The 552,335-nt window shown below is 39.7% G+C and overlaps 10 protein-coding genes, 2 long non-coding RNA genes, 1 other non-coding gene and 5 pseudogenes across 25 annotated transcripts; 9 read left to right on the top strand and 9 right to left on the bottom strand.

Annotated features, from left to right (window-relative positions):
- Window positions 1-51,032: 51,032 nt before the first annotated feature.
- Window positions 51,033-51,118, bottom strand: trnastop-uca (transfer RNA opal suppressor (anticodon UCA)). Its single transcript has one exon. It is a non-coding gene; the product is annotated as a tRNA-Sec (tRNA).
- A 61,180-nt stretch (window positions 51,119-112,298) lies between these two features.
- Window positions 112,299-113,442, top strand: LOC148354988 (uncharacterized). The gene is made up of 2 exons (XR_015852298.1): window positions 112,299-112,682; window positions 113,076-113,442. It is a non-coding gene; the product is annotated as an uncharacterized LOC148354988 (long non-coding RNA).
- Window positions 113,443-198,264: 84,822 nt separating this feature from the next.
- LOC148354989 (uncharacterized) lies at window positions 198,265-416,621 on the bottom strand. 8 transcript variants are annotated; one of them, XR_015852226.1, is made up of 4 exons: window positions 416,421-416,621; window positions 414,028-414,130; window positions 226,774-226,814; window positions 198,265-198,846 (listed from the first exon to the last, which is right to left on the bottom strand). It is a non-coding gene; the product is annotated as an uncharacterized LOC148354989 (long non-coding RNA). The 8 variants fall into 8 exon arrangements; XR_015852224.1 differs by lacking the exons at window positions 414,028-414,130; window positions 416,421-416,621 and adding exons at window positions 402,710-402,774; window positions 402,844-403,161; XR_015852222.1 differs by lacking the exons at window positions 414,028-414,130; window positions 416,421-416,621 and adding exons at window positions 314,993-315,116; window positions 315,192-315,421.
- On the bottom strand, window positions 260,171-263,095 carry sox2 (SRY-box transcription factor 2). The gene has a single exon (XM_088349139.1). The coding sequence runs from the start codon at window positions 262,771-262,773 to the stop codon at window positions 261,808-261,810; it is 966 nt and encodes a 321-aa protein (XP_088205265.1). The 5' UTR covers window positions 262,774-263,095; the 3' UTR covers window positions 260,171-261,807.
- LOC148354991 (U2 spliceosomal RNA) lies at window positions 366,853-367,133 on the top strand (annotated as a pseudogene).
- On the top strand, window positions 367,359-367,478 carry LOC148354992 (U2 spliceosomal RNA; annotated as a pseudogene).
- Window positions 416,622-421,903: 5,282 nt separating the features above from the next.
- Window positions 421,904-425,805, top strand: LOC148354993 (heat shock 70 kDa protein 1-like). Its single transcript, XM_088349135.1, has 2 exons — window positions 421,904-422,063; window positions 423,302-425,805. Exon 2 carries the CDS (start codon window positions 423,315-423,317, stop codon window positions 425,235-425,237), a length of 1,923 nt encoding a protein of 640 aa, XP_088205261.1. The 5' UTR covers window positions 421,904-422,063; window positions 423,302-423,314; the 3' UTR covers window positions 425,238-425,805.
- A 3,953-nt stretch (window positions 425,806-429,758) lies between these two features.
- LOC148354994 (heat shock 70 kDa protein 1-like) lies at window positions 429,759-432,748 on the top strand. The gene is made up of 2 exons (XM_088349196.1): window positions 429,759-429,960; window positions 430,386-432,748. Exon 2 carries the CDS (start codon window positions 430,410-430,412, stop codon window positions 432,330-432,332), a length of 1,923 nt encoding a protein of 640 aa, XP_088205322.1. The 5' UTR covers window positions 429,759-429,960; window positions 430,386-430,409; the 3' UTR covers window positions 432,333-432,748.
- Window positions 432,749-438,893: 6,145 nt separating this feature from the next.
- dnajc19 (DnaJ (Hsp40) homolog, subfamily C, member 19) lies at window positions 438,894-448,568 on the top strand. Its single transcript, XM_088350501.1, has 7 exons — window positions 438,894-439,090; window positions 439,307-439,358; window positions 439,435-439,508; window positions 441,656-441,735; window positions 443,921-443,991; window positions 444,067-444,171; window positions 446,549-448,568. Exons 1-6 carry the CDS (start codon window positions 439,088-439,090, stop codon window positions 444,135-444,137), a joined length of 351 nt encoding a protein of 116 aa, XP_088206627.1. The 5' UTR covers window positions 438,894-439,087; the 3' UTR covers window positions 444,138-444,171; window positions 446,549-448,568.
- Window positions 445,322-467,284, bottom strand: fxr1 (FMR1 autosomal homolog 1). 5 transcript variants are annotated; one of them, XM_088350500.1, is made up of 19 exons: window positions 467,170-467,284; window positions 463,094-463,146; window positions 462,919-463,012; window positions 462,778-462,849; window positions 462,489-462,637; window positions 462,185-462,278; window positions 461,904-462,020; window positions 461,646-461,816; window positions 461,108-461,186; window positions 459,170-459,279; window positions 458,953-459,045; window positions 457,104-457,226; window positions 456,751-456,988; window positions 453,777-453,870; window positions 452,593-452,687; window positions 452,350-452,538; window positions 451,705-451,782; window positions 446,826-446,908; window positions 445,322-446,734 (listed from the first exon to the last, which is right to left on the bottom strand). In XM_088350500.1, the coding sequence occupies exons 1-19, from the start codon at window positions 467,218-467,220 to the stop codon at window positions 446,555-446,557; spliced, it is 2,163 nt and encodes a 720-aa protein (XP_088206626.1). In that variant the 5' UTR covers window positions 467,221-467,284; the 3' UTR covers window positions 445,322-446,554. The 5 variants fall into 5 exon arrangements, with proteins under 5 accessions (XP_088206626.1, XP_088206624.1, XP_088206623.1 ...); XM_088350498.1 differs by lacking the exon at window positions 457,104-457,226 and having other exon boundaries at window positions 458,953-459,039; XM_088350497.1 differs by lacking the exon at window positions 457,104-457,226 and having other exon boundaries at window positions 452,350-452,535.
- A 5,030-nt stretch (window positions 467,285-472,314) lies between these two features.
- Window positions 472,315-475,322, bottom strand: LOC148354997 (heat shock 70 kDa protein 1-like). Its single transcript, XM_088349246.1, has 2 exons — window positions 475,097-475,322; window positions 472,315-474,672 (listed from the first exon to the last, which is right to left on the bottom strand). Exon 2 carries the CDS (start codon window positions 474,646-474,648, stop codon window positions 472,726-472,728), a length of 1,923 nt encoding a protein of 640 aa, XP_088205372.1. The 5' UTR covers window positions 474,649-474,672; window positions 475,097-475,322; the 3' UTR covers window positions 472,315-472,725.
- Window positions 475,323-480,432: 5,110 nt separating this feature from the next.
- LOC148354998 (heat shock 70 kDa protein 1) lies at window positions 480,433-483,396 on the bottom strand. Its single transcript, XM_088349157.1, has 2 exons — window positions 483,172-483,396; window positions 480,433-482,747 (listed from the first exon to the last, which is right to left on the bottom strand). The coding sequence occupies exon 2, from the start codon at window positions 482,721-482,723 to the stop codon at window positions 480,801-480,803; it is 1,923 nt and encodes a 640-aa protein (XP_088205283.1). The 5' UTR covers window positions 482,724-482,747; window positions 483,172-483,396; the 3' UTR covers window positions 480,433-480,800.
- Window positions 483,397-488,505: 5,109 nt separating this feature from the next.
- Window positions 488,506-491,420, bottom strand: LOC148354999 (heat shock 70 kDa protein 1). The gene is made up of 2 exons (XM_088349167.1): window positions 491,247-491,420; window positions 488,506-490,822 (listed from the first exon to the last, which is right to left on the bottom strand). Exon 2 carries the CDS (start codon window positions 490,796-490,798, stop codon window positions 488,876-488,878), a length of 1,923 nt encoding a protein of 640 aa, XP_088205293.1. The 5' UTR covers window positions 490,799-490,822; window positions 491,247-491,420; the 3' UTR covers window positions 488,506-488,875.
- A 4,196-nt stretch (window positions 491,421-495,616) lies between these two features.
- LOC148355000 (heat shock 70 kDa protein 1-like) lies at window positions 495,617-498,764 on the bottom strand. The gene is made up of 2 exons (XM_088349063.1): window positions 498,538-498,764; window positions 495,617-498,109 (listed from the first exon to the last, which is right to left on the bottom strand). The coding sequence occupies exon 2, from the start codon at window positions 498,083-498,085 to the stop codon at window positions 496,163-496,165; it is 1,923 nt and encodes a 640-aa protein (XP_088205189.1). The 5' UTR covers window positions 498,086-498,109; window positions 498,538-498,764; the 3' UTR covers window positions 495,617-496,162.
- A 12,423-nt stretch (window positions 498,765-511,187) lies between these two features.
- LOC148355001 (U2 spliceosomal RNA) lies at window positions 511,188-511,321 on the top strand (annotated as a pseudogene).
- A 219-nt stretch (window positions 511,322-511,540) lies between these two features.
- LOC148355002 (U2 spliceosomal RNA) lies at window positions 511,541-511,671 on the top strand (annotated as a pseudogene).
- A 164-nt stretch (window positions 511,672-511,835) lies between these two features.
- LOC148355003 (U2 spliceosomal RNA) lies at window positions 511,836-511,938 on the top strand (annotated as a pseudogene).
- Window positions 511,939-535,007: 23,069 nt separating this feature from the next.
- Window positions 535,008-549,308, bottom strand: ttc14 (tetratricopeptide repeat domain 14). Of its 2 annotated transcripts, none has more exons than XM_088350046.1 (12): window positions 548,804-549,308; window positions 547,650-547,774; window positions 547,215-547,411; window positions 543,774-543,858; window positions 541,370-541,499; window positions 541,095-541,250; window positions 539,219-539,290; window positions 539,026-539,145; window positions 538,679-538,801; window positions 537,458-537,575; window positions 536,733-536,842; window positions 535,008-536,625 (listed from the first exon to the last, which is right to left on the bottom strand). In XM_088350046.1, exons 1-12 carry the CDS (start codon window positions 548,935-548,937, stop codon window positions 535,743-535,745), a joined length of 2,253 nt encoding a protein of 750 aa, XP_088206172.1. In that variant the 5' UTR covers window positions 548,938-549,308; the 3' UTR covers window positions 535,008-535,742. The 2 variants fall into 2 exon arrangements, with proteins under 2 accessions (XP_088206172.1, XP_088206171.1); XM_088350045.1 differs by having other exon boundaries at window positions 547,215-547,414.
- Between the last annotated feature and the right edge of the window lie 3,027 nt (window positions 549,309-552,335).

Consider the following 552,335-nt stretch of genomic DNA (forward strand, 5'->3'; position numbering starts at 1 on the left):
TCACAAAGTTTTTGCAAATACATGCAAATTCTTTAGCGTATGAGTATTTAAAAAATGGCACGTTTATATGAAAGTTCTTGCATTTTTGCTCATCATTTAAATCAATATTGTTTTTTTAATGATTGACGTTTTTGTACCACAAGGAAGCACTTAAAATACACACTCTCCCTTTAAGGGGTGACAAATTGAAGCAGCATTTAGAAGCTATGCTGCCCGTGTAAAGAACGAAGCTAAGTGAAGCTGGGAACTCTTCCAAGTTTCCTGTAAATGTGATATTAGTGCTCTCGAGAGGTAAAATAATTAATCGTTCTAAAAACCCACCTTTAACTTATTGTTAGTGCACAAAATCTAGCAAATGAAACAATATTTTCTCTCACATTTTTTCTTTTAACAGATAAGGACATGGATATGTCTCAGAAAATCTACCAGACCACAACAATGAAGCTTTTGGAGAAAATCTTGGGCTCGTTCTCTGGACATTTCATAACTTACACAATACCATACAGGAGGCTTACATCATGATTGTTACCTTTACCTCTAGTTCCAGTCCCCCTTTTGGTTAATGCAGCAAATGTCCTTTTGGGATGCAAATATGCAACGTGGATTATTTGAGATTTGATATGAGAACGAAAATTGTGTGGTTTGGTCACCTTGAATTTTCGTACTTTGAATTCTTCCTTCTGCTTTTTAGAACTAATTTTTAGTTGCATGACGCAATACAGCAACATCTACAGGTCAAATAATGTCAGTGGCGGGCCATGGGTTTTACACCTAGGTCTTAAACTCGAGTCTGAAATAGTGATGTGTTGTTCGCATGCGAACAAGCTCTATAAACCATTTCTTTGAAGTTACATTTCTTATTTCACCCGTAAGTAACCAGGTGGGATGCCCACCCGGTTCTCTGTGTCCGAAGGCCCCTGCCACCGCTCAAGTAGACAGTGATGTGGACTGTACGAGGGGATGGGGTTGGAGGATGGTATTTTTCCGTGAACGGCCTAGCCTGTCTTTTGTTACGGAATCCAAGTTAACAAGAAACAAAGGACAACAATCACGGATGGAAAATTATAAAAAGTCAGTGAAAGAGAAGTCTCCAGATCCCAATGTGCCAACCCTGTGCGAAATTTAGATCAGGTTAAGCTTGGGCTCAGGCTTAAGCTCTTATCTCTTAGCCAAAAGGTGACTGACAAAACCTTTTCCTGCTTCTGAGAGGCTTGCTCGCTTCTGAGTTGTCCGAACTTTCGGTAGTAAATCAACACAGCTCTTCTCTTCAAGTTTACCGGCTGTTGGTGTGATGCCATTGGTGGCTTACCAAACGCTAGCAAATGATTGTTTGTGAATCCGGTGATGTTTCTTAATGCCAGCTAGCTGGCATTCAGAGGCTGACTCAGAGTCCGATTGGCTAAACACACAGCTTTCTCAAAAAATTGAGACAGCTTTCAAGATTTCTTGTGTTTGGTTAAATGCTTAAATTCTGAAGCGAAACTCTGGAGCACCGCAACCAGGGAGAAGCAATGGACGGAAGCTGACAGACAATATGGAATTATTTAATAAGTATTGTTTAACAAAAAAAAAAATTAAAATCACATGATTCAGATATTTTTAGCCCAGCAGAGAAGGCCTTGCAGGCCCTCATGGCCCACTGCTGAATAACTCACACTGTCTTTGAGATCATTTTGATCGGCTTGTTCTCTGGGCTCTGAAAATGTCTTTATTTCTTAAGTTCTTTAATGATTCTCGATGTTACGCTTCAAAAACATGGAGGTGGCTTTTGATATAAAAGATGAACAAAGTTGCCTTGCCTGTTGGTCAGTATTGTAGGATGTCGGACAGATTTAATCCCCGAGGCCCGTTTAACCCTGCCTTGACTGATCCTCTTTGTAAATACCCGGCAGCACTAAGTGGCTTTCAATCATTACCGCCAACCATCCTTATTAGTATTAATAGGATTAGGACAGACAAGTTCTCCATCTCTATGTAGGCTTCCCGGCTCTCCGTAATGGTCGCTCGCCCCGCCTTTGGATTCCATTTTGTATGTGTGTATATTAATGTCCGCTTGCATTAGAATTAACATCTATCTCTCTGTGGGGAACAAGGCTCTGAGGAACAGAGCTGAAATAGTGCTCCGGCCTCACAGCAATTTTCAAAATGAATGGGCTGCCTTCGAGACTGTCTGGAGGGTGGGCCGAATGCCAATTGGTCATTAGCCTCAGTCAAAGGGAAAAAGAACACTAACCACTTTGGGGTTTTTATTTAAATGATCTTTGGTTGAGTCTCTTTTTCAGAGTTGGAAATAGAGATGTCTTTAGATTTGGAATAAGGTATGTACGTGAGGGTAGGTTTAGTCTCCCTCTTGAGGTCAAAATATGTAATAACAAGCTCTTTTTGAAAAATGCTGAAGTCGAAAATGAGATGCAATTAGTGGCGATTCTAGGGTCTAGTACATTTGCTGGTTTGACTATATTATTGGTTCTAAATGGCAACTAGAAAGCCATTCTGAGTAATCTTGTTTTACCCTTAATGGGCTGTTTTTAAATCAAAAGTACTATTTCATTGTAGACTACTTAAGAATATACTAATAGCTTTTGACGTTAAAAAAAACAACATGAATAAAGTATGGTCATGCTATTTCTAGCACTAGTGAAACTAGACTAGCACCATTTGCACTACTGTACATCATTCATCATTAACGATAGGGGAAAAATACTATTGATCTCTGATCATTATTATATTGCTGCTGGCGTACCACCACCGGGCTTTCTTCTCTCCTCTTCTTCTTTTTTCTTCTTTCTTTTTTCATTCCCGGAAGGTTTGTGTCAATTCATAATGAAGGTTTCAAAACAAAATTTTCAATTCTTTACTCAACTTCTTCATCAATTGCAATGCAAATTTGGACTCCCTGTCGCCACCGAGTCGGAACTCCAAGCAACTGCCTGGTTTGCCTGGTGAAAAAACTCGCTTCTGGATCCAATGCAGTAGTGTACACCATCCATCCATTATCTGCCCCGCTCATCCTCACTAGGGTCACGGGGGTGCTAGAGCCAATCCCAGCTATCTTCGGGCAGTGGGCAGGGATCACCCTGAAGTGCTTGCCAGCCAGTTGCAGGGCACACAGAGGCAGACATCTGACATGCATGTTTTTGGAATTTGGGAGGAAACCGGAGTGCCCAGAGGAAGCTCACACAAGCACAGGGAGAACAGGCAAAATCCCCACAGGAAGGCTGGTAGCTAGCTGGAATTAAACCCATGACCTTAGAATTGTGCTATGTGTTATAAGGGAACCTGCAAGTTTTTTCAAGCAGCTGTTATGGAGAAATGAACACATATTCAGTTTCCAGTTTACCTTGGATCTAATTCCAAAGCAATTTGCACCGCCTGTCCTCAGTAGGGTTGCGGGTGTTCTGGAGCCCATCCCAGCTACCTTCGGGCATTGGGCAGGGGACACCCTGAATTGGTTGCCAGCCAGTCGCAGGCACACAGGGACAGACAACTCACTTGCTTCACACCTAGGGACAATTTGGACCAGCCAATTAACCTGACATGCATGTTTTTGGAATGTGGGAGGAAACCGGAGTGCCCGGAGGAAACCCACCCAAGCACGGGGGGAACATGCAAACTCCACACAGGAAGGTTCGATCTTATGACCTCCGAACTGTGCCACACACGTGCTAACCACTGTGCAGCCCAATGCGTATATATATATATATATATATATATATATATATATATATATATATATATATTATTATTTTTATATATTCAGAATAAACACTATTTTGAGTCAACATGCAAGTGTGCCAATCAATGCCCTAACACATATTTTTTGTCGTGATTACCTAACCGGAGTCACCTGAGGTAATCAGCTGGTGTGCTGGAACGCGATCTCTTGATTGGTGGAAGTCTACTACATAAGCTGTCAGCGTCCAGAGATGGACGTTCGAGTGTCTTCCTCATTTCCTGAGTGAACCTCCAACATTCAAGGTACCACAAGCCCATGTATATTCCAAGTCTGATTCTCGTTGCCTGATCCTTGTCTGTTAAAAGTTTACGATCTACTCTTCCGCCCCGGCCACCGACTTACCTGCTACGTTTCGCCACGCGTTTTCACCACGGAGTTGCCATATCGTCCCAAGAGGCTTTCCACTGCCAAGGCTCGACGTCCCAAGCCTGCTCCACCGAATCTTGTCACAATAAAGCCTTTAACTGACGCTATTGGATCCGAGTCCTTGTTCTGTTCCATGACAGAACACTCGAACCAAAGCATGGATCCAGCGACAGTTCGTCCCACCTCTGAGAGATGCGGAAATGCCGAACAGGAATCCGCGCTACAGCGCCTACAACACACCGAAGGCGCAATACAACAGATCGTCCACGACGTATCCACACTAGTCCGGCAAGTACGACGTCACCAAGAATTTTTTGAACAGTGCGAAGCTCCCCCGGCAACACGAGCACAAGATCCAGTTCCGCCCCTTTCTGATCAGGTCGGCAGTGTTGAACCACGAGTAGGTTCGCCAGAGAGATTCAGTGGAGAGCCCGCCCAGGTCCGCCCCTTTCTTATAAATTGCCGACTAATTTTTGATCTACAACCGCGAGCCTTTGTGAACGAAAAGGCGAAGGTGGCTTTTGTGATAAATCATCTGACTGGCAGAGCCCGCCTTTGGGGAACGGCAGAATACGAACGGGGGGCGACAGCATGCACCTCTTTTAATTTGCTAAGCCAGGAGATGATTAAAGTTTTTGATTCTGGAGCCTCATCAGTCGATGCTGCTCGTTCAATCTTGAACATTCGCCAGGGGAGACGCTCCATTGCCGACTATGCCATTGACTTTCGCACACTAGCAGCCCAGAGTCACTGGAACGAAGAGGCGCTGGTCGACGCCTACCTCCATAGCTTGTCCGGTTATATCAAAGACGAATTGGTTTCCCACGCTCCTCCGGTAACTCTTGACAATGCTATCGAACTGACCGCCCGGATCGACCGTAGGGTTCAGGCAAGACGCAGAGAGAGAGAAGATCCCAGCCAACCCATCACCCGGCTAAGTCAAGACATTAGTAATATACCGAACCCCCCAACCAATTCTACCGCACCTCATGAGATGATGGAGGTGGACCGCACCTTTCTCTCCGTCGAAGAACGCCAGCGAAGGCGTACTGAACGGCTATGTTATTACTGCGGCGGCCAGGGACATAGGGTGGTCAATTGCCCGTTAAAAGCCAACGCTCGTCGGATATAGGGGACATCCGATTGAGCTCAGCTTTAGTATCGTCCCCCAAGACTGATAGACCTGTTCTCCGGGCAAATCTCATTATTTCCGGTACATCTCAACCCTTCCATGCCCTCATCGATTCTGGTGCTGAAACAAATATCCTGGATTTGTCACTCGCACACAAGATGGGGATACCTGTTGAAACCCTTCCTAACCCGGTATCAGCTCGGGCTTTGGATGGCCGCCTATTAGGCACCGTATCTCAAATAACGGAACCCATTGAACTACAGTTGTCTGGAAATCACAGAGAGAAGATCCGATTTCACTTACTCCACTCCCCTAACCAACCCCTTGTCCTGGGTCATCCTTGGTTGGTGCAACACAACCCCCATTTCGACTGGCGCACTGGGTCGATACTTGAATGGGGCATGGACTGTCACCAAACCTGTCTGCAAGCCGCTCCTTACCCAAATCATCCTGTTTCCACGAGGGCTCCACCCAATCTGTCCAAGGTCCCAGCCTGTTACCACCACCTACAGGAGGTCTTCAGTAAAGCTAAGGCCTCTTCCTTGCCCCCTCATAGGCCTTATGACTGCGCAATTGATCTCCTGCCGGGGTCTGCTCCTCCTCGGGGCCGCCTCTACTCCTTGTCCGTTCCCGAGAGGAAGGCCATGGAGGAATACATTTCCGATGCCTTGGCGGCTGGTATCATTCGACCCTCCTCTTCTCCTGCTGGGGCGGGGTTCTTTTTTGTGGGAAAAAAGGACGGGTCACTCCGGCCCTGTATAGATTATCGGGGCCTTAATGAAATCACGGTTAAAAATCGCTATCCCTTGCCGCTGCTTGCCTCTGCTTTTGAGCTTCTACAGGGGGCCACGGTTGTTAGGTTTAATTTTCTAACATTTATAATAAAACACTCTACAATATAGGACAAAGAGAATCGGTTCTTTATAATTAGTTACTTTATTAATCATCATATTGAGAGCCGCCGAGGTTCTTCTGCTAGGCATCTTAATGCTCGCCCGTTCGGCTCGTTTCCTCAGCTGACTCTGAAGAAATCTTCTCCAAACGTCCCTTGTAATATTCAGTTTGCTATGTAGCGTTAATCAGTCTTCTTTTTGACAGCCTCTTCTCCGGCTGATATGTTGTAGGGCCTCCCTTGTGAAAGAGTTCATGTCCTTCGTTCTCACGATCTTTGGTGGAAAATAATCTTGAGTTATGGCAAAAAAGGTCATTCCAGGTCAACATGGTATGTGAGAACAGAAACACAGTCAATACATCAAAACACAACCCATGACCTTGGGAAGCAGTTTACAAGCTGAGAACTTCTTCTAAATGACTAAGAATATATATATATATATATATATATATATATATATATATATAACGTATTCATGTCAACTGTAGGATAAATAAAGTTATAAAACTCTATCATTCCCTCCTCTTTATCCTACCGGAGACATAATACTTCATTCAACTGTCACTTCGCAATACGATTTTCAACAGAGAAATCAAGAACACAACAACAGTCGTTACACTTAGAGGTTGTCGTCATAATGACCAGGATCTGAGTAAAAATCATGAAAATGCAGAGACAGGCAATCATCATCAACATTTGTGTCATTACAATTTTCACCATCATCATTTTTATGGTAATTGCCAGAGTCATCGTCAGCATTGGTATCCGAGGGCAACAGAGCATACAAAGGTACCATCTTTGCCTGCATTGGGGCAAGAGCTTTTTGTAATTAGTCTCGTTAGCAATGTTCTTATGCACGGAATACAACAACATCCACACAATGTGAGAATATCCGCAAAAACGGGTATAGTATACATTTTTTTTATATTTTCCAAACGTATCTCCAAAACCATCCCACATTTGTGTGTCAACTCTTTAGTGGTCTTTCATCTTGTTGTTAAGTGACCTGAGGCCTTCCAGGGCCTTTGTCAGACTTCCGTCTGCTGCCGTGTCGTTCGGTATGAACGTGCAACATTGGTCACCAAAGACAGAATAGACCCCTCCCTTTTTAGCCAGTAGCATATCAACAGCAATCCGGTTCTGGAAAGCCATGAGGGAGGTAGCAGTTGCTCGTTATGGCGGAGAAACCTTGTTCTGTTTTGTTTCCTAACTTCTGCACATTGAAATGGATATAGTTTATTCTGTCAACATTTTTATCAATTGTACACCAATAACAAATCAAAGATTCAAAAAACCCGCTGCTACTTGATTTACTAATTTGTATTCATCTGGTACGCCTCTTGGAACACCAATGCTGTCGATGTATGTAGGATCATTGTCACTCTAGGCATAGGTAGACCTTTACTTTTCCATACATGTGATAACAAGCTCTTAACAGATGTTAGCAATTCAGGGATTGTGGTGGCGGTTATAGACACAGGTAAAATAAGACACAGATGCACACAATCCTGTGGTATTGTACGGTAGTCTATCATACAACTTGTCTCCTCCACACCACCACCAGATGTCGCTCCGGGAGAGTGGTTTAAATGTTATATTGACTGTCAACATTTTGTGACATTGTATACCATTCAGACTATCACAAAGTCCAATTCTATTTATACAGGTAAAATTATTTTGAACTACTCATTAGAAAACACAGGCTTATGTTTTTCAACTGTCGTTCCGGGGTAGGTTTGATCCCAGAAAGAGCAGTTTCCGTTTGGTACAGCATTATTCATTACGTTTATCAGGCACTCTGAGTTCAGAGTGGATTTTACAACTCTCTTTTGAGGCGAGCACCCATACACACAACACAATTAATCATGACAGCATGTGCCGCCTGCTCAGCCATTAGCAACCAGTTGTCATCTATCCTTGAAATTCCTGTGGTAACTTTGAACGACATCAATGTCTTTAACTGACATGCTTACTGATGTGAAATTTGTCGTTAGAGAGTAGTTACTTAATTTTGGCTGATCAGTCGATTTCATACTGTCATTTACACACACTACGACCGGAAAACGGTTCAAGTCCCGAGGACCAGGCCCACACCAGGACCAGATAGATGAAAACCCAGCACGTGCTGTTAAAAAAAAAATCTGACCCCGGAGGTCGAATTGTCTGGTTTGTTACGGTTATAGTCAGTTGTAAATTGCTTCCTTGATGCTGCAATTTAACCCGATTTTTGAAATACTGGGCCTCAGAGCTGTCCCCTGGGGTCCAGTACTCCCCTGCTTCCGTTATAACCAAATACTCCCACGCTTGGAACGCTCCGTGTCCAAACACGTACCACCAGTACTCCTCTTAATACCCCCTGAGCTGCGCGCACCATTACTTTGTTTGGCCCGAGGGTCACATTTGGGATTTGTTCTTTAAGGGTGGTTCTGCACGCCCTGGTATCACAGAGAAATTTTACAGGAGTGCCTTGAACTAATAATGTTACTTCGGGTTTGATTGTTTCTTCAAAGAGAACTCTTTCGAGATTAAAAATTCCTTCTTCCCCAGTTAACTATTCATTGTTTTGATACTGTTCTACTGTCCCTATTATATCATTACTATCTTGACCCAGTCACGCTGTTTGGTGTTGCTCAACAGAGCTTTCTTGTTCACATTCAAGGACATGTGACCTTTTGACTCGCCGTGTGTGCTACCCCCACCCCCTTTGAGCGTAGCTGGGATGTGCTCCATATCACTCCCTTGGCCTCGCTGTTGATAAGCGGCGCAGACAATGGATGACTGATGTCTTTTTGTGCAATTCACTGGCACTTGAGAGTCTCGTTAATACCATTGTGCTTACGTAGTGGGATTTTTTAGTAAATTGGCCGGATTACTCTATGTCTTAAATTTTTTTCTCTAAATTTAAGTACTAGTAGACATTATCTTAGTTTAATCAATTTCTACCCATTTATTTCTCATGCAATTATTTTTAAATTGGCATGATATGTCTCAAAATCAATTAATCCGTGATTTTCATTTCTTATGAACCTCTTCAAGATTGTTCAATCTATTTCTCATTGTCTTCTAAAAATTCTCTTCCATAGAAACCGTTTCCTTTTTAACTTAACCAAACCATAAGTCAGTATTTGTTACACATTTGCTTATCACTTGTCAATCGTAACACTCATTCTAAAAAAATTCAGTGTGTAATCAATTGTCCTCCCAATTGTCCTTTGGGCTAAACTTGTCAAAATTCCAAACCCACACACTATCTAAACATCAAAAATCCAAAAATCAAAAGATCAACAAAAATTTCTCAAAAAATGCCAAATCGAACTTAATGTCATAACTTCTCTAATTGTATTTTCTTCTCTCTGTAACCATAATCAATCTTTTATTGATTCAATATAGAACAATACATACTCGTCACTTATGTCTTGTTGAGTGTATTTATTTTCTTTTCATAATCTTTATTCCGCGCAACAATCTTTGTCTTTACGCATTAGTCTTTGTTTTAAACAGCCCTTCAAGATCCCCCGTGACCAAGGCTATACAGATCAACATGATCTGGTCCGACTATTAATACGTTTCTTTTTTCCTTTGTTTAAAGGAAACATTTCATTCATTGACTGAAATAGCTTCAGCTACGTTATTAATGATTTCTAATCTCGAATTTTCCTTTCTGTGTTAGTTTGTCGTCATTTTCAAACTTCTTTCAAAATTTTGATTATTTTATTGAGAGTAATGTATTATTTAATACGAGAACAACTAAGGAAATAATCTTTTTACGTATTACGCCTCTTTTGAATTTGTCCATTTACGAACGAGAAGATTGACACTAAAATTATGGACCGTTTTTAGTCATCTTCATTGCTTTAATCGTCCTTGCTTTATTAGGAGCAAAACTACACGTCTTAAAGTTATTACCCTTTGCTATTCGCATTTTCAACGAAAAATGATTAGTTGTTTACTCAAATATCCTTTCTTTTTAAACTATTCTGTATAATTATCTTGTATTATACACTCAGTGTTTTCATTTTCCCACTTACCTGTCCTAGACGCATCATTTATGCTGGGTACGCAACCCTTTTTTTTTTTTTTTTTTTTTTTTTTTAAATTTTCATTATCATTTAGTTTACTCTTTAACAAAGATTTAACGCATTTTTGAATTTGCTGTACGAGTTTTTATTTTCCTGCACGCCGATCTTAGCTAATGAGATCTCGTCGCTTCGAGATTACGTCATTGTTGTTGGTAATTCTTGTCGAGTGACGGTCAGTCTTTTTATTAGACAAACGGCTTTTTTCCTCGTTCAATTCATCAAAGAGAGCTTGCTTTTACGGCTCATTTGCTTTGATGATTGACATCACGAATTATGTTTTACTAAGATGTTAAAGAAAGAAGTAGAAAAATGGAAAAAGACAAGCCTGTTATTCGCAATTACCGTCAACAAATGCAGAAAATAAATTAATAATTCGATGATCAAAACTGAATGAGTACGCAGATATCTACTATATTTGTCACCGATTTATAAGTTCGATCTTTGTATCACTAAATTTCAGGGGTTCTGCCAAGATCTTTAAATCTTTTAGCAAGCTAGTACACGGAATTCAAAATTCCTATCATATTATCATTATTGATAGTTCAGTTAAAAAAAAAAATCATATATATCAGGGTGTCCCCTGCCCACTGCCTGATGATTGCTGGGATGGGCTCCAGCACCCCCGCGACCCTTCTGAGGATAAGCGGTGCAGCTGCTGAGATGAGATGAGATATATATATTATATATGTGTGTGCAGCACGGTGGCGCAGTGGCCAGCACGTGTGCGGCATTACTAAGGACCTGGGAACAGGTGTGTGTGTCCACTGGCTGCTCTCATTGTTACGATTTACCTACCTCTTTCAAAAAACATGCATTTCAGATGGACTGTTTGGTCCAAATTGTCCCTATGTGTGAATGAGCTAGTGAATTGTCTAGCTTTGTGTGCCCTGCAATTGGCTTGCAACCAGTTCAGGGTGTCCTCCAATCGCTGCTCGATGATCGCTGTAATGGATTCCAACAAGATGAGATCTTCTTATCATAGTTATGGTTCATACCGGCCGAATATGAACACAAAACTTTTCTGGCTCTCACCATCGTTCATCCCATTCAAATGTCTTCATCATCGTTAGTAGTGCTACTTTTTTCCCTCACCGTTCTTCCATTTTCTCCTCAGCGGATTGTTGAGCCCAAATGAGACAAGAACCAAATTCTGAAACTCAAAAATATCGTTAGAGCAACACTTTTGCTGTAAAATCCAACTTTTCCTAAATTTCTTTTGTAGTGTATTCACGACAGTTCACTAATATATATATATATATATATCTATATATATATATTTTTTTTTTAGTCTATAATATTTTTCATTATGGCAACAAAATAGTGTAGTTTTTGTATCACTACAGTATTTTTGTAGTCAAATTTATTATTGTAATACTTTGCATTTCTCTCATTTCTTGTTCTAAAGCAAAACAATATGTCATGTCTATGTTCATTTGCCTTCAAATAGATTTTCATCCTTTACATAGTTCTTTTATTTTTATAGCTTATTTATAAAATTACTGTCACATGTTTTGCACAATGTTGACAACCCTTTTTTTTTTTTTTTTTTACTACTACGGTGGCTGTTTTTCACCAAATGCATATTACACAAATCTCAACTGTATGTAACATCTTACATGCAAATATTTTTGTGTAAATATTGTATCAATTATAACTTTCCTTAATTTAGTGTCCACTTAATTCCTGCGTCCTCATATTTACCTTTTTTTTTTTTTTTTTATCATTCACAGCTTGCTCGGTGTCACGTGTGAATGCCCCTTCTAGATTTAAACCCATTATTCAACCCAGAAAAATACTCCCTTTTCTCTTCTTCACTCCTATCACGTCATCTCTTTTAATTATTTACTGCCAAGGTCGTGCTATGACCTGTGATCCTCCTTCAACATCTGCCAAATGTACTTTCCTTTTCCTTCTTGATTTACTCTCTCTTGATCCCGTGAATTTACTGCACCTCCAATTTTGCACAATGACCAATTATCTCAGACCATACGTCCGTCATTCTCCAATCCACCTGTGCATGTTCTAACAACTCTTTACACAGAACAATTTATCTATTGATTGATTTATTTATTTATTTATTTATTTTTAAAGTGAAATGGCCATGTACACATTATTTTCTATCCATGCAGATATATTTTTAAATTCTCATGATCTGTCTCAAGATAATAATCAGCTATTTTATTTTTAAATTCCTATGATCCAACCTATTCAGGATCAATCAGTTTATCGTTATCTACATCTATTTTTTACTCTGTCAATAAGGAGGTCCACTTGGCCTTTTAGCCATTGAGAATTGGGCGGTAAAACCCTACACCCTTCACCTATAGGTGAAATAATTTCCTTTGACGAGCTAACTTCCTCCCTCAGTAAAGAGACGCGGTTTCACTATATGGCCCCGTATATTCGTTATCCTCCCTTTTAGGAAACATTACGGTATTTCTACAAAGGTAATGCCATAAATCGCAAATGGTTTGCATCTAAACAACGCATTTCAAGTCAATGAAGATCTTCAACAGCACTCTATAATGTGCTCCACACTACCCATTTACTTACTCTAGATGTAAAACAGTTCAATGTTGAAAAAGTAAGGTTTTTTTTTTTTTTTTTTTTTTTCAATCTATTGTATTAAGGTTAGTCTCACTTAATTTTCACCAAATTATCTCTCTTAATATTTAATTAACTTTCCCCTTTATGTTTCTCTCTCTTTTTTTTTTTTTTTTTCTTTAAACCAATTAAATCTACTATTTTAGCTTCACCTATTTAATGTGAAAATGGCATCCATTTATTTAAGAGTTATCTTACTCATTTGAATTTCACTCAATTCATTTTTTCCATTTTAATTGAAAGAGAAAAAAAGTATTTACAAACATTTTTTTTTTTTCAATATTTTTGGTATAAAAATGCCCTTATCTCAAATTAGTGTATTCAATTCACTCAATTAGATTTTTCCTAGTCTTCCCAGTCCTTTTTTTACAAATTTTTTGAACTGAAAACAGGAATATTTTATCTTATTCGGTATTATTCCGGCATTATTTTGATTTAACGCATCTAAATGGCTCATTTATATTTTTCCTAAATTTCTCACTTTTATCCAGTAACACAGAGGCTCGATTGCGGTCGGGTCTTCCCTATAAATAACCCTTCATCTATGAGTTCATCGAGTATTTATTATTATTATTATTATTATTTTTATATAAAATACAATTGCCCAGGGGCAACTTTATTTTTCATTCGCTCTTTCTCAATCACACAGACGTCTTGTTTTTATCGTGATCACGTTCTTACATCTTGTTCTTTTTCCACTTATTTTCAATTGACAGAGGACTCCGCACATCCTTGTGAAATTTAACTAACTTTAAAGCGCTGGGTTAGGGGAGTCCACACCTCCCGCGGAATTTTAACTGTCTGAAAACTATTTACCTGATAGAGTCTAGAATTGTCAGGGTTTTTCTGTTAAGAATCTGCCCCCCTTTTTAAAGGAGGATTCTTAAACTTTGTTAAGATTTTCCTTTTCTACAAAGGGTTCCTAAGCTTTTCGACGGAGGATTCCTAAACTTTAAGAATCTGCCCCCCCCCGCTCGCGAGTTCTATTCTCCTAGTTCTTTTTACCGGTAATTTACATGCACACAATGTTGTGAATAAATTTTACTCACGATTCTCTAAGTCCTTGGCTTTCCGTCAACCGTCAGATCCCAGCCCGCGAGGGAAGGTCCAGTCCCGGAAAAAGGGTCTTTATGCTGTGGCCACAGTCTTTTCCTGGATTTTCCTCTCGCGTCCTGGAATCGTCTAGTCTTATGGAATCCGGCTTTCGAAGGACCAATTAAATGTTAGGTTTAATTTTCTAACATTTATAATAAAACACTCTACAATATAGGACAAAGAGAATCGGTTCTTTATAATTAGTTACTTTATTAATCATCATATTGAGAGCCGCCGAGGTTCTTCTGCTAGGCATCTTAATGCTCGCCCGTTCGGCTCGTTTCCTCAGCTGACTCTGAAGAAATCTTCTCCAAACGTCCCTTGTAATATTCAGTTTGCTATGTAGCGTTAATCAGTCTTCTTTTTGACAGCCTCTTCTCCGGCTGATATGTTGTAGGGCCTCCCTTGTGAAAGAGTTCATGTCCTTCGTTCTCACGATCTTTGGTGGAAAATAATCTTGAGTTATGGCAAAAAAGGTCATTCCAGGTCAACATGGTATGTGAGAACAGAAACACAGTCAATACATCAAAACACAACCCATGACCTTGGGAAGCAGTTTACAAGCTGAGAACTTCTTCTAAATGACTAAGAATATATATATATATATATATATATATATATAACGTATTCATGTCAACTGTAGGATAAATAAAGTTATAAAACTCTATCAACGGTCTTCACTAAACTTGATCTGCGCAACGCCTACCACTTAGTCCGAATCCGGGAGGGTGATGAGTGGAAGACGGCATTCAACACACCCAACGGTCACTACGAGTATCTGGTAATGCCGTTCGGATTAACCAATGCTCCAGCTGTTTTCCAATCTTTGGTAAATGACATTTTACGAGATGTGCTTAATCGTTTTGTTTTTGTGTATCTGGATGATATCTTGATTTTCTCAAAGTCCCTCGATGAACACCGAAAACATGTCCAGCTGGTTCTCCGTCGTCTCCTAGAGAACTCTTTATTTGTTAAGGCAGAGAAGTGCGAGTTTCACGCCAAGACAGTCTCGTTCCTGGGCTACATCGTGGCGGAGGGGACCCTTCAGATGGATCCTGCCAAGGTATCAGCAGTCACCTCTTGGCCTGTCCCTGAGTCTCGGAAAAAGCTCCAACAATTCCTTGGTTTTGCCAATTTCTACCGGAGGTTCATCAGGAACTACAGTTCGGTGGCAGCTCCCCTCACGCTTCTTACCAGTCCTAGAGAGCCATTTCGGTGGTCTTCCGAGGCTAATGCAGCTTTCAACCGTCTAAAAACCCATTTCTCTACGGCCCCCATACTCCAGGTACCGGACCCTGCACGCCAACTGGTAGTGGAGGTGGACGCCTCAGATGTGGGAGTGGGTGCTGTCCTGTCCCAGCGGTCGGACAAGGACCAGAAGATGCACCCGTGCGCCTTCTTTTCCCGGCGGTTGTCCCCGGCCGAACGCAACTACGACGTGGGGGATCGTGAGTTGTTGGCCGTCAAGCTAGCCCTGGAGGAATGGCGGCATTGGTTGGAGGGGGTAACGGTGCCGTTCATAGTTTGGACTGACCACAAGAACTTAGAATATATTAGATCGGCCAAGCGGCTCAATCCTCGCCAGTCACGTTGGGCCCTGTTTTTCACCCGCTTTAACTTCACTCTGTCCTACAGACCCGGATCTCGAAATGTGAAACCCGACGCGCTCTCCCGACAATTCCAGAATTCCAATGACACACCTCAGGGTCCCGCAACGGTCCTTCCAGCTTCCTGTATGGTGGCAGCAGTCTCCTGGGATATCGAGTCCCGAGTCAGAGAGGCGATACCCGATCAGGCGGGCCCCAGCTCCTGTCCCGAGGGTCGACTATTCGTCTCCGAACCCTTACGGTCCGAGGTCCTCCAATGGGGGCACAATTCTCACTTTTCTTGCCATCCGGGGTCGGCTCGGACTCACAGTTTCTTGTCCCGACGCTTCTGGTGGCCTACCATGGCCAAGGACGTTAGGGAATATGTCTCCGCCTGTCAAGTGTGCGCCCAGAACAAAACATCCCACCAACGTCCGGCCGGTCTGTTACATCCACTTCCGGTTCCCCGCCGCCCATGGTCCTACATCTCCTTGGACTTTGTGACGGGGTTGCCAGTATCCGAGGGGATGACGACTGTACTAACTATCGTGGACCGATTCAGTAAGATGGTCCATTTCGTGGCACTACCGAAGCTCCCCTCCGCCAAGGAAACTGCAATGATAGTCCAGCAGCATGTGTTCCGCCTCCATGGCATCCCTCTGGACATTGTTTCTGACCGTGGTCCCCAGTTCTCATCCGCGTTTTGGAAGGAGTTTTGTCGTCTGTTGGGTGCCTCTGTCAGCCTCTCATCAGGGTTCCACCCTCAATCCAATGGGCAGTCTGAACGAGTGAACCAAGATTTGGAAACGGCACTTCGCTGCATGGTCTCTAGCGAACCGTTGTCCTGGGCTCGGCAATTGGCATGGGTGGAATATGCTCACAATTCCTTGGTTAGCTCATCCACTGGAATGTCCCCCTTCCAGTGTGTGTATGGGTACCAACCCCCTATGTTCCCTAGTCAAGAAGAGGAAGTAAACTGCCCGTCAGCTACGGCGAATGCACGTCGCTGTCGGCGAACTTGGGCTCGTGCTCGGGCCACACTCCTTCGGGCTAGCAAGACTCATGCCGTTGGAGCTAATCGACGGAGGAGTCCTGCTCCGAAGTACCAGGTGGGCCAGAAGGTGTGGCTAGCATCAGCTGATCTTCCACTGAAGGTTGAGTCGAGGAAACTGGCTCCTCGGTATCTTGGCCCTTTTCCTATAGTAAAAATTATCAACTCCTCAGCAGTCCGTCTCCGTCTACCAAGATCTATGAGAGTGCACCCCACGTTTCATGTTTCCCGAATCAAGCCCGTCAGCCAGAGTCCGTTGGCACCCATTCCACCTCCTCCCCCAGCTCCACGCTCCTTGGACGGGGAGCCTATCTATACAGTGCGCCGCCTGCTCCACTCCCGACGCAGGGGTCGGGGCTTCCAGTACTTGGTCGATTGGGAGGGATATGGTCCGGAGGAGAGATCATGGATTCCCAGCAGGCAGATCCTGGACCGATCTCTTGTGGCAGAATTCCATCAACTGCATCCTGACCAACCAGCACCACGCCGTGGTCGTCGTCGTAGGTCTGACGCTGCTGCTCTTCCACCGGCAGACCCACCCGCTACCACCCCTTCAGATGCGGACGAAGGGGCCTCTATCCACTCGGAAGAATTCTGAGGGTTCATCGGACGACCTCTGGGCCCTCCAATTTTGGATTATTGGTGATGTATTTTGGGTTTTGGGGGATTATTTGTAGCTGGCCTGTGATTTTTTTTTTTTTTTTTTTTTCTCTTCCCTTGGATTACCGGTGTTGCCATGTGACGTGTTTGGATTTATTTTTATTTTTCCCTGGGGGACTTCTGGAGCCGTCCCTTGAGGGGGGGGTTCTGTCGTGATTACCTAACCGGAGTCACCTGAGGTAATCAGCTGGTGTGCTGGAACGCGATCTCTTGATTGGTGGAAGTCTACTACATAAGCTGTCAGCGTCCAGAGATGGACGTTCGAGTGTCTTCCTCATTTCCTGAGTGAACCTCCAACATTCAAGGTACCACAAGCCCATGTATATTCCAAGTCTGATTCTCGTTGCCTGATCCTTGTCTGTTAAAAGTTTACGATCTACTCTTCCGCCCCGGCCACCGACTTACCTGCTACGTTTCGCCACGCGTTTTCACCACGGAGTTGCCATATCGTCCCAAGAGGCTTTCCACTGCCAAGGCTCGACGTCCCAAGCCTGCTCCACCGAATCTTGTCACAATAAAGCCTTTAACTGACGCTATTGGATCCGAGTCCTTGTTCTGTTCCATGACAATTTTTACTTGACCAGAATTATATGTAAATTTGTCAATCTCAACAGACTGTCACAACAAACAATATACATGAATTGGAGGGTGTCATGATTTCCGATGTGAATCACCTGTGCCCACTCCTTTGGCACCAACTGCCTCAGACTTTGATTGGCTCCCTGTCCCCATTTATACCCTCTCCTATCCCCTTTTGTCAGTTCGTCTGCGAACCTCAGTTAACACTAGTCAAGCCTTTTTCGACCCTGACTCACAACTGTTTTTTGCTCCCGTCTGTCCCCCGGCTTTGACTCGTTTTGATCCTGACCACGTCTACTCTCCTGTCCTGGCTTTCAACCTCTTTTTGTCCCCGGCCACGTCTACTCTCCTTTCCTGGCTTACGACTTGCTTACGACCCCGACCACGTTTTGCTCTCCTGTCCCGACTACTGACCCATTTTTCCGTTCCCGACACCGCCATCGCTCGCCGCGGAAGATTCGCAACCCTTTCTCTTTCTTCCAGTAAAACTTGTGAGAAACGCATCGCAAGTGGGTCCTGTCTCCGTTCTGTCCTCACAGAGGGCTTCTCTTTTTAGTGTAATTAAAACAAATCAAAACGGTAAAAAGGTGCGGAAGGAAAACAAACCTTAAAGACCCAATATATTAATGGTATATAATAAGTGTATATTCATAGTGGCAGTTATATATTACATCCTGTTAAAAGATGCTGTAGATGGGACCCACAACACCAAATTTCACCCAATCGCCAATATTTTTGAGGCAAAACATGAAAAGTTAGTAGGAAGTACCGTCACAAGACAAAATGTAGTCACTCCACTGTTTCACCAATTTTTAATCAAAAAGGTTTCACTTTATATAAATGACCAACTATTAATAAACTCAAAGAAATATTTCTTATGTATTGTTTGTCGATGCCCTTGCAACATCCATTGCAGCCTGGTAATACTGAAAGGGGGATTACCTCATGTGCGGCCCCTTCTCAAGGTTTCTTCTCATGCTAAGGTTTTGAGTTTTTCCTCGCCTTCATGTAGGTTTCAGATCAGGGGATGGTGTAATAGTAGTCTGTACAGCCCTTTGAGACTCCTTGTGATGAAGGGCTATACAATTAAACATGGCTTGACTTGACTTTTATGAATGCACCACTGTTTGGAATGGGGTGGTTATGTGAGTTTGAAAGGATGGTAATGACTTCATTATTTCAGACACCCGTTTCAACTCATCCTGTGAATGGCAAGTAATATTTGGATACTTTTTGGATATTTTAACGCACCTTAGGCGTCGTTGCTGTCATGCACTTTCTGTAAAAATCTTTACATTTTCCCATTGTTTTTCCCATTGATGTTTACTGTTTTGTGTATCCTTACCCAATGCAAAATCTATTGCACCCTGGTTGTCTTGGAAGGTGGATTACCACCTGTCAGGCCCCTTCTCAAGTTTTTTTATTTTCTTCATGTTGAGGTTCCTTGCCCGCATTTTGGTTTAAGTTTAGGAGATGGTGTAATTGTAAACTGTGCTGTACTTTGAGAAATTTTGTGATTAAGGGCTATACAAATAAATGTGACTTGATTTGACTTGAATGTGTTTATGTAAACATTATACACTGACTGGGTTTCCCAATTTTCAAAATTTCCAATTTTATTTTTGTATTTTAAGGTCTTTTATATATTTTTCCTTATACGACACCAACACACATTTTCATTTCTTTAACACAGTGAATATAAATTGAGCTTCAAATGCTATGTTCTTGTGGGTCAAGTTCTCAACTCTGCACCATTTTTTGATTTGGAACCTACGTCACATCTAAAATACAGAATCGAGTTTCAAGTTGTTTATTGTATTGTTTATTTGAAAAGGGACTAGTGTGCTCCATAAACTCATGTCACATACTATAACATTTTAGCAAAAGCTCATTCTCAATGTCTGTCCCCAAAAGTAGTGTCATGCTCCAACGGCAGGATAGCTACAAAGCTACCTAGCTGAATTGACTACAATGCTTTTTGTCGTCCTCTCTCCTTTTTTATTTGTAACATTGTCAATACGATGATGTCACGACCGGAACAAGCCAAATGCGTAACGTTTCACACAATGCGTTTCACACAATGCAGGTGGAAAAGAAAGCACCCGCAGCCTGTGACAGGTGGCGAGGCGGACAGGCGGACAGGTGGGGCCGGAGAGCAGAACGTGATTGTGGACCGGACAAGTCGGCCAGCCGGGACAGGAGAACGAAGCTTGATCGTGGATCGAAACAAGTCAGATACCGGGACGGGATAACAAAGTGTGGATCGGGGATCAATACAGGAAATGGGACGGCATCAGGCAGGATACAGGTAGCCGAGACAGGAGAACGGAGCGTGGATCAGGGTTCGATGCAGGAAATGGGACAGAATCAGGCAGGATACAGGTAGCCGAGACAGGAGAACGGAGCGTGGATCAGGGTTCGATGCAGGAATCAGAATACAGGAAGAGATCGGGATCAAAACGGTAGCCAGAGTCAAAAGTGCTTGCCTTGCATGCGCTGAGGTTCACTGACGGACTGACCGGGAGTGAACGAGAATGAAATGCTTAAATAGGAGGAGGGCTAATTAGGGAACGAGTGACAGCTTGGGCTGACAGAGTGAGCGCAGGTGAGGGCAATTGACAAATTGTGATAGATAGATAGATAGATACTTTATTCATCCCCGTAGGGAAATTCACACTTCCAGCAGTATCCTTGTGTTGAAAATAAAACAATGATAAAGTAAAAGGAATACAATACATAAATACCCAATGTAACGTGTTGATATAGAGTATTTAAGTAGTGCTACATAAAATACACACTGTAATAAAAATAGGGTAATATGCAATGTCGGGGTGTGGTTTAATGTGGGCTTTTACTTTGCCAGGTGGAGTTAAAGAGCCTCATGGCATGAGGAAGAAATGATCTCTTCAGATGATAGATTTCAAGGCTCAAAATGGTGGTGTCATTTTGATCAATATAAAAAAATAAATAAACCAATTATTTACAAAAGGTTTTAGAAATACGATGCAGTCTCATAAATGTTTTTTTTTCAAATCTTGCAGTGATGCAATGTATTTGTTTGATTTTATTCTTTTAATGCATACAGAGTGTGTATCATATCTAAAATTAACAACTGAGTCAATTTCGCCGCATTCAACTTATGCAAACGAAATACAATTTGCTTGACCTATGATTTTTTTAGGAAAATTAACATTGGTATGATAGTTTGTGTATTTTTGCTTAGTATTTAAATCAATGTTTTTTTTTTTTACTGAATGAAAGTTTTTGTACCACTAGGAGGCACTAAATATTAGGTACAGTCCCTTTAATTTTTTAGGAAAAGCATTGCAATGATTAAATAACGTTGGGTAATACAAATAAACTAAACAAAAAAAAAAAGATGTGTTTGTATCAATTTAGGTATCATGGCAACCGTGAGTCCTACATGTGTTCTGGATATATCATGCGTGTGTTTGTCATTGCCATGGTAACGTCAGGTCCCTGTGACCTTGGCTTTTTGGGCTCCCCATCCTCACCAAAGCCTCAGCGTGAAGGAAACACAAAAGAAGCTGGTCTAGATTAAAGTGTCTTCAGACTAGCTAGGAGAATTAACGCAATGTTTGGATTTGCCATACTTGAGCGTTCTGATATGAAAACCGGACGGTAAACATGTGCGCTAACGTTATCTTGGCAACCTTCAGGTGAACCCAGAAAGTCTGCAGAAATTCAAAGAAAGAAGGTTGAAGGGCATATGGGCTCGAGCACTTTCCGTAGACGCTAGCCTCTGTGTTTGGCGTATATAATGGTTAGCGCTTTAATTTCATCCTGCATTATTCCAACTCTCATAAAACGCAATGACAAGAAGTTTTAATTTTGGACTTGTAAAAAGCAGGTCTAAGGTGGGGGATGAGTTTATTCTTCCCGTTTCTAATACTGGACAACTGCAAAAGAGATTGAATATAATGCCAATTCATAATCTTGACTACTATACCTCAAGTAGATCCTTATTTTCACTATTATGCACTCTTTACGATATTGTTACTATTGGCCAACAACGTTGCCGTTCTTTGAATAGCACACCCTTTAGTATGGATCTACTTTTTGTAATCTATGTGTCTTGATTACTGATTCGGGGCAACTGCGGCTGCCCCGTTGGCGCCAACAGCGCTGGTTGCTGATTGGCTCCTTGCCACTTTTTAAACCCCAGGCTTCCAAGAGGAAGCTGTCAGACCGTCCTGCGAACCTACGCTTTTGCTAGGCAAGCACCATACCCTCCGACAATCTCCTGCTCTTTTTTCTCCTACCTGTTACCTGTTGCCGACCTGTTTCTGGACCCGTTTCTGCCCTGCTCTTCCATCCCGGCCATCGCCCTGTTTTTCCCTGTTTCCTGCCTGATACTTGTTGTCGACCTTTTTTCTGGACTCGATCACCGCCCCTGCTCCCCCTGTCCCGGCTACCGACCAGCTTTCCTGCCACCCACGACTATCCCCGCTCGATACGGAAGTGCCACTTTCACGTTCCTGCCATCAGCTACCCGTGTCCGACGATCATCGGATCGTGGAAGCAAGCACTGCTCTCTTTTTCAATAAAACTGAGTCAAACGAATGGGTCTCCGTTTCTGGCTTCTGACACTATGAGATTTATTATTAAGAAATAAAGTTTCAGCATCTTTATAACAGAATGTTGGAATGTTTGCATCTTGAGGGTTTGGGTGTCACAGAAGTTCACGAAACATGAAATTGCAAGATGAGTTGAACGTACGTAATGTACATTTGCCAAGTTGTTTGACATATGTGTTCCAGACTCAGTAATGATGTTTGAAAAGATCCGTGAGCCACAAAAACATTCAAGTCAAGTCATGTTTATTGAATAGCCCTTAATCACAAACAGTCTCAAAGGGCTGCACAGACCACAGATTATTGCAAACAACACTCATTACCGTATTTACCGCACTATAAGGCGCACCGGGTTATAGGGCGCACCCCGAAAAAATAGTTTTTGGTCCTATTTTTGACATACATAAGACGCACCGGATTATAAGGCGCTACAATGGGAACGTTGACAAAACAGTCGGATAGTACAGTCAAACTTATTACCCACTTAACATTCCGAAAGCTTGCAAAGACGCAAATACGTGTCGAGAACACGTGCGGATCCTCTTATATCCGTGAGTTTAGTAAATCCCGGAGAATAAAATATTTACAAATACAAAATAGTAAAAATATGCTTTCTGTATGCCGTCAGCCACGTGCTATACGCATTCATCTTTTTCAGCCAATTGCAGGCTTTGTTTTGCCGTTTAAGCCAATGCCAGTTTGTAAAGGATAAAAAGGATCCTCCCCTTGACCTCTGAATAACTTTAGCCAATAGTAATCCATTCAAATGATGATTGACACATTGGTTAGCCAATGAAACGCCGGTAAATAAATCCCAGCATACACCGCGGAATACTTGGTGTTCGGGGGAAAATCTAGTCGGCGGCTGCAAGTTAGTTGCAAGACTTTGCGAATTAATTTTGTTCCATAAATAAGGCGCACTGTATTATAAGGCGCATGGTCAGCTTTTGAAAAAAATAAAGGCTTTTAGGTGCGCCTTATAGTGCGGAAAATACGGTACATCATTCCCTGATCTAAAACCTACATGAGGGCAAAGGAAACCTCAAACACCTCAACATGAGGAAAATGAAGAAACCCTTCAGGAAATGTAATCCCCCTTCCAGGATGACCAGGCTGCAATGGATGTTGCAATAATAAATAATACACAGATATTGTCAACATAAAATATAGGTTATTCATATGCTATAGAATAGAAGTGTGTTTTAAGCTTAGATTTAAACATTTTCAAGCATTCCACAGCACCGGGGCCCGAATGGAAAACAGTCTCGAACCTGCGGATCTCCTCTTGGCTCTTGGGATAATTAGTAGACCATCATTTTCAGAGCGAAGACGCCGGACCGGAGCAAAGGGGGAAATGAAAACCTAAACATTGATTTTACACATTTCCAAAAGTGGCCATTTGGAGACAACCTGTTTCCAGCTCTAAAACCTCTGCATCCATGTATTTTCCTTTGGCCAATTTTTAGACATTGTGAAAGAGTTGTAAATGTTTGACTCTACTTTCAAGAAGTCAATCACTGATATGCTAATAATTATCACCGATATGATGATCGCGCATAAAAATGGAGCCGAGTTCCATTATGCAAGTCAGGTCACACTAAAAATGAATGAAATTACAATTTACTTTACTTATACATTTATGTATGTTATTTAATAATATTTCAACATATTAAACAGTTGTACTTGCTACATACTAATTTATTATTTCCATTTTTTTAGCTGTACTACTGCACTGCGAAATATGATACAAATGTATCATCTTCAAAGTACTAGAACCATTTACGGAATTTTATAATTAAATCAAATAAAAATGCATTTGTATTCCACTTTACCGGCAAGACATTATAGCTCAAAGTGCTGTGGAAAACATTTAATGTACATTACATACATTCAATAATTTTGTGTAAGTAAAAAAAGCAAACGGCAGCACAGTGGTTAGCGCATGTGCGGCACAGTTCAAGTCATGTGAACCTCCTGCGTGGGTTCAAATCCAGCTCCAGACTTCCTGTGCGGAGTTTGTATGTTCTCCCCGTGCTTGCGTGGGTTTCCTCCGGGCACTCCGGTTTCCTCCCACATTCCAAAAACATGCATTTCAGGTGAATTGGCCGGTCCAAATTGTCCCTAGGTGTGAATGAGCGAGTGAGTTGTCTGTCCCTGTGTGCCCTGCGATTGGCTGGCAACTAGTTCAGGGTGTCCCCTGCCCACTGCCCGATGATTGCTGGGATGGGCTCCAGCACCCCCGCGACCCTACTGAGGATGAGCGGTGCAGCTAATGAGATGAGATGAGAAAAAAAGCAAACACACATTTAAAAAAAAAAACTTTAAAATGATGATCAAACTATTAAAACAAATACATAAGTAATTTTAATACCAACACAAAAATCAACAAAATGCAAAGTCCTTTACTGGACAGAAAGCCTTTGATATGTCAGAAAAGGATGAAAAAACATGAAAGCCACAAGTGATGCAATGCAATTGTACAATGTGAATGTGAACAACACAGGCAAACTCAAACTTTCGGAACAGAATCGAGCTTTATTTCGCTTTGTAATCGTAGATAAAAAAAATCTCCAGTAATGTAGAATCTGGTGTCAGTATTTGAACCTATCAGAAGGCTTCGAGGGCAAAGTGCGCTGTGATTGGCCGCAGCAGACGTACTCGTACTCAAGTAGGAGGATGCTTTACACTGACAACAACAGCAACCAGATGATGAAGGTGCTGTATCTAAGTCAAATCAGGAGGCTTCTCGTGCTACAGGTATCCATGGAAACCAGTTCTGTTTCATGTAGAGGAGCAAACCCGTATCCTTCATCTTTGTCATGCTGAGGTTTTTGAGTTTCTCCTTGCCCTCATGTAGATGTTAGATCAGGGGATAGTGTAATAATAGTATGTGGTTTGCAGCAGTCTGTGGTCTGTGCAGCCCTTTGAGACTCCTCGTGATTAAGGACTATACATGAGTTGACTTGACTTACCCAAAAAGAGCCTCGGAGATGGATTGGCGCCGCCAGGCTATACTTACCCAAGACACACTACAAAATTTGGTGTCTCAAAAACCCCGGAGGTTAAGGGATCCGATCTCCTTGTGAGTTCAAAATTCATGGAGGTCTTCTTTCCTTATTTTGACTGCCCGCTAAACTCTTAACTTTTCATTGGGCAACAAGATTTTAATGAATTCAAACATGATGAAAAAGTAGGAGTGTCATCGGTGATGGATGTTAGTCATTCATGAATGTAACCACGGCAGAAAGAAACGAATTATGTAAAAACACGACAGAGCGTGTCAAAAATATCTACACGGGCCTGGAGGCAGCAAACCTGTCCTGTCCATCAGCAGTTCTAAGTCCTCTAATAGTGGTGTCAGTTTGGATGACGAGGCTTTCATCTGAGCGTCTCTCCTCTCTGGCTACACGACTTTAATGGCCCTGACATGATGTAAGCCCCGACAGCTGGCTGTTTGTGTGTCCTCGATGGCGGGCGGGGAGTTGTAGCTACCTGCATGCTGGTGTGGCTCTAATCCTTGTTTGTTTTGTTCCTGTACAGGGAGAGAAGTTTTGCCCCCTCCTTTAGACACGTGACGTTTTGCACACCTGCAGCCGGCATTGTTGATCTCTCACACATAGCAAATTTAGCTTCAAGTTAGGATGGCCCATTTACCCTAGGGAGTGAGTGATTAGATTATCTTGAGATTGGGATTCATTATTTTGTATGAAAAGCATTACACAGTATAATAAGAGAATATACTGTTTGAAATAAGCAAAATTATATGCCAACAACAACAAAAAATGCTTAAAAAGTCGATTTTTTGACTTATTCAACTGCATTTCTTTCTTGATTTGAAATAAGACTTTTCACACGAGTTCTGCTGTAGCTGCTGCACTACTGTTTACAGTTCCACTGATTGTCATTTCATATAACAACAATGAATGGATACCAGAATTTTTCTTTTTAGTTTATCTCTATCACAGTGGACATGCATCTATGATGAAAATTTCAGACCCCTCCATGATTCCCAAGTGGAAAAATTTGCAAAATAGCAGGGTGTTCGAATACGTATTTTCTTCACTATATGTGTATATATAGTATGAGCAGGACCGCATCTCATTTTATTGTGCTTTTGTTTGATTTATTTACCTTTTCTGAACATAATAATAGGTCCAAAGAAAGGGGAAAGATAAGGGGAAGGACAAGGGAAAAACAGTGACAACAACGAACCAGTCAAAGAAGGAAATTGTTTTGGAATACGAAAATATTCCATGAATGTCTGCCATTGAAGCTCTAAGTTACAGTAAATGGTTTAAAACCGTTATATTACCAATTTTTTTTTTACCCATTGTATTGACCTTTATGGGCAGCACGGCGGCTGAGTGGTTAGCGCGTCCACGGCACAGTTCTGAGGTCATGTGATAATACCTTCCTGTGTGGAGTTTGCATGTTCTCCCTGTGCTTGCTTGTGTTTCCTCCGGGCACTTCGGTGTCCTCCCACATATTCCAAAAACATGCATTTCAGGTTAATTGGCCAGTTTAAATTGTCCCTAGGTGTGAATGAGAGAGTGAGTTGTCTCTGTGCCCTGCCACTAGCTGTCAACCAGTTCAGGGTGTCCCCCTTTCAGAGGACAGCTGTAGATAGGCTCCAGCTCCCCCGCGACCCTACTGAGGATAAGTGGTGCAGATAATGGATGGATGGATTGACCTTTATTATCTACACAATTAGGTACACATTTAAAAAAATATTTTGGGTACAAACTTGTTAATGTGTGGCTATTTAAAGCAGTTTTAGGGGTTCATTTACCAGAATAGGCAATGTAGGCCTATATGCGAGTATAAACAGTACTTGATGTCATTTTGGCTTTGCTGGTAATTTAAACGAAAAAGGAGATCAATCTCTGCTCTATATTGCACAATCATTCCATTCTTCCTGATTTGGGTGGCATTGTGGAATTGCTGGTCCTCAAGTCAGACTAGGTGAGAACCACCAGTTTAGGGGGCCACCAACATACTAAAACGTCTCACCCAAATTGCTCCAGACTGTCATTTGAAGTCCTGCACCTTAGATAGGAGCTCAAGTGTCAAGATTTGCTCACTTGGTTTCACAATTTTCAGTATCTTCACTTGAAGCCGTTCCAAATGATATGAAACCCACTGCTATTTCGGTTTGTGTGTGTGAGTCAGAGATTTTGTTGCTCTTTATGCAAACTATGGATGGCTTTACTTCATAAATATTTTTACATAACTCAAGAATTGAACGATGATAACTTATATACAGACCCAAAATGATACGCTGCGGCTAGACCAGCACGGTTGGCCCTTGCCCAATTTCGTTGTGCCCAATTTCGTTGTGTTGCCCAATTTCGTTGTCACAATATGTTAACCCATTTTGTAACAATGACAATAAAGGTATATTCTATTCTATTCTATTCTATTCTATAAGACCCAGACATGCAGCACACAAGGACTTCCACATACTTCTGATAGAAAACGCAATCAGTGGCTTTTAAAAAGTGCCTGTTCATTCAAATAAATATCATGCATTTATTTTGAGTCAACTAATAATTTAATTTAATTTAAAAAAACACAATGCCCAAGGAAGAATCTACGTAAGAAAAATTGTGAATAGGGAAAAAAAGCAATGAAATAGATAGATAGATAGATAGATAGATAGATAGATAGATAGATACTTTGTTCATCCCCGAAGGGAAATTCACATTTCCAGCAGCATCCCTGAGCTGAGAACAATCGAGAACAATCGAAAATAACACGGGAGCTGCTGGAGTGGCTGCCATTCGTGACGGCGCCGGAAGAAAAGATTCAATTTGAATCATGTACAAACAAACAAACAATTGAATCATGTACAAACAAACAAACAAACAAAATATTCATGTTTCAATAAGTGGAGTGTTAATAAAATGGGGGGAAAATAATACTGATATAACCAGGTAAAACTAATTTTAAGTTACCTGTCCAAATGAATGTTGTGCCATCTCACCTTTCCCACTCTCTCTCCTCTCACCTTTCCCACTCTCTCTCCTGCAGTTGACTTGCTGCTGCTCGCTCCTGAAACTAATACTTACCTCTTTGTGTATTGTGCAGTCCCTTCTCTAGACAAGGTCTCACTCGGGTACAATGACAGTGAGCTTGGGGTTGAAATATGTTTTCGTAGTGGTCGCTGTATGTATGTATAAGAGTATTCATGTAGGTAGATTCTTATCACTCACTTGTGAGATCTCCTGCGCCCACATCTTCATCCAGCGAACAAATGATAGTGCTATTGCGGACCTGTTCTAAAAATTGTTCACTGATGCATGGTCATTGTGAGTTTCTAGTAAAATAATCTTTTTAGTGGTTTACCGAGTCTATTTAACCCGACATCCTATAATTAACCTGGTAATCGCATAGTAATAAGTTGTAATAGCATGATAAATTGTTATCTTAGAAATGTAGAAATGCTAATTCGTAACAAAAGAAGGAATAACATTTTTAATGGACACCTCTCAGTTTTTTTTTTAATTGCATTTCAAGTATTCAGATATGTTTTTATCCTTTGATATTAATGATAATAATAATAATAGTAGTAGTGGTAGTAATGATGATGATGATGATAATAATAATAATAATAATAACAATAATAATAATAATAATAATAATAATAATAATAATAATAATAATAATAATGATAATATTACTACTACTAATAATAATAACATGATGACTAATTAGTTTCACCTGTTCCCGCTCGTTTGGTTCCAGCCGCTGCGGGCCTCCTGATTGGTTCCCCGTCCTATTCAGGCTCAGTCCTTTCACACACCTGTTGTCAGTCCGTCAGCGAACCGCTGTTTCTACAAGGCAAGCACCTTGACTCTGAACTCCCGTCGGTCCCGGCTTTCATACCTGTCAACCTCCACGGCTCCATGCCCGTCCAAACTGTCATATTTTCCCGTACAAAATTCAAAATAATCGTACACCATATTCTTTTTATTTCGGAATGATGCATGATGGGAAATCCCCAGGCGACAATCGCATGCGCACAGTAGCATCAAACCGCTCGCTTCGTTTGCAACGAAAAAAAAGATACCGAGATAGAGGCTTCCGCGGCAAACTCCTTTGACTTGATTGATTTGCCGTTTAATGATAGCCGGTGTATACCGGATGGTACCCATCATTGACAAATTTGCGTTTTTCCGTACAGATTTTCTTGTACGTCGTACTTGTCTTAAAATGCATAAAAAACGTACTTTGTACGGCAAAACCGTACAGGTTGACAGGTATGCGCTTTTTGCAGCCGTTTTCCACCCGTTCGTTCCTGATTTCCCCGTTTCTCTCCGGCTACGACCTGTTTTTTGACCCCAACCACGTTTTGCTCACCCGTCTCGGCTTACGACCCTTTTTGATCCCGACCACGTTTTGCTCTCCTGTCCCGGCTATCGACCTGTTCTTCCGTCCATGATCTCTTGCTCCGAAAGATCTACTTCCGTCCACGATCTCTTGCTCCGTAAGATCCACTTCCGCTTTCGGAACATGTTCCGATTCTGTGAGCGGCTTGCTTCCCGCGTCCAGCAAGCACCGGATCGCGGGCGCTGCCTTTCCTTTTTATCTCAATAAACTTGTGGTTAACGTTACGCATCTGGGTCCTAATTCCATTCTGGTCGTGACAAATAATAGTACAAAACAAATCCAACATGTTCGCGCAAAATTGAAAAGCCATCGTGCCACCCAAAGAGGTATTCATTCATGTAACAATTAAAAGGGTGACCTTAAAATGTCCCTATTTTTATATCAATGACAAAAATTATATATCATTGTAATAAATTAATATATTATAAGTTGTACATTGGTAAAATCAACTTAATGAAACTTACCGCATTAAAAACAATAATTCTGTTTAAAGCTAAACATAACATTAGTAGCATTATTAAATGCCCTTAGTGGTTTAAGTGAATACATGTGGATTTGAACTCATGACTTCAGAACTGTGCTGCAGACGGAATAACCACTGCCGCAGCTTTTATTTTCAGTATTTAAAAAAATATTTTTCTTATTTTGTCAAAGTGAGTTTTAAAAAGTTATTTAATGAAATATACGAACAATAATCAATTCAAAATGTTATGTAATATGGCAGTTGATTTTTTTTTTTTTACCTCTTTTACCAGAATTATTTTTTTTTAACTGTTATTGCAACATCCATTGCAGCCTGGTCATCCTGGAAGGGGGATTACCTCATATGCGGGCCATTCTCAGGGTTTCTTTTTCTCAAACAGACGGTTTTTGAGTTTTTCCTTGCCCTCATGTAAGTCTTAGATCAGGAGATGGTGTAATCATACTCTGTAGTTTGTAATAGTATGTGCAGCCCTTTGAGACCCCTTGTGATCAAGGCCGTCACAACTAAACATGACTTGACTAAAGAACTTTAGTACAGTGTATCAAGAGTTTATTTAAGATATAGATGTTATCGGGGGCAGCACGGCGCCGCAGTGGTTAGCGCATGTGCGGCACAGTTCTGAGGTCGTGGGAACCTCCTGCGTGGGTTCAAATCCAGCTCCCAGCCTTACTGAGCGGAGTTTGTATGTTCTCCCCGTGCTTGCGTGGGTTTCCTCCGGGCACTCCGGTTTCCTCCCACATTCCAAAAACATGCATTTCAGGTGAATTGGCCGGGCCAAATTGCCCCTAGGTGTGACTGAGCGAGAGAGTCGTCTGTCCCCGTGTGCCCTGCGATTGGCTGGCAACCAGTTCAGGGTGTCCCCTGCCCACTGCCCGATGATTGCTGGGATGGGCTCCAGCACCCCCGCGACCCTACTGAGGATAAGCGGTGCAGCTGATGAGATGAGATGAGATGAGATGTTATTGGAGTTGCTAGTATTGTTTTTATTTTAAATATGTTTCTTGCAAGAAAAAAAATGAAATAGGGGTAGGCAATTAAAAGCTTCTGCTTCAGCCTACTCATTTTGGGCACTTGATTATGCAATATATTTTTATATTTTACAGATACTTGTCTGCAAATATTTGGTTGTTCCTTTTAGTGATACTGTCTTTGTGCTGTACTTCCAAAAAGCCAAAAAGAAAAGAATAAAACCAAGAAATGATAATAAAAAAAGCATTTTTATTGTGAGATACTCCAATCCAAATGCCTCCTTTACGCTTCCAGTACTTTTTCCTCTCATTCAACCGAGAATTAATAGAGTTCTTTATGCATGTGACCACTAGATGGGAGTACACACCCATCAATCAGAACCAAGTGGTTCAGGTTTATTGCAACGAGTTTAACGTGTCAGTTTTGTTATTCAACAGCTAAAACTGAAACTTTTCAATCTTTACATGGCATATCTAGCTATATAATTTGTTTGACTATATTTAATGTTTATAAATTCCTGTATTTGATCACGGTTATATGTCCAAAGTCCCCACAGCAGAGCTGATCTTTTTATGTTTTGGTGTCATGTCACTCTTCAAGATTGGAAATTGCTGTTGTGCACCTGGCCTAATGTACACACAATTACATGTGTACTGTAAATGTGCTCACTGCCTCCATGTTGACTTGCAGTTTGAAGCAGCTGCTGTCTCTTTGTAATGATGCTTAATCCCAGGCCAAACTGCATGCAAACACACACAACAATGTGTGTGTTCCCCATACTTGCATTAATGGATTCGTATTCGGCAAATATTAGCTTGTTTGGGACTTGTGTGTTTGATCCCTTGTCCACAAAACCCCACAAAATGAGTTGAGCTAAGTTGGGTTGACCGTGATGTTTTACAGTCAAAGCTAAGAATAAAGGATGGAAGAAACGTGGTAATGAATTAAGAGTTTAGATCCCCTTTTTTTCTAACTGCAAAGGTTAATGCTGTGGAAAAAGAAATACAATTTCTTTGACGTCATTCTACATGTACAAATGAGGAATTCAGATCAAAGATGTACAAGAGATACTTACACAATGCGTACGTCTTTCAAGGTGATACTTTATATTTACATTCATAAAAAGTTAAGGTCGGTTAATTATCAGTAAGAAGTTGCGATTAGATTTATTTTTTGGTACTTTGTGAAAAAACTTTTGAAAGGATAGGTTTACCTATTTAATGAGTAATGTTTCTTATACCAATTAAAAGGGAATGAAGGAAAATAAGCACAGTAAAATAACCAGTGCTAATTTAACACTCGTAGATAATAAACAAATGTTCACTGATGTAGTGTTAAAGGTTTACTATTTAACTGTTAATTTAACACTGTTTTTTAATTGTTCTTTTGAAATTAAAGTGGAATAAGAAAGCTTGATACGGTCGAGAAAATAGTTGGATCGCTTTTTTTTGTCCACTTTTAACCATGCAGGAGGAAGTCGCCTAACTCTCTATTTATCTTTATAGTCAAGTCAAGTCATGGTTATTTGTGACGCCCTTAATTACAAGGAGTCTCAAAGGGCTGCACAGACCACAGATTGTTGCAAACTACAGACTATTATGATACCATCCCCTGATCTAAAACCTTCATGAGAGCAAGGAAAAACTCAGAAAAAAACATGAGGAAATTGAAGAAACCTTGAGAGTTGAGGATGTGGAAATGTTACTGGACATGTTGAATTTCTACAAGAATGTCTCGGGAAAATTTTAATATGATGTGTGAAGAATTTTCTGTAACGCAATTAAAAAAAAATGGATGCATTGAACTAGTTTCCTTTTTCATCATATTCAAATATTTTGAAACATGATGAGTGTATGCCATAATCAGCTATATTTAAACAATAAAAGTTGATTGACAATGAATCCAGAATTACAATAATCACATTTCTTTTTAAATTGCATTACAAAAAATAATGAACTTTATCACATTATTCTAACTTTCTGAGACAGTCCTTAATAAGTATTAGATGGTTTTCACGTCAGAACTCACAGGAAGTGTTAATTTTACTCTTTTTAAGTGGTATGTTTCTCAATTTATTTGTAAACAATTACAAATATAGTTGTTACTTTAAAACACGTTTGCCATCTTTTTCTAGTTAAAGGGACAGTGTATATTATTTAGCACACCGTCGTGGTGGGAACTTCATTCATTAAGAAAACAATATCGCTTTAAATATCGAGCAAAAATCGTTGAACTACCACATAAATGTGCATTTTTTAAGATTTTTTTTTCATTTATTTTACTTAGAGAGAGCTGACATTATTGTTTGCCATCTTGCTAAAACGGGTACCCAAACACTCAAAAAGGCTGGGCCAAAAAAAAAAGAAGTGAAATGGTGCGTATTGATTACTTTGAGTCTCTGTAATCTGTATTCTTCCTTAGTGCTTTTTGGCACTCGTTTTCAGTTGCTCAACACAATACAGCTACATCTGGTAGTCAAATAATACACACTGTCCATTTAAATAAGTAAGATATTGCTTAAAACGAAAAAAAAAAGATCTATTTTTTTTTCTGAATTGACTAAAAATAAGGATTACAATAAATAGTTCACAGTTCAGGGATCCCTTAACCAACTGAGTCGGTGAGGCACCACTTCCTGTGGTGTGTCTTGGGCTTTTAGCAAAAATCACAATTTGAATTTCCCAAATTGTCTACTCACAGTGCTAGAAAAAGTATCCTGTAAAGATAATTATCTTACTAATTTTTCCTTTTTTATAATCTGACCTTTTTCAGCAATGACCAAGAGCCAGGATGAGAAGCCTGGCAGTCCATTTCGACATATCAAAATTGAAACTCTCAAGTGGCAATGATGACTTTATTGTTTTGCCCAAAAATGTTTTTATTTTAATGCTTAATTTACGTAACACTTGTAACTTCTCCAAGAGGTCAAATTTCAAAGTGTCAATATCAGGGATAGAAATAGCGATGCCTTCTTGTTTTTGTCTTTTTTTCCCATTTTGAGAACGTTGGCATTGGCTCGAGTATCAATGGTCGCTTTTGGCTTCGCATGCAAAATATGACAATGAATATGAGGGAACGAGCGCGAGTCAAACCGGGCACTCCGATGCACGAGTGGCTTGGACGACCGCCAGCACGTAAAGCCTAGCAACAAGACTCGACTTGGCCCGCTGCAAATGAGCGAGCGGAAGGGAACTGGCATATGCTCAACGCTGGCATATGGATCTTTGTTTGACCGTTTTGGACCGTTTAGTCATTCTGTCACTCCAACTGGACCACTTAGCCAATTGCCGATACTTGTGGCTGAGGATCTCGCACAATTTGCGCAGACGTGTGCGAGAGCCAAGATTGGAGTCTACTGCCGCCCCGTCTGTTACTGTTCACATAGAATCAAATGAAAACCTTTTTGCAATTCATCCTTTTAAGCAACCTGGCCCGCGCCTATAGTGCCTGCTACCAGCACCAGATTTTCTTGTCTGAACCGTTAAACCCCAAAATATACCCTGCCAGAAGTCAAGGAAGGGAATTATCTACCAACGGGGCCCAAAATATACAGGGTGGCCCCAAAAATGGATAGCCACTTTGACTTTACACAGCCAGATTTTGGATTAAAAATGGCGGATACTTGGCTTACGTTCGTACAAATAAAAATCCTTGTGAAAAGATTCCGGGAATCTGAAAACAAAGCTGAAGTAGAAATACATCTTTTCACTTCAGCTTTATTTTCACATGACCGGAATGTTTTCAGAATGTTTTTTTGCACAAGCATAAGTCGTTCTGCCATTCACATGTGCCATTTTTATAAAAAAAAAATCTGAAATAGAAAAAAAAGTCAATTGGCTACAGACGCTGCCTTACTTACGGACGAGACAATCGACATGAGTTTAATTTGTTTGTGTGTTGCTTCAATGCTATATTTTAAATGTTCAAAGTTTATATAAGTATGTTCAAGGCTTGTACAATTAACCTGTATTGTTTTGAAACTGAAAAATAAACTTTTAATAAAATAATACGCTCTATAACGTTAGAAAGTAGGCTGAATGATAAAGCATAGTACGGTACTGTAAAACAAAGCTACGCATTGGGCGTTGAGATACTGTGGTCTGTGAAGCCCTTTGAGACTCCTTGTGATCAAGGGCTATACAAATAAACATGACTTGACTATAAAGATAAAGTTACGTTTATCTTACTTTTGGAAGAGTTAGGCGACTTCCTCCTCCGTGGTAAAAAGTGGTAAAAAAAAAGCGATCCAACCATTTTCTCAACCGCATCAAGCTTTCTTATTCCACTTTTATTTCAAAAGAAACGGCTCGCCTCTTCTTTACACTTTACACCAACCATATTGAATGGATGCACGAGATATTAAACAATAAAAACGTCAAAGTTCTTAGCGTGCTGGAGATACAGTGCAGTGTCTATACACACGATCTAGGAAGTAGAAGCCGGATTTCTTCTTCGGGGTGGATGCTGGGTGATCTCTCACAGCGCCACACGGCGGAAAGAAGCAGTACAGCACTGTCCTCTACTCGCAAAAAGATACACACAATACTAAATCTAACGTACAGCAATGTCCGGATATTTTTCGACATCCCGAAACTTTTTTTTCATATCTACCGTTTTGCGTAAGTCGAATGTTCGAAAGTAGGGGAGCGTCTTTTTTTAAATCAAGCGTATACATAAAAAAAAATGTTCGGGCACCCATTTTTATTTTCAATATTTTCTTTATAAGTGGTTGTGTGGATCAGGATTGGATTAAGCCTATCTAACAGATAAAAAGAGTGATATTTTAGAAGTTAAATAGAATTTATAGTATTTACAGAAAGTGTGCAATAATTAATGGTACTTGAACAGTTGTCAGGTGCATAAATTCGGACACCAAAACAGAAAAAAATGACATCAATATTTAGTAGATCCCAGTAGATAACAGCCTCCAAACGCTTTGTATAGCTTTCAATGAGAGTCTGTATTCTGGTTAAAGTTAATTTTGACCATTCTTCTATTATAAAGTATTTCAAGTTCAGTCGAGTTTGATGGTTTCCAAGCATGGACAGTCCACTTTAAATCCCACCACAGATTTTTAATCACATTCAGGTCTGGAGACTGAGAAGCCTGTTTCAGAACGTTGCACTTGTTCCTTCATATAAATACCTTATTCAAATTTGAGAAGTTTTTAGGTTCACTGTCTTTTTGAGGTATACTAACCTCAGCACATCTTTAAATTTGTCACAGATTTTTGAATATTGATCGTAAGTATCTGCTGATACAGACTGGAATCTATGTGAATTTTAACTTGAACAAGATTGAAGTACCCGCACTAGCCACACAGCCCCACCGCATGATGGAACCACCACCACATTTCCCTGTGGAGTGCAAGTACTTGACTTGAAATGCTGTCTTCTTCTTTCGCCATTAATAACATTGTAATGTCAAAGTACTCAATTTTAGTTTAATGAGTGGTGGAGGTATGCTAAAGCAAATTTGAACAAACTAGCTTTAATTTAGAAAACTTTTCTGTAGACCAGGCATATCAAACATACGGCGGGCTGGACTCGGCCTGTTGATGATTTTATTATGGCTCGCCATAAATTTCTAAATATGTGAAAAAAATAAGCAAGTCTCTAGGTCATTTCTATCAGAAGTTATGATTTTCATAAAGAATACAATCAGCAGCTAGAGGGCAGTAAAGGACATACTCTCAGCTTTAGTAGGCCCAGGCTTATACATTGATCTAATGTAGTTTAATCTTCTTGCCCGTTCACTGCTAAAACTTTGAACGTTTTGCATTTATCTCAAATCGAGTACAACAAAAAAGTAAAAAAATATATATATTTTTTCACAGGCCCCACTTAAGTTTGTACAGCGTAGTGAGTTGGTTCAGGTGTAAAACTGCATTCACTCAGCTGTAAAAATAAAGCAGTTGATGCATTCAATGCCAAACATGAGAATCATTTTTCCCTTTGCTTGTGAATGAAAGGTGTTATGCTTAGAATAGATCCCTTTCCTATATAAATATCACCACTAAACTAGGCTGAATACTGAAGCATAATATAAAAAAACTACAGTAAGCTAACAATTTTAAGTTGACATTCTTTTACTGATACTGGAGTCTGACATCCCTGCTGTAGACTGATGCTTTTATAAAACTGACAAATTGAATATTAAAAGTAGAGGTTCTCGAGGTACATAAAATTTCAATGAGAAAATAGTAAATGTATCTATTTAAGAAATAAACAACAACATTCAGTAAACATGAGACCGAAATATGTTTTGCTGGGTTTTTAATTTTTTGGTTGTTTTGTTTTCATTTGAGTAAGTGGGATGAATGAAGACCACCTCATTTAGGACCACAGGAAGGATTTGTCGGAAACGGCAGGAGGTGTGTAAGCCCGAAATCAACCACTTCCTGGTGACCATGGATGACACAGTTCACTGATGCACATCTCTCATTATTGTCGCAAACACACACACTTCCTGTGTTTGTCATGAGACTGAAACTCAGGAAGTGTGAGTGTGTAAAAAATAGTTAAAATCCCTTAATCCAAAGCATGTTTTATTCCTTTGCACGTTCATTAGTCAAAATCCAAAATGACCCCTTCGTGCCCCAATTTCTCCATAAAGGCAAAAAATACCCAACTCAGTTGAACTCATTCACTACCAGTATACAGAATATGTGAAAGTGTGTTTGGCTGTGTGTTCATTCTATGTTACAGTATGGCTTGCTCTTTTAAAGGTAATGTTATAGTTTGGGAAACATGGCTAGAAAAGCTTTCTACTATGGTCGAGAAAAATAATTGTTAGAAATTTTGAATAAACATGTTACGGTTTGGTTCAACCACGTCTGCGTCACAAAGCAGGACAGAAAACAGGAATGAGAAAACTGTGGAAATATACAGTATAATGAATGGTCTGCTATTATATAGCACTTTTCAAGTCAATGAAGCCCTCACAAAGCGCTTTACAATGTGCTTCACACTTTTCCCCTTTAAACACTAACTAACCGATAGCAGCGTAGGCCAGGTAGGGCTACCTGCTATCAGGGGCATAAGAGACTCAGTGTCTTGCCCAAGGACACTTCGACATATAACATGGGGGAGCCAGGAATCGAACCTGCGACCTTTTATCCCAAGCGATCTACCTCCTGAGCTAATGCTGCCCCAATTGGAAATATACAGTATATCTTGAGACTTATCAGGATTTTGTGATTGTTGCACTACTTTTCGTTTCACTGCTGTTACGATACATTAATCTTTACAAAAAATAAATTATTGCATTGCAGTCGCTCCCCTACTTAAGACCATTCGGCTTACGAAAAAGGGTGGGTACGAACATTTTTTTTCGGGATGTCGAGAAATATCATTGCTGTAAGTTAGATATTGTATTGTGTGCACCGTTTTCCCAGTACAGGACATTACTGTTGTGCTTCTTTCCGCCACTACCGGAGTGTGGCGCAGTGGGAGCTCACCCAGCATCCACCTGAAGAAGAAATCCGCTTCCTCCTCCTAGTTTGTGTATAATATTCTATACTTTGACATTTTATTGTTGTTTTTGTTCGGCCACTTTTTACCACAAAGGAGGAAGTCGTCTATCTCTTGAAGTGCATCTTCCAAAAGTAAGTTAAACTCAACTTTTTTTATCTTTATAGAGCATATTATTTTATGAAATGTTTATTTTTTGTACAAACCAATACTGGTTACCTATACAAGCCTTAAACATACATACGTATATGAACCTCAAACTTACAAAATTTGGCATTGAAGCAACTTACCAGCAAATTCAACTCACAAAAGATCGTCAGGAACCCCGTTCGTAAGTAGGGCAGCATCTGAACTTGGGCCAGTCTCTAAGCAGTGCTTTGTAGATATTTTTGCCTATTTATTTTGTCAGTCTTTGATTTTATTTTTCCCTTTAGATTTTTTTTTTCACAAGGTATTCACATCTAAAATAAAAATTATACACAGCCAGGATATTGCACTTAAAACCCGGGGATTGCACTTGGATTTCTTAGATTGTCATTCAAACGTGTGTTCAATTCTAAATGGACTGAAAAATGACGGTTGTTATGATAAAAGACATGACAAGGATTTGAAATGATTGATAGAAAAAGTGTCAAAAGATAATCTTGAAAAGGGTTTCCTAGAAGCCTTTAGCGACGACCTGCCATTTCCCTTTTTTCTTTCGGGTGATTTGTTAATTTTTGTAATGTTTGTTGCAACAAGTACAATGCTTAATGTTTATGTTAATGATTTTCCTTTATCTCTCTCTCTCTCTCTCTCGCTCTTTCTCTCTCTCGCTCTCTCTCTCTCTCTCTCTCTCTCTCTCTCTGTTTCTCTCTCTCCATTTGTTTCTGTCTCTTTCCCTCTGTCTCTGTGTCTCTCTTACTCCCTGTCTCTCTTTCTATCTCTCTCTCTGTCTCTCTCTCTCTCCCTGTCTCCCTCTCTCTCCTTGTCTCTCTCTCTCAGTCTCCCTCTCTTTTTCTCTCTCTCTGTCTGTCTGTATCTCTCCCTCCCTCTCCCTCTCCCTCTTTTTTTCTCACTCTCTCACACCCTTTCTCTGTTTTTCTCTCGGTCCCTCTGTCTCTCTCACTAACACACTCTTTCTCTCTTTCTCCCTCTCCCCTCTCTCTCTCTCTCTCTCTCTCCCCTCTCTCTCTCTCTTTCTCTCTCTCACTCTGTCTCTCTTGCTCTCTTGTTCTTTCTTTCTCTCTCGCTCTCTTTCTCTTTCTCTCTCTCCCTTTATCTCTCTCTGAGACCCTTTCTCTCTTTTTCTCTCCCCTTCCTATCTCTCTTACTAACACACACTGTCTCTCTTTTTCTCCCTCTGCCCCTCACTTGCCTTCTTTCTCTCTCTCTTTCTCTCTCTCTCTCTCTCTCTCTCTCTCTCTCTCTCTCTCTCTCTCTCTCTCTCTCTCTCTCTCTCTCTCTCTCTCTCTCTCTCTCTCTCTCTCTCTGTCTCTCTTGCTCTCTTGTTCTTTCTCTCTCTCTCGCTCTCTTTCTCTTTCTCTCTCTCCCTTTATCTCTCTCTGAGACCCTTTCTCTCTCTTTCTCTCCCCTTTCTATCTCTCTTACTAACACACACTGTCTCTCTTTTTTTCCCCCTGCCCCTCACTTGCCTTCTCTCTCTCTCTCTCTCTCTCTCTCGCTCTCTCTCTCTCTCTCTCTCTCTCTCTCTTTCTCTCTCTCTCTCTTTCTCTCTCTCTCTCTTTCTCTCTCTCTCTCTCTCTCTCTCTCTCTCTAACCCTCTGTCTGTCTCTATCGCTCTGACTCTCTGCCTCTCTGTCTTTGTCTCTGTCTTATATGGTAGACTGTTGACATGTCTCCCCCTCTGACACTATCTCACTCTCTCTATCTATTTTCTCTCTCTCTCTTTCTCACTCTCTTTCTCTTTCTCTCTCACTCTTTCTCTCTCTCTCCCTCTCTTACTCTATCTGGCACTCACACAAAACACATGAACCCCCCTCATCCCCTTTAACTGGAAGAAACTGGCTGATTCTCTGACACCTGGTCATTACCATTGCTAATTAGGTACAATTAATCAGGCTTCTGTGTTTGTGTGTGTGTGCGCTATATGTGTGCCGTTATCTGGTGTGCAGTTTCCAGAAAATCCCTTTTCCCAAAACCCTAAACCTGTTTTAGGCTTTTAATAAAAGGTCAGACAAAAATAGAAAATCATAATATGATCAGTCATGAAAAGTACCGTAGGTTGTGCAAACATGCGGGGCAGATGGAGGGCCTGTGCTTTTCTTATGTGGCATATAGTGTGGAAATGTGAATTAAAATAAATAAACAAACAAATACATAAATAAACAAAGGGACCTTTTAAATCATTTAGCTGATGGTACATTTATTCATCTCATTAAGATCAAACTACAAACAACTCAATGTGAACATGGTGGGGGGGGACTTCTGCGCATGTGGTATATATTACGTAAAAGTGTAAAGTAACAGGAATAAACAGACAAACAAACAAACAAGCACCCGTGTTCCGAGCGAAGGCTCTGAGCAGGAACATTCTGTCTTCTCTCAGCATAGATTAATCCTCAGGTTCATTGGCCTTTCCTGTGTATAAGTGAGGCATCCGTGGAAAAATGTAATTAACGTTGTCGTCATCTTAAATGGTCACGAGATCCTAAACACATCAATAAAACTAAAAAAATCTAGTGTGCAGGGGGCATTTCATCTGCCAATGGCACTGATCACTAAGGGTGTCTTGCTAACGGCGTCTCGTCCACGTAGGCTTTACGGGGATGTTAAAAATAACCTGAGCAGAATAATTGAAGCAAACCTCTGTACTTCAAAGTAAGTTTTGCAAAGCTAAGACAAGCAAAGATAAAATGATGTTTTGTGTTTTACTGGCTGAAAATATTGTAATTTATTCTCACTTTGGAAAAAAAGTCATAAGAAAAGCTAAACTGGTTAGCTCATGGTTAAGGCTGAAGTGGAGAAAGGTCTTTTTTAACAAGCTGAATAAACACACACACACACACACACACACACACACACACACACACACACACACACACACACACACACACACACACACACACACACACAGGTTTATCACTCTGTCCCGTTCCCACACACTCACCTTACACTATTACCTGACTGCGCGAGCCAATCACCCAATAACAGCCCATGCTTTTGGTCAGGTGACTTGATCGGGAAACACTAGCAAAGGGGATGATGTTACACAAGGTCTGATAGCAGCTCTCTCTCTCTTTTTTCTCACCCCCCTGCTCTGCAATTTTCAGATTTTGTTTCACCTTTGCTTTCATGCTAAATGCTAAGATGTTGGATCCTGAAGTCTGATGTTTGTGCGTGTGTTTGTGTGTTTCGCTGACTTCAGTTAGGCATTTTGCCCTTTAGGAAAAAAACAAACCCATAAATAGCACAAAACACATCCTAATTTGTTGATGAAGTAATTGAGAAAATACAGAAATCATGATTGAATTACCAACAATCGGAATATGACGTAAACATAATGTCAAGTCATGTCAAGTTAAGTCATGTTTGTTTGTATAGCTCTTAATCACAAGACGTCTCAAAGGGCTCTACACACCACAGACTATTACAGACTACAGAATATCATTACACCATCCCCTAATCTAATACCTACATGAGGGCAAGGAAAAACTAAAAAAAACTCAGTTTGAGGAAAATAAAGAAAAGGACCGCACATGAGGTAATACTCCTTTCAGGATGACCAGGCCCAAACGCATGGGCATCAACAAACACGTACATACAATACAACTAGTTTGGGGTTACTAAGAAATTTCCTTGTTTTTGAAGGGAAGCACTATTTCTTTCAATGAGATAACATTAAACCAATCTGAAACATTGTTAACATGTTAAATTAGCTTTTTAGCTGAAAGGGTTTATAGAGGCCCCTTTCCAGCAACCAGCCCTCCAGTTTGTCAATAGTATATCGTGTTTGCTAATTGTGTTAAAAGACTAACGGATGACTACAAACATCCTTTTGAAAATATATTATCACAGCTAAAAATAGTTTAGCTGGTTGGAGAAGCTGACCTTCCTTACCTTCCTTATAGTTAGTCAAAAACATTTGTGGGAGTCAATAAACAACTTTCATGTGAAAATCAATTCTATTCTTGTTCCAACAAATGACGGCTGTTCCATGCAGGAAATTGCCCAAAAACTGAAGTTCTCTTCCAATGGTGTGTTGCAATCCCTTCAGAAAACTGCACAAACAAGCTCTAACCACAGTTGAAAGAGGAGTGGTAGGCCTTACTACACAACCAAGCAAGAGAACATGTTTATCAGGGTCTTTAGTTTAAGATATGAATGGCTTACAACTCCTTAACCAGCAGCTTTCTGAAATCTAAAGTAAAAAACACCAATGTCAACATCTATAGTGACGAGGGTACTCCAAGATGCTGGCCTTCAAGGCAGAGCATCAAAGAAAAAACAATATCTGAGACCGGCAACAAAATGAAGAGATTTATGTGGGCAATAGAGCACAGGAATTGGACAACTTATTTGAGAAATGAAAGTGTGATATTTGAATGGAAAACACAAAATTGTCTGGCTGACCCCAAACCTTTAAACAGTATTGTATGTTTTAAAGCATGCTCCAGAAACCTCAGATTGATGATGAAACTGCTGCTGATGTTGAGAGATTTCCAGCGCTCGGCTGCTCTGATCAGTTGACTGCGAATGACAAGGTCTGTCTTCCGTCTCCTTGTGCGCAACCTGACCCCTTGTACCTGAGCACGGTGCCGACCCCGTGGCCCTTGACCCCACCTGTCGGGTCATTCTCATGCCACCTTGACCTGCCGTGAAACCAGAGAGCAGCAAACATGCCAGCATCAAACATCTCCAGAAAAGAGAATGGACCTCCAAGCAGAGTGTTGAGTAGGTCCCAATCGGCAAACGATTGCACTCGAAGCGAAAAAATTCAATTTTACCCTTTGGTGGGAAGTTTATTTTTTTATTCATAGATAGATGTTCTGGTCATAATGTTAAATATATTAATAATATTTTGGGACAAAATAAGATTTTTTCTAATCTTATTTATCTTAACAAGCAAAGTTATCCAGCTGATGGTAGATTGTTTTGCTCAACAAAGGAAATTGTGTATTACTAAAACTATTTCTGAGTATCAATTCGCAATGACCCTGAACACTCACAATTGACAGCTAAGATAAATACAAAAAAAGAAAAACAAAACACAGAAAAACACAATTTTTGTGTGCATGTGCACGGATAGGCTCTCAGTTAGGGGTCTCCAACGTGGTGCTCGCGGACCTTTTCTGAAAATAGCTCACCAGGGGGGGTCGTTCTTATTTTTTAGTAAAATTAGTTTTTATTGGTTGACTGAGTCTATTTCACCCTATTTCTTTAATAATCTTCTGAACCTGGGGGACCAGACCCCCTCAGTATGGCGACCGTCTCCCCGGCCAGACCAGTAGTCGATGTAGCCACCACTGTTGATCTCACTGGAGTACGGCCTCCTAACCTCGGAGAGGGCAGTGACATCAACACCCAGCCAGGCTATCTCTTGATACAAGAGAGGTACGCGGGAGTCCTCATCAAGAGAGGTCACGTTCCAGGCGCCCACCCGGATCGACCGCCTCACATTCAACCCAGAAGGTGGAGATCCAGGGGGCGAAACCTCAGCACCGCAGCTATGCGGTAGCTCCCGACCCAGCCCGACCCGGTTGCTCCGAGGTTTCCTCCCTTTCCAGCGATGGGGGTCCTGGAGGCTTTCCCTTTCGCTTTTATGCGGCGCCTATAACAGGCATCAGGAGTACTCCCTTGGAGCGGGTTTTGACTGGGTTTTTTAGTCTCCGTAGTGTGCATCCTTCTTTGTGGTTTGTAGCACTCATTTTCAGTTGCACTACACAACACAGCGACATCCAATAGTCAAAATTACAGAGTGTCTGTTTAAAATATTTCTTTAAATGAGTAATCATTTTACTTTCAGCTAGATAAGGCAAGTTTATTTATTTTAAGGATATTTATTTTGCATTAAAAAAAAACATAAGATACACTAAAACAAAACAACTTCAAACACTCAAAACATTGAAAGTTTGGTAAAAAAAAAAATTGTAGCGCTTGTTTTTTAACATCACATATCAGGATACTCAATTTCTTGGACTGCACTCATTTACATCCCAAAAAAACATTTTTTTAAGACAGTGACAAAACCTTTTGTGTTTGTGTTTCCCACATCCCAATCTTTAAAATTGGTCAAGCTCAGCAAACAAGGTCCGATAAAACAAGATTGGTGTCGACTCAACGTGCGTTCCAGAGATTCAGAAAGGTCATGTTCCTTCATTTTTTTTTGCCTCTCCAGTCCGAACGGCACACAAATATGGGTAAACACATTCCACTAGGGCTTCATTTGCAGAGAGACTGAAACACGCCAGACAACCAAGGCCACATAGCTCCGTTTTCTATCGTTATTGTTATTCGTTTTTCTATCAATTCGCAGTTTTTATAAAGTTTTCCGAGGATACTGAATGTACCTGTCACCTTGAAAAGCAGAATCTGTGGCAGGAAAAGCGGGACAACTTCTTGTTTAGTCGAGACTAATGTTCCTAAATGTCCGAGCTGTCTGTAAAAATACAGTATTTTATTGGCTTTCGTGATCAGAAATGGGTAGAGTAGCCAAATATTTTATTCAAGAAAGAGTTCCCTTACTTCAGAATAATATGACTCAAGTAGTAAACTGAAGTCATCCAAATAATGACTTGGGTAAAAGTAAAATAGTACTTGTAAATACAAAAGAGCTGTTCAAGTACTGAGTAACTGTAGCAAAGAACCATTTTTTGAATTTATTTTTTAAACAACCTTTCAATCCAATCATCAAATCATCAAAGACCATTCAATCAACAATAAATTACAAGTCTGTCTAATAAAAGTATGTGAACTCAGACAAAACGTTCCCCGTCGCTGGTCATATCTAAATAAAAGAAATGCGGAGTAGGTGGAGGAGGTCTCTGACAAAATAAATGCACCTCAGCAGAGACAGACAGACACATACTTGGAGGGGATTTAAATAACGGGTTCAATGTAGCCCAATGTTGCGAATTCTTAGGAATCAAACTATGTTATTAATTTAGCGTTTACCAAATTGTTCGGATTAGTTGTCTGACTCCATCGACCAAACACAAACTTTATTCTCTTAACAAATGCATGCTCTTTTCTTAATTTAGGGAAACATATTGACAAGAGACAGGCATTTTCACACGGGGGCAGATTTTTTTATTTATTTATTCCTTAAGTGAATTCTATCGAATTTTACCGAATTGTTGTCGAATTAGTCTAATTAGTTTTCTTCGAGCCTTGCTCCCGTCTGTCTCTCTTGTCTCTTCCGTGTTCCATCCTTTTGACACGTCGGGGTATTGGCCACCCCCTATGGGGTGTCCTGACTCCTCCCCTGGGCGGGCCAGGAACTCCTCCCCTGGCCGACTCCTCACGTGGCTTCCACCTAGTCCACCTCCTCCTCGCCGGAAGACGCCGCCATGTCTGAAGGGCTCTCAACAAGAAAGCTTATCAGCTCATAGCAATGCCAAGCGTTTATCAAAACAAGGCCTAATTCCCCCGTCAGGGCCCGCTATCAAAATTCCCCAGCCAAAACACTCTACACTTGGAACGGCGCGACCTTCAGCCTCCTGTGAAAAATCCCCGCTGCATTCAACAAAATTTAATTTGTATTGTACTAAATCCCTTATAGTCAATTAAATAAAATGATCATATTGCCTAATTTGATGCTTTTTTCTTAAAATTTGTTGCTCAGAAGGTAATACACGTTATTCATTTTACTGTAATTCGGGATTTCGTCCATATTTTGAGCATTTTTCTCAAGGCTTACCGTATAATTATGATGTTTTTGTAGAAATAAAATAGCTAAAATAATAAGTGACCCAAAAACAATCTGCCAGTGAAACAATTTTTTTTTACTTCATTCTAATTGTTTAAAGTAAAATAAGATAGTCAGATTCAAATTCTAAAAAATGATGTGTGAAATTGTTTACCTTTACTTGATTTATCTTTTGCAGAAACAAAATACACTATTTCATTATATCTCTACTACCTCATAAAAAGAAATATAGTACCTGTATATAAACTCTATCCACCCATCCACCATTATCTGCACCGCTTATCCTCAGTAGGGTCGCGAGGGGTAGTGGAGCCCATCCCGGCTATCTTCGGGCAGTGGGCAGGGGACACCCTGAACTGGTTGCCAGCCAGTCGCAGGACACACAAGGACAGACAATCCGCTTGGTCATTCACACCTAGGGACAATTTGGACCGGCCAATTAACCTGACATTCATGTTTTTGGAATGTGGGAGGAAACCGGAGTGCCCGGAGGAAAGCACAGGGAGAACATGCAAACTCCACACAGGAGGTTTGATCTCATGACCCCAGAACTGTGCCGCACACATGCTAACCACTGCTCTGCCGTGCCGCCCCTGTATATAAAATATGAAAAGCAATCGTAATCTGCTGCCACCCACTAGTATGAATGAATGAACATTGCAGTTACTCAGTCGATCACTGGAAAAAAGCAAAGATACTGAATGACGGTTTGCTTTTCGCAAAGATAACATTGGAATATTTCCTGTGACACACTAGAAAATGTCTCCTGGCACACTAGTGTGCCCCGGCACTCTGGTAGAAAAACACTGTTCTACAGGATGGAACTACATCTGTAATCTACACACAGTAGAAGTGAATTATGCAAAAGAGATTTCTTCAAGTTCTGAAATGGCATAATGTTTGTCAACTGGTTAAAAGAGTGCCGAAATTTGATATACTGTAAAGACAGTTGATTTTTAGCTATAGGACCTTACCTAACAAAGAATCACATAATCGAAGCCTTGGTAACCCCAGTCCAAAGTTGCTATAGATTTGTTTAGTATTGGCATAAAAGTCAAGTCAAGTCAATTCATGTGTATTTGTATAGCCCTTAATCACAAAAAGTCTCAAAGGGCTGCACAGACCACAGATTATTGCAAACCACAGACTATTATGACACCATGCCCTGATCTAAAATCTACATGAGGGCAAATAATACACAGACGTTGTCAACATAAAATACATAATAATAACAGAATACACAATACACTGTGTACATTATAAATGTCACAAGCCTGAAATGGAGACAGGACACAGTAGCGTTCGTTTACTCAGTTTTATTGATAAAGAGGGTGAGAACAGTGCTTGCTTCCACGATCCGATGATCGATGGACACGGGTAGCAGGTTGCTGGAACGCGGAAGTGGCACTTCCGTGTCAAGCAAGGATAATCGTAGGCAGCAGGGATACTGGTCACTAGCCGGGACGGGAGAGCAAGGGTGGTATCGAGTCCGGAAAAGAGGTCGGCATAAGATATCAGGCAGAAAACAGGGCAAAACAGGTTGATGCTCGGGATGGCAGAACAGGGCAGAAACGGGTCCAGAAACAGGTCGGCAACAGGTATCAGGCAGAAGAAAACAGGGCAGGAATATTTTGGATGGTATGAGCTTGCCTAGCTGGAAGCATAGGTTCACAAACGGTCTGACGGCTTCCACTAGGAAGCCGGGGGTTTAAAAGGAATCTCTGAACCAATCAGCGCTCAAGGCTGTTGGCGCCAATTGGGCAGTCACAGGTGCCCTGAATCAGCAATCATGACATTAAATTGCATGGGTGCCGGTCTGTATGCTTTATTGCTTTTTTAAAAATATTATTTTGGTGAACCTGTTATTTTATTTCTATGATGGCCGTTATAGACTTGTGTCTGATGAACTGTTATTTACAGTATTTCTTATGGAGCTTTACTGCACTGAAATTTTAACAAGAAGCGTATATGCCATCCTATCCTATCCTTTTTAGCATTTACAGGCTCACATAGGCTTAAACGGGGCAAAACAAAGCCTGTAATTGGCCAAGAAAGATGAATGTAAATCACATGTTAGGTTGCAGTACGACATGGGAAACAATTTTACTTTTCTGTAAACAGGAATTATGGGGCTAAAAAGACAGCTAGCAAGAAGCAACGTCCATCAATGCAGATGCTGCTCGGCTGAATTTTTCATTTATTTGTCGGCATTATTGCATGTTGTGCAGTGTGTAAATATTTTACACGGTTGGGTTTACTACACTCAAGGATGTAAGAGGACAATGTATTATTATCGAACGTGATGGCTGTAAGACGACTTTGGTGAGCTACCCTGGCTTTATATTTTCCCAGTATCTTGTTTCAGACTGCACTTGATTTTTCTGTGATGAGTTTATTTTTAAATTCCTTTCAATTCAAAGTAAAGAACCAGGTTTCCCTGCACAATGAAATTCTTACTTTGCTGTCCACACAGTTGCCAGCAAAAAAGAAAATAGAAACTAAGAAATGGTTGGAATTTCTTGAATCCCAAGAGTTTAACCTTCCTAATGATATGTGGAATGACGCATTTGAGTGATTGGTGAGATCGTACAGACACCGTGTCCATACATGTCTGAGACACTTATTTACTTCTTTATGAGCCGACAGAATGTTAAGGGAGTTAATAAGTTTAACTGGACCATATGAATTTTTTGTTGATGTTTCCACTGGAGCGCCTTATAGTCCAGTGCACCTTATGTATGGAAATTATAGGACAAAAAACTAATTTTGGGGGGTGCGCCTTATAACCCAGTGCGCCTTATAGTCATGAAAATACGGTACTCACTGTCTCATTAAGAATTTCTGTAAATATCAGTCTCATCACAGGTGTGCTACCTTTTTCATCTTCTCGCGTGGCGAGTGCTTACCGCTGTGTTCCAATTGAAGGAATTGGCGTTTTTGCCATCCCTGCTCCTATCAGCTTCGAGACAGTTTTCGTCAGAGTAGAGTGTCTTTTTCCCGTAGAAGGCTATGTAGGGTTTGTTTACCTACCGCCGTTACAACTTAGTTTCTGGCTCACCTTTGCCTCCCTTTGGGTCGGCGAGTGTGGCTGTTTGTTTTTTTGCCGCGTGTCACAGTTTTCTTACTTTTGCTTGGCGTAGCTTCCTGCTAGCATGGGGCTGGGTGTTTTTTGTTACAGCTAGCTTCCCATAACTTTCAGGGCTAATTTGTCTAACCCCAGCAGGGCCCTGCATTGCTGTGGCCAATACCGACGCTGTTATTATTTCCCAGTTTGCCTACTCGTGAGCCGGGTTTTTTTCCCATTTTTCTTTGATAGGCTGCTGCCTCTTGCATGTTCCAGACCTCCCCTGGGTGAAGGGGGATCTGGGTGGGTCTCTTTTGCCCCGTGCGTGTGTTGCACTGCTGCATTGTCGCAACAGCAAGTGTTTTTTTTCGTCCAGGCGCCTTTTTTTCGTTGTGGCGGCTTGTCTGGAGTTTGTTTGGTCTGAGGGACTGTTGCCAGTATTAAGCCCCATGTCTTCAGGGGTGCATTCTAACAAGGTCCTTGCCACTTCTGGACTGCCCTGAAGGGGGTGTCCTTTCGTGCTGCCGCCTTTTGGGCATTACCTAGCACTTTCGCAAGGTTCTAAAGCGTTGATGTCGCCTCCCCCACACTGTTCGGCGTTGTCTTTGGTCCAGCGGTAGCTTCGCAGTGAGGTTTGTTTCCTGACTTTCTTGTGACTACACTGGTATAAGTCATGAGACTGAAATTGATAGACATTCCTATCGAGACAGCTGCGATGGATTGACACATTTTTGGTTGGCATTTCTGCGCAGGTGAAATTCTGAGCTTAAAACACTGCCTTTAGCTGACGTACAGGACTCATAAAACGTAGCTACATTTAAAGCTTTGTTTAAAAAAACGTTCAAGGTATAGCTGGGAACTAAATAGAGTTCAGAGTCCTGATAGCTTGATGAAAGAAGCAGTCCTTGAGCCTGACTCTGCAGTATTTTCCCTTTTTTAAAAGGCGGTGAGATGGATGGGGTAACCTGCAATCCTGGGACAGAAATTTACCTTTTCCCCCTATTCTCACAATGCACTGCTATACCACACGGTGATGCAGCTGGTCAGAATGTTCTCAATGGCGCATCTTTGGAGTAAGAGCATGTTGCGGGTCGTGACACTCCCTCTCCTAAGTTTGCAGATAAAGTACATGTGTTGATGTTTTTATTTTTTTGGCAAGGGATGTGATGTGATGGCTACAGGACAGGTCCTTGCTGATATATACACTAATAAACTTCATACTGCTCACCCTTTTCCCCATAGCACTGCTGATTTTGAGTGGGGCGTGCCCGGTGTGCGCCCTCCTTAAATCGCCAACAATCTCCTTGGTTTTCTCTGCATTCAGTGTTGTATTTACACCACTGGGCCAGCCTGCTCACTTCACTCCTGTAGATTGCCTCGTTGCAAAAAATAAACAACTCTGAACTGGATCACGCCCGAAAGTTGGAATTAAACCACTCTGCCACCAAGCAGCTACAGGTTTGAAGCCTGCACCCCGGACCACAAGGCTCATTCTGGCAGTACAGTACCACTCTGGAGTAAAACCCATGACCTTTGGATTGTGGTTGTGTTAATCGGAGAAGAGTGATGTGAAGTCTGTCAGGCATCAAATATGTGGGGAATACTGATGGGAAGGTTGTGGAATCACACCTATAAAAGCAGTTGTCGACTTGAACAAGGTGCCTTTAAATATATATATTTAAAAATATATATTTAAATATGGAAGTAAAACCCAGGAAACAATAAGAAAATTCAAATGGGAGTTACAATATCCTGTTTAATAGATAACAAGAAAAGACCAGACCAGAAACAGACTGGAAACTGTTACTCTGGTCACTTAGGAGTAAGGTAGACAGTGACCCAACAAGGACTGAAAGAAACTAGAAACAAAATACACTCTTTAGAAAACACACCTGGACAAAATCACATAAGGCCGGAAGAGCTGATCTCAGAGCTGACACTTGAGATTAAAACACAACATAAGTGATAGATAGATAGATAGATACTTTATTCATCCCCTAAGGGAAATTCACATTTCCAGCAGCATCCCTGAGCTGAGAACAGTACAATAATAAAGCCAAAAGAATACAATATACAAATACCCAGTGTGACGTGCAAATGCCCACTGTAGCGTGTTATATAGAGTAACTAAAAAGTGCTACACAGAATACATATTGCAGTAAGATTCGGTAATATCCAATGTAGGTGGTGTGGTTTAATGTGGGCCTTTACTCTGCCGGGTGGAGTTAAAGAGCCTCATGGCATGAGGAAGAAAAGATCTCTTCAGTCTGTCCGTAGTACAAGACAGTGACAGCAGTCTGTCGCTGAAACTGCTCTTCTGTCTGGAGATAATGCTGTGTAGTGGATGCGATGGATTGTCCATGATTGACCTCAGCTTTTTCAGTGCTCGTCTCTCAGCTACTGTTGTTAGGCTGTCCAGCTCTTTGCCCACAACAGAGCTTGCTTTCCTAGCCAGTTTATTGAGACGAGAGGCATCCTTCTTCTTGACGCTGCCTCCCCAACACGCTGCCGCGTAGAAGAGGGCGCTTGCCACTACTGTCTCATTATAAGGCCTGGTGTGAATAATAACAAAACCAAAACATTGAAAGTATTCAACTAGGATTATCCTGCAAGTTACTATGATTTATTTCCTCAATATACATTGCAGTACACAGTTAAACGTTATAACATATTCTACAAAAACATAAAATTGTACTGTATTTTAAAGAAATGAAAGTAATTTGTAATTTTTTTAACTCTAAATATTGCAGCTTTACAACCCAGTAAAAAATAAAACATACTAATCTTTCAGCAGATGGAAATGTCTACATCAGGCTTTACGCGAAGACAAAAATGTCATTCGGGGCAGCAACCGAACAAAAAAATTGCAGCATATTTATCGCCCTTTGACTCTTTTTTTGAAAGCTATCAGGCTCAAGTGTGTGATTGTTATTCACTTCAGGGAGATCTTTTGTCCTTTGGGAGCAAGAGTTTAATATTCGCTGATCCCCGGGGTTAATAATAACTTTGACCCCTGTGATAAACCGTGTGCCAAGTTGTGTCTTACTCTCGTAGCGTTTAGGCGGATGTTTGCGCACCGCCTTCTTCCCTTGAACTTGATCGTCTTTGTAATAACGTGTTTAAGAGATAATGCCAATTGTCTTTGGCCGCAGCACCTTTCAGATAAGCCGGCAAACACCCGATGGCGGCTCCACTCTAATTGTTCCCCTCGTCTGAGACGTGATACGCGTTAATATTACGGTTACGCTGAGACATTATTGAACGGGCCCCGGAGTAGGTGTGAAGTCAAGCAGAAGGTGCCCTCTGTTTGTTAAATAAATGGCTCCATAATCCCACCGTTCTGATAACAGCTTACTGTCTGGTAGTTTTTGGGAAACACCAGCAGACAAACGTTATTCTCATGTGTGCTTTATAACCGTGAGGTGTTGTTGGTTTGGGTCGGGTGAGGTAGAGTCAGATTTACAAATGGATGAAGGTACATCTTCTTCATCATTTGATTGGCAGAGAGGGAACGCTATATATAAACTCTAGCACAGAGAAAAATGTTTTCTTGTCTTAACTTATAATTGATGTTTTTGTGCTGCTCCTTTTAACTATACAGGATTCAATAGATAGGCTGTCCTTCAGTGGGGAAAAAAAGTTCATACGATGAGAAAAAAATCCTGGATAGCTTGACTTGTTGGTAGCTTGCCAATGCTATAACTAATGCTATTGTTTGGGGCTGTGATAAATCAGAATCCGTAGGGTCACTATCACTCTCTGCCAAGAGGCAAGAGAATTGCGTGCCTCACTCTGCCTCTGCAGATTCTCAGCACAGTAATATGTTGCATACTGCTCCTTTTGAATAAAAGCATCATTAGATAGGCAGTCCTCCAGCAGAGTAATACGTTTCATACTAATTGCATTAAGAATTTTTCTAATAGAATGTGAAAATTCTGTGATTTTAAAGGTTAAAATCTAAAAATGGTTAAATGAGAAACAATTTTACATTTCCATGACAACAGGAGAGGCACAGCCTCATCTGCCTTCCCTTACCACTTCCCTTACCACTTCCCTTACCCCCTCCCTTCCCTTACAAGTGAGGTAAATCTATAGCAACCTTTAACTGGGCTGACTAAGGATTCAATTAAAATATTCTTTATTTTGTCTTATAGGGTCATAAAGCTGAAAATCAGCTGTCTTAGCAGTGCATTCATTCTTTATAACTGCAAGACCAGTCGTTTGATGTCACTTTGGAAACTCAATGCTGTAAAATCCACAAATGTCTCATCAACGATTCAGTGGTAGAACTTTGAAAATGTTCTTTTTCACTGTTTTCGCACAGATAGCATGTTCTTCGCTTAAACTAACTCAAACCCAAATCACAATTTCTGACAAGAAAATTCAATATTTTATTGCATTCTCTGAGTCTTAAGGACATGCTGAGAAATAAGTAAATAACCCGTGTACAAACTCACATTTCTGTGTTTTATTTGACATCGAGGTGGAGCTTTGGATCCTGTCCAACAGCGATAAGAGTTTTGGTGACAGGGTTACATTAACCCTAAGTGACATACATGTGCGTACATCCCTTTTGCTCCGTGAGGGAGGGACAGGGGTGTGGGAAAACATGCTATAAGACGCATCGACTCCTGATGTGTGACGCTAAATCCCATTCAAGGCAACAAACACACTGACAGAAGTGGGCTGGAGGTAGAGAGAGGAGCTTCATTGCGCCCACTGTACATGTTGTACGTGGAGAAAAGCATAACATCAAGCATGGGGAAGAGCAGATCTGTCCCAAAGGGTCTAAATGTAATGAAAAGGTTTAAATAGCAAGTAAATTCTCATTGGTGAAAAATAAATCTATCTAAAGCAGGGGTGTCAAAGTCAAAAGGACGGAAGGGCCAAATAAAAAATTAAGCTACAAGCCAAGGCCGGACGGACTGAAGATTTCAAAATTATGCCTACGGTCCAGATAAATTAATTGACCAACTAAAAAGCTAACAAATATATAACAATATATAACAATATGATAAGATAAATAAAGCAGTCATTTCTCATGGCTCTGTCAGTAATCTTTTCATTTTTAACCGGCACAAAAGACACATTTCCTTGATATGTAATCCCAATTACACAAACATTAAGAGAAAAAAAGATGGAATTATTCAGTGGCAGACATTTTACTTTTTAGCAAAAATGAGCTAAAGTCGCTTCAAAGACAAACATGATAGCATCTTTTCTATCATTCACTAGAATAAAGAAACATACAACGAAAACAACTACACAACAATTCCTGGTGCACGATACAACAACGAATCAGGATCATCTCAGGGTCTGAAGGAAACCTTCTCGGTGGCCGGATGTGGCTACCGGATATTGACTTTGACATGTGTAATTACAAATATACCTTATATTGTATAGTCAATTATAAAACATCACCTATAGTCTTACTAATGTACTAGTAGTGTATTTGATAGTACCGTAAATTCCGGAATATAGAGCGCACCTGATTATAAGCCGCACCCACCACATTTTGAGATGAAAACCGATTTTGTACATAAGGGTAATATATTTTGTGTATATAAGCCGCATGCGCCCACATTTAAACATGTAACACAAACACAAAATTAACCCAAACCCGACTAAGTCCCGCGATTGAAACTAAATGTCCCTCATCAAAGTCCACCGTCCAAAAATCACAGCCGGCAAAATGACCGGAAAATGATACCTACTTAAGGTTTGATGCAGACCTGCAGAGTCCAGGTCCCGTTGAAAGTAATCCAAGGAAAAAAGTGTATATTTCCAAAGGTAAGGGTGGGAAATTAAATCAGACGAACACATTTACCCACGCAACTCCTTTTTCTTTAACCAACTTTTTACCCCCTCTTCTTTCCTTGTCTGTCCCTCACCTTTTGCGGTCCCCACTTAAACTCGGCATCCCGCGTTTGTTCTGCCCCTCATTTTTCGTTTACCCGTGCAAAACATATCAGGATAAGTGTCTAAAATAAATACAAATAAATACATTACAAAAATATACAGTTGCAAATACGTATTATACATGGGTTATACATATTTATAAAGAAAGACGGTACACCGAGATATATATATATATATATATATATATATATATATATATATATATATATATATATATATATATATATATATATATATATATATATATATATATAAAACGGGTGTAATAATAACTTTTGTTTTATTGAAATTCCTGCTGAAATATGTGTATAGTTTTGGTAAATGTCCTGCAATGATGAGTCCAACAGTGCCATCTGCTGGTATGGGGTGGGGTTTGGTTTTGGCTTCTGACATGTGACCGGGAGGCGGGGTTTGTTGGCAGTCTTATCAGAGAGAACTGCAATGGTAAGACACATCTTTTGGTGCTCCACAAAAGAAGTTAATTTTAAAGATTATAACCCCAGCTGACAAATCTCTAAACATGCACAGTAATGTGATTGATATTGTCAAGCTGTTTAGATTTATTTTTGTTTTGTTTCTGTTTTACTAAATTATGAATTCCCCTTGTAGAGATCAAAGAGATCAAAGCCAGCAGAAAAGCTAATGTTGTGACTCATCCATTTGCAGGTAACTAGTACCCGTTTTTATACTCATTATTGTTTTTATTTCTATTTTCTCATATACATTAAAAAAGGATGATGTTGGTTAACATTCAGACGAAAGAAAAATATGTTGAATCCATTGTAAACGTTAAAAATCCACTATACGATCTCTTGTTAAAAGTATCTTGTTAAAATATAAAGATGTAAAAATGTATTGTGATATTTTATAATGTATTTTATGTAAAGTGAAAATAAAGCTCTTTGATATGCTTTGTTGGCAGTCTTACCAGAGAGAACTGCAATGAGATCAAAGAGATCAAAGCCAGCAGAAAAGCTAATGTTGTGACTTATCCATTTGCAGAAACTGTAATAATAAAAACCTCATCTTTTAGTCCAGCGTGAATATGGATCTTTGGTGGGACACGTACACCGCGGTTACATATATATATATATATATATATATATATATATATATATATATATATATATATATATATATATATATATATATATATATATATATATATAGTATTTATGTTTTTACTCACGTACTGTAATTGTAAACCTGAAAATTAACATATGCATACCATTTAATAAATTTAGCCTATACATTTTTTACTTCCATTAATATTTGTCCTTAGTTCTGTGACTCCAATGTATGAACCTATTACCTTTTAGTCTAAACACAGTCTACTTCAAGTTCATTGGGACCATATGGAATTGTGAATGTATATGCTTGAGAATATACAAACTTTTATTGCTCTTATTTTTGGGGGTAATACTTCTATGTGCCTACAGTTTACAAAGACATTTGAGAATTTTGAAATAATTCTTCGTCCGAAAGAACCTGATTTGAATGATCAGTCTCCGGCAATGCTCATAGAGCTGAGACATAAAAAAAAAACAGTTCTCAAGGAGCAAACTTTTTGACCTGCAGTGGAAGGCTTTTATACAGGGAAGGTCTCTTAATGCAATTGCGTGGTCCCTTTCTGAGGTTTCTCAATTTTTTTTATGTTGGGGTGTTTGTGGTTTTCCTTTGCTTTCATGTAAGTCTGACATCAGGGGATGAAGTTACTTTCTCTTAACAGTGGGCTTTTGCAGTCCTTTGAGACTATTTGCAATTAAAGGCTACACAAATAAAGTTGTATTGACTTGACTCATAGAGCTCAAACCAAAACAGGGTTTAAGATCAGGTAATTGTGTAATTTTGTAATTCTAATCCTGTGCAGTCCTTTGAGACATTTTTGTGATTAAGGGCTATATAAATAAATGTGACTCGACTTGACTTGACCAAAACAGGGTCACCAAAACTGGGTACGGGCATTTCTTTTTCACTCCCGAAAAAATCACTTGGACGATTGAAGCCTCAGTGATCCGAAAGGCGAGCTACCCAAACCACGACTCCGAGGACCAAAGAAGGGACATCACCTGATCAGTTCCACACCAAGGTACCGGTAGGAATTAAATCATTCCTGACTGCGCATTGTTAAACTTTATGAGCCAGCGTGTGCTCAAACCACATACCGATGGACATTGGGATTTACTAAACTGGAAGACATCAAGATAGTGTTTTACTTTGGCTTATTTGAATCCCCTTGTCATTTATATGGAATTTGGCATTGAAATTTAAACTTCAGGTTGTACGAAAATAGATTTAGGTTGGTTCCAAAGTCCCATGAACACACAGACAAATACATTTTTCAAAAAATGATAGTTATATTAACTGAAAGTAGACTGGTTGACCTGTCATTATCGTGTTTTGTCTGAAGTACAGTACATGTAAATGTAAAGATGTTTGAGAAATGGCTGGATGACTCAAAAAACAGATACAATTACAATAACAGCCACAACGTAGAATAAGCATATATTACTCTAAATGCTTTTGAGGGGTTACAATAGCGTCTACAGCGGCATCATCTGAAAAATATTTGGTTTCTGTGACAAATTAAAGACATTTAAAGTCAAACTTAAGGACACACACCCAAAATATACATAGCACGAGAATCCTTTTTTCCCCTGCAAAGTAATTTTCTAGGCATATTTACTATTGGAAATTGTGGTTTAATTCACTCTGCCAGGCCACGGAGGCATATGTCTTTTATCCTGGGATTATGTGACAGTTTAATAACATTTCAAAACTTCCATTGTCCACTTCAATGATTTGAAACTGAAGATGATCCTAAAGGGAAACCAACAAAAGGAAGGTGAAGTGTAATCAGAGATAAAAAGGAGAGGGGCGCGGCGCGAAAAGATTATGAGATACTCCTAATTCTGCTTGTCAGTCTCCATATGGTGCAGGTTAGTAATGTCCCTTTTCCACCCATCTTGATTTACACTAACACACCAGTTGCCTACTTACACAATAAACATACACTATTAAAACAGATATTAATGATCCAAATCCGTGTATGTCATTTTTTGTTTTTACTGTCAAAGCTCAAAAACATCTTATGCATATTTAGCAATTGACCGTGAGGTTGTAAACAAATTGAAGGTCCATTTGTCTGACATTTATTTTTATTAAAGGTGTAACAAAAAATAATTAGAACTGGAAAAATTGTCATTCATTTCTCTGATTTTGGGTCCTTATTTCCTCTAGTCTACCACTACGATTCTCTTTGCACTGGCCTCTCAAAACTTAATTTCTTTACTCTGACTCATTGTTGTCTGTGATGCGTCCTTTCTCCATGATTTGAAACTTTATGAAATGACGGTAAGGTCATTTTCAGAAAAGTTCTTTGTCAAAAGTATCAATATGATTGGGCTCTGTACACAGCCCTGTGGGATACCACAACTTAAGGCGATGGTGATGAAGGTCTACTTTTGTGCATTCTGCCAGACTAGGGGTTGGGAACCTTTTACACTCAAAGAGCCATGAAAGCAAAATATGCAGAATTTTTTTTCAGTGAGAAGCACATCATATAATTTAAAAAAAGACAAAATCTTATTTTTCAGCGCACTTAATTTCATTGTGTAACGTTTTATGATTTTATTATGAAATAACACTATTGCCAGAGGCTGTGTCCTATATAAAACAGAAATCCCACTTACAATTTGTCTCCCTCTTGAAGTTACTTAAGATTTTTGAGGTGGATAATGTTTCAAAACACGGTGCAAGCAGAGACAACATGTGACGTGGTCTACTTCAAAACTTGGGGATTGATACATTATTTGTATTCCATTTGGTTTTAGAAATGTGAATCTTTGACATAATTGAAATGTACAAACATTTGTCTTAAAAGTCCTCATGCGCATTGTTGATCTCTTGTCATTTTTTTACATTTGTGCAAAATTATGTTTGAAAAACGATCCAGTAAATGGTAGGTCACACTCGCATGTATATTCGAGGTATCTCATTGACATATCCTTGCCCTCATGTAGGTTTGAAATCAGGGGATGATGTAATAATAGTCTGTGGTTTGCAATAATCTTTGGCCTGTGCAGCCCTTTGAGACTCTTTGTGATTAAGGGCTATACAAATAAACTTGAGTTGACAAATGACATTTCTTCTTACCAGCCTCTAAAGGGAGAAAAGCGCAACAGTGTTTCTGCTACACGGTGTTGCATTCTCTGCCTAAACATGTTAAGAAAGGTAATTTTGTCTCCAAGCAAGATCCACTCATAAAAATAGCGACATCTGACTCGTGAACCACAATTTTCCAACCCATGTGCCAGACTGTTGACTGTAGGACACGTAGCTGCTGAGCTTTAGCACCACGGAGTTATAACTCCCTTTATTTTGTCATGGTATTTGGGGACAGTACAGGTTTTCTACTAGAATCTTCTAGTTTGGACATACTTTACTTCTCGTTAAAATTCTAAAAGAGGAAAGAATTGATTAGCATATTACTTGATTGCGCTGCCTATGTTGGAAATGATCTGCCAATTAGAGAAAATTCATCTCCTCTTGAGCATTTCTTCCACTGCGTTAAGGCGGACACTTTCTTTGATGTTAATTTGACAAGTAGGATTACACCAAAATCTACACTTATCTTAATGGAACGGCCTCTTTAAAGAAGAGAGTGAATCTATTTTTTGCTCCATGTAAGCGCCTTTATTGTATGGATTGCAGTGTCAGGGAGAAGGCGAGAGACTGAAAGAAAGTGTCTTTTAATTGTCCTTGTAATTGAGTTAATTTGTCCAGATCTACAGACGCTGTTAGGATTCACCAAAGATGAAATGACATGCTAAGGCTAATTGAGCCCTGGTATCCATAACACTTCTATAGCAACGTCGGAGAGAAACCCCCCGCACAATGACTGCATATGTTAATATTGAAGGCCTACATATTTTATGCATCATATTCCTTCGGAATTGTGTTTTTTAATGCTTCCTCTTCTGGAAGCAACAAAGCTCTTTTAAAACAGGTGCATTAGTAAGGTGATGTAGACCCATAAAAGTTAGCATGCAGACATGGGTGAGATTGACAACAGAAAACGCTGATAGAAACATAGAAAACACCAGATTAAACCAATTAAATATTTGCAAAAATTGTAGTGGAGTTACCAGTTGTTTAGGCAAGCCTGGCACTCTATACCAGGTAGACCTAAGATTTATGGCCCGAACCCGAACCCGAACCCGAGGCAATTTCGGGCCGGGTCGGGCCTGAAATGTCAGTCATACGGTCGGGTCGGGTCGGGTTCGGTCCTGCTTTTTTATTTTTTTATTTTTTTATTTTTTTAAATTAATTAATAATTATAAATATATGTTCATTAAAAATATATACTTAAACTATGTATGGATACTAGACCAAGGAATACTTGTTATAAAATAAATAATTTGGATAAAACGGAGAAGGAGCTGTAATTGCTTTTAACGGAGCCAGAGCATGCTCTGTGCACGTGACGTTGGTGACTTTTCCATCCGCATTAACAAACGCATTTTGTAAAATACGATCGCGCTTTATTGTTTAAATAAACGCGTTATATAGACTAGAATCTCCCAATTGTTATAATTAGCTCGCTTTATTGTTTTAATAAGCGTTTTATATAGAATACGATCGCTTTTGTCGGAAGCGTACATTGACGTTGGTGACATTTTCATCCGCGTTAAAAAACGCAATTTGCAGAATAAAATCACGCTTTATTGTTTAAATAAACGCGTTATATAGACTAGGATCTCCCAATTATTATAATTAGCTCGCTTTATTGTTTTAATAAGCGTTTTATATAGAATATGATCAGGGGGAGGGGGGAATTTGCATAGGAGTCGGAAAAGGGCACAACACGTCAACACCCACTCAATGAAAGTGCTGCGCTAAAATCTTAAGGACGTACTACTACTGCTGCTGTGGATAATGGCCCAATGATCAAGTCGTCAAAATGACGGACGCCCTTAAATGTTTTCGCTACCTCAAAAAAAAAAAACCGTCAATGACAGATTGTCGCTTAATGTAACATCTGCAGTGCAGACACAGAAATATAAAAGATGTAAATGTTTATACAGTTTTATTTAACTTAGGCCTAGATGTTGTAACAAAAGGCAGAGTTTAATTTGTTATCATAAATCACCCCTCCTTATAAATAAAATATGTAATTTCGGGCCCCTTTCGGGCCGGGCCAGCAAATCCAGTTAATTAGTCGGGCTCGGTCCGGGTCGGGTTTAATAACCCTCGGGCCTGCGTTGGGCTCGGGTGCTTTTTTTTGGCCCGATCTTACCTCTAATACCAGGGGGCTCCAACTGAGTAGCCTGGAGACTGGTTCTAAAAATAGCTCACCAGTGTTGGGTGATTGTGATTTTCAACAAAATAATTTTTTTAAAGGTTAAATAAGTCTATTTAACTTTACTGCAAATAATTAACCTTGTAATATCATACACAGTAGCCAAGTAGTAATCTCATAAGTTGCTTTTTTAGAAATGCATATTATACTGGTAGCCTTTTGCGCTAATAAGTCACAAAAAGTAGCTCTCATCTTAAAAAAGTTTGGACAGACCTGCAGTATAGAGTATATAGCACCAGCTAGCTAGCAACCTCAGTTGACTGGCTAGCTGGTATGGCTAAATGCTTCACCATTAAGTCATTTGAATTTCTTCTTGTCAGGTCGCCAGGGTTAGGTTTCAAAATGAACCTTTGAAAGGCAAAATCTGTGAAGTAAAAACTTTTATTATTTTACGGTTATACAATTTAATACTCTACTACACTGGATTCAAATAACTTTTTAAAGGCCCAAGCAAAGCCCTACCATCTACCATATACTATAAACTTTTATTTATTTATGACCTATAACTTGATAAGTTTTCATTTTAGAAATGGATATCAAACTGGTAGCATTTTGCGCCAATGAAATGATCTGCATTTAAATAGCGCTTTTCAAGTCAAGACTTCCCAAAGCGCTTTACAGTGTGCTTCACATTTCCCAATAGCGGCCGTGCAGCCATCTAAGGCGCTAACCTGCTTATTGGGGGCATTAGGGGTTCAGTGTCTTACCCAAGGACACTTCGACTTGTAACACGGAGGAGCCGGGATTCGAACTGCGATCTCTTGATCTCTTGGTCTAGCCAATCAGAATGCGGAACACAATGCACGTTGCAAATCGTGAAGCAGCTTCGCTTGTACGGTAGAACAAGTTTAATTCTATGTGAGATCGAAAACGTTATGACAAATATTGTACTCTGCAAAAATTTCAGTTTAGGAATTGAAGAAGTAGTAAAAGTTAAAATGAATCCTGTTTTCAAGTATGATGTTTTTTCAGTTGGCAAAAATGTTGCTAATTTTTAAAATAATCTTATTTTATGATGTTTTTAAAAGATTTTCTTTTGGTGTGATAAGACAATAATAACAAAATAAGCAAAATAACCAATCATATATACTCATTTTAAGTATTATTTTTCTACCAGTCAAAAATGTATGAACATAATTATATGAGAAGAATAATGAGCATTAAAAAAATCTGCTTTAAAATGAATAAATATTAACTTTTTTCAAGTTATAATGAAGTTTTTACGTTCCTCACATACTGCCACGGTTGCATTTACCTGCATTTGAAACCCTCGGTATTAGAAGTCAAACAATTATCAACTGTAAATGTATAACCAAACGAGGAATTATTTTGTCAAATAAAATCAATGTGTCATCATGAAAGTGTACTAAACGTGAAAGTAACATAATTCATCAGTGTCGGTCGCAGTCTCCCTTTACCTGCTGTGATCTATGAGTCTCTGGCCCTAGGGCTACACAATCATCAGTCAGTGGATCCACCCATCCGTTCTTCCATGATGCCCACGGGCCTCTCGGCCACTCCTAATCCCAGAGCACCGCAGCCTCCCAGGTACGAAACCTGGCCGCATAGCCCTCGTCCCCCTCCCTGGAGCCCCCAGAGAACGGTTGGCTTTGACTCGTCTTACAGGGCGTCAATTGAGGCTGTAATCAAACCCTGGTGAGAGAGCACGGTCCCAGACAGACAGACAGGCCAAAGAGACAGACAGATGGATCAACGGGCAGTCAGGTGGATACAGGGGCGGCACCTGATCGCATTCAGGCCGGGATGAAGTGGCAAGAAAACCGCAGGGACAAGTTCAGATGAATAGAAACTGTAAGTGTGTCAGTTACCTGACCCGGATTGGGGCTCTTTATGTGGCCCTCCTGTACATGACCAAATCTGATGCCCTTCTCTGGTGTAGCACTGATAAACATAAAATCTGTTTGAATAGGACTGAGAGGAGCGTCCACCATTAACCATCTGTCATACCATTCACACAGGGGCAAATGCGTGTTTGTTCCGATTTATGATCCTCGCTGCGACACCAGGCACCCTCTTGTGGACAAGGGTTGTATATTTCTTTCTTTTTCGGGGTGACATTTGTCGCAGATTGATCCTCTGAATATGTTTAGAGCCCTGCCCTCTGAAATTTGGCTACAATTTTGTAAAGATTTTTTTCAGTTCCTTAGACTTTTTTTCCCAGCACAGAGTCTTAAGAGTTTCTTCTCACAACCAAACGTTATTGGAACATAAGTAAAGTGTCTGTACACAGTTCTCACCTTGACCTTGGCCTACACAATGGTCACATATGTTGTTGAAACAGTCTTCGACTGTCATTAAAAAATGTCCAATCTTCAAGATCACTCCAAGTTGAGGTACCGTTCCATGTACTTTTGTGGATCTTTTAGGTCTTCCATACTTGTGAATTTTCTCTCGTATAATATGTATCACTGGAATTCATGACAGTGAGCAGTTTCCACAACTCATTGAACAGTTGGATTGGTTGTGTGTACCGTGTATGCCATTAGGCAGATGGAAGAAAAGGTATGGACTAGCTTTAGGTTTGATGAGTGAATGAATTAACAGTGAAAAAAACAAATTCAAGATGAATTTGAACGAAAGCCAGGAGTTTAGAGAACAATGGACAAGACATTCATTCATCCATTATCGGCAACGCTTATCCTCAGTAGGGTCAAATGGGTGGTGGAGCCCATCCCAGTCATTTTCGGGCAGTGGGCAGGGGACACCCTCAACCTGTTGCCAGACAGTCGCAGGGCACTTAAACAGACATCTCACTCGCTCATTTACTCCTTGGGACAATTTGGACCAATTAACCTGACATGCATGTTTTTGTGAATTTGGGAGGAAACCGGAGTTCCTGGAAGAAACCCTTGCAGGCACGGGGAGAACATGCAAATTCCACACAGAGGCAAAAAAGGCTCTTCCAATGAGACACTCTTATTTGGTTGAAGGTGTTGGACTACGTACGATGTCACTCAAATGCATCGTTCCAAATATCATTCTGAAGGTTAAAGTCTTGGGATTCAAGAAATGCCAACCGTTCCTTAATTTCTATTTTCTTTTTCGCTCGCAACTTTACTGTGCATATGACAATAAACACTTGGAATTGAGTTTAATTTAAAAAAAGACCCATCACAGCAACATCTAGATAACTCTGAAACAAGATACTGGGAAAATATATAGCCGGAGTAGCTCACCGAAGTCGTTGCGTTCAATAATAATGTGCAACCATGGTCCTCTTATATCCGTGAGTGTAGTAAATCCAGGAGAGTAAAATATTTACAAATACAGTACAGAATGGTAAAATACTGTTTCCTCTATGCCGTAGTTCGACCTAACATGCTATTCACATTCATCTTTTTCGGCCAGTTGCAGGCTTTGTTTTGCCCTTTAGCCTATGCGAGCCTGTAAATGATAAAAAGGATCCGCCCCCTTTACCTCCGAATAACTTTAGCCAATAGTGATCGATTCAACTGATGATTGACACATCTTTTTCGGCCAATTGCAGGGTTTGTTTTGCCCCTTTAGCCTATGGAAGCCTGTAAATGATAAAAAGGGCCCCCCCTTACCTCCGAATAACTTTAGCCAATAGTGATCGATTCAAATGATGATTGACACATTGGTTAGCCAATGAAACGCCGGTATATAAATCCCAGCATACACCGTGGACTACTTCGCGTTCGGGGGAAAATCTAGTCGGCGGCTGCAGCCATTAGTTGCAAGACTTTGCGACTTAATATTGATCCATATATAAGTCGCACTGTATTATAAGGCGCATGCTCAGCTTTTGAAAAAAATTAAGACTTTTAGGTGCGACTTTTAGGTGCGCCTTATAGTGCGGAAAATACGGTACTCTGTTTATGTACATTTATATATATATATATATATATTGCGCCATATATATATATATGTATATATATATATATATATATATATATATATATATATATATATATATATATATATATATATATATATATATATATGTACAGGAGGGTCACATATATATATATATATATATATATATATATATATATATATATATATATATATATATATATATATATATATATATATATATATATATATATATATATATATAAACATGCATTTCAGGAGAATTGGCCGGTCCAAATTGTCCCTAGGTGTGAATGAGCGAATGAGTTGTCTGTCCCTGTGTGCCCTGCGATTGGCTGGCAACCAGTTCAGGGTGTCCCCTGCCCACTGCCCGGAGATGGCTGGGATGGGCTCCAGCCCCCCCGTGACCCTAATGAGGATAAGCGGTACGGCTGATGAGATGAGATGAGATGAGATGCCTAAATAAACACTTTACATTTTTCTTATCATTTGTGGTCACCGTGGCTCAGGAGGTAACACAGGTTATTATTATTGACTTTGATTCAAGTTTTGTGTTTTTTTCATGTTTTACTATATTTTGATCTTTTTTATCTAAAATAATAAAAAAAAACAAACGTTTCAATCATTTTTCAAAAAAAGTACTCCATAAAATAGATAATAAATAATTAATTGGAATCAGCAAAGGCTAAGCAAGGGTATCGTGTTGCAAAGGTCCTTCGAGCCAGCGAGGATATCAAACGTCAACGCATCCCTGACCTAAAACTACTTTTTTTGCAACATTAAAAATTGCGACCGATGACTCATTTCAAAAGTGTTGGAAAATACTTAACATGGGTCGAAATAAACTTTGAAGACTTCCAACCTTGAGGCATGAAAGAAATGAGAGAAGGAAGAAAACAGCAAGAAATGTAGGTTTGACTTGGGATGGGGCAGGGAGGGGGTTCAGGATGAGACGGACTTGTAACTGAAGGTTTCCATCCAACTATCAAGTGAATTTTACGCAAACTTTTGAAAAAGTCTTCCAGAGTAAACGATTGGATGTGCTTCCATTGCGACTGCTGCAAGCTGATGAAAATAAACCTCTTCGATAAGTGATTAAAAAAAAGAAGTAAGAGAATTTTATTTATCAATTTTGGAGCTACAAGCTCTATGTCTGTCCATCTTTCTTCTTGAGCCGAGCCGAAATCTTGAAGCCATATTGCGGTATCGGCTTTCGCGACATGAGAGGCCCCCCTGGCGGCTCGAAGGCTGGAGCTCTTTGAAGCTTTCGAGGCGCTGCTTTGGCTCATTTGGTAACAGGTTGGGAATGGGCCGCTGGCGAAAAATGAGACCCTGGTCTCCGTGGAAACGGGCCCATGGCATCTACCTTTAAAATATAATTTCAAGGGAATATATAGTAACTTTTTATTTTACTCTATTACTCCACACTCAAGAAATGTGAGGGGTTAAAACACGGGTTTTAATCTCATTTCACCGAGGGCTTCGTGAGAGATCCTCAAAGGACCTGATGTAACTCAATGTATATTTATTCAGAAATTCCCAAAAATTGGAACGGTCTCATGGCCAAATTTTCAACCCAATGACACATTGGTGAACCTCATGCTATGTAAAATAAATACAAATTTCTATGAATATGTCTAAAAATACATGTTTACAAGTTGTATGTTTTAACCACAAGGAGGCACTAAACAGTACACAATGTCCCTTAAAAAAAGATAAACAGGACAACTCAAGGTACCACATTAAAAAAGTCATCAAATACTCTATTATCTTGATACTTTACAAGCGATGCAGAACATGGGTAACCCCTAGGGACATTTTCAATCCTGACCTGTTTGCAGAACCTGTTTTATTCTTTTAGGAGAGGTGAGATGGTAATGACCGTGTCCTCTTGGTGATACCTTTTCATTAGCCTGTCACGGCAAGAAAGTGAAAGGGCCTAATCGTCACGCTGTGTTTTAAAGGCTTTGAAGAACACTCTATCCAGGAGCACTTGGGTCATTCCTTTTATTAGTTGCCTTCTGTGTCCCCTTGACATAAAATGGTATATTTTGTGTAAAAATAGACCTATGTTCATTTTTAAAAGCTTTTTTGTGTGATTACTGCCCTGTACCATGGGACACATTGATATGTATGCAGAATAAATTAATTCTAAATACATGACTCTGATTTTACTACGGGTACACTGAATAGTTTCGCCCTGTGTTTGATCTCTGTTAGAAATCAAAGTGAAAAAAATGTAACAAATTTATGTTTTTTCATCGTTTCTGTATCGCCTTAATGATAATATTCCTCACCTAATTTCAATTTCAGTTATTAGTGGATTTTTTCATGCTTAAAACCTCTAAAATATGTTGTATCCTAGTGTAAAGTACCCCCTGTCACTCTGATAAGAGTTCAACAGAAAAAGGAACCTGCTAATTTTTTTCACACGACTCTCTGATGTAACAATATTTTTAGAGATGAAAAAAATTAAGGAAAGGTGAGTAAGTACCACTCTTTAATCAACCTTTTTTCAATGTTTTATTATGGTTTACTGATGATGAAAAGCATAACACGTCCAACCCGTTATGCGTAATTATAGTGGGAAACAATTCTATTTTTGTAATTTTGATCACATGGTTAATAAACGTGTTAAAAAGCTTTCACCGTAATCATCGTATATTAGTTTCTTTATCATTGCATTAGTAATAATGGCAGACATAAGCATAACATGTCTCCCCTATCACTGTCCTCCCTGTAACTGCTATGCACAGGGGACAGATTTGCCTTATGTCATGTGTGAAGTAATTGTAAAAAACGGTTACATAATTATATCCTGAGCTGGACCTATACATTTCTTTTATATTTTGAAAGTCCTTCTTTCAGAGGAAATGTTTTAAACATTGAATATTTTACATTTTTTGAGAGAAGGTTACCATGCTGATAAATGGCACCGAATGGTGAGAAAATACCCATTTATCGGTTTGGAACAACGAGGCACACAAGCATGAATACAAGTACAGAGAAGGCTACTGCAAACGGAACAAAGCAAACTGAAATAACATGTTGAGGCTTTCTTGTTTTTGCTCAAGGGCTTTCAAAGGGTCTATCCAAAAATTGAGAAAATGTTTGGTTTTAAAGTAAACACATTGGGCGGACCATTTCAAACATCAATATTATTGCTACTAAGCAAGTACTTTCATCAGAGCGATTATGTTGTCCTGGGTAGCGATATATTAATTTCCCCACTAATTTCCACAAAAGTGCCGCTTCTTTGCGCAGAAATGCATTGTTTAAACTATGTCCACTTTCTGAGTTTATTTTCAAAATAGTGTGAAATGCAATGTATAGTCGTCATATTGACATAGTTAAATTTGTATATTTGTTACATTGCATTTGATTGGACTCTCTTGACTATTCTTTTAAAACAGTTGTAGTAGAAATATATGTTTTTTTTTATACCTTTAAAGTTTGCATTGGATTTATTTAATAAAAATAAATCCTTAATTATAAATTCCTAGTGCCCAAAATATTTTTGCTCATTAAAATAAACTTACTCAATGGGGGAGTTCGGTGGTCATGACATTTCCATACAAAAAATATCAATATCGGCTCAGTATCGATCGGTACTTTGCTGTAGTTACCGGGCCCATGGCAAGTTTTAAATGATACAGAAGTAGTTTTATCAAATTTCTCAATTACCAAGCAACTACTTAATTTTTTGGTGGCTGTAATTGGAGAAACAATTTAGCTTAAATCTACCTTGTTCTCCTCCTATGCTTACCATATACTGTATGCTCACGAACATGTTTTTTTTAAAACTATAAAATACAATACTGAAATCAGGGGGTTGTCTCTATATGCGCATAAAACAAAGTGAAAAGAAGAGGACTAAAGAACCACCTAAATGGCCCACGTGAAGTGTCCTCATGCTGCCCACTTGCACGATTTTCAGTCACTTCGAGCTGTCACTTTTGTGTTTGAGAACCACATCTCATTTTATTGTGATATAGTGTGCTATATTACCTTATTTGTCGCAAAAAAGTTAGGGATTAGGAAAAGTGGAAAACAACAATTAAATAGAAGGAAAATGGGTGCAACATACGAAAATGGAGAAAGAGTGTCTGCCATCAGAGCACTGCTCGGAGGCACAGTAAATATTTTAATATGGTATAATTTTTACCAGTAAATTCATCTTCATTATTTACAGATTTAAATAGTCATGGTTCTTTAGGTGGGCAGCACGGCAGCGCAGTGGTTAGCGCTTGTGCGGCACAGTTCATGTCATGGGAACCTGTCGTGGGTTCAAATCCAGCTCCAGACTTCCTGTGCGGAGTTTATATGTCCTCCCCGTGCTTGCGTGGGTTTCCTCCGGGCACTCCTGTTTCCTCCCACATTCCGAAAACATACACTTCAGGTGAATTGGCCGGTCCAAATTGTCCCTAGGTGTGAATGAGCGAATGAGTTGTCTGTCCCTGTGTGCCCTGCGATTGGCTGGCAACAAGTTCAGGGTGTCCCCTGCCCACTGCCCGCAGATGGCTGGGATGGGCTCCAGCCCCCCTGCGACCCTAATGAGGATAAGCGGTACGGCTAATGAGATGAGATGAGGTGAGGTTCTTTAGGTACATGTGTTTTAAATATTTTGGGTATGTATTTCTTTTAGTATGTGGCTATTTTTAAGCAGTTTTAGGGTGTCGGCTTATATGTGATGTAGGCTGATGTATCCAAGTATATACGGTAATATAAAATAATGAAATAATCCAAATACAAAATGGCTGATATTGACAAGTTGTTATTGCTGTTATTTTGCCATTGCTCTCAGATGACAGACTATAAAAACATATTTTCATGGGAAATTCATTTTGTTTAATCAAGATGATACATTTTAGGTAGTTTACTTCTTCTTGCATATTTAGTTCTGCTGTTTATCTTCAGGATAATTTGATCTTGTTTATAAATATATATATATATATATATATATATATATATATATATATATTATATATATATATATATATATATATATATATATATATATATATATATATATATATATATATATATATATATATATATATATATATATATATATATATATATATATATATATATATATATATATATATATATATATATATATATACACCGTAAATTCCGGACTTTAAGCCTCTACTTTTTTCCCAAACGTTCAACCCTGCGGCTTATTCAGTGATGCGGCCAATTTATGTAATTTTTCTAAGCGGCGCTCGAGTACAAAAGGTAAGATTTAGACCGCTGGAATATATGCGCCGAGGAAGACTGCAACTTCTTAGCTTGTGCACAAATTAAATTAGCGTAAACTTACCATCATCAGGCAAATTGCAAAAAAGGAAGGCACATGACGCATTTCAAGCTAAAAGCAATCGAGCAATCCGATAAAGAAGGAAACAGAGCTATTGCACGTAAACTTTACTTTGCGAGCATGTTGCCAGCGTGTTTTGGAATAAGGGAGCGTGCGACGATGTCTATATGATTTCTTTCTTTCCGATACAGAGGAAGATGATTTTGATGGCATCAGTTACAAGGAAGAAGATGAGGACGGTTTACCGTGATTTTTACAAGTACGTTATATTTTTTTAATAGACCCGTCTACTGTTTTGCGAGCGTGTTGGTAGTAGCGTGTTGCTACCTGTCACAGTCACGGTTTGGGATGAAAGTTATATTGTTATTATTATTATTATTAAAGCTTTGAAAACTCTCTCGGTGTACCGTCTTTCTTTGTAAATATGTGTAACCATGTATAGTATCTATTTGCAACTGTATATTTTTGTAATGTATTTATTTTAGAGACTTATTCTGATATGTTTTGTAAGGGGCAAATCAAAAAGAAGGGACGAAAACCACAGGGGCTGACGGGAAGTGGAGTAAACATGAGACGTGTTTTTGGACGCAGCGGACAATAGTGGATATATATTTTTCCCACCCATACCTTTGGAAATATAGATTTTTTTTCTTTGGATTACTTTCAACAGGACCCGGACTCTGCAGGTCTGCATCAAACGTTAAGTACCGGTATCAATTTACGTTCACTTTGCCGGCTGTGGTTTTGGACTGAGATTATTATATTAAGTTACAATCGCGGTACTTAAAGTCGGTTTGGATTACTTTTGTGGTTGTGTTACATATTTTAATGTGAGCGTATGCGGCTTATAAACAGGTGCGGCTTGTGTAAGTACAAAAGCGGTTATCCTCTTAAAATGTGGTGGGTACGGCTTGTAATCAGGTGCGCTCTATAGTCCGGAATTTACAGTATATATATATATATATATATATATATATATATATATATATATATATATATATATATATATATATATATATATATATATATATATATATATATATATATATATATATATATATATATATATATATATAGATAGATATATATATAGATATATATAAACTATCTGGAATGGCTCTGTGCTGCTGATTAAGACCCCAAACCCGTTGCTGTGGCCAACAAGCTTCGGCATGCTCATCACCAACCCAGCTTAGTTTTTGGCCTAGCTGCTCACTGAGCTGCTCACTGAACTGCTCTTATGTGCGAATACGAGTGCATGTGTGCTTACTTGTGTGTCAGCCAAATGAGTTTGATAGCTGTCACCTGATCTCAGTGATGAGGGTTGCTGTAGTAGTGGGAGGAAGAGAGTAAGAGCAGAGTTAGGTTTCTCTGCAGTAATTAGTTTTCCCAGCCTCTAATTATAGCCGGCGAAATTACAAGCCTGATTGACTGTCATTTAAGCATTTTAATTTGTGGAATTGCCCCCTTTTCTGCTTAAAAAGCAGAAAAAGTTGTTGTTTTAATTGGATGCCATGCAGATAAGGAATAAGAAGTGTGCAGTGCATTTCATAGACAACATTTTTCACATGTCACGTGTGCTCTGACTCAACATTTTGAGGTTCTTCTCATCTTGGTGCAAAATGAATATGCATTCATGATTTACAATGTGAGTTAGGTGAGAGGATTTGGAGGATGATCCCTCACCTGCTCACATTTTAAAACAGAATATTAATAAAAGGGAGTCTCAGACTAAACCAGAGGTGGCCAACCTGGGTCTTCAATGTCCACGTAGCCTGCATGTTATTGTAGTTTCTCTGCTCCAAGACAAAACACGATTGTTATCAAGCTCCTGCAGATCTCTCCAAGGAGCTTGATTGGATTGGAGGGGAGGACTGTATATTTTGCAGGGTCAATCCAGTAGACCCCGGGGATACACGATTTATCAATTCTGAGGAGGGGATGGTATGATTGGGGATAGAAACCTATGTTAATTAGCTAATTTCTTCCGAACCCCCGGTTCAACAGACAAAAACATGAAAATAACAAAATAGTTTATAAAAACTACTACTTACGTGTAACATTCGAGTAAATGATTAAATCACGTTATAGATATACATGTAAATAAAAATGAAATTGTATATACATTTGGTGACTTGAGCTGATCGAGTGGAATAGACGGGAGGGGGAAGTAATCGGCAACTACAGATCAGAAATGAACTTGTCTTGTTTTTGTACAATATTTTTATTTAGTTTCTTGTTATTAATTAGTTTAGAGCTCAACAATAGAGCACTCCTTCCTTCATTTTCATTTTGTTTCTAGCTTTGTTTATTAGAATCACAATCATTAAAAATAGACCCATTGATTTTTGCAATCTGACCATTTTGGTGAAAAATCCATCCATCCAATGAAGCCTGTTTCTGACCACTTCTGTCATGTCCTCAGAAGATTTCCCTGCTTTGATCGCTTCCTTAATGTTAAAATACGGACACTTTTCAGGATATTTAAAAAGGGATTCATTTTTGTACAATTTGAAACTACAGACGGTCCCCTATTTACAACCTTTCGACTTGCGTAAAAACGGTAGATACGATAATTTTTTTCGGGATGTCAGAAAAAACCCAGACATTGCTGTAAGTTAGATTTTATATTGTGTGCACCTTTTTCCGGGTACAGGACATTACTGTGGTGCATCTTTCTGCCTCTACCTGCGCGTGGCGCTGTGAGAGGTCACCCAGCATCCACCCCGGGGAGTAATTCTTCCTAGTTTGTGTGGAAACGTAAAGTACTACGTGTACTGTATATCTCGCCTTAACAACTTTGACGTTTTTATTGTTTAATATCTCGTGCATCCATTCAAAATGGTTGGTGTAAAGTGTAAAGAAGAGGCGAGCCGTTTCTTTTGAAATGAATGTGGAATAAAAAAGCTTGATGTGGTTGAGAAAATGGTCGGAACGCTTTTGTTAGGCCACTTTTTATCACGGAGGAGGACCTCTTGTAGCGCATCTTTCAAAAGTAAGTTAAACTCAACTTTATTTATCTTTATCGAGTATATCATTTTATGAAATGTCTATTTTATAGTACAAAACAATACAGGTTACTTATACAAGCCTTAAACATACTAATATAAACCTTAAACATACATTCCACACAAAATATAGCACTGAAGCAACTTACAAACAAATTCAACTTACAAACGATCGTCCGAAAGTAGGGCAGCGTCTGTACTCAAGATCATGGAGTGGTTACAGCCTTGCAACTTAGTGAGTTTAGTAATCTGTGATTCTTCTTTGAATTCTTTATGAACACAAACTTCCTTTCCATGTTTATTGTGTTTTTACTTCTCCTCCTTACATCACTGAACGTCTTGGGACCCATAGCTGATAAATGCAGTACAAAAAATGCAGTATTATATCACATTACTTAGTAAAGTTTATATGCAGGACTCGAGATTCTGAACCAAAAGGAGGGAGAGAAAGGCATTGTGAGAGGGACTACACCTAATATAATATCAGAATCTCCATGATTTTGTGACGCAAACCAACAACAGACAGCCATCTCATATGACGTCGACCAATGGCAGACAGGCTTCTTAGGGATGCAGGAGGAACATGTCTTGCATGGTTATATGCACTGATGGCATAAAGTATGAATGTTAAAAAAGTTTGGGTGTATTAACAAATTCGTAGTTGATTTCCTGTGACTCTCCGCTAGACTTCCCATTCTGACTTGCATAGCAACTGACAATTTAAATCATTACAAGGACCTGATACTTTTTACAAAATTCTAACCAATACTGGACTCGATTGACAATTTCAAGTACGGTAGATAGAATGTCAATAGCAACTGACTATCTCATTACCGGAGGCACGCTAACTTCTTAGAAACTGAAAACTTCATTATTGCAAGGTACGTGGCAACTATGGTAGATTCAAACAAGACTCAAAAATACATTCACACACCTGAAATAGGGATATAGCAGTGGTGATTACAAGTAACCTGCAACTGCATAGCAACTGGCACCAAGAACTTGTCAACAGTGAGTGAAGACATACATGACAAAAGAGTATTAAGAAATACATAGCCTAACCCAGGGCATAAGAGCTAAAAATACAGGAGTATAAGATCAGGTCCGTAGTCTGGAATAGTGTGTGGTTTGTTCAGCCCTTTGGAGACTTATTGTGATTAACAGCTATATAAATATATATATAAATTACTTGACTTGAATAAAACGGTACCTTGTAGGACCACAGATGGACACAGTCACACTAAAAATTGTCCTGAAGTTACATAGCAACACATAAAGATCTTCTTTCCTTATTTGGACCAATGTTTCTTTTACATTTTTCTCAGTTTGTGGCTACCTGTCTCACGATCTTTCTTGCCGTATTATTCCCGTCTTGCAGCTGTTCCCGGGACGGTGTTTGGAGCCCTTTGTCGATGGAAAACCCGCGGCCCCTTATACAATTAACTCGACAATCCCTTCGTAACAATCTCATTTCTCTATTCTTCCCTCCCTCTGCACACTCTCAGTTCATTCGACCGCATTATTCCGACGTCCCATTCATGGAGCCCGGATCACACGAGGGGCTGTAATGACAGCACATTTATTAATTAATTGCATGTGTAATTGCTAAAATTAAGTTTCGGAAACTCAGTAATGATGTGAGGAATTATGGGTATGTGAGGAGGCTTTGAAGACAAGCATCCCACCCAGCCCCCGAGTTCTTCGGGGATGGGAGACGGAGGGACGGCCTGGATGGATGGATAGAAATGAGCAGATAGACGAATGGAGGGCCGGGACAGGAATAATCCAGGAGGGGAGGCGTACGTTGCTGTCGGGCTGATCAGAGGCGAGAGTTTTGTCTCCGAGCTAATCTCCTTTGCCGAAGTGGTGTCATGGCCGTCACTCCGCTCGTCCCCGTCAGTCTGCGATGCCGTCCGTCGTGCAACGGCAAATTCCCCCATTGATTTCGAGCCGGACGCTTTAATTAACTTCCTCCTTGAGATAATGGCCAGCTCAGAGGAATATCCCTAGCGCCAAACTCCGAGAAAAACTTTTCCATACATCTCCGGCCCCCCTTCATTTACGTCTCCTCATCGGGAGGGATTTTGTCCGAAAAATTCGATTTGAACACGAGGAGCGAATTGTTTATTGTCTGGGGTATTCATACATGCGGGTTTGAGGTCTCTCTGTGCTGAGACGATAGCAACAGACTCTATTATGTGTCGAGTGTATAATTTCGCTGAATGAATGCAGGGACGGGAAAAACGTCCTTGGTGGCATAAATGGATTTTCAGACACGTGAACTGTCAGGGGGTGAGAAGGGGAGGGTGGCTGAGCAATAGAAGATGAAAGCAAGAGTTAGAATGAGATGTATGTTGTCATAACATTGAAATTGAAAAAATGTGTAAGATAAAATGAAAGTTTTGTTGGAACTTTACAAATCTATCGGTTAGAATGGTAATTTTGACTTTTCTGGTTGTCTGTCATCCGCATTTCATCAACACTCATCCTCTCTTAATCTTCAGTCCACCGTTTCATTCCAAATTTTCGTTTTTCACATCCGTTGTTTCATTTTAACTACACTTCTGTAGTCAGTTCATCAATGCTATTTCGAGGGGAATTTTTAAAGGTGTTTTTTAGTCAACAAGTCCATCAGTCTATTGTGGATTTCCTTTGCTTTTAAGATTATTGGAAGATAAAAATCCAAGAAAAAAATGCAATTATTTTACAATAATCGACAACTCTTAAAAAATACCACTACATATCTATATATATATATATATCTATCTATCTATCTATCTATCTATCTATCTATCTATCTATCTATATATATATATATATCTATATCTATATCTATAGATATAGATATATATATATATATATATATATATATATATATATATATATATATATATATATATATATATATATATATATATATATATATATATATATATATATATATATATATATATATATATATATATATATCTATCTATATATATATATATATATATATATATATATCTATATATATATATATATATATATATATATATATATATATATATATATATATATATATATATATATATATAGCATCTTCCCAAAAAATTATCAGCCAAAATAGACATGTATGTTTCTGCCTTGCTGTGCAATGAAGGAGGCCTGTGAGTGCAGTGTGTCCTTCACAATAAGCATCAACATAATGTTTTAATAGGTTTAAAATAACAAAGCATTAATGATTCAGTGGAAAATACTCGAACTCCATTTTCACCCCAAATCTGCTCAGAATTAAAATAGTTTTGATAGAAAAATATATTTTTTTTAAATGCTGTTAACTGCTGATAGAAAGCTCCTTTTTCCTGGAGCAGTGGTCACACTCAGTTATTTTAGCTATACATTAGGTGAAAATGTACATTAACGAACATAATAATAATAACACATAAATGTTACGGCCTAGCTGATTTCCACATTCAGTCCGACTGGAAAATGTACCATCTGTTCCCCAATAGGACTGAAATTGTTGTTATTTGCGTCACCAAATTAAAAAAACAACAATCATGAATTATATTAAAATACAATTCAAAAAGTCATGATAAAACACATTATTCAAGCTACGACTACTGGCTACATACTGACTATAGGGTTCTTTAATCCGGCCTGCCCAACGAAAATGGAGATAATCTAATGAAAACATATATACTGGCAAAAAAATACTATGAATGAAATTTTTGGGCACTAGTCCCCAGTGTCTTTTCCTGTAGTACAGACGCTTCCCTATTTACGAACATTCAAGTTACAAAAAGGATAGACGAACATTTTTTTCGGAATGTTGAAAAATATCTTTTGTATTGTGCACCTTTTTCCGAGTACAGGACAGTACTGTAGTGCTTCTTTCTGCCGCTACCAGTGTGTGGCCATGTAAGAGCTCACCCAGCATCCACCCCGAAGAAGAAATCCGGCTTCCTCTTCTTGTTCGTGTGTAAACATACAGTACTGTACTGTATCTCCAGCGTGCTGAGAACTTTGACATTTTTATGGTTTAATATCTCCTGCATCCATTTAATATGGTTGGTGTAAAGTGTAAAGAAGAAGCGATCCGTTTCATTTGGAATGAAAGTGGAATAAGAAAGCTTGATGCGGTTGAGAAAATGGTTATATTGCTTTTTTTGGTCCACTTTCTACCACGGAGGAGGAAGTCGCCTATTGAAGCCCATCTTGTACAAGTAAGTTAAACTTTACTTTATTTTTCTCTATAGAGGATATTGTTTTGTAAAATATTTATTTTCAGTACAAAACAATACAGGTTACTTATACAAGCCTTAAACATACTTACAGTATATACACCTTAAACATACTTCTATACACCTTAAATATACATTCCACACAAAATATAGCACTAAACCAACATACAAAAAATGGTCTGGAACCTATCTCGCTCGTAAGTAGGGTAGCGTCTGTACTGGGCTCAAGATCCACGTGCAAATAACCGGCTAGATTTTTCTGTACTTTTTTTTATTATTTGATTATTTTATTTATCAAGATATTATGAAATTTCATACCAAAAAAAAAAAACATTTCCAACTTAGCCTTGTTTTCCTATGTGTATCATCAAATTTAGTCCTTGGAGAATGGACATCGAATAGAAGCGTACTTTGCTTTAATTCTAAATGTTTCAAAACCAATTAAAAAATTTGGTCTATTAACAAACAAATGTAGGATTGAATATATCATGTATATGCATGCATTTAATAAATTCATAAAATATATTTTTTCCTGGGCAGCACGGCGGCGCAGTGGTTAGCGCGTGCGCGGCACAGTTCTAAGGTCTTGGGAACCTCCTGTGTGGGTTCAAATCCAGCTACCGGATTTCCTGTGCGGAGTTTGTATGTTCTCCCTGTGCTTGCGTGGGTTTCCTCCGGGCACTCCGGTTTCCTCCCACATTCCAAAGACATGCATTTCAGGTGCATTGGCCGGTCCAAATTGTCCCTAGGTGTGAATGAGCGAGCGAGTTGTCTGTCCCTGTGTGCCCTGCGATTGGCTGGCAACCAGTTCTGGGTGTCCCCTGCCTACTGCCCGATGATTGCTGGGATGGGCTCCAACACCCCCGCAACCCTACTGAGGATAAGCGGTGCAGCTAATGAGATGAGATGAGATATTTTTTCCTCATGTATTGCCGAGGTATCAGAATCGAGACTCTCTACTAGCAGGTACAAAAATCGAATCAGTCATTTATTTGCTGCTGTGCCATCTTTTTTATCCCAATGCAGCCCGCAACTCAAAAAGTTTGCCCACGCCAGGCATAAAAGGACAAAATATTTTAAATGATGAGTACCGTATTTTCCGCACTATAAGGCGCACCGGGTTATAGGGCGCACCCTGAAAAAATAGTTTTTGGTCCTATTTTTGACATACATAAGACGCACCGGATTATAAGGCGCTACAATGGGAACGTCGACAAAACAGTCAGATAGTTCAGTCCAACTTATTACCCCCTTAACATTCCCAAAGCTTGCAAAGACGCAAATACGTGTCGAGAACACGTGCGGATGCGGTGTCCGTACGATGTCACTCAATTGCATCGTTCCAAATATCATTCGGAAGGTTAAAGTCTTGGGATTCAATAAATGCCAACCATTCCTTAGTATCTATTTTCTTTTTCGCTCGCAACTTTACTGTGCATATGACAATAAACACTTGGAATTGAGTTGAATTTAAAAATAGACACTCCATTCCATCCATTATCTGCACCGCTTATCACAGAAACATCGAGTTCAGTCTGAAACAAGATACAGGGACAGTATAAAACCCGGAGTAGCTCACAGAAGTCGTTGTGTTCATAATAATGTGCAGCCAATGTCCTCTTATATCCGTGAGGGTAGTAAATCCAGGAGAATAGAATATTTACAAATACAGAATAGAAAAAAATGCTTTCTCTATGTCGTCAGCCACGTGCTATACACATTCATCTTTTTCGGCCAATTGCAGGCTTTGTTTCGCCGTTTAAGCCAATGCCAACCTGTAAATGATAAAAAGAATCCGCCTCTTGACCTCCGAATAACTTTAGCCAATATTGATCGATTCAACTGATGATTGACACATCTTTTTCGGCCAATTGCAGGCTTTGTTTTGCCGTTTAAGCCAATGCCAGCCTGTAAATGATAAAAAGGATCCACCCCTTGACCTCCGAATAACTTTAGCCAATAGTGATCGATTCAAATGATGATTGACACATTGGTTAGCCAATGAAACGCCGGTAAATAAATCCCAGCATACACCGCGTACTACTTGGCGTTCGGGGGAAAATCTAGACTTTGCGACTTAATGTTGATCCATAATAAAGGCGCACTGTATTATAAGGCGCATGGTCAGCTTTTGAAAAAAACAAAGGCTTTTAGGTGCGCCTTATAGTGCGGAAAATACAGTACTATCCATCCATCCATCCATTATCTGCACAGCTTATCCTCAGTTGGGACGCGGGGGTGCTGCTATCTTCGGGCAGTGGGCAGGAGACACCCTGAACTGGTCGCCAGCCAGTCACAAGTCACACAGGGACAGACGATTCGCTCGTTCATTCTCACCTAGGGACAATTTAGACCGGCCAATTACCCTAACATGCATGTTTTTGGAATGTGGTAGGAAACCAGAGTGCCTGAAGGAAACACATGCAAGCATGAGGAGAACATGCAAACTCCACACAGGAGGTTCTATCTCATGACCTCAGAACTGTTCCGTACACGCGCTGACCACTGCGCCACCATGCCGCCATGAGTACTACTATTTTCTAAAATTCAACCAAACTCTTTGAAAAATGTTTCAAAGTGAACATGTAAATAACTCGTTTATAGTTGATCCAGTTATTTTAAAACCTTCCAAGATGGCTGGTCTGGTCCCGTGACTGCGCCAGTGTTGATATGGGCTAGGCGACAGCAGAGATGCTTGATGGTGCAGATCTGCGGTTAACACCTCCCTGTCTTGATCTCAGAACCATCTCGGGGATCAGCTTTCTACAACAGAAAAAAACGAGCCACCAAGCGAGGGATTGGGCGAGGCAGGTAGAAGATCGAGGAGCGATGGATGGTTTGATGGTAGGAGAGAAAAGAAGCCGGGGCCCTGTGTGTAAATGCTGCTCGGGATTGTAAAACGAGCTGTTTGATGAAAGGAAAATGCCTTCATTTTCGGCTGGGGACACTGGCGTTCTCTTCCAGGGGGGCCGAGACAAAGAGCGCTTTGGTCACAGATGGTCGAAACGCTACGAGATCATTGTTTTGTCAGTGAGCTATAAAAGCAAAATTATTTTGATACTTTTTTGCGAGAGCCACAATTCAACGAAACCACCAAGCCCGCTCTCCTGACAAAAGCTAATTCTTAAGCACATCTAATTTCACTGTGTGGCATTAGATGATGTGATTACACCTATGAAATGATAATAATAATAATAATGCCAGAGCCTGCGTCCCATATCAATATGCATATATCACTTAAAATCTGTCTCCTTTCCGCAGTTAATGCTCATTTTGTCATTTTTGTCCTAAAAATAGGTTTAAAACGAGGTACAGGCAAAGTTATTTTGTAAAAATGTCACAAAATACTGCAAACAAGGGCACCAACATTTTTACCTTCAGGACCGACAGTGCTGGGCTGTCCATTAAATGTAAATGTAAACGGTTTGCATTTATATAGCGCTTTTCAAGTCAATGAAGACCTCCCAAAGCACTTTACAATGTGCTTCACACTTTTCCCTTTTACACACTAACTAACCGATAGCAGCGTCAGCCATGCAAGGCCACTACCTGCTACCGGGGGCATTAGGGATTCAGTGTCTTGCCCAGGGACACTTCGACATACGAAAAACACAGAGGATGCCGGGAATCGAATCTGCGACCTCTTGATCCCAAGACGAGCGCTTATCTATAAGTATTATAAGTATTATTGTTATGGCTATTGTTATTGCTATCGTTATTGTTGCTGTTGTTGCTGCTGTTATTAACGTTATGATTAATTAAATCCTCCGGAGTAAGAAATTTGAATATATGGAAACGATCGTGATATTGCCATGCCGTAGTTGAAATCGTCCTAAAACTTTACAGTATAAATGCCATCATCCATCATTTAACACTGATAACGATCATCTAGAAATGGAATATGCCCCCCTGTGTCCTCCCTTCGCTCCGACTACAATTTGAAGGAGCAATAAAGCAGTGATAATCCGCAATACTCCAACAGCTGCCTATTATTTCCTTGTAATCGTCCCTTAATATGGACTCTGATGTCGTCTCTGCTTTCTACTCACACACAAGCGCGATTGTACAGTAGGCCACATGCACGTTGTTTTTTTCTGGGCTGGCGTGCACACGCACCTCATTGCTCTGTGCATCATTGCACTCACTGTATTGCCTTACACAGTTCGAAACCCGAAGACCCGCCTAAGCTGTTTAAGACTCTTTTTGCTTCATTAAGACAGACAGAGCTCCGTCAGACAAAGTCGCTTTCACCGAGGTCCACAGACTGCAACATTTGGTCACGGATAATTGAACACAGACCAAATGTCAAATGATTTTTTTCCACCTTTTGCTTTGAACTTCTGATTCCATTCTGTTCTATTCCTTTCTATTTGAATTGATTTCTTCCTTTAATTAATCAAATGATCGTTCTGAAGTTTCATGATTTGTCAGGACTTTATTGTTTTTTCAGGCTGATTGATCACTTTATTCTCAGATATTATACATTATCGCAGTAGCGTGCCGTGACATACTGTCTAGTGTGCCGTAGAAAGATTGTTTTTGCAAAAAAGCATGCCATTGTTCAATACAGACGCTCCCCTACTTACGAACGAGAGATTCTTAAGCACATTTAATTTCACTGTGTGAACAAGATCGTTCGTAAGTTGAATTTGTTCATAAGTTGCTTCAGTGCTATATTTTGCATGTTTAAGGTTTATATAAGTATGTTTAAAGGTTGTTTAAGTAAACTCTATTGTTTTGTACTAAAAAAATAAACATGAAATCATATGCTCTATAAAGATAAATAAAGTTCAGTTTAACTTACTTTTGGAAGATGAGCTTCAAGGTCCTCATCCGTAGTAAAAATTGGCCAAAAAAAAAAAGCGATCCAACCATTTTCTCAACCGCATCGAGATTTCTTTCTCTACTTTCATTTTAAAAGAAGCGGATCACCTTTTCTTTACACTTTACACCATATTGAATGGATGGCCGAGATATTAAACAGTAGAAATGTCAAAGTTCTTAGAGTACTGGAGATACAGTATAGAATGTTTACAGACGAACTAGGAAAAGGTAGCAGATTTCTACTTCGGGTGGATGCTGGGTGACCCCTCAGAGCGCCACCACACACCTGTAGCGGCGGAAAGAAGGACCATAGTAATGTCCTGTACTCGGAAAAAGGTGCACTCGATACAAAATCTAACTTACAGAAATGTCAGGATATTTTTCGACATCTCGAAAAACATGATCGGATCTACTGTTTTATGTAAGTTGAATGGTCGTAAGTAGGGGAGCGTCTGCATTTTAACATTAAGGAGGAGAACAAAGCAGGGAAATCTTCTGAGGACCTGACAGAAGCGGTCAGAAACAGGCTTCATTGGATGGATGGATTTTTCACCAAAATTCTCAGATTGCAAAAATCAATGGGTCTGTTTTTCGTAAGTCGAATGGTCATTTGAGTTTTTCCTTGCCCTCATGTTGGTTTTAGCTCAAAAGATGGTGTAATAATAGTCTGTAGTTTGCAATAGTCTGTGGTCTGTGCAGCCCTTTGAGACTCCTTGTGATTAAGGGCGTCACAAATAAACATGACTTGACTTTAAATCACAAATATTATGCCTTGACTTAAAAAGGTTGAAAAACACTGCATTATAAACCTAGGAAAAAAATGAAATCAATTTTGGTTGAAGGAAATAAAAATCATGCTCTTTTTGAAAGGAACGATCTGTCATCAATGTGGTCTTGCCAAACCACGATACATGTTTGCTTTTTCTTCTTTGGGCCTACATTTTTTTACTCGGATAAATCTGGATTCAAGCAGCCAAACCTGAGTAATTTTACTCTGGTTTTTCGTAAGCCTTATTTGTTAGGCGATTATATATTTTTCAATATCCAATTGGAACTGGAAGATGAAATGGGACGGCTTTCGCTGTTGGTTTCCAGGTCTAGCTGCTGACATGAAATTCTTCCAAATGAAAAAAAGGAAAAACGTTTTTTATAATCCCTTTAAGATATTTTTTGCCTCTCTAGACCATTGTAAGGTGATTATTATTATATCTGTTTTTTTTGGGGGGGGGCACCTTATCCAGATATTCCTCAGTTTATCATCACTTTGCTGGTATTTAGTTTGCCACTGATTCCCTTCAGTATTTTCCAGATGATTGTAGCTCCCATTTAGGAAATTATACTTATTGCTTGTTTATTGGACTTTTGAATTGGATTTACAACCCTTGCCTGAAGGGACATTGCGTATCTATTATTTAGCGTTTCTTGGTGATAAAAAAAAACTTTATTAAAATAAAGAAGATTGATATGAATCACATGCAAAAATGGAAATGTCCGCCGATTTGCAGCACTCATTTTGTGTTGCACTACACAATACAACAACATATATTGGTCAAATATTTCACAGTTTCCCTAAGTCTTTGTTTTATTTTTAAGGAGATAAAATCTCGGTTCAAGTTTGTTATGATTCCCTGCATTTGGGTCCACTGCTTTGCCACAGCTGTTGCAATAGAACTTTTCTGGACTGCCATTGGTCGGACAATAAAATAAAATATGACGGCAGAAATAATAATTTCAATGACTATAGTGATAATAAAAATGATTTCAATACTAATTTAAATGCTGGGGATAATGATGTATAATATTAGTGTTTACATACATATCCCATAATGTCATGTTTTTAAATATTTCTCTTGATAAAGTAGACTTGATAAAGTCCAAAATCTTGTTGACCACTAGGGGCCAGTACAAGCTCAGTGCGGCTTCTTGTAACAAACTGGCCCACTCTGAAAATACTGTTGTGCTAGTTCATCACAGGGAATGCTTGTGACATTTGTTTTCCCTTTCCACTTTGTGTCACGGTCCCACTTTGCAATACTAGGCTTAGTGATCACCCGGGAAGTTCAATGTGTGGGGCAGACGGTCAAAAAAAGTATATAGTTAAGGACGTGGGTGCACGTTATGAGCAACACTTTTCAAAATACATTTCTTAACTCTGACTTTTCCTGAGGACCTTGCTGGAAAAAATATTTACCGTGTGATGGTGGACGAAAGGTAACAAAACGGTGTCAAGCAGCAGTCTGGCTTGCACACTACCCTAGTGAAAGGTCAAGGATCCCGATAAATATAATCAAGCTGGCTAAATGCAAACGATTCAATAAAATTAAGACCAGGATCAACATTTACATTGTAGCCACACAGCACAAAAAAGAGGGGATATGGAAAATGTATCCATCTGAAATTGTTTTGTTTTGTATGCGTGCTTTATACGTGCATCACTTTTTGAGACTTTTCCTCTGAGCATTTTTTTTCAGGGTTAAACAAACTTTTAAGGATATCCAAGGATATCCTATACCACATTTTCTTACCAGTCTTTAACTTAATAAAAATCACTGATACAGATACAGATACTGATCTACGATAACACTGACCAATTCTTCTCACAAGTATTAGGCCACTAATGTTTTAATTTGATCCTAAAAATGTCACGAGAGGGCTGTTTAAAAAGTTACTTAAAAGTACGCCCGGGATTGGAACTGATACTGATACCTGTTACGAGAACTCGCCCTCCCTACAAACTTTACAATGACAAGTGTTGATCTCATGGATTTTTTTCTTCTTTTCTTTTTTTTTTAGTTGTTATTCAATTCATAAGAAAAAAAAAGAGAACTGATGGATTAAGCATTGGTGATGAATGTCCATTGTCGGTAACAATACAAACAGGAATAAGAAAGGTAACTGGTTTGCATTAAATCTAAAAGGGACTGTTTGACCCATAGTAGTGACTGTTGTGCAACCTCCAACGAGTGCTACAAAGCAAAAAGAAGATTACAGGCTACAGAGACCAAAATGACCAAAAATCACCATTTTTTTCTTATTGTTTTGCCCAGCCTTTCACAAAGTTTTTGACATGTTGGGTTACCCTTAGCAGCAAGGTGGCAGGCATTTATGTCAACTCTCTCGAAGTAACACTCATGTTATGTGAATTAATCAAACATTTGTTGACCTATTAGTATTAAAAAAATGCATGTTCATGACACTTCATGTATTTTTGCTCATCATTCAAATCAACCCCTTACTGTTCCTATACATTTCACCTAAAATCCTAATCCAAAGTGCCCAAAGTAAATTAAATGCTGTTTTTGAACCGTTGGAGGATATGAAGTGTTTTGGTCTCATTTGAAAGGTAACACTCAGAAGTTTTTCCCAAACTGAAATAAGCACTGCAACCAACATTAAATAATCTGAGTTAGAACACACAGAAATGGAAGGTTTTTATTCTCGTGAGAATTTTTTGGGGGAATGAAATGTCTGCGGATAAGTGTAGCATGAGGATCTTAGCTGGAAAACAGGCGAGACAATAGCTTAAAGCCTTACCTAGTACCTTGCCAAATTTGATCAAAATCTGAAAAACTAAACATTGTATTTTATAAATTTTCTAATCGTAGCTCTAGGCATTTCCAAATGTGGCCATTTGAAAGTCCAGTTCATAGCCCTAAAAACTTTGCCTACGTGTATTTTACTCCGGTCAATTTTTAGACATTTTGAAAGAGTTGTAAATGTATGATTTTTCTTTCTAGAAGTCAACGCATGATTGTACACGTTTGCACGCGTTTATTTTCAGCTCTGATTTAAATAGAGATTGTAAAAGTACGTTGGGAATTTTATTGGCTAACCAATGTGTCAATCCACATTTAAACATTTAGGTCACTATTAGCTAAAGATTTTTGAGGCCGAATTGGTCATGACAATGTTTTTCAATAACAGCCCACAAAGGTTATCATAGCCAATGGACTGTATAAAATATAACTTGCAATTGGCTAAAATGGGTGTCAATCAATAGGTCAGAGAAATACTCGCTATACCAGAAGTCACTTGACGCGTCTGTTTATTTTTAAAGGGGAGTTTTAAGCCAAACAGACAGATTACGACAATGATTGTCAAACAAGTCCGGAATGCTTTTATGTGTACTTTTTTTAATGTGTCGTCACATATCGTGTGTTTTGGAGAAAATATTTTATAAGGTCGGATTCACTGGACTCTGGTGAAAATACCCAGACCATGTTTGCGGGGAATCATTTTACGGGTGGAATATTATAAGACTTTTGGTTGGGTTATTCCGGCTTTAAAGATTTCGGGTATTTTGTTTCAGACTGATCGTAATGTTAATGTGAGGAGTATATTTTGAAATGGTCAATATATCTTGAATTCCAAGAGTTAAAGCTTTTCAAAGATATGTGGCATGAGTGATGACATCGTGAAGTCATGACTTTGTTTGCCAACGTTAAATTATTTATTTTTTGTAGTGAATTTTTTTGTAATTTAATCAGTTTTTTAACTGTCAGAGACTCTTAGTAATACGCACTGTCCCTTTAACAAATCGTGCCCCAAAAAATCAAACCCCAGGAGGACAGCAAAAGCGTCACAACAAAGTCACCTCTACGTTTCCACACAAAAAAGAGCCGTAAAAAACGCACCAGCTTGCGGTCAGTCGGCCTTTTACCCATAATTCCTTGGGCCAGGATGGTTGCCGCTCGGTACCAGTCGGCGTGGCAACCGAGTATATTAATCTGCTGATGAAGGCCAGCTGCAGAGGTTGCAGAAACACTTATTTTCATTGCTTTTTTTCAAACCTTCACACACATAACTGTTTAGTTTTGATCGAGCCCACCTAAAAGTTATTTCTGATGGCCGATCGTTTTTGTTTTTATTAATTCTCAGAGTGAGACGAAGAATGAACCGGAAAGTGTGTGCATGTGTGTGCTTGTTTGGTAGCCCTTCACCAACTTTAATGCGGTTCCCCCTGCATATCCTTGGCGGTTGCCTGGAGACGAGGATTTGAGCGAGGCCCCTCGGTCCATTCCCACACAGCCCCGCCATCCAAGTGTGCATGAGCGTTCGTGCATGCGTGTTTATGTGTGTTGCAGGAATATTTCTCTCTTTCGCCTTTTGATTCATTCTCCGCGTGAAGCAGTTTCCCGTGGTGACAGCATGGGTGGGCAAAGGAGAGGAGGATGAGGGGGAAAAGATGTGGGGAAGGAGGACAGAAATGGAGAGAGTTCAAGGAGGGAAAGTAAGGTGTATTTAATGAAAAGGGCAGGAAGGAGGAAGCAAGGGAGGTATTGGAATGAAGAGGGGGTTGATGGAGGGATGCTGGTCACACGTTTATGCTTGAAAACAGACGGCAACAAATTTCCCTCCCATCTTTTGTGCATCCCTCAATCATTGGACAATCTCATTTTTCTCCTCACCAGAAGTAGGCAAGTTCACTCACTAGGAAAAAACAGGCTCCTGATTAGTGTGGGCGGGTTATAGTCTAACATTTCTGAAATAACGTTTTGGTTCACATGTTCTTTAATCATGTTATAATTATGTGTCAGGACCTGAACAGAAACAGGACCCAATTGCGTAATGTTTACCACAAGTTTTATTGAAGGAAAGAAGAAGGGCTGTGCCCACAATCCGTTGTTCGCTGGAGGCGTGAAGCAAATCGCTCTCGTACTCGGATTGTGTGTCTGAACACGGAAGTGGATCTTCTATGGTGAGCGATGGCGGTGTCAGGGACGGAAAAAACGGTCGATTGCCGGGATAGGAGAGCAAAAACGTGGTCGGAGACAGAAACGGGTCGTAAGCCAGGACGGGAGAGCGGACGTGGTTGGGATAAAAAAACGGGTCGTAAATCGGGACAGAAGAGTCATGACTGTAAACTTTGACAGGTAAACCACAAAACTTGGCTGATTTGATCAAATAATCAAATGACTAGTCAAGTCATGTTTATTTGATAAGTAAGTACCATTACACCATCCCCTGATCTAAAACCTACATAAAGGGCAAGGAAAACTCAAAAACCTCAACATAAGGAAAATGAAGAGAATGAGGTGCTGCACATGAGGTAATCCCCCTTCCAGGATGACCAGCCTGCAATGGGTGTTCCAAGGTTATCAACAGACTATAAAGATATCATAAAGTTATAGGTAGTAACAAAATGTCCGGTTGACAGCTTCCTGTTCCATAATTTTGACCATTGCGGCGGTTTGTAGATCAGACCTGGGCACTCTGGTCCTCCAGGTTCCACATGTCTACCTGATTTTTTTAGTTTTTTTCAGCTCCAATCCAGGTGATTTCAAGCTGCTGCCAGCTTGCTAATGAGTTGGTCATTTGTATAACCTGAGTTAAAGAAGAGAAACCTCAAAAATCATGCACGACATGCAGCCCTCGAGGTTCGAAGTGTACAGGTCGGTTCAAGATGCCTGGTTCAAGTGCCGGTACGATGGCTCAAATTGCATGCACCTTGCAACAACTAGGATCATCCTTCTCCCTTAGGGACAAGATGACAAGAGTATGAGGTCAACAACATTCACAGGCTATTGAATATAAGTGTTTTTTAAGCCTAGATTAAAATACTTACACTTAGATTGCAGATTGAATCTCAAAGGGCAAGGAATTCCACATCAATGAGGCCCGAATGAAGATTGCTCTCTAGCTTACGGATTTCTCCTTGGGGCTTGGGATCAATAGTAGACCCGTTTTCTGAGCGAAGGCTCAGGAATAGAGCGGGAAATCAATCAATGAATCCTAACATTTTTTCCTTGACAAGCCTTTGTTGTTATTACAAATGTATGACACATATGAACACAGAAAAGGGACCTGGTTTAAGATCCGACCATTAGATGTCATTTTATTGTGTAGTGCAACCGAAAACATTTGTTATAAAATGCAAGGAATACAAACTACAGAGACTCAAAGTGACCAAACTCCAAAGTATTTCTTTTCATGTTTTGCACAGCCTTTCGCAAGCTTTTTGTTTTTTTGGGGTAAACGGTTGCAGCAAGATGACAGATAATCATAACAGTGCTGTATTTAAAAAAATAAATTGATTTTTATATCATAGTTTGTGTATTTGTTTATTACTCAAATAAATATTTTCTTAAACCAGATTTCCTTTAAACTAGAGTACTGCATTGCAATTTGGTATTGATTATTTTAATGATGGAAACAATAAATTGTTTTAGCAGGAAACACATAAAACTTCATGAAACTTCACTTCATTTGGCTTCATTTTATGGACTCCTCTATACTTTTTTGAAAAGGAAACATTGTCAACTTTAAGAATCTTTAAACCTATAGCATATATATATATATATATATATATATATATATATATATATATATATATATATATATATATATATATATATATATATATATATATATATATATATATATATATATATATATATATATATATATATATATATATATATATATATATATATATATATATACATAGATAAGTATTCATTTGTCATTTCTCATCATCTAGATGAGACAACAAATATTCGTTTAGGCCTCCTCATCAGGTTGCTCTTCGTTTCTCTGACATTAAATTTTAGTGCATTACCGCAACCTTCTCCACTATGCAAATTTTGGTCTGAATAACAAAAGCCTTCAGGGTTTAAATTACTTCCACTGTGCTAAACCAGTAGCGGCTCCTACCTCGAGGAGCGTAACTAAGTTTAATTTTCCCACTGTATTTAGTTGTTAGCATGCAAACTCGACTTTTCTTAGTGGACCTTTTTAAACAAAGATCCTTACCAAGTTACAAAATCTTTGGAGCATCACCTTAATGGTCAAACTACATGACCAAGAAAGAATTTTTAGCGACCTTATCAGGTTAAACAGGTTGGAGCGTTTCCATAGCCTCCAATCCGTCTCGAAAGAATAACAGCGCTGGCGGCTAACAACCGTCATTAACAATCATCACGGAGAAGCAGAGTCCTCTTCAAATCAATGAACCCTGCTATTAACATTTGTAGTTATTGGACGAGAGACGAGTACAGGATCTCGAATCACAGCTAAACGTCTTCTAAATACCGGTATCGCAATTGTAAAATGCGTGTCATTTCATTTGGGATACAAATGTATTCATCGAGTAGATAAGAGGATCGCGTCGCGCCTCAGATGAAAGTCCGTATTACGATGCCATTGTAAGATTAGTCTAAATTTTACGGGAATGCTTGTAATTACCACTCAAGGTGGGTTTTGCTTGATGGGTACAGTCGGTGATGGGGACCAAACACTGAAATTTACCCGGTAGTGTGAAGAGTGTTCAAGTTTTGTCCGTTTGCGGCTACATATGATGAACAGAAAAAAAATAGGAGCTGCAAGATAGATATTGGGGGTGTGGGGCGGGGGATAATTTGCAACGTTTCCAACCTTGGAGTATAAGAATGAGAGCATCAGACAACAGCAATATACGATTGTTGTGTAGATGCTAATTTCTTGTATTTTGGGTTGCACATTTTAAACTCACTTTGAAAAATGCATTACTTCACACTTACCTAGCCAGTGAAGACATGTAATTCTATCCATCCGTTCATTATTTGCACCGCTTATTCTCACTAGGGTTGCGGAGATGCTGGAGCCAATTACAGCTATCTTCGGCAGTGGACAGGGGACACCCTGAACTGGTTGCCAGCCGGTCGCAGGGCACACAGAAACAGACAACTCAGGGACAATTTGGACCGGCCAATTAACCCAAAAAACATGTTTTGGGAATGTTGGAGGAAACCAGAGTTCCCAGTGGAAACCCACACAACCATGATGAGAACATGCAAACTCTGCACAGAAAGGCTGGTAGCTGGATTTCAACTCATGACGCGCTAACCACGCCGCCATGCCACATGTAATTGTATGGAATTGATTCTGTTTTTAAAGAGACAGCGTGTATCATTTAGTGCTAAATAAAACTTTCTTCATAAAAAAAGCAACATTGATTTGAATAATAAGCAAAAATCCATGCTGCTACAGATACCCAAAAAACAAAAACTTTGTGAAAGGCTTGGCAAAAAATGAGAAGAAAATAGGTGAATTATGGTCCCTTTAAGTCTTTGTAGTTTTGATTCTTTCTTGTGCTTTGGTTTTTGATTGCACTACACAATATAGCGGCATCCAGTGGTCAAATAATACATGTTGTCCTTTTAACGATTAACGATTGTAATTGTCTTTTTCATACTCTTCATACTTTTTCATGTACTGCTACCTTAGGGGTCCTAAAAGTGTTTAAAATAAACTCCGTAATTATAATAAAAAAAAAAATAACATTAATCATTTTTAATAAACGTTATATTTTTTTGTATTATTCTTATTTATCGTGAGTGTTAGTCACTATGAATACAAACTGAAAATAAACAGGAACAAATAATGGCAAAATAAAATAGTCTTTAATAAATTACCCTTTTCTATGATCCAATGGGAAATAAGTCTTTTCATCGCTTCAGAAAAAAGCCAATTCCTTTGATTCAAGCTACTTTTATTGTGAAATATCTTTATCAATATTTCAATTGTTTTTTTGTGTTTAAGAAAAACTGTGAAAATCATAAGAGCAAATTTAGATTTTGCACTATTCCAGTTTGTATGTGTGTTTTACAACGTGTTAAAGTGTGTTATGCATGTATTGCTGTGTTTTGTTTCGCCTTTGGATTGTTTGGGGGAGGAAAATGCTTTTATAGATAGTTGGGTAGATTGAACATCTTTCTCTTTCTGAAATTATGTTGTAGAATTGATTGCATGCGAGAATCTTGACGACACATTTGTGAAGTGAAGTTTTGTTTTTTTCCTATGAAAATACAGGCACACAAACAAATATTTTCCGAACAACTTCTGACCAAAGTCCACTCAAAGAACTAAGCCGGTTCATCCTGCGACCTCCTCCCTTGGGAATTCCATCCTGCTGATGTCAGACTTGTTAGTGTGTTTGTACAAGCACGCTCATCTGTATTAAAGAGTCATTCTTGGTTGCCACGACGATTAGGGCCTTCAACAGACGCTTTGAGCCTGCAACAATTAACGTTGGGAAAACAATTAAAACATACTTCAGAACTCTCTCTCAGCTCTCCTTCCATTTTTTTCATCTGAAGTTGAGTCTGATCCTGTGGTTGCCCCCACAAATATCTATGTACACAGGGCCCCTTTGCCAATTTGTGCTTCGAATATTGCTGACTCACCCCTTCTAAATTTTGAATTGTGGTGTCATTAATATAATTTATATCCTCGTATCATTGTGGTTAATGTGTGACTGTGATAGGCTGGTGTACGCAGTCAGTCAAACACGGAGGCGGCGCTCAAGTCAATGTGGCCGCCAAAACAAACTAAGAATCACAGCGACTGCTAGATTCTAGCGGCTCGTTACATTGAAAATTAATTCATACATTAAACCGGACTATGAGGAAAGTCAGTAGGAAAATGGTGACCACCAGAGGGGGGTCCTTGGATTATTATCAGGTTCCAGGGGCGACCGGGGCAGCGTCAGGGAAGAGGCAAGACTCGCGGTGCTGATGGTCCGGCCTAATGCTATGACTAGGCTAACAATTCTCATCGGCCACTCTGCGGACCCTGTATCTTGCCAATACCAGGTCCATTAACCATGAAACAAACGACCTGGAGCAACAACTCATGGGAAACTGCGGCATTTGGGAGAGTTTTAATTTAATCATAGCGGAGATCTGGCTCAATTTGAGGACACCTGATGTTAGCACGCAGCTAGCCAGTTGCTCTCTAAATTGCTTTCTTACACTGAAAGGAAAAGCCCTCCAATTTTTTGACGTCCTCTCAAGGTAAATTTAACCCTTGGGGGCTTTTAATGAAGGTGCGATGCTACTTTGCGGATTTTCACTTTTGGGAGGTGGTTCTGGTCCCCATTAACCCCGAAAACCGAGGGATCTCTCTTTACTCTCTAAGATATCTGAAGGCCTTTGTTTCGTCCTACTTGCCGTGTTTCTTTTTTTTTTCTTAAAAATTCATCTCAGCTCTGGAGAAAATCTTGAGTGCCTTAGGAGCATTGTCAGATTTTTTTTTTTTTAAATAAAACAGGTTTAACAAAATCTGTTTTAAACTGGGAAAATTGTCTTTTGATTCATTTGGGTGGATTGATTTGGAGTGAAACGAATCTTTCTATTTTGAAATATAACAGAATACATATCATAATTCATATTTCCTGGTGAAATGTACCTTTGAAGGTAATAGTATAATTAGACTTCTCTTTGATATATCTAAAACAGGAGAAACAATTTGAGAAGATGTTGAAAAAAACACTATGGTTCCATCAAAAGTTGCCTTTATTTGGTTTAAAAGTGAAAGTTGGAAAAATGTTTGCTTCAAGATCTTAAGAAAAGGTATTCAAAGGGACACTGTGTCATATTTGAACACTAGATGTGAGTGGAGTGCAACCAAAATCGAGTGATCCGAATCGGAAAGAAAAATACAGACTTTTTGACGAGGTTGGTGAGACCTATGTAATTTAAAAAAAATAGACATGTATTGACCTACCCTTATCCTTATGTAAAAAGACAATCATGATATCCATAAGTTTTTTTTGCTTATTATTCAAATCAATAACGAATTTAATGGAGCGCCAAGTGATTCACAATTTCCCATTAAACATTTTATGGCACTAAACTAGGACCACATTAAATGAGGTGAACTCACCAAAGACTTTTTCGACTGAATTTGGTCCACATTGTAGGTGCGAAACACAACCCAATAATAGTGGTCTATTTTTGGACTAAATCATTTCTAAAACAGCCCTTATTAGTTGCAGCCTAAAATCCATTGTCCAAAAAACATCAGTTTTGTGAGTGGAAAGCAAAATTGAAAAAAAAGTGATTGCATTGTACCTTTGAAAATTATCATATTGAACCATTTTACAATATACGGTCAAATTCGGACTAAAGGGCGCACCTGATTATAAGCCGCACCCAGTACATTTTTTAAAGGAAAAAACATTTTGTACATACATAAGCCACACCTGACTATAAGCCACATGTGCCCACATTGAAACACAAGATATTTACAAAGGAAGATGGTAAACAGAAATAGTTGAATTAATAAATGGTACATTAACCCCTCAACGCTCAGACGGGTAAACAAATATGTGTCTGTATGATCTCACCAGTCACTGCTACATATCATTGGAAAAAACGTTTGGGATTCAAGATATGATGAACATTTCAAAATACACTCAAGAAACATCAAGATCAGTCTAAAACAAGATACTGTACTCGAAAATAATAAAGTCGGCGTAACTCACCAGTCCATCCCCTGGAACGTTTTCAAATTGTTTGAATGTCCACAAAAAATGGCTTCCTTACATCAAGGACAATCCATAGAATCCAACAGTGTAAAAGATTTTCTCCAAAACACAAGATAATACAGATAGATAGGAATCCGCCTTGGACATTTCTGCTTCATTGGATGTTGCTTCTTGTAATCCATTCGTTTTTCCACATTATTACTGTTTGCAAATAAGCTGACTCGCAAAATAATTCCCAATATGGTAGTTAGAGCCCCCTTTAGATTGACACCTTTTTCTCCAAAACACAAGATAATTCAGATAGATAGGAATCCGCCATGGACATTTCTGCCCCATTGGATGTTGCTTCTTGTAATCCATTCGTTTTTCCACATTATTACTGTTTGCAAATAAGCCGACTCGCAAAATAATTCCCAATATGGTAGCTAGAGCCCCCTTTAGATTGACACCTTTTCCGTGGTGCTAGTTTTTTGTTCATGCTAGTTTTATTCATGCAAAAAGCAAAAAATTACATTAAACCTGCATCTTCCTTGACCCATATTCCATGTATCTCACTCTGGCCTTTACCGCTCGGATGCCCCTGGCGGCCATTAGCAAAAATGCATATATCGGCCGCATCGTTGCATAAGCCGCAGGGTTGAAAGCTTGGGAGAAAAGACAAGGGTTAAAGTCCAGATTTTACAATACTAGTGACGTGGAATTAGGGGAGGCAGGTGAGGCTGTGCTTCACTTGTCACTATTGAAAGTTAAAATTCACAATATATTAAATGGGTTTATTTATTCAATCGGGGCAGCACGGCGGATAAGTGGTTAGCGCGTGTGCGGCACAGTTCTGAGGTCATGAGATCGAACCTCCTGTGTGGAGTTTGCATGTTCTCCCCGTGCTTACGTGGGTTTTCTCCCATATTCCAAAAACATGCATGTCAGGTTAATTGGCCGGTCGAAATTGTCCCTCGGTGTAAATGAGTGAGCGAATTGTCTGTTCCTGTGTGCCCTGGGACTGGCAGGCAACCAGTTCAGGGTGTCCCCTGCCCACTGCACGAAGATATCTGGGATGGGCTCCAGCACCCCCGCGACCCTACTGAGGATAAGCGGTGCAGATAATGGATGAATGGCTTTATTTAATTGTGACGTTCTTTCTTTATTTAACTCCACAATCTTTGGATTGTCTTTTTCAAAATTGTAAAATGTTCACATTATATTATGAATTTAAATAATACAATTAGTGTATCGAGTGTTTGCCAGTGAGGCATGCCATTCTTTTTCATCATGGCAGAGGGCGATCGTGAGGCAGGGGTTTCTGATTTAGCGCACACCTCAGCCCCTGAGTTATAAAATTAGTGATAGTATTAGCAAGTTAACAGCGTGTCAAATCATTCAGTATTGGATTTTGTTGTCATATTGCAGAATTATCTATCTATTAAGGCTTTTATTGAAAATGAGCAGCACATAAACTTCATTAATAATGTAAGACATGAACATGTTTTCCTCTATTTTTGAGTTATATATTCAATTTATATATTAATTTCTTGTTTTGACAATCAAATGATGAATAAGTTCATTTAGTCTATTTTATTTGTAAGACCGTGCCTTATCAGACACAGAGCTCACCGCATGTCACTGGGATATTCCCTTTGTACTGAAATCTATATTGAATCAGATTTAGTTGGGAGAATTAAACGGCTAGTATTTCACATTAGAAATTATCGTTCACTCGTAAGTGTAGAATGAAACAGCTTTTTTTTTTGTTTGACGTGTGTGTACAACAATTATCCCCTTTCTTCATGTGTTCTGCTTAAGGACCTTCTGGGTTTTATTCGCCCGAGCCAGCGTCGCACCATAAAACATGCACGTTGCAACATCTTTGAAGTGACTTTCTTCATGTTCATAAACGCTGTCGATGTAGCCTGCTCTTCATCCTTTCTTGAATAATCCAAATTCAATTAAGACCTTCTTGCTGTCTTGTTAAAAGTCCTCAACAGCTAAAATCATTTTGGAAGCTCCAGTGATTTACTTTACTACAACATTACCATTTTCTTTCACATATTCATCTCTTTGACGTGGATAATTCATTTGATTCAAAATTACACCTTTTCCGCCTCGCTCTCTGAGGGGTTTGTTTTGACAAGTGGAGATGGCGGCCGTGATTTCTGTCGGCCCGGATGACAAAGATATCATGCGGCGCGTCTTCAAACATGACGCTGACATGTAGCACTTATCCACTCACCCGAAGAGAAAAGGGACCGTTTCTCCACGTGACACCTCTGTCTTTTCCATGATGCTTGCAAGGGGGTGGCCTCCGCATGACGATTAGTAATAATCATCAGAGATGAACAGTTTGGGATGGACTTTTTTTTTAGGTTATTCCCCCAAATGTAAATGAAGTGGGGGAACCGAGGAGGACAAAAGCTGGCAAAGATCCATTGTGTGTAATCAGACATTCTTTCTTTTGTTGGGGAATGAGTCACTTAAAAGCAGACATTTGTTTCATTCTGATTCTTGTCCAAATTTGCATCTGAAACAATGAAAGGGCATCATCTTGACGGCTTTGTCACATGGAATGACTGAGGGTTTAGGAAAGGAATGACAAATGGGGAGGAGAGGAAGCCAGAGTTGGACTTGAGTTATAAAAAGTGTATTGAAGTTTTTACACTAAGATTGTAAAGAAGATAAAACCCTACCATAGATTATCAGTTTCGTTTTTCGTTATTAATACCATTTTCTTTTATTGTTAAACAATTTGTTTTGCTTTACAATGGAATACATTTAATTTATAGTGTTCAAATAACTTAATCTTTCGAAATAAAATGACCAGGCAAAGTCTTGGACACCTAAGGCTTGCAAGGCCATATATGGCTCTTTTCATGAGTACATATGGCTCTGAAAGAAAATCTATTCCTGTCTCTATGTCGTTCTAAATTCGAGTGAGTGCACACGAAACTACGCTGAGATTACTGTACTCCAGAATATATTGTGCACGATTTAACTACAGTTTTACAGTCAATGTGTCACATCAAAAACCTAATTTTGGCTGTACATTGCAAAGGAATCTTTTGTATGAAAACTCAATAGACAATCTATGTTCATTTTTGACACACTTTATGATGAAAAGCCACAACACAAACTGCAAACACCTAAAAGCTCTATCAAATCAATGAGCTACATTAATGGACAAAGCTATGTACACAGGGCCTTTTCTCCCCCTAACCCAGCACAGTCTGTACTGAAGGTAAATATGTGGGTGTCCTCAGAGCAATTTGATTGGGTGAGCCGTAGGAATGGGTAAGGCTAAACAGCGCAAGCACTGCCTCCTGTCTCTCGCCCTGCACTGTCTGCACCAAAGGAAAGTATGTCGGCATCCTCGTTTGCAGAATTTGTGACACTTTTACAAAAGAACTTTGCTCACACCTTGAAACCATTTTTATGTCAAAAAATAACAGTCAAAATAAGCTTTAACACTGCGGGAGGGAAGTGTTGTATCTATATGGGAAACAGGCTCTGGCATTATTATTTCATAGGTTTCATCAAATCCTCAAATCTCACACTGTGAAATAAAACATGCTGAAGAATAAGCTTTTGTCCGTCAAATTTTGTTTCAAAACATACGATGTGTTCCCCCCAAAATAAATAAATAAATAAAAATAAAAATATTTACAAAATACTTAGTTTTGTTTTATTGTGCTTTTTTAACAAAGGGGGTCGGTGGGGGCAAAAACTACAAAAACAAAACAAAATAACAAAAAACAAAAGCAAAACAACACTGCAGTGTTAGGGAATACCTTTCGTGTTTTCAATTTTCAAGTCATTTATGCTTTTATGGCTCTTTGAGCCATAAAGGTTCCTGACCCCTCTGACTAATGTTTAATTATCTCAGAAAATGGAAAGTCACAAATATGTAGAATACCAACTGCTCAAAAAAGAAAAAGTACATGGTAAAATAGAAGAAAAAGAAAATCTATACCAGGTTTCTCAGACTCAATTTAATTGGAGGACGCCAGAGGTAGGGTCTGGGTAAATCTGGCCCGAGTTGGGATTCCCACAAGAAAAGCTCTGATAGAAACAGCTCACAGTTCTCGAAAATCTTTTCCTACACAAAAAAAAAATACTTTTGACATGGCTGCTGTAGGCTGACTGCTTTCCACGCTGATTGGCTAAAAGCTCGGAAAGTTTGTTCGATTCATTCCCAGTATACCTCTGACGGGTGGGGATCCTCGCTCCCAATGTGACAGTCACACCGCACCACATACACACTGACTTGAATTCAAATGCACTGCCTCAAACTTGGGGCTCGGTGTGACCGTAACGATCTCAAGAAAAGCGAAACATAATACAGACGCTGCCCGACCTACGAACGAGTTAGGTTCCGTTTTTCACAAGTTGCTTTAGTGCTATATTTTGTATTTTTCTGGTTTTTATGCGTATATTTAAGGCCTGTATAAGTAACATGTATTGTTTTTTTACTAAAAAATAAACTTTTCATTAAATAATATGCTCTACAAAGTTTATCTTACTTTTGGAAGCTGAGCTTCAAGAGATTCTGACCATTTTCTCAAGCGCCTCACGCTTTCTTATTGCACTTTTGTTTCAAAAGAAACAGCTCGCCTTTTCTTTAAACTTTACACCAACCATATTGAATGGATGAACGAGATCCTAAACAATAAAAAAGTTCTTAGCGCGCTTGTTATGATCACACATGAATTGGTGTGGATGCTGGGTGACCTCTCACAGCGCCACCACACGCCTGTAGCGGCGGAAAGAGGTACTACAGCACTGTCCTCTACTCAGAAAAAGGTGCACACAATACAAAATCTAACTTACAGCAATGTCCGGATATTTTTCGACATCCGGACAGAAATGTTCGTACCTACTGTTTTGCGTAAGTTGAATGGTCGTAAGTAGAGGAGTGTCTGTAGTTGAACTTTTTTTTTTTTTACTTGCGCCCCATATGACCCACGGCTCAGTACCGATCCACAGCTCGGTGGTTGAGAAAATCAACCAAAAAAACTAGGATGAAAACATATCTTGAACTCTTTTACCGATTATTGAGATACAGGGTTAATTTTTTTTTTACACATCTGAAAACTAAATTGAATGCTTCAGCTCAGATTTCATCATGGTTAGATACCCACACTGAACCGTTGACACATCACATCAGACAAAAAACATGTTTCTTTCATATGTCAGATCTCTTTAATACCGACTGCATTATTTTACCAAGGACATTTACAGGTGAGGCGAATTTTTTGGCCTTTGATACACGCGCGTGTCAAGTAGCAAGCAGGGTTTGGATGCCGATCAGAGCTGATTTATTCAAAAGTGACTGACCTCTACCTGTTAATCAACCGCAGAAACTCAGATATTTCTTGAGTCAGTCATCTAACCTGACCATTGACAGGGAACATTTTTTTCATACTCAAATAACAACTCTAAACATCTACTCCTTGCCTATAATTCAATTGCTTTATTGTATGAGGGGGAAAATAGTCTGACATTGATGTTATGAAGGCTCATGAAGCGTGTGTCACGAATGCACTGACTTTACTGCTCTGGAATGCAATCGGGGTCCTGCCTCTGACAGGCTTGTATATGGATATCGACATCTGTGCAATCCTTATCATTTTCTATCCAAATTCTGGTTATTTCTGCAAGAACCAATCACAAAAAAAGAAAATATTGAAAAACATACCCGTCAACTCTGACTGACTTAGAAGCATACAGGTCAAGCCCAAAAAAGTGTGTTCTCCCCACAGAAATGATTGATTTTTGTATGTCAAATATTTATAACAGGATGGCGAGGAGCTTGACGTACTTCCTTTCGTTTTGATAGACTTGATTACGTCTTTGTACTTATTGCTTCAACGTGTAATATTTAGTGCCTCCTAGTGGTACAAAAAATCTTTCATTCAGTAAAAAAAAAACACAATAACATTGATTTGAAAGCTAAACAAAAATACATCAACTATCATCTATCCATTATGTGCACCGCTTATCCTCCGTTGGGGGGGGGGGTATCAGTGGGCCATCTTTGGCCAGTGGGAAGGGGACACCCTGGACTGGTTGCCAGCTAGTCGCAGGGCACACAGAGACAGACAACTCACTCGCTCATTCACACCTAGGGATAATTTGGACCAGCCAATTAACCTGTCATGCATGTTTTTTGGAATGTGAGAGGAAACCGGAGTGCCCCAAGTAAACCCATGCAAGCACGGGGAGAACATGCAGACTCCACACAGGAAGTTTTGATCTAATGACCTCAGAACTGTGCCGTGGACGCGTTAACCACTCATCCGCCGTGCTCCCCTGCATGAACTATCATTCCAATGTTAATTTCTATGAAAAGAATCATAGGTTGAGAAATTTTTGTATTTTTTTTAGAAGGAGAATTCCCTCACTAGAAGTTGCTGCCATGTTTTTCTGCCATCTTACTGCTACGCCATTCTCTTGGCACTGGTTTTCGTTTGCATTAGACAATACAGTGCCATCCAGTGGTCAAATAATACAAACTGGGGCTTGCAGAGTGTACTTGTCTTTCTCCTTTTTAGTTGCTGATTCTGCCAGATGTTTAAATTTAGCATTACGGTCAACCTGTACGTTTTTGCCGTACAAAGTACGTCTATTATGCATTTTAAGACGTGTACGACGTACAATAAAATCCGTACGGAAAAACGCAAATTTGTCAATTATGGGCACCATCCGTTGTACACCGTCTATAACGAAACGGCAAATCAATCAAGTCAAAGGAGTTCGCCGCAGTAGCCTCTATCTAGCTATCGTTTTTTTTCGTTGCAAACGAAGCGAGCGGTTTGATGCTACTGTGCACATGCGTCTGCCGCCTCGGGATTTCCCATCATGCATCATTCCGTAGTAGTTGTGAGGTGAAAGGAAGTCCGTCTCTTTTCAGAGAACCGGCATTTTTGTCTCAACCCATTAAAGAGAGCCGGCTCTGAAACGGCTCACTTGCTTTGATGAATTATATTACGAATTATTATGTTGTATAAAGAAGTTAAGAGAAAAAGGAAGTACAAAAGGAGGAAATGAAAAAAGACAGGTTTGTGGTTATCCCTTTAATGAGTATATTAACAACAATAATTTAATGCAGAAAATGAATAATAATTTGAGTAAGAAAATTCTACTTAATTGTATTTACATGTATTTTTTTCCTTCTACAGTGAACGACCAAGCTACTTAATTTTTTAACTTTTTTCATAATAAACCACATTAATGTCGAGCAAATCAGAATCTCACAACAAAATGTTAATTAACAATATGTATGATATAACGAAACACATGTACATGTTAAACTACATAAATAAAAACGTTAGAAAAAAAATATGGTATAAGTGATGTAAGTTTTTTTGTAATTTGTAGGGGAAAATACGACCGTTTGTAAGGGCATGGAGCCGTGGAGGTTGACAGGTACGATTTAGTGACAGTAATTTTGAAAACGAAACAATGCGCACATGGATGTAAAATTTGGTAAAAAACAGCCAACAAAAATGACGTCTGATGAAAGAAAAATAAAGAAAATCCACATGAGGTAAGCAAAAAACATCCAAAAATATATAGAATATGATAAAACCGTATCGGTTAATACTGTATTACATTTGGTTACAGTGTAAGAGTAAAATATTTACTCATTCTATTGGCTATGTATAATATTTTTATCTTTTCCACCACCTTGAAGACTTTAAATTTGTTGTCGGTTCTCGTAAAGGAATAGTATTACTTATTATAATGTGTTATTTGACCATTAGATGTTGCTGTAGTATAGGGTTTGGCAACCCAAAATTGTGAAAGCGCCATACAGGCCAAAAAAAAGAACAACCTTTGTTTAGAGTTGCGAGAAATTAAAAGTTTTATATAAGCCTTAGATGGAAGGCATCACATACTGTTTGTTTGCGTGTATACTGTATATATCTGCATTCATAGGAAAATGTTAAGAATGTGTCATATTTGTCCTGCTACAGAAACAATATTATTTCCGTTATCAAACATTTTTGAAAAAGTGCCCACTAGGGAGGGACGAAGAGCGGCATGCGGCTCCAGAGTCGCCACGGTGTAATGCAGCCAAAAAGCACAGAGACAAATTCAAACAACACAGACTCAAAGAGACTTAGCCACAAGATCTTACTTATCACTTTTTGAGAAGCCTTTTTGAAATTTTAGGGTATCCGTTTTGGGGTAACCAAGATGACAACATCCACCACCAGAATTGGTCCAAAATAGCCTCTTTTGTCTCTTATGTTTTCACGAAGGAGCAATAACCACAAACATGTTCTATTTTAGCTTTTAAATTAACAATTTTGCAGTTCATTGGTATTGATTGGTCAATCCAAAGGAAAAATATAGACACAAAAAATAAGGCAACGTAGTTTGATTCTAACAAACTATGATTTATTTACATGGAAGTAAAATCAATAAAACAAAGAAAACATTGTATAAAGACAAAGTCCCTCGTGCTTCTACTCAACAAAAGACGCAGGGTGTTAAAGAGGGGGAGGCGTAAGACATCCTGTAGCGATTCAATGTACTCATCAACAAGTATGATTTCAAGATAATCAAGTCATTTCAATAATCAGAAATGTCTTCACAGCTTGTCAGAATGAAATCATTTATGTCTAGCAATTTGTTGCAAAAATCATTTCTTATGTTACACTTTTAGCATAGGATGCATAACGCGGGGAAAGCAGCATTTGGGAAAACCTTCTTTCCCTTCGGTAGAAACCATCTTTTGCTTCTTGAGCAAAGAGAGAGGGAAGAGGAGGTAGAAGCCTTCTGCTCCCTGACTTTGGCTGCCGTGGGTACAGGTTTCTTTGTCCCCATTTTCCAGGGAGCAAAGGCCAGACTAGGCCCCTTTCGGGCCTGCTGTCCTGCAAGATTGAGAAAGAGCGGACTTTCGGCTCACCCTTTTAAATGCAGGTGATGTCACCGGTCACTAGAGGCGTGCCCTGTGTCCTATTGAGGTTTCCTGTTAACGCTTTTCAAAATGAAGTCCTCCAATTGGTTGATTGATTGATTTTAGTCGTACATGAACCCAAATAAAATTAATCTTTTGATTACGTATAAACACTTTGGGGGTATTGTAAAGCTGGAGAGTCTGTTTACTCCCTGTGAATGAATTGAGTGTCTGTCTGTGAGCACTTGTGTGCTCTTGTGTGCAGTTCAGGGTGGTTAATGTAATCCACTACTCCCAGAGGAAACCAAATTAAGGAAAAGGGAAAGGAAAAGTGTTTCGTGTAGCTGAGTCTTTTGAGAGTTCTTCCTCGTTTTGGCAGAGTTTGTGGCTGGAAAGGGCTAGGGGAAATGTATTTGTAGCAGGATATTCTCTACACTCTTGACCGACGAGTATTTGAAACAATGAAAGTTTATTTGGCCATTTACTAAATTAATTTAGTTTCTTTTTTAATACATGTTTTTTACCAGTAGGAGGTACTAAATAAAACACACTGTTCCTTAAACCATGCCATGGAGATGAATGATCTTGTGCCAAAAATGGTTTCTACTTGTCCTCGTGCAGTTCTTACAAATCCTCCTCATTGGGTTTTGGCAAACCGCAAGTGATATAAGGCCTTGGTCTGAGCACAATAATGTAAAAAAACCCAGAATATATCCATGGCTGCATTAGATGTCTGCTTGATAACAGAAAGGAATAAAAAAAACATTTTTGTGTGTCTGTTTGGAGCAAGACCTGCAGGCAGGCCACAAGTTGACTGTTTCTGACAGCCGTAACTGTCTCCCAATGCACAGCTCGGTAAACACACGACAGACAAATACACGCACATTTTCACCCATTTTCCTCCATCTCACTGTGGCTAACTGCTGTTTTGACAGTCATCAGGGGCGGGGACAGAAGACTAAGAAAATAAATGTGAAACTTACTTGTCATAATTAGGGTTGGAAAATGGATGTGGAGAGGCTGGAACTCTGGCCACCATTCCCATTCACCCATCTATTCTGAGAAAACAAAAAACAAGAGAAAAATGAAGTTAGAAAGCAATATACTTCCCCTTGCAATAGAAGTAGCCCCTTTATATCTCAATATCATATTCAAGGTGTCTTTTCTTTTCATCACTGCTGTTAAAACTGTGCACAACGCCTCGATGCCATGGAGATTATCTTACTAGGTTTCTTACAGTGGTTATGTTTGAAAAGTTTTAGATCAATCCAAATAAATTGTTTCCATGACTTGTGATCAAAATGACAACACTGTTCACATTACGAAATCCAATCGGGCAAGGCACGAGCAAAGTAATTTAGCAAATAACGTTGCTTCATTCACATAACTCACTACGGACAACAAGTATTGTGTTTATTTCTTCATCTCTCCAAAAATGTGCTCTATTGCTGCATCCAGTCTGTTTACAGGGTCAGCTCATACATTACTTGCCTGAAAGATCGACTTACACTATCTATAGATGGAGACATCTGTGTTATTTTAGAATTTTAGAATTGTCTTTGTTGGCATTAATAAGGATGTAGTGAACGTTGTTAACAACAAGATTAGACATTGCACTCCAGATTAGACACGTAATAAAAAGAGAAAAATAAGATAAAGACAATGTCAAGTTAGATAGGCAGAAATTGCTTAGAGACTGGCCTGAATTGTTAATCCATCGTAACAATAGTGCAAATGAATATATTGCAATAACGTTAACCAGCAACAATATTCCAAAGCCGATAAATAAATAAGTCGATAAATAATTTATGAATACCCATTTTCTTATTCCTTGGGAAGATAAATATTTTTCACAGTCTTGTGCTCTTGTTCAGGGGATTGATGGCCTTGGAGAAGAAACTGTCTCTTCGCCTGTTAGCACTTGTTTTAAGGGACCTTCAACCACAGTGTGCATATAATAAAATGGACATCTTTGTGAGAAATCTACCAATGCACATTAAGCTTGTTCAGAAAGTAAGTCAGAGTTTGCGCGTATCATTTGTGTCTGTCTTACATGTCTACAATTCTTTGCAGCACCAATGAAGAAAATAATTCCCGGATAGAGAAACTGAGCATGTGTACAATGTACACAAGTTCTCGAATCAGGTGAATATGTATACATGTATGAGTAATCCAAAAGTGAAAGGATTTACCCAACACCTTCAATCGTACTATATCGTCTGACTTAGAGACTATAATTAGATTTTTTTTTGTGTTCATATGGTTCTACATAGCTGAATGTCGGCAACATTTCTGATGATCCGACTATTGCCAGCATGTAAATGTACACAGTGTGTTATGGGGGGGGCGACATAAAGTGTCTTTGTTCAAGGCCTAGACTGGGGGTCTCCAACAACGGTGCACGCCAGCACCAGGTAGCCCCCTAAGAACAAAGTAGCCCGCAGACAGGTTCTGACAATAGTTCACCAGCCATGGGTCATTGCGAATTTTTAGAAAATTTTATTTCTAACCGACATAACTTCTAATAATTACAGCATGGTACTAACATCGTAACATCAGAGTACAGAGACATCTTGCTACTTTGTGCTGTGGTTATTGCTGGTTCGCTGCTTCGCCGATTTTAAACTGTATTAAATTGACTGTCTGTGATAGGCTAGTGTATGCAGCCTGGCGGGCACCCAATTCATTGTGTTCACCAAAATGAAGCACAGCGACCACTACAGCTAGTATTTCTCGATATTTCGTGTTACATAGAAAATATATTAATAAATACAGTCGGACTCTGAAGAAAGTCCGAAGAGCGCAGAGAAATGGTGATCACCAGCGGGACCGAGGCGGTGTCGTAAATGAAAGCAATAGCCGTGCTGCAGGTCCGGCCTACTGCTACAGCTACGTGACAAGCCAGCTCTGCTGAGCTTGTATCTCACCAACGCCAGTCAGTCGGTAAGGACGTTATCACGGGGTAAGTTTGGCCCTTGAGGGAAGGTAAATCGCTAATTCATAGATTTTCGTGTTTCACAAGGGGTTTCTGTTCCCATTTAATCGTGTGAATTAAGGGGTTTCTGCAATAAGTAAGTTGTTATTTTAGAAACGTATATCAAAATGGTAGGCCTCCGTGCCGATCAGCGGCTTCCCATCTGCCCTCCCCATGACCGCAAAGGTGTCTGGCTCCTTATCTACACGTGTCTGCTGATTAATTGCTGCCTGATCACGGCTGTTGCCGCTCCCTGCTAATTTTCGTCTTGCTGGATTTTTACTGCCTGTAAGCATGCTGGGTGTGAGGTTTTCTAGTGCTAATTGCACAGTATTTGTTGCTAATAGGATAATAATTGAAGCAGGTGCAGATAGCGGGGCGGTTATTTGGAGCGGGGAGGTGTGCTTTGGCATCACGCCAGGGATGCATGCTGTTCAGCACAACGTTACGAGCGCATCAAATGCAATGGTTACAAAAAAAAAAACAGAGCGAGACAATGAGAAGCCCAGTGTGTGGAAAATTATCATTGTATTTTTAAAAACACACTTTCCTTGCTGCTCAATTAGCATCCCAGGACATGTTTTTTTCGCTGTCCAATTTCCCCCATTCCTGCTATTTTATAATCTCGCATCAAAAACATTTTTTGTTCATTTTTGGGTTATTATAATAATGGGGCTGCAAATAAAAGGAAAAAAATACTGATATTAATGTATTATAGGCATTTAGATATTGAGTTGAGTTAGGTTTTATTTGTGCAAAAATGTACTGATTTTTCTTTAATATCATTTTGACGCAAGACGATTTAAATTTTTTTAACTTTTATGTACTAAATTATCAAACTCTGGCCTGTAATCTTTTCCCGGATATTTAGAAAAATAACAATTTTTGTACAATTTGAAAGTACAGATGCTCCCATCGGCTCGCTACAGTTTAACTGTACGGGTCAGGTGTATCGACATTTCGTTCTGTGTGCATGGTTACAAAGAATGACAATAAAAGTAAATTCTATTCTATTTTATTCTATTCCCATACTTACGAACATTCGGCTTACCTAAAACGGTAGATATGAACCTTTTTTTCGGGATGTCAGAAAATATCCGGACATGGCTGTAAGTTAGATTTTGTATTGTGTGCACCTTTTTCCGAGTACAGGAGCTTACTGTAGTACTTCTTTCCGCCGCTGCTGGCTTGTGGCACTGTGAGAGGTCACCCAGCATCCACCCTGAAGAAGAAATCTGGCTTCCTCTTCCTAGTTCGTGTGTAAACATACTGTACTTAATATCCTACGCGTCCAAGAACTTTGACGTTTTTATTGTTTAATATCTCTTGCATCCATTCAATATGGTTGGTGTAAAGAGGCGAGCCGTTTCTTCTGAAATAAGAGAGCCTGATACGGTTGAGAAAATGGTTGGAACATTTTTTTCTGGCCACTTTTTATCACGTAGGAGGACGTCTTGAAGCGCATCTTCTCCGAGAGGGAAATGGGCCAAAGGAGCATCTGGTTTCACCGCCGGGCCATCTTGGACTCTTTCGTCCGGGACTTCCACTGCTGGCACCCCGATCGTCCTAAGAGGTCGCCAAGTTGCCCCCATTAAAAGGGGAAGGGGGCACTGTCATGCTTGTTGCCTGCAGACCCCCTTTCCCCCACAAGATTGCAGATTTACCCCATTTTCCAATCCCTTTTACTTCTTCTCTCCAAAGCTTTTTTCAGTTAGACAATCAGCCAGTTTAGATAAAAATACCCTGGACTCCCTCCCCACTTACCTTAACTGTTTTTGATTCCTGATGCTCCTTACCTTTAAAACCACAAGCCTGTGCCTTCCACATTCCAGTTTTGTCACTCCAAGACCGGCTACACCATCTCCTCCACAGATGCCCTACTTGTCCCCACTATTGTCGACCCAAACCTTAAAAGGTATTCCCAAATCTTCACTGAGGATTTTTCTTCACCCCAACACCCCCGCTCTGACTTCCGTAACAAGACTATTTTTCAAGATCTCCCGGTCCTAAACCCCCTTCTTGCCAGTTTTGTTGTTGTTTCTGTTTAGATAAACGTCCCTTCCAAGTGGGGTTAGACCACATCCGTTGTGTCTCGCATTTGGGTCTGTCCGACACCTCATGACAGTAAGGACCACATCTCGAGGTAAGTTTTATCCTTTGGGGCTTTTGTGCTACTTTGCAGATTTTCACTTTTTGCTGGTGGTTTTGGTCCCCGTTAAACGTAATAGAGAAAGGATTACTGTAACTGGAAAACCTTGAAAATTATTACTTCACATGCAGTGACACATTTCAATACACCCTCTGTTTTGAACAAAAAAATTGGCATATACGAAATATTAAACTTCATTTTTTCTGTGTGGTCCATTGAGGAACGTTCTAGAGCACCTCTGCTGCATAAACAGAAGCATTATGCCGTATAATAAGTACATAAATAGATAAATAAAGAAATAGATATATGATCACCTAAAAATGCTGACTAAGATGTGTAGCTTTGTGAAGCAATCAAATCTGCATCAGCGTTGAAAGCTAGCTTCATTTTGGGTGGTAAGGTCAAACCGCCAAAGCCCGGATGGCATTTTCGGGCAGCAACGCTTTTGTGTTAATCACCACTCTCTTGTTCCCCTCAGAGACTTTTCCGTCTTGAATACGGTGATGATATTAATGCTAATCGTAATATAGCCCACGTTAGATATACGCTCCCTTTGCTTTGAACTGTAAATGGTTTGTGTTTGGGGAAAGAGACGCGATTAAGCACAGCGAGACTATAAGACGGTAAATCTGGAGAAGCAGGAGCACCACTGCCCCCCCCTCGTCACCATAAACAAATAATCCAGCGCCTTCTCTTTACCCCACCCTATGCTATTTGAAATCAGTTTGGATTAGGACAAAATATGGGGCTGTTCCAATTGAATGTCACACTGAGAGAGGGTGCATCTTCCCCTTTCCATTTAGGCCCCCGCCTGCACCAAAAGCGTGCGCTGTGTTTAGCCCCGCTTAGCCAAATGAGCTCCTAATAAATGCGGCGCTGAGCCCCTCCACCGCCGAGCCGCTTATAATTGGAGAGCTTTATTCTTCGCTTTGGAGAGGGAAGGTATTAATGAAGGGGTGGAGGGAAAGGTATGTATGCCTATGTGTGTTTGCAAGGTAAGTGGCTGAGAGTGTGTGCAAAGGGTGGAGTGTGTGAAGGCAAATGAGGGTGTGTATTAGAGGGAATCGATGTTATTGCATGTTTCTCGTGTGAGGTCAGGCTTGGCGTGTGCCTTGTTGTCATGTAAATGCTGTCCACTAGATCACAATTTTCATCATTAAAAAATCTTAAGGACTCAAGAGCGTCTCAGATAGATATCCTTGGTCCAATTGCCTTTTTTTGTTCTTTTTGTCTGACTTTGAAAAGGGCTGGGTAAAAATTGGAAGGAACATTTTGCTTTTTGCTCACATTCAGTCTCCGTACTTTTATGGTGTGCCTTAGCCTAATTTTCTGTTGCATAACACATTACACATTTTCTCAGTGCGTCTTTTGTTGGGAACCGCATTTGGCCTAACGTCACCCAAATCATAGCTTGAACGTATCTGTATTTGCGCATCAAAGGTTACCATCACAACTCCACCACGTGGGGTGCGCCCTTAGACCCCAGAGATGGTAGACGTCTCACCTCGCAAGGGCAGTCTGAATTTGTCCAGCAACAAGGGAAGAGGGCATATCCTAACAAGAAGAACTGGATCAAAATCCTGACCAAGTTTTAGCTCAACAAGCAGCCAAAGAACCTTGCTAAGTCATCAGCCAAGCTTGATCAAGCTCGCGGCAGAACTGGTGGGACAAAGCCAGCAACCTCAGGAAAGCCTCAAGCCACCAGCAGTCAAACTCTGCTTCAACAACTTGCTTCCTTTGGTCCTCGTAGCAGACCTACCAGGATTCCTCATCACTCTACAGCCAAGGACATAAAGACTGGGCCGTCATCTTCATCAAAGCAAAACTTTGCCGGACATCTCACTGTTTCTAGGTATTGGTATTGGTGTGACGTAAAAGGGGCCATTATGTCAAAATACAACAACGCAATAATCAATCCAATGTTGTTGTCTGTCCAAATGGTGCCAGTTTAAGTTCTTAACTTGTAGTTTTGTTTTGTTTTATTTTCTTATTATTGTTTTGTGTTCTATTTAAGCTTCTTCAGTTGATGATTAGTAAAAGTCCATAAATCCAAGAGTGTGTGTGTCTTGATTAAAGTATTTTGAACGATCAAAACGGTAAAAAGAATTCACCTAAAGTGTGTGTAGCCACCCTTCAGAATAACTAAACAAGGTTTTTCATCCGATTTCCAGACATAATGATCTAAAAGAGTATGTGGTGCTCCAAAGAGGCGAGACGAGATTTTAAAAGAATAAACGTGGCTCTTTAATTCAATTGGTCATTAAAGATAGAAAACCGTCTTGCCAATGTATGTATTTATTATTATTTATTTTGTAGAGTGGTACCATTGTTCGTTGGACGCACACATTTTTAAACAACTTTTTACCATAAACTTGTTAAATTATATTCTGAGTTATAGAAAAGAAATATAGTAACTCCACATTTTTGCATATATGAATTATTTCAAAATCTTTCAAGGGAATCCATAATTTATTGACATTCATCGTTCATCTCAAGGAAGGGCCTCAGACTAGCAACCCTAATTTAAAAAAAAAAAAAAAAAGATTAAAAAAATAATAAATAACATTAAAAAATGTATCAGACAATCACTCGTCATAAAGGAATAATTTCCTTACTCACGTTCATCAAACAAGTCTCAAATTATTAACCCAATTTTCAACACAAAATAAGATCTAAAAGAAAAAATAAACCCATTGATAATGAATATCAAAATCAATCAATAATTTAATTTGATAGAACTTAAACAAATCCATAACTAATTGATATTCAACTTTCATATTAAGGAGGGACCTCAAATCATCGACCTTAGTTTTAAATATAAAATATAAAAACAAGTTTAAGAATTAAAAAGTGAATCCTTGTGTCCAAGTGTCCTTGAGCAAGACACTAAGGCCCAATCCCATTTCTCTCACTCGGCCCTGAGGACCCTCCAGTGAGGTCCCTCGATAGAGGAGTGCCCTCCGCCGGTGGAGTGCAAAGTGGAGATGGTTTGGACAAGACTTGCAAGGTTCCACCCCTGTCCAGGAGATGGCGGTAATATTAATTGGCTGTAGACCTCAGTGACGTATTGGTCTACGTCACATGTAAACAACTCGAGTCTCAACCTGTGGTGTGTCAGTTGGAGAGTTCGTGCAACGTTAAAAATGCCCGCTACAGCTGTGTTATTACCGATTGCCTGAAAGCTCATCATCTTTTCCGTGTCTCCAATCAACGGAGGAGAAATGTGCTATACTGAAGACAGCTTCGGCGCTATGTAGTGCTGATTCATCTTTACAAGGTACGTACACTCATTAAAAAAAATGACCCGTTCGGTCAAATACAGTAAAAGTTAGCATACAATGCACGTTCACATAATACCTTATGTTTGTGTAGACATAAATGGCAATCTACTTATTAGTATCTTAATGCCATTTTATGACATATAGTAGGGGTCTTTAGTGTGTGACATGATGAAAAGTAAACAAACAAGAACAGTCCACCTGACCCTTAAGCTGACATAATATCGTCACCAAACTTCCCTGTACGACCCAAAAACCTTAGTTCATAAGGAATTTAATTCAAAAGAGTTGTCATTGGATATAAAAAAGCTCATTTCAACATTTTTTCATGATGCTTACATCATCTATGCCCACATTTATGTCTAAATTGTTTGTTATCTATTGTGTTCCAGAGTGGCTGTCCCATAAGCGTGGACAGGTTGGACAGGAATGTTCCCATCCTGTGCTTATGGTTCGATGTGAAGTCAAAACTCATTCAGGACTTAAGGTTGAGCAAGAAGGTCATGTGGGCCCTGCAGGAGCTGCTAAAGAGGGAACAGGGCCATGGCTGGAGGGCCTATACTGGCTGGCCCACGGTCTGTCCTACCGTGTGGTGTCACGGGTCTTCAGGGTTCCCAGGTCCACAATACACAGAATTGTCCACAGTTAATATGGAATAAATTGCCCAAAAGCCATGTTTTAGGCTTTGGAAGTCAGACCCACATTTGCATTCCGTGCTTTTCTGCATTACTATTCAATAAACATCTTTATTTTGAGTAACACCTTGGTGGTTTATTTCGTAATGATGTGAGATACTGTGTGTGAACTATGTGACTGTTGGACAGAAAACAACTACAAATCACTCCAGTTTAAATAATAGTTTACTTTCAGAAAAACAAAATCACATTGGGCCGAAATACATAATAGTAAATAAATAATATGTCACAAATTGTAACAAAAATATACCAATACTTCCATAAAGCTGGAAAACACAAACTGGAACTTCATTGAGTTCTTAATAAAATAAAATATTTTCCTTTTATAAAACAAAGGGAAACATTGCAGGGATGTCACTGTTCTGGAAATTTGTCCACGAGCTTCCCAAAAAGGACGGGAACCGCTCAGTTTTGGCCACAGTTTCCTCGAGCATTTTCCTCACTCCGGCAGACTCCGCTTTCAAAAAGTCAAGGAGTGTATCGTGCTTCCTTTTTTTTCTGGGTGATTTGGGGTTTGGTGCCGGATTAGAAGATGCCAACGACGTGCCCGTCGGTGTGGATGGCGTGGTAGCTGTGATGGTGGCCAGCTCTTCCACGGGACGTTCTACATTGGCCTTTAGGTTGGGTGGAAAAAACAAGAATTACTTAATGCTTGTGTATTGCACAAAAACAACTGTGTATAGGATGCTCAACAAGTTGATGTGAGAAATTATAGGATGTGTTCTGGATAATTATTTGATAGTGAATAGATACACAAAATTGACATGTTATTCTTATGGCTGTAAGAGCCTTCTATTGGCCAGCATCACATATGCTTTAGAATTGACTCCACATTTGGACAACATTTTGAGAAGGTAATTAGTTTACTTAATATGTGTTTACAGAGAAGGCAGTGGACTGTGTGATAGTAATTTGTTTCAACTGTATTTCCACGTGAAATTCGGAAACATTACTCATAATGCATGATGAAAACTAATGCATTCTGATCTCACATGAAATAATCATATTGTAAATAAAACACGACACCCGAAATTGTGTGCAGTAAACAAGCGCGTATGTCCAGAACGTTATTCTGACTATGCTCCTTTAGCGACTGGCCATGTAGATAATAATGTAAAAGCACGACTCGTTTAAGATACAAACAGGGATGGGCTGAACCGTGATTTTCTGCACAGTTATCCTACTTTAGAGTTTGTAGCGTGAAGATTATTTTTTGGCAGCTCCCTTGGTAGATTTGTGCACTTCGTAAAGTAGCGATTTTGCAATGTTCATGTTTTAACGCGAAAATACGATTTTCTATTGCATTTACGTCTAACTAAGATATCTCAATACATTTTGTTGCAAATACATGCGTGGTTGTGGAAAACTACTTACATTTGTGCGGTTCCTTTCCGGGCATGTTTGTTGATATTGAGAATTCGCAAAGACTTCTGGGTAGTCACTTCGCCGCCAAGTGAGGTAGGGAGCCCCCTCGGTCTTGAAGTGGTTACGAGATGGTTTGAGGTCACTTCTGCCTCGGACTTGAGAGTATCGGGACACACCCCATTTTCACGTGAACGCGCAAACCGAGTGACTAGGGCACATAGCGAGTGAAAGTGCGAAGAATGGGACTCAGCCTAAATCCCTCAAGCAGGTGGGCGCCTTGCATGGCTGTTGCCGCTATTGGTGTGAGTGTGTGTGTGATTGGGTAAATGTGAAGCACATGGTAAACCTCATTGGGAGGTCTTCAGTGAGTTGAAAAGAGCTTTATAAATGCAGACCATTTACTATTTTAATTTGTGGGAATTTTTTGGCAATAGTAAAACTTTTATCCTAAAAAAAAAGAAAAATGTTAGAATTGATCATAATAAACTAAAGGTAAATGTAGAAAAACAAGTATACTACAAAAACTTGAAAGTGACCTTAAAGCACCTTTCTTCAACCCCCCAAAGCTTTTCATGAAGGGTGTTCTGTAGATGTCATCTCCCTCTATCTGAGGCTCATGTTATGTAGAATAAATGCAATAACACACACAGTCCCTTTAATTAGATTTTACATTATACCTAAAATATTTAATTTTGTTACTTATTTTTAATATTTTGCAAAGCATCAAGAACATGTGTTTGGAGACTGAATTTTGATGACTAACCTTACCTTAAAACGTGTTTTTTAGATGAACATAATAATAATAATAATAATAATAATAATAATAATAATAATAATAATAATAATAATAATAATAATAATATTTTAGCACCAGCTCGGTAGCCTAGATGGTAGGGCGCCCGATCAGAGACTGGGAGGTCGCTGGTTCAAGCCACAAGACTTACAACATTGGTACTCATTGCCTCCCTGCTTGGCGCTCGGCATTAAGGGTTGGAATTGGGGGGATTGGTCACCTAATGACTAAAATGGCTGCGCCCTGTTTGGCTGCGACTGCATAGGCCCGTACAGTTTAACTGTACGGGTCAGGTGTATCGACGTTTTGTTCTGTGTGCATGGTTACAAAAAATGACAATAAAAGTAAATTCTATTCTTCTTCTTCTATCCTTCTAATATAGTTGACTCCCTCAAGCTATTTGAGTACTGCTCATTTATTAACAACTTCCAACCATCCATTATCTGCACCGCTTATCCTCAGTAGGGTCACGGGGGTGCTGTAGCCAATCCTAGCTGTGTTATTGGGCAGTGGTTACGGGAAACCCTGAACCGGTTGCAAGCCAGTTGTAGGGCACACAGAGAGACAATTCGCTCTTTCACACCTAGGCACTATTTGGACCGGCCGATTAACCTGACATGCATGCTATTTAGCCAATATATCCAAATCAACACAATACTAAAAGCCTTTTAATCAAGACGTACTTACAAAAATGCAGAATTTGGTGTTGATATTCATCTGAGTGAAAAGTCGAGATATTCAATCATTTAGAGTTGAAAGCATCCCAACATTTTTCAATATCAAGCTCATTTCGGGGATGAATAAAGTATCTATCTATCTATCTATCTATCTATCTATCTATCTATCTATCTATCTATCTATCTATCTATCTATCTATCTATCTATCTATCTATCTATCTATCTATCTATCTATCTATCTATTAAGTCAAGACTTTGTCGCCTTCTTCGTACGAAGAGACCTTACAGCTTGCCGAGGCCGTGCGTGTGCGTGTTTGTGCGCACGTGCATTTGTGTGCCTGTGTGAAGTCAAGTGCAAATAGACATATTGAGATAAGTTTTATCACCTAATTGAATGACCTTAGACTGAACTCTGACAGCGGCGTGTGATGGATGAGAGAGCGATGAAAGCGTGTTTGAGGCACATATAGGAAGAGATTAGGCACCCTTGTGGTTATCTTCGACAGCCCCATGTTTACTCTCAAGTATGTCTGACGGATGCTATGATAGATGATTTCTCCGATACTTTTTTCTTGTTCGTGATGGAATGTCAATTGCACTTGGCATTTTCGCTCGATTCAACTCTCATGAAGATTTGGATATTTAAATTGGTGTTTCGAGTAAGTCAAAACTGTGAGTTTCTCATAAGTAACTTAGTTTCTCTTAAACTCTAAAACGTGATTCTGATTTAAATTCGCAATGGTGTTATAAGGATTGAATCGGTAAAAAATCTGAAAGGGTTTGAAACTGGTCAGCGGCCTCCAATTCTTTTAACCGGGGTGCCAGGTGACATAGGGCAGCCCTTGATGTTACATACCACATAGGAAATGACGGGCCTATAATGGGGATTTCCTGAACGAGAAAATGACAAGAGCTTTAAGTACTAATATTCGGCTTCCGACACTCCAGGCCTTTGTATCTCGGGAAGAGAGGTGAATGGGTCAAGACGTGAAAACAGCTGTTTCCGAGAATCTGAAGGATGTGCCATACCTGTCTCGGTCACAGTTTCCTCATGAGTGTGGGTCGTCGGTGCACCAACTCATGGTATATTGTGGGCGAGAGCCTGATAGCCTCCCACCCTCTCCTGGCAGTTTGGTGGGTTGGGGTTTACTAACCTTCATGAAACAGATAGTACTGGTTTTTACGGTTATTTGATCTGATTTAGATATAGCACCTGGTATTCCTAAGGCAAGCGGTTCCCAATGTGGTATGGATTTACATCATACATGGATGAAAGCAACTGTGTCAACCACATATACTTATGGATACAACTGAAGCATTTACCATGTAAGAGGCCTGAATCACGATCACATAGTCAAACAGTGTCCTTGGTTTTACTGTTTTTTTTTACTACACTGATAATCTCAAAATCACACAAATATCATTTTTTACCTGTGGCCTAGAATGTTGAAGAATCGAAAATATACCTGGATAGAAAAATCTCAGGTGAGACAGATTTTTTTACTCCAACCTAATAGTTCGCTTAAGCACCTATCCCAGCATTTATCAACCGTAAAAATTTTAAGACCCGCAAAAAAATAAATAAAAGCTTTATTTTGACCATATAATACAGTAAAGCAAATCAGACCTTCTATCAGAAGAGAAGAAGAAGAAGAGTTTACTTTTATTGTCATTCTTTGTAACAATGCACACAGAATGAAATGTCGATACACCTGACCCGTACAGGTAAATTGTAGCAAGCCGATGCAGCCGCAGCCAAACAGGGCGCAGCCATTTTAGTCATTAGGTGACCAAACCCCCCAATTCCAATCCTTAATGCTGAGCGCCAAGCAGGGAGGCAATGAGTACCAATGTTGTAAGTCTTAGATATGACTCGGCCGAGGCTTGAACCAGTGACCTCCCAGTCTCAGAGCGGGCGCCCTACCATCTAGGCTACTGATCTGGTGCAGTGGCTTGCGGTGATATTAGTGTCCAGCAATGCAATGTCAGATTTACAAATACATTAAATTCCTTATTTGATCGGCAGAGCAAGAAAGCAAAACATAAACTGGAGCATGCAAAAAAATATGTTTTACTGTCTTACCTGAACTTATAAATAGGATCTACGCAGTGCTCCTTTTCAAATAAAAGAATCAATGAAACCATTATGAAAAACAGTCCATGCAATGAGAAATTATTTACAGAATGGATTAACTTGCTATTAGCTTGCTAATACTATTACTAATTCTATTGTTTGGAGCTGAAGTATGCAGCAAATCAGAATTATCGGTCCCACTATCGCCATCTGCCAAGAGGCAAAAGAATTGCGTGTCTTACTCTGCATCTGCAGACACTCATCACAGTAATACTTCACATAGTAATTGTATTCCCAATATTCATAGTATAATGTGAAAATTCTGAGATTTTGAAACTTATAATACAATAATTTTGAAGTTGAATGACAAAGAACGTTAACACTAAATAAATATAACCAATGTTATTTCATTGATGACAGGAGAGGCACAGCCTCTCCTGTCTCCCCTGACTGCACTTCACTGCCTTCTATATTAATCTATATTAATAATATAGATTAAAATTAAAGGTATGTAAATTATATTTAGTCAAATTTTAAAATACAAATTGTACATTATGTAATTTTCTTGTTCTCTTGGCAAATAATTCAGCTTATTATAAATATATTCCCTCAGTTTAGCTCTGTTACTATTTAGTTTTTAAAAAAGGAGAAAGTCATTACACTAAAATTACAAAATACATAAACCGAGGAATATCCTAAGATAGGAAATTTATATTACCTAAGAATATTGATAAGTTTAACGTTTAGTAGACACTCGAAATAAGTAGGCAAGACATCAATGGAATTTGAACTTGCATGGTGAACAGGGAGAGAAGCCTTCAGATAAGAAAGTCGAATATGTTCTAAAGGTCATTCCCTGAGCCCTTTCTTTGTACTACATATCCTAGGTTGCAAAGAAGATCCGCAGTAAAGGATGTAGTTATCAAAGAACAGGAACACGATTGACCGATAGAGAACGTCAAAACAACCAACAAAGTGCACAATTGTAGTCAAAATAATAGACTGGCATCCGATCAAATCTACTTCGTAAGTGTCCAATATTGAAAACAGAATAAACACTCATGTATCATATCTTACAGCACACATAAAACATTTTGAAGGTAAGCAATTTTCTGATTCTTTTCTATTTATGCTGCACACACAACTTAGAACAGTCTCCAAGATCAACTTGTAAATAGTTTTGCCTATTTATCATAACAAAATGCTGCAGCGAGGCTTTTAACTAAGACAAGAAAGTTTAATCACATTACCCCAAATTTTAGCTAACCTACATCAGCTCCCTCTCAGCTCAAGATGGGATTCTAAGGTTCTGTTGGTATTATACAAAACCATGCATGGACTTGCTCCCTCATATCTTTTAGATTTAATTTCCCCTTATGTTCCGGTCCAGAGCCTTCACTCTGAAAATGCTGGTCTACCAGTGATCCCAAGAAGAGATCTGCAGGTTCGAGAGCGTTCTCCATTCGGGCCCCGGTGCTGTGGAATGCTCTTCCCCCTGAGATTCGATCTGCAACCTCAATGGAAATGTTTAAATCTAAGCTTAAAACACACTTCTATTCTATAGCATATGAATAAACTATATTTTATGTTGACAATATATGTGTATTATTTGCCCTCATGTAGGTTTTAGATCAGGGGATGGTGTCATAATAGTCTGTGGTTTGCAATAATCTGTGGTCCGTGCAGCCCTTTGAGACTCCTTGTGATTAAGGGCTATACAAATAACCATGACTTGACTTGACTTGACTATTTTTATTTATTCTTTCTCTTTTAAGTCAATTACATGTTTATCATAGAGTGCCATGTCTAATCTTGTTGTAAAGAATGTTCACTATGATGTTATCAATGACAATAAAGACAATTCTAAGAAGGGTATTGCAGCAATGTGTCGTACACTAAAAATCATCTAATTGCAACTGTGAATATTGTTTATTTGTGTTTGTTATAAAAATGTAATTAAAATAACACTTTTCAGCCAGCATGATAGATGTATCTTTGTTGAAATAATAGTGGCATGTTTAGTCACAGTTTATATCCTGAAGTTCCACAATTTAGGTAGGTAAGTGTTTGTTGTTTCCTTTGTAAGATGTTGAACAAGTGACAGATTTTCTTCTTCTTACCAGATCCCACAAAGTTAACTTTTTTTTGCATTCACGTTGAAATACGACACAAACACATAGACGGACAATGGAAGGACGTCAACACATAAAGCAAGGGTGAAATTGTGAGCGGTAATATACGTCCGTTTCCGTTACTAATAGCGAGCGGGATAAGGAACCGTTGCAGAGCGCACAAAGTCACAAGGTCACGTTCATTATGCCGAGCATAGATGTTGGCCCTGAAAGGAGGTCGACCCTCGCCATACAGCGAAGCTCCCGACAGAAAAGCCACGGCACAGAGAATAAGACAAAACCAAACCATCGAATAGAAGAAAGCGTCTTTTGGAGCCGCGACGTGTCGCTCATCAACAGCGACAATAAGGTCTCGGCTGTCTTTTGTTGACTGCGCTGTCCCTTCCTTTCGTTCTGTTTTCAGCGCTAATTTGATTTCTGGAAATCGGGGTTTTGTCTCGTCAAGTGACTGACAGTCGCCTTTGCCTTCATGAATGACGAGGGGAAGAAAGAGAAATAAAGATTTCCGCGATTAATGCCGCTCCTCTTCTTCCTTCTTCTGTTATATCGAGCTGCGGTAATTAATTCACACACATATCTGCAACATTAGTTCTGGAGGAGATAATTAAGGAAACAATTTTCGGTATTGTTCGTCGGCATCTATCCAGAGGAGGCAGTTGCTATCTGTTGTAGGGTAAAACTAAGAGTCACCAATAACATATCTTTAAAGAGCGACGCGTTTGCATTTTGTAATTGCCAGGAAGATTTGAAGCAAAGCTATTAATTGAGGGAAGCATCGAGTACGTGTGGGCGAGTGCGTGTGAGCTGCGAACATGAGATAGCGCTTGTCTTAGTCTTGTGTTGCATTAATAATCATTTATTGCCACTCGTAGCGGAAAATATTTTGCCATACATTCTTTGTTGCGGTTAGACGGATGGGCCGTCAAACATGACTGGAATGTTATATATTTGGTCCTATCTAAAATTTTGGGGCATGAGATAATTTTTACATTTCTAATCCTGCTAAAAGAAATTCTTTGGTACACTAAAGTGATGCAGATGGATTTAGGTATCAGAAAGTTACATATACCTTTAACCTCTGCCGGTTTCCTGACTACTTGGGTCAGCTGGGAGTCAAAAATATGTGGGAATGGCAAAAATCTTGAACACCTATCCTGAAGAGAATGAATACACACATACACACCCATGCATGCTCTCGGACCACTGAGCTCTTAAAAATAAACAAATAAATAAATACATAGATTAATTCATATTAATACATAGATGCATAAATACTAGAATACATAATAAACACATACAGTAGACATTTAATATAACTCCATGAATAAAAAAATAAATAAAATACCCATTTCTAGTATTATAATCTAACTTTTACTTGCTTTTTGAATGTAAACTAATTTTTAATTAAAAATATATTTCAATGAAAAAATTATTCAAAAATAAATTATAAAATTAAGCATGCATATTCCTTGTTAAAATGGCTTATTTTTATCATTATTGTGGTTATTATTATTACTATTGTTATTATTATTGTTTTTATTATTGTTATTATTCATATTTTTATTATTACAAAAAACTTAATAATACAATACATTTGGACGAAAAAATTAACAAGAAGATCTCCTAATTCGGTAATCAGTAGGGCTGCGAGGGTGCTGGAGCCCATCCCAGGTATTTTGAAGCAGAGGGGACCCTGAACTGGTTGACAGTCGCAGGGCACACAGAGACACACCTAGGGACAATTTGGATCGGCCAATTAACCTGTTATGCATGTTTTTGGAATGTGGGCGGAGACCGGAGTGCCCCGAGGAAACCCACGCAAGCAAGGGGAAGAACATGCACACTCCGCACAGGAAGGTTGGTAGCTGGATTTGAACGCATGACCTCAGAACTGTGCTGCGGACGCGCTAACCACTCCTCTGCCATGCCACCTGAGGTATCCATGTGAACAATTATTTGATAGACATATGATAATTGTGGGTGGCATGGCGGTTGGGTGGTTAGTGCGCAGCCACACGATGCCGAGGTTCAGGGTTTAAATCCAGCTACCCCAGCCTTCCAGTGCTGAGTTTGTATTTTCTCCTCGTACCTGCGTGTTTTCCCTGTGTGGGCACTCTGGTTTCCTCCCGCATTCCCACATTCAGGTTAAATAGCCGGTCCAAATTGTCCCTAGGTGGAATGAGCCAGTAAATTGTCTGTCCCTGTGTGCCCTGTGACTGGCTGGCAACCAGTTTTGGGTGTCCCCTGCACACTGCCCAAAGATAGCTGGGATGAGCTCCAGCACCCCTGCGAGGCTACTGAGGATAAGTGGTGCAGATAGAAATGGGTTACTTCCTTGATTAGCTTCTTTAGAACATATTTTTCATTTACTGATTCATAGAAAATTATTAAAATTGGACAACAACATACTTGATAACATTCATCAGATACATACTTTATGGAAGTTGTTTTGGCCACTGTCCATAGGTGTCACTATCAAATTGAATCGTAAGGCTGTAAAAATTTCTTTGACTCATGTGATTTTACTTCAAGTTGTTTGAAAAGTGATATGAATTATTGTACAGATTATTTTAAATGTTTCTGAAACAAAATTGCAATCCTCCTTTTTTTTTCAGGGAATACTTTCACTCTTTCAGATGGGAACACCACTTGGAAGTTTTCCAAAAATCCTCACTTGTTGTCACTTGTAATCACCAGGGAACTTGGAGAAAGCCTCTCATCTCATAGCTTTGGCTTTGGATTCCTGAGTGTTTATAAAATCCAGTCAGTTTTCTGAAAAGTGGCAATGATTTGTTTGAAATAAATTCAAACGCTAACTTGCGGTTTAAGGCTTTCCAACATCTTTTATAATACGTTTTTGCCAAAACCTTCTGCAGATTTTTTTACATCAACGAAGTAATGGAAAAAGAAGAGCACAATGTGCCCATAGTTGTTTCCAAACAAAGTTGCCGGAGGGTGAGAGGAGTTGGGACTCGGTTTCGCTATCCGGCTCTCTGCAGCCCACAAGCAGCAGGTGCCTTCAGCCCCGTCGCTGGTGATTTGCATTCAGCTGTCAGGCACTTCTTTGCTTTCACCGGTATATTTATGCGCAAATATTTACAACATTCGGGTTGAAAGAATAAATACTCATTTTCATACAAGGAGATTTTATCGGAACGCTAAAACCAACAAAAGGTTTACATGGCAACAAACTGGCTTGATGACTACCTCACAGAATTCAATTTGGAACTGGCAATTTGTAGGGTTAGATCCATCCATCCATCTATCTATCTATCTATCTATCTATCTATCTATCTATCTATCTATCTATCTATCTATCTATCTATCTATCTATCTATCTATCTATCTATCTATCTATCTATCTATCTATCTATCTATCTATCTATCTATCTATCTATCTATCTATCTATCTATCTATCTATCTATCTATCTATCTATCTATCTATCTATCTATCTATCTATCTATCTATCTATCTATCTATCTATCTATCTATCTATCTATCTATCTATCTATCTATCTATCTATCTATCTATCTATCTATCTATCTATCTATCTATCTATCTATCTATCTATCTATCTGTCTGTCTGTCTGTCTGTCTGTCTGTCTGTCTGTCTGTCTGTCTGTCTGTCTGTCTATCTGTCTTGCATGGGGTGGCTTAAGTCAATAACACACTCACATTCACCAAACATTCATTCCCCTTTGCTCTTTCCAATCAGACACCGAACAGCAGAACAAGGGGTCTATCTGTCTGTCTGTCTGTCCTCCTGCCTGCCAATTTGTGCGCTAGCTAGCTAACTAGATAATCATATATAGAAGTAGCATGACTTAAATGAACCACAGTACTTTTTAGGACCTGTCCAGTGTTTAAGTAAATATTGTAAAAATCTTCATAAAATTGGATGTAAATAAGAGAACACTGTTCCTTCGTAAAGGCAAAATTTTGATTCTACCTGTTCCCCCCACATTTAGGTCTATTTAGTGCCCTGATTTTTGTTATCTCATTTATTGAATAGGTCGTGTGTAAATCTGTGCGCGCAACGTGCATTATAATGCAGAGCTTTCAAGCGTGACTTTATTAGAAAGCTTCTGATAAAGAAACAACAATACACGATGTTTTCATGCCCTTCCTTTTAAAGAGCCGCCTCTGCCCATTCCAGCGGCATTTCAATATCAAACATGTTTTGGGATTCGTAGCGTGGACGCGCATGCATCGAATGGAAAGTGCGTTGAGAATAAATTGTCACAGTGCACAATTTCCTAGAAAGTTGCTTGGTATGCTGAAATCTCCATGTTGTACCTCAAATTGCAGATGTAGCCTCAAAGAATTTTCAAATGAATGCAAATCCCCCCTCCACCCCCCTTCCACTCTGTGCCGGAGGAAGCACTATCTGTCCTTTGATTCCTGGGTGAGACGGTTGCATTTCAGGAAGGAAGCCAAAATTGCAGCGGTGGACTTAATACGGATATGCAGCCATGACATTAAAGAGCAAGACATAATTGAAGAACATAACTACAGGACATCCCAGAATAAGGTGTGCTGATGGTTGTCACAGTGACGAATCGGCCATGAGATGGTGTCGCCGAGAAATGGTTTCCTTTCTTTCCTGCACCCGAACCTGTCACACTGTAATTTCCACGTCATTCTGTTGTTTCCTTTACCACTTGCTGGTACGTCCGCCGTTGTGACGGGGGAACGGGATGCTGGTTCGCTTTGAAAGTCAGTAAGGTAAAACCTTAAAATTGTCATTTCGCTAATTGTTACTCACCCCCGACCCCTGTTTTTCCATGCAAGACACAGTGACATGCAGTGAGATTCCTGTCTAGGGAGGCATAGTCAGATCTACAACTTAAGGAACCTACATCATAATCATCATTTTACTGGCAGAGCAGAAGAGCAATATAGAAACAGTAGCAAAGGAAAAATTGTCTATGCGCTGCTCCGTTTAAATAAAAGCATTAATCGATATGGAGAAAAGTCCATGCAATGAAGAAACACACTGAAAGGCTTGACTTGCTAAGACTATCACTAATTATTTTAGCTGTGGCTGAGGTGTCAGAACATTTGGTCTCACTACTGCCCTCTGCCCTGAGGCAAGAGAATGCTTACTTTGCATCTGGATACGCTCAGCTCAGTAATACGTTACATACTACTTCTTTTAAATATAAGCATCAAGAGATGGGTGATCCTCCAGTCCCCGCAACCAGAAAAAAACATTTTGGATGGCTTTGCTTGCTGTTATTTTGCTAATACTATCACAGATTATCTGAGGTGTACGCCAACAATTTTTGGTCTTACTATCGCCCCTTGCCATCAGGCAAGAGAATTACATGCCTCACTGTGCATCTGCAGATACTCAGCGCAGTAACGCATACTAACGTTATTAATAATATTCATAATATAATGTAAAAGTCGGGTGATTTTGAAAAACATAATATAGGGTAAATTAAACTATAAATATGTGTCTTTTTATGTTATCAATTCAGATTTGCCGAGGGTTTATGCAAACTTATATTAAACTTTTAAGAACAATGTATGGTCTCCCTGACCTGCTGATAAAACCCAAGGCCCCAAACATATCCTGTTTCACACTGTATGAAGGTCACCATTGTTCAGTGTTTAAATTCATGATCCAGCTGTTTTCAATGATTGATTTTCTAGTCATATCATACCTCGCACTTCACGACTGGAACTGCATAAACTGCCGGTGTACTTCTTGCAAGAAGATGAATAAAGTGTCACTTCGATCCCAACTCAGACTTCTGTCTTTTTATTTTAGATGAGGGCGGACTGAACCAAAGTAATGCCGGTTTAGATTCACACATAGTTCCCAAATTGTGAAGATAAATGTAATAAAGCTTTAAGAATTAATAAATATAACCATTTAATGTTTTGATTTTATATTTCGATGATGACAAGTGAGGCTCAATCTCCTCCTTTGACTGCACGTCACATGTTTTTTAAATTCATCTATTTAAACTGCATTAGCCCAATTGATCACAGATTCAGTTGTATATGCCATTTATATACACACATGAAATGTACTTGTTAATTTTTTCAATAATTCTGCTTGTTCTAAGAGTTTTTTATTCAACAATTCCAGCTCAACGTTGTTATAATTTAGTTTGAAAAAGAGAAAAGAAATATAGTAAAACTACAAAAGAAATAAACCAAAACATATCGGAATTTATATATGTATATATTTACATGTACAAAACATTCCGACAACCAATTTTCTGATTACTTATTTTTCTAATGCACTAACAACTAAGGCACAGCCTCACCTGCACGTGACTGCTGAAAGACTTTTGATTCCCTTACTTAAAACACATAAAAAACCCAATAAATTGTTGGTGCGTATGCCCTGTTAGCAACAACTATAAGCAGCCCATTGCACTAGCAGCCTCTGCCAGTACTTGTCTGTAGATTTCCCTTTGAGTGTGTGTGTGTGTGTGTGTGTGTGTGTGTGTGTGTGTGTGTGTGTGTGTGTGTGTGTGTGTGTGTGTGTGTGTGTGTGTGTGTGTGTGTGTGTGTGTGTGTTGATGCATGGATCACATATTCCAAATCAATGACTATATGTCTCAAGCGAATTGCAGTTAGCCAAGGGCATCCTTCTGTTTGCAAACAGACAGCCGGCTTGCAGGGAGGCGGCGCCCTCCCTGAGGAGCGCCGCTTGTTTAATGATTCAATTAGCTGCCTAGCGCACTGAGAGATAGAGGCTAGATTTAGAGATAATTGATAAACATGCTTAATCCCGAACAAAAAGGCAGGGCGAGGGATAAGATTGGACGCAGAGAAGGCAGCACAGTCTCTTTTTGCACTTTCTATTTGAAAAATAGATAAATAAATAAATAAATAAAAATAGAATACAATTGTAAGATTTTGGGGTACCGGTGTTTGGTAAACATTTTTATTGCAATTTTTAAAATTTGTTTTTATCTATTTTTGGAATTTAGACTTCTGTGTGTATTTTAGGTAGATGAATTGTCCAAAAATACAAAGATAATTTGATCAAACCAATTAATACCTATCATGTAATTCCATAAACTTTTATGCTATATTCCAAGGAAGTACACAATCAATTACTAAACGGATAAAGCCTGCGGGGCACATCCGGCCCCAAAGAAGGCTTTCTTCGCCTTAAAAATAGAAAACCAAGAAATCACATTTACATAAGTATTCACAGCCTTTGCTTAATACTTTATTGATCCACCTTTGGCAGCAAATACAGACTCAAGTCTTTTTGAATATGATCCCACAAGTTTAGCACACCTATCTTTATGCAGTTTTGCCCATTCATCTTTGCAATAAGTCTCAAGCTCAATCAGGTTGGATGGGAGACGTTTGTGCACAGCAATTTTCAGATCTCTCCAGAGATGTTCGATCGGATTCAAGTCTGGACTCTGGCTGGGCCACTCCAGGACATTCACGCAGTGGTTCTGAAGCCAATCTTTTGAGATCTTGGCTGTGTGCTTTGGGTTGTTGTCCTGCTGAAAAATGAACCTTCGCCCAGCCTGAGGTCAAGAGCGCTCTGGAGCAGGTTTTCATCCAGGATATATTTATATATTGCTGCATTCATTTTTCCTTCTATCCTGACTAGTCTGCCAGTTCCTGCTGCTGAAAAACATCCCCACAGCATGATGCTGCCACCACCATGCTTCACTGTAGGGATGGTATTGGCCTGGTGATGACTGGTGCCTGGTTTCCTCCAAACATGGCGCCTGGCATTCACACCAAAGAGTTCAATGTTTGTCTCATCAGACCAGAGAATTTTGTTTCTCATGGTCTGAGAGTCATTCAGGTGCTTTTTGGCAAATTCCAGACGGGCTTCCATGTTCCTTTTACTAAGGAGTGGCTTTCGTCTGGCCACTCTACCATACAGGCCTGATTGGTGGATTGCTGCAGAGATGGTTGTCCTTCTGGAAGGCTCTCCTCTCTCCACAGCTGGAGCTCTGATAGAGTGACCATCGGGTTCTTGGTCACCTCCCTGAGTAAGGCCCTTCTTCCCCGATCGCTCAGTTTAGAAGGCCGGCCAGCTCTAGGAAGAGTCCTGGTGGTTCCAAATGTCTTCCATTTACAAATAATAGAGACCACTGTGCTCATTGGGACCTTCAAAGCAGCAGAATTTTTTCTGTATACTTCTCCAGATTTGTGCCTCAAGACAATCCTGTCTCGCAGGTCTACAGACTGTTCTTTTGACTTCATGCTTAGTGTTTGTGCTCTGACATGCACACTCAACTGTGGGACCTTATATAAACAGGTGTGTGCCTTTCCAAATCATGTCCAATCAACTGAATTTACTGCAGGTGGACTCCAATTAATCTGTAAAAAGATCTCAAGGATGATCAGTGGAAAAAAGATGCACCTGAGCTCAATTTTGAGCTTCATGGCAAAGGCTGTGAATACTTATGTAAATGTGATTTCTTAGTTTTCTATTTTTAATAAATTCAAAATAAGAAAAAAAGAAACTTTTTCACATTGTCATAATGGAGTATTTTGTGTAGAATTTTGAGATAAGAGATTAAATTAATACAATTTGGAATGAGGCTGTAACATAACAAAATGTGGAAAAAGTGAAGTGAATACTTTCCGGATGCACTGTACATCGGGAAATTGGGCACTTTGGATCTCCGTATGGATTTGCAGTGCTTTGATGGCAGACCCTCGTACTTATTTTTCGCAAGACTTTTCTTCCTCGACTCAATCATTGTCTTCACTGTTTTCCACTTTTCCTTATCACTAACTAACTTAGGCAACCTGTCGGATCAGGTGAGGGGGACCATGAGGACACCACAGGTCGATTGGCCATTGAATGGCTATGCCTGTCTTACTCCCCCTTCTGTTCATTTCGCACATGTAAATCAACCTTTTGATTTCAGTTTTGTTTTTTATAGTTCCTAATTGAGTTTATATGCAAGCATATACGGTAAGTACAATGCAAAAAAACACATGTAAAAGACAAAATAATAAAATTAAAATAAGTTATGGCTGACCTACACAGCCATTTAGTAAGATGAATTATTTCCCGTCCCTCCAGCCGTATCTAAGCCATATTTGCGACGATGACGCCTTTCATCATGGCGTCAGAGAGTTTAAACAGCTGCTCTGTATGTGTTTACCGTGTCCCTTTGCGTGAGTCGCCGTTTGTGTGTTCCTGTATGTGCGTGTGATGCACAGTCATGGTTGCTAAACAGGAGGAAATCAGCGGGACCTATTGTTCAGAGCAGGAGCATTGACTTCCTGCTTGACCTTTTTGGCTGTGGGATTATTGAGGGAGCCTGTCAAGTCAAGTCACATTTATTTGTATAGCCCTTAATCACAAAATATCACAAAGAACTGCACAGGTTACGATTACAATATCCCCTGATCTTCAACCATGTGGGCAAGGAAAACCTCAAAAACCTCAGCATAATGATAACAAGAAACCTTGATGAGGGTCAATTTCACCCAAACATTTCACCTACACCCAGTGACGTAGCGACGTATCATCTATGGCATCACAGTTCAAAAAAATCTTACTCAGAAGCGCACATGTGCACCCTGTATTCATGTACAACACAGGCTATTTAAAAGATAATTTAAAAATCAATAAACCTGAGACAGCATTTAAAATGTATCAACGTAGATGATAATGCAAACATTGAAATATAAGATAATTCAAAATAGATTGTACCCAAAGTTTTACCTCCTCATGGGTCTTGCTACTCTTCAAAGGTCTTTCATGAAAATGGCCATGCAAGTAATATGCGACCAAATCTTTGTCATCTCCATTAGCTAATGTGGTTTATACATTTTAAGATCATATATTTTTAACAATTTTAACTTAAAAACGCTTGGTTGATCTGCCCATCCATCCATCCATTATCTTCCCCTTATCCAGGTCGGGTCGCGGGGGCAGCAGCCTTTACGTCCCTATCCCCAGCCACTTTGTCCTGCTCATCCGACAGGATCCCGAGGCGTTCCCAGGCATGACTAGAGACATAGTGTGTCATGGGTCACCCTGGGCCTCCTGCTGGTGGGACATGCCCGGAACACCTTCTGGGGGAGGCGTCCAGGAGGCATCCTTATTAGATGCCCGCGCAACCTCAACTGGCTTCTCTCAATGCGGAGGAGCAGTGGCTCTACATAGAGTCCCTCCCGGATGACTGAGCTTCTCACCTTATCTCTCAGGGAGAGCCCAGCCAACCTATAGATGACACTAATTTCAGCCACTTGTATTCGGGATCGTGTTTTTTTGGTCATAACCCACAGTTCATGACCATAGGCGAGGGTAGGAATGTAGATCGCCCGGTAGAGCGAGAGATATGTCTTTCGGCTCAGTTCCTTTTGCACCACGACAGACCAGTACATATTCCGAATGACGGCAGACGCTGTCGATCTCTCGTTCCATCCCCCAGCTACGCAGCTCTCTACGCACCCGACCCCTTTGGCCCCACCCACAGGTGGTGAGCCCATGGGAAGAGGGACACACGTCGTCCCTTTGGGCTGTGCCCGGCCGGACCCCGTGAACCAAAGCCCGGCCAGCGGATCCCACTTCCAGGCCTGGCACCAGAGGGGGGCCCCAGTGAGGGAAATTGTGGACCAAAGTTTTGAGTCGTTAAATGGGGTCTTCTGATCTGCGTTTTGTCTGGCCCCTCACCTTGAATCTGTTTGCCATGGGTGACCCTACCAGGGGCTTAAAGCCCCCGACAACAATGCTCCTAGGATCATTGGGACACACAAACTCCTCCACCATGATAAGGTAGAAGATCATGGATGAGGTACCGTATCATGACGGTTGATCTGCAAAGCGCTGAATTCGCTTAACTCAAATGAGTATCCAATAGCAAGACATGTTCTTGTCACTTTTCCTTCTTCTTTATCTTCAAGTTCAATGGCGGTTGGCACCATAATTTTTGTGCATTACTGCCGCTTGTCACGTTCAACACAAGGCTTTCTAGCTGGCCTTCCTGTCGCCATCTCGGCTACAGTGCACTTGCGATTCACTAACAGACGCCAGCACTGTTTATTCTGAATGCCTTTGGGAAGATTTCATACAGGTTGGCACACAGGCCAGAAAAATTCTGGTTGGATGAAAACTCTGACCTTAAACCCTTAAAGTTCCTGTAATATTCGCCTAAAATCCCTACCCAAGACGCACTTTATGTAAATTGAATGCTGTTCTTGAACGATAAGAGAATATGGACGTTTTTTGTCTCTTTTGAAAAGTAAGACTAAAGTTTTATAGTTATGTCACATGATCATCAGGACTGGCCAAGATATTTCTCCAGGGCGCAGTCCAAGTGGGCAGGAGGAGACAAAGACCGAAAATAACTCAGTCAACAAAATTAAGTAATGGACTGTTGGCAACTTTGCCACGACCAATAAACTGGCCAGGAACCATCAACAGTGGAGAAAGCTGTCCAGGGTTGTGTGCTCATTGGTGCCCCGACGACCCATGCGATTAAGGGATCTATGAACTGTGAACAAAACACGGAGAATAAGTATACACATGTATACACTTTGTAAAATACAATTAAGAGGAAATTGAATTTTGTTACAATTATGAGAATGATGTCTGGTTATTTTAGGCTAGCTGAGAAGGCCTTGCTGGCCCTGACGGCCCACTGTTGCCTAAACCCCAAATTTTCAAGTGAATTGCCTTGTATGGTCTTCTGGTTGGTACCATGTCTGTGACTTTCAGCCACGTGTTTTTCTCTGACTTGTCTTGCAGCAAAACCTGGTTCTTAACCCAGATTAAGAAGCAAACTGGTTCCCTCTATTAAGGGCCACTTCCTAACAAGTCACTTTGGGGGCCTCCAACCTCCGAGGCTTGGCCCACCCACTCTCTCGGCAGTGGAGATAGACTCACTTCCCCTGATTAGCCTCGAAAGACATGAAAGTGTCTGTAAGTGTGTAAGAGCTAGAGAATCGCAAACGTGTTTTTAAACGTATGTTTGTGAGGATTGTCTTGGTGCAGGTCAAATCCAAGTAAAGCGGTGACGTTGTTTGTGTCTGGTGAGGCACAGTCAGATTTACGGATAAATGATCCTTCATCTTATTCATCATTCGAATGTCAGAGCAAGAAAGCAATTTATAAATTTTAGCATAGAAAAATGTGTTTTAATGTCCTACCTTAACTTAAGTCTATGAGCTGATCGTTATGAATAAAAGCATCAATAGATAGGCAATATTGAGAAAAACTCCCTACCCGAGCAAGCATTTCTGGGTGGCCTGACTTGCTGTTACCTTGCTAATACTATCACTAATTCTATCGTTTAAACTGAGTTAGGTGCTTAATCAGAATATTTCTTCTTACTATTGCCCTCTGCTGTGAGGCAAGATAATTCCATGCCTCACTCGGCATTTTGAATAATAATATCACTAGATAGGTAATCCTACATTATAAAAAAAGTCCAAGAAATAAGGGAAAAACACTTTATGGCATGACCTGCTGTTAGATTGTAACTAATTACTAATATCACTAATTCTATTACTTGGGGCTGAAGGTGGCAGGTGCCAAAGACAAGGCACATTATGAAATTACATTCTAATTGTATTCATAATGTAATAATGCAATGTAAAAATTTAGCAATATTAAAAAAGAAAATCCAACATTTTGATTTTAAATAATTTAATGTATGTTTTAACAAAAAAATTGATTGAATGATTTATTTATTTATTTCTGTAATGTGATATTAAAAGGAGGGGATGCTAAATTAATTAGTTTAAATGTGTTTTTAGTATGGGACACCTGCAAAGAAGATTGCTGAAAATGCCATGTTTGTTGGTTATTTTGTCTATTATTATTGTTATTATTACTGTTCTTTGATCCCACACCCTTTAGAGCTGATCTGTATTTTACAACCTCGAAGATTTAATAAAAAGAAAAGTTTCATGGAGGGGCTTTAAGAACAAGTTGGACTTCTTATCTGAAGGCTTTTCTCCCTGTCCTCCTGGCAAATTCAAAATCCATTTGTGTCTTCTCTCCTTACTTTGAGGGTGTACGACACTGTTTCCTTAACAATGAGAAATAACTGTAACACTGAATAAACATAACCATTTGGAATATTTTTACATTTAAATGTCCAAGATGATAGGTGAGGCTTTTCAATAAATGTTACAAAATATTGGAAAGCAAATATGGCACTGTTTTGACTAACATCATTTTTAATAAATACATTTTGATTTGCCCATTATATGTATCGGAGTTATTTTTTGGATTTGATGAACAGCATTAATATGACTTTACGTCTCAAAATGCTGAACCAATACTGAACCAATAACGTGTTTCAAGAGCATTAACATCTTATACGTAAAGTAACCATTCTCAGAAAACTGCAAAGCAAATTGTTGTCAAGGCAACAGTAACCGACAACCAGAATATACAAATGTTGCTGAAGAAAATCACTCACGTTCATTCATTGTCATGGAGCATTTTTCCGCTAAGAAATCATTGTAATTTGATTAGCAAGATTTACAGTCATTTTACAATTATATCAATTTGAATGTGTTCACAAATGAAACATGATAAGGCAGTAATTGTGCTCTATAGTGATGTTAATTATTTATTAATGAGTATTTAATGATGCATGATAAGCTTAAGAGAGGAACCAAAGAAACAGGTTTTACATTTTCCAACACCTTGCTTTGTTGACGTTTTTATTTGTTTGCCAGAAAACGCTAGAGAGTTATGTTCGGGTCACAGGTTCATTTTTTTCTTTTCCTCACCATTGCCAGCACGTCTGACCGGCTAATGCGGACCACGCCTTGAGCCAACCTGCTAATGCTCACTCGCTCTCTCTGAGTGCTCTGCAAACTGTTAGCATGCTGCAAGACCGAGCCTGCCCGTCAAACCTTGTTTTTCCCACCATGTATGTGTTTGTGCACGCGTGTGTGTGCATGTGCGCGGAGGCAAGAGTTTTGCTCCAACTAGTTTACTCACAAATCCCTGATGTGTTTTTCTATGGAAGACCGAACCTGCCATATGTAGAAGTACATGTACGAATACACACCTATTGATATATGCCATAATAATAAACGAACAAAAAATAACAAACTTTATACCTAAATGTTTGACATGAATCAAATTTATGCATTTATTGATGCTTGTTTTTTAATCATTCATTAATCATTCATTAATTTCCATGTATATATATATTTTTTTCTGCCATATGTATTATGTCGGGCAGCACGGCGGCGCAGTGGTTAGCGCGTGTGAGGCACAGTTCTGAGGTCGTGGGAACCTCCTAAGTGGGTTCAAATCCAGCTCCCGGCCTTACTGTTACTGTTCTCCATGCTTGCGTGGGTTTCCTCCGGGCACTCCGGTTTCCTCCCACATTCCAAAAACATGCATTTCAGGTGAATTGGCCGGTCCAAATTGTCCCTAGGTGTGACTGAGCGAGTGAGTTGTCTGTCCCCGTGCCGTGTGCCCTGCGATTGGCTACTGAGGATAAGCGGTGCAGCTGATGAGATGAGATGTATTTTGTCGTGTAATTATTGGTATATTTTTTAACAAGAAAGAGGTCTTCAAATGAGGTGTTGACTCCTTGCATGAGCTTTTCACCTTTTGGTTGATCAGTGATAAAAAAACTGGCTCAGCCAGTTTGACCCAACGCCTTATTTGAATTACATGTCGTAACAAAATACATGACACAAAATCCAACACATTAAATGACCGAATACAAGACAAAATAAATGACAAAATATACAACACAAAATAAAGGTCAAATTATGTGACAAAATATATGACAAAATACACGACTGTCAAGACCAGAACAGAAGGAGGACCCAGATGCCTAACATTACTCACAAGTTTATTAAAATATAGAGGAAAGTCAGCGCCAGCGATCCGGTGCACGCTGGACGCAGGAAGCAAGCCGCTCACGGAATCGGTGCGTTCTGAATGTGTAAGTGGATCTTCCGGAGCGGGAGATCGTAGTGTAGTTAGACGGAAAAACAGGTCGTTAGCCGGGACGAAAATCATAACGGGGTCAAAAAACGGGCAAACGGCGAAATCAAAAACGGACGAGTGGAAAACGGGTGACAAAACGGGGCCGACGGGAATCAGAGTACAAAATGCTTGCCTTGTGCAAACAGAGGTTCGCTGACGGACTGACAACAGACGAGTGAAAGGACGGAGCTTAAATAGGACGGGTAACCAATCAGGTAACCAGCAGCAGCTGGCGCCGAACGAGCGGGCACAGTTGAGTGTAATGAGTAATCATGACAACTACACATAACATGACAAACTAGACTACTAAATACATGACAAAAAATGACAACGAATGGTCTAAATAAAAATGGTCTGCATTTATACAGCGCTTTTCAAGTCACCGAAGACCTCCCAAAGCACTTTAAAATGTGCTTCACATGTGCCCATTCACACACACTAGCACACCGATAGCGGCGTCAGCCATGCAAGGCAACTACTTGCTTGTCGGAACTTTAGGGATTCAGTGTCTTGCACAAGGACACTTCGGGATCCAACATGAAGGAGCCGGGAATTGAACGTGCTATTGCCATCACATGGCAAAATAAATTACAAACTACACGACAAAATATGTGACAAAACACACATACGTAACAAAAATGTGTGACAAAATGCATGACAAAACACGATGCACATTATATGAAAAAATTCCCGACAACGTATATGACAAAATATGAGACAAAATACACCACCAAATACATGACAAAATACACGAGGAAATACATGAGAAAAATACATGTTAAAAAACTTAACGAAATAGATGACAAAATGCACAGCAAAATACATAAACATATACCTGAGCCATATCCACTGCTGGGAGGTGGCTATAGTCAACAACACATTCACTTTTCTGACTCTTTCTGGGAGTTTGGATCAGAAGAGGGGATTCCTAGCCCCCTCGCTCAACCCAACTGATGTGTTGCAACATCTCATTGGAAGTCATTTGGTGACCAAACCCCCCAATTCCAAACCTTTAATGCCAGGCAGGGATGCAATGGGTACCAATGTTGTAAGTCTTAAGTATGACCTGGCTGAGGCTCGAACCAGCAACCTCCCAGTCTCGGGGCTGGCGCCTTACCCCCCGCCCCAAAAAAATACATGACAAAATACACAATAAAATAGGTGAACGACAAGATAAATGACCAAATAAATCAATTGCATTTAAGTTATATATTTAGGAATTAGGTGATTTATTTGTGTTCATTTATTCATATGGAAAATTGTATTAAGTCTCTATCTATTATACATTCATTGGTACATATGGCAGGATCGAACCTCCACTATTTTCTAGCTCTGATATCTGCATTGGATGGCATGTCAACAACTACCAATGAAAAAAAAAACAGTGAGAAAAACTCTCCCATGTTTGTTTTGTCTTAGTTTGTCTTAGTTTGTCTTAGACAAACTCATTTTCATTGGTCTGGCCTCGCATCTTCCATTTCCTCTTGTAACTCTCCCTTTCATTCGGTTTCCGTGCTAATGGTGATCCACCCTTTTCTTTCTTTCAATTGAGGAGAAAGCGAACGCCGCAACCGCAGACTCGGCATTTTAAAAGAAGCCATCGTTTACTCCCTTACTAATTTTTGTCTGTGTGTTTGTTTGAACCCATCCAGGTGCGCAGACGAGCCAGCCAAGCCCTGTTGCAAACTTAAATCCTGTTTCCTATTATAGGAAGATTTTATAATAGCTGGCTTTGATGTGATTTACCCTCCTCCATTCAAAATTTGGTTTACAAATCGCGGAGGTGCTGAGAAAGTTTCCTACTCTTTGGCTTTGGCTACAAACAAATGTCCATGAACAGTACATACTGTTAACCATTGGGAGTGCTATAGCAGGAAGTCTTATTACCCTTGCAGGAACAAAGTTCCAGAAATTAGAAAAAAAAAAACGCTCTGCCCCATTGGGAGAACTTTTCAGTGTTAACTGTCATTTAACTTTTTTCTTGAATTGAAAAAATTCTCCTTAGAAGGAGTGATTTCACATCATCTACCACCAAGATACATTGATCCAACCTCAAGCTCTTTTGTGCCAGAACCAGAACAGGAAGAGGACCCAGATGCGTAACGCTTTCACACAAGCTTTATTTTACGTGAGTGGGGGCAGTCATGCGCGTGAGCACAAATGGCAGTGATTTGGCGATCGCTGGGCGGAAGAAGTAAGACAGAAGTCCGGCGTGGAAAAACAGGAAGCCCGAGACAGACGAGATCGATACCAGATACACGAGCTGTTACTGGACAGACGGGATCGATACCGGACAGGACGGGAGAGGCATGATCGATACCAGATACACGAGCAGATACCGGACAGACGGGGTCGATACCTGACAGGACAGGACAGACATGATCGATAACTGATACTGGAGACTAGTGTCAGATATCAGACAGGGCGAGACAGACGAGATGGATACAGGATACTCGAGACTGAAGTCAGATATCAGACAGGGGGAGATAGACGGGATCGATACTGGATACTGGAATCAGATATTAGACAGGACGAGACAGACGGGATAGATACCGGATACAGGAGACAGGCGTAAGACATCGGACAGGATGAGACAGGCAGGATCGATACCAGATACCGAGACTGTGGCAAGATATTAGACAGGGCGAGACAGACGGAATCGATACCAGACACTGGAGACTGGAGTCAGATATTAAACAGGACGAGACAGACCGGAACGATACCGGACAGGATACACAAGCAGGATACCGGACACACGTCTTGCGGGTGCAGAGGTTCGTTGACGGACTGACAGGGGGTGAGTGTGAGCACTGAGCTTAAATAGGAGGGGAGCCAATCAGGCAACGAGCCGCAGCTGGCTCCAAACGGGCTGGGCCAAGTGAGGGCAATGGGCAACCATGACATTTTGAGCCACCGCGCATTATTTTTATTAAAATTTTTCGAGCCACACCGTCCATCAATGTTGAAATATTAACCACTGTTTTGTGTTTTTTTTCATCATGATGCCAAAATGGAAAGTATACAGTTTTCTTATCATTTGTGGTAGCTGTGGCTGAGGAGGTAATAAATAATTCTAAATAATACAATAAAAATCGGAAACAATTATCAGTCAGTGGGGGAATTTTTGTACTACGTTCTAACACGTGTTAACAAGGTCACCACAACTTAGACCGCCTGTTAATTTTACTATTAAGTAATTATAGACCTGTGTCAAACCTACCTTTCCTCTCTAAACTACTTGAAAAAGTAGTGGCACAGCAGCTGAATGTTTTCATGTCCGAGAATAACCTTTTTGAATCCATGCAATCAGGATTCAGGGCTAACCACGCTACTGAGACAGCTCTGATCAAGGTAACAAATGATCTCCTAATGGCAATGGATTCTGGCGCTTCATCACTTTTGCAGCTGCTGGATCTTAGTGCTGCTTTTGACACAGTGCACCACAATTTCCTACTAGAACGGTTGGAAAAATGGATTGGTCTCTCAGGAATTGTCCTCTCGTGGTTCAGATCCTACCTCTCAGATAGGACGCACTGTGTTAAATATGGTGAAATGACATCTGAGCCCTTTAATGTTACCTGCGGTGTTCCGCAGGGTTCAGTGCTTGGCCCCCTTCTTTTCAGCATTTACATCCTTCCATTAGGTGATATTATTTGCAAGTACAATATCAGCTTCCACTGCTACGCAGACGACACTCAACTATATCTTCCGTTGGAGGAATCTACCACACTAAACTGTGGAAATTTGGAGGCCTGCCTCATTGAGATAAAAGAGTGGATGTCACTCAATTTCTTGCGTCTTAACTCTGAAAAGACCGAAATGTTAGTCATTGGTCCATCTAAATGCCGTGACTTATTCTCAAAAACTGCTGTGAACATTGACAAATGTCCCATCACACAGAGTGACTCAGTTAAAAATTTAGGTGTCATATTTGACCCTGATCTATCCTTTGAAATGCATGTAAAGAAAATTACTAGAACCGCTTTCTTCCATCTTCGTAACATTGCTAAAATCCGTTCAGTACTGTCTCAGTCTGATGCGGAAATTATAATTCATGCATTTGTTACCTCCCGTCTCGATTACTGTAATGCACTACTCTCTGGTCTCCCGAAGTTTAGAATCAAGTCTCTTCAGCTGGTACAAAATGCCGCAGCGAGGCTTTTAACTAGGACAAAAAAGTACGATCACATAACACCGATTTTGGCTAACCTGCATTGGCTCCCAGTTAGCCATAGATGTGACTTCAAGGTTCTCTTAGTATTGTACAAAATCATACATGGACTTGCCCCCTCTTATCTTTCAGATCTGATTTGCCCCTATGTCCCGGTCCGAAGCCTACGATCTGAGAGTGCCGGTCTTCTGGTGATCCCAAGAGCAAAGAAGTGTTCTGCTGGTTCGAGAGCGTTCTCCATCCGGGCACCGGTGCTGTGGAATGCTCTTCCCCCTGAGATCCGATCTGCAACCTCAGTGGAAATGTTTAAATCTAAACTTAAAACTTCTACTCCATAGCATATGAATAACCTACTCTTCTCGTCGGCTGAAAAATAGTCTGTGTAATATAGTGTAATAATCTGTGAAGCCCTTTGAGACTCTTCGTGATTTAGGGCTATACAGATAAAGATGACTTGACTTGACTTGACTATTTAATATTGGACACATGAAAAAGATTGCATCGGAACTCTGAATGAAGATATGCTAGAACATTTTTCAAGTTATTATGGTTGGTGAATCATACCTGCACTGCTACTCAAACACATGCAGGCACATGCACACTAACACACGGACACATCCAAACGCAACGCTGTGTTTTGACTGCTTTCAGGGTTAAGAGATCAGCGAAGACCACCCTAGAAGAATGTAAAGCAGAAATCATTGGCGTTTTCAACTTCTTCAAATAATTGCATGAACATTAATCTTTTGCAAAGAGTGTTCCCTAGAGCAAAGTATTTTTAACCTGTTACTTTACAAAAAAAAAAAAACCCAAAAAAAACAACAAACAGAAGAGGCTAAGGTCTCATCTTTGGATCCTGGTAATAAAACTTTTCATTGAATCACCGTGTTTTCAATTGCTGGGTACCATGAGCTCAGACGTGGTCTAAATAAGAAAAAAAAATCAATCACAGATTAAAAAAAAAAAATCCTTGACCTTTTGGGACTTGAGGAAAACGAATTAAAGGGAATTTAGCTTTGAGGCTCGTTTTGTGCAACTTCCACTCATCTTTTACTAAAATAAAAAAGGAAAACAGACCTTTGAACTGTTAGTCTCATACTGTGCCAAAGGAAAGTTTTTATTTTTACCTTTCAGTTCAAAACATCTGCAACAAAGCTTGAAGAGGTGCTGTTTTGGAATATATATATTTACGACTCATTGGGAAAGTCAAGCATTTTATCTTTTCACTTTACAAACATTTCAAGTTGTAGTCCACGGGTAACAACATTGCAAATGTTCTATCTCTGGTATACAAAATAAAAAATTACGTGCCCATCTAGAACTTTGCCGTGATTAATAGTAGAACTGATTCAATGGAATGTCAGAAGATTTTGAGTCTAGTCGGTCTGGTTTGTTCAGTGTCTCTGCTCAGCTAAGCTTTCTTCTGTGTACCTGGTTTGTTTAGTCTTAAGCTGGAAACAAACTTTTGGAAATATACCCTCTGTTCCTCAACACTACTGTGAGTTACACCAGGTTTTTCTCTCTTGTACATCACTTTGTAGACAGTGTGGCTTGCTTAAACTGCGATGAATAAAGTAAAGTTGAGTTTAGCAAGTAGTTTGCATGTACTTTGAATGCTTTGTTTCAGTGCAAATTTACTCTATTTTATCGTTTGAACTCGAGACCCAAGGCAGGATTACTCATTTAGTACAAAGAGTAAAGAAGCATTAAAACTTGAAATCTAAAGTCAAAGAAGCCTAAAACTTTAACTTTGAGTTAAAGTAGTTTTTAAGCCTTTACTTTGAGTTAAAGCTCTAATGTTGGTAGCATTAATATTTAATATTTAGAGTTTGTGCAAAAACTGTCCATTAGATTATTGATCCCCAACCACTGGGCAGTGGCCCGTTATCTTGCTGCGGGTCATTTGGTACCGGACACACAGAAAGAAAAGAGTTGCATTATCTAGCTCACTTTGGAAAACAGGATTTCGGCCCCCAGAAGATGCAGCAAAGGAAGAATCAAACCAAATTTCTGCACTGATAGCCAATCAGCATGGGAAGGGTTAACTGAAGCCCACCACATCATGCTACATTCATTATGCTAGACAAATCCTAGATGAGTAAACCAATTAGTGGTCAGAAAAACCTTTGGCAATGGAGAAAAGATTGACTGTTGCAGATTGAGGATTCATGGAATCCCTACGTCGAAAACACTGTTGCACAGTGCACACACCACACAACACAAAAAAACAATTTGCAAGGTTCAATTGATAAGTTTGTATTTTTGACTTCTTGCCACATGTCTCGACAAGGTGCGTAAACGCAGACTTGAGTAGTTTTGGAGTACATTTACTCCGTTACATTTACTTGTGTAAGTTTTGGGAAATGTTGTACTTCTGGGAGTATCTTAAAATCTCTTTAATTTGACTTTTACTTGAGTTAATTTGTGAAGAAAAAACGGTAATTTTACTCCACTTCATCAGGCCACAGTGAAGTCATTACTTCGTTACTTAATAAATCCCTCCACGTAACTACGCGTCTGTCTAAGGCGCATTTATTTTGACGTAGAACTCTGCCAGGCTCTACCATGTTTAACCAATCAAACGTAGTAGCCTTGTCACATGACAATATTCAACTTTGGCGGGGGAAATAGTGTTTATGAAGGAAACCGATGGAAAATGTTGCTTAACAACACCGACTATGAAAACTGAAAAATGAACTGAAAAAGGAAGAGCACCCCTGGCCTCTCAAAAGCATGTTCTCCCTAAAATGGGTCCGAAAGACCAGCTACAATATGCAATGTGTCCTTTGTTCGAGTTCATGGGCTAGCTTGTTGTTCTCCTTACAGAGTCTGTTAAGTATTGGGGCTTTAATTTGCTGCTTGGTGCTACATGAGCTTAATTCATTTATTTGATTTATACTATTTTTATTTTATTGTTTATTAAAGCACTTGAATTTACAGTGATTATTTTAATCTTTATATAATTTAAATGTACTTTTTATTGATTGGATGGATAATTTGATGATCTGATTGGTTGTTGTTTTTAAAAAATCAATAAATACAATTTGCTACGTTACTCAGTACTTTAGTAATATTTTTACCCAATACTTTTGGGAACTTTACTCAAGTAAGTATTTGGACGACTACTTTTACTTCTACTTGAGTAATATTATTCTGACGTAACGATACTTTTACCTGAGTAACTTTTTTGGCTATTCAACCCACCTATGGTTAAACGTTACGATAGCGAAAAGAGTGTGTTGGAGTGAGTTGCGCAACTTTAATATTGCACATCCTTACACAGTGGATTTATGCTTCCTCTTCTTCTTTGTCTTCTTTTATAATAATAATAACTACAATAATAATAATCATAATAATAATATTCAAATTTATATTCGTTTTCTGAATCATACTTATAATCATGACCATAATCATAATTACAATCATAATAATGCGTGGATGGGCTCCAGCGCTCCCGAGACCCTAGTGAGGATAAACTGAGCAGGTAATGGATGTATAGTTGGATAATAATAAAAAATATTGTTATCATTATCATCTTTTTTTGGTATTATTCTTGTTCATTTTATCATTGTTACTATTTGTCATTAGACTGAAGAAAAAGCTTGATCTTTGTATCTTGTCTGGTTAGCGCTGATCACTTTCGTTAATAACAGAGGAAGCTACACATTTAGTGATTTAATGAACAGAATACCAACAACACAGGAAACACAAAAAAAAATTCAACTGGAATATGACTTATGAAAATAAAATATACATCAAAGTGACTGGAAACTAGCAGTCTAACAAAACTGGGGAAAGCTGGAAATATGTTTTCAAATTTGAAAGCAAATCAAAACGTTCCACTTCAAACTACATCAAGAAACATCTCATTGCCTTTTATCAGAGAGATATATTAATAGACAGCATCCTCAAATATGTCTGATATGTGTAAAATGACAAAAACACATTTTTTAAGCCTTGGAAACCCAGTCGTACAATATTGAATCATATTGGATTCCATTGAACAGAACTAAATCCGTCCTTTTTTAAATCAAATCGTTTTTGTTTTGTTTTTCACACGCCATGAGTGGAAAAACCATATCAATCTACACAAAAGTACTTTACGGCAATGTTATACAATTCTGCATATAAAAAGGATCCTCTTATTTTGAAATGTTTACGGTAAAACAAGCCAGGGTTTACTGTATTTGGCTTTGGTTCAAACCTGTGATTGATGGAGCAGAAATGTAAATTGTTCGACCATATTACCCTTTGAAAATACTATGCAAGGCTTTGTGGGTCAGCATGTTGTTTTCCAATCCCCCCGCACCTTCTTTCCCAGGACTCCCTTAACAGGAGAACCTGTAGTTGTATACCCGACTCGCAACATTTTAGTTTGGGCGCTTTGTTGGAGGTGGCTCTGGATCGCCTCAATTGTGCACAGATTAAAAAGTCAAACATTACAGGGCAAGGTGTCTGGTCGACAAGCTGCAGGAAAACAATTATTATATCCTGTCTGCATTCACGCTAGCGTCTTTTCTTGAACAGAGCACACGTTAAGCACAGCGTTGTAAAGCCAGATTCCAATGGAATGTGTTGTTAACGGAAAGGATTAATAGAAACTTTGACATGAATGGATGAGCGACTTAGGCCGGAGGAAGAAGTCAGGGAGAGTCCCTTTAAGCAAAACTCATTCACAAAAAGTGCACGTAGGGCCAATTTCGAATACACACACACACACACACACACACACACACACACACACACACACACACACACACACACACACACACACACACACACACACACACACACACACACACACGCACACACATGTACACTAATTCGTCTTGTGTTTACATCAAAGACAGATGTCTTTATTTTGCATTCATTCATATTCTTTTTGTTCTTTTTTTCACAGTTTTTTTGTTGCCTTATTTATCAAATGCACTTTATATTGAACAAGCAAACCTTGATGATAATTAACACACTTTAACATTAAGCATTATCAGATAATTTCCTCACGTGTCTGTCATGTCTATCAAATGTATGTGTTGGTATTGTCATGATTACCGATGTGATTCACCTGTGCCCGCTCATTTGGCGCCAACCGCTGCGGGTTCTGATTGGCTCCCTGTCCCTAGTTAAACCCAGTCCTGTCAGTCCCCTGTTGTCAGTCCGTCTGCGAACCTCTGTGTATACAAGGCACGCCTTTTTCGACCCTGACTCAGACCTGTCCCGTTTTTGCTCCTACCTGTCTCCGGCTATGACCTGTTTTGATCCTGACCACGTCTGCTCTCCCGTCCCGGCTTACGACCCATTTTTGTTCCCGACAACGTCTACTCTCCCGTCCTGGCTTACGACCCGTTTCTGACCCCGACCAAGCCTTGCTCCGCCCTTCCCGGCTACCGACCAGTTTTCCTGTTCCTGACACCGCCATCGCTTGCTATGAAAGATTCACCTCCGTGTTCAGATCACAATCCGAGTACGAGAGCGACTTGCTTCCCGCGTCCAGCGAACACTGGATCGTGGGCTCAGCCCTTCCTCTTTCCTTCTATAAAACTTGTGGTAAACGTTACGCAATTGGGTCCTGTTTCCATTCTGGTCCTGAGAAGTAAAGAGAGAGTTGAAATTAAGACGACAGTTTGGATAATTTCTGCATCAGGATATGTATTGCTGATCTCTGAAAATAATTATGACCTGTGCAAGCTTTATACAGGGTGGAATCAGTATTAAATACAACATTGTGTACTTATTGTTCAGTGAGGGACACAGCATATTTTTTGACCACTGGATAGTGAAACCAAAATAGACGCTACAAAGCACAAGGAAGAATACAAACTAAAGTGACTCAAAGTGATAATATCACACTAAAATAATTTTTTTGCAAAACCTTTTAACCAATTTCTCTGGCTACAATTGTTTTAAAACTTGCAAGATTATATGATGATTCACGTATTTTGGTTTATTTTGACTAAGTTTTTTTTTACTAAATAATGTATAATATCGCTTTGAAGTTACAGTTTAGAAATTGTTCATAATTACAGTTACTCATCACTATAAAAATCAGTATTTATGACCTATTATGGGTGAAATCACTCATTAATTTGATAATACAAAACGGTTTACTTATTGTCAACTGTGAAAATGTTTCCATCGTACCTTGTATAAAAATGATAATAACAATTCACCTAAACGGCTAACAACAAGTATCGATTATGGATGAGTGATTTGCAGACTACAGTACCATTTTTCTTACTTATTTAAATTAATTAAATTTTCTTTTGTGTTGAGATTAAACATGGCCCCCAGGGTAAACATGTAATTTAAAACCAGGACAATTGTCAAGACCAGAACAGAGACAGGACCCACTTGCGTTGCGTTTCCCACAAGTTTTATTGGAAGAAAGAGAAAGGGTTGTGCCCACGATCTGGTGATTGCTGGACGTGGGAAGCAGGTCGCTCTGATACCCGGATTGTGCTCCAAACGCGGAAGTGGATCTTCCGTGGTGAAAGATGGCGGTGTCGGGGACGAAAAAAAACGGGTCAGTAGGGACAGGAGAGCCAAAACGTGGTCGGGTCGGAAGCGAGTCGTAAGCCAAAGTAGGAGAGAAGACATAGTCGGGGACAGAAAGAGGTCGAAAGCCGGGACGGGAGAGTAGACAAGGTCAGGATCCAAAACGGGTCAAAGCCGAGGGACAGACGGGAGCAAACAATGGGACAGGTGGAAATCAGGGTCGAAAAGGGCTTGCCTAGTGTTAACTTAGGTTCGCAGGCGAACTGACAAAAGGGGGCAGACAGGACTGGGTACAAGTACTGATCGGGAGCCAATCACAGCCCGTGGCAGTTGGCGCCACAGCTGAGTCCCATCAGTAATCATGAAAAAAATTCCAATAAACGACTTTCATAAATGGGCACACTATTTTCAAAATACTGTTTAGTGACTGGCCTGAGTTAGATTATTAGTGTAATGAAAAAAATAGACATCGTACAGTAGTGCAATGAAAAGTAGTGCAACAACATTTAGCAGCAACAGAAATTCACAAATAGATCGCAAAATATATATTTTTACAGTTGTGCGTGCTTGTTTAGGGTGGTGATGGCCCTGGGAAAGATAACGTCTATGAAAATACTATATGAGTGCTGTATGAGCACTAAATAACTACTACTACTGCATTTGTTGGTCTGAAGAGGTATGGGCGCCACCAGGTTGTACTTGCCCATGACACACCACATGAAAATATGCCCCTGAAGGGAAGCACCAACCTACCCACTACTACTATTACTACTAAATGAGTGGCACAGTCAAAAATTGCGACCAAACTTGACTGGTTTTCCATACGACACATAAGATTAGATTACTTTTAAAAAGCCTTAAATAGCACTGACCAGGTAGTCTAATAAATTAACATGGACAGCATTACACTAGACATATGCCTGTAATTACATTGTGTCATGTAGTTATCTTGCGCCACTTCAAATCTCAACAACCACGGCGACTTTGAGGATTAAAAAAAAAAGTAATCCACGTTCAAGCCATGCCCGGTTGACATAAAAAGCTGAGTTGCGTTTTATATGAAAGTCAGACATGTTGCAAGTTTACGCTGCGCATATGACAAACTGTTAATCTTTATTTATGCCGTCCCAAGCGTGTCATAAATTAAGCTGCCCCTGCATTATGGCCACTGGCAGGTAAAATGCAGTAAGCCTGAGTATATTTGGCAGCAGCTTCTTTTTGTTGTGTATGGTCATAAATTAAAGATACAGACGTTAGGAATTTATGTCAAAATTACCGGTGGTACCTTCATGCTTGCCAGTGAATATAAAACTTTACAACATAAATGACATTAATAGCAGGGATTCAGTCACCATGAAAAATGCTGATAAGGGTTCTAATAAACCCCAGAATGTTAACTTTAACCACTTAACACCAACCCAAAACATGTTTTATTGCTAAGAAAATAAATAATTTGTCTCTTTTAAAGAATTAGCTATTTATTTGAGTGTTTATTCCATCAAAACTTAAATTTTATTTTTTAAATTAGCATGTTTCTAAATATGTAAAAACAATTGATTAAATTTGGAACTTTTTTTTTTTCAGAAATTATAAAAAAAAACTGTAAAATTAAAAATGTATCCGAACAGGGCAATTCGACTATATTTTTAACATATGATTTTAATATTACCTACACAATTTTACTTTATTTTTTACTTACGTATTAAACGAAAGGCCTACAATAACAGACATAATTAACCCCTTAACGTTCCTATAAAATTTGCCTAAAATACCAATCGAAGACGTACTCAATGTCATGATTACAGATGTGACTCAACTGTGCCCGCTCATTTGGCACCACCCGCCGCGGGTTCTCATTAGCTCCCCGTCACTATTTGAAATTAGTCCTGTCAATCCCCTGTTGTCAGTCCGTCTGTGAATCTCCGTATATACTAGGCTAGCCTTTTTTTGACCTGATTCTCGCCTGTCCAGTTTTTGCTCCCGCTTGTCTCCGGCGACGACCTGTTTGGATCCTGACCACGTCTGCTCCCCCGTCCCGACTTATGACCCGTTTTTTATCCCGACCACGTCTGCTCTCCTGTTCAGGCTTACGACTCGTTTCCGATCCCATCTTCCTCTCCGAGTCCCGGCTACCGAACAGTTTTCCGCCCCCGATACCGCCATTGCTCGCTACGGAAAGATCCACTTCCATGTTCGGGTCACAATCCGAGTACGCGAGCGACTTACTTCCCACTCCCAGCGAAGACCGAATCGTGGGCGTAGCCCTTCCTCTCTCTTTCAATAGAACTTGTGGTAAACGTCACGTAAGTGGGTCCTGTTACCATTCTGGTCGTGACACTCAAAGTAAATTGAATGCTGTTCTTGAACCGGTTTTGTTCCCTTTTGAAAGGTAAGTTTTGAACCAATTTGAAATAATCACTGCAAGTGCTACTAACATCGAGTAATCTTAGTACACAGAAATAGAAGGTTTTTAATTCTCGCCTTATTCTTTTTTTTTTGCAATTAAATGTCTGCAGATGAGCATAGCATGGGCATCTTAGTTGGAAAACAGGTGAGACACTAGCTTGAAGCCTTACCTGCTACCTTAAATATTTGATTACAATCTGAAAAACTAAGCATTGTATTTTACACATTTTTCCAAGGTTAGGTTTAGGCGTTTTTAAAAGTGGCCATTTGGAAACGACCAGTTTACAACACTAAAACCTTTGCAAATGTGAATTTTACCTTGGCCATTATTTAGACATTTTGAAAGAGTTGTAAATGTTTGACTTATTAAGTCAATCAATGATAGTGCACACTTACGCCTAATAATGGTTTGTGAAAATGAATTACGGATTGCCTTGACCACGTTATTTTCGGCTCTGATCTTTAAACACATTAAACAATTGTATACATTTATGTTAGGAATTCCATTGGCTAACTAATGTGTCAATCATCATTTTATTCAGTTACAGGCTGAAGATATCGAGAGCTACAGGAGGTGATCTCTGTTTTATCAAACAGACCTGTATAGGCCAATGCGGGCTGTGGAATGTAAAGAAAAGCCTGCTATTGGCCGATAGTGGTGTCAATCAAAAGGTCAGAAGCAAAAAAACATATTGGGAATCATTTTACTAGTCTGTTCATTTTCAGAGAGGAGTTTAAGAGGTATATAAATGTATTACAACAAGGATCGTCCAACGAAGCAGAATGCTTTTAGGCGGATTTTCTTTAATCTGTCCGCATTATCGTGTGTTTTAGAGAAAATAATTTCTACGGCTGGATCCACTGGACGGTCCTAGAATAAACGATTCCATCCATCCATCTATCCATTCATTGTCTTCCGTTTATCCGGGGTCGGGTCGCAGGGGCAGTAGCTTTAATAGGGAAGCCCAGACGTCGCTATCCCCAGCTCGGGATCCTGAGGCGTTCCAAGGCCAGCCTAGAGACATACTCTCCCCAGCATGTCCTGGGTTGCCCCCGGGGCCTCCTGCCGGTGGGACATACCCGGAACACCTCCCGAGGGGGGCGTCCAGGATGCATCCTTATCAGATGCCTGAGCCACCTCAACTGGCTCTTCTCAATGCGGAGGAGCAGTGGCTCTACACAGAGTCCCTCCCGGATGACTGAGCGTCTCACTTTATCTCTAAAGGAGAGCCCAGACACCCTGCGGAGGAAACTTATTTTGACCACTTGTATCCGGGTTTGTGTTCTTTCGGTCATAATACAGTTAGTGACCATCGGTGAGGGTAGGGACTTAGATCCACTGGTAGATTGAGAGCTTTGCCTTTCGGCCCAGCTTCCTCTTCACCGCGACGGACCGGTACAGGGTCCTAATGACGGCAGACGCGGCACCTGTTGATCTCCCGTTCCATCCTATGCTCACTCGTGAACAAGATAGTTGAACTCCTCCACTTGGAGCAAGATCTCATCCCCAACCCGGAGGGAGCATGCCACCCTTTTCCGCCTGAATACCATGGTCTCGGCTTTAGAGGTGCTGATCCCCACAATTCCATTTTCGCGTAAATTCAACTAATTTGATGACTGTGAGGGTACGTAATTGGTGAGCTACACCTGCTTAATAGTTTTCGGGCATCTTGTTTCAGACTTATGGTGATATTTCTGTGATGAGTACATTTGAAAATGGTCATCAAATCTTGAATTCCAAGAGTTCAGGCTTTCCAATGATGTGGCCTGATGTATCAGTGACCGGTGACATTGCACAGACACGATTTTTTTTATCAACAAGGCTGTTGGAACGTTTGGAGGTTAATATCCTTGAGTTGAGTAAAATTATGTTGTATGGCGGACCGCAGGCAATTATTTTCAAATAATACTTGAGATTTTAAGGATTTTCGTTCCTTTAAAATCATTTTTTAATTTGTTTGTTTCAAGTGTAATATAAGCTGCTTTTTAAATTCGGATTGTGCGTGTGTGTGTTTGACTTATAGGCTCTGGAACGGCTGAACCAATTTTCATGCAAATTTACACACAAGTACTTTAGGCCTTCCCGAGTATCTTTACCTAGGTTTTGTTTCGAGGCAAGACCAATAAGTAAAATAAAAAACGACAAACATCTGCTTTTTTGTGGTCTGTTTTCACTGGGTCTCTAATGCCTTATGGTCACCAAATTGGATACTGCAGCTCCTGACAACCGACAATTTTAGAAAGTCAATTCCAATTTTCTATTGGCCCAGCAACGACAGGACATTTTGCTTGTGTAAAAAAAAAACAATATTGATTTGAATATTAGGCAAAAATACATGAACTGTCAGGACAGGAACGGAAACAGGACCCAATTGTGTTACGTTTCTCAAAAGTTTTATTGGAGGAAAGGAAAAGGGCTGCGCCCACAATCGCTGGAAGAGGAAATCAAGTCGCTCTTCTACTCGGATGTTGCTCCGAATGCGGAAGTGGATCTTCCGTATCGAGCAATGGTGGTGTCAGGGACGTAAAAAACGGGTCGGTAGCCGGGACTGGGAGAGCAAGGCGTGGTCGGGGTCGGAGCCGAGTTGTAAGCCGGGACGGGAGAGCAGACGTGGTCAGGATCAAAACGGGTCAAAGCTCGGGCGACGGGAGCAAAAAATGGGACGGGTGAAAGTCAGAGTCAAAAAAGCCTTGCCTAGTGTTCACTGAGGTTCGCAGACGGACTGACAACAGGGGATTGACGGGACATGGTTCAAATAGTGACAGGGAGCCAATCAGAACCCGCGGCGGGTGGCGCCAAATGAGCGGGCACAGCTGAGTAATCATGACATGAACTCTCATATACATGTGCCTTGGTTTTAATACTCATCACTCAAGAAAATTAGCATTTATTGTATATAACATGAGCGTCACTTAAACAATGCTAAGGTTTGCCATCTTGCTGGTACGAGTTCCTGGAAACCTCCAATAATTTGGGAAAAAACATGCAAAGAAAACTTTATGTCTCTGTAGTTTGTGTTATTTCTTGTGCCTTTTGGTTGCACCTCATAAAACAGTGACATCTCGTGGTCAAATATTTCACTGTTGTCCTTTTAGAATAGAAAAAGACCAAAAGACCTGCAATCTGCCAGATCAGATACTTTTGTTCGTTTAAGACTTAGAAAAATATATATTTTCCTGGGGTAATCAATGAACTTCTACAATTAAAATGAACAAAATCTTGCCCAAAGGATCAAGATTTCAGCTTATTTGTTTTTTATTCTAATAAATTCAGGCTTTTCCTTTGTCATCACCCTGTTGGCACAAACCAAGTGTGTATGAAATCTGTAGCAGAATGTGTCATTGTGGATAAACAACAGACCAAGTAAATGTCTATCAGTTTAAGACAATGCCCTGCTCAATTCATCAATAATTCTCATTCTAGTGGGCTCATGCACATATGTATGAATGGATGAATGAATAGTTATGCTCAAAGTTCCACATGTTAGAATACAGTCATGTGCTATTTTCGAGAAAATGTGTTTGACAGAAGGAGTAAAATGTTGATTGCAGGTGAAGAGCACTCTCTGGTGCTGGCTAATTTACAAGGCGTGATTACGCTTGGGTGTGCGTTCGTGTGTGTGACAGTTAGTGGTTGTCACACTTGAAGAAAACAACAACGTTTAGCGTAATAGCTTCCTCTATGCAAGTGCTTCAGACTATGACAGTGTCTTTACCAATAACGCGCAATCAAGGGAGGCGGGTTAGTCTTTGCCTCACTTTTGTCATTGAAAATATATCGAATGGTTTGATTTATTCTGTGCTTAAGTTCTTTCTTATCTAACTTCACAATTTCGGATTTTCTTATTCAAAATCACAGAATTATCACATCATATTATGAATATTATGTCACGTATTGTTGGTGATAGGAATGAGTGGAGAGGTGCTGTGAAAGGATAGTGGGAATTTTGGACGTGTTCTAAGGATTGGGCCGGGCACCTGTATGATGCGGCAGGGGTAAACCAGTGAAAGTTGTCGGGCCCTACTGTTGAACAGAAGAGTGTGTCACCCTGACCCGAGTGACATGGCCGCTTTCCTGTGTCCCGTTTAATCTGGAGGGACGAAAGCATGACCAACTTGGGTGCCGAGGTGCTTAACTTGTTTGGGTGTTTGGGCATTTGGGTAGGCCATGGTCTTTTTTTTTGTGTTTTTCGCTACTTATTCTTTTTTCTTTTATTTGTTTTTGTGTATGTTTTTGTCTCGCTGTCAGTCACCCCTATTGAGGGATATGACCAGGGTAGATAGATGAATAGATAGAATGAAACAGATTACGAGCGTCTGCAGTTGGAAAGTGAGTCACACAATTCACTTGTCTCATGACAGAGGGCGTTAGTGAGACCAATAATTCCGATTTGTTACACACTTTAGCCCAAGACAATAGAATTAGTGATAACAATAGCAGGCTAACAGCAAACAAACCCAAAACAAAATTTTTGTTTTCCAATTTTTTCAATAATGGAGCAATACCTATCTATTGATGCTTTTATCTGAAAGGAACAGCAAATAAACTTAGTTTATTAGTAAAGGTAAGACATTGAAACTTTTCTTCATGCTACCGTTTATATATTGCAATCTTGATCCGCCAATAGAATGATGAATACGATGTATGCTCATTTGTTTGTAAATGTCATTGCTACGTACAAACTTTAAGATCTTTATTTTGCATTTTGACTGACTTCAACCAAATAGCGACATAACACCATGACGGATTTCCTCTTTTATGAATTTTGTCAGGCGGAGTCAACTCCATTGCTTCTTGAAACGGAATCGGTTCAATGGTACCTGACGTCTGCTCCCTGAGCGCCATTCCAATCAATTAGTTACTTTTTTTGTTGTTGCTGCTTTTCCGGCTCGCCCAGGCAGCAACGGATTAGTCGAGTTCTGCTCCGTTTACTTCCACCTGTCAACGCCGTTGGGCCTCGCGCGCGCTCGTGTGCATTCGGCCGTGAGAAACTAACTCTAAGACCCTGCATCATGGCTTGTGTAGAGCTGACAGCTAAACGGACCCACCCAGAACACACACGTGCATGCACACTCGTGGAAAATGAGCACTTTTTCCGTCACTTGAAAATATGATGGTCACTCCACTAGCCATTCCGAAGTGTCCGTCCCGAGCGTGCACAAAGCTGAATGAAGCTCCGCTGTGTTGTCTTCGGTGTTGGGAGTCTTGGAATAAAATGACTTTTCTAAAAAAAAATACTGTTACGCAAGGGTGTCAAACTCATTTGCACAGAGGGCCGAAACTCAAATGACACCTTTGCTTCCGGGCCGAACAAGATATATCCATTTATTGGATACACGAAAACTTGACGTTTTTTTTAAACATAAACATGAATTCTAAGCAGAAAGAAAAATTATTCCAGAACAAACAAACATAAACAATATATAACTTTAAGAAATTAGACAAATACGAAATATAAAATAATAAAAATATAAATACAATGTGTGCTTTTTACCAAAAATGTGGGCTTTTAACATAAACTTAAATGTTTTGTCTCATAGTGCCATTTTACATTATTTTCTTTGATTACTGTCACTTTCTTTCATTCATTCATTATCTGCACCGCTTATAGTCAGTAGGGTCAGAAGGGTGCTGGAACCCATCCCAGCTATCTTCGGGCAGTGGGCGGGGGACACCCTGAACTGGTTGCCAGTCAGTCGCAGGGCACACAGAGACAGACAACTCACTCACTCATTCACACCTAGGGACAATTTAGACCGGCCAATTCACCTGATATGCATGTTTTTGGAAATGTGGGAGGAAACCAGAGTGCCTGGAGGAAACCCACGCAAGCACGGGGAGAACATGCAAACTCCACACAGGAAAGTTGGATCTCATGACCTCGGAACTGTGCCGGACACGAGCTAACCAACAAGTTTACAGGCAATGTGAGTAAACATGTATTCAGCTTCCCATCTGTATTAAAAGGCTGTTTTTGGCATCCGTTTTTCTTTTGGCCATTGTGATGTTTAGCATCCACGTTATCGACGCCATCAGAGATGCCCCCCTGCTCTTCTTCGTTTAGCCTTTCTTTTGCAGCGTCAGTTATAATGGCCGACTTGTTTGTCAGTAGATGAGTTCATTAGTAGTTTTAACAGTGGCTACACTCGTCGGGCTCAAGCTAATGGATTGATGCGGCAACATTTCCGGGAAGTTTTGTGGTGGCGCTGCTTTATGGGATTTGTAGTTTGAAAGTTATCAGTGCCTAATCTAGCCGGGCCATTATAGTATATTTATATAATTATTTCGCAGGCCGGATATAATTGTACACTGGGTCGGATGTGGCTTGCGGGCCGTGAGTTTGACACCTTTGCTGTAAAGTGTTATTGATAACATTCTGTAACTTGATTGTTGTTTCAACTTGGTGCGTTACCCTTCTACTTTTTGTAAGCAGATCGTGAATCACAATGTCTTCTGCAATTTGGCAGTTGCTTCTTTGCCCCATGGAGTCCCATACAACACTCCTTCTTGCGAATAGAATGCAGCACGTGGGGACAAACTTGGTATGGAGTGTCTCAACTGCTAGTTTGCCAGCTCTTAAACCAAGAAATATGAAGCTTCACCACTTCCACGGATTTTTGTACATATTTTTTTTATATTTCTTTCATTATGTGGCCATTTGTAATCACGTAGACTTCAATGTGAGTATATACGGTAATTATTTACTATATAGTTGCTTTTAGAGTAATGCGCTACTTTTGGGTGTCAGTAATCTGGGGGTTAAAGAGTTGCTTTTTAAATGAAGTAACGAGTAACTGGAACGGATTACACTGGTTGTCATGTTGTGTGGTCCCGTGAGAACGTCGGCAAGCTGCACCTCCACGGCTAGCTGACAATCCTGCCTACTCCGCCCCACCCAGCCTGCACCAGAAGCCTGCTCTGGCCTGTTTGCAGGAGGTTTCCTTGTGGCTGACACATGCTAACACCTTGTCACGACTTCTCTTGACTGGAGATCAAGAGGGAGAAGCGGCAAAGGATCATCCCAATGACCACTAGCTCTTGAAGATAAATAGTTCTTGCCCGCTGTAGGCTAATTGTGTCAACATATTGAAACACAACCATAAAAGTATGTACTATAAGAGAAAAAAAAATACTTCCGTTGGTTTATTTTAAGGTACTCAGCAATAAAGTTAACACTTAAAGAGTACATTTTTACCCCACCACAGTGAGCATATAGTCTAAACAACAGAGTGTTAAATCAACACTGGTAATTAAAGATCTTGTGCCTGAGCCTGGCATAAAATGTCAATCATCACGTTCGGGTTTGGGCCGGGCCGGGCCAGGCCAGGCTTCTTTCTCCCTGATGTTTTCCACCAGTCATTGTTTTTTGTTTCCTTTTCTTTGTGGAAGATCCGTGCGATGGATTTCGCCCCCCTTCTTGCGCAGTCCGCACCAAGAGAAGCAGACGCGCGGTGAATGGGGCGCCGTAGTTGGCCTAAATTACCCCTCTTCCTCCCGAGTCCTCACAAAGAATATATCTACATTTGATTAGGCCTCCGGCTCGGTCCCTCAGATCAAGTGACCGTATTTTCACAATCATAGTGCGCACCGTTTTAAAAGGCGCAGTCTCCGTTGCTGGTTCTATTTCTGTATTCAACACTACACACGGCGCACTGCCTGATAGGGCATGGGACCCCTCTGCTTGTAGCCGCGATACAAAAACACAGACATGCATAAAGGTGTGCATATTTAAAAATATAACGGAAGCAAAACTGATTTTCATTGTGGTTTATCTAAGTATTGATTACAAATTAAAACATACCATTAAAAAAAAACAACTGTTTTTTTGTTTTTTTTCAGTTCAGCTCTCACATTTTTTACTGGTAATCCGTAACATAACCGTCAAAATCCTCTTCTTCTGTTTCCTAAGGCCAGCAAAGTCGTTTCCGTCACAGGGCGCATCTCACGGTAGGGCGCGCCGCACAATTTGAAGAAAATCTGAGACTTTCATGTGCGCCTATTGGTCGTGAAATATGGTAATTGGTCGAGCTCAGGCTGGATTTCTTTTGGGCTTCATCTTATCTCTGCTGCTTATCTCGAAATGATAATGATGATTACAATTCTTTATTTGTATTGTTTCGTATGATGTTATTTTAAGTAATGTAATGTTATATGTTACTATGTTGTGTTGCATTATTTACGATATATAATTTTTACCGGTATTTTATTATTTATTATATTACTGTATTATTACTATTATTTTATTGAGTAAAAAAATAATAAGGTTTTTTTTTGCTATTTTTAGGGAATAAGGAATATTTTCTTGATTTTAAAAATATTTTTCTTCAATACTAAAAAGTGATTATTTGTTATCATAAATAGCTGTAGTAATGTAAATAAATTACAAAAAATAACAATGGCACATTTTGTGTTTTCTTTTAAGTATGTTGTTGCTGCTATTTCAAAATGATGTAAATACCTTTATGACATTTTTCATGGTAAACCTTTTATTCGGGCACAAAAAAATAATATAAATGTAGATAGATTTTTTTCGAATTTGCGTCTTGTAACAGCAAAAAAATATTTATTTGAATATAATTCAAATTGTATATAGGGTATAACATATAAATATAAAATATACATTAAAAAATCTTAATAAATATATTATTTAGAACACAAAATTTTAAATTTTAAATAATTAAATAAGTTTAATAATATTTCAAAATATATTTAAGAAATATTTATGAGAATAATCTCTTATGTATTAACCCTGACAGATCAATTCGCTGAATTTGATTTTGTTGACTATAACCAAAAACTCTAATGTATAACCCAAAAACAAGATCAAACAAAACATGACAATCTCACAACGTGTCCATTGCTGTTTTTTTTTCAGTAAAACAATGAAAAAAACATGGAGGAAGTGGGAACAAGACAAAATATTCCAACCACAGAATTTGGCTTGGATTTGTACGCATTATCCAGATAATAAATACATATCACAGCAGGTGCTAGTGAGCCCGGACAACATAAGAAACCCACAAATCATTCTACACTGTGACTTACTGAAGTTCTAATAAAAACAGAACATTTGTAACATATGAACCCAAAAAACAAAACATGATTTCGCTTATTTTGATTCATCTCATTCAGAGTCAAAACACAGAGTGATTTACATGATTCGTTTGGGACTTGGGAATCAAATAGTAGCAGCACGGGTCACTACGTCACTACAACTTGACATACGTGTCACCATCAAGTAAGTTGCAGCAAAGTGAAAAGCGCGACAGACGTGACCTAAACAGCTTTTCACTCGAGTTGTCGTTTCTCAGAGCGAGTTCAAAGAAGGGGTCGCATCCGAGTATCTTAGTTTCCACGTCAGAGACAAGCAGGCCACGCCGGAGAGCTAATTAATCTGCAATGATTCATGTTCTAATGAGGACATTCTCCGAGGGGATTAACGCAGAGGCTGATCGCTGCTGTGCTAAAAACACACCCGAAATTCCCAAACAAGCTAAACAAAAAGGATTTGCTCGACTGACTGCAGGTGTTTGCTGTTTATTTGCGTCCCGCTGCACCTTTGTGGTCCCCGATTCGAACCTGACAGGGAACTTGAGGCTTGATAAAATTTTTGAACTCAGACCAAGGTTGTTATTGTTAACGAAGGTTAACAAACTAATTAAGAGTTAACACATTTCTGTAGTAGTATTAATATTTGTGGAATACCTCGTTTTTTGAAATTTTATCGAGGAAGACACAAATTTGCCACTTGGTATCAATACCTGGTCTCATCTCTATCACTTGGTCATGTGCGCAATGGAGAGCTTAACGTAAATCTCATGGCTTAGCATGTGATTGTACGGGGTTTTGAATTTTGGTCAGTGGTATATGTGTCGCACTTCTGCGTGTATGTCAATGCCAAAATAAATTATTATTGACTGCTGCGCTAGTTGATTGACACAGGATGCAAAAGAGTGTCTTAATTGTGGCACAACGTTTTACTGTTCTGTACAAGATGTTGCCCCGCTGAATTTTTTTAAATGTAAGAAATGAACATAATTTAGTTGATTTTTATAGCTGTTTAAACCTGAGGCTTAAAATCTGTTGCGGTTTATACAATAAAAGTTTCCTCCTTTAATCAAATACGCTCTGTAGTCCGGAGTTTACAATATATATACTGTATTTAGTTGAAGTAGATGAAGGCTTACTGGACCTGTCCAAATAATCAATCCATCTATTTTCTGCACCGCTCATCCCCACTCGGGTTGCCGGGCTGCTGGAGCCCATCCCAGCCAACTATTGGGCACTGGGCAGGGGACACCCTAGACTGGTTGCTAGCGAGTCGCAGGCCACACAGAGACAACTCACTCACTCATTTACATCTAGGGACAATTCGGACCATCCAATTAACCTGAAATGCATGTTTTTGGAGTGTGGGAGGAAACCAGAGTACCCGGAGGAAACCTGTGCATGCACATGAAGAACATGCAAACTCCACACGGGGAGGCTGCTGTAGTCGGAATTGAAACCTGGACCCCTGCATCGTGTGGCTGTGTGCTAACCACCCAACTGCCATGCCGCCCCTTGCTCAAGTAAATTGGAATTTGAGCAATACAGAAATTGCATCTGCGTAAGCAAAGATAGCGAGAGTGAAATTTGATTTCCTCTCCTGCAACCACAAAATGGGAGATTAAGACAATCCGCAGCAGGACACCTTCTGTACCGAGGTGCTCAGAGACCCTCAGAGCAAAGAGGATTTTGGGAAAGAAAGAACAAGGTTGGGGATCCACACAGGTATTAGCACCAAAATAGAGATAGGAAGTGAGACCACCACACCGGCAGTAAGAAATCTTTTGTTGGTGGCTTTGCTCACGCATATTTTGCAAGTTAAGCTTTGTCACCAATCAAATGCATTGAAATCCATGCACAACTCATATACAACTGGAACAAAGGTTTGTGTTCATAGAGGTTCAAAAATGTATATGGCAGTGTTAAAATATTGAAATACATTAGTGTGAGTTTTCCAGTTTTATCAAATTAATTCTTTTAAATGATCACATCAATAATTTAATCAAGTTAATCACTTTGTGATATTTAATGCACCTTGTGACTTTACATACATTCAAATGTACTTCTTTACTTCTTGTTTTATTCACTTGTTGGCAAAATATATAATTTATCTTGTAGTCTCTACATATGTCCGCATAGTCTACATTGTTCTAATTAGTGCTCTGATTAACTGTTGGGAGGGGGCCTTATACTGATCATACAACACAGTACAGCAACGTCTAATGACCAAATAACACACTCTGTCCCTTTACCTATAAGTGCCCCACTGTCTCTTACAAAAGTCGAATGTCGAATGACAAAATTATAGTCTCATCTCATCTCATCAGCCGTACCGCTTATCCTCATTAGGGTCGCGGGGGGGGCTGGAGCCCATCCCAGCCATCTCCGGGTAGTGGGCAGGGGACACCCTGAACTGGTTGCCGGCCAATCGCAGGGCACACAGGGACAGACAACTCATTCACTTATTCACACCTAGCGACAATTTGGACTGGCCAATTCGTGGGAGGAAACTGGAGTGCCCGGAGGAAACCCACGCAAGCACGGGGAGAACATACAAACTCCGCACAGGAAGTCTGGAGCTGGATTTGAACCCACGACTGGTTCCCATGACATGAACTGTGCCGCACAAGCGCTAACCACTGTGCCGCCGTGCTGCCCACAAAATTATAGTGTTGAAACCAAAAAGTACATGATATTTGAAATAGTTATGAAGGTTTTGGAAGCTGCAAAAATGAGATCACATAATGTAATTATGTCCTACAATACCAATTAATGATAAATTAAAACCTTATCATGTAGATGTAGATGGAGTGGTGCGTGTAAGACCAGGGAGAGCAGGTATTGTGTGTGAGGGTGGGTCTCATGTAAGTCCGCTGTTGTTTGCAGATGACACTGCTTTGCTGGCTAACTGCAACAGGACTGAGTACTTTGCTAGTGGACTTTGATGGTGTGTAAAAGAAGGAAGCTCAAGGTGAATGCAGACAAAAGTAAGGTAATGAGGTGTTCAAGAGGTGGTAGGTGGATTAGATATGTTGATGAATGGTGTAAAGTAGCAGGAGGTAGTAGATGGTATTTGAGTTTGTATGTGGCAGCAGGTGTTGGTTTGGAGGAGGATGTGAAGAAGTGGGTGGGTAAGGGGTGGAAGGCAATGGTTGTTCTGAACAGATTGTTCAAATGTAGAGATCTGTAAATTGATGCAAAGCAAGGGTTGTACAAAGGTGTGGTGTTGCCAACAGTGATGTATGGCTAAGAAATGTGGGGTTTAAGAGAAAATTAGCGTAATAGGTTAAATGTCTTTGAAATAAGTGGTAGTATATTTGGAGTGATATGACTGCATAAGTTAAGAAATAAGGAAGTAAGGAGAAGAACTGGTGTGGTGAAAGCGCTTGCTGAGAAGGTTAATGATACTGTTTTAAGATGGTTTGGACATATGGAAAGAATGGATGAAAGCCATTTGACAAAAATAGTATGTAGTGCAGAAGTGGTGGAAAATAAAATGAGAGGAAGGCCTAAATATGGTTGGATTGATAGGGTGAAAAGTGCTCTGGATGTAAGGGCGGTTAATTTAATGAATGCAAGAGTGCGTGCTAGGGATAGATGTGAATGGCGAAGGCTAGATAAGAATCACTGATATTGATGCATATGATGTAGAGGGGGTAAACCAGTGTATGCTGTCGGGCATCTCTGCCGATGAAGGGTTCCATGGCACAGCAACTCACCCCTTGTTTTGCCGTTGGGTGTCTGTTAGGGAAGAGCGAAGGGGAATAAATGTCTGGTGAATGTGAGTGTGATCTTGACTCAAGCCACCCCCTACGATATCACTCTGATAGATAGATAGATAGATAGATAGATAGATAGATAGATAGATAGATAGATAGATAGATAGATAGATAGATAGATAGATAGATAGATAGATAGATAGATAGATAGATAGATAGATAGATAGATAGATAGATAGATAGATAGATAGATAGATAGATAGATAGATAGATAGATAGATAGATAGATAGATAGATAGATAGATAGATAGATAGATAGATAGATAGATAGATAGATAGATAGATAGATAGATAGATAGATAGATAGATAGATAGATAGATAGATAGATAGATAGATAGATAGATAGATAGATAGATAGATTCTGATGTGTTTAAAATAAGCTATGTTATATTTTTGGGGGGTTCAAATCCAACAGTTGCATTTGAAAATGTGACATTGTTACCCTGTTGTTCTGTAAAATTTTTGCCGTTCGTCGGACTACATTAGAGAAGTGCAACCGAAATCTAATCTTATTTTTGCTGCGTCAAGTGAAGATCAAACATAATCTACAGAATGTTTCATTGTTGCCACGAAAAAACGCATCAGGACAATTTTACTCTAAGAATTTAGCAAATCCATATTTTAATATTGGCATTATATGGAGCGACACTTCAAAAACACACACATCAATGTTATCCCCAGATGCTCGTTGCTACGCCAGTTTTCATTTACAGTGACTGGCGTCTCTTGTCACTCTTTGTTGAGAAAGTGATTTATGACTTTGCAAGCCCTGTGGCAGTGCAAATTTGTGAGTGTGTGTGTTGGCACAGCAGCTGCAAATGGCCTTTACACTTTCCCCGTTCTCTTGCCAGTGTTAAAACCTGAACGTTTTTGCAAAAATATACGGGTACACAAGTCACTGGTCATCATTTGTACGACTTTCTTCTTTAAATTTCGAGATATTGTCACTTTTTTACTCAATTAGTTTGGTGTAAGTGTACATTTTCCGCCCCAGGCTTGCACTCAGTGACGGGTGGAGAGTGAGCTTGACTGATGCCAACCCGACGGAGAAAGGAGAGGCAGCTGAACCAGACGCTCCCCTTCTCTTTATTTGCCCCGATGTATGCACATGTGTGGCGGCGGCGCCTTGGCGGGCTGGCACCACCATCTGCCGAGGCGTTTTTGTGTATGTGAGTTTTACCACGCCGACAGGCTTGGATAAACGGGTGATTGAGTGTTTTAGGCTACTTGCTGTAATTGAATAGACTACTGGCACTGGAAGGAACACTTATGGAGCTGCGTGGAAATGCAAGAAAAGGCTTTTTTTGCATCAGGAAATTCCATATTTCATGTACACGATATCCCCCCAAAAAACGCTGCCCTACTTACGAACAAGAGGACGATTGTTTGTAAGTTGAATTTGTTCATAAGTTGCTTCAGTGCTATATTTTGTATGGAATGTATGTTTTAGGTTTATATAAGTATGTTTAAGGCTTGTATAAGTAACCTGTTTTGTTTTGTAATAAAAAAAAAAAAATAATGAAATAATATCCTCTAAAATGATAAATAAAGTTAAGTTTAACTTACTTTTGGAAAATGAGCTTCAAGAGTTAGGCGACTTCCTCCTCCGGGGTAGAAAGTGGCGGAAAAAAAGCGATCCAGCCATTTTCTCAACCGCATCAAGCTTTCTTATTCTACTTTAATTTCAAAAGAAACGGCTTGCCTCTTCTTTACAATTTACAGCAACCATATTAAATGGATGCACGAGATATTAAACAATGAAACATGTCAAAGTTCCAAGCGCGCTAGAGATACAATATAGTATTTTTACACACCAAGAGGAAGCCAGATTTCTTCTTCGGGGTGGATGCTGGGTGAGCCCTTAGAGCGCCACACGCCGGAAGCGGCGGAAAGAAGCACTACAGTACTGTCCTGTACTCGGAAAAAGGTGCACACAATACAATACAAAATCTATCTTACAGCAATGTCCAGATATTTTTCGACATCCTGAAAAAAATGTTTGTAGCTACTGTTTTTCATAACTCGAATGTTTGTAAATAGCTAGTTAAAAAAAGTTTCTATGTGGGATTTGATTTTCGCGGTGGATACTGGGCGTGTGTTAGTACAAAAAAAGGCTCAGAAAACGTTCTGGAAATTTAAATCTAAATATATCCAATCTAATTCTAATCAATCTTTTTAAAGCTATTTAAACTACTTTAGGAATCACAGTATGTGTTTGTTTGTGCATGTACGTTTGTCATTTATAGGCTCCGAAACAGCAGATCCGATTTTCGTGAAAAATAAAGATTATTTTGGACTTTTGTCTTTATCTACGATTTATATCAAAGCACCCCAATAAATAAGAATAAAATCAACAAACATCTGTTTTTGTGTACAATCGGCTCTGGAGTTGCATGCTGCTCTTTGGTTCTCCCAAGTGGCTACCTGGTGCTTTTCAATAAACCACGGCCTCAATATAGAATGCTTCCTAATAAACTTAGATAAACTTAGATAAACAATATGGAATACTTCCTAATAAACTTAGATCCGAGTTTTGCCTTGTATTACATTTTAAACACAGTTACTTATTTATTTAACAAAAACAGCTGCTGCAAAAGGCATCACAGCCAAACTATCCCCAATTCGTAATAATTTGTAAAATTATTTTCATGGTTAGTAGAATCGTTGCCAAGATTTTACGAGCAACGGATGATGACAGATGTCAATCATCAGTTGAAGATGGTCACATAGACAAACAAAAAACTCATTGACGTGATTGGCAATACACCTAAACGTTTTCAACGTCCAAAGCAGAATGTGTTTCCTTGCATCTGGCTCCCACCCATTAACTCCATCATGGTTTGACTCACCCTGGTCAGCGTCCTCCTCACAAACCCCATGTCTGACTTTGTAGACTTTGGCCCACTTGTCCTCCCTCCTTGGGCGCCCAACCCACCTGCCAGCTGCTATTTAGGGCCTCCTGGATTTTACAGTTCCCTATCAAACAAAAGAATGGACAGAACTTCTCGGAATATATACGCCTGACAGCAAAGAAGTTCTTTGTCCTCTGTCGCCCTTTCGCCTTGCTCTATTCTGTATGCCCCCCCGAGGGATTTTTTTCTGGTCTGTGGCTTGTCGGTGGTGACCAACGGTCACTCTCAGCATCTTTGCCCTGACAATTTGAACTACAATGGCGTCGTTTTCCACCCAAGGCTAAAATGTGAGTGCTTCATTTTCAGTGCTATTTCCTCTGCGGGACTCCGACAGCTGCTCAGTCTCGGTTAAGAATACGTATGTTTCCATTACCCTTAGTTTTAAGCATAATGCAATTGGAAAAACATCTCATGTATGGCAAAAATGATTTAAATTATTATAATAATGTCATCAAATATGAATTTAACAAATTTGCTATTCTATAGTGTGTGTCAAAAAGATATGTCTTCACAATAGTTCATGTTCGCGAGGTCGTCCAGACTCTAAGCACTAGTTTGCTAAATGTGTTTGCGTATTTATCCTTGGATTCTCATTTTTTTCTCTTTTAAGTCTTTACTACACCCATCCATCCATCCTTTATCTGCACCACTTATCCTCAGTAGGGTCACGGGGATGCTGGAGCCCATCCCAGCTGTCTTCGGGCAGTGGGCAGGGGACACGCTCAACTTGTTGCATGTTCGTTCTAAAGTGCCATGTCAAGGTTCTTAACCATGACAATGAAGACATTACTAAATCTGAGTAGCTAGAACTGAGGACTATATTTTCAGTTACAGCGCTTCTTAATTAAATTCTAAGTGATTCCACAGTTTTTCAGACTGTTATTAATTAAAAAAAACAAAACAAAAAAACAACAAAAACACCTCTTGAGTTGTGAATTTTTCTAGTATCTAGTAGTCTAGTCTAGTCTAGTATCTTCGTGATTTAGGGCTATACAAATAAAAATGACTTGACTTGACTTGACTTGACTAGTATCAGACACTGGTCCCACAATTTCCTTAAACTAACATCCCCCCAAAATACCAATGAATCCCAACATCATGTTTTGCCTAAATTAAGTAAAACTACTAAAAATACTGTATGGCAGCCAACACTATCTTGAGGAATGGTAACCTAAAGTAGGTCAGATATTGGCACTAATCCTAATACCATTCCTTATCCTGCCTCCAAAACTTACATTTCTGTTCAAATCGGTCAAATCTTTATATACAGCATTCCTACATTGTTGTCTGTTAACGACTGAACTTAACAATCGGTAAAATAATTCAGACACCCTTCTGGGTGAATTTTTTTTTTTTTTTTTTTTGCCAATATGTTTATGTCATTTATAAAACACCAAAATGGGACGTTTAACTGTACTATATGGAATATTTACAATGTACTCATAACATTTAGACTTTTTCCACCACAAATCAAGCAAAGCCCTCAATTTATGTAATGGAATTTCGGTATCCGTGGAGTCATTGTCCAGTCAATGGAGTTTCATTTAATTCTCAAGGAACAATGACAAGTGAACGCAATTTAGTCCAATAACAATCACAACTCATGACGACAAATGAAAAATATGGCTTCTCACGTCTGTGTTGCAATCTGACCCTATTCTCCACAGTATGGTTTGAAAGTGCCTTGCATGCGATCAACTCTCAAGCTTTATTGAGGAATTGGGGAAGTCAGGCGTGGGGAAACAAATGACAGCGATCCGGTGCTTACTTGGCAGGAGAAGCAGGAAGCCCTCGAGATTGGAGCGTGGTCGGATGACGGAAACAAGTCGGGGCGCCCGGATTGGAGATCTGAGCGTGGTCGGAGGATGGAATCAAGTCAGGTAACCGGAGACAATCGGGAAGCCAGGGACAGACGAGCAGGAAACAGGACAGGACGGAACAGATAGGAGCCAGAGTCAAAAAGTGCTTGCCTTGCACGTTGCTCGAGGTTCGCTGACGGACTGACAAGGAGTGAATGAGAGTGATGTGTTTACATAGGAGGGGCACCAATCAGGAAATGAGCAGCAGCTGGGGCTAAACGAGAGGGCACAGGTGAGGGGAATGGGCAAATCATGACAATTATCAATGCATTTAACTATATATTTTTTGTTTTTTAAGTAACCAAAGGTTGATAATGAATCTTATGCATACCTCAAATACAACAGAGATCCTTCTATTAACTTAATGTCGTCCAATTGTTACTTTGAATTAACTCAAGAAAAGATACCAAGACTTGTTGGGCTTATCTTATTTTGACCTACAAAGTGTTAAGCCCCACCTCCCACAATCCTTTTGGGAAACTCTGAAAAGCCTGAGAGAGTTAAAAAAAATTGGATGTGAACCGCTGCGTGAGTTTCACGCAGTGTGAGGATTACTAAAGCTAATACCAGGTGTAAGAGACCAATCACCTTGTACATGTATATACACACACACACACACACATGCACACAGACACACAACTTGTTTCCCAACAGCGCAGCTTTCCATCAGCACACAGCTAAGACAAACACACCTACGGAGATCTACGTGACTCATTTTGTGCATACACTCATCCAGGTATGCACAAATACGTACACCTGGGGTGCTCAACTCAGTTAAGAGGCCAGAACTACGCTTAGTTCAAACATTTAATTGTTTGCTTTCTTTCCATTTGGTGTCCTGTTTTGTCATTATGAGGCCATATTTATTACTCTTCTTTTAAGACATGTTATATGCTTTATTATTGTTGCTTTACCTTTTTCAAAGGTGTTAAAAATATTCTTGATGGACGCCAGTGCTGGTAGATAATCATTAGGGGTAATAGCATTGTGGACATGAATAGGATATCAGCTAAGTGCCAAAGATACATTGCAAATAGAATATTTCACCACTCAGTATCAATGGTGTTGAGTTAAGGGAGGCAGGAGTCAGATATACAATTCAAAATATATAAAATTGTTATATTACTGAGTATTCATGTTGTTTCCCAATTAACTTCACAAATTTCTGATTTTACCTTTTAAATTGCTGAATTTACTAGTTGTTAAGACAATTAGTATGCATTACTGTGCAGAGCATTTGCAGATCCAAAGTGAGGCATACAATTTTCTTGGCTCATGGTATAGGGCAATAGTGAGACCAAAGATTCTGATTTGGCACACGCATCAGCCCCAAACATTATAATTTGTGATGTTATTAGCAAGCTGACAGAAAATCAAGCCATCCAGCATTTTGTTTTTTGATTGCATGGACTAATTCAATAATGGAGGATGGTTTTATCAAAAGGAGCAGTGCATAGACTTTGTGTATACTTCAAGGTAAGGTAAGACTTTCTTTCTATGCTACAGTTCATATATTGTTTTTTGTTGTTATTGTTTTTGTGCCCTGTAAGTTTGATGATAAATAAGATCTAGGTTAATTTGTTTGTAGATCTGACTGTGCCTCACTAGATACGAACCTTACCGCGTATAATTTTCAAAAACTTCTGGCTGGTGCAATCTCACACATTCATTGGCCCATCACACTAATTGTTTCTTCTTTATTCAATTGTGTGTGAGCATGGAGCATTTTTCTCCTTTAATGATATCTGTGCTGCATGAATGCGGGCGTGTGTGCAACATTATTGTCAAGCTTCAAGTGTTGAGAGAGGAGGAAGGTAAATGTTCCAAAATTTATTTTCAGGAATGTGTACACATACCTGCATGATAAAACAACGGACAGCATTGGAGGAAATAAAGTAGGGTTGTGAAGTTCTATTAAGTCTTTACCTCGCTAAATCACACCTTTTGGAATAAAATAAATGGGCAACCTTAAATTAGCGGAGTAGCCCCTAATTTTCAAAGCGTTCGCCAATATTTCTGTGGTTTCAAATTGCTGGAAGATTCCACACTCTCTAGCGAATGCTAAGGCAAGGACCAAGGCTATTTCCGTCATAAAGTGACAAAAATTGAATTGGAAACAAAATATTTTATCAAATATAATAAGTAATGACATGTGTTTAAAAAACAGCCATGTTAGCGATTGAATGCTTTCCTTGTTTAAGCTGAAACACAATATCAAGTCGCATGGTTTGAAAAACATTCAAACAAAAAAAAAAGAATACAAACTTCAACCAGTTGTCTCTTAAAACAATGAGTCAAATAATCAGATAATAATTGTTTTCTTAAATTTTGCATGAAGTTGTTTGAATTAGGTGGACAATCATAATAGACGGGCGGCACGGCGGGTGAGTGGTTAGCCCGTCCGCGGCACAGTTCTGAGGTCATGGGATGTAATCCAGCTACCAACCTTCTTGTGCGAAGTTTGCATGTTTTCCCCGTGCTTGTGTGGGTTTCCTCCGGGCACTCCGGTTTCCTCCCACACTCCAAAAAACATGCTTGTCAGGTCCAAATTGTCTGAATGAGCGAGTGAGTTGCCTGTCTCTGTGTGCCCTACGACTGCCTGGCAACCAGTTCAGGGTGTCCCCTGCCCGCTGCCAGAAGATGGCTGGGCTGGGGCCCAGCACCCTAGTGGATAAGCGGTGCAGATAATGGATGGATGGATGGATGGATGGATGATAATATACACAAAAATGAGTACAATGAGAAACACATCTTTTATTGAGCATACTGCAGATTTGCACACAAATTCAATAAAAATGCTGTATCTGGCACACACAATCGCCCCAGTTCCAGATGACTTATGAGAGTCCCCAAAGTCAAATAAATCAATAAATAAACCTCTGTCCATTTTTAAGGGACAGGCAAATAGATAATACACTAAAATCAAGTAAACATGATTTATTAATTTTTAACCCAAGAATAGCTAAGCCAAGTCATGTTTATTTGTATAGCCCTTTATCAAAGGGCTGCACAGACAACAGACTATTGCAAACTACTGACTATTATTACACCATCCCCTCATCTAAAACCTACATGAAGGCAAGGAAAAACTCAAAAACTTTAATATGAGTAAAATGAAGAAACCTTGAGAAGGGACCCCCACACACGAGGTCATCCCGCTTGTAGGATGACCAGGCTGCAACGGATATTGCAATTAACAACTAATACACAGATATTATCTGCTTTCCATGTAGTCTTTTTATTTGCCATATGCAGGTTAAGATGCTCCCAAATGTTGGTAAGCGTACTTGATGTCCACGCCACCAATGTAAACATACGGAATGTTTATATTACTACTCGAGATAGAGACACTAAAGGCTATTGTGCATGTGTGATTCTACTCAAAGATTATACTCATGGAAAAATTCCACTCCCTGTTAGAAAAACGTGTCTGGGAAATAAAATTAATCCCAATGTTGACAATTCATATGATCGATTTTTGTCAACGAATCATTGCGGCCCTTACCCGCATCGTGCCGGTAGATGAGCATATACTGTATGTTTGTATGTGTCGATGCAGAAGTGGCATGACCTCAGCTTTGTCCGCGTGCTGGATAAGACTACCTTTTCAGTCCTTCTCAACAAAGAACCTCTACCAAGGTCGGCACACTCACACACTTGAATCAACCTGAGCTTCTACGGTTGTGTGCAGCACACACGTGTGTGTTTATGGGCAAAACGTCCGTCAAGCAACAAGTGCATTTAGAGATCACAGGTTTCTCAGGGTGACAATACAGCCAATTCCACCACCTCCCTCTAAACCTAATACGCCTGAAAACAGTCACACAGATGTGCGTGTGTGTATGTAAAGAGTTTGTGGGTAAAAAGTTTGACAGGAGTGGAAAGGGAGTCCAAGGGAAAAACGCACAAAGCACGAGCTCACACGTACAGGAATAAACACACACACATACACGTAAACACGTCCATTTTTGCAGGCCTAGCAGGCATAGGATTATGGCTCCCTGGAAAGATTATCCACGGTGTGAAACTTGAGGACTGAACTTTGAAACTAATTCAATAATTGCCTTCACCAAGGCGGTAATTTTTCCTTTCCGTGCCAGCTCGTTAGTGAGGGGGTAATAGGCACTCCACCCAGTTCCTGTCTTTTTTCCCGGGCGAGCTTTGCACGCGCTTACAAGGGATTCCCTTATTCTATAGGTTTAGTCGTATTTCGTTATTATTTTCCACTATTTCCTCACCCAAGAGACACTGGTCCATAATTTGAAAAATGGTTCTCCAACTTTTTCTAAGCAGATAGCTACTTTTTGTTACTAGTCAGTGCAAAGGGCACCTGGTTAGATATGCATTTCTAAGATAACAATTTATCACATAAATAATATGTTGTTGCTATGTTTTTTACCAAGGTAATTATTGGAAGTAGGGTTGAATAGATTCAGTCAACAACTATAACAATCATTCTACTAGAAAATCACAATGAACCACTATTGCCGAGCTATTTTCAGACTGCAAACACCTTAACTGTCCTTAGGGGAAACCCTGGCACCAATTTGGATTCCCCTGACTTACTCTACTTCTAATAATTAAAATATGATCAATTTTATAAAATTATCTACTTTCACCAGAACTTATAATTAGTGATGTTATTAGCAAGCTGACAGAAAATCAAGCCATCCAGCATTTTTTTTTTTATTTGCATGCACTATATATATATATATATATATATATATATATATATATATATATATATATATATATATATATATATATATATATATATATATATATATTTATATCGTGGGAACCTCCTGCGTGGGTTCAAATCCAGATCCCGGCCTTAATGTGCGGAGTTTGTATGTTCTCCCCGTGCTTGCGTGGGTTTCCTCCGGGCACTCCGGTTTCCTCCCACATTCCAAAGACATGCATTTCAGGTGAATTGGCCTGTCCAAATTTTCCCCAGGTGTGACTGAGCGAGTGAGTTGTCTGTCCCCGTGTACCCTGCGATTGGCTGGCAACCAGTTCAGGGTGTCCCCTGCCCACTGCCCGATGATTGCTGGGATGGGCTCCAGCACCCCGCGACCCTACTGAGGATAAGCGGTGCAGCTAATGAGATGATATATATATATATATATATATATATATATATATATATATATATATATATATATATATATATATATATATATATATTTATAAGATGGATAGATAGTTCATGTTTTTCTTTTCTGCGATTTCCCCAAAATTCTATCACAATTTTTTTGCAGAATTTAATGCTTGTTATAAATAAAACAATTGTCATTACATCAGGGAAACATTTTGGCCATTCCCTTCACCCAATTTGCCTACTTAACTTTACTTTTAGCACGTCACTCCAGTCAAAAATGTGTTTACATTCCATGAGGCTCACCTAAAGGTACATATTTGTCTGCCATTTTTCTGTGAGGGTATCCCCATATACCAATTTCTTGTGAAAAATAGAGGAAAATTGGTTCAGTTTGGTTACTTTAAGTCTCCTAGTCTGTGTTCGTGCTTATGCTTTGTAGCACTCATTTTCAGTTGCAGTACTCTCAATACAGCGACTTCTAGTGGTCAAATATTACACGTTGTCCCTTTAGTGTGATATTATAATATTCAATTAATCATTCAGGGTCCAAAACAAACACGAAATAACATTTGCATGCCTCCATCCACCCATTTTCCTTGGGAAAATAAAAAGAGACTGACATCAGGATTTTTAATCTCATGAAAACGTGAAGAACAATTATTGTACCTAGGTGGGCTCAAAGCGAAATTGAGGGAAATGACATTGATTGGTCTGTACCAGTCTGACTCTTAACTTTCTCCAGGCTTACCTGCGTGCTTCCCATTAATTACCAGGCCACACCAGGCTTAAGCTTCTCTCCCTCCATGGCAACAAAATATACAGGACTCAGTTGAAGTTTAAAGCACCAACCCCCACTGGCCTCATAAGCTTCGCTCGTAGCTTTCAAGTGACAGTTCCAGATGACTTATGAGAGTTGAACAAGGTCTTGCATGTAGCGCAACACGTTGCACACAGCAAGAAATATTTAGCTTGTCTTCAACTAACTAGAACTTTTCTTTGCAGGTATTTAAGAAGCTGATGTTGATGAAATGAAATGAAATGATCTGCATTTTACATAGCGCTTTTCAAGTCAATGACTTCTCAAAGCGCTTTACAATGTGTTTCACATTTCCCAATAGCGGCCGTGCAGCCATGTTATACATTTTATTAATACTGCATTTTGTTGGCTTTTGGCAATTGAAAGTTGCTGGTGATGCAAATATAAGAGCAAAGAGACACGCTTATGAAGCATAATCTAAACTGACGGACACCAGGTACACCGAGGAACACGGAAATCGAGGAAGATGAAAAACAAGCTCTGAGTTAATGAGCTAATGAGTCTTTGCCAAAGCCGGCGTCATTTCAAAGAAGTCGCACGGCACGGAAAATGACTCCGTTTGATGGAGATTTAGCCCGGCTGTTCTGTTCAATGGTCTTGTTTGGCGGGCACAGCAGAGGGCAACTGCGCCCGATACTTAGGTGCGCTGAATGTATGTGTTAGATACAGAAATAGAACCAGCAACAGAGAGTGCACATTTAAGCGTCATGAAAATACGATATTTATTTAATAGTTATCAGTAAAATAGTATGTATTCGACTGCATCAAAAAAACAACTATGGATCGTCAAATAAAAACACAATTTCAGTTGTATGAATAGTCTTTGTCGTCATTAACACTCATTATACAACGGTGCAACACAGTTGAATAGCTCTCTTTTCATTCTGAGAAAGCGATGTAGAGAGCAGCCGACTAGCTGTATGCTAGCATCTGGTATCCTCAAATTTGTTGAGATTGATGTCTTTAATAATTAAGTATTCTATTTACCGGATAATGGATCTGGCGGTGAGCTACGTGCTCGACAGGGGTAGCTTGTTAGATAGCCGGAGCAGTAGGCTGGAACTGCAGCACTGCTTAGCCAAGAAATCCGCCAAGTATCGAAACCGCAAAAACTACACAGTGCACCTGTGTATCTTACGCCCCCTTACTGCTTCCCGTTCCAAACTCATATTTCACTTTTCCCTGTCATTCCGGAGCTACAAAGCCTAGCAAAATATGTTTTTTCTTTGATGTTTTAAATCATTGAAAAATATTTGAGACTTTTAGAAACACATTAGCAGGTAATAGAGTGAAATGTATTTTTGACTACGAAGTTTGTCATCTACGATACAGCATTCACAATGAATTATCGATACCTATGCTGGCTTCCTGGAATTATACAGAACATTTGTCGATATTTCTTTTTTAGTATTTTCCCAAGCTCTTCGATTTCATCACTTCAAATGTAAATGTTTCGCATCACACAATTTTTTACTTATTCAACATGAATTTAAGAAACTTGTTTTGATGATTTAACACTGATTCACGTTAATTTAATCAAAAAATTCCAAACCCTCTTCAAATAGCTGCATATATGCTTTGTTGTAAAAAGGAGCATCTTTCATTTTGTCCCAGGGCTACTCTAGTCTGGGAGTTTGTGTACCTGGCTGACCATGTCTAATTGTTGGTGCAGGTAGTATCTTTGGATTTTTGGGAAGTCAAAGGTGCTGGATAAAAATATTTAGAGCTTAGTGGGTAAGTGTTGGATGCAATTATTTTTATTTCATAAACATGAGAGCGTCTTGCAAGCTGCAAAACTCTTTTTTTTTAAATAAGACTCGTAGTACGTGGGAAACACATCTACAAATCAGCTTCAATTGAAGTAATTGGTTCAGAATTCCACAAAGCTGCTAAGCTACCAAACACATGTTTATATAATGCCAAAACAGTCATGGCAATCTTACCTGTTGGATCCACAAAAACAACTATGGTGAGCTCAAACTGTGACAAAGGTGGTATTGGCATGTTGTGTGTATCACCATGAGTTTCATACACAACGAGGGCCTCCTAATACAGTACATGCATTGAGTCAAACTGATGCAAACGTGTGTATGTGCATGTTGTGTATGCGAACCAGGTGAGCTCATTGTGGCTCGATGAATGGTAATCACGCGGCGCCCCCCGTCGCGGCAGCCGCTCGGAAACCAACCCAAACCCAAATAGCAGATCGAGAAGATAATGCCGCAAGCTTGCGCACGCGTCGCCTTAGCAGACGAAAGCAGATTGCGGAACATGAGCAGTTGTGTCTCACTGCTAGGTGAGATCATTTTTTGCCCCAGAAAGAGACAAAGACGTATTATGATCTGCAAAAATATTCCGGCAAAAAGTTGTACTTTTTATGAATGACAAATACATTTCATATTCATTGATCTTTGCTTAATCTCATTTGTCATTTCAGTTGGGCCATTAGCATAATTTTCCTTGGATGGCTGATGAGACTTGTGGTTCTGTAGTTGGAGCATAGTTGAAGGCTTACTTTCTTTGGTAACACAATTACTAGCGATTGTGTCCAAGCAGATGGCCACTATCCTGTTTGCCAGATCTTTTTGCAAATCTTTGGAAAGATGTCTATAGTTTGCTTACCACCATTTTGTTTGACTTCTGATGGGATGTTGTCGATTCCTGGAGACTTTCGTTGTTCAGTGAGTTAAATATACATACTTATTTTTTTAATTATTGTTCCCAAAATCTGTAAAAGAGAAGCCTGAACTGAACATGATAACTGACATTTTGGGGTCTGACACATTGGAGCTTGGGCTCGGGCTTGAGATCTTACCTCTAATTCACGTTGACAAGTATGGTTTTCTGAGACCACGCAGGACTCTCAGTCCTCGTGTGGGGCAAAGCGTTCATTAAGAGACCCAATGAATGGCTAAAGGGAGACACCTGGGTGGCGGAGAAGGAGGGAAACGGGTGGTTCGGAGGGAGGACCTCGACAGGAGGAGGAGGTAGGCCAGAAGGGATGTAGGGAGCATTGGAGGGCAGTCACCTGTGGTGTGGGAATGGAGAGGCCCACACCACTGGGGGTGGGCTGGGGTACCCCTCCTCTTACCTCATCTCACTTCAGCCCCAGTCCTCCTCCAGCTGCAGCAGAGCCGTAACGAGAGGGGTAAGGCAAGCAATAAGTCTGCAAATAAATGTAAATCTCTACTGTTGTACCTGGTAAATTTAACGATTTTTTAAAAATATTTTTTATACCAGTAACACGCTGTGAGGTTTGTGACCGGTGAAGCAAAGTCATATTTACAAATAAATGAAGCTACATCATATTCAGAATTTGATTAACAGAGCAAGAAAGTAATATGGAAACTGAAGCATTAAATGAAATGTGTATTGCCTTTTAACTGTTACTGGAAAACAGTAAACAATTTTTAGTTATATGTACTAGTTATTTATTTTCAAGAGTTAGATTCCTGGTACTCTGTAGTTGAAATATAACTGTATTTAGTTGTATTTTGTTGGTATATATGTACATGCCCACCCCTAAATAATTGTTTTATTGGGATTGAGGGTTAGGTGTGATGATCAAATTGAATCAAATTTATTTGTAAAGCCATTTTCAGGCAATAACATAAAAACATTCAGTGTAAAAAATACATAAAACATCCTCCTTTATCCCCACCCAACAACCGAAAACAAGTAATAAACACAAACACACACAATGGTTAAAGTACAGTAAAAACAAAATAAACAGCAATAGAAATAAACTATGATTATAGTAAGGCACAGAATAACCATGTTAGAAAATTGACCTGAGGGAGGCTTATCCAAACTGATAGGAATGGCAGTAAATAGCCTCAGGATTTTAAGCCATTACCCACACCTTACCTTGCTGATGTGTGCGCTAAATCAAAATCAGTGGTCTAACTATCGTCATGAACGAAGAACATTGCATGCCTCACTCTGCATCTGCATCAGATCTGCAATAATGTGAAAATTCAGTGATTTCAAAAAAATTAAAAATTGAAAATCTCAATGTCAGACGAGAAAGAACTTTAAACTCATAAATATGACCAGTTCATATATTTTCAATTTTATATTTCATGATCACACTCGCTCCCCTGACTGCACGTCACTGTTTCATGCCATCTTAGTTAAGGGCTTTACTGAGTATCCATGAGCCAAATTCTTTTATTCGGTTTAAAGTCACCAGCGGAATTTAGAAAATCTCCCCATTGGCCGCAGTGCATAAACAAATTAAACGCATAAAACCGCTTCCTAAAGGGCATGGAGTTTGTGTGTGAGCGTGCTGCCCTCTGTCCTGCAGGCAGTTGCATCCAGATGACCCCCAGCGGAGAGCTGTCGTTGGACATCTGCATCACTCGCACTTTGGTGTCTGACAGTTTTGTGTGTGTCTGTGTACGACATGATTCCGCACGGTACAAGTGTTTTCTGCTTGGTCAGGCTTCCGTCAAAAGTATTCTCAGCGACTCCCAACTACACGCTCTGACGACTGCCAACGCCGGAATGCTAAAGTTTCGCTACCCATTCATTGATTGTGCAGTGCCGTTGACAGCTATTGATAAGTTAAACGTTTTTGTGGACACTTAAGGTTAGGAGAGAAGACATCAGTGGATCTTGAACTTGCAAGATCCCTGAGGCCTTTCTTTTGATTACATTTTCCAGGTAACAAATGCAGATTCACCTTAAAGGTTGTGGAAATCTAAAAACAGCAATGTGATTAGCAGATAGTGATGTAATTGTCAAAACAACGAACAACAGTGCAGAGTATGAGTCAAAATAACAAACTGGCATCCTATGAAATCTTGTTTCAAGGTATTCATTATTAAAAACGGAATAAACATATCAGCTGTTCACTGTACGTCAAAGTTTATTTTATTAAATATGTCTGTGAGAGAGCTTACCAGTTTGAGATTAGGTTACAACAATATTACCAGTAATAAAATATTCTATGTGTGTCTAGTGACGTGCAGTAAGGGGAGGTAGGTTAATACATCTGTAAATCTGACAATGACTCAGCAGACATAAACCTCACTTCCCATCACTGCTTTTAATTTGAAAATGACACAAACACCTAAAAAAAAAAAACGGACACAAGCCTGCCAACCAGACAGACAGACAGACAGGAAGTGGCAACAAGTGGTGGTTGCGCGACTCACATCTGACAGCGCCATCTCCTCTAATCTGTTACAACAACGTGATGAGGTGTGTGTGTCTGTGCAGGACGGGGGACGTCTATGCCGGGGTCCCGGGCCGCTGTGATTGGGGTCGAAGGTCCCCAGGGAACCAGTGAGCTGTCGTGATACATTAGGAGGCACGACGTGAGCGAGCTAGCAGTGAACCCATTTAGTTGGCTTAGTTGATGGCCTCGTTTTTGCACTCGTTTGCGCACTGTACGACGCTGACATCAAGAAACACGGAAATGGCCGCCCCCGTTCCCTGTCACACAAATGAAAAAATAGTCTTGCTACACTGCTGTGAATGAAATGTCTCCTGTCAAGATTTTGACCAACAAAATAAGAAAACCTGAGGTGTGCTCTACTTTTAATCTAAAAACAAATTGTGCTCAAATAGTTTTATGACACACTTGCCATTTTTAATGATTTGATAAAAACAAACTATTATTAAATGTATCCCCCAAAAAGTTTTGGCATTTGGGAAATTAAAAAAAATAAAAATAAAGATATGTAACGTTTAAATATAAAAAGTTAAAGAGTGATTATTAGCCATGTATTAGCTGGTGACCCCATATAAATAGCATCCTAATTAGCAAAGAACATTGCAGTTATGAGTAAATGCAGACATATATTTGACCAAAAAACCCTTCATATAACGTAAAGTTTGTAATTTTTGCCCTATCTAAGGTACCGTTTTAAGATTTGGGGAAATACTGATAAGAGCAATATAGAATTACATATTTGAATACTGGAGAAATCTACTAAGATTGTGTATAATGCTGCATATAAAGAACATGCAAAAGAACTGTTTCTCAAATCTAACATGTTAAATTTTGAAAATATAGTGAAACTTAAATCCCTATTATAAGGATACAAAGCAAGTTAGCACCAAGAACTGCCAAATATTCAAAGGTTGTCTCCCAAAACAGCAGAGGCTCATAATCTCTGCGGAAACCGTAATTTCAAGGTCCAGTATTCCCACACAACATTGAAAAGCCATTGTGGTACCTAAAAAGCTATTTATTTATGGAACAAAATAGACGATGACCTTAAAAATGTCCCTTATTTATATGAATGTAAAAATGTATATACTGTATACATTTTGGATGGATTTACGAAAGAATATTAAGAAGATTAATATATCAAGAGTTTCTTTGGGTATCATATGCTACACGAGTCTCTAGCGATATCAGACTTAACATTTTATCCTCGACATTTCTCCGTTAATTTCTCCGTTATACTGCACAGATACTTTAGCTCGTACTTTAATGGTTGTTGATCAGGTAATATTCGAGGTTTTGCGGACCGAGGCTTGAAAATTATGGCCAAGAATGTTCATTTGAGAGTTTTGGAACTAGTACTCACCTACGAGGGGGACGCCCCCTCGACAGAAGGTGCATTTGGCTGTCTGCAGTCGATTCATTTCTCCGGGAGGTTGCCGATTTCGTATCTGCAGACAGATGTGTGCTAATGGCCCTAATGGTGCTTATGCGTGAAGTTTGTCATCATTTGTCTGCATGAAACAAGACATGATTGCTAAGAGGTATTTTGACCATGTTAAGTTCTAAGTTGGCTTTGCTTTTGTTGTGCTGCAGCCTGCAAGATTATTCCCATACAGAAATTAACTTTCATCTCTTCAAATAATTTGTATTATAGATATTTACTGTCATTATGACTAACTGCTGCTTTGGAAGACCAGACAACTGAGCACACTACCAATTTATTTTCAATTTTTTCTTCTGGCACTGCATCAGTGGAATTCGGTCCTAAACATAATTGAAATTTTTTAAATGATGTATTTGCTTGTTCACAATAAAATCAGCAGTAACCTGGATACAAAAAGGGCACACTGTTTTGTGAATTTTTATTTAATCACAAAAGAAAAAAAAAATCACAATTTCAGATATAATCAAAAAGGTGTATGAGGAAAGAAAAAATAACGTACCGAAATACCTGCCATATCTAAATAATTTAGTTTACTTAAACCACTATTTTTTACTATTAAAGAAAAAACAGTTCAAATTGTAGGATAAAAATAATGCATAATCATTTTCTTTAGCTACAAAACACGTTAAAATTAAAGTACATTCAAGAAAAATAGTTATCAAAATGAGATATTTTAAATGCTTGTCAGGTAGTCAGGATAAATGATTTAAAGGAAAATGCCACTTGAGCTTACCCTCTAAAATAATAAATAAAAAAGCTCTGTATACTTTTGCTCATTTAGTTGAAAACGTGTTTACCTCAATATTACAAAAAAATAGAAAACATTTTAAAAATTGTAAATAATACATGACGAGGACACAACTCTGGACAGCCCTCTCCACTGTTGAAGGTCCTTTGGATCATGGCAAAGTTCGCACCAGTCTGTTCCATAACGTTGTCGGCCAAGTTCTTATTCGGTCTTCCTCTCTTCCCTTCCCCTTGGACTGTGCACTGGAGAATTATCTTAACCAGTCCTGATGATCTTGTGATGTGACCATACCACTAAAGTTTCCGTCTGCGCACAGTTGACAGTTCTTCGTAGGGCCCTCTGATGGTGTTGCGCACCGCTTTGTTTGTCACAGGGCTGAGTAGCTGATGCCTTGAAGTTTCTTGAAGAATCGCATCTTCAAGGTTTGGATTTTTATTTCCAGTTTTGCTGTGAGAGTCCATGTCTGGCAGCAGAGAGGAAGACGGAAGTAACCAGCGCTTGCATGACTCTGATCTTTGATTTCAATGCTATGTTCTTGTCCCTCCGGATAGGTTTAAGTCTGGAAAGTGTGGTTGAGGTTTGAGCTATTCTGGCCATGATTTATAGTTCTGACCCCTCTTGAAATATGACAGCTCCAAGATATTTGACTTTAGTAACAGCTTCTAGCTCTCTGATGTTTAGGTAGATACTTTGGGGATTATTGGTCATTACTTTAGTTTTTTTAGTTGTTTTCAATGTAGAAAAGTCCCTCCGCTCAAGAAACTGTACCATGGATGTTGCACCAAAATTGGTTTAGCAAATTTATTTTCGAAATTCTTTGTGACAAAGGTAATGTAATTTTTCAAAAAGAGTGGAAATATAAACAAATCAAGTACCTTTCTTCCTCCAAACCAGCTGCAAGCACATTAAGTCACAGAGAGATGTGATTCTTATCTGTCCCCCTTTTTGACATTCTTCTTGAGCAAGAGGAAAACATGTTGTGTATGAAAGTAAATTATGGGAACTTTTGCATCATGGAGTGATATTAATATTTTAAAAATACAACATATATATGTGTTTTAAAATCCATCCTATTTGGCAATTGTGTAACTTTGCAGGACCTCTTACTGATGAGTTGTCATTCATGACCTTTACCTGACTTAAAACAAAAATAATAAACTGAAAAAGTGTTGCAAACTATAATGTATACACAAGATGGTTTTGATAGCTTTTTTGTTGTTGCCTTCTACTTGAATTCCGAGGTTATTTTTATTTTATTTTGTTATTTTAACTTTAGTTGTCTGGGAACTCATTAGTTACAACCTGAATACAGTTTCAGGGTGTTTTTGAGTGTTATCCGCTTGTTTTCCTTCTTCCTTTTGAATTATTGAGCTAGGTTATGTTTAGTTTTGTTCAGAAATTTGTATATCTGTTATAGCTTATTTTAATTTTGCGTTGCTGTGCAAAGGTATGTAATTTTATTTCCGGTTATAGTAAAAACATACTTCTTTTTAACCTGCTCTGATGTGGTCAATACTTTTCCTGTGTGAAAAACTTTCAAAACTTCAGGTAACAGAAAATCAGTGATGCGCAATCTGGGAGGCTTATTCTGACATTCTAGGATTTGGTTCAGGCCTCAAATGTCAATCATTAACTCGGGCTCAAGCTGTTTTTTTATCTTTTATTCTTTTAATTAGAGACGTGTCATCTGGCGATAAAACAGCTTGTTCTGCAGAATAAGGTCTGTCGTGTGCTCAGCTAGCTAGTCTCTATCTCGTCCTCTAAATCTCAAACCTGCAGAGCTTGGGTAAGCCCCGGAGGTCAGCGGCGTAATAGTTGACCGTCTCACCGGGCCGCTATCGACACTGCCGGAAGATAATCCACCACACTATGATGCTCTGTGGAGCAGTGGAGTGTCTTGGAGATATGTAATACAGTTCTCAAATGTCCAGGCAGGTCCAAGGCTTGGACAGATGAGTTGGCCTTCACTGCACAGGCTACGTATTAGCATTGCCCTCATTCGCAGGGCCATAGGACTGGCGGATCACCAGGCAGGGCGGGGAACGGAGGAAAGGGCGATAGTGGAAGTTGAAGTTCTATCCTTGTCACCAATGCAGAGGTGGGTCGAACATTTACTCCGTTACATTTACTTAAGTAAATTTGGGCAAATTTTGTACTTCCAGGAGTATTTTTAAATCCCTATTCTTTTCGTTCACTTGAGTAAATTTGTGAAGAAAAAAACTGTACTTTTACTCCACTACATTAGGCCACATTGAAGTTGTTACTTTGTTAGTTAAGAAATCCCCTCAAAGTAAGTACACGTCTGTCTGTCTCCGCTAAGGCGCATTTATTTGCACGCAGAACTCTGCCAGGCTCTACCATAGTTAACCAATCAAACGTAGCAGCCTCGTCCCATGTCCATATACAACTTTAGCGGGGAAAAGTTGTTTCCGGATGAAACAGATCGAAAATGTCGCTTAGCAATACTGACTTTTAAAACATAGAAAAGGTGGAGCACCCCTGGCCGCACATCAAAACCATGTTCTCCTTCAAAAGAGTGCAAAACACTAGCTGCAATATGCAATGTCTCCTTTGTTCGAGTTCATGGGCTAGCTTGTTGTTTTGCTTGCAGAGCATGTTGAGTCATGGGGCTTTAAATGTGCTACATGTGCTTAATTTATGTATTTGATTTATACTATTTTTATCTTATTGTTTATTAAAACCCTTGAATTTACGTTGATATTTTTAATCTACTTTTAAAATCCAAACAAGTTTTTGTTGATTGGATGGACTTTGATCAATTGATGATCTGATTGGCTGTTTTAAAAAAATCGATAAATGCGACGTTGCTACAGTTACTCTCTACTTGACTAATTTAGAGTAAAGTACTTTTTTACTTTAACTCAAGTAAGTATTTGAATGACTACGTTTACTTCTACTTGTGTAATATTATCCTAAAGTAACAGTACTTTTACTTGTGTGAAATGTTTGGCTACTCTACCCACCTCTGCATCAAGTTCTGTTCAATAAGGCACTTGGACACAGGCTCTCTGCTCACAGTCGTTTATTCACAGAAAGCATTGTTATCACCACACTCTTTGGAAAACGCACACTTTTCGGCCGTGACGTCATGACCCTGTGGCTGTCGTTACATGCCAGACACTCATCATGTATTCTGTTGTTTCTTTTCTTTGTCCGACAGTGCCGGAAAGCCCGTTATCGCACGCATGCGCCGAAGCACGCATACCTATGTGTGGTGCGAGCACTCGGCGGCCAAAGTCAGACTTTCCTCCTCCGTCCTCTCCCCTTGTCTTCACAAATAGAATATGCAAATTATGTTGGGGGTTTTTTCGGGATTCGTCCCCCAATCAATTTAAGTTGTCAGGGCTGGGCCACGCATACCTGAGCCCCATCAATAATATAGTATTAAAAAACTAACTGCAAGTCAAACGGTTTCGTCATTTTTTTTTTGTTGCATTGTCTTTTTTTCATAATGGATGCTTTTATTCAAAAGAACCGGCGCATGGACTTCATTTATAAGTTACGGTAAGACAATAAATGGTTTTCTTTCTATGCTACAGTTTATGTATTGCTGTGCCAACCAAATAATGATTAATGACTAAAATGTGAGTTCATTTATCTTTTAATCTGACTGAGCCTCACCAGATACAAACCTCACTGCACGCCACTGCCCCAAATAAAAGGAGAGCAGCTTTTTCTGGAAACTTGGGACTCCCAACAGGTCCAGCCTGAAGTGGGCGGTGATGGCACAAGCTGCTCCAAAGCAAACGGCTCATATTTAGTCAGAGAGTCATGGGGAGAAAAAACAAAACTGGCCCAACCTGTCCCTTGGTCTCTGCTATGTCACTGGGTGCGTGTGTGTGGGCTACTCACCTCAATGGCTTCTGCGGAAAAACATCCGAACATTCATCAAAACAGCAAAAGACAGATAAAGATAAGCTGGCCTCTTAAAGGACATGTCTGTTTTCTGGTGTGTGGAAAAAAGTAGGCCTTCCATGTCCACGGTTGTGGTGGTGGTGGGGGAAAGAGGGTAAGGTGGAATAAGCGGGCCCCGACTTGTCTTCAGCCTTACGCTGCCACCAGGTCAAATGTTTGCCTTTGACTGGAATGCTCACGCAGGAGCAGATAAGAAAAGCGGCATCACTGATGTACGGGGATGCTTTTTTGCCTTCTGATAACACCAAAGGGAGTTCCGCCCGATCTTCGTTTTTGAACAGCGTAGGTGGGCGAAAACATCATGCCAATCTGGCAGGCGAGGAGGTCCGCTCATGAAAGCAAAAACATGTGACTACAACTCAGGGGGGGTTTCCCAGTGAGACCTCGTGGATTTTACAGACGTGCGATCTACATTTGTGAATGTTTGAAATCGAACTTCTGTGCACCTGTCCGTGCTGTCCATACGGAATGAACAGCCAATTGATTGGCCCGGTCTTTTTTAATACTCAAAACCATGGGTGTAACCAGACGGTTATGACGTTATGATTTGGTAGATTGTTGTGATACTGAATATATATATATATATATATATATATATAAATAATATATATATATATATATATATATATATATATATATATATATATATATATATATATATATATATATATATATATATATATATATATATATATATTCAGTATCACAACAATCTACCAAATCATAACGTCATAACGTCATTGGTAGATTGTTGTGATACTGAATATATATATATATATATATATATATATATATATAAATAATATATATATATATATATATATATATATATATATATATATATTCAGTATCACAACAATCTACCAAATCATCATGTATATTATTTTTTTTTGTAATAAAACAGCTTGTGTTCATTATTTATTATTATTTGAGTTTTAACTAGCCAGACACTGGTTGCTCAGCACCCCTAAATCCTTGAACCTAAAATAACCCCTACAAGATTAAAAACGAAATCCTTAAAGGCCCTTACAATTAAGTTTTCTCGGAAATGTATTGGGAAAAAGACAGTATTTGATTTGATTTATTTGTGAAAAAAATTAGATCATGATCCTGCACTTAGGTTCCTCTATCTCCGTCAGTTTTTCCTGTAGATTTCTCTCTCTCTCTCTCTCTCTCTCTCTCTCCTCTCTCCTATATCTCACAACCTTACAACTCACTTCTCGGTTCAAATATTCTCTTCACAGATTTATTCACCTTTCTTGATTTCCCACAGTTTATTTGTGGCACAACTGGTACTCTTCCCTTGATTAGTACCCTATCCCCTTGGTTCCTTGCTGGTTCGTTAAGTTCTTTGTCACGTCCCAAACACCCTTGTTCATCTAGTGTACTGGATTCCTGCCTGCCCATCTGGGTCACGAGTGCTGCCTGATAAACTTTTGGACTGTCACCTTTGCTATTTGGGTTTACTGGAACACCGAAGCCTCGCCTGCTTCTTGGATAACGATTTTTGCCTCTGGTGTTCTCAATACTGTTGATTAGCTACCTGTCTTAATGAATAAAACACAACCGTTCATTGTATTTTTCTGTTTTCCCACTGTGCCACCGGACCACCCCTATAAATAAACTTTGGAATTGATTCCCTCTTGAAAGTATTTTCCGACCAGCAGCAATCATTAAAAAAATCCCCCAAAAACTGAAAATTGCATTGTTCCAGTGACTCTAGTGAGTTGACGTGGAGTTGCCCCTGTCACAACGTAACAACAACCATATAGATAATTATTGGATTTATGCTCATTAATATAATCATTATTGTTATTATGAAAGTTATTATTACTAATGTTAATGTTATCATTGATGTTATTATAGTTTTTATAATTTTAGAAAAAGTACAAACATGTTGACTGCAGCACCTGGGCCAGGCTCTGAACATATTGTCAAACATTAAACTGGCCCGTTGTATAGTAAAAGGTTGGATGATAAGTTTGTAGTTATAGTAGACAGTTAAAATAAGGAGAGAAGACGTCAGTGGAATTTAAACTTGCAAGGAGAATAGGAGAGGATTGTATCCAAGCTTTACATAAAAAGGTCCAACCTGTTATAAAAGGTCCTCCAGATCCCTTTCTTTTTAGTAACTCTCCTAGGTTTTGAAAAGCAGTTTAGCCCTAGAGGTGTGGAAACCAAAGGACAAAATCATGACTGGCTAATAGTGACTCTGGGATAAAAATTGCATGATAGTCAAAATAACAAACAACTCTGCACAATAATAATAGTCGGAATAGTGGCCCTGACATCCGCAGCCAACTTCTTTGCAGGTGTCCATTAAAAAAATTGAATAAATTATTACCTTCCTCCCCCTTTTTTATAACACTGAAAAATAAAAAATTATACGTTTTTATTGTCTTAAAAATAGAATAAAAAACATTAAATATTTTGCCTAACATTGGGAGTCACTGGTCTAAACCAGTGTTTCTCTATTTGTTGTCCGAGATCCAAAAGTGGCCTGTTTTCAGTGGGTTGTGCGCTAAGAAAACAAAAATAACTGAGGGTCAATTACACTCCTCAATATAGAGGGTAATAATGCCTTGCAAATGTGATTTGACACCTGCTATTTCACACCACAGATAAAGACCAGTGAAGTTTTATGTTGTTGAGCATGGCAAAACCCACATACTGTCATCTGTTTATTATGGTTAATGGAGACCAGAACCCCAACAATATCTGAAAATCCACCAGGTACACACCCTCCTCCCATTGTAACATGCCCTCTGCCGGCTACCGCTTCCAGCAATAGTCGGTCAGAGACAATGGATCACGGCCACATGGTTGATGTTTTTTTACAGGTGGAAAGGACGGTGAAAAAAAGAGCTGCCACACAGGACACAAATTTCCTTCACAGCCCTCCGCTCTCAGCTATACGCTGCAGGGGACAATGGATCACAGTCACACAAATGCAGTTCACTTTTTGGTGGACAGCAGAACAGCTCCCAGATCCAAACCACTTTTCTATCGTATCTAATTTAAGGGATTTTGGATGCCATTAAAAAGCATCTAACTAAATATTGACTTATTACTTTAAGTTTGTTTTGTTTTGCTGGCCATTTTTTTTAAATAATGTAAATATATTTTCTACTACCTCTGCTCTTATTTGGCTTTCATTTAATACATTTTAGAATTAAATGAAATGAAATGATCTGCATTTATATAGCGCTTTTCAAGTCAATGACTTCCCAAAGCGCTTTACATTGTGCTTCACATTTCCCAATAGCGGCCGTGACCTGTGCAGCCATGTAAGGCGCTAACCTGCTTATTGGGGGTATTGGGGTTTCAGTGTCTTACCCAAGGACACTTCGGCATGTAACATGGACAAGCCGGGATTCGAACTGGGATCCCTTAATCCCGGATAGTCATTAGGGTTGGATGGTGGGTCATGAAGTCAGACCAGTTGGGAATCACTGGTCAAAACCAAAGAACATGTTTTGCCCTTTATTGTCCTGGAAACAGAGGATCACGTGATTTAAGCGAGTTAGCCAACATGCGGCTTCTCTCGTTTGAAAGTTCACTCCTTGTAAGCGAGCCTGTTAATACGTTCGGCAAAGGACAAGTTTTTGACTTTCATCCCCGACACTTTCGCCGGTTAACTTCATGGAGCTCGTGTCAGAGGTGACAAGCTCACCCGCCCGCATTCGAGGTTTGTTTTCCAAGCCGAGCGATGATAGCTTTCGATAAGGCGCGGCTCTAAATATAAAGTTGTGAAATCATTAAAAGCACGTAAATATTCTTCGGGAATCCCTTTACACTAATCCGGAGCGTGGCCAATGAAACTATTCATTAGAAAATCATCAGCTTTGCTTCATTTCAGGATTTTTGCCGTGCGTGTGTGTGAAGGGTAAGTGTACGAGTGTGTCATACGGAGCTTAGCTGCAATTATGCGTTGGTGTCTTCGTGTTCACATGTTGCCGGCGTGTTTATTGCTTATTTATGCAAATCACAGCGCCATTTTTACACCGGGAAAACTGACAACATTAGCTTTAATCCTGGATAGGAGACTTTAGTCTTGAAAACATCAGTACCCCGGTCACCTTGGAATTCAAGAATGTGCAAAAAAAGTTCAGTTCGAGGTTACTGCACCGTGAACCTAGATTGTGTTCGAAAACACAACCTGAAACAAACTAAATTCGGTGTTAATTGTCGGAAAGCCGGAAGAGAGGTCCTCTGTTTAAAGCCCGGCAGTGGATATCGGTGAACCTTCCCCCAGGTGTGTGGCTTTTGTGTGCGTGTGCACGTGTGAGTGCGTAGGCAGGCTACTTGGCAGCCAGTTTGAGGAAAGATTATCTTGACAAATTGGATAAACATCTTGTGTGTGACAGGATGCTGATGGAGGGTCTGCCTGTCCACGCACACACACACTTGCACAAGGCAGCGTGCACAACTCGGGTGGTTGGTTTGTTTAGCCGCGTGTGTCCTTGTCGCTAGCGTGCATGTGGACGCGCGTGCGCGTGAAGCTAGCCTGCAGGCAGGTAACAACAGGCCTCCCTCCTCAAACAGAGCATGCAGGTTCTCAGGTGTGTCCGCTTTCTCCCTCGACGCTCACTCCTTGTTTGTTTGTGCGTGAAAGGAAAGAGCATTCGGCAGATCGGATTCTCTTGCGTGAAACATGCAACTGAAAATAAATACGTGCGGAACAAACATGTCAGTCTGAATATTTTTTGGGAAACAAAGGCTGTTAATGAGCACTGCATACATACTATAATTTTCAAAGTATATTTTTACTGTTTAATATTTAGCGCTTGAAAGTGGTAAAAAAGGAGATTCATTGAAAAAAGGAGATTCATTGAAAAAATGAGCCAAGATACATGAGCGTGGGCAAAACCTTTTGAGTGGCCGGCCACATTAGTTTCGCACTCAGGTGAAAAAAAATCTTGATTTTGTCAGAACCAGAACAGGCAGTAGACTCAAATGCGTAACAAATGGAGGATCGGAACAAGTCAGGCAGCTGGGACGGGAGACGGAGCGTGGTCGACATCGGAACAAGATGGATAGCTGAGACGAGTGGGAAGTCAGGGATTGGGGTTCAATACAGGAAACACAATCAAGATACGGGTAGCTAGGACAGGAGAATGGAGCTTGGATCGGGGATCGATACAGGAAACAGAATCATGATACGGGGAGCCGGGCCCGGAGAACGGAGCTTGGATCGGGGATCGATACAAAAAAAAGAATCAGGATACGGGTAGCTGGGACAGGAGTCTGAGCTTGGATCAGGATCAATACAGGTAACAGGTCGGAGTCAAACTGGAAGCCAGAGTCAAAATTGCTTGCCTTTCATGCACTGAGGTTCGCAGACGGACTGACAAGGAGTGAATGAGAAAGATGTGTTTAAATAGGAAGGGAACCAATCAGGAAACGAGCAGTAGCTGGGACTAAACGAGTGAGCGCAGGTGAGAGCAATGGGCAAATCATGACAGACTTATTTATTGTAACTACTTTTGCAGTCTCAAATTTGCTACCTCAGCAATTCACGAGAGAAAAAGATAATGTAGGCTTATCTATTTGTTTTCATAATTGGAACTGGAACTTACCATTCATTATCTTATTCCAATACCAATACCTACTCATGAATGTTAATATTTCCATAACAATGAAAATAATTCTATTTAATATGGTGTGACTTACTATCTCCTTTCAATAGTTTTTGGTGACTTTCCATATTTCATACTGAACTTAAATGTACAATGATGTTGTAGAATTACGGTTTAGTCCCAAGAAGATATTTAAGACCTACCTGATTATTAATCACATTGCAAACATTGTATTTCATCCGATTCCAATATTTGGATTTTTGGTTTTTATTTACTACGCCTCAACGTGAACTTATTTTCAGAGATTAAAGAGCTCTATATGTGTTATTTAGATTTGTATTGTATGCATACACATAAATAGCAAATTTGTGTGTATATGAACAATGACTTTGACGATTCAGTGAGTGAGTTGTGAGTTGTGACTTCTTTCCTCTGACATTCAATGTTGCACAACATGCACTAAATCGTATTTGTCAGCTTCAAACAAAGGAAATCATCAAAAACAATCAAGCCAACATTCCCAATGGTCGGGCTGCCTCTGTTAAAATTTACAATTGTTTCTCCAATAATTCTTTAAAAGTTAGGTTTCTGTGTCTACAATGAAGATGTAAGTTGTCCTATCAGTCCAAGAATATGACTTGTAGACGTGTTTTGTTTGCGGAGAACAAAAAACTGACTGATGTTGTCAGTCTTTATGTAAGAGCCACGCCAAGAGTGTACAGCCATCCGGGATCATGCGAAAAATGTCATAATTTCAAAGCTAGATCCTGTAACAATCATATATATATATATATATATATATATATATATATATATATATATATATATATATATATATATATATATATATATATATATATGTATATATATATATATATATATATATATTTTTTTTTTTTTTACATTAAAAATGTACCAAGTTTGGAGCACATAATATTTTTCATTTTCAAAAGATAAATGCTGAGTGTCAAAAGTGACAGATGAAGTTGTCATACCAGAATACAGCTTTGATGCCTCTGTTTGCACTTGGCTGGCCGGCATATTTTTGCCGTGTGTCAATGGGCTTGGTCTCGAAAGAAAGTTTATTTTCAAATGCTCATTTTATCTTTCTGTGGCTGATTTTTCAGTTTTGTTACTGAAATGAGAAATATGATCAAATATATATTAAATATATTAAAGTAGCATACTTTTAATAGTGATGTCTTAACAGGCAATAATGGAAAATTTCTGTGTTTGTTAATGAAGTCAAGTGTAAGGAGTGAAAGGTGTGAGGTTGGTTCAAAGTAGGTGAGGGTGGGAAAAGAATCATGGGAGGATGAAGTTGTATGTCGCAACAGCGCGGAACTTTCAACATTGTGCGTCTAAATGTGAGTCACATCTCAAACAGTTGCGTGTCTTCTCAGGGGGAATGCCCTTGTGAGTCATCGACCAAAGTTATTTGATGTTATCCAAAATAAGTCGCTAAATTGTGTGTCAAATGTAACACAATTGACCTTTATCCAGGAAGTCTTGAAATGTTTGAATACTTTATATCGAAATCATTTTTCTAACATATCTGCATTTGCAGTGTAGAAAAATGTGTTTTTTGGCACCCTTGCGCCAGCATTTTCCCTACTATAACGACAAATTATTTTGCATGTCCAAAAACCAGCAAAATTCAAACTCTGCAGTCGTAGTGCATAATTAAAGACTTTGTGAGTCGATGATACATTACGTTAATATTTGTAATCTACCGTAAATTCCAGACTGTAAGCCGCTACTTTTTTTCCCATCTTATCTTTTGAAATGGAAGTGGAATAAGAAAACTTGATGTGGTTGGAAAATGGTTGGATCGCTCTTTTTTGGCCACTTTCTACCACGGAGGAGGACCTTTTGAAGCGCATCTTCCAAAAGTAAGTTAAACTCAACTTGATCATCTTCATAGAGCATATTATTTTTTAGTACAAAACAATACAGGTGCAGCCCTTTGAGACTTAATGTGATAAAGGGCTGTACAAATAAACATGACTTGACTTGACTTATACAAGCCTTAAACATACTTATACAAACCTTAAACATAGAAAATATAGCACTGAAGAAACTAAGAAACAAATTTAACTTACGAACGATCGTCTCGTTTGTACATGTTTCAGCGTTTGTACTAATTATTTGCCCATAAGGATGTTTAGGGGGAATATCTTAAATAAGTTATTTTGTTCAATGATTTCACTTTAAACATATTCAAATAATAATAAAATAAAATGAATACTAATATTGCAAATCAATTTGCTCATTTTTGGTTTTATGTTTTGTTTTAAATTTTAGGCAAAATGTAGAACATAGTCAAAAAATGTTCCACTAACAGATATAAAGCATTTCCAACTTAGTAAGAGGTTTTTATTTCCCAATGGTGGATAGTTCTTACTCATTATGTTTGTTACTGTTTGAGAAAAACCATATATAAATAGAGTAAAACGAGTAAAATGCAAAATTACACCATACTTATTAACAAAAATAATCTGCATCATAGCAGCACGGCGGCGCAGTGGTTAGCGCTTGTGCGGCACAGTTCATGTCATGGGAACCTGTCGTGGGTTCAAATCCAGCTCCAGACTTCCTGTGCGGAGTTTGTATGTTCTCCCCGTGCTTGCGTGGGTTTCCTCCGGGCACTCCGGTTTCCTCCCACATTCCAAAAACATGCATTTCAGGTGAATTGGCCGGTCCAAATTGTCCCTAGGTGTGAATGAGCGAATGAGTTGTCTGTCCCTGTGTGCCCTGCGACTGGCTGGCAAACAGTTCAGGGTGTCCCCTGCCCACTGCCCGGAGATGGCTGGGATGGGCTCCAGCCCCCCCGCGACCCTAATGAGGATAAGCGGTACGGCTGATGAGATGAGATGAATCTGCATCATGTCCTGGCCATGGTCACTACAAATTATAAGAACAATTTATACTAGCAAAAGAATCTTAAATAAAAATCGTGATAATTTAAGATTGGAAAAAAAAACATTAATTACTGCGCCATGAATTTATTTTTAAACACTTTCAACCAACGGTGTGCCTCAAGATCTCCTAATGAAAAAAAATGTCAATGTGCTAATGTTCCCAAGTCTTGCAGTGATGCTGAAAGTGGAAGCAAAACCATGATAAACTACAGAGTTTGCAGTAGTCAATAAATAATGGGTAAGTTGTGATGACTATTATTAAGAATAAGGAGGCAATTAAGGCAACAGTCCTCTCAGGGCATGACAATCCTCACAAGAACAAGTTTTAAAATCTCATTTTGAATCCACAGTCACTGTTAAAAACCTCACTCTCAAATTTCTGTCCAAATGGATTTTTACCTTAAAAGACATCGTTTTCATCAAAATATCGGTTATAAAAGACATTGTTTTCTGGCGCAAAATATGCCATATTTTTCAGTTTAGAATAAAGTGCGAGAAATTGAGTTACTGGATTGACGTGTTTGTGGAAGAAATGAGATAATAACTATTTTTGTGTTCGACCTCCTTGATCTGAGAGTGAATGCTGTCAGAGCCCATCTTCTTTTCTTTACCGCTACCGTTTAGTGACAGGACACGGACAAAATCTCACGGGTGTTCCTTAATCTGCTAATTCCTTTTGATCTCCATACTCAAAATATAATTAATCCCGCAAGTGCCCAAAAAAAAACACATATTTCCTTAGTTCATTTGCTAGTCAAGGACAAGGCTACATTTAAGGAATTGCAGCATGCCCACCTGAGTATGTTTGGCACCCTTGCTAGGACCGAGAATGAGTCGAAGACGTGATCTTCAGATTACGTGACTTTATTGAGCCTCTGGTGCACAGGGAGAGAACAGAAAGCCTATGGGTTGCACTTCAGTGCAAGAAGTTTTTAGTTTGTTTTTTTAAATGACAGGAAACGGAAAAAAAATCAGGAATGAGGAGGGAAGCCAAGGCTAAGGCTTATTATTGCTCAATTTTGGGCAGAAAAGAAAATGATGCATTCAAGGCTATGTTCTTTACTAATTTTAACAAATTTAGCATCTGGTCAAAATCCTTTAAATGTTTGAAAAAAAATCAAGAATGAAACCGTATGAAATATTTGTTTAATACCCACTCATTGAGTTTGTTGATTATCAAAATTCGATGGGTATTGGATGGTTCCCCGTCCTACTTAAGCTCAGTCATTTCACTCGCCTGTTGTCAGTTTGTCAGCAAACCTCTGTTTTCACAAGGTAAGCTCTTTTGACTCTGACTCCCGTCCGTCCCGTTTTCCACTTGTCCGTTCCTGATTTCCCTGTTTGTCTCCTGCTACAACCTGTTTTTTTACCCCGACCACGTTTTGATCTTCCGTCCCTGCTAACAACCAGTTTTTCTGACCCCGACCAGGTTCTGATCTCCCGTCCATAGAACGACCTGTTTTTCCGTCTAACTACGCTACAATCTCCCGCTCTGGAAGATCCACTTCTGCATTCGGAACACGCTCCGATCCCGTGAGCGGCTTGCTTCTTGCGTCCAGCGAGCACCGAATCGCTGGTGCTGCCTTTCCTCTATATTTCAATAAACTTGTGACTAACGTTTCGTATCTGGGTCCTACTTCCGTTCTGGTCGTCATGCTGTCATTAAAAAAAAACAAAAAATGAACTATCATATGAAAACACATGTTTTAAAGATGAATAAAATTATTATTTTTTTACATAACATGAGCATCACCTAGAGGGTTTGGTCACTTCGAGTTTCCGTAGTATATCTCCTTGTGGTTTTTAGCACTTGTTTTACATGTCACTGAACAGTGACATATAGTGGTCGAATAATGCACGCTGTCCCTTTAAATCTTGAATAATACACCTTTTAATACAGAAAAAAAAGGGATATTAAAAACTGAAATAGATTCAAACAGGATGTCGATGATGTCGTAATCATCCGTGACCCTGTCCCCCAAAAATATTATTTTACATTTTTAAAGGGGTTCAAAGTTTGATTTAAAAAACTCGCATGCATGGTGAGCTGGAAAAGGGTCTGCCAATGTTCGCCTTGCTGCTGACCTCCGAAGTCGAACTGTCAAATGATTTCTCGCTTGTTCCAGTGAGGTGTGATGGAGCCGGCGCCGTGCACGCCTGTAGGGCAATTTGCCTTATGAAAGGTGGAGGTTTTCAATTACGCTGTCTGTGAGTGTGTGTGCTCGGGAACACACAACCTCAATGACACACTTTTGATGACACCTTTCATAATAACATGCAACGTCACGTAGAAATGTGCTCAGTGTTTGAGTACAATTCAGTGACGTGCTCTGAGGTTTGTGTCTGATGAGGCACAGTCAAATTTAATAAAGTATAGTAATATATAGTAAATAAACTCCATTTGACCTGCAGAGAAAGATACATTTTAAAATAGATTAAAAAAAAAACTTCTATTGTATCACCTGTGAAGATCCAGGGGACTAATGTACTGATTAAGCACACTTGGCGCTCATTACTCACCTTCATAGAAGGGTGATTTGTGTTTAAGGGCTTTACAAATAAAAATGACTTGACTTGACAGGACAGACAGGTTTATCGCGTTGGATCATTGATGTTTGTGCCCATCTGTGCTACTTCATTCTAGTAAGACTTTCGTATTCATTCACCCTTGATTTTTTTTTGACTGTGTTTCTGTTGGCCGTTATCTCACCTCCACCCTCTGCAGAGCACCTTTTTTACTTCCCTTGACCCCATTAAAACTATCAGATTGACTCACGTGATTATGTTCGGATCCCTCCTCCCGCTCATCATAACACTATATTGACTAGTAAAGTCTATGCACTACTCTGCTGGACCTTAGTGCTGCATTTGACACAGTGGACCATAATATCTTGCTAGAACGGTTGGAAAAATGGATTCGTCCTTAGTAGACGTCCTATTATGGTTCAGATCCTACCTCTCAGATAGGACACACTGTGTTAAATATGGCAAATTGACATCTGAGCCATTTAGTGTTACTTGTGGTGTTCCGCAGGGTTCAGTGCTTGGCCCCCTTCTCTTCAGCATTTATATGCTTCCACTGGGTGATATTATTCGGAAGTATAATGTCAGTTTCCATTGCTACGCAGATGACACTCAACTGAGATAAAAGAGTGGATGTCACTCAATTTCCTGCGTCTCAACTCTGAAAAGACTGAAATGTTAGTTATTGGTCCATCTAAGTCCCGTGACTTGTTCTCTAAAACCGCTGTGAACATAGACAATTGCCACATCACACAGAGCGACTCACTTAAAAATTTAGGTGTCATTTTCGACCCCGATCTGTCCTTTCAAACACATGTGAAGAAAATTACTAGAACCGCTCTCTTCCATCTCCGTAACATTGCTAAAATTCGTCCTATACTTTCTCAGTCGGATGCGGAAATCATAATTCACGCGTTTGTTACCTCCCGTCTCGACTACTGTAATGCACTACTTTCCGGTCTTCCGATGACCAGACTCAAGAGTCTTCAGCTGGTACAAAATGCTGCAGCGAGGCTTTTAACAAGGACAAGAAAGTACGATCACATCACCCCAATTTTGGCTAACCTGCATTGGCTCCCTGTTACCCTAAGATGCGATTTTAAGGTTCTCCTACTACTATACAAAATCATACATGGTCTTTCCCACTCATATCTTTCAGATCTGACTTCCCCCTATGTCCCGGCCCGAAGCCTTCGTTCCAAGAGCGCCGGTCTCCTGGTGATCCCAAGAGCCAAGAAGTGTTCCACTGGTTCGAGAGCGTTCTCCATCCGGGCACCGGTGTTGTGGAATGCTCTTTCCCCTGAGATCCGATCTGCAACCTCGGTGAAAATGTTTAAATCTAGGCTTAAAACTCACTTCTACTCTATAGCATACGAATAACCTAAACTTCTTATATGTAATACCTTGTGAAGCCCTTAGAGACTAATTGTGATTAAGGGCTATACAAATAAAAATGACTTGACTTGACTTGACTACACCTTTTGAATAAAAGCATCGAGGTAATCCTCCATTAAAAAAGTGTATCAAAAGAGAAAAAAATGACTGGATGGCTTTTTTTATGTTTGTAATTCTATTGTTTAGGGCTGAGGTGTGCACCAAATCAGTATCCTTGGTCTCATTAATGCCTTCTGCTATGAGGCAAGAGATTTGCGTGCCTCACTCTGCATCCGTAGACACTCGGCCCAGTATCACGTTACACGTTAATTGTATTAGTTTTCATAATGCAAAATGAAAAGTTTCAAAGTTAAATGAAAAAGATACCTATTTCCATGATGACAGGTGAGGCACAGCCGACCCTGCCTACCCTGACTCCACGTCACTGATACAAGTCATCTTGAAACTGTGTTAACATGACTGTTTCTTTTGTCTTTAGATATTCTTTCTTTTCTTTCTGAAACTGATCAAAACTGTTACTGATTTAGCCGCAATCCGTCACTCTCGACTCATCCCCGCCCAGTCAACATTGATATCAGTGATTGATTAGCGCCATTGGGGTCAATATAGGCCAGACCGGATCAATAAGGTTAAACACACTCTGCCAACTCTCGAGAGCAGGGGTGTGTGAGAGTAGTGATAGGGCATGGGGCATTGTGTGTATGTCAATATGCAACGTAGAAACCAGCCGCGTAAAATGACAGTAACAGAATCGGTTTCGTCTCCGGAGGCGTCGAAGGATGATCCGGGAGACACAAAACGGGACAGGGAGTGACTTAGATTAGAAAACGATTAGGCGCACACAATTGCACGTGCACGCGCATCGTCGGCTTCCATCAGTTGCTCGCGGAGCTTTGAGTTATGACCGCAGTCATGTGATCATTTACACCCGTTCTGACAAATAACTGGAGGCTACTGTTCTGCAGCTTCTCAATGTGTGCGTGAGAGCGTATGTTTGTGTGTAATTCCTGGCTAAGCATGTAGCTAGCTAGCTGGGTAGCAAAATCAAGTTACATTTGCAGGCAAGCAGGTTAGCTTTGCGTCAAGTTGGAGAAAAAGTGCAATCAAAATGAATGACCATTATTTACACAACAAAAAGGCTGAACACAGAAGCTAGTGGAAAATTACCAAGACACCAGCTACACAGCAGTTATTCAAACCAAAATAAATCCTAAAAGTGGTTTGATAAGAGTCGACCTCCCCCCATAAGCATATCCGAACACCACTTAGAAACAATGGAGATACTGTGTAATGACTAGATTGCTTGATATAATTGTAACTAAAACAAAATATACATTTCAAAACATAGATCATCACAAAATGTGTTAATTACTATCAAGTGATTAACTTGATCCAAATACTGATATGATAAATAATGAAGACACAAAGAATTCTGGCTTAATGCAGTGACAAATGTCAATGTTTTTACAACAGTTAGCTAATATATTAGTTTGTAGAATCTTCTTCAAATTTAGTTTTAGATTAGGGTTTTTTTTTCCGCTTCAGCTTGAAACAAACAGATCTCCAGCTTAACCTGAAAAAAGAAGGGTTCCATTTTTACAAGATGAATGTAAACTAGTAGTTTATAAATGTAGCTTGATGTTGCTAACCCAGTAACTTGCCTACTATTGGGTTGTTATAGCTTTAATTTAGATTTTTTTTTTAGATTTAGATTTTTTTTTTCCTTCTACTTGACAAAAAGACTTGTAGCTTAACCTGGAAAAAAGTAAGGTTTTATTTCCAAAACTGAAAAGCAAAAATGAAAGCTAGCAAGCTGTAAATGTATCTCTATTTTGATAACCCACTAGCTATTTTAATGGTAAGCTTGGTAATTTAGCTTTAATTTTTTAGATTTATAGTTTTTCTCTTTAACTTAAAAACAAACAAATAAACCAGTAGCTTGAACCTAAAGAATTGAGCTTTCATTTCTAAAAACGAATGAATTTTTCCCAGCCTGATAGCTAGCTTCATGGTTAGCTTGTTGATTTAGCTCTAAACTTTTATTTTTAAATTTAGATGTTTTTCACTTAAACTTAAAACAAACAGACGTTCCGCTTAACCCTTAAAAAAATATTGTTTCAGTCAAGTCATGTTTATTTGTGACGCCCTTAATCACAAGGAGTCCCAAAGGGCCGCACAGACCACAGATTATTGCAAACTACAGGCTATTATTACTCCATCCCTTGATCTAAAACCTACATGAGGGCAAATAATACACAGATATCGTCAATGTGAACAATGGGGCATTCATAAGCTATAGAATAGAAGTGTGTTTTAAGCCTAGATTTACACGTTTCACTGAGGTTGCAGATCGATTCTCAGGGGAAAGAGCATTCCACAACAACGGGGCCCGAATGGAGAACACTCTCAAACCTGTCGTTCTCTTCTCGGCTCTTGGGATCACTAGTAGACCAGCATTTTCAGAGCGAAAGTTCTGGACCGGAACATAGGAGAAATTAAATCTGAAAGATATGAGGGAGTAAGTCCATGCATACATTTTGAATAATACCAAAATAACTTTAAAATCACATACAATTTGACAATACAAGTGCTTCTTTATTACAACATTAGCTTTTTTATTAAGACAATTTCAACATGGTGAACAATTTATGAAATAACTATATTATCCTTAAATGGATAATGAAAGGTCTGTACTGATCTTGACGGAAGGTGAGAATAATGAATGATACAACAAACAGCACAACGACATTAGAGGACTTATCCTTTCAGTGAAAGCAAGAACTAAAATGAGTAATATTTTAAAAAAGATAAACATCTAAAAAACAACATATTTATGATACATAATACATATGGGAGTTCAGCTCTTTCAGATCGTAGCGTAGTTTCAGCTGTAGATAATTCCAGGCTTTTTCATCACAATGAACTTGTCAAAGAACCCAATTAAAACACAAAATAAAATTGACAACTTTTTCTGGGTAACCCCTCCTTGAGGAAGGTGAAAATTCCCTCGTTGGGGAAGTGGAAAATGCCGGACAACTACTTTCTGAATTATATTTTTCTTCACACAAATTGTTTGATCTTAGATTGCTTCTACTTGTTTGTCGATCCCCATGATGTCAGCTTTGGCGTAGACTGGCACGGCGCTCCCCGCAGGTCTGATGCAACTCTTTGGCTAGCACCTGCATAAAAGATCCACAGAAAGTCCAGTTAGCATATTATCCCACTTAGTTTCTCGGTGAAATTCTGTATGAAAGACTTGCATAGTATACTCTTGGAGGCAAAAAAAAATATTAATGTTGATGACAATCATCATCAGCTCCTCTCTGCCTAGTCTAGCGGATACTGCCGGCTTGCGATACCGCAACAGAGCCTTCAACATTTCAAATGACTCTTCCCATCCTGGACACCACCGCATTGACCTGTTGCCCTCATGTGGCCGCTGCAGGTCCCTCAAAACTATGTCAAACAAACTGTCGGGACCAAAACGAAGACAAGATCCACTTGCGTGCATTTCTCTTAGTTTTATTAGGAAGAAGGGAAAGGGTAGTATACATGATCCGTAGATCGTTGATTGTGGGGAGCAGGTTACACACACGCGGAAGTGGTATTTCCGTGGAAAGCGAAGGCAGTGTCGAGAGTGGGGAAAAACAGATTGACGGCCGGGACGGGGGAGCAAAAACTTAGTCCAGTTCAGGAAAGGGGTCGGCGCCGGAAATCAAACAGGAATCAGGACAGGAGAGAGTCAGGGTCAAAAGGATTGCCTTGCGTGAGCTGAGGTTCGCAGACCGACTGACAACCGGTGACAGGAAGACGGGGGGTTTAATAAGTGACAGGCAGCCAATCGGCATCCGAGGCAGTTGGCGACAAAGGAGCAAACTCGGGTGCCCCGCATCAGTAATCAAGACACAAGCTTTCTTCCCCAGAGCCTTCCCCACCCTTAAGGAGCACACAAAACAATACAAAGATATATTTCTTAATATCATTGCACTATTTTTACCATGCACTTGGTTGAAAGGGGGGTTGAATCATTTTGCACACCTTATTCTTCAGTTATTTTTCGGTGAAAACGAATCCTGGAGTCTTCAAATAAATAAAATTAAATTCCTAAAATACACAAACAGAATTAGTTGTATATCTTTATTTGAGAATATTTAAACCATCCACAGTATCCTTTAAGGGGCTTGAGGATTTTACTTCCCATCATTATTTATTTGATATTTTTCCAGAATAATTACCCGTTTTAGATGGTGGTATTTATTTGGCTTGGTGTCTTTCTGATGGATTCCCTCCACAAGTAATCTAATACAATTACAGCGTGGCTTATTTCAGTGGACAATTAGTACGGGTGTATTAAAATAGCAGAAAGTAATTGCAAAAAGAGGACGGCAGACCCAAAAGGAAAAAAATCGCGCTAGAATTGCTCAACCAGTCCCTTGCTTAATCGACTCTCACTCATCCTCCCGTCGCTCCCGCTCACATTCGTATAAAACGAAACTAAAATCGGCCGTGAGTTAAAACGATTTGGTGCTAATAATTACACAGAAGCACTTGAAGTTCTTTTTGTTTGTCCTGCCATGGTGACTTGGAAAAAAAGGGAAGGAGAAGAAAGACAGGCACAGATGGCTGTAGTATTTTTTTCTTGTGCAAAATAAAAGATGGTGGGAACCTGAACAGAAAAATGAATTGGTAAGATCACGCCGTGCTTCTCTGTGAAATTACTTGTACTCATTAGCTACACAACAAACTTCCAGATATCAAGAATGCCGAGGGTGAATTTATTTATTTTTGATGGTCTACACTGTAGACTCTACAGTATCTATTGTTTATCACTGGGGTTATGTCCTATACAAGGAAAAATCTGAGGAGTAGAAACCTTTATGTATTTTTTACAATTACAAATACTCCATTATTAAAAAAAACACTTTTTACAGGTTCAATCCTTCATTTATTTAACAAATAATAGTACTTTACAGCATACCTTTTTTTCTTCTTCTTCTTCTTTTCCAAACAACTACTGTACGTCATATAATAATAAGTGAGGAGACTGTCTAGCCCAGGGCTGTCAAACTAATTTTAGCTGGGGGCCACCTGCTAGTGTCTCTCTCCTCCCCTTAAACCTACTAGTCTGACCCCCACCCCCGTGGGGGTCGGACTAGTAGGTTTAAAGGGAGGAGGGAGACAGAGAGAGAATGAAAGAGAGAGAGATAAGAAAAGAGAGTGATAGAGAGAAAACAAGGGAGACAGAGAAGGAGAGATAGAGAGACAAAGAAAGCAGGTAAGAGAGAGAGAAGGTAAGCGAAACAGAGAAAGGGATGAAGAGTGAAAGAGAGAGAGAGAGCAGAAGAAAGAAAGATAAAGAAAGAGAGAGAGAGAGAGAGGGAGGAAGAAATAGAAAAAGAAAGATGAAAAAGAAACAGAAAAACAGAGAGAAAGCAATAGAGAAAGAGAGGGACAAAGATCAAAAGAATTAGGGAAGAGAAAAAAAGAGTAAGCATGAGAAAGAGTAAAAAACTGAGCATGGGAAAGAGAGAGAGAAAGAACGGGAGTGGAAAATAGAGATAGAGAGAGAGAGAGAGAGAGAGAGAGAGAGAGAGAGATGAAAAAGAAAAGAAAGAAAGAGAAAAAACATGAGAAAGAAAGAAAAAAGAGAAAAAGAAAGAAAAAGAGTTGGAACGATAGGTAGAGAGAGAAAGAGAGAGACAGAGAGAAACAGTACTACAGTTGCTTTGCAAGTAGTGCCCGGCTTGAGTGACATCAAGTGGACATCTTTAAAATTGCAGCTCATTTTTCTCTTGCACTTCTCTCAGTGTTGTCTTGCAGCCTGGATTAAAACCCTCGGCGGGCCTGATTCGGCCAGGGGACCTCCTTTTTGACACTTGTGGTCAACTTGCGGGCCAATGATAATGCAGAACACAATGGGCAGTACAAATCCAATACAAGTAGTGAAACCAAGATAAATGAAGAATCTTATAGCAAGGGATTACTGTTTTCATTTACTCTTTGAGAAGTCAAGTAAAGTCATTTTTATTTGTATAGCCCTTAATCACAAAGAGTCTCAAAGGGCTGCACTGGTTATTACACAGACTATTTTTCCAGACTATTATTATATCATCCCCTGATCTGGAACCAACATGAGGGCAAGGAAAAACTCAAAAAGCTTTCATGGTACTATTTTTCCAATAAAATATTTTATTAAAATAGAACCATTTTCTATATTTGATTCATTTGAAAAATGTATCTTGCTTTCCTCTTGTGAATTATTGAAGGGGGAGGATGGTCACGGCTGTGACGTGCAGTCAGGTGAGGCGGGCGAGCCTGTGCCTCACCTGTCATTATTAAAATATAATATTGAAAAAGTGCATATTAAAAATGTATATTTATTCAGTGGTAAATGTTTTATCAATTAACTTTACAACTTTTGGAATTGCTGAATGTTTATATGATATTATTAATATGAATAGTAGGATGTTCATATTTTCCAGACTATAAAGCGCACCTAAAACGAAAAAGTGCATCTTATTACTGGTGCACCTTACACCGGAAATACATTCAGAAATGCTTAATAATACAATAAAATGCTTGTTCATTTGGAAACTATTTATGAACAAATTTAGTTAATTTAGTTGTAAAACCAGATTTCATGTAATTTTAATTTAATTTTCTGCATTATTTTCTGATGTTTTTTTAATGTAGCACTGGCTCTTAGTGTCGTTTTAGTTTCCTGCCCCTTATAGCCCGGTGCACCTTGTATATGAAATAAATAGCTCACAGATGAAATTAAATATTATTTTCTTAACTATATGGTTCGCCTTAGAATCAGGTGCACCTTATAGTTAAGAAAATATGTTGGTATGTAACTAAAATTTCTCTACTGAGCATCTGCAGAATGAGACAATTCCTTTGACTCATGACGGAGGGCAATAGTGAGATGAAGGATTCTGATTCGCACACACTTCAACCCCGAACAATAGAAATAGTGATTTTATTAGTAAGCGAGTCAAGCCATTAAGTTTTTTCCTCGTTGCATGGACTTTTTTCTCATAAGGAAGGATTACCTATCTATTGGCGCTTTTATTCAAAAGGAGTAGTATGTTACGTATTACCGTACTGAGCGTCATCAGATGCAGAGTGAGGCACGCAATTCTCTTTCCTCAAGGCAGAGGGTGATAATGAGTCCAAAGATTCTGATTAGGCGCACACTTCAGCCCCAAACAATCGAATTGGTCGTATTTGCATAGTAACCGCAATCGTTTCCTGCATGGAATTTATTTCATACAATGAAGCATTACTAATCCTGAAGGAACAGCACATCGACCTCATTCATAAGTTAAGGCAAGACAGTAAACAACGTATTCCTTTATATAGTTCATATATTGCTTTTTTACTCTTCAAATTCATCCCTCCAGTATGTTCGCGGGGGTGCTGGAACCCATCCCAGCCGTCTTCGGGCAATGGGCAGGGCAGACCCTGAACTGGTTGCCAGCCAGTCGCAGGGGACACAGGGACATACAATTCGCTCGCTCATTCACACCTCGAGACAATTTGGACCAGCCAATTAACCTGGCATGCATGTTTTTGGAATGTGGGAGAAATGCCCGGAGGAAACCCTCGCAAGCTCATGCGAACTCTGGAATTGAACCCTGGACCTCCGCACCGTGGGCTAACCACCCAGTTTTTCAAATCGAATGATAAATTAGATTAAGGGTTAATTTATTCGTAAATCCTACCAGACACGAACCTCACTGCACGTCACTGGGTCACGACCACCACATACTGTAGCTCCGCCCCTAATGTTGGACTAGTTCGGCTACATGAATGTGAACTTTCTTCACGGGATGAGATTTTCTTTTTCACTTCACTGTGCTTCCAAATGTGCCAAAATCTCATACGTATTTTCCAGACCACTCTCACCCTTCGCCAGGACAAAAAACAAACTCCTTCGACATTTGTCACTTACGTCGCTAGTCCCCCCGTGCCCCACTCGGTCCCCTGTCCGGCTCAACAGGACCCCCACTCTCTCAGGCCCCCCGGTCCCCTTAACCTCCCTCACCCCCTCCCACAGGGCAGAAGTAAGCCCCGCCCTGGGGCCCTGTTCCCATTGTGAGTCCTCGGCTACTTCTGTTTGGGGCCTTTGTGCGCCGCTAATCAGCCGTGGGGCCATGCTCAGCCGCCAATGTGTGTGCTCGCATATATTTGTGTGGTTGTGTGTCCCTTGCCCTCATTACGTAGCCACACTGGGAGGCCAGCATGGGAAGTTTCTGCTGCACCCCACAAACCCCTCCATCCGTTCACAAACCCCTCCAACGCCGTCTGCAGTGCCGATGCTGTCCATCACCGCCTGCACCAAAGGCAGTGGTTCCTCTATATTCAAACACTTTTTGGAATTTTGATGTATGAGGTTTTTTTTAAGCAAAAGCTTACCTCGCTATACGAAGGAAAATCCAGCTCTCGAGTAGTCCCAGAGGCTACCACTAGAGACCACTCAAAACCACTCAACGTTTGTCACTGCTAACTGCCAGCATCAACTCGTCCAGTTGGGGAATGCAAACTACTACAGGCAGAAAATTCAATAAAAATTGTGCTGTAATTCCTTTGGGTGTTTGTCCATTCAAGTTACAGTAAATGTTATTTTAAGTGTACACTAAGTTCTTACGAATTATCAACAGTCTCCTGATACCTGTCAACTTCCAACAATTTATCCCCATAATGATTGCAAATTTGTCTTATTATGCAATAATAAACTGTGTAAAGACAATGCGGCAGCTATCTACTTACAGCAAGTCAGGCTTCGTAGAACAAAACAACAATTTTAGCAATCTACAATGATGTTGTCGTCTGCTATAAGTGACAGGAATGATCCGGATCAGAGCCAAAATAGGCAAGACGAGATCCAATGACCAATAGGATAAACCAAGTGAAATGATTAAAAAAAGTATACAGATGCTACCCTACTTATGAATATTCCGGACAATCGTTCGTAAGTTGAATTTGTTCGTTATTCGCCTTAGTGCTATATTTTGTATGTTTAAGGTTGATATAAGTATGTTTAAGGCTTGTATAAGTAACCTGTATTGTTCTGTACTAAAAAATAAACATTTCATAAAATACTATGCTCTATAAAGAAATGTAATGTTGAGTTTAACTTACTTTTGGGAGATGTGTTTCAAGAGATCCTCCTCCGTAGTAAAAAGTGGCCGGAACAAAGCGGTCCAACCATTTTCTCAACCCCATCTTGCATTTCAAAAGAAACAGATTGCCTTTTCTTTTCACTTTAACCATATTGAATGGTGCATGAGATATTAAACAATAAAAATGTCAAAGTTCTTAGCGCACAGGAGATACAGTATAAAATTTTTACACACAAACTAGGAAGAGGAAGCCGGATTTCTTCTTCGAGGTGAATGCTTTGTGAGCCCTCAGCACCACTCGGCAGAAGGAAGCGCTGAAGAACTGTCCTCTACTCGGATTAAGGGGCAAACAATACAAAATCTAACCCAGAGCAATGTCCGGATATTTTTCGACATCCCGAAAATAAATTTTCGTAACGACCGTTTTTCGTAAGTCGAATGGTCATAAGTAGGAGAACGCCTGTACAAGTTGGAAAACATATAATTTGACAGGAATTCTATCCACGTCACTCCTCCTTGCATGTGTTTTAAAGCTGTTTTACTTGGATGCTTTCAAACGGCCCAACTATTTTTTATTTCATATTAAAAACATTCCAAAATCCTGGAACAAATTAAGCTCATAAGAAGATTTACTGCTATATATGCTAGTATATAACCAAGATTTACACTTTACTATTGATTCAGTTGATATCCTGAAAATGTCACTTTAGGACAGCAAAATGCTGAAACCATTTTTTAAGGGGGCCTTAAACCAATCCATTTTAACAATATTTCTTTGTCACTTTAGAGCTTTATTTATTACTTTATAAGTAGGGAATTAAAAATGATAGATTTCTTCTTCCACGACTTATAATTTACCCAGCTGCTGTATCAGATATTTTTGAATAATCATTTTTCTTATACTACTATATTTTAAAACATGTTTTACTTTTTATTACTTAAAAAGCATTGACTGGAACAGGAGCTTTAATCATTTTAACAAGGTTTATGGGAATGTTCATTTACTTCCTGCCCCCCAAAAAGAATGAAAAGGAAACAGGGAAAGAAAATTTGCGTTAGTGTATTACTTTTGTCTTTTTACTTGAAACAAAAGTGGTTAGCGCTTGTGCGGCACAGTTCATGTCATGGGAACCTGTCGTGGGTTCAAATCCAGCTCCAGACTTTCTGTGCGGAGTTTGTATGTTCTCCCCGTGCTTGCGTGGGTTTCCTCCGGGCACTCCGGTTTCCTCCCACATTCCAAAGACATGCATTTCAGGTGAATTGGCCGGTCCAAATTGTCCCTAGGTGTGAATGAGCGAATGAGTTGTCTGTCCCTGTGTGCCCTGCGATTGGCTGGCAACCAGTTCAGGGTGTCCCCTGCCCACTGCCCGATGATTGCTGGGATGGGCTCCAGCCCCCCGCGACCCTACTGAGGATAAGCGGTACGGCTAATGAGATGAGATGAGAAGATAAAATAAAAATGTGGTTATATGAGTGATGTATACTGTTAAAACAGATGATATTTTTTCAAAGTAAAAGCAGGTCTTTAAAAAAAAACATTATTTTGTTTGAAGAGGAAGAAAAACTGGTCTGCTGAAATCTGTGTCAAATGACTGGTGGGAAAAAAACAAATGAGAAAACGGAAGTGTTAAATAAAGCAATGTCTCTCGATGATTTTCAAAATAGTTTTGGATGAATCGGTTCTGGTAAGAATCCAATCCGTTTATGAGGTCATACATCACAAACGATGATAAATGGATGACATTTGGGCACACTTACTCAAGTCGTGTACGCGGACCCTTTTTGTTTCGGCTGGAGCGCGTTCACAATAGATTTCCGAGTTGATGCGTGGCAATGGCCGCAAAGTGAATTTGTAAGAAAATAGTCCTAATTAAGTGTGAAGTCAGCCATCAATAATCCTGACAACACACACAGATGATCCCTTTGATGGTTTCAAAGTACGTTTAGAGTCACTAATAAATACGAGCCGAACTGAGTCAAGTGCCAGTCGGCCTTTATTATCCCCCCCAAAGTACCCTATCCCCGCTGGGTTGCCCCGCACCCGTCTGTCCTCCTCCGCTTTACCACCGTCTCATCTGTCCAGTCTCGCTTTTCTCTTGCTGATTCCCGTGCACCGTCTCCCCCTACCCCCACGTTTGTGATATATCACCTGCCTGAGAAGGAGTGTGTAAGTTGTGTAGTGTGTGCAATGAGTGAGTGGGGGTCCACATGGTGTCTTAGCACTTTGTGCACCTTGACTGAGAGCAACCTCTTTGGTCCACTGGGTGACACTCAGAGCTCAAATTTCAGCATAGAACTGAAAAAAAGAAAAAAAAAGGTTTCTAATGACTCTTTGCACACACATGACTTAACCACGTGACGACACCACGACGGACGGGAATAAACCGTAGTAAACAGTGGGTGAGGGCAGTAAACAGTAGACAATGAAAACATAAGCTATACTATTCAACACCATTGGCAATGAGTAGTCAAGCAAATATTGTGCAGCAGTGGGATAAGGTAGCTCACCTTGTCGAAAAGCAAAGGAGCGCTAGTTAGAAAAACTGAGGATAGCATTAACAATGCTAGTTGCCGACCTATACAGTCTTCCCCCTGACGTATTCACACATCTAACCGAATCCGCCAGTCTGCCTGACTTCAGTCCACACGATCTGTGCCACTACATTGTAAATGGAGTATCCGCTTACACCAATGCTGATCTGGTATCCCTTAACAACGAGAGACTGAGGGGCACCATTTCAAGTCAAGTCAAGTCAAGTCATGTTTATTTGTATAGCCCTTAATCACAAGGAGCCTCAAAGCTGCTCGGACCTCAGATTATTGCAAACTGCAGACTATCATCTAAAACCTATATAAAGGCAAAGAAAACTCAAAAACCTCAACATAAGGAAAATGAAGAAACCTTGAGAAGGGACCACATATCCTCCTTCCAGGATGGCCAGGCGCAAACATTACTAAAACAACTTTGTGTCCAAATTTTGGGAAAATGTAATAGAACAGTGCAGCACTTTTACACTTAGCATTTGTACCTTGTATACACATCACTTTTGAGCATGTTGAAAGTATTTACTTTGGCGAAATGACGTTTTATCTTCAAAACATTTGCTTCACATCTTAACAGCTGATAATTTGACAATTCATCTCGGCGTATTATGGCAACAGTAACAGTTTTCAATACATGTGATATTTGGAAGATTACTGTTTTGAATCCCTGGTTAATCACAATAAAAACAGCTCGTTTACATACTGTAGTAAGCGATGGCAACGGTATGATGCCGATGTTGCTACCTAGTACCAGCTTACTTAGTATACTGTGTCTTTGACGTGATTTGTATCTACTTAACATAAAATTGCTTGAAAATACATCAAACATACCTTTTGAAAAATGTTCGGCGCAAATCCTGGAATATTTGCGGGCTACTAGTGTTGTCCCTAAGCACAACACCAGTCCATCTGTTTGATTGCAGATAAGCATTGCCATATTCTGTCTTCACCAAAACGGACACAGTTCCTAATCAGGCTCAGAGCTTTGCCCACGGCACAGGAATAAATCACCATGGTAACAAGTGGTGGTTTTATTCTTTTTAGTAATTGTTTCAACTCAACTACCTATTCAACTGCCATGCGCTCAAGTGCTTTACCCCGTCTGTCATGGGTTTCATTCTGCCAGAGAGGGCAATGCGCAAAGGGTCAATAGGGTAGTCAAATGTATCAATGTATTAAAATGGAATGATACTTACACATCTTATAAGTATAAAATTATAAATGTTCATGATATCAATACCTGTGATCAGATTGGAGAAGGAAATTAAATGTTTTAGGATGAAGTGATTGAGGAGTATGTTAGGAGCAACAATAGTAGATAGATTGAGAAATTAAATTGTGAGTGACGGAACTGGAGTAGTAGTGGAACTGAGCAAGCGTGTGGATGAGAGAGTATTTGGTTGGGGTTTGGACACATGGAGAGGATAGATGATGAATGAATGTTGAACAGGATCTACAGAGCAGAAGTAAATGGAAGAAGACCAAGAGGAAGGCCGCAATTGACGTGGATGGATGGTGTTATGCGTGCACTGCAGGAAAGAGGTCTAAATCTAGTGGAAGCTAGAGCTCTTTTTGGTGATAGGAATGAGTGGAGAGGTGTTGTGAAAGGATAGTGGGATGTTTAGATGTGTTCTAAGGGATGGGCAGGGCACCTGTATAATGCGGCAGGGGTAAACCAGTCGAAGCTGTCGGGCCCTGCTGTTGAACAGAAGAGTGTGTCACCGTGACCTGAGTGACATGGCCGCTTACTTGTGTCCCGTTTTATCTGGAGGGACGGAAGTATGCCGAACTTGGGTGCCGAGGTGTTTAGCTTGTTCGGGTGTTTGGGCATTTGGGTTGGCCATGGTCGATTTTTGTTTTTTTTTGCTACTTTTTCCCTTTTTTGTTTTTGTCTATGTGTTTGTCTTGCTGTCGGTCACCCCTATCGAGGGAAATGACCAGGGTAAAGAATAGATAGATAGATAGATAGATAGATAGATAGATAGATAGATAGATAGATAGATAGATAGATAGATAGATAGATAGATAGATAGATAGATAGATAGATAGATAGATAGATAGATAGATAGATAGATAGATAGATAGATAGATAGATAGATAGATAGATAGATAGATAGATAGATAGATAGATAGATAGATAGATAGATAGATAGATAGATAGATAGATAGATAGATAGATAGATAGATAGATAGATAGATAGATAGATAGATAGATAGATAGATAGATAGATAGATAGATAGATAGATAGATAGATAGATAGATAGATAGATAGATAGATAGATAGATAGATAGAAGTTTGCAGATTTTGTTTTATTAGCCATTAGCAGCTTGCATATAGTTGGGTATATACCTGGTGATTGTTGTTGGTTTGGTTATTAGCTGTTGGCTTGGTGACATGACTCAAACGGGTTCACTTGTTCAAAGGGGTACCCACATTCTATCAAAATCTAGTTTAAATATTTTTGATTGTTACCTTGATTGTCTATCACATTTCATGTTTAGTTTCAAATGAGATTCTCCCATTTCTCATTAAGGTTTCAATACATCATTTTAGAGCATTTCACGTGGAGATGGCGCAAAGCCAAACATGGTTGCTGGTCAGCGTGAATGTCTGGGGCTGAGAGTTGATATTGACACAAAAATGACTGAGTCAGAAAAACAACATAAACGTATTTGCCTAAGATACAAATTTGTTTGAAGATCTCATAGGTTAAAGTACGCATATGAAACATGTACAAAACCAAAAATGAATTTCAGGGTGAAGAATCACATATTTTTATGGTCATATTAGGTTTTCGGGAAAAAAATAAACTGTGTGTACGAACTGTGTGCTGGAGGGAAAGAGATGAAGAAATAGGAAAGAAATGATAATTAGTGGTGACTCAGGGTTGTGTGACGATAATCCCCTGAAAATCTACACTCGTACAGGTGCTGGCTAAATCCAATTACCAAGCCAGGAGGCCAAGAGAGGAGGAGGGGAAAAGAAATAGAGAAAATATATTCAACTGCCATCATCAAAGAAGGCAAATATCAAATATGTGATTCACATTAACTTCCTTGTCTAAATGAAAGCCATGATGGACGGCAAGAGGCACTTGTGCGCACGGCATTTGAAATGGCAATTGAGTTGAAAGCACAACCACCACAGACAATACAACTACTGCTTTTAACGCTGGTGTATCATTGCCGTGCGGACTGGCAAGGTTCTTAGTCTGATTTGAAATTGCATCGTATACGCTCTGCTAAAGACAGCAGAAAGCGATGTTGATCTGCTAATGACACGGAGGGACTCGCAGCCCTCCCTTTTTACAACGGACGTTTGATGTATTTCTAATTCATTTTATGTAAAGTGTGTACGAGTGTTGTGGCTAACTTCGACTCCCCAGGAAAAGTATCTCACACCCCTTAACGTGAGCACGGTTTTTCCTAAGCTTCTTAGCGCTGCGTTTCAACAGAACAAGTGTCATGATGGTAGTCTGTATAATACGTTCAATGAGGAATATTGATTGGTGTGATTAAAACAAAAAAACAGTGTGCGGTTGCATAAAGGGGGTGAGATTCTGCAGGGAATCGGAAATTAGCAACAACGAGTCATGCCAAATACACTCCATGAAGCTACGTTAGCTGAAATAAAAATGATAAACAATTTAAGGAGCTTTCGGCTACAATCGATTTGACATATGCTGGCACCCTGGAAAAAACATATTAGCCTACACAGCTAACGTTAATGTCTTACATATGCAACAATGAGCTGCCTCCCCGCATCAGTGAGCAACACGTACCGGTAACCCAACCAGCTATGAAGAACTGGTAAGCATTCAGACTTTTATAAGCTTTTAGGCCAGCACAGGTGTATGGGGACACTCCTTTTACTATATAGAGGTAAAGATCGTGTGGAGTGAAGTCAGGCAGACTGATGGATTCGGTTATATCTGTGTCTACGTCATGAGGAAGACTGTGTTGGTCGGTAGGCTGCCCCGCTAATGCTGCTAATACTGGCCTCACCCATTGTTTACTAAAATTTGCTGGTGGTTAGGTCACATGTGTGCAAAGGGTCAATAGAAAATGGTGTTTTCGTTACCACAATAAATGTTGGGCATGTCAGGTAGACATTTTTTAGAATCATTTTTGAAGGGTTTGAAATATAAACTGTTAAACTCCCCACTTTGCACCTTTAATAGGCTCAAAGTGAAATTGAGGCCCCCACAAGACGCAGGACGAAACCACGGTGGTCCGCCTGGCGGTCAGGACGACTTTACAAGCTTGTTTAAGACAAAGATGTGCAAAGTTGCTGTAAAAGTGAAACCGTTTTATTTGTTTACACTCGACAACACAAGCTGAGTGGTTTAACAGGGTGCCATTGTTAAAATGTGACAGTTTCAGGTTTCTACCTTTAACATGCGTTGTTAAGTTGGAAAAGCCGTACCAATAGGATTTGGAATGAGTGTGGTGGGGCTTAATTCACTGATAGTGTTCTTTTCATCATATATACTTGGGAAGATATTATTTCTTCCATCTCTTTTCCATGTTACCATATGCATAGGTACAGATATCAAGTATTGTGGCAATAACACATATAAGTTTCAATGCATGTATCCCAATTGCTATATGAGATTAGGGTGCCATCAAATTACTGTTTTAAACTGAAAATCAACACAAACGTGCTTTTTTTAGTTCCTGTTTGTCTAAACATGAAGTTGGGACTAATTTTATTTTTGTGCGATATGATATTGAATCAAGATGCAAGACCCAACTAATAAGGCAGCCATTTTGCCACCTGCTGACAAATGAAAATGACATCACTGTTATTTAGGACTCACCGACTGGCAAAATGGCAGCCACATTCGTTTGAAAAAGGATGGATTTTGCTGCAAATATAGATACTTATAAGAATTTGTCCTTTCACCAATGGTATTTTTACATATTTATTTCAAATAAAAAAGGAAAGAAGGAAGGAAGGAAGGAAGGAAGGAAGGAAGGAAGGAAGGAAGGAAGGAAGGAAGGAAGGAAGGAAGGAAGGAAGGAAGGAAGGAAGGAAAGAAGGAAGGAAGGAAGGGGAGAGGGGGGAGGTTGGAAGGAAGGAAGAATTACAGATTAGATCCATCCACACGGATCCACCACGAAACAAACCCCAAATCGAAGTGAAACCTGTCGTTACCACCGATTGCAAAACAGATCACGTCTTTGAAACGAGCTGGTCTGTTTCTCATGCGAGTCAACAGATTGTTGAGTCAGATGATTTCGCTTTCTCCAACGGGGCATCGTACTCTCTCACTCGTTGCCATTTGTATTGATAAGGCTAATCGTCCTAGCATCGGATCATTTCCAGGCGTGAACTACTTAAGAAGGGCCTGGAGAAAAAAAGCGACGTAGGGAAGAGGGAAAAAAGAAAGAGTGTGCCCTCTCTAGCCTCCCTCCAGACTTGTAATAGAGGTTTGATTAGCAAGCATGTAATGTACTTTAGCCCCACAGCTGGAGACGCATGAAGGAAAGGGGGTCTGGGGGGTGGAAAGGAAGGTATCGTAGGAGGGAGGAGAATATATAGGCACTCCTCTCAGCATGCCCTCTCATCACCCCCCTTGCCCCCAACATCCTACAATACTTTGGACCGGGATAGAAATGACCCCCACCCCAAAAACCTCACATAACCTCCTGTGGCTGCAGCCCTCCACAACAGACTAACGCTCCCTATGGATGCACCACGCTGTGTAAGCGGTGGGTGTGGGTGGGGTAGGACGGGGTTGGAGGTCAGAAGCAGGAAGAGTTTTTCTTTTTTTTTTAATTTTCTTCTCCCCGCCCCCCCATTAACAAGCTGTGAGTTTGCATGCAGGAAGCAAGTAAAGAAAGAAGAGAGAGCACAAGGGAAGACAGAAGAATAAAAAAATACAAGAGAAAGAAAGAGGAAGTAAAGAAAGGAGGAAGAAATAAAGTAAGCAGGAAGGAAAGAGGAAGGAAAGAAAAGACACAGAAAAATGGAAGAGAGAAAAGAAAGAACAGAAGGAACAAGTAATGGAAAGAAGAAAAAAGCAAGAAAGCAAGAAAGCAAGAAAGCAGGAAAGCAAGAAAGCAAGAAAGCAAGAAAGCAAGAAAAAAAATAATAATAATCAATAAATTTTGAAATTAATTAAAAATAACGTGAGGAAAAAATAAATTAAAAAACACTAAAAGTGATACTTAAAATAATTTGTATAATTTTTTTAAAATGTTATTTGAAATAGTGAACGTATTTACCATAATTATCTTTTTGTAATAATTAACAAAGTTGAATAAGAAAAACAACAAGTAATATTTGTCTAATTGTACGGCTAAAGAAACTAGTTGTCAGTTAAAAGTAACTTTTTCATGCATTCTGCTAAACATTCTTACCCTTTAAGTCAGTTAAAAATTAACTATTTTATTTTCTATTTTAAACCCTTTTCTCTGGCTAAATAATACTAATAAAAATGATAATAATAATCATAATAATAGATGGGCGGCATGGCTCATGGGTGGTTAGCGTGCAGCCCCGCAGTGCAGGGATTCAGGGTTCGAGTCCAGCTACCTTAGCTCTTCTGTGCAGATATTGCATGTTCTTCTCATGCCTGCGTGGGTTTCCTCCGAGCACTCCGGTTTCTTCCCACGTCCAAATTGTCCCTAGGTGTGAATGAGCGAGCGAATTGTCTGTCCCTGTGTGTCCTGCTACTGGCTGGCAATCAGTTCAGGGTGTCCCCTGGCCACTGCCTGAAGACGGCTGGGATGAGCTCCAGCACCCCTGTGACCCTACTGAGGACAAGCGGTGCAGATAATGTACATTAAAAAAAAATGTTTAAAAAGTAAATATTGTATTATTCAGGCAAATGAGAAAATATATTACACAAAAAGAGATAAATGCATTATTCAATGTATCTATAATTATGTAATTAAGTCAATAAAAAAACTTCTTATGACATTAATATAATTCTACTTAGACACACTATGTAATTCTTGACCACTAGATGTTGCTGTATTGTTTAGCACAACTAAAAATGAGTGTTACAAAGCACAGGGAATTTTACTACAGGAACTCAAGGTGACCAAACCTCACCAATTTTCATTCCATATCTTTTTCCTGGCCTACAAGTATTTTAAAAATAGTATGTTGATATGAAAGGTCGTGTATTTTTCAATATTGTTTATTTTTAATGAATCAAGTGTTTCAACCACTAGGAGGCACAAAATAATACCCACTGTTACAATAGTATTGAATTGAAATATTTTATCTTTTAAATAAAAATTGCAAACACCTCCATAGTTTTTTGCAAAACGCCAAATTGGAGCTAAAAACACACGAAAAAAACACAAGAGAGAAAGTTTTGGGGATCTTCTTTTTTTTTTTTTAACTTGCTGTTGCTGTACCCCACACCCTGCCAGATTAAGGTTCAGGCCCCTTCCTGCACTCCGCCTCACTGTGCTATCAGCTCCGGGTGCGAGCCGAGCGACGCTAATGTGTGGAGACATCTGACAAGTCGGGAATTCAAAGTGCAAAACCAAACAGTCGCTGTTGGAGCTGCTTGGCATCTGCTGGGCCGAGCCACCAAAGGTCTTCCCGGTCGGCAAATTATGCCCACAATCGCTCCAGAAAATTGCAAATATGAAAAGGAGAGCATATTAGCAGCAGAGTGGTGGTCCTGTTAGCACACCTAACTCGGAACATTAAAGTTCTTGACTCTTTTTATTGCTAAGTTCATTTTGGGCACATACTTACCATAAATGTGAGTATGGTGAAAGAGGGGATCAAACTCATTTGCACCAAGGGCCACATCAGCGTAATTGGTCGACTCAAAGGGTCAGAATTAACTTATAAATGTGAGTCAATGTAATTGGTATTGGTATTGTTAATTTTGAACTTTAGTAGAAACTCAAACTGAAGTACAACATCGGCCAGAAACTAGTTCAGATCATTACCCAGCTGTATGCTAATGCCAGTAGTGCGATACTGATAAATGGTACCATTAGAGCGTGGTTTCCAACCACATTCAATATAAGACAAGGCTGTTTTCTCTCTCCAACTTCATTCAAAACATCCTGGAGAAGGTCATGAACAAAACCCTGCACCAAGGTAGATCCAGCATTGGGGGACACGTCATCAACCTCGGTTTTGCTGAAAATATTGCCAGACTGGCAGGAGAAGAATAAAATTACAAATATCTGTTCAATCGCCAGGAAAAACCATCAACACAGTATTGAATGGAAATCAGAAGGGAACAAAAAAACTTCCAAAGTATCACCACAAACATCACCATCAACGACCAAAAGCTTTAACCTGTCACCAAATTGAAATATCTTTGAGCTATCATATCAGAAGAGAGGTCAGAACCAGAAATCATGGCCAGGATAGCACAAACCACAGTCACACTCGCCATACTTCAATCCATCTGAAGGGACAAGAACATAGCCGGGAAATCCAAGATCACGCTTATGCAAGCACTGGTTACTTCCATTTGCCTCTACAGTTGCGGGACATGGACTCTCACAGCAAAGCTGGAAATCCAGGTCATGGAAAAGCAATGCTACAGGAAACTTCTAGGCATCCGCTACAGTACATAGCCCATGTGACAAACAAAAAGGAACCATCACAGGGCGCATTGGCCCCTATGAAGAACTGCTCTGAAATGTGCACGGATGAAAACTGCAGTGGTGTGGTCACGTCACAAGAGCACCAGAACTGACCAAGATAATACTCCAGAAGACAGTCTAAGGGGGAAGGAAAAGAGGGAGATAAAAAAAAGAACTGCCCTACAACATCAAGGAATGGAGTGGTGCGAACCTTCCCACGACCAATCACAGTCGCAATCTTTCTAAAAACTTAATTTATAAAATAGAGAGAGAGACAAAACAGAAGTCCTGGTGGTCTGCCAGTTTTTTTTCCAGAGTTTATTTCATGAAATAAAAATTAAAGAAATAGGGGAAAATAATATGTTTAACAACAACACAGATCCGGTCTTTTAGCCAAACAAACACTGGATAAAACTGTTATGGATACACTTGTATCGTCCCACACCACAGGTAAGACAAGCGTTGGAGTTGAAATTAATGAAAGTCCATTGTGTTTTTTATATCATAAAAAGGAATGTGGTGATGGTTTCAAGAGTGCCTTTTCAAAATGTCTGACAAAAATGAAACATGAATCAGTGGAAAACACCCCAAACCCCTTCTTCATACCAGTCCTTTGTCCAGACGGAATCTTGCAGGTGGTTTGATAAGACTCAGGGCCTTCTTCCCAACAGTAAATCAGAATATGACTTAGAACCATGGAAACTGTAAAAAGACTAAATTAATGGATACATCTAGACAAAGTGAATGGGTGACGACTAATCATAAGGTGCATTCATCACCACTAAATAATTAACCTAATTAATTGATATGATGTTTTTAAAATATAAAAAACAGATCGTTGGAAAACACACACTTATGACGGACTTGACACATTCCAGCTAGCTAATTTCATAGTTAGCTTGAAAATGTTGCTTTTAATTCATATTTGCGTATGTGAATTTGTTTTCTTCCAATTGAATTTAACAGTTCTGTAGCTTTACTTCAAAAAGTAGGGCTTTATTTCTCAACCTGAAAACCATAAATGAAAATGTTCTGGTAGTTTGTAAATTTTGCTTGATCTTGCTAACCTTGTAAGTTATAGCTAGCGTCAAGAATAGCTGTTAATCCTTCTGGCAGGCATTTGTATTGGTGACACAATGTATGTCAGTGTACATTATTTGGACATGAACTGAAAGTGTAATCACTCAACCATTTATGAATATTTTTTACTTACAACCCCTCAAAATATTCAGTGGCATCAGAACTATCCATACACATATCGTTTTCTATTTATTGAAAGTCCTAATTGGAACAGTCTGAGGTGTCGGGGGAAACAAAATTTGCTGGTTCCATTTTTCCTCCATGACCAAATGCAGTGCCTCATCGGCTGAGTGTGTCCTTTCCATCCTACCAGTCAGTGTTGGTAGGTAATGGTCGCTGGGTTGAATTGGTCATGTAGATACACGATGTCAAAGAGGTCACCATTTACTGGGATTCTAACAGGTGACTTATAGTTCAAGTTCACGACTCGTGATTTTGCAACAAAAAGGTAAAAGCACTACAATTCCTTTGCATTGCTTTGCAGACATTTCTGCAGAGCCAAAGAATTGTCGCGCAAGCGATGCGCCACAGTGTGCAATACCAGCATCAAATTATTATCATTATTCTTCTTATTATTAAATCTGGACTTTGGCAGTGTTCAACAAATGCTTTTTCTTTGTATATATATGACTCCATGGCACTTAAGAGAAAAGTACCAAAATCCTGGGAAATGCATTGAAATACACCGGGTTTATCACAAGTACCAGCTCAGTGGCCATGGGGTAGGGCGCCCGCCCCGAAACTGGGAGGTCGCTGGTTCAAGCCTCGGCCAGGTCATACCTAAGACTTTCGACATTGGTACTCTTATACTCCCTGCTTGGCGCTCGGCATTAAGGGTTGGAATTGGGGGGTTTGGTCAGCTAATGACTCCCAACACATATGTTTGGTTGGGCGAAGGGGCTGGGAATCCCCTCCTCTGTATTGATTTCCCAGAAAGACTCAGAAAACACTCCAGCCACCTCCCACTGGGGGAACATGGCTCTGGTATATATATATATATATATATATATATATATATATATATATATATATATATATATATATATATATATATATATATATATATATATATATATATATATATATATATATATATATATATATATATATATATATATATATATATATATATATATATACTAGTATATATATATATATATATATATATATATATATATATATATATATATATATATATATATATATATAAATGGATGTCCATATGTCCAAATAATGTACAAGGCATACTTTGTGTATAGTATGTTGTTGGCTCCTAAATGCAAAATCATATAAATCACAGCACAGTGCAATTTTAAACATCCACGTGTTCTCACAACCAGGGGGAAATTTGAGCTCACAAGTGTTTACTTTTCAATTTCTTTGATTGCAAATGCAAAAAGAATAAAATGTGTACATAATATGTACTTGCATGCGACAAGGGTTAATATAGCTTAAATATCAAATTGTGTTCTTCTACTTCAAACTAACAGACCTGTAATTTAACCTTAAAACAGTAGGTTTTATTTCTAAATCTGAAAACCGATAATGAGAGCAAGCAGGTGGTTTGGGAATTTAGCATGATTTTCTAACCCACAAGCAAGCTTCACAGTTAGAGATAAATGCGTTATTCTTAATATTGGATATCTTCAGAGGGGATTTCATAGGATGCCAGTTTGTCACTTTGACTATTTCTCTGCACTGTTTTTTGTCATTTTGACTATTAAATCATTGTCAAAATTGGCCATTTATGTTGCTGTTCTTTGACTAGCACACCCTCAGGGCGGATCTGCTTTTGTCACATATGAAAAGTAATAAAAATAAAGGTTTCAGCGGAGGGCTTTTAGAACAGGTTGGACTTTCTCATCTGAAACCAAGTATCCCTGTTTTCCTTGCGAGTACAAAATCCATTGATGACCTCTCTCTTTATTTTAAGTGTCTACTAAACTTTAAATCAGTTAGCTTCTTTATTTAGTTTTAATATCTAATATTTTTGATTAAAGCTTTTCACTAAACAAAAAGAACCTGTAGCTTTACCTTTAGAAAATGGGGTTTCATTTCTAAAACTGGAGAAAAAATGAAAGCTAGCTTGCAGTTTGTAAATTACCTTAGTACCTTAATTTAGCTTTATTAATTTAGCGATGCCACGATTAAAATAATAGAAAGGATAAAACTGCAAAACTCATACAATTCTGAATATTCATGCAGTGACACTCTTCAATATTACAACAGAGCAACTACATCAAGGCCTTGTGAGTAGAGCTGTACCATACTGATCTGAATCATACCGGCTCAGTGGCCTTAGGGTTGGGCGCCCACCCTGGGTCTGGGAAGTCACAGGTTTAAGCCTCCGACGAGTCATACCTAAGACAAACATTGGTACCCTTTGCCTCCCTTCTTGGCGCTCGACATGACGGGCTGGAGTTGGGGGGCTCGGTCACGTAATAACTATAAATCAGGAGAAATCCAACAAAATAATAAAAGAGGAACACTTATTTAACTTACTCTTACAACCGATTCCAAGCATCACTCTTTCTATCAAGAAATGGCCCTTGTATCATTTTACACAAAATATATCAAAACCCATATGGATTTAAAAAATAAAAATAAAATGTTGAGCCTTTGTGAAGAAAGTAAGACCTCTATTGTAGTGTAGAGGTACTATTGCTACTGATACCCAGATCACCAGATTACTTAAGTAATCAATGAAATGATCCATAGTGTAATAACTCTTTTAACTCTCCTCTCGCCCATCAGCAATGTATTGATGGAACAAAGACTTATCTTCAAGTAAGGCGGTCAAACATGGGTATCCGTCTAGAAAACAAGACTTAAAGACATGCATCCTCCCATTTTTAAGATGGTCAAAGCGACAGTAAATTACAGTTGCGTGCAACAATAAACAACGTGTGACACAAAGAGGGCCAAGGGTCTTTGTGAATACGGCTCTGGGGCGCGTTTTTACATCCGCAAAAGCTCCTCCCGATGCGGCAGCATGACAGTAGTGCATTAAGTTGAAAATTAATGAGGATTTCCTCGCGTTTAAAGTACAGTAGCTTGTTAACGCTTGTATCTGTTAAGCCACACACGCTCTCTCTCCAGCGCCTCTCTCCAGATGCCCTCATTAATTTTAGATTGCCTCTAAATGAGTCCCTCTTCATCGTGGCTGAGGTTCGCCAAATTAGATTCATTTATATTTAAATTGTGAAACAGCCGTGCTTAATGAGAAAATTGTTATTTTAAGGGTCATTTCAGATGAGCCGATTGGACGGTTCCGCGACGGTTGGACTCGCATCGTTCAAGGAAACTCAAATGAATTGAAAATCGGAGACTGAAACAAAATGCTAGATTTTTTTTTATACAATTCTATAAATATTTATTACATCATTTAAGTTGTAAACTAATGTAGGGTTTGTATAGTTGTATTGTTATCTGTTTTTGGTCAAGGGAAATTAGCTTTTTGCGGGTTGTATGCCAATTTTTGTTCAACTGTACTGTTCCTTTCAAGTAAATCACACAAAAGAGAAAACAACAAAATTGAACAGGGTAAGTAAACCTTTTTCACGGAAAACATTAAGCATATTTGAAGGACTTTTAGTAGCCAATATTCCAATTTCTCCAGCACCATTAAAAGAAAAAAATCCAGTGTGAATCGTGTATTTTGCAAAGCCACAAATGATATCCACCATTTACATACAAGTAGAGGAAGAGATTTTAATCTTGTGTGTGCATTTGTCACAACGTATGACTTTTAGATCTTGTGAAAATTGCAAATGTATTTGTTTTGGTCTTGCAGCTATACTGATAATATACAGTACAGGCGTTTAATTTCCTAACCAATGTGTCAATCATCATTTGAATCGGTCACTATTGGCTAAAGTTATTCGGAGCATTTACAGGCTCGCATAGGCTAAAGTGGGGCAAAACAAAACCTGCAATTGGCCGAAAAAGATGTGAATCACACATTTGGTTGCTCTACAACCTCGAGAAAAATTTTTTACGACTGTAGTCTGTATTTGTGAACAGGAATTCTGGGGCTAAACAGACAGCTAGCAACAAGTAACGACCATCGATACAGAGATGCTTCTCAGCAGTTTTTTTGTTTTGTTTGTCGGCATTATTGCGTGTTTTGGAGTATGTAAATATTTTGCACAGTTGGATTCATGACCCTTACTAAGAGGACCATGGTAGCGTATTATTTTTGAATGTGATGGCTGCAAGACAACTTTGGTAAGCCACTCCGGCTTTATATTTTCCCAGTATCTTGGATCAGACTAATCTATCTTTGGGGGGTGCACATCAACCCAGGGCGCCTAATAGTGCAGAAAATACGGTAGTTCTTATTCATGCTTATGCTTGCAAAGAAGAATGCTTCATTAACGTTTATCTTTTGGAATACTATTTTTAGTTGCTTTTAGAGCTTACGCTTGCAATGAAGAATGATTTATCAATGCTTCTTTTGAAACTAGTCATTTTGAGTTATTAAACGGTTAAAATGGAAAAAAAAAAATACGACAATGAATGTTTAAGACAAATGATGCTTGTATAACCAAGGCTTATTTTTTTGTGTGTGGGGAAAAATATATATAAAGTTTCTTTACATTTGTTATTATTTTGCTTGCTTACAATAAAAAAGTCGGCACTGTTTTGACCATTGGACACCTGCCACGTAGATAGCTTAAGAAGCCATTTTTTGGGCTATCATAATACACTGTTGTCCTGTTCGTTGTTTTGACTATTATGCACCGTTTACGACGTATTCACTATTGGCCAATCATGTTGCTGTACTTTTATTTCTACATCCTTAAGGGCTGATCTGCGTTTTGTAATCTAGGAAAATTGATAAGAAAAAGTTTGACGAAGACCTTTAGAACATCTTGAGGGTTTTTGTCTTCTCCTGTTGCAAGCTCAAAATTCAATGATGTCTTTTGTCATTTAGGGTGTTGACAAAAACAAACTTCCGTCCAAAACATACGGTACTGTTTAAACGTGCACTATTTGTGCATTGCGCAATATTGTATTATTTTTATTTAAAAAAATGACTCTGGATGCTGTTTGTAAAATTATATTTCATATAATTACATTTTTAAAAAATGCCAAAATCACTTTTAAATACAGGTAACGTGAACAGTTAACCCATACAGATTTTGGTGCTAGGGTTTCAATATTTCCAGTCAATTGATAGTTGCTAAACACATGAACAACATTGGCACAACACGAGCAGTGGCGGCCATGTTGGATGGGTGCAAATTCACCTCAGTCATTGTTATCGTGATTGACATTCGAAGTATGGCAATCAAAACCCTAGTTTGGCTGTCATTAAACTTTCTGGTCTAAGTTACGACAACACATGTTCATTGATGTACAAAACAAGAACCATACGTGCTAGATGCGGATCATATCCCTGCCCTCCACTCACTGGGTAAGGGTGCATTCATTTCAGCCATGCTTTCAGTGACACTTGATGCACAATATTTTGGCCTAGGGATTATGGCGGGCATCGCAAGTGCGGTTCTCGCTCCGGCGTTGATTCACCAGGTAACTTATAAATAAACGGTAAAGTCACAAAAATCACCTTACACATTCCTCTTTTGTTTGACCATCCCACAAAATGAGTGTAGACCCTTGACAACATCAAACCGCGTCTGGAGGACCCATCCAAAATGACAGATTGTTAAGATTTGGGGATGCGTGTAACATCACGCGAAATGGCGATAATGCCCTGCTCGAGCTGTTCAGTCAATTGGCGCGCGTAAGAGGGAAAATATCTAATTTTGTTGTGATTTTGTGAGTTTAATTTTCTTTCTCTGCCCATAATAATCGTTCCCAAGGAACTTAGTGATAAAGCAAAGAAAAAGTGGAAAACAGATATGATAACGATTGAGTCGAAAAAGGAATCGATTGTGAAACACAAAAATGGTGTAAGAGTGTCTGTCATTGAGGTGCTGCTGGTTTCTTATAATCTTAGATTCTTTACCGGTATATTATGTTTTTTTAACTACATAATTAAATAACTATTGATGTTTAGGTACATGCTTTATAATTATTTTGATTTATTTTAGTATTTGGCTATATTTAACCAGTTTTAAGAGGTCGGTTGTATGTGATGTAGGTTTATATGCGAGGATATAGTGTACTTAAAGTCATTTCGTTTTTTTCTGGTCACATATTCTACCTGCTTTAAACTGCACCATCTTTGCATTTGAAAAGTGGATTTTTTTTTTCGGGATTTGGGTCGCAGCTTGTCATTAGGGGGGAATACTGGGTCCTGCGGTCAGACCAGTTGAGAACTACTGTATTAGAAACATGTACTGTATTTTCCGCACTATGAGGCGCACCGTGTTATAAGGCGCACCTTCAATGAATGATATATTTTAAAATTTTTTCCATACATAAGGCGCACCGCATTATAAGGCGCTACAGTAGAGGATGTAGTTACGTTATGCAACCATTAGATGGTGCCGCGCTAAAGGGAATGTCAACTAAATAGTCAGATGGGTCAGTCAAACTTTATTAATAGATAACAAATAAGCTTTCCACAACTCCATTCACTCCCAAAATGAATAAACAGACGTTTTATTATTTTCTCTGAGGTAAAGCATTTTCGTGACACATCTTTAACATCTTTGAACAACAGCAAGGCATAACATTTTACTTTTCCTCCATTTAGTCAACACGCAAAAAACCGTCTGATACTGTTATGGTAAATTAAACGTTAGTGCAATCGCAATATAGTGACACTTGTAATGTGCAAAGACAATAACAAGTGCAAAACAATAACAATAAAGCAATAACATAATAACTGTAAAATGTAAAACGTAAACACACAAAAGAAAAACATAAAGCTCACACTATCAGCTCCTCATCTATGAATCCCTCGAATTCTTCTTCTGCAGTGTTCGAATTGACCATCTCAGTGAATGGGCCATCAAACACGTCCAGCTCCGTCTCATCAAGGTCGTCATTAATCGAGTCAGTGTCACTGTTGTTGTCTCGCAGTTTGGGAACTATTCAACAACCCACTGTTCAAGCGTGTCTCCTAACTGTGGCCATCTTGCTTTATTGCCACGGAAACTTTGTTTGTTTGGGGCGGCAGTTGCTCGTCTTGGGATCAAGAGATCGCAGTTCGAATCCCGGCTCATCTGTGTTACATGTCGAAGTGTCCTTGGGTAAGACGCTGAACCCCTAATACCCCCAATAAGCAGGTTAGCGCCTTTTACATGGCTGCACGGCTGCTATTGGGAAATGTGAAACACAATGTAAAGCGCTTTGGGAATTCTTGAGTTGAAAAGCGCTATATAAATGCAGATCATTTCATTTCTCATTTCATAGTCTTCTTTACTTGGCGCAGCTCATCCTCATGCTTCCTCCACTTCCACACCATTGATTCATTAATGTTAAACTCTGTTGCTGCTGCTCTATTTCCGTGTTCTACTGCGTGACTGATCGCCTTGAGTTTAAACTCTGCGTTGTAAGCGTGTCTCTTAATAGGAGCCATTTCAGGGTCTTTATACAAACGCACAAATAAAAGAGAATCGTTGTTTAATATTTCCCAGTATGAACAGCGCACTTCTGCTTCTACGCGAAAAATGGAGTCGGTGGCTGCTTACCGTAAGTTGCGAGACCTGTCGCGGCTCAATATTGATCCATATATAAGGCGCACCGGATTATAAGGCGCATAGTCAGCTTTAAAAAAAAAAAAAAAAAGATTTTAGGTGCGCCTTATAGTGCGGAAAATACAGTACCTAATTACGCCACTGGTGTCAGTGGCATCAGAATAATCTTAAACTGCTAATCTATTAACTTGTAGCTTTTGGAAGAATAGGATGGTAGTAACAAGTACACAGTCCAAGTGCACGAGTCTTGAGCAAGTAACATCCTTACAAGATATGTGAAGAATCAAGATGAAATGACCAGCAACCCGGTAATTACAGAACAATGACAGGTGCTTAGATGATGCCGGTAATCGTCTCCGTAATTGTCCACGTAGCCGTCTCAACCCCCCTCCATGAAAATCGGCAAATGGTACAGCGGCAGGTTTCCTCCCGAGTCTTCACCGCATCCTCCAGTGACCCCCGATTTCTACCCGGAAGGAATTTGACTGTTGAAAATCTCAGTGCCAAGCGAGCATTTCAAGCCCGAGGAATGCTATTGTTCAGGTCACAGCTGCAGGACTCCCGGCCCGGCTACTGCTACTGTTGTGTGTACGAGTGTGTGTGTTCTGTATGGTGGGAAGAGGAGGAAGGAGGGCAGGAGAAGAGCAAGGTGTGAAAAAGGCAACTTTACGTGTTTCCATCGCTCTTTGGTTTGATGACAAAGCAACACATAGTTGACAACAAGTTGACACATTCCTCATGCCTGGGAGCTGCAGCCGCTCTCCACCTTCGGGACACCTTCTCATACAAGCGTAAAACACCAAAGTACACAAAAACACCACTGGATAACCCCCATAATAGCAGGATATGACTTCACTCTGAAAGCACAATTGTTTGATTTATGATTCTAGTTCATTTTAATTGTTCAAACAAATAATTAATATGTGGGTAAAGAACAACTCCTAAAAATGCTCAGTTTCAAATGACAGGTAATGAGAAAAAGCACATCCGCTAATAATATTTGACACATTTAAAGGGATCATCTGTATTATGTCGCTCCTTCTCGTGATAGAAAAAAACTTCAATCGTTAAAACAAAACAAAATGGATTTGAATAATCCTGTTCTTATACTGAAAAACATGTTAGATTTCAGACATGTATTTGCATGTGTCATTCTGCATTGAGTTTTAAGCACACGGAAAACAAGCACATTTATTTTTTTACCCCAGAAACCAAGGTCTTTTTCCATGGAAAAAAATGGTTTATTCAAATCTGATAACTCCCTGGTTCTCCTCCACCAAAAGCTAACATTGTCTTCTACTTTGCCAAAATCGTGCACCGTCTAATACAGCAAAAATAGCATTGTCATATTGGGTGCTTAGCAGTCTTCAAAGCTAGCACTGTCCTTCACAGTGAAAACTTTCTACATTGAAAAAAGTGTTGTCTTTATCTTAGGTTACGACCCAAGTGCGAGGAAAAAAGATCAGAAAACATGGGTGAACTCAAAAGTAACGTAAACAAATTGAGATCAGAGTAGCAAACAAAATGAAGGGATACAAAAAGTGTGAAACCATGTGGCTAAAACCGGGACAGCACTCTGGCCCACCTCAGCCAAGTGTGCCCTGTCCGGGATATATTGCACTAACACTACCTCCACAATCTTGAATTTAGCATAAACAGACCATGGCTGTCTTCCTTTCTGTTTACGCATATTTTGTTGAAATTTAAAATGTACTTGTAGACTATTAAGGCTGTCTTAGAGACATGTCAACCTTTGATTGTCCTTTTACTTTTGCAGAGTCCAAATCAGATCGACTTGACACTAAAACGTGTGGTAATGGCGCTTCTCTGAAAGTGGTTTTGTTTATCATTTTTGTTTTTTCATGTGGGAATGGCTTAAAATTCTGAGAGAGGGATTTACAAATGTTAATTTTTATCCCTTTAAAAATATAAGGATTTGTTAAGGTATAAATTGGAATATTCTGCCACCTACTGTAATAGATGAATGTTGCAGTTACTCAGCTGATTGCTGGAAAAGTAAAGATACCGAACAATGCCTTTTTGTAAAATTAGAATTAGGCGTTTTCCTGCAACACACGAGACAAAATCTCACGGCACTTTGATTGAAAACACTGCTCTATGGGACTTTGTGTGTGATTGTTTATTTGTCTGTGTGTGTGTACATACCCTAAATCCAGCAATGTTTTCCATCCAGTTCATTGGCCTCCCTGAAAAAAAAATATATAAATAAGTTAAAAAATGTACATGCTGTGTTTATTGTCTTGAACTGTTGAACAGTATCAAAAATAGCAACATCATAATTCATGATTTGCACTCAATGGTATCGGGCAAAGCTCCTTCTTTAAGACTGAAAGGAAGACACTGTTTGCCTTTGCCAGAACGGATCTTTTGCTTCATTTTACATTGCCAACAATTCATTGGACAGTTTATAGGGTTGCGGCGCACGCACTGTACAGTGTGCCATACAAAGGCTTGAATACAAACACACAGAGATTTGAGTCAATCGGGGTTGGGACAGTACAAGACAAGTCTTCCTCCTGTAGTACAATGAGGACCTGTTTGCCTCAAGTAACCCGCAGCTCACTGACCAAAAAAAGAAAAAAAAAAAACAACAACTTCACAACAAAACAGAGGCCATAACTACCAGCTCTTATTTTTCGGACAGAAGGTCATTCAAGGAAGAGACACAAACAGCAACAGTTGATTCAAAAAAAGATTTAAAAAAAAAAACTCTCTTTTCCATGCCGAAGTGAAAAAGAACATAAAGGCTCAGTTCAACTGAGTTGCTCAGATTGGGCACGACTTGATGCTGATAACTAAGAAATGAACAGTATACAAAACAGTCCATCAACACATCCTTTGTTTTGTTTTAATTCAAGCTTGATCTTGCCACTGTTGGTTCATTGAATAAAAGACAATTCACTTTCGGGTTTATTTCATGTTCTATTTAATTTCCTTGATTTTTTGTTCAATGTGTATGGTTGTAATAAAAAAAAGAGACAAATCTAGACATTTATTGTACTTATTTATATATTTCAGTTTGCTTTTATAAAATGCGTGGATTACTTGTCAAGTACAAAATTCAGGCAGATCGAATCTCAGGGGGAAGAGCATTCCATAGCAGCGGGGCACGAATGGAGAACGCTCTCGAACCTTGGCTCTTGGGATCACTAGTCGACCAGCATTTTCAGAGCGAAGGCTCCGGACCGGAACATATGGGGAAATTAAACCTGAAAGATATGAGGGAGCAAGTTCATGCATTATTTTTTATACTACCAACAGAACCTTAAAATCACATCTAAAGTTAACGGGGAGCCAATGCAGATTAGCTAAAATCGGGGTAATGTGATCAAACTTTCTTGTCTTAGTTAAAAGCCTTGCTGCAGCATTTTGTACCAAAGTGTATTATTACCAGCCTTAATTTGAAGTCTCAGTATTCACAACTCTGTTCTCTAGTGGACATTTTCAAAGATTCATTAAATGTATGTATGTGTGTATAACTTGACCGATAGATGTCTCTGTATTGCACTGTGAAATCAAAAACAGGTGCTAAAAAGCACGAGGAAGAATACAAACTACGGAAACTCAAAGCAACCAAACCGCACCATTTTTCTTCTCATTTTTTTGTCCAGCCTATCATAACGTTTTGGGGTTTTTATGGGTACCAGTAGCAGCAAAATGGCTGGCAACAATATCAGTTCCATGACGATATGTCAAATAAATGCAAATCCCTGCACCTATAAGTATATTTTTTTAAATTCACATTCATATGATAGTTCATGTATTTTTGCCTACTAATCAAAACAATACTGTGTTTAACAATAATGTGCAGTTACTGAATGTTGGACACAGTATCCCCAGTACAGAATCATTGCCCTTATTTTACTTAAAAAAAGGTAAAAAAAATCAAAAAAGAATAAATTGATTTTTTTACTAGTGAGATGCACTAAATAATACACACTGTCCATTTAAATGTATTCAAATTTAAGAAGGAATATTACGTCAGGATTTTTAAGTATTTTGGGGGGCAGTGATGGGAATTGAACTAGTGTTATCGGTGTCTGGTAATCAAGAGACCTGGTTGTTTTACTTTTTTGGTTAAATTACATAAAATACCCCTAAATATATTTGTCGAAGCATTTTACATACATTTTTAAAGTATTTTTCAATAAGAAATATATACTGTTTACTATTTCAGTTAGTTTTTAATTATCACAATAAACTCTCTTAGCTACTGCTACTTGGTTAGGAGTATTTAGTATAGTATAACAGTTAATGTCATCCCCAGTTTGAAATTTTTGTGACAAAGGCCAGTAAGGTGTGGCTGAGTGCCAGGCAAAAGAAAACAGAAGTGCGTTCCCATTTGCATACTCACTCACTGGCTTGAACTCATTGGATGCTGACAAACAAATGTATCATTTAGAAGGCAACGGATTCAGGCTACGGTTTTTGTTTATGGGTTAATAAATTCATATCAACAACAATTCTTTTAATGGGGTTTTAATACAGAAAATGGTCTTTGTAAAAGACAAACAGAACGGCCTAAACGGGAAACTCTAACCCAGGGGTCGGGAACCTATGGCTCGCGAGCCATATATGGCTCTTTCTATGAGTACCTGTGGCTCAGAGACAAATTTGATTGCCTGCAAATTTTCTCCATCTCGTCCAAAACATAATCTATTAAACCTGTTCAGATACACGCAGAACCAAACCAAACTTAACAATGGAGCAGTACTTCGCAGTATATATAGGGCACGTTTTTTACTACAATTTACAGTCAAGGTGTCACAAAAAAAAAAAAAAAACCTTGTTCTGGCTGTACAACGCTAAATAATCCGTTATATAAAACATCACTATATTATCTGTCTTCAGTGTTCAGATACCTTATGATGAATCCACAGAACAAACTATGAATACGCCAAAACACCGGAAGAGAACTTAAAGTTTTTTGATTGGGTGAGTGGGAGGGATGGGTGGAGCTATGCAAAAAGTGCAAGCACTCCCTCCCATCTCTCGCCCTACGCCGTCTGCGCCATAGATAAGCACATCAGGCTCCCTGTTTGCAGAATGTTGTGACGTTTTTACAAAATAACTGCTTACATCTGGTTTTGAAACCAATATGTATGAAAAAAAGGGTCAAAATGAGTTTAACCGATCTTGAGTAATTGCAAGAAAGAGACAAGTTTAAAGTGGTATGGTTGTTGATTTTGGGACACGGGCTCTGGCATTATTCTCTTTTCACAATTTGTATCAAATCATCAAAAGTAAATGTGCTGAAGACTAAGCTTTTGTCTGGGGCGCGGGTTTAGCAATTTAGTAAATTTGTCTCATAATATATGGTGTGGCTTTTTCCCAAAATAAAATTGATATATTTTGCTTTTATGGCTCTTTGAGTCAAAAAGGTTCCCGAACCCTGCTCTAACCGAACCCATCTATAAAAATATTTAGCTTTGAAATACCTGCCCACATTTAACGTGAGTATATATTGTATATGCCAAAGTGTAGCTTGCAGACTAGCATCATTCAGATGCTATGTTAGCTTCCCATAACACAAAGTGAGGTTAGAAGCCCCGTTTGCTTTCATGAGACCCCTAAACCGTTTTAATATTGGGCATACAAAAAAATCGTCTTTCCACACTATATTGTATTCAATACAACATTCATTAACAAATAGTGTCGAGACTTCAAAAGTTTAAACGTGTTTGTTTTTTTTCGTGCTAATGGCAGCACCCGCCCCAAACCAACCCCTCACCGCATGCAGGGGGATTGAGCGTAGCTAGAAAAGCGTTCGGCTTCTGGCTTTTGTTTGTCTCTGTGTGCTGACATCACAGTGCTGATGACACCAAATCCTAGTTCTGTCTCGCAAAGCACTTTTGATACAAAACAGCCACGTGTGCACACGTGTCGCTAATGCCAACTTGACCGGAAAAAAAAAAAGCCCCGGTCAACATATACACCAAAGTCTAGTGACCTGCAGGGGCGATAAATGCGTCGTTTCAGCCTCGAACGCTGGTCAAAACCTTTTTCAAGTATTTCTAACTAGCTGACAATCTAAGAAAGGTTATGATTGTGTTGCTACAAAGGTTTTGAATAGTTTCTCACTGAATTCCATAGTGAAAACAACGTTGGTTGTCTATAAAACTGATGAGCCAAACAAAACTATATGCACATAATGGCGTACTATCACTCATGGTGGCAGTGTTGGATCAAAACAGGCTCTCAGCACTAAGCATTAGGTTTGTGCACTATGACAATGAGAATTTATCTGCCTAGATAGTGAAATATAATATGGTGATTAAGTTTAAAACCAAATTTGAACTATAAAAAGACGTCTTTTGAACAGTCACGCATATAAAGTAATTATTTTCAGTTTTTACCCAAATAACGGACACCTTGTCGTCTTTTAGACATCTCTTCAACCACTTTATTACCATATTTGGACAGTGAAAACATATTTTATGCATTTTAAAGAAAATGTGTTTTTTAATTTTCACCTTTAACCCCTCAACTAAAAAAGACAACTTTTGGACGGCAACCCTGCAGTCTTTTATCTTAAACCTTCTTTTGCTGGGTGGGATGCAAAAGTTGGGTATGAGTTGTCATGTATTTGTTTTGAGGATGGATTATTCCAGAATGGGTGTCAAAATAATACCCAGTCTTGTCATCGGTACTCTGAACAACACAATTACGGGTATTGCAGCAGGATTTAAGGCCAGGTCACACAGCCTTTCGCGTCTGTATTGCGGGTAAATTTTTGCGTTTTTTTTTTTTGCCCGTGGTTGCCCGCAGTGGAAAATGTGAAAAATTGGCTGGCGACTGTTCCGCGTCCTTATCGCGGGTAACCGCGGCTGCATCGCTGTGCCGCCCGCGGTTATCCGTGGTCTAAATTTTTGAGCAGCGCAAAACTTTTTCGCGCGGCCAACCGTGTGTGAATTTCTTACCGCGTGTAAAGCACGGCTGTATCGCGTCTGTATCGCGATCTCAAAGCGTCCAACAGCGTCTGCTTCACGGGCAGAAATTTCTGGCCGTGATTCAGCCGCGATACGCCCGTAAAAGGCTATGTGACCGGGCCTTTAGATTCAAAAAATGAATCAAAACTGCCTTCTTTCCCAAATTCTAAGCTCATTATTTTTCAAGCGGTGCGATGACTGAAGCTGATGTAACGATGTGGCTGAATTGGTGAAAAAGACCACATTAGTTTTTGGTGCATGGGAACGCAACGCTAATATTAGTGTCTTGAGCCATAAAAAGAAAAAAATACAATGCTATCATTAATGTTGCGAGACAACATTAGCTTATGACATACAAAATTAGCTTTTTATTTTTCAAAACAAGAAATATTTCTTCGGAGAAGAAGAGTATGGTAGCTTTCGTCACAGACGAGACCAACACACGATTTCTGGCAAAAGAACGCAACACTAACCTTAACATTTCGAGACAACGTTAGCTTTAAACATAATAATTTTGCTTTTTTTGCAAAAGATTATGGTTACAGTTTTTGGCGAAGAATTAGACGATGCTTTCTTCGGAAAAGGGTGTCCAAACTTATCAGAAAGCAGGCCAGATTTAGTAAGCTTAAATTGTGTGAAGGCCAACTTTTCAGCCAGGCATTCATAAACATAAATAAATTCAACCTTCGTGAAAGATTTGCAATGTTTGGCGCGACCTTGTCACTAACCTTTGTAGAATTTTCATTTGACTCGCGGGGTCTTGTGAAAAAGCGCTGTGGTAAAAATGGTAATTTTTTTCTCTACAACTTTGTTGTATACTGTGATCAACATTACTGGGCCGTTTATTATTCATTTTAGGGACGAGGTCGAAGGCGAGTAAAAAATTGATCATGGGCCGTAACTGGCCCCTCGGCCAGACCTTGGACATGATTCTGTCACGGTTGCCATGGCGCCCAATTGGTCCCCGACGTGTGGCGCCAGGTTCTGTCACGGTTGCCACGGCGCCAAATTGGCCCCTCCCATTGACACCAGCTGAAACGCGTTGACAGATTGCTGCCGGACCACTTAAACGCTGTCTTGTGAGTCGCCTGGTGTCAGAGCGTCTGCAAAACTCCTGCTAGACCATGTTGATATATGCCTGTGATATAAGTCCTGTGAATCTCCGTTTTTGCCTGTGTTTTGATCCTGTTTTATTTTCGGCCCGATCTGTTTGATTTTGACCGCTTCCTCGTTCCACTCAAGCTACTTCCGTGACCCACGATCTTCGGATCGAGTGTGCACTCATTCCTCTTCTCCCCAATAAATTGTGAGTAACGTTACGCAATTGGGTTCTCATTCCTGTTTCCTGTCCTGGTTTGTGACAGATTCGCGTAGGAGAAAAGGCAATATTAGTTGTAGAAGGAGACAGTTGTTTTTTGGCATGGCATAACAAGAAAATAACCTGATAAAGTAATATGTATAATGTAGCTTTTAAGTTAAAAGCTATTCATCTGTTCAAACATTCGGGTTATCGAGCCGCTGTTTGAAAGTTTGGTATTTAAGAGATGTTAATGACTACTGTACAAACATTGAAGTTAATCTGATGTCGATTGGAATAAGTATGGGTGCATATACCCATGAAATTAATTCCTAACGATATTGCTTAGCAAAAAATGTGGTATCCAAAAACTATATTTACAGTGTTCAAAAATCCTAATGTTTGAGTTATTGACACATTTGTTGAGGACGAGACTGAATATCAAATCCAAACGGAATACGCGCATACATGAAGCACTCAATCCACTTATCAGGGAAGTGGCTGGGGTGGACTCAGCACTCAGGGCCCCTCAAAAGCAATCAAACACACAAGCACGAATAACCCTCACTTACATAAATAAGAAAATTAGAGACAACTGTGGCACAAGCGAGGTCTAAACCTACCCTGTACCCAACTCAGTTGAAATCCCTCTCAGGGCAAGCGAAGATAAACGATCCTGTTCACAAACAGCTGAATGATGATTTGAAAGTAATTTGCAGAAAATCAAGTGTGGCTTTGTTGTGCGATGACAAATGGTCGTATCAACTGAAGCGTCGTGTTTTGCCTGACTATCGCTCTTGAGAAGATGCGTTTGATGTTGGGTTGTGCCGTCTTGCGCCAATCAAGTCTTTAACTTACTTTTGTACCAGTGACATGTGACTGATGAGGCACAGTCAGATTTACAAATACATCAAGATAAAACCAATCTAAATGTACAAGTTACCAGCTAACTTTCATTTTTAGTGTTCAGTTTCAGAAATAAAACCCAACTTTTTAAAGTTAAAGTACTTGTTTCACTTCTAAAATTTGAAATTCAAAACTACAAAAAAAGGCTAACCATTACGCTAGCCCGCAGGTTAACAATATCCGAATACATTTGCAAACTACCAGCGAGCTTTCATTTTGGGTCTTAAGTTTTAGAATTAAAACCTTGCTGTGTTCAGATTTAGCCACAGGTCTGTTTGTTTCAAGTGTAAGAGAATCACAAATTCTTTCTTTTAGGGCTGATGTGTGCTCTAAACCAGAATCCTTGGTCTCAAGATGCAAAAGAATTGTGTGCCTCATCTTCAGACACTCAGTACATACTAATTGCATTTGTAATATTCATAATATAAAGTAAAAATTCAGTGATTTTGAAAGTATATATATATTTGTAATTTTAGATTTCAATGATGACAGGTGAAGTTTAGCCCCACCTGCACTTCTGTTTTGGTTAATACATTCATATAAACAGAACTTGTATTAAAGTGGTTGCATTACAATAAACTGTTTTTAGGGACCACATAAACTTGAAAATTGAATGAGCGTCCATTTCCATTTACTATATCATTAATTTTACACTCCTATAATGACAGGTGGGGCACAAGCACCCCTGTCTCCCCTGACTGCCTTTCGCTGTTTTGTTCAATGGTTCCGGAGGACGTCGGAAGAAAGTGTTGGAAAAAAAAAGTAGAGTACAAGTACAGTAAAATGTTTTCTGAAGCAAAGTCTGTTCAGTCTATCACATGAATGAAAGCTGACTACAATTTGGATATTTTCAAGTAAAGAATCTCAAAATGTCAGTTGTAAACACCAACTCATTAAAACATCCAAAAGTTGTGTGCAAGTGCACCATGCACTTGTTTCCGGACCAGTTATCAACACAAACATTTTTCACGGATTTCCAATAAACTTTTAATGACCACTCAAACGGCTCAACTCATCAAGTGGGGCTATTGAAACACACAAACACACGCCAACACGCACAAACCCACACAAACACACACATGAGGTCTCCCGTCAGGGCTAAGTCAGCGGAGTGGCCAGTAAGTCCGCATTGGGATTGGCTGTGCAGAGGTTGCCGGGGGTTACGCTGGATTTGGCAGACCACCTGCTGAGTTTTAACCACCGACTGACTAAAAACATTTACATCAGAAGCCTCTGGCAACCGAGACAGCGGAAAAAAACATAAATGCGACACAAAGTAAAGTGCACCGGTAGCATCGATGCAAGTGAATGCGAGGTCGTGGACATTTGATCTTTAGTCCCTTGAACTAATGATCCGAAACTGCGTACCGGGCCAGGGTCGTTTGGTGCCGGGGTGCAACGAAAGAAAATAGTTGCCCAATTTTTATCTTATACCGTATTTATTCATGTGTAATGTGCATTTTTTAAGTTAAAAAAGTAGTAGTAGATTACTGTATTTGAGCAAGGATCGATCAGTCGAAAAAAACCACTGTCCACATTTATTGACAACGTGAACTATGAACACTTTACCAAAATAAAGCAATACGTTGGATTTATTTCATTTTTTTTAAAGTCCGATTACACCATAGACTTATTTCCCCCGTTGTGTTCTTATTGTGATTTTTCACCGTATTTTTCTTTTTGCTGTAGTTTTTCTTTTTGTTCATAGTATTTTCAATTTTCGTATGTACATATTTGATTGTATTTTTTTATATCCTAGCTTTAAACTTATTTTAACCTTTTAAAACATTCAACATTGGGGTTGAGAATACAATTTCATTGGCAAATTTCAGTTAATACCAATAAAGACAAACTCAAATTCTTTGAATCATGAATACCTCTCACATCAACTTTCTCTTTTCCTAATTTCCCAACATGGAAGCAGGGAAGTAAGTTGCATCTGGGAATATCACACCCAATTTGCATTCATTCATTTTTCCCAATCACTTATCCTTCCGAGTGTTGCGGAGGAGCTGGGCCCATTCCGGCCATGTTTTTTGAATCAGGAAGAAACTGGAGTGCCCGAGAGCACGGGGAGAACATGCAAACTCCTTACAGGGACAGTGGTAGCTGAAATTGAACCCAGGGCCTCTGAATTCTGAGGGGGATGTGCTAATAGCATTACACTTTTGTTGTATCGTAACATTTAACGCAAAATGTCACATCGATCCAACTGCCAAGTAACAATACAAACTCACCAAATGAACGAACTCTGTGAAAAGCGTGTTGGTGTTAGTGCCATGTTTTTATCTGAGAGATCTAGTTTGTTTGCAATCCTTCTTACCATGACATAGTAGACAATTCTCCACCCCGATTGGCCATAAGTGCAAAAGGTTTGGCTTGAATCAGCCTTCATGGTGCAGGAATCCTGGTTTCCAACGTGACAGCTGCACTCTCTGACAGGCAATTACACACACCCGTGCAAACCATATTGATTTTTATTTGAATGTACCAGCTACAAAACCTGGTTCAAGTTTAGTCTGAAACATAGCATTGCCAGTAAAACAAAATTTGATAAAAAATAACGGAACATGCCTTTCTTCTTTCCTGCACAGGAGCCCGGTGGCTGCTGACCATTGGGTTACATCCCTAGTGGTCCAGTGATTACAAAGTGGATTTAGGCTTATTATGATGACTATTATTATGGTTATTGTTATTATGGTTATTGTTATTATTACTAATGTTGTCATTGGGCCGGACCACAAGAATATTGTCAGACATCAAACCGGCCCGTGGTACAGAAAAGGTTGGGAACAACTGCTTTTGTCCCTTAAACTGAAAAAGTTCGTGATCACACTAACGATCCCCCCATCCGACCCCCCTATTCTTGAGTATATGGGCCCAAACCCATAAAGGGCTCCCCACAGCACCCCTACCTGTGTGTGTTGCTGGGTAGTGGGTGTTGGGGGGGACGAAAGAGAAAGAGGAGGAAGGGGTGGGGGGTTACTCTGACCCGCAAACTGACCTCCTCTAACTTCAAACTGAATGCTTCTGGCAGTTACCACGACGACAGAGCTCTCCAAGCCTTATCCTACTTACTGAGACGAGACGAGGGCCGAGGAGAAGGAGGAAGATGAGGAGGAGGAGGGTGGCTTTTGTGGTGTTGAGGACCGGGCAGAAGGGGATGGGTGATAGGTGTGCAAGTGCAGTGTGACTGACAGATATGGCTGGGGAGGAGGGGTGCGCGGATCGATACCATTATTCATATTATCGATACTAAGGGCCCGGTCACACAGCCGTTTGCGTCTGTATCGCGGGTAGAATTTTGCGATTTTTTTTTTGCCCGTGGTTGCCCGCGATGGAAAATGCGCAAAATTGGCCAACCCGCTGTTCATCGGTGGTATGCCCGCAAAACAGACGCCGGCGACTGTTCCGCTTCCTCATCGCGTCATTACCGCGTCATTTCCGCGTGTGGACCACGGGTATAAAAGCTGCCGAGCCGGGCTGTAGAAATCATAACCGCTCAAGACACAGTCCCGTGAAGATCAAGATTTCAAGCTATGGCACCGAAGAAGCCAATATGTTATTATTGTAATAGTTTTTCATTTTGATTTTATTATCTTGTTATGAAATGAAAATAAATGTCAAGAAATAAAAATGGATTAAGACGAGGTCACTACGGTGACGGGGATCCATGTTCACCCCTTGACGTCTCGAGCACAACTAACGTGTGCTCGGCAGATCGCGCTGTATATACGCGGAGAAAGGCGTTTGACCGTCACACGCGTTACACACGCTAATTAACGTGATAACACTGCGATACAGGCGCAGAACAAACCTGCTATGACCGTGCTCCACCCACGATTACCCGCTAAAATTTTGCGTCCTACCCGCGTGTAACCACGCCCTGGCCGCGGCCGTAGCACTTCGTTCCGTGTCTGTACCGCGAAATTTCCTCGTGTGTAACACGTGTGCCGCCAGCAGTTACACGTGGTCTAAAGTTTTGAGCAGCGCAAAACTTTTTCGCGCGGCCAACCACGTGTGAATTTTTTGCCTCGTGTAAAGCACTGCTGTATCTCGTCTGTATCGCGATCTCAAAGCGTCCAACAGCGTCTGCTTCACGGGCAGAAATTTCTGGCCGTGATTCAGCCTCGATACAGACGCAAACGGCTGTGTGACCGGGCCCTTAGCAAGAGTGGTACCTCTTAATAATAAAAATTGTTCAAACTAACTAACTAACCTCTTAAGACGATTACCTCCATACACGAGAATTTTGATACATAGTTTTTTTAAATATGCCCTGCTTTACAATCATGTTCTCGAGCATTCCCAGAAGCTACCACTAGAGACCGCTCGATACCATTCAACACTTGTGACTGCTCACCGCCATCAAGTCAGCCCAGTTTGCGCATTAGGGACCTAAATCCGCACCCTTGGTTATACAGTGTTTGTAGATTACCTGTATTCTGCAGAAAATTCGTTTTTATCGCGTCTCTTTAAATCAAATTTTATAGCATCAACTTGTTATGAATTTTGAAGGGAAATGGTAAGCTGTCTGAAAAAAAGTGAATGGTGGGAATTGAAACATTAGAAAAACACGAGCACGGTGTGAGTGACCAAGCCAAGGTGTACAATCGGGAAGCAATGAGTGCCGATCACAAAGCCGCAGGAGAATTGCTTCACCGCAATCATTTCTGAGAGAGATTATATTACTGTTGCAAAAGAAACAGCAAAAAGGAGGACAAACCAATAAACCTGGTGTCTACATAAGCTGGCAAGTGGCAGGAAGTTGCTCTTATTATTCGTTTAAAAGAAACATCAAGAAAAAATGGCTTTCCGACAGCTCTCTTTAATGACACGTGCCTAAGGCATTTCCTTAAAATTTTGAAGGGGAGGCAAAGACAAATCTCCTTGGAAAAGTTCAAAAGACCTGTAATAAGTGATAGTGTTGCCAGTCCAGCTAAAAGAGCAAAATAATGTGATTAATGAAAACTGAAACAATCAAAAGGAATGCAAAATTGTGTTTTAACGTTCATCCTCTGTATCTTATGACTGTATTTTTTATGTTTGACTACTATTTGAATATGTTTTTAGAGATCAAGATAATTGATCAATCAATTTTTTTCTAGCCATTTACTTTGATTCTATTGGTAGGTCAGGAACGGGCTATTTAGTATTTAGTTTTTTCATATTGGAAAAATCCATTGGTTACATGAGCGATTCGATCAACAACCACGAATCCCGGAACTAATTAAGCTCGTATGTAGAGGCACCACTATACTTAGATGGGATCAATACTATCATCCCGGGATCGATACTTTGCCGCCCCTCAATGTAGATAGTGGTGACGGTTCAAGTTTGTGGCTTACTGGCAGGCACAATTTTGTACCTCTCCCTTCCTGGCCTGGGGCTGCGTCCCGCTTGCCGGGCAGAAGAGAGGGCTAAAGTTATAAACAAACCCATACCAGAAGCTAAAAACGTTTTATCAGTTACAGAAAAGAACAGTGTTAGTTGTAATTTGTGTTTTAAAGTGGTCTGCTAATGGAGCAACACCACAAATTTACATAAAATTATGAAAAAGCTTACCCTACAGAGAGCAACAAGCTACAGCCAAAATGTAAACATGTTAGTCTTCCAGAAGAAAAAGTTTTAAATCCCTTGTTACAATGTCCACAGAGCAAATGAGAGAGAACTGACACTTGATTTGCATTATCAACTTTATTTTCAAAACATCGTACAATAGAAGGTGTTTTTGTTCTCTCGTTGACATTGTTATACAGTATTTGTATTTTTTATTTGACTCTCTTTGCTGTTGTTCTGAAATACTGTTAAAGTTTGAAATGTATTCATTTGATTTTGAAAAAAGAAACGTTTTTATTGACTATAATCCTTGTGCTGTGTTTACTGTAATCAAAAACCACCCCAATGGGGTAAGGGTTGAATTATTCAATGATATTTAGAATTCCATGCAAAAACTTTTGGTGTTAGATCAATATTGCTCGATACCATGTATTATCTTGGATCGGATCAATACCAAAATTCCCAGTAACGCCCGCCCTTGTTGGAGAGGGGAGAGAAAACAAGTGGTGGGCTGGGCAGAAAGCAAGAGTTGCTGCTGTAGCATGAGTGTTTTTTTCATAAGTAGACAATTTAGCGAGAGATTATTCGTGGTCTGGTATTTGGCCTTATTAGGCCGCCGCCTGCCAGCCATCAGCGGCAACGTTATGGAGGCCACTTGTGTTTGTTTGTCCTTTGTGTTTTCTCATTGTTGGCAAAGCACCTTTTAATGATTTGGCGTATTTCTGTGCCGTGCAACTAAGGAAGTTAAGTGATAAAAGTTTCATTCTTGAGGGCAACACAAAACGGAGATAGAAACACTACAAAAGTCCAGTATATTATAAAAAATATTTTTTTTTAATTTTTATTTTCAAGCAAGATGCTCTAATCCAATTATCATTTCTTAACATTCATTGACTTTCAAATTTTAGATAGATATTTTATGTATATATTTGTTAATACACTGAGAGTTAGAATTCACTTTTAACTTAATACCATTTGTATTTACATCATATATCATATTAGGTTTGGTTTTATTTTGTTGGAGTTTTTTTTTAATTTTCTGATGAAAACTGTGAAAAAGATTTTGTTTTAGATATTGAAAAATAACATATATCATGTTTTTTCATTTATTCACTTGGAAGCTAGTTTGAGTGCTCAAAAACAGGTCTATACAAAAGCTATGCATTATTATTGTCTTCAATGGTGTTGTTACTGATAATTTTATACTATATTAGACAATCAAAGCAAGAAAAAAATACAAATTTTCAACTTTCAAAGAGAACAGGAGATGCCCAACATTCACATAAGAAATTCCAACCTTTTCCAAAAGGTCTTCCACCAACCCCTTCCTTTTTAATTTTTTAGGGATGTGGAAACCAGAGAACAGCAACATGATTGGCCAATTATTAAATTGATGTAAATAGCGAATAATAGTCAAAATAACAAACAACCGTGCAAAATAAATGTCAAAACAACGAATGATGCACCAAATAACGAACAACCCTGGAATCCTCAGCAAACAGCAAGTGTCTGATTGTAAAAAAAAGAATACATTATTTACTTATCATTCCCTTTTTATACAACAGAAAAAGAGAAATTATGAGAAGGTTTTTTTATCTGTAAAATAGATTAAGAAACAGAAGTAGTAGTGAAAGTCGTAATAGAAAAAATAGTAGTAGTGTAGTTATAGTAGTTGTAAGTATATATATATAATAGCATGATTATGCCCCTTTCTCTTGTATAAGCACAAACATTATTTGCTTCTCCTGTATTGTTTTTGTGAAGTACTACAATCAATTTGATTCGTATTGAATTGAGTTATAAAAAATCAGAAACTTCAATCGATAACAGAGAGTAGTATAAGTTATAAAGTTATATTGTTTAATGTCTAAGTAATACGCCAATAAAGTAGCAACACATATACACACATACACACATACATACACACACACACAGTGGTACCTCTTAACACAAGAATTTTAAAGTAAAGGTTTATCTGTAACAAAAATCTTGCTCTATGTACAAGGGTAAAGCTATGAGCAGTCCCAGAGGCTACCACTAGAAATGCTAGAAAACACAACAAGTTTCAGCTTGTATGCGCTGTATTTGTGTGTGTGTGTGTGTGTGTGTGTATGGTGTCAATCCATCCATCCATTATCTGCACCGCTTATCCTCAGTAGGGTCACGGGGGTGCTAAAGCCCATCCCAGCTATCTTCGGGCAGTGGGCAGGAGACACCCTGAACTGGTTGCCAGCCAGTCGTATGGCACACAGACACAGACAACCAGTCACTTGCTCATTCACACCTAGGGACTATTTGGATCGACCAATCCACCTGAAATGCATGTTTTTGGAATGTCGGGGGAAACCGGAGTGCTCGGAAGAAACCCACGCAGGCACGGGAGAACAGGCAAACTCCACACGGGAAGGTTGTGGTAACGGGACTTGAACCCTGGACCTCTGCACTGTGGGGCTGTGCGCTAACCACCCAGCCCAAGTGTGTAGTGCACATTACGATAATTTTAATTTTAAGTGCATCGTAAGTGCCTATGTATAATTAAGTCTTTTGATTATATACATGTCATCCTCAGCCAATATCACCCCAAATTAATTATTGCAGTCACCCTTATAAGGCAGTGATCAACTTAACAAACACCTACTTACTCACAGCAATACAGACAATGCAGAATAATAATAATAATAATAATAATAATTTCCTTGTATTGTCATTCTGTGTAACAATGTACACAGAACGAAATGTCGATTGCACCTGACCCGATGTAGCGAGCCGATGCAGCCGCAGCCAACAGAGGGCGCCGCCGACCACTTTTTAAGTCTTAGGAATGACTCGGCCGGGGCGCGAACCACCGACCTAACACAGCAATATTAACAATCTACGATGATCGAAGTTGTCATCTGCTACCAGTGATCGAGACGATCCGGATCAGAGCTGAGATGGGCAAGACAAGATCAGTTTAACATAACGTGTTTTAAAAAAATATGTAAAAAAATGGTTTTACACTGCACACAATTTCAAATGATCGAAAATATGATGGAAACGTTTAAGTTGACACGTATACGATCTTTGTCGTTTATAACGGAAACCCCCAATCCCCCAACCCCGACTCCCATTCTTGAGCACCATGGCTGCATCTCCATGGTAAGTCCTCATATTAAACTGATATTTTATGTCGTTAATGTCATCTTTCTTATCTTACTAATGTATTTTTTATGTTTAACTACTATGTGAATGTGTTTTTAGTGATGACGAAGATGTTTTTTATTACTATTTAGGGTTAAGATTGATGCTTTTGGGAGATCAGGAAACGGTCAATCAGTTTTTAAGTATTTCATATCTGTCACGAACCAGGAACGGAGACAAGACCCAATAGCGCTCGTTTTCTCAGTTTTTATTAATAAAGAGGGAGAGCAGGGTTTCCTTCCACGATCCGATGGTTGACGGACAAGAGGAGCAGGAGATGCGGAAGTGGCACTTCCGTGTCTAGCGGGGAGGATCGAAGACAGGCGGAAATTACAAGTCGCTGGCCGGGACTGGAGAGCAAAGGCGTTGTCGGAAACGAGTTCGGCAACGGGAGGGAGGCAGGTAACGGGGCCAAACAGTTCGGGTAACAGGCAGGCAGAACGAGGCAAAGTCAAGTCCGGAAACAGGTTGGCAACGAGTATCAGGCAGAGAAAAGCAGGGCCGGAACAGAGCGTGAGGGCTTACGAGCTAGAGGAAACAATTCGCATAACGATCTGACAGGGATCTCTTGGAAGTCGGGGGTTTAAAAAGGAGTTCATCAGCCATCAGCTCTCCGGACTGTTGGCGCCAATTAAGTAGTCGCAGGTGCTTTGAATCGGCAATCATGACAATATCGAGAAAATATGTCATAACACGAGCCCGATTCTCGAATGAATTAAGCTTGTGGAAAAGAATACTACTGTATACATATGTTTTCGGGGTCGGGGGCATTTTCTGCTATTACTTTTAATGCCAAAAATCCGAAAGATTTTTTTGCATCACAGCTGAACAGCTAATCTAATGCACATCGTACGGGGCACACAGTAGGTATGGAGGAGGATGTTCATATTAAGGGAGGTAGGAGGGGAGGAGGTGGTTTTCCTTAGAGCATCAAGTGCAGGCTGTCAAGGCTAACAGTTGTGAGCCCTCCCTGGGGGCCGCGTGTCGGCCCGTTCAAGCTCTGTCAGTTGGTAAATCGGTAAATGATCCCGGCTGTCATTTAATCAATATGAACAGGCAGCAGATGTCGCGCATCATTGTCTCCCTCGGGGGTCCTTGTCAACACCAGATGAAAAAAATACGCCGCCGTGTGCTCGACTCTGGCCATCCAGCCGTTTTATTAAAACAAGCGGGCGTGTGCTCGTTTGTTCAACTTTTAAAGAAAATTCAGATATGATTTTTTGGGGGGTCATAAAGCTAGATCCATGAAAACTAAATATGTAATCACATTAAATTTAATAAACTAAATGAACATCTAACGAACCTCAATTATTCAGGATTTTAAAACTGGTGAAACAGCTCACTCCAAACTCACATTTGTGTTTTAGTTAGTGATTCTTACGTTATACTCTAAAATTTTTATTTAAAGTAGGGCCTGAGAAAACACTCAAGAATGTCCAAGTACCGTGAAATTCAAGAAATAATTGTTAATGCTGTTTTTTTATGGACTATAAAGCGCACCTAAACACCCCAAATTGGCCAGAAATTTGAAATTTATCCTGATAACCCTGTGCGCCGTATATACACAAATATAAGGTGGATGCATGTGGAAATGCATGGTTACAATTAATGACACAACATACAGTAACTGGCAAAGCTTGGCCACCATAGTAACCAGGCAAGTTTCCAGGAGTGGCCTAAGTGGCATGTTAGCAAGTGGATGCTAATGAGTCATGCTAACGGCTACATACTAATGACTACGTGCTAACGAGTCATGCTAGCGGTTACATGCTAACAAGGCATGCTTATTGCAACATTTGTTGCAGAGTGGTCATCCTAGAAGGGATTACCTCATGTGCCGTCCCTTCTCAAGGTTTCTTAACTTACCACATGTTGAGGTTTTGAGTTTTTCCTTGGCCTCAAAGTAAGTTTTAGATCAGGGGATGGTGTCATAATAGACTGTGGTTTGCAATCATCTGTGGTGTGTGGAGCCCATTGAGAATCCTTGTGATGGGTGCGGTAAGCAGGTCGCTCTGAACGCGGAAGTGGGACTTCCGTAGCGAGCGAGGGCGGTGTTGGGAACTGAAAATGGGTCAGTAGCCGGGACAGGAGAGCGTAACGTGGTCGGGGTCAGAAGCGAGTCGTAAGCCAGGAAAGGAGAGTAGATGTGGTCGAGGACAAAAAAGGTAGAAAGCCGGGATGGGAGAGAAGACGTGATCAGGATCAAAAACGAAGCCGGGGGACAGACAGGAGCAACAAACCGGTTGGAGTCAGGGTCTAAAATAGGCTTGCCTAGTGTAAACTGAGGTTCACAGACGGACTGACAAAAGGGGACAGAAAGGAGTGGGTTTAAATAGGGACAGAGAGCCAATCAGAGTCCGAGGCAGTTGGCGCCAAAGGAGCGGGCACAGGTGCTTCACATTAGTAATCATGACAGGACCAATATCAAATAGAATTTATTTTGGTATTTATTTTTGCAACTGCTACTCCACCGATAAGTTTATCTCCCTGGTTCTTGTCCTGACCTAAGACTGCAAAGTTCCAGGATGTGAAACGACTTTCTTCAATCTCCCCTCTCTCCTGACGTGGGACACTGAAATCTCATCCGTCTACTCTGGCCGCGTCAGCCGGTAGGGACATGCCATTTCACTTGTGTGCGTTTGTGTGTGAGAGTCCCCCACTGTGTGACTGACTCACAATGACGATAGCAAAGGGAGGGGACAGGTGAGAGAGGTTTGCTGAGTAAGGGGGGTGACGGGGCTCTGATCTCTCAGATAGGGAGATAGCCACCTGATTCAAATGGCTCGCTTGTTCCCGGCAGTCACTTGATCGGCGTGTGAACTGACTCCTCTCTTATTTACAATCGGATGCTACTCGCTGACCCGCCCTACCTGACTGGGCCACAACCACTCTCTCTCTTGCGCTCGCCAATATTTAACACCTCACTTTCCCACACAGACATCCAGGTGAGCTGGGAAAAGACATACAAGGATGTACTGCTACTTTCTTTGCTACGTTTTAAAAACTACAGCTTTTTTTTCTCTGTGACTTCACTGAGGAAAACAGCGAGCTGCTCTTTTTAACAATGCATATTCTCTAAATACATAACAGTTTGATTATGTCAGAAAATTATTAAATGTTGGAGGTTTAACTGTACTTTATTGAATATTTACAGCATACTCACAAATTTCGTCTGTCATGACTACACCTGAGTGCTGCACTTCTCTTTCTGTATCATCGGCGTCAATGTCAGGACACTGAAAATTATTTTTATCCGAGAGGAACGATAACAAGTGAATGCATTTTTGTCCATTACTGCGACAAAACCTTGTGTTCTTTTTTTCATTGAAAAAAAATGCACGCTATACATGTATGAATACGGTACTTTTAAATAAACGTTTTTGGTGAACAACAGGAAAGAACAAAAACAACTACGTTTATAAACAATTTGCACTGAAAAACGTAATGCATATTTTAAACAGTAGTTTGAATGTGTAATTGAAATTATAATAATTAAAATTATAATATGTTTTCATTTGGTACATAGATATTTTTCAACAAATGTACTATATATTTCAAAGAAAAGTGGCAATATACATCACAAGTTAAACGTATCAAGTTAACAGCTTAAAGGGACATTGTGCATTATTTAGCACATACTGTAAAAACAATTTTAAAAAGCATGTTATTTTAAAAGTAAACAGAAATACATGAAGGATAATATAAATGTGCATTTTCCTAAATACTCACAGGTCTAGGGTTCTGTATTTATTTTAAATAGCATGAGGCTCACCTACAGGTAGCTGCCATGATTGTCTGACATCTTACTATTATGGACTTTTTGGACTATTTTACAGGCTTAAGGCTTTGTTGCTGTTATGCACTTTCTGGACAAATTTCAACATATTACCTATTGTTTTATTTTATTGATGATCACTATTTGGGTGTACTGTTACCCAATGCTAAATGTATTTCACCCTGGATATCCTGTAAGGGGGATTACCACTTGTGAGGCCCCTTCTCAAGGTTTTCCTCATGCTGAGATTTTGAATTTTTCCTTGCCCGCATGTTGGTTTAAGATCAGACGATGGTGTAATTGTAATGCTGTGCAGTCCTTTGAGACATCTTGTGATTAAAGGCTATACAAATAAATGTGACTTGACTTGACTTGAATTTTGTAAAAGCCTGGGCAAAAAATAAAAATAAATATTCTGCTATTTGGTCATTTGGTGTCTCCGTAGATTGTATTCTTTCTTGTGCTTTGTAGCGCTCGTCTGTCATTTGCACTACACAATACTGAACAGTGTAACTAGTGGTCAAATAATACACACTGCCCTTTAAAAGATATGATTTGATAGAGAAGGGAGACTTTTCATAATGATGCGTCTTGGAATATTCATTTGGATTTGTGTTTTGCCAAAATTGAATAGTGTCCGTACACAAATTTCTCCTCAGACTTTGAAAGGAAACGAGCTTGACTTGAAGAGTGAATGTAGTCTTTTCTTTTTTTTTTTCTTCAGATAGAGCTCCTTAGTATGTGAGCCGGACACAAGTAGAGTCTATAAGGCATCTGCTGGCCTGCCAGTCTGTAACTGTCCCGTCTGATTATCTCGGCCCGTTGGCCCCCAGGGGACACCCCGACTGAAAGAAGCCACTCTTCCGTCCAACAACAGCTTCTGTCAGAGAATCCGAGAGGGGGACCTTGGAGTCAGCGGCCCCAGAATGGCTTGATACCGACTGATGCAATTGATAGAAATCGTCGACAACGCAGAGCAGTTTCACGTTCAGGGGCCGGATGAACCAGAATCGCATTTCGTGTCGACATACAAAATTAAACTGCTATACCTTTTTCCACACAACCTTTCATGACCATTTCTAGGACCTTTGCCAAACAAACTGTGCTATCAGTGATCAGCAATTTGTTGGTTTTCGGGTTACACCGAGGGTCAGCAACCTGCGGCTCTAGAGGCACATGTGGCTCTTTAGCGCTGCCCTAGTGGCTCCCTGGAGCTTTTTCAGAAATGTTTGAAAATGGGAAAAGATGTGGAAGAATAATGTATGTATTCTAGTGATTTTGTTTTGTGGGAGGACAAACATTTTTCACATTTTTCGATTAAAATAAACATGAATTATGAAATGACTAACTGATGAGTTTAAAGTTTGTTGGACATTCAAATAAGGAGAGAAGTCATCAACGGATTTTGAATTACAGACGCTGCCTGACTTACAAACTGGACAATCTGGGCAATCGTTCGTAAGTTGGTTCAGTGCAATATTGTGTATGTTTAAGGTTTGTATAAGTAGCCTGTATTGTTTTGTACTAAAAAGTAAACATTTCATAGAATAATATGCTCTATAGAAATAAATAAAGTTGAGTTTAACTTACTTTTGGAAGATGTGCTTCAAGTGTAAGGCTACTTCCTCCTACGTGGTGAAAAGTGGCCGAAAAAAAGCATCCCGACCATTTTCTCAACGGCATCAAGCTATTTTATTCCACTTTCATTTCAAAAGAAACGGCTCGCCTCTTCCTTACACCGACCATATTGAATAGATGCGCGAGATATTAAACAATATGAACGTCGAAGTTCTGAGCGTGCTGGAGAGTCAGCACACGTAGTACTGTATGTTTACATACTGATTTTTTTTTTCACTTTCGGGTGGATGCTGGTTGACTTCTCACAGCGCCACACGGTGGTAGCGCCGAAAAGAAGCACTACAGTGCTTTCCTGTACTCAGAAAAAGCTGCACACAATACAAAATCTAACATACAGCAAAATCGAGATATTTTTCGACATCCCGAAAAAAATGTTTGTATCTACCGTTTTACGTAAGTCGAATGGTCGTAAGGAGGGGAGCGTCTGTACTCGGTTAAGCGCCTGCAGATGCAGGACGAAGCATGTAATTCCCTTGCCTCATGGCAGAGGGTGAAAAGAGACCAAGGATTCCAATTTGGCGCACACCTTAGCCCCAAACATTAGAATTAGTAATAATATTAACAAGCCAGCAGCTAGTCAAGCCATCCATTCATTTTTTTCTCGTTGCATGACCTTCTTTACATAATGGGGGATTACTTCGATATTGTTGCTTTCATACAAATGGAACAGCACATATACTTAATGTATAGGCTAAGATAAGACAGACAATACAGTTCATATATTGCTTTCTTGCTCCGCAAATCAAATAATGAAGACAATTTTGGTTAGCTTATGTGTAAATCTGCCTGTGCCTCATCAGACACAAACCTTGTCGTAAGTCACTGCAATGTCACTGCAATATACTGTGTACAAAAAAACGAGTTGAAGTAGGCAGTTGTGATCGTTGTTTTTGTCCATGATGACATTATAGTTTGTTCATTTGGAGTGCTGCCATCTCATTGCTCATCAATGGCCTTCTTTACACTACTTTTTCTTAACATTTCAGGCCCTCTTTTCTCGGCATACAACTCTGGATGTGTCATATTCTAAATTAGGACAGCCCTCGTTGCCCCCCTCTCCATTTAATGTGCGAGTGGAGTTGTTGGTCAACAGTTGGGTGGTGGGGAAGGCTTAGGAGGGAGTGGGGGGGGAACTGGAACAATGGCTGGTGCTGTTGTGAGCTGGAATCGGTGGAGGGAAAGAGAAAGACTCGGGCCGATGACAGAGTGAAAGAGGTTAGTGTCTATGCTGGGAATTGAGAGCTGAGAGGGAGACTGGGGAAAGACAGGGGGGGGGGGATGATTCCCGTGTCTGTTGGCTTATTAATGATGATGCTGTTCCATCAGCTTAACACTCTTCCCATTCCTGGTGAAGGAATATTTCAATGACCAAAAAAAAAATCTAGAGGGCCTTGTTTCCAAGAAAATGTAAAAACTTGCCATGTATTAACTTCAAATATGACTCAGGAGTGTGGTTTCACTATGATTATGTTTTGATTTTTTTTTTTATAAATAAAACACAAGGGAAACAACTCTTTGAAGTATCTTATGATAAATCAGACTTTGCGTTTATTTATATCTTCCAGGACGACTTTGTTTTCTCCATTCTCTAATATTTGTTTCTGGTACCGTGATTAAAAATAGTGTGATAATGAGATAGACTCTAAGGCCTTTTCTTACATCTGTAACATTAGTGGTCGAGAGGTTAAGTTTCAGCACTCATTGTCTCAATCAGGGTTTGTTCCTCTTGCATGCAAAATATTGCGATTATGGTCTGAGACATTTTTCGACTGATCAATTATTGCCTTTCTATATAAGAAAGTGTGCAAATGATTAATCATTGCACTAATGTATACCGCATGTGTTCAACTGATCAATTTATGTACTAATATGTATCGTTAGTGAGCAACAATCTTACACAGATACATTTTGTAGCTCTTCCTGTAGTTTTAGTTCTGTGCGCCTTATACTCCAGCGTGCCTTGTATGTAAAAATATATTTCTATTTTGCGACGGTGCGCCTTATAATCCTGTTTGTCTAATAGTGTGGAAAGCACAGTAATTACACCAAAAGTCACCAAATGGCCAGAGCTCTTTCGTCTGTGTCTGCTTTGCATGAGCGGCCTTCACACAGTCAGCCAAGCGTTTGACCTTTTTAAATAATAAAGAGTCACTGTTTGCTGATGGCATAAAAGACTAATTAGCGTACCCTTGGAGGCTGTTACTATTATTGTAATATCTCATATCGGTTTACCAAATTTTCTGCACTGTAAGGTGCACCACATTATAAGGTACACTCCCAATAATTAATCTTTTGTCATATATTTTTCATATAAAAGGTTCAGTGGACAATAAAGCTAAAACATTTTGTGGAATTTAAACACTTACGATATATATTAGTGATCAGTTGAACAATGTCGCTGACCGAAAGATTGTATGCAACAGGAATCAAACCTCGGCCACGGCAGTGAGAGTGCCAAAACCTAACCAATAGATCACTCATGAAACAGATGGCATACTAAGAGATATTAGATTTCATCTCATTATCACACTACTTTTACTCACAGTACCAGAAAAAAAAGTTTTCCTGATAAATAAACTCAAATGACGAGGAAACCAACTCAGGTGTATCTAAATATGAATCGGACTTTGCGTTTATTTATACTTTACTCGACCACTTTCTGTTTTCTCAACTTTCTAACATTAATTTCTGGCTGTAAAAACAGCGTGATAATAAAAGTATAGTCCCTTTTCAAATGTCATCTGTGTCACAGTTGGTCTAGTGCAGGGTTCTCGTATTTTTTCAAACTGCTACTGTTTGTTACTAATTAGCCAAATGGCACTGTGTTTAATATGCATTTCTAAAACAGTTAAGCATCATGTTAATATTATGTTGTTATTATGTTATTACAAAGTTAATTGTTGGAATTAGGGTTGAATAGACTCAGTCGACCAATAAAAAAATAATTTTATAAGAAAATCACAATGACCCAGCAGTGGTGAGCAATTTTGAGATCATGTCCACTGACACTTGAGCTGTTCCTAATTTGGCACCCAGGTGCCCGCGTGTCATGATTACCGATTGGAATCCCCTGTGCCCACTCATTTGGCGCTAGCCGCTGCGGGCTATCTGATTGGCTCCCTGTCCCTATTTAAACCCAGTCCTGTCACTCTCCTGTTGTCAGTCCGTCTGCGAACCTCTGTTGATACAAGGCAAGCCCTTTTGACTCCGACTCTTGCCTGTCCCGTTTTTGCTCCCGTTTTTCTACCTTTCCGGATGTCCCCGTCTGTCTCCGGCACTTGAACCCTGAAGGCTGAACCTATAGGTGTTTGTAAACCCCGACCACGCTTTTGCTCTCCTGTCCCGGCTACTGACCCGTTTTGTTCGTTCCCGACAAGGCCATTGCTAGCCACGGAAGTCCCACTTCCGCTTTCAGAGCTACCTGCTTCCCGCGCCCAGTGATCACCGGATTGTGGGGGCAACCCTTTCCTTTCTTCCAATAAAACTGAGAGAAACGTAACGCAAGTGGGTCCTGTCTCCATTCTGGTCTTGACAGTAGTTTGGTCATATGGAGTCTTGTAAGTTGGTATTCTTCCTTGTGCTTAATAGCACTCGTTTCCGGTTGCACTACACAAACAGCGACATCGGGTGGTCAAAACATATACATTGCCCCTTTACCTTTTATATTAAGGCGGGGGCCTCAAACTCTCATCCTGCTTTATAGTTTTTTTTATTTGTTTTATTCTCTCACTAAGCCCTGGATGAAGGCTGTTTTGTTTTATTCTTTTAGTCAAAATTTTATTTAAAAAATGTTTAGATATCTTAAATGTCACATGTACTTTACAACCTCCAAAAATGTTTTGAGGGCCATATTTACATTTGTCACCAATGATTCAACAGCCACTCCTATGGCATAATCAAATCCTTTTCTTCAGAGAGATCAAACGAACTTTGTAGTGATGTCGCATCAAAATGAGCTCGTGTAGCGGCCAAGTTATTTTTATTGCTGCTTTGAGAGCAGAGGAACCGCAGCCAGACTGTGCCACAACAGGCCTTATTGTTGTTGCTGAGCTCTTTTCACATATCCTCTGGATCAACCCCCTGTCCCCCCGGACAGCACTTTCTCCTGGCCTATGCTAATCTCATCAAGGCAAAAAAGGAATCACTCCTTTATTTTTCATTAGGCTGCCTTACATTTTGTCAAAGTCAAGAGAAAATCAATATCAATATCAATATATATATATATATATATATATAGCCCTGCGATTGGCTGGCAACCAGTTCAGGGTGTCCCCTGCCGACTGCCCGATGATTGCTGGGATGGGCTCCAGCACCCCTGCGTCCCCTGTGAGGATAAGCGGTGTAGCTAATGAGATGAGATGAGATGAGATGTATATATATATATAAATAAATCTCCTCCTCAATCCTGGTAGGGTGGTGTTTGTATCACCGTCAGACTTGGGTCTTCAACCAGAAGACTGGGAGTTTGAGGGGTCTTCTCAGTTACCTTAGCTGTTTCTAGGACTTTGCTCTTTTGGACTTTGGCTTCAGATGGTGTTCCTGGGATGGATTGGAGCCACTTTATCAGTTTGGGGATAAATGCCCCGAGTGCCCCCACTACCATAGAGACCACGCTGGCCTTGACCTTCCACATCTGCTCAAGCTGCTCTTTCAACCTTTGGTGCTTTTCCATTTTCTCGTGTTCCTTCTTCATGATGTTGGCGTCAGCTGGGATGGCCACATCTATTATCACCATTACCCTCTTCAGCTCTTTGTTTGTCAGGAGCTGCTTTTCAGTTTGGAAGCTGAAGTCCTACCGGTTCTTGGCTTTGTTGTTCTCAGCAAACTTTTGTGGTACGGCTCACCGGAATTTGGGTGCTTCTGTGCCATAGTAGATTTTCCTGTATACCTTCCTAGCTACTTGGTTGTGCCTCTTCATGTATGCTGACCCAGCTAGTATTTTACACCCTGCCATGATGTGCTGGACTGTTAGTTTAGCCTGTTCTCCCATGTTGGCAAACCGTTTCAGCCACGGGGCCGCATTGGGTAAAAAAAAAGCAAAGGGGATGTGGTAGGAGAAAATAATATATTTCACTGATTCATTTGCTTTTTCATATCCTACCATAGTCTTAAATATTGGCAATACATGAGGAGAACATATCTTTTTTGAAGCTGATAGCTACTTTTTGTTACTTACTGGTAGACAGGCTACAAGTTTGGTATTCATTCCTAAAATGGCAACTCGTCATGTTATTATTACGTTGTTACCTAGTTGTAATTAATAGCAGTTGAGTTAAAATAGGCTCAACCACTTAAACATCATGCCAGTTAGAAATCAAATTACCGAAAGAATCACAATGACCCATCACTGGTGAGCTAGTTTCAAAACCTGTTTACGCGCTACTGATGTGTTCTTGGGTGGTTACCTAGGGCCTACGGGCACCAGATTGGAGACCTCTTATGTAGGCCTATCTAACTTTACGCTTTTGCATTTATGAATGAATATACAGGGAATGTAATATGCATCTACTTGTACACATTATATTTGTTTATTGATAGATTATGTCACTAAATTAGGTTATAACACTCAAAATCAAAGCAAAATAATATGTAAGGTCCCTGTTTTTAAAGGATCTGTACGGAATTTGGTACTTTGTTACTCTCTACCGCCATCTCCTGGCTTGTGTCATTGTTAATGCCTAATTGAGCTCATATAGAATGTATAAACTTTTCTTTTTCATCATTTTTTAGGTCTGTGTTTTGACTCTACTATAAAATAAACTGACAAAAATAAATAAAATAAAAACTGCAGGATCTAGCATGAAGTCTCTTTCCAGCACTGCCCTTTGTTAGCCCCCATGCCTCAAACCTACTGTATTTCACACATAGTAAATAGAGAAATAACTAAACTTTCATTTTTCTAAGGACACCTCAAACGCACCACCCCATCTTTAAGCAGTAAATTGGACCACATGCATTCCAAAACTCAAAATGTAATCGGGCTTGCTTTCTCTTGTGTGAAATTTGATAACTTGATTAATTAAAAAAAACACAATAGAAAAAAAGTGAGTACAGAAAAATGTAGCCAGCTGTTTTAATGTTTGCCTTGAGTGCAGTACCCATTAAGTCTTCTTTTTAAAAAAGTATTTTTTATGGGGGAGTTTTTTTAAAGATAAGTGTAGGCCCAACACGACACAGAATTTCCCATTTTAGCATATTAGCACAGTGTTACACCTCTAAACATGAGTTTTATTCGGAACAAAATCATGCTCTGCATACAACTGAAAATCCCTGTCCCAGGCATTCCCAAAGTCTGCCACTAGAGGCCGCTCCAGACTGCTCCGGATTACTCGAGACCGCTTACAGCGCATGATTCCTCACCACCAGCAACAGTGCAGGCAAAAAAGCGATCGATTGTAAACTTCAGCTAATCTCTACTTTTATCATTGGTTGCAATTTACCCTATTAAGCAATAATAAACCTAACAAACATAACACGACACCTATTTACTCACAGAAAGATGGACTACGTAGAATACCGTGTCAACATAAGCCAGGGGTGGCGAAAAAGTTTGACACAAAGAGCCGAAATTTTTAACTGTGAGAGTCAAAAAGCCACACTACGCACAGACCTGCCATGACAGGCAGACACACACAAACACACACAATTAAAAACATATTATTTCCCATAACACACTCCTCTCCTTACAATACAACAAGTATTGTTCTTGTGTTGATTTCAAGGAAAGTGTCCACACACAAAAAAACTAAAAATGAAACAAGGCAAAGAGCCACAGTATATAGAAAATATGATGAGGCAAAGAGCTGCATTCTTATTGGCCAAGAGCCGCATGCGGCTCTAGAGCCACGTGTTCGCCAGCCCTGACATAAGCAATCAACGATGACGTGGTTGTTTCGTGATTGTCTTCTACCGCTTACTAAGAAAATCCAGATTTAAGTTTTTCATCGGTCGAAAAAAAAACATTTGTAATTTCTTGAATAAAAATTGTTAAATGCCGTACACAATTTGAAATGATAAAAAAACAACATATAATTTTAGAGGATAGCCCATAAATTGATAAGTATGCGATCTCAGTCACTCCTCCCGCAAGACGATATCGGTCTAACGCAAAAAAACTTTTCCCCAAACACCGGCCCGGTAATACGCGCGCAAATCCCCAAACACTAGCCCGGTATGACGCGCACAAATCCCCCAACACGAGCCCGGATTTCAGCCACTATTGGCGGGCACAAGTCCCCCAACACTAGCCCAGTATTCACTGTTGTTTTTTTCTCTTGTGCAAAGCATTTCATACGGCGTACACGCTTTTAAATAGTCAAAAACAAAAAAAATTACAGTAAAACATATGAATTGAAAGGTATGCGATCTCCGTCACTTATCTCGCTTTTGATTAGACGGCAACGAAACAATTATTTGTAATCATTTCATATCATTACACAAGCAGTTTGAGCTACGAGCACAGTCCTGGATCAAATTAAGCTCGTATTGAGAGGTTCAACTGGACTTTATTCACCATTATCGTTTAGATCTTCACCATTTTTCTTTGGCGGGCAGAATTGAAAAGGCCCGCGAGCCGTCGTTTCGCCACCCCTGCTACAGAATGTGAAAAATGTAGCCGTTGATTCGGAATGGTGAAGCGTGCTCGGTGTTTAATGATGCAGCTTTATGGAGCTGTCAGTATCAATGAGCACAGATGATAAACGCAACTGGAGCTGCGAGCCGGTGACGTGATGGTGTGAGGGGGCCGAGGGGGTTACGGGTGGGAGAGGGGGTTCTCACAGAGGCCTGGAAGCACCGAGAAACACCGCAGGCCCCGGGCGAGCTTTAGTTGATGGCATGCTGTTGAGTCAGTGTGTGGTCTTTCTCACTTTGGGTGTGTTTGTGTGTCTGTGTGTGAGAGTGAATGAGTGTGTTTGCCAAAGAAGGTGCAGGTGCAGGAAAGAGAAGCAGCCAATGTGCTTGCTTTGTGAGGCACAAAAACGCAATATGTTTGTCTCCGGTTTGACACTTTAACTGCATATTCAAGCTTGTCTTACTTAAATAAGATCATAACATATCCTGAGTTCCTTCTTTGCCTTTTTGCAATGTTAAATAACCAATTTCGGGGCTCTAATTGAATGACCTTATATATTTGGGTTCCCTTGAATAAAATAAAGTGATCTAGGGGGTTGCTTTGTGCAACGTGACCTAAATGGCATTGTTAAGAATATATAAAGGCAAAGAAAGTTAAATATTTTCAAATAAATGGCAAAAACATGCAAAACATGCCCTCTGTGAATAATACTGGAATTGAAGAAGAGGTAAAATAACTGATTTTTGAAAACATATTTAAGCTTGTTTTAGCTAGATAACAGCATAACATGTGAATACAATCCTCTCCATTTTTGTCCTTTTTGGACTTTTTGGAACGTTTCCTACCCAATTTTCTGGCTTTCTGGAGAGGAACCTAATTTGGGAGATATGGCAAATAAAATATAGCAATTTAGGAGGTTGTTTAAAACAATATCACCAAATTTAGATTGTTAACGTTCCATAAAGGCAAGAAGGCAATACATTTTTCGCATGACAGTGAAGACATGCAAAATCTGCCCTGTGACTAAAATAATGAAGTTATCACCACTGTTTTGTGGTTCTTGTGGCTCAAATGCATGAGGAAAAGAAATCAGAGGCATTTGTAAAAGATGAGACCATACAGTATGTTGTCAGACTTTCACCTACTTTGGAAAATGTGTACTAAGTAATGCTCCGTATTTTTCAATAGGGCGCCTTTTAAACCCCCAAAAATAATGTATTCAAAGAATAATCTATGTGATACTCAATTAAAGATTGTATCCAAAGTATTCAAGTTCAGTTTCAAGTTGATCAGTCAACTACTATAACCCATTTGCCCGAATTTTCCGGGTTCTTTTGTACAAATCAACGCTAATGATGTATCCTGACATTATTTTCTCTTGTTTTCATCGTTGAAGAATTTATTACGTGTTTATCCTGGAGAGCCATGTCCAATCTACTTGGAAACAATGTTTATTAAATCGTTATTTATAACACAATTAGACTAAATAGAAAAGCATTCATCAAAACTGGCCAAAACAATATATTTTAGCAAATAACACACACGCATACAAAAACGAATGGTTTTATGGGGGAAATGTGAAAAATCTAACAAAAAAGAAGAAGGCGACATTTTGTTGTTGAAACAAAATCCCATTATTGATATAGCATTTTTCATATTAATAACACTCAAATTTGTGTTTGTTTGGGTAACACCAAATTCCTAAAAGTTTTTATTTATTTGTCTTCATTTTTTGCACTTGGATTTCGACTATATTTAAACATACTGTATTTTCATTTATTTTTCCCATAATCAGGTTTCACGTCGTGTGTGGAGTCGCTTTTATTTCTGCAGTGTTGAAAACCCACACCCAACAAACCCTGGACAACCACACGCCACGGCAAATTATCACGCGTAACATCTGGGAGGTTTTTTTCTTTTTTTTCTCTTTTTTCTTTTTTAACCTCAGGCGAGATGAGAAAAATAAGCAGCGGCGCGCGCTTCCCACCTGTTGCAGTCTAAATAGCCCCGAGCGTCCTGCAGGACGTTCAACACGCGAGCACAGGAAGTGCGTCTGTAGAGGGCAGACGCCACGAGTGCGTGCAAGGGGGGAGGATAAGGGGGAGACGGAAACGCACGTATAGTTACCTCCTCGTCTTGCAAAGCAGTAAAGCACTCTAAAATGCATATTTAAGAAGGCAAAATAGCACAATAAAATAGACACACACGATTATATGTATATTTGCTGCAGCTAAAGATGATGGACTATATATTTCCCAGTGCACTTTTTATGACCATGATAAAATATTCCATTATATTTTATTCTATTCAATTCACCGTTGTTATGAAGCACTATTTTCATTGCACCAGTATTCCAATATATCTAAAACGTAGGCCACGCACTACCTTGTAAATATTTTGCCTATTTGTGCTTACAATCATTTGATCTTATTTGTTTTATGTTATTTCTATCTTGTTTATCCTGGAGTGACATTTATAATCTCGTTGTAAACAATTTTCATAGCGTTCTTATCAATGAGAATATATTCAAATCAAACATTATCTCACATTTTTTTAAGTTTAAAAAAAAATCGATAAAAACTGGCCTGTTCTGAACAAAACAATCTCTTTTTGGGGAAACAACACGCACATAAACACGAGTGATTTGGTGTAATGAAAATGTGAAAAGTAAAACTATAGAGAAATGAAGATTTGTTTGTTGGAACAAAATCCTAATATTTAGGGAGAAATTGTAATAAATCTGCATTCATTTTTTTAATTGTTTTGGGCAAAATCAAATTTGATCAATGACAATAAATACATTTCTATTTCATTCTGTTCGATTAAATTCTATTTTATTAAATTATAATCTATTCTATTCTATTCTATTCTATTCTATGATACCCTAATGCTTTTGGGGTCTTAACACATTTTTCATCAACGAACTAATAAGTTTTAAAATGTTTGGACCAAGTGTTAATTTTTTGTCCCTTCTGTAGCCTTAAGGTCAAAATAACCCACCGCTGTGTTGTTAAAAACCCAAATATAATTCCCTAAATTATATTTTATTTATTTTGAAACATTACGACTATTCCTGGATCGGGCCCAACAGTAGAAAAAAACTAATATTTGTATTCACAGTTCCATGTGAGCTGTATAAAAAAGTACAAAGACGATCCCTAAATACGGACAACACGGCGGTAAATATAGATTATTTTATCCTAATAAATTGAATAAATGGATTTAGGAACGAAATCTAAAATGCATTTTACACGTTTGTATCACCAGCCAATAAAAAATGTGTGAGACGTTTTATCTCGGCCTCTTGTCCTATTACCACAAATAACCCTCGTCCGTTTTTTGATCCCAGTGTGCACGTTTAAAATATATACAACCCGTTGCATAATTTTGCTCATGATTGTTTTTTCCCGCCACATCAAAGTTGACAACATAATTTATTCTGTCCTCGGGGCCACTAAGCGGGGACCTGATGTCGCTACAAAGAGGACAGAAAAAGGAGGGTGGGTGGGGGTTTCGGGAGGGACCAGAGACACTTTAATAGGCTTTCTAGTTCAGCCTTTTCTGACACAAATTGTTTATCACCGGTGTGCACAGCTATTACAAACAATTGGGCGTCTTGGATCAATAAATAATGAAGAGGACTACTATCCTTTGACCCTCTCTAGGCCCAGCCGATCAAGACCCAGAGGAGTTTTTTTTTTTTTTTCAAATATTCATGTGGGTCACATTCCCCCGGGACCCACCAAAAAACCTGCAAAACACAACCGCCCTAATCTTAATCTACCTCGCTGCACACCAGACCAGATTTAAAACCGTTAGTAATTCAAAGCGAGCTGTTAGCTCATTTTGAGGATTATTTTTTCCAGGGGAGAAGGCTGGCTGCGCCTCAGACGAATTTAGGTGTATTAAAAGGACAAGAAGAGAAGTGAGAGTCACCCGAGAAACCGAAAACAGCAGGCAGGCCCGTTTGATTAAACATTGCATGAGGGAGAAAAATACCCACACAGAAAAAAAGGGGAATTAGTCTATGGATAAAAATAGTGAGGCCTTGGAAATTCAAAAAAAGACAGGAGAACTCATTCTTTTTAATGAAAACGGATAAATTGTTGTGTATACGTGAATCACTAAATGAAAAACAATGCATTTTAATCTCACGCCACCTATTACTATTATCATTATTGCTATTATTATTGTTATTATCATTATTAATTGATTTTATCGTTATTATACAAGTATAACCCAATTGGGTGTCTCTTCCTTCCAGTCCAAGAAAAAGGGTAAAAATCTTCAAAAGGTTGGAAAATGTTAAAAACAATATGTTAATGATAAATTATGATAAATATTTGCATATTCGCGGTGGCAGTTGTACAGTACATGAGCATTCATGGACGCTGTAGATTGGAATTCGGGGTGGTAATACGGGAAGAAGCGTATTTAATGTAAGTTTATCCGTTTTAATTAATACTAATTACGGTCGTAAAATCTGACTGCATGTCTTGAACATTTTAACAACGTCCCCAGATTAAACACAAAAAACAAACGCAGTTATTCACCAAGCGCTGAAATAAAACAAAAATAAAATCGCAATTTTCAGTTTAACGAAGCAGGAACACCACTGTCCAAACGAACTCATTTGCATATTAAGCAAAAAGAAACAATTAAAGTCAAAATCAAAACTCGCACCATTTCCAAGTATCCAAATTTCCAAAATTTATTCTTTTTCAAACTGCATATGGAAAAAATATACTCAGTCGAACTCGTTGCTGTTATAAGGATGGTATTAGTTTCAGTATTTACATGGAGGTGGTTGGCTTTCGATTTTTTTTTTCTTCTTCTTCAAAAGACATCTACAGGAATGAATTTGGAGATAAAAACATAAAAGAGCACATAAATTCAATATACAGAAATTGTACAAATCAAATAGAAAAATGAAGAGCACAAGCATCATACCTCAAACGGATGAAAAAAGGGGGAGGCGGGAATATAAATTAACTTGAAGATAAATGAGCTGTGTGGGGGCGTTTGCTTCTTTCTGAACGAAATAGATTAAAATTGAATAAAACACATTACCTGTTCGCTTGTTCTGTCTCTTTTCTTCCCAATTCATTTTACGATATATATTTATATAGATTGGATCTAAAAGGGGCGGGAAACGATGCAACCTCTCCGTTGAACAATTCCATCTGATTGTAAAAATGTTTTTCGATAAATACTGTACAAAAGGTGATTGCAATAAAAAAAAAAAGCATTTGATTGCGACTCCCACTTGGTCGTGTTGAAAACTTGCTCCAGCAGTGACAGGGGAGGGGGCGTCTGGGGGCGCCTTTTGCCTTGCGCGGCTCCTCTAGAGCAATGTTTGGCAACCCGTTCTTTACCGAAATTTCGAGACATTAAAAATAGAATAAATAATTTTGGGGGGTTGTCTTAAATGAAATAAAGCGAGTGAGGGAAGTGAGGGAAGTGAAGTGGTCCCTAACTTTTTTCTGTACCATTTTGTCTCTATATTCTCGCGACCCAGCCCAATAATAACACAAGTAATAATAAGATTAACGATAATAATAATACTAAAAATAATTATGATGATGATGATGATGATGATAATAAGCCTTGTTTCTCTGTGCATTCACTAGATCACTACGGATCTAGATAACATAGAAAAGGTGTAATATATTTTATCTCATCACCACACTAATGTTACTCACTGTAGCACTTTGTACAATATTGTCTTGGCTAAGATCTTTCTTGCTCCATTGCAAGATTGTACAACGTGGCGCCGTAAAAAAATACAGTGATGATGAGATCCTATGTAATACATTTTCTATTGTCATCTACAATCCAAATAACTTAGTGGTTATATTTTGACATTTTGACATTACCGTCCAAGACCAGGTTTGATTCCCGTTACATCAAATGCTGAGCAAATAAAGTCGACTGATGAATCGTTGCTCAATTACGATGATGTACTAACGTGAAACACGCACCAAAATTTGCAACCAAACTTTGATCTTTGGGGGGGATTGTATTTTCGAATACAGTTTAAGTAGAAAGTATGCTTTTTTGTGTGTGTATTTTCGAATACAGTTTAAGTAAAAAGTATGTTTTTTTGCCTTTCTGTGCGGCCCAGTACCAAATGCCCCGGTACCCGTCCACGGCCTGGTGGTTGCCGACCACTGTCCTAGCGCTTCCTTCAAACAAATCAAAGGGAGGAAAAAAAACTTGTGTCCGTTTCCTGTTCACTTCTATACAACTTTTTTTCATTTTAGTTTTTTTTTCTCGTCTGTACAAAAAATAGTCCACCGTGTAGTCCAGAGTTGGGTTGGGCTTACATGTGCGTTAAGGGCAACGTTCCGTTGATCGTCGTCCCCGGCACGGCGCTCTGGTAGTGGGCGGACATGTGTAGCCGGGTCTGGGCTGCAGTCTGCTCGCTGACCTCCGCTCCTGGCAGGTACATGCTGATCATGTCCCTCAGATCGCCTCCTCCTCCGCCGCCGCTGTTGCAACCAGTAGCTGCCCGGTGCGTCGACGAAGAGGTGACAATTGGCGGACTGGAGCTGCTCGATTCGGACTTGACCACTGAAGAGGGTCCCATGGAGCCCAAGGTCGTCATCCCCTGCTGCGAGTAGGACATGGAGTAGGTTGGGGAGCCGTTCATGTAGCCTTGAGACCCCCCCATGGTGTTATACTGCAGCGCACTCATATCGTAGCGGTGCATGGGTTGCATCTGGGCCGGACTGTGCGCGTTCAAACCCGGGTGTTGGTAGCCCAGTTGCTCCTGCATCATACCGTAACCGCCGTTGGTCCAACCGTTCATGTGCGCTGCGTAAGTGTCCATGCGCTGGTTGACACCACCGCCCACTCCCACGCCGACCCCCGCGCCGTGCATGCCGTTCCCCCCCGGGGCGTGCAGAAGCCCGCCTGGAAGTGTGTATTTGTCCTTCTTCATGAGGGTTTTGGTCTTCCGTCGGGGTCGGTACTTGTAGTCGGGGTGCTCCTTCATGTGCAGGGCGCGCAGCCGCTTGGCCTCGTCGATAAACGGCCTCTTCTCACTTTCGGAGAGAAGTTTCCACTCGGCGCCCAAACGCTTGCTGATCTCTGAGTTGTGCATTTTGGGGTTCTCCTGGGCCATCTTCCTCCTTTGACCCCGGGACCATACCATAAATGCGTTCATGGGTCTCTTTACGCGCTCTGGGCTGTTTTTTGGGTTGCCGGTGCCCGGGTTGCCCCCCGTGTTCCCCGTGTTAGTTTGGGGAGCGGGAGGCTTCAGTTCTGTCTCCATCATGTTGTACATCGCGGGAACTGCTCGGTTCCCGAACAGGGTGAAACGTAAAGGGAGGAGTCCAAATAGTACCAAACAACAGCAGCAGAAAAAAAAGTTACCTGTCGATTCTTTCAGCAACTTTCCCCCGTGCGCCTTTCTCTCTCCCGGGTGTGTCACACACAGAGAGCCCGCTCCCCCCAAAAAAGGTCCCGGCGATGTCGTGTCCACAAAAGTCTCTCGCTTCTCCGAAAACACATTCACAAAGTGGAGCCTTTTTTTTTGCTCCCCAGTCCTGCCGGAGCCGTGACAAGTCCAGAGAGTTTGGGAACAAGTTCATAGACGACCATTCGAGTGACGCGGCTGTCAGCGAATAAATGGCCTCGACCTGGCCAATCGCGGTCGACTTGCTCTGCCGGCCCACCAATGAGAGGTTGTGATTAGCATAAAGAGGCGCGGCCTGTGCGGTTCGGGAGAAAACACGCTCAGACGTGCGCGAACGCTCAGATGAGATCACTTGTTTACTAGTTGGAGATAAACCATACATAATACATATATTTTTCAATATATTAGGAGTATATGTGATTTAAATGAGGTCATATTATGTTCCCGAATTCCGGGAAAAGAAGGTGCTTATAAAAAAAAAAACAGGATGATTCAATTTGACGCTGAAGGTGCTTCATAAACTGCTGGGTCACAGCTTCTCTCACCCGAAAACAAGCTACTTTTCTTGGATCAAAGTTTTAAACTGTTTTATTTCTTATTTTGTTTTTAACAATCCAATTGAGGTGCAAACTTAACCTCAAGTTTTTCTCAAAGCGTAGAAAACAGAAGTTTCGTCCAAGTGAGCCGATAAACTTTTACACACGTTATTTTTCATTTTCAGTGAAACATTTGTGATTGTAATAAAGCCAAATTTAGATTCCCTTAGGTTCCACCCATGCTCTGTATTCTCACTTTGTGTGCTTGATCTAATTTTTAAAGCGACATGCATTAAAAAGTTTATCCAACTCTTAAAAGGCTTAGATTAAAAAAGCCAAGAAAGTGACAGATCTGGTATGCTTATAATATTTGGACACAACTATGTGTTGTTGCTGTTATTTTTTCAAAACAATATTTTTTTTCGACATATCTTTGTAAAATACATCAAAATATTTAATAGACAGTAACAGAAAACGTCACTAACAAAACTGACCAAAACAACGTATATACAATATACAGATAAATCCCAAATGTGTTTTTTTTGTGCTACAAACCAACCAAAATTGGGTTGAATTAAATCTGAATACAATGTTTTTCTTGTTTTTAATAGCGAATTGGTAAGAAAAACAAAATGTATACAGCAAACCCTTACGATAACGCGGTTCACTTTTCTCTGCCTCGCTACTTAACTGATTTACATTGTGTTCTGCATTCTGATTGGCTAAATAGTCTACCCGCTACTTTTTGTTTAAAATAGTATTCGACAGTACTGTAGTTATTTGTTGAAAAAAAGACCTGAACCAGTATAAAGAGTTTTTATCTCTTGGTTTCAATGTATGATAGCGTAGTTAATTGTGTCATGGTTTAAAACTGAAGGCTTGTACTCCACAGATTTTGCCGATCTTCTCGGAACACGAAAAACGGGGGTTCACTGTAAATGTAAATTCTTAGCACACTCCCCACAAACACCTCACATTTTCCCGGGGGAATATTTTAAACTGGTGGTAGTTCAAGAAATCAAACAAACTCAAAACAAAAACAAGGAAATGAAAAGAGAAAAAAGAAACATAAATAATATAAAGATAATGTATAGTAAATATAAATAACCAACACTAATTATTCTAATGATAATAATAATAATGATAATAATAATACAAACACAAACACATTAAATAAATGATACAAATTTAAATATCAAGAAAGTTGCGACAATTCCAAAACCGCAAATAAAAAGAAATAGTTGTGATAATAAATACTCAAACCCTAAAGGGGAATAATAAGTAACAATAAGGTGAGTGAAGAGAGGCGGTTCTGTTTGTTTTTAGAGTCTCAAAGAGAGTACGCGGTAATCCAAGATGTTTCCCTACGACGGCTCGCCTTGTGGCGGGTTGCAGTTGAATGCCGACGCATGCACAGAAGGCAGACGGGCTCATCTTGGTGCAAATAAGCGCCTTTTTGTTAGTCACGTTGTCCCTACATCTGCTGGACAAAGACGAGAATCCACTCCACTTCCACTAGTGATGGAGATTTCGCCCCTTTTTAAAGAACGGACTCTTTCAGCTCGGCTCACTAAAAAGAGGGGACTCTTTTGGCTTTCATACGGCTTTTCGTATTGATTTTCTTATTAATGATATCTTACCAAAAATAATGAAATAATATACACCATTTTAATTCGTTATGAAGGTGTATTATGCTACTATTTCACAATTGGCTTTATTGTTTCAATATACAGTTAACTCGTATCTAATTTAAACATTCAAATTGCGTATACTTGGCAAACAACACAGAGCAGAGGCCACCCATACTGACCAGTCACGAGCCCCTTTAAGAGAGAGAGAGAGAAGAGGAGAGAGAGAGAGAGAGAGGAAGAGAGAGACTGAGAAAGAGAGAGAGAGAGAGTAGGAGGGTGGACAAGAACAAAAAGTGAAAGGGCAAAAGAAAGAAAAAAAAAGAGAGGGATGGAGAATGGAGAGAAGAAAAAAAGAGAGGGAGAGAGAGAGATAGAGAGAAGGAAAGAGATATATTCGGAGCTACATGTAGTGAGAGAAAGAGAGGAAAAGGAGATAGATTAACAGGTAAAAAATGACAGAAAAAAAGAGATTGTGAAAACGAGAGAAAGAGAGATAGAGAAAAAGATTGAGATGAAAAAGAGAGAAGAAAGAGAAAAATAGTTAAATAAGGGAACGTGAGAGAGAGAGAGAGAGAGAGAGAGAAAGAGAGGGAGAGAGAGGAGGAAGAGACAGAGAGAGAGAAATAAAGAAAAAGAGAGAGTGAAAAGGACAGAAAGAGGGAAAAAAGAGAGGAAGAGACACAGGGAGAGCGAGAGACACAGGAAGTAGGGAGTAAAAACAAAAAAGGGGAAGAGAAATAGAGTGGGAGGAAGAGAGGAAAAAGGGCTGGACTCAGTAGAAAGAGAGAAAGGGAAAATGATAGAAAGAGAAAAATAAACATAGATAAATACAGAGAGAGAGAGAGAGAGAGAGAGAGAGAGAGAGAGAGAGAGAGAGAGAGAGAGAGAGAGAGAGAGAGAGAGAGAGAGAGAGAGAGAGAGAGAGAGAAGATAACAAGGCAGAGAAAGAAAAAGAAAGAGCGAGACGAAGATTGTAAAGGAGAGGGAGAAATGGTGAAAGAGAGAGAAAGAGAGAGAGATTGGAAGGGGATCTGGCTCCCGCCGTTCAGGTCCTAGCGCCGAAATGCTGATTCGTTCGCGAACTACACAGTACTAACCTCCACTGCCACTGTTGCTGTTATTGTTGGCGGAGGGGTTCATATTAAAAGCCTCACTCACTGACCCGAGCCCCAACCCCCAGAGCCCCCCCCCCCCCTTCCTCTTACTCGTACAAAACCTACCGGGGTTTACAAGTGGATTAGGAATAAAGGTGAGGAATATTTGAGAGATTTAAGGCAGTCGTCCAATTAGCGAATGATGTGCGAGGCACACCTGCTTGCTTCTCTTCTGTTCCCGATCCAAACTCAACTCGAGGCCCAATTAACACGACATGAGGTCGCGCGGCCTCCTCGCACACTTCTATTCAAATTATTCTTTCATACGCCTTTTTTTTTAATACACACCCAAAAAGTTGGTGCGCACCCTTCCCGCGCCTGCCACTTGTTTTGCGTTCCTATCTTGAACCTGCCGTCGTGCGCGCGCGTGCATGCGTGGTGTATTGCTGCGCGACACTAGCGCCGTCAAACGGCGAGAAGGACAATTGCAAGGCAAGAGTTTCACAGGGGGGAGACATGAAATTACTTTCTGTTTTATAATAGGGGTGGGCAACTATGTTTTCGAGTCATTGGATTTTTTTTCATTTAGTTGAAATATACATGCAGACATCTACTCGTTATATTTATTTTTAAATAGATTACTTTCATCAAATTGATTTTGAAACACTCACACTTACAGCAAAAATAATACATAATGTCCCTGCTGCCAGGCTGTATTTGCCTAATACACACCACAGATAATGGTGCCCACCACCACCAGTAGTCGTGTAGCGTTTTTTGTTTTGTTTTAGGATTTTTGTAGTATTTATGCAGTAGTACTTTTGTAGTATTTGCATAGTAGTAATTTTGTAGTGTTTATGTATTAGTTTCATAGTATGTCCATAGTGGATTTTTTTTGTAGTATATCTGTAGTAGGGCAGCACGGCGGCGCAGTGGTTAGCGCATGTGCGGCACAGTTCATGTCTTGGGAACCTCCTGCGTGGGTTCAAAACCAGCTCCAGACTTCCTGTGCGGAGTTTGTATGTTCTCCCCGTGCTTGCGTGGGTTTCCTCCGGGCACTCCGGTTTCCTACCACATTCCAAAAACATGCATTTCAGGTGAATTGGCCGGTCTAAAATTGTCCCTGGGTGTGAATGAGCGAGTGAGTTGTCTGTCCCCGTGTGCCCTGCGATTGGCTGGCAACCAGTTCAGGGTGTCCCCTGCCCACTGCCCGATGATTGCTGGGATGGGCTCCAGCACCCCCGTGACCCTAGTGAGGATAAGCGGTGTAGCTAATGAAATGAGATGAGATATCTGTAGTATTTTTGTAGTATTTACATAGTAGTAATTTTGTAGTTTTTTTGTAGTAGTTTCATAGTACATCTGTAGTATTTTTGTAGTATTACTGTAGTAGCCTTTTTGTAATATTGGTGTTGTAGTATGCTTGAAGTATTTATGTCGAAATATATCTGTGGTAGTATAGTTGCATAATTTCTGTGACAATATTTCTGTAATAGTATGTTTGTAGTATTTCTGTCATAATATTTCTGTAGCAGTATTTTTGTCGTATTTTTGTCGTAAGATTCTGGTAGTGTATTTTAATAGTATGTCTTTCCTAATTTTTCTGTAGTGATCGTTTTGTTTTACTATAGTGGTATTTTGGGGTATTTCTGTTGTAATTGTATTGTAACATTTCAAAGTATTGCTATCGTAATATGATTTTTGAAGTATTTTTGTAATATTTCCGTAGTAATGCTTCTGTAGTAGTTATTTTGTATCATAGTATTAACGTAGTGGCATTTTCATTGTATTTATTTCATAATATTTCTGTAGTAGTAATTTTGTATGATAGTATTATTATAGTGGTGTTTTTGTAGTATTTCTGTAGTATTTTCGTATTACTCCCATAGTAGTCTTGTCATATTATTGTAGTTGTATTTATGCCATACTCTTGTAGTAGCATAGTTTTATTGCCAAAATGTTCCTTTTCAGAATTAAAGCAAAATAAAATATGAAGTCCTAGTTTTTAAGCACTGAATTTGATATTTGGTTTTGTTGTAATGTCGCAGTAGTTTGTAGTATTTCTTCATAGTATTTTTTTGTAGAAACACAGAGTAACAAAGAGGGGACATAGTTGCCACCCAAAAAAAACATTTATTTTTTGTTTGGACTGTACTATTAAAATATACATGACTGTTTTGGTTAGCGTGCCGAATCGATTAGCCTGACAGGCTGCATGTGGCCCACGGACTGTAGTTTGCCTACCCCTGGTCTCCAATGTAGTAAAAACAACAAAAATATTAATTTACCTTAGATAAAAAATGTTGCATGACTTGTGGTTGAACACACCCCATACCAAATTACAAAAAGCCTCAAAACAAGTCCAATGATCACTCACATGAACTAATGAAATCAAAGGAGATTGTCACTGGATTAAATCATAATTGAAATCCAATAGATCAAGGCTTGTTATTTGTATTGTAGCCGTTTGATATTATTTGGAAGAGCACCCCACACACACACACACACACACCCTTACCACCTCATTCCATCCACCTCTGCTCTCATTATGGAGGCCTCGCAACCTTACATAAGATTCATCTGGCGCTTAATAGGCTGTGAGAGGCGACACATGCAGTTCGCCCCATTATAATGCAAGCTCCAAAATGGGCTGCTATCTGCATCTGAGTGCGTTCCCCGCTACCTCTAATCTGTTTAGGATAATAAAGGAACAGCGGGGACCTGCGGCTGCCTGAGAGCGGGGCCCCGGCCAGACGCGAATGGTCCTGCATCCACAATTATTGTGAATTAAAATTAGAAAAAAAGGAGAAATTCGCAGTGCAGTTGGAAAAGCCTACACGGTTGCAATAAATGTGAGTGATAGCAAATATTTGTGCTTTGGTAAATTGGAGGGATGTAGGATCAGCACCAATGGGATGTAAAACAAAAACGACTCATGTTTATTCCATTGAAAACTGCAGGGTTATTTATAATTATCAGGAAAAAAAGTATAGGAGTATTTTTAAAGTTAAATTGTATTGTATTGAAGTGTCTTTAAATCAACGTGGTGAAACATTGTATACAAGGAGATTAAACATGGCATTCCATTGTAAACATATCATAAATACTTAAAAGAGAAAAATAAGATACAAGACTGTCAGGGAAAGTAGACACAAATATTTACAACGTAGAGCTTAGAGAATGGCCTAAGTTCTAATAATGGGGTGAAAAAGTAATGGGGTGAAAAGTAGCTCATGCGGTTCTATAAAGTTATTTGCTACATAACCTAACGCTATATATTTATTAGCATTAGATAACCACTTTAAATTCAGCAGAGATTGAACGCAATTGTAATGTTCGTGTATTCATAAATGCTTTTGCCGCTAGGGGCCGTCACATGGAGCAGAGCCACCCATAGAAAATCAAACAGCTCCAGTAAACTAAAAATACAAACAAATTATGTAGTATGATCAACGCCAACATGAACTCGAGACGCACAAAAATAAACAAGCAACTCCAGTAAACTGAAAACAAAATCTATGTAGTGTTATCAAGAGCAACAAAAATAATCAAAAAATGTCCACTGTACTAAAAAAACAAAACCAAATTTTTTCAAGAGCAATTAAATTGCAATATCATAAACAAATCGTTTTTTCACTCTCTAATTTGTTTTTTTACATTGCAATACAAACGTATACTAAAAACAAAATTTACATTCAATCAAAACTAGAACTTATTTTCTGAATAAATACTATTTACAATGGCTATTGGATTTTAACAAAAAAAAACATGTTTAAAAGCACACAACCTTTGAAAAATGTGATAAAAACATTAAGAACAATTATCCCATCATAGCTGTAACAGTAATTAAAAATGGAGCGTAAATTCAGATTAAATATTATTTGTAATTGCTATTAGATGAAATGAGTTGATAATTTATTTAAATCACCCAAAATACTTTAAATAAAAAGCGTATTTTTAAGATTACAAAAATATCATTATGAAAAAATACACAGATAAATAACCAGTGTAATTTAACCATCTGCAGAAAATGAGTATCTTTCACTGAGATTGCGTTAAAACTCTTAAATTTTTAGATGAACCCCATCACCGAGTACCTTAAAATAAACAATTCAATTAAAGACTTTTGACCCAGTAAACATATGCTCTTTATCTACAGACTGTTAAAATAATGCCGGTAATTTTACAGTCTAATAACGACGAAATGGTAATAAAATCACGTCAACTTTCCCGCTGGCTTTGAGCATCATTCCACAACAGTGCAGCAAGACACGCACACCCACACAAGCACGCGCTAGTATCTCACATGCACGCGCAAGCACGAAATTCACCCCATCAAACTACGGAAAGCGTGCGCGCATGCAGGATTCTCCTCCAACTTACTGTCTCTGCAGAGCGTCGTCTTCCCTTTTCAGTGATTGGCAGGAATAGAGGAAAAAGAACTGAAAAAATTGTCTTCCCCTTGTAGCGCAATCAAATTTTCTCCGGCTGCTCAGGACGCATCATTCGCTCGCCGCAGCCTCCGCGTTCCGAACCCGAGCCCCCGCTACGCGTTTTGCGGCTTCTCCGGATCTCCTCCGCGGAGCTCCCTCCGCGTGCTGCAGGCTCGCCACGCACCGAGTAAAAGCCGCGGCCAGACGGCGTGGCGCAGTGTGAAAAGGGGGCCGATTGCAAAAGGAGAAGAATGCGAGCAAGAACAACAAAAGTCAGTCGCGGCGAAGTCTGCGCCTCTCCTCTTTCTATCTTCCACCCCCTAGCTTAGCCCACATAATGAGCAGGAAAAAGCTTTATATTTTGTTCACTGGGTATTCACAGATAATTTGAAGCCATTGTTTCTGCCACAGATGGTTCTTTTTAATACAATAACGCCGCTCTTTGTGCAGAGCGAGCCCACAATAAAAATCTAAAGCGTCCTCCTGAATAACCATTTTGTTCTCCTTGTATAGGCCGAACAAAAGCGCCAGTGAGGTAATGGCCTGCCTTATTGAAAGCTTCAGAATGGGGATTTGATAAAGATTCTTTTTGCTTCTTCCTTTTTTACACGCTAGCCTCCCTTTTGCAAGAGACGATGTCAAAGAGAAAAGTGAGACGACGGGAAGAAGAGAAAAGAAAAACATAGGAGAAGAATGTGTCTCACTCAATTCCACTAACATCATTATTATTATTATTATTATTGCTATTGTTATTATTATAATTATTGTTAATACATTTCAGGAGTCAAAGGTGAGAGGTTGTAGGCTGTGAAAGCATATCATCAACATTTCCACTCAAATCTTGTTTACCTTATTCACTAAAGGTCCGCCTTGCATTTTAACACAATTTTCCCTTAAAGGCCCCCAAAACCTCCATTTATAAATCTATATCCGTCAACCTCATGCCCTTATTAATGATTGCAACACAAACGATATGGCAGAGATACTGCAAGTATCTACTGGAGTAATTCTATACAAATACTACTGAAATATTACAAAAATCATACAAGTGAAATACTACAAAGATCTTACTATGGAAATAGTACAAAAAAATACTACTGCGAAAATACTGCAAAAATACTAATACGGAAATGATACAAAAATCGTAAAAAAATAAATAAAATAAAACTACAGATATACTACAATAATACAAAAATACTACAGACATACTGCAAAAAACCCCGCTACAAAAAAACTACAGCTGGAATACCACAAGAATCCTGCAAAAATACTACTGTACTAATACTGCAAGAGTCCTGCAAAATACTACTGCAGAAATACAACGAAAATACTACCGAAATACTACAAAAATCCTATAACAGAAATACTGAAAAATACTACTATGTAAATACTGCAAGAATGCTTCTGCAGGAATACTACAGAAGTACTACTGCAGAAATATTACAAGAATCCTAAAAATATACTACTGCAACAATACCACGATCATACAACAAAAGTACAGTGTTTTCCGCACTATAGGGCGCACCTGGTTATAGGGCGCACCCCCAAAAAATAGTTTTTGGTCCTATATCTTCCATAGATAAGGCGCACCGGATTATAAGGCGCTACAATGGGAACGTCGACAAAACAGTCAGATGATTCAGTCAAACTGATTACCCCCTTAACATTCCCAAAGCTTGCAAAGAAGCAAATACGTGTCGTAGACACGTGCGGATGCGGTGTCCGTACGATGTCACTCAAATGCATCGTTTCAAATATCATTCGGAAGGTTAAAGTCTTGAGATTCAAGAAATGCCAACCATTCCTTAGTTTCTATTTTTTTTTTCGCTCGCAACTTTACTGTGCATATGACAATAAACACTTGGAATTGAGTTTATTTACTCAACTCATCACAGCAACATCAAGATCGTTCTAAAACAAGATACCGGGAAAATATAAAGCCGCATAGCTCACCTAAGTTCTCTAATGTTCGCCATCACGTTCAATAATGATACGTAACCACGGTCTTCTTACAACCGTGAGTGTAGTAAATCCAGGAGAGTAAAATATTTACAAATACAGACTAATGAAACATGTTTCTTAATGGCGTAGTTTAGCAAGCTTGCTATTCAGTCATCTTTTTCGGCCAATTGCAGGGTTTGTTTTGGCCCTCTAGCCAATCCGAGGCTCCGAATAACTTCAACAAATAGCGATCGATTTAACGGATGATTGACAAATCTTATTCGGCCAATTGCAGGGTTTGTTTTGGCCCTCTAGCTAATCCGAGGCTCCGAATAAGTTCAGCCAATAGCGATCGATTTAACGGATGATTGACGCATCTTTTTCGGCCAATTGAAGGGTTTGTTTCGGCCCTCTAGCCAATCCGAGGCTACGAATAACTTCAGCCAATAGCGATCGATTTAACTGATGATTGACACATCTTTTTCGGCCAATTGCAGGGTTTGTTTCGGCCCTCTAGCCTATCCGAGGCTCCGAATAACTTTAGCCAATAGCGATCGATTCAAATGATGATTGACACATTGGTTAGCCAATAAAACGCCGGTATATAAATCCCAGCAACACTGCGGACTACTCCACGTTCGGGGGAAAATCGAGTCGGCGGCTGTTGCGTAAATTGCAAGACCTTGCGATTTAATATTGAGCCATATATAAGGCGCACTGTATTATAAGGCGCATGGTCAGCTTTTGAAAAAAATTAAGACTTTTAGGTGTGCCTTATAGTGCGGAAAATACTGTACTTTAAATTGTTATCTTCAAAAGGAGACAAAAATTATGCTGATAGTCCAATTGGTTTCGAATACAGCTTCAGTTTTACTTTGGGTGCACCTATTTAGGCGTTCAGGTTGAAATACCAGGTGACTAGCAACTGGTTCTAGATTGCCACAAAAACATAACTGCAAAAAATATATCAACCATACTACAAAAATGCTATTGCAGAAATACTACAAGGACACGAAAAAATACTGCAAAAACCCTACTACGTAAATAGTACAGAGATACTATAAATACTGTAACACAGAATTACGACTGAAGTCCAACTACAATAATACTGAAATTACTTCATAAATTAAAACAAATTATATCAATAAAACAAAACAAAAAATACTACGAATAGCATACTACAGAAATACAAGAATACTACAGAACTACTTAAAAAATCTTATTACAGACATACTGTAAAATACCGCCGCAAAAATACTACAACAATACTAAAGAAATATGAAAAAAAATCCTGCTCTGGAAATAGTACAAAAAAAAACCTACAAAAATACAACTACAGTAATACAACAAAATACTACAGAAATACTACAAAGTCTTGCTACATAACTATGACAGTCTTATTACATAAATACTACAACAGAAATACTACAACAAAAATACAAAAATACTTTTGCAGAAATATTACATGAACCCTAAAATAATATTACTGCAGAAATACTTAAATAATACTAAAAAAATTCTACAAAAAGTATGTGACCAAAATACTACAAGAGTCTTGCAATAATACTACTGCAGAAATATGACTACATTCCTGCCATGGAAATAGTACATAAAATACGACAAAAATACAACTACAAAAATAGAACAAAAATATAACTACAGTATATCAACCAAATACTACAGAAATACTAAGTCTTGCTACATAAATACAAAAAAAAGTCTTACTACATAAATACTACAACAGAAATACTACAAGAAGAATACCTTTGCAGAAATACTACAAGAGTCCTACAATAATACTCCTGCAGAACTATGAGTACATTCCTGCTATGGAAATAGTTCCAAATTTGTCATGATTACCGACTGAGAGCACCTGCGGGTGCTTAATTGGCGCCAACAGCCTGGACAGCTGATTGGCTGATGCACTCTTTTTAAACCCCCGGCTTCCAAGAGGAAGCCGTCAGATTGTTATGCGAACTGTTGCCACCAGCTCAGTAAGCCTATTCGTCCGACTCTGTTCCTGCCCTGTTTTTCTCTGCCTGGTCTTCGTTGCCAACCTGTTTCCGGACCTGACTTCGTCCCGTTCAGCCTGCCTCTTACCTGACCTGTTTTGCCCCGTTACCTGCCTGCCTCCTATGACCGACCTTGTTTCCGAACTTGACACCGCCTTTGCTCTCCAGTCCCGGCCAACGACTTTTAATTCCCACCTGTCTCCAATCCTCCTCGCTCGACACGGAAGTGCCACTTCCGCTTTCCCGCCACCTGTAACCCGTGTTCGTCGATCCTTTTCAATAAAAACTGAGAAAACGAACGCTACAGGGTCATGTCTCCGTTCCTGGTTTGTGACAAAAATACGACAAAAATACAACTACAATAATACAACAAAATACTACAGAAATACTACAAGAATACTACGGAAATACTTCAAGAATACTAATAGCAAAATACTACAAAAATCCTACAAAATTCCTCCTGCAAAAATACTAAAGCAGAAATACTACAAAAATATGTTTACGTCTTTATTATTAATAATTGCAATTGCCCCTATTATGCAAAAATAAACCTTACAAACGTGATCATTTGTATAACCCTTAATCACAAGAAGTCTCAAAGGGCTGCACAGACCATTACAGACTACAGACTATTATAACACCATCCCCTGATCTAAAACCTACATAAGGGTAAGGAAATATCCAAAATCTCAGCTTGAGGTAAATGATGAAACCTTGATAAGAGACCGCACATGAATGCAGCAAGACAGCAAAACAGACTATGTGAATTAAAAATGAATTGGAACCAAAATCGGCCAGACGAAAACGGTTTTAACAAAACTGAGTTTTTGTTTTCCGTACAAAAATTGTTATATTGCGTACACAACTTGAAATGATCCAATAATTAAAAATATACTGTCATACCTCTAAATACGAGCTTAATTTGTTCCAGGATTGCGCTCGTAGCTCGAATTGCTTGTGTAATGTGCAGATTTTCCCGATATGAAATAATTAAAAACTAATTAGCCTGTTTCCGACCTCCCAAAAGGATCCAAGTGAACTCCAAATACTAATAAAACATATTACTGATTACTACAAACACATTCAAATAGTAGTTAAACGTAGAAAATACAGCAAATGGATAAATAAGATGATGTTAACAAAATAAAATACAAGTTCATCACGAGGGCGTAATGAAGGTGTGTGCATGGGGTGGAGGTGCGTTAGTGGGAGGGGGTGGGTGGTAAAGGAGTAACGGCGCACGACTCTATAATGCATAACCTGTTACTGTACACTTAAAATTAAGGTTTCTGTAACTTTAAACAAACGTGAAAGCACAAAAACTGTTGACAGCACTTTTTAAAACTATTTCTTGCTATCTTGCTTGCTTGCTTTTGCCCTTTTAGCTAAACTCACTTTTAGTCAGCACCTCTCTAATGTCCTTGATATACGCCAGCTTCTCTGGTTCTCCCTGGTCTCGGCTGTTTTTTTGTAAAACAATGATAAAGCCGCCCTCGGACATTGTTGCAGCAAAGCATTGAGTAAATTCTTGGGCGGCTTTGTTATCGGCACTTTGCTCCCCAATTGTGATTCTTAGCTTGGTCACTCACACCGAACTCTCGGTTTTATATTAGTTTTTGCTGTGTGTCAATTGTCATGATTTTCCTTTTTTATGGAATTTATGGATAAAATCAAATAGGTCACAACAAGGAGATGCTATAAAACATGATTAATGAGATGCAATCCCAACAAACTTGCTGCAGAATAAAGCAGCTATACTCAAGGGCGCAGAAAAGGTGCCTAGTGAACCAAGCTGATGGCCTAAAAATAGCCAGCACGATCCAACTCTCTGGGATTGAAGCCTGAACCAGCTCAAGTTCGACAAATTAACTTGATTTTAGGGACAGAGCCCGAAGAAAATCTGAATTTTCACGATTTATTTGTAAGGATTATTTTCTTAATTTGTGAGGAGGAGGAGCTTTTCTTTTGCTCTTTTTTTTAAGTATCCACCCATCATTGTTCTTAGTTTATTTTTCTCTGTGGAGGATTCTGTCCCGGTTTCGTACAACACAGCGCAATGGCAGTGCAAGAGGGAGACAGGACCTCCGTGAAGAAAAAGAAACAAAAACAATTACAGGTGTATGATTTTTTTTTTTAAAAAGTCAGTGAGATAGAAGCCTGTCCTTAACCCAAAAGTACATTTTTGACATTTTAGGCCTGACCTGACTCTGGTTGAGCTCGGGCTTCGGCTTAAGATCTTACCTCTAACAAGCGGTGAGCCATCTCAAGCCTCTCGGACTGCTCGTGAACGTGATTTTTCTAGGTAAAGCGAGCAAGATTATGGATAAGAAAAAAGTTGTGTATCAAAATTCTCATGTGTAGAGATGCTCATAAAAAAAGGTACAACTGTATGGGGAAAACATATAAGATGATGGGTATGCGAGTCAAAGGTGAGAGGCTGCAGCCTTTGGAATCTTATCACCATCATTTTTTAATGGTGCTCAAATCCCGCATACATTATCCTTTAAAGGTCCGCCATGCATTTGACACAAATTTCCCTCAAAGACCCTCCAAACCTTCGGGTTAGAAATCCCGCCTCTTTGAGGGCAATCCCCCACATGGTGAGGGACAGTCAGATGTCTAGAAAGATGCAGCATGAACGCTTCGCTTCCTGGTTTGTAATTAACTCGCGGCGGATCAATAACGCCTTGAACGGAACAACGAAATAGGATGCGAGGCCTGTCTATCAGAGGGCGAGAGTGCGGCGTCCCGTTTGAGAGGTGTCAGGGTGGACGCCCTCAGCATTAATTGTGGTTAATCGCAGATAATCAATTCGTTAACCGTACACCGTTAATAAATCCTCACAGCAGCTGTTGAGCGTCAGCTTAAGAGCACACAGTTGAGAACGATGAACGCTTAGATTTACGACCCTCGTGAAAAAAAGCGGCACAAACAATGAATGGAAGATATATTTATAAGTTAAAATGGGTTCAATTCCAGGGATGCATTTTACCCCAATTTATTCAACCAATATAGAGGTCGCTATAGCGGTGTTCAAACATAACAAATGTAAATCAAAGTGCTACACATGGAAGAAAAATCTATTGTGCAATAAACTAAAAAGCCACATCCTCCTCAAAATTATTATAGAACCAAGTAAAAGAAATTAGGGCTAACACAAGGTGATGCACAGAGAATCCACGTGAGAAAAAAAAAAAAAAACACGCTAAACCCAGTTAGACAAGATATCAGTATTTGTGCCCATGCTTGTTTAAAAAAAGGATTAAGATGATGATTCATGTTTTTTTCAATGTGAAGGTAGTTTATTTGAATTAATTTGAATCCATTTTCAATTCATTGAGTGAATGGTAATGAAATTACCTTTTTTTTAAACAGTCAATGATCTTTAACATCAGGACACAGATACAGATGGACCATTTTTGCTCAATTTAGGAAACCTGATAAGATGATGTTATCAATTTGTGACAATATTAATATGCCTTGATTGTATTACTACTTAGTATGGCCGAAAGAACCTAAAAACTTTAAAGATTTACCTTTAAAATAATATGTTTTATTTCAGGAGTTAAATCAGCTATTAAGCTTCATAACTCGAGTTAAAGCTGAATTAAAACCTTGATTTGAGTTAAAGCAGCTTCAGAGGGATAAATGGATAGTGTGAATTATCTGACCACTAGGGGCCAAAGGGGTCGGGTGCGCAGAGAGCTGGGTAGCAGCCAAGGGAGGGGTCCTTGGCGCGACGATCCCCGGCTACAGAAACTGGCTTTTGGGACATGGAATGTTACCTCTCTGTGTGAGGTTGAGAGGTTCCGACTAGATATAGTTGGACTCACCTCCATACACGGCTTGGGGTCTGGTACCAGTCCTCTTGAGATGGGTTGGACTCTTTTCCACTCTGGAGTTGCCCGTGGTGAGAGTCGCAGAGCCGGTGTGGGCATATTAGTTGCTCCACGGCTCAGCGCCTGTACATTGGGGTTCACCCCAGTAGACGAGAGGGTAGCCTCCCTTCGCCTTCGGGTGGAGGGACAGGTCTGACTCCTGACTGTTGTTTGTGCTTAGGCACCAAATAGCAACTCAGAGTACCCACCCTTCTTGGAGTCCTTAGAGGGTGTGCTTGAGAGCGCGCCCCCTGGGGACTCCCTTGTACTGCTGGAAAACTTCAATGCTCACGTGGGCAATAACAGTGAGACCTGGAGGGGCGTGATTGGGAAGAACGGCCACCCTGACCTGAACCCGAGTGGTGTTTCGTTATTGGACTTCTGTGCCCGTCATGGTTTGTCCATAACGAGCACCATGTACAGACATAAGGGTGTCCATATGTGCACTTGGCACCAGGATACCCTAGGCCGTAGTTTGATGATCGACTTTGTCGTCGTTTCGTCGGACCTGCGGCCGCATGTTCTGGACACTCGGGTGAAGAGAGGGGCGGAGCTGTCAACAGATCACCACCTGGTGGTAAGTTGGCTCCGATGGTGGGGAAGATGCTGGTCCGACCCGGCAGACCCAAGCGTGTTGTGAGGGTCTGTTGGGAACGGCTGGCAGAATCTCAGGTCAGAAGAAGTTTCAATTCTCACCTCCGGTAGAACTTTGCTCATGTCCCGAGGGAGGCAGGGGACATTGAGTCCGAGTGGACCATGTTCCGCGCCTCCATTGTCGAAGCGGCTGATCGGAGCTGTGGCCGTAAGGTTGTCGGTGCCTGCCGCGGCGGCAACCCTCAGACCCGTTGGTGGTCACCGGCGGTGAGGAATGCCGTCAAGCTGAAGAACGAGTCTTATCGGGCCTTCCTGGCCTGTGGGACTCCGGAAGCAGCTGGCAGGTATAGGCTGGCCAAGCGGAATGCGGCTTCGGCGGTTGCCGAGGCACAAACTCGGGCATGGGATGAGTTTGGCGAGGCCCTGGAAGCCAACTTCTGAAGGGCTTCGAGGAAATTCTGGTCCACCATCCGGCGTCTTAGGGGGGGGAAGCGGTTTGCCATTGTCACCGATTCTGTTCATACCTTTTATGGACAGAATTTCTAGGCGCAGCCTTGGTGGGGATGGAGTCCGGTTTGGGGGCCTCAGCATTGCGTCACTGCTTTTTGCAGATGACGTGGTGCTGTTGGCTTCCTCAGGCCGTGATCTTAAGCTCTCGCTGGAGCGATTCGCAGCCGAGTGTGAAGCGGCCGGGATGAGGATCAAAACCACTAAATCCGAGACGATGGTACTCAGTCGGAAAAGGGTGGCATGCTGCCTCCGGGTTGGGGATGAGATCTTGCCCCAAGTCGAGGAGTTCAAGTATCTTGGGGTCTTGTTTACGAGTGAGGGTAGGATGGAACGGGAGATCAACAGACGGGTCGGTGCAGCGTCTGCCGTCATTCGGACCCTGTACCGGTCCGACGTGGTGAAGAGGGAGCTGAGCTGAAAGGCAAAGCTCTCAATCTACCGGTCGATCTACGTTCCTACCCTCACCTATGGTCATGAGCTTTGGTTCAGGACCGAAAGAACACGATCCCGGATACAAGTGGCCGAAGTGAGTTTCTTCCGCAGGGTGGCTGGGTTCTCCCTTAGAGATAAGGTGAGAAGCTCAGTCATCCGGGAGGGACTCGGTGTAGAGCCACTGCTCCTCCGCGTTGAGAGGAGCCAGTTGAGGTGACTCGGGCATCTAATAAGGATGCCTCCTGGACGCCTCCCTCGGGAGGTGTTCCGGGCATGTCCATCCGGCAGGAGGCCCAGAGGGCAACCCAGGACAGCTGGCTTGGGAACGCCTCGGGATCCTGTCGGATGAGCTGGAGGAGGTGGCTGGGGAAAGGGACGTCTGGGCTTCCCTTTTAAGGCTGCAGCCCCCGCGACCCGACCTCGGATAAGTGGAAGATAATGGATGGATGGATGAATAGTTGTCCCTGCATTGTGTGGCGCCACTGGAAATTAAGAAAGAACTACAAAGACTAAGTGACCAAAGTGCACCATTTTTCTTCTCTTTTTTTTATTCCCAGACTTTTGGGAGGTTTTTGTTTTTTTGGGTAACCGTGGATAGTGGATAATGATGTCAGCTCCCTTTAGTCGAGGCTCATAACGTAAAACGTTCAAAATGTTACCTAAAACGTCATTTAAAATGAATTCAAATTCCTTCACCGTATTTACATTAATTGCCATTTTATAGGATAGTTCACATATTTTTCATCTGATTCTCATCAAAATAGTTTTCTTCCAATAAATGTTCATATGATGCAATATCCTTTAAACATTTCAATTTGAATTTGTAAGTCTCACTATGGGCCTTAAATCAGCAATGAGTTACAGCAGCTTCAACGTTTTGAGTTAAAGATTTAATTTTGATAGGATGATTATTATTATTGTTTTATGTTATTCTAATTAACTTTTTTTTTTTTCATTCTCTAAGCAACTCTTCTTTTCAAAAATTACCACACATTTGCAACAGTCACAAGTCTGCTAAAGTGTACAATTATTGCTATGAGAGTACATCAATGAATTTTGAATTTGCAAGAAAAACAGGAAAGAACTGTAAAAAATGCCTTAAAAAATTCCAACCTGTTCTAAAGGTTGATGGTTCAGATCTGGCTCAAAGGACCAAATGATAAGTTTATGGTTTAACTGACACTCAAAATAAGATGAGATAATTACTTCATGTGCAGCCTCTTTGCAAGGCTTTTTCATTTTCCTCAACCTGAGATTTTTTAACTTTTTTTTCCTTGCCCTCATGCAGGTTTTAGATTAGAGCATGTTGTACTGGTGATCTGTGCAGCCCTTTGAGACTTTTAGTGATTAAGGGCTATACAAATCAACATAACTTGACTTGAGTAAGAGAATGTAGTTGGCTTACAGAAGTGTTTATAAGGTCTGTCCTCGGAGTATGTGACCAGTCCAAAAAATACTACTGTGTAATTTCTCATTTGATCTTATTTTTGTCTTTTAAGTCTTTATTTTTAATTCATTTAACGTTTATTATGGAGTGATATAGCTAATCTCCTTGAAAACCATGTTGACTGTATTGTTACCAATTGCAATAAAGACAAGATCAACTTGTACACAGGCAATCGCGGTACAAGATCAACACACGACAATACCCCAATAAGAATATGAAACAAAAAATGAACCTAGATTAAACGTCAAAAAGCGGATGGGCTGATGCAGCAGGAGCCAGTTTGGCATTTGGCTCCTGAAAAGTCGACCCCTTCGACGGGTTTGGTTCTTGAGACTGGAGGACAGTTTGCAACGGAAGAGACAGAGTAGAGAAAGCTGCAGCGGCACGAGGCAGATTTGAAGCCGGGGAGACCAACACAGCGGATGACACCGAGACGGGATGAGAGGATCAGCCCTCTCACTCTCAATAGGCTTAAGCTGCAAAAGAAATAAGACTTTGACTGGCTATCTGATCAATCCGTGCTATATAGAAGAAATCACGGAGGCGTCACTCATTTTAGGGAAAAAGAGCAACTTTAATTACAAATCCATCCACAGAGGCCACATGATGCGATAGCCGGCAGGCTACTCTTCCGTGGAAAGATGGCAGCGACACCGTGGGAGCTTTGAGGAATAGTGGAATGATCAGGGTAGCTTCAAAGACTTCACGTCTAAAACCCTGTTCTGTGCACTGCGCACAAAAAAAAGCATAAGGTATATTTTATTTTCTTCTTGCCCTACGTTTCCACGCTTCGGTCATTTTTGCAATCTTGGAAAGTTCACGTCACCGGAATTGCAATCATTCAAAAGTACATATTGAAAGATTAAGAACAACCCTCTGAAACACAAATATTTGACATGGTCTTGCAAAACGCAATGATTCTCACCTTGAGTTCAGCCAATGGTCACATTTTCAAATATCAATCTCCAGTTTTGTTCGTGTCTAGTTTGGGCTGTTTAATTTAGATGTCCTTGGGCAAGACACTGAACCCCTAATGCCCACAATAAGCAGGTTGGCGCCATGCATGGGTGCATGGCCGCTATCCGTGTGTGAGTGTGTGTGTGAATGGGTAAGTGTGAAGCACATTGTAAAGCGCTTTGGGAGGTTGACTTGAAAAGCGCTATATAAATGCAGACCATTTACCATTTATATCCAGTTTTGATATCAATCCTGTCTCTCCTGTCCTGTCCGGTATCGGTCCATCTGGCTGATATCTGCTCGAACAATTGGTATCGATCTTGACGGCCTCTGGTTTCCAACAATCGCTGAATTACTGGCATTTGGATTAACGTGCATGACTGCTCCACTTCCCGTAAAATAAAGCTTGTGTGAGAAACGTCACACATTTGGGTGTTCCTCCTGTTTCGGTTCATAATAGGGATGTATAAACTGGAATTGAAGAAAAAAACAAGTTTCATTGTCCAACCCTTACCTTATAAATGAAGTCTATTCTCTGCTTATTTTTAAATAAAAGTATGAATACTTAGTTGATCCTTCTTGATGGATAAAAAAGTACTGGATGGCTTGACTCACTAATACTAGCACCAATTCTATTGTTTAAGGCTGAGGTGTGTCCTAATCAGAATCCATGATCTTACTATCACTCTCTGCCATGAGGCAAGAAAACTGTGTGCCTCACTTTAGTTCTGCAGATGCTCGCCACAGTGAAACATTACATAACAATTTTATCAATGATATTCACAATGTAATGTGAAAATCCTGTGATTTTGAACAAGAAAATCTAGATATTCTAAAGTTAAATTAAAAATAATTTTAATACTGACAAGATATAACTGTTTAATATATGTTTACCTTTATATTTCCACAATGACGGGCAAAGCACAGCCTTATCTGCCTCGTCTGACTGCACGTCACTGGAAGACTAAATGTTTGGATATAGAAGAAAACATTAGTGTCCTGCATAAGAAGAAACTACGCTATTTTTGACAGAATTGAAGCAGTTTTTCCATGAATAAATTTGAAGTAAGTTTTGCCGAAACCTATTTTGAAAAGGGACAGAAAACACAGTATGATGTAAACTACAGTGAATGTTTTTACACACTAGTGTGGATTACAATTTTTTGATGACTAGCAGATTACTTTTTCATGTGCAATACATATCAAATAAAAGAGGGGATAGTTAATCATCAGATTAAGTGGATTAGATATACTTTTACCAAAAATAATTGAGGGTATAGCAAATCCAGATCATTTGATTGACGGCTAATGTCCGTTAATTCTCTCTCACGTCCATTCCAAGCAGATTGAGGGGGCAACGGGAATTTTGGATTGTTGTTTGATGAGAAACATATTTAGTGCAAATTCGAAGGAAGAAATCAGATCTCACATGACAATAAAGCAACAGATTCCTTTCCAAATACGATTTCCACAAATCGATTGATGTCAGACGACCATGTGGCTGTCGGCTCATGCATGGCTCAGTGCCCAAATTCCTTCTTATGTCACATGTTTGCCTCCCTGATGCTTTTCTCCATCACATCACACACTCCAAGCCTCTCCTCTCTCTCCTGACCACTCTGGGTTTTGTTTACAGTCCCATTTGAATGTGAATGAATCTCTCTCGGATGTTTCTAGAAAGCGCTCTAATCCACGCGGCTGCTGTGAGGCCCCCGGCCCTTTGTTTGGGATTACCGCCGCTTAGCGCCGGCTAACAATGAGGAGATGAGCGGCTCACCTCATCGCCGCTAATGAAGTGTGGCGAGTTATGGCGCTGTTAGCTAGCTGCCGCTGAGCGCAAATGATACCTACGCGTGTGCACACACGCTCGAATTTGCGCGTGTGCGGTGTGTGCCGTGCGAATACTACCGATCGAAGCTATGCATTTCAATTTAGATATAATTGAGGGAAATGCAAAATTTGGGGTAAGTCAGTGAAAACCCGTAAGCCAAAATGTCACTGGGGTAAAGAGGCACGGAGGCAACAGGATGACCAGAAAGATTTTGTCTTGGCAAAGGCAGACTCGGACAGCAGTTGGGCCCACCGAGAGAACGATGGCTTAACTTCAGACAACAAGGCCTGCCTGGAATTTTCTGTAAAGGATAGAGGGGTTTTGTCATTTATCTTCTTTTTAGCCCCAAACACCGTTCCATTTTTTGAGAGTGACGCTATATCAGTGCCATGCGGTGAGGTTTTTGCCTGGTGGGCACAGTCAGATTTACGGATAAATGAACCAATATTGTATCCAATATTTTATTGGCAGAGCAGGAAAGTCAAATCAAGTTATGTTATTTGCGTAGCCCTTACTCACAAGTCTCAAACGGCTGTACCGACTAAAAACTACTATTACACCATCCCCTAATCCAAAACCTACATGAGGGCAAGCAAAAGTTAAAAAAATCTCGGCATGAGGGAGTGAAGAAACCTTGAGGAGGGGCCAAGCAGGAGGTAATGCCTCTTCCCCTTAATGATTGGTTTCACTATTGCCCTCTGCCATTAGGCAAGAGAATTGCGTGCTTCACTCTTTATCTGCAGATGGTTAGCACAGTAAAATGCTACAGACCACTTTTGAATAAAAATAGTGTATATGTAATCCTCTAGTATGAAAAAACGTCAATGCCAGAGAAAAAATACTGGATGGCTTGACTTGCTGTTAGCTTGCTAATACTAAAACTAATTCTATTGTTTGGGGCAGAGGTGTGCGCCAAATCAGAATCCTTGTCTCACTATTGCCCGCTGCCATGAGGTAAGAGATTTGTAGACGCCTCACCTGCCTCCCCCAACTGCATGTCACCGCACTGTATTTCCAAAATGCGTATAAAGTTGCACATGTGCAGACTGTTTTGCATTATTGAGGGAGAAAAATGTACAGGTAACCGTGTTAGAGTCATAACGAATCATCCATCCGTTATCTGCACTGCTTATCCTCAGTAGGGTCGCGGGGGTGCTGGAGCCCATCCCAGCTATCTTTGGGTAGTGGGCGGGGGACACCCTGAACCGGTTGCCAGCCAGTCGTAGGGCACACAGAGACAGACAACACTCGCTCATTCAGTCCTAGCAGTGCCTGAAACTCAAGAAAAAAAGATACCGGACACCAGGGCAGAAAACTCTGAAAAGTTGCTTGCCCCATTTTCCCCAACTTGAAACACAATAAGACAACTAATCGCAAAAAAAAAAAAACATTGTTGCAAAGTATTATGGACAGATAATCAGAATATATAACAGAACAACACTTTAAAATTAAGTTTATTATAAATCTACTTATCGCTGTCATCAGTATGTACCTATATTTATTCATCTTCTCTCGTGCAATGTTTGCGCTGCGTCGTCTGCTACAAGCCACGTGAACTCCCCTTCTTTCCAAGATGTTTTTAATGTACGTTTACGTTTTGTAGCGTTGTCAATTTTGTTAGCTTCTTTTGAATCTTTCTTCTGGGGCTGAGGTTTTGGCCTGATTTCAAACCACTTATCAATTTTTCTTGTGTACTCTCTGCGTCTACTTTGGAAAATGATATGTAAATGTATGACCTTATAACGCTCGGGAGAGTCCGGAAGCACAAAGTTATTCGATGCAGGCTTCTGATTGGCTGTTGACAATGCAAATTGCCAGACGAACTGACATTTCCAAACTGAACGAAGATTACAAAATCGGAATAAAGCAAACGTCTGATTTGAAAAAAATCTTTAGTTTTTTTTTCTTGAAATAGTTTTCAGCCACCCGGGTGGAGACGTTTTGTAAATTGTCCACCCGACGTAAAAGATACACGCCCCGGGCGTCCGGGCAGTTATTTCAGACACTGCTCATAGGGACAATTTGGACCAGCCAATTAACCTGATATTCGTGTTTTTTGGGAATGTGGGAGGAAACCGGAGAGCTCGGAGCAAACCCTCGCAGGCACAGGGAGAACATGCAAACTCCACAAGGGGAGGTTGCGGAAGCTGGACTTGAACCATGAACCTCTGCATTGTGGGGCTGCACGCTAACCACCCACCCGCCGTGCCGCTCATAACAAATCATGAAAGTTAAATTTAAACACTGATATCAGATTTTTTTTAAACATGTTTTAACAATTCAGTATGAGGCTAATAATGCTGATACAAAACAACCTTTATTCTCTTGCTCATGTACTGCATTAAAAACTGTTAATAATTCTTCTCATTTTAAGCACTGAACATTACGGACTAGAAGACGCATGCTGAAATGTAAGAACAAAACTTTTTGGCTTTGTACAAGCCGCACCGGATTTAATGCTGCGGCTTTAAACAGCCATAAAAATGAAAATTTTCACATCCATTTCTTAGATATAAATCAGGCCCACAATTGGCGCCGTGGCAGTTTACATTGCTGGTATTCAATGATGATTTTTCTTGCACAGAAACAAGTTAAAATATGGTAAAATAAGAAAAAGTTTAGTTAAAATAAAAAAACTCTAGTCCTTGAATTTGTGTTAATAATTCGTTACGTATTGACGTTTAACACCTGATGTGCGAGGTACAACACTCTCGAGGCATGATGCACAAACAGCACGGTCATTTTTTGCACAGAGCCTCAGTCATTTGCCCACAGTTGCTGAAAAGAACAACATTTTTTCACTGGAAGAGCCGTCACGATTTATTCGTTTATCGGGCGCCTGTGTTTCGTTGGCTGGGTTAAAACACGGATCTCTTTTCCTCTCCTCGGCGCCGCGCAGACACACGCTCACAAACAGAGCAGAGGAGGAGGGGCTCAACCGTAAAGCCTCTTAACAATACGGAGCGCAACTAAAAATGTCTAAATTTCAGGCAAAAGCGCTTTAAAAAAAGAAAATATATATTATTTTGCCTTGCGCTCGCGTGCCACTGGTTAACCCCTCGTGCGCCACAGCAGGCATGCGTGTCATAGGTTGCCGACCCCTGATCCAGTATGTACAGTCCAGTGTTTTTTTTTTCTGTAACTAAAACAAAATAATATACAAATTATATATTTTATATATTTTCTATAAAGTATTTTGGGGTACATTTTGACAAACTGTGAAATCCAATGTGTGCTGAAATTCAGTGTCTTTGAAAGCTAAGGAAAACAGAAATCGTAAATCGAGTACTCCCCCTAAATCAAAGTCCGTCAATATTTCCGAACAATATCAATACTCAAATAATATTTAATTCTTCAATCTCAAATGAGAAGTCTGACCAATGATGAAGGGTTACATGTGTGAATATTTTTCAGAAAGAAATAAAGATATTCATTCTTTCATTTTCCAAACACTTACTAGCGTATCTTTTTAAATTTTATTTTATCTTTTTTACTATATTTACACTTATTTTCCTTGTAAATATGGAAGAGATCCACCTTCAAATTAGTTTAATCATCTAATAATTCAGATGGAAGACAATTTTGTACATTTTAAGAAATTATTATTTAACTAAAATTAGAAAACGAGTGCTTAACCAGCAAAGGCATCTGCCATTAAGACAAATGGAATCATCTGAGATATAAAGAAAAATAAGTTAAACATATAGTAAAATAAAATATTTAAAGTATTTCAGCATTCATTTTGACTTTCATGGTGATCTCCAACTGATAGGTGTATGCTGCTTATTTTTGTCTTTATTATTGACATATCCAAAGAAAATAGCATAAGACAGGCATGTCCAAAATCCGGCCCAGGGGCCAAATCGATCCATGGTCCAATTTTTACTGGCCCACATCCTCTATCATAAAAATAATAACATGTGGCTCACCAGTAAGGTTGAAATTTGTACAAAAAAAATAAATCACCATTTCACCAGACGATGGCAGTAGCCCTTTGACCACCTTGCCTTTGGCTTTCTGTAAGAACTTTACCCAACCCCATTTCTGGCATGGTAACTGCAAATCAAAGAAAAGGAAAGTTCACTGAGTGGGCCACCAGTTATTAGAGCATTTATTCACCGAAATCTGAAGAGACTGAGTCTTTCTAATTTGACAAAAGACTATGGCTGTTTTCAAAGAACATCATATGAAGAAGCACTGCCAGATGGAACATGCTGACTACGACAAGCTAATTGGAAACGAATGCTGTGAAAATGTGAAGCAACTGGAAGCTGTTTAAACGGCAAAGCAGCGCTCTTTATATTAAAGTCAGTCAATATTTTCTATTAATATCAAATGAATATTTTTATTTTCAATTTTATTTTAATATTTAATATTTCATTTTCAATTCAAATTGAAGTATTCACATACAAGTGGAAAGTGCCTCACATCAAAACACAACTGGAAGTCAAAGGTCTTTTTCGTTTGTGTAACATTCCAGGGCAGAGTGTCATCGTTGGTGTATCCCGTAGTCAAACGCAAATTCGGAGGTTCGACGTGGGAGTCAGCAACAATCCAGGGCCGCTGTAAAGCCAGGACGACGTAAACATTGGCTTGTTTATCTTGGGCCTGAGAAAAATCACACCTCTCTGATAATGTGGACGCGTGTTTTACCGTTCTGCTGCACGGTCAACGGCACTCGTGACTTGCCACTTTAACACACACACACATCCGTCTGCCGGCTATTTAAACAGCAGTTGTTGAATTTCACAACAAGCTCCTAAAGGATGCAGAAACGCACTGGCGGCCACGGGAAAAATAAATCAAGACCGTGTGTTTGTCAATGGCCGTGGCAGAAAATAATGTGGCCAAATCAAAGATTGGACATGATTTTTCTTTTATTAATGGGAACAGTATTGTGGTCTGACGACAACCAATAGCATTAAAAACCTTATTAGCGGATTGTTTGTCGCGAAATTGCATGAGCTTTTGTACTTTTGTCATTCTAATACCGTAATTTCTGGATTATAGGACAAGATATGTGTCACATAATTTCAACATTAATGCTCTTACGCTGAAATGCGGCCAATGCATGTTTTATTTTTTTGGGTGCTGTGTTACTTGTGTTGCTGCTGTTTTTTGATATATTACACTACTTGTGTTGCAGCACCTTACCAGTTTGTGTTTGTTATCAAAACTTTGAAAACTCTTTGTAGAGCTCATTTTTCAACATGAGCACATGTCTCTGATGCAGTCTTATAGTCAGGTGTTTTCTATTCAGTTTTTACATTTTTTCGGAATATTTTATTTTATTTTTGTATTGAATTTAGTTTATTTTATAATACACAATATCACTTTAACTTAATATACTTATATATATATATATATATATATATATATATATATATATATATATATATATATATATATATATATATATATATATATATATATATATATATATATATATATATATATATATATTTCTTCTGCCATTTGTAAATTGCATTCTTGCCTCGATAAAATACATATAGGGTCATTAGTTTGAAAATCTGACTGTGCCTCACCAGTCATGAACCTTGACGCACATCATTAATATTCAAATCAATCAATCAATGTTTTGATCAATTCATGATCAAAACAACTTTACATTCACAGTAATTAAAAAAAAAACTTTCTGTCAATTCAACCCTAGTCATTTTCAAGTACTCGAGAATCCAATCTTCAAGAGGTGCAAAGTGTATTATCTGCAAGAAGTCGATGACTTCAATGATGTTCGCATGAGCAATCCTGGCCGCAAATATTTCTTGGCTCCTGAGCCCAAACAATGGCGGCATCTGCTGCCAGGCGAATTCTGTAATGGAAAGCCCTCCTTCGCTTTCTCGCTCGCCCGGTTGGCCCGGCCCGGGCTAATGTAAATGAAAAGTAGTGGGACAGAGTCGCTAATGCGTGGCCATGGACAAAGCCCGAGTCGCCGTGCATTGTCCGAATCCCGTGACACATATCCCGACATCTCTCTTAGGTGCATGCATGCGTGCACACACAAACGCACACGGACAAAATCCTTGTCTTCATTGACAGCTCCTCAAAATCAATAGGAATGATCTTGAAGTTCAGCCTTATTTGGCTGCATCATCTTGGAAGTGGCTACTGTGTAATATGGCGGCCCCGCTGTACAATGGGCCAGCCGGCCGTGTGTAATTTAACATTGATTTCTGTCCACGCACACACAAAGTCCCGTTCTTAGGCCCTGAGTCACTGAACACAACACACGAATCTAAGTTGATCACGTTGGCCATTAATGCACACTCACAATAAGCCTCTTTTTCCCTTGCCCTGAGGTAATGTCAGACGTTATCTTTCTTTTTTCATAGATTTCTTTCATTTTCATCTTCAATCTTCTGCTTGCTTTGTGCTTGGACCTTCTTTTCTGCAGATCTCTCCACAGGTCACTGCACTTTGCCATAATGGACTCACATGTTCTGCAAATGGTGTGCACGGCCCTTCTACTCCCAACTTTTTTAAGAAAAACGCCAATTACTAGCATTGCTAACTTTGAAAACAAAATAGAAACTTTGCAGTTCTAAACACCAATTTTGACCAAAAACTCTTTCACGTAAGTGAAAGTGATTTTTTTTAACCTGTGTGCAGTGAGACCTAGTCTACAGTGAGTTATTTTACAAGAAACCGTTGTTTAGTACCTTTGCTTTATTCCAGTGATCAGCTTAGTAAGTGTAACATTAACTAGTAGGTGGCAGCATTCTTTTAAATACATACTAATTATCCGTTCATACAAGGTAGTACAGGGAAATATATGTAATAATTTATTTTGTTTGTAAAAGCTGTTTAAGGCTGTACTGCAAAAAACTAATAGAATAAATAAAAGTATTGCACATATTTTTGCTGATCTTAATCATCCTATTTTACTAATAAAACTGAAAAAAACATGTTTTTCTCAGCTGTTATAAGTTTATGATTTAGTAGTCAAGTCAAGTCATGTTTATTTGTATAGCCCTTAATCACAAAGAGTCTCAAGGGGCTGCACAGACCACGGATTATTGCAAACCACAGACTATTATTACACCATCCCCTGATCTAAAACCTACATGAGGGCAAGGGAAAACTCAAAAACCTCAACATGGGGAAAATGAAGAAACCTCGAGAAGGGACTCCACATGAGGTAATCCCCTTCCAGGATGACCAGGCTTCAATGGATGTTGCAATAACAAATCATACACAGATCTTGTCAACATAAAATATAGGTTATTCGTATGCTATAGAATAGAAGTGTGTTTCAAGCCTAGATTTACACATTTCCACTGAGGTTGCAGATCGAATCTCAGGGGGGAGAGCATTCCACAGCACCGGGGCCCGAATGGAGAACGCTCTCGAACCTGCGAATCTCTTCTTGGCTCTTGGGATCACTAGTAGAGATTTAAATAAGAAAAGAAGAATGAACTTGGAGATTGCAAGAAAACAGGTGAGGACTCTGAAATATCTTTTAAAAGCCCTCTTTCATTTTGTATCCATACAGTTATTTATTCCTTTAAATACATAAATAATTTAAACATAGATACAAAAGTATATGAACTACAAAGTGTTTTACCAGACAAAGATCTTTTGAATCTTTAATATGTCACAAATGCAAAGGACGGATCATAACGTTATCACCAAAGGGTTTGTTTTTCAACAAAAATATGAAAGCAATGTGATCGTACGATATGAGTAACAACAAGACAGGCCAACTCTAAATTCCGGAGCCTACGAGTTTTTCCCCAGTGATTTGGGATCTCGTATCAGTTCTGTCACACGTTGCTTCCCGTCAATGCCAAAGTCAGGCTCATCTCTGAAGAGTGGGGTGACGCTTACACCAAAAACAACAGCCACCAGATGATGAAGCTTCTGTAACTGAGTCAGATCAGGAGGCCTCTCCTGCTAGTGGTCACAATGGAAACCAATACTATCTGTTTCACATTTGGGATTAAACCCTTACCCCAATCAAACGGCTGAAGAGAGATGAGTACCGCCAGGCTGTACTTGCCCAAGACACTCCACAGGAAGTGATGCCTCGATAACCTTGGCGTTAAGGCATCCGTGAACCGCGCAGTCCCCCTACAATAACGTCTTTACCGTCTTGATAACAGTTTTGATGCCAGTGATCCGATTTCATTCGATCGCATTTGCAACTAGCAAGAAGGAAACATTTGATGACGTTACTACCCGGAATCCGAGGATCACACAGGCGTGCTCACAGACAGCTGTCAATCATCCTTTTGAAAGCGGCCATGTTGTCGGTTTTAAGTCTGACACCGCGCCTCAGCCACTCTAAGCCTATTACTGCATTCATTCGCCGTTGTTCACAACACACACACATCAACAGCGCCGCTATCGCCGAGACCTTTTCGCTAAGCCGAGCGTGTCCCGCCGTCGTATCGCGCTGCGGTGCGTTTGTTGTCGCCGACACTTCGGGATCTTCTTTTCCCTGTGAGGTGGCACGTTGCCGTTTTGCCAAGGGTATCGTTTACGGCCTAGGGGCTGGGAGAAAGGCTCTTCTCCCGTGGCAGTGTGCAAACGTGCGTGCGCACGTGTGCGTTTTTAGAGTGGGGCTTTGCTGTTTCCGACACCGTTATCAGTTCTATTCCAATGTATTTCTTATCGAGGAGGCGCCATGAAGGGAGGTGGGGGCTAGCGACAATACAAGCTTATCAAACGTCCTCAGCCTTGATTTCACCTGTCACTCAAGACGCACACATACGCACACACACTACTCGAAGGCCTTTCTGATTGATAGCTGGCTTTGCCAACAAATGGAAAGCTGGGATCAACATCCGCGTGTCCTTTTTTTTTACCTTAGACACTTTACGCAGCAGTAGAACCAGTGTATCGTCGTCCGTGTGTGTTTCTGAACATTCCAGGGTGACAAAGGTGGGATTAGGCAGCGCTGGTAGTTAAGCATTATAAAGGAACAAGTTCCTGGAACACAATTATTTTTGTCGGTAACGAGTACCATAACATGTTATCAATAGGTTTTTCTAACTAAACTGTAGTTAAAATGTGGTGCTCTACTTTGTTGCTTTTTAAAAGCGATTCTTGATTGTGATGTCTTTGACCCTTCCTTCTTCGCCGATAACTCCGCCCTCAACACGACACTTAGTGCATTACTTGAAAGGGTTGTTTACAACTTGTTTCAAAAAAGAAAATGCAGTTATGCTGGCGCCGTCTCACGCACACAGAGTAATAAAAAAACGTGTGATATTCTGATATTCTCAATACCGTGTATACTCACATCAAAGCCATATTTCATAACTATAAAATATTCAGACTCCCAGTTTCTGGAGGGAACTAGGAATCTGGCGCAAATTTGTTGGTCTGTCACCAGTAGAGATTTGTAGGCAGCGCGTGGGGAGGGAGCGTGGATTATACAGGGACAAAAAAAATCAATGGGTCAAATGTGGGCATTGAGCACAGAATTTGCCTAGGACTGTGTTCTTTTTATTCGCTAAATTATTTTACATTACCCAGACATAGAGAAGGAAATCTTCAGGTGTTTTGAAGACAAAAGAAAAAATGGATATGGCATGCCATCTCGGCTGTGTTAGTTGGCAAACTTCCAGGACTGCAAAAGCCAAAAAATTGAATTGTTTTTAGGCTATTGGTATTTTGAACGTGACCATTTTATTGAACTATTTCTTTATGTGATCATGTATTTCATTTTTAATATTTTTTAAGGAATCATTTCATTTGTATCTATTTAGTTATTTATTTGTTTAAATGAATACATAATTTCAATATAAATACAAAAATATACGAAACACAAAGTCCTTTACCGCACAAAAAGCATTTGAGCCTTTAATATGTAACAAAAGCAAAGGACGTAACGCCGTTGGCACAATAATTGTTTTTTTTAACAAAAATATTAAAGCCACAAGTCAAATCAAATGTATTTATAATCTATTTTTAGCCAAAGAAAGCCACTCAAAGTCCATTATCTGCACCGCTTATCCTCAGTAGGGTTGCGGGGTGCTGGAGCCCATCCCAGCTATCTTCGGGGCAGTGGGCAGGGGACACCCTGAACTGGTTGCCAGCCAGTCGAAGGGCACACAGAGACATACAACTCACTTGCTCATTTACACCTAGGGACAATTTGGACCACACAATTAACCCAAGATGCATGTTTTTGGGAATGTGGGAGGAAACTGGAGTGCCTGGAGGAAACCCATGCAAATACAGGGAGAACATGCAAACTCCACAAAGGAAGGTTCGATAAAATATATGTATAGTAAGACAACAACCTGGAATTGTAATACACGATGGTCCGAATAAAAGAGAGAGAAAATAAATAATAATAGGAATAAAACATAATTAACGCAAGACACAGAGGGAGGCTTATCCACACCAAAGGTAAGATCAGGCCTAAAAAAAAAAATCCAGGCTGACCCGACCTGGTCCGCAGATAGTAAAGCCCAAACCATACCAAGCCAGAAATACTGACTTTTAGAGGCAAAGCCCAAAGCAAACCCGAATTTTCATATTTCATTTTGGAGGACTCGGGAGACGTGCTCCTCCGAGCGCACGGACGAGCGTCTTGCGCCAGATGGGGGACAGAATCCATTCCACTGTTCCTCCACGAAGAAAAAGAAACAAGAATCAATGATTGGTGGATAAATTAAAAACAATCAGCAAGAGTGAAGCCCGACTCAATCCCGAACATAATGATTGATATCTTAGGCCCGATCCGACCCTAATACGGGGCCGGGCTCAGAGTTAAGATCTTACCCCTAGTCCACAGCGAAAGTGATGGCAGAAGATGACCTCAGGAAAGGAAGTGTAGCAATGCATGTTGTATAATGTGAATATGAACAAAACAGACCTACACTAAATTTTAAAAACAAAATATTTTTTTGTTACCCTTTTTCACCGTTAGACTTAATGCGCAGCCGAACCTGTGTATCATTGCTGAGTGTGTTTCTGAACATTCCAGAGCGACAAAGGTGGGATTAGGGATGCATTAGTTGGCCTCATGGCAAGATCCCCGTCAATATGAGCGACCGAAGTAAATCGCCAGCCCTTGATAAGGAGACAAAGGCCGGGAAAGATACCGGCGAGACGAGAGCAGGAGGGGGAACGGGGGGAGTGGGTCAAAAGCTGAGAGGGATGGACAGATGATGCGGAGGAAGGAGAGAATGGATCGATAAGGAGTGAGAAGGAAAAGTTTGCACAAAGCGGTCGGCTGGAGACGGTGGAGGGAGGAAGAGATCGAAGTGCGAAAGGATGGAAAAAGAGAATGCTGAGTGTTGGGATTTGGCGAAGATGAAGGCCTTTACCAAGATGTGCCGATAATTAAGCTTTAATGTTTTTTTTTTCCTGCCTTGAAATCATTTTCAAAGATTTTTATCCAGACAAGTTCTTTACAACAATTACTATGGCAACTGAAACTAATTATGCACTCACATTACATTTTCTATGTTTTTTGCAAATTTTCGAACGTATTTTCTGGTCATATAACTTTCAGCAAAATGTTTCATATTTCAGTGTATTTTTTTACCTTTTTTAGTAAAAATAAGTTTGCTCATTTTAAGTACTTATTTTTAAACAGTTTTGCATCCCAAAAAACGGGGAAAAAATTCAATTCAATTTGGTTTAAGGGAAATATTGATTTTTTTCTAGTTTTCTAGTATTTTCTGTATTTTTATTTAGATAATGGTGCTCATTTTAAGTAAATTTCTATTTGTACAATATTTTAAATTTTGTAGTTGAAAAAAGAACAACTCTGAAATAATTTTTTTTTTTTCTTATTTCAATAAGTGTTTTATCTTTTTTTATGGAAATATGTTTTCCTATTTTCAGGATCACCTTTCATACTTTACTATAGTCATTATACTTTAACTACTTTTCTAATTATACATCTTTTTTGTTTAATAAAACAACTTTAAAAATGTACAGTATATTTCTTATGTCCTATACATATATTATTTTATTTTATGGCATGAACCAGACTATTTGAGCTAACTGTATATATTCGAAAATTTGACAACACAATTTTCACATGCGTAACAGCTCCAAGAATGAAACCCTAATGATGTTGTGGCCGTTGACACAAATTTGCTTAGCCTGTAGTCTGCAAAAAATATAGCAGGTGTCCCCAGCATCAACTCTTTGTAATTATTTTTCTAATTTATAACAGTGTTGGGTGAACTACTGGAAAAAACGTAATAGTTACAGTTACAAGTTACTTAATTTAAAAAGTAATTGCATTACCTTCCAGACTACTGACACCCAAAAGTAGTTACAAATTACCATATATACTCACATTGTAGCCACATAATAAAAGCCTTCATATCAATCCTGTACTCTTTTATCGTAAATTCTGAGCTCACTTTTGCCTCATTTATTTTGTTGTTCCGGTTAAGCCATGTCCCCTCCCCACACACTGCCCACCATTTGCACAACCAAATACACTCATATAAAATAACCCCTGATTTCAGAATTTTTTTATAGTTGTAAATATGGCTTAGATACTAGCATAGACGGTAGGGAGAATATCAGTAGGGAGAAATTCTGTTTTCTCATACTGTGTGCTTGAAGCTGCATCATCATAACTGTACTTAGTTGTATTTTAAAGGTGCCTATAATGAGGTGATGTCTGCAAATCAAGGATTGAATGTTGATTTGTGAGCGAATAGTTTAGATGACATCAGAATCCATGATCTTCTTTAGATGAAAGCGGAGTAGCGTACCATGTTGTTACGACAGGTGAGTTACAACATTTTTTTAATAACGTGTTAACCTACTCGTTACAAAGAAAGGTCATTGTGTTTCAAGAACGCTATCCTTTTTAACATGTTACTCCCAAAACTGCACGCAGTGATAGGCGGTTATATAGACCAGGGATGTCGAATTCAGTTTGGCTCTGGGGACAGATCCATACCTTCTTTTCTGAGGTTGACCGGATCAGAAAAAGAATGTCAACTCCTAAATTTTACCTTGGTTTTTCATCATTATGGTTTATCATTCAGCCTAAATTAGTAACCATCACAACATATTATAATCATTGATTATATTTTCATGTTTAGCATTGAATATGTTAACAGTTGAGTAAATGCAGTTTTACACCTGAACTAACTCAGCATGCTAAACAAATTCAACACTGCCCTGTGGTGGCCGGACTGAGCATTTGGTTGGTATGTATTTCATACTTTAGATAGAAATGACCGAGAGACTTGTTTACTTTTTTTTTGACATACTCAGAAATTTAGGGCGGGCTTGATAAAATCGTCCAATGTGTATTTGACATGCCTGATATAGCCAGAAGGACGTGAATGCAGACAGAAAGGAGGACTTGAGGGAGAGTGGCCAAGCATCCTGTTCCTGTCAGTGAAGCGGCTAGCCATCACACAATGAGGCCCTGCAACAAACAGCCACTTAAAAAAACAGCCTGGCAACAGAGAGCAAATTCAATTAGAGAAGTAATTAGCGGATACAGGGCTGGGCCAGCCGGCTGCCGCGACGCCACAAAACAGGACTTAATAGGTGCGAAGAAGAGGAGGACGCTGTCATAATTAAGAGGCCATCGCCGATTCTCGTGAATACCGAAAAAATACGCAGTCTGCATGAAGCTCCGCCATTAATTCAGTGATCACAAAATATTCCAGGAGATGATTAATACAACATTCATTCTAAAAGACTCATTTCTGAAAAGATAGCGGGACACTTGCACATAATGCATTCCGCCTGGCATTTATATTGCTAATTAATTTCCCCGTTTAATTTATGGAAGGGCTCGTCCCCCCTCGCTAGTTCTCTCCCACGCATGAGCGAGTGTTTATTACCTCGGTCCAACGCGGCGCGGTGCCGGAAACGCCTCTCTAGACTACGCGTCGGTTCCAGGGTGCAAAAGAAACAACCGCAGCACAATAAAAATAGAAAATAAGACAAATTTTTACCTTTCCACCTCGGCACCCCTTCACGCTCTCGTCATTTATTTCCCTTTCCACTTCACAGTCCCACTGAGAAAAACCACGGCTATTACATTAGGCGATAAGGACATGAAATTCATCAGTAGCTTATTGATTGATTTGTCTCTCTTGGAGCACGGTGGCAGTTTTCCTGGCTTTAAAATAACAATCCAAAATGCCTTGCTCTATGGAATTGAGGCAAGGGATGTACGTTTAAACAAATAAGTCCCTGAGAAAAACGGAATTGAAGGTGCACTGACATGATTGTTTGTCACTAAGGCTGATGTTGTTGTCAAGCTATCCTGTGTTAATGTCATGATCTTGTCACCAAGTCATTAATCTCAACAATTGCCTCGAGGAGCTGCCGGCGAGGGTTCTTCTCCATCTAAAATGCTCCTGAACCTCTGAATGAGAGACCGGTCACATGGTCAAAGAATAGGCAAATATATTTTATAGCCAATACACGTCTCATATGTTGAGTTCTTGAAGGGATTTTGTATTTTTCATCCTCAGAACGTAGGCAGGGATAAAATTATTTAGAATTATTTTTTGGAGTTAGTTCTGAGGGTTGTTTTTAAAAAAAAATGTGGGAGCAAAATCCAAAATGGATCCTTCATATTCCTTTTTCATAGTCCAGACCAGTGTTTTTCAACCCTTTTAGAACCAACACTTTTATTTATAAAAAAGTTCTGAGGCACACCGTTCGTCGAAAATGTTTGAAAATGAAGCTATGTCAAATATTTCACTGTACTACCTCATAAGCAGATAATTAGTATATACAAAGAAGAAAATAATACTTAATATAAAAAAGAATGATGTATTTTAATTATGTTTTTATTTTTTACAGTGCAATCAGAAACCGCTTTGTTAAACAAATTAAGTTAATTAAGTTATTAAATGTACTGTGCTACTTCATGAGCAGATAATTTGTCACGAACCAGGACAGGAAACAGGAAGAAGAACCCATTCGCGTAAAGTACGCAGAGTTTATTAGGGAAAGGAGGAATGCGCGCACACTCGATCCGGGGATCGATGGTCACAGAAGTGGAGTGAAATCCGAAAATCAAACAGATCCGGCCAAAAATAAAACAGGATCAAACACAGGCAAATTCACAGAACTAGGCGTTTCACACAGAGTTTAACCGGAGTCTTGCAGACGCTCTGACAACTAACGCCCCAAAGGACCGCGTTTAAGTACTCCCAGTGAGCAATCTGTCAACGCGTTTCAGCCGGTGTCCATGGGCGGGCCAATTGGGCGCCGTGGCAACCGTGACAGAACCTGGCATCACACGGCTGGGACCAATTGGGCGCCATGGCAACCGTGACACAATTAGTGTATAAAAAGTATATAAAAATCTACTGCCACCTACTGATATGAACGAATTAATGAAAACTTTTTTCGAACATTAAAATAAAAACAGAACAACAACATGGATGACTATTACAGTTCATCGTCTGAGGATAGCAAAAATACTGAACAATGGCCTGATTTTTTTGGAAAGATAAAATAGGGCAAATTCCAGCGGCACACTAGACAAGTTCTCCCGGCACACTGGTTGAAAAACACTGGTCTAGACATCTAACGTCAGTATTATTATATCTAATAAGTGGGGTTTTATTTTCTAAAGCACTGGTGGGCAAACTACGGCCCGCAGGCCACATGCAACCCATCAGTCTTTTTAATCCAGCCCGCTAAATTAAAATGATAAAAAAATAATAATTATACATCACGATCAAAAAAGTCAAGTATTTAAAACATTGTGCCACTCTTGTCCCCGGCGGCCCTTACTGTGGACTGCACTCAAGGCCAATATGCAAATACCTGGCTAAATGTTTTTGTGCATGCTATTTTTTTTAATTATTTGTTTAAAGAAATATATCAAATTTCATGCAAAAAACACTTTTGGATCCAGCCTTATTGCAAAATAAGTTTTTCAATGCAACTTGAATGCCTAAAAGGGAAATCTAAAATGTAAATGTAGAATGTACACGTATTAGACGTCTACATGATATTTTTCCTCATGTATTGCCAAGATATCAGATCAAGACTCTTATCCATAGATGAAAAAAAATAATTTAATCAACCATTATTTCTTTGTAGCGCCACCCTTGAGATCATTTTTTTCAACTCAATGCGGCCTATGACTCAAAAAGAAATGAGATGGATAGACTGACAGACTCACATAACCTTCGCACAGAAAATGTTTAAATTATTCTTTGGGAAATTAGCGATTGTTCCTACAAACTCATTATGTTGTATTAATTTCAAATTGATTGGCAACATAAAAAGTGATACTGATTAAGTGCAACTATTGCTTTCTAAAGTGGCAGTTTTTAGCCATTTTCTAAAAAAAGATTTTGTCATTAATGTCAATGCCATTATTGCATGAAGTTAAAGTAATATGAACTACATTCATATTAATTAAAATGTTTTTTTAATTTTGTGTATAAAATGTTTCTAATGCAAAACATGATTTGGCGCACCAAGACCCTCAAGAAAATTAAGCTTAAGAAAATCTTCAAATTCATATTTCCATCAATTGGGCAAAACAAACCATAATTTTCTATTCTTTAAAATCCTCCTTTTTTTACCCTGACTATAAAACGCCGAGGAATGAAAACTTAAATTAAGGCCGCATACCCGAGCATTACTGATTTCAGCCATCGTTATTACAGATGGACTAGTCTTGTAACATGCTGTGTACTTCAAAAACAAAAGATGATTTATGCCACATCTTTATATCTCTCTTGTTTGACCAGGTAAATATATTTGGTTTTGAACGCTGCATCATTCAAAATTTAGCTTGATCTGGAAAATCTACTTTGCTTTTGCACGTGTTGTGCTACTTAGGAAGCATTGATTCTTGCAGACATATAACTGACCCTTATCTTTTTTATGCTGAAATGAAGTGTCACCTGTGACAAAAACTAGAATTATCTTGTTCTACGCCCAACATTAAAGTGTATTCTAGAGCGATTTGTGTATGTTTTCCTCTACCTTACCATTCATCATGGAAATATAAAATGTCAAAATATATTAAATGGTTATATTTACTCAGTGTTTAAAGTCTAGTTTTCCAAAATCACTAAATGTTCACATATTAATAAAAATATTATTACAATGAGTAAATTACGTTTTACTGTGCTGAGCGTCTGCAATTGAAGAGTGAGGCACACAGCTATCATGCCTCACGGCAGAGGGCGAAAGATGAGGCCAAGGACCCGATATGGCGATCACCTCAGCACCAATTAGTGATAGGAATAGCAGGCTAAGGGCAGGTCAAACCCTCCAGTGTTTTATTCTGGTTGCATCTTGTTGTTGTTTTTTTTTAATAATGGAACTCTTGATGCTTCTATTCCAAAGGAGCAGTGCATAGACTTTGTTTATAAATGAAAGAAAGACAATAAAAAATCATGGTTTGTTGCTCTGTCAATCAAATTATAAATAAGATGTAGGCTTATTTATTTGTAAACCTGACTTGCCTCGAAAGACACAAACATCAACGCACGTCTCATGTTTTTCTACCTATTTTAGCATTTTTGGCCTATTGTGACTTTCGGTAATTATGTTTCTGTGTATATCTGGCTTTGCTAACTACCAACACCTTTAAGGATTTATAACTGAGTACTTGCAAACTGCTTAATTGATTGACTGACTTTGAATGCAAGAGTGGACTATTCTTAGATCTTATTTTATCTTAAACTGTAAAACTAAAGGCAAGATTGGATCCCGACGGGTAAGCAGAGGTATGACGTCAAAGTAAATTCCCTCGTCCGCATCCTTTGAATACAGATTTAGTTTCTTGGTCTTGGCGAAAAAAATTGAGCGGTAGAGGAATTTGCATATTCGTCTTTGAGAGTCGAGGTTATTTTGGTGCCCCATTTTGGAGTGACGCGGGCGAAAAATATCCATTTAACCATATCATCTTGACTGATCGGGACTCATAAGCCAAGCAATGGGCTGAGAGAGGGGGATAACACTAATGTGGCCTTCGATTTCTATGCAGGACTAGTTAATGCCATTCACCCAGGAAGGTAGCTGATGGACCGGGGAGCGCAGAGAAGGAAAGCAAAGAGATGGACATTAAGTGGCCTTGGAAGCCTAGGCCTGACGCTTTAAGAGCCAATTACCAGTCTAATGGAGTTAACGCCAGCCATGAGACGGGAGCATCGGGGATCGTGAGGACGCCTGACAGAGACACAAACTGCCGGCAGCCGCCATGATTAGTATTTGCTAATCTGTTGGCAAAATCATCAACCATCAAACATTCGGAGGCGCATCCGGGACGAGAATTAGGAGCAAGGAGGATGCGACGCCAAGCACGCAGCAGATCTTGTGATCCGTTGCGTCAGAACACAGATTACAAGCCTGATCTCCGGGCTTAGGAACGATTTAGCCAATTACCGACGTTATCGGGAAAAAAATGCTTAATTTTGCCATTCAGTGCTACAACGGGGGCCCTCCGAGCTGTCAATGAGGGTGATTAGAGCCCAGATTGCGGCTTCGGAGGGCCCAAACATCTGCTGCCCAAATGACTTTGAGATGCCTGCGCAGGAAAAGAGCGCCACTTAACAGCCCGCCATCTGATTAGCAGAAGACTGGGGAGGAGAATCAAGAGGACGAATAGTAAAGGGAATGAAGAAGCCGAAAAGACCTGAGTTGGTCGCCTGCCAGCCGAGGCGGTGGCGAGGGAGGCCCATCTGTGTGCCCTCACACTCGAAGCACACCAGATGCAGAAGCAGATTGATTTTCATTCAGCTGTCATGATACACACATAACACACACACACACACACGGGGAAAATCACGGTGTTTGAAAGCTCTGTCAAGTGCCGGTGATGCTGTCTGTTGTCACTTTGCCAAGCTATTTTTTTGTCCCGCTCTCCTTCCCGTCATTTCCTCATTCTGCAAACCTCCCTCGCTCTTCCTACGCCCGCCTCCCCTCAACGATCGTCTAAACGCCACATCTGGTGCTCAAATTAAATCATTTACAGTCCATAGAGATACGAGACGTTTGGCGACAATGCAGCCGGTGGGGAATCAGCGCGCTTTCTCTTATGCCGCTGATGCCATCGTCTCCGTTGGCATCTGACTACAAGTCAATAGGCATTTTTTTCAACGTGCTGTAAATGAGAGGACTGAAGATGTATGCGGGAGAGCTGCACATGGGCCTAAATTAAGTAGACATTAATCCATCCGGTTTGCATTGTGTTCCGAAGCAGATCGCACACAGCAAATGCTATCACAGTGGCTGGTTGTGGAGGGCTGTATGTGTGATTGTTTGGGTGGGTGTGACTGTATGTGTGCACGACTGTGATAGGCTCGTGTATGCTGTCAATCAAACAGAGGGGCAGGCACACCAGTCAATGTTTCCACCAAAATAAACTGTGAAGCATGGCTACAGCTAGTATTTGAGCGGCTTATCACATTGAAAAGAAATTCATCAATTAAATCAGACTCTGAGGAAAGAAGGAAGTTTACAAAGAAATGCTGATCACCACCGGGTGCTCCATGGATTGTTATCGGGTCCGCAAAGAAACTGAGGCGGCGCTGGTAGAGAAAGTATTAGCGAGGCTGCAGGCCCGGCCTACGGCCACAGCTAAGCTATGGAACAACCATCTTAAGCCACCCGTGCAGTGCCTGTATCTTTCCGATCCCAGCTTATTATTCACAGAGACCGGTTTCAATTCGAGGATTCCTGATGCTAGATGCTGCTCTCTAAATTGCTTTCGAACATCAAAAGGAGAAGCCCTTGAGTTTGTTTGGACTATTGTATATACAAAAGACTATTCTTTTAGTCACAATTCCGCGTTTTTATTTGTAGTTCGATAGTTGTTATTTTTTTACAGTCATATGCATTATATGTTACTAATATCTAATAAATTGATAAATGTCTATACATCACAGGTTATACTATCGCGGGACTCATCCTTCACAAAAAACAAGGGACTACTGGAAATTGTTTCTTTTTTTTTTTTACAAAACCATCTAAATGTTGGAATAATAAATCATAAAGCAAGATGCAGATACTGTTTTCAAGGCACACAGACATGTAAAGTTATGTAATGTTACCAAGTTTATGACAAACCATAAACACATGTATTCTTCAAGGGTCATAAATCCATCGTGATTATGTTTCTCTCCTCTCCCACACTTGAAATAAGGATATTTGTCTGGATTCTTAAGAAATTGCTGATCAGCTGATTATAGGAAGTAGTGGGGGAAGGAGAGAGAGGTGCCCATCGAGTAGCACAGATTAAGACTCCTCAAGCAAACTATACTATCTAGTGCAGGGGCCTCCAACCTTTTTCAAGCTGAGAGCGGATTTTTGTTATTGATTAACGCAAAGGATATGCATTTCTAAAACAACAACTTGCCATGTTAATTCTATGTTGTTACTATGTTATTACCAAGATTAATTATTGGAAGTAGGGTTACATGGACTCAGTCAAGCACTAACATTTTTTACTAGAAAATTTCAATTACCCAGCCCGCTTAAGCTTTTTTCAGAACAGGTCCGCGGGCGCCTCAGTTGTCCTTGTCTATCCGGGCACCCCGGTAGAGAGACTAGATTCTAGTGTTTTATAGAAAAGTAAAGTCAATGCTGTCCCAGCAAAGCGTGCACCAGATGACTGATTTAGAGTACCTTATTTTCCACACTATAAGGTGCACCGGGTTATAGGGCGCACCCCGAAAAAATAGTTTTTGGTCCTATATTTGACATACATAAGACGCACCGGATTATAAGGGGCTACAATGGGAACGTCGACAAAACAGTCAGATAGTTCAGTCAAACTTATTACCCCCTTAACATTCCCAAAGCTTGCAAAGACGCAAATACGTGTTGAAAACACCTGCGGATGTGGTGTCTGTACGATGTCACTCAAAGGCATTGTACCATCATTCGGAAGGTTAAAGTCTTGGGATTTAAGAAATGCCAACCATTCCTTAGTTTCTATTTTCTTTTTCGCTCGCAACTTTACTGTGCATATGACAATAAACACTTGGAATTGAGTTTAGTTTAAAAATAGACACTCCATCCCATCCATTATCTGCACCGCTTATCACAGAAACATCGAGTTCAGTCTGAAACAAGATACAGGGAAAATATATAGCCAGAGTAGCTCACCGAAGTTGTGTTCAATAATAATGTGCAGCCATGGTCCTCTCATATCCGTGAGTTTAGTAAATCCAGGAGAATAAAATATTTACAAATACAGAAAAGTAAAAAATGCTTTCTGTATGCCGTCAACCACGTGTTATACATATTCATCTTTTTCGGCCAATTGCAGGCTTTCGCCCCTTGACCTACGAATAACTTTAGCCAATAGTGATCGATTCAACTGATGATTGACACATCTTTTTCGGCCAATTGCAGGCTTTGTTTTGCAGCTTAAGCCTATGCCAGCCTGTAAATGATAAAAAGGATCCGCCCCTTGACCTCCGAATATCTTTAGCCAATAGTGATCGATTCAAATGATGATTGACACATTGGTCAGCCAATGAAACGCCGGTAAATAAATCCCAGCATACACCGCGGACTTGGCGTTCGGGGGAAAATCTAGTCGGCGGCTGCAAGTTAGTTGGAAGACTTTGTGACTTAATATTGATCCATAAATAAGGCGCACTGTATTATAAGGCGCATGGTCAGCTTTTGAAAAAAATAAAGGCTTTTAGGTGCGCCTTATAGTGGGGAAAATACGGTACCTGGTTTTCCTAAGTGGTTTCCCATTCAAGTACTAACCAGGCTCGACTCTGCTTAACTTCCTGAGATCTGGCGTTCTCAGGGTGTATGCCCGTAAACGGCCAAATATTTGCAAGATTTTGACTTTTGTTGATAAATTCTATAATCATGCGGTGCAATCTTTAACAGCTTCATAAAACAAAATTAGTCATTGAATTTACCATACTTCCTCATTAAAGCAATCTGCTGCCACTTGCTGATATGGATGAATGTTATCGTTACGCAGCTGATAATTGTAACAGAGCATAAAAATTAAATAATGATTTTCTTTTTTGCAATTGGATAATTTCCTGCAACAGACAAGACATAGTCAAAGGCACACTGGTTGAAAAACACTGCTGTAGAGGACCCCAGTTAGGTACTCTATATTGTTTTAATTTTCCATTTGGGTGGTGCATCATCTTAACAAACTACTAAAATACAAGCTGTAACAAATGTGATGAATAACTTTACGTTTTAAATGTTTCCGAGATAGAAAAAAAAGGTTTATTTTCTCATTACATCATAAATGTTTATCACAAATGTCATCAAATGCAACTATAGTTGTTCAAAATAAAATTTTCCAGAGAGTACAATCCGACCAGCATTAGTACATAATCATCAGATTTTTATAAATATGTTTTATGCAATGCTGTATGCCAGGGGTGTCCAAACTTTTCACAAAGCGGGCCATATTTGGGAGGCTGAAAATGTGTGCGGGCCGACTATTTAGCTTGGCATTCTTTAAAGTCTATTTAATAAATTCCCCCTCTGTGAAAGGTTTGCAGTTTTTGGAGATTACCCTCACAATCTCATAACTCACCTTTTTAGCATTTTCAGTTGAATCGCAGCCACCGTCTTTTGTCAAATTAGGCAGAGAGTTTTTTCGGAATTCGGTGAATAAATACTCCAATTTCTACGTGTCTTGGAGCGGTGGCCCTCACAGTCAACTTTCCTTTTTTATTTACAGTCGCCATGTCGGAATTGTGGTGGGCAAAATGCGCCCAGAAAGCCAAGAGCAGCGTGGCCAAAGAGCTACCGCCATCATCCGGTGAAATGGTGATGTTTTTCTCCCCTTGAATGACAAAGCACTTTATGTTATTATTAAAGAACTATTAAAGTAGTTCGACCCAGTCTCTAATTATATGCTCAAGGACAAGTGTGACACAAGTGCATTCAGAGGTTATTTTAAAATTTCAAGATTTTAACAAGATGGATATTCTCCACAATGAAATATAAAAAAATATTTTGAATGCTTAATGCATGCGCACCAGTAGTGAGGATTAAAACAGAGAAGCAAACAACCGTCCAGGAATTTTTATTTTCTGTTAGTTCAAATTCAAGCCCATTCTATTTTTCATTTTGTTTTACTCTCCAAGAATGTGTCATTTGAGGCATTTTATAGACGTGTGATAGAAAGCTGTTGAGCAACAGCCCAGCCTGGGAATGGGCTGACTCTTGTAAAATCAGCCCTAAATTTGGGAATCGTGCACATCCGTCACGAAAGTAAGACAGCATGGGCCTTTGTTTTGCCCGGGCGGGCCGGGTCCGCATGCCGACCAGAGGGATTGTAATGTGTGTTTGATGGAAGAAAGAAAGACAGCTGAAGCCGTGTCAAACAGTGCAAGTGTGTGTGTGTACATAGCGAGACGGTTGACCCGGTGTCAATTAGGGAGCCTATATCGTTCCATTCCCTAGGGCGAAGATGACTGAAACATTAAATCATTTCATTCATTTCAATTCATCATGTCGTTCTTAACCCCACTCCAAATGTGTCTGAAAGCTCCAGATATTTTCGGCAAAATTGAAATTTAAAAAAATGACCAATGTTTTTTGGATTATAAAAATAATACATAGCAATTACTTACAAATACAGGTGGAAATTGATCACTTGAACTATACTGCTGAACATATCTGAATTGCTCTCGGTTATTAACGAAACACAGGCGACGAATGTGCCTGAGTATGCTTGCGATGACATTATTGCAAATTCTCGAACTGATTTAGAAATAAATCCTGCAGAAGCGATCGCTGTTTGCTGGTGGCATATTGTAAATCAGCTTTTCCATGAAATCCTCTCTGACAAAATGTGACAAACTATTGTTGTTCTTTGTCTCCATGTTACTGTAATCCTCTTTCCGTCGCATTTCCTCCCTGCATCCCACGATCATCCTCCCCAACTGCAAGAAAATTCCTCACAACTGACCGCTGTCACCACACACAAACATATTTCAGACATTCATGTCACAAAGTGCAATTTTCTGGGGTAGCTAAGCTGTGTTGTCAAACTTTGCACATGCGTGCGGTCCATGTGTAACGGCGAATCGGCTTGGATGTCTTGGCACTTGTGAACTGCCAGAGCGTTCCCCGGCAAACGGCCTCCATCGGACTTTGGAGAGGAGCAGATGGATTTGGATATTAGCGAACATTTGCTTCCTTTCAGGTGGACGTATGTTCCGAGTCTGCATTTGGCTGCTGTCGTAGGTGTGCCGCGGATCAGTTTAAGCCTCGCCGGTCTATTGTTGTGCAAAAGCCCCATCCGCTCTCTCATCTTTCATAACCTCTTTGTTTGCTAATGCGTACGGCCATGCTTCCACTAATATGCAAATACACGGGAGGTCTGTTGGCAGCAGAAAAACAGTGTTCCGGCATCACTCTGTTTTTCTATTTCTGCCGAATGAAAAAACCTTTTCTAAGGATGAAATGGAAAATATAGATGAACTCAAATGTTTGTTGTGTTGACTTTGAATCATGAATGTTGACAGTAATGTTGTAATGGCTTTGAGGTAGAGTGACATTTGCGTACCATATTCTATTCTGACCATTTTGATACCTTAATTTCAAGTCTCACGTGTGTGATGTTTCTTATTAAATCAAATATAATAGAATATGATAGTGATATACTCCAATAATCATTCATCAGATAACTGACAATTCTGTCATTCTGGTCTTGTATGCTTAGAACACAATCATTGGCAGCTCTCGGCCCAGTCTGGAGGACATAGCCGGCGTGCAATACCACAGCAGAGTATGTCCCTTAAAAAAAGAACTAAAGAATTCAGGGAGAGTTTATTCTCCAGGGCCATCACCACCCTGAACAAGCGCACATGAGTGGGAAAAATAAATAGCCAATTAAAAGTAAAATGAGGGTTCATATAATTTATAAGGCTTATTATATAATTTTGTCACCACTCAATGATATTGCACTATTTTTCATTCCATTATTGTGTCTCTTTTATTTGTTATTCCATTGTACTAAACCGTTGCTTCCTTTCAGGATCACGATTACCGCCTGACGACCTCTTGGACTGCCACCTTAGCTTATTGAGTTTGCTGAACCACCGACCCCTCGCCTGCTCTTGGACCATTATTATAGCTCACTACTGACTTCCTGTGTATTGAACCCTGTCAGAATCAAGACCATCATTCCTGCAATAATCTGTGTTCCTTAACTGTGCTTTTGTATTGTCCTAGGCAACAAAATTGCTTATTAGAGGGTTGGTGCCCATTAGACCAGTTCTAAAATCTAGGGGTGTAAGAACTACGATTTTAAACCGTTTTTTACAATTTTACTAAATAAAAGCAAAAGGTAATATTTAACTTACAAAGATAATGTACAAAACATGCATACATAACACAAGTTTTATACATTAACTTCACAATTTTAATACACTTCATACCTTCAACCTAAAATTTAAAAAATGCCCTCTACACCCAGGGCTGTAATACATCTATGTTACTTTCCAAATTTGTAATGGGAATGCTAACAAATTCACTGGACACAAAACCTTGCGCCACAAATGTACGAAGCACTAAAAAGAGATCCTGTCTCGCATGCACTCAGCAAACTTTTCTGTCTCTCAGCTATGTTTGCCCCTGCTGCTTCTACGCCCCCATCCATCTTAATGCATTTGATGAAACATCGGGCAACCATGGAGGGCCACGAGATGTAAGACGGGCTTTATTTTGGCCAAAGCAGGCATCACCTAAAGGACGCGAATAAAGGGCTGACTCCATTCTGTCTGCTTGCGTCCGTCTCTCCACTTGCTGCATTAAGATGCTGTCCGGCTTCCTTTCAGAAGCACCCACTCTGAACGGTCACAGAGCTTTTTTTGCACCCACCCCACACATTATCCATTCCCTCTTACCGCCACAACCCCCCCCCCCAACCTCTAAGCTCACTGATGAGCATCTGTAACAGCCCAGAGGCGATACACTCAAAAAGTGTGTGAAATGGATGGAAAGAGTGGGGAAAAAACAGTGAGCAGAAGCAACTTGAGGGTGAAGGGGGTGAAGGACAAAAGAAGGAGAGATGCAAGAGAAGGGCACAAAGCTGCTGAAGTCGTCCCAAGACGGGCTAGGGGAGATGAGGAGGGCACGGAAAGGAGGACGAGTCTTTAGGAGCAAGCCAGGCGGCACTAAGCGTCTCTGTTGCTGCCCAGCCAGGCCTGCCGCCCCCCCTCAGGCCACCAAAATCATCCCTCCTCCTAATCTGATGACAAACTCTCCTCACCCTTCATTCCGCATTTGGATTGCTGCACTTGTGGTGACATTTTTCAGATGACTAATTCCTATGAGCATTTTCTCATTCAGGTCCTCTTCATGATAGCACATCTTTTATGGACCCTTTTTCAAATACGGCCGTCATCATGGCATTTAAAATCCTCGCCTCACCCAAGGCACCACTTGTTTCCCCCCCACACTTGATTCCAAGTTTTGTAGAGGGGCTTTGCACAAGTTTGTATATCTGTGTTCCGAATTGATTATGTTGGCTTCAGCTTTAATTGTCAAAGATCAAATTTACAGCATGCAAACTTTGGTCAAAGATTTGCACATCAGTGTAAACACATAAGAAAGTAAAATTCCACAAAGAAGACGCAACAAAGACATATACAGTATCCCCTTCACATTGGAGGTACACTCTGTGGAAAAAAATTGAAATCCGAGATGTCTTTTGAGCAAAAACCTTCCCCGACATACGCAAGAGAATACAAGTCACAAGAATGTCCATGTGTTACTATTCCAGGGCCAAGTGCTCAAAATTGACTGGCATACACTCTGTGGTACGGCATCAGAAAGCAGCAAGTGCGGATACCAAAGCCGCGGCAGATTTGACGCAGTGCTTCGCTTTACTAATTTCTGAAGAAAGGCATATCGTGTGGCAAGGGTTTAATTGCATAGAGACGGGCATTTTTTGGGGAAAAAAATTGCCACCCATGACATCACCACTGAAAAAAAGCTCCAAGGCTACAAGCCCATCACAATTCATGTAACCTTAGCATCATGTGCAAATAAAGTGGTGACTAAAAAGTAAAGCAGCTGCCGGTGTATCATTCAGAAAACCCACACACATTTAAAACTCAAAGTTTGCAACCGCCGACTTTCTCCATGGTAGGTGCTCATAATAAACTCACATTTTAATTCATGAATATATTATTCTTCTTATCACTGTATTTTTATGTTCAATTACAAACCAGAAGTTTTAATCTTAGTGAGGGAAAACATATACAAAAAAGGCTCAGTAATGGTTTCATAATTGTACCCCATGAATCACGAGGTACCTAAAAATTCTCCTTTGATATTTCTTCTCACAGTTGAATGTTTATAATTATATGGTTTATAGATATTTAGGGTTCACTTGGATGATTTGTTGGTGACCTGAAACTAATTAATTGGTTTTCAGTTATTTGAAATGGGGAAAATTTGCTTCATATGCGAAAAATTCTAGTTACGAGCTCGATCCAGGAATGGATTAATCTCAGATTTAGAGGGGCATTGTAATGGGTTGATATTATTATGGACTCATATTATTACAGAGTCATGTACTGCAACTCATTGCATTTCAGAATATGTTAACAGACGGAATTAAACTTATCTATCTGTCATGGTCGCCTTGGTGACCAGTCTGCCCCGCCCTCTGGGCAACAGCTGAAGCAGTTCAACTAATTGTGTCTGCTATTTAAGGCTGGATTCTGGGCTTTGCGGGTGCTGGCTCATTATACATATCTACACAATCCCAGGTCTGTTATGCCTTGTCCTGTTTTAGGTTTAAACATTTTCCGTCTGTTATGCCTTGTCTTGTTTAGTTGAGTTGGAAGAAACTTGTTTGTTTTGTCATGTCCCAGAGTTATGGACAACTATTATTTTGTTAAATAAAACCTATGGATCGTCAACGCATTTGAGTTCTCCCTTCCTGCCTCCTGCTTCCGTTCTGGTCCGGTCACCCCTTTCCATTCCACCTCGTTTCGTGACACTATCTATCTATCTATCTATCTATCTATCTATCTATCTATCTATCTATCTATCTATCTATCTATCTATCTATCTATCTATCTATCTATCTATCTATCTATCTATCTATCTATCTATCTATCTATCTATCTATCTATCTATCTATCTATCTATCTATCTATCTATCTATCTATCTATCTATCTATCTATCTATCTATCTATCTATCTATCTATCTATCTATCTATCTATCTACCTTGGTCATATCCCTCAAGAGGGGTGACCGACAGCAAGACACACACATACAAATACAAAGAAAATAAAAGGGAAATAAATAGCAAAAAAAAAACACACAAACATTTTTGGACCATGGCCAACCCAATCGCCCAAACACCCAAACAAGTAAGGCACCTCGGCACCCAAGTTAGTCATGCTTTCGTCCCTCCAGATGAAAAGGGACACCAGAAAACGGCCATATCACTCGGGTCAGGGTGACACAACACACTCTTTTGTTCAACAGCAGGGCCCGACAGCTTTCACTCGTTTACCCCTGCCGCATCATACGGGTGCCCAGCCCATCCTTAAGAACACATCCACAATCCCACTATCTTTTCACAACACATCTCCACTCCTTTCTATCACCAACAAGAGCTCTAGCTCCCGTTTTATTTAGACCTCTTTCCTGCAGTGCACTCATAACACCATCCATCCATGTCAATTGCGGCCTTCCTCTTGGTCTCCTTCCATTGACTCTGTAGATCCTCTTCAAAATTCGCTCCTCATCCATCCTCTCCATGTGTCCAAACCAACCGAGTACTCTCTTATTAACACGCTTGCTCAGTTCCAAGACTACTCCAGTTCTGTCTCTCACAATTTCATTTCTCAGTCTATCCAATCTTGTCACTCCTAACATAGTCCTCAAACACTTCATCTCAATAATCTCAAAATTAAACCAATGTACTCTATTTGGAGTTTTTTTGTTTTGGTTGTTTTGAATAGTTAGACTACATATACAGTGTTATATACCGTACCAGTTATATCCTTTTCATCCTTTTTTAATCATCAAATCATCATTTTAACCATTTCGTGGTAGCGCTGGTGTCTTTCTACAGACTTATGTTTTGTTTTTGTCGTAGGCTGCCATGTTATGCCCCTGAGGTATATAAACGGTCGTCAGACATTTTGAAAGCTCACTTGGTAAACCATCACAGCATTGGCATGTGTCCACAAGCCCAGAATATTCTGTTTTATTTGTTATCTCTTTTATTGTGATAAAAACTCACCTCAGGTCTTTGTTTTACCTATCACGTTGCACAACATGTATGTAAAGAATATAACTAATATATTTCTTTTAAATGTGGATTTATAGCAAAAGCTCCAAATTGTATTACTGTATTTCAGGTACAGCACAGCAAAAATGCATCTCTTTATTATCACATGATATAAAAATGATTCTGATGCCGTGATTTCACACCATAGTAAAAGACACACTGTGTATTATTTGACCTCTTTATGTTGTTGTACTGTGTAGTGAGATCAAAAACAAGTGCCACAAAGCAAAAGAATACAAACAACGGAGATTCAAAGTGACCAAACAGCTCTATATTTCTGCTTTTTTTTCTGTCCAGCCTTTGACAAGGTTTTTTTGGTCTTTGGGGGTACCCCTAGCAGTAAAATGACAGAAAATCATGCCTCATGCTATGTGAAATAATTACTGTTTCTCGACCTACTGCACATTTATATGATAGTTCATGTATTTTCCATTATTACTCAAATCAATATTGTTTTGTTTTAACAAATGAAGATTTTTACCACAAGGAGACACTAGAAGTATTTTAAGTATTTTAACTTCACACCACATCCAAACAATGGAGCTGAATCAACTTAACAGATTTTACTTTAGCAATTATAGTTGCTCATTTTCCTTTTAGATCATCCATTGCCAGCCTAATAAAAACATTTCCTATCAATAGCTGCCACTGTTGTCGTAATATTTCTTGCAAAGGCATGAAATATCTAAGAAGTGATTTTCAGAATAGATGATATTTGGAATCTTCCTGAATGTAATAAAAAAGCTAAAGCTAGAGAACCTCTCCGTACATCCAACTTGAAAGGCAAAAAACAAACAGAAAAATACAAACGGGTCATCCAGACAAGAGGGAGAACAGAGAGCACAAACACACAGACACAAAGCTAGTGGCCTTAGGGCTAATTGCTAGATTGAGGCAGATTTTCCTGTTCACTTCAGAGCTGTAATTGTGAGCAAAGAGAGCAGAGAGGAATGACAGGGCTTCAAGCTGAGAGGACAAATCACCAGGGGCCGCCGATTATGGTGCCTGCGTGCGCTTGTGAGAGTGTGTGTTGAGAGGGTTAAGGGTTAAGTCAAACATCACTCAATTCCAGCTTCCTGTGGCACTGACCTCAAACAGATCACAAACTCACTTCGCCATACCGTTGGGAATAAATTGTGCATAAACATACGTAATTGTAAGTAATATATTTATATATACAATGACTTACTCTACGGAGCTCCATATCATCACTTCGTCTTATAAACACAAGTGAATATACAAATTAGCCTTCGCACATAAGGCAGAAGTCCAAATAATATTTGTCCTAGCTAATTGAACATGATTACCCTCCATGTTGTCCGCACGGTACACTAGAGACCTGACACCCCTGATAGCTTTCGACACAAAGCCGGATTAACATCATTGCCTTTTTCCTGCTGCAGGAGTGTCATTAGATTATGCAGCAGATGCTTGATTCGAAACAAAGTGGCAATGTACATTTTGCATACATGCAACTGCTTTTGCATGCACATGCATATAACTAGAGCCTAAAGAGTCAAAAATATGGTGCATTAGGACAATAAAAGCCGAGCAAGGGGTTTTGGCAGTTTTACCTTTCAGTGATGTCATTCGGCTTCTTCTGACAAGGCCCCCAATCCTGTTCTCTGATTGGATGTCAGCTCCTTCCTCGGCAGCATTCCGAAGCAGACAAATGAAGACGTGTCTTTTGCTCTGATGCTGGGATGAAAAAGTCTTTCTAGACTACTTTTGCAAGAATTTTTCCTAAAGGAAGCGTGAATATCCTTAACTTACGTGAGCCAACGGTCATTCTGTGCTCTGTCTATTCTGTGCCTTTTTCTCATTATTCCTAGTGTCCGTCATGTTTGCCTTGCCAGCACAGGAGTACCCCAGGCCGACCTACCCGCCTGCCTGCCTGCCTGCCTGACGAGCTGCGGCGCAGCTTTCTGCTCAGTGTTCAAGGGGAGAGCCAGCTAGGAATGCTGTGGCTCTAGACGTTTTGTCCAAGCCCTAGGTCTCTTTCACTGAGGCAAGATTAGTTCATACAAAAACTCAACAATACACCACTGAAAGCCATTGTTGATATTCAACATTTTTCACATTGCGGAGCAGAATAGACAATGTGGCAGCCGGGAAAGCACGAAGTGGACTTGGGTGCCTGATGGCTGATGGTATCAAAAGCTCAGTGAGGGCCCTAATCCTTTTACACAAATATGTACACGCGCACACACCAGTACACACAAACAAAAAGACACACTTTCAGCATCTTGGAGACGGTCAAATCAATAATGCCTGTCTGCGTTTGGATCTGTGGGTGGGTGAGTGTGATAGGGAGAATAAAGAGGATACTCTTTGTGTCGCGTTAGTGTGCAGTTGTGAGTCCATATTCGGCTGCGTGCAGTATTGCATTCTACATGTGCAAGAGGTTTTTGTGGAAAGATTAAGGTCACACGAACAGTAATGGAAGAACATAGTACAATGAAAAGATAACCTTAAACATATTTTTTTAGACACTGGATACAGAATCTCCAGTTAAAAATAAAAATATTTTTTCTGTCCGCCTACCTTTATCAGGGGTCTGGAACCATTTTGGTCTAAAGAGCAAAATATTTTTATTTATTTATCTGAGAGAGCCATATCATATTTTTTAGCGAAATTTCAGCAAAACTGCCAAACCCACTCCCCAGACAAAATCTAATTTTCAGCGCATTTTATTTCATTGTGTGACGTTAGATGAATTGATCAGATTTATGAAATAAGAATAATGCCAGCGCCTGTGTCCCATATCGACAAATATATCACTTTAAACATGACTTCCTCCCACAATTACTCAAGATCTTTGAGGCTCATTTGAGTTATTTTGTAAAAAAATGTCACAAAATACTGCAAACAAGGATACTGACGTATTTACCTTTGGTGTGGAGAGAAGTGTGCTGTTTGCATAGCTGTGCCCACTCCTACCGAAAACCCAATCAAATTGCTCTGTGTGCTTGGCTGGTGTTTCTGGTTGTTTACAGTTTTTCTGTGGAGTGTCTCATCAGTGAACATACATTGTTTAATGATCTTCCATGTAAAGGATTCCTTAGCAACATATGGCCAAAACAGAATCTGTTGGTGTGACACCTTGACTGTAAATTGTAGTAAGGAGAATGCTCTTTACATAATGGACCGAAACATTCTTCTTTATAGTGTTACGTCAGCTATACAGGTACTAAACTCCACATTCATCAAAATTGGAACGCTATATATGAGCTCTAAATGATTAAGATTTTATTTCCGAGTCATATGTACTCCTGAAAACAGCCATATATGACACATGAGCCATAAGTTCACGACCCCAGGTGTACATCTATTCCCATCTATATCTAAGTATCTATCTATACCTATCTATGGATCCATCGATCTATCATTACATCAATCTATATACCGGGTCTACCTTATCCATTGATTTATCTATACTGCCTAAATGTAAAATCTATATATCTATATTGTGTCTTTTCATAGCACAGTAGTAGAGTTTAACAATTTGTCTGAGGTATCAATTTATATTTTCCATTAGATACCTGAGCATAAGACATTTGGTATTTGAAGGCCACGGTCATATATGTTTAAAGAATTTTCACTTTCCAAAGGATCACTTATCAAAAACCACAAAAGAAGCCTGGAAATAATACTAGTTATTTGTTTCAAGTGTGGTGGAGGAATAAAATATCCAAAACATGCAAGACTGTTGTTCCTTGAGGACTAGAATTTTGGATCCATCCATCCATCCATTCATCTTTTCGCCTGCCCCACTCTATTGTGTCATTTGAATTGACGACAAGACAGAGCAATATGTTCAGAATGAAAAACTTAACAAACTGAGTCAACTCCATCCAATAAAAAAAACCAGCATAGCGCCCAGCCAGTCTGAGCCTTGCCAGTTAATATGAAACCATCATGTCAAGTAAAATTCATAAAGCATGTCCTGCACATAGAAACGTCTCACAAAGGACGATTTAAAATGTTTTCTAACATTCTGATCCATAGAGTGGGAGTGCGACACCTTAATTGTGTGCTAATTATATTTAATGAATGTCATCATGCTGCAAGCTTCAGCTAACGAGCTAAATGAATTGGCAGTAATAGGCCCGTTAGCTTATCTGAATATGTGCACGACGGCACATTCTCTCCAGACAGAGGCAGCCATGTTGCGTACCCACGGTTTCAATCAAGAAGTTGGTTTTATGTCCTTTTCAATGCATTGCTAAAAAAATGCAAGGATGTTAAACATCTTTCAGTGAAAAGAATTGCTGTGAAGAATTTGGAAGAAAAAGTATTCCTATCTTTAATACGATTCTCGATTTGACCGGTGCTCCCGATCCCCAAAACTCTGTTCGCCAGGCTTTCCACATCTCCCCCAATTCTGTGAGGTAGTAGAGAAGGCAAGGAAGTGACACTCAATGAAGGGCATAATTCTGCTGTTTTTTTCTTTTGCAAAAGACCAATTGACAAGTGATTGATGGCTATCTCTGCAGCCTGACAAAGAATATCATTAGCATATCTAAAGCCGTGTACAGTACAATTGAGCCAAACAGTAAATTACATGTTACCTCTGCTCCTCTCTCCCTCCACTCCTCACCTCTTCCACGCTTTGCCTCGTCATGTGCTCTCCCTTTCAGGCCTAAAAACTTCAGAGGCAGGAAAACAAAACAAAACAAAGTGTGCTGCTTGTCTCTTCTGTAAGCTTGACAGTTTCTTTTCAAAAACGTTTACAAAAGGCCTGAATACTGACAACAGTCATGCACAGATGCAAAGCTGCTCTGCATCCCACTGCTAAAATGCTCTTTGTATGTACACGTAGACACTAGGTGGTGATGGACCTCCTGCACTACTCCACCCTCAAAACAAGTGCCAACAAGTGTTTTTTTTTTTAAATAATTATTTATTGAGACGAAAAACTAGTCACTCATATTTGCAGAAATTAAACATTGTTTTGTTAATGTTTTTTTTTAATCAAGCAGGAAAAAATGGGGACAAAAGTTATTCCCTGAGTTAGTTAAATTGACATTGTGTATCATTTAGGGCCTCATAGAAGTAAAAAAAAAAAAAAAACATAGAAAAATATTGATTTTAATAACAAGCACAAATACATGGACTAGCGTATAAACATGCATTTTTTTTTTTAAATTGTCATGGGTCAAGAAATTTGTTTTTATTTACATAACATGAGGCTTGCGTAGAGAGAGCTGGCATGATTGTCCGTCATCTTCCTGCTAAGGGTACCACCAAAAAACATAAACCATGTGAAAGTCTGGGCAAAAAACTGTCCTTTTTGGTTATTGAGTCTCTGTTTATTCTATTCTTCCTCGTGCTTTGTCGCACTTATTTTTCGGTTGCACTACACAATACGGTGACATCTATTGTTATAATATTACAGCTCGGAGCAATTTTTTTTTAAACACACAAAGTCATAACAAAAAATATGTTGTAGTATACAACGCAACTGTAAAGTGTAATTAAGAGCAGTTGCAAGAAAATAAGATAATTTTAAAAATATATATTGTATTCAAGATATGCTGTATTTAGAAAGTATCCTTTGTCATGATTACCGATATGCATCACCTGTGCCCGCTCCTTTGGCGCCAACTGCCTCGGACTCTGATTGGTTCTCTTTCCCTATTTAAATCCACTCCTATCTGTCTCCTGTTGTCAGTCTGTCTGCGAACCTCAGTTATAACTAGGCAAGCCTTTTTCGACCCTGCCTCCCACTTATTTTTTGCTCCTGTCTGTCCCCCCACTTGTTTTTTGCTCCTGTCTGTCCCCCGGCTTCGACCTGTTTTTGATCCTGACTACGTCTACTCTCCCGTCCTGGCTTTCGACCTCTTTTTGTCCATGACCACGTCTTCTCTCCTTTCCTGACTTACGACTCGCTTCCGACCCCGACCACGTTTTTGCTCTCCTGTCCCGGCTACTGACCTGTTTTTCCATTCCCGACACCACCATTACTCGTCACGGAAGATCCACTTCCAAGTTCAGAGCGACCTGCTTCCCGCGTCCAGCAACCACAGGATCGTGGGCGCAACCCTTTCTTGTTCTTCCAATAAAACTTGTGAGAAACGCAACGCAAGTGGGTCCTGTCTCCAATCTGGTCATGACATGCATATTAAGAAATGTCGCTTTATTTAAACATGGTCGCCAATACAAAATGAATTAAAATATCAAGGTCCGCGAATAGGGCGACAAAAATAGCAAAAAAAACAGACCTGGGGTTACAGATGTTGGATTTTAAAAATGGTCACAAAAATGATTAATGTAGATAGATAGATAGATAGATAGATAGATAGATAGATAGATAGATAGATAGATAGATAGATAGATAGATAGATAGATAGATAGATAGATAGATAGATAGATAGATAGATAGATAGATAGATAGATAGATAGATAGATAGATAGATAGATAGATAGATAGATAGATAGATAGATAGATAGATAGATAGATAGATAGATAGATAGATAGATAGATAGATAGATAGATAGGTAGATAGATAGATAGATAGATAGATACATAGATAGATAGATAGATAGATAGATAGATAGATAGATAGATAGATAGATAGATAGATAGATAGATAGATAGATAGATAGATAGATAGATAGATAGATAGATAGATAGATAGATAGATAGATACTCAAATGGAGAAGCTATAAAGGGAGTTATCTCAAAATTGTATAAAGCTCTGCAAATAGATCTCAGTAATGTTGGGATGGAGGTTAAGGAAAAATGGGAACTAGAAGCTAATGTTGTGATAAAAGACAACGATTGGGAGAAAACTTTGAAAGAGGGACCCAAAATAACCATCAGTCCGGCATGGAGGGAGTTTGAATGGAAAGTAAAAATGTGATTCTTCTATACACCCTCTATAACTTCAAAATATAAGAATACATCCAACTTATGTTGGCGGAACTGTGGGAGGGTAGGAGATTTCACGCATATTTTCTGGAACTGACCTGTGATATTACATTTCTGGAGAAATATTCAGACAGAAATGAAATTAATTGTTGGTTGGGAGTTGCGGTTGGACCCAGTGACCTATGTATTGGGAATTCAACCAGAAGAGTTATTGACTGGTCATTACAAATATGCACTAAGGGTAATGCTTCTGGTAGCAAAGGAGCTGATCACAGTTTCCTGGTTGAAACCACAACCTCTTGACATATAACAATGAAGAGACAAAATAAAGCAAATGTACACTATGGAAAAAATTACTGCAAGACTTCAACTGAAACCAGATCAATAAATGCTAAATGCTATCACACTTTTACATTAAACTATTATTACGAAAGAAATTGCACTTACATCTATACCATGATGTTTCTCTATTTATCCTGAAATTCTATTATCTGATTTTCTTTTCCATTTTCTCTTTTTGGTCTTATAATACATTTATCTTGTGTTTCCTGTAGTGCCATGTCTAATCTTGATCCAAAAAATGTTCACTATGTTGTTATCAATGACAATAACAACAATTCAATTACATTCTATTCTAATATATCAATATTTAGGAAATAAATTAATCATCCATTAGTTATATTATGCTTATCCCATTGTCTTGTTTGGGAGTTGATGATGAAATCAAATATCCACTCATTTGACGAAACCATTGTTTCTCCTTAGGGCTGGTTTTCAATAGTAATTCAAAGACCATAATGCATATCTATTTAATTGACGGATACTACTAATTATTTTCTAACAATCATTTACTCAACTAGGGCCAGTTAATGCTCTTGATAAACATTACAAGAAATAATCCTAATCACACTAAAGCTGTTGTAGTGGTGACAGCAGGTGCTAAAGCCACAGCGATCCCCGCTAACACCATCTGAGCCTTACAGAACAGGAAATGCTGCGAGCAATACCGACAGTGCCTACTTAATGAATCAGACTCAACCAAGTCCGTCACTGACTCACACACTCGAACGCAACGGGCGGGAAAGTAAAACAAAAGCAACGTGTCGTATGCGGGAGATGATCGTTGGCAAGCGTTTACATGACAGTGCTGCACAGCAGAAACTCGTTGGGCCTTCTCAAATCCCCCCCGGAAGGATGACCGGTAGCCCTCGGGCCACGATTTTCACAGTGTGGGGCTATTAGCTAAAGAATAGCACATTTAAAATTTAAACAGACGTTAATCTCAAAATTCACAAGGCATTAATCACTGGCATTAGCACCTGGTTTAGTCATTTTAACAGGGGAGCGGCAGCGACATATGGCCGGGAGTTGTTAAGAAACCATCAATGAGGTACTATTCAAACCAGCACACACAAAATTATTTGGAATTGTTGAAGCAGTTTGAGTCCTGGGTTGTTAGAGAAACTGTAAATATTAAAAGAATTGTCTATTGATAATTCTATAAGGTGTGAAAATAAACCAGTGGTTTTGCTCACCTTGTTTAGCTGAACTTCAATTGGTTCAATGCAAATACTTTCTCACTGGTCTGGAACATTTGTATTTGTTTGTATCCATATAATTACATTATTTTACTTATTTTCTTTGAAAAGATTATTTCTTGAAACATATATATTGTGTATTATTTGTCGCATCCTAGTGGTTTAAAAAAACCTTATTCATTTGAAAATATATATATATTTTCAATAATGGGCAAAAATACATGAACTATCTTAAAGACATGCATTTTCTAAAACACCAGTAGATGGATAAATGTGTATTTATTTTGGATACCTAAAAGAAACTGACATCTTGTTTCTACAGTAACCCTAAAACCTCAAAAAGGCTGGCAAACGAATGATTAAAATGGTGCACTTTTGGTGACTTTCAGTCTCTGTAGTTTGTATTCTTCCTTGTCCTTTATAGCACTCTGTTAGGATGAATTATACCATGCAGTGACATCCAGTGGTCAACTAATCCACACTGACCCTCTTAAGAACTTCTCAACTCTCACTTCTTTTTTCGTTTAACCCAGATTTCATGGTAAATGTAAATAAAACAATTGGTTTTGCACCGTTTGTTTAGCTAAAATTGAATGTATTTAGTTTTAATTTGTCACTGGTTTGGCACATATTTATTTATACATCCTCAACTACAAAGTACTTACATTGTATTTTCTGGTAAAATGTATTTATAAAGTGCTTTTCACGTCACTTTACAATGAGCTTTGCACTTCCCCATTCACAGGAACTCACACACCGATAGCAAGGCGCCTACCAGCTTATCGGGGGCATTAGAGGTTCAGTGTCTTGCCTAAAGACACTTCGACATTTAACTCAGAGTCAAACCTGTGACCTCTTGGTCCCAAGACGAGCACTCTACCTCCTGAGCTACTGCCGCCTCAGTGCGTAAATCTGAAGCGTTTATTGTTCCCTTGAAAATTAATAATTATGTATTGTTTCAAGCCAATTTCTTTGTATTAATGGGATGTTAAATAATAATAATGAAAAAAAAAAGGTTTTTGATCTTGGCCGGTACAGCGGCTCAGTGGTTTGCGCGTCCGTGGAACTGTTCTAAAGTCTTGGGATCAAATCCAGCTCTCCTCGTGCTTGCGTGGGTTTCCTCCGGTCGCTCCGGTTTCCTCCCACATTCCAAAAACATGCAAGACAGGTTAATTGGCAGGTTTAAATTGTTCCTAGGTGTGAATGAGCAAGTGAGTTGTCTGTTTCTGTGTGCCCAGGGACTGGCTAGCAACCATCAGTTAAGGGTGTCCCTTGCCCACTGCCCGAGGACAGCTGAGATGGCCTCCAACACCCCCACGACCCTATTGAGGATATAAGTGGTGCAAGTAATGGATGGATGGATGTATTGTTCTTTGTTGAACTCATTTTTGGTTCCACTACAGTAGGGGTTGGTAACCCAAAATTTTCAACGAGCCATAAGGGACCCATCCATCCATTATCTGCACCGCTTATCCTCAGTAGGGTCGTGGGGGTGCAGGAGCCCATCCCAGCTATCTTCGGGCAGTGGGCAGAGGACACCCTGAACTGGTTGCCAGCCAGTCGCAGGGCACACAGGGACAGACAACTCGCTCGCTCATCCACACCTAGGGACAATTTGGACCGGTCAATTCACCTGAAATGCATGTTTTTGGAATGTGGGAGGAAACCGGAGTGCCCGGAGGAAACCGACGCAAGCACGGGGAGAACATACAAACTCCGCACAGGAAGTCCGGTAGCTGGATTTGAACCCATGACCTCAGAACAGTGCCGCACACGTGCAAGAGGGACCCACAAACCAAAAATATACAGTATATAGATGTCTTGATCCACCCTGCAACCAACAACAAATCAAAGCCGTGTTTAAACCTTTTTTAAATCAATAAAAAAGGGTATTCATACATAAAAGTCATTGAATATAGAATAAAGATTGAATAAACTCCAGTGAGCCACTAGAGTTACGGTAAAGAGCCACGAGTGGCTCTAGAGCCGCACGTTGCTGACCCGCATACAACTCAATACAGCGACATTTAGTGTTCAAATATTACACAACATCCCTTAAAATGTTCGCTATTACAATTGCATATCTTGCACAATACGTTTGGTGGTAATCTTGACAATTGCACATGCCACATGTAAATACAGTTTATCCGAAAAACAAAATTGACCTTTTCCCTCAAAAGACGCAGAGCCGCTCTGGATTTGCAATGGGTACAAGTGGGTATTGACACTAATACTGCTTACGGATTTGAACATTTATGTCATCGTCTTTTGCCCTGGGGGAGATATAGCCTCCATCCAACTTGGGTGGGGTAATGCTTTCTGAGTGGGATTCCTGTTGCAACATACGGATGCGCTATTAATCAACATATTGATTAGTGCTAATTATCATTCCACTGTGTTTAACTCAGCAGGTGAAGTCTTGTGTGTGCGTTTGCTCACTGATGCGTGCAAGCGTGGCTCCATATGTGCATGTGTGTACGTGTGTCTTTGTCTTGCCTGTCACCCTGAAGGTTATCTCCATGGTGGCAGCATTGTCAGGTGACAGCCGTATCCCTTGATGCCAAGCGAGACGTCAGAAAGTCCTTCCAAACGGGGAGCGCTTGATGATTTGTAACACACACCCACGCAAAAGTGACTTTGTGGGTGCTAACAGTTGTGTGTGTTTGTGTATTTCAGGAAAGCGGCTGCTCAGACTTTGATAAGCTATCACGTATCCCGGGCGATTGTTTCTAACTGCACATCAGTTCGAAAGCACCGCCTGACAACCAAATCAAACGCACCCAGATCGGACACCATGGCAGCCAAACGCAAACAAATGCAAACGGGATGGATATACAAAACATACATTTAGCTCAGACACGTTGTAAAGGAGCACAGCACAGTCTTTTGGAGAATGGGATGCTTTCCTCCCCCCAAAAAAGTCTTGATATAGGCTGTAAATTTGAAACGCCCAAGCTCTTTGGTGAAAAGAAAAAAACAAACATTTTCGGGCAACTCTCACTTATAACGCTACAGTGATCACACATGCAGCATGTCTTTATCTAACTCCGAAACTACTATATTTTTCTTTATTATCTTTCCATTCCACTGATATTGTAATACTTTGATTGAAAAGAGTACTTTCTTTTTTACAACGGTGAATGGATATCTGATCAAACCAATATCATCTCGTAATACTGTTTTTTTTTGCACCATTGGAATTGGAAAAAGAAACAATTTCTCGGTTTTAAGAATGTCTCTGAAAGGCAATACAATACTGTATTTCTTGGGACAATAAATCAAACTAAAAAGCGTATATGCAGAAAACATACTTAAATGGACAGTGAATATTTTTAAACAACTCCATGACACTGTATAACGGAGTCCAGACCGTCAAAGTGACCAAATCACACGATCTTTCTTTTAATCTTTGTGCCCTTCCTTTTACAAGTTTTTTGACGTATCCTTAGCAGCAAGATGGCAGACAATCGTGTCAGTTTCCTCAAAGTTAGCCTTATGTTTCGCAGACAAATTTGCTAACCTACGGGTACAAATCGACATAATTTTTTTCTAATGAAGAAAGATTTTCTACCACAAGGAGGCACTAAATAAGACACAATGTCCATTTAAATCTCATCTCATCTCATCTCATCAGCCGTACCGCTTATCCTCATCAGGGTCGCGGGGGGGCTGGAGCCCATCCCAGCCATCTTAAATCACCCGTAATATTTTCCCTTTGATTACATAATGATACGGTTAAAGGGTTTAAAATGATAACCCAAAATTTCTGCACAACGCTAATGATAGATGTAAAGGAAAAGGCCGCTATTTTTGGCGATTCTAGTTTCTGGAATAAAACATCATGCTTGTTTTCAGTGAAAAAGAAAAAGTTTCAAGTGATATATATATATATATATATATATATATATATATATATATCTGTATATATAGAATCAAGACAGACAGACAGACACAGACAGACACGCATTATACATTATTTATTATGAATTTATTACTTTTTTTAATACACCCTCTGCAACCCTTTGTTAGGATTTAATGAATACAGTAGTATACTGTATACTGAACAAAGCCCTGGAGTACACAATGCAGTCAAGTCTGCCAAATAGTCCAACCTCTGATCAAAAGTGTGAGTTTCATTACAGAAAATGTCTTTGAACATGCCCACTAACTCAAAATTTTTAAACCGTATTTCTGACAAAATCCCAGTTATCCACAGATAAATCCTTGCCTGAAATTTAAACAAAACCCACCTTGATAATCAGGTTTTCAGTTAACCTATCACCAAAAGAAAGGAGTGAGGCCCAATTTATTTTTTCTCCAAGATTAGCCTTAGTATATCTTCATCGAATCTCTACCTCTGCACTTCATCATCCTCCTGTCTCTCTCTCTTTCTTTTTTGCCTCGCTAATTAAGTTTATTACGCAGATAGCTCCACACTGCCTCTGACGAAAACAATTAACATTTCTCCCTGCTAGCCTCTCTGACTATTCTCCCTCATTGGTTCTTGAGCTTCCTTTGGTTGGAGGGCAATAATTACTTGAGATTCGCAGGCTTGACACAAAACAAAGTCTATGTCAGTGTGTAGTCATCAATATTTCTATGTAAAAATCCCTATTCTTGGAGCAATTGAGCAACATTTTGTGAATTTCTTTGTGTTACCATATTTTCTGGGCAATGAGGCGCACCTAAAAACCCCGAATTGGGTGGAAAAGTGTGCTTCATTATACTGTAAAATAGGGCGGATAAAATTCGAAATGCATAGTTACAGTTAAATGATACTGTAAACTGTAGTGTATCTGTTCTGCCTTTGAGAAACAAAGTGGTATTAAAGTGCCCTTATGTGATAAACATGCTAGTTTTTAAAAGGAAACAAAAGAAAGCCACAGAACATCGACAGAGATTCAGACGACAACTTTTGAACGCTCACTGCAATTATTATTTTGTTGTTAATTCAAACAATAATCGTGCATAAGTATGAAACATATTATAATTACTTAAATGTAGATTTTTATTAATGGAAAAAAAAAATATAGAAAACTGTCAGTTCCAGAACAAGAGGAGGACCCAGATACATAGCGTTTACTCACTAGTCTATTGAGTTACAGAGGAAAACAAATGCCAGCGATCCGGTGCTCACTGGACGAGGGAAGGAAGCCGCTCACGGGATCAGGGTGTGAGCGGAATGCGGAAGTGGATCTCCCGGAGTGGGAGATCGTAGCATGGTCAAACGGGAGAAACGTGTCGAAAGCCGGAGCGGGAGATCAGAGCGGGGTCGGTGGTCAAAAACGGGTAGATAGCCGGAGCCAAACGGGGAATCAGGAACAGACGAGTGGTATGCGGGTGAAAACTGGATCGACGGGAGCCAGAGTCAAAGTGCTTGCCTTGCGTATGCAGAGGTTCGCTGATGTACCAACACGGAGAGACTGGCGTACTGGGTATAAATAGAAGAGGAATTAATCAGGCAACAAGCAACAGCTGGCGCCAAACGAGCGGGCACAGGCGAGGGCAATGAGTAATCATGACAAAAAATATTCGTAACAATATAGAAAATTTCCTACTCGTGTTTGAATTGTTGTTAAATGATACTGCATTCAGTAACTGTTCTGCATTTAAGAAAAATATTGAGTGGTCTTCAATTGCCCTCTTGTGGTTAACATGTTGATTGTTTGTTGCTAAAATTTACTTGAGTGGTTAAACCAGATGTCATCATGTGAATGTATGTTCTATGAAATAAATTGTTTTACTTTAAATGTGTTTATGTATTTTTTGCTATCTTAGCTCTGACTGTAGTTTTAAATCCATGCGCCTTATGGTCCAGTGTGCTATTTATATGAAAAATGTATCACAAAATAATTTTTGGGGTGTGCCTTTACTGGGGTGTGACTTATAGTGTTAAAAATACAGTAGTTCATTAACTGTGATTTCATCCTGAATTTTAGCACTCATACTGTTAATGATGTTAAGGTTGAACTTTAGTAGATACTCAAAATAGGGAGAGAATACATCAATGGATTTTGAACATGCAAGGAGGAAATAGAGACAAGGTGCCAGATAAGGAAATTCCATGCCTGTTCTGAGGCCCTCCCTGACCACTCTTTTTTTATTAAAAGGTTACAAAAGCAGATCAGACCTAAGTAACATAATTTTCTGATACTGACACTGATGTAATGGTCAAAACAACAAACAACTGCATGCAATAAGAGTCCAAATGAAGCACTAGCATCCTATGCAATCTCCTGTGTGGATGTCCAATATCAAAAACCGTAAAACTTATTAATAACATTCGAACCATCTGCTAAGACCCAAAATGACAAAATCTCTGTGTTGCGCGTCAATCAAAATCAGAGTTTTACTCACGCTTACTGTCCTCTAGGCAAACGTTCCCTTCTTTGGCCTCTGGTAGAGGACAGACAGGATAGCATTATACTGTCAGAGGTAATTTACCTCTCATCTGTCTTCGCTAATTATTGTCACATTCATCAGATTCATCAAGGCAAGAGCGGGCCTCTTTGGGGACCGACCATTTGCTGTTAAAAACGCCGTCAGCCGCTATTAGGCCCCAGAGGATGCGGTGGGTGCGTTGTGCGTCACTTGGCGTGGCAGGAGGAACAACCAGTGTACATTTCTAATTAGACCAAGCCGTGTGATTAATTATACAGTCCGCCATTTTTACCCCCTCTGAGGCTGACAGTGTTGATGAGAGTCAAACTACATATAGAACAGTGAGGGAAAAATAGGGGGCAGCAGTGTGAGGGTGCAGGGTGCATGGTAAAAAAAAGTGAAAATCGGAGCGAGGAATTAGAAGCAAGGGAAGGTAGCACGGAGGTGAAGTGTTTTGTCAGGCGCTCTCAGCCTAATTCCCACCTGACAAAGAGCCCTTCAATTGGCGGGAAATTGCAACTTGTCACTCAGCAAATAAACTGCCCTGATAACTGATTAATAACAGTCATGCACACACGCACTCACACACACACAGTAACTATTACAGTGGTATTGTGATTCATAGTATTTGGCACTGTCTACTCAGCCAGCACGAAGGAATTAGCCTTTTCATGATGATTCTGCTATAGTATAGTAGGGATTTCTTTGTAATATACATATGATTATGTTTTAAGATTTTACTCTTTAGGTCAAACGTTTGTTTAAACAGGTTGCATGTTTTTGTAACACATTGGTTTACAACCAGTGTGCTATGAGACCTTGTCTAGTGTGCCGCAGGAAATTGCCCAATTTTGTCCTTGCAAAAAAGCATGTTTTTGTTCAATAGATTTACACACAAAAAATCATATACTTAATGTAATTTGGATAAATCAACTAAGATTACTGCGTCTAAGGTTACTTTGGGTAGTATATGTTATACAAGTCAATTAGTACATTACTGTATTATATTATTATATTACAGAGGCTCCCCTACTTACGAACATTCGACTTATGCAAAACGGTAGATACTAACATTTTTTTCGGGATGGCAAAAAATATCCGAACATTGTTGTAAGTTAGATTTTGTTTTGTGTGCACCTTTTTCCGAGTAAAGGAAAGTGCTGTAGTACTTCTTTCCGCCGCGTGGCGCTGTGAGAGGTCACCCACCATCCACCCCGAAGAAGAAATCCGGCTTCTACTCCCTAGTTTGTGTGTACTGTATACACATGGTGTATGGTCCACTTTTTACCACGGAGGAGGAAGTCGCCTAACTCTACCAAAAGTAAGATAGACTTAACTTTATTTATCTTCATAGTCAAGTCAAGTTTTTTTGTTTTTAATTTTCCTTTGTGGCGTTCAGTTTTCTTGATTTTGAATCTTTCTTCCCTGCAAGGAATAAAAGTGGAACAAGGGTAAGCACTTAAAAGCTTTGACTTTAGCCTACTCCCTTTGGGCTCATGTTTAAGTATTGTATTATCTTAATATACAGCTTTTTTACTTTATTGTTTCCTTTTGTTAAGTAATGATTGATGCTGTTTTTTTCTCATCTCTTTGCTATGCCTAAATAGAAAGCCCCAAACAAACAAACAAACAAAAATATTTGTTTTCTTCCAGTGATCAGCCAAATAACTAACATCCAGCCATGTCAGTAGGTGGCAATAGATTTGTTTTTGTTTGTTCACCAATTATCTGCTCGAGAGGTTGCATAGTATATTTAATTATTTAATAACTGATAATGACTGATAAAGCTTTTTAAGAATTCACTGCAAAATAAAACTCCTGGACCTAATTCTGCAGATTTGAATATTTGTTTTATTATTACAATTTTAAAAATTGGGAAAAGTTCAAATGTATACAGTATACAGTAGTAATGATATACTTTTGTTTGCCACTGTTTTATTAGACAAATGGTACAAAGGAAGAATATTTATAGTTTTGTTTTGCTATAATGCTAGCTTCCATGTTAGTTGTAATGCATCTTTAATGGTGCATTTGACCGCTAGATGTCCCTCTATAGGGTTAAGCAACCTAAAATGAGTGCTACAAACCACAAGGAAGAATACAAACCACGGATACGTAAAGTGACAAAACAGCACTATTTTCTTCACGTTTTTTTGCTCAGCTTTCTGGAACATTTTTGTTTTTTAGAGGTACCCGTAGGAGCAAAATGGCGGACAATCTCTAGGTGAGACTCATGTTATGCAAAATAAATACACGTTATTTTGACCTACGAGTATTTTTTAAAAATGCACATTGGTAGTGTGTTTTTGCTTATTATTCAAATCACTTTTTTAATGTATGAGTTGTTTTTACCACTGGGATATGCTTAATAATACACCATTTACCTTCAATCGGGAATTTAGTGTTTGATTGTCTCAGGACGTCTCAAACACATTACTTGTTGACATTTCTTACAATTTATCTGCAACCAGTTTCAGGGTTGTTACACAAGAAAATATCATTTGAAATAATCGGACTGTCCGGTCACCTCGCGGCAAAGCCGACAACAATAGAAGAAGGGAAGAATTCAATTACTGCAGGAAAGCTTGAGATAGACCAAGAGGATCAGCTCTGATCATTGCCTTTCTTTTTGCTCTCCTGAGATGATAAGAAGGCTTAAACACACACACACTCACAGTCGCCAGTCAATATTGGCACACTGTGACCTCACCAGGAAAAGCCATTTAGAGTGACACGTAGTCTTGGTGTTTATTAAACCTTCCACCTTTCTCCCTGCCACAAGCACATCTTCCATTTCCAAACGGTGGCTTTGATTGGTCAATGACGGCATGACCCGGAACAGGACTGGCAAGGCTGTACCAAAGATCCAAATTTCACAGGAAGTCCTAGCCACCAACAGACGCAAGGGTGTCCATTTTCTTCCAGACAAAACCTCTTCATCTACAGCACAATGGCGCCTCCAGTGCAGGTCAGAGAGAACGAGAAGACGGGATACGAGGGCCACATGCCAGAAGGTCATCTAACATAAAGACTGATGAATTTAAAAAGGTAGAAAGCGGGATATTTCCATTTATAATTTTCATTTCGGTCAGTAAAAAGAGGACTGAATTTGGTAAAAAAACAAAAAAAACCACCCTTAAATATATCAGATACAAATCACACTGCCCCCTTCTTGAAAAAGCACGCTATATATTACATCAAGGGCATAGTTTTGGCATGGAAAGAGTGGACACATCCCCATCAATATCGATCAATCGTTGTTTTGTCCCCACCAGTTTTATGTGATCACTTAAAAAAATGTCATTTCCTCACCAATGTCAAGGACAAAACTACGCCCTTGTATTATATAATTTTGTTTTATATTGCATTGCATTGTATTGTATTGTATTGTATTGTATTTTATTATACAGTGCACTTAAAATGATGCTCCATACCTGTGACATTTAGTCAGGGGAGGCAGATTAGGCTGTGCCTCACCTGTCATCATGGAAATGTAACAATACTATGAATATTATTAATACGATCAGTGTGTTACGCATTACTGTGCTGAGCTTCTGCAGATGCAGAGTGAGGCATGCAATTATCTTGCCACATGGAAGAGAGCGATAGTGAGACTAAGATTCTGATTTGACGCACACCTCTGCCCCAAAAAATTGAATTTGTGATAGTATTAGCAAGCTAACAACAAGTCAAGCGATCCATTTATTTGTTTTCTCGTTGCATGGCCCTTGTTTCATAAAAGAGGATTCTTAACTATCGATACTTTCATTCAAAAGAAGCAGCGCATAGACTTCAATTCAAAACGACTGAAACTGAAAATGAGTGTCAGAAGCACAAGAAAAAAAAAACAATGGAGAATAAAACCAACCAAAAAGCATCATTGTCCTTCTCATTTTATTGTCAAACCTATCGGGAGGCTTTAGGGTTTTTGGACACCTAAAGCAACAAGACGGCAGACAATTATGTCAGCTCCCTCTGGTTGAGGCTCATGTAAAATAAATTCTCATTTCTCAACCAAGATTTTTTTAATTAGTGCAATTTTTAAATGATAGTTTACACACTTCCCTATGACAATTTTTAGTGCCTAATCAGCATTTCACGTATGAGCTTGTTTGCATCAGGAAAAGACAAATGGAGCTGAGGTTTCCAGAATCCTTAATACAGTCTCACTGTGGCCCTTCCCATCATTGCCTATTCATAGGTCATCACCGCCAACCCCGCCTCCTCCGACCTGACAGAAAAACAGAAGTGCAACAACAGAGAGAGACGGCATCTTGGCAGAGGATTCTTCCCTTTGCTGGATTCATTTCAAGCAGCTGTGTCCTGTAAAAGGGTGTTGCAGAATAAAAAAGAAAAACTTGTAAAGACACTCCAAAACAATACAGTGTGAAGGGAATAGCAACAGAAATGTAATTTTTTTAAAAAGGATAATTGGCACATCCCGCACACGCATGAAGCATATTGCTTTTGTTCGGGATTGTTAAAGGCACATGTATGTATTTCTAGTGCATCCCAGTCGTAAAAAATACTTCAGTAATTAAAATTAAACAATGTTAATTTGAATAACAATTATTTTAAAATACATGAACTATCATGCACATTTACTTGATAGTTAATGTATTTTGAAATTATTTTTTTTAAAAACTCATAGGTCAAGAATTTTATTATTTCTTTATTTTAAATCTAGCAGAGGTGGGTAAACTATAGCCCGTGCGCTGCATACAACCCATCAGGCTTCTTAATCCGGTCTGCTGAAAACAAAGTTTTAAAAAAATAACATTTTGTTTTCTCGCCACTATCACCCCCATGTGGAAGAGTCCTTCATAAAAATATATACTTTCACAAAACATTATGTATTTCCATGTTTATATTTTAATAATGTATCTGTCATTTTTAACGTGATTTTTTTTAATTGTGCCTTTTTCTTTGTAATTTTTCATCATGTTTCATCTATCACGATATATATCAAATGTCATGCAAAAGAAAGCCATTTATAACAGTTTAATATATGTTTGATGTACATCATGACTTCACGTTACTGTTATAAGCAACAACAATCCAAATATATTGAAGTTAAATGGGGAAAAAAATGAATCCTGAAAAAATATAACCATTTATTATACATTGCATTTTATATTTACACGATGACAGGTGAGGCTGAACCTCATCTACCTCCCCCGACTGCACGTCACTGTTGCCTGGTGCACATTTCCAGCCATTCTGTGAAAATGTTATGTTCTGTTTTTTATGTATTTTGTCATTTTTGAGTGAATCCAAAGAATGTCTGAGCTATGTCTTCACTCCAAGTCTTTTGTTCACAAATTACTGAAATTGAGCAAACCCAACACATCCAAAACTATTCCAAGGCAAAGATTGCATGAGAGAAAAAGATCTTGCGACAGGGAAAAAAACATGATGGCCTTGAGAACATGGATGATGGTTGTTTGTCACTGAGTGCCACAGAAAAGAGCCATGAGTGTGTGTTTGTGTGTTGTTGTGAAGGACGGAGGGAGGGAAGGAAGGGGTCGTGATGGGTGGGGGGGTGCTTGAGGGAGCACAGGGCTGTGTGACAGAGTCTCTCTGCATTAATTGCTTAAATTGAAGCGCTGCCACGTCTGTGAGAGACGCTTTGATATGATAATGGAAGCCTTCTCTGCCCAGGAGAGCCTGCTATATGTGTGCACGTGTGTGTATTCTCAGTTTGTGTGCTTGTGTGTGAATAGCATGCACCTGCCGCTACGCCACTGTCTCCGGTCTCCGTCACCACGAGAGCCAGGCTGACTCAGACCCACTGACGGTAAAAAAACAATACAGCTTGGCATTCAATCTTGGGTAAGGATGTGACGATGGAAAGCCAGATTGAAATAATTTCTGGCTAACGATCCTAAAACTGTTGCCTTAATAACGCTCTGAATAATGTTTATTGATGTAACTGCAATTGACGGTTATGTTCATATAAAATGTATTTTAACCCAGATAGAGAAAAACAACATTAAGAGTTGAATATATTTATGCATAACAAATAAGGGGTGCCTGGGACAAAACCGGAGTTCATCTTGGTCCCGACCCTTTGACCGTCTAAGCCAGGTATGTCCAAAGTCCAGCCCAGGGCCCAGTTATGGCCCATGATCACATTTTTATTGGCCCAGGGCCTCTGTCATAAAATGGTTCATATGTGGCCTGCCAGGAATGTTGAGCACAGTATAAAACAAATTTGTACAAAAAAAAAATTTAAATAAAACAATCCCTATTTCACCCCGGTGACCCAGGTGGTTGAGGGATCCGTGAACCATGAACAAGTCGGTTTTTATATTTGGTTTTGTGTTTCAAGATTTCCAGGATGTGAGAAATCGCTGCAAATTGAATGACATTGTTTATTTGAATTGTCGTTTTTGTCATTCATAATAACGTTGTGAAAAAACATGCTAGATTACTCATGGCACTCCGAGGTGAACATATAATAAATACTTCAAAGAGAAAAATAAGAGAAAATACTGTCAGTATAAATAGGGAAAAACTATTTAAAACATAGTTCTTAATAACTGTTTTAATAGTTTTAGTAGTAGTGTAATGAAAAAATAGTGCATTGTAACAACAGTGCAATGAAAAGCAGTGCAACAACATTTAGCAGCCACAAAAATTCCCAAACATGTCGCAAGATATATATTTTTTCACAGTTTTGCGTACTTGGGTAGGATGTTAATGGCATTGGATAAGAAACTAGCGCCTACCAGATGGCAACAGGTCAAATACGTGGTGGCCAGGGTGAGAAAAGTCTTTCATATGGTGGAGGGCTCTGCTGCGGCATGGGATTACACCATTAATGAATTTTAGTATTACTGCAGTATTTTAGAATTTGATCGCCCCTGTTCCTCTTCCATACGACCCGTTCATTCCAAGCGACCGAGTGGCCTTAATGGATAATGAATAACTAAGATAGCTAAATAACCCTTAAAAACCCCAAAACCCCCTCCCGGCAGGTTACCGGCAGTACTGCATCATCCTGTCGAGCGGCAACAAATCAACTGCAAACACTCCTGATGCTGTCATAGGTCAACGAGGCTGCCATTACAACACTGAGAGAAAACCGTGGCAACGGCAAACGCGGTGACGGTCAGCGCTGTTGCGGGGGGATGACTGGAAGCCAAGTGTGTGTCGGTGCGTGAGTTCATCAACGTGTGTTTTTGTGTGCGTTTCCGACAACAAGGTTCGGGGCACTCGTTTGAGTCAGCGGCTACCCCTCCAGCCATGCTGCTCCAGGAGGAGAAAGTAAGTCTGTGTTCAAAGGCCTGACTCAAGCACATACACACAAACAGCACCCGGACCTCCTGGTTGCATGCTAAGCCAGCTGACCTTTACTCAGCCCACCCACAGCTGACCTGTCTTCAACCATGTGATAAGTGGGGGGCCCGAAATTAACAAATAAAGCTTGTTTTTTGTGATTCATGCTGGAAAACAAAACGGGTTAAAAAGTTTCAAGAATACCTTCTCAAAAGTGTTATGTTGACCCAAGCTAAACAGGTGAAACAATATAAAGTACACTAGCAATGCAAGAATTTTAGTTAACTACTCATATTAAAGAGACAGTGTGTATTATTTGACCACTAGAGAACGCTGTAGGGTTTAGTACAACCGAAAACAAGCATTAATAAGCACAAAGAAAAATGTACAGTAACTCTATGAATCTGGTCTCTATATAATTAGAAATGTTATCGTTCAATTCTATGATGGTTGATATGACAGGGACGGACACACCAAAAATAATTAACCATCTTTAATAAGTAATTAGCCATTCTTACAAAGTAAGTAGTATATATAGTATAGTATATATGTATATAGTATATATATATATGTATATATATATATATATATATATATATATATGTATATAGTATATATATATGTATATATATATATATATATATATATATATATATATATATATATATATATATATATATATATATATAAATATATATATATATATATATATATATATATATGATAACAATAAACATAGAGGCTTTGAACACCCTGTTATTTTGTTATTACTTAGAAATCATGGAGGGGTCTGAAATTTTCATTGTAGGTGCATGTCCACTGTGAGAGAGATAAAAAGAAAAATCCAGAAATCACAATGCATGCTTCTTTAACGATTTATTTGTGTGATATAGCTGCCACTAGGTATTTGAACGCCTGAGAAAACAAATGTTAATATTTGGTACAGTAGCCTTTTTTTGCTATTACAGAGGTCAAGCGTTTCCTGTAGTCTTTCACCAGGTTCGCATACACTGCAGGAGGGATCTTGCCCCACTCTTCCAAACAGATCTTTTCTAGATCAACCAGGTTTCTGGGCTGTCGCTGAGAAACACGGAGTTTGAACTCCCTCCAATGATTTTCAATTGGGTTCAGCTCTGGAGAGTGGCTGGGCCATGCTAGAACTTTGATATGCTTCTTACGGAGCCACTCCTTGGTTTTCCTGGCTGTGTGCTTCGTGTCGTTGTTGTGTTGGAAGACCGAGCCACGATCCATCTTCAATGCTCTGACTGGGGATTGAGGTTGTTCCCCAAAATTTCACAATACATGTCCCCGGTCATCCTCTCTTAATGCAGTACACTCGTCCTTATCGATGTGCAGCGAAACCCTCCCAAAGCATAATGCTACCAGCCCCATGCTTCAGAGTAGGGATGGTGTTCCTCAGATTGTACTCTTCTTTCTTCTTCTTCTGAACACGCTTAGTAGAATTATGACCAAAAAGTTATATTTTGGTCTCACCTGACCACAAAACTTCCTTCCATGACTCCTCTCTATTATCCAAAGGGTCATATGCATACTTAAGATGGGCCTTGACATGTGCTGGTTTATGCAGAGGAACCTTTCGTGCCATGCATGATTTCAAACCATGACGTCTTAGTGTATTACCTACAGTGTCAGGGACCAGAACAGATACCCAATAACATGACGCTCTCACACAAGCCTTTATTTTACAGGAAATGGGAAGTCATGCACGTTAGGTAGCCGGTCTGGCGTGGAAAGACCGTAAGCCAGATTACGACGAGATCGATAACAAATCAGGATAACGAAAATAAACAGGAGAAACTAGACGGGAACAAAAACTGAAGTAACTAACAAACAGGACAAAAACAAAAAAAACGGAAACAAAACTGGAACCCGAAATTAAACAGTACAAAAATAAACGGGAACAATACCAGACTGGAGATATTACAGGAAAACAGGACCGAGTCAGAACCCCTGTCTTGTGGGGCAGAAGTTCGTTTGAGGGCCTGACAGTGAAGCAAGAGAGCGCTGAGCTTTATATAAACAGAGAGTCAATCTCTCAACGAGCCGCAGCTGGGCCAATTGGGCGCCATGGCAACCATGACATACATTCACTTTGGAAACGGTTGTCCCAGCTCTTTTCAGGTGATTGACCAACTGTCATGTAGTTCCGGGCTGATTCCTCACCTTTCTTAGAATAATTGAGACCCCAGGAGATGATATCTTGCATGGGGCTACACTCCGATTGAGATTGACTGTCATGTTTAACTTCTTCTATTTTGTAATGATTGCTCCAACAGTGGACCTTTTTTACCAAGCTGCTCGGCAATTGCTCCGTAGCCCTTTCCAGCCTTCTGGAGGTGTACAATTTTTTGTCTCTGGTGTCTTTGACAGCTCTTTGGTCTTCGCCATTTTACAAGTGTGTTGAATGTTGAATGTGTTCTAGTGATCAGCAGTGAGATGTGTTTAGCTATATAGGGTAAAATTGGATGATTCTGAGAGTCAGGGAACTCATTATTTGGTTTTCGGTTGTTTATATGGGTAAGATTCATTCCAGTTGCAAGGATGTGAATGGTAATAGTGCATATTCAGTCATTTGAACTCGAACCAGGAACAAATTAATCTTGTATTTAGAGGGGCCACTGTGTTTGTTAACGTTATTGTTTAATCCTAATTGTTATTAAGGTCATAATCAAGACTTTTAAGAGCATTATTTATGGGCCCTAATTGACTAAGTCTTAGATTTACTTGATTGGTTGGTGTTGGTGTTGGGGTTGGGGTTGGGGTCGGGTTTGTTGGTTGGTTGGTTGGTTGGTTGGTTGGTTGGTTGGTTGGATCCCTTAACCAATAGGGTTGATGGGGCACAATTTTTCTGTGATGTGTCTTGGACAAGTTCAGCCTGGTGGCGCCTTTCCCTCTCCAGGCCAACAAAGTTTTCCACCCTTTAACTTATTGCAAGGATCTTAATATTAGGCGTTATGTTTTTGCTCAAAGCTTTAATTCTGTTTTCATCATTGAAAATTATTACAAAACAGAAAAGAAAGTGACAAACTGACTCTAGGACAGCAGACCATCTTAATTTTATTGAGACCCTCAATGCCAGTTGATTGTCACACATGTACTGTACGAGTGTGTCTTCTGTGTGTAGTTGTAACCCGCCGTTGCTGCCAAAGGCCCCTTTCTCATCCCTTGATGTGGAACGCAATGTGCTTCTGTCACAGTGGCAGTGCAGCCAGTGTAACCAAGGGGCCTCCGATACGCAAACTCCCTCACACACACGCACACTCAAGTGAACTAATGCCAGTTAAAAATATGCAGACAAACGAAATGTAGCACTTTTGCATCCAAACATCAATTAAGTCTAATTTCACTTTTCCCAGGGGAGACTCGGTTCCTCGTTGGGTGAATACTGACTGTCGGGCAAATAAAGAGGTCAATCCTTGCTCCGTTCCCCCACGGCTTTCCCAACCGACACTCTCATTAGGGAAATATTTGTCCCAGTTGGGAAGGTGCAACGGGTGAGAAACTGTCAAGAAAACGTCGGGGGTGGCCCGCGTTACAATGTCCGAATTGCGCAACTGATTACGCTTGAACGGTGTCTCAGCGAATGTTTGTCTGTTCTTCCTAAAGACAGACCATCGTGTTGCCTAATCGTTAGGCCTCCTTTTGAAGATTAAATCTCATTTTCATGTACCTATTTAGAAAATTTACCATATATTATGTAAAGTTGCCAAAGTGCAAAAGGCTCATTTTCATTAAGGACCAGTTAAGAATTGACCAAAACTGACAGGTAAAACCAGACTATAATTTAACGGTGCCGTACTAGTCGTTTTCTAAAGGTACCACATCTCATTTTATTGTTATTTTGTGTGTTTTATTGCCTTTTTGCTGACAATAATGGGTGCCTGAAGAGTTAGTGATTAGAAGAAATGGACAACTGTTATAACAACTATATAGTCAAATAAGGAAAATAATCCAAAATACGAAAATGGCATATGAGTGCCTACCACTCAAGCGCTGCTTACAGGTACAGGCACCTGCTGATTTACAAATTCTTCTTTTTTCATGTTTTTGACTTGTTTTATGTTTATGGAAGCAAAATTATCATTCTTTGTGATCACAATGTTAAAATGTTTGCTCTGTACACTTGGGTTGCTTCAAAAGCTTGAAAAACAGTCCTGATTTATTTTCATATAATTAGCTCAAGTCTTCCCTAATGTGTGATGAAAAAAAAAACGTTGTAAACATGGCACTTTGCTGGTTTGGGTGTTTGTTTGTTTATTTGTCCCTGATAAATAGATAATTCAGAATAAGAGCTGGATTGTGAAGAGTTACCTTTACTCTGTTATTTTCCAAAATACAGGTAAGTGTGACTTTTTATCTTTTGCTTGGAGGAACTTCAGTTAGTTTCTTTTTTGTTCATACACATACATACACATACTCTCAAAGTCAGAAACACACTTGCATAGCCCCTGTCAGGAGATTCAGCTTCCTCCGAATGAATGCAAGCTTGTATTCCGCTTGGCTCTCAGCCCTCTCCAAGCAATTGAAGTAACAAATTGCTGCGTCCGCCGAATGTTAATCAGCCAAGCTTTGAAGGCTGTTTTGTGTGAAGGGATCGAGTCAAACTTCCTGACCACCTGACTGACTTGTGTGCTGTTTCGGTAAACTCAACTTATCGTCCTCGATTTGCTGACAGCTCAAAAGTGGGACTCTGGTTGTGTAAGTTGCGGGAAAAGTTGAAAGATTTTTTTGTAGTTTTGAAAGATCTTTGACTTGGTTTTTGGTGAGGAGATCCCTCCCCTACTCAAGAATGGAAATTTCAACTCTCAAGCTCCATCATCAACAAGTCAGTATAGGCTAGCTACGACATTAGACTGAAAGCAGCCAAGGTGAGAAAGACTTATTATAAGCTTCTTAGTGATTCTGTGAAATCGTCTCTTTTCGAGAAATCAATGCCTTCGTAAAGACAGACCACGCTGCCGGCATCTGGGAGGACCACTGAGTGACCTCATGCTACTTAAGGATGCGGAGTTAAGACGGGAGTTATCAAGGTAACCAGTGCGACAACGGTAAGAAATACACAGAAAGCAAACGAGTAGTTTTTGAAGGACACGAGTGCTCTGCGGCATTTTGAACTGTGCATTTAAGGCAGTCGACAAATCGTCTTTAATTTACGAATTCTCAAGCTATTTGACAGGATGGTTGTACAAATGAATCCTCGTCACATTTTTTTTCTCATCTTTCAGTTTGCACGATGTGAATTTTCTTTTTGTATGATTTGCACCTTAAACATCCTTGCCAGTTCAAACAAATGTTGTGACACACAGGGCGTCACCAGACATCAGTCTCAGGGGGGCATATCAAATGCATGGGGAGCACAACTATTATTACCCAAAACATTTATTTGCACAGCACTGTTGCACGTTAAACATACTGTACGTATATCCAATATTTCATATGAAAGTAAGCTAGCAAAAACAATCACCCTTTCTCATAGACTCATTCATCTTATTCCAAAATGTGCGATAACTTGCTCAGTAACGTAGTCACGTAGAATAGTAAGGTCACGTAGCACCGTAGTCTAACTGTGCAGGTAATAATTAAGAAAACCAAACTCCTCCCTTTATATTGGTAATATTTCAGTGACAAGGAATAATACAAAAAATAATTCAGACTTCTACAAACTCTTCGTAGGAAGGGCCCGGCACTCTATACCCTGCTTATAGTGACTGGGCTGGTGACACATTCGGACACTAGCAAAATCCCAAAATTCTAGATCGATATTGTCGCCCGGTAAAGATATTTTGTGGATAACGAAGGATATCTGTTCAAGTCCTAGAAATCGATCACTTGAGTTGCCAGTGAAGCTGGTGAAGAGGCCAAAAAAAATACCCAAAGTTTAGGATAATTCAAAAAATGTATCCCTCAAAACGAGCTCAAGTTTGCATATTAGCAATTTGTGTCACACTAATTTGATATTTAAAAGGTGCTGTACATTGTGATAACTAGAAACGGAGAGTCAATCATTTCTCTCTACTGCTTGATCCTTCGAGGGCTAGACAAAGCTAAATGGTAGAAATACCAAGCAATGGTCAATGGTAGGCAGGAAGGTAGGAGAATTTCTACACACACGGAGTTAATCGGTGAATCAATAGACATAAATAGATTAACAAATCATGAAGGTGACAGATTTACATTGAATTATTGCTAACTCAAAATAGTGACTAGTCCAATAGGATACAATGAGAAGATAGTTGAATTATTTGCTAAAGACGCTACATAAATGGCTCTTCTAAAGCTATCGAGCAAACCTTTCCATCAGGATACAATTTCTCAGTTTCTTGTATAGATTTGTCTCAGATCCACTTGTGACTTAAAAAAAAATCGTATGTCATTGTAGAAAAAAAATCATTGATTTTTGAAAAGACTAATATTGAAATGACTGAATATGCACTATTACCATTGGTCATTATCTAAGCTAGGCACTTCCGTTCATTATTGTTTTCGGTAATTACATCGGGCATTTTTCTCTGAGTGTTCCTGGACAAACAATTTAGAACAAGAAGCCTTACAAAATCCATCCCGATTCAAAGGGACTTTCTATACTTATCTAACTGACAAACGAAAATGTGCTTGAGTAAATAGTCTTTGCATCATTCTACATGTAATTTGTAGGCGATAATTGTGGTCGAACACGTTTTTCTGCCTCCAAAAGTTTGAAAATATATCTGCATAATAATCCAAAAGGTTATTTCATACCCTTGAGCTTTAAAATGTTAAAAACAGTTTGAAAAATAGAGAAAAGCGCGACTAGTAGATAGTAATAATGAATAAGTCGGCATATTTTTGAGATGGAAAATCAGCAGACAGCCGCTATGTTGAAGGCCGTGCGACTGTGACACCCAGGAGGTAATTTGCAACAACACAAAGAGGGTGGAGGGAATGGTGGGGTGAAGCAAGAAAAATGGTACAGAAAGAAAATAGGTAAAGTAAAATCACTCTTTAATTTGAAATCCAAGAGTTTTGAGGGCAGAGTTCATCCATAAGTGGAGCTGCTACAACATGGCACAAAAAATATATAATAATTTCACATTCTTTAATTTTCAGAATAAAATGGCCAGCCATTTCAGGGCGAATAATTGTTTGAACCAACGATTTTATCATTAATCCGACAGCAGCCCCTGAGAGCTGGGGGTCACACCAGAGGTTGATTAGGTACGAGGCTGCACAAAGAGCTCTCCAGTCGATGCCATTGAAAAGGAGCAAGTCATTTAGATTGAGAATTGGTCCCGGGGTTGCGGGTCTCGCTCCATTACAGGCCAGTTTCAATTTTAGCCTCACAATAAACATCAAGCCGGGCGAAGGAAATTACAGCATCTCGGTGATGAAGCCGAATAGATAGTCGGTACGCGGACAAGATGGTAAGACTGTTGGGAACAAGGTCAGCTAAATAGTTGGAGCACAAAACTGTAGGTGGAAAAAATCCAATCTTGTGCTCTGCTAGGGAATTTAGCACAAAGGATACACCCTAAAAAACAACAATCTAGTCTTTGCATACAAGCTAGAAGTGTCCTATTAGGTTAAGTTATTACAGTACATATAAGCCTACATCAAATATAAACCAACCCCCTAAAATAGGTTTAGAATAACCTTATACTAAAAGAAAAAGAAGAATAAGTGTACACCAACCTATATGATCAGTGAATCCTTCATATGTGATTGCTGTTGCAATCTTGAGAGCTAACAAACAAACAACATATCCATTTTGATTCCAAACAAATCAACTATCCCCTCCATTTATTGATACAATTCATGTTTTGATCTCTTGTTCACAACTTCCATTGATGGATCATTTTTCCATCGTCTTATGTTGTTTTAATCTACATCAGGGGCGGGCAGCACGGCAGCGCAGTGGTTAGCGCGTGTGCAGCACAGTTCTGAGGTCATGAGATCGAACCTTCTTGTGTGGAGTTTGCATGTTCTCCTTGTGCTTGCGTGGGTTTCCTCCGGGCACTCCGGTTTCCTCACACATTCCCAAAAACATGCATGTCAGGTTAATCGGCCGGTTCAAATGAGCGGGTGAGTAGTCTGTCTCCGTGTTCCCTGCGACTGGCTGGCAACCAGTTCAGGGTGTCCCCTGCCCACTGCCCAAAGATAGCTGGGAATGGCTCCAGCACCCCGCAACCCTCCTGAGGATAAGCGGTGCAGATAATGGATGGATGGATACACCAGAGGCCTTTATCACTTGTAGCTTGAAGGTCAGCAGAATGAGACAGGCGATTTTTTTTTTTTACTTGTACAAAAGTCAATTCCATTGAAGTTGGGAAAAAGTTTAAAATGTCAGTAAAATTAGAATAGAATGACTTGCAAACCTTTTCTAACCCATATTTAAATGAATACACCACAAAGACAAGATTATCCATGTTCAAACTCATAAACTTTATTTCCATAAGCAAATAATGATAAACTTAGAATTTTATAATTGCAACAAGTGCCAAAGTAGTTGGGAAAGGGGCTTCTTCACCATTGTGTTACATCACCTTTCCTTTTAATAACACTCAATAAACGTTTAGGAAGTGAGGAGACTAGTTGTTGAATCGTTGATAGTGGAATCCTTTCCCATTCTTGCTTTATGTACAGCTTCAGCTGTTCAACAGTCCGGGGTCTCCTTTGTCTTATTCTGCGCTTTATAATGCGCCACACATTTTCAATGGGAGACAGGTCAGGACTGCAGGCAGGCCAGTCAAGCACCCGCACCCTCTTACTACGAAGCCACGCTGTCGTGAGACGTGCAGTGTGTGGCTTGGCATTATCCTGCTGGAAGAAGCAAGGGCGCCCATGGTAAAGATTCTGTTTGGATGGCAACATACTTTGTTCCAAAACCTGAATGTACTTTTCTGCATTAATGGTGCCTTCACAGATGTGCAGGTTACCCATTCCTTGGCCACTCATGCACCCCCATACCATCACAGATGCTGGCTTTTGCACTTTGCGTGCATAACAGTCTGGGTGGTTCTGTTCTTCTTTGGACCGGAGGACACGACGTCCACAATTTCCAAACACAATTTGGAAAACTGACTCATCAGACCACAGAACACTTTTCCACTTTGTATCAGTCCATTTTAGATGGGCTCGGGCCCAGAGAACCCTGCGGCGTTTCTGGATGTTGTTGATGAATGGCTTACGCTTTGCAACATAAAGTTTTAACCCACACTTACGGATATAGCGTCGAACTGTATTGACTGACAGTGGTTTTCCAAAGTGTTCCTGAGCCCATGTGGTGATGTCCTTTACACATTGATGTCGGTTCTTAATGCAGTACCGCTTGAGGGCTCGGAGGTCACGGGCATTCAATAATGGTTTACGGCCATGCCGTTTACGCACAGTGATTTCTCCAGATTCCCTGAACCTTTTCACAATATTATGGACTGTAGATGATGATATCCCTAAATTCCTTGCAATTGTACTTTGAGGAATGTTGTTTTTAAACTGTTCAACAATTTGCTCACGCAGTTGTTCACAAAGAGGTGAACCTCGCCCCATCCTTGCATGTGAATGACTTAGCTTGTTCGGGTCTCCCTTTTTTATACCCAGTAACAACTCTCACCTGTTGCTAATTCATCTGTTCACCTGCAAATAGTTGGTTGATTTCCATTCATCCACTTTCTGAGTAGTTATTGACACCTGTCCCAACTATTTTGGCACGTGTTGCTGTCATCAAATTACAGAGTTGATGATTTTCTCCCAAAACAATAAAGTTTATGAGTGAAGACAATAAATATGTTGTCTTTGCTGTGCATTCATTTAAATATGGGTTGAAAAGAATTTGCAATTTACTTGGATCAATTTTTATTTGCAATTAACACACTTTCCCAACTTCATTGGAATTGAGTTTTGTATGATGTATTGCAAAAAATAATTTTATTGAGAAAATCCTCTAAATTTTGCACACTTTTACTGTAAATTATGTGGCTGCGTGCTAATTTCTGCCCATTTGGTTTCCCATTGGTTCTGTTGGTCCCTACAAGATAAGCCCCCTTTCCCGTGCACTGCCTACAAATCATTGCAGGTCACAACCCTATCAGTGTTCATTTTACCTCTGAAAAGTGATGGGTCCCGGGGACTCGCACGCTCAAAAATCTATGGGTCCCAACAGAGATCTATGGGTCCCCAAAATTTGGTGTTTTCGGGGTTGAAATTGTAAATCGGCGACAAATATATAATATAAATCCATATATTCATGCAGTTTTAATCATCACAGTTAATTGGTAATACAAAGCAGTTATCACTTCAGATTTTTCAGTCCATATGTTCTTCGTGGTTTGCTGTCCCGCCGCAGTTGTAATGCCTTCTCAAGGTCCAATCTATTATCATCCTCCTCATAGCATAACCAGGAATATAATTTAGTCCATTTTGGCAGAAAAGTCCTTTTCTTACTAGGAGTATTCTTTTGTTTATTTTGTTTTTTCGAATTGTTCGCTTCAACACACGTGTTTTCCTACCTCTGCGATCTTTCAAAGAATTTCTCCGCCGTTTTTTGCGCCGGAATTATTGCCGTTGTTATCACTTTCTCGAACCGCGAGACCAAAACAACAATGGCGGATCTGCCTGACGAAAAGTTTGGAGTGCGGTAAATCCTTGTTTAAAAAAAAGTAATCGGATAATAATGAAAATTTTGTGTCAAAAAAGTTGCGTCCCTGGGAAGCACGTTGATTTGACACTATGATGCGTCTAGGACGCAGGGACGCAGGCAGACGAGAACACTGTCCTATATGGACATATAAGCCGGTCCAATAAGTATTATTTTGTCCTAGTACTATGTTTGGGTTATATGTAAATAGACACGGTACTCAAATAGGAATCTATGAGTCGTTATACAGAAAAGGATAAAAGAGAACAGAAAGCAAAGCCTGGTATGGATGGCTTTTATAAGAGACAACAGTGGGCCGAATTAGAACTAAAAAATGTCAAAGAAGGATATTCAAGAGAAAACTGGACGTCCTCAATCACCTAGTGACGAGAGTCTACTGGTGCAATAATTTGTGAGGAAACCGATTAATCTGACCCAAATTTCTCGAAATTGGACCAATCTCTCCACCCTCCCTAGAAGGTAAGTCATTGTCTACTTTCTACTGAAGTATGTATTTCTATTTAAAGAAAATCACTTCATATGCCAATGCAACTGCATGATTACTTTCTAGGTATTGTTTCCCGTCTAATCATAAAAACAGATTGATAAGGTGAGTGTGTACATTGCATGCTATCTAAAAAAGTGGGATGGGCAATAAAAATTGATCTAGAAGATAGAGAATTAGTGATTGCCCGTAAATTGTGATGGGTACATTCCTTGACGAGGCAAATACAGCTAATCAAAATCTCACTTTTACATTCTCTGACACACATTTGAATAAATTCTCAACAAAAGCAGCAAGGTCCATGTATTTCAAACACGCCTCTAGATAAAGTGGAATATTTTGAATGCCCGCAAATCATTTGTAAGTACTGTTATTAATTGTCATACTTCATTTAATTAGAGCCAAACGGGGCAAAACAATGGCGGGTTTGTCCAACAAAATTGTTTTCGCCTCTTTCTGACTGATCTCAAGGCTGAAAAATGGTTGCTTGTAAATATCTTTGTGGTGTGCTCGAATACAATAAAAAGTGTTGTTTACATCCTTCATTATTTGACCAACACCAAGTTTATTAGATGACTTTAATTAATGCTGCAGCCGCAAATCAATTTTGATAATTGCGGCGCTTTTTATCACAATGGGCTTGTTGTATTAAAATTCTTGACACTCAACCAGAAAAAGGCAATAACTCAAATTATTAGTCAACAGATTTGATTCATTCTATATTTTATTTCCAAAAGATCAGACAAAATATCCAGGCGACACAAACTCGATTTCAACACAGTCATTTGGATTGGATGAACAACTTAGAAGCCATTTTTCATGTAAGCTAAACAATTGATTAAAATAAATATTTTGTTGGAGACTGAAAAATTAATAATATTAATTACTGCATTTGTTTGGGTATGACACACACTCATGTATATTGTGCACCCTTAACATTGATGAAAAATATGAAGAAAATGTATTTTTATTTTTTTCCAGCTCAAATTCAGCATTGAAGGCAATTTTGAACCCGGATATTACATTACCATATGTGAGCAGTCAAAAATTATTGCTGACCACATTTGCATAAAAATGGATATGACAGGATACTAACCCAGATTGCGGCATTTACTACCTTTACTCATGGTATTACGTTGTAGGTTGTTTTGGCTGAACTCTTTACCATAATGCTGTATTACAACGTTGTACAATGTTGTACAACAATGTACAACAATGTACAACGTGGCGCTGAATAAAAAGAGTGTGATGATAAGATACAATCTAAAACCTTTTCCTAAGTCATGTATAACTTTAGTGGACAGGTTGTTGGAATTTAGTGCTTTCACCATTGTAAGCTAGATTTGAATCCTGTTGCGTCCAATCTTGCAATCGTGTAAATAAGGTCAGCAATAGTTTTTGACTCACATATGGTATTGTACTACCATGAGACCTCATGTATAACATGTACCCAAACTTTGAGTTCATTTTACATGTTATACAAGAATGAATACGTCATCTGACTCTAGAGGCTGGCATCTTATCCAATAATCGCCCCTTCTGTAAGTGAAATTGACATAAAAATGCCCTCCTTTTCTCATGTGATTAAACCCAGAGGTTCAAGGTTATCATAATTTATTAATTGAAGAATGTATAAAGCATAATTCTTATACATTTCATAGTGGATATCTTAAATATTCTGATAAAGGCACACTTGGCCCATTTTGAAAAGAAGCTAAACAAAAAGCAAGGCCATAAAATAATTCCTCTCTGTGGTGGTATTAAGGACATTAAGCACTAGCGTTTTTTCCCCCATCTGTGGCAGAAAATCAATAGTCGCGCCCTGCGAGGACAGTCGGAGGCTAATTTTACCCCGCATTTTCTCTGCCGGCTAATCCGGCGACCAGAAGCTCGAGCGCCCAGTGGAAGCAGCAGAAGTCAGATAGCCGCCCTAAAATGAATTTAAGCAGCATGAAAACAAAGTGACTACCTGAACCAAGTCTATTTTACAGAACCACTTCAATGGCTTTCATCGTCTCCTCTCAGCAGCTATCCTGACCGTAGGCATATATATATATATATATATATATATATATATATATATATATATATATATATATATATATATATATACATATATTTTATTTTTTTTATTTTATTTTTTTTTTCCCCCACACTATAAGGCGCACCTAAAATCTGCTTTTTTTTAAAAAAAGCTCACTATTCGCCTTATAATCAACATTGAGCTGCGGCAGGTCTCGCAACTTACGGTAAGCAGCCACCGACTCCATTTTTTGCATAGAAGAAGTGCGCTGTGCATACTGGGAAATATTAAACAACGATTCTCTTTTATTTGTGAGTTTGTGTAAAGACCCTGAAATGGCTTCGATTAAGAGACACGCTTACAACGCAGAGTTTAAACTCAAGGCGATCAGTCACGCTGTAGAACACGGAAATAGAGCAGCAGCAAGAGAGTTTAACATAAATGAATCGATGGTGCGGAAGTGGAGGAAGCATGAGGATGAGCTGCGCCAAGTAAAGAAGACTAAACAAAGTTTCCGTGGCAATAAAGCGAGATGGCCACAGTAAGAAGACACACTTGAACTGTGGGTTGTTGAACAAGGAGCAGCAAGTAGAAGTGTCAGTACAATCACTATTCGAATGAAGGCAACAGCGCTGGCACGGGAACTTAACATTAAAGAATTCAGAGGTGGTGTTTACATTTGTTACAGTTATTATGTTATTGCTTTATTGTTATTGTTTTGCACTTGTTATTGTTTTTGCACATTACGAGTGTCACTATATTGCGATTGCACTAACGTTTGATTTACCATAACAGTATCAGACGTTTTTTTGCGTGTTGACTAATTGAAGGAAAAGTAAAATGTTATGCCTTGCTGTTGTTCAAAGATGTTAAAGATGTGTCACGAAAATGCTTTACCTCAGAGAAAATAATAAAACAGCTGTTTATTCATTTTGGGAGTGAATGGAGTTGTGGAAAGCATGTTTGTTATCTATTAATAAAGTTTGACTGACCTGTCTGACTGTTTTGTTGACATTCCCTTTAGCGCGGCACCATCTAATGGTTGCATAACGTTATAAGGCGCTCTACTGTAGCGCCTTATAATGCGGTGCGCCTTATGTATGGAAAACGTTTTAAAATATATGATTCATTGAAGGTGCGCCTTATAACACGGTGCGCCTTATAGTGCGGAAAATATGGTGTATGTATATATATAAATAAATATGTGCGGAAAACAGAAACACACTAGATATCAATATAGGAGAGAATCATGAAAATAGTCCGAAGCATTCTGATATTTTTCTGCAAAGCTTTAGAAGAATTTTCCGTCGTCATCAAAACCCAATTCCAGCAAGTACCTAAATTAACATTTGACTGTGCAGGGTTTTTGTCAATATTCAACATTCAAAAATGTTTAGAAAAAAAAAGACAGCAGTGGTCAAAAATGGTTCCAAATCGGACATTCAAAAATTCTTACCTCAAAATTTTAAGACACAGTGTGTATCATTAAGCGCCTCCTAGTGGTAAAAAATAATAATGATTTAGTAAAAATATACATATATTGATTAAAAGAAGGCGACACGGCAGCGCATTGGTTAGCGCTTGCACGGCACAGTTCTTAGGTCATGGAACAAATCCAGCTGCCAGCCTTCCTGTGTGGAGTTTGCATGTCCTCCCTGTGCTTGCCTGGGTTTCCTCCGGGGCACTCCGGTTTCCTCTCACATTCCAAGAACATGGATTTCAGGTTAATTGGCCAGTCCAAATTGTTCCTAGGAGTGGACGAGTTGTCAGTCTGTGTGCCCTGCAACTGGCTGGCAACCAGTTCAGGGTGTCCCCTGCCCACTGCCTGAAGATAGTTGGGATGGGCTCCAGCACCCTTGCGACCCAACTGAGGATAAGCGGTGCAGATAATGGATGGACGGATGATTTAAAGAATAAGCAAAAATACATAAACCATCATATAAATGCATTTATTTAAATACTCATACGTAAAGAAATGTTCATGTATATTACATCATGAAAGATATAATTGTCCGCCATCTTGATGCTAAGGGTACCTCCCAAAACCAAAAACATAGTGAAAAGCTGGGCAAAAAAATGAGAATCAAAATGTCGTAGTTTGGTCACTTTGAGTCTCCGTAGTTTGTATCCTTCTCTGTACTTTTTAGCACTCATTTTTGGTCCTAATAGACAACCCAGTGAAGTCTAGTGGTCAAATATTATGCAGTGTCAAGTATTTGGGATTTTGTTCATGCGATATATTATTTGACTGATTTTATACTGTTGCATGATACCAAGTTGGCTCATTTGGTTTTCGGTCACACAGCACAATACATTGACATCTAGTGGTCAAATAATACACACTCCCCCTTTAAGAACTGATTGCATTTTACATTTTCTTGCCAATTTTCTTAGCTCTATTTTTCTTGCCACAGCGGAGTTCACTATGGAGCTATTGTTTATACTATTCAGGGATGAAAACTTTAGAATACTAACATTTTTACCATGCTCAAAAAGATGATTATTTCAAGAGACTACAACGACTTATTTTTAAATGAACAAATAAAACGTCCTAGTAGAGTTTTTGATGTTTGGGCTCTTAACACGTAGTCACGTCAACCACATGAATATAAGATATTAGTGGTTCGTTATGGACATTGATAAATTAAGAACAATGGAAGTGTGGAGGACTTCACATGAAAATGAAGGTGAATCCCATCCCTCATAAAAAGACACTTGTATTTGTTTTTGTTCAAGAAGTAAAATAAGTGATGGAAATAAAAGAGCAGGAAGACGCGTGCACTATGATGTGGGTAGCGTGACAGCCAAAGCTCTGTGCAGCCACAGGGATGAACTATTAATAATCGTCTGAAGACTGTGGGCATCTTCACAAAGGGGCTCATTTTTGTAAATTATGGCCATTTTATGTTTATGTCAACTTCAAGGGCCAAATGGCCTGGAGGTGGCCCATTACAAGTTAGAAGAACATTCCAAAAAAGCAGCAACCAAGTTGTGAAAAATATGATTTGTACGTCAGATTACTTTGTTGTAATTATGATATTGCAAGATTTAGAATAAAATAAATCGCCACTGGTACAAAACCTACATCCAAAATTATTTTTTTTGCATAAAGCAATGATACATATAATATTTAGGAAAATATATATTCCTTTATTACCATTAAGAGACTATTTAGGTCAATGTTTCCCAACAATTTTTGAGTCGATGCATATTTCCTTGATTGGAAAAATATTGAGGCACACCCTCAGTCTAAAATATTTAAAGATTAATTCTCAGCACGGTGACACAACAGTTGAGTGGTTAGTGCATGCGCAGCACAGATCTGAGGTCATGGGTTCAAATCCAGCTACCAGGCTTCCTGTGCTGAGTTTAGATATTCTCCCCGTGCTTCACTGTCCCCTTCCCACTCCCTGAAGATAGCTGGGACGGGCTCCAGCACCCCCGCGACACTACTGAGGGTAAGTGGTTCAGATAACGGATGGACGTACGGAATTCCTGGAACCAATTTTATTTGTTTTAAAGATTAAATTATTATGAGAGTTCCTATTTATTTGAGGTCAGCATAACTCTTATTGATTCGGATGAAAACATTTGCTGTAATTGTGGTTTTAGGGTTAATGTTAGGATTCAGTGGTGGATAGTGAGGTTTTTAGCTGCACAGTTTTAATCAACATACCACCCCATACCACTTGGATTTTGTGACCATCCAAGATGCAATCACAAACGTGAGCACATATTTACTATTGCCCAAAAAAAAAACAAGAATCGGTGCTGCATCACACACAGAGGTGTTTAATAGTTTTTGTAGTGCTGCAGAAATTGATCAAATTCCATTTGCTTGTCATCGTTCCTCGTAAATAAAGGAAACTCCTTTTTGAAAGATAACTTTCACTGCTTTTCAATTTGAGTACTTGATTTGTGGGTGTAAAGGCTGAATACCTGTGAGTACATTGTCAATATTGGATAAGGTACCTCCTGTCAAACCTCTCATTTTGCTTCTGTTTTGGATTACGATACATGCTTAATGTTGCAAAAACATGGACAAATGTATTTATAAGAAATGTTTCCAGACGCCACTGCAAAATGTTGTATGTGTATTAGGATGCTCTTTATTTACCTGAATATTCCTCAACACACACACACGCACACAAAAGAACCGTATTTAAAACAACGGTGTTTGAAATGTAGGGCTTGTAGTCTGGAATTTACAGTAGTATGTACAGTAAAAAGGAAAAAAATAGTAATCTGTTCCATCGACTGATACAGATGATTGCTACAGGTACTCGACTAAACCCTGGAAGAAAGCAAACATATCAAACAATAGCATGTTTTTTGCAAAGTAATAAGTTTATTCTTTTTTTAATATTGGACACCTCCAAAAGAGATAGCATAGGATGCAGGTTCGTTATTTTGCCTTTTATACACTCTTTACATAACTATCACTATTGGCCAAAAATGCTGTTGTTCTTTGATAACCACACCCTTTAAGGCGGATCTAAATTTTGTAATCTAGGAAATTTATTAAAAAGAAAGGGATCAGGGGAGGACCTGTACAACATCTTGAGGGTTTTTCTCCTGTTCTTGCAAGTTCAATACTCGTTGATTTATTTTCTCCTTATTTTTAGTCTCTACTAAACTATACATTTTCCAACAAATTTGAGTAATTTCCATGGCACACTGGTTGAAAAACACTGATTTAGATCATGAAAAAGGAAAATGAATAACTCACAAAAAAAAAACATATCTATAAACACAAAAGCAGAATTTCAAGGATCATTTCAGTCCTCACGAATAGAGTTGTGAGGCCTTGTGTATAGAATGCAAATAAAACAGTTTTACCTTGCCCACAATTTAAAGTGCATTCTTATAATAAGGGAGTAATAATGATGGAAGCGTTATTTTGCTGGTGTCAATATCAGATTTCCTGAATTCAAGCTAAAAATGGCCAATTACAGGCTTGGCCGCTGGTGAAGCTGTAAAGCCAGCCTGTAAAGATGGCAATTTTACGGGTTAAACAGGAAACGCCGAAGCTCCCGACCTCCCTGAACTATACGGTACATCACACATACGAAAACCCACTCACACACATACGCCAAATTCACCACTTTAATAGGATGATGGTACAAAGGGGAGAGGAGAGAGAGCCAATGGGCAGGGGCAAAAATGGAAACATTGAACAGTATGAGGGTAAGGTAGAGAAAGAAGGCAGAGGAAGTTCTGCCGCGTCTTCCACATCGTTGCCTCCAATTTGCTTCACAGGTACTAAAGTTAGCAGATAATACTGATAGTTTTGCCAAGGCCGCCACAAAAGTGGAGGCGGGTGAAAAGACGCAGAGAGAAAAAGCAGCCCAAGGACAAAAGGGAATGAAAAAAAATTGCCGACTGCGTGTTTGCTGGCATCGGAGCCGACACGGAGCCAGGATAGTTTATTAACCTACAAGGTCGGTGAGGCCGTTCCAGGATCATGGAGGATGACCCACTTGAAATTAATGCAGTATGTCAGAATCTTCAATTACAGTGGAACCTCGGTTTTCGAACGCCTCTCAGTTCGAACAAATCAGTGTCCGACAAAAAATTTCTAGAAATTCTTGTTTCGCTGTTCGGTCAAAAAATCGGAGTTCGAACGCCGGTAATGCGTGAGTGCGCACGCTAGGGTGCGATGCTGAGCGGCGTACGGGTGTTTTAGCCCCTTATTATGCCTCTGAAGAAAGTCAGCGCAAGCAGCAAAGTAACTACAGGTGAAAAAAGAAAAGTAGTGTGTACAACTATTGCATTAAAGAAAGAAATAATAGCCAAATATGAAGGAGGTGTGTGAGCGCCTTCTGCTGACCACCACAAAGGGAAGAAATCCTATTCATAAGATTACGATAACGCGAACGTACGATTAGCCTGGGTTAGCTTTAAGTTTACGTTAAACATTCAGGGTGTTGGAACGGAGCCCAACATTGAGGGTTTTGGAACAGAGCCCCCTTTCCAATGAACCGCTCACCACTTGTTGTGGAGACCCGGGTGCTAAATGACTTGTAAACGACCTGATTTTTTTATTTTTACACGTTCATGTTAGGGCAATCTTTCGTACGGAAGATTACGATAACGCGAACGTACGATTAGCCTGGGTTAGCTTTATGTTTATGTTAAACGTTCAAGGTAAACATTCAGGGTGTTGGAACAGATTAAAACGATTTACATTATTTTTAATGGGAAAAATGATTTCGGTGAACGAACAAATCGGTTTTTTAAACAGGGTTCTGGAACAGATTGTGGTCGAGAACCGAGGTTCCACTGTACGCACAGGACGTTTTCACTTGGGATTTGAAATCTTTACAGATTCTGCTTGATTTTTTTTTACTTGCCTGATATCTATTGATACTAGGGCTGCAATGATGATCGATACTCTAAATCAGGGGTCCTCAATACAAATGTTAAAGGTCCACAATTGTTTTTTTCAAACATGCATGGCTCCATTTATTATGGCGGTCAAGTGAAGGGCAAGTCAACGGAGGTAAAGTTGGTTCTCTATTGTCCAATCACAAAATTCAGAATTTCTTAGGCCATCACTAAGCTGTTTTGTCACATGGTCAGCCAGTATTTCAGTGCGTCTTGTGTTTGATGAATTTGAGAGAAGGATTTGTTTGATGTTTGTTGATATTTCCACCTTTTCTTTTCCTTCGAAATTGAGCACGCCATTTTTGTTGGATTAAATCTTCCACTTGTTGCACGTAAACAGACAGATTGTAAAGTGCCGGGTACGACTCGTGTTCGTCGGTCCAGTCAAGGTAGCAGCGTTCACGCTCTCTCAGCCAATCGTTATCATGGAGATGACAGCCCATAATTCCATGTAACCCAGGCATCAGCCCATCAGCACTGTTTCCCGAAGCACAACTTTCTCCCACTCTCTCTCATAAACACAGTCCGCAAAGAGCGCATGCAGTGAATACATAAAACGTGGGAACATGGGAGATGTTTGACTAAAAATGAAAGAGAATTTGGCGATACAATAGTAGCGTATAGCGATAGATCGGCAACGGACAAATATACGTTTTAAAAAAGTTGAGGGTTTTTTTGTCTAAAAAAGGGCCATTCGCCCTGGGCCTGGAGAGAGGTGTGCCACGGTCCGGTCGTTTACCGCGGTCCGCTAATTGAGAGCCCCAGCTCTAAATAGTCAAAAACGAATTTGATTGTCAACTTCTGTCCTTAGACACGTTTTTCCAACAGTTTGAGGCATCTTTACATGGACATAATCTCTGCTAAGAGGCCCTCAAGCGCAATAGCATCTCTGTCTCAAGCAATAACAAAAGTGACAGTGTCATCATCAAGTACGCATACAAGAATTTCAAAGGTTTGGGAACATATTAGCCTGGATATGACGAATAAAAAGACTACTTGAAAAGTTTGAAAAGCAGACCTCGCGAATCATGGCAGTACCTCTGTGATGCACAAACTTTTAGGAGTCTAAGATTCAAGTATCATACAAGCCGAAACAGTTTTGATGACATGTATTGTACTTTTTATACACATGTATATTTGCAAAAAAAATACATCTTGAGAAATATGCCAGACTGTGCTTGACAAACGTATTTGAAATGTAATGCATGCAATCTGAAGAACGGACGTCAATTGTCAAAATGTTTAAAAAGACAAATGTCAGTTGTTAAAACAGTTTGATTTCAAATTGTACTTTGGTCAAAGACTTTGCAATTAACCACTGAATGTACTTCACAAAATAGATATCTAATTGGTTTTAGATATGACATTTTTATTTAATATACATATGAGTCCGCAGTCTGTTCAATAAAAGATGTATTTTTCTATGTACCAACTATTTTTCCTGTTTATTATCATTTGCCAAATAATGAAATCCAACTCGTTCTAAATTTAAGCAAAACATCCATCCATTCATTATCTGCACTGCTTATCCTCAGTCGGGTCGCAGGGGGGCTGGAGCCCATCCCAGCTATCTTCGGGCAGTGGACAGGGGACACCCTGAACTGGTTGCCAGCCAGGCACTGGGAACACAGAGACGGACAATTCACTTGCTCATTGGCACCTAGGGACAATTTAGGCCAGCCAATTAACTTGACATGCATGTTTATGGAATGTGGGTGGAAACTGGAGTGCTGAGAGGAAACCCACGCAGGCACGGGGAGAACATGCAAACTCAGCACAGGAAGGCTGGTTGCTGGATTTGATCCCATGACATTAGACATGTGCTGGCAAGCGCTAACTACTGCGCTGCCGTACTGTCCTAAGCAAAACATAATTGTTTAAAATATTTGACAAATCATTTAAATAGTTGGTTACTAGACGACTATTAAAATGGTGGTTAGTTTCAGCCCCAATTGATACTGTGTTCTGTTTTTTGAATCCTTGATTGTTTTAAGGTCTTGAGGTCGCTATAGGGACAGTGTGTATAATTTAACCACTTGATGTCGCCGTAGTGTACAAATTTGGTCTAATTTTAGGTATAATTGTTCTATTTTTTTTTTATATTTCCAACTGTTTTTTTTTTGCTGTTTTTTTCATTAAAATAAGAACAATTTATGAAAAATAGTCAAACAATCAAAAATGATTATAAATGAATAGATAAATAATTTGTTATTCAAATATTTTATTTCCTTATCCCGGGAGAAATATTTGTTAATTTTTTTTGTTAATCATCTACAACTTGCTATATAGATAATTCAGCTCATTTTATAAGGGCACTGTGTAATATTTAACCACTAGATTAGTACAAGATAGCTGCTTGTAATATATAGCCCAAATGAAAAACAAGTGCTTAAAATCACAAGGAAGAATACAAACTGCGGAGACTCGCAGTGACCCAAATGCACCATTTTACTTCGTTAAAGGTCCCTTTAAGGTGTGACCAAAATGAATTGTGTTTGATGGTCAAAGAATCAAAGCATATGCAACTAAAAGCTGAAGATGTGTACAAGAGGAGATATGCTATCAAGCTACATGTCGTGATGGGGGGAGGAAAAAAAACGATCCCAATGGCACACGGGAGCCAAATTGAAACGAAAACCAAGTGCACTTGACAATAACGGTGCTGTTTGTGAGAGAGATCACAGCCACTGGCTGCACTTTGGCTAAATAATTTCATTTGGGAATGTTCAGGAGAAATACAAGATGGATGCAGCGCTAGCTTTGCGTGTTCATGTTCGTGTGTTTTGGGTAGGCATGGCAACCACCCTTGTGGGAAAAAATCAAGGAAAACTTCGAAACTGTGAGCATTTGTTTTTTTTTTCCTTTTTTAAATGACACAGAAAATCAATTACTTTGATCATAAAAAAACAACAACACCACTCTCAAAAAAAATTGTGATCTTAAAAAGGAAATATAAGATTGGATTCAGGATTAGAAGATCGGAGTTTTATTTAAAATTGTTTCCAAGGTTTTAATTTAAGGTGTCAAACAAATACCATTTACAGTATATCTTAAAACTGACACAAGAATGTGTACTTTAAAGTTATTGATAACAAGCACAGGTACAACTGGAACTTTGGAAGTATTAAACCCAGCACCCCCAAAACACAATAATTCATTTGTTATTTCTACCCTTCCTGTACTCATTCATATCACCCTTGTTGGTGATAGGAATGAGTTGAGAGGTGTTGTGAAAAGGTAGTGGGAACTTTGGACGCATTTTAAGGGATGGGCAGGGCACCTGTATGATGCGGCAGCGGTAAACCAGTGGAAGCTGTCGGGCTCTGCTGTTGAACAGAAGAGTGTATTGTTTCCCGAGTGACATGGCCGCTTTCTTGTGTCCCGTTTCATCTGGAGTGACGAAAGCATGACCAACTTGGGTGCCGAGGTGCTTAACTTGTTTGGGTGTTTAGGCATTCTTTGTGTTTTTCGCTACTTTTTCCTTTTTTATTTTCTTTGTTTTTGTGTATGTGTTTGTCTTGCTGTCGGTCAACCCTCTTGAGGGATATGACTAGGGTAGATGGATACATAGAATTTCTATCCTACATTTCCCAATTTTAGGACAGCCGCAAAAGGATAGCTGATACTTTGTCGGAAACTTGCAGATACTGATCTTCGATTACAATGTGTCACTCTATTATCGGCATTGAGACTTTTGTGTGAATGATCCATTTTTCCTGATAAACCTTCTTGTGTTCACTAGAAACTTTGACTAAGACGACCCGAGGCTATTATCACCATTGATCCTGATTTTTGTGATCAATACTATTTCCAATAAGAAACGTATTATTTTGCAGGCAACTTTGACTGGAAGATCCCAGGCTATTATCGCCATCGATACAGATATTTGGTGATAATAGTTTTTTTTTTTTTTTTTCATTTTTGTTTTTACCCACAACTTTGACTTGGAATATCCCAGGCTATTATTACCATCGATACCGATACTTAGTATCAATATTTTCTTATAAGATGAAACTTCTTTTTTTCACAGGCAACTACTGACTAAGACGATCCCAGGCTAATATCGCCTTTGGTACTTTTAGATTATGAAAATAGGTAACTGAGAATGTTGTCACTGTCTCATGAGTTTTCTAGTACAACTTTTTCACTATAACAGAGGGGCCAAAACATTCATGCATGCGTTTTGATGGGATAACGCATCTCTATCAATTGGTCCGGAGTACACTCTGATTTTACTTTTATTTTGAAAAATTGTCCTCAACTGCCACAAAAAACAGGAACTCCCTGTACAAGATTAGTACTGCACATTCAAGGCTATGTGATAAGGCCATTGCTTGGTAGTGCACTAGTTGGCCAAGTAATTTCTTCGCTAAAATATCTGGATAAATACTATGTGCAGCGACAACAACTACAGTGAATAATGTGATTATCAAATTATTGATGTGATGATTAAATAATGAACTTAATATAGCTAGAAAACTCATGCGATAGTGACAACACTCTCAGTGACCTACAGTAATGTTCATAATTTAACAGTACCCGTTACTGGGATGAATACTTTTTAAAATAAATTTCTTGTTTTAATGAGCAACTTTGACTTGGATGATCCCAAGCTATTATAACCATTGAAAGAGATAGTTGGTATCAATAGTTTTTTCCAAGACATAACTTCTTGTTTTCAAAGGCAACTTCTGACTAGTATAATCCCAGACTATTAACAGTATTGGTACCTATGATTAGGATTGGCACTCTTTTAAAGATAAAAATTGTCATCTAAATGGACGACTTTGACAAGGACGATCCCAGGCTAATTTCAGCATTGGTAACAATATTGGAGAGCAATACTTTTTTTTTAAGATGAAACTTCCTGTTTTCGCAGGCGGCTAGAAAAATCCCAAGCTATCATCGTGATTGATACCCCTACCTGGTGTCAATACGTTTTTCTAGATTAATTTTTCGTGTACATGGGTATTTTTGACTACGACATGTCTGCCTGGTTGACTACACAATAGTGAAAGGATGATGTGATGCCCGATCACCCACAAAGCCGTTGTCCGTGACGCCAACCCATGGCCAGAGCTGAGCGTTTAGTCTTCCTTTCGCTTTTCACAACACAAAACAGAGTGTAAAATCAAACAAGCAGACAAGAATTAAAAGTCAGAACAAAACAATGAAGACGTTTAAAATTTTGACTTTTTATCGCCACTGTGCAGACCTCTTTCAGTGGACTTCCCGTTTTGCCCAAAACTCTGCTTCATCCCCCCAGCCCCACACCAGTCTTCGCCATCGGAGACTCTCCGATGACCTCCCCTCCCAGAAATCTTGCTGGATCCCCCAATCTTGGCTTTATGGGTCGCATGGAATTAAAGACCAGGCAATTAAAGAGGAAAAAAATTGGAATCTTGTGTTTTGTCTGGGAGCGGTGTGCTGGGGGTGGGAGGGTGTTGGGCGGGGAAGGGGATTAGTCCAAAGCCGAAATGGCGGCTGAATCATGAAGGGTCCCTGAAAGACGCCACTTGTTATTAAGAGTGTGTAAACACTGCCAAGCTGCTGAAAAGCCGCTAAAAACACATTGGACATAAAGACGCTGCCCCGGACACGTGGTATTATCCCTCTGTACATTAACTGGCTACTAAATACTTAGCAGGATGATTCCAACTCTCCTCCCTTTCCAATTTCAGTCCCCCACCATTTCTGCCGCACTGTAATCTTTCGGAGACAATAAGCAACGGGCACTATCAAGAAAGGGAGACGGACAGGGAGTGCGACGGCTACTTTGGGGGCGGAGAGACCGCTATGAGTATTATTGGGTTCATCCCTATCTCACATTGAGGCTGTTGGTAAAACCACACGAGATGCAAACATCTCATAAACATTATCGAAAAAGCGCCGTAAAGACGTCTGCTGTCGTTCAATTCGTCACCAATCATTTGAAAGCAGATGTGATGGCCTAAGCATGTTCATTTATTAAGACAAGCTTAGGGTGGAGATGGGCCCAAACCCAGATAAGCGTTTATCATCAACTCCAAGACACGCACAAAAAAGATTGCTTTGACTCAATGGGTAATTTTTTGAAATATCTACCAAGACATAATCCTTCAATAATGAAATATTGTTGAAAGTAGGTGAACATGTGCAAATTCGCTCACATTTTGGTTCGTGAAATCCGATGTTTTGTGAGATGGTTCATATTTTCAACTGAATGCGACTTGTTTGCGATACGTGACGTAACACGCAATGCGCATCTTTGCGGAAGTACTCATGGATCTAAGAGCGTTGTCCCACCAATTATTAATTAGATTTAACCCTTCCTTTCCCCCCATTGCATGCCGTCCATGTGGTGGGATTTAAATTCAATTACCGTTAACTACCACTAGAGGATACCATCGTTATATCAATGAGTGGCACTGTGACGCTGCTCAAAGAATCCAGTTGTATGCAATGGGGTGTGGGCTTTTCCATGAGTTTCAAAATAAACATGTTCATCCTTCATAAATTTCGGAAATCAAGACACTCCGTATTTTCGTTCACCAGGGTTGAATTCTCCGCTTCCCCCCACTTGGTTGAAGTCAGAATAGTGACGTTTGCCACCAATCGATAACGTGCAAGTGCGATAAATGTGCCTTGACTCTTCAGACAGAAGTCACATTCCAACAGATCAAATATGTATCAGATTTAGGACCAGATATAAAAGTTGTCTGGGTCTGATGTGAAAATTCAGATGTGTTCCGTTCAGATGGACTTTAACAGATCGGATACAATCCCGATTTCCCTGCAATGTGAATTAAGCCTAATATGTTACATTCTCATTGTATTAATAATATTCGGAATATAATGTGAAAATGCAACAATTTTGAAAAATAAATTAAAGAAATAGGGAAGTAAAAATAGTAGAAATAGTAAAATGAAAAAGAACTTTAACGCGGAATAAATAAAAATATCCAGCCATCCATTTTCTGCGCCCATTATCCTCACTAGGGTCACGGGGGTGCTGGAGCCCATCCCAGCCGACTTTGGGCAGTGGGCAGGGGACAACCTCAACTGGTTGTCAGCCAGTCGCAGGGCACGCAGGGACAGACAACTCACTCAGTCATTTATACCCAAGGATAATTTGGACCGGCCAAATAACCTGATATGCATGTTTTTGAAAGGAAATTGGAGTGCCCAGAGAAAACCCACACAGACAAGGGGAGAACTTGCAAACTTCATAAGTGGAGGCTGGGATATCTGGAATTGAACCCTAGACTCATGCACTGTGGGGCTGCGCTAACCACCCTTCCTCCATGTTGCGCATAAATATAACCATTTGATATGCTCTTATGTTATATTTCCATAATGAGGCACAGCCTCACCTGCCTCTCCTGACTTGTCAAATGTGACTCATAGATAAATTAAGTGCACGCGTTGATTATTGTTTGAAAAATTCTCACATCGGCATATTCCCACAAAAATTTTGCTGCCTCAATTTTACACCTTTGTTTATTTTGTTCGCGTTTCACTGCTGCTTCACGTCCAGGCCGATGTTTTTCATCCATTTCATGATACGCTATAATTTAACATTTTTAAGTCGACACTGGCGTGTCACAAATTGCTATTAGAACAACACAAAGCAGAGTAAGGCTTTATTATCTTTACTATATTGCAACCTATACTCTTGATGTCATTACATACCACCCCCACTCTCTCGGGCTGGCGAATGAACCCCTCTGCATAGTAAGATTAAGCCTGTAATTATACAGCCAGCAGCATATGCATTGTCTCCATACAGCTCACACAAGGGTGTGCGCACACACGCCAACACACACACGCGCGTGTGTGTATGCACACACTAACGCGCACGTGCATGCACGCGCACACACACCAAACAAGGTGAGCGTCTGGCCCCGCAAGGCCATTATAGTAAAGCACGTGCAGCCGCAATTCACAGCTCGCTATTGTTCACTCCAAGGTAAGTAGGGGAGCCTTCAGACTGTAATCACCTGCATACACGCACACATATTGATGTGAAAATGAAAGGAAGAAGAAAGTGAGAAAATAAATATTAGGATGGAAGACAGCTGCTTGTAAGAGGCTTGCCAATCTGCATGCACGCAAGCCAATGTATTTTAAAACGCGACCTTGTCGAACTCAGAGTTGCTTTACTTTTGGTCGAAAAAGTGTGAAAAAGAGTGACAGGCAAAAATCGGTTTTTGGCCGAGATCTAAATCACCCTCGAAAGCCTTTTTGCTAGCCGGGTTGACAGAAAACCTCGACGCACTTGTCTGAAATAAATCCATGTCACAGTGGAAAATATAAACATTAATTTGATCACAACAGTAAATCCAAAGAACTTTTATTTACACTGTTCCGCGTCATTAGCGCTTGAAAAAGCATTTCTTTGAAAGCTAGCTTTTGGTTGCCATCGTTTGTCAGCTGAAGAAAGATTTGAGACTTTTTTTTAATTAATTACTTTAAAAATAATCTCAAGCAATAAAGTACAATTCAGGATGCATCAATGCCATGCATAATTGCAGGATGTGATGCTCATGAGTGTTCATCATAGACAAATTGAGAATAGAATGAAAGGAACACACATTTGTTAGAAAAAAAGATGGAGGACATTTTACAACTTCTTATTTATAATGATGGGTTTAAATTTTATTACAAATCATTTGCCAATGTATCCTCACCTTCCGTAACCATTTTCATAGTTAACATAACTACTTTGAGAATTATTGTATTAATCAATTTATGCCTGTTTTGATTCATTTCTCATATGTGAGAGGTTCTCCACATTGGTTAGAGATGAACTTTTGTTAGATTATAAAATATCACTGCATGCAGTACATAGTCATAACTGCTGTATATGAGTTTTCCAGTTATATCCATTTGAATTTTTTAATCATCACATTATTAATTCAGTTGTAGTTAAAACACTTCATGATTATCTATGTATTTAAGTGAGGCCTTCACTTATGGGTTGTGTCTGGACCTTTGCCTGTCAAGAATCGGAACAGGAGGAGGACCCAGATGCGTGATATTTCCTAAACAAGCTCTATTTTAGGGGAAATGGGGCAATCATGCACGTTAACCCAAACGCCAGTGATTCGGCGATCATTGGGCGGAAGACGTAAGGCAGCAGTCTGGCGTGGAATGGTACGATAGGAAGCCAGAGATTGATACCGATTGCACGAGCAGATATCGGACAGATGAGGGCGATACCGGACAGGACGGGACAGACAGGATTGACATCAGGCACTGGAGACTGGGGTCTGATAACAAGCAGGCAGACATAGAGGGAAACGATACCAGACACTGGAGATCGAAATTAAACAGAACAAAATAGTCGGGAACGAAACTGGAGATCGATATAAAACAGGAAAAAATGGACAGGAACAATACCGGACAGGAAATACAAGACATTGCCAGAACACTTTTTAAATTCAAGGGAATTTATCTGCCTGCGGTGGAATGTAATGTCACTTTGTAAAGTTCCACTGCACTCAGAGACTGTTCTTTCATACTATGCCCATGTCTTATCTAATACCACCTCACGAGTATCCCAATGTATTTTGTGGTAGACATGCTCGCCTTAACTAGCCCAGAATTTATTCTGGCACTTTTACGTTTTATTTGTTTTATTTTAGTTTTCATTGCACTTTGTTTGATTATAATAAAAATCCTCAACGGAACTTCTCTGCTCCAGCGTCTGCATCAAAACGGAAGTAGATCTTAGATGCGCAGATGAGAAAGGCCCATTTTCTGCAGAGATATAGAATCGAACACGCAGAGGCAATAACTAGTTGTCTTCACTTTTTATAGTGTAAAGATTGTTAATTTTAGAAGTCGTTTTGTTAACAAATTTAAAAAAAAAACATTACACCAAAAGAGAAAGAAGTTACCCCAGCAACCCATGCAGTTAAGGGATCCGTGAACCGTGAACACCAATATATCATTAAACTCTTGTGTTTCATAACCATTTATGGAGAAAAACATACATGTTTCAATGAAAAACCTTGAGGCACACTACCCATAGTCAAAAAGGTTCCGTTTTATTTTCTTTACCTATAAGGTACAGTGCGTATTATTTAGCATCTTAAAATGGTAAAAAAAACAAAAAACAAAAAAAACGTAATTTGTTAGAAAATATATATATATTGATTTGAAGACCACGTTAATTTGATAATTGGTCTCTGAAATACCACCGCTTGTATTCTTGTGCTTTTTGGCACTCATTTCTGGTCCCACTCCACTATATAGGGACATCTAGTGGTCAAATAATACAAACTGCCTTTTTTATATGAGAAAAATCCTCTGCCATATTTTTACATATTTTGCCCATTTGACTTATTTCTTTGTTTTAACATAAAAACATATTTAGAAATAATTAGAGTTTCAAGTGTTATATTATTCTCTTTACCAGTAAAAATAAATGAAAAAATAAGCCAAATATGTAAAATTTGGATTTTTATCATCTCATCTCATCTCATTAGCTGCACCACTTATCCTCAGTAGGGTAGCGGGGGTGCTGGATCCCATCCCAGCCATCTTCGGGCAGTGGGCAGGGGACACCCTGAACTGGTTGCCAGCCAGTCACAGGGCACACAGGGACAGACAACTCACTCGCTCATTCACACTTAGGGAGATTTTGGACCGGCCAATCAATCTGACATGCATGTTTTTGGAATGTGTGGGAGGTAACCGGAGTGCCCGGAGGAAACCCACGCAGGCACAGGAGGCTGCGTTAGCTGGACTTGAACCCTTGAACCTCTGCACCGTGGGGCTGCGCACTAACCACCCATGCGCCTTGCCACCCTGTTTAATGGTGTGTTATTATTAATTTGTTTTTATTGTTTGTCCAAATTTTCCCCCGGGTTTAATAAGAAAAATATGATTCATACCTGTCAAGCTGTATGCATTTTAAGACGTGTACGACGTACAAGAAAATCCATACGGAAAAACGCAAATTTGTCAATTATGGGTACCATCCGGTATACACAGACTATCACGGAACGGCAAATCAATCAAGTCAAACGAGTTCACCGCAATAGCCTCTATGTTAGTATTGTTTTTTTCCGTTGCAAACGAAGCGAGCGGTTGGATGCCATTTTGCACATGCGTCTGCCGCCTGGAGATTTCCCATCATGCATCATTCCGATCACACGTGAACAAAGCGAAAGCAGAGCAGTAGGTCAACATGACAACATAGTTTTGAATTTTCTTTGGATACGATCATCAAGTCGCAATGGCCGAACCTTAATTAAAACACCGTAAGTTAAATGGAAGAGGCAAGCATCACTTTGAAGAAAGGTGTAAAATATATTTGATCATGGCTAGGACCTTAATCTGGCCTTTTGGCTGAGAGTAACAAGGCTTTAAAGCCAGCTGGTTAACTACTGTTAAAAGAAAATAACTCTGAAATTGTTTAATTGATGTTGAAAATGTCAGGAAAAAATGTTAAAACGTCATATCGTCACGTCATATTGTCAGATATAAAAAAATTGTGAATATGCTTGATGGCTGTGTTTTGCTGCTGTTGGTGTCGGTGGATTTGTTCAGACCGAGGACAATCGACTTTGGCCTGGACGGATCTATTGACACTAACAAAGATGTTATATAATGAAATTGTGAATATGTTTGATTTTCGAGAAGGTTTGTTCAAACCTCACTTTGTGTTTGCTGTTAAAAACGTAATATTGGAATATAATATTGTGAATGTGCTTAATTGCTGTTGAGATTGTCATGATTGTTTTCTGTTTTTAGTGTCAATAAATTTGTTCAAACCAAAAAACCTTAACTTGGCCTTTGGCCGAGAGTAGCAAGGCTTTGATGCTAGGTCCTTAGCTTAGCCTTTTGGCTGAGAGTAAGTGTCCCGGCTCCTAGGCTTTGTAGCGTATAATGAACTGACCGATAACGGATAATGGATAATGAATAACGAAGATAGAACAATAACCCTTAAAAACCCCAAAACCCCCGTAGAATATATTTGATGCTAGGTCCTTAGCTTGGCCTTTGGCTAAGTTGATTTTTGCAATCCGGAGATGGAATAAGAGCTTGCTCTGTCCACTCCACGCATCGGCCCGGTATTGCAGTACCTCCGGGAACGGTGCATTCGCAATGATCGCAGCAAGGCTTTAGGGATAGGACCTTAGCTTGGCCTTTTAGCTGAGAGTAAGTGTCCCGGCTCCTAGGCTTTGTAGCGTATTATGAACTGACCGATAACGGATAATGGATAATGAATAACGAAGATAGAACAATAACCCTTAAAAACCCATATTTGATGCTAGGTCCTTAGCTTGGCCTTGTTGTTTTTGGACTGTGGCTTTGATGCTATGTCAGTCCTTAGCTTGGCCTTTGCCATGATCTTTGATTTTTGCAATCCGGAGATGGAATAAGAGCTTGCTCTGTCCACTCCACGCATCGGCCCGGTATTGCAGTACCTCCGGGAACGGTGCATTCGCAATGATCGCAGCAAGGCTTTAGGGCTAGGACCTTAGCTTGGCCTTTTGGCTGAGAGTAAGTGTCCCGGCTCCTAGGCTTTGTAGCGTATTATGAACTGACCGATAACGGATAATGGATAATGAATAACGAAGATAGAACAATAACCCTTAAAAACCCCAAAACCCCCATATTCGTATTGTGTTGCTTGCAAAAAGGACGTGAAAGTAGCTGCCTCCGGTTTCTATGATTTAAAGACCCAATTTGATACAAAGAGCCACGCCAAAAACGTAGAAGTCTGGAAAACATATCGATCAATGGATAGAGAACACTGTAGTAACTAAGCAACACTTGTAATTTCATCATTTATTAATAATATGTACAGAGTGATATAACGAAACACATGTACAATATAACATACAGTATTAAACTACATAAATAAACACGTTTGAAAAATAAATATGGTGTAAGATTATTTTGTATTTTGTAAGGGAAAATACGACAGTTTGTAAGGGCATGGAGCCGTGGAGGTTGACAGGTATGATGATTTAAAATGTATCTGCCATTAGAACACTTTACTTCAAAATGTCATTCAATTGTGTTAAAAAGAAAAAGGCATAAACTAAGAGTGGGGTTTTTCCTGCAGCAGGCAAGGTCTCACCACACCGGTAAAGAAAGAGTAGGTCAAACTCGTCACAGCTAGGAGGGCGGGGGGGAGCAATGGCATTGTTTTAGTGCTTTTAATCGTGTCAAAATCCATTTTTCCTTTTCCTGCAAACAACCCACCCTCACTTATTAGTTGCGTGCAGCGTCGATTGAGAAAACGTGGTGCAGGTAATGTAACTTCTCCGCCCTCCTCGCCTGTGTGGAGGCAACAGAGCGAAGTCGCTGCATTTCTCCCCCTCGCCCTTTTTCTTTTTTTTTAACAAGCAGAAAATTGTTTTGTGATGTTTCACGGCTGACGGGTTATGGTAATCCAGGAGGAGCATCGGTGTGGAAACTAATGAACTCGCAAAGAGAAAGAGGGAGCAGGATGAGCTAGCGCTGCAACGTAGATTGGATTTTGCACCTTTCCTTGTATCAGCGAGGCTTTTTTTTTCCTCCCCTGGAAGAACCTGAGTCGTGTTTAATCAAAGGGTGACTTGGACTGACCTACGTGTTAAAGCCAATATGAGAACGAACAAAATCAATTGTAGCCAGTAAGAAGAAGCTTTAAACCTTGGCTGAAAGAAGCTGTTAAGTTCTGTGGACATTTTGTTTCATCTTCTTAAAATAATATAGTTCAGTTCAGTGCAGTGCAGTGCAGTTCAATTTTATTTAGCAGATATAATAAAGAGAAAACCCAACTTAAACTTAAAGGGACGTTGTGTATTATTCAGCGCCTCCTAGTGGTTAAAAACTCAATACATTTTTTTAACTATAATTTGAATAAAAAACAAAAATGCATTAACTATTATATAAATGGGTCCTTTTTATATTCTTAGTTTAATAATTATGAATTTATGTTACATAACATAATCTCACCTACAGGAAGCTGAAAAGATTGCACCTTGCTTTCTAGGGTACCCCCAAAAACCAAAACCTTGGGCAAAAAAAAATGAAAAGAGAAATGCATGGATCCCAATAGCCAAGAAAAAACCCAGAGGTTCGAGAGCGATCTCCATTCGGGCCCAGGGGCTGTGGAAGGCTCTGCCCTCTGAGATTCAAACTGCATTAGTGGGACTGTTTGAATCCAGGATTATAAAACACCTATATTATATAGTTTACGAATGACCTATATTTCATGTTGATGATGTCTGTGTATTGTTTGTTGTCCTTGCAACATCTGTTGCAGCCTAGTCATCCTGGAAGGGGATGACTAGGCATGCCTTTTCACTTGTCATCTATGTCACTGGTGGTCCAGTGGCTAGAATTTAGCGCTTTCACTGGCACGGCTTGGATTTCAGTCCTCTTAAAAATCACTGTGATGTGACAATACGGTAAACCCTTGTGTGTAGTGCGCAACCTAACTTTTTTTAAGGTTAGAAAAACAAATAGACAAAATGGTAAAGAAACCTAGAGAGAGCCTGGTAACTGGATTTGTGACAACGTCATGAGTGATATCGGATATTAGAACAAATTCAGCATCATCCAGGATGTTCTCCCAGAGCCCAGATTGCAACCAGGCGCATTAAAGTCCAGTCTGTCTCACAAACTTAACCAGCTGCAATGGCATCGCATTGGTTTTCCACTAAAATTTGCCACAACCCACTGTTGTCCTTTTTTTTGTTGCTCCATTTACTGTACTTGACGCACAATAATTCGCTCCAGAGTATAAGTCGCACCAGACAAAAAAAATGCATAATTACGTAAGAAACATCATATATAAGTCGCACCTGGAGTATAAATCACATTTTGGGGGTAATTTATTTAATAAAATCCGATTCCAAAAATACACTAGTCATCTTGAAAAGCAACAGGCTGAATAAATGTAGGGTTTCCTAATGTTACATAGGACATGTCCAGTTTTGCCCCATTATCAAATATTTACTGGCTCACAGCCTCTGTCATAAGGTTTATTAATTTGTGGCCCGGTAATGTTGACAGCAGTATAAAAGAAAGTTTACTATGAGGGCTTCCGCTTCCAGGACAAATGGAAATTGGAGTATTTTTTTCAAGGAAATCCGAAACAACTGCGTCTGCCTAATCTGCCCAGAGACCGTCCGTTTTCGAAGAATATAATATCAAGAGGCACTGCCAGACGAAACATGCTGACTACAAAAAGCTGTGAGAAGCTGAAGCAACTAGAAGCTGTTTTGACGGCAAGGCAGCCCTTTTTTACGAGACCCTGCAAGTCAAATTAAAAGGCTACAAAGGCGCTGATTGGCAAGCACTGCCAACCTTTTATAGAGGGTAAACTTATTAAATACTGTTCAAAGAATGCCAGGATGAATAGTCGGCCCTCAGACGTTTTCATCTTACCAAATCTGGCTCATTTTATGAAAAGTTTGGACACCCTTGCATTACATGATTGAAATGCCTGCTAATGGCAGGAAGGACGTAACATATCGGGCAAAATCCAATGAAATCTTCAACCTCTGTCTCACTTTAACTGAAAACAACTCCCCAAACTTGGGAGGTAGACGAAAACCCACTTCCTTGTTCCGCTTCGATGCCATTTAAGTCTCTCTGACTCCAAACTTTCTTTCTGCTGCTCAATTACCTTTTTTAGCTCCATGTTTCACTATTTGCAGCTTGTAATCCACAATGGGCTTTTCTTTTCGGGGCCATTTTTGCTCAGCTCTCCTCAGTTGTTGTTAAAAAATTACTGGTGTTGTGCCGAAAAATGTCCTCCCCATACCAGGGCAAGATTGTTATTATCACCACAGGCCTAGACTAGTCTTAAAAAAACATGTGAAACGATATACCGCTATAAAAATGTAAAACTAAATGACTGAAAAATCACTGAGTGTTAATAAATTCACAAGTAAATCGATACAGATTATGAGTCGCACCCACAGCAAAACTATAAAAAAAACTGAGATTTATTCTCCAAGAAACAACAGTTGTGCTCCTCACATCTCACTCTTTTTTTCTGTCTCATCACGAGTCATGTGTTTATCCCTGGCCTTCCTTCTGACACCTTTCCATTTGCCAGCGCTGCTCTGAAACAGGAGCTCGATGAAAGGTAAATTAATTAGATGGTGAAGATGCTCCTTGTTTGTCGCCTGGCCCTCTTGTGCCTTTCCAATATCCCTTGCAAACACACAGCCACGGGAAAAAAAGCCATCTGGGCAAAGAATGATCCCGAGGGACCATGGGAAAGTGTAAATATGTGCAGAGAAGTGTGTGCGTATCCATGTGTGTGTTTGTGTGCAGTGCAGGGGGAATTGTGATTTGTGTGATTGGCCGTGAAGTTGCTGGTTTTACATGACAATTAACCCTATTAGCCTTACCATAGATCGCGTTTGCTATTGCAGGATTTGGTTTGGCCTCGATCAAACGTCACCACAACTTTAAAAATGATTCATTATATTAAAAAATAAGAAAATAACAAATACATCTGAGCAATATAGGAACCAAGTCCAAATGTATAGCCTCAAATTCAAGTCATGTTTATTTCTGTAGTGCTTAATCACAAAAGTCTGTAAAGGGCTGCACAGACTACTATATCAACATCTCCTGAATTATTCTTTCATCATTATTCATAACAGGCCATTAGTGAGCAATATTTTAGGATATTATTACTAGTGATGTTGCTAGGATATTAAAATAAGAAGTAGGCGAAGATAAAAATCTCAATTATGTGATACAATTCTAGAAAAAAGGGATGTAAGGGTCCTTCTTTTAAGGGATGGTGTGTATTATTTGCACACTAGATGTCGCTGTAATTTGAGTTGAAACAGAAAACAGAGTATCAGTGTTATTTTTGTCCTTACTTTACAGGAAAAAAAAAATATTTGGCTTAATTTTTGATATTTTTGTACTGTATTGTAAAATAAGCTTAATATTTAAAATTAGAATGTTTTTGTTGATAGTTTTTTATTTTCCTAGAATAGTCAAAAATATACTGATGGAGTAATACCAAATAAAAAAGTAAATGATGAATAAACAATTAATAAAATATTGATAAAAAAAAGAATATACTAAAAAAGTATCTTATCCATCATTATACATACCATTTGAATGCTTTTCAGAACTGTATTATTGTAGTAAAACTGGTGAGGAAAGCGGGCTCTGTTGTGGGCACAGAGCTGGACAGCCTGACAACTGTAGCTGAGAGACAGGCACTGAAAAAGCTGCGGTCAATCATGGACAATTAATCACATCCACTACACAGCATCATCTCCAAACGGAAGAGCAGCTTCAGTGACAGACTGCTGTCACAGTCTTGTTCCACAGACAGACTGAGGAGATCATTTCTTCCTCATGCCACGAGGCTCTTTATCTCCACCCGGGGGAGTAAAAACACACATTAAACCACACCCCCACAATTGCATATTACCCTATTTTTATTACAGTGGGTATTTTATGTAGCACTATTTAAATACTCTATATCAACACGTTACATTGGGTATTTATGTATTATATTCCTTTTACTTTATTATTGTTTTATTTTCAACACAAGGATACTGCTGGGAGTGTGAATTTCCCTACGGGGATGAATAAAGTATCTATCTATCTATCTATCTATCTATCTATCTATCTATCTATCTATCTATCTATCTATCTATCTATCTATCTATCTATCTATCTATCTATTTATCTATCTATCTATCTATCTATCCAGTCAGTGTAAACACTCTTTTTCGTGGGAACCGAAACCAAGGGGGAATGCAAACCACAGCGACTTAAAGTAACCCAAAAAAGCGCCATGTTTTTCTCATTTTTTAGCCCAAGCCTTTTGTGCGATAATATTTTTTCAGGTACCCGAAGAAGCAAGATGGCCGATAATTACACAGCTCCCTCTAGGTCAGGCTAATGTTCTGAAGAATACAAAAAAAAAAAAAAAAACATTATTAATGTATTTAATGAATGAACCACGAGGAGGCGTTAAATAATATACACTGTACCTTTAAAATTAACTTGTCTTAGCAATTTTATGTAAAAAATTAGTATCTGTACTTCAGGAGTTGATTTGCTTTTATAGATTTGGAAAATAAGTATCCTATTAATTATGTATTGCCTTTTTTGTCACTGTTATTGTTTTACATTTAAATAAATTATAGTATGTATATTTTTATGTACAAATACAAGTTATTCTAACTTGAAAAAAACTTAAGTTTGTTCAGGTATGAGTTTTGGAATAATATCGTTGGTTCTTTTTTTCTAAACTTGGCATTTAGGAATCAGTTAAACAAATGCAGTAATGGAATTGAAGATAACTTGGTTTATTTTTATTGTCTTACACTTGATTGGGACAAGTGGAAAGAGAATTAGCTGAAGTGGTTATTTGAGCTACTATTCCACAAAAATCATTTTGGTCTCAAGTGGATTTTTGAATAACATCCCTTTTGAAGCAATCTGGTACGCTAGCATAGGCATTTTCTATCGGGTTAATTTAATAACAGCACACGACAAGTTAACAACAATAACAACGTTCAAACATTCCCAAGCTGAACCATTCAGCGCCTTCCAACAATAGAGCTTGAAGGGGCAACATTAGAAGCAGTTCAACTAAACGAATATGACACAATGTCAGGAAGAAAAACGAAACACAATACAATGAAATTGTACACAAACGTCTTCAATTGGAATTTGCTAAATGAATGTTATGCGTTGACATGAGGGTCTGAAGTCATCAGAGATGGAGACTGAGAGAGACGCAAGGCACAAAGCGACGTGAGTGACAGTTGAGGTTTTGATTGACAGGCTGTTCTTTTGATTCGGATGTAATTACTGAAGCGGGGTGGGGGAGTCGTGATAAGGGAGGGAATACATCAAGACAATAGCAGTACGAGAGAGGAGGAGGACTGAATCAAAATTGGGCTTTTAAAGGCTGACGGCAAGAGTTTTGTTGCAAAAATTAAAAACCCCATAAAAGTAGTGCTGTGAGTTCCTTTCAACAAGCAAGTTGAGATATCGAAAGTATTGTAAATGTGATTTGATGAACGGACATCGTAAATCAGACGAACATGAGATCTCAGTTTCTTTCATTAAATTTGTCAATACGTCAAAGTTGTCCTTAGTCTATTCTTGACACCTCAGTCAATCTGTTGTACTGGTGTTGCCCCTAATGCAATTGTTTTTCTTTAACAAATAATTCACTGAGTTTAGAATATAGCACAAGGCTAAAAAACTGATGTGAGTTAATTAAGAAGTGGTCTACACAAATATTTCGTGTTTATTTGAGCTTTAAGTTAAAAATGATAGTAAAACAATAATATTTCTGGGATACCTGCAATCCCGTGGTAAAAAGTAAACTAGACTCACTGATCGACAGTTACATTTCTAATCCTCTCATCCAATATGAAGGATTAACAACGCATCGCTGTACGTTTTTTAAAAGTGTTTACTTGATGTCTAAACAACTGATTTTGAATTAGTTCAGACAGATGTAAAGTAATGCTTTTTTTCTGCGAACATATTGACACATGGTTTCAATGCACCGTATTGTATTGTTGCAGATTTCACCATCTGAAGAAGGAAATAAAGCTACTACAACACATCCCCCTATGGTCACTTTGGTGGTTTAACTCTGTGTCATATCGATGATGCTACAGTATTTTTTAACTTTGAAAAAAATGTCTGACAGTATTCCAGATCAATTGGCATCACCAAGCTGGGAACAAATTGTTAATGAAATTGATTTCCGGCCTTCCCATTGTCTTTTGCCAAGCACAAACCCTGCACAGCTTGACCTTGAGCACATCCTGGTTGACTTTGCCCAATTTTTTATCTGATACTTCCTTTTCATCTTAGAGATCCCAAAGTACTGTCATGCTCCAACTGCGGGCTAGCTAGCGACCTAATGGCATATCGTATTCATGTCAGCTGTCCTTTTGTCAAATTGAAAAAAATGCAAAACGATAGTTCGCCCAATCCTAAAATACACAATATTTCAACAATATATACTATATGGGTGTTTGAATGCCAACACAGATCATTATTTACGAACTGTTCCTGAGGTCATTTTATGTCTCCTCATCTCATGTAAGCGACTTATGAAAATAGCATTAGTATATGCTATTTACATAGAAATGGTATGTTACAAATGTTAAATCACAAACTAAACTCTGCCCGAAGAATTTGAGTACTTACACCTCACCAAAGACAGACATCTCTGAAAGGCAAGATGAGACACTGATGTAGTTATTCAATTAAACCTTTATGGGGTAAAATATGAGGTAAAATTTGCCTGGCTGTGTCCGACATGGAAACACTTGACATCTACAAGGTCAAATCTCATATCTAACATTAAGAACACAGACCATGTCACCACATATATGCCACTCTCTCTTACACACACAAACGATTGTCATACGAAATTAATTATGACTAGATTACGTTGTCCAAGGTAATGTGTTCATGTAACATCAAGGGTGCCTAAAACGTAACAATTTGCGTGAATAGCTTAGCTTTGTGAACGACTGCTAAGGAAAAAAATCAACTCTGAATACATTTGTATAGAATTTTTTTCAGAATGCAAACTATTTCTACTGGCCTAGTAAATTTAAGACAAGACTGGCTGTGAATCCCATTAATCGGGAAGCATGAAGCCAACAACATGGCTAGCAGTAGCATTTGGAAAATAATGCTTAAAACACGAGTTGAATGAAAATTAAATGACATCATCTTTTCTTCAAAACACAAACGCACAATACTCTTACCAGTGCGACGGCTCATTGCTTTGAGCGAGGACCAAAAATATTTCTTCGTGATTGTATCTCCAAGTTGCAGACGAATCGGAGTTTCCCGCTTTTTTCCCAACATTCAAAACACATAGAGAGTTTTGATCACTTTGAGTGCCCGTAGCAGCAAGATCCGGGACAAACATGGCGTAAAATTATAGATATGGATTCCTCGGTGTAAAAGAAATACAAATTTCTTGACCTATGATTTTTTTTTTAATGAAAATTATCATTGGTATGATAGTTAATGTGTTTTTGTTAAGTATTCAAATTAGTGTTGTTGTTGTTGTTTCTTTTACCGAATGAAAGTTTTTTGTACCACTAGGAGGCACTAAATATTACATACCGTCCCTTTTGGGTGGTGGTGGGCCTAGAGTGAAACTGTCTCTGAGCCTCTCGGTTCTTGTTTTAAGGGGCCAGCAGTGTCTGCTCGAGGGTCGCAGGTTAAAGAGGTGGTAGCTGGGGTGAGAGGCATCTTTTATAATAATGTTTGCTCCTCTGCAGTATCGCGAGCAGGCAACGCCCAGACAGAGCAGGGAGCATTCAAGTATTTTCTGGGCTGTGTTGATGACTCTCTGTATGTTATTTCTGTCAACTGCCGTGCTCCCAGCATATCACACCTTAAACCCGAATGCCGGGATGCTCTGCACTCGCAGTTTTCTGCTCAAGTTTGTTCTTTCTGAGAAACTTCAGGCAGGAAGTGGAGTAGCTGCTCGGCCTTCCTAGCAGACCATGAGAGGTCATTGGAAATGATGATTGAGGATTTAGAACTTTGGATGTTTGAATCTATAGATCTTTTTAGCGAATGCCAGGGGTCATTTTCGCTTTCACTTCCGCATTCTCCCGAGTGATGTTTTTTACTTCCGGCAGCTTAGCTTGGCTTGTGTTAGTCGCGTTCCCAGCCTCGAAAAAACACAACAGGATTGAAGAAAGTCAATCATTGATATAACTCCAAAGAAATGTAGTCCAGGGAGGACGTGCACAGTTACAGGGTGCAGAAATCCACAAAAACGTCTGAACTCGTGGCCTTTTCAGGAGTGTTTTGACCACCAACGAAGCGGAGTTGTACATGCGATCCATTGTTTTCGTTCTTCAAGAAGCTAAAAAATGATTACGAAGAGCGGATGTGGCTGAGGGTACTGAACATCAAGAAATCACCCTTAAACATTTTTGTCTGTTCCTTCCACTTTGTGGAGAAAAAAACGACAATAGAAAATCCTTTCCCAGAGCTCTGGCTGGGATACAATCACTCTCCCTCGAGAATGAGACGCTGTCTTGAGAGGCAAAAAGAAGCAGTCTTCATTTAGCTTCAGCATGTCTTTAGCTAACACTTACTTTAAATATGTACTGTCATAGTTGGAAGATTTGTGTATCTACCTGTAGTTGACCAGTATCTTGTTGCCATAAACGTCGTAGCCATGCAAGTTTAGCAGTATGCTATCCGTGTTTCAGTGGCACAGCAGGTTGCCAAACAGTGAAATATGATTTGGTAGGCTACACACTGGAATGACAGAAGTATTCGTGATTAGATCCCAGTAATATGATTTGTCCAATGACAAATTGCACAGTATAAAACATTGCAGTTTCAACATGCGTTGCACAGTTCTAGCATTCCACAGTACCGAGGTATGAAGCTTAATTCTTGGAATAAGAGTTGAATATATGATATAATAGCCAGATATGTATTGCACAACTGTAAACATACCTAGATAAAATCATCAACGATTTTAGGAAGCATGTGACTGAAGTAGAATGTGTGACATGGTGATGTGCAATCCAAATAATCTGCTTTGTTTACAAGAAACATAAGTGAAGGAAATCACTTCCGGTGGTGCTCTGTACAATGGCGCCGCCCTACAGTTTGGCGCGTAAAATCGTGTTAAGGCTACTTAAGACACACTTTTGATTGATGTTGACCTCATACTTTTGTTTTCTTGACCTTTACTGCTGAATGGCTGGTGCCTGAGTGAGGGAGTGGAACAAAGTCAGCGCACAAGCACCTGGACATGAGGTATGTCATCATCATTAACTGCCTGACTGAGATGAGATCTTTGTCATTGCTCTCTTGGACTTCTTGCAAAATTTCAGTTATTACTTTGTTGTTGATTTTTCTCTGTTTTGTCTATTGATGTCATTTTTTGAATAATAACTGATAATAGTTAACTTAGGTGTTAGTTTGACCAAAAACAAAAACAGGAAACTTGTTGACACAAATTTCATACCTAATTCCTGGATGTGGGCGGTCATCCAGTAGTCCCACACAGGAGGCAACTGTAAGCATTCTATCCTCACCTTCAACAATCTATGCCTTCTGCTACCGTCTAAAAATGACAATCAGGCCTAAAATTGAGCCTCTGTAAAGCTGAGGAATAAAAGACGTCTTATTTCCATTTCTTTCATCTTCATTAGTGATTTGGGAGGTGGGAAGGTTAACGAAACACATTAGAGACATGATGTCATCAATGCCTGCTTGCCTACAAGTGCCAGACCAAATGCAATGCAACAGCTTGCAACAGAGGTTGGCTGTGGATTTTACATTTGCTCCCACACACATTTCTGGCAACGCTTCAGAGCCTTGGCCATGTGTCCCACAGGTTTAGTGTTTAATCAAACAGAAAAGTGGCATGAGGAGAAAGGCGGGAGGAGGCTGTCTCATGTGTAATTCAACCCCACCCCCCTTTCCCCAACCCCTCAAGGCAGGTCTGCTTGTCGGGCCCCAGTGGAACCCCAACATTAGCCCTCTGGGGCCCTCAATGGGCCGACAGGATCATAGACTTGACAAATATTGGGATTGGAGAACTGGCAGGGAAAATGCAAACGCACGGGGGAGTCAGAGGTTAGGTGGGGGCGTAAACCCCCAAAGCAGATGGTCGTAAATGTTCATTTAAGACAGACGATTGATTTTATGAAACAGATATCCAGGCTCGTTAAGCAGGAAGCACCTCTGGGATCTGGGGGGTTTAGTGCGAGAGAGAGATTGTCTAACCTCTGCCTTGCCACCTGTGACGAGATGCAGAGGGATGGCAAGCGATGAAGGAGGACAAGTAGAGCTTCCCTATTGTGTTTGATTATTGCCGTAGGAAAGACACACACCTATGAAAAAAAAAGTATCACCACACTCCTTGTTTTGTTCAATGACGACTGGTCAGTTAAATGTTCAAGCTATTCGGCAAGAACAAATCCAACACAGTGCAATTTTTAGCGCCATCTTGTGGAGATAAAATGGAACAAAACTATCTTTTTTTCGTACAACACCGCTGCAGAAGAATCACACGAGGCGAACGTAACATATATTTATACCTTCCAGTAGGTTGAATTAGCCAATTCCAGAAGAAACAAGGGGATGAACAAGCTGTAAATGCTAACAAGTGTAAGTAGCGGTCATGTCAGGAATTGACCTGTAGTTTTAAAAATGTCCACTGGATGCCAGTAAAGTCAGGCATCACTCCAAAAGAAAAAAACTAACTGTAGCTGTATTTTCTGCGTTCTATTTATCAACCAGAGAAAATGTGAGGAAACACACATTTGAATGTTATTTTAAAATAACTTGAAGTCAAGGATGCATTGTTTAAGGCAATACAATTGCACTCACGTGTGGTGTGTGGGTATTTATCTTAACAGCAGCATTTGCTACTAAACTACACTTAAGCTTACGAAATTCAAAAATGAAATTCCCAAATTCAGGTAAACATGTTCATTAATGAATAAACAAATAAATAAACAGAAAAGGACTACATTAAGGGGCAGCAAGGCAGCGCAGTGGTTAGCGTGTGTGAGGCACGGTTCTGAGGTCATGAGATCGAACGTTCCTGTGCAGAATTTGCATGTTCTCCCGTGCTTGCGCGGGTTTCCTCCGGGCACTCCGGTTTCCTCCCACATTCCAAAAAACATGCATGTCAGGTTATTTGGCCAGTCCAAATTGTCCCTAAGTGTGTGACCGTACTGAGAATAAGCGGTGCACATAATGGATGGATAATGGATGGACTACATTAAATCATTTGCACTTAAATTAATATTAGTGTGCTAATCAGTGTTTTAGTCACTTTCCAGGTTGCAAGAGTTTCCCTGTGTTAAATAAACTGTAGTGAAAATAAATCAAATTTCTGTTTCCCTTTTTTCTTACAAGTGCACAGTAAGTAAACACCACAAGAGATTAATTCTTTGTGAAGGAAAATAAAATGAAGAACAAAGAAAATCTCAATAATCGCTTTATAATCGAATCTTACACTACTTAATGATAATGGTAATATAATTGTGAGCCTCGAAAGATCCCTAGCCCTACAGCTAAGGCACACTTTTAATGTCATTCATTTGCGAGTCTGAGTTATTGTCACCATGTGGCCCCCTGAGCAAAAACGAGTTTGACAACCTTGTTGTAAAGCATACACATCTCTGAATTACATCATCACATTAGGTGTTGTGTCAAAATACATTTTTTTCATGACACGGTCACTGGTTGTCCGGTTGTGACTCAACCCTAATTAGTATTCATGGAACAACGCACAAAAGCTCGAACCGAGCGTTTTATCTTCACCATGACACGGGTCCCTGCATGTTTATTCATATTTGCATTGATGTTCGGTGCTGTCGCTTCCCGACTCAGCGCCGATGGCAACGTGATAGCGGCTACAGTTCAGGAAAGGTCTGCCGGAAGACGCTCTTCTGGATCCGTTCTCAAACATGTAATGCGGCTGCTGGAGAAAATTGTGCGGTGACCTCTTCCTGGCCATGCCACGGAGGGCCCCTCGCACCCTGCGTCCTTTTAATTGGCTAAAATGACGTATTTCCATCAATATCGCAGAGGGACGGCTTCCTTTCTTGCTCCCTTGTGATCTCCACCCCTTTTTAGCTATTTATGCAATCAAATCATGGCAAAAATGGAGCGCTTCCAAGTCTTTGTGTCTCCGTCAAGAAATGACCACACTCGGATAAGACGAGAGGTCTCCCAGGTCCAAACATAACGAAAGGAACTATTAGCACACAGCAGGAGAAGATTTACACAGTATTTTTAAGAAAGTCAATATTATATTGTATTTGATTCCAATCTTAGAAGGGTAACATGTATACTACAATGAGAGAATAGAAATCCTCAATTTTACATAACAAATGGGACAATTTGCACACAACAGGCGAAGATTTACATAATATACTTAGGAAAGTCATTGTTTATATACTGTATATATTCGGTCCCAATCTAAAAAATCCGCAATAATTGTACTTTCAAAATGGTTTACTTCTTATTTTACAATTTGTTGATTCCATTAAAAAATGATGCTTTTATTAAGTTCAAAAAAAGATCGTCACCGCTCAGGGGGCATTTCCCAAGTTGGGGCTTATTCCTCAGCCATAGATTGTTTTCTGTTTTAATATAAATTTTTATCAACTGAATCCTTAAAACATTATTTTGTGCTGTTACTTGTTTTTTATCTGTTTTAGGCATTTTTTCAATGACAAAGAAGTAGAAAACATTCTTAAACATTATCTGCCAAACTCTGAAATCAGTTTTCCCTCCATGTGAACTTAACTGCAGCAGAACTGAAAATCCTTATCAGATGGATGATCCTCACTTTCCTCACATGGGTAGCCTGTGCCTTACCATAATTGCATTCATGTATTGTATTTGTGTTATTTATTTCATGTGTTTTACTTCTTTTATTTATCTATTATTATCTATTTCATTTTTACTCTAACGGTTGCGTGTATGTAAGTATGTGTGTGTATTTGGCATTATGGGTTGTTATTTAAGGTAAAGCAGGGGATTTTATTTTCTCATTGCACATTAGATGTGTTTATCCAGCACTGAGTTGCAACTTACTGCAAGAGAAACGCTTTACAAATAAATTCTGATTTGATTGACCAAATACAGATTCCTGGATCAGTCAAAATCCTTATATAATTTATTCTCAAATTTGGACTTCACTTCAAACTAGCATGAAATACCAAAGTATAATATCAATTGGACATATAACTTCAAGAGAAGCTCATCTCACTTTGCCAATTTTACACCAGCTGCTATGCCAAACTCTATAAATAAACCTTTTAGCACGCATTAATCGCATCACAAACCCTTCTACAAATACTGTCATTTCTGAACTGCGCACGAATATTTTTTTAAAGAACTGTTGTAGGCTCTGTGTAAAGAGTCAGAGTGAAAAAAAACAGGAAAAGAAATACTTCCTTTTTTCTCAAAAACAAACACACAAACATACACATGTCCTTACTGTTTGTATATTTGCAAAGCAAACACAAATACATGCCATCCGTCCGCGGTAAAAGCCAACACGGCCCCCTCTTTCCAATTCCCATGTAATTTCGAATAAATACATTTTTCTCTGTCTTTAAAGGCAACAATCATTTGTCATTTCAGGTGCCCCTTTTTTTTTTTTTTTTTGAAAAACACTTCACGCTGGCTATCTTTTCTCCCCTCTGAAGTGTCTGTATGAAACAAACCAGCAGGGGATTGACACACACAAAACACATTACAGGCGCACGAAGAGGGAAAAAAAGAAAATCAAGATGGCTGCTTTTGAAGGCTCTGTGACAGGATGGTTCAAATTACAGCCCTCGGCCCCGAGACGCTGATGTGGATTTATTAAAAAGGTGAGTTAATTTGTTATCAAAGAGCACATTGTGGCACAGATGAGGTCAGTACAATGGCGTCTGATTAATCTCATTATGGAGAAGCGGTGTGGTGACATGGACCCGCGATCATGTTCGGATAATCCCCAATGCTAACTGTGAAGCTGGTTTTGATTTGCTGAAGATTACTGGTTTTGACGGGCTTCAAAAACATGACAATTGCTCAGGAGTTTGCCCCTTGCACTATACATTATTCTGTTAAGTGTATAGCCTAGGAGAGATGCAAAAAGTATGTATGTATCAACGTCTGCATCGACCAGCCGGCAGAGATAGGAGGTTGCACAGTTGCCGTCATGGACTTTTTGGACAATTTTATAGGTGTGGCTGTCAGGCATTTTCTGGTCAAATTTTTAAATGATGCATGTGTTTTTTTTTTTTGAAGTTTGATATGTTTTGTGTATTGTTACACAATGCAAATTCTATTGCACCCTTCTCATCCCAAAAGGGGGATTATCACCTGTGAGGCTCCTTGTCAAGGTTTCTTATTTTCCTCATGTTGAGGTTTTTGAGTTTTTCCTTGCCCGCATGTTGGTTTCAGATTATGGGAATGGTGTAATTGTGGCCTGTGCAGTCCTTTGGGACCTTTCGCGATTAAGGGCTGCACAAAAAAATGTGACTTGACTTGCTTGACTTGACTATGGGCTTTTTTCCATGCAAAAATAGCCTCTCATTCTTTTACATTCATAACTACATCTAGCAGAGCCATTAACATCATAAGACACTTTCCACATCGGCCATCACCTCTTTGACCTGTGCCCTCTGGTAGGCACTACAGGTCCCTCAAAACAAGGACAAACGGGCTCAGAGACAATTTCTTCCCCAAGCCATCACCGGCCTGAATAATTGCACCGAACTGAATATATATATCATGTGAATTTTGGCTGTTTTTTTTGTTTTTTGCTGCCGCTAAATTAAACGGTGAAAATATATACTATTGCATGAAACTGAAAATATACACCTTGTGACTTATTTGGGTTTTTTCATTGCTGCTAACTGTTATTGCACTTCTTTTAATTGCACTTTTGTTACAATGCACTATTCTTTCTCGTTCACTAATATTTCACTGTTATTGTAACTTGGGACAATTTCTAAGTACGAGGTTGTAAACATTTATATTCTGCCTATTATTCTGATAGTCTATCTTTTTTTCTCTTTGAAATCCTAATGTTTACCCTGGAGTGCTATGTCCAATATCGTTGCATACAATATTGATTAAAATAAAGACAATGCAATTCAAAATGATCTTTGAATTGTTAAGCTTTATCTTTATATATATCATAAGAGTATGAGACTTATATCAAGTGTGTTTAAATATATGCATTTTGGGCCTAATGCGATTTACATATACTCCAGATTGATTTATCATCCAAGAAATGTAATATTGCTTTTCAGAGAAATTCTCATATTTAAAAGCCGTTTTTCGAATATTGTGCATTTTAAAAAAACTGTATTAATAGATTATATTGGTTTAAACAGAAATCTGTTACCTGTTGTACATGAGGCACAGTTGGTTTGTACCTTTTTTTTAAACCTAAGTAGTACATAGAAAGTAAAACATGGAATACAAAGATGACAGTATTAGATGATACCATTAACAGAAGAGTAATTTGCAATTATTTTGAAAGAGTATTTTTCTCTTAAAAGAATGTGCAAATTGTGAAGGTTTTCAGCATGAAAACATAAACCTTTCCAAGAGATAAGCCATGATTGCATCGAAGCTGCAGAGACACTTCACAGCAGCCAAGTCTGGTGCTGTAATGCCATCTATTGGAGCAATTCCACCAAATCACAGCATCATGCACAGATCTGGAAAAGCTTCTCAAAGCCAGCAAAAGGGAGAGAAAAATATTCAAGCAATAACGGGAACATGTAAGAAATGTAAAAAAATGATTTTATCATGTCGATTCTCTTAAAATGAGAAGTCAAGTAAAGAAATAAATTTCAATGGTTGCCTCCATCAGATGACTAATCAGGAAAGCAAGGATATTGTGCTAGATTTTGCCTTTATTGTTTTTATCCAGATGTTAATCAACATAATAAAACCTTGAGTAATGAAATCTACAAAATAAATTATTATTAGGTAGGGAAATCAACATCATTGATAAAAGGATGAAAAAGTAAACAATTGCATTTTGTGTGTATTTCTTCTTTCAGTTGGTGGTGTGTTTTAAAAAAAAATCTTCAGATAAAAACATAAGTAATTGTGTGAGAAATTTGGGTTAAGTTCTGCATCATATGTGCATGCAGGTATCAAGCTTAAATCTCGTACATTACTGTTTGGTAAAAGTTCAAAAATAATAAAAATCAGTCTTTCTAAATAAAAGTTTTGTTTTTTGTTTTTAAGATTCTAAATTACAGAGTTGAAAACATTGCTCTGAAAAGTGGAAGTCATCCGTAAAGATCCCTTACAGCTATTAGGTTGTTTGTACCTCTCCTGAATGTTTTGTTAGTAGCTACAGGTAATTACTAATCGAGGTTCTGCTTCAGCTCGCAGGTAAACAGTGTCAAGGTGTAGACTGACAGCTGTACAACATCAATGCCATCATTACTCTAAAGCATCTCTTAAAATGGCCATCGGCAAAAAATGAAAAGTGTAGATTTAGAAAATAGGAAGCTTATAGAACTAGTTTGGAAATCCTGTAGTTATGTTTAAGTAATGTTTATTTTTAAAACCCTCACAAGAGGTCTTAAAAGGACTGTACAGACTACAGACTACTATTACCATCCCCTGATCGAAAACTACTTGGGCGATGTCGGGAGAGAAGACAATTGCGATACCACAAGTCCGGCCTACTGCAGCTACTACGTAACAACTCTTACCGAGACCAGATCTAATACCGATGAAATGGATGACCTGGAGCTACAAGTTGTCGGAAACCGCTACATTCGGGAAGGTTGTATTTTAACAGTCACGGAGACCTGGCTCAACCAGAGGATATCTAATGCTAGTGTGGCGTTAGACAGACGCTCTCTAAATAGTTTGTTTACATTGAAAAGGCAAGACAATAAATACAATTTATTCAACCGGAATTGTGTGCTCTGTGTTTTTATTTGTAGACTTATAGTTTTTATTTTGTTATAGTCATATACTCTCAGTCATTAAGCATGTCCTCTCGAGGTAAATTTGACTCTAGGGGGCTTTTATGGAAGTGTGACGCTACTTCACAGATTTTCACTTTTCGCGGGGGTTCTAGTCCCCGTTAATTGCAATTATTGAGGTAATACTCTATATGAATACAAATAAATATGAATAAAACATTTAAATCACAGTAAATCTTATCTAAAACACGGTTAAAAATAACACGATACAGCACTTGATACAAGAAGATACAACACTATAAGGAAATGATTTGCTTATTTTTACTTCATATTTGATATTTTTAATAGAGGGGTCATTCTAAAAAGACTTTATCATTGAATTCTCACATTGACGAAGGAGAAAAATTTGGGTAAGAAGCAGTTGAGTTGCTGAGCTGCGGTGAGTCGCCTCGGACCACCTGAGTCAGCTGGTCAAAAACGCTGTTCAATTTAGGATACGGGAAGTTCCCCGTTGCTAACTCGTACAGTTTGATTTCCCATTTAAGGACAAAATGCTAATGTGTAAATGTGTCTTAAAATTGTGGGGTCTCCTGAAGCGGGACACTTGAATACAACTGACAACTTGATCACTTAATGTCACTGAAGTCGATTATATTGTCGGAAAATATGGTTGATTTTAAAAAACGTGATCATCAATGCTTAAATCAAAGTTAGACAAATTCCGCACCATGCGGACTGACTAGGCCTGTTGCAGCGAAACATCTGCAAAAATGCTGCCCATGAAAGTCGATTGAGTCTGTTGTTGCTAACCCTACTAATATGATGCTAATGCCAGCCCAATGTTAGCTTCCCCGTTGCGAAAATGCCATGCCGTGGAATGCTCTTCCCCCTGAGATCCGATCTGCAACCTCAGTGAAAATGTTTAAATCTAAACTTAAAACTCACTTCTACTCCATAGCATATGAATAACCTACTCTTCTCGTCGGCTGAAAAATAGTCTGTGTAATATAGTGTAATAATCTGTGAAGCCCTTTGAGACTCTTCGTGATTTAGGGCTATACAAATAAAGATGACTTGACTTGACTAAAGCCGCACACATTGAGAGCAGCCACTTCAATCATATGAGCCTCAATACTCGAAATTCATGAAACACATTCAAATGTTTCAATAGCAAAATGAGTTGCATACATAGAGCCAAACCTATACGAATTGTAGGATAGAATAAAATTGTTCATGATACGAGTGTGTGTGCTCCTCTAGGTAGACTGAGAAACAATTCAAAATCCTTTTCTAAATTCTGAGATGGATTGCTAGTGATTAAACCTAATTTAGGTTAAATTACTTAAAACATGAAACAGGACTTTCCCAATCTGATATTGAGATCAGAAATCCTGTCTGATGTCATCCCCAAAACTACTATCAGATGCCATCCACAATCTCCTATAGTGGCGCTTGTATACAAGTAGTTTATTCCATGCTCTTTTCTTGCGTTTCAATTCACCAGCGCCTGGATAGCACATGTAGAGTCAAAGTGATCAAACCAAGATTATATCAGGAGGAATTAGCTCTATGAGTGTGCCTTGGATAGTGTCTTGGTTTGGGCCTGCAGTCCTTCTCCAAAGATTATGCCATTTTCCGGGTCCCCCAGGGGATTCCAATCAGCCAATTAGCCATCTCTACCATTAATACCCCGGGCTCCCACCTCATGCTGCTGAGCTGTTTTGATCCTTGAAGACATTTTCATGTCAAAATTACAAGCTTCTACTCCCGCAGCTACCTTCTTCAGTTCCCTCTTCGCTTCAAGTTCACCCACTCCAAGGCATGCCACTCCAACCACCTTAAAGGTACTACCAAATCTCTTTTAAGATTTCAAGCTTCTCTTCCCTGACCTCTTTCTTCAGTTCCAGCATCTTCCACTCAAGCCATCCTTTTAAAAGTACTCCCCAATATCCCTTTCAAGACTTTCACCAGCCCAAACCTCCCTCTCAAGTTTCGATCCTCTGCAGTTCCGGTACCACACGTCCATTGTATTCTGTCTCCTTGTTGTCCTGCTTTTGGGTCTGTCCGACAACCCCCGAGAGGAGCAGGACTAAAAATCAGATTCTATTTGTGAGTGATCATCAAAACGATGGTGGTGAATTGCTACTAAAATGTTTTTGCACATGAGAAGCCAATAAGTAAATTTTAAAATAAAAATTAACAATATCAAAAGAGTTCAATAGAGGTATCGGAATCTGCAAATTTTAAATTGCAGTGAGCCCAGTTTTGTTTTAAATTCTTACTTTTTAAATGTTGGAGACATTTTGATTTTTTTTTCTTTTTACAGAAAAAACTGAATATAATGCAGCTAATATTGGATCAGAGTTAAATAAAAAATGGAAAACGCCCGACGCAGCAGTATCATTATCTGATGAGATGTGAAATTGCTGTATCCGGACTTCCTAATAGAAACCTTTAAGGTCCTGTGCGGAAACAAACATTTTGCCAAAAAACAGCTTTTTATCAAAAATAGTAATCCTTTATTGAAAAACAAAAAAATCCACCTTGACATGTTAGTCACTAATGAGTATTATACAGTTCATCATGTTTTAGCGGACATGTCAAACTTTATAGGTGCTGACAGAACACTTGAGTCGCAGCATTCAGTTTTCCGCGGGTCGATAAAGTGGCATCAGAATTGGAACATAAATGGCTCGCTCCTGAAGCTCAATTAATAGATTTCAGACTGTCACATTGTATCTTTCCCAGCCAAAGATGAAGATGCCAGAACCCTAAACACCCGCACAAAAATCCATTCAGGAGAAAACAAACGAACCACACTTTAGCGAATGAAACCGTCATTTTCACTCCCAAGGCCTAATTAAATATTTCAGAAGTCCACCTGTACACCTCTGAACCAGTGTTTGAAAAGCACTTGCTTACTGTGCGAGGGTGACGGCCACCGACCACAAGGCCACTGGGTCTATCTGATAATTGACTGTCAAATAAAGGGATGTTCCTCTCTGGAATCCTCTTTGACACCCCCATCAATTTGTCTTCACTTAGAGACGGCCTTGCTGAGCGTGGCGCCCTGGCCCCTCCCGTCCACCCCGCCATTCATCCTTTAAACACCCTCCTCTTTTGCACCCTCCATCCCCTCTTGCCTACACACCCACTTATCTGTCCATCAGGCTATCTATCTATTGGCCCTGACCATTTATCCCTCAGCCTTTCCCTCTACTTGGCGCCATCTCATCAACAGCACTTCTCTCGGCACGCTCACAGCTGTTTGACAGTAATGGCTCTAAAAGCCGAGAAGGATGACCAATGATGTGCGTCCACAAGGTTTTGTGTCTTTGTGGGGGACCTTGGGATCTTAAGAGGCTCAAAAATGCCGCCGTGGTAACAAACCACAACATATACACAATCGTGAATGCCTGCATTCCAATCAATGCTTTATAATTCATCTGTATTTCAATACAGAGTTGTCAACCTTGAGCTATTCAAATCCAGTTATTCAGGAGCTGTTCGAACAGCTATGACATGTGGGATTCCTCAAGGGTGGTTCTTGGAGCACTTCTCTTTTTCTCCAAACATTAAGGAGCCATGGTTTCTGATCCCCCATCCAGGCCAAATCCTTCCAACAAATGATTTCATTGTTCTGCAACAATACAGATGCTCCCATACCTACGACCATTCAACTTACGAAAAACGATAGATACAAACATTTATTTAGGGATGGTGAAAAGTATCCGGACATTGCTGTAATGTGTGCACCTTTTTCCAAGTACAGGACATTACTGTAGTGCTTCTTTCCCCTGCCACCGGCATGTGGCGCTGTTAGAGGTCACCAGGAATCCACCCGTAAGAAAAAAATCTGCTTTTTTTTAATATCTCGTGCATCCATTCAATGGTTGTTGTAAAGTGCAAAGAAGAGGCAAGCCGTTTCTTTTGAGATGGAAGTCGAATAAGAAAGCTTGACGCGGTTGAGAGAATGGTTGGATTGCTTTTTTTTCGTCCACTCTCTACCATGGAGGAGGAATTCCTGAAGTTCATCTTTCAAAAGTATGTTAAATAAAACTTTATTTATCTTTATAGAGCATATTATTTTATGAAATGTTTATTTTGTAGTACAAAACAATATATGTTACTTATACAAGCCTTAAACATAAACCTTAGACATACAAAATATAGCACTGAAGCAACTTACGAACAAATTCAACTTACGAACGATCGTCCGGAATCTATCTCGTTCGTAAGTAGGGCAGCGTCTGTATTCAAAATAAATATCTAACACTCTAGTTTGAGATATATTTGAGAATATAATTTCTGCGACTAAAAATCAAAGTTGACCGAATACTATGGCCATGCTGAAGCATCCATGTTGCTATGGTCTGAATTTTAGAGGTAGTGTGGACACAATCGATCCCAGAGCCGGTAATCTATCCCCAGTTGGGCGTATTCGGGAGAGGTTGGCAAAAGCATGGTACAATTGCCTGCACGCGAGCACAGGAGCAGTCGCTGCGCAAATTGTAACCATGACATCACGTACGTACGTGAGATCTATATCAAAAGTGATCAGAACAAATGTTTGCTTTCCATAGAGTTGCTGGGCTAACAAAACAATTGCCCTGCTATACATACATCCTTGGTGAATCTATGTGATAACGTATAATTTGGAAGCAAATGGGGTCTGCCACAGTTTGGTAGAGTAAAACCCCTTGAACTCCTGCACCAAACGCATGCGCCACCACTGACAATTGGCAATTTGGTTTTGGCCCCAGGTGTGCGGGGGCACTTTGTGAAGGAAAACGGTGTGGCGCCGATGGCGTCGGAAATGTAACATGTTTAATAATTTTGACACTTGGTCATCAAATTCCTCATGTTTGCGTGGGACAAAGGAAAATGGCGAGCTGCCCTATTTCACAAGCACTCTAAATACAAAACACCACAATGACATCTGAAAACATGATGCCCGCCTAGAGGATAAACTAGTCAATGTTTTGCCATATTATTTATACAATACCTACATAGCAGTAGAAAAACTGCAGCAAGCACCAATGACAGCAACACAAAAAGATGACTTTTCCTGTGTGTTGAAATCTGGCACTATTCTCAACAGTATGGTTGCCCACCCTTTGATGTCTAGAAATATCTATCTATCTATCTACCATGGATGAGAGGGATGACCGACAGCAAGACAAACACATACATAAAAAACAGAGAAAACAAAGAAAATAAAAAGGGGAAAAAGTAGCAAAAAAAAAAAATCACACACAAAATGTTTGGACCATCGCCAACCCAAATGTCCAAACACCCACAAGTTAAGCACCTAGGCACCCAAGTCGGTCGTGCTTTTGTCCCTCCAGATGAAATGGGACACAAAAAGTGGCCATGTCACTCGGGTCAGGGTGATACAACACACTCTTCTGTTCAACAGCAGGGCCCGACAGCTTTCACTGTTTTACCCCTGCCGCATCATACGGTGCCCTGCCCAACCGTTAGAACGCGTCCAAACATCCTACTATCCTTTCACGACACCTCTCCACTCATTCCTATCACCAACAAGAGCTCGAGCTTCCATTATATTTACACCTTTTTCCTCTTTACACTCATAACCCTATCCATCCATGTCAATCGCGGCCTTCATCTTGGTCTCCTTCCATTTACTTCTGCTCTGTAGATCCTCTTCTACATTCGCTCCTCATCCATCCTCTCCATGTTTCCAAACCAAACGAGTACTCTCTTATCCACACGCTTGCTCAGTTCCACAACTACTCCAGTTCTGTCTCTCACAATTTCATTTCTCAATCTATCCAATCTTGTCACTCCTAACATACTCATCAAACACTTCATCTCAAAAGCATTTACATTTACTAAAAATATAGGGCTAATATTTTGCCCATCGCAGCCCTTATTCTCGTTTTCTGTCGGCACAGTAATAAATATATGCTCATCTTTGTAATCGCTATCTTACTCTATGGTAGTCGCTATTTTGAATAGTCGTATGATCCAAAAACACATGACATAAACAACTTGGAGTACAGCTGAAAATGGCTTCAGGGGCACGGGGGCATGACGCTGTTGGTGTTCTGTAAACACATTTTTTTGATATTTCTGGGCAAAGATCTTCAGCCTAAAAATGTGCGTTTAAGAGATACCAGAATGCATCTTACCGTTTGTCAACAGTCAACCTGACACTCCCCAAAATATCCCTTAACCACTTTATTTTTATGGACATCTTGAGTCCACATATGAATGTCTATGCTTACATTTTCTGTGTCCGACTTAACAGACAAAGACAACTCCTGATTCCCTAGGTGCCGTACTGTAGCAACAGATTGAATAACTTGGAAGATCCTTTTTGGAACACAACCCCGTGAAAAATGAGAGATTACTGAAAACTTGGAAGGGTATCGTAAGTCTCTGACCACTAATACAGTTCCTAATACCTTCATCACCTCTTGCTACATCTCTCATTAGCTTATCGGGACAAGACAATGGTGGATTTTAACACTAGCAAGCCTGCTCGGGGGCCAAGCCTCAGTGTCACATCTAGATAGAAGGTAGTACCTGGGGAGTATCCCGGCTACGATACACCTCGCTAAGCTTCTCATTGCCTTATCGACTTAAGACAATACTTGGGGATCCCTGCTCTGCTAGCTGACACGGAATGTATTTACTACGATATCCGTTGGTCATCCGTTACACTCGACACTGCCTGCTCCACTACACAGACACTCAACTTTAACCGTAGCCCCTACGGATCCTCATTACCTTATCTCAAAAGACAAGGCAGAGCAGAGGTAGCTTTAGTTAGCTTAAGGTCCGCATGATTGACTTTGCTAGCTTTTGGATTAGCAGCAAAGCTAATGCAGGCCAAGGTGACGGCACTCTTAATGAAGCAGCTTTGAGGTGGAAAGCTGGCTAATTTCAGCTCCTATCACCTCCGACAGGGCTCGCCGTGCTTTTTGCGAGCTGAGTGCCGAGCAGCTGCCAAGTAAAGTAGCGTGAACAGAGGTTAATCCTGGCAACGGAGTCAAGAGGCATTAGTGTGGAAATCAGAATTGTACACACCTGTATTAAAACTATGTGCTTCTGATAGTAAAAACAAAGAAGGTGAGTGTACTGCATTTTGGAAACGCGCAGTCAAATAACAATTTTTAGAGACGAGTTTTTAAAAAGTAAAATCTGTTACCCAGGGTAAAGGTCACGCGAACTGGACATTTTGCTCAGGATGCTTAAAACCAAGTCATGTCACATTTATTAATAATGCACTTAATCAGGAAATGTTTCAAAGGATTGCACAGAACACAATTACACCATCCTCTGGTCTGAAATCGGGGTTGCTCATACAATATCTGTATTTATTGGATTACAACATTCTCGGCACTGTGTAAACTGAACACCATTGTAAAATGAGAGACCTGGCTTTTTAAATGTGAGATTTGTATGATAAAGATAAAAAATGATACATGCAGATATTTCGGACCCTATACAAATGTACGGGAAGTCCTCCATTTGTATAGGTCTCACGTCCGCTTGTACATTGTGATTTGAACCGAATTTCCATGTAAGCCGGATTTTACCATGACATTCAAAATTGATGACAAAATACTTCGAATTCAAAAAGCTCTTTCTAGTTTCTGAGATAAAATGCTAGTTTTCAGAACATAACTTGGCATGACACAAAAATTCAAAATATTATTTGATTCTGGTGAAGACAACAAATATGAATGATGCGGCTTTAAAGGAACTGTGTATATTATTTGACCACGACATGTCGCTGTTTGTGGAGTGCAAGGGTCTCAAACTCAATTTATTCAGGGGCTGCCGGAGCAAGTTTCTGGGTGAGTTAGTGCCAAGTGAGGTTTACAAAAGAAAAGCACTGATAAAAACATTTCTGTTCTCAATTATCTTTAACATTTCACACACAAAATCCAAACATAAAAAACATTACCAATTACAATCAAATTCAGTTGGTAATAAAATAATCAATAATTACATGGGCTGCGCTCACATTCAAAATATAAAATTAAACCGGGGGCTTCAAGCTATCATCCGGGGGGCGCAATCCCTGAATTAGAGGCCCCTGGTGAGTACAACTGAAAAGACAATATTTTCACAGACATATGGCGCACGGTGTGAAAAGTAGCAGTGTCCGTGGTTGGTTCTATTTCAGAATTTGAAACTACTGGAGGCTCACTATGCACAACACTCATAGGCATAATAGTATGCATATTTAAAAACACAGCGGTCGCAAAACTGAGTTTGGTTATGGTTTATAAGTATTGATTACAAAATAAAACACAAGGATAAAACCTTGTCGGAGTTGGTTTTCAGCTTCCTCTAACTTGTGAACCTTCAATTCATTGATCTTCAATCCTCTCGCGGAGCCTGCCTGATTTCCATGTTCTATGGCGTAGTGTAGATATCCACACACCATCGCAGACGAAAACACGGAAACGATTATTGGAGGGAAAGTGAGGTTTTGAATGCAATTCCTATTTGGGGGGGACAACTCTCTTCAGCCTCCGGTAGCACAATAACTTTACAATTCCTAGATACGCTACAGTGTGCATTAGCATCCATGAGCACTTCCGCTAATAAAGCATCGCGTGTGACATCACACATTCTCATACGTGCAAGTCACAGGAGATGTATAGAAGTCACATTTAGTTGGAAATGTGAACTATCTCACAAAACCTTCGAATTTCACCCGAAAATGTTACGTGTATATATATATATATATATATATATATATATATATATATATATATATATATATATATATATATATATACACCGCAGCCATATCCCCCTAGTGGGAGGTGGCTAGAGTCATTTCTGACTCTTTTTGGGAGATTTGGGAGATTTGATACAGAGGAGGGGATTCCCAGCCCCCTCGCTCAGCCCAACTGAGGTGTTGGGAGTCATTAGGTGACCAAACCCCCCAATTCCAACTCCTAATGTTGAACGCCAAGCAGGGAGGCAACGGGAACCAATGTTTAAGTCCTAGGTATGTGTTAGGTTTAAGTCCCCAACGTTTTTAATAAAACGCTCTGAAATAAAAGAAGACATAGAGAATCGGTTATTGAGAATTGGTTATTTTATTAATCATTATAATGATAATGTTACAAATCTCCTCCTCACTCTAAGCAAGTCCCCGAACCCTCCCTCCTAATATTAAGGTTCTTGGAGAAAAACAAACTTGAGTTATGGCATGCACAGGTCAGGGTGCACCCACTGGAATGTGAAAGAGACAGAAACAAAAAACAACTCATGGCCTTGAGGAACAGCTTACGGCTGAAAACTATACAAAAAGGGCTGAGAACACTTATAACATATTAATGTCAACTGTAGGATAAATATATGTATATAATTCCAACAGTATGACTCGGCCGAGGCATGAACCACGACCTCCCAGACTCGGGGCGGGCGCCATACTCCCAAGGCCACCAAGCTGGTAACTCACATTTAGTCGGAAATGTGAACTATCTCACAAAAACATCGAATTTCACCCGAAAATGTTGTAAGGCTTAAATCTGTGACCTCCCAGTCTTGGGAGTTCGCCCCCAAGTCAAAACCAACCAAACTGGTCACCGTCAGTCCCACAGCATGACAGACAAGGCGCACTGCTTGATAGGGAATGCCCCACAATTTGGAAAAATCTGAGACTTTCATGTGAGCCTTAGAGACGTGAAAATACGGTAAGTGCTAAAAAGCTCAAAGAAGAATATAAACTCTTTTCTCCTAGCCTTTCAGGAAGTTTTGGTTTTTGGGGTACCCGTTGCAGCAACTTGGCTCCCTCGAGGTGAGGCTAATGGTATATGAAATAACTACAAATTTCTCAAAGTATGAGTTTTTTAAAATATGCACAAATATATGACAGTTCATGTACTTTTGCAAATTATTTATATTATTATTGTTTCTTTTAATAGATTACATTTTTCTTCAACACTAGGAAATGTTCAATAATAAAGACTGTTTTAATTTATCCAGAAATTGAGCAGCTGCGCTAAAGCTCTGCATAAAAAAGTACAGTATTATGGACTGCTAAATAATAACTTATGAGAATTTTTTTGAATACGTTCTGTGTAGCTGGACCACAGATGAACCAAAAAATGTTATGGCCCTATAGACAAACACCGCAAATGAGGCATGAGTGTTATAAGTCGATTATTTCGTAAATTGAGGACTCCTCATATGGTTATTTATCAAAATGGTAAATGTCTTTTTAAATTAGGGATGCAACAATTAATCGGCATTGTTAACAAAAATTCATTGTCGAGTATTTTTATTATCGAGTATTGTCTCCAGACACATTTTTCCAACAGAGTGAAGCATCTTACATGATTATAATCTCTACAGAGAGTCACCCATGACTGTCTCTCTTTCGAGCGGTAATATAAACATTGAGAAATATCGACATCCGGTACGTGTACAGAAACTTCCAAAGTTCGGGAGGATTTTAGCCTGAATACAGCATATAACAATACTTCTTGTAAATGTTGCGGATCAGACCTTCATGGCACTACCTCGGTGATGTACGAACAATTAAAGACAGTTTAACAGTTGGATGAAACTGACTCACCATGGTAAGAGTCAAGTAAGATTCAAGCCAATACAGTTTTGATGATATGCATGGTACATTTTATACACGTATATTTTTCTATAAAAGAGATCTTCAACATTATGCCAAGACTGTGCGTGACAAAAGGATTTGAAACTCAATGCATGCAGTCGGAAGAAGAGTTGTTTTGTTAAAGACTTTGCTATTTATCAATAAATGTACTTAAAGAAATACACAAAATATTTATTCTATTTACTGCTCTCTCACTGGTAATGAGTCTGTTCTTAGTTTACAGGGATAAAAATCTTTATTTTATTATTTACAGAGGTTTATTCATGGATTTGTCTCTACTGACTAAGCACTGTGCTTAATTTATTATAGATAGAGCATTATTATTTAATATGTGTACAAATCCATATGTTCAATAAAACATGTACTTTTCATCGTAACCGTTTTTATTGTGTTATCATTTGCCACATAATTTAATCAACTTCATGCTAAATTTAAGAAAAAGAATGAGAAATTTTCCGATTATTTAAATGAGCGTTTCAATGGTCAGTGACAAGTGGAGTATCAAAATAGTTATAAATTGTAGCCCTTTTTTAATAAACAACAGAATTGGTATGCTACTTACTAACACTCACAGAATGGTAGGAAAATAGAGATCCAATTGAAATATACACCCATCCAAAAATCCCCATTCTATTACACACTTACTGTGCAACTGAAATCGATACGCACACACAGACACACAAAGCAGCACTAGCAGAATAATACACTGGGCAATCAGTGGTCATAGGTTAAGCACAGAAGCTGTCCAAGCAAGTAGGTCATCCAGGAGATTGGGCAAATGACAGGCTTAATGGCTGGCTACTGCTCTTAATAACAGCCTGCACGCAGCAAGCCGGCTGAGAGTGTTCTACTCGTGACGGACAGATGCACGTACACATGCACACGTATCCGCATGCAGGTGCAACTGCACAGAATCACAGATGAAATCAATGATTTGGCCCTCCTGTTCAATGAGCCATAATCGGCAGTGAGCCCGTCCGGCCCCTGTGCAGGCCACGCCCACTCCTTTAACAGCCCATTAGCAGTTATTGGAGGGTCCTCAGGGGACTGTGTAGGTTACATCCCACTCACTACTAAAACAGAATATATTGAAACGTAAAAAGTGTTTGATAAAGATGATTGATTGGAGAAAATGCCACACTTAAATGTATCGGGGGGAAAGGGTAAAAAGAATAAAATATAATGCTCACAAATGATCGACGAACTTCAAAAACACGACAATTACGCAGGAGTTTGCGCCATCCACTAGGTATTATTCTGTTGAGTTCAGATTTTAATCTAAGAGAGATGCAAAAAATGGCCTAAAATATCTGGATCATGCGACGCTAATTATATTTTGTCCATTAATACTTATTAATAATTCAAAATTGTCTTTCAGCTTTCTTTCATTTCTTCCCCGCCGGTTGCACTGCTTCCAGATGACTGCTTCCATATTTAAGAATTTAACCAATCATATTTCAGCCATTACTCATTGCCTGGTTAGAAATCTAGCCGGAGGCCTTCACAATGAGTTCTGTAGCATTAAAAAGGGTCGATGCTGTTGGTTTAGCCAATCAGATTTGGAGTTGGCAAAGGCAGGCCCTTCTAGAAAGCCAAGGGAAACATCAAGAGTCTTTATAAACTATGATTGGCTATGGGGGGTATGCACCAAAGTGATTGCGCTAACCGTGGTTACAAGAAAATATTTTGTTGTGTTGATTTTTGATTGTGTGTTTTTGTCAACATACAATGGCTAAAGTAGGAAAAGAAATAGATTTGGTCCCAGATTTACAGTCAAGAAAGTTTTATCACATTTTTGTTTCCCACTAACGTCCACACGATGGCGACAAAATATCCTCTGAAATAAGGATAGTGTCCCAAAATAATTTTTAAAATTATAATTTGACAGTACAGAAGTTATTTCTATAAAAAAATGTTTATAAAGTACAATACTTTTGTTTGGTAAACAAATGTTTGAGCCTTTAAATATTTTATTTTTGTTTCATCTTAAAACGGAGTATAAATAGAGTACAAATGAAATTACTCTACTTCAAAGGTTTTGACTATCACAGGTCATTTTGGAATGGAACCCCTGTGAAAAATGAGAGGTTACTGTAATGAAGATAGTAAATGTTAATTTTGTAATATCATTAATTACTTATGTATTACAACTTTTAGGATTTTATTTATGGTGTTAGAGTTATAGTATTTAGTAGTGATAGTAATACTATAGTTTTATAGTATTACTGTAAAATATTACAGAAATATTACATAATCAACATTACTCTTTATAAATAGTATTTTTCTCATTCTTAGATTTACTGGAGGGATAAATAGTGTTACTGAATGGAAAAACAATTTTATTTTACCAGTACACACAGTCATGAGGAAAAATACATTCATGCAGGTGCACACACATACAGAAAATTACGCTGAGCGGTTGAGTTGTCTGCCAGAAATAATGGAAGCGGTGATACACTGAGGACAGAAACGTATAGGGCACACTGGGACGTAGCCAGGTAAGCGTACGGCAGGACCAAAGCTCATTTCGCATTCTGTTCCATTGGAATCATCACCCGATTTTTTTGTTCCCGTGCAAAGGTTGACGTTTGAATATGTCAAAGGAAGAGTGGGCATATTTAAATGTCGCTCAATTGTTTAATTTACTCTTGAAAAACAGTGAAGGTAAGAAACTTTCTGGCTGCTTTCACTTACGTGGTATGTGACGACAGGGTTGGTGTGCTCCAATTTCCATTAACTATGAAGAAGTTTGCAACAACAAAAAAAGCTATTTTTCAATTTCGATGGAGACAGATTACGAGTGCAACCAGTGACATGTCTGTCATATTTCCACCTCGTTTAAAGGTCGTTACATAAAGTCAAATTAACCTGAACTTTGTCTTATATAATTTTTAAGCCTAACTTTAGACATTACATTGTCTCATATTGAAAGTCAGATGTTGGTGGACATATTTCTATTGGGCCAAGCAACAATTTCAAATAGAACCTGAAGTAGACCATGTTTTGGGACGAAGGGAAGAACTCATATGAAGAACAATCACCTAATTTTCCAAATATTGCATGGTCCAAACTATCAATGAGGTATTTCCGCCCAACGATCGCCGAATCACTGGCGTTTGGCTTAACGTGCATGACTGCCCCATTTCCCGTAAAATAAAGCTTGTGTGAGAAACGTCACGCATCTGGGTCCTCCTCCTGTTCCGGTTCTTGACACATGCAGTATGAATGCACATTTTAATTTTATATACAGGAACGTCAGAGTTATAACCAGAGACACAACACAAATGAGGACAATTTTTTTATTGTTCCTCATTACAATATATGCATTAAATCAGCCTGTACGGGGAGAAGACAACACTGTTTATTTGTTACAGAATTTAAGATTAAAATGACAGAAATTACAGCTTTTTTCTTGTATCTGCATGTCGGACAGTTTGAGTTAGTAAAACATGTGCGTGACGCTTTGCTAACAAGCAGGGCCCGCCTGCTGCACAGCAATATTTTGGCAAGAATTGAAAGGGCTTAATGTGTTGATGTGATTAAATATGTGCTTACATATGCATACTAGGTGGTGGAAAAATGACTGCTGACACTTTGTTAAATTAAATGATTTCTTCATTTTCTTCACGTTGAGGCTTTTTGAGATTTTCCTTGCCCTCATGTAGGTTTTAGATGAGGGGATGGTGTAATAATAGTTTGTGGTTTGTAATCATCTGTGGTCTGTACAGCCCTTTGAGACTCCTTGTGATTAGGGGGGTCACAAATAAACATTGTGTTATAGTAACCTGATTTTGGTGCAGGCAAATTGTGAATTGCAATGATGGCATTGCTGTGGTTTGCTTTGAATTCAGGCTCCTTAAACTGGACAGATAGATAGATAGATAGATAGAGAGAGAGAGAGAGAGAGAGAGAGAGAGAGAGAGAGAGAGAGAGAGAGAGAGAGAGAGAGAGAGAGAGAGAGAGAGAGAGAGAGAGAGAGAGAGAGAGAGAGAGAGAGAGAGAGAGAGAGAGATACTTTATTCATCCCCGAAGGGAAATCAGTATCTCAGCTTCACAGTACAAGAAATCAGTATCACCCTTCCCAATTGAATCATGTGTAACATTTCAAACAACTTAGATCACTGTCGGAATGTTGACCTCAGAGGTTTGGCTATAATTGTTTCTTTAGGTTTTGTTTAGTTATTAATTTTATTCCCTGGTTTGTCGCTTCGTTGCCTGCTAATTGTTTTATTGTCGCCACTTGGTGTCTTCCTCTGTCATCTTATTCCCACCTCATGTTTTATGTTCTTCTGCTCCATAGATTTTGGTCACTGTATTTTGTTTTCCCACAAGTGGTGCACTTTTACTTTTAATACTCAAATATACAATGCCTATATAATATGAAATACCTATACCACTACCATATAAAATTACCCCTGTAAGGAGCAAATAATATTTTTAAAGAAACAACCTATTGATCATAGTCTGGAAGGTCTACTTTTTTCTGTTCATTTCTACTTAATAGGTCATAATTGTAAATCAGCTAGAAGAGAACCAATGCTGGTATCGGCCACTTCCGTATCTATTGATATAATACCTGGTATTGCTATACTCTATTCTCTCGTTCATCGCTGTTAATGGGGACCAAAAACCCCAGCAATATGCGAAAATCCTTGAAGTAGCCACCAGCCCATTTTTAACATAGACCCTGCCCCCTTCATCTTAAGAATAATTGTTCAGGGTTCACGGCCGCCTGAGTGATTTTCATCAAGAGTCGCTACACATGACACAAACTGGCTCTTTCTGTTCTTTCTCTCAGTCATAGTCGACTAGGGATAATGAATCGAGCAAAAACAGTACATTTTATTTAAGGCGGCCCAAAATGGCATGCTTCAGCGTCCCAAACAAAAAAAAAACACTCTGCTGCCCCCTGCTCTCAGGAAAGCCAACTAGGGATAATGGATTGCAGCCACAATTGTGCATTTGATTTTGAACGTGTCAGAACGGCAAGCCCCTCCGCCACTCACCGCTTACAGCTAAATGTGATCCAGTATAATTGTGGTCGCAGGAGTGCAGTTCACTTTTTTAATGGACAGCACAAAAAAGAGCCATCAGCCCCAACAAAAATCCGCTCTGCCGCCCTGCTTGCAATAATGTACATTGGGGGGTAATGGATCGCAGAATAATTTTCAACCCCAGGTTGCAAGGGGACGGCACAACGGCGCAGTGGTTAGCGCGCGTGCGGCACAGTTCTAAGGTCTTGGGAACCTCCTGTGTGGGTTCAAATCCAGCTACTGGACTTCCTGTGCGGAGTTTGTATGTTCTCCCCGTGCTTGCGTGGGTTTCCTACGGGCACTCTGGTTTCCTCCCACATTCCAAAGACATGCATTTCAGGTTGATTGGCCGGTCCAAATTGTCCCTAGGTGTGAATGAGCAAGCGAGTTGTCTGTCCCTGTGTGCCCTGCGATTGGCTGGCAACCAGTTCAGGGTGTCCCCTGCCCACTGCCCGATGATTGCTGGGATGGGCTCCAGCACCCCCGCGACCCTACTGAGGATAAGCGGTGCAGCTAATGAGATGAGATGAGGGTGCAAGGATGTAGCAAAGGGTTACGGCACACTCTTTTTTAGTTTTAGGATTCTGTTGTTTTATTTAATTTTCTCCAACAAAGCTGCCAAAAAATATGTATAATTTCTGCAAGGGTGGCATTCTCAGAGTAGATTTTGGATTCAAAAGCATTCTAGAAACATCTATATTACATACAGTATTTATGGCCTCCATCTTTATCGACACAGCAGACATATTGGATATAGCAAAACTGCCAATTTTAAGGCAAATACAACTGCCACATCCAATATGGTGGAGGCTCAGAGACACAATTTCGAAGGGCGGCCTTTGAGTGACAGCAGCAAGTCAGGAGGGAAAAAAAAGCTAAATTTGAGGTTATTTGAAACGACCAAATGGTATGCAATTCCTGTTGGCTTTCTTTGATGTTCACAAAATTTGACGTATCATGATGTGTTAATGTTTCTGCTTTTGTTATTCACAAATACAAATATCTTTTAAACGTTGTGCCTCAGTAAACAATGAGGAAAAAAACTTGAAGCTGTTCTGCATGCAAAGTATGTATTTGTGAATACATGCACTTAAACCTGTTTTCAATCAGTCAGGGATTGACTTTTTTTATGTTGGGCTGGTGATCGATGCAACAAAATCTCTGACTGTTTATCGGAAAAAACAACAATAAAACAAACAACCCATCCATTTTTTTGAACTGCTCGCAACAAAAGTGTAGCTACTGAATGGTGTTGGGCGGGCTCAGATCCCCCACACCTCCGATGGGTTTGGGGTTTTCACTATCTCACGTGGCCCAAAGGCAAGGGCAGAGTCAAGTATAATGCAACAACCACAACTACTTCTACGCTCAATTATTATTTTGGTGCAGGTGGACCAAGTGGAAACTGAACAATGAACAGTCTTGATTTTAACCCGATAGAAAGTTGGAGTAACATAAGATCAGTTTTAGAAAATGTAAGATGTTTCTTGTTGTTGAGACAAACCTGGCACTTTTTATGTGTCGGTGAAGCAAAAAGGGTACTGGCTTCAACCCAGCAAGACAGAAAAAATAAAAGTTATCAGAACTCACCGGCGAGTGCGTCAAGCAAGGACTTCAGGTGACAGCCTTCTGTAGGCCACATACGCGAGAATCACCTATACTCCACCCAAAATCACATTGACTCAAATGAGGAAAAAATATTTCAAAAGGATGATGGAACGTACAAGAGGATTCAGATTCCGGGTGAGAAGGGTTGGGGACATCTCAGGTGGTCGTAATATCCATGCTGGTCTTCTTACTCCAAGACGAGGCCCCCACCCCCGAAAAGTTCCCCAAAATCCTTGTAATCCTTCATGGCAGCGATCATCTGGGCGGCATGCTGCAACTGCAACAAGCACGCCAGGTGAGAGGATATGAGAGGCTGTCTTTACTCCTTCTTTGGTGTCCACCGAATCCGAATGCTCCTCGCTGGTGCCTCAGCTGTATGTAACCAAACACAAAAAAAGAAGCGCACACGCACCCTCAAGCTGGAGTCCACAAAAGTCTGCATGACTCCTCCGTATGTGCCAGAGCGTTGTGTTTTATGCCTTTTTCTCTCTCTGTTTTTTTTTTCATGACGCTAACCCTGAGCCCAGGCCCGGTCAGCCTTTGAGACGCTTTCTATCCGACAAACACAAGACGGCTTTTATTATCTTGCCGGTCGCAGCGCAAGGCCTAGCTTCTAAAAGCTACTGATTTCTTTCTTCCTTTAGCCCCTTGCACAAAGGAAGGGCATTTTGTAAATTACTTGCTCGTTTCAGAGCAACAAAAGGTACTTTCATTGAACCCTCCAACCCCCCCGCCGCTCGGCTTCTATCCTGCCGCCGTTTGATTTTGCTCAAATTTGATTACAAGGCTTGAAAAAAGGCCGAGAAGAAAAGAGAAGAGGAAATAAGAAAGGCCCGCAGATGGCATGTTCATTCAGAGCGCTGAATGGCTTTCTACAGGCGGCCTTTTATACGCCCGGCAATCCAAAGATGCTTTGGTCGCTCTGCTCAACAGAAACCTTTCGCCGCTTTCTCGTACTAGAGGAAGGTTGAGAAAGAAAATCTGCGTTTTTTTTTCTTCTTAATCCGCTTGTCCCTACGCTACCTGACCTTAGCAGGCTAAAGGATGGGTAGTAAAAGCAAACAGGCCGTAGCGTCGGGTTGCCCAAATGAAAAGCTAATGCAAGGAAGATCAGGCAAGGCCACTAATGCACACGGCTCAGTTTCCTTCGACAGAAGATCAGCTGGACTGTAGTCCATGTCCAAGGTTAAAGCGGATGTTCATCGGTTTTTAAGATTTTGCTGATTCTGAACAAGAATAGTTGTATTCAAGCACTGTCTGAAATAACGCCTGCCCGGACGCCCGAGGCGTGCATCTTTTACGTCAGGAGTACAACTTACAGAACATCTCTGCCCGGGTGGCTGACAACCTTTTCAAGAAAAAGTCTTTTTTTTTAATTTTTTACAAATAAAATGTTTTATTCCAATTTCGAAATCTTCGTTCGTTTTGGAAATTTTCGGCATTTCGATTTGTTTGGAATTTTCGGAATTTCGGTTCGTTTGGCGATTAGCATGCTTTGCAGACATTCAGAAGCCTGCATCGAATAACTTCGTGCTTCCGGACTTTCCCGAGAATTATAAGGTCGTGTATTTTCCAAAGTAGATGCACAGAGAACACAAGAAAAATGGATAAGTGGTTAGGAATTGTTAAAATTTGACAATTTAATAGCGCTCTTACTCGTGGTATTGCGGTAAGACGTTTTCCATTGTGTGACGTCATTACGCACGCACCATTTTTTGTTGTGCTAATTGTTGATTGCCATGTTGTATTGAATGGAGCCGTGTTCTTGTTTGCTTGCTGTTGAGGAATAAATATGCTTAAAGGCTGAACCACAATTCCTGCTTATTTCTCACTCATGAAGAAACTGCACACTCTGACATATCCTTACCAGGAATCAAGCCAAAACCTCAGCCCCAGACGAAATATTGAAAAGAAGCTAACAAAATTTATGACGCTACATAACATAAACGTACATTAAAAGCATCGTGAAAAGAGGAGTTCACGTGGCTTGTAGCAGACGACGCAATGCAAACATTGCATGAATGAAGATGAGTAAATACAGGTACATACTGATGGCAGACGGAAGACAGCGATGTCATATACATGCAATTAATGTTTTAAGTAGATCTATAATAAACTTAATTCTAAAGTGTTGTTCTGTTATATATTCTGATTATCAATCCTAAATACTTTGCAACAATGTTTTTTTTTTGCGATTAGTCTTATTGTGTTTCAAGTTGTGAAAAATGGGGCAGGCAACTTTATGGCTGGGCAGGAAACTTTTCAGAGTTGTCTGCCCTGGTGTCCGGTAACTTTTTGTCACGAGTTTCAGACACTGATTCAAGTGTGATTATCACCAGTTTAATTTACAAAACTAGTGACAAGTGCTAACCCTGTACACACGACTTTTATAAACAACCCCATTGAAAGTGGCAAAACATGACCCAGGTCACTATGCATTTCATTTTTGACATTAAAAAAAGGATGATGTATCTATGTCACCCTCCACAATTCAGCCCTTTGAGATGTCTTGTGATGAAGGGATCTACAAATAAACATGACTTGACTTGACACAATTCATGTATTACTTTCGTATTTTTCTCCTTGCTCCAAAAGTGTGCTTCAATGCGACATCTTGTCTGTTTATAAAGTGTGCTCGCATACTGGTTTTGAGAAACATAGTCTGCGTCGTATATGTGCATGATATAGTATTAGCATTATAGTGATGGAAAATAAAAAGAAACGACAGAGAACATGGCATTATCAAATTAGGTGGTTTTAGCAAGTTTCCCAGAGTAAGAGTGCATAATTCATTTCTACGTTACGAAAATCAAGGTTCAGTATTCCAATTTCTGTAAGCGTTTACATGGCTTTACAAATCCTGAAGATTGTCAATATGGTCATTTAAAACTGAATATTCTAAACATCCTAATCAAACACGGAAGGTGAATTATAATATAATAGGACAGGGGTCGGGGACCTGTGGCTCGCGAGCCATATATTGCTCTTTTCATGAGTACGTATGGCTCGGTGATAAAATAACGCATTTGTGAATTGCAAATATGTTGGTCCATTCTTGTCTGACTCAAATTGAGTTAGGCGTGCGCAAAGCCAAGTACTTTGGGTTCAGTCTAGTACATAAAGAGAACCGTTTCAACTAAAGTTTATAATCAAGGTGTCACACCAACAGACCCCGTTTTTTTTCTGTACGTCGCCAAGGAATCCTTTATATGGAAGCTCATCAATGTACTTTATGATGAAACCCCATATAACAAACTGTAACTGTACCCCCCAAAACGCCAGCAAAGTACACAGAGCAATTTGTTTGGGTGAGTGGTAGGAGCGGTGGGATTTGACTGGGTGAGTTGTAGGGGTAGGCGGATCTTTGTACATAACCAGCATGCTTCCTTCTCTCTCGCACGCTCTAAAGGAAAATACTGTACAGTCAGAAAGTTTTCGTTTGGAGTATTTTGTGGCATTTTTACATAGGAACTGCTTGCACCTGTAAATATTTTTTTGTTTCATCGTATAATGGAGTATAAATAGAGTATAAATGAAATTACTCTACTTCACAGGTTTTGACTATGACGGGTCATTTTGGAATGCAACCCCAGCAACCATTATTTACGAAAATAATGAAGAACAAAATGAGCCTCAATGATCTTAAGTAACTGTGGGAGAAAGACAAGTTTAAAGTGATATATTTGTTGATGTAGAATCATCGAATGTCAAACAGTGAAATTAAATGTGGGGTTTTGTTGAATTTTGTCTTAAATTATATGGTACTGATCTCTAACTCACATAATTATTTTGCCATCACATTTTTGTGTGAAAAAGGTTTCCGACCCCTGTCATAGGATGAGCATGTGCAAGATGCACAACGCAAGTAGGTCTATTTTAAAGCATGTTGCTATGACACTTGAGGCTGTTCTAAAACTACCCAACCTTCCGTGTTGTACCAGTTTGTCCCGCCTGGCACGTGTGGTGACAGTTGTACACACACAACCACTCAAATCCATTGCTGAAGTAAGACTGAGGGTTTCCTAGGTAGACACTGAAGCAAAGAGGTGCCACCATGTGGTATGGTGCCTAACACTAAACATACCACCATAGTAAGACAATCAACTTACAAAATGACATAAAAATTAGGGAAAGAGTTATGTCTGAAAGTTATTTGCGAAAATTGTAAATTTTACATGTTTGTTTAGTATTTGTGACAATAGTTTTTTTCTGTGCTGTGTGTTTGTTGTAAGTCATCATCGTTCTGTTTTTTTACATTGCTGCTGCTCAATGTGATTGCACTTGTTTTCTTTACACTATTGTTATAATGCACTATTCTTTTTTGTTGCATTATTATTATAACTTAGTCTTATAAGAACTGCGTTGTAATTATTTTTTTGCTTATGTGGAATAAATTGCTTTGAATTATATAGGATTTACATAGGAACATGGGCAAATCCGCCTGTAGATCTCGGCATCTTTGTCCCCTTCGTCCCAGGTGGCAAAGGCCAGAAACGCCCCCACTTGGGATCGCTTTTCAGAAAGAAAAAGGAAGGGCAGATGTTCATGCCTGCGCTTTTAAATCATACTGATGTCATCCGTCACCGGAGGCGAGACCTGTTGGAGTTCCTATAGATGCTTTTCAGTGTAAAGTTTTTCAAATAGATTAAAATAATTGCTGATAATAGGCTAAATTTAATTTGGACATGCAATGAAATAAATCTCTGGAATAAAATATGACAAGAGTATGCAAATCATTAATCTGTTAATTACAAATAAACACTTTGGGGGTTCAAATCTTTATTATAAGCTGGAGAGTTGTCACTTTCTGTGAATGAATGCAATGTTTGTCCATGGGCTCTGGTTTGCACTTTAGAAGAAAGGAAGGTTTTTGTGTCTAATCTTGTTGCATCCAATATTTAACTACATTTATATCGATGACAATAAAGACAATTTAATTGAATCATATTTAAAATGCTCTTTTCTGCTTGTGTTAAATGTTTGTGGCAGGGTTGGTTTTGTTTGAATCTGCATTAATCTTTTTCACAACAAAAGCCTACGTTCCCAAGGTAATTTCTCCCTGTCCAATAGCTGTGTCACTAACCTCACTAAAATTGTGTCCTGGTTCCCATTTAAAGTCGAGAAGCAGAGAACCAGGCTTGATTTGCTCTTCTATGCCTTCATTTAACATAAGTTCAGAAACAAAATACGACCACAAATTTTTTACTTTAGCTTATTTTGCCTCTACATTAAAGACTTTGCAGAAACATAGAAGAATACTTTCTTCTACGTCAAGGTCAAGAGTGAATATTCCAAAACGATGGAACCCTTGTTCAAAAAAATATACTGTATATATGCACTGCTCAATAAAAAAAAGATAATACATTGGAAATCAGCTGCCTGCACCTAATGCAGAAAGACACTACAGTTGAATTAGGGTTCACAGATTAAGTCCCACATTAAAGATGATGTTAATAAATTCACAGCGCTTATTATGAAAAAATGCTTCACATCCACCATATTAATTTTGTGCGGAGGGAAATGAATAAGAAAAAAATGGATTTTGCTCACAACAGATGAGTGCCGAGATGTAACAAATGGTCGAAGGAAATTCATAAGTTGGTATACAGGTAGGCCTTAAAAATGAATTATCTTTAGAATTTAGTTTCTTGTGATAAAATAAATAAACCAGGGTTAGGTGGGGTGAAAACTAACAGTATTTAAAAAAAAAGAAGGAGGCCAACGAGAGCTCAAAATGACTTTAATACCGTTTCTCCCAGTGGGGCTATTTCCAGTATTTCATCGGTAGGTTTGATAAAAGGATTATGCAACCGGGCTTTATGCAGCCAAAGTTAAATCTGGATACAGCTCGAGAGCCGTTTGATTCAATAATTCTTGTTTCCTTTCTGCCAAGCAAGCAGTCCTCTTTGCAGAAAGTCGCAAATCAGCATTTTGCCAGATTCAGACATGCAGGCACTCGGACGAAACGTGGACATTTGCGAGCGATACAGAGACAAATTGAAAAGTATGCAGAATGTTTGATTCTTATTTTTATGAAAAGCGTGAAATTTGAGTGGACCGATCCATCACTTAGTTTAATTTGACCCAATATTCTGAATTATTATGAAAAATGACTGAGAAAGTTGTCTTTTATAAAACAATGTCAAATATTGAAGTTTTATCTTGTCTCTCTTTAGACCAGGCGTCCTAATTATATCGATTGCCAGCAATCAGTGAATTGCAGAGGTAATTTATCACGGGTATTTGTTTGAAGTGCTTTGTATTTGTTGGGAATGAGTCAAATATATTATCTCAGTATCATAGCAGTATAGTATTACTAATTATTTATTTGCTATAGCATCTTTGGATAAAAACTTTGGCCTTGAAAAAAAGAACGACTTGAAAATAATTACCCCATTGACATGTTTTACAATTGTCGTTTACTTTTTTTAAACATTTTTAAACATTATTGAGGCATGAATTGAGAAATGTCATCAGCAATCAATTACAGACGCTCCCCTACTTACGATATTTGACTTACGCAAAGCGGTTAATACGAATATTTTTTTCAGGATGACGAAAAATATCCGGACATTGCTGTGAGTTAGATTTTATATTGTGTGCAGCTTTTTCCGAGTAGAGGACAGTGCTGTAGTGCTTCTTTCCGCCGCTACCGGCGTGTGGCGCTGTGAGCGGTCACACAGCATCCACCCCGAAGAAGAAATCTGGTTTCTACTTTCGGGTTCGTGTGTAAAGTAAACACACCGTACTGTATCTCTAGCGTGCTAAAAACTTTGACATTTTTATTGTTAAATATCTCGTGCATCTATTCATTATGGTTGTTTTAGAATGTAAAGAAAAGGCAAGCCGTTTCTTTTGAAATGAAAGTTGAATAAGAAAGCTTAATGCGGTTGAGAAAATTGTTGAATCGCTTTTTTTTTCGTCCACTCTTTACTACGGAGGGGGAAGTCGCCTAACTCTTCCAAAAGTAAGTTAAACTTTTCTTTATTTATCTTTATAGCCAAGTCAAGTCATGAATATTTGTAAAGCCCTTAATCACAACTAGTCTCAAAGGGCTTCACAGACCACAGTATGTCAACGCCTAATGTGTAGTTCTGTTTTTCAGTACTATGCTTTATCATTCAGCCTGCTTTGTAACGTTATTGAGCACATTATTTTAACAAATGTTTATTTTTTATTACAAAACAATACAGGTTACTTATACAAGCCTTAAACATACTTATATAAACCTTAAACATTCACTCTATACAAAATATACCACTGAAGTACTTTATCTCCCTTATCCTTATCTCGTTCGTAAGTAGGGGAGCGTCTGGCCTTGAATTGGAATGTTCTCTGAATACTAAACCATACATGCCAAACTTTTCACATCAAAAAAAAGGTAAATGTTTTCGTGCACTCTATTTCTATGCGCAAAACACAATGCGTCGCCAGAGTATCAAACCTAAATAAACTTGTATGTTTAAAACCAGAAGTGGCAATCTTTTATTAAATCAGAAAACTAATTTGATCATTGGAGCGGTTTATTCATGCACAAAGACTTAGTTTTGCTTCAAAAAGACTAAAATACTAGATTCCAGTCAAGTTATTTTTGTTAGTTGAATTTGAAAAAGCCTTTTTTTAACCGGTATGCGTTTTTAAGGGGAGAAAAGCGGTATACTAACACGTAAAGCTGTAGCATTGGTAGGTTTGCTAGACTGCTCCTTATCCGTTATAGATAGTATTTTGTTTAATAAATGTACGTCTAAAGATTCCTCAAAACATTCAAAAATAATTCTTTTTAATTTTTTGTGGTTGGTAAATTCTCTTATTCTGTAAGTAGCTATCATTCTGAAAAGGTTGAGCTCCCATGCTTTGGACTAACCCTGGAAGTTGGGTCAAACTGATTCGAATAGAAGATGGGTAATTTCATGTGCCTCAATCTGGGCTGTTTTTGGACCCACAGGTTTTTTGAAATCACAAGAATGTTTTATCAGCAATACTTCAAGTGCATTTTGTGACAAAAAAAAAAAAAAAAGATTATGAAAAAGGTCCAGTATATTGGCATAGAATAAATCTGCCGTGCACCTAGTTGTGTTGAAAAAACAAGATAGTAGATCTTTTTATGTAATGTATAAAGATATAGTAAGAATAGTAAAAGTTTTTGCAACTAGTCCAGAGTTCACACAGCGTGGCTCCGTTGTTTCACTCTGTTGGTCGACGCTATTTGAGATAGAATCATTTTCATTTACAAATACATACGGAATGGAAATAGTATTTGTCGTTATCAAGCAGAGAGGACAGACGGAGCAGGCTGCCATTCAAAAATTTGACCTTTGAGTTGCGTTATCATAACAAGGACACGACCTCATGACCTGAAATCAGGCCTGCAGACGCTTCCAATCAGACCCAACATACTGATAAAGCCATCTGCTAGCTAGCAGGCGCTCTCCTAAACCTGACATTTCATTTGTACGTTTGCCGATGCATTTATGAAAACGCTAGTTAGCAGACAGTCTCAGCAGTTGAGAAAAAAAAACTGCAAAACCGGACAAATTATACTCCTACTTATCTAAATGGAAATCCGAATCAGCACAACCACACACCTTCTAGCATTTAAGTACATTCTATTTTTTTCTCCTTAATAGTCCAGTAGACTTCATTTTCTACAGTACGTCAGGCAATAATAATCAGAAAGGTTCCAAAGCAGAGCAAAAAATCATGAACAACAGCACATTGAATTAAAGCTTTAAAGCATCGCTGTCAAACTGGCGTACAATTATATCCGGCCTGTGAAATCATTTTATGTACATCTATTATAATGGTCCGGTTCTATAAAATGCTGATAATTCTCAAATTACAGATCCAACAAAGCAGCGCTTCTGCTGCCACCACAAGACTTCCCGAAAATGTTCCCACAGCTGTAACCTGACGAACGAAGATACTTTTAAAACAATCGAATAACAAAAAATCCATCGGCCAGCTGAAAAACAAGACCGACAAGTGCGTAATGAGTCTTTAGTGTCAGCAAGTGGAGACGTGACATCCGGGGACAAACCTCTATCACGATGTAACGGAAGGCTAAACAGAGAAAAGCAGGGTGACATTTCTGATGCTGTGGATTATGCGGATGCTAAACCCTCACAATGGCCAAGCAAAAAGTAAATTCGGGAAACGGAGCCTTTCAAAACTGAGGAGAGGCTGAATATTGTTAACTGACATTGCCGGTAAACCTGTGCGTCTACTATGTGGAGCTAATGTGGTCGTAATTAAGGACTTTTTTGCAAAATGACACTTCAAGACAAAACATCAGAGTAAGCTGATATACCTGAATGTAGCACAGAAGATACAGAAAGTTGTAGAGTTAAAGAAGAATATGAGGACCCAGCATATGTTTTTCACCAAAGAAAAAACCCAAAGTGAAAAGCACAAATTGTATTTATATTTTTGTTTCTGGGAATTTGTATAGTTTTGACAGGAGATACATTTATGGACAACAGTGTTTTTTAATTTATTACATGTTTAAATTAGTTTGTTCTGGAATAATATACCTGACTGCTTTAAATTAAATTTTGTGTTTAAAAAAAAGGCAAGTTTGAGTGTATTCAATCAATATTTATCCTGTTTGGCCCACGACCAAAGGTGTGGTTTCAGTTTTTGTGTGCAATTGAGTTTGACACTCCTGCTTTAAAGGGACAATGTGTGTAATTTAAAGCTTCCTAAAACGACCTCCAATAATCATAAAAGTAAAAAGAAAGGTTTAAAATACATCAGTTAGTACATAAATTAGCATTTCTTCTAAATACTCATAGGTCGAGAAATTTGTATTTATTTTTATATAACATTAGGATTAAGTAAACATTTTGAGTCACCGACCTCAATCGGTTAAACATTTTGGAAAAAAAAGCAGAGAAGAATTTATATTTGGGCGGCATTAGCTCAGGAGGTAGAGCGATTGTCTTGGGATCAAGAGGTCGCAGGTTCGATTTCCGGCTCCACTGTGTTATATGTCGGAGTGACCTTGGGTAAGACACTGAATCCCTAATGCCCCCGATAGCATGTAGTTGCCTTGCATGGCTGACGCTGCTATCGATTAGTTAGTGTGTAAAAGGGAAAAGTGTGAAGCACATTGTAAAGCACTTTGGGAGGTCTTCATTGACTTGAAAAGCGCTATATAAATGCAGACCATTAACATTTGCATTTCTTTTTACCTACAGATACAATCTCAAATCTGATACAATAAAATAAAACAATTTTAAAAATCAATTCATGAGGGAAAAAGAAAAAATTGGATAGGGCCAAATTTTCATATCGTCATGGCCATTTTCAAAAGACATATAATTTTTGGGGGGCATTTGTTTACTTTATTTTCTGCATTTTTTTAACATTGCATTCAGGCACAAGTTTTTCAAAAACTAAGTAAGCAAGTAAAGAAAAAATTGCATGTTGGAGACACTGGGGACAAAAGTGGTACCAAATCAGCATGTTTGCACTAGTTGACCTTTTTATACCATTTTGTACGAATCATCAATATATGTTTACCATTTTCGTTTGGCATGCCAGATTTAAAAAGCTGACGGGCCATATGTGGCCCTCTGGCCGTAGTTTGCCCATCCCTGACCTAGACGGAGCTGTCATTATTGTCCGCTATCTTGCTGCTACGGGTACCCACAAAAACCAAGAACATTGTAAAAACCTGGACAACAAAAAATGAGAAGAAAAATACAATGGCTCGGTCACTCTGAGTCTCCAAAGTTTGTCGTCTTCCATGTGCTTAGTAGCACTCGTTTTTAGTTGTACTATACAGTAGAGCAACATCTCTTTGATTATACATACAAATGTCATAACATTTCTTATGGACCATCTCATCTCATCTCATTAGCCGTACTGCTTATCCTCATTAGGGTCGCGGGGGGGGGCTGGAGCCCATCCCAGCCATCTCCGGGCAGTGGGCAGGGGACACCCTGAACTGGTTGCCAGCCAATCGCAGGGCACACAGGGACAGACAACTCATTCGCTCATTCACACCTAGGGACAATTTGGACCGGCCAATTCACCTGAAATGCATGTTTTTGGAACGTGGGAGGAAACCGGAGTGCCCGGAGGAAACCCACGCAAGCACGGGGAGAACATACAAACTCCGCACAGGAAGTCTGGAGCTGGATTTGAACCCACGACAGGTTCCCATGACATGAACTGTGCCGCACAAGCGCTAACAACTGCGCCGCCGTGCTGCCCTCTTATGGACCAATGAAAAGAACATTTTAGTTTTGAGCCATTTTTTGTCCCTCTCAATTTCCCAACACAAAAGTAAACCATACCTGAATGCAACATGTTGGAGGCAGCATCATGCTTTGAAGTTTATATTTCTTCAACTCCAACTGGGATTTTCGTCAAAGTGCATAGAACCAGGAACACGTCTAACTAGAAACAAAAACGTAAATGTAAAAAACACAACAAAAACCCAATAAAAATGTCCAACATTGTTTGTTGATGATCAAAAAACAATCCCTAGCAAGTGCTAGCTAAACTAACATCCCGAAATAATTGTGGAGTTGGATGTGAATGTCCATTCTGAACACACACCGAACACAATGAGCACAAGTTAATGGGTTACAGATGTAGTAGTGTTAAGCAGTCCACTCCAGAGTGAAGGTTTAACAAATAAATACATTAACTGTATCTTAAAATACAAAACATAGCAATTATAACTCTAGATTATTAGTGTCGATTCTCAACATTTGACTACTGAGAATAAACCTTTTCTATTAGCAACATTTTTTTACATTCATTTTATTCCCAGTTAGATCTCACACATTGGTTTTCAGTTATAAGTGGCTTATTTGGGAAACAAGGATGTGACACTGAAAGAAAACATTAATAACCAAAAATTACATGTAAATGATATTTTGGGGTGGGCAGCACTGCAGCGCAGTGGTTGGCACAGTTCTGATGTCATGAGATTGAACCTCCTGTGTGGAGTTTGCATGTTCTCCCCGTGCTTGTGTGGGTTTCCTCCCACATTCCAAAAAAATGCATGTCAGGTTAATTGGCCGGTCCAAATCGTGTGAATGAGTGAGCGAATTGTCTGTCTCTGTGTGCCCTGCGACTTGTTGGCAACCAGTTCAGGGTGTCCTCTGCCCACTGCCCGAAGATAGCTGGGATGGGCTCCAGGAGCCCGTGACCCTACTGAGGATAAGCGGTGCAGATAATGGATGGATGGATGGATGGATATTTTGGGGTCGAATAGATGCATTGTGTCGAAAGCTAAATAGTTGGCCATCCTATGGGTAGAATACCTATTGATCCGTCAAAGCATTGCTGAGTAACTGCGGCTTCCCCTTAACACTGCAGCTTCTCTAAAAAAAATAATAAATTGGCAGAAACTCAGTTGGGCAGCCAATGCAAAAAAGTTTAAAGACCATTGAAACATTGAAAACCCTAAAACTCAAAACCTGCATCAGGAAAAGTGTGTTCAAACACTTAATATGCAAACAATTTACCGTCAAGAAGGTCCCAAAATAAAAAGGCTAAAGAGTTAACCACCCTATGGCTAAAGTTCCCTTTAATCCAAGTCAAGTTGGAGAATAGGCAGCACGGCGGCGCAGTGGTTAGCACGTGTGCGGCACAGTTCTAAGGTCTTGGGAACCTCCTGTGTGGGTTCAAATCCAGCTACCGGATTTCCTGTGCGGAGTTTGTATGTTCTCCCCGTGCTTGCGTGGGTTTCCTCCGGGCACTCCGGTTTCCTCCCACATTCCAAAGACATGCATTTCAGGTGGATTGGCTGGTCCAAATTGTCCCTAGGTGTGAATGAGCGAGCGAGTTGTCTGTCCCTGTGTGCCCTGCGATTGGCTGGCAACCTGTTCAAGGTGTCCCCTGCCCACTGCCCGATGATTGCTGGGATGGGCTCTAGCACCCCCGCGACCCTACTGAGGATAAGCGGTGCAGCTAATGAGATGAGAAGAGAAGTTGGAGAATAATCCAAGAGAACCTCAGCAGCTCCTATCAAGACATTACTGGCTAACTCCTCGTCATGTTCAGTCAATGGAAAGTGCGGCTTCCCCAAAAATGAATCAATAAACAGAATACCAGTCAACTCATACAAAAGTTCTGGTCAGTCAATGTAAAAAACTGTAGGACTATTAAGTAATTAAAAAAACTAAAACTAAAAACCGAAATATGGTAAAGCCTATTCAAACACGTAATGTGCAAATAATTTACCATTAAGAAGGTCCTAAAAGTCAAAAGCTAAAGACGACACTAAGGCTAGAATTCACTTTAATCCGAGCCGAGGTGATTGGATGAGAATAACCCAGGAGAGCCACAGCAGCACCTGTCAAAACATTGTTAACTCCACATAATATTCAGTCAATGAAAACCGCAGCTTCCCCAAGAAATATTCACAGAATACCAGCTGACCCGGCAAAAGTTCTGGCCAGCCAATCCCAAAAAGTTGAAAGACCATTGAATCAATGAAAAATTTCCAATTCAAAAGCTGCATCTGGTAAAGCGTATTCAAACACTTAATATGCAAACTATTTACCATACAGAAGGTCCCAAAAGTTGCTTATTGTCATTCCCAATCATGCGCTGTGCAACTTTTCTGTTTATGCAGTTCCCACAAGGCATTGCCTTTCACTCTCAGCCTTTTAGTCCATCTCCTTTGGCGACAACACAAACAAGCACGGGAAACAAAAAGCGAGTCCGCGAATACCTGGAGGATGCTCGGAGGAAGACGAACCGGCGCAAAGATGAGCCGATAGCTCGGCTCTCCCGGGCTGCTTGTGATGCCGACGTGTTGCGGAGAGCAACTGTTCGCCGGCTGGTAGAAGCGTCGCCGAAAAGCTGGCTGGCATTTTTAATTAGAGCTCGGCTCTCGCCGCTATCTGGCAGAGGATCTACCTCTCCAATCTCTCCTGACTCAATCTTCCCCATCTCTGATTTCCTTTTATATTTATGCCGGCATATTTAATTGTAGACAAAAGGTTACCCTGGGTTCTATTCATTGCACACAGGCAGAATAATCTCCTTTAAAAGGCTTGACATTTCAGGCTTTTCAAAAGCGGCTGGGAAAAAATATATCCCAGCTTTTGTTAATCAATGAAGTAGAACTCGGCGAACAAAAGAATCAAATTGCTCGGTTGGATTCGTAAAAAAACACCCACCGAAATAGCTGCTTCCTGTGGGCTTTCATGCCTGCCACTGGCTGGCCGATGTAATTCCATATGATTTAGGGGGCAAAACTCTCATTTCGCCACACATTTGAAATCCTCTGATTGGGCTGGATTGTGACTGCCAAGCTTGAAATGCCACTACAATTTGCAATTTCTATACTTGGGCTTCTTTGGGGAAAATATTACCATTATGCTGAGGATAGCCTCAAAAATTTAACCTTCCATTATCCCGTTTGCCAACGTATTTTTTTTTACTGGTAGGAAGTAAGACACCATGCTTTGGTTTTAGATTCCATTCTGATGCTGATGGTCATTATTTGTGGTTATAACTAGCTGTCATTTTGAGCCATAAGATATCATCTTCTCACACTGCGGCATGTTTGAGATCCCAAATGCTGACAGCAAGTTAATCTTCACCGGAATAAAAAAAAGTCGTAATATTTAATCAGGTTAATCATTTAGCGGTGATTAATGCACCTTATGCTTATACATATCTTTGAATGTAGTTATTTAGGGCAGCTCGGTGGTGCAGTGGTTAGCACGTGTGCGGCACAGTTCTGAAGTCATGAGATTAAACCTCCTGCGTGGAGTTTGCATGTTCTCCCCGTGCTTGCGTGGGTTTCCTCCAGGTGCTCCGGTTACTTCCGACATTCCTAAAACATGCATGTCAGGTTAATTGGCCGGTCCAAATTGCTCCCTGGTGTGAATTGGCGAGTGAGTTGTCTGTCTCTCTGTGCCTTGCGACTGTCTGGCAACCAGTTCAGAGTGTCCCCTGCCCACTGCCCGAAGATAGCTGGGATGGGCTCCAGCACCCCCGCGACCCTACTGAAGATAAGCGGTGCAGATGATGAATGGATGGATGACTGTAGTTATTTACTTATTTTCTACTTGTTTTGCTCACTTGGCGTCTCAGTGTATCCTTTTATCTAGTCATTTTATAGTCTCTCCATTGTTCTAAGTGGTGTTTTGATTTACTGTTGGGAGGAAGGCCTTGAATCTAATCAAACCAACTGCAGACAAACGTCTAGTGTGAAGCTGGAATTTGGGGAGTTTTCCAAGTCAAGTCATGTTTATTTGTATAGCCCTTAATCACCAAAATTCTCAAAGGGCTGCACAGACTACAGATTATTGCAAACAAAAGACTATTATTACACCCATCCACTGATCTAAAACCTCCACGAGTAAAGGTAAAACTCAAAAACCTCAACATGAGGAAAATGAAGAAACATTCAGAAGGGCCGCACATGAGGCAGGATGACCGGGCTGCAATGGATGTTGCAATAATAAATAATACACAGATATTGTAAACATGAAATTTAGATTATTCATATGCTATAGAATAGTACTGTGTTTTAAGCATGGATTTAAACAGTTCCACAGAGGTTGCAGATCAAAACTCAGGGGGAGGAATATTCCACAGCACTGGGGCCCGGATGGAGAACGCTCTTGAACCTGCGGATCTCTTCTTGGCTCTTGGGATAATGTGTAACTGGTGTGATAATAACTTTTGTTTTGTTGAAATTCCTGCTGAAACATGTTTTCACAGTATGTGTATCAGTGTCCTCCAATGACAATTCCAATAAGCGCCATCTGCTGGTATGGAGTAAGGTTAAGTAAGGATTTTATGACGGGAAACCAGTCTCCAGCGCGCTGCTAACAGTAAGCCACGATCTTTAGGTCCTCTGCAAAAAGTTTATTAACTACATTTAAACTAAACTGACAAATCGTGTAACATACCCAGTCATGTAATGGAAGTTATCAAGCTGTTTTGATGTATTTTCGTTTTGTTTCTTTCATTTACGTTAGTTTTGCTGTATGTTGTACTGAAGTCAATGCTAATTTCCCTCGTAGATCTTGAAATCCATCTTAGGTGCTAACCACATCGCGTGTGTGTATGTTGTGTCGCTCATTGCAGCCACTGAAATAGAAGCCTCATCATCCAGTCCAGCCTGAATGTGGATCATTGGTGGGACGGTACACCGCGGTTTGTCATAGCCCGCTGTGTTCCGCCCCTTTGTTATGTAAATGATTGTGAGCCATTTTCAAAGTGCACTTGTGAAACTATCACAACCTAGTTCTGTATTTACAGGCCCAGAATATTCAGTTTATTTTTTATCTGTTTTATCGATCGCACCACCTGGATGTTAGACAAATACATGAAAAAAACTATGTGTCCTCTTTTACCAGAAAATCTCTTTCATGCTAGAGTAATCCAGGATTCAAAAAGATTTCAATTTGCTCCATCTTTGATTCTTACACGGATATCGAATGTAGCCAGTCTCTAACTGAGTAACAGGGAAAAGGTAGTTAAAAGATGAAGACGTCCTAGCTTAGCATATACAACCCACCCTACACACTCTTGACTACAAATAATAATAATAATCCATCAAAAGATTAATTAAAATCACGTTTTAAATTTTAAGATAATAAATGGTTATTTCACAACATTGATATTGAAACCACTGGCCATATGTCCTTCTCGTGTCCAATTGTACAAGTGTTCAGGCAGAATGTTCAGCTGTGCTGTCCACACAGTTGTCAGCGTAAAAAAATAGAAACTAAGAAACTATATACATGTATACATAAAAGAATATTACAAATATTAAAAAGATTAAAATACAAGATCAACTCAAGATGAGTTAAGGCAATAAGATAAAAATAAAGATAAAACACAGTTGAAAGTCACTTTAGTGCAAGAATAGTCCAAGTATGATCCAGTTTAAAGTGTCTGTAGTGTAATAAAAGTATTTGTAGTGTGCTGAACGTGTAAGTAGTGTATTCTTCAATCAGCAGCCGTTTAAGAGTCTGATGGCAGAGGGGTAAAAAAAGTTCTTTAGACAAGTTGTCCTGCATTTCACACTCTGTACTTCCGTCCTGAGGGCAGAAGGGTAAAAGGTCCGTGTTGTGGGTGAGTGGATGGTATGGGTGGGGTCCATACTGATGGAAGCAGCCCTCCTGTGGACTCTGCGGTGGTATATGCTCTGCAGAGGGCAGTAGAGTGAGCGCTCTTAAACACTCTCTGCAGGCGTTGGCGGTCCATGGCTGGGATGCTGCCGTACCAAACAGTGATGAAGCTAGTCAGTATGCTCTCCACGATGCAGCTGTAGAAGTTGCTGAGGATCTTGCTTGACATTCCGAACTTCCTAAGCCTCCTAAGAAGGTAGTCGTCATGGAGAGTGTCGAGTGCTGCAGCGTAGTTGGGGTATGTAAACAGCGATCAAAGACACAGCAGTAATTTCCCTTGGTAGTTAATCCGGATGACATTTTAGTAATGAAAACTTTACATCGGGTAAATAGTGCCTTTTAACACTTTGTATGTCTCCACACTATGAGTTGTTGGTAAACACGCACACACCCCCTCCTGTAGTCTTACAGGCGGCTGCAGTGGGGTCTCCTCGGTTTATGGAGTGAGTCTGTAGCTGAAGGCCACCCTCAGGTATTTTGTCCAGAAGCCAGGTCCCGGTGAAAATAAAGGCGCAGCACTCTCCTATTTCCCATTGGGATTAAATCCTGCTTCTCAGCTCGTCTAGCTTGTTTTCCAGTGAGTGCACGTTAGCAAGTAGGAGCGGTGGTCGGCTAGCACGAGCTTTTGGCCTAGCATGGAGCCCTGCCCTTTTCCCTCGCTTGCGTTGCCGTCTCCGGAGAACCCTACCCGGATCAGCCTGCTCACTTGACCACGGGAGCGAACAATGACTAGTAGTTTTGGTGAAATAAAGCAGATCACTGTGTGAGTTGCCAAAGTTGAGTAGTTTCTGCCTGGTATAGGTTAACAGTGCGTGGTATTTTTCAAAGAAAAAAAGAAAACAGACGAGCACAAAAGCGAAAAGCCGGCAATAACGCGTGGAGCAAGCAAACATGTCTGGCACGGGTGGCGCCATGTTGCAAAAAAAGTTCCTGCCCCAGTGTACCATTCAATTCTGCTTTAAAGCCTTCACTATCATCCCCGTCCCTAAGAGGTTTCGCCACACAGCTTTCAGCACCCTAAACAAGCACACAAGACTCATATAAGTGGCCTATGTGTAGAAAATTCTGATATTTACAGAATATCTTATTTCTCAACTTCTTTGGGAAATCTGTTGCTGCTAAAGATCGCTGCACTATTCCACATTGCACTGCTGTTGCAATGAACTGACAACTTAGGACCGTCGCTAAGCACCACCTTGTCAATATTGTTCGCTGTATCCTAACATTCTTTTTAATCTTTAATGATTATTTTATCAGAGGTCTATCTTGGAATTTCACATATAATCTCATTGTTAGCAGTGACAATAAGGACAAATCTGATTCAAATTCAATTTGGTAGAGAAACATAAGGAAATGTCCAGAGCAAAAGCTTTGCGAGCTGCCCACGTGCCAAGAAAATTGTACGTGAATAATAAAATACAATAGCATAAATGTAGACACGTGGGCCAGTGTGGTAACAAAACTAACTTATTCCAAAATACATTGGAAGATAAGGTCAATCCAGTCAACACGTCTTGTAAAATTTAGTCCATGCACATCTGTAGCTTTTGTAGCAACAATGGAAACACAATTTTTCAAAAGTGAAAAAGACTAAATAATCAACATTTTGACTTGGGCTGTTTTGAGTTTGAATGTTATCAGGAAGGATAGAGAAATAAGGGAAATAATTCAAAACACCATTATAAACTAAGATATTTTGGTATCAGGATTAACAATTATTAGTTATTTTTTTATGGGTGTGTGATAAAAAAAACTGATAATTTACTAATTTTATTACACTTTCGAAAGTAATCTCGTTGAATGACGTAATCGTTTAAAAAAGGCGATTGCCTGACTATTCTACTGTCTTCTTACTTCGTCTCGGTCATTCCAGAGAGTTCTACAAAAAGCTTCCCTCAATGTTTAGTTTTGTTATCCGTTTTGGTCTTCAAAGTATAAGCACTAAAACTTGCTCCTAGTTATCATGGTACGAACGTAACTTGTGGAATGTTTTACTTTGAAAGAACTCACGGGAAATGCCTCTGTTAGTAGCACATTTTGATGGAGAATGGTCTGGAAGTGCCCAGACTGACACTTCCAGGGGTTTTAAAAGCGGGACCCGAGACAGCAATTGCAGTGTACTTCTTGAGAACCAGACACGACACGCGAGAAATAAACGCGAGAACCAAGGAGACACGCGAACAAACATACGCGAAAAACGGGCAAGAAGATTCAGAAATGTAAGTTAACTTTTTATCTCATGCACACTGTTCTGGTTCACATTTTGACTGCACCATGTTTATTATTAAATTGCACATGGTTAAAATTTGGAAACCTTTTACAAAAAGTATAGTTTGATACAATAGTTTGTGGTTTTCTGTAATTTCTTAATTGGGTTTCATTCTACCCTGCAAAACTGCTTTTTGAATATTGCACTCCTGGTTACACTTAGCACATACCTGTCAACCTCCACGGCTCCATGCCCTTACAAAATACAAAATAATCTTACACCATATATTTTTTTTCAATCGTGTTTATTTATGTAGTTTAACATGTTATATTATATATGTGTTTCGTTATATCATATATATTGTTAATTACATTTTGTTGTGAGATACTGATTTGCTCGACATGAATGAGGTAACTTTAAAAAAAAGTTCAAAACATAAGTAGCTTGGACGTTCACTGTAGAAGGATAAAATACATGCTAATATAATTAAGTAGAATAATACATTTTCTTATTCAAATTATTAATTCATTTTCTGCATTAAATTATGGTTGGTAATATACTGAATAAAGGGATAACCACAAACCTGTATTTTTTTCATTTTCTCCTTTTTATACTTCCTTTTTTTTCTAAACTTCTTTATACAACAATAATGATTCGTAATATATTGCATCAAAGCAAGTGAGCCGTTTGAGAGCCGGCTCTCTTTAACGAGTTGAGCCGAAAAAGACGGTTCTCTAAAAAGAGACAGACTTCCTTTCACTACATAACTACCACATGAAATACGAGGCGGCAGATGCATGTGCACAGTAGCAACAAACCGCCCGCTTCGTTTGCAACAAAAAAAAAAACGATACCGAGATAGAGGCTACCGCGGCGAACTTGTTGACTTGATGATTTGCCGTTTCGTCATAGTCGGTGTATACCGGATGGTACCCATAATTGAAGAATTTGCATTTTTCCGTGCAGATTTTCTTGTACGTTGTACACGTCTTAAAATGCATAATAAACGTACTTTGCACGGCAAAAATGTACAGGTTGACAGGTATGTTAGCATTCTATTATTAAGTCATATTATTGAGTATCACTAGGATTCTTGCTGCTAACAATCGTTAAATGGACAAGATAAACTAATATTTGGATACAAAATATTATTTTATATTTTATATACACTCTTGGGTGTAAAATGTGCTGTTATTTGTAAAGTATTATCTTGATGGTTAATAGACTGATGTATTATTTACCTTACAGACAAGCAAGTAAAATGGTATCAGCGAAAGGTCCTGCAATCGGCATCGACCTGGGCACCACGTACTCCTGCGTGGGTGTTTTCCAGCACGGTAAAGTGGAGATCATCGCCAATGACCAGGGCAACAGAACCACGCCCAGCTACGTGGCATTCACTGACACCGAGAGGCTGATCGGCGACGCCGCCAAGAACCAGGTGGCGTTGAACCCCAGCAACACGGTGTTTGACGCCAAGCGACTGATTGGCAGGCGGTTCGACGACTCGGTGGTCCAGGCAGACATGAAGCACTGGCCTTTCAAGGTGCTTGCCGAGGGAGGGAAGGCCAAAATCCAAGTGCAATACAAAGGGGAGGAAAAAAGCTTCTACCCAGAGGAGATCTCCTCCATGGTGCTGGTGAAAATGAAGGAGACGGCCGAAGCCTACCTGGGTCATCCGGTGTCCAGCGCCGTGGTGACAGTCCCAGCCTACTTCAACGACTCTCAGCGGCAGGCCACCAAAGACGCAGGAATCATCGCCGGACTGAACATCCTGAGGATCATCAACGAGCCCACTGCTGCAGCCATTGCTTACGGTCTGGACAAAGGCCATTCGGGAGAACGCAACATCCTCATCTTCGACCTGGGTGGCGGCACCTTCGACGTGTCCATCCTCACTATCGAGGACGGCATCTTTGAGGTCAAAGCTACTGCTGGCGACACGCATCTGGGCGGAGAGGACTTCGACAACCGCATGGTGGAGCACTTTGTGGCGGAGTTCAAGAGGAAGCATAAGAAAGACATCAGCCAGAACAAGAGGGCCTTGAGAAGGTTGCGCACTGCCTGCGAGAGGGCCAAGAGGACGCTGTCCTCAAGCTCCCAGGCCAATATCGAGATCGATTCGCTCTTTGAGGGTGTCGATTTTTACACCTCCATCACCAGGGCACGCTTCGAGGAGCTCTGCTCTGATCTATTCAGGGGAACGCTGGAGCCAGTGGAAAAAGCCCTGAAGGATGCCAAGATGGACAAGGGCAAGATCCACGACGTAGTCCTAGTTGGTGGCTCTACTCGCATCCCCAAGGTCCAAAAGCTCCTGCAGGACTTTTTCAACGGCAAGGAGCTGAATAAGAGCATCAACCCGGATGAGGCCGTGGCTTACGGTGCAGCTGTCCAGGCCGCCATTCTCACTGGGGACACCTCGGGCAATGTCCAGGACTTGCTGCTGTTGGACGTGGCCCCTCTGTCTCTGGGCATAGAGACAGCCGGAGGAGTCATGACGCCGCTCATCAAACGCAACACCACCATTCCCACCAAGCAGACTCAAGTCTTCAGCACCTACTCTGACAATCAGACCGGCGTCCTCATCCAGGTTCTTGAGGGCGAGAGAGCCATGACCAAGGACAACAACCTCCTAGGAAAATTTGAGCTAAGCGGAATTCCACCAGCACCGCGAGGTGTGCCACAAATTGAGGTTACCTTCGACGTGGATGCCAATGGCATCTTGAATGTTTCAGCGGTGGACAAAAGTACAGGCAAAGAGAACAAAATCACCATCACCAACGACAAAGGTCGACTGAGCAAGGAGGAGATCGAGAAGATGGTGGCAGACAGCCAGAAGTACAAAGCGGAGGATGACCTTCAGCGTGATAAAATCGCAGCAAAAAATGCTCTTGAATCTTACGCCTTCAACTTGAAGAGCAGCCTACTTAATGAGCAGCTTGTTGCCAAATTGAGTGAGGAGGACAAGAAGATGCTGATGGACACTTGCGAGCAAACCCTCACCTGGCTGGAGAACAACCAGCTGGCCGACACAGAGGAGTACCAGCACAAGCAGAAAGAATTGGAGCGAGTGTGTCAACCAATCATCAGCAAGCTGTATCAGGGCGCGGGCCCTGCTCAAAGTTGCGGTGCACAGGCCCGCACCGAGACACAGCAGGGGCCCACTATTGAAGAGGTGGATTAATGTATCTCAAACTGAACATTTTACTGTAAAAAAGCATATTGTGTATTTATGATTCAAACTGTTATCTGTTCATTTTATTGTTTTTTTTTATATATAAAGTGTGTATTTGTGAATGTTTTACAATGTAAATTTTATGCGCAGAGTTGCGGAGTGCAAGCCCGGGCTGAGACACAGCAGGGGCCTACTATTGAAGAGGTGGACTAGTTCACTTTAGATGTATTATCAACTGTAAAATATATATTTTTTTAAAATATTGTATATTTTGTATTTGTGCCATAAACTGATATGTGCTATTAAAATGCATTTTATAATTGTGTACGAGTAAGATTGTTGTGGTGAATCCAGGTGTGTAAGAATATTTCATAATATCTAAAGTAAACATAATCTCATCAAGCAAATTACTCCTCGGAAATGTGGGGATATTCATAAAAAATAAACGTGTTTGATGCTCGAGGCATTTAGTAGAATGTTGAAACATTAAAGTTCATTGTTAAGTTATCGTATCGATGTATTTGAAAGCATATTTTTTGTACAAATGTTAATTGAAATAAATTGTTACCACTGACAACATTTGGTTTTGTTTGCATTGCGCTGGGGCGTTTTCAGGCAATTTCCAACAGTGGCAAACCTTGACCAAAATAGAAATCTAATCCGATTGCTGGAGTTATTCATTTGTGCACACAGACCTAGTCTTGCTTCTCAAGCTAAGTTATAATTATTTGTACAGCCCTTAATCTCAAGATGTCTAAAAGGACTGCACAGGTCACACTTACACCATCCCCTGACCATGCTTCAAAATAAAGCAGCCATAGAGTAAATTACTTGTCTCAAGTCAACTAGGAAAACTGTCACCGTGTCGCCATGCCACATACCCATGGGGAATTATTCGCAGATTAAAAAGTACATGGCCTAAATTGAACCATGGGGAACCCCACAAATAACTTAATGGGTTCTGGAGGAACATGCATCCATACATACTAAAAACAGCAGCCTGAGAGGTAGGAACCAAAGCAGTTCAAAACAGTAAAAGAGATGCCCACCAGGTTTCTGGATATGTTTAATAAAATGTTGTGGTAAACTTTATCAACCATAGTCATCGGTCTCATGAGGCAAGATAAATATTTACCTCACTCTGCATCTGCAGATGCTCATCAGAGTAATGTGTTACACAGTACTTGTAATAATAAAAATAACAATATAATAAAGCAGCGGTAGAGTAAAATACCAGTCTCAAATCAACTATGAATGTGTCCCCATGGGTATGTCCCAAGGCGCATGGCTTCAGTAGCCAGAGATAAAATAGTACATGGCCTAAAATCGAACCTTGGGGAACCCCACATTCAGATTCAGATTCAGATCTACTTTATTGTCATTCTAGTACACGTGTATACAGAACGAAATGTCGATGCATCTGACCCCCACAGTTTCCTTGAATGTACAGATATAAATAATGTTGTATTGTATTTTGGCTACGTGTAGTATTTTACCATAGTGCCGATAGTGCAAGAAGAGTAGCTAACCAGATGTGCAAAATGGGCAGTCAGGTTAACAAGTCAGGTACACAGTAACATTAACACTGTAACAATTACGCTGTAATTACAATAGTGCAGAGAGCAATGTGCAAGGAGTGGCAAGCTATAAAAAAAAAACTGCCAGTAGTGCAAAAGTCAGATTAGCAGCCGTTTAGATTTAAGTTAACTATATGTTAGATTGACCATTTAACAGTCTAATGGCCAGGGGGACTAGACTATTGCGGAGCCTGGTGGTCCTGCACCGCACACTGCAGTACCTCTTCCCAGAGGCTAGCAGAGTGAACAGTCCATGATGGGGGTGAGAGGGGTCCCCGGTAATGTTTTTTGCATGGGATAGGCAGTGCTTCTGGCCAATGTCCTGAATGGAGGGAAGTGTAGTCCATATAACACGATCGGTTCTGGGGGAACATGCATCGGTGCTTGCTAAAATCTAGCGGTCACAATCGAATGTAATTTGTATTCACCTTTAAGAGGTTAATTTTAAAGGGTTACATTTGTATTTTGGGTCACTTCTGAATAAAATCCAGAACATTATATGTTCTGCCAGACTTGGCTTCTTTTTGCTACTTATTTTATTTTTTTATGGTTTCTTTTTTGTTTTGTTTTCCAAAAAAAACGCATACACAGTCTGAAACAAAAATTCCACTTCATTCTCATTAATAGAATATTAATTAAAATATCAATTAAAAACACGGTAGGGGAAGAACGGATACATTCAATGAAAATGCCACATTTTTACAAATTTCATTAGTTTAAATGGCCCTCTGGTGTTAGGTAAGCTTTAGGACACAACGGATTGTTAAAAGCCTTCGCTCTGAAAATACTGGTCTGTTAGTGATCCCAAGAGCCAAGAAGAAAACCGCAGGTTCGAGAGAGTTCTCCATTCGGGCTCCGGTGTTGCGGAATGCTCCGCCCCCTGAGATTCGATCTGCAACCTCAGTGGAACTGTTTAAACCTAGGCCTAAAACGCAAGTACTTTCTATAGCTTATCAAATAGCTGTATTGCATGTTGACAATATCTGTGTATAATTTGTTAGGGCAACATCCGTTGCAGCCTGGTTACTACCTTTTCTTCATGGTGAGGTTTTTAGTTTTTCCTTGCCCTCATGTAGGTTTTAGATCAGGGGATGGTGTAATAATTGTCTGTACAGTGGAACCTCGGTTTGCGAACGCCTCTCAATTCGAACAAATCGTTTTTTGACCAAAAATTTCGGGAAATTCTTGCTACGCTTTTCGTTCAAAAAATTGGAGTTCGAACGCCGGTACGCTAGGGGCGATGCTGAGCGGCGTACGGGTGTAGATTGGCCCCACCCCTCGTGAAGAACTGTTGACAAGTGACCGCGCACTTCTTTTTGCTTTCGCTTTAGATATCGGTGAACGGAGTGTTTTAGGCCCTAATTATGCCTCCGAAAATGGTCGGTGCAAGCAGCAAAGTTGCTACAGGTGAAAAAAGAAGAGTAGTGCGTACAACTATTGCATTTAAGAAAGAAATAATAGCAAAATATGAAGAAGATGTGCGAGTTTCCCTTCTTTCGAGGGAATATAGCATGGATTGTGCAGACCACCACAAAGGTAAGAAATCCTATTCATAAATCTTTTCTTTATCCTTTAACCGCTGACCACTTGTTGTGGAGACCCCGGTGCTAAATGACGTGTAAACGACCTGATTTTTTTTATTTTTACACGTTCATGTTAGCGTAATCTTTCATACGGAAGATTACGCTAACGCGAACGTACGATTAGCCTGGGTTAGCTTCATGGTACGTTCATGGTAAGCCTTCAAGAATTTGGAACGGATTAAAATGATTTTACATTACTTTTAATGGCAAAAACGTTTTTCGGTGATCGACCAAATCGGTTTTCGAACAGGGTTCTGGAACGGATTATGGTCGAGAAATGAGGTTCCATTGTAATTTGCAATAATCTGTGGTCTGTGCAGCCCATTGAGACTCCTTGGGATTAAGGGATATATAAATAAACATGACTTGACTTTAACTTTACTTTAAAAGGCAATGAGAGAGATTTTTCAACCAGAATTGATTACTTGAGAATGTGGAATTTAGTTATAATAATAGTATTGTGGATAAAAGTTTCTTTTGGCTTTATTTTATATGTATTACCTTCACAATAAAATAGAGAGTTAGTGTAACTTTCCCTGACACAAAAAATGTATTTTTGTCTTTTGGTTTGAAAGTACTAACAGGAACTTGTGTTTTTTCCTGACGCAATAGAAAAAGAGAAACGTCTAGAAGTGTCCAGATCAGAACAAAATCTCTGCTCCATCATAACATAGTCCAGCAATAACATTGAATTATAATGCAATCATTGACTCACTTCACTGTTCATGTGACAAGAAAATTGCATAGCAACAATAAAATATGAAAGGAAAAACGTCCTCAGGCCAGGGTGACAATGACGAAACAGTTTATTCAAAATACATTGAAAAATCAATCCATTTGTGTCTGTGTGCAGTAGAATTTAGTCCGTTTGCAATTGTAGTTAATGTAAGATAATGCACGCATTGATACAATTTCTAAAAGCAAAACCTAACTATTTGAATTCCGCTCTTTTGAGTTTTTCTGTTATTAGGAGGTAGGTAAACAAGCTTAAGATTTCCCAACACATAACGTTTTGGTATCACGACTGATTACTATTAGTAGACATATTCTTAATACTGGGTAGAATAACCTTATGATCAATTCATCAGTATATAACACATTTTCTACAATATTCTTGTGAAATGATGTTCTCATTAGAAAGTCTTGCCAGACTTTTCTCGGGTCTCTCAGCTTCATCTCGGTGATTCCAGAGGGTTCTACAAAAAGCGTTCATTTGTGTTTAGTTATGTTATCCGTTTTGGTCTTCACAATAAATGAATAAATGTTGCTCGACGATGTAGCATATAGAAAGTCACCAGGACACGGTTTTACTTTGAAAAACTAAACAGGATATTGGTTTTGTTGGTGAAGGAGTTTGATTGGGAAAGGTCTGGAATCGTCCAGAAGGACAGTTCGACAAGTATTTAAAGCAGAAGCCGGGGCAGCAATCGCAGTACAATTTTTGAGAACCAGACACGATACGCGAGAAATAAACGCGAGAACTAGAAGACACGCGAAAATCACTCACAGAGATTCGCAAAGAAGAGATAGAAAGCTGCACAATCAGTGAGACAACCCAGAAGACTCTGAATTGTAAGTAAACTTTTTTTAATCTCTTACAAACGTCCCCGGAACATATTTTGATTAAATTGTGTTTATTATTAAATTGTCAGTGTTTGAACTTGTAAATTATTCATAAAATGTACCAGTTGTTTTATTATATTTTAAATTATGTGCTGGAGTTTGCTGTAATTTCATATTTTTGATTTATTTTTGACTCCCACAACAGTTTAAAATGCCTTTGAATATTGCACTGAGTATATTTAACATTCTCCTTCCAAATCTTACCCCTGAATATCACAATGGTTATTGTAGTTTAAAAAGCATTTAATGGACAATATGAACTCCTACATTTGGTTACAAAAATGCATCCTATTTTTATCGGATGTAAATGCGCTTTTGTTGTAAAACCGTAACATATGATCTTGATGATTAATATGCAGTTGTATTATTTACAGACAACGTTTTGACAAGCAAGTAAAATGGTATCAGCGAAAGGTCCTGCAATCGGCATCGACCTGGGCACCACGTACTCCTGCGTGGGTGTTTTCCAGCACGGTAAAGTGGAGATCATCGCCAATGACCAGGGCAACAGAACCACGCCCAGCTACGTGGCATTCACTGACACCGAGAGGCTGATCGGCGACGCCGCCAAGAACCAGGTGGCGTTGAACCCCAGCAACACGGTGTTTGACGCCAAGCGACTGATTGGCAGGCGGTTCGACGACTCGGTGGTCCAGGCAGACATGAAGCACTGGCCTTTCAAGGTGCTTGCCGAGGGAGGGAAGGCCAAAATCCAAGTGCAATACAAAGGGGAGGAAAAAAGCTTCTACCCAGAGGAGATCTCCTCCATGGTGCTGGTGAAAATGAAGGAGACGGCCGAAGCCTACCTGGGTCATCCGGTGTCCAGCGCCGTGGTGACAGTCCCAGCCTACTTCAACGACTCTCAGCGGCAGGCCACCAAAGACGCAGGAATCATCGCCGGACTGAACATCCTGAGGATCATCAACGAGCCCACTGCTGCAGCCATTGCTTACGGTCTGGACAAAGGCCATTCGGGAGAACGCAACATCCTCATCTTCGACCTGGGTGGCGGCACCTTCGACGTGTCCATCCTCACTATCGAGGACGGCATCTTTGAGGTCAAAGCTACTGCTGGCGACACGCATCTGGGCGGAGAGGACTTCGACAACCGCATTGTGGAGCACTTTGTGGCGGAGTTCAAGAGGAAGCATAAGAAAGACATCAGCCAGAACAAGAGGGCCTTGAGAAGGTTGCGCACTGCCTGCGAGAGGGCCAAGAGGACGCTGTCCTCAAGCTCCCAGGCCAATATCGAGATCGATTCGCTCTTTGAGGGTGTCGATTTTTACACCTCCATCACCAGGGCACGCTTCGAGGAGCTCTGCTCTGATCTATTCAGGGGAACGCTGGAGCCAGTGGAAAAAGCCCTGAAGGATGCCAAGATGGACAAGGGCAAGATCCACGACGTAGTCCTAGTTGGTGGCTCTACTCGCATCCCCAAGGTCCAAAAGCTCCTGCAGGACTTTTTCAACGGCAAGGAGCTGAATAAGAGCATCAACCCGGATGAGGCCGTGGCTTACGGTGCAGCTGTCCAGGCCGCCATTCTCACTGGGGACACCTCGGGCAATGTCCAGGACTTGCTGCTGTTGGACGTGGCCCCTCTGTCTCTGGGCATAGAGACAGCCGGAGGAGTCATGACGCCGCTCATCAAACGCAACACCACCATTCCCACCAAGCAGACTCAAGTCTTCAGCACCTACTCTGACAATCAGACCGGCGTCCTCATCCAGGTTCTTGAGGGCGAGAGAGCCATGACCAAGGACAACAACCTCCTAGGAAAATTTGAGCTAAGCGGAATTCCACCAGCACCGCGAGGTGTGCCACAAATTGAGGTTACCTTCGACGTGGATGCCAATGGCATCTTGAATGTTTCAGCGGTGGACAAAAGTACAGGCAAAGAGAACAAAATCACCATCACCAACGACAAAGGTCGACTGAGCAAGGAGGAGATCGAGAAGATGGTGGCAGACAGCCAGAAGTACAAAGCGGAGGATGACCTTCAGCGTGATAAAATCGCAGCAAAAAATGCTCTTGAATCTTACGCCTTCAACTTGAAGAGCAGCCTACTTAATGAGCAGCTTGTTGCCAAATTGAGTGAGGAGGACAAGAAGATGCTGATGGACACTTGCGAGCAAACCCTCACCTGGCTGGAGAACAACCAGCTGGCCGACACAGAGGAGTACCAGCACAAGCAGAAAGAATTGGAGCGAGTGTGTCAACCAATCATCAGCAAGCTGTATCAGGGCGCGGGCCCTGCGCAAAGTTGCGGTGCACAGGCCCGCACCGAGACACAGCAGGGGCCCACTATTGAAGAGGTGGATTAATGTATCTCAAACTGAACATTTTACTGTAAAAAAGCATATTGTGTATTTATGATTCAAACTGTTATCTGTTCATTTTATTGTTTTTTTTTATATAAACCGTGTGTATTTGTGAATGTTTTACAATGTAAATTTTATTTTACCGTAAATTTGTCATTTACTTTCGTCGGCGGTATGGACTTTTGAATATCATGTTGTATGACTTGATCATTTAATGATCGTATAGTTGAAACAAATTACTGCTGTGAACTGCAATAAACATAACAAAAAAAAGTGCAAGATTCAATAGGGCGTTAAGATTTACTTTCATTGTTATCAATGAATGATGTTTTTTTTTTTTTTTTTTTCAAAACTGATTTTGGTACATATTTTCATGCTCAAATGAATTATAAATAAATTGTTTCAGATAAACACGTTGACCTACTTTTGATTCTTATTTATGAACACCACACCTTTTCGAATGAGAATGGCATGAAACAAACAACAATACAAATTTTTCAAATGTTCAAAAGAACAAAAAATGATGCAGACGAATGGTGAAGAAAATAGTATCAAAATAGTTATTAAAATAAAACGTGATTCACACAATACAAGGGGAGATCTTTGAGTAGTATTTTATTTTTTATTTTATTACAGGGTTGGATAGGTTTACTTTAACTGGATTACTTTCAATTACTTTTGGATTACTCCAATGCCAAATATGCTAATAAAAGACAAAAGAAACTAAATATGAATAAAATTACTACATTTTGTGCAGGCATGGGGAGTAACGGAATACATGGAACGGCAAAAATGATTTTGGCAAGCTGTTTGGATTTATTTTCATTTTGTGACTGTTGCATTTTATGTTAGTTTTGCCGTGGATGAAAGAGATCAAAGCCAGGAGAGAAAGCTTACCACGTGTTGTGAGTCATAATTTTATTCATATTTAGTTTATTTTGTCTTTTATTAGCATATTTGGCATTGGAGTAATCCAAAAGTAATTGAAAGTAATCCTGTTAAAGTAACCCTACCCAACCCTGTATATATATATATATATATATATATATATATATATATTCTTAACCGCGGTGTACTTGTCCCACCAAAGATTCACATTCACGCTGGACTGGATGATGAGGTTTTTATTACAGTTACTGCAAATGGATGAGTCACAACATTAGCTTTTCTGCTCTCTTTGATCTCGGCAGCAGTTCCCTCTGAAAACTGCCAACAAACCCCGCCTCCCAGTCACATGTCAGAAGCCAAAACTAAATTCCACCCCATACCAGCAGGTGGCACTGTTGGACTCATCCTTGCAGGACACATACCAAAAACTATACACATATTTCAGCAGGAATTTCAATAAAACAAAAGTTATTATTACACCCATTACATACACCCCCCTGAAATTCTGCTAGAAATGGGAGTGCTACACTAAACAGAAAAAGATCACATGCAAAAGTGCAAATACTGATGAAAAAAAAGGACACAAAAACTGGTACAGTACTTGACTTGACTTGACTATTACAAGGAACAAACTGAAGTGAATGTCAGTTCTAAAACTCTCCCAAAAAGGAGTGTGAAAAGAAAGGAGGCGATCAAACTCCAAACTAAGCACAGACTCAAAGATGCCTGTTACATCTCTGAAATATCAAACATTGTTCCTGTTGTTTCAAGTGCTCACATAGGCACAATTCTTGTTTCTTGCTCAAGCTTTGTCACTCAAACTGAAAGTGTATCTCTAAAGAACCTAAACAAGGAACTAGCAGATATTGCGGACAAACTGGTCATTCATCTGACAAATAAGACGACTGGGAGGCCTAATGGACTGGCGGACCTTAAGATCATAACGGCATAACCTGAGCTTGAAGGTCTGGGACAGTCAAGTCTAAACAGTCAGTATCAGGGGAGACAGTGTCCGGATGGTCAGTGTCCAATGGGGTCTCGTCTGTGAGGACAGTGGGCCCATATCCAAAGGGATCGTGTTTTCAGAGCACCGAGGTGGGCTTTCCGTATTGTCACTTGCAGTATGATCATCATCTTGTTCGGGGATGTGCTGACTTCCTTGACTGGATGTATCGACTGTGAGAGAGTCAGACTGGACATCAGATCTGCTGTCTAGTGAGTTATCCTCCATCTCTGAATGAACTTGCTCTTCACCTGACTGTATCACCCAGTTTACTGTACGGACATCACTGCCTTCGACCGCGTCAGGTAAATTAGGACATACATCACTTCCATGCGTAGCAGCGTCACACCCTAAGTGTTCAGATTCGTTGGCCATATCTCCCTCACAGGGCAAGAAGCTAACAGAGAGCAGCAAATTCCTGTGAACTACCTTCTCTTTGCCCGTCAGGCAATCCTTGACTCTATAGACATTGAGATCAGGCTTGACTGATATGACTTCATACGGGGTCGACTCCCACTTATCTGCAACCTTGCGTTTCCCTGGGACACCTCTGTTGGCGATCAACACCCGGTCTCCCACGACGAGGGGTGATACTTTGGCCCTACGGTTGTACAGCTTGGCATGGCGAGTCTGTTCTCTGAGAGTACTCCTCCGTACAATCTGAGCAGCTTCATTTAGATCCTTCTTCAGATGGGTTACAAAGTTAGAGTAGCTGACAACAGCATCATTGGTACTAGCATGTTGAAACATGACATCGACAGGAAGACGAGGGATCCTACTAAACACTAGGTAGAACGGTGCAAACCCTGTTGTCTCATGCTCTGTGCAGTTATAGCAGAAGGTGAGCTGCTGCAGTATTTGTGGCCACTTTGCTTTGGGCTTAGGGGGAAGGGTTCTGATCATATCTCCCAATGTTCAGTTAAATTGTTCTGTGATACCATTTCCCATGGGGTGGTACGGAGTCGTATGGCATTTCTGCACCCCAGCCATCTCTAGAAGCTCTTTGATAAGTTTGCTCTCAAAATTGGCTCCCTGATCAGAGTGGATATGCCGAGGGAAACCATAGACAAGAAAGAAATCCTGCCACAGACGGCGAGCAACTTGTTTGGCGGTTTGATTCCTGCAAGGGAAGGCGTGCGCCATCTTGGAGAAATTATCAGTTACGACCAGGACATCTACAGACTTGTTCTCTTGCTCAGCAGTCCAAAAGTCTATACAGACCAACTCCATAGGCTCAGAGGTGACTATGTTCTTGAGTGGTGCACAGTTATGTGGTTCCAGTGTTTTCCCTACTTTACAAGGCTGAGAGGATTTGACATAGTTCACAACATCACGTTCCATGCCATTCCAGAAGAATTGTTGCCTCACCAGAGACAAAGTACGGTTCTGGCCTTGGTGACCTGCTGAGTCATGTAAACCGTGGAGGACTTTCTGTTTCAATAAGTCAGGCACCACAACTCTGTCCGTAGCATTAAATATTTTAACAGGTACCCATCCATCTCCCCAGAGTGGAGTAACAACTCTTTCGACAAGGACTTGTCTGGGCTTAGCCTTAGATTGGGTTGGCTCAACGACCACTGTGCTGCCCGCTGACATCCCGGCCGACTCAGGTAACTTGCCCCAAATAACGTACTCGGTCCGTGGATTCAGCGTCACGCAACTCTTGATTTTCACTGTCCCTACCTTTTCTGGAATGCAATCACCTCTCCATCTCTCTGTGTTAGAAAGCATTGACAGGAATTGACTGTGGTTATCGGACAGATTGTTGTCAGGAGTGGAAACTAATCTCCTATAGCCGTCAGTGCTTTTCAATTGACTCAAAATATGTTTGATGGCATTCCTGCCAAGGATCATCTGTTCTGTCTGGCGTGGCACAACCATTGGCATTATCATCTGGCATCCGTAAACTGTGACGTGAATGTCGTACATGTCTCTGGGAGAAACTTGATGTCCACCGCAGCCTACAATGACATAGTTATCGGCCGTGTAACTCATTATATCAGAGAATTGCTGCAGCAGGGACTTAGCAGTGTCCTCACTTACTGTACAAGCCATCGACCCGCTGTCTAACAGCGCTCTGAAAGTGGGGCCATCTTGCACAAGTACAGGTGTGTAAAACAGTTCGTCAGTCTCCGCTATTCTCTGAAACCCCTGAAAGATCAGCTTCTTCGATGGAGGCATCGTGTTGCTATACAACTCATAAATTGATTTATTATCTTGCATGTCAGGCATCACATTAGTGGTGGGAGGTATACTCAGTTGATCTGCACTGTTCTCCCCTAAGCGCAGATCAGTCAGTTTCCCTGAGGCAGTGGGACAACTTTCGTCACTGGACAATCACGTCGTGAATGCCCTGGGGCATGGCAGTGAAAGCAAAGGTTTTTGTCTCGGCAATGAGAGAGAGCACTGTGTTCGACTTCTTTGCAAATGATACATGGCTTGTCAGTGAAACCATTAATTCTGTCTCCAGGTCGCCTGGATGGAGCTCGCCTTCTCTCTTGAAACTGGTTTGAGGTAACACGTATCAGTACTTTCTCCAACATACTAATAACGTCTGTTAGAGGGACATACTGTGGGCTCGAAGTCTGAGGTGGCTCGTGCTCACTCAAGGTCAGCTGCTCTGTTTAGTCTCAGCCAGTAGTCATAGGGGTCTTCCTGGTCTTTGGGCAAGGTTGAATAAAAGTCAGCTAAAGGGACAGCAGAGTACTTGGTACAGCTAGAGTGTTTCCTGAGAAGACTATAAATCATGTCAGGGCGGGTATAGACGTCTATAGTACTGTTTCTAATGCCAAACCTAACTACATCTTTAGCTTTTCCTCTCAAATGCATAAGGATTTCATCTGCTTGCTCTTGAAGCCTAACATTACTCTTTTTAATAAATGTCCTTGTTAGATCTCCCCACTCATGTACTTTTATTGAGTCTGAGCCATCCCCAATAAATGACGGTGGTTCCTTAACCTTTCACTGCGTAACCACCTGTACCTGTGATCCATCTGACACAGGACTAGGCTGACTCAATCTGTTTGCTACATTTTGTGTGGCAGCAGCGCTAGGAGCTACTATATTGTGTGACTGTATACTGTATGTGAGAAAATGCTATGTAACCGCGGTGTACTTGTCCCACCAAAGATCCACATTCACGCTGGACTGGATGATGAGGTTTTTATTACAGTTACTGCAAATGAATGAGTCACAACATTCATTTTTCTGCTGGCTTTGATCTCTTTAATCTCAGTAGCAGTTCCCTCTGAAAACTGCCAACAAACCCCGCCTCCCAGTCACATGTCAGAAGCCAAAACCAAACTCCACCCCATACCAGCAGGTGGCACTGTTGGACTCATCCTTGCAGGACACTTACCAAAAACTATACACATATAGAGGGCTCCGAGCTCTGTGCTAAAAATAGCAACACGGCTTCGTGCCGCCATCTTGGAAGTCTGTCGATTACAAGCAGCGATAGCGAGAGGAGCAAATATTTACTCAGTTTGTCTATTTATTTACTCAACTAGCTTTGTGTACGGATTTTGTCAACACTATGGAAAACTACGTGGAGAGTTTAGACAAGGAAGCACGTGTGCGGTACGCTGCGAAGTTGCATTTTATTGGAAAATTGGATCCCTACAAAATTAAAAACAAGGACTGGAAGTCTGATCCCAATTTGTTGCCGTGTGTGACTTACATCGAACTTGTCAACTATCTTATTTTCCACCCAAGTCCCTTTTGTGAACTGAAGGATTTTCAAAATTACAAAAGTATGGAAGCCTCCGACAGATTTGTGTCTGGTTGGGTTCGGGATGTGTCTGTGCACACAGTATTTAACCTAGCCATACTTGAATGGTGTCGACAGATGTACATGAAGTACACATGTCCCATAACCTTTTTAAAATTTATTTCTACATCATAAATAATTCAATTTACCTGTCAGAAAGTGGTCAGAACAAACACGAACACAGTCAAGCTTTGGCAAATTCGACCGGTTGATAGCTGCCAGCCACATTCGTCTTCGCCGTTCACTTTTCTCCTGAGCTTCAATCCCCTGATCGTAAACACACTTCGGAAGTCTAAAGAAGCCCTTCCCACCCTTTTCCCCTCGGCTACAACAGCCAACAATAACGCACGTATTCGGCATTACAATGTAGAATCTAACTGGTTCGCTAAACAATAAGAATGAAGTGAAAAGCTTTGTTGACTTCCAAAATGCCCGCAAGCAATGCATTGTGGGTAATCTTAGGACCTCGAAGCACTCTATTTCAGCAGGAATTTCAATAAAACAAAAGTTATTATTACACCCGTTACATACACCCCCCTGAAATTCTGCTAAAAATGGGAGTGCTACACTAAACAGAAAAAGATCACATGCAAAAGTGCAAATACTGATGAAAAAAGGACAAAAAAACTGGTACAGTATTACAAGGAACAAACTGAAGTGAAGTGAATGTCAGTTCTAAAACTCTCCCAAAAAGGAGTGTGAAAAGAAAGGAGGCGATCAAACTCTCTCTCTCTCTCTCTCTCTCTCTCTCTCTCTCTCTCTCTCGCTCTCTGTGTGTGTGTTGGGGGGGGGCAATGTTGGGAATGTTTATCATTTTCAGAGATTCAACCCCCAAAAATCGAATTCACTGATAAGAATGGAAAAGTAGGATTATATTGTTTGGGGTTTTTTTGCACATGTCAAAAATTTCCATCCATAAAAAGAGAAAGTGTTTTTCATCGTTCATGTTATTTAGCCAACGTTTTACGTATTTCAACATACACTATGTTTGCGTCATTTTACGACAATCCTTCGATTTCCGACACAAACAAACAGACGGCAGTAATGAGGTCAAACGTTTTTACCTCTGTCGATTTGTAAAAAACGAAACTTGGATCGATGGCAAGTATCAAATTATGTCTGTTTGTATCAAACTAACTTTTCGACGTTTCAGATTTAAATAAGAGCTGGATAACTTAACATTAGCTTCAGTCGTGTTGTGCCTCATAGAAGCTGTCCGACGTGAAATAGCTTGTCATTGAAAATGCATGTGCTGTAGATACTTCTACACAAATATGCGGTTTTATAGCATGTTGTATTTCTTAATTATCTATGCAGGCCAGTTCCGTGGTGGCTGCGGGGTTGGCTTTGGCTGCAGCCGGCTTTACAGGCAAGTGCTTGACTAACACTTTTCTACTCTGTTTTTCACTTGTGTTACCAATCCTAGTTTGGTTTTCTTCACCCAGGTCGCTACGTCATGCAGGCCATGAAGCAAATTGAGCCACAAGTCAAGCAGGCCCTTCAAAGCTTCCCCAAGAGCGTGAGACTTTTGCACATTTCGTTTTTCTTTCCATCATAACATTTGTGCTGCAAAAGTTATGAGACAGATAAAACCCCATAAAACTGGAGAATCATTCACACCTTACTTTGTAATAACGTTAACACCTTGAAGGTGAGAAAACTTATGCCAGGGATCACCAACAGTGCTCATGGGCACTTGGTAGCTCGCTGTCACCAGGGGTTGGTCATCGTGATTTGTAATTTAATTTCTAACAGGCATGATATTTGAGTGGTTAAGCCTATTTGGACCCTACTTCAAGGCATGAAACCTCTCACCTTTAGGAGAAAATTACAGTTTTCAATTCAAAAAGGGTGACCTACGAGAATTGTATAAATATGAGAAGAAAACGTGTCGAGAGGGGTATTGTGAGATTTTTCAGACTGAATTGGGAGTCTGAGGTTGGGTATTTTAGTTTAAATCAGTGTCATTCGCGCGGTCAGGAGTAATCTATTCATACAAAGTATTCACACTATTTTTATTCACTGTACCAGGGATGAATGTTAGGGAATGGAGGAAACAGAAATTTGTCCTAAAAGATACAAGCCTAAAAAAGCACAACGAGGGAATCAATTTACCGTAAACTCCGGACTATAGAGCTCACCTGATTATAAGCCGCACCCACCACATTTCGGGAGGAAAACAGATTTTGTACATACACAAGCCGCACCTGTATATTAGCCGCATGCGCCCACGTTGAAAAAACGCAATTCAAACACGAAATTAATCCATACCCGATAAAGTCCTAAATACACAGCTGGCAAATTGAATGGAAAATGATACCGGTACTTAACATTTAATGCAGACCTGCAGACTCCAGGTGCCCGTTGAAAGTAATCCAAAGAAAAAAGTGTATAGGGTGGGAAAAATATATATCCACTATTGTCGGCCGCGTCCACAAACACGTCTCACCTTTACTCCACTTCCCATCAGCCCACCTTTGCCCCGCCCCTTCTTTTAATTTGCTTGTACAAAACATATCAGAATAAGTTTCTAAAATAAATACATTACAAAAATATACAGTTGCAAATACATATTATACATGCTTACACATATTTACAAAGAAAGACGGTACACCGAGAGAGTTTTCAAAGCTTTAATAATATTATAACTTTCATCCCAAACTGTGCCTGTGAAGGGTAGCAAAAGGCTACTACCAACTCGCTCTCAACACAGTAAATAGCTCTGTTAAAAAAAAAAATACCACACTTGTAATAATCACGGTAAACCGTCCTTAACTTCCTCCTCATAACCGACGTTTTCAAAGTCGTCGTTCTTCAGTATGGGAAAGAGACTTTGTCATATATACGTCGTCCCACGCTCCCTTATTCAAAAACACGTTAGCATCACGCTCGCAGAGTAAAGATTACGTGCGGTAGCTGTTTCCTTCCATATCGAACTGCTCGATTGCATTTAACTTGAAAGTTGCGTCGTGTGCCTTTATGATTGCAATTTGCATGATGAGGATATGTCTACGCTACTTTAATTTGTGCACAAGCTAAGAAGTTGCAGTCGAAATCTTACCTTTCGTACGTGAGCGCCGCTGGCAGGCGTTGGAAAAATTACATAAATTGGCCGCATCACTGAATAAGCCGCAGGGTTGAAAGTTTGGGGGAAAAGTAGCGGCTTATAGTCCGGAATTTACGGTAGGTGTATCAAGTGAAGTCTGGTTTATTAGTAGTCCTTATTTACCAGGAGTCACAGTGCTGCACAGACCACAGATTATTGCAAACTACAGATGATGTAAAACCTACACAGGGACAAGGAAAAACTCAAAAACTTCAACATGAAGAAAATTGAGAAACCTTGAGAAGGGACCACTCATGTGATACCCCCCCTCTTTCCATGATGACCAGGCTGCAATGACTCATTTTTATGCCTGCTACATCTAATACTAGACCATGGTAATAACAGTGTAAGAACATAGTAATAACACGTTATTTTAGAAACGCATATCAAACTAGTAGCCCTTCCTGCTGATCAGTAACAAGACATAGCTCCCAGCTTCAAAAAGGTTGGTGCCGTTTGGCCTATTTGTATGAAAACACGTTTTTTAGGATTTTGGTGATAGTGATTAAATAGTTCATAATACACAAATGTCTGAGTTTACTTTATATATTGTTTTCTAGGCTTTTGGAGGGGGTTACTACCGAGGTGGCTTTGAGCCAAAAATGACCAAGAGAGAAGCCTCGTTGATTTTAGGTGTCAGGTATGTTGATTTTATTGAATTCCTTCATTATTTCAATTTTTTGGGTTGGAGTAAGATAACAGGAAAAAACAAGGTGTTGAACAGGGGAGATTTTACATTGAGCTTTAGGCGTGTTGAGCAACCAGATCAGGAGTAGGCAAACTACGGCCGACCAAACAAAAATGGTCGAAATATATCAAAAATATAGATACATAACAGTAAATATAGTACTACTAATACTTTATATTTTGGGTGCCAATTGTCCCTTTGTATGTCTGCAACAAAAATACTTCAAAACTCAAAACTAAATATCATATTTCATGCTTAAAAACAGGGTCTAACATATTATTTTGTTTTCAATCTGATTAGAAGAAAATACGATAGAAATACTACTACAGTAATACTATTATACAAAAATGCTATTACAGAAATATCACAACAGAAATACTACAAAATTAAATTTACTGTAATATTTAAAAAAATACTTAATACTACAAAAATACAAGTGTGAAAATACTTAAATGCCTATACAGAAATACTACTAAATACCACTACAGTAAGACGACAATAAAATACTACAGAAATATTACAAGAGAAATACTACAAAACAAAACTACATTAATAATGAGAGCTGCAACAACGAAACAATTAAATCGCTGATTAAAAGTGTTGGCAACGAATAATTTCATCAATTCGTTGTGGCGCGCTTGATGCGTCACTCAGAACGTCACGAAACCAGTGACGTCACACGCAGTGCGAGTCGACGAGCATAACACTCGTTAGTTTCAGCCCTAGTAGTAATATGAAAATACCACAGATATACTACAAAAAATTTCATGTCTCCAAAATAAAAGTACAGTAATACTACAAAAATAGTACAGAAATACTACAAAAATGCCACAAAAAAACACACCAAGGAATACTACAAAGATTCTACTATGAAAATGCTACAAAAATAAAACTGCAGATATAGTACTAAAAAACAAAACCACCATGATACTTCAGCAATAATACAACATTGACTAAAAATATACTAAAAAAACCAACTATAAAAATACACATACAGTAATACTGCAGATATACAGACACTCCCCTACTTACAACCATAAGACAAGAACATTTTTTTCGGGATGTTAAAAAAATATCCGGACATTGCTGTAAGTTAGATTTTGTATTTTGTCCACCTTTTTCGAAGTACAAGACAGTATTGTAGTGGTTCTTTCCGCCGCTAACGCTGCGTGGTGGCGCTGTGAGAGGTCACCCAGCATCCTCCCCAAAGAATAAATCCGCTTCCTCTTCCTAGTTTTTGTAAGCATACTATACTGTATCTCTAGCGTGCTTAGAACTTTGACTTTTTTATTGTTTAATATCCCGTGAGTCCATTTAATATGGCTGGTGTAAAGAAGAGGCGAGTCGTTTCTTTTGAAACAAAAGTGGAATAAGTGCTTGATGCAGTTGAGAAAATGGTCGGACCGCTTTTTCGGCCACTTTTTACCACGGAGGAGGACCTCTTGAAGCGCATCTTCCCAAAGTTAAACTCAACTTCACTTATCTTTATAGAGAATATTATTTTCTGAAATGTTTATTTTTTTTAGTACAAAACAATGCAGGTTACTTATACAAGCCTTAAACATACTTATAAACCTTGAACTTACAAAATATAGCACTGAAGCAACTTAAGAACAATTGTTCATCATTAGGAAAGCGTCTTTACTACAGAAATTCTGGTATAGAAAATGCTACAAAAATACTACTGCAGAAAAGCTACATTGCGGTGATAGGAATCAAATGGACTGAGCCATTTCAAGGCAGGAGTACATCTAATGCTGCGTTGTTCACATTCAATTTTTTTTTCCATAATTTAGCCTATCATGTCCTCTATTAAAAATGTACTTTTTGAGGGTGGTTGAGCCCCCCCACAAAACCAGGCTGGTTACACCCATGTTAAGACAGTTCACTGACACTGAATTCCTTGAAAAATAAATGGGTTATAGAAAGAACAAATTTGAAAATTGCCAATAAGTTATTCCCATTTCACAGCTAAATGTTTAGTTTTAAAAACAAAACGGGTGAAATTTAAAGTACTCTTGGTATTTGTAGCAGTTATGACGTAAAATGTGAGAACTTGTCAGCCCAAAACAAAAAAATGACTAAACCTAAAAATTCTTTTGAGAGTTTAATGACTCACAACTCGCATGTTTTTCAGTCCCACTGCCAGTTGGAATAAGGTCCGAGAATCCCACAGAAAACTGATGATATTGAACCACCCGGACAGGGGTAGGTAGAAAGTTGAACTTGTTGGGAGGCCAATGCACTCAATGCTACGTAAAACCAATATCCTTGTTTTGGCAGGTGGCTCTCCCTACCTAGCGGCAAAGATAAATGAAGCTAAAGACCTAATTGAAGGCCAAGCAAAGAAGTGACCACAGAGCAAGTTTCATTTCTGAATCAGATTGTGTATGTATATTGTAAATAAAACTTAGTGCATCACAAAATTCGTCACACAGTAATCGCTCCCTTCAGTCTTGCCATTTAACAAATTTGTCATGCATCGTGTTCTAATTGGATAAATAGTCCTTTTGTACAATGAATACAGTAGACCCTAAGATATGAACCTTAACTTATGATGTCCATTTGAGAGCGTTCTCCATCCGGGCACCGGTGCTGTGGAATGCTCTTCCCCCTGAGATCCGATCTGCAACCTCAGTGGAAATGTTTAAATCTAAGCTTACTACTCTTCTCGTCGGCTCCAGAACAGGGGAATGTATAATAATAATCTGAAAAATAGTCTAATAACCTGTGAAGCCCTTTGAGACTCTTTGATTTAGGGCTATACAAATAAAATGATTTGACTTGACTTAACTCACTAACTCCACTGGATCAGCTCAAGTTACATCACAAGAAAGGTGTATCAAATTTCGCTTTCTAAACATGTATATTTATGCTATTCCATCATAAACACCTTTATTACACATGATCATTTTTACGGATTTTTTTTTTTTCAATGAGACAGTGTGTGGGCAGCACGGCAGTGCAGTGGTTAGCACATGTGCGGCACAGTTCTGAAGTCATGATCGAACCCTCCTGTTTGGAGTTTGCATGTTCTCCCCGTGCTTGCATGTCAGGTTAATTAGACGGTCCAAATTTTCCCTAGGTGTGCCCTGCGATTGGCTGGCAACCAGTTCAGGGTGTTCCCTGCCCACTGCCCGGAGATAGCTGGGATGGGCTCCAGCACCCCCGCGAGCCTACTCAGGATAAACGGTGAATATAATGGATGGGACAGTGTATAATATTTAGTGCCTCCTAGTGGTACATAAACTTTTAACCAAAAAAAAAAACATTTGAATACTAAAAATATATAGACTATCATACTAATGTTAACACCCCCCCCCCAGAGAAATTTGTATTTTTTCAACGTGGAATCCCATAGAAAGGCGCCATGTTCTTTGGGCATCCTGCTGCCACGCTCTGCCGTGCATCACTGACACTCACTTGACCAGACAACGGTGCCATCCGGTGGTCAACTATTACACATTGGAGCTCCGACACAACCCTGGAGATAAACGGGGGTTCACCGTATTGTACATTTTCCAAGAAAAATGGACAGTTTGGTTTTCGATCGACATAAAGATCAAGTTTATTTAAGAACTACCTGCATACAAAACATATTGCACATCAACCAACCAGAAGGATCATTTAGAAAAGAACAAAATACTGTTGTCACTGCAACAGAAAAATCATGCGCGGTCACAACTCTCAGTAGTCCAAATTTATCCACTCGTGTACATTAAAAGTCAAGAGGGTTTTTGTCTGTACTTGTCTTTTTTTAAATACTGTACATGTTTAAAATAAATAAGCCTTCTTTCGGAAACGATTGTTTCCAGCAGACCCTAAAAACAAAAAGACCATGGCTACATCTCTTTAGCACACAAGGCAGTTTCCAACTACAAGTATCAAGATTGAAAAAAAAAATGTTTCAGTGCAAAGGAAAATGACTTTTTCCCAGGTACGCTGCAACATTTCCTTATGAGCAAAGTGGTTGCATATTGAAAAAGAGAAAGCAGCTACGCCAAACTCAAAACATCAAAAGTCATACCTGACTCCAAGAAAGATATGCATCTGAATGACTTCCCATGGTCTTTAGCGGTTGCTTTCGTCAGTTGACCACGGCGCAAAAGCGTAGAACGAGTTCGCTCGTCCGGTCCGACTGTTGCAAACACTCGTCAAGATTTTAGGTTCTGTGCACTTCAGGCAACACGTTCAGACTTTAGTCAAGGCACGACTGCTGATCACGTTATTGTCAAGTACGCAGGGCTTACAAAGAATGGGCCTGCACTGTGGTATTGCTCGTGCGTTACTAGAAGAGGTACAAACGAATTGGGGTTGCGCAAAAATCTCCAGAAAATGTTTGGGGGCGCCGTCTGACCGAGGCAGACATTTACAAAAACCCTGCTGAGATGTAACCCCCACCCCCCCAACAAAATAGCTGCATTAATACCACAGTATGGGGAGGAGTGCAGTCCCTGACTACTTTTTCCAAATACTGCTTTTACAGCCATTGTTCCAACTGAAAGTTAACGTTTACATAAAATGTGTGTGTTTGTGTGTGATTCTTTGGCCAGCTTTACAGGAAGAACTACTGTTTAACGCCAAACAAAAAAACAGGCTAACGGCATGGATAGAACAAGAGTGTAAAGGTGTGGCAGTACAGACCACTCAAATGTGCAGTTTCAAATTTCATTAAAAAAAAAAAAAAAAAGTTCTTGCTGTAATAAAAACAGATTCACACCAAAGCGTGAGATTTCAAACAAGCTGAAACAACCGTGTTTTTCAGGTCCGACTACGAGAGGCCATTGACGACAGGATTGGGGCTGGTTTCCCCTATGTCTGGTGCTTTTGTGGCCCCGTCGTCAGAGGGGCCAGGCTCTTGTGTGGCACTGGCGCTCCGAACATCCTCAGCGCCGTTGGCGCTCGCGGGGGCAGCCTCGGGACTGCGCTCGGTTCTGGCTTTACCCTGTCCCTGAAAAGATGCACCAATGAAAATAAAAATTTAGTATTTCCATAGTAAGCAGTTTGTTCCTGGATATAGAGAACACATTGTAAAAACAAACCTCGTCCTTGGTAGTGTCGGTGTCTTTGGCGGCTAACTGTCGGCTCTGAGAGTCGGCCCTGGAAATGAAGTCGGCCACGGTAACTGCAAGACAAGCAATGCAATGGTTTGTCACTGTCCAATCATGGAGACATTAACTTAGTCCATGTAAAATGACAACTAGGACAGTCATTTGACGTTTGGGAATTAGTTAATAAGTATAAAAATTGCTGATGCACACATTTTAGCAGAACACTGCAGCAGATATGTTTTTTGCAGGAGTCTTCTAGCTGCATCAGAAAATGGCTTTTATGGCTCGCTTGTCTTTAGCATTACATTAGCAGCTTATGCTAGTTTCACAAACAGTAATCACTAATGCTGGAATTGTTATCTTTGCAAAAAAAGCATGCTTCTTCTGAATATTGTTTCTTCTAGAAATCAGACTAATGGTATCCATCGGCAGCAGAGTTAGTACAGTATATTTGATCATTTGAAGCTGTTTAAGAATGCACAGAAAAAAATGAGGCGTTCCAATGTCTTGGGCACATTTGAAGTCCCGCATCCCCCTAACTATCAAAGGTATTAAGATAAATTTCTAAAGTTTCTTGTAGGGGCAAGTGCTGTTTTTTCAGTTTATTTTCAGACCCATTAATGGCGTTCACTCAAGCAGAAAAAGGAGTTTTGTGTCCTTGAATTGGAAAAACGTCATCGTGGACTGTTGTACAATGTGCATTTTGCAGAAAGTTCAGTAAGTGCCCCTATTCCAATAGATGTGGATGAGGCACAAATAACAAGCTGTTACAACAATTGACAGTGCAACATGGGACCAATTTCACTACCGGCTTGATATGTGTCATGTGACCAGTGGTGCTCACATTGAACATATTAGAATATTCCATATACAAATTTAGATGACAAGCTTTCTGAATTTACCACATGTGTTTTTATATCCTTAATAGTTTCAAAGATATTTAATGTCAAAAGGTGTCAACGACTTTTGGGACACCCCAAAAGTGGAGCCCTGTATATCAGGTACAAATGTCAAAACATCTGCTTTTGTTTTTTTTTTAACCTACAAAACTGGAATGAAGTCAAAAAAATATTCCAATGGCAGAGAATTTGTGCTCTTTTTAAATATTACTCCCATGTCGTTAAGTAAAAGTCATCCATATCAGTAGAGGGCACGGATTACATTTTATAATTACTGTTTTTTTTTTTTTTTAATTATCTGCTCACGTAGTAGTACATTTTTGATTAAGTGCTTTGTTTGAGATTTTATTTTTTGCACTACAAAGTAAATTCCTCATGCTGAGGTTTTGAGTTTTTTCTTGCCCACGGTAGGTTTCAGATTAGGGGATGTCTGAGCAATCCTTCAGGGATTTTTGTGATTAAGGGCAATACAAATAAATATAGTTAGACTTAAAACTCTTGTCCATCATTTTGACTTATTGTGTTAATCATATCATGTTACTTGAAAATATAAAAAGGTTAAATCTTGGTTAAAAAATTACCAGTGGAACAAGATGTTAAGTTTTAAATACTTTTTCTAGAAAAACAATAATTACAGCTTATAATATAGAAAAACTCAATTTACAGAAACATTATGAACCAAAAGTAATAACCTGTATTACCTCTTGAGCCACAGTGACCTCAAATGATCAGACAAATTATCCTTTAGGTAATAGATGGACCTTTTCAGTGTGCCTTGAGATTTCTTATATGAAAAAAAAAGTGTGCTTTGGCTCCAAAAAGGTTGGAAAACACCGTTAGACCGTGTGAATTTTGGTTTGAAAATGCACTATTTAAATTGGACATTGTCCAGAAAGTAGACGCATTTCATAAAATGACAGGGTTTTTTTTTTCCTTTAAATATGAAAGGACATTAGTCAGAAATGTGCTGATTTAGTCGCAAAGTTTTCTTTTGTGATAAGAATTGAGATCATAATTTTGTGAAATTATATTTTGGCCGGGCAGCGCAGTGGTTAGCTCATGTGCGGCACAGTTCATGTCTTGGGAATCTCCTGCGTGGGTTCAAATCCAGCTCCAGACTTCCTGTGCGGAGTTTGTATGCTCTCCCGTGCTTGCGTGGGTTTCCTCCGGGCACTCCGGTTTCCTCCCACATTCCAAAAACATGCATTTCAGGTGAATTGGCCGGTCCCAAATTGTCCCTAAGTGTGAATGAGCGAGTCTGTCCCTGTGTGCCCTGCGATTGGCTGGCAACCAGTTCAGGGTGTCCCCTGCCCACTGCCCGATGATTGCTAGGATGGGATCCAGCGACCCTACCGAGTATAAGCGGTGTAGCTCATGAGATGAGATGATGATGATGAGATATTTTGGCCATATTTCCCAAGACTAGGGGAGGACTTGTGATCAAGCCACAACATTATTGTACTTGGGCAATTATTGCCTTATGGGTGATGGTCCTGTTTAAACAGAATTTGAATTTTGTGATTTTAACTGGCCTTGAGCAGATTTAAACAAAATCTTCATTTGACACAAATAACTTGGTTTTGAGGATTCTTTTTTTCATGCAGCCTAAAAGCAAGAACAATCACATGCTCATGAAACACACCACTCAAATTTGTAAATTGGTAGCAAACCAACCGCTGCTACATTAATTAGTAAATGGTTTGAAAAATTACAATGTACAAGTAAAAACCCAGCACTATCCAATCTCTTTGCAATGGCAAAGTAACATTATCATTTCAGTTCAAACGTGGTATTATTGTCAGGCATGAAAACTGAATCAGTGGTTAAAAATAAATGTTCCATTACACTGTACAACCCAACAAAATATGTATATCTTGATTGAATTTGTCCTCAAGTCGCTTGCATGAAAGCAGGTTAAACTTGGCTTGGCTGTTACTACGGTGATATAGGCTTGACAGCCAGCCTGCTCCAGACCAGCCCAAAAATGAGGCTAAGATTATCTCTAGAGATATATCCATCACTTATACTGTCTTGTGCATGAAAAATTAATCAATTTTTGCCCATCCTGCATTAACATTTTACATGTGGGACATTCTGTATTACCATTTCATTAAACTTTGTTGACTGTATACTTGCAGTCGTTTTATAGCCATGTCTTTTATTGCTATACCAATTAAGAATGCTTGTTCAATAGCCATGAGCACTTTGATGAAAATGTACTGCAAAATTCGGACTAAAAGCCGCAACTTTTATCCCCAAGCCTTCAACCTTGAAGCTTATGCAATTATGCGGCTAATTTATGCATTTTTTTAACGGCCACCAGGGGCGCCCACGCATCAAGCGTAGAGGTGTGACACCTGAAATAAATGTGTTGAAGAAAAGGCAAGTTTATTGTGACTTCGTGCTTTGAGCATGAATAAAAGAAGCATAAATAAACCCTCATCATAGAAGAGGTGTCGATTGAAAGGGGAGGGCTAACTACCATATTGGAAATAATTTTACGAGTGTGTTCATTTGTTAACGGAAATAACGTAGCGAAACAAACCGATTACAAGAAGCAATGTCCAACAAAGAAGAAATATTTAAGGCGGATTTCTATTTATCTGTTCACATTATCATGCATTTTGGAGTAAATATTTTACATGTATGGATTCAATGGATTGTCTACAATGTAAAGAAGCCATTTTGACGGGTGTAATGGTGAGTTTACGCGGGCTTTCTATTTTTCGGGCATTCCGTTTCAGACTGATCGTGATGTTTCTCTGATGAGTGTATTTTGAAATCAGTGACTGGTGACATCCTACAGACATGTATTTGTTTATCAAAAGTCCGGCGTACCACCGGTGGGCCCTTGAAACATTGAGGTACCATAAATTATCAAAACTCTGTGTGCCACCTTTCTTTGTAATCATGTCATGTTTCAATGTGGGCACATGCGGCTTAGTCAGGTACGGCCAAATGTTTTTTCCTTTAAAAATGTACTGGGTGCGGCTCATAGTCTGTATCTCACGGTATATTACAGTAATCCCTCAGTTATCGCGGTTAATGGAGACCAAAACAACCCGCGAAAAGTGAAAATCGGCAAAGTAGCGACGCCCCTTCAAAAATGCTTAAATTTTTTTTTATTCATTTTTTTAAATTTTATTATTTTATTTTTTTTAGACCTGCGAAGCTCTGAACCCGCGAACGTGGAACCGCGAAGTATCAAGGTTCCACTGTATAGCAGTTTTTAAAAATTGAGGCAAAACATTTTTTTTGACATGGGTAATATAGTTTAAAAGTCCCATTCATATGCACCCCCAATCAAAGATGAGTCTGTTCTTTTGAGAATAAAAAAAACTAGAACCAAAATAAAAATTGGCAAACACTCAACCAATAGATCAAAATGTGACAGCCAGACCAGTTCATGCTGCACTTACACAGTTAGCCTGGATTTCTTGATTTCACTTTTGTTGAATACCCCCCTACGGAAACTGCTCAACACAATCTGGTTGCTATTGTAACGTTGACACGAAGAGCTACATGCCAAGATACTTAAAACACAAACTTAACAAAAAAAAAAAAATAATTTAAGTGTAGCATCCTATTTTTCTTTTTAGCGATCTAATCTATGCATCATGGTGTATGCACTGTGGTTGACCATTATCCACCCTGATTGGCCAGAAACACAGTAATAGGGTTTGATTCATCCGTTACTGCAATTTCCACGGGTGGAGATCTTCACTTTTAACGGAACAGTTGCACAAATGCAGCTCCTCAATCGCCCAGTTTATTTTCTCTAAAATCTCACGATCCCCTCAAAATATTTTACCCTTGGATCTGCACATTTCACATAGGCCACCCCTTTTTGACTCCAAAACGGTGATTTTCTCCAAAGGTGAAAGACTTTCATGCCTGTATTTTACAAAAAGCGTGCAACACAACCACAACTGGTAAGTAAAGGTTGAGCAAAGGCAACAGTCCACCGTTACCTGGCTGCCTCTCTTCAGGCAGACGATTACGACGTCGTCGACTACGGTTACGACGCTGCGGTTGAGCTTCCAAGTCATCTACAGATGGCGACATTGTTTTGATGGAAAACATTTGTTGTGCTCCATACCAGTGGTTCTCAACAGATCTGACCCACCATTCCAACCGGATGACAAGCTGTGACCCAAATTAAGAAATTCCACTTCTCAAATTCCTCAAATGAAAGGATTTAGCAGTTAAAAGCAAAAATGGGATATTTTTTTTACCTTTTTGTGCAAAAAAATAGAAGCAAGCAAAAATCACAATAGAATAAATGGAGTCACTATTGAATATAATTGGAATGGTGGCGATTGAACAGGAAGAGATTGAGCAGGCCATATTCGCCATCTACTGCGTGATAGACCCTCCAATTATTTCTTGCTCTTAGCATTATTTATCCAGGCCAGATGCTCACAGCTCACTAAAAACAGGTTTACAACCCATTTTCGGGTCCTGACCCACCAGTTGAGAAACACTGTTTTATACGGGTTCATTTTCAATAGTGCCGTTGGCTAGGCACTTACGTTCTTCCCCCCTCCCCAAATTTGTCATATGGGGTTGCCCTCCCCTTTCATACCTCTCATTCCATAGTAGGAGGACTTCCTTACCGATTCCATTTTCGCTCATTGAAGCATTGTCCGATTCGCTCATGCCGTCAATCAAGGTGGTGTCCTCGTCAGTCCTGCGTCGTCGAGATCTTTTCTGGCGAGTGGAAATCAAGTTGGACTCACTGGCATCTGTGTCGGCAGTCTGGTCGGTCTCTGTGTTGGTTTCCCGGTTATCATCTCGAGGACCTGCTGCAAAGTCCCGATTGTAAACTTGATTTTTGCAACACAACAGCAGAAATTTACCTGAGCTGTTGTTGTATCCTCCTCTTCCTCGACCTCTTCCTCGGCCGGGTCCGGGCCTTCTGCGACTATCCCTCTGAGGACGTGGACCCCTTTCCCTGAAAGTTGGTCAGCCAACATATGTTTCGTTCAAATCTTACATTTAATAATCAGGGATGAAAATGTGTCAGGGCTTAAAAAGGTGAGAAGGGTGAGGGGGAAATATAGTATTTGTGCATAACACGCACACAATTTTCTACTAAAAAAAACAGTATCAAATTTTGATTCACTTTTTTCTCAGCTCAAACCAAGCATTGAAAGTGACAAACATTGTTGAATGCATAAGGCAATGAATCAAATCATTTATGGACAACTATGAGCACAATACCAACCAAAAATTTACAATGTATTTATTTCATGACCTTCAAAGTCCGATTAATCATAAGATACACGAAAGAGATGTTTCCCTAATCGTGCTAATTCTTTTATATCTTTCAGGACCATTCGCTTTTTGTCTCTGGTACACTGAATAAAAAGTGTGATAATGAGGTCAAATCTAATACAAACTAATAACAGAGAAAGGACGATTTGTTTTTTAGTCCCCAAACTTTAACTCGGTTGTAGGAAAAGTATTGGAAAATAATGACGTATTGCACAGATGTTCAATTTGACACTTGTGAGCCACATCCAGCCCCCTAGGTTTTCTGAGATGATTTTGATTTATGATTCATACACCAGGATTCGTTGTGTATTTGTTTTCATTGTACGTTACTAATCGTTGCTTTTATTTCATTATAGTTTAGTAAATGATAGAAAATTGCAATTGTATTCTCTTCAAAATGATTGTAGCCCACTTTAGCGAAATACAAAACGCCACGGATGGCCCCTGAATATCTGCTTCCTTTATTTAATGTTTATGTAATCTTAACTCTTATATAGAAGAAATTCGCCTTTTGTGCCTGTTGAAAGTCGAAGATGACTACCAGAGCTATAAGAAAATAATGCTTTATAAAGCTGATCATATTAGAATATATTGGTTAGCTTTTCAGTGGTTTCTATAAAGGGTCACTCAACTGTGTGATTTTCAGATTTATTTAAAATACGGTCAGCACTCAGCTTGTAGCTTAACTCTTTATTTGGTTCTAACATCCATTTGAGTGTAACAATTACAGGGAGAATACTTTTTAAAAAGCCAAAGCATTACTCACCTCATTTGCTCCTCCCCAGCTTGAGACCAATCGCTTACTTCATCTCGACGCTCAGAGTCAGTCTCAGACGCATTGGAGTGCTCAGAGTTGGTGCCTGGCGCAAGCATATCTTTAAGTTAATTTAGTAGGTAGGGAATCGTGTGCAAATCCCATTTTTACAACTGCTATTTCAACCAATCGTTAATGTCAGAACAAAGATGCATGGTGACAAACTACTACCCAGCATTTCTCAAATATGAGGAACATTAAACCATATCACCAAGCTAACCAAACTAAGTAATCAAAACACAGAACATTGCACATATTTTGGGGTGGACCTGCGATCCCCAAAATTGAAATACCAGAAACCATAAGTCCTCAAACTAATTTGAATTTACACAGGGAAACTCGTGAAAGCATTTCGTGCATGAATTCTTAAGGCGTCTGACAATTTTAAGAAAAAAGACAAAAGAAAATGTTTAGTTTTAAAAATGCTACATACAAACAAAACAGCAGTTGATTTAGAGATCAGGGGCCACAGAAAAGAAAAAAAATCAGTCCGTCCACAGTATCAGATGTTAATGTTGCTCACACATGTCACAATGTTCCCGCTTAAATACCCTCCCAAAGGGGGAGCTGGTAGAAGAATACACAGGTAGCGCCTTGCAAGCTAGCCGTTTGTTGCTCAACACTCACTGGCCCAGTGCTTGCTTGTTAAACATGCGCTAGCACTCGTTTCATGACTCAATTAGAAGCAAGATCTTTAACCCGAACCCAAACCGACCCGGGCTTCAGGTCTGATTGGGCCTGAAATGTCAATCATTTGTTTGGCATGGGCGCTTTTTTTTTTTAAAAATACACCGCTGCTTTCTTGTTGCTATTATCAAATCCACGCAGGAGATTAAACCTCATCATATACCCTACACTTGGAAAATTAGTACGATCCGTGCCGTACATACCGGCAACTAGCAGCAGCGAGCGAGTTTTTAGCGCAGCGGGGCGCACAATAGATGGTATACACCACAGGTGTCAAACAGGCGGCCCGCGGGCCAAATCAGGCCCGCTAAGGGATTGAATCCGGCCCGCGAGACAACACTCAGAGAAGCGCAAGAGAAAAACGAGTCAAAGCCAGGTGCCTCTGACAAAGACACTGTACTTGTATTTCTCTCTCTCTCTCTCTGTCTTTCTGTCTCTCTGTCTCTGTGTCTGTCTCTCTGTCTCTGTCTCTCTGTCTGTGTCTGTCTCTCTGTCTCTTTCACTCTCTGTGTCTTTCAACCTCTTTTGCTCTAACTACTTGTATTTCTCTCGCTCTCTCTCTTTTCCACCCGTCTTCTCCTACTCTATCTTTAAACCTCTTTTGCTCCAACTTCCTTTTTTCCTTTTCTCTCTTCAAACCCTTCGCGCTTTCTTTTCTCTTTTCCCTCCTGCTGTCTTTCTATTTCTCTTTGGCTTTCTTCCTCTCCCTTTCTTTTCCCCCTCTCTCACGAGTTTTCATCTTTTGTTTCTCACGCTCTCTCCCTTTCTCTCTTTTTCTTTCTTTATCCCGCCCTCTCTCCATTTCCCTCCCTCTTTCTCTTATTTCTTTATCTCTCTTTTTCTTTCTCTTATCTACTAGTCCGGCCCCCGACAGAATGTTTGTTCTACCGTGTGGCCCCCGAGTTAAAATGAGTTTGACACCCCTGGTATACACTAAGATATTGCTTTTTAATTTACCCTTGTGGTATTATGGAATATATATTACACATCACATTTTACACAAATGTAGAAGTATGTAGAAATGTGGTAACAAAGTGATTTTCAATTTTTTTTTTTAACTTTCTACCACTTAAAATGTTCTGTGGCATCAGAACAATTTTGGCTTTTATTCTGTGTCCCAGCGTTATTTCGTTGTTAAAAATACATTGATCATGTTCATAAAAATATGTACATTATTTTAACCTTTAGAAATCTTACGATTTTTCTGCCCAAAATCCGACAGGATGAAGTTATACTAAACAATTGCAGGCCATGAAATTTTCATTAGAAAAGTGTTTGGAAACTTATACATCCCGAGTGTTTTTCGGGCTTGTCCTGCTAAATCCTATTAATTGGCCTGACGGCGGCTCGACAACAATATTAAATTTTGTGTTTGCTTCAGGCATGACCCGACAAGTTATTTAGTCAGGTCGGCTTTCAATACTTGCAGGCCTGCTCGGGTCGGGCTGGATTTTTTAAGGCCCGATCTTGCCTATAGACAAAAAATATTTTCCTTCAGCGTATTTTTAGCCAGCAATACGGTTTTGAATGGTGGAATAAGTTAGTCACATTCCCTGTCAGCAAAGTTCGCTGTGGACGTCGCAGCTGTTTCTCATCAGACTCGAAGTAGCCAAAATACCTCCAAACAAGTCTGACTTTTTAGCATGCTTTGATTGGATGTTAGGTGTTATCCTTCGTCACTTAATCGCGCTTTTTATCCGTGTTGTGGTATTACTTTCACCTTTCTTTGTGCAAGCCGCTCTACCAATATTCCTGCAAAATACTTGTCTGGTCCTCACCAACTTCTTTGTCTCCTGAATGTTGGTCTGGTACTGATTTTTTAATTTCACTAGCGCCCTCATTTTCAAACTTTTGTGGTGTAATTACAGTTCAAATTATCGACTTTTACTGAACGTTATCATTTCTGTTGGGGAAAAAGATTTCCTAACAAAAATTAAAGTTTTATCGCCCAGCCCTACCATGAACACATCTCACAGAACAGAAATAAAAGGAAATGCATTTTATAAAAAAAATTATGAAAAAAAAAATTAATTGGGATTTTCCAATTGGGAGTGTATTTTCTACTTGATGTTATAGACTAGTAAACCATCAGAAAATCCCTTCCATACATAAGTCTACAAACCATCCTAGAATACATTGAAAATGAAACACTCACGAACACGTTTAATACTGACAAGAAAACTCAGGAATGCAGAAGCCCACCGTGTCATTTCAGAAAAAAAAAAATAAGAGTGCCTACCATATCCAGTGCTGTAGCCGTGGCCTCTACGCCCACGACCTCGACTATTGTAGGAACGCCCGACATGGGAAGAGGAAGCGTTGGCACTGCCATCCGTGTTGTATCCTCCTCCTCCTCCTCCTCCTCCTCCTCGCTCGCTTCGCTCCCCTCTCTCCCTGTCTCCAGGTCGGTGGCCTTGTGTGAGCTGACGCAACTGTTCGTCAATCTGCATTCGCTCCAGGCGAAGTTGTTCAACCTCCTAGTTAAATACACAATGAACCAAAAATAAAATAAGGAAAAGATCGAAGAAAATTACTAGAATATGACTATTTTGCGATAAGTAACGCTTGCACATTTACACCCATCATACACACATATACACATTCCGTGTGCCTTGGGCCACTTAATCCTGCTAGGCTGCAGCCCGGTGCGTTATTCCCAAGCTTTCTCAGCTCTTCCTCTAACCGCTTGCTCTGCACAAGAAGCTCAGTCATTTCCTACAAAGTGAAAAACCAACACAGCACAAAACATGCACATAGCACAGAACACACACACACACACACACACACAATGCAAAAGCTATGCAAAGGAAAAAGAAAATGTAGAAAACAGATAAAGACAATACAAGAAAGAAGTGGGGATGAACCCCACAAAAATTACCCGGGTAATTTTCAGCAAAAGATAGTAAAGAAAAGTGTGTTTTAGGTTTTGGTCTAAACCATGTTTGAGAAGCTAACAGATGTTCGTGTTACTTCAAGGGTCACTTAAAATCATCAAGGCTGCCTTTGCTACTCAACCCATAATCTTTTTTTTTTGTGACAAACTGAATTTTGAACATATTGAAATGTGGTCAAGACAAGAAAAAAACATGGGCAAAATATAGCAAAAAGAAGCAAACTTGAACATATTACAAGCAAAAATTCAGTCAAATCACGAAAATGCTTAGTCCATATTAATATTGCACTAGTACGAGTTAAATGAAGTCTAAAAATGATTTTTAGGCCTTTGTGGTTCGTTTTCTTCGTGTCCTTTTTAGTTTTCAAGAGCCTATAACTTCATTTGGGTTTTCACCAAGCACTTTCACTTTGGTGCATCATAAATATCAAATTTGGGCTATACAATTTTTCTTTATTTCTTGACTTCAATTCAACATTGCACAATGTGAGATGTTCCAGTTGTCACGTTGACTGTTTGTTACAAGTTTTAGGTGCAATATCTGAGTCATGTAGTTTTTTTTTTTTTTTTTTACATCAGGTGCTCTTGACTTTATCCTAAAACAGTTAAGCAGAAGAAGTATCTTATTGCAGAAAAGTTCTTAACTTAATTTTGTTTTTTTTAAAGGTTAACCACTAGGGTCACAGGGGCACTATTTCTTGTGGTGTGTCTTGGGCAAGTACAGCCCATTTACTTATTTACACTTAACTGCATTTCCATAACTTTGCGCAATGGAAGACTTTTCAGTCGTCACTTTGACCGTACGAGTTTTAAGTAAAGTTTCACCTTGTTCAAGTTCAATTTCCCAGCTATGTATCATTATTCCAGATGTAAATACATTATACTAGAAGTGAACCACTAATGAAACTATACCAACTGGAGTACAACCATAATCCCGTTGCAGAAATACAATAAAAAAGGTGATTCTAATATTATTCTCAGCTCGTACAAAATAAAGGCACCTGGTAACCAGAATGAATAACTCACAAACACAGCACATAAAACCAATGCAAATATTCATAAGTTGCTTTAAAATTTGAATTTACATTGGTATCCAGGGCTTAAAAAGGCGAGAATCCAGTATCCATAATGCTTTTTAAAGGCAACTTATTGTTACAAAAAAAATCAAGAAGGATAAGCTAAAAAATAGCAGAAAATCCTTTTTTGCCAATTACATATTCCTTCTTCATAAAAATAAACCAACAATTGTAAAATACCACCTCTTGAAATGTAGCATATTAACACAGCCATCTTGATTTTGAAAGATAACAGCTTATCAGTCCAAGAATTACCACCTACTTTACGTTTATCGGATACACAGTCGTTGTATAAATAGGATTTAATTTTGACAAAAAAGCTTGGTCTGATCAGTGTTCATTTTTATAGAATTAAGCAAATACTATTGGTTTTTAAAAATGCACATTGTGGATACGTGCTTTTGAAATTCACAAGAATTACTACATGATTAGCGCTGATGGGAAACTCAAGAAAAATACAGCACGCTCTTACATTGAGGTAAGAGATGTGGTACTCCAGCAAGACCTGGACATTTCCAATACTCTCCTTAGTACCAACAAAAGTGAAGGGGACCATTCCCTGTGTCAACAGAACCAAACAAAAACAATGAAGGTTAGTATTTGGCAGTTGATACTGACTTGGATGGCAATAAATTGTCAATTGCTTTGGAAGGAGGGCAAAAACAAAAATCGTGATAAATGCAGCTTACTTCTTGTCGAGGTTGCTTGTTGTCATTATCACCTTCTATCCTGACCCTCACCACTCCAGACTTGTCAACAATCTCCTGAATTACCTTTCCATTCTTACCAATTACTTTACCTATAAACAAAAAGAACATACACCAATTGCAGTGTCACAGAATCATCCCCCAAATATCTTGATATGGATTTGAAAGGAAAAAAGAAAGTACAATCGCAATGTTATTTGTGGAAGGCAGGTACATATTTACATTTCAGTGTTTGTATTTTCAATCAAAGAGAGAATTGAAAAGTAAACACTTGGGAGCTTCCCACGGATTGTGAGAACATGTAGATGTTCAAGATGGCATTGTGCTGTGATTCACATGTTATTGCACTTTGGACCCAACCAGATACTATACACAAGGTATGCTATATACATTATTTGGACGTATACACATCTATTATAATTCCTAATCTTTAAATTATCATGAACCTGATGTATTTAAATGCATCTCGGGATTTTGGTATTTTTCTCTTTAGTGCAGTGGAGTGGATTGTAGGCAAAGTAAACATTTTTGTTGAGTGCCGTTAAGGCCTAAATATAATAATGATAATAGTTTCAACTGCAAACCACTGACTGCAGCACCCATGACGCTGATACTGCACACAGTGTTGCATTTTGTGTGCAACAATTCTTTTGCATTGCAGGATTGTCACGCTTTCTACCTTGACAATATTAAGTGTCTTGAACTTGCATTATTGCTTCTTGGCACTGCCAAAGCACTTGTGGGCATGTTTACCTTGCGCTGCCTCCTAGGTAAACATCTGAATAATTGTCGCGACAAATGTAAACAATAAAAAGTTGTTGCAACATGATGTGTAAGAAGACGCAAGTGAACCAAAAATGAAAATTATCATTTGGTCTCCATCACACAAAGTGGCTAGATTCAGACACTCCCGGACTCCGTACCAACTTTGCTGGCATCAGTAGCCTCGTCAACGCATTCAATTTATTTTTCACTGACAAACGTTATTGACCACATAGTTAAAATGACTATGCACTAGACCACAATCACCACACAGCAACTCCGTGCATACTTAGAGCTTCTCATTTTAGCTGTAATGTACAAGTCAAAAGACGAGTCTACAAAGAGCCTATGGAACAAGGAACTGTGTCGTCCAATGTTAGCTGCAACGATGTCGGTCTTCAAGTTTAAGTGAATAACTTAAAATCTACATATGCATAGATAGGTCTGATGGCATCAAACATTTTGAGTTGTTGGAAGTATAACAAATATTTATAAATGACTGGACTTATCACACTTCAAGTTCACATCCAAATAATGTACTGGCATGCTCTTTTGAGTTTTTTAGGGAAAATGCTACTGTCTCCAAAAATTGGCAGGCATTGAAAAATATTTTGTCACCACTTTTTCACTAATTCAAAGCTCTAATTATACCATATTAAATATTTGCTGAGAAATTTTATGTTCGTGTATATGCAGTTCAGTTAGTTTTCTTTATAGTAACTTTTAGGATTTGTTGGCTTGTAGAGGGATGGGCGCCACGAGGCTGTACTTGCCCAAGACAGACCACAGTTAATGGTATTCCTACAACCTTAGTGGTCAAGGGATCCACTCGCCACCCACCCACTGTCCTAAGGGGCGGGAGAGGAGAATAAATGAAAAACTAAGTATAGATTGGTCTGATGCCACTGAACATTTTGAGGGGTAGGAAGCCAAAAGATCTTCAGAAATGGCCGAGTATTCACACTTTTAAGTTCATGTCTAAATAATTCACACTAACATGCATCGAGTCACTCAAGAAAATGCATGCCACAGGGGTTTAAGTCAAATATGGTGTATTTTTCTAGGCAGGTACTACTATTATAATTAAATAAATAATTCCGTGAACCTACTCTGTCACCAAAAAAAAACAAAAAACAGTAATATACATAAAATACATACCAACAAGATTTCTTGGTACCTGGACAGAATCCTCTAAAAACTCAAGGAAGTTTCTTGCCTTTTTCACTGCTTCCGCTGTCTATAACATGACAAGAGTTAAAATTAGTATGAGATACGAGAACGCTAAGCTCAGGTTACATCAACATACACAAAATGCCAGACATCACAAAACCAATGCACAAAAGTCAAGTATTTAAAAAGTACTGAGTTTAGTAGAAAAAAAGGCATCGTCTTTTCCCATTTGCTCTGAGAAAATCATGTTAGTTTCTGAGAAACAAAAAAAATGACTGCTTAATTTTCTACACACTTGAATGTGTTGATTGTCAACATGCAGTTAAACATTTCGGAAAATCTACAATTAGTGTAGTTCAAGGAGAAAAATTAAACTCGATATTAGTAGACAGATGGCAACAACAGACAAGACTTTGAAAGGCTTGACTTCCACAGAGATTTTAACTGGGGCACAGACTAAGAACTAAAAATATGTTGCTCTGGCACATACAACTGCAAAGTAACATTTCTGCGAGGACAACAATACCTCTCCATAAATTCTGAAAGTCCCAGTCTCCTCATCCAAATCAATGGCAGTGACACCAGGAACTTTTCTTGCTTGCTGAATGTTACTTCCGTGACTACCAATGGCCAATCCCATCAAATCGGGCCGGACCACAAATTCTTCCTGGAAGGATGACACCAAGTGTCTGGAGTTCTATACAAATAAAAACAACACACATTTGTAAAAATGAGAACATCTTGCAGCCTTCTCCTAAAAAATTGCGATAGAACTCGTATTCACCTCAAGGTGTTTTGTGGCCTCTTGGTTGCGAGACATCAGCATCAGTTTGGTTCTGAGACTTCGGAGGTGCATGTCACTCAACAAAGACACACGCTTCACTGTTGAATCGTTTGTGGACTAGAATCGCACAGAATAAATAAATATATGTATATAGAATTTAGTACCAACCCATACATTGTCTGAGTAATTGAGAAAAAAACATCCACAAAGCGAACTACAAGGGACAACTTAGGGTGAAATTTGGGCTCTGCGATTCTGGCAAAGAGAATAAAGATTATTACCACAACAACCAGCTCGCTAGTTTCAGGAGAGTATGAGACTTGACAGGCTCCCACAGCTTTCTTGAATTCTTTATGAGCATTTTCAGCCTGACACCTGAAATGCATCAGCAGTTCCATACTTTAAAAATCTGATGCCAATAGGTTCGTTCCAAAATTAATTGAATGTTTAAGTTTCTAAAATATGCAGACAAACATAACTTTCCCAAAAATAAGTGAATCATATTTGTATCTGATAAATCAAAATGTTAAAATTAAGTTTAGACTTGAAATATGAATAATAACAATACACTTGTAGGGTCCTTACGCTTCCTGTAGATCTTGAGGAACTGAGATACTGCATTTGTGAAAGTATTTATTGGTGATTGCCTTGTTAGTGTTGACTGGGCGTAAGCGCTCAAATGTCACAATCTCGTTGTAGGTGGAATCACATGCTGCATACTCAATCACAAAGAACTGGAAAATGAAAAAAAAATGTCTAAGTCAATAGCAAAAACAACTTCAGGATATTCTAACATGTAAATCATTGTGTGAATTTCTGTCTTTGAGACAGAGTGGGTTCAATTCAATAAGGCATATAGTACGGCAGATCTCACATCTCCTTTTGTCATGCAGACTTTAGCCAGCCACCAACCGCAAGGTTCCAGATCATTGGCCCTGGAAAGGATCTGACAAGATCATGAAAATAAGACGAAAATAAAAGTAGACAGAAAGAAAATCAAATCGGTTATCCAAACCTCCACTTCTTCCCCCTCTTTTATCTCCTTTTTGGCATCAGCAGGAGGTGGCATCCTAACATCGCTGAATGGGACCTGACGTTCTGGTTGCCAACTGAAAATAAAATAATGTTGTTGATGAGAGGTGCAGAGATTTTTTAATTGCATGTGTTGTAGCTGTTCCTCAGAAACTCACTTGTTTTCAAAGGCAATGCTGAGAGAATCATTGTGGATATCTTTGACAAATCCCTTTTAAAATAAATAAAACATAAATCGGTTACACAGAACACATCATTAGTCAATGACTATACTGGACTGTCTCAGAAAATTAGAATATTGTGATAAAGTTCTTTATTTTCTGTAATGCAATTAAAAAAACAAAAATATCATATCATATCAGTCTGGATTCATTACACATCAACTGAACTATTTCAAGCCTTTTATTATTTTAATATTGCTGAATTTGGCTTACAGCTTAAGAAAACTCAAAAATCCTCATCTCATCTCATCTCATCAGCCGTACCGCTTATCCTCATTAGGGTCGCGGGGGGGCTGGAGCCCATCCCAGCCATCTCCAGGCAGTGGGCAGGGGACACCCTGAACTGGTTGCCAGCCAATCGCAGGGCACACAGGGACAGACAACTCATTCGCTCATTCACACCTAGGGACAATTTGGACCGGCCAATTCACCTGAAATGCATGTTTTTGGAACGTGGGAGGAAACCGGAGTGCCCGGAGGAAACCCACGCAAGCACGGGGAGAACATACAAACTCCGCACAGGAAGTCTGGAGCTGGATTTGAACCCACGACAGGTTCCCATGACATGAACTGTGCCGCACAAGTGCTAACCACTGCGCCGCCGTGCTGCCCCTCAAAAATCCTATCTCAAAGTATTAGAATATCATGAAAAAGTATACAAGTAGGCTATTCAACTAATCACCTGAATCATCTAATTAACTCGAAACACCTTGCGAGGTTTCCTGAGCCTTAAAAACACTCAGCTTGGTTCAGTAAACTAAATCACAAGTATGGGGAAGACTGCTGATCTGACTGCTGTCCAGAGGACCATCATTGATACCCTCCTGATGGAGGGTAAGACACAAAAAGAAATTTCTCAAAGAGCAGGCTGTTCACAGAGTGCAGTTTCAAAGCATATCCACAAAAAGTCTGTTGGAAGGGAAAAATGTGGCCGGAAACGCTGCACAACCAAGAGAGATGACCGCAGCCTTAACAAAATTGTGAAGAAGAGCCGCTTCCAGAATTTGGGGGAGCTTCAAAGACAGTGGGCTGAAGCTGGAGTCCAGGTATCAAAAGCCACAGTTCACAGACGTGTCCGGGAAATGGGCTACAATAGCTGTATTCCCATGGTCAAGCCACTTCTGAACTCAAGACAACGGAAGAAGCGTCTGACTTGGGCTATGGAGAAGAAGCACTGGACAGTTGCAGAGTGGTCCAAAGTCCTCTTTTTAGACGAAAGCAAGTTTTGCATTTCATTTGGAAGTCAAGGCGCAAGAGTCTGGAGAAAGGCTGGAGAGGAGCAAAATCCAAGTTGCTTGAAATCCAGTGTGATGTTCCCACAGTCAGCAATGGTTTGGGGAGCCATGTCAGCTGCTGGTGTTGGTCCACTGTGTTTCATCAAGTCCAGAGTAAATGCAACTGTGTACCAAGAGATTTTAGAGCACTACATGCTTCCATCTGCTGAAAAGCTCTATGGAGATGAGGTTTTCATTTTCCAGCATGATCTGGCACCTGCCCACAGTGCCAAAACCACCAGTAACTGGTGCACTGACCATGGCATCACTGTCCTTGATTTGCCTGCTAATTCCCCTGACCTGAACCCCATCGAGAATTTGTGGGGTATAGTTAAGAAGAAGATGAAAGACACCACACCTACAAATGCAAATGAGCTGAAGGCCGCTATCGAAGCATCCTGGGCATCAATAACACCTCAGCAATGCCACAGGCTGATTGCCTCCATGCCACGCCGGATTGATGCAGTAATCCGTGCAAAAGGATTCCCAACCAAGTACTGAGTGCATCAATGGACATTTTCAAATGTTTGATTTAGTTTTGCTGTTATAAAATTATTTTTTTACTTGGTCTGAGGAAGTATTCTAATATTTTGAGATAGGATTTTTGAGTTTTTTTCAGCTGTAAGCCAAAATCAGCAATATTCAAATAATAAAAGGCTTGAAATATTTCAGTTGATGTGTAATGAATCCAGAATGTATGACATTTTTGTTTTTTTAATTGCATTACAGAAAATAAAGAACTTTATCACAATATTCTAATTTTCTGAGACAGTCCAGTATACACACACAAGAAATAGTCGGATTGAAATAGGACTATTGCCAGTGTTCTGTTTGTAAAAATGCTGTGTAAACACAAACAGAAATCCGATTGAGGACTTCGTCTGACTGAGTAGTCCAATCAAAATGGTTAGGTTGGTCCTTTCATTTTCCAATTACTGATGCTTGTATACTTAATCCAAATATCTATCTACTTGTGTGTGCATGAATGCAGTTTCACCATATCCAGGAAATTTTGGTGCCTTAAAGAACAATGGACTTTAAATGAAGCAGAATCTCACACACAAACTCCAACTTAAATGCTAAAAAGCTTCCTGTTTATAGGTTGAAATGCTAGTTTTATCCAATTATAATTATTGCAAGTACATGCTTATGACAAGCCATGTACAAGCACACCTTCTAAACAGACAGGACGCAGTAATTGAGCACACGTTTGCAGCGAGGAGCAAACAAGCATGTTACGGTTCCGTGAATGAAATCAGCCTGTATTCATTGTCAGAAGTTAAAAATGAAAAGGACATTTATTTGCATTGTGTTGTCACTGTTATTTGTTCTCTTGACTAGTTTGCTCGCAAACGTTATGTACAATATATTGTTATCATCCGTTTGTCGCCAGCCATGTAAACAATCAAAATTCTAATCTAGGCGAGTCTGTTCGCTACATGTAAACTTAGTGTGTGGAAAAATCTTGATTGCTAAAATGAGCTCTGTTGGGATTGTATGCCTGTGCATGTCTTTTTTTTAATCCAATGTGACGTGGCAACCAGTTGTATTGAAAACGTTAAGTGAATTCAAAATCTTCCCATTAAAAATTTTACACATCCTACAGCATGTGTCCCATGCCACATCGGAAGAGCACAATTCTACACAACAACATCTAACATTCATTCTAGTATAGATATCCATAACGGAGCGACAGCACTGATAAAAGTGAGCCTTCTCTTTAGTGACGCACGCAGGACATGATTTACGAATTACAAATCAAGTTTTTGAAGTGCATGCTTTTAAACAGTATGAGTTTCCAGGTGGTTAGGGACAGACATACAAATGACACATTCAATTTCTGCTGCTCTAGATTTGCCCCGAATGAATGGACATTGCATATTCTACTTTAGTTGTCTTAATGGTGCTCGTCAATTTAACCAAAACTGACTAGAAACTCTTTTGCTGATTGGAAGGGGGTTATCGCATGCGGTCCAAATTTGTGTTTGTATACATCGTCAAACTGAAACCATTCAAGTTACACCGCCTTCGTTTTATGTTCAAGTAAAACGAGGACGGGTTGCCCTGATATCAGTGAATATACTTTATTCAGGCACCTCGTCTAGAAATAGCACAACAGGTTTCAGTATCAGTAGCCATTCACTCGACCGTCAGCTGCTCATGACTGACAAGGAGCAACTGGCTCACACACGAAAAACAGCTTTGACGTTGATGAAATGCTAAATGCCGTCGATCACCAAATGTAACTCGGAAATATAATGAAACCACAGTGACTCAATTGCTCACGTTCAGAAACGACTAAGACGCAACAAATAACAATAAAGCTTGCTGATTATTATTAGCTTCCGGTAGCCACATATACCATCGTTATTTACGCAGCGCTTTCAAACTCCTCTGTGACTTCATTCTTTGACGTCAGCGATTCAACTTAGCAAATTTAACCAAGGTTAAACTGCACACTTGAACAAAATGTCAAATCGAACAAATGAAGGCCCAACCAGCGACTACATTCCGATTCTTGTACGCTTTGGCCTTTACAAATGATACCAAAAATGTAGCGAAGATTCAGCGACGGAGCTAGCTTAGCTTGCTAATAATAGCTAGCTGAGCTAATGCCGGTAGTAGCGAACAATTCACATTAGAACTCGTCGCAAAAATCCCACCTCGGGCTTCCAGCTAACATCTTGCGAGGGGCGACTGTGTGATATGCGGGTAGAATCATAATAAGCCAGCATTTACCTTGTAATAAGCCCCGTTGGAGCCACGAACCTCCACCTCCAATTCTTCCATATTGGACACGCAAAGGATGCTGGGATGACAGGTGCTCCTTAAAGCACCAACGCTATCGTGACAATAATACATCGACGATGAATACGACGTATTAACAAGCAATCAGTGACGTGCAGTCCTGTTCTCGCCGGAGGCAAGAGTACCCTGAGCCTCACCGGTGATAAACAGAAAATTAAAAATTAACGAAATTATTATTTTTATTCGGTTTTAAAGTGAATGTGCTTGGTTGCTGTTGAGATTGTCAAGATTGTTTTCTGTTATTAGTGTCAATAAATATGTTCAAACCAAAAAAATGTATTCAGTTTCAAAGTTCATTTGGTTATCATAACTTTTTGGACACTTTATTTTTCAGAATACTTACATTATATTATAAATATTATTTTTACAGGTACTATGTAACACATTACTTTGCTGAGCATCTGCAGATGCAGAGTGAGGCCTATAAAAATATCTTGCCTCATGGCAGAATGCAACAATGAGACCAATGATTCTTGTTGATACAGTTGACCACAACATTTTATTAAAGATACTCTTGTACTGTTCTGAATTGATTTTATTCCTACCTTACAGACTAACATTTTTTAGTAAGCACGAATGCATGTTTCCAGAACCCACTATGTACCATATTTTCCGCACTATAAGCCGCACCGGGTTATAGGGCGCACCTCGAAAAAATGTTTTTTGGTCCTATATTTGACATACATAAGACGCACCGGATTATAAGGCGCTAAAATGGGAACGTCGACAAAACAGTCAGATAGTTCAGTCAAACTTATTACCCCCTTAACATTCCCAAAGCGTGCAAAGACGCAAAGACGTGTCGAGAACACGTGCGAATGCGGTGTGCGTACGATGTCACTCAAATGCATCGTTCCATCATTCGGAAAGTTAAAGTCTTGGGATTCAAGAAATGCCAACCATTCCTTAGTTTCTATTTTCTTTTTCGCTCGCAACTTTACTGTGCATATGACAATAAACACTTGGAATTGAGTTTAATTTAAAAATAGACACTCCATTCCATCCATTTTCTGCACCGCTTATCACAGAAACATCGAGTTCAGTCTGAAACAAGATACAGGGAAAATATATAGCCGGAGTAGCTCACCGAAGTCGTTGTGTTCAATAATTATGTGCAGCCTTGGTCCTCTCATATCCGTGAGTGTAGTAAATCCAGAAGAATTAAATATTTACAAATACAGAATAGTAAAAAATGCTTTCTCTATGCCGTCAAACACGTGCTATTCACATTCATCTTTTTCGGCCAATTGCAGGCTTTGTTTTGCAGCTTAAGCCTTTGCCAGCCTGTAAATAATAAAAAATATCCGCCCCTTGACCTCCGAATAACTTTAGCCAATAGTGATCGATTCAACAGATGATTGACACATTGGTTAGCCAATGAAACCCCGGTAAATAAATCCCAGCATACACCTTGGACTACTTGGCGTTCGGGGGAAAATGTAGTTGGCGGCTGCAAAATAGTTGGAAGACTTTGCGACTTAATATTGATCCATAAATAAGCTGGCTGTATTATAAGGTGCATGGTCAGCTTTTGAAAAAAATAAATGGTTTTAGGTGCGCCTTATAGTGCGGAATATACGGTAATATATGGGATTCCCCAAGGTTCGATTTTAGGCCATGTACTTTTTTATCTGTGAATGTTTCCTCATGGGTATGTCTCAAGGCGCATGGCCTCGGTAGACATAGTTGATTTGAGACTAGTATTTTACTCTACGGCTGATTTATTTATTATATTGTTATTTTTATTATTACAAGTATTATGTAAAATTTTATTGTGCTGAGCATCTGCGGATGCAGAGTGAGGCATATATTTATCTTGCCTCATGAGACCGATGATTCTGGTTGATAAAGTTTATCAAAACATTTTATTAAACAAATTCAGAAACCTGGTGCAGCACGGCGGCGCAGTGGTTAGCGCTTGTGCGGCACAGTTCATGTCATGGGAACCTGTCTTGGGTTCAAATCCAGCTCCAGACTTTCTGTGCGGAGTTTGTATGTTCTCCCCGTGCTGGCGTGGGTTTCCTCTGGGCACTCCGGTTTCCTCCCACATTCCAAAAACATGCATTTCAGGTGAATTGGCCGGTTCAAATTGTCCCTAGGTGTGAATGAGCGAATGAGTTGTCTGTCCCCGTGTGCCCTGCGATTGGCTGGAAACCAGTTCAGGGTGTCCCCTGCCCACTGCCCGATGATGGCTGGGATGGGCTCCAGCCCCCCCCCGCGACCCTAATGAGGATAAGTGGTACGGCTAATGAGATGAGATGAGAAACCTGGTGGGCATCTCTTGTACTGTTTAGAGCTGCTTTGGTTCCTACCTCTCTGACTGCTATTTTTTAGTATGTATGGATGCATGTTCCTCCAGAACCCATTAAGTTATTTGTGGGGTTCGCCAAGGATCAATTTTAGGCCATAAACTTTTTAATCTGCGAATAATTCCCCATGGGTATGTGGCATGGCGACACAGTGTCAATTTCCACAGTTGACTTGAGACAAGTATTTTACTCTATGGCTGCTTTATTTTGAAGCATGGTCAGGGGATGGTGTAATTGTGACCTGTGCAGTCATTATAGCCATCTTGAGATTAAGGGCTGTACAAATAAATATGACTTTGCTTGACAAGCAAAACTAGGTCTATGCGCATGAAAAAACAACTCCAGCAATCGGATTAGATTTCTATTTTGGCCAAGGTTTGCCACTGTTGGAAATTGCCTGAAAGCATCACAGAGCAATGCAAACGAAACCAAATGTTGTCAGTGGTAACAATTTATTTCAATTAACATTTGTACAAAGAATATGCTTTAAAATACATCGATACAATAACTTAACAATGATCTTGAATGTTTCAACATTCTACTAAATGCCTCGAGCATCAAACATGTTTATTTTCTATGAATATCCCCACATTTCTGAGGAGTAATTTGCTTGGTGAGATTATGTTTACTTTAGATATTATGAAATATTCTTACGCACCTGGATTCACCACAACAATCTTACTTGTACACATTTATAAAATGCATTTTAATAGCACGTATCAGTTTATGGCACAAATACAAAATATACAATATTAAAAAAAAAAAAAAAAAAAAAAAATTTTACAGTTGATCATACATCTAAAGTGAACTAGTCCACCTCTTCGATAGTAGGCCCCTGCTGTGTATAAGCCCGGGCTTGCGCTCCGCAACTCTGCGCAGGTCCCGCCCCCTGATACAGCTTGCTGATGATTGGTTGACACACTCCCTGACGCGGTCGAAGGCAGTGATGTCCGTACAGTAAACTGGGTGATACAGTCAGGTGAGGAGCAAGTTCATTCAGAGATGGAGGATAACTCACTAGACAGCAGATCTCATGTCCAGTCTGACTCTCTCACAGTCGATACATCCAGTCAAGGAAGTCAGCATATCCCCAAACAAGATGATAATCATACTGCAAGTGACAATACGGAAAGCCCACCTCGGTGCTCTGAAAATATTATCCCTTTGGATATGGGCCCACCGGACACTGTCCTCCCAGACGAGACCCCATTGGACACTGACCATCCGGACACTGTCTCTCCTGATACTGACTGTTTAGACTTGACTGTCCCAGGCCTTCAAGCTCAGGTTATTTGTACTCAACCTAGCCGTTATGATCTTAAGGTTCGCCAGTCCATCAGGCCTCCCAGTCGTCTTATTTGTCAGATGAATGACCAGTTTGTAGGTGACAATCTGTGTCCGCAATATCTGCTAGTTCCTTGTTTAGGTTTTTAGAGATGCACTTTCAGTTTGAGTAAAAAAGCTTGAGCAAGAAACAAGAATTGTGCTTATGTGAGCACTTGAAACAACAGGAACAATGTTTGATATTTCAGAGATGTAACAGGCATCTTTGAGTCTGTGCTTAGTTAGGAGTTTGATCGCCTCCTTTCTTTTCACACTCCTTTTTGGGAGAGTTTTAGAACTGACATTCACTTCAGTTTGTTCCTTGTAATACTGTACCAGTTTTTGTGTCCTTTTTTTCATCAGTATTTGCACTTTTGCATGTGATCTTTTTCTGTTTAGTGTAGCACTCCCATTTTTAGCAGAATTTCAGGGGGTGTATGTAACGGGTGTAATAATAACTTTTGTTTTATTGAAATTCCTGCTGAAATATGTGTATAGTTTTTGGTATGTGTCCTGCAAGGAAGAGTCCAACAGTGCCACCTGCTGGTATGGGGTGGAATTTGGTTTTGGCTTCTGACATGTGACTGGGTGGCGGGGTTTGTTGGCAGTTTTCAGAGGGAACTGCTACTGATATCAAAGCCAGCAGAAAAGCTAATGTTGTGACTCATTCATTTGCAGTAACTGTAATAAAAACCTCATCATCCAGTCCAGCGTGAATGTGGATCGTTGGTGGGACAAGTACACCACGGTTACATATATATATATACATATATATATATATATATATATATATACAGGGTTGGGTAGGGTTACTTTAACAGGATTACTGTCAACTACTTTTGGATTACTCCAATGCCAAATATGCTAATAAAAGACAAAAGAAAAAAAACTAAATATGAATAAAATTATGACTCACAACACGTGGTAAGCTTTCTCTCCTGGCTTTGATCTCTTTCATCCACGGCAAAACTAACATAAAATGCGAAAGTCACAAAATGAAAATAAATCCAAACAGCTTGCCAACATCATTTTTGCCGTTCCATGTATTCCGTTACTCCCCATGCCTGCACAAAATGTAGTAATTTTATTCATATTTAGTTTCTTTTGTCTTTTATTAGCATATTTGGTATTGGAGCAATCCAAAAGTAATTGAAAGTAATCCAGTTAAAGTAAACCTACCCAACCCTGTAATATATATATATATATATATATATATATATATATATATATATATATATATAAAATATTATTCAAAGATCTTCCCTTTGTTTTGTGTGAATCACGTTTTATTTTAATAACTATTTTGATACTATTTTCTTCACCATACGTCTGCATCATTTTTTGTTCTTTTGAACAATTGAAAAATTTGTATTGTTGATTGTTTCATGCCATTCTCATTTGAAAAAGTGTGGTGTTCATAAATAAGAATCAAAAGTAGGTCAACGTGTTTATCTGATACAATTTATTTATAATTCATTTGAGCATGAAAATATGTACCAAAATCAGTTTAAAAAAAAAAAACATCATTCATTGATAACAATGAAAGTAAATCTTAACGCCCTATTGAATCTTGCACTTTTTTTTGTTATGTTTATTGCAGTTCACAGCAGTAATTTGTTTCAACTACGATCATTAAATGATTAAGTCATACAACATGATATTTAAAAGTCCATACCGCCGACGAAAGTAAATGACAAATTACTAAATTTCGGTAAAATAAAATTTACATTGTAAAACATTCACAAATACACGCGGTTTATATATAAAAAAAAAAACAATAAAATGAACAAATAACAGTTTGAATCATAAATACACAATATGCTTTTTTACAGTAAAATGTTCAGTTTGAGATACATTAATCCACCTCTTCAATAGTGGGCCCATGCTGTGTCTCGGCGCGGGCCTGTGCACCGCAACTCTGCGCAGGTCCCGCCCCCTGATACAGCTTGCTGATGATTGGTTGACACACTCGCTCCAGTTCTTTCTGCTTGTGCTGGTACTCCTCTGTGTCGGCCAGCTGGTTGTTCTCCAGCCAGGTGAGGGTTTGCTCGCAAGTGTCCATCAGCATTTTCTTTTCCTCCTCACTCAATTTGGCCACAAGCTGCTCATTATGTAGGCTGCTCTTCAAGTTGAAGGCGTAAGATTCAAGAGCATTTTTTGCTGCGATTTTATCACGCTGAAGGTCATCCTCCGCTTTGTACTTCTGGCTGTCTGCCACCATCTTCTCGATCTCCTCCTTGCTCAGTCGACCTTTGTCGTTGGTGATGGTGATTTTGTTCTCTTTGCCCGTACTTTTGTCCACCGCTGAAACATTCAAGATGCCATTGGCATCCACGTCAAAGGTAACCTCAATTTGTGGCACACCTCGCGGTGCTGGCGGAATTCCGCTTAGCTCAAATTTTCCTAGGAGGTTGTTGTCCTTGGTCATGGCTCTCTCGCCCTCAAGGACCTGGATGAGGACGCCGGTCTGGTTGTCAGAGTAGGTGCTGAAGACTTGAGTCTGCTTAGTGGGAATGGTGGTGTTGCGTTTGATGAGCGGCGTCATGACACCTCCGGCTGTCTCTATGCCCAGAGACAGAGGGGCCACGTCCAACAGCAGCAAGTCCTGGACATTGCCCGAGGTGTCCCCAGTGAGAATGGCGGCCTGGACAGCTGCACCGTAAGCCACGGCCTCATCCGGGTTGATGCTCTTATTCAGCTCCTTGCCGTTGAAAAAGTCCTGCAGGAGCTTTTGGACCTTGGGGATGCGAGTAGAGCCACCAACTAGGACTACGTCGTGGATCTTGCCCTTGTCCATCTTGGCATCCTTCAGGGCTTTTTCCACTGGCTCCAGCGTTCCCCTGAATAGATCAGAGCAGAGCTCCTCGAAGCGTGCCCTGGTGATGGAGGTGTAAAAATCGACACCCTCGAAGAGCGAATCGATCTCGATATTGGCCTGCGAGCTTGAGGACAGCGTCCTCTTGGCCCTCTCGCAGGCAGTGCGCAACCTTCTCAAGGCCCTCTTGTTCTGGCTGATGTCTTTCTTATGCTTCCTCTTGAACTCCGCCACAAAGTGCTCCACCATGCGGTTGTCGAAGTCCTCTCCGCCCAGATGCGTGTCGCCAGCAGTAGCTTTGACCTCAAAGATGCCGTCCTCGATAGTGAGGATGGACACGTCGAAGGTGCCGCCACCCAGGTCGAAGATGAGGATGTTGCGTTCTCCCGAATGGCCTTTGTCCAGACCGTAAGCAATGGCTGCAGCAGTGGGCTCGTTGATGATCCTCAGGATGTTCAGTCCGGCGATGATTCCTGCGTCTTTGGTGGCCTGCCGCTGAGAGTCGTTGAAGTAGGCTGGGACTGTCACCACGGCGCTGGACACCGGATGACCCAGGTAGGCTTCGGCCGTCTCCTTCATTTTCACCAGCACCATGGAGGAGATCTCCTCTGGGTAGAAGCTTTTTTCCTCCCCTTTGTATTGCACTTGGATTTTGGCCTTGCCTCCCTCGGCAAGCACCTTGAAAGGCCAGTGCTTCATGTCTGCCTGGACCACCGAGTCGTCGAACCGCCTGCCAATCAGTCGCTTGGCGTCAAACACCGTGTTGCTGGGGTTCAACGCCACCTGGTTCTTGGCGGCGTCGCCGATCAGCCTCTCGGTGTCAGTGAATGCCACGTAGCTGGGCGTGGTTCTGTTGCCCTGGTCATTGGCGATGATCTCCACTTTACCGTGCTGGAAAACACCCACGCAGGAGTACGTGGTGCCCAGGTCGATGCCGATTGCAGGACCTTTCGCTGATACCATTTTACTTGCTTGTCAAAACGTTGTCTGTAAATAATACAACTGCATATTAATTATCAAGATTATATGTTATGTTTTTACAACAAATGCGCATTTACACCCGAAAAAAATAGGATACATTTTTGTAACCAAATGTAGGAGTTCATATTGTCCATTAAATGCTTAATAAACTGCAAGAACCATTGTGATATTCACGAGTAAGGTTTGGAAAGAGAATATGAAATAGACTTAGTGCAATATTCAAAGGCATTTTAAACTGTTGCGGGGGTCAAAAATATAACACAAATATGAAATCACAGCAAACTACAGCACATATTTTAAAATCTATAAAAACAGATTTGACATTTTACAAACGATTTACAAGTTCAAACACTGACAATTAAATAATAAACACGATTTAATCAAAATATTTTCTGGGGACGTTTGTAAGAGATTAAAAAAGTTTACTTACAATTCAGAGTCTTCTGGGTTGTCTCACTGATCGTGCAGCTTTCTGTCTCTTCTTTGCAAATCTCTGTGAAGGATTTTCGCGTGTCTTCTGGTTCTCGCGTTTATTTCTTGCGTTTTGTGTCTGGTTCTCAAAAATTGGACTGCGATTGCTGTCCCGGCTTCTGCTTTAAATACTCGTAGAACTGTCATTCTGGACAATTCCAGACCTTTCTCAATCAAACTCCTTCACCAACAAAAGCAATATCCTGTTTAGTTTTTCAAAGTAAAACAGTGTCCTGGTGACTTTCTATATGCTACATCGTCGAGCAACATTTATTCATTTATTGTGAAGACCAAAACGGATAACATAACTAAACACAAATGAACGCTTTTTGTAGAACCCTCTGGAATCACCGAGATGAAGCTGAGAGACCCGAGAAAAGTCTGGCAAGACTTTCTAATGAGAACATCATTTCACAAGAATATTGTAGAAAATGTGTTATATACTGATGAATTGATCATAAGGTTATTCTACCCAGTATTAAGAATATGTTTACTAATAGTAATCAGTCGTGATACCAAAACGTTATGTGTTGGGAAATCTTAAGCTTGTTTACCTACCTCCTAATAACAGAAAAACTCAAAAGAGCGGAATTCAAATACTTAGGTTTTTTCATTTTTCAAAGTAAAAAAGAGTCCCGGTGACGTTCTATGTGGTACATCGGCGAGAAACATCCTTAACTTTATTGTGAAGACCAAAACGGATATAACAACTAAACACAAATAATCGGTTTTTGTAGAACCCTCTGGAATCACCGAGATGAAGCTGAGAGACCCGAGAAAAGTCGGGCAAGACTTTCTAATGAGAACGTCATTTCACTAAATTATCGTAAAAAATGTGTTATAAAGTGATTAAATGATCATAAGGCTATTCTATTCAGCATCAAGAAAATATTTACTAATACTAATCACTCAAAATGTTATGTGTTGGGAAATCTTAAGCTTGTTTACCTACCTCCTAATAACAGAAATACTCAAAAGAGCGGAATTCAAATAGTTAAGTATTGTTTTTAGAAAATGTATCAATGCGTGCATTATCTTACATTAACTACAGTTGCAAACGGACTAAATTCTACTGCACACAGCCACAAATTGATTGATTTTTCAATGTATTTTGAATGAACTGTTTCGTCATTGTCACACTGCCCTGAGGATGTTTTTGCTTTCATATTTTATTGTTGCTATGCAATTTTCTTGTCACATGGACAGCGAAATGAGTCAATGTTTGCATTATTATTCAATGTTATTGCCGAACTATTTTATGATCTAGCAGAGATTTTGTTCTTATTTGGACACTTCTAGACGTTTCTCTCTTTCTATTACGTCAAGAAAAAAAACATAAATTCCTGTCAGTACTTTCAAAACAAAAGACAAAAATACATTTTTGTGTCAGGAAAAATTAGACCAATTCTCTATTTTATTGTGAAGATAACAGGGATCACCATAATACAGTCCAATGAATTATTTTTATCGAACACGCTCGAATCGCGAAGAAGCCAGGATTAAATGAATTCATATAAAATAAAGCCAAAAGAAACCTTTATCCACAATATTATTATTATAACTAATTCCACATTCACAAGTAAACAATTCCGGAAAAATCTCTCATCGCCTTTCAAAGTAAAGTCAAAGTCAAGTTATGTTTATTTGCATATCCCTTAATCCCAAGGAGTCTCAAAGGGCTGCACAGACCACAGATTATTGCAAACTACAGACAATTATTACACCATTCCCTGATCTAAAACCTACATGAGGGCAAGGAAAAACTCAAAAACCTCACCATGAAGAAAATGTAGTAACCAGGCTGCAACGGATGTTGCGATAACAAATTATACACAGATATTGTCAACATGAAATACAGGTATTTGATAAGCTATAGAAAGTACGTGCGTTTTAGGCCTAGATTTAAACAGTTCCACTGAGGTTGCAGATCGAATCTCAGGGGGGCAGAGCATTCCGCACTACCGGGGCCCAAATGGAGAAAGCTCTCGAACAAGCGGTTCTCGGGATCACTAGTAGACCAGTATTTTCAGAGCGAAGGCTCGTAACAATCCGTTTTGTCCTAAAGCTTACCTACAACCAGAGGGCCATCTAAACTAACGAAATTTGTTAAAAAAATGCCATTTTCATTGAATCAGTGTTCATTTTACCCCTGAAAAATGATGGGTCCAGGGGACTCGCATGCTCAAAAATCTATGGGTCCCAACAGAGAGCTAGTGTTATCGAAAATTTAGTGTTATCGAGGTTGAAATTGTAAATTGGCGACAAGTATATAATATCTCATCTGATCTCATTAGCTGCACCGCTTATCCTCAGTAGGGTCGCGGGGGTGCTGGAGCCCATCCCAGCAATCATCGGGCAGTGGGCAGGGGACACCCTGAACTGGTTGCCAGCCAATCGCAGGGCACACAGGGACAGACAACTCACTCACTCATTAGGGGCAATTTGGACCGGCCAATCCACCTGAAATGCATGTCTTTGGAATGTGGGAGGAAACCGGAGTGCCCGGAGGAAACCCACGCAAGCACGGGGAGAACATACAAACGCCGCACAGTTAGGCCGGGAGCTGGATTTGAACCCACGACCCACGAGGTTCCCACGACCTCAGAACTGTGCCGCACACGCGCTAACCACTGCGTCGCCGTGCTGCCCAAGTATATCATATAAATCTAGATATTCACTCAGTTTTAATCATAACAGTTTATTGGTAATACAATCAGTGATCACTTCAATATTTTTCAGTTCACAACAATATTGTACATTATACAGAATAATATTGCTGAAATAATTATATTAATCTATATTTGCATTCAGTTTTAATCATCACAGTTAATTGGTAATACAAAACAGTTATCACTTCATATTTTTCAGTTCACAAAAATTTTGTACATTCTTTCTTCATTGGAATATCTCGTTATTCCATTTCTGCAGGGATAATTTTTGCAATACCTGCACCGGTTGCATCTTTGCACTCCACATTAGTGAGGTAGTGTGTTGAAGGCTCTGTAGTCTCAGGATTGATGATTTGTGTGTTGAACACGAGACCTTTTACATTTGCGGAGTCCTTGCTTTCATCAGCCATAACTGTTACAACTGGTGACTTTTTCATTTCTTCTTACGTATTATTTTCAGCACTTTTTGATAAACTTTTCAAGAGTTTGTGTATTGTAAAATAAGAATCAGAGTTGATGGCACTATTGCTAAGAATTTTCAAAGTGTCCACACCAAGGTCGTGCATTAGATTTATGAGGATTTTGAATTTATTAAGTGGAACATCTTCCTCTGCCATCCACTTAAGTATTTTTAGCAGTAAAAAGCAAGGCCCAGTCTTCTTTTTGATGTCGTATCCGTTCATAGTTGCCTCTCTCTTCCTGCAGCAACGGAATTTCCATAGCTAATTTGTGGTTTTCATTGTCGCTGTGCCGATCCAATGTGCTTTTCTGAAAGTTCGAATTGCGAAATGATTTATGCAATCCAGTTTTTTTGTCACGCTGGGTACACGCATCACGGAACATGTAGCTTCCATTATCATCCTCCTCATAGCGTAACCAGGAATATAATTTAGTCCATTTTGGCAGAAAAGTTCTTTTCTTGCTAGGGGTATTCTTATGTTTATTTTCTTGCGCCGAATCGTTCGCTTCAACACACGTGTTTTCCTTGCCTCCGCGACCTTCCGAAGAATTTCTCCGCCGTTTTTTTCGTGCCGGAATTATTGCCGTTGTTATCACTTCCCGCATTATGTTTTGACTTATTACTGACACTGAAGAAATGACTAATTTTGTGTTGATTTTCACCTAATACTGTTTTTTCAGAGGCATACTTCACCTTCACTCTACGACAACCAACACAACAATGACGTAATCTCGAAGCAACGGGATCTCGTTTGCCGAGATCGGTGAGCAGACGAAAACTCGAACTGCGAGACAAAAACAACAATGGCAGATTTTCCTGACGAAAAGTTTGGAGTGCGGTAAATCTTTGTTGAAAAAAAAAGTAATGAAATAATAATGACAATTTTGTGTGAAAAAAGTTGCGTCCCGGGGACGCACGTGGATTTGACACTATGCGTCCCCAGCAAAAATGATGCGTCTCGGATGCAGGGACCCGGCCAACGAGAACACTGTTTGAATTTATCCATTCTTCCCCTACCTTGTTTTGTTGATATTTTATTGTAATGTGGATCGTTTGATGTTAATGCAAGAATGCAGTGGAATTTTTGTTTTTTCCCCCAGAACCCATTATTAGGCCATGTACTTTTTTTATCTGCAAATGTTTCCCCATGGATATGTCACATGGAGCATGGCCGCAGTAGCCATAGTTGATTCGAGACTATTATTTTACTCTACGGCTGCTTTATTTATTATCTTGTTATTTTTATGAGCTCGGTGGCCTTGTGGGTATGCCCGCCCCGAGACTGGGAGGTTGTGGTTCAAGCCTCGGCCGAGTCATACCTAAGACTTAAACATTGGTACCCGTTGCCTCCTTGCTTGGCGTTCAGCATTAGGGTTTGGAATTGGGGGGTTTGGTCACCTAATGACTCCCAACACATCAGTTGGGTTGAGCGAGGGGGCTGGGAATCCCCTCCTCTGAATCAATCTCCCAAAAAGAGTCAGAAATGACTCTAGCCACCTCCGACTAGCGGGATATGGCTGTGGTATACACATATTATATATATTTTTATGATTACAAGTACTATGTAAGATGTTACTGTGCTGAGCATCTGCGGATGCAGAGTGAGGCATATATTTATCTTGCCTCATGAGACCAATGATTCTGGTTGATAAAGTTTACCACAGCATTTTATCAAACAGATTCAGAAACCCGGTGAGCATTCCCTGTACTGTTTTGAAATGCTTTGGTTCGTACCTCTTAGACTGCTATTTTTTAGTAAGTATGGATGCATGTTCCTCCAGAACCCATCAAGTTATATGTGGGGTTCCCCAAGGTTCAATTTTAGGCAATGTACTTTTTAATCTGCCAATAATTCCCCATGGGTATGTGGCATGGCGACACGGTGACAGTTTTCATAGTTGACTTGAGACAAGTAATTTACTCTATGGCTGCTTTATTTTGAAGCATGGTCAGGGGATGGTGTAATTGTGACCTGTGCAGTCCTTTTAGACATCTTGAGATTAAGGGCTGTACAAATAAATATGACTTCGCTTGACAAGCATGACTAGGTCTAGGTGCATGAATAAACAACTCCAGCAATCGGATTAGATTTCTATTTTGGTCAAGGTTTGCCACTGTTGGAAATTGCCTGAAAACACCCCAGCGCAATGCAAACAAAACCAAATGTTGTCAGTGGTAACAATTTATTTCAATTAACATTTGTACAAAGAATATGCTTTACACTACATCGAGACAATAACTTAACAATGAACTTGAATGTTTCAACATTCTACTAAATGCCTCAAGCATCAAACACGTTTATTATTTTATGAATATCACCACATTTCCGAGTAGGTTTTTGGCTTAGTGAGATTATGTTACTTTGGATATCATTAAATATTCTTACACACCTGGATTCACCACAACAATCTTACTAGTACACATTTATAAAATGCATTTTAATAGCACGTATCAGTTTATGGCACAAATACAAAATATATAATATTTAAAATATATATATATTTATTTACAGTTGATCATACATCTAAAGTGAACTAGTCCACCTCTTCAATAGTAGGCCCCTGCTGTGTCTCAGCCCGGGCTTGCGCTCCGCAACTCTGCGCAGGTCCCGCCCCCTGATACAGCTTGCTGATGATTGGTTGACACACTCGCTCCAGTTCTTTCTGCTTGTGCTGGTACTCCTCTGTGTCGGCCAGCTGGTTGTTCTCCAGCCAGGTGAGGGTTTGCTCGCAAGTGTCCATCAGCATTTTCTTGTCCTCCTCACTCAATTTGGCCACAAGCTGCTCATTAAGTAGGCTGCTCTTCAAGTTGAAGGCGTAAGATTCAAGAGCATTTTTTGCTGCGATTTTATCACGCTGAAGGTCATCCTCCGCTTTGTACTTCTGGCTGTCTGCCACCATCTTCTCGATCTCCTCCTTGCTCAGTCGACCTTTGTCGTTGGTGATGGTGATTTTGTTCTCTTTGCCCGTACTTTTGTCCACCGCTGAAACATTCAAGATGCCATTGGCATCCACGTCGAAGGTAACCTCAATTTGGGGCACACCTCGCGGTGCTGGCGGAATTCCGCTTAGCTCAAATTTTCCTAGGAGGTTGTTGTCCTTGGTCATGGCTCTCTCGCCCTCAAGGACCTGGATGAGGACGCCGGTCTGGTTGTCAGAGTAGGTGCTGAAGACTTGAGTCTGCTTGGTGGGAATGGTGGTGTTGCGTTTGATGAGCGGCGTCATGACACCTCCGGCTGTCTCTATGCCCAGAGACAGAGGGGCCACGTCCAACAGCAGCAAGTCCTGGACATTGCCCGAGGTGTCCCCAGTGAGAATGGCGGCCTGGACAGCTGCACCGTAAGCCACGGCCTCATCCGGGTTGATGCTCTTATTCAGCTCCTTGCCGTTGAAAAAGTCCTGCAGGAGCTTTTGGACCTTGGGGATGCGAGTAGAGCCACCAACTAGGACTACGTCGTGGATCTTGCCCTTGTCCATCTTGGCATCCTTCAGGGCTTTTTCCACTGGCTCCAGCGTTCCCCTGAATAGATCAGAGCAGAGCTCCTCGAAGCGTGCCCTGGTGATGGAGGTGTAAAAATCGACACCCTCGAAGAGCGAATCGATCTCGATATTGGCCTGCGAGCTTGAGGACAGCGTCCTCTTGGCCCTCTCGCAGGCAGTGCGCAACCTTCTCAAGGCCCTCTTGTTCTGGCTGATGTCTTTCTTATGCTTCCTCTTGAACTCCGCCACAAAGTGCTCCACCATGCGGTTGTCGAAGTCCTCTCCGCCCAGATGCGTGTCGCCAGCAGTAGCTTTGACCTCAAAGATGCCGTCCTCGATAGTGAGGATGGACACGTCGAAGGTGCCGCCACCCAGGTCGAAGATGAGGATGTTGCGTTCTCCCGAATGGCCTTTGTCCAGACCGTAAGCAATGGCTGCAGCAGTGGGCTCGTTGATGATCCTCAGGATGTTCAGTCCGGCGATGATTCCTGCGTCTTTGGTGGCCTGCCGCTGAGAGTCGTTGAAGTAGGCTGGGACTGTCACCACGGCGCTGGACACCGGATGACCCAGGTAGGCTTCGGCCGTCTCCTTCATTTTCACCAGCACCATGGAGGAGATCTCCTCTGGGTAGAAGCTTTTTTCCTCCCCTTTGTATTGCACTTGGATTTTGGCCTTGCCTCCCTCGGCAAGCACCTTGAAAGGCCAGTGCTTCATGTCTGCCTGGACCACCGAGTCGTCGAACCGCCTGCCAATCAGTCGCTTGGCGTCAAACACCGTGTTGCTGGGGTTCAACGCCACCTGGTTCTTGGCGGCGTCGCCGATCAGCCTCTCGGTGTCAGTGAATGCCACGTAGCTGGGCGTGGTTCTGTTGCCCTGGTCATTGGCGATGATCTCCACTTTACCGTGCTGGAAAACACCCACGCAGGAGTACGTGGTGCCCAGGTCGATGCCGATTGCAGGACCTTTCGCTGATACCATTTTACTTGCTTGTCAAAACGTTGTCTGTAAATAATACAACTGCATATTAATTATCAAGATTATATGTTATGTTTTTACAACAAATGCGCATTTACACCCGAAAAAAATAGGATACATTTTTGTAACCAAATGTAGGAGTTCATATTGTCCATTAAATGCTTAATAAACTGCAAGAACCATTGTGATATTCACGAGTAAGGTTTGGAAAGAGAATATGAAATAGACTTAGTGCAATATTCAAAGGCATTTTAAACTGTTGCGGGGGTCAAAAATATAACACAAATATGAAATCACAGCAAACTACAGCACATATTTTAAAATCTATAAAAACAGATTTGACATTTTACAAACGATTTACAAGTTCAAACACTGACAATTAAATAATAAACACGATTTAATCAAAATATTTTCTGGGGACGTTTGTAAGAGATTAAAAAAGTTTACTTACAATTCAGAGTCTTCTGGGTTGTCTCACTGATCGTGCAGCTTTCTGTCTCTTCTTTGCAAATCTCTGTGAAGGATTTTCGCGTGTCTTCTGGTTCTCGCGTTTATTTCTTGCGTTTTGTGTCTGGTTCTCAAAAATTGGACTGCGATTGCTGTCCCGGCTTCTGCTTTAAATACTCGTAGAACTGTCATTCTGGACAATTCCAGACCTTTCTCAATCAAACTCCTTCACCAACAAAAGCAATATCCTGTTTAGTTTTTCAAAGTAAAACAGTGTCCTGGTGACTTTCTATATGCTACATCGTCGAGCAACATTTATTCATTTATTGTGAAGACCAAAACGGATAACATAACTAAACACAAATGAACGCTTTTTGTAGAACCCTCTGGAATCACCGAGATGAAGCTGAGAGACCCGAGAAAAGTCTGGCAAGACTTTCTAATGAGAACATCATTTCACAAGAATATTGTAGAAAATGTGTTATATACTGATGAATTGATCATAAGGTTATTCTACCCAGTATTAAGAATATGTCTACTAATAGTAATCAGTCGTGATACCAAAACGTTATGTGTTGGGAAATCTTAAGCTTGTTTACCTACCTCCTAATAACAGAAAAACTCAAAAGAGCGGAATTCAAATACTTAGGTTTTTTCATTTTTCAAAGTAAAAAAGAGTCCCGGTGACGTTCTATGTGGTACATCGGCGAGAAACATCCTTAACTTTATTGTGAAGACCAAAACGGATATAACAACTAAACACAAATAATCGGTTTTTGTAGAACCCTCTGGAATCACCGAGATGAAGCTGAGAGACCCGAGAAAAGTCGGGCAAGACTTTCTAATGAGAACGTCATTTCACTAAATTATCGTAAAAAATGTGTTATAAAGTGATTAAATGATCATAAGGCTATTCTATTCAGCATCAAGAAAATATTTACTAATACTAATCACTCAAAATGTTATGTGTTGGGAAATCTTAAGCTTGTTTACCTACCTCCTAATAACAGAAATACTCAAAAGAGCGGAATTCAAATAGTTAAGTATTGTTTTTAGAAAATGTATCAATGCGTGCATTATCTTACATTAACTACAGTTGCAAACGGACTAAATTCTACTGCACACAGCCACAAATTGATTGATTTTTCAATGTATTTTGAATGAACTGTTTCGTCATTGTCACACTGCCCTGAGGATGTTTTTGCTTTCATATTTTATTGTTGCTATGCAATTTTCTTGTCACATGGACAGCGAAATGAGTCAATGTTTGCATTATTATTCAATGTTATTGCCGAACTATTTTATGATCTAGCAGAGATTTTGTTCTTATTTGGACACTTCTAGACGTTTCTCTCTTTCTATTACGTCAAGAAAAAAAACATAAATTCCTGTCAGTACTTTCAAAACAAAAGACAAAAATACATTTTTGTGTCAGGAAAAATTAGACCAATTCTCTATTTTATTGTGAAGATAACAGGGATCACCATAATACAGTCCAATGAATTATTTTTATCGAACACGCTCGAATCGCGAAGAAGCCAGGATTAAATGAATTCATATAAAATAAAGCCAAAAGAAACCTTTATCAACAATATTATTATTATAACTAATTCCACATTCACAAGTAAACAATTCCGGAAAAATCTCTCATCGCCTTTCAAAGTAAAGTCAAAGTCAAGTTATGTTTATTTGCATATCCCTTAATCCCAAGGAGTCTCAAAGGGCTGCACAGACCACAGATTATTGCAAACTACAGACAATTATTACACCATTCCCTGATCTAAAACCTACATGAGGGCAAGGAAAAACTCAAAAACCTCACCATGAAGAAAATGTAGTAACCAGGCTGCAACGGATGTTGCGATAACAAATTATACACAGATATTGTCAACATGAAATACAGGTATTTGATAAGCTATAGAAAGTACGTGCGTTTTAGGCCTAGATTTAAACAGTTCCACTGAGGTTGCAGATCGAATCTCAGGGGGGCAGAGCATTCCGCACTACCGGGGCCCAAATGGAGAAAGCTCTCGAACAAGCGGTTCTCGGGATCACTAGTAGACCAGTATTTTCAGAGCGAAGGCTCGTAACAATCCGTTTTGTCCTAAAGCTTACCTACAACCAGAGGGCCATCTAAACTAACGAAATTTGTTAAAAAAATGCCATTTTCATTGAATCAGTGTTCATTTTACCCCTGAAAAATGATGGGTCCAGGGGACTCGCATGCTCAAAAATCTATGGGTCCCAACAGAGAGCTAGTGTTATCGAAAATTTAGTGTTATCGAGGTTGAAATTGTAAATTGGCGACAAGTATATAATATCTCATCTGATCTCATTAGCTGCACCGCTTATCCTCAGTAGGGTCGCGGGGGTGCTGGAGCCCATCCCAGCAATCATCGGGCAGTGGGCAGGGGACACCCTGAACTGGTTGCCAGCCAATCGCAGGGCACACAGGGACAGACAACTCACTCACTCATTAGGGGCAATTTGGACCGGCCAATCCACCTGAAATGCATGTCTTTGGAATGTGGGAGGAAACCGGAGTGCCCGGAGGAAACCCACGCAAGCACGGGGAGAACATACAAACGCCGCACAGTTAGGCCGGGAGCTGGATTTGAACCCACGACCCACGAGGTTCCCACGACCTCAGAACTGTGCCGCACACGCGCTAACCACTGCGTCGCCGTGCTGCCCAAGTATATCATATAAATCTAGATATTCACTCAGTTTTAATCATAACAGTTTATTGGTAATACAATCAGTGATCACTTCAATATTTTTCAGTTCACAACAATATTGTACATTATACAGAATAATATTGCTGAAATAATTATATTAATCTATATTTGCATTCAGTTTTAATCATCACAGTTAATTGGTAATACAAAACAGTTATCACTTCATATTTTTCAGTTCACAAAAATTTTGTACATTCTTTCTTCATTGGAATATCTCGTTATTCCATTTCTGCAGGGATAATTTTTGCAATACCTGCACCGGTTGCATCTTTGCACTCCACATTAGTGAGGTAGTGTGTTGAAGGCTCTGTAGTCTCAGGATTGATGATTTGTGTGTTGAACACGAGACCTTTTACATTTGCGGAGTCCTTGCTTTCATCAGCCATAACTGTTACAACTGGTGACTTTTTCATTTCTTCTTACGTATTATTTTCAGCACTTTTTGATAAACTTTTCAAGAGTTTGTGTATTGTAAAATAAGAATCAGAGTTGATGGCACTATTGCTAAGAATTTTCAAAGTGTCCACACCAAGGTCGTGCATTAGATTTATGAGGATTTTGAATTTATTAAGTGGAACATCTTCCTCTGCCATCCACTTAAGTATTTTTAGCAGTAAAAAGCAAGGCCCAGTCTTCTTTTTGATGTCGTATCCGTTCATAGTTGCCTCTCTCTTCCTGCAGCAACGGAATTTCCATAGCTAATTTGTGGTTTTCATTGTCGCTGTGCCGATCCAATGTGCTTTTCTGAAAGTTCGAATTGCGAAATGATTTATGCAATCCAGTTTTTTTGTCACGCTGGGTACACGCATCACGGAACATGTAGCTTCCATTATCATCCTCCTCATAGCGTAACCAGGAATATAATTTAGTCCATTTTGGCAGAAAAGTTCTTTTCTTGCTAGGGGTATTCTTATGTTTATTTTCTTGCGCCGAATCGTTCGCTTCAACACACGTGTTTTCCTTGCCTCCGCGACCTTCCGAAGAATTTCTCCGCCGTTTTTTTCGTGCCGGAATTATTGCCGTTGTTATCACTTCCCGCATTATGTTTTGACTTATTACTGACACTGAAGAAATGACTAATTTTGTGTTGATTTTCACCTAATACTGTTTTTTCAGAGGCATACTTCACCTTCACTCTACGACAACCAACACAACAATGACGTAATCTCGAAGCAACGGGATCTCGTTTGCCGAGATCGGTGAGCAGACGAAAACTCGAACTGCGAGACAAAAACAACAATGGCAGATTTTCCTGACGAAAAGTTTGGAGTGCGGTAAATCTTTGTTGAAAAAAAAAGTAATGAAATAATAATGACAATTTTGTGTGAAAAAAGTTGCGTCCCGGGGACGCACGTGGATTTGACACTATGCGTCCCCAGCAAAAATGATGCGTCTCGGATGCAGGGACCCGGCCAACGAGAACACTGTTTGAATTTATCCATTCTTCCCCTACCTTGTTTTGTTGATATTTTATTGTAATGTGGATCGTTTGATGTTAATGCAAGAATGCAGTGGAATTTTTGTTTTTTCCCCCAGAACCCATTATTAGGCCATGTACTTTTTTTATCTGCAAATGTTTCCCCATGGATATGTCACATGGAGCATGGCCGCAGTAGCCATAGTTGATTCGAGACTATTATTTTACTCTACGGCTGCTTTATTTATTATCTTGTTATTTTTATGAGCTCGGTGGCCTTGTGGGTATGCCCGCCCCGAGACTGGGAGGTTGTGGTTCAAGCCTCGGCCGAGTCATACCTAAGACTTAAACATTGGTACCCGTTGCCTCCTTGCTTGGCGTTCAGCATTAGGGTTTGGAATTGGGGGGTTTGGTCACCTAATGACTCCCAACACATCAGTTGGGTTGAGCGAGGGGGCTGGGAATCCCCTCCTCTGAATCAATCTCCCAAAAAGAGTCAGAAATGACTCTAGCCACCTCCGACTAGCGGGATATGGCTGTGGTATACACATATTATATATATTTTTATGATTACAAGTACTATGTAAGATGTTACTGTGCTGAGCATCTGCGGATGCAGAGTGAGGCATATATTTATCTTGCCTCATGAGACCAATGATTCTGGTTGATAAAGTTTACCACAGCATTTTATCAAACAGATTCAGAAACCCGGTGAGCATTCCCTGTACTGTTTTGAAATGCTTTGGTTCGTACCTCTTAGACTGCTATTTTTTAGTAAGTATGGATGCATGTTCCTCCAGAACCCATCAAGTTATATGTGGGGTTCCCCAAGGTTCAATTTTAGGCAATGTACTTTTTAATCTGCCAATAATTCCCCATGGGTATGTGGCATGGCGACACGGTGACAGTTTTCATAGTTGACTTGAGACAAGTAATTTACTCTATGGCTGCTTTATTTTGAAGCATGGTCAGGGGATGGTGTAATTGTGACCTGTGCAGTCCTTTTAGACATCTTGAGATTAAGGGCTGTACAAATAAATATGACTTCGCTTGACAAGCATGACTAGGTCTAGGTGCATGAATAAACAACTCCAGCAATCGGATTAGATTTCTATTTTGGTCAAGGTTTGCCACTGTTGGAAATTGCCTGAAAACACCCCAGCGCAATGCAAACAAAACCAAATGTTGTCAGTGGTAACAATTTATTTCAATTAACATTTGTACAAAGAATATGCTTTACACTACATCGATACAATAACTTAACAATGAACTTGAATGTTTCAACATTCTACTAAATGCCTCAAGCATCAAACACGTTTATTTTTTTATGAATATCACCACATTTCCGAGTAGGTTTTTGGCTTAGTGAGATTATGTTACTTTGGATATCATTAAATATTCTTACACACCTGGATTCACCACAACAATCTTACTAGTACACATTTATAAAATGCATTTTAATAGCACGTATCAGTTTATGGCACAAATACAAAATATATAATATTTAAAATATATATATATTTATTTACAGTTGATCATACATCTAAAGTGAACTAGTCCACCTCTTCAATAGTAGGCCCCTGCTGTGTCTCAGCCCGGGCTTGCGCTCCGCAACTCTGCGCAGGTCCCGCCCCCTGATACAGCTTGCTGATGATTGGTTGACACACTCGCTCCAGTTCTTTCTGCTTGTGCTGGTACTCCTCTGTGTCGGCCAGCTGGTTGTTCTCCAGCCAGGTGAGGGTTTGCTCGCAAGTGTCCATCAGCATTTTCTTGTCCTCCTCACTCAATTTGGCCACAAGCTGCTCATTAAGTAGGCTGCTCTTCAAGTTGAAGGCGTAAGATTCAAGAGCATTTTTTGCTGCGATTTTATCACGCTGAAGGTCATCCTCCGCTTTGTACTTCTGGCTGTCTGCCACCATCTTCTCGATCTCCTCCTTGCTCAGTCGACCTTTGTCGTTGGTGATGGTGATTTTGTTCTCTTTGCCCGTACTTTTGTCCACCGCTGAAACATTCAAGATGCCATTGGCATCCACGTCGAAGGTAACCTCAATTTGGGGCACACCTCGCGGTGCTGGCGGAATTCCGCTTAGCTCAAATTTTCCTAGGAGGTTGTTGTCCTTGGTCATGGCTCTCTCGCCCTCAAGGACCTGGATGAGGACGCCGGTCTGGTTGTCAGAGTAGGTGCTGAAGACTTGAGTCTGCTTGGTGGGAATGGTGGTGTTGCGTTTGATGAGCGGCGTCATGACACCTCCGGCTGTCTCTATGCCCAGAGACAGAGGGGCCACGTCCAACAGCAGCAAGTCCTGGACATTGCCCGAGGTGTCCCCAGTGAGAATGGCGGCCTGGACAGCTGCACCGTAAGCCACGGCCTCATCCGGGTTGATGCTCTTATTCAGCTCCTTGCCGTTGAAAAAGTCCTGCAGGAGCTTTTGGACCTTGGGGATGCGAGTAGAGCCACCAACTAGGACTACGTCGTGGATCTTGCCCTTGTCCATCTTGGCATCCTTCAGGGCTTTTTCCACTGGCTCCAGCGTTCCCCTGAATAGATCAGAGCAGAGCTCCTCGAAGCGTGCCCTGGTGATGGAGGTGTAAAAATCGACACCCTCGAAGAGCGAATCGATCTCGATATTGGCCTGCGAGCTTGAGGACAGCGTCCTCTTGGCCCTCTCGCAGGCAGTGCGCAACCTTCTCAAGGCCCTCTTGTTCTGGCTGATGTCTTTCTTATGCTTCCTCTTGAACTCCGCCACAAAGTGCTCCACCATGCGGTTGTCGAAGTCCTCTCCGCCCAGATGCGTGTCGCCAGCAGTAGCTTTGACCTCAAAGATGCCGTCCTCGATAGTGAGGATGGACACGTCGAAGGTGCCGCCACCCAGGTCGAAGATGAGGATGTTGCGTTCTCCCGAATGGCCTTTGTCCAGACCGTAAGCAATGGCTGCAGCAGTGGGCTCGTTGATGATCCTCAGGATGTTCAGTCCGGCGATGATTCCTGCGTCTTTGGTGGCCTGCCGCTGAGAGTCGTTGAAGTAGGCTGGGACTGTCACCACGGCGCTGGACACCGGATGACCCAGGTAGGCTTCGGCCGTCTCCTTCATTTTCACCAGCACCATGGAGGAGATCTCCTCTGGGTAGAAGCTTTTTTCCTCCCCTTTGTATTGCACTTGGATTTTGGCCTTGCCTCCCTCGGCAAGCACCTTGAAAGGCCAGTGCTTCATGTCTGCCTGGACCACCGAGTCGTCGAACCGCCTGCCAATCAGTCGCTTGGCGTCAAACACCGTGTTGCTGGGGTTCAACGCCACCTGGTTCTTGGCGGCGTCGCCGATCAGCCTCTCGGTGTCAGTGAATGCCACGTAGCTGGGCGTGGTTCTGTTGCCCTGGTCATTGGCGATGATCTCCACTTTACCGTGCTGGAAAACACCCACGCAGGAGTACGTGGTGCCCAGGTCGATGCCGATTGCAGGACCTTTCGCTGATACCATTTTACTTGCTTGTCAAAACGTTGTCTGTAAATAATACAACTGCATATTAATCATCAAGATCATATGTTACGGTTTTACAACAAAAGCGCATTTACATCCGATAAAAATAGGATGCATTTTTGTAACCAAATGTAGGAGTTCATATTGTCCATTAAATGCTTTTTAAACTACAAGAACCATTGTGATATTCAGGGGTAAGATTTGGAAGGAGAATGTTAAATATACTCAGTGCAATATTCAAAGGCATTTTAAACTGTTGTGGGAGTCAAAAATAAATCAAAAATATGAAATTACAGCAAACTCCAGCACATAATTTAAAATATAATAAAACAACTGGTACATTTTATGAATAATTTACAAGTTCAAACACTGACAATTTAATAATAAACACAATTTAATCAAAATATGTTCTGGGGACGTTTGTAAGAGATTAAAAAAGTTTACTTACAATTCAGAGTCTTCTGGGTTGTCTCACTGATCGTGCAGCTTTCTATCTCTTCTTTGCAAATCTCTGTGAGTGATTTTCGCGTGTCTTCTAGTTCTCGCGTTTATTTCTCGCGTATTGTGTCTGGTTCTCAAAAATTGTACTGCGATTGCTGCCCCGGCTTCTGCTTTAAATACTCGTCGAACTGGCATTCTGGACAATTCCAGACCTTTCTCAATCAAACTCCTTCACAAAAAAAAAACAATATCCTGTTTAGTTTTTCAAAGTAAAATAGTGTCCTGGTGACTTTCAATATGCTACATCGTCGAGCAACATGGATTTCTTTATTGTGAAGACCAAAACGGATAACACAACTAAATACAAATGAACGCTTTTTGTAGAACCCTCTGGAATCACCGAGATGAAGCTGAGAGACCCGAGAAAAGTCTGGCAAGACTTTCTAATGAGAACATCATTTCACAAGAATATTGTAGAAAATGTGTTATATACTGATGAATTGATCATAAGGTTATTCGACCAAGTATTAAGAATATATCTACTAATAGTAATCAGTCGTGATACCAAAACGTTATGTGTTGGGAAATCTTAAGCTTGTTTACCTACCTCCTAATAACAGAAACACTCAAAAGAGCGGAATTCAAATAGTTAGGTTTTGCTTTTAGAAATTGTATCAATGCGTGCATTATCTTACATTAACTACAGTTGCAAACGGACTAAATTCTACTGCACACAGACACAAATGGATTGATTTTTCAATGTATTTTGAATAAACTGTTTCGTCATTGTCACCCTGGCCTGAGGACGTTTTTGCTTTCATATTTTATTGTTGCTATGCAATTTTCTTGTCACATGAACAGCGAAATGAGTCAATGTTTGCATTTTTATTCAATGTGATTGCTGAACTATTTTGTGATCTAGCAGAGATTTTTTTCTGATCTGGACACTTCTTGACGTTTCTCTCTTTCTACTACGTCAAGAAAAACAAAACAAGTTTATCTTGTCAATTAAATGCTTTTTAAACTAAAAGAACCATTGTGATACTCACGAGTAAGATTTGGAAGGAGAATGTTAAATATACTCAACAAAAGACAAACATACATTTTCGTGTCAGTGAAAGTTGCACTAACTCTCTATTTTATTGTGAAGGTAAACAGGGATCACCATAATACAGTCCAATAGATTATTTTTATCGAACACGCTCTAATCGCGAAGCAGCCTGGATTAAATGAATACATATAAAATAACGCCTAAAGAAACCTTTATCCACAATACTATTATTATAACTAAATTCCACATTCTCAAGTAAACAAAACTGGTTAAAAAAATCTCTCTCATCGCCTTTCAAAGTAAAGTTAAAGTCAAGTCATGTTCATTTGTGTATCCCTTAATCCCAAGGAGTCTCAAAGAACTGCACAGACCACAGATTATTGCAAACTATAGACAATTATTACACCGTCCCCTGATCTAAGACCTACATGAGGGCAAGGAAAAACTAAAAACCTCACCATGAAGAAAATGTAGTAACCAGACTGCAACGGATGTTGCACTAACAAATTATACACAGATATTGTCAACATGAAATACAGGTATTTGATAAGCTATAGAAAGTACCTTATTTTCCGCAGTATAAGGCGCACCGTGTTATAAGGCGCACTTTCAATAAATGATATATTTTTAAACTTTTTCCATACATAAGGCGCACCCCATTATAAGGCGCTATAAGTGCATGCTGGTTTAAGATCAGGTAGGTAATTGAGCAATTTTGTAATTGTAATCCTGTGCAGTCCTTCGAGACATTTTTGTGATTAAGGGCGTCATAAATAAATGTGACTTAACTTGACTTGGCTACAGTAGGGGATGTAGTTACGTTGTGCAACCGTTAGATGGTGCCGCACTAAAGGGAATGTCAACAAAACCGTCAGATAGGTCAGTCAAACTTTATTAATAGATAACAAACAAGCTTTCCACAACTCCATTCACTCCCAAAATGAATAAACAGCCGTTTTATTATTTTCTCTGAGGTAAAGCATTTTATTGACACATCTTTAACATCTTTGAACAACAGCAAGGCATAACATTTTACTTTTCCTTCATTTAGTCAACACGCAAAAAAACGTCTGATACTGATATGGTAAATTAAACGTTCGTGCAATCGCAATATAGTGACACTCTTAATGTGCAAAAACAACAAGTGCAAAACAATAACAGTAAAGCAATAACATAATAACTGTAAAATGTAAAACGTTGTAGTGGGTTTTACATAATTCACCCATGGAACCATTGTTCAGTTAGAGAGTTCCTAGGGGGACACTTAATTCTGCCGGCTCGAGCCACTCTCGTGTTTTGTTTTGTTTTGTAAGTTTCGATTGCAAGTTTAAATGTCATTAAAGAAGCTTTCGTTGGCACCTGTGTTTGACACTCCGCCTACGACTCCAGTCTCTGCCCGCTACAACGTAAACACACACCAAGTCGGACCACCTCTGAATTCTTTAATGTTAAGTTCCCGTGCCAGCGCTGTTGCCTTCATTCGAATAGTTATTGTACTGACACTTCTACTTGCTGCTCTTTGTTCAACAACCCTGTTCAAGTGTTCCTCTAACTGTGGCCATCTCGCTTTTATTGCCACGGAAACTTTGGTTATTCTTCCTTACTTGGCCACCGATTCATTAATGTTGAACTCTCTCGCTGCTGCTCTGTTCCCGTGTTCTACTGCGTGACTGATCGCCTTGAGTTTAAACTCTGCGTTGTAAGCGTGTCTCTTAATAGGAGCCATTTCAGGGTCTTTATACAAACGCAAAAATAAAAGAGAATCGTTGTTTAATATTTCCCAGTATGCACAGCGCACTTCTTCTGTGCGAAAAATGGAGTCGGTGGCTGATTACCGTAAGTTGCGAGACCTTGTAATTCAGTATTGGTCCATATATAAGGCGCACCGGATTATAAGGCGCATAGTCAGCTTTTTAAAAAAAAAATCAGATTTTATGTGTGCCTTATAGTGCGGAAAATACGGTACTTGCGTTTTAGGCCTAGATTTAAACAGTTCCACTGAGGTTGTAGATCGAATCTCAGGGGGCGGAGCATTCCGCAACACTGGAGCCCGAATGGAGAACGCTCTCGAACCTGCGGTTTTCTTCTTGGCTCTTGGGATCACTATTAGACCAGTATTTTCAGAGCGAAGGCTTTCAACAATCTGTTGTGTCCTAAAGCTTACCTACGACCAGAGGGCCATTTAAACTAATGAAATTTGTACAAATGTGGCATTTTCATTGAATGTATACGTTCTTCCCCTACCGTGTTTTTAATTGATATTTTAATTAATATTCTATTTATGAGAATGAAGAGGAATTTTTGTTTCGGACTATGCATGCGTTTTGTTTGGAAAACAAAACAAAAAAGAAGCCATAACAAAATAAAATAAGCAGCAAGAAGAAGCCAAGTCTGGCAGAACATATGATGTTCTGGATTTTATTCAGAAGTGACCCAAAATACAAATGTAACCTTTTAAAAATAACCTCTTTAAGGTGAATACAAATTACATTAGATTGTGACTTCTAGATTTTAGCAAGCACCGATGCATGTTCCCCCAGAACCGATCGTGTTATATGTGGGGTTCCCCAAGGTTCGATTTTAGGCCATGTACTATTTTATCTCCGAATGTGTCCCCATGGGTATGTCCCAAGGCGCATGGCTTCAGTAGCCATAGTTGATTTGAGACTGGTATTTTACTCTACCGCTGCTTTATTATATTGTTATTTTTATTATTACAAGTACTGTGTAACGTATTACTCTGCTGAGCATCTGCAGATGCAGAGTGAGATAAATATTTATCTTGCCTTATGAGACCGATGATTATGGTTGATAAAGTTTACCACAACATTTTATTAAACATATCCAGAAACCTGGTGGGCATCTCTTGTACTGTTTTGAACTGCTTTGGTTCCTACCTCTCAGACTGCTGTTTTTAGTAAGTATGGATGCATGTTCCTCCAGAACCCATTAAGTTATTTGTGGGGTTCCCCAAGGTTTAATTTTAGGCCATGTACTTTTTAATCTGCGAATAATTCCCCATGGGAATGTGGCATGGCGACACGGTGTCAATTTCCAGAGTTGACTTGAGACAAGTATTTTACTCTATGGCTGCTTTATTTTGAAGCATGGTCAGGGGATGGTGTAATTGTGACCTGTGCAGTCATTATAGCCATCTTGAGATTAAGGGCTGTACAAATAAATATGACTTTGCTTGACAAGCAAGACTAGGTCTATGTGCATGAATAAACAACTCCAGCAATCGGATTAGATTTCTGTTTTGGTCAAGGTTTGCCACGGTTGGAAAATGTCTGAAAGCATCACAGAGCAATGCAAACGAAACCAAATGTTGTCAGTGGTAACATTTTATTTCAATTAAAATTTGTACAAAGAATATGCTTAAAAATACATCGATAAGATAACTTAACAATGAACTTTACTGTTTCAACATTCTACTAAATGCCTCAAGCATCAAACACGTTTATTTTTTATGAATATCCCCACATTTTTGAGAAGTAATTTGCTTAGTGAGATTATGTTTACTTACACACTTGGATTCACCACAACAATCTTACTCGTACACAATTATAAAATGCATTTTAATAGCACGTATCAGTTTATGGCACAAATACAAAATATACAATATTAAAATTAAAAAAAAAATTACAGTTGATAATACATCTAAAGTGAACTAGTCCACCTCTTCAATAGTAGGCCCCTGCTGTGTCTCAGCCCGGGCTTGCACTCCGCAACTCTGCACATAAAATTTACATTGTAAAACATTCACAAATACACACTTTATATAAAAAAAAACAATAAAATGAACAGATAACAATTTGAATCATAAATACACAATATGCTTTTTTACAGTAAAATGTTCAGTTTGAGATACATTAATCCACCTCTTCAATAGTGGGCCCATGCTGTGTCTCGGTGCGGGCCTGTGCACCGCAACTTTGCGCAGGGCCCGCGCCCTGATACAGCTTGCTGATGATTGGTTGACACACTCGCTCCAGTTCTTTTTGCTTGTGCTGGTACTCCTCCGTGTCGGCCAGCTGGTTGTTCTCCAGCCAGGTGAGGGTTTGTTCGCAAGTGTCCATCAGCATTTTCTTGTCCTCCTCACTCAATTTGGCAACAAGCTGCTCATTAAGTAGGCTGCTCTTCAAGTTGAAGGCGTAAGATTCAAGAGCATTTTTTGCTGCGATTTTATCACGCTGAAGGTCATCCTCCGCTTTGTACTTCTGGCTGTCTGCCACCATCTTCTCGATCTCCTCCTTGCTCAGTCGACCTTTGTCGTTGGTGATGGTGATTTTGTTCTCTTTGCCTGTACTTTTGTCCACCGCTGAAACATTCAAGATGCCATTGGCATCCACGTCGAAGGTAACCTCAATTTGTGGCACACCTCGCGGTGCTGGTGGAATTCCGCTTAGCTCAAATTTTCCTAGGAGGTTGTTGTCCTTGGTCATGGCTCTCTCGCCCTCAAGAACCTGGATGAGGACGCCGGTCTGATTGTCAGAGTAGGTGCTGAAGACTTGAGTCTGCTTGGTGGGAATGGTGGTGTTGCGTTTGATGAGCGGCGTCATGACTCCTCCGGCTGTCTCTATGCCCAGAGACAGAGGGGCCACGTCCAACAGCAGCAAGTCCTGGACATTGCCCGAGGTGTCCCCAGTGAGAATGGCGGCCTGGACAGCTGCACCGTAAGCCACGGCCTCATCCGGGTTGATGCTCTTATTCAGCTCCTTGCCGTTGAAAAAGTCCTGCAGGAGCTTTTGGACCTTGGGGATGCGAGTAGAGCCACCAACTAGGACTACGTCGTGGATCTTGCCCTTGTCCATCTTGGCATCCTTCAGGGCTTTTTCCACTGGCTCCAGCGTTCCCCTGAATAGATCAGAGCAGAGCTCCTCGAAGCGTGCCCTGGTGATGGAGGTGTAAAAATCGACACCCTCGAAGAGCGAATCGATCTCGATATTGGCCTGGGAGCTTGAGGACAGCGTCCTCTTGGCCCTCTCGCAGGCTGTGCGCAACCTTCTCAAGGCCCTCTTGTTCTGGCTGATGTCTTTCTTATGCTTCCTCTTGAACTCCGCCACAAAGTGCTCCACCATGCGGTTGTCGAAGTCCTCTCCGCCCAGATGCGTGTCGCCAGCAGTAGCTTTGACCTCAAAGATGCCGTCCTCGATAGTGAGGATGGACACGTCGAAGGTGCCGCCACCCAGGTCGAAGATGAGGATGTTGCGTTCTCCCGAATGGCCTTTGTCCAGACCGTAAGCAATGGCTGCAGCAGTGGGCTCGTTGATGATCCTCAGGATGTTCAGTCCGGCGATGATTCCTGCGTCTTTGGTGGCCTGCCGCTGAGAGTCGTTGAAGTAGGCTGGGACTGTCACCACGGCGCTGGACACCGGATGACCCAGGTAGGCTTCGGCCGTCTCCTTCATTTTCACCAGCACCATGGAGGAGATCTCCTCTGGGTAGAAGCTTTTTTCCTCCCCTTTGTATTGCACTTGGATTTTGGCCTTGCCTCCCTCGGCAAGCACCTTGAAAGGCCAGTGCTTCATGTCTGCCTGGACCACCGAGTCGTCGAACCGCCTGCCAATCAGTCGCTTGGCGTCAAACACCGTGTTGCTGGGGTTCAACGCCACCTGGTTCTTGGCGGCGTCGCCGATCAGCCTCTCGGTGTCAGTGAATGCCACGTAACTGGGCGTGGTTCTGTTGCCCTGGTCATTGGCGATGATCTCCACTTTACCGTGCTGGAAAACACCCACGCAGGAGTACGTGGTGCCCAGGTCGATGCCGATTGCAGGACCTTTCGCTGATACCATTTTACTTGCTTGTCAAAACGTTGTCTGTAAATAATACAACTGCATATTAATTATCAAGATTATATGTTATTTTTTTACAACAAATGCGCATTTACACCCGAAAAAAATAGGATACATTTTTGTAACCAAATGTAGGAGTTCATATTGTCCATTAAATGCTTTATAAACTGCAAGAACCATTGTGATATTCACGAGTAAGGTTTGGAAAGAGAATATGAAATAGACTTAGTGCAATATTCAAAGGCATTTTAAACTGTTGCGGGGGGTCAAAAATATAACACAAATATGAAATCACAGCAAACTACAGCACATATTTTAAAATCTATAAAAACAGATTTTACATTTTACAAACAATTTACAAGTTCAAACACTGACAATTAAATAATAATAAACACGATTAAATCAAAATATGTTCTGGGGACGTTTGTAAGAGATTAAAAAAGTTTACTTACAATTCAGAGTCTTCTGGGTTGTCTCACTGATCGTGCAGCTTTCTGTCTCTTCTTTGCAAATCTCTGTGAGGGATTTTCGCGTTTCTTCTGGTTCTCGCGTTTATTTCTTGCGTTTTGTGTCTGGTTCTCAAAAATTGGACTGCGATTGCTGTCCCGGCTTCTGCTTTAAATACACGTAGAACTGTCAGTCTGGACAATTCCAGACCTTTCTCAATCAAACTCCTTCATCAACAAAGGCAGTCTCCTGTTTAGTTTTTCAAAGTAAAATAGTGTCCCGGTGACGTTCTATGTTCTACATCATCGAGCAACATCGTTACCTTTATTGTGAAGACCAAAACGGATTACACAACTAAACATCAATGAACGCTTTCTGTGGAACTTTCTGGAATCGCCGAGATGAAGCTGAGAGATTCGAGAAAAGTCTGGCAAGACTTTCTAACGCGAACATCATTTCACTAGATTATTGTAAAAATGTGTTATATATAAACTGATTAAATGATCATAAGGCTATTCTATTCAGCATCAAGAAAGTACTTACTAATACTAATCACTCAAAATGTTATGTGTTGGGAAATCTTACGCTTGTTTACCTACCTCCTACTCAGGGTTGGGTAGGGTTACTTTAACTTGATTACTTTCAATTCATTTTGGACTACTCCAATACCAAATATGCTAATAAAAGACAAAAGAAACTATATACTGAAAGAATAAAATTGTGACTCACAAAACTTGGTAAGCTTTCTCTCCTGGCTTTGATCTCCGGCAAAACTAACATAAAATGCGACAGAAACAAAATTAAAATTAATCCAAACACCTTGCCAACATCATTTTTGCCATTCCATGTATTCCGTTACACCCCAAGCCTGCACAACATTTAGTAAATGTATTCATATTTAGTTTATTTTGTCTTTTATGAGCATATTCGGTATTGGAGTAATCCAAAAGTAATTGAAAGTAATCAAGTTAAAGTAACCCTACCATACCCTGCTCCTCATCACAGAAAAACTCAAGAGCGGAATTCAAATTGTTAAGTGTTGTTTTTAGAAAATGTATCAATGTGTGCATTATCTTCAAATAACTACAGTTGCAGATAGATTGAAATCTATTGCACATAAACAAATTGATTGAATTTTCAATGCATTTTGAATGAACTGTTTTGTCGTTGACACACTGGCCTATGGACGTTTTTACGATTACATTTTATTGTTGCTCTGCCATTTTCTTTGTCATGTGAACAGCAAAGTGAGTCAATTTTTGCGTTATTTTCAATGTTATTGCCAAACTATTTTGTGAAGTATCAGAGATTTCGTTCTTATCTGGACACTTCTAGACGTTCCTGTCTTTCAAATTACGTCAAAAAAAACATCAGTTCCTTTTAGCACTTTCAAAACAAAGATGCAAAAGAGATTTTAGTGTCAGGGAAAGTTAGACTAATTCTCTATTTTATTGTGAAGGTAAACACTGATCACAATAATTACAATCCAATGGATTATTTTTTATCAAACACGCTCGAATCGTGAAGCAGCTAGGATTAAATATATAGACACAAATTGAAGCCAAAAGAAACCTTTATTGTCTATCATAATTATTATTATAGCCAAATTTACATTCACGAGTAAATAATTAGGCGTAGAAAAAAAAATTCTCACATCTCCGTTCGAAGTAAAATAAACATTCCATTTTGTCCATCAAGCTTTCTCACAACCAGAAAGCAATTTAAACTAATTCTGTTTGCAAACATTTAATTTATCTATTTTCCCCCAAGCATATTTGTTTCTTGATTTTTTTTTTTTTTTTTTGTAGTTTGGATTGTTTGACTAGTTTGGTTAATAATGTTAACGTGACAATGCAGTGGATTTTTTTGGGGGAACTACGTATGCGTTTGGTTTAAAAAAAACAGCGAAAGGAAGCCAAGTCTGGCGGAACATATGATGTTGCTAACGTCATTATGACTTCCGAGTGATTATTGTTATATGACAATACAAAACACTTAGTTTAATGATCGTAACTGCTCTGGTTTCTTTTCAGAAGTGCTGCAAAATATAAATGTTACCCTTTAAAATTAACCACTCAAAATTGAATACATTTTACAACATGTACTTGATTAAACATTCATTCATTTCACGGGTCTATCGGAAAATACTGATGGTTGTTCTTGGCAAATAACAAGTACATGGCTTTCAAACGGTTTTGAACTCAGAAGCATCTAGACCCTTTTCTTCAGATTGACAGTCGCAACATTTTGCAGTAACTAAAAAATGGAGCGTTAAAACAAACGAAAGAGCAAGTCCAGCTCCTGAAGCCTTCCAAATAACAACAGTGACCCCTTGTGGTCAATTTCAAACAATCTGTGGTAATGCTAATTTTGAAAACTCCCAGTTTAACCAAGGATATAAATACATAAAATCCCACATTAGATTAATTGAAATCAGGCCTAAATTGCTAAACACTGAAATTAGTTGTGTCCAACCTGGGATATTCGCTGTCATTATTAATGGGACAGCGCATATACGATACAGTAATTTTAGTTTCACTTTATTCTATAACTGCTTTAAAAAAAAAAACAAACAAACAAACTAGTACTTAGAAATAAACGATGAACATCACAAAATAACTCGCTTCTCTTCCGTCAATGGTCCACATTTGTTTTTTATCAAGTTTTAGTAAACAGTTAAAAAATAGATATGAAGTATACAAGACTGTCTCAAAATATGAAAATATTGTGATAAAGTTCTTAATTCTCTGTTATGCAATTTTCAAAAAGAAAGAACGTCATACATTCTGGATTTGTTACAAATCGACTGAAACAAAGAAAGTTGTTTATTGAGTACAGTAATCCCTCGTTTATTGCTGGGGCTATGAGCCAAAATCTCAATTTCATCTATAAAGCATTTTAAACGGGTACAGCTGAAGAAAAACTGCCGTGGATGGGAAAAAAAACATAGTCAACCCCAAAAAACTTAAATAGGACACAGAATGATAAAAACACTTGAAGAGTATAGAAAATAATAAAATAACAAAACAGGAACAAAGTCACACGTTGGGAATAAATTAAGGAATTAAGATAGGTTTTTTCCATTAAGCATAAACCTTTAGTTTTCTTTAATTTTTACAATAATTACTCAATTAGATACTCTGTTATACACTGAAACCAAAGAACTAACCCTTTTACATGCTCAAACATTTGTTTAACAAGTAAAAGTACTGTTTAAACTTTTTTAAACTTCTATTTTATTTTACAAATACTTACTGCGTTGTCAAATAATAATAAACAGCGAGACTGTTTAGCCAATCAGAGTGCAGAACACAATATATGACGCAAATAAGTGAAGTGAAGAAAATGCCATCCATCCGTAATCCAACTTTTTTAGTGATTTTCTACAAAACCACCCAATGTTTTGAGTTTTTTTTTTAACAAAATGAGCCAATTTTGGGGTTGTAATCACTTTTGGGGATGGGTTTTACACAAATTCACATGATTTTGGGGGCAGTGTGTATTATTTAACCACTAGATGCTGCTTTGTTGTGCAGTGCAACAGTAAATAAGTGCTAAACGGCACAGGGAAGAATGAATACACACAGCCCAGGCGGACTCAAATTGACCAAAATGCACCATTTCTTTCCCTATCATTTTGCTTAGATTTTTGTTTTTTTTTGCTACCCGTAGCAGCAAGATGGCAGATAATGAAGTATATAACACCTTTTACAGTTCAAGTAGCAAAACTTATCAGGGCTACATTGCAAAAACTTTTGTGTAATTAAAAAAGATAGAACTTGTAAAAAATGTTGTCTATGACAAACAACAATTAATACATACCGTAAAGACTTTAGATTCTCAGTTTCTTCATTTTCCTCATGCTGGGATTTTTGAGTTTTTCCTTGCCCTCATGTAGGTTTTAGATCAGGGGATGGTCTCATCTGTAGGTTGCAATAATCTGTGGTTTTTTTGATAAAGGGCGTCACAAATACTGTAAACATAACTTGACTCATGCTGAGGTTTTGAGTTATCCCTTGCCCTCATGTCGGTTTTAGATCAGTGGATGGTGTAATAATAGTCTGTACTAGTCATTGATCTGTGCAGCCCTTTGAGACTCATTGTGATTAAGGGCGTTACAAACAAACATGACTCGACTTGCTTCTCAGTTATCTTATATCACACACCCCAGAAGAAGAAGAAATCCTCTCGCCAAATGTTCACCCTTTTTTCGGCACGCTGAAAAAATCAGTGTGATCGGGATGTAATGTCCTGAAGTGACAGCTTATTTCAATTGGGTTCGTGTCCGCTGCCAACATTTTTAATGTGGCAAGCATGCATTTCTTCGCTTGTCTCACGCTTAGCGGTACATCTGCTTCGTCGAAATTCCTCTTCTTAATTTTTAGTTGAAGACGTTTGTTTGTCTCTCGACCCTAACTCTTGTCACCTGTCTCCTTAAAACCTGTGATAAATATTTTTTCACCGGGTCACTTGAGGGTCTATTCCAATTCGTGTTGACACTATGCGCTACGTAGAGGCGGAATGTAAACAAATCACTCTGCCACTGAGAGCGCCGCTGTTCCCCTAATGTAATGGAGGTGCAATTGCACTTCTCTCATTTTCATCCTCTTGACTCCACCCGGTGACTGTGTGAGTCACAATGGCCCCCCCAAAAAAAAATGATCTAGACGATTTTTGGCCTGTTTTTTTTCCTTCCCAGGAGAATTCATCGATTCCCAGGACAATTAGAAATCTCGGTGATCCTAATGGCGAAGTACCCATACCAGGAATCCAACAAGCATCTGATTGATCATAAAGCTTCACATCAAGGTCACGGTAGAATTCGGATTATTACTTTGATCTTGTCTGTGGACTCCTCATGTCATGTCCTGCACGGTTGTCATGGCACCTAGCTGGCCCCGCCACTTGACACCGGCTGACCTGCATTTTCCTGATTACTCCTATGGGTACTTAAACGCCCCTTTTGGAACTGCCCTTGGCCAGATCATTGTTTACCCTTGTTGAAAACCTGTTCGTGCCTGTTTGATACCTGTTTATTCTTGTTGTGCTTGTTGGACGTTGTTGCTCTCCGGTGTAACATTCTGAGAAATTCCTGCAAGTTCTGTTTAATCCCGTTAAATGCCTAGTCTGTAGTTTTGCCTGCATTTGAGCCTGCTTTGTTTTGTTTTTGGTCCGTTTGTGAGTTGGACAACTTTTCTTTCTCAATTAAGTGACAGATCGTCTACGCAAATGAGTTCCAACTTCCTGCTTCCCGACCTGTTTCAAGACAGTCTTGACCTGTTTCGTGAAACTTCAACTTTGAGAAATCAGTGATACCCAAGAATTTGGGAATCCCCGAATTAAAAAAGCTAAAAATTGAGCTTTCTTCGCTTATAGGATAAATCTCCTTGTCATTTATTCAAATTGTCATTGAAATTTGAATTGTATTATTTTGTGACTTTAAATCCTGACACAAAAACCAATTTAGGTCGATTCTAAAACCCTACCAGTGTGTATAAATGTAAATTTTGCGACTCATAATTGGTTATCCGTGACGACCAGAACAGAAGGAGGACCCAGATGCGTAACGTTACTCACAAGTTTATTGAAATATACAGTGGAACCTCGGTTTTCGAACGCCTCTCAGTTCGGACAAATCGGTTTTCGACCAAAAATTTCGAGAAATTCTTGCTTCGCTTTTCATTCAAAAAATCGGAGTTCGAACGCCGGTACGCTAGGGGCGATGCTGAGCGGCGTACGGGTGTAGATTGGCCCCACCCCTCGTGAAGAACTGTTGTCACGTGAGCGCGCACTTCTTTTTGCTTTCGTTTTTAAAATCGGTGAACGGAGTGTTTTAACCCCTAATTATGCCTCGGAAGGTCGGTGAAGCAGCAAAGTTGCTACAGGTGAAAAAAGAAGAGTAGTGCGTACAACTATTGCATTTAAGAAAGAAATAATAGCAAAATATGAAGAAGATGTGCGAGTTTCCGTTCTTTCGAGGGAATAGAGCATGGCTTATGCAGACTACCACAAAGGTAAGAAATCCTATTCATAAATCTTTTCTTTATCCTTTAACCGCTCACCACTTGTTGTGGAGACCCGGGTGCTAAATGACGTGTAAATGACCTGTTTTTTTATATTTACACGTTCATGTTAGCGTAATCTTTCGTACGGAAGACTACGCTAACGCGAACGTACGATTAGCCTGGGTTAGCTTCATGTTTACGTTCTTGGTAAACATTTAGGGTGTTGGAACGGATTAAAAGGATTTTACATTACTTTTAATGGGAAAAACAATTTTCCGTGATCGACCAAATCGGTTTTCGAACAGGGTTCTGGAACGGATTATGGTCGAGAACCGAGGTTCCACTGTAGAGGGAAGGCAGCGGCAGTGATCCGGTGCTTGCTGGAAGCGGGGAGCAAGCCGCTCACGGGATCGGAGCGGGTTCTGAATGTGGAAGTGGATCTTCTGGAGCGGGAGATCGTAGCGTAGTTAAACGGAAAAACAAGTCGTTAGCCGGGACGGGAGATCAGAACGGGGTTGGAGTCAAAAACGGGTCGTAGCAGGGGACAAACGGGGAAATCCGGAAAATGGGTGACAAAACAGGACAGACGGGAGTCAGAGTCAAAAATGCTTGCCTTGTGAAAACAGAGATTCGCTGACGGACTGACAGGTGAGGGAAAAGAATGAACTTAAGTAGGACGGGGAACCAATCAGGTAACCAGCAGCAGCTGGCACCAAACGAGCGGGCACAGGTGAGTGAAATGAGTAATCAGGACAATATCAACCGAATTTAAGATAGACTGGTCAAACCGGGTCAGTAAACCAAGATTAACCAAGCTTAGTGCTTCAAATTCAACACCTCAACCGAGTAAAGGTTTTCTTCTACTCTAATTTATGTTGAATGGTGTCTATTGTCTTGTCCAACATTCGTTAAATTGCCGGCTATTGTTCAAATAAATTTGGACTCTTGTGTTTTCTCTGATAATATTACCAATCATCAAACCTAGAACTCCGTTAGCTTTTCTTACCTCTGCCTAACAGCATAGGTGCTACATTTGCCCTCAATTTATATAGTAAAAAAATATCTTGAAACATTTGTAGCCAGCTCCGATAAGAGCCAGAGTGGACGAAGCGCGTGTGGTGTGTAGCTCCTTGTGTCATTGGTAGTGGGGGGTGAAAATATCAGGACTGACTGCGAGGACATTACTCGAGACCCCCGCGCTCTGCCTGATAGTCGACCGGCCCTCGCGTTGAGATTTAAAGCAGTTTACAAATTCCATTATGCTAAGCCCGAACACTGGTTGAGAAATGATGAACGATTATGTGAAACACATAATCTCCCCGCTGCACCATCATTGCAATATGACAGCCAAATTTCATTCATCCTATCCAATTTCTTCCTTATTGAGGAGAGAAAATTACTGGTGCCGGTAATCAGATCTGTGGCGAGCCCGTGTGAAGTTAAGCTCGCTCCCATTAGGCTTGCTGCATTGCCCTTGCTTTGCTCAAATACACACGCGGCCAGTTAACATGTGTGCACTCACACAACGTACACATAAGCACACGTGTTCCACACTCCAAAGATTTCTCGCATCCTGTTTCATTTCAAGGGCTGACATTGGGCCTTGATGTTCTGCTGTGGTAACTACATCGACCGTTAGGAAGACAAGTCGAAAAAGCTCTTTAAAGGGTTCAAGATTAAAATAAGACACTTATGAGCAAAAAGATGCTGGGAAGTTACTTTTTAAAAAAAAGTACAGACGCTGCCTGACTTACGAACAAGATTGTTCGTAAGTTGAATTTGTTCGTGAGTTGCTTCAGTGCTATATTTTGTATGTTTAAAGTTTATATAAGTATGTTTAAGGCTTGTATAAGTAACCTGAATTGTTTTGTACTAAAAAAAAACATTTCATGAAATAACATGCTCTATAAAGATAAACAAAGTTGAGTTTAACTTACTTTTGGAAGATGCGCTTCAAGAGGTCCTCCTCAGTGGAAAAAAGTGGCCATAAAAAAAGGGTCCGACCATTTTCTCAACCGCATGAAGCTTTCATTTTAAAAGAAATGGCTCGCCTCTTATTTACACTTTACACCAACCATATTGAATGGATGTACGTGATATTAAACAATAAAAATGTCAAAATTATTAGCGCGCTAGAGACATAATATAGAACATTTACAAGCAAACCAGGAAGTAGAAGTGACCTCTCACAGCGCCACGCGGCGGAAAGAAGCACTTCTCGGAAAATAGTGCACACAAAATCTAACTTACAGCAATGCCTGGATATTTTTCGACATCCTGAAAAAAATGTTCGTACCTACTATTTTCCGTAAGTCGAATGGTCGCAAGTAGGGGAGCGTCTTGTAGTAACAAATCTAATGTTTTGCAAAGTCAGAATCGAGCACTTTTGCTCACTTGGTGCAGAACTAAGTGAAATTTAAAGAGATACTTGAGTAAAAAAACATTTTTAAATCAAAATTTGACTCTTTAAAATAAACTGAAACCTAGGAAATGATAAAAGACATTAAAATACTACACATTGTAAAACACTAAAGTGTTTACCAAAACCTCTTCTTCACCAACAACCAATTTACCTTCAATTCATGTATGTTTTGCGGCAATAGAGTTAGGATTTGTGTTTTTGACATTACCTAAGATGAATATAAAATAAAATAAAGAAACACTATTACACACATATTTGATCACTAGATATTACTGTATTGAGTAGTACTACCAAAAATGAGTGCTACAAAGCACAAAGAAGAGTACAAATTACGGAGAAGAAAAGTGACCCATTTTCTTCTCATTTTTTGCCATGCAAAGTAAGAAAAACTGTGTGTGTGTGGGGGGGACGTTTCATCTCATCTCATTAGCCGTACCGCTTATCCTCAGTAGGGTCGCGGGGGGCTGGACCCCATCCCAGCAATCATCGGGCAGTGGGCAGGGGACACCCTGAACTGGTTGCCAGCCAATCGCAGGGCACACAGGGACAGACAACTCAATCGCTCATTCACACCTAGGGACAATTTGGACCGGCCAATTCACCTGAAATGCATGTCTTTGGAATGTGGGAGGAAACCGGAGTGCCCGGAGGAAACCCACACAAGCACGGGGAGAACATACAAACTCCGCACAGAAAGTCTGGAGCTGGATTTGAACCCACGACAGGTTCCCATGACATGAACTGTGCCGCACAAGCGCTAATCACTGCGCCGCCGTGCTGGGGGGGACGTTTGGACAAGGAAAAAAAATAGAAAAAAGGGAGAAAAGAAAAGAGACAAAATGGAAAAATATCAAAATAAAAAAGGAAAAATGGGGAAAATTGTAGGGAAAAAAACTACAAAAAAGGAAAAAGCAAGAAACAACTTAGAAAAAATAAAAAAACAATAAACCAACTCACTATACTATACAAACTCAACATTGCCCTCCAGTGACTGAGAGAGAATTTGGTTTGCATTTATTTAATAATACAACTATTGATAGAAATGACCAGGGTTAGGTTAAATGCTCAATTACGATATTTTTGGGTGAAATCCTGTTTAGAGACTCGGTTCTTATTTTGACATACTCAGAAATGTATGACGGGCTAGATTAAATCATCCAACAGGCTGGAACCCGTCCACCGGCATGTTGTCATGTTGTATTGGAGCAGTGGTTCTCAAATACTAGGGCGGGGACCCCCTAGGGTACGTGAAGCTCCGACAAGTGGGGTGCAGGGGTGAACTTTTTTCATGTTTTAAATTACAGATAATAATTTTTAGCCTAATAGTTTAAAAGACCAGCTAGAAAAATGGATTGGTCTCTCAGGAACCGTCCTCTCATGGTTCAGATCCTACCTCTCAGATAGGACGCATTGTTTAATATGATGAAATAACACCTGAGCCTTTTTGTGTCACCTGTGGAGTTCCGCAAGGTTCAGTACTTGGCGCCCTTCTTTTCAGCATTTACATGCTTCAATCAGGTGATATCATTTGTGAGTATAATATTAGTTTCCCTTGCTACGCAGATGGCATTTAACTGCATCTTCAAAGGAGGAATCTGCCCCACTAAATTGTGGAAATTTGGAGGCCTGCCGCACTGGGATAAAAAGATGGATGCCACTTATATTCTTGCACCCCAACCCTCAAAAGACAGAAATGTTAATCTAAATGCCGTGACTTGTTCTCAAACACTGCTCTGAACATTGACAATGACATTGTAACCTCTGTGATATAAGTGGGTTCATTGTATATTTTCATTTTGTTAAAAATACTCAATATTTATACTTTACACATGACAACTTATGTCGACAAACTTAACGTTAGACATTGAACTGAATATGTCAATGGCTCAGCACACTAGCGAACTTCTTGAGTGTCGACACAAAAGGTACAAAATGGATTACATTTAAATTGAATAATGATGACACATCATTTTACATCAATATTCATTTCGTCCTTCTTTGTCGAGCGAAATCACCAAGCGTAGCGCAATAATAAACATCGGGTAATTTGCAGCTCATTCAAGTCGCATATCTAAAGTGTGTTGAACCCGCGGCTGTGTTTGTTCTCCTCCGCACGTGTTCAATTGAACTCTCCAATCGGGGATGCATTATCGGCGTAATTGAAAATTAGTGTTAGGTTTTTCTCCCGCCCTCTTCTTCTTCACGGGGTAATTTATCAGGCCTCATTGTTCCTGCATGACACCTCCAGGACTTGTTTGTAACAAGGTGGCGGTAGCTTTCCGAAGCCCCCTCGGGTATTGTCGCTAATTGTGGCCGTCTTTTCGATGAATTGCGATCGGCCTAAAAGAGCTTTTTGGCTCAATGCGAGCAAGCTGCCGATGACGCTCTCGCCATTATCAAAGATACTCTTGATCTTTTCAAAAGCAGGAAATGGATTTTTTTTCCTGCTCCCTCACTCGCAGCGTTGAGGGAAGGGGGGTGAGTAATTTGTGATGTGTCCATTAGTTCTTCATTAAAGCAAGATTAAATTGCACCTCAACTCGCATCTGCCTTTGCTGGCGTAAAGGGTGACAGTTTTAGGGCCAAAACTAATTACCAGTGCCAATGAATGAGGGAGCAAAACAGGTTTTTTTTTTTTACATGAGATAGCGCGGCCTGTCATTATATTCAGGCTAATTCCACTCTGCCTGCTCTCTTAATGAGAGCGGAACATCCTCACATCTCCAGCGTTTGCTTTCTCTGTATCTGTAACCACCCCAAACCTACAATTTCCATAACACTTGAAGTACATATGAATTAATATCCCGTAGAAGTTACAGGTGACCAAAAGACATTGCTGTATCGTCGTGTTTTTGTAGTATTTCCGTCATATTTCTGTTGTATTTTTGTATTATAGTCTTACTCTAGTGGTATTTTTGGAGTATTTCTGTGGTATTTTCGTCATAGTATTTTTGTAGTATTTATTTTATAGTTTTGTAATATTTCTGTAGTAGTATTCTTGATTATAGTATTTGTCATGAACCAGAACAGGATCAGGACCTAAACGCGTGATGTTACACAAGCCTTTTATTTTACGGGAAATGGGGAGTCATGCACGTTAGGCAGCAGTCTGGCGTGAAATGATAGGAAGCCAGACTCCGACGAGATCGATACCAATTGCCCGAGTTGAATATCGGACAGATGGGATAGATACCGGACAGGACGGGACAGACAGGATAGATAATGAAACAGGATATCGAAAATGAACAGGACAAACTAGACGGGAATGAAAACTGGAGAAAATAATAAACAGGACAAAAATAGACACAAAACTGGAAACCGAAATAAATCAGGACAAAATAAACGGGAACAATACCCAACAGGAAATACCAACAGGGACAGGACTGAGTCGAAGCCCACGTCTTGCGGGGCAGAGGTTCGTTGACGGACTGACAAAGGAAAAATGAGAGCACTGAACTTAAATAGACAGAAAGCCAATCCGTCAATGAGCCGCAGCTGGTGCCACAGGGGCGGGAACAATTGGGTGACATGGCAACCGTGACAGTATTCCTGTAGTAGTGTTTTTGTACTATTTTGTTCAATTTTTTTTTTCTTTTTTGGTGTAATAAATATTATTGATGTTGAAATAGTAGTGTTTAGTCTGTAGAGCCCTTTGAGACTTCTTGGGATTAAGGGCTATACAAATAAACATGATTTGACAAGAAGAAGAAAAAAGATGGACGTAAGGGTAAAAAGACAGGTTACTTTTGGAGGCACACAAGTCTTGGGCACATCGCCGATCCGTCTCATTATTTTTCCTTTAATACGAAATGTACGAAATGTCATGGGTGTAGTTTCACTCGTTGCCGCTAGGTGGGGCAGGAGCATTTGCAACACTGAACTAGAAAGAAGAAGAAATACTAAAAAACATTTTGGGTCTGCCGGCAGATCATTTTTTAATCTTTTTTTTTCTTGTTTTAAAAATGTTTTAACATATTTTTAATGTATATGTTTTAAAGGCACGCTGTGTAAAATTTGACCACTAAATGTCGCTGTAGTGTGCAGTGCAACCAAAAACGAGTGCTTCAAAGCACAAGAAAGACTCAAAGTGACCAAAGCGCACCATTTTTATCATTTTTTTACAAGGTTTTTGTTTACCTAAATGGCTGCAAAGGCAACAATTATGGCAAGTACTTAGCTTGGCCCTGTAGCAAGGCTTTGATGCTAGGTCTTTAGCTTGGCCTTAGAGCTAGCTTGGCCTTTTGGCCGTACCTCTTGCCATGATCTTTGATTTTTGCATTTCGGAGATGGAATAAGAGCTTGCTCTGTCCACTCCACGCATCGGCCCGGTATTGCAGTACCTCCGGGAACGGTGCATTCGCAATGATCGCAGCAAGGCTTTAGGGCTAGGACCTTAGCTTGGCCTTTTGGCTGAGAGTAAGTGTCCCGGCTCCTAGGCTTTGTAGCGTATTATGAACTGACCGATAACGGATAATGGATAATGAATAACGGAGATAGAACAATAACCCTTAAAAACCCCAAAACCCCATCTGTCCCAGCTTGGCCTTGGCCTTTTAGCAGCAAGGCATAGAAGCTAAGTACTTAGCTTGGCCTTAGATTGGCATTAGCTTGGCCTTTTGATTTTTGCATTCCGGAGATGGAATAAGAGCTTGCTCTGTCCACTCCACGCATCGGCCCGGTATTGCAGTACCTCCGGAAACGGTGCATTCGCAATAATCGCAACAAGGCTTAAGGGCTAGGACCTTAGCTTGGCCTTTTGGCTGAGAGTAAGAGTCCCGGCTCCTTGGCTTTGTAGCGTATTATGAACTGACCGATAACGGATAATGGATAATGAATAACGAAGATAGAACAATAACCCTTAAACCCCCCCCCCCCTAGCAGTTCTCGGCCTTTTGGCTAAGATCAAGTGTAAGAGCTTGCTCTGTCCACTCCACACATCGGCCCGGTATTGCAGTACCTCCGGGAACGGTGCATTCGCAATGATCGCAGCAAGGCTTTAGGGCTAGGACCTTAGCTTGGCCTTTCGGCTGAGAGTAAGTGTCCCGGCTTCTAGGCTTTGTAGCGTATTATGAACTGACCGATTACGGATAATGGATAATGAATAACGAAGATAGAACAATAACCCTTAACCCCCCCCCCCTAGCAGTGGCCGCTAATCATGTCAGCTCCCTCGAGGCAGGCCTCAAAATACAAAAAAATGAGTATATTAAAAGAAATGCATATTTATTAAATAGATCATGTATGTTTGCTTGTTATCTGAATTAATATTATTTTTTATAAATGAATGAAGTAATTTTTTTGCCACTAAGCGGCTCTAAACAATTCTCAATGCCCCTTTAAGAAGTGCGGAATGTCATGGGTGTAGTATGATTCCTGACCGCTAGATGGTGCTGCAGTACATGCAACACTGAATTATAAAGAAGAAGAAAAGGAACAGAGAATCCTGAAAAATATTTTTAGTCTGCTGGCTGACTTCTTTTCTGATTGGACTTTTCTTATTCTTGTTCTAAATATTGTTATTCCTTTACCATATTTGTATTTCAATTTTTTTATGGTACCTTTTACCATGTGGAAATGTAAGCACTGAGGAAAAATGTTGAAAAAAAAGTGATACCAAATGAGAAAATATATTTGCCATGAAAACAAAAAATGTATTTGAGATTTATATTTGATTTAATGTTTTTTTCCTAATTATTTTAACTCTTTAAACATTTGTAACAAAACAATAAAGTAACACAGTAATCCCTCACTATGATGTGGTTGACTTTTTACAGTTTTGTTACTCCAAATACTTACATCATAATTAATACGGCCTGCCATAAATCTATGAGTATGTAGAAAAAAAAGAAGCGAGTTAGTTCATTCCTATCAAAAGTTATGTTTTTTAATTTTTTTTTTATAAATGCAAACTGAATGCTCCCTCTGGCCAGCTAGAGGGCAGTATTGAGTCTATATAGCTTGTTTAGTTGGTTCAGAAGTAAAACTGCATTCATTTAATTGTTAAAATAAACCAGTTAACACATTCAATGAAAAAGGTGATAATATTTTACCCCACTGTTTGCGAATAAATGTGTTCTGTTTGGAAAAGATCATCTGTTATTACAATATGTAGAGTAGGTTACTAATGTAGGTTGAATAATATGGTATAATACTGTATAGAACCAAGCTAAATTTTGGAGTTCACATTCTTTTACTGAACTCAGAACAGAAAGTCTGCATCCAGCCCCAGAGCCGAACTGAGTTCAATATCCCAGGTTTATACAGTATTTATCTGTTAAACAAATGCTTGTGCATGTAAAAAGGGTTTGTTCTTTGGGTTTGTAGAGTATTTAATTATATAGTTAATGTAAAAAAGATTAACGTTTCAACTTGCTAGATTTCGCCTATCACGGGATCTTTTTGGAGCGATGATAGAGGGATTGGGCACTCGTCTTGGGATCAAGAGGTCGCAGGTTCGATTCCAGTGTTATATGTCGAAGTGTCCTTGGGCAAGACACTGAATCCCTAATGCCACCCTTGCATGGCTGACGCTGCTATCGGTTAGTTAGTGTGTAAAAGTGAAAAGTGTGAAGCTCATTGTAAAGCGCTTCGGGAGTTCTTCATTGACTTGAAAAGAACGATATAAATGCAGACCACTTACATTACTGTCCAAGAAAAAAAATGGCTAAATTGAGCAAAATTATCTGTATTTACTCATGTTTTCAGCACATTCTTCATTAAAACGTAGCACAAAGTCAGCTACATTTATTATTAAAACCAGTCTTTGATATTTTGGTTTTTGATCCACTCGTGAGCGAAGATGATCGTTGCTAAATTTGAAAATTGCAACTTCTGGTCAACTAAATTGATACCGATATCCACACTTAAGTCAACACTGAAAGTGATTATCATTGGCTTCATATTTTGGATTTCAGGTCAGCCCCCTCATCCGTGCAGTTTTTCAGTGCTAGCTAGATAAGTCGTCCGGCTGAAGTCCCACAAAAAGGATTTAGCATGTTGTCTCTCTTCGGCAGGCCGGGCCAGGATCACACGGCGCCTCCGATAAACTCCGAGACGTTAACGTGCTTACGGCAGATTGGTTGCGATTTACAGCCAGAGGAGTACGACATCTTTACACGTTTGTTAACATCGGCAAAGTTGAGATGTTGGCATCTCAAAATGAGTCAACAATGCTGCGAGGCTTTAACCCGGGGCTCTGGCTAAATCTCCTAATACACATTACGAGCTTTTCAAAGCTGCCGGCTGATTAGCTTTCTCGAGACGATTCCCTAAAATGTTCTTTTTTTCATACATTGCCTTTTCCTTGCAAGGTAAAAACCTCCTGTCCTTGCAGAAAATATACATGCACTAGCACTCATTTTTTTTAAGAGGAGGAATCACCCGACCGGTTTCTGCTGAAGTGAGATTTGGCGGCAGGGACTGCACCGGTTCCAGAAACTCAAACCTCATAGCATTCCAGCCCGGGCTTATCCTAAGCTTGTTAGTATGTGTGATGCTGCGGCTGATAGGGACCCCCGCATTACCATACCGCTGCTGAATTAACGGTGATCTTCTCCTGGACGGGAGAAAAAAAACCCGGCCTGCTGAAGTTTTGCAGTGTGTGGGATATTATGATGACATGCTATAATAAATGTTTATAATCTACTTAGCGGGAGGACCAGGGTTCAAATATGTTTCTATATTCGGCTTAATAATGCTACTGAAGATTTTCTGTTCCACCTTGAGATGTGCAAAAGAAATATGCAAACAGCAGTATAAGGGAAATAACAAATGATACGCTGGTTAAAACAATGCAAAGTTAAAATTCACGCCACTTTTTCAACCATGTACAGTAGCAAAATTCCCATCAGGGAGCCCCAAAAGCATGCATTTATTTCCTTTTGTTTTCAATGACACAATTTTTTTCTCTATCGGTGTGAAACTATCTAGCGTGCCAAAGGAAATTGTTCAAAAAGGAGAAACTATGTAATCTAAAGGAGCTAAATCAGCCATATTTTTCTCCTGCATGCCAAATCAGACAAAATTGCTCATTTTCAGTTTTATTATCATGTTACTACAGGTCATTAATTTTGGTCACCTATTTAGTTGAAAGAATACCTTTATTTTTTTATAATTTTGCTCAGTATGCGTTAATTTTTTGTATTTACCAGAAAACAAGGTAAACATATTTTATTTTTTCTAAACTTATTTATATATATTTTGTTGCTTTTATGATATCAATATTGTAAAATGTAATTTTTTAATTGATATTTTTTATTTGAGGCTAAAAAGAAATGTATTGTTAATTTTAAAAGCTCTAATAAATTTAAACAGACATTGTGTATTACATAGCAGCGTGTAATTCATTTAAAAACAATATTGATTTCAACATTAAGCAAAAAAACCCAACTGTCATTGGAACTTTTTTTTTTAATACCCGTAGGTTGAGAAATTGGTATTTATTTTACATAAGATGACTCTCACCTGGGCAGCACAGTGGTTAGCGCTTGTGCGGCACAGTTCATGTCATGGGAACCTGTCGTGGGTTCAAATCCAGCTCCAGACTTCCTGTGCGGAGTTTGTATGTTCTCCCCTTGCTTGCCTGGGTTTCCTCCGGGCACTCCGGTTTCCTCCCACGTTCCAAAATCATGCATTTCAGGTGAAATTGTCCCTAGGTGTGAATGAGCGAGTGAGTTGTCTGTCCCCGTGTGCCCTGCGACTGTCTGGCAACCAGTTCAGGGTGTCCCCTGCCCACTGCCCGGAGATGGCTGGGATTGGCATTTGGACTTTATTTGAAACAGTCATTTTCTTAATTTGACCATTCTCATTATGGAAAAATAAATCGTTGCTACAGTCTAAAAATATTTATAGCTAAAAAAGGCGATCTCTGTATTATCAATACGGGCCCTTAAAGGCTATTGCGGGGTGTGGAATGTGACAAAAGCCTGCTATTAGCCGAGAGTGGTGTCAATCAAAAGGTCAGAGGCTAATGACCATAAGGAATAATTTCATTTGTAAACGGAAATTATGTGGCGAAACAAATGGAGTAGAAGAAGGAACGTCCAACAATGCAGAAATGCTTTTAGGCGGATTTTTTTTTTATCTGTTGGAATTGTTTCGGAGTAAATATTTTACACGTTTGATTTCACTGGACTGACCATGTATCCAGAGAATCGTTTTATTGTTGGTTAACTATGCCCACGTTATAGTTTTCAAATATTTCGTTTCAGACTGATCTTGATGTTTCTGTGATGAGAACTTTTTCAAATAGTAGGCATATCTTGAATCCCAAGAGTTTATGCTTTCCGATGATATGTCGCACGGTGTTTTTCAGTGACTGGTAACATCATAGACGCGTACAGTATTTGTTCATCAACAATCCAACGTTGAGGGGTTAACACATACTTAACGGAGAAAATATTTTATTTCTAATGTTTTAAAGGCACCTCAAATGACACTACCCACCCTTAAATACTTGTAATTTATTAAATATTAAATAGTGTATGTTTGAAACATTTGACAGGTGCTGTGTCCTGAGGTTTATTCAATAAAAACTGGGCCTTGTCTCAAATAAGGTCAGGAAGCACTGAATTAAACGTGGTTATGCCTTGTGCATTTAGTGAAAAAATACCTTTGTGTTGATTTTATTTAGAAAAAGTAATTTGTTGTTTAGGACAGCTCAGACTGAATGAAATATGTCAGTTTTTCTTTTTCGCCAGCCGTCATTGCTTGGCCTCAGAGACTCCCCTCTCGCTTTCTGTGTTGACACATATACATATCACACAGCAGGATTAGCATGACACTCACTGTAACAAACCTCTCTTTTGAGGGGAGGGGGGACAAAAAAGCAGCCTATTCTATAGTGGAGGTGCCCAGCCAGAAAATGGCATACTTAGACAACAATGGCGTGGTAAGTACCTTAGCAAGGATCAGCGCTGGCAGAGTGAAACACATTACAAAACAAAGGCTGACTGCCTGTGACTGCCTGTCTGCTTGGCTGCCTGTCAAGAGAGCCCGTGTTGGGCGAGGGGGAGACACACATCATTTCGCAAAGAATCGCATTGAGTCACATAGTAAAAACCTGTGCCAAAGTCTGCTCGCAGAACGCCTAAGCCCGCCTGGAGACATATCTACATATCCTCCCCCTTTGAAGAGCGAGATGCTGTATACTAACAGGAAGCAGATATACCGGATGCAAAATGTAGGAGGACGTGATCATAAAGGACTACAGTAACCCCTCAATTTTTGCGGGAGTTGCGTTCCAAAAAAGTCACGTGATAGTCAAAACCCGCCAAGTAGAAACCTTTGTTTCTTTATGAACGAAAAACTATTCTAAAGGCTTTGGCGCTGCTGATAAATCCACACATTGAGGAGTGTGTGGGCAGCCTCCGGGTGACCAAAATCATGTGATCCCCTCACAGGAAACACCGGGTGCTAAAAGGTTCATGAATCGTTCAGAACCAAGGTGAAATTTCTGCTTTAAAGGCACCCTTTCACAAAAAGCAGTATTTCTTTGGAAACAAGTATTTTCAAGAAACCTCAGCAATGCTCACCTCCATCCATCTATTATCTGCAACGCTTATCCTCAGTAGGGTCGCGGGGGTGCTGGAGCCCATGCCAGCTATCTTCAGGCAGTTGGCAGGGGACACCCTGAACTGGTTGCCAGACAGTCGCAGGGCACACAGAGACAGACAACTCACTCGCTCATTCACACCTAGGGACAATGCAGAACGGCCAATTAACCCTGACATGCATGTTTTTGGAATGTGGGAGGAAACCGGCGTGCCTGGAGGAAACCCACACAAGCACGGGGAGAACATGCAAACTCCACACAGGAGGTTCGATCTCATGACCTCAGAACTGTGCCACACACGCGCTAACCACTGCCCTGCCGTGCTGCCCCAATGCTCACCTGTTGTTTACTAAACAATCGTAAAAGCTAGAAACATTCTTTTTTTCTAGTGAAGGATGAGGGTTCAAGCTTTCTTTTGATATGTTCTATGACCAAATAGCTACGGAACTACATTTTCCTTAGGCCTTAAAAAACGAACGAAAATGGCAAATATTGGCCGGCACCCGCATTTCCCATTTGAGAGAAACGCATTGAATGAGAAAAACTGCCATATATGTGTGTTATACCATATTTATTTGCAGATACACGCATTTGTTTTACCCCCAAAACAAACTTTTTACTTTAGTATATCACCGTACTTGAGCAATGCTTGATCAGTCGACAAATATCGCTGGCCACATTTGCTCAGCATTGGATGCAACGGGAATCGATCCCGAATCACGGCGGTATTGGTGCTAAATCGTAACCGCTAGGGTATAAGAATTGACGAAGAAAAAAGGAAAAGGTATCATGTTTTTATCTCAAGATCAGACGTTTTCCTCATCGTGTCACGTTTGTACAACGATGTAATTGAGCATTATGGAAAATAATTCAGCTAACACAACATGGTAAAGTGAGTAAGATAGTGTAATTATGTGATAAAATCGAATGGCTTTTCCTATGTCATCTATTTTAGATCCATAGTGGTTTAGTGATTTGGGCTTTTTGTTGCTGTTGTCCGTGGTACAGAAAAGGTTGCAGCCCACTGCTCTACTACACATCGAAACAAAAGAAAAATGTACGTTTAATAAACAAAAATACTGTACTTTAAAAATGTTTCTTTTTTTTTTTTTACAAAGAATCTTTGTACTGTCAAATTGCAATTTTAAAAATAATGTTGCTGCTATATTGCTCAACTGTATTGATGAAGGACGCGATCCACTTTACTTCAGATGATATATTGTCGCCATCACATGGATCTTATTGGAAAAACAAAAATGTGGTGTGAATAAAAAAATAATAAATAAAATAAAACAACCGCACATTGTAAACATTTTTACAAATAACTTCTGTATTGTCAAATTATAATTTTAAATATAATCTTGCCACTATATTGCACTATTGTTTGGTTATATGAAATATGATTGGTTGACTGACTTTGGCACTTGTGCAGATATAACAGCTTTTTATGGGAAATTGATTTAGGCAAAAATCACAAATTGGCCTAAAAAAGTGAGTTATGCAATGTTACTAGCAGGACTATGACCAACCATAATATTTTTGTCAGTTCTGTTTGGCCGGCTGTTTAAAAAATGATTAAATTTTAATTCTGAACATTTCAAAACTATCCACTTTACTTAAAAGGATATTTTGTCGTTATCATGTGGACGTTATTGGAAAAGAAAAATGTGCCGTAAAAATGCCATTAGCTTCCGGAGAAATCCAACTTTGTGGACAATAGAAAGTATCTTCCTCTGCTTTTGTGTTTTTTGTATACATGAAGGCTTTTGAAGAAACTCGACATTGAAAAAGATTTGCGCGTACATAATGTAGGTTCTTCAGGCTGTTTTATGTACATGTACAAGATAGACCGCAACATTATTGACAAAAGGGCGGACAGAGGCAGAAAATGGGCGGGGCGACTGTTAAGCCAATCAGCTTATAGAACAGAAAGCACGATGAAAATCTACCAGGTAGCGAAACCACGAATAGTAAACCGTGATACATGATGACTGTCGGGTAAAAAAATCTGGGTGATGAGTTTGGCCTATACAGACGCTCCCCTACTTACGAACATTTGACTTGACCAAAACGGAAGATACGGACATTTTTTTCGGGATGTCGAAAAATATCCGGACATTGCTGATTTTATATTGTGGGAACCTTTTTCAGAGTAGAGGACAGTACCGTAGTACTTCTTTCCGCCACGTAACGCTGTGAGAGGTCACCCAGCATCAACCCCGAAGAAGAAATCCGGCTTCCTCTTCCTAGTTTGTGTGAAAACATTTTATACTGTCTATGACTGAACTATCTCTAGCGTGCTAAGAAAATTTACATTTTTATTGTTTACTATCTCGCGCATCCATTCAATATGGTTGGTGTAAAGAGTAAAGAGGTGAGCAGTTTCTTTGGAAATGAAAGTGGACTAAGAAAGCTTAATGCGGTTGAGAAAATGGTTAGATCTCTTTTTTTTCGTTCACTTATTACCACGTAGGAGGAAGTCAAGTAACTTTTCTAAAAATTGAACTTAGCATTATTTATCTTTATAGTCATGTTTATATGTGACTCCCTTAATCACAAGGAGTCTCAAAGGGCTTCACAGACCGCAGAATGTCAACCCCCAATGTGTAGCTTTGTTTTTCAGTACTATGCTTTATCATTCAGCCTGCTTTGTAACGTTATGGAGCATATTATTTTACTAAACGTTTATTTTTCATTTACAAAACACTACCGGTAACGTATACAAACCTAAAACATACTTATATGAACCTTAAACATACATTCCATACAAAATACAGCACTGGGGCAACTTACGAACAAATTCAACTTACAAACGATCGTCCGTTCGTAAGTCGGGTAGCGTCTGTAATTCATAGGAGCTAAATTTGCCAAATTTTCTCCTGCATGCCAAATGAGACAATATTGCTCATTTTCAGTTTCAATATCATGTTACTACAGGTCATTAATCTAATCTCATTCGTAAATAGGGCAGCGTCTGTAATGTGATTTTCAATTCGAATTTAATGAAGTTTCTGTCTTCATTGAAAGAATTGCAAATGTTTTTCCACATCCAGGCAAATTATAAGGATCCGACCCTGAAAGTGTACAACAAAAATTGTTTTGTGGATAAGTTTGTGTCCTGTACTTCCTATTGTGTGCATGTACAATTTTCTAGGAAGAGATTGGACCATGTAATAGTTTATTTTCTCCTTTGTGCTGTGCGGAGCTGCTTTTTCCTTTGTGTGTCACAATACTTTTCAACAAAAGAGAGCCCAAACTGTGAATTGTAAATGTTTCCCAGTCTTGGATCCCAAATTTCTGCCAAACTTAGATTACACCACTCTAAGGGACACTGTATAACATTTGACAACTAAATGTAGTTGTGTTAGTGCAACTGAAAACGAGTGCAACAAAGCACAAGCATCCAAACTATCGAGACTCAAAGTAACCGAACCAAACTATTTTTCTCAATTTTTTGCCTAGTCTTTCTCAAGGTTTTGGCGTGTTGGTGGTACCCTTGGAAGCATGATGGCGGACAATCATGCTCGTTGCCTCTGGGTGGGCATCATGTTATGTAAAATAAATACTAGATAATCGACCTGTAAGTATTTTTTTTTTCTTATAAACTCACGTCCATAAATGATAGTTCATGTATTTTTGCTTATTACTTTGAAACACAACACATTTATTCATTATGGTTTTATTTTGTAACCAATTTTTTTTCACCACTAAATAATTCAGTCCCTTTAATTAATTAGGAAGACATTTTAAATAGATTACAAAATCGGGGGTTTTTGTTGTTAGTATTATCTTCTATATTCTTATATAGCACGTACATTTGGTTGGCTGGTTGGTTGGTTGGATCCCTTAACTACTAGGGTCGTGGGGGCACCGTTTCTTGTGGTGTGTCGTGGGCAAGTAGAGCCTGGTGGCACCCACACAGGGTAAAAAATTCCAATTAAAAAATTGCGAATAAAAATAGTTAAGGGAGAACATTTTAAGAACAAGAAAAATGTATTGGAGCAGAGAAACCTCCAAAACATGCGGCTCTCCAGGACCAGGTTAGCCACCCCCCCTGCACTAGACCATCAGTGATACAGATGGCATCGGAAAAGGCATAAGCTCTTATTTAATTATCACATTATTTTTTTTGTCACAGTACCAGAGACGAATGTTGGAGAAGTGAGAAAGTTGTTCTGAAACATGAATATACTCAAAAAAGCAGAAACAGCTTTTTGGGGTGTCTGATAATGAATCAGACTTTGAAGGACATCAAATAAATACATTGTGGATTTTATGTTAACTTTGTGTTGACATAGGTTGTCAATAGAATATTTGAATCAAAACAGTTCACACTCTAAAATTAGTATGAACTGAGGAAAAATGAAAATACATTTTATATCAATTTGAATTAAAAAACGAGGGGTACTATCGAAATAAGCACATAAAAATGTTTTTTAGTTTTATAAATTTGCAATTAATTAGCCCCTGAGAGCAGTTTAAATAGGAAGAGGCCCCTGTAAATGGAGGGGGGGGGGGGCATCACTTTTGATATCAGAGCAAATATGCAAGCATCTCCTGAAAATCTGGCACAAATCCTTGCGCCGGCCCTGTTCCCTTTTAATGCAAACCAAATGAGGCTGCAAAAGTAATAAGAAGCTTCCAGAATTAGTTTTCATTTGCAGAAAATTGCAAAGAAAAAAAAAACCTTGCCACTTTATCTATGAATTTCACTCCCGCATAAGCAAACGGGGGAGGGTAAAAAAAAAAAAGTCTGTCCCTCCTCCGACATTATTTAGGTGACGTTCCATCAGTAGCAGCGGCGAGAAATAACATTGTGCAAATTCTATGCATGTTAATGATAAATAGAAATCCACCTGCTCACAGATAAAATGAGTTTAATTTTCCCCGCCGCTCGTTCCTCCCCCACCCCTCGCTGGTGTGCCTGCTTGGCCTTTTAGAAATTACTTATGCACAGCTATTATTAAAAGAGGGGCCCGAGCAAATGAGAAAGAAGCGCTATCTCGGTAGGGAGAGTGGCTGGCTTTAAGACGGCTGCTGCCTGTGCAGCAAAGGTTTTCCTCGCTTTACACAGTCAGCGTTTCTTTCCCGTACACACGCAAATGCGGCAGAGATTCGCTAGGGTTCGGCTTTTGTGTCAGCTGCGGTATGACCCAGTGTTTACTAAATTAACCTTGGTCCTTTTTCGGGGAGTTCAATAGAGTAATGGAATTTGCAAGCTTTTGGAGAGCGTCCCCGAGTGTCTATTTACTCGCTAATGCTGGCCTAGCGATGGGACAATGCATGTGTGGACACTTCGAGTTCTCCGAGCGAGCATACTCTTGTTTTGTATTGAAAATTGTTGTGGGGACATCTTTTGAAGATGCAATGTGTGTTTTCCTTCATGTTGGGACCAGCTAAAGAAACTTAACTATAATTTTTATCTGCATTACCTGCTGATAACCTTCTAATGTTTTTTATGAATTAATATCTTATTTTGCCTTTGTCCTCTAATTGAAACAATATCATAAATCAATGAAAATCAATGAAATCAATAAATACAGAGAATTTGCCATGGTATTCAATTAAAATTAGAAAAAACAGAGCTACTTTGTAGTTATCAAAAGGGGAAATAATTCAAAAGGAGGCCTAATTAGTCTGCGATTAAACAATGGTTGAAATAAGAACATTTATTGAATTAAAATCATGAATTTAGTCACATTTTGTATTCCTTGGTGCTTTGATTTTTCACTGGATTAAAAAAAAATCTTTCAAGTGATGTTAGCACTCGAACAGAGCTCAGTATCCGTCCCACTAGCACCTAAGGTTGCAATTAAGTCCTAATATGGTGTTCATAATTGCAATAGTAAAGTTGATGCCCGCTTTGTGCGAGCAGGCCCTCGTGTAGTTGTCAGATTTGCTTCCTGCTTGAGTGCAGGACTTGAAATTAGTCTGGCATGTTGTGATTTTGCATCCGCGGACTCTTTCTAAATTATACGCTACGTCGTCTATACAACCGTTATCATTATGGAGTCAGAGGAGCGGACCAACCCTTTCGCAACGTATTATTTTGTTTATATTTTACACCGTTTGATGCTGGCAAGCAATATTTTGTCAATGATTTCAAATACGCCAATGGCTTTCTACATGCTCCGCTAATTGAGTTTGGTTTAATAATAATAATCATAGAATAATAAAATTAAAATTAAAATAGGAACACATCAAATAATCTGGTTTCTACTGAGGTGGCAAAGTCAACATAACTGCTATTGAAGGCTTTAGGCGAGTCACAATAATATGGCAGCACACTGAGGTTGATTATTTGGAAATAGGCTGCGAGGGGACAAAACTGTACTTAAAATACTTTTTAAGCACTGCAGAAGTGACTATAAGCAAATAATGACTTTAAAACTACCCTTATTTTGTTATTTGGCCAAATCCATGTATAATATTGACATTTTGCCTTAACGTTATCAAATGAATCATATTGTGTTTGGGATTCTGTTTTTTGGACAATAAAAACTGCTCATATATATATATATATATATATATATATATATATATATTGTTTCTGGAACAGAAAAAGGGAAATGAGTGAATAATTTATTATGCTTAAACTATTGGACACCTGCAAAGAAGTTTGCTGAGGATGCCAGGGTTGTTCGTTATTTCGACATATTGTTATCCCATACTGTTGTTCGTAATCTTTGACTCAAAGTGGTTTCTTGTATTGACAGTTATTTCGCACTGTTGTTTGCTATCTTGACCATTATGCTCTGTTAACATAATTGTCACGGTTGGCCTATCATGTTCCTGTTTTTTTGATTTCCACACTATTTAGCGCTGATCTGCTTTTTCTAACCTAGGGGATTTAATAAGAAGAAAGGGATCGGTAGAGGACTTTTAGGAACAAATTGGAATTGTCTTATCTGTGCCAGAACCCAAACGCGCAACGTTTTCACACCAAGCTTTATTTAACGGAAACGGGGCAGACATGCGCGGGAATACAAACGGCAGCAATCCGGCGATCGCAGGGCAGAAGAAGTGAGACAGAGAAGCCAGGGGCCGACAAGATCGAAACCGGACAGGACAGACAGGATCGATACCAGATGCAGGATGCACGAGCAGATACCGGACAGGACGGGACAGATGGGATAGATACATGATACTGAATACACGAGCAGGATACTGGACAGGACAGGATCAATACCAGATAACAGACAGGACAGATGGGATCGATACCGGATACACTGGCAAGATACCGGACAGGAGGGGACAGGAGGGGACTGACGGGATCGATACCGGATACAGGATGCACGAGCAAGATACCGGACAGGATGGGACAGACAGGATCAATACCGGATAAGGGATACAACAGCAAGATACCGGACAGGATGGGACAGACGGGATCAATACCGGATAAGGGATACAACAGCAAGATACCGGACAGGATGGGACAGACGGGATAGATAACTGATAAGGGATACAACAGCAAGATACCGGACAGGACGGAACAGACGGGATCGATACAGGATACATGAGCAAGATACCGGACACGACGGGACGGATGGGATCGATACCGGATACTGGATACACGAGCAGGATACCGGACAGAGTCAAAATGCATGTCTTGCAAGCGCCGGGGTTTCGTTGACGGACTGAAAAGGAGTGACTGGAGTACTGAATTTAAACAGGAGGGGAGCCAATCAGGCAACGAGCAGCAGCTGGCGCCAATCGCGCGGGCACAAGTGAGGGCAATGGGTAATTGTTACTATGAGGGTTTTGTATAGTTCTTTTTCTCCTTGCAAGTTAAAATAAATTGATGTATTCTCTCCTTATTTTGAGTGTGTACTAAAGTATAAACTTGTGAAGCTCCATCTTGTGAGATCCAATGGAAATGTTAACGGGGGTGTTTTACTGAAAATGATAAAAACACTTCAAAATAAATTCATTTTGAATGGAGCAAATATCAGAACTTAGCTATTCAGCTTAATCATTGAGAGTTCATTTGTCGTTTAAGTTTAGGGAAGGGTCACTATCATCGTGCCCACAGGCACCAGGCAGCCCCCTTAAAACACTTGGGTAGCCAGCAGAAACTTGCCTCAGATATAAACCATTGATTTTCTTGAAATTTCTTATTTCTACCTGGAATGAGATATCCTTGACATGACCAGTCTTTAAATCCATGATCAATTCTTCCATAATTGGCTAATAATTTATGCAAACCACTCACAAGGTAAATGTTTATAGCGGTTGACATGGTCTTTTTTGACACAACCTTCAATAATTACTACATGGTAATAGCACAACAATACCATAGTAATAAGCTTTCTTCAAAATGCATATCAAACTGGTAGACCTTCGTGCTAATCAGTAACGAAAAAAGTAGCTCTCAGCCTTAAAATGTTTGGTGACCCATTGTTTAAGGATTTCATCTTAGAATTAAAAAAAAAAAAATCACAAACCAGGAATAGGCCTGAATCATCCATTCATCTATTATCTGCACCGCTTATCCTCAGTAGGGTCGAGGGAGTGCTGGAGCCCATCTCTGCTATCTACGGGCAGTTGGCAGGGGACACCATAAACTGGTGGCCAGTCAGTCGCATGGTACACAGAGACAGATAACTTACTCGCTCATTCACACCTATTGACAATTTGGACAAACCAATTAACCTGAAATGCATGCTCTATGAGAGTGTGGGAGGAAACACACGCAAGCACGGGGAGAACATGCAAACTCAGCACAGGAAGGCTGGTCAATGGATTTGGTCTTAGACCTTAGAACTGTTCCTTGCACGCACTAACCATTCAGCCGCTGTGCTGCCCTTATGCCTAAATCAAGGTTATGAAAAATACTTTACTTGGGAGAGCAGCTGGAACTAGCAATAGGTGAAGTTAGACTTCCTACAAGAAAAGGGCTAATACAAAACATTTCAATGTTATTTTCCAAAGTAAGCTGTAACAAAACAATACAGCATTAAGAGTTAGTAAGAAAATAACCCTCCAGACAAAGTACACTGACTTTCGAATACCGCAATTAAATCACACTGCAAGCTATTTTTTTTAACTGCATGCACTGTTATTATGGCCCAATTTGTGAGTGATTTGGTCCCAATGTTAAAACCAGCCTAAGTTATCAGAAGGGATATAGCCTACCATCCAAATCTTACAAGACTTTCACATTAAGGCGGGTGCCTTAAAACATGCAACAAGCGGGCCAAATGCGGCCCGCGGGACGGATGCCTACACAGTGTAAAGTACTACGTCGTAAGAATCTTAAAAAGTCCAAGGACAAAAGCAAAGGGTTTGATGCAAAGAAAATTTAAATTTGGGCAAAGAGTCAATGTTAACTTCACAAGTCACCTTTTGGATGACTACAGAAAATTGAAAAGATCTACAGCAATCTGACAGCAAACAGGAGAGCCACCGAAACGTAGCGGAGGACCACCAACTTTTAAAAATTCTCATTACGGTCTTAAGCTTTGACAGCACTTGTGATCCCCTTCCATTACTCACTTTGCCGCGTTGTCACACTTACAGAATTCCATGTAGTGCCTTTCATGGCTCAAAATGAAAAATGTCATTTTCCCCGTCTCTCACTGGAACGCTAATTTAAAACGTCTCATCATCCGCCCGCCTGTCCTGATTGCCTCCAACGGGAAGAAAGACGCCGACGTGGAGGAATCCCCCTTTGTGAAAAGGCGAGAGCCAAGGACAATTTGCCAGGGCGAGACTGTGGTTTCGCCAGAGTTGGTCAGGCGGGACGGCCGCCGACCTCCCCAGCTAAACGACAAGACTTAACTTCAAGGGCAAAAAGGTCACATCAGTCCATCTTTTCTTATTTCAACACTTTTTACACTCTCATCTTATTGTTGTACTGCAGGATCAGGATTCTCCCTGGATGGCAAAATCAAGTCTTAGATGAGTTCAGTTGTTGACATGATGATTGAAGACAAATAATGTCCTACAATGCAATGGTTCTCAAATGGTCTGAATTTAGGACCCACCATTCCACCCTGATGATGAGTTGTGACCCACATCAAGAAAATAAATTGCACTTCTAAAACGTATCGCATGAAAGAATTGTCCCAAAAAAAACAAAACCTAACCATATAAGCCTACATCTCATATAGGTGACCCCCGAAAATTGGTTTCAGATAGCCACATACTAAAATCAATTCTAAATATTAATTGAAAAAAGTGTATCCAAACAACAACAACAATAATACATTATGTACATAATAAAGATTCACATACAGGTAATAAAGCTAAAAAGACAACATTTTCAATCCATTTCCAGCTGTGCTTAAATCACTGATGCACCCTTTTCGTCATCCGCAATCATTTCCTTCTTCGACTCAATCGTGCGGTCACTTTTTTCTACTTCTCCTTACCCTTGTAACTAACATTGGCAATTACCTGAACAAAAAGAGATCGAGCATGGCATTATCGCCATCTACTGTTAAGGAGTGTGACTGACCCTCTGTTTTTTCTTCTTGGCATTATTTTGCCAAGGCAAAGCCCCGCGCACCCACTGTAAATGGATCCGCAACCCACTTTAGGGCCCCAACGCGATTGTTAGTATTTTATTTTTACCTTAAAAAGAACTCAGCCTGGGTGCCATTATTATTGTTTGTCATGGAATTTGAACTAGGGTCGCGACAGTGAGCACCAAACGCTTAACACTGGACTTTGTCATATAGTTCACATGCGAAAAAACATTGGGTTTTACTTCATTACCGCATATTCTTTAGTCAAAGTGCCAGAAGTGACTCTTAACTTTTACATTTTATATGTTACAATGAAAATAAATGTCACAATGCTTAGAATAGTAGAATAAAATACATTGTCATTACAACATGTGAAACTCAAAATTAACAAAACAAAATTAACATTTGTCTCTGGTACTGTGACTAAAAATAGTGTGATAAAAGATCAAATCTACTGCTACTTCACTGGTGGTCCAGTGTTCAGAGAATTAAGCTGAACTTTGACATGTTAAGAAATTCTTTATTACATGGATTTATTTCCTGTGAGGAATCTTTAGAGGGTTATTTGGTTGTTGACAATTCCTCAGTTTTTGCCTCCGCTCTGGTCAAGAGTCTGAGTGGCATCCTCGATAGCACACTCTCCTTTAACTCTCATATAAATAACATCACCCAGTCAGCCTACTTCCACCTGCGCTCCATCAACCATCTCCGCCCCTCCCTCACCCCACACATAACAGCCATCCTCGTCCATAGCCTTTACACCTCACACCTCGATTACTGAAATTACCTCCTCTACGGTTTACTTCAAAAGTCCCTCTTCAGCTGGTCCATAACTTAGCTGCACGCATCATCCCCAAAACCCCCTCTTGCCATCACATCACCCCTGTCCTTCAGCAACTCCACTGGCTCCCAATCTAACATAGAATCAACTACAAAATCCTGCTCTACATCTGCATGGCCATTCATAACCTTGCCCATCCCCAACTCTCCAACCTCCTTTACACTGCCCTGCCATCCTCCACCCTCAGATCATCTTTCTCCCTCCATCTCACTATACCCCCTGCCCGCCTCAGCTCCAAGGGGAGCGGAGCTTTCAGCTGTTCTGCCCCAGAGCTCTGGAACTCATTGCCGCCTGACCTCCGAAATTCTGCGCCCATGTCCACCTTCAAATCCGGACTCAAAACTCACCTCTTCAAACTTGCCTATTCTTGCTAGATAAATATATTTTTTTTTACCTTAAAAAGAAATCAGCCTGGGTGCACGGTTATTGGTTGTCATGGAATTTGAACCAGGGTCGCTGCAGTGATTCTGTATTTAGGCTGCCAAACTTGCTATCAAAGTTACCAATAAGATGAGTCAACTTTTGATCACTTTTGTCCACTGAACAGCACGGATTCAAGATGCAGTGTAATCGTCTTACTAAGCAACTTAAAAAAACAACAGACAAAATGTGCATTCAAATGGAAAATGGTGTTGTTGCTCTTTTTTGTGTATTGGTAAAAATTTGTGTATAATATATACATGCACAGTATATATTTTTTAAATAAATGAACTCACTGTAGTATATTGTTAATGGGTGTTCCTCTCTAAAAGGAAAACTTGACAATTAAAAGTGACTACATTTGCGAGAGTGATAAGGCCTTTAAAGTATGCTTAAGGTTTAATATATGTTTTTCCACTTGGTGTAAACTGGCATTCGCAAATTGTAAAATTCAACATGCCTAGGTTTTCTTATAAATAATGCGGTCTGATTAAAAGGAAAAAAAAAATCGTCCTTTTTTGCATGGTTGCACTGCGCCCAAGCGGTCAATCATAGAAATGCACTTCGACAGGACCCTACTGGTGGGAATTTCGGTACATGCGTGCGTACTTTATCATACAGGCAAGCGTTAGTCAAGCAATTATAGAAGTAATTTCCAAAGTAATTAATTCAAACGGGACCAAATGCTCCCGAGCGAGTTTACCTTAGCAGACATTTTTGCAGCCAACAACCTGAAGGCTAATCCAGAGGATACGTTCTTAATCATAGTAAATTCAAATGTTTCGTGTTAACTAGGATGTAAATAGCTTGTTTCACGTTTTCACCCACTTTTTAGTTCTTAATTATGATTATTAATGTTTCATAAAATTTAGGGAAGTAGTAGACTTGGTTCATTTTTTTGTTCCATCCATTTTGGCTGCAAATCACGCCATTAGTGGGATATTTCCGACGCGGTGTTATTCACGTGTCTCTTTTGTTTTACTTTATTTTTTCCCCCCCAAATCAACTGTTATCACATTTGAGCCCATTTTTCCTTTATTAAGGAAAACGGTGTTTTAAAAATGTGATAATTCCTGAGGGGGCTTGAGTTGAATTCAGGGGTGCTTGCGCATGACCAAAGACAAGCTAGTTACGCGCTACATTAAAAGACAATTTACAGTTTTTTCATGTAATGTATTTAAAATCAGCTGATACACAACTTGAGGGTAAAAAAATTGATGAGCAAATTTGTGAACAAATAGATCGTTTCTCCGGCGCCGTCACGAATGGCAGCCACTCCAGCAGCTCCCGTGTTATTTTCGATTGTTCTCAGTTATTTTCGATTGTTCTCAGCTTAGGGATGCTGCTGGAAAAGTGAATTTCCCTTCGGGGATGAATAAAGTATCTATCTATCTATCTATATTTGACGAAAAGTCAAATCATACATAATAGTTCGAAAGCGGCTTTACAGGACACCCAATGTCGCTGTACATACAAGTGGGACACCACAATAAAGGAAGAGTAAAACCTGTTCCCCCCATCTCACCATACTCCCTGCCCGCCTCAGCTCCATGGGGAGCAGAGCTTTCAGCCGCTGTCTCCCAGCTCTGGAACTCATTGCCGCCTGACTTCCGAAATTCTGCCACCCTGTCCAACTTCAAATAGGGACTTCAAAACTCACCTCTTGACACTAGCCTTTACTTGACCATCTGCCTCACACACCACCCCTTTTAACTGTAATGTGTTTTAGTTGCTATATATTACTTGCTTGTCTTATCTCTTTATCTGCTGAGCTATTGTTTTCATTGGTCAAGTAAAAGGTCAGTAATATTTGGTACATATTTTCTTAACGATACTGGGCTTATTTTTTAGCCAAACATATTGTTTCAATATTTCCAACTGCTAATCTTTTTCTAATGTATAAAACCCTTATGGGCAAATCCAAAACCACTAACAGCGTACAGATATTCAAAATGTTACTTATACAACAGAGAACTGTTACTTTCAGGTTTTATTCTTCTTTTTTTAATGTGTGTGCCATGTGGACCAAGACAAACTAAGGATATGGAGAAAACTACTTGATCTGCTTCATAGTTGCAGTTTGTAACTATTGCTACTACAGATTGATGTGACAGAAGCAACAGTAATAAATCTTAGTGTTTACTGATACAGTACACTAACCCATGTGCTGGATGCCTGATTTAAGGCCCAGTATATATGCCTGATTATGGTCACAGTAATGATCTCATTGATTTGACTGCTAACTGAAGTAAACTACTTAAGCGAAAAGTTTGCCAAAGTTTGATAATTAAATGAAATATAACATAAATTATCTCAACACAATGTCAGAGACAATTAAGCTTATTTGCAGCTCTGACATGAGACTCAAGGGAAGGTTTGCAAAACATTTTGACCACTTCAAATGGATTTATGACATATAAACAGCATCAGCATTCCTTCTTCTGGTAAAGGATTTATCAAGCACACATCTCAAGTTCTCTTTCCAGACAAGTCGTTTGATATAACAAAGGCGAGTTCGTTTTCATATCCGGGTTGAGATGAAAGAACGGTCAAAATAAGAGCTGGAGATGAGCAGTTCCTTCAAAACTTTGGTGACCTGGACAGGCGATGACTTTAGGAAATTACAATTGGAAAAACTGAAGGGGTTTACTATCATTCCTTTACAAATAGGGCAAGCCATAAGTTGATTGTAAATCAAGAATCTATCTATCTATCCATCTATCTACCCTGGTCATATCCCTCGAGAGAGGTTACCGACAGCAAGACAAACACATACAAAAACAAAGAAAATTAAAAAAGGGAAAAAGTAAAAAAAAAAAACCAAAAAAAAAACCACACACACTCAAAATATTTTGGACTATGGCCAACCCAAATGCCCAAACACCCAAGCAAGTTAAGCACCTCGGCACCCGACTCGGGTCATGCTTTCGTCCCGCCAGATGAAACAGGACACAAGAAAGCGTCCATGTCACTCGGGTCAGGGTGACACAACACACTCTTTCATTCAACAGCAGGGCCCGACAGCTTTCACTGGTTTACCCCTGCCGCATCATACAGGTGCTCTGCTCATCGGTTAGAAAATGTCCAAACATCCCACTATCCTATTACAACATCTCTCCACTCATTCCTATCACCAACAAGAGCTCTAGCTTCCACTAGATTTAGACCTCTTTCCTGCAGTGCACTCATAACACTCTCCATCCACGTCAATCGCGGCCTTCCTCTTGGTTTCCTTCCATTTACTAAAGCTCTTCCGTGCTGGAACTCAGGACGGTGCCTGTTTACACATATCCCCATGACCTGAAATCGGTGTTTCTTGTCTCATTGTGTATTACACTTAAAGGTTGTAGACCTTAAATTAGCACTTAAGGCTACTTCTGAAGATAAAACACAACTGTTCCAGCTCAATAGATGAAATTATAAATTAAGAAATTATACAATCATGACAAAATATGGGCAGTGGCAACCCTACACCAATATCCAATGAGTTGCAACTGACCATTTTACAAACAAAAAAAATTGCATAACATAACTGTTTGAAGAGCTTATAAATACACGAATCGACCCTAAATCGGTTTAGTGATCATTCAAATTTTCAGCCACTGAAAAAAGCATTATGCAGATGCTAGCGTTGAGAGGGATGCTGCGCATTTGGTGCCCCTTAGACTTCAAAAGGTCTCGTTTCTACGCTTGTCTGGCATCAGTATTGTGCCTCTTCTGCGCATGCTGAGCCAAACGGGAGAAGGCACATTTGAAATCCAAGCGAAAGTTCAGCGCTCTTGCAATTTAGCGGAAACATCCTCAAAGTAGGCCTGCCATGATTCAGGTTTTCACGACTGTTGCACCATCACAGTGTGCGGAGAAACTATGCTTGTGCCTTGAGTTGGAAATAAAATTAATTGGGCCCCACTTTTCAAAAAGTTCTTTGAAAATGGCTTGTGAAGTCAGTTCTCATAATCTTGCTGACACAATAGTCTTGTAAGAAATGCTATAAAAACCTGCAATATTATGAAGAGTTGAGTCTTAAGAAATGAAACAATTGCGTACAGGCGTTTAGAAGGTGCTTATTTTGCAATTTTTTTTGCGTTTCTCAAACAGTAGGGCCTCACACCTTCAGGAAGGCCCGAACATGTTTGACTTCAGGGAACCTTTTTTCTTCAACTTTTCCAGAATAATGTTCAATTACACCCCCACTACATTAGGACGCAGTGGCATTGGCAGAGTGTTTTATTCACATTTAGCCTCCACGCAGTGCATTAAACACTGTGTAAGCATTGAGTATGAAGTGTAGACACAAAGTGTAGCAGACCCTCATGTGACGCCATGATTAAAATATTTAACACAGATGAGGAAACAAGCAAGTGACGTGGTAAAGAGACAAACACAATTCTCCAAGACGATGGAGTTTGTCAAAGTATACGTAGCACTTCACTGCATCCATGGAGGAAGACGAGCAAAGACTGGTGTGCTTACCATGTTAAGTGTCGTCAGCTGACAGAACAAAGCCAAATAAATTAAGCGGTCACTTAAAGACATTACAACCATTTCATGCTGATAAGACGCTTGAGTTTTCCCCATCAAATTTGTGTTGAAAGATGTAGATTTAGCATGGACAGAGATATAGTGTTATAACTAATATCTAGTAAACATTTTGTCCCCGCCCACATTATGTGAAAAAGTTTGATCTTGGGGGTCAGGGGGGACAGAGAATAATTGCAAAGCAAAACTGTATGGTGTAGTGCAACCAAAAACAAGAATTAAAAAGCACAAGGAAGAACTACGGAGACTCAAAGTGACCAAACAGCACAATTTTACCGCTCATTACTTTTGCCCAGCCTTTTTGGGTGTTGTGGGTACCTGTAGCAGCAAAATGGCTGAAAATTGTGTAAGCTCCCTTTAGGTGTGACTCATCTTATGGAAAAACAATGTTTTTCCTCGACCTATCAGTATTTTAAAAAATACACATTTGTATTATGGTTAGTGCATTTTTAATTATTTAAATCAATAGTTTTAAATTATGTATTTACCAAAAGAGGTGCTTAATAATACTCACAGTCCTATCCATCCATTCCGCAAAGCTTTTCCTCAGTAGGGTCGCGTGGGAAGCCAACTATCTTTGGGCACTGGGCAACCTGAACTGGTTTCCAGCCAGTCCAAGGGCACAAAGATCCATACAGCACACTCGCTCATTCACACTTATGGAGAATTATTACTGGCCAATTAATTGGAATGTGGGAGGAAACTGGAGAAAACCCATGCTGGCACATGGAGAACATGCAAACTCAGCAGAGGGAGGCTGCGGTAGCTGGAATTGAACCCCGGACCTCCGAACTAAACACCTTGCCGCCGTGCCACTACAGACCCTCTCAACTAAGTATTTTTAAGTCCAATAAACAAGCAGTTAGAGATTTATAGTAAGCTGCTTATTATTGAAATGAATTTGGTTGGATGTGAAATACATCAGTTTTCTTTCCCAATCCTTAAAAGATTGGTCAGGATTGTGGAAAAATAATTGTGAAAATAATTTACTCAATTTGATTGCACGAAACGTAACTACTTAGATCCAGATATCAGGTGTATATTTAGCTCAAACAGACTAACAATTTTACTGTGTGCAACAATGTGATGAAATATATTTGTTATTTCAGTGTATTCAGTTATCAACACTGGCCTGAAAACGTAGTAAGGTGAAGAGTATGCCAGTGTAGTTTTTAGTATCCAGTGTACTGTGTATCTTAGCTCAGTAAAAAGTAAAAGCCATAAAGCTTTCTCTTTATTCATTTAAGAATTTATTTCAGTTGCCATGTAGGAGAAAGTAGACAGACATACAATGCAATGAGTTAGCCCATCAATCAATTTCCTTTAGAAGCTAAACTGCACTAGATCTCGCCGACTTTGACTTTGGGTGAGAGACGAGTACACCTTTAGCCAGTCGAACGCATACAACCATCCATCTCCTTTCAAGAACAAAGTTCAAGAACAACATGCAAACTGATGAGAGACATCGATATGCTTGCACATATGCAAACTGGAAGATGTGCAAGTCCATAAAGATCGAATCGGTAACCATGGCACAGGGTCACTTGACAACATGAAGATGACCTCCATGCTGAAGTGTACACATTAGGGTTCAATGACTTGACAGGAATATACAACAGAGCTTTCTTTTATTCATCGATTTTCTGGCTTTTCTTCCTAGTACCACAAAACTGGTGTTAGCTGGTGGTAGATTTGTTATTGGGTTAGGGTTAGCTCTAACCCTAGATTTTTAATTGGTAAGTCTCAACATCCCATGTTTTTTTTTTCAAACTATTAATACACCAACTTAAGTGTTGCAAACCAATTAATCACTTGTGTGATTGCGTAATTTTTTCTCAAAGGTGTATATTCCCACTTCACCTCAATTTATTACGATCCGTGGTCTGCCCATGGAATGAAATAAAACTGGTAATACTTCCATTTTATGCTAGTGGAACACATTCATTCCAACTTTTTCTGTTTTCAAATGGAACCCGTTGGCTTTTTAGGTTCAATGCCTTTCTCTTTCTGAAACTTGGCAATCTGGTTAAAAATGTCCAAGAGGTTTGCCGGCAGGTCTTTTCTTGACCTTCCTTCGGGCACCATGATCTCTTCGTCTGACTCAGCTTGGATTTTGGCAACGTCGGAATGCCTCAAAATTGTTTTCGTTTCTTCGGCTTTCACTCTATTCGTGTCGTTTTCCATTTGAATCGCCTCATCATTGTTTCGAAAAGAATTACGCCTGGAAAAATCTTTACTTTGAAATGATTTTCTAGAATAGGCCGACTCAGACGACGAGCAGGAAAGTTTGCGCCTCCTCTCATCCAGGCCACTTCTTTCAGGCCAACTGATTCTTCTTTTCTCATTATCCCACCTCTCCCGGTACTTAGTTTTGCCATCCTCTCTATCTGAACTGACACTGTTACTTTTCCCTCTCTTTTCGTCTTGCTGATTTGCCTTGTGCGATGGCCACTCACGCTCATTATCCTCCGAGGATGCAGAGGAAGAATATTCACAGATTTTTGGGCCGCTGCCATCTTTACCCTTCCTGCTGGGTTCGCCGCACTCCACATCCTTGGCTCGGGCACCGTCCCACAAATTGTGGTTGAGAAAGGTGGCAGATGTATTGGGGGGCGCTGGGTACCACTCCAACTCCTCCTCCACTTTCTTCCTCTTTTTTGAGCTCTTACCCTCATCGCTCTTCCTGCTGCGATGGCGCTTGCCATCTCGCGCTGACTTCTTTTTTTTCTTTTTCTTTTTCTTGGATCTCCTACGAGAGGACGAAGACGACGACGAAGAAGTGGAAGATTTCCCGGAGGAAGAGGATGCAGAGGAAGAGGTTGATCTTTTTCGTTTCCGTTTCATCCTAGCAAAATCGAACACGCTGAGAATTTCAATACTTACTTGTGGTGCTTTTACGTCTTTAGTCGTAGTATGCCCAACATGCTTCATTGCGGCGCAAAAATAACTCACCTTTTCTCTTCCTTTAAGATCTTACGTAATTTTTGAGCGCTGCTTTGGCTGGTTTTAGCTTTCTCTTCGTCTTCCTTTGCCTGTGCTTCTTCACGCAAGCGAATTGAAATCTTTATGGCAATTAATTCAAAATTCGTAGAAAAATGCAACCATCACATGTAAAAGGTATCCCGCAGATGAATGTCAGTTATACAATTGCCCATTAGTTGTGTAGGAATAGTAATTAACATGACAGCAGTAATTTTGTTCAGAAAGACATTTCAGGCATGCATTTACCATAAAAAAGTGGCATCACCCAAGAAATAGGCAGAGGCAAGTGGAAAAATGTTTAAGTAAAGAAAGGCGAAAATGTTACCAGTCGTCAATGATGGGCGAGCGATGAAACCGTATGTAAAGGAGAAGTCACCAATATCCAAAGTTAAGGTCGCCCCACATGACAAAGGCCGTGTCATCAGAAGGTCAAGTCCCAATGTCGCAAACATATGCACACACAAACACAACAAACCTCATCAGTATTACAAACAACATCGATAAACATTTTAGGGCGATAGATATATTCCCTGATGACAAATGATGGATTCCATAATGCAAATAAATAAATACAAATACATGAAGGTGAGGCGTATTTGTTTTGTGGCAGCTATTATTTCAAAAGAAGACTTACTGATCCATTGAACATGCCTGCACACACACCTGGAAGTCATGGTGTGTTGAGGCCCACCCACCTGTATTTTCTCCATTATTTTCTTCAACGCCTCTTGGGCATCAGGGTTGGCATCATCCAGAGAAAGCGCCTTTTTGTACACTCCTTCTGCTGTGACCAGCTTCTCTTGCTCCTCAAGTCTGTCGAGAATTATATATTTCATCACATTGGATTCCATTTTCAACACATGCAATAAGTCGTTACTATGTACGCTTGCCTTTTTTAGAGTTAACTGCATTGACAAGTGCACAAGAGCCAATCATTGCAATATACGCGCTCGTTATTGATTGCAGGACTACATTATTCGAACTATAAGCCGCGACGTATTTCCCAACCTTCAACCCTGCGGCTTATTCAATGATGTGGCTAATTTATTCATTTTTTTCTAACGGCCACTAGAGCAGTAAAGGTATGAGTAAGACATGTGGACTATTTGTGTTGAGGAAGACGCTAGTTTAATGTAACTTCGTGCTTTGTGCATGAAAAAAAACTAGCAAGAACAGACCCTCATAATAGAAACGGTATCAATCCAAAAGGGAGCGCTAACTACCATGCCGGGAATAATTTTAAGAGTCTGTTTGATTGTAAACGGAAATTATGTGGCGAAACGAATGGATAGCAAGAAGCAGCGTCCATAAAGGCAGATATGTTTCAGGCGGATTCCTATTTACCTGTCGACATTATCGTGTGTGTAAGAGTAAATATTTTACACAATTGGATTTTATGAATTGTCCATGATGTAACCAAGCCATTTCAGCTGACATTCAAAGAAGTTGAAAACAGCCCAAGGGACGCACTAAGTTATGCCAGCTTTATAGTTTTTTAGGTATCTAGTTTTAAACTGAGTGTGATGTGTCTGTGATAAGTGTATTTTGAAATGATCATCATCATATCTTGAATCCAGAGAACTAAGGTTTCCAGTTATATGAGGCATAGCGTATTTTAGTGACTGGTGACATCGTATAGACACGTATTTGCTTATCAAAAGCAGTGGGCTGTCGGAACGTTAAGGGTTTATGTTACCATATATTATCAACTCTTTCTGTTTACCATCTTTCTTTGTAACTAGCTCATATTTCAAAGTGGGCACGTGCGTCTTATAGTCAGGTGAAGTTTATGCAAGTACAAAATGTTTTTTCCTTTAAAACTTTACTGTGTGCGGCTTATAATCAGGTGCGCCTTATAGTCCAAATTTTACAGTATAATTTATGCTGACATAACAAAAGTGGAATACACAGCTTACTGTTTTCCTCTCTCAACCAGTGTTTGGCAAAGGTACTTCTTTGCATTGCGGTGATCTGGACAGTTTTCCAGGGCCGATTCAAAGTCAGAGATAGCTTTCACGATGACACCTTTATTTGCATACCTAAGAAAAGACCAGTTTAGTTCGATTTGACATGCAAAAATGGTTCTTAAAGTATGACATAAATAAAGTTGATTTTAATAAAGTTGTACTCCAGTTTAACCTTTGTTTATGCCTGTATACATGTTTGTCTATGGTTAATCATTCAGTTAAAGACTGTAAATAAAAATATCACAATACAACAAGTGCATCATATCATAATGTTTGTAATACTTTGAATCACTCACAGAGCTCCCCGAGCAACCAGGGCTTCCACATTATTTGTGTCGATGTCCAAAGCTTTGTTGTACTCATTCATAGCCTCCACAAGGCGACCCTGCTTAAAGTGGCCCACACCTGCCTTTACACTGAGGTGCAGGGGGGGAAGTCATTGAGACACGAGGAATAAAAATAAAGACCAAACTCCGTTTTTTTCCATACCATTTTAGAGCCCAAGATGCCGACTGCTGCTTTCGAATGATAGAGGCAAAATCATCTTTTTCAAAGAGTTTACTGTGTTGGAGTGAAGAAAAGAAAGTGTTTATATATATATATATATATATATATATATATATATATATACTGGACTGTCTCAGATAATTAGAATATTGTGATAAAGTTCTTTATTTTCTGTAATGCAATTAAAAAAACAAAAATGTCATACATTCTGGATTCATTACACATCAACTGAACTATTTCAAGCCTTTTTTTATTTGAATATTGCTGATTTTGGCTTACAGCTGAAAAAAACTCAAAAATCCTATCTCAAAATATTAGAATACTTCCTCAGACCAAGTAAAAAAAAATAATTTTATAACAGCAAAACTAAATCAAACATTTGAAAATGTCCATTGATGCACTCAGTACTTGGTTGGGAATCCTTTTGCACGGATTACTGCATCAATCCGGCGTGGCATGGAGGCAATCAGCCTGTGGCATTGCTGAGGTGTTATTGATGCCCAGGATGCTTCGATAGCGGCCTTCAGCTCATTTGCATTTGTAGGTCTGGTGTCTTTCATCTTCTTCTTAACTATACCCCACAAATTCTCGATGGGGTTCAGGTCAGGGGAATTAGCAGGCCAATCAAGGACAGTGATGCCATGGTCAGTGCACCAGTTACTGGTGGTTTTGGCACTGTGGGCAGGTGCCAGATCATGCTGGAAAATGAAATACTCATCTCCATAGAGCTTTTCAGCAGATGGAAGCATGTAGTGCTCTAAAATCTCTTGGTACACAGTTGCATTTACTCTGGACTTGATGAAACACAGTGGACCAACACCAGCAGCTGACATGGCTCCCCAAACCATTGCTGACTGTGGGAACTTCTCACTGGATTTCAAGCAACTTGGATTTTGCTCTTCTCCAGCCTTTCTCCAGACTCTGGCGCCTTGACTTCCAAATGAAATGCAAAACTTGCTTTCGTCTGAAAAGAGGACTTTGGACCACTCTGCAACTGTCCAGTGCTTCTTCTCCATAGCCCAAGTCAGACGCTTCTTCCGTTGTCTTGAGTTCAGAAGTGGCTTGACCATGGCAATACGGCTATTGTAGCCCATTTCCCCGGACACGTCTGTGAACTGTGGCTTTTGATACCTGGACTCCAGCTTCAGCCCACTGTCTTTGAAGCTCCCTCAAATTCTGGAAGCGGCTCTTCTTCACAATTTTGTTAAGGCTGCGGTGATCTCTCTTGGTTGTGCAGCGTTTCCGGCCACATTTTTCCCTTCCAACAGACTTTTTGTGGATATGCTTTGAAACTGCACTCTGTGAACAGCCTGCTCTTTGAGAAATTTCTTTTTGTGTCTTACCCTCCTGATGGAGGGTATCAATTATGGTCCTCTGGACAGCAGTCAGATCAGCAGATCAGCAGTCAGATCAGCAGTTTAGTTTACTGAACCAAGCTGAGTGTTTTTAAGGCTCAGGAAACCCTCGCAAGGTGTTTGGAGTTAATTAGATGATTCAGGTGATTAGTTGAATAGCCTACTTGTATACTTTTTCATGATATTCTAATATTTTGAGATAGGATTTTTGAGTTTTCTTAAGCTGTAAGCCAAATTCAGCAATATTAAAATAATAAAAGGCTTGAAATAGTTCAGTTGATGTGTAATGAATCCAGAATGTATGACATTTTTGTTTTTTTAATTGCATTACAGAAAATAAAGAACTTTATCACAATATTCTAATTTTCTGAGACAGTCCAGTATATACACACTGAACATTAAACCATTCATATTTTAATGCTGTAAGAAGATTTCTTAAAAAAAGAAAAAAAATTGCCATAAAGCCACCAGCTGTAGTGAGGAAACGCCATCAACACATTTACCTTTGTAGCCCTCTCATCATTGATGGAGGATCGATGTCACTGATGCCAAAGGTTTCCAGCATGTAGAGCACCACAAATGGGTTGTGGAAGCCGTGACAATCTCTCAGAATGCACTCGTAGGTTTTGCTGTAGTCGCTGGCTGCACAAACACTACGACTAGGACCAGAGAGCACGATTAACCAAGGTCACTATCACTCGGATGGCTCGTTCAATATGTATTTTATTATTGGTTTATGTCAAAGGTTTTTTTCCGAACTTGTATTCAATGCTCTTACTCATAGTGCACAGGTAGCTCCTCCCTTGTCATAACTCCAAGTTGGACGGTGTCTGATCTGGTAGAAATGGATTCTTGCAGAAGGGATACCGTTATTTTTTCCTGGAAGCGGTCGATATCTATCACTCCAGCTAAAAAACAGAAAAGTAATGCTTGAGTGACTTTAAAATATTGTCTTCTCTTCATTGAGGTATTTGCTGATTATTTTGTATTTGACTGTAATTCAGATTTATACACCAACTTTCAGAACAAAACAAAGCAAATGCAATTTAAAGTGTAACCCACTAACCCAGGGGTCGGGAACCTATGGCTCGGGAGCCATATATGGCTCTTTTGATGACGGCATCTGGCTCTCTGAAAATTTCTGAACGAAACAAATCAATCAATAATTTTACTAATAATGTTACTTTAGCAAAATAAATAATAATAAAGTCAGAAAAAAACATGTCCAAAAAAATAAAGAAAAAAACACACATTTTAATTTATATATATTTTCACCTGCAACTTTTCGTTCAGGCACGCAGCTAAGAGCCAATCTGTTCTCCGGTGAGCGGGAGGGTCCGCTACCCGGAAAGTCTCATTTTAATGGATAATTTACAACAATCTGCACAAGTCATTTTGAAGCAAAGAAGTAATATTTCCTCGTTTTTGGTTAGATTTTTTATGCAGAGTGAACCCTTCTAATCAAGAAGATGACGAAAAGGAAAAAGATGAAGATTACCGTACGTTTCAGCAGGAATGGACAGAGCAATTTGCCTTTATTGAGAGAGCAGGTTGTGCAGTGTGTCTTATATGCAATGATAACATTTCCTCGATGAAACGGTCAAATATAAAGAGACACTTCGACACACGCCACATTTTCAGCGAAATATCCAGTGGGAGACAAGAGAAAGAAGGCCTGTCAAGAACTACTTTCCACAGTCCAGGCTAGTCAGCAGCAGCTCCGTGTATGGGCCAAACAAGGTGATTTTAACTCTGCTAGCTTTGCTGGTTCTTTAGCAATTGTGAGGAGCGGGAGGCCGTTTACAGATGGCGATTATGCCAAATCATTCATGCTTTATGTGGCCAACGAGCTTTTTGACGACGTTAAGGATAAAGATAAAATAATCAAACGGATAAAAGATATGCCTCTTTCAGCAAGAACTGTGTTGTGATGTCGAATCAAGTGGAGATAAAAACAAGTGAATGACATAAATGCAGCTGAGTTTTTTTCCCTCGCTTTGGATGAATCAACAGATGTCAGTCATTTATCCCAGTTCAGTATTATTGCACGCTATGTTGACGGTGACTCGCTGCGTGAGGAAAGTCTTGCCGTTTTGCCACTAAAAGGGACAACGAGAGGAGAGAATTTATTCAAGTCTTTCATGGAGTTTGCAAATGAAAAGAATCTACCAATGGATAAACTTATTTCTGTGTGTACCGGTGGTGCTCCGTGCATGGTGGGGAAAAACAGAGGATTTGTAGCGCTGCTTCGTGAGCAGGAGAACAGACCCATCCTCAGCTTCCACTGTATTCTACATCAGGAGGCACTTGCTGTATTGACCATGTTTGGATCTACTTATGCATGCGAACAGTCGTTCTCACACCTAAAACACATCAAAACTGACCTGCGATCACGTTTAAAAGATGGAAGCCTAAACGCCTGCATGAAGCTGAACCTCACCACCTATCAACCGGACTACAAAGCCATCAGCAAAACCATGCAACACCAAAAGTCGCATTAATAATAATAATAATAATAATAATAATAATTTCCTTGTATTGTCATTCTGTGTAACAATGTACACAGAACGAAATGTCGATTGCACCTGACCCGTTGTAGCGAGCCGATGCAGCCGCAGCCAACAGAGGGCGCCGCCGACCACTTTTTAATAGTAAGTCAGAAGTACTTTTCTTATTAATAAATACCTTTAATTTTATTTTGAACAACATGTTATAACAGAGTCTTATTATAATATATATATTGTTGGTCTTCTTCGATTTAGATAAGAAATTGCTGACCTGAGGGCCTCAGACAGCGGTGAACAAGCAGAGCGGGCAAGTAAACATGGACAGATATGAATAAAACCTCAGCCTGCAGACCAGTTGATTGTTATAATCATAAATAATTGTTAGTTTTTGTTATTAACTTACAATGTTGTTCAAAATAAATTCTGTCTTATTATACTATAAACTCGTTGATTTTCCTCTTCCATTTAGCTGTTTTTGGTATTAAAATATACATATGGCTCTCCTAGGATTAGATTTTAAAATTTGGTTTTTTTTCGGTTCTTTCAGCAAAAAAGGTTCCCGACCCCTGCACTAACCCAACCAAAAAGCTTATTTGTTTAAAGAAAGCAACGTTAATAAACTAAAGTGACAATCATTTCACACGTAGGCTTGAAAGTCAATATGAGAATAATCACCTCTGATCAAGTCCCCAATCTGGTAGTAGGACATCGGATCATCATGGCTTCCGGTTGAAGGAATTTCTTTTACGTGACAAAGAGCCTGTGATATAAACAGTTCAAAATTAATTATGAGTGTCACAACTGCACATAACAACAAAGGTAACTTTAATCAAGAGCAGCCTTTTGATGTAGCTCAAGTCTCAACAGAATGACATGTTCTTTAAAACATAGAAAAAAACCTGTCGATTTTAATTGTGCATATTGCCTCTACTGCTTCAAAGTATGATAAACTCACAAATAAATCAACTACGAATCACTTGGTTCATTGACCACACACCTCCGTCATGGTTAGGGCTGTCGCAGATAAGACATATTTGTTTAATCAAATATTTTTCACAATCACCATCCTTTTTTCTTTGCAACCTCCACTATGGCCACCATTTACTCAAATGTCGAGGGAATGACAACACGAAATGACGCACAAGTGAAGCAGACAACATCCACACTCTGTTAGTGTGGTCATCATGGTGTAGCAAACTTTTAGTTTCAAAACCACGGACCACTTCGACAATTTGGACACATTTTGTGTTTATACGGGGCGACAGCGGTAAGCCCTAAAATAACGAATAAGTGGTCTTCAAACTTTGTTTCAAGAAGGTGCCAGTGAAATGAGCCTAACACAACTAATCTCAGGCAGCATCTGGAGTCCAGTTACCCGGTACAATTCCCAACATAGTCAGCTAAGGAAGAATGGCGAACAATCCAGGGGTTGTAGCTTGTCAAACATGGATATGCAGACAAGTGGCGACATACGGATAAGACAGTGTAAAGCGGCGCACGCTAATAGATTGTATTACGTGGTACATTGACAATGAAATTCTGACGTTCAATGCGGTTGACAAACCAGTATTCAGACTCATATCTTACGAGTTTGATAAGCTGTTCGACCCACCAGACAGAACAATTTTAAGTTTACAAGATCCAATTCAATTGATGTCATGTTAACAGAGCTTAAACTGTGCAAGGGAATTTGTATGTTTACTTAGTAACATACATCATTCTACTGTTTGCCCAAGAACTTAAAAAAAAAAATACAGCCGATACAATTAATAGATCTGACAGAATGCTAAGCCACGCCCACCATTGTCACAATATCCATGTATCACACGTGACGCAAAAAGAGCGGCTGAAACAAAAGCGAGTCGCCATTCCTGATAGCATAGCTGTATCATTTCTTCCTTATTATGCAAACTTATCTCATAAGTCGTTAAAAAAAGGTCTGTTATTATACACAGAGTTATATTGGTCAAGGTGTCCAAAGACGCCAATAACATTTTAAGGGTGGATGCAAAATGTTGACGATCTATGAGGAAGTCGGAAGCCAACTACACGTAGAAATAAATTCAGATTTGTGATTGATAATGGTATATAGAGAATATACAAATTAGTGACCCAGCACATCAAAATCCGTGAAAAGAGTGGTGCCGTCTCCACCAATCTCCAGCGAGGAACATATGGAAACTCCATCACAAGCCTCACGAACCCGATACACCAGATAACAAACTGCACATCCTACCTATCCCATTATTGACAAGTTTTATTCCAATTATGAAACGCCACCTTCACTAGTAGTGTTTTTGCCATATGCTAAAGAGGTATGCTAACGAGGGTGCAGTGACTCCCAGGCGGAGGTGACTCCCGGGCCGCGCGACGGAGCGAGTTCGGCGGACGCGGCGTCACCCTAATAAGGATAAGCGGTGCAGATAATGAGATGAGATTTTTTTTTTTTTTGAAGGGGCGTCGCTACTTCGCAGATTTTCACTTTTAGCGGGTGGTTTTGGTCCCCATTAACCGGGTCTAAAAAATAATTAAAAATAATAATAAAAATAAAAAATAATAAAATTATTTTTTTTATTTTTTTTTGACGATGCGCCGCTACTACGCGGATTTTCACTTATCGTGGGTGGTTTTGGTCCCCATTGACCGCGATAACCGAGGTCTTACTGTAATATGTTCGAAAAGGGGTAGTAAGAAGCAAATGCTTATATTCCCTACACCAATGATATAACAACAATAGTAATAATTTTAATAATAACAGTTATGATATAACAATAGCAACAATAACACAAAATTAACCATAGTTCTAGACGCATTATTCCCAAACTCTTGAATCACCCAATTTCTTCATCCTCTATTCCGCCAGTAGTGTTTTTTCGTATTTAAATTTGAACATGTGAATATTTGGACATTGTTTGATCTTTTCTTGATCTCACCTTTGGGATTCTGAATTTACTACAGTCCCTTAAGTTATGATTTCCCTCTTTCCAAATGAATAGTTTAAGGATGTTTTCTGGGACTATGTTTTTGTTGATCTTAAAGAGCAGTTGTGCAGTGAAAAATTTTACTATATCATCTAATTTTAATAATTTGGACTGCAGGAATAAAATATTAGTATGATCTCGATATCCTACCCTGTGTATGGTTTTAATTGCACGTAGTGAACTTTTGTAAATATTGCCCCAGACCTCTGGACAATATGTCAAGTATGGCAGAACTAGAGAACAATATAATAAATACAATGCATTGTAGTTTAAAATTAATTTGGCTTATTATTGAAATGCTTTTAGATATTTTAGTTTGTATGCGTCTGATGTGCGTTTTCCAGCTTTATTTTTATTGTCTATTATGACCCCTAAAACCTTAATTTCTGATACAGCGTCAATTGCAGCACCATCCATTTTTACTTCTAAATCTTGATTTGCCTTGCGATTACCAAATAATATTACTTTAGTTTTATTTAAATTTAAAGATAATTCATTTATATCCGTCCATACTTTTAGGTTAATTATTTCACGATTAATACAGGTTACCAAATCAATATAGTTATCATTTGAATAGAAAATGTTAGTGTCGTCTGCAAATATTACTATTTTCAATACTGTTGAAAAATCAAATCAAATATATCAATTAAATAACTTTGGACCCAGGATAGAACCCTGTGGTACTCCACAACAGATGTCCAAGTATTCAGATGACAACTAATTTTCACATATTGCTTCCTCCCTGTCAAATAACTTTATATATAATAATCTATTGCAAGGCCACGACCCTGATGCCATATTTTTCCAGTTTTTTGAATAGTATATTATGATTAATGGTATCAAATACTTATTTTAAGTCAATAAATACCCCAACTGCGTATCTCTTTTTTTTCTATGCTATGGGTGATTTCTTTTACTGCATCGATAATAGCCATTGTTGCTGATCAATTAAAAGATTATTTGTGTGACAATCGTCTCCAGAAATTTCTAATCGTGTCAGCCCGAGTCATGGTGACCTAAAACTAACCCAGGTTATGCCAAGACTGGACTACAATAACAATATCGAGACTCTTAATTTAAAATACTTGAACATTCCAGTACAATCTAGCGTGATACATTGTGAACGTTGTTTTACCGATAACTCCAAGTCTTCAATGTCTCTGCTCAGCCCTCCTGCCATGCAAACCAGCGTGAGAAAGAAGCCATATTCACGAATATTGTTGATCTTCCCCACTACGATGTCTCCTCGCTCTAAATCTCTGTAAAGCATGGCCCTCCTTTCTGTAAAAGGCACCTCCATGAATAACTCAAGTGGAGGCATGACAGCAAAAGCTTCTGGAAGAAAAGGAGACATTAGGAATCGTTTGCATCCCTGACCGTTCTTCTTCAGCAAGCTGGTCAAAAGTACTACTCTTATCTATAATAATGATGAAAACTTCAAAATATGATCTCGATTGTATTTTAATTTTGTGACAAAAACAGTATTGTGTAAATAATCTAAAAGTATGTATGATTTAAATATCCTTTAATGTTATGGTAACATTTATCCAAATCAATGTAAAACGCCCACCTGACGCCTCCTCTTTTGTGTGTTCCTCTTCTTTAGGAGTTGCAGTTTTCCATGATGGGTTGAAAAGAATGTCAGCCTTCCGAGCAATGAACTGCTCCACGAGCGGGTTGTTTTCACGAGCATTTCTGCCAATGTGCATAAACAAGTTGGACCAAAATAGCTTTTTATTTTGGCATTTGGGGCTATATTTAACTTTTTAAAGGGTTGTCACTTGTTTGCCTTTCACAACCACTGTAAAATATTTTGTACTAGAACAGATAAAAGTTGTATCGATGTAAGCTATACTAACTGGCCAAAAAGCAATCAAATGTTTTAGCTTAAATATATCAAAATGTTTATAAAAACGTGACCTTTTTCCAATACTGGTAATGCCAAAAATGCTTCATGCGTACTTCCCTTTAAACAATATTTTTTGGGGAATGTGGTTTTAGTAGATTTTCGTCGATGTTTGACGACGTGCACAAAATGAAAAGTTAAGAGGACAACAGTTTGGCATATATATATATATATATATATATGCAAAATGTTAGGTACAAAAAACATACAGACTTTCAAATAAAACATATTACAACTTGATGATATAATTAATCTAAAACCTCTATTTTTGTCAATAAAGCAAATAATCAACTCCCAACAAATAATCAAATATTGTTTTTCTACAGATAAGACTTATCATCAAAAGCCAATCCATCATTTAAAAGTCCAATATATCCGCAAAACCTTGAAAAGCCATTTTGCAACTAGAAGAGGAATTAATTTATGGAATGATTTAGATTACATTAAAAAACGTTCATAATCTACACCAATTTAAAAAAACTATGTTGTGACTATTTTGATAAATGTGAAATTATATATAGAGTTGTTTATAGAGTTAAAAATTAAATGTCGATGAGGCGGTATAACTGTAGGTCTGAAAATGTCATTGTTTTCTTATTTATTTCGTAGGTCGGGTTTTGTTTCATTTTCTTGTTTTTGAATTTCATTCCTACATTAAAAACTGTAATGGCGTACCTTAGGCACATAAAATATTTGTGTGCAAATATTTGGTTTGCTCTTTTCGTTAATTTTAGATGCTGTTCTTGGGCTGTGCCCACAATCAAAACTACAGATATAACATATGCAAGATGCTAGAAATTCATATTGAAATGACCTACCCCTCATATGGAGCCTTGCAAATATCAGCAACCACGGCCTGAAAGTCGGGGTTTTCGGTCTGTTCAAATTTCAATTTGTTGAACAATGACCCGCCGTGATACGTCAGACACTGCCTCAACAAGTCTCTGTCCATTGTGCAGGTAAATTGGGCCTACATTATTCAGCTCACAAAACATAAACACCTGTGTAATAATCGGTGAATAATGGAAATTATATTGGAACGGCATTTAAACCTAACGACGTAGCTGACTTGAAGTGAGCAACGTCTTCAACTAGCATCATGACTAGCAGCACAAACGCATACTTCCATACAAACAGAATCAAAACATTGTTGTCTCTTTTGGCTTGCAAATAAACAGAAAAAGTTTAGTCAACTAAAAAAACGCGAATATGAACAGTTTATCGAACAACACGTATTATTTTAACACCACACTACTCGTTTTAAATGTCAAAGGAGCGCACAACTTCCCAGATCGTGAGCATGCGCAAGCGCGTTACTCTGGAAAAAGCTCGTGTCAAACAAATGGAGACATATTTAGTTCCGCCAAAATTATACAGTACTACCGTAATTGAATGATTGAAATAAAAATAAATACAACGTTTGCATGAATGGTCGTGTACAGTAGTAAATTGTCCATAATATTCCCAACATAAATTGGCTATAATTTTTGTTGGCCGTAAGAATTAAAGACAATATATTTCATACCTGTCAACCTCAGCCAATTGCCCTGCGTTAATACATTATATGAAGCGATGATAAACCTGGCAAACCCAACTAGTCAAGTCATGTTTATTTGTATAGCCCTTAATCACAAAGCGTCTCAAAGGGCTACACAGACCACAGATTATTGCAAGCCACAGACTGGTATGACACCATCCCCTGATCAACAATGACAAAAAATGTATATTCTATTCTATTCTATTCTAAAACCTACATGTGGGCAAATGATACACAGATATGTTTTTAGCTTAGAATTAAACATTTCCACTGAGGTTGCAGATCAAATCTCAGGGGGAAGAGCATTCCACAGCACCGGGGCCCGGATGGAGAATGCTCTCGAACCTGCGGATCTCTTCTTGGCTCTTGGAATCACTAGTAGACCAGCATTTTCAGAACGAAGGCTCCAGACCGGAACATGGGGGAAATTAAATCTTAAAGATATGAGGGAGCAAGTCCATGCATGATTTTGTATACTACCAATAGAACCTTAAAATCACATCTTAAGCTAACAGGGAGCCAATGGAGGTTAGCTAAAATCGGGGTAATGTGAACAATATTTAGTCACATCAAGACAGACTGTGGAACAAAGATTAGTTGTGTTAACAAGTTTGTTTACCAAATAAACTACACAAACAATTATTTCAAAGTTTTTCTTAGTTTTTTCCCCACTTGCCAAAGTTTCAGTGTTGCTTATTATAAGTGAGAAAGCAGTTTTAAATATAATTTTCCCATACAAATTTGATACTCGTAGTACACAATTTGAGATGATTAAAACACGTATAAAATACGAGGGCAACTGTTGACAGCTTTCAAATTGGATTTGAATGAATATTTAGCCGACTGACTGGTGATTCATCCATTACTCAAGTGTTTAACCTTTTTTAAGCCAAGGGACATTTTTTCATTAAGAAACTTTGAGCCAAACTCACAGGCAAATACATAAATAAACATATACGGCGGCACAGCGGCTGAGTGGTTAGCACGTCCGCAGCACGGTTCAGAGGTTATGGGATCCAATCCAATTAACAGCCTTCCTATGCGGAGTTTGCATGTTCTCCCCGTGCTTGTGTGTGTTTCTTCCGGGGGCTCCTGTTTCCTCCCACATTCCAAAAACATGCATGTCAGGTTAAATGGCCAGTCCATATTGTCCCTAGGTGTGAATAAGCGTGTGAATGGCAACCAGTTAGTGGTGTCCCCTGCACACTGCCCGAAGATGGCTGGTTTCAGCAACTTCGTGACCCTACATAGGATAAGCGGTGCAGATAATAGATGGATAAAATTGTGTATGTATATATATATATGGGCAGCACGGGGGCGCAGTGGTTAGCGCATGTGCGGCACAGTTCATGTCTTGGGAACCTCTTGCGTGGGTTCAAATCCAGCTCCAGACTTCCTGTGCGGAGTTTGTATGTTCTCCCCGTGCTTGCGTGGGTTTCCTCCGGGCACTCCGGTTTCCTCCCACATTCCAAAAACATGCATTTCAGGTGAATTGGCCGGTCCAAATTGTCCCTAGGTGTGAATGAGCGAGTGAGTTGTCTGTCCCTGTGTGCCCTGCGATTGGCTGGCAACCAGTTCAGGGTGTCCCCTGCCCACTGCCTGATGATTGCTGGGATGGGCTCCAGCACCCCCGCGACCCTACTGAGGATAAGCGGTGTAGCTAATGAGATGAGATGAGATATATATATATATATATATATATATATATATATATATATATATATATATGCAATTTGGGATTTTGTTTTACTGTATTTTTAGCTTGCTTTTTCAGGCTAATAGCGAAATAATACTGCCAGTGGGACAAAAATATCTATATACACACACACACACACACACAACCACACACACACACACATTATATATATATATATATATATATATATATATATGTATATATATATATATATATATATATATACTGGACTGTCTCAGAAAATTAGAATATTGTAATAAAGTTCTTTATTTTCTGTAATGCAATTAAAAAAACAAAAATGTCATACATTCTGGATTCATTACACATCAACTGAACTATTTCAAGCCTTTTATTATTTGAATATTGCTGATTTTGGCTTACAGCTGAAAAAAACTCAAAAATCCTATCTCAAAATATTAGAATACTTCCTCAGACCAAGTAAAAAAATAATTTTATAACAGCAAAACTAAATCAAACATTTGAAAATGTCCATTGATGCACTCAGTACTCGGTTGGGAATCCTTTTGCACGGATTACTGCATCAATCCGGCGTGGCATGGAGGCAATCAGCCTGTGGCATTGCTGAGGTGTTATTGATGCCCAGGATGCTTCGATAGCGGCCTTCAGCTCATTTGCATTTGTAGGTCTGGTGTCTTTCATCTTCTTCTTAACTATACCCCACAAATTCTCGATGGGGTTCAGGTCAGGGGAATTAGCAGGCCAATCAAGGACAGTGATGCCATGGTCAGTGCACCAGTTACTGGTGGTTTTGGCACTGTGGGCAGGTGCCAGATCATGCTGGAAAATGAAATCCTCATCTCCATAGAGCTTTTCAGCAGATGGAAGCATGTAGTGCTCTAAAATCTCTTGGTACACAGTTGCATTTACTCTGGACTTGATGAAACACAGTGGACCAACACCAGCAGCTGACATGGCTCCCCAAACCATTGCTGACTGGGAACTTCACACTGGATTTCAAGCAACTTGGATTTTGCTCCTCTCCAGCCTTTCTCCAGACTCTGGCGCCTTGACTTCCAAATGAAATGCAAAACTTGCTTTCGTCTGAAAAGAGGACTTTGGACCACTCTGCAACTGTCCAGTGATTCTTCTCCATAGC

The sequence above is a fragment of the Urocampus carinirostris genome, chromosome 12 (assembly GCF_059441175.1).
Source record: "Urocampus carinirostris isolate Australia breed hairy pipefish chromosome 12, RoL_Ucar_1.0, whole genome shotgun sequence".
Classification (NCBI taxonomy): Eukaryota; Metazoa; Chordata; class Actinopteri; order Syngnathiformes; family Syngnathidae; genus Urocampus; species Urocampus carinirostris.

What these genes read in the sequence shown, in the direction of transcription:
- LOC148354997 (XM_088349246.1), bottom strand. Translation starts at nt 474,648, where the DNA reads ATGGTATCAGCGAAAGGTCCTGCAATCGGCATCGACCTGGGCACCACG.
- LOC148354998 (XM_088349157.1), bottom strand. Translation starts at nt 482,723, where the DNA reads ATGGTATCAGCGAAAGGTCCTGCAATCGGCATCGACCTGGGCACCACG.
- LOC148354993 (XM_088349135.1), top strand. Translation starts at nt 423,315, where the DNA reads ATGGTATCAGCGAAAGGTCCTGCAATCGGCATCGACCTGGGCACCACG.
- LOC148354994 (XM_088349196.1), top strand. Translation starts at nt 430,410, where the DNA reads ATGGTATCAGCGAAAGGTCCTGCAATCGGCATCGACCTGGGCACCACG.
- LOC148354999 (XM_088349167.1), bottom strand. Translation starts at nt 490,798, where the DNA reads ATGGTATCAGCGAAAGGTCCTGCAATCGGCATCGACCTGGGCACCACG.
- fxr1 (XM_088350500.1), bottom strand. Translation starts at nt 467,220, where the DNA reads ATGGAAGAATTGGAGGTGGAGGTTCGTGGCTCCAACGGGGCTTATTAC. An exon ending in AAGAGGGGGAAGAAGTGGAG is followed by an intron (nt 462,850 to 462,918) that starts GTTTGGATAACC and finishes TGATCTTGTCAG; the next exon opens with ATCCTTTCCAGGGCCAATGA. An exon ending in ACAAGCAACCTCGACAAGAA is followed by an intron (nt 459,046 to 459,169) that starts GTAAGCTGCATT and finishes TTGGTTCTGTTG; the next exon opens with ACACAGGGAATGGTCCCCTT.
- ttc14 (XM_088350045.1), bottom strand. Translation starts at nt 548,937, where the DNA reads ATGGACAGAGACTTGTTGAGGCAGTGTCTGACGTATCACGGCGGGTCA. An exon ending in TGCAAGGCTCCATATGAGGG is followed by an intron (nt 547,775 to 548,803) that starts GTAGGTCATTTC and finishes GCACATTGGCAG; the next exon opens with AAATGCTCGTGAAAACAACC. An exon ending in GAGCTACCTGTGCACTATGA is followed by an intron (nt 541,251 to 541,369) that starts GTAAGAGCATTG and finishes CTCTGGTCCTAG; the next exon opens with TCGTAGTGTTTGTGCAGCCA.
- dnajc19 (XM_088350501.1), top strand. An exon ending in GGCTGCAGCCGGCTTTACAG is followed by an intron (nt 439,359 to 439,434) that starts GCAAGTGCTTGA and finishes TTCTTCACCCAG; the next exon opens with GTCGCTACGTCATGCAGGCC. An exon ending in TCGTTGATTTTAGGTGTCAG is followed by an intron (nt 441,736 to 443,920) that starts GTATGTTGATTT and finishes CATGTTTTTCAG; the next exon opens with TCCCACTGCCAGTTGGAATA.
- sox2 (XM_088349139.1), bottom strand. Translation starts at nt 262,773, where the DNA reads ATGTACAACATGATGGAGACAGAACTGAAGCCTCCCGCTCCCCAAACT.
- LOC148355000 (XM_088349063.1), bottom strand. Translation starts at nt 498,085, where the DNA reads ATGGTATCAGCGAAAGGTCCTGCAATCGGCATCGACCTGGGCACCACG.